General features: G+C 36.8%; 20 protein-coding genes across 54 annotated transcripts; 9 read left to right on the forward strand and 11 right to left on the reverse strand.

Moving 5' to 3' along the window:
* Positions 1-2,464: 2,464 nt before the first annotated feature.
* Positions 2,465-6,100, reverse strand: zgc:103482 (intracellular hyaluronan-binding protein 4). Its single transcript, XM_058758421.1, has 8 exons — positions 5,659-6,100; positions 5,360-5,474; positions 5,113-5,259; positions 3,548-3,619; positions 3,370-3,453; positions 3,063-3,228; positions 2,806-2,994; positions 2,465-2,632 (listed from the first exon to the last, which is right to left on the reverse strand). Exons 1-8 carry the CDS (start codon positions 5,897-5,899, stop codon positions 2,588-2,590), a joined length of 1,059 nt encoding a protein of 352 aa, XP_058614404.1. The 5' UTR covers positions 5,900-6,100; the 3' UTR covers positions 2,465-2,587.
* Positions 6,101-6,542: 442 nt separating this feature from the next.
* On the reverse strand, positions 6,543-13,890 carry si:dkey-30k6.5 (zinc finger protein 345). Of its 2 annotated transcripts, none has more exons than XM_058758420.1 (4): positions 13,551-13,890; positions 10,733-10,868; positions 9,252-9,749; positions 6,543-8,371 (listed from the first exon to the last, which is right to left on the reverse strand). In XM_058758420.1, the coding sequence occupies exons 1-4, from the start codon at positions 13,728-13,730 to the stop codon at positions 6,915-6,917; spliced, it is 2,271 nt and encodes a 756-aa protein (XP_058614403.1). In that variant the 5' UTR covers positions 13,731-13,890; the 3' UTR covers positions 6,543-6,914. The 2 variants fall into 2 exon arrangements, with proteins under 2 accessions (XP_058614403.1, XP_058614402.1); XM_058758419.1 differs by having other exon boundaries at positions 6,544-8,371; positions 10,733-10,871; positions 13,551-13,889.
* A 589-nt stretch (positions 13,891-14,479) lies between these two features.
* hspb9l (heat shock protein, alpha-crystallin-related, b9-like) lies at positions 14,480-15,615 on the reverse strand. The gene has a single exon (XM_058758422.1). The coding sequence runs from the start codon at positions 15,449-15,451 to the stop codon at positions 14,828-14,830; it is 624 nt and encodes a 207-aa protein (XP_058614405.1). The 5' UTR covers positions 15,452-15,615; the 3' UTR covers positions 14,480-14,827.
* A 1,422-nt stretch (positions 15,616-17,037) lies between these two features.
* On the forward strand, positions 17,038-18,704 carry atp5mea (ATP synthase membrane subunit ea). Its single transcript, XM_058758423.1, has 4 exons — positions 17,038-17,187; positions 17,822-17,876; positions 18,003-18,101; positions 18,591-18,704. The coding sequence occupies exons 1-4, from the start codon at positions 17,152-17,154 to the stop codon at positions 18,614-18,616; spliced, it is 216 nt and encodes a 71-aa protein (XP_058614406.1). The 5' UTR covers positions 17,038-17,151; the 3' UTR covers positions 18,617-18,704.
* A 1,166-nt stretch (positions 18,705-19,870) lies between these two features.
* On the reverse strand, positions 19,871-38,034 carry pde6b (phosphodiesterase 6B, cGMP-specific, rod, beta). The gene is made up of 24 exons (XM_058758187.1): positions 37,898-38,034; positions 36,581-36,751; positions 30,058-30,848; positions 28,411-28,563; positions 28,011-28,100; positions 27,783-27,923; positions 27,602-27,676; positions 26,886-26,950; positions 26,737-26,803; positions 26,586-26,633; positions 26,354-26,503; positions 26,109-26,252; positions 25,950-26,015; positions 25,499-25,645; positions 25,299-25,406; positions 24,860-24,969; positions 24,681-24,768; positions 24,508-24,608; positions 24,142-24,249; positions 23,973-24,036; positions 23,822-23,896; positions 23,636-23,719; positions 23,363-23,516; positions 19,871-21,414 (listed from the first exon to the last, which is right to left on the reverse strand). Exons 3-24 carry the CDS (start codon positions 30,526-30,528, stop codon positions 21,353-21,355), a joined length of 2,571 nt encoding a protein of 856 aa, XP_058614170.1. The 5' UTR covers positions 30,529-30,848; positions 36,581-36,751; positions 37,898-38,034; the 3' UTR covers positions 19,871-21,352.
* Positions 36,155-38,345, forward strand: rbp4l (retinol binding protein 4, like). 2 transcript variants are annotated; one of them, XM_058758195.1, is made up of 6 exons: positions 36,155-36,257; positions 36,368-36,493; positions 36,602-36,738; positions 37,649-37,761; positions 37,849-38,061; positions 38,209-38,345. In XM_058758195.1, exons 2-6 carry the CDS (start codon positions 36,377-36,379, stop codon positions 38,217-38,219), a joined length of 591 nt encoding a protein of 196 aa, XP_058614178.1. In that variant the 5' UTR covers positions 36,155-36,257; positions 36,368-36,376; the 3' UTR covers positions 38,220-38,345. The 2 variants fall into 2 exon arrangements, with proteins under 2 accessions (XP_058614178.1, XP_058614177.1); XM_058758194.1 differs by having other exon boundaries at positions 36,205-36,493.
* A 2,919-nt stretch (positions 38,346-41,264) lies between these two features.
* slc26a1 (solute carrier family 26 member 1) lies at positions 41,265-47,352 on the forward strand. 3 transcript variants are annotated; one of them, XM_058758188.1, is made up of 4 exons: positions 41,265-41,358; positions 42,941-43,121; positions 44,064-44,705; positions 45,264-47,352. In XM_058758188.1, exons 3-4 carry the CDS (start codon positions 44,091-44,093, stop codon positions 46,779-46,781), a joined length of 2,133 nt encoding a protein of 710 aa, XP_058614171.1. In that variant the 5' UTR covers positions 41,265-41,358; positions 42,941-43,121; positions 44,064-44,090; the 3' UTR covers positions 46,782-47,352. The 3 variants fall into 3 exon arrangements, with proteins under 3 accessions (XP_058614171.1, XP_058614172.1, XP_058614173.1); XM_058758189.1 differs by having other exon boundaries at positions 42,941-43,053; XM_058758190.1 differs by lacking the exon at positions 41,265-41,358 and having other exon boundaries at positions 42,930-43,053.
* Positions 47,353-49,574: 2,222 nt separating this feature from the next.
* On the forward strand, positions 49,575-74,681 carry zgc:86764 (uncharacterized protein LOC797431 homolog). 2 transcript variants are annotated; one of them, XM_058758193.1, is made up of 14 exons: positions 49,575-49,688; positions 69,254-69,386; positions 69,466-69,588; positions 69,697-69,930; positions 70,021-70,191; positions 70,863-71,012; positions 71,115-71,265; positions 71,911-72,047; positions 72,139-72,234; positions 72,776-72,922; positions 73,311-73,406; positions 73,484-73,597; positions 73,851-73,949; positions 74,152-74,681. In XM_058758193.1, the coding sequence occupies exons 2-14, from the start codon at positions 69,297-69,299 to the stop codon at positions 74,215-74,217; spliced, it is 1,674 nt and encodes a 557-aa protein (XP_058614176.1). In that variant the 5' UTR covers positions 49,575-49,688; positions 69,254-69,296; the 3' UTR covers positions 74,218-74,681. The 2 variants fall into 2 exon arrangements, with proteins under 2 accessions (XP_058614176.1, XP_058614175.1); XM_058758192.1 differs by lacking the exon at positions 49,575-49,688 and adding an exon at positions 68,563-68,712 and having other exon boundaries at positions 74,152-74,680.
* A 2,211-nt stretch (positions 74,682-76,892) lies between these two features.
* si:dkey-247m21.3 (5-hydroxytryptamine receptor 4) lies at positions 76,893-147,694 on the reverse strand. Of its 10 annotated transcripts, none has more exons than XM_058758842.1 (13): positions 147,634-147,694; positions 146,666-146,705; positions 144,346-144,382; positions 111,336-111,453; positions 106,944-106,996; positions 101,629-101,696; positions 100,574-100,753; positions 94,954-95,048; positions 94,734-94,865; positions 93,513-93,713; positions 91,855-92,008; positions 89,869-90,425; positions 76,893-77,028 (listed from the first exon to the last, which is right to left on the reverse strand). In XM_058758842.1, the coding sequence occupies exons 8-13, from the start codon at positions 94,980-94,982 to the stop codon at positions 76,935-76,937; spliced, it is 1,167 nt and encodes a 388-aa protein (XP_058614825.1). In that variant the 5' UTR covers positions 94,983-95,048; positions 100,574-100,753; positions 101,629-101,696; positions 106,944-106,996; positions 111,336-111,453; positions 144,346-144,382; positions 146,666-146,705; positions 147,634-147,694; the 3' UTR covers positions 76,893-76,934. The 10 variants fall into 10 exon arrangements, with proteins under 10 accessions (XP_058614825.1, XP_058614821.1, XP_058614824.1 ...); XM_058758838.1 differs by having other exon boundaries at positions 100,574-100,772; XM_058758841.1 differs by lacking the exon at positions 147,634-147,694 and adding exons at positions 143,395-143,431; positions 147,371-147,580 and having other exon boundaries at positions 100,574-101,696.
* Positions 147,695-148,181: 487 nt separating this feature from the next.
* On the forward strand, positions 148,182-153,724 carry dusp4 (dual specificity phosphatase 4). Its single transcript, XM_058757173.1, has 4 exons — positions 148,182-148,685; positions 149,374-149,501; positions 150,273-150,492; positions 152,089-153,724. The coding sequence occupies exons 1-4, from the start codon at positions 148,310-148,312 to the stop codon at positions 152,466-152,468; spliced, it is 1,104 nt and encodes a 367-aa protein (XP_058613156.1). The 5' UTR covers positions 148,182-148,309; the 3' UTR covers positions 152,469-153,724.
* Positions 153,725-154,701: 977 nt separating this feature from the next.
* Positions 154,702-260,029, reverse strand: tnksa (tankyrase, TRF1-interacting ankyrin-related ADP-ribose polymerase a). Of its 7 annotated transcripts, XM_058757511.1 has the most exons (29): positions 259,478-260,028; positions 255,052-255,276; positions 245,654-245,749; positions 218,187-218,223; positions 216,454-216,529; positions 193,916-193,936; positions 193,336-193,434; positions 192,150-192,244; positions 191,898-191,964; positions 190,233-190,419; positions 188,688-188,809; positions 188,320-188,411; positions 188,129-188,207; positions 184,013-184,184; positions 183,833-183,912; positions 181,678-181,823; positions 181,365-181,530; positions 177,698-177,917; positions 169,517-169,626; positions 167,276-167,464; positions 166,464-166,701; positions 163,959-164,041; positions 161,129-161,249; positions 160,912-161,009; positions 158,227-158,301; positions 158,014-158,119; positions 157,655-157,841; positions 156,429-156,585; positions 154,702-156,334 (listed from the first exon to the last, which is right to left on the reverse strand). In XM_058757511.1, the coding sequence occupies exons 1-29, from the start codon at positions 259,920-259,922 to the stop codon at positions 156,248-156,250; spliced, it is 3,876 nt and encodes a 1,291-aa protein (XP_058613494.1). In that variant the 5' UTR covers positions 259,923-260,028; the 3' UTR covers positions 154,702-156,247. The 7 variants fall into 7 exon arrangements, with proteins under 7 accessions (XP_058613494.1, XP_058613496.1, XP_058613495.1 ...); XM_058757513.1 differs by lacking the exon at positions 245,654-245,749 and having other exon boundaries at positions 259,478-260,029; XM_058757512.1 differs by lacking the exon at positions 193,916-193,936 and having other exon boundaries at positions 259,478-260,027.
* A 7,013-nt stretch (positions 260,030-267,042) lies between these two features.
* Positions 267,043-271,266, forward strand: ppp1r3b (protein phosphatase 1, regulatory subunit 3B). 2 transcript variants are annotated; one of them, XM_058757289.1, is made up of 2 exons: positions 267,043-267,271; positions 269,365-271,266. In XM_058757289.1, the coding sequence occupies exon 2, from the start codon at positions 269,396-269,398 to the stop codon at positions 270,275-270,277; it is 882 nt and encodes a 293-aa protein (XP_058613272.1). In that variant the 5' UTR covers positions 267,043-267,271; positions 269,365-269,395; the 3' UTR covers positions 270,278-271,266. The 2 variants fall into 2 exon arrangements, with proteins under 2 accessions (XP_058613272.1, XP_058613271.1); XM_058757288.1 differs by lacking the exon at positions 267,043-267,271 and adding an exon at positions 267,398-267,648.
* Positions 271,267-271,614: 348 nt separating this feature from the next.
* On the forward strand, positions 271,615-275,481 carry eri1 (exoribonuclease 1). Its single transcript, XM_058757287.1, has 7 exons — positions 271,615-271,971; positions 272,982-273,142; positions 273,225-273,441; positions 273,712-273,795; positions 274,315-274,424; positions 274,502-274,616; positions 274,845-275,481. The coding sequence occupies exons 1-7, from the start codon at positions 271,888-271,890 to the stop codon at positions 275,085-275,087; spliced, it is 1,014 nt and encodes a 337-aa protein (XP_058613270.1). The 5' UTR covers positions 271,615-271,887; the 3' UTR covers positions 275,088-275,481.
* Positions 275,482-276,311: 830 nt separating this feature from the next.
* Positions 276,312-304,390, forward strand: mfhas1 (multifunctional ROCO family signaling regulator 1). Of its 2 annotated transcripts, none has more exons than XM_058757281.1 (3): positions 276,312-279,698; positions 279,990-280,022; positions 302,591-302,703. In XM_058757281.1, exons 1-2 carry the CDS (start codon positions 276,851-276,853, stop codon positions 279,992-279,994), a joined length of 2,853 nt encoding a protein of 950 aa, XP_058613264.1. In that variant the 5' UTR covers positions 276,312-276,850; the 3' UTR covers positions 279,995-280,022; positions 302,591-302,703. The 2 variants fall into 2 exon arrangements, with proteins under 2 accessions (XP_058613264.1, XP_058613263.1); XM_058757280.1 differs by lacking the exon at positions 279,990-280,022 and adding an exon at positions 303,069-304,390 and having other exon boundaries at positions 276,319-279,698; positions 302,591-302,978.
* A 1,408-nt stretch (positions 304,391-305,798) lies between these two features.
* On the reverse strand, positions 305,799-322,901 carry fybb (FYN binding protein b). Of its 7 annotated transcripts, none has more exons than XM_058757286.1 (19): positions 322,678-322,901; positions 317,931-318,870; positions 316,878-317,001; positions 316,722-316,765; positions 310,924-310,937; positions 310,798-310,844; positions 310,508-310,610; positions 310,254-310,413; positions 310,031-310,157; positions 308,244-308,263; positions 308,036-308,105; positions 307,783-307,878; positions 307,349-307,389; positions 307,196-307,256; positions 306,938-307,037; positions 306,680-306,833; positions 306,556-306,589; positions 306,439-306,467; positions 305,799-306,283 (listed from the first exon to the last, which is right to left on the reverse strand). In XM_058757286.1, the coding sequence occupies exons 1-19, from the start codon at positions 322,678-322,680 to the stop codon at positions 306,261-306,263; spliced, it is 2,190 nt and encodes a 729-aa protein (XP_058613269.1). In that variant the 5' UTR covers positions 322,681-322,901; the 3' UTR covers positions 305,799-306,260. The 7 variants fall into 7 exon arrangements, 5 of the variants coding, with proteins under 5 accessions (XP_058613269.1, XP_058613266.1, XP_058613265.1 ...); XM_058757283.1 differs by lacking the exon at positions 322,678-322,901 and adding an exon at positions 319,958-320,201 and having other exon boundaries at positions 307,358-307,389; XM_058757282.1 differs by lacking the exon at positions 322,678-322,901 and adding an exon at positions 319,958-320,197.
* Positions 322,902-323,689: 788 nt separating this feature from the next.
* On the reverse strand, positions 323,690-331,391 carry ccdc80l2 (coiled-coil domain containing 80 like 2). 3 transcript variants are annotated; one of them, XM_058758006.1, is made up of 8 exons: positions 331,342-331,391; positions 326,280-327,638; positions 326,016-326,172; positions 325,474-325,607; positions 325,237-325,394; positions 325,048-325,151; positions 324,485-324,565; positions 323,690-324,372 (listed from the first exon to the last, which is right to left on the reverse strand). In XM_058758006.1, exons 2-8 carry the CDS (start codon positions 327,441-327,443, stop codon positions 324,059-324,061), a joined length of 2,112 nt encoding a protein of 703 aa, XP_058613989.1. In that variant the 5' UTR covers positions 327,444-327,638; positions 331,342-331,391; the 3' UTR covers positions 323,690-324,058. The 3 variants fall into 3 exon arrangements, with proteins under 3 accessions (XP_058613989.1, XP_058613988.1, XP_058613987.1); XM_058758005.1 differs by lacking the exon at positions 331,342-331,391 and adding an exon at positions 329,084-329,211 and having other exon boundaries at positions 326,280-327,824; XM_058758004.1 differs by lacking the exon at positions 331,342-331,391 and adding an exon at positions 328,324-328,867 and having other exon boundaries at positions 326,280-327,824.
* On the forward strand, positions 329,495-367,798 carry nnt (nicotinamide nucleotide transhydrogenase). 2 transcript variants are annotated; one of them, XM_058758001.1, is made up of 22 exons: positions 329,495-329,631; positions 331,528-331,718; positions 335,050-335,279; positions 335,359-335,576; positions 336,072-336,159; positions 336,355-336,443; positions 337,729-337,916; positions 339,470-339,603; positions 340,363-340,554; positions 341,143-341,296; positions 342,519-342,680; positions 346,001-346,111; positions 347,495-347,640; positions 348,115-348,310; positions 348,742-348,975; positions 350,872-351,032; positions 355,408-355,587; positions 356,345-356,504; positions 359,072-359,153; positions 363,911-364,029; positions 364,113-364,228; positions 366,234-367,798. In XM_058758001.1, exons 2-22 carry the CDS (start codon positions 331,571-331,573, stop codon positions 366,372-366,374), a joined length of 3,249 nt encoding a protein of 1,082 aa, XP_058613984.1. In that variant the 5' UTR covers positions 329,495-329,631; positions 331,528-331,570; the 3' UTR covers positions 366,375-367,798. The 2 variants fall into 2 exon arrangements, with proteins under 2 accessions (XP_058613984.1, XP_058613986.1); XM_058758003.1 differs by having other exon boundaries at positions 329,529-329,548.
* Positions 367,799-413,592: 45,794 nt separating this feature from the next.
* On the reverse strand, positions 413,593-429,210 carry fgf10a (fibroblast growth factor 10a). Its single transcript, XM_058758534.1, has 3 exons — positions 428,236-429,210; positions 415,897-416,000; positions 413,593-414,508 (listed from the first exon to the last, which is right to left on the reverse strand). Exons 1-3 carry the CDS (start codon positions 428,540-428,542, stop codon positions 414,314-414,316), a joined length of 606 nt encoding a protein of 201 aa, XP_058614517.1. The 5' UTR covers positions 428,543-429,210; the 3' UTR covers positions 413,593-414,313.
* A 19,183-nt stretch (positions 429,211-448,393) lies between these two features.
* On the reverse strand, positions 448,394-485,552 carry rai14 (retinoic acid induced 14). Of its 4 annotated transcripts, none has more exons than XM_058758365.1 (18): positions 485,293-485,552; positions 484,567-484,638; positions 470,940-471,070; positions 466,877-466,965; positions 466,698-466,762; positions 464,618-464,675; positions 463,693-463,763; positions 456,442-456,548; positions 455,723-455,910; positions 454,977-455,002; positions 454,502-454,582; positions 454,241-454,330; positions 453,614-453,736; positions 453,053-453,154; positions 451,210-452,751; positions 450,970-451,122; positions 450,350-450,415; positions 448,394-450,204 (listed from the first exon to the last, which is right to left on the reverse strand). In XM_058758365.1, the coding sequence occupies exons 1-18, from the start codon at positions 485,377-485,379 to the stop codon at positions 450,127-450,129; spliced, it is 3,129 nt and encodes a 1,042-aa protein (XP_058614348.1). In that variant the 5' UTR covers positions 485,380-485,552; the 3' UTR covers positions 448,394-450,126. The 4 variants fall into 4 exon arrangements, with proteins under 4 accessions (XP_058614348.1, XP_058614350.1, XP_058614351.1 ...); XM_058758367.1 differs by having other exon boundaries at positions 485,289-485,552; XM_058758368.1 differs by having other exon boundaries at positions 485,474-485,493.
* Positions 485,553-495,586: 10,034 nt separating this feature from the next.
* On the reverse strand, positions 495,587-503,563 carry LOC131528893 (granzyme K-like). Its single transcript, XM_058758351.1, has 5 exons — positions 503,441-503,563; positions 503,190-503,334; positions 496,710-496,848; positions 496,362-496,616; positions 495,587-496,257 (listed from the first exon to the last, which is right to left on the reverse strand). The coding sequence occupies exons 1-5, from the start codon at positions 503,502-503,504 to the stop codon at positions 496,087-496,089; spliced, it is 774 nt and encodes a 257-aa protein (XP_058614334.1). The 5' UTR covers positions 503,505-503,563; the 3' UTR covers positions 495,587-496,086.
* Between the last annotated feature and the right edge of the window lie 3,794 nt (positions 503,564-507,357).

The following is a 507,357-nucleotide window of genomic DNA, read 5'->3' on the forward strand; positions in this document are numbered from 1 at the left end:
TAATTCATACACTAGCGTGCATACATAAATATGAAATATAAACATCTTTCAACTATATATAATAAGTCGAGAGGGCTGTAAAGAAAATGAGCACAAAACCAATTTGGTTTTAATTTTTGTCATTAGTCTCTTACCTTTATTTTTTTTAGTACCAAAGTCCTGAATTCTCCACATGCAGAGAATTTTTTAAACGGTCATATATTTCTCCAAACACTATAAATGTCATGAGAAAAAAACACTTTAAATTCAAAATGTTTTTTTTTTTTTTTTTCTGGGTCCCAGGAGGATAACATGAACAAATCCAACACAGATGAAATACAAGCAAGTCCAAGACTTATAATGTCAGCTCAGTTCAGATCAACTCATGTTGCTTATAAGGCCAAGCGCTCCACTGCATCTGCAGCAACGCTAAACAAAAGGCTTCGTCAACGCGATACAATAATCTGAAGAAAAACAAGATCTCACTTGTTTAAGATTTAGCCTAACATTTGTTCAGGAAAAATAAACGACAAAGGTACAACACTTTTTTGAGGTTTTACCAAATTCAACACCACACTGAATCAATCACTCTTTGGGTCCCGAGGCCAACGATCAATCACCATTTGTTTCTACGCCCCAATGGATCTATATTAATTCAAAACAGTTGACAGTTAATTATAGTCACACACAGTTCATGATCTCCCCAATAGCCCTTAAATACAGAGGGAAAGGGCTGATGGGAAAACTTAAGATGCCAAGACAAAGAAAACTGCGGACTTGGGTGCAGAAAATATTGTGAACACATCCTTCTAGTATCACTGCTTTATCCATCTGGATTCACTCTGTCAGCTACAATGAGCTCATGCCTGTGTGTGTTTCACCAGCTCAACACTATCCACAGAAAAAACTGCTCTGAGAATGCAGAAAGGACACTTAAGCCTAACATTTACAATCACCTCAGTGTTAACGCAGCCACGGGAATCTGGCCCAATCCCTCTAAAAAAAACACTAGGCTCTCTTCAAAGACTAAAACGGGGTCTATCATATGACTGCACTAAGACAAGACTCTTATAGCTCAAAGATAAGAGTGTCAGAGCAATCAGGAGGGACAGTGGAGCTGCAAAAAAAAACTGATTTCAGCAGATGTGAGTTTCTCTTGCTACTGTCCATTTCCGCATTGAGGAATCTGATTCTAGAGTTCACTGCTGCCAGGCTTGCAGGACAGAGCTCTGCTGTTCTTTTCAGTGAGATTGGCAGTATTGTCTAGCGAACTGCCAAAATGTATAGTGATACACGGTGAGCTGGAGGAAACAGCCCATTGTAAATTTAATTTCCCTTCACTGTATGACTAGCAGTGTGACATTCCATCACCAGCCAAAGCACTGTGAGCTTCAAGGAAACTTGTCTACCCGCAAAAAATAAAGCAGGCAGTAGTTTTTCCTGACATCAGAACTTTTTAAAAAAAGTTACATTTTTCAAACAGCGGAGAGAGTATAGGATCAATGACCCCGTTTTACTTCAAGACTCACCACTGCTCACGGGAAATAGTGTAAAAGTACAATGAATTTCCTGCTGGCAGCAGGAGCACAAGAGTCAGATTTCACTTATTCTCTGGGGTATTACGCCACCTGGTGGTGGAGTGATGCAATGCACTAAAAAGAGCAAATGGTTAGACTAGTTTAAAATATTTCTATTTATGTTCTTTAGTGATTAACTTTGCTCGAGAAATTCAAAATAACTGCTGTAAATTTCTCTTAACCATCATGTTCATATGTAGACATACACATATAGCATTCAGAAATTTGGGGTCGGTAAGATCTTTAATATTTTGCTCACCAAGGATGCATTTATTTGCTCAATATGGTAAAATCAGTTGTGTATTTGATTTTAATATATCTTAATTCGTTCATATTTAATAATTTATTTCCCATAATGGCCAAGTTGAATTTCCAGCAGCCATCACTCTGGTCTTCAGTGTCACATGATCCTTCATTATTACATTATTTGTTGCACAGAAACATACAGCACAGTTGTGTTGCTTCAGATTTGTGGAAACTGATACCATCAGGATTCTGGGATAAAATGTTCAGAAGAACAGCATTAACGTGTCCTTTGCAAAATGAGATGTTTGCAGACCCCTAACTTTTGAAGGATACTGTACATTCATTTTTTTTTTTATTGCCTCAAATCTATGCAAAGGGTGAGATACAACCAGACCAGAGTTTAATTCATATTACATTTCAGTTCAAAGTCACTGTCACCTTGCTTAACACCCTGTAAATCTGGCTAATCAAGTAATTGCAGAAATTTAAGTCTACATTTTAATATGCTTAACATTTAGGCAATAAAGTATTCACTCTGCAGCAATATGCCTTTAACAACATGCTTTATTTTAGAACAAACTATTGCTCCATCCTCTTAAAATAGTAAATCCAAACAAGTGCAAAAGTTACAGAACTAGACACAAGATGACAATCGCAGCAACTGCAAAGAACAAACTTTATGCATTCTTTATTTTTGTTCATTTTAAGTGTACATTGCCCATTTCAGAGTTACCAACATGGGTTGCAGAACAGTTTGATCCCCACTCTCTACCTCCAGAGGAGCTCTAGGCCAGTGCAGGGAAATCTTCTGGATCATCTGGGTTTGGAGCCTTAGGAAACGTCAAAACATGATTTAGCCTCAAACCACCACAGGCACAGTTTCTCACACAGCATGAACATCTATCTGGCTTGAAAAGTGCCTCAAACTAAAACTCTTGCATTTCACAGGACTGTGTTGTTTGGGCATGAGCAAATTATGATGCAACCAATACAACTAACTTACAGATTCAAGTTGTGGTGGAGATCTTTGGGATGGCATGGATGGAGCCCCACGGCCACGACCACCTCGTCCTCCTCTCCCACCACGAGCGGGCCGAGACAGGCTGCCAAAGTTGATCTCCAGTTGACAGGTGATGTCATTGGCTGGGCGGCGGAAAACCACATCCTCATCATCCAAGCCATTATGATGTTTCTAGAACAAGAACAGCAGTTATAAGAGTGAATTTGTATCCAACAGGTTCTAAGAATGAGACTCCTCACCTGAAGGAGTTTGGACTTATGGATGACCACAGCCTTGGACAGCACAGAGGTGTCTGCCTTCCGGATATTCAGCTCTACCTTGGGCCTGCTTTGCTCCTGCAGGGCTTTCCACTCATCCAGTGTCATCTCTAGGGCAACCTCAATCACTTCCTCAGTCTCAGATGGTCTGAAAGAGGAGCAATTTTACATTTACATCCATTATGAACTATAAAAGGAAGCTCAAATTCATAATGTCAGCAAATAACCATATTCACGGTCAAGCATCATCTGCGTTACAAGATATTTCCTGCAGCTGTGAGAAACGGACCTGTTTTCTCCATCAGTCTCAACTGCCTCTTGGGTCTCCTCATTTTCAACGACCTCTTCACTAGGTGACCCCTCTTCAATTTCACTACAGGACAGATGGAAAATGACATCCATTATAAAAAGGGGGCAAGGTGAGAAAATAATTCCAATCTGACATAATATAAAAAGTGAAACATCACCTCATATGGTCTCTCATCGAGCCCCAGTTGCGAGATCCACTGCCGCTGCGCTTCTCTTCTGATCGGACACTCCTGATTTAAAGCAACATGTAATTTATCAGATGACTGTGCTCATAAAATGTTCTAAGTTCAAATTTGTTCATTTTCAGATTTTCAACCAGTTACTTACAACCCAAAAGTGAAAGACAGACAATGCAAAAACACAATTGCAATTAACCATATAATCGTTTACGACACCAATCACTTAACCAAAAGATTAAAGCTGCAGTCCGAAACTTTTTGGGGTTAAAAATGATCCAAAAACAATATTTGAACAAGAACATAACCAGCCAGTGTTCAAAACTGTCACCTTACTTTAGCCCAATTCACAACGGTTAGTTTATAATGTTTTCTAATTTGAGTGGTACAGGTAGGTGTCGCTGGAAGTTCAAGCATGCTGCCGTGTCATTAAGTCACGTCTGTAAACAAAGTTGTCGCGGCTGTGAGGATCCTGCAGGTGGCGGATCGTTTATAGCCTTTTCTCACAGCAGCTAGAATAATTAAATGTATCATTTTGACAGCGGATTGTAATCCAGAAAGGATTATGCGTTTATGAAACATGTGAATGTAATTAAATTATATTCCAGTTTTAAACTGGCTTCTGATTACGGATTGCACAAGATTTATATTTTAAAGACAACCAGTTCAAAGGGAGCATAGTTTGCTTTTTGGGTTAAAAGAATTCTTAATATGAAATTCGAATGGTATGACAATTCGAGATTAGACTGTACAGAAATTGAAATCTACATGCTAATACACACTATACTCATCGTCACGCAATGCTGATGTTGTTAACATTAATAATTTGAGAATAAAGTATAACAATAATAATTTGCAAGGTTAGATGTGATATGAGCTAATCGATCGTTAGACTTTATTACCATTGGTAGCGCGATTTATTTTTAATGTTTTTTTCCTCAGTTGGTCAGAACAAACGTGGCAGACTTGTTCAAATGGCAATATACGGTCAATTATTATTTGAGTCATATTCCAAGACATAGGCTAGAATCTGTGATTCCTAAATACAGTCTCCACACCGGTGCGGTGACTGACAGACTGCCACACATACTCCTCAAAACATTAGATTCATCCGCTGAGCACAACCCCACATACGGAAGATAATTCCGCACAGAGCTGCAACTCCAGGTTTTCAAACAGAGATGGCGACAGAGGCAAAACTTACAGACTGCAGCTTTAACAATAGTTTCTAAAAATGTATGATACCTTTAAGTATTAAAATACATTATATTTATACTACAATTTTATAAAGTGCCTTATAAATATAATGTAAATTAATTTAACACTTTCATCAATTCCCTTTCATTTTTATATTGTATACGTTTTCAAATTAATATTTAAGGGAAATCTTATATTTCAGTGTCATGTTTGCTTCTGTATGTGCGTGTTTAATTACATTATTTGTACATAATTCATGTGATGCCCAATATAAAGTTTGGGCCCTAAATCAAACCCAGTTTACCCACTGCATTACGCTCTTAACATGACATTAATGAGTAACAGCTCACGCTCGGTCACTGCCACTGTGTCTCTCAAACTCTCTCTTTCCCCTCTGGTCAAATCCATCACTGGATCTTGGATATCCTGGGCCTCGGGCTCCTCGTCCTCTTCCTGTACCTCTTCCTCTGATAGGCCTGTCCAGCACATCCACAGGCCTACACACAGATGAAGACAGATCGAGTGGCATGCAAAATAAGTTCAGGAAGATGAATAAAAAATAAAGACATTTATTAACACGTAATTAGAGACACTTGCCTCTCAACAGAGAAACTGAGGGGGGCGTCGGGGTCGGGGTCGCTTAATTTGCGCTCAAAAGTCACGCGTCTCTCTATTCGCTCCTCAACTTCTCCGCGAGGAAGATGGACTTGGGCTAGAAATTTGGACCAAACACACGCCACAAACAAACGTAAACACTTTAAATGCTTAAAAGCTCAGCAACCAGGGTACCCTACATTTGAACTCATAATATCTTCCAGGGGTTAATTAAATTAGTCGATAATTTATTAAAAGAAAAGCTTTCTGCGTCGAATAAAATTAGCCCGTCCTTCACTTACCTTGTGCTCCCCCACCTACTGGAAGAATGATTTTCCTGTCCTTTTGAGACTCTTTCTTTCCAGATTTAGTCGTGGTTGAAGTTTTCTTTGACTCCTCTTTCTTCTTCTTCTGTTTCTTTTCCATCCCTGCCGCGTATAAGATGTCGAAAGGGTCGGATTCATCGTCCAGTAGTTGGCCGAAACGATTAGCAACGGCGCATCCATATCCCTCATCAGGCATCTCCTCTACTAACTCCTTCATTTTTATCGATTACTGAAAGGGAAATGAAATAATCGAGTTGCTGTCATCGAAGGACTACAAATACAGCAGAACTAAACCCTGTTTATCTCCTAAAGAGAAAAATTAAGGCGTTTAACTGTGCCCAAAGACTGAAATCTACTTTGTGAGCACAAATTAACGTAGCCGTCAGATATGACTTCAGTTAATTGAATTCAGGTTCATATGTAAGCAATTAGTCTCCGCCCCGGAAGTCAACTTAACGCGCTCATTAATATTAATTATGCACGTTCGACTATTATTTGCTATCATATTATTGAATATACCTGGTGGATTTTTTCCGGCCTATTTTATTGCCAATTTTTATGACTGGAAGTGTGAACCATACTAAAACTGAATCTATTAACATTCTGCTATAAAGTAGGTACAATTTCTGTTTACACATTCATGCTTCTGCAGATGTGTATGACTTTGTTTCATATACTACTCATACTAAAACATTTCATAATAAAGCAGTCTGATATGCAAAAAACTATGACTCAGAAGTTTTGTGAAATGAATTACATCAAGCAAACTTTAGAGATAACCAATGGATGTTTTTAAGGATGTTTAAAGTTATTTCAAATTAGAAATTAAATGTAATATATATATATAGTTTACTTGCAGTAACCAGTCTGTAAAGCACGCACATGATTCTGGGACATCACAGACACCAAAAAATACTTTTTAAATATGACTATTTACAATTCAATGAAAATAATTTACTGATATATTTCATGGGGAAAAATGACAGAAGTGGTTCTTCACAATGTTTTTATTGCCGTCACACACAAGCATTGATTCCCAGTCTTGGTTTGAAAATATAATTGTTTACACAATTAAAAATACAGAAGCATACACTCTTATTTCATTCAGCTTGCCAAATAAGACTACAGATCATTAGCTATAAACATAATGCTATGTATTACCGAAACAATTTCAAACGGCCCTGAAAAAAAAAGATGCAGTGTAACCTTTGGTCTTGCAAATATGTAAGAATTTACATGGTGTATTTACATTTATGTTGTTTAAGATTTCTATGATCCACAAACTTCTTCCCACAGCTCTCACAACTGAACGATTTCAGACCGGTGTGCACTCGCTGATGGGTCCTCAGATGCACAGCTTGATTGAACGTCTTACCACAAACATCACAACCAAAAGGTCTCTCCCCCGTATGGATTCTCATGTGCATCTGAATACTGCTAGAATACCCAAACCTCTTTCCACAAACCTCACAACTATACGGCTTTTCCTTCGTGTGAACCCTCTGGTGTACTGTAAGGGCGGCTTGTGAGTAGAACTTCTTTTGACAATGATCGCAACTGAACTTCTTTAACAAAGGACTGACCAGTCGCTCGTGATGCTTCTCTCCTGTATGTACAAGCATGTGCTGATTAAGAGAACTGGGGAATATGAAGGCCTTATTACAGATCGAACACACACAATCCCTTCTTCCTGCGTGAATGATTCGCTTGTGCCTTTTCATGTAGTCTGAACTGGTAAATCCCTTACCGCAAATGTCGCAAAGAAACGGTTTGCTTGAAGTGTGTTTGTGCATGTGCATCTTCAGGGCGTACGCTGTGGTGTACCTTTTCAAACATATCGGACAGCCGTACAGCTTCACTCCCGTGTGACCGGCTTTGTGTCTGTTGAGGTTTCCAGAGGTGGCGAACTTCTTATCGCATACGTCGCAAGCGTATCGCTTTTCCCTCGTGTGCACGAGCATATGCGCTTGCAAATGTTTGCGAGCGCTGAACCGCTTGTCGCAGAGTTCGCACGGATAGTCGTAGGTTTTCTCGATGTGACTCTTCTGGTGATTTTTCAAATATCGCTCGCAGCTATAAAAAGCGCCACATATCTCGCAACAGTAGGGCTTCTCGCCGGTGTGCAGTGTTTGATGGTCAAGCATGTTTTGTTTAATTTTGAACTGCTTGTCGCATACGGGACAGTTGTAGAGCGTTTCGACTGCTTTGCATCTGTGTCTGCCGAATGAACGCTTGCCGGGAAAAACCTTCTGACAGTTTGGACAAGTAACCGTCTTTTCTGCCGTATGAAGACGCTTGTGCTTTTCCAGGGAGGCCTGAAATACAAAAGACTTGGAACATATATCGCATTTGAATAGCTGAGCTCCAGTGTGCATCGCTGCGTGTCTGATGAGGCAGCTTCTCATAGTAAAGCGCTTATCGCAATGTGAACATTTGTAATGTTTCACATGAGCCCGAACGTGGTTAATGAACTTCCACCTCAGTTCAAAACATTTCCCGCATGTTTTGCATCGGAACAAACCGTCATTCGACTGCTTTATCATATTCGTGTTAGGAGTGGTGTTGGGCTGGTTGTCTGCGTTTTCGATGGTAATATTTAAACCATGCACAAATGATTCGGTTGCATACTGACTGCTTTCCAAAACAGCACAAGATACGTCTTCGTTGTCCAAGTTACTTTGGAGAATTTCTGTGAGGAAAAGAACACAGAGTATGTTTAAGATAAACAGACTGAAAAATGTAATTAAAATATTTACACATATATAAGTATAAATATTGGTCATTATGGGTGCACCCAGTAATATTTCACTCATTGCATTTTACATAAATTATCAATAAAAAAAAAATACTGTTTTTAAAAGAAATAATAAATTCATGTACATGAGTTTGGGGTTTAAATTTACAAGTTTGGGGTCAATGTTTTTTTTATTTATACTTTTATTTAATAAGATCACATGAAACTGACCAGATAAAGTGGAAATGAATACATTAATAATACTACAAGAAAGTCTATTTTAAATAAATGCTGTTTTTTGAACTTTCTATTCACCAAAAATCCTGAAAAAAAATGTATCAGTTTTCACGAAAGTATTGAGCAGCACCACCATTTCTAACATAAAAAATAAAAACATTTCTTACACCAAACCAGCATCTTAGAATGATTTCTAAAGGATCATGTGACATTGAAGACTGGATTAATGGCTGCTGAAAATTCAGCTTTTACTATGACAGGAATGCACTACAATTTAAAATAAAATTGAAATTAAAAAGTAATTAAAAAAAATTAAAAATAGAAAATTACATTTACTGTATTTTTGATCATATAAATGCAGCCTTGGTGGGCATAACATTTAAAAAATTTGACAGACCCCTAACGTTTCACTGGTTATAATTATTTATTCAGTATTACTAATAAAAACAAATTTATTTTGCTACTCTTCACATAAATTAATCAAGATACTGCATTTACACTGATTTGTGTCAGTATACAGTCCAAGATGCCTATCATATTGCACAGAGAAACATATTTCTAAACAAAACTTTAAGCACTGCATTTGAAATCATCTTACCTTGTGTAGTGACCTCTAGTGTTTCCAGGGATGTACTGACAGTATCACAGGTTTCAAGCTGCACAATGAATTCTTCTTCATTCAGAGTGGCTTCGAACTCAATACTCAAATCCGGAGTCGTGTGAAATCTCTGGTGTTTCATCAAGCATTTCATCATTTTGAAAGTATTCCCACATGTCAAACAATTGAAAGGTCTGTCTTTGTGTAAAGCATTGTGAATGTTTAACAGAGCCATGTCATTGAAAGATACTCCACAGGACTCACAAATTAATGGCTCCTGTCTCTCCTCAGCAGCAACGTTTGTGCTTGTGGAAGGCTGGCTTTCACTCAAACTTAAACTGCTTGCCAGAATATCAGTGGGTGCAGATGACAGCTGATGGTACGCATTTGCTGCTTGTACAGATGTTTCATGATTTTCTGGTTCCATTTCATAATCCGTGTTCTGTTCAGGCTCGAGAGGTACATTATTTTCAGGCTCAGATGTGGCTGCTTGACTCTCTGTGAGAATACAATGAGAAAAAAATAACAACATTTTGTTATTTTGTTTGTTTTTAAACACCATACTGAAAATCTTAAATTCATAATATTAAGAAATACACTATTTTTGTATAATAAGGAATATTATCCTGTCCTGTTTTCTAGTGCAAATGTCTACAGATACATTAATTGAGCAGGAAAATGACATAAAATGAAAATGAAGTGAGTTTATTATTAAGAGAAGAATAAATATCTGCCAGAAAAATCAACTTAATTAGAAGGGAAAACAAGTTTTCATGTACAGAATTGACAGATATTTGTTTTAATCATAAACTCGCATAATTATGATACATTTTCTGAGACCTTATTTTACATTTGCATCTCAAGTAAATGTTTCATTTTTAGGGATGTTAAGAAATTGGTATTGGAAAATAAAACTACTGAGAAATATATTATTTATTGCAATGCATACAATTGCAATAATGTCACAATTTTATGAATTTAAGACTTTCTGCTCTGATTTAAAACATTTTTAAGGCCTGTTAAAGACCCGAAGAAACCCTGGATGAATTATAGACCAAAATATTAATAATACTTACTTAAATGGATAGTCCACCAAAAAAATTACACGTCTGTCATTATTTACTCACCTGTTCCAAACCTGTAAGAGTTTCTTTCTTCTGCTGAACATAAAAGCAGATATTCTGAAGAATGTTGATAACCAAACAGTTGCTGGTCCCCATTAAACTCCCACAGTATGGGGAAAAAAAACACTGAGGAAGTCAATAGGGACCAAAAATTGTTTGGTTTCCTAGATTATTCAAAATACCTTCTTTTGTGCTCAGTAGAAGAAGGAAATTCATACAGGATTGGAGTAAATGACAGAATTTTCATTTTTAGGTGAACTATTCCTTTAACAAAATATGTGTGTAACACCAAGCCATACACCAAATATTTGAGTGTTTGCTCAGGTTTGTATTCAAGTTGGTGATTTAAGCATGTACCATTTAGCTTATCTTGTTTTGAGAGCTGAGACTTTGCTGTAGCGTCCAGTACTTGAGCTGAGATGCGATCATGAATCAGTTTAACCATTGTCTCTACTGTGGCTTTACTCAGCAGCTCCATGAAATCAGCAAACTCCTTCTGAAACACAAAAGAGATCAAGATATTGCCTATTACAATTTCCTGTGTGTCAAAAATAGGTTTGATTATAACCAAATTCACTTACATTGTCTTAATAATATTGTGTTCTATCAGAATTTAAGACTGAATTTAAAATTTGACTTCTTGAGACAACATATGACAAGTTATCTGCACTAATACAGTGTTTTACAGATTCCTAAAGAACTGCAATGCTGTCTTTTGTTCTCAGTGTTCTGACTAAAACAAGAACAAACATGTTTAGAGGCATTCAACTGTTAGTTTGAGTGTGATCTCCTTCTCCCATTTCCTCACAAAATGTGAATTACCAATCACTCAATATGAGTTAACACTGACAGATATGAAAATAATGTCACATACTATATAAATCGACAACTCTAGCATTCACTTGAATGAATGAGGCTACTATCAGCCAGCTACTATCAGGAGGAAAACAAAGTAAAAATGGAAAAACATTTCTTTACAATTTCTGGAGATGACGATTGTCATGATTGTTGTGACTAGGGTTGCAAAATTTCCATGGGAATTAACGGGAATATATGGGAATTAACGGGAATTAATGGGAATAAACTGGAAATTTGCTAAATTGCAGGAACCGGGAACTTAAATGTAGTTGAGAACAAAAACTTGCAGCATAATCTTGGTTAAAACAACCAGATTTAATGCAATTTCAGTTTAATTTCTACTCTACACATTGCTCAATCGCACACAGCACACTGCTTACTGCGGGGCTATCGAGGCCACACCCCCTACATGCACTGTGCTTATCTACCATTACATGCACAGATCGTTTCTTAAATCCTGCACACAAAATATCAAAATGTCCATCTTGGTATGTATTCATATAAATTACATGAATATTACAAAAAATGTTTAAAACTTCCTTGTGCTGTGTGTAATATACTGTGCAACTAAATTAGGCTATACCATAGTAAAAACAAATACACTGACTGAACAAACATTTAGGTGAGATAATAACAAAACAAAAGTCTAAAAATCCCCCCCCCCCCCCACAATCCTCTCTTGTCACCTAAGAGGGATTCCCCTCCATTTTCTCTGAAGCCGCACTTTTTGCATTTGAGCCCAAAGACTCCATCTAAGTTTTGATATTCTAATATATTTGATCTATGGGATTCACGTTTAACTAGTAAATACCAAAAAGTGTTTATACAGTAGCTAGACAGTTTATGAAGTGTGTGCTATATAGCTCAAGCTGTGATGCTCCTTCTGCTAGCAAGTTTTCTGTTATCATACAGTAGTGCAGTACTGGTCAAAAGTTTGGACACATTACTATTTTTAATGTTTTTAAACATTACATATCTTTTGCTCATCAAGCCTTTATTTATTTGATCAAAAATACAGAAAAAAAAAAAAACAGTGATATTGTGCAGTATTGCCGGTATTACAATTTAAAATAATGGTTTTCTGTTGTAATTTACTTTAAAATAAATGTATTTCTGTGATGCAAAGCTACAGTCTTCAGTGTCACATGATTCTTCAGACATCATTCTAATATGCTTATTTAGTATCAATTTTGGAAACAGTTGTGCTGCTTAATATTTTTTTATTATTATTAGTAGTAGTAGTAGTAGTATTACCTGGGATTCTTTTTTCAGGATTCGTTGATGAATAAAGACTTAAAAAAAACAACAACAAAAAACATTTAAAATAGAAATAATTTTTTAACAATAAACTACCATTCAAATGTTTGGGGTCAGTATCTTTTCTCTTTTTTTGAAATAAATTAATACTTTTATTCAACAAGGATGTGTTAAATTAATTTTAAAAAAGTAGTAGCAAAGACTTATATTGTTAGAAAATATAAAACTGTTAATATATAACTGTTTTAAAATATATAAACTGTTCATAAGTTTTTATTCATCAATAAATCCTGTAAAAAGCATCACAGATTCCCTCCAAAAATGTCATTTTTAAAATTTGTATTAGTTTGCATGCAAGTGAGCCTATGATCAAAAACAAAATTATATTTATGTTTGTATATGATTCAGTTTTATAAATTCCCTTAAATTCCCATAAATTCCTGGTAAGTTTCAAATTTGGAATATTTCCAAAGTGCCCCTTTGCAACCCTAGTTGCGACACAAAAATAAAAATCTTGATGAACACATACAGCAAGGTCTTTTTTGGACCGAGTTGAGACACAGCTGTTTCATAAAGTTAATCTCAAAGTATATTAAACAAAGTATATTAAAAACAATAATCTCATCCTAATGTCAGAATAGAGTAGTTTTGTTTCTTTACATGATACATATTCATATGTCTTTCATATGTCAAACACTACTTAGATTTGAGTCGAAAAAACATAATAATCTCTGGTTATGGGAATGCTAAAGTTGTGGGAAATGTTTCTGTAAGAATCAATGCGAACTGAATTCAAAAACAAATGGGAATCTGAAATAACATTACAAAAAAATGAATAAACAATCAACAACAGCTTATTGGGAAACAGAAGGCGGTTGCAGGGTTAACAGGTTCATTATATTTATAATATAATTACATTCAATATGGACTTCTAAATATATTCTTTACACTGTGCACCCAAGGCAGTTGTAAATACATGTAAACAACTGTCAACAAACATTCAGAGGCGTGTTATGAACAGGAATGGACACTGCATTCGTTCCTCTACTCTAGAACTTACAGTTTTGGCTTGATTCGCCTGTTTAAGTCTGTTTTTGTTCATTGCAGTCCCCTTGTTGCGCTTCCACTCCTCAGATAAGACAGTTGTGAAGTCAGAGAGATGTTTGCTCAACTCCGACACGACACTTTCAACTAACACCCCCATAACGGAGGATAGTAACTCGTGAATTACTGCCGTCATGCTCAGGGATGATTACTTCACACCTTCCTCCCAAAAATATGCTTACTACCTCATTACATACAAAACTGCAGGTTAAAAAGTACACTAGCTAGCCATTCGCTTCTTAGTGGCGGGCGAACAAACGGAAGGATTTTTTTCTATAACAAATATTTCGAATGGAGTGTGTTTTGTTAAAGCAGTACTGCCACCTAAAGGGTTGGAGTGATTAATACTTCCTGAGTCACTTGTAAACGACGGGATTTACTTATTTTTCAGGTCAAAGGTCTGTTTTTATTGCTTCTGTTCTGGAAGTATAAAGAATCTAAATTGATAACCATGTTAAAGAGATAAATATTGATATTATCTTATTTTTCACCCCTAGAAAACAAATGTGTTTTGTGAATTTGGAGATAATTGCATGTAACAATTTTCAAGAAATTCTATTCAAACTATTGTTGTGACACAAAAATCGAAACCTCATAAGAAAATATATTTTTAATGTACAAATCTTTTTTTTTTTTACTTTCAAGTTTTTTGTATGGATGAAAAATAGGGACACAGCTGAGCTTATATTTAAAAAATCTTTTTGAAAAAACATTAATATGGATGATGTCCATATTAAAGAGCTAATTTTTGATAATTGGTGATTTTTCACCCAAAGAAAACAAAGAATTTGTGAATTTTTAAGATGCATGCAAAAATGCTTAAGAAAATTGTAAGAACAAAAATTGGAGATTAATTTATTAAATGAATAAATAAATACAAATTAATACAGTCACCAATTTAATAATATTTTGTGTAAATCTGACAAATTGCATAAACATGGTAGCCATCCAGGACCCAAACGTGATTAGTTTTTTAATTCATTGGATATACACAAAATAAGCTTTTTGTCAACAATTATAATCAAATTTAACATTTGAACAAAAACAAACATTGAATTGAAGTATTTGACTTCTCATCTGAATCATAATATAGTTAACAAAATGTTAATACAATTCCACAAAATGTAGGTCCAATAATGATCTCTGACAAATTTGATTCTTTCACAATTTTATGAATGTTCCATAGAGTCATTTGTTCTGTTGTGGGTTATAGTGTATTCATAGAGGCAAAGCTCAATTATCTGTGGCCTCTGCCTCAGCTGCTTGGCTCTCAGGTTGAGGTTGAGGACTCTGAGGAACAGGACTTTTCACAGCAGGAGTGTATGTAATGGGAATCACTCTCTCGTTGCTCACAGCATTGGCTTCTTTGGGTGCTTGTATCTGTAGCTGGCCATTATTTAAAGAGCAGGTCACCGTCTCAGGATTCACACCTTCAGGAAGGTCAAACTCCTGCCTGAATTCCTGGCATCTGTAGGAGAACGATCCTTTCCCGTTGTCTTGCTTCTTCTCTGTCTTGCCGCTCACCCGCAACTTCCTGCCCACTTGTTTGACGGACAGCTCCTCCGGAGTGTAATCCTTTGTATCTAGTGTCAGTGCATATTGGCTTCCTTCCTTTCCGAACTGGAATGAGATGGGTTTGAAAGTCGTCATGGGTGAAACATGGTCAATCTCGTCGAAAATCCTTTGGTGCAGGCGTTCCATGAACTCCAGGTTGTGCCTCATCTCCTGCATGTGTCTCATCATTTCTTTCTCGATCTGAAAGAACAGAGGTCTGGTCTCTGGCCACAGACTGCGCACTGGCCAGTGGAAGTCCATGAATGGGCTGAGGTGAGGCTGAAATGTGCTAGGGCAAAGCATCTTTGGTGGATTTTCTGTGCTGTGTTGAGCTGGTCGAGTTCTTCTGTGCTTCTGTCCCAGTGAACAAGACCTGAGGCTTTTATACGCTGCCTTGGAACATTCCAGTAACGCTCCTCTATTAGCACTGCAGTGTGTGTCAGCCTGTTGAAGAGCTGCTATGACTGAGCACTTGCTGTCATGTTCCAAAACAAGTCGGCTGTATTTTTGTGATCCATCTGTTAAATACCAGAGATGTACATCATTGTTCTATTTCCAGTGACCACTCTGGCGCACTAATGGGTCTGCATAACTTTCTATTAAGGGAAGAGGTTAATGCGAGAGGATGATACAAGGTTTTCCTAGCATATAGCAACATATCAATATAACATATTAAAAATAAAAACTAATCATGGTTACTGTTAGAAATAGTTCAATGTCACATCAGAGCTTCTCTGTGTGTCAGAACTTACTTCATATTCTGTCTGCTGTGTTTAAATTTAACGTACAAGTGTTCCAACATGCTTTCTAATCTTGCTGGTTTCTGAAACTGACACCTGTGTTGGCAGTGCCTCTGGCCACATCACCTCCTGAAATAGATCCAAAAGGACGGAACAAGTTTAACTCAGGTGGAGACGTAGTATGTGGATATAAATAAAAAAATGTATCATCACTGATATCAAATATCTATTTAGCCTATAACCACAACCTGACTTCTATAAGATTTTGTTATTATAGTTTGGTTTCAAAGGTTTACACAGTTGTTGTATTTTAATGACAATACATGATACATCTGAATGAAAATGGGCAGTTGACAAAACTAATTTCTTTCTAAATCTTTCTAAAACTAAATAAATAAAATTGACTGACTGTATGGAATAATTATAGCCTACTTTAAAAGAATAATTAAATGAACTGGTTATTAATGAGTGACTAATAATAATAGTAGCGTAATAAAAATAAAAATAAAGACAGACAGACAGACGGACGGACAGACAGACAGACGGACGGACGGACGGACGGACGGACAGATAGATAGATAGATAGATAGATAGATAGATAGATAGATAGATAGATAGATAGATAGATAGATAGATAGATAGATAGATAGATAGATAGATAGATAGATAGATAGATTATCTATGCTTAAAGAATAGTTTGTCACACTAGTAAACCGGTTGTTGAAATGGCGAATAATAATAAATAATAGCCTAATGATAATAATAATAATAAAAAACAAAAATGGCTACTAAATAAATAAATTAATACTCTATATTAATTGAGAGAGTGTATGAAATATTTACCACAGAAAAAATAAAATAATAATAACTTGTTGAATGGAAATGTCACACTGCAGACCTAAAATATTGTTGTTGTTCATGATGATGATGATGATGATAGACCTAACAAATTAATACATGAATGAATGAATGATCTATATTATTTGAGAGACTGTAGGCTAGGTAATATTCAGCCTATAGCCTACATTTAAAAAAACTAATTTGTTACACTGTGGGAATATTTCAGTTAACTGCTAAAATTGTTCTTTCTTTCTTTATTTGTTTTATTTAATTTTAGCATTTTTTTTTATTTATTTAAAATGGTGAAAAACAGTCACAAAAGTTGATGGCCGTACTGTGTGTACACTAGCTGACAGCAGGGAGAATCAAATCAGAGCAGATAGGACGGAGTTAACTTCCTCTCCTGAAGAGATCCGTTCAAACATGGTTCCTCCCGTTCAGGTCTCCCCGCTCATCAAGGTACAGCTTCTATTAGGAATATGACTCTCAAATTGTGTTTTATATTCAGAAACATGTTCTAGTCTTGTTAGTTTATATTAGCGACCTTCATTTATCCTCAGCAAATAGCTCGCTATACGTTGCTAGCTTAGCGTAGCCGGTGTATGAGCTAATGGTGTTAGCCTGCTAGCTTGTCCATAGCACTGCAAGGTCAGTACGTGGGTAAATGATATGTTGCATAGAAAACAGCGAGTGAGCTGTCAAATGTGAATAAAGATTATTGACTAAACTTGTACATTGTCCTGTGGTAGGATGAATTTATAAAAGTATAATTAGTCCCTGTAGCCTAAAGTAATATGGCTATACAGTGTGTACCTAATATATAAAAGCTGTATATTTGAAAACATTTTGTTTCAAAGACGACTAACTGTTATATTAATTATATCACATCAAGTACCCAGTAATAGACTGTGATTTTCATGCTGTTGTCCAAAACTTTGACCTAAATATCATTGCAACTGTATTTTCTCATACTGAATGTTTATTTTAAGTGATATTCAGTAAAGAAATAGATTTGTAAAATATGAGAGTTGCCTGTGAAATCTTGACAAGCTCACCAGTCAACAACCCAGCAGTTTTCTTTTTCTGATTTCAGACAGCAAGATGGTCAGCCTTGCTAATTGGATTAATTTATGGGAAGCAGAGATATGGTAAGTGTTTATGTATGGTGACATTTAAGTTTTTACGTTTTAGTATAGTATATTTTGTATTGGGATGCCTTTTCTGCTTCAGTAAATTGTCTTTCTGTGGTGTTTTTCAATCAATCTGCTCACCAGATTATCTGAAGCCCATTGCTGCTGAAGAAAGGAGGGTTGAGGAGGAAGAGAAGAAACTCAGGGAGGAGCAAGAGCGTATTTACAAACAGCTTTCTGAAGGTTTGTAACCCTTCTCTCTCTATACATATTATTCTACAATATAACAATAAAATATAACAAAATGTATCAGATGATGTTGCAAATGTGGTAGTGGTATTTTAACCCTGGTCCACCTGACCTTTGTGTCTCAATACAGACTTTTTATATTAAACATTAGAGGGTAGATACAGTAACGTTGAAATGGCATCTGACAAAAGAAATTAGTCCCTTTTTTTAATTTTGTGATACATTAACAGCGTCTCGTGGTGTAGCATGTCAGATTTCACAGATTTTCCTGTGTGAAATATAACTTTGGGTTTAAAGTTATTCAATGAAAATATTCAAAAGAATTTCAGTTTATGATCTAGAAAAAGTTATCAAAGTTCATTGTATGCGTGTGTGGCCTAACTTAGTGATGTATTTAGTAGTGATACAGGGTGTTGCTTTACCACAAATATTTCAAAATGTGAAAATATATAACTATTATCTCTTTTTTTTTTATCTGCACAGCAAATTCTGACACCATTCTGAAGTAAATCTCCATGAAGTATCCATTCCAGCACCAAATGAAATGAATCACAATAAACCTTATTTTATTTTCAATAAAGACAGAAGGTAAAAATATTCTTGTATGTTTTCTTTTTCCTCATTGCCATTATTCAGGTAATTCAGATTATATGCATCAAAGGGACATCTGCATACCTTTTCAGCAAGAAAAGAACATTTTCATTTGATGGGATTATATTTATATGCTCTATGTGCATCTGACAAACCAAGATCATTCTCTGAGAATGCGTTGTAGACTGTTTTGTCTTTTCTTCACTGCTGTGGTGACGTTTATAGAGGGAGGACAGTTGTATAACCCGACCATGGTTTAGCATAAATCCCAGGATTTAGGTCAAGCCAATACAGCACAAGTGCTGATTTTGCACAAATGGTTTGCAGCTACTTAGCTGCAGTGCTACACTTCATTAACTATTTCAATAAGCGAGATAAATATTTGTTTTGAATCTCTGCTTTCCTTCATTTATACACTACATTTTTTCAGAGTTTATCTAAAAACCCCAAACTGTCATGACTTTAACAGAGACAAAAATACTGGAAGTCTTGTAAGAATATTGCCAAGAGGATTTATTGGGAAATGGAATGTGTAAGGATGTTCAGATAACCTTTGCAGATCTTGTTATCTAGGAAGGGAAGGGTGGAAACTGCTGATAGTTCTCATGGGATAAGAGGCTTTCTTATCGAGTGAGTCATTGAGCAGATGTGTGAAGAGAATCAAATCCTTTGTAGTTTTAATGAGTCTCAAATTAATATTGTTATTGCTTTAATACACTTTTTGAAAGAAGTCTCTTCTGCTCACCAAGGCTGCATTTATTTGATCAAAAATTTTACAGTAATACTGTAAAATATTAGTGTAAAATACTTGCTTATGCATTTTAATATATTTTAAACTGTAATTTATTACAGTGATGACAAAGCAGAAATTTCAGCAGCCGTTGCTCCACATGATCCTTTAGAAATCATTCTAATTCGCTGATTTGGTGCTCAAGAAATAATTCTTATATCAGTTTGAAAATAGTTCTTAATATTTTTTTGAAACGTATGATTTTTTTCCCAAGATTTGTTTGATAAATGGAAAGTATAAAAGAGCATCACTTATTTGAAATAGTCAATCTAAATACTAAGAAAAACACAAAGTTCATAAAAATATATGCTTTAATTGTCATAGTATCGAGCATACAGAAGTGAAGCTTAACGTTTACCAATTTAATTGAAATCACCCATATTTTATGCTGTATTTTTGATGGTTTGAGAGCATCTTATTTAATGATGAATCAAAATAATCAAATTTGTGTCAAAAATGATGAACTTGCTCTGCAAGTAAATCACATTTGTGTCTAATTCAAAAAGACTCAAAAAGTTATTACCGGGCCCTCGCTCTCAGATCTGACACATTGATTTAAACATCAATATTCTTTGCTACTGCCTGATCCTTTTCTACTTAAATTAAACCTTTATGATATGTGAAACAGAAGCAGCAGCTTTGTATAATAAGCTTCAAAATTCATTAAGTGCACTAAAACACCCCTTCGTAGTATTTACTTTAACACTATGTAAAGTCGTACCTCATAAAATTAAAAATAATGTTGTATATTTACACAATTAGATTCACAACTGATGTTTTTACGGTGTTTTATAGACAATCAGTGAAAGAGAGACTTGATTCCTACAAAAAAAATCAGACATAAGAAGAAACAAATTGCCTGAATCTGAATACCTTCATGAATTTAATCACAGACTTCTCAAGGTTCAGTGTGATGACAGGTCAGCTGAGAACAGATGAATGGTATCAAGGCCACTGGAATTAGTTTTCTCTTTGAACGCATGTCCCAGCAGCAGAGACACTGAGTAACGGGACATTGCTCAGTAAAACACACCCATGATAGCACTTGATGTAAATAAGTCTGAAGGACAATTGCGCATTACCTGTCAGCTTAAGTGAAGGGAAAATAAATCTAACTATAAAAACAACTATAACTTTATACCCAATCGAGCTTACCAGAAGCTATATTTTGTTGCGCACTAAAGTCTGTCAGCTATCTTCTCACATTTAGCGACCTGAAAGTTAGCTTCCAGCTGTACAATGTGATTACTTTTAGAGGGAATAAATGACATATAAAGTACATCACTCATATAATGGCCTTTTTTTATATATTCAGTGAAAGATGACAACAAATTGAACATTATTACAGTTACAAAATGGAGGAAAAGTTATCTTGAAATTACAACAAATTTATGAACATATTTTTGATTCTTTGATTGAACTTGTCATGGACCTGCTTGATATTAATTAGCAGCTGATCACCACTGAGCAACTAAATTAAAACCTATCCACTACAAGTAACTTATAGATGATGCTAATATCTTTGATTGGATGAAGGGGGGGGGGGAAATCAGAACCATATTTGTAATATTTCCTGAAGTACATTTAAGTCTGCATTGTGATTAATTGAAACCGATTACCATTCAATGACCCAAAGGAAACACAATGGAACAGTAATACTAACTGTAGGCAAGATCCAACGTGTGTTTGGTTAGCAGATGGTCTTGTGGTTTGGTGATAGCATATAATGCATTGATAGCATTTTCCCACTCACTCTTGATCAGATCTTTGGGGATCCTAAGGGTGAGGTTGATCTCACCCATGTGATGTACTACTTAGAGGCTAGGTTGCATCTTGGGCTGCCTTGCCCTCTGTTGTCTTTTCTCTAGCAGATGGAGCAGGTCTTGGACCCTGATCCTGATCCACTGGTGCTGTTGGAATTTGCAGCTGTAGAGAAACCACACAGAAACAAACTCAAAGAATTAGGATTAAAGAAATGCATTATATCATAGAATATATAGCTGACAGGATGTTGTAATTGGCTATTCTAGTTCAGGTCTGGGCTTTCTGATGGCTGATCAAGTTCCTTGGAGATTAATGAGCTACCTTTCAAATGTCTGGATTCATTAGGTTTTTACTGGCTTTTATTCTGCTGGAAAGATAAATTAAATTAAAGCTGCAGTCTGTAAATTTTGCCTCTTTGTCACCATCTCGACACGGCTCCAGCGCGGATTCATTTAATGTTTTGAGGAGTATGTGTGGCTGTCAATCACCTCACTGGTGTGGATACTGTACTTCACAATCACAGATTCTAGCCTGTGTCTTGGAAGTATGACTTAAATAAGAATTTTCACCGTATATTGTCATCTGAACAAGTAACAAGTCTGCCACTTTTGTTCTGACCAACTGAGGAAAAAAGCATTAAAATAAATTGCGCAACCAATGGTGATTACGTTAAATCTAACGATTGGTTAATTAGCTCATATCACATCAAACCATGCAAATTATTATTATTGTTATACTTTGTTTTCAAATTGTTAATGTTAACAACATCAGCATTGTGTGACTACATGTATGTAGTGTGTATTAGCGTTACATGAAGATTTCAATTTCTATAATCTCTAATTGTCATACCATTCAAATTTCATATATTATTCTTGTTATATATTATTGCAAATTATTCTTCCTTATAACTGGTTCTCTTTAAAATACAAAACTTGTGTAATCCCACGTAAAACTACAGTATCTGTAATCAGATGCACATTTATAACTGGAATATAATCAAATTTCAGTCACTTCAGTCACACTTTCATAAACACATAATCCTTTCTGGATTACAATCCGCCATCAAAATGATAAATTTAATTATTCCAGCTGCTGTGAGAAAAGGCTATAAACCAGGGGTGTCAAACTCAGTTCCTTTTAGATGCAACCCTAATTAAACATACCTGATCCAGCTAATTAAGTCATTAAGGCTTATTTGAAAACTACATGGTATGTGAGTTGGAGCAGGGTTGGAACTAAACTCTGCAGGGCTGCGGCCCTCCAGGAGCTGAGTTTGACACCCCTGCTATAAACGATCTGCCGTCTGCAGCATCCTCACATGGGACAACTTCTTTATGTTTACAGACGTGACGTAATGACTCGGCGTCATGCTCGAATTTCTCATGAAAACCTACCAGTACCACTCAAATTAGAAAATATTATTATAAGCTAACCGTTGTGAATTGGGATAAGGTAAGGCGATAGTTTTGAACACTGGCTGGTTATGTATTTGATTTCGGATTATTTTTAACCAAAAAAGTTACAGACTGCAGCTTTAAGTAATTTGTAACATTGCAATAAAATTCTACTTCAAATAAATGCTGTTCTATTGAACTTTCTATTTATCCAAGAATCTTGTTTTCAACACTGATAAAAAACATGTTATCAACAATAATTATCAACATTAATAATTAATAAAAAAGTATAAAAATATAATAAATAATAATAATCAACAATAATAAAAAACATGTTTCTTGAACAGCAAATCAGCAGAATGATTTCTGAAGGATGATGTAACACTGAAGACTGGAGTATTGGCTGCTGAAAATTCAGCTTTGCCATCACAGATATAAATTACATTTTAAAATATATTAAAAATGATTTTTGTAATAATATTATAATATTACTATATTTTTGATTAAATATATGCAGCCTTGGAGTACATTAGAGGCTTTGAAAAACATAAAAAACCTTAACAACCCCAAACTTTTGAATGGTAGTATATATCGGTATGTCAAATGTCAACCTGAAAATTAGCTATATGAGGGTCTGATTGTAGGTTCTTTCAGATTTAGTACAAATACAGTGAACAAAGCATATAGATTAATAAGCAAAAGACTAATATTCAAACCATTTTTGCCAGATGCTTCCTGTTTGGCCTTAGCTGCTTCCTCCATTTCCTTTAGTTTTGCCTCGTATTCTTCCTGCCTCGCTTTCCAATTCTTCCGGTTGTTCAGAATGCCATCATACATTGGCTGGATCTCGGGGTGAAAACGAGAGAACTCCTGTGGAAAACAAAGGGAAGGCTTGCTAAATGATCTTAATGACCAAAACATTCTCATTTTGTTTTTAACATTAATTTCTTGAAACAAAAATGATCAGTTCCCTTCATTCATAAAGGTACCTTGTAAACAAAAGTACAGACAAAGTCGATAAAACCACACTGTAGCTTTGGCAGCTCTGCGGCTTTGTTCCTGTCCATCATGGGCTAGATTAAAAGACAAATACCACATGAGCTTTTTAGATTTAGATTGTTTCCAAGATGGGCGTTTTTCTAGTCGTCCAACTAATATTAAATTCAGGTACTCACGATAGGTTGTTGCTCAAGAACAGTCCTCTCAAGATCACCCTGCTCCCAGAATTCAGCTGCCACAGAGAGGGCGACCTAGGATGGAAAAAAATACACTTTGTACATTGCTGAGAAGCAAAACTGTAGTCATTCTTCATTTGATATCTCTTACCTTGCTCTGCACCTCCCATGGTTTTGTGATAGCTGAGAGGTCACACGCTGTCATCATCATGGCCCTGGCCGATTATTAAAAATATAAAAACACGCAAAACACAAAATTATTTTTAAGAGATGTGTTATGCTTAAATGCCTATAGTGTAGTTATAAATGGACACACTTACATTACAATTTCTTTCCTTGTTGTTTCAAGAGACATGAAGTCCACCCATTTCTTCTGTTCTTCATATGTCTCAGAGAGATCCACAATTTTCTGGAACATTGTTCTCTTTCTTTAAGGTAGAATTAGGAAAGTTTATATTTTAAAACCTTTTTCTCATTTTAGCTTTTCACTTCTTTAAATGAACAGCCATGGTCACTATAAACTGTCACTGCACAAAAACAGCTGAAGGAAAAAGTACAACTGCATATGAGTTTGAAACAACATAGTGACAAGAATGTATTTTCATTGTTGAGCAAAAAATTCCTTTAACTTAATTATATACAAGAGACTTTAAGACATGCTTTTATGATATACTGTCAAAACTTACTTGAAGTACAAGGCAAGATCAGTTGCAATAATGGCAATGTCAATGAGGTGGAAGACATGCTCCGTTTGTCTTCTGTTGAGGTTTTGGAAGATGTTTAATGACTAAGAAAAAAAAACATTTTAGGATCAAATCAAATTAACATGAAGGCTTACATTCTGGTAGTTTGCTCATACCTCGTCGCCTAACAAGAATTTGCCAAAATCCAAGTGATGCCTCTCTAGAATGGAGGATCCATGCAGCTTGGCTAGAGGATTTTGGGACCTAATCACAAAACATACAAATGTGAGGATGATTCTTATTAGTAGAAGCAATAGTACAAGTACTTGTAGAAACAGTAGTAGTATTTACTGACTTCACTTGGTAGAGATTATTTGTGCCTCTGTGGTCGATATCATGCAGGAAGCCGGCAGTGATCATGGCCATCACTTCCAAATCTGTGTAATACCGCTTCAGTTTGCCTGTCTGGCTCCATAAAAAACAAAACAAAAAAAAATATGTATCAAAAACATGGAATGAACAACAAAGATTTTTGACACTGGATCAACCAAACTTGTTCGGAAACATCATCAATTTTGCAATTCTGTTTCATACTTCACTTTTAATACCTACTTAAATGAACAACATACATTCAGTATTGACTGTAAACAAGTAATCCTACAGCCTGAACAGTTCAGCATGATGCTAACACCAACATAATGATTTAAATTCCCAGGGAATCCATGAACTGAAAACATCAGATAAAAGCGGGTTCCAAATGAAAAAAAAGTCAAGCTAAGCTGAGCAGGTCATACCGTGAGTAAAGTGAACATGGTTTGCCCAACATTGAAGCCATGGCGCCAGTTGTGGTAGGTGATTTTCCTGTAGCCTTTGCTGACTGAGTACATGAATCTCACCAAAACCTAATTAGAAGATAGCAGCCAATTTTATGGAATTTCATGATACTTCATGGCACAAATCAGGTGCCGCCATTATTATAAACAAGCAGATTTACCTCCTGAGGGACCTGGAATTTTTTAACCACTCCAACTTCATAGTACATCTGGATCCCACACGTTACAAGATCCAATTCAGTGCAGTCAAAGTCTGAAAAATGGAATGCGTAGATCTCAAACTTATTTGGGCCAGGCAGCTCTTTTTTCTGCATGAAAAATAATAAAACAAAAATCAGACAGTGCATAACGTTTTGAGAACATAAAGCAATGCAAAAGAAAAAATATGCCAAGTATGTTGAATCATTTGAAGAATGCAATAATAGCTAAAACAGCCTAACTTAAACATAATTAGTATATGGAGAGAATCACAATAGAAATATCTGAAAGCATCCGTAGTGTTTTTCCTAATGGATTCTTATTAAAGGCAAATTTCTTTATCTCATCTATCTGAGAAGTTTAATATCAGCCTGTGATTTAAACATTCTTTAATTAACAAGTAGTTCCATGTACCAGAATCTGCAAAAGCTCATCCTCCTCACAGTCTCTTGGTTCTTTGTCAAAATATTCTCTTGTTTTCTAGAACAGAAATACCAAAAGAGAACAAAAATAAATAGTTATAAAATAAATAATAAAATAAAAGAAATTTGCAACTTCAAAGTATAAACTTACAAGGATGTTTTGAATCTCATCATCTCTGCATTTGACATGGTACAGCACCATGTCCTGGGCAATGTCCTTCCTGTTCTCCAGCTTGTTCATTTTGTCATAGGTGTCTGTGTTGAGGACCGACCAGCCCAGAAACTGTGTCAAAGCCTGTCAAGACAGCAATGCAATGTCAACAAGTCCGTGGTTTTCGTATACAGTCGGTACATGACCATTCTTTGTAATGCTACCAATCAATCCATCAATTTTACCTCCATGAGTTGTTCATCAAGGTCATCAAATGGTTTACCATCCTTCCTGTTGTAGAAAGTTGCAATGCCAACAATTTCTTCTTTTTTGTTGACAATTGGCAGGGACAGCACATTCTTGATGGTCCATCCACTGTCATCCAGAGGTTCCGTCTACAGAAACCCAAAGAGTTATTACTACAAGTCAAGGGAACTTTAACCATTATACATGTTTTAGACAGTAAAAAAAAAATACCTGAAAGCTGAACATTTCATCTGCTGCTGCATTCATGATGTTGCAAATCTTGAATACACAACAGAAATCAATAAATGAATATGTAAAGACATACTTAAAATTTCAAAAATCAACCATGCTTCATTCCCAAAGTGAAAAAGGAGTCACTTACAAATCCACTCTCTGCTACATATGTAGGTAATCCACTAACCAAAGCCCAATGATCAGCAGGTGGAGATCTGTGAAAAAGAAAATTGTTTTTATAATGCCATCTCTTATAATGCATACATTGGTTACAAGAAGAAAAATCAGAAAACTTACGGTATGACCTTGATGTCCTCTTTTCCGTGCAAAATATAATCAATAACTTTGTAGAAAATAACTTCCTAAGTCAAAGATAAAGAATTTAATTTAGATAGAGAAGCATTTTAGAGAACTTAAAGGTGTAGTTCTCCCAAAAAAAGATTATTCTGCCAACATTTATCATTCCAAATCTATATAACTTTCATTCACAAAAAAGAAATATTCTAGCAAAAAAAACAACAACCCGATCTCATGAAAGTGCGTATAAAAAGTACGCCAAATAAAAACGAAAACTCGTGGTAATGATACGCAAAAATGGATTTTGGCGTGTCTATGCTACGCGATGGGTAGGATTAGGGTTGTGGTGTAAATGCGTATCATACATACGTGAAAACTGCGTATCATATGCACGCCAACAAATTTCGTATCATATGCACGCCAAAAACGCACGTAGCATATAAACGGCAAAGTCCATTTTTGCGTATGAATACCACGAGTTTTCGTTTTTTTTTTTGTTTTGTTTTTTTTTTTGCGTAATATTTCTACGTATTTTCATGAGACCGGGCTCAAAATACCCCAAGCTGCTCTCTTATATTTAACAAAAGTGAATGGTGACCACAGATCAAAACTGGGACACAAGAAAGTCAAATGGATTTGAAATGACATAAGAGTCAGTAAATGTTAAAACAATTTTGATTTTTGGATAATTTGAAATGTAAAAAAATGCAGCTTACCCTTCCATCAGGAGTTACAGGGCCAGAATAAGGTGGCTGCTCTCCCATCAACACGGGCCAAATATCAAAGAACTCCTGCAAGAGAATAAAACCACGGGGTCAGTCTTAAAGAAGGACATGAAAGCCTCTAAATTAAGCATGAAGTCTCTGTTCCTTCCAGCAATTATAGTGATTGACGTACCTTGTCCTTGGTCATGTCCAGTAGGCCCACAGAGTACCTGTCACAGTTGAGGTAGGCTCGTACTGTGTACAAAGCTTTGTGAAACTGTCGTTCAATGTCTGTGAGCTCTTCAAACACCTTGTTAGCTGACCACAACAGCAGCTATGGATGAGATATATGAAAAATGCTTTTAAAATCGACATTTTTCAATTCAATTTTACAATTTCGTCACCTATTATGCAGACTGACCTGTCCTTTTCGTGTTTCACAGTTATGAAGGTAGCTCAGATGAAAAATCTTCAGGTTCAGAGAGCCAACTTTCAGATACTTTAAAAAAAGCTTTAAAAGAAGAGACACATTTTAAGAAAATAACACGATGCCATACCTTTACTGTCTCTTTAAATGCCAAGTGTGTCTTTACTGTCCCGTTTCAACATTTTATAAAAATATCTAACTTTTAGTGTGAATACTAGTGTTGAAAACCAACACACTTAGAAATAATTGCCAGTGAAAATGTGTTCACATAAATGAAATTGTGAAGCAAAAAAAAAATCTTTAAAGTTGTGCTTGTGCTATTTTTACTGGTTTTGAGGCCACTGTAAACTGTATTAATAATAGTGGTGGACAAAAACAGTAAACAGACACTTACATCCTCATCTTCATCTGTGAAATGGGGTCCAGTAGTCTTGTTGACTGCCATGATGATGGCTACGACGTCCTTTCCGTTCATGATGGGTGTGGCCAAGATGTTGCGTGTGGTGTATTCAGTTAGTTCATCAACGAATGAGCTAAAGTGACTGTCCTACAGTGAAAGCAAAGTCAGTTTTGTCACATACAGTATACACTAGTTTTATCACTTAATAACAATTGATATTTGTTGTAGAGTCAGGCTGAAAAAAAAATTATTTATTAGTTTATTTTTTAATTTAGATACAAATTTGTATTCTTTTGATGTTAATTTAGCACAATATCTCATCACAGATTAAATACATGCAGTACACACAAAAATAACCTTTAAAAGACACATTTTAAAGGAATATTTATAATCCACTTTTAACTGTGGAATTTGTCTAACAATTAATTATTGCTAATGGATTAATGACTTATGGATATTAGAAAGTAGATGAAAAATAATTTAGTAACACTTAACAATAAGGTCCTATTAGCTATCATTAGTTAATGCATTAACTAACATTTAGTCACAATGAGAAATACATTTGTAACTTTATTTATTAATCTGTTAGTTAATAAAAACTATTAACTGCAAGTTTGTGTTAGCGCAAATCCATTAAATAATATTAACAGATACAACTTATGATTTTAATAATGCATTAGTAAATGTTAAAATTAACATTAAGTATAATAAATGCTTTACACTTATTTTTGGTTACACTTTATTTTATGGTGTCCTTGTTAATGAGTAATAATAAATAACTACATGTATTTACCATATGTGACCCTGGACCACAAAACCAGTCTTAAGTCGCTGGGGTATATTTGTAGCAATAGCCCAAAATACACCGTATGGGTCAAAATTATAGATTTTTCTTTTATGCCAAAAATCACTAGTATATTAAGTAAAGATATTATATTCCATGAAGATATTTTGTAAATTTACTACTGTAACTATATCAAAACGTCGTTTTTGATTAGTAATATGCATTGCTAAGAATTCATTTGGACAACTTTAAAGGCAATTTTCTCAATATTTTGATTTTTTTGCTCCTTCAGATTCCAGATTTTCAAATAGTTGTTCCGAAAAATTGACACTTAAGACTGGTTTTGTGGTCCAGGGTCACATATGGTTAGGGCAAGTATGAGGGTTTGGTTTAGGGTTAGTTGCATGAAATTATGTATCATTTATTGTTTTTACTATAATACATATATGCAACATTTGTAACAAGGGCACCATAAAATAAAGTGTCACCATTTTTTTATTCTTAGTTCATGTAAACTAATGCAACTAATGTTAATAGAAGCTTATTGTAAAGTGTTACCAAGAAGTGTTTTATTGCTCTAGTTTAACAAGATAACTATTTTACAACTGATTAAACAAACAATCTTCTGTAATTCATCTACTGAGAGAAGATTTGGTCACAGGTGAAATAATCCTTCATGCTGGACATGGGTCATGGCATATTGAAATAAATGGATTATGTCAAGAGGATTTGCCAAGCCTCAAAATATGACCATACCTGCAGTCTAATAATGTATAATAGTGTAACTAGTCTCTCTCAATCAAGTTTTACATTGTGTCTGATCTGTGTGCAGATGTTTTAAAAGCAATGTTTTGTACCTGTGTAACATCCTTGACATTGACGGACTTCTTGGTTTGAGCCACATGTCCTACTATACCGATGTCCAGAGGGAAGACGATCTCGGAGTCTGGAGGCACCACGCAGTCGTCGAGCTCAGAATTTTCATTAACGTTGAAGAGACGTGTAGCCAGCTCAGCAATGCCGTTTCTCTGTCGATACATGAACAGGCTACATCGGTCGGCGTGGATCAAAGCGCTGATTCGCTTCAGAATCTTAAACATCACCTTCTCCATATTGACATTCTCCTGCATGTCTGTAATGAGATCGTAGAATATCGCTCCCTCCTCTGTCGAGCATATGTCCTTAAAATTGTCCATATCCACTTTAGACTCTGGTATTCGCATGATGGAGGCCACGGCACCAGGTTTGAGCTTTTTGTCAAAATAGCTCCTGGCAAAATCTGGATTTCCATCCAGGAACTTCTCCACGTCTTCCTTTTTGACACTCATCTTGGGATCTTCTGCCCCAATCCCAGTACTGGCAGGTGATGGCCAAGGAATGAGAGTTCAAATGAGGTTTCAGAACAAAAACAGAAGGTTTACAGCATATAATCCTCAAATGGTTGAGAAAACGAAGAATCGTGAGATGAGACGCCTGCCACAGCAGGGGCAACCCGTGTCCAATCTAACTGTCATCAGCAAGGTGTTTTCCTAATAGTGTTGAAGGTGAATCAGGATCTGCTCTAGTAAAACTGATCAGGTGACCTGCATCAAAGCCTGAGCCCAGAGCTGAAACCGAACGACGTCCTCCTCTGAACGTTCTCTGTGTCCTGAGAAAGAGAAGAGATGCTCTTAATGACAGTTTTAGAGAAATAGCTATATGATCATAAAGTATGTGAGTGCTAATGCACAATCATATGCTTTGTTCCTCTGTGTCTCCTCTCCCAGAAGCCTGGCCTTTGCGCTACAAGCTCTTTAAGTTCTTATTAAAAACACACTCCTCATTACTAAGCCCTATTTAACCAGGCCACTAGCTGATTATCTCAGCACCCCAGTTGTCTTCTTACTCAATGTGACTGCAACCATGAGAACAGTGAAAGGGCTTCCCTAAAAAATGTAAAAGAACAAATGTACAGAATATGTGAGTATTAGTCACCAAAAGATGACCAGACATATTAATGGTGTGCCTGAACTCCTATATCATTTAAGAGAAAATTAATAAAAATATATAATAAATATCATTTGCAATATAACTGATAGACTGTGATTCATATGCCATTCATATGCCAATATTATGAACACTGTTACACCAATATACAGTATTACATAATTGGTGTATGGTATTTACAAACAGAATACATTATAATGGCATAAACAAAACAAAAAAATAGTGGAAGAATTATGAACAACAATATAAAACAAAAAATGCAAAAATAAAATAAAAATAAATTAAATAAAATAAAAAATAAAAAACAAAATAAACTAAACAAAAATGCAGAAATAAAATAAAATAAAAATGCAAAAATAAAATGAAATAATAAAATAAAATACAATCAGCATCAATAACTATTCTCAAAAAGAGTCAATAACTTTGTATTTCATTCTAATTCTATTAAAAGTATAATACTGCCATTTTGTATAGCAGTAACATGGATAAGCTTAAAAACCATTAGCATAAAAGTGGGACCGCTGCAAATATATATAATTTGCAAAATGTATCTGGTAGAATGTGATTCATATGCCATTGGGTGCCAATATTATGAACACTGTACACCAATATACAGTATTATATAATAGCGTATGGTATTTACAAACAAAATACATTATAGTGGCATAAACAAAAAAACTAACAGAAGAATCATGAACAAGATAAAAAATTATTAATAAAAAATACTAAAATAACTAAAATATACAAAATGTATGCTGCTTGTTTGGAAAACATTCCTAAATCTTTTGGTCTTGGTTCTGCTCCTGAGCTACAAATTCTGTATCAGATTTTATATATACATATAAAATAACAAAATTAAATAAAACAAAACATAATTGATAAATTGTGTTAATAATAAATCAATTAGATTTCAGGTACATTTGATGCATTTTAAACACTTCTAATAAAAACAACTGAGGAATACAGGCCTAGATGGAATAACGATAAAGAGTATTATCATAAAATGCCTATAATCCTTTTGTTTAGGTAAAGTTCATATCTATATAAAGGCTTCGTATCCATCTTAAGCAAAAGGTCATGAGGATAATCAGCATATTAATAGCTCAATACGTGCACAAAACAAGTCAGAGCTTTGGCTGCTGAGGGAAGGTCCTGTGTGCATCCGTGAGTGCTGGTCTATCTCTATTGTTTTGGTAAACACTGCCGTTTAGAAGCTGTACATGACTGATTGTCAAATGTATCCAGTTGTCAGTTAGTTTCCAATACACAAAACTAAATCAACTAAATCAACCTGTTTGACAAAATGCAGTGTCTTTGGAGTTGCCTGGGGGTTCAGATGGAACTCTACCAGGGTGTGAACCTCAACTTCTACATTAGCACATCAGATCCATAACCAATAGAATATCACCAACTACTGCATTGATAAGAATAACTGATTCCTATGCACAAATTTCAATAATGTGTTCATGTTTGTTTAAACATTTAAATTGTAATATGTAAGACATGGATATTATTCTTTGACATGTGAAGAAACATTTTATTTTGTGGGTGACTTCTTGACCCATAAAACAGCAGTAATCAGAATCTGATTGTTTTTTTGCTATAGTTTTTTTGTTACTGTGCCACCTAGTGATAAGAATCAGTCATTGTTCTGCACTCTTAGGTTAAAAATCTGCCTCTGGGGTGGATACCTTTCAAAATGCACAAATATGTACCATTTAGGTGTAAGTAAAAGACAAAGGTGTACCTTTTGAAAAGGTTCCGCTGCAGTGACAAGTTTTGTACCTTTTTTCCTGAGAGTGTGTTGATCATGATGATGCTGCACATTAACCAAATGAAAATGAAAACAAATTCATTCTCTTGTAAATAAAAGCCCTCAAGGTTTTGTATGATAATTCAAACAACATTTTTTTTTGTAATTGTCTAAATGCTTTTGTCACTGCCAAAAAACCCCACAAGGGTGCAGCAGACCACAGTTTGATTCATTCGAACTCATGTGAACCTATTGATCTCACATGCAAATAATCTTGCAATTTGAACAGTTTGAATTGATCTTGACTATTTTATACTGCAGTCCTTGGATTGGCTGATGGGAATGGTTGCTGGGTCTCTAATAGTTAAAAAAAAAAGTAAAATTTGAATTTGCAAAATCAACTGTGTTGGGGAGCTTGGTTCAAGAACACTATCCTGACAGGCATTTAGAAATCTTACAGTTTTCTGTGGAAGATCTTACACATCTTACACACACACAGCACAGATTTCACAGCATGTGTATCGTGACTTGAAGGTTTTACATTTTACAAAAAGGCCTTTTACTTGCTAAAATGTATAACCAATCAGTTAGAGGGCAGAACAGATTTTACAGCAAAGTTTTGGTCATGCTGATAATTTAGAGGTCTTACAAATTAATGCATCAAATACATAAGCTTTATAGGGTTAAAGACCCCGTTCTTTGAACTGGAGCATGAAACAACGGATGTGATTCCAGAAAACAAGCTTAATCTACTGCATCAGTCAACGGGAACATGTGCATGGTCAGCACTGGTGTATGAACTCTAAGGAGTGCCTTTGTTTGAATAGTTTCATAGGTTGGCCTGGAGCAACCCTTGGGGGATGTGAGGGATTAGGATCAGGGTTTATGGGGTGAAGTCCACGTGAACGACAAACAAAACAAGAGGGCCATAGATGCATTTCTGCAAGTGCTGAAGCTTAAGGAAACAGCAAGGTGTGAAAACATCCACTGAGAAAAAAATGAATGGTGAAGAATTTAATGCAAAAAGTGGTGTTTGCCATTAAATTAATATGACCATGCTTTTTGACAAAAGGTTTAACCAAGTTGTAGGCAACTGTTAAAGCTGAATAGTGCAAACACGTTATAGTACAATGGATACACAACCAAACAAAACAAAAATGTTGTCATTATTTACTTAGCCTCATGTTGATTCAAACCTGAATGATTTTCTTTTTTCTGCAGAGCACAAAATATGATATTTTGAAGAATAACTTGTAATTGTTATCTCAACAACATTTATTGGCGCCCAATGATCTCAACCAAAAAACCCAATGAGACAATTCTCAAAATATATCCTTTTTGTCCCACAGAATAGAGAAAATCATACAGTTTTGGAACAACATGAACGTGACTCATTCATGTATAGTTTTTAAACTCATTTAAAAGTAAATGCACTTCACTGCATAAGAATAACAACAACCAGGGACAAACAATAAAAAATATTGGGTTTACTTTGTCATCTGTTTACATAGTATATATAGCTGAGAGCTTGAGAAGCTGTGGCCAAAAAAAGAATAGAAGGTCTTAAAAAAGAAGTGTACTAATCTCTGTGGAGTACACCCACAAATAGATACTACTGTGGAGTGCCAAGAGAGGTCAGCCAGGTTAGCCATATCTCATCTTTAGACACAGCCTAAATAAATGGATTGGGATCGAAACTATAGCAACAATGCCACTATACCAGTTATTCAAGACAGGAACTAATTATGCTGGAACTTGTCAAGCAACTGTATGAATACATATGATGCTGAATCACCCCACCTGAGAGCAAAGTTCCTTGAGGTCACAACAGCATCTGAGGCAGATCTCAGTGCTGTAACGTGATGTTACCCGTGGCCAACCAATCCTAATACTGCTAATTCAGCAAATGTTGGCCACTTATGTTACGCAGATATGCATGAGAACTAGTCCCAAGAACAGCTCAGAAAAGTCTTACGGGGACAATCTATAAGTCATTTTAAAATAGATACAAATGTACATCAACCGTGTCGTAAAATAAACGTCATCCTCAATATAAAATGTCTGGCTGAGAACCTTAAAAACAGACCTAGAGAGTTAACAGTGATTCCTGAATTAAATTTCCAAACAAAACTGTGATAACCGTTATTAACCTCAGATTAATAACCTAAACCTAAAATAGCTACAAAAAAAAAAAAAAAAAAAAATGGCTGAATTGCATATAAAATACATTTTAAATGAATGAATGACTACTACTGATTAATATAAAAGTTATTATTAATAATAATGAAATCTTCTTTTGGAATAGATATATTTATTGCTTTTATGTAATGATATCATAAGGTAAAGAATCTAGATTTTGATTGCATAATTATTACTATTCCTGCTTTTCATAGCACACCAGTACTGTGCTATTATAAACAAGGCTCCTCTTAAAACCTGATGAATGTGAAATTGATGTGATCACATCACACAAATCTACTAGAAAAAGCCAAGTACATTATTACATAATAGATTCTCATAATGAATAAAGCTGTTTCCGTAATCACGTCCATCTCATCAAAACAACACAAAGCCTCTAGGAGCCTATTGTCATCAAGATAACACTGGAGCATGCACCCTCCCCACTCAAATCAACAATCACAATCATCCCAACACAACCATTTGTTTTCAAATTATTGGACAATTCGTACATCTTGCATTAGCTACATTAGCTACAATTAAGTCACTAAATGAATTCTATCCTAGTTATTTTAACTAAATGTTAATCCTCTAGATCTTACATCTATAAGTTTCTCTTATAGTAGTAGTTAATATTTTAACATAATAAACATCAACATACAGGACATCAAGGATCTAGATTTAAACTTAGATATGCAAAAATCAAGATTAGTCTTTTTCAATATAACACAAACTGAAGAGCCATCCTTTTTTTTTTTTTTTTTCATTTCCAAATTTTGTTTCCCAATTTCAATTTTGTTTTTCCAAAACAATTCCCAGATGTTTTTTTCTTTACAGTTAAAGTCTCACTACATTCACTATAGTTGCATAAAGCTTTAATTGTTTTTTGGCGAGCATGGGAGGGTTCAACCGAGAAGCCAGATTACAGTGAGGATTTCTACAACCGGATTAACCATAGATTTAAGAACCTTATTTAGTCACAAGAAGTGAAAATAATCAATAAGCCTGTCTGTGGAGTTGGTATAAAAGGGCCTTTGCTCAGTGTAGACAACACAGCCTTGTGGAGAACCACAAAGAGAGACCCTACACCACTGAATCCTTCCTTTTGTTCACTCCAAACAACAACAACAAAACAAACAGGTAAGATCTAGTGTTTTCTGTAGGCCCTTAGGGCTATGAGGTTAACTAAACTGCAGTTCAAACTGTAATGAAAAACATTATCTGATTAGCACCTGTGGTTTCCTTCTCAGTTACCCAGAATGGAATACTACAAGTTTGCCCTGCTGGTGGTTTTCCTTTCCTACATTGAGCGCTGCTGGTCTTCCTCCTGCATTGTGGACAGCTTTACAGTCAAGGACAACTTTGACCCCAAGAGAGTATGTAGTATGCAGTTTAATGATTTTAGAGAGAATAAAAGTTTGCACATTTGCAATCGTAATATAAAACAGACAGGCTGACCTAACCTGGTGTATTGTATCTTGTAGTATGCAGGCAAATGGTACGCTCAGCAGAAGAAAGACCCAGAGGGACTCTTCCTCCAGGACAACATCTCTGCCGAATACACCATTGATGATGACGGCACCATGACTGCCTCTTCCAAGGGCCGCGTAACTCTTTTCGGGTTAGTGATGAGTCTGAAAGTATGAGTGTAACAATGAAGCATTCAATGACATTTGATTCAGAAAACTTAATAAGCTTAAATAAGATTGCGATAACATCACATGCTAATGCTAATTCACGCTAACAGAGAATGTTCAAAGTTAAGATCCTTCAAAGTTATCTGGTCTTTAGTAATGTTCTCAAAACGTTAGCACAAAAACATTAGTTATACTTATGGAATGTTTCTTTGTGTTAGATTTAGAGAATATTCAAACATAAGATTTGGATAATGTTTGCAGAAATAATCAAATGGAATTTAATGTTGTCTTTAACATTCACATAACCAACAAAAATGTTCTTCAAACATTTTTTTAAAAATGGGAAAAACATTTTGATAGTTCTGAGAACACCCTGCTAAAAAAACAATAGAAGCCCAATAGAAACCATCACAGAAATTCCAATAGTTTCCATTAAAATACCATTATAAACCATTAGCTTTTTCCAGTAAAACCATTACATCACATACCAGTAGACACCATTATAGTTTCCATTAAAACCAATGCAATTTCTATTATAACCATTAAAACCATTACATTTTCTATTGTGTTTTGGGCAGGGTTCTATTGTTTTTTTCAGCAGGGCATAGTTTGATAGCAATGACATCACATGCTAATGCTAATCTTAGTTTACTGCTTAAGGCATCTGGGTTGATTCAGACAAGTTTAAGAATAGACGATAGTGAAGACGTCATATGCTAATGCAAATCCTGCTGCTTACGAATTCTGTGTTAATTCGGCAATTAAGTTTAAATATATGGTGGCAATGACGTCCCATGTTAATGCTAATCTTGCTTTATACAGGTTCTTAATTAATTGAGAAATAAGTTAGTGCTGATGTCACAAGCTAATGCTAATCCTGCTAACTCTTTACAGATTCTGGGTTGTGTGTGCTGACATGGCTGCCCAGTACAGTGTTCCTGACCCAACCACTCCTGGCAAGATGTTCATGAACTATCAGGGCTTGGCTAGCTATCTGTCCAGCGGAGGTCAGAAGACACTTACGTACCCGTTATCACATCTGTACCCATTACTGTCACATGAATCATTTGACTTATTGTTTATTCTTCATAAAGGTGACAACTACTGGGTCATTGACACCGACTACGACAACTATGCTATCACCTACGCTTGCCGCACTCTGATGGAGGATGGCACATGCGAGGATGGCTATGCCCTGGTCTTCTCACGCAACCCCCGTGGCCTGCCTCCTGCAATCCAGCGCCTCGTCCGCCAGAAACAGGACGAGATCTGCTTGGCTGGTCAGTTCCAGCCCGTCCTGCAGTCTGGTAAGTCCACTGACAGAAGTCAGGCTTGCAATTTAGCTGCAATACACCAAAAGTAGTCTTATTAATTCAGTTAATCGTGCACATATAGATGGAGTTTGGATTTGATTTCTCTGTCTGATCTGATTTTTCCCATCTCACATTTTACAGGGGCTTGCTAAGGTGTTAGAGGAAACTAAGAGCATGCTGGCATAAGAAGTGGCATCCAGGGTCATTCCATTTCAGTGCTGTAGAGATGCACGTGTGCATCAGGGAGACATCAGATTATTGAACTTCTTGACTCAAGGGAATCTTGGACTGTGTGGAAGTGTGTGTGACAATAAATATTTTTTAAACAAAACGTACTTTTGGACATTTTTATGGAATTTATACGGGTGGGTGTTTCACATTATCATTCACATCTTCAGTATCACTGACAATGACTTGCATCAATCTGGTCAAGAATTTTTCTCTAGATTATTTGTAATTTAAAATATATTAGAATGGATACACAGCAGTGAGTGCCCCTTTTGTGTACAAACTGAAAGGGATATATTATAATCCACAGCATATTTGCATTAATAACCAATGCCAAGAAGAACAGAATCAACATACAGTATAAATCACAAGGGACAAATACATTTCTGTTTGGGAAACATAATAGAGATTATGGGAAAACATCTGCCAAAGTTAATGAGGGCTCATGAAATCTAAAATGGTAAGAATTAGACAGGTGTTGTTTTGCCAAAAGAAGATCAAGTTATCCACTTAGTGTAGTTACAAGGCTTTAGTAATGAAAACTCTTGGTTTCAAGCAAAATAAACAAACGAAAAGTAAATATATTTTCAGGCAATGGATAATAATATATTATACATGTGACAAATATTTTTGCAGCAGAAAAAGATATCTTGTCTTAGCATTTCTTAACAGATTGACGAGACATTAAGTAGATGTTTTAAATGTTTAAACTACTGTAACTATTTTAAGAAGACATTGATTATTTAAATTTAGTATAATTAAGTGTAATTAAAATCCTACCATTCAACAGTCAAATGTGTCTGAGGCTTAGAGAAACATTTCCATTTTCAATTTCTAAAAATATGCCCAATTATAAGAGAATCAAACTTGAGGATTTTCACAGTGATATATTATCAGTTATAAAGGTCTATCAATAGATAATAGGCATAATGTTTCCAATGATAATTGAGCAGTAACACAGTTCATTTACAATTTACAATCTTAAAAGATTCAAAGCACAAAGGTTGGCATAAGTAAGTGCAGTATGAGCTTATACAGTTCAGTTTTACATTGGGTCATCTGAGGTCTTGCCAATTAATCTACAATAAGTTAATACCTTCTGAAAACTGTTCTTGTTACGACTGCCGATAAGTATTCTCACGCCAGCTGGTGTCTTGGAGACAGAACAGATTGTCTGTACTGAGCCAAGTCTCTGCTGGAGAAAGTCAGGGTTAATGACATAAGGGGCTTTTAAAGCCTGACAATGTAGGTAAACAAGACGTAGAAAAGTCTAGACTCCAAAACTGAAAGGCTGGCATAGTTTTCTGAACTTGTACTACCAAATAATACTCAACATTTTAAAATAAGATTTAAATAAATCAAAATGTTTTCATTTCAAAAACACGGCTCCCTCTTTTGGTTACTTATAACCTCATAATGAAGCAGCTACATTTAAACTTAAAACATAAAAAAACGAACAATTTTTTAAATACATTATTTAAAAGTTAAATTTACACTTAATTTGTGGTCTGTTCATCACACAAATCAGTCAAATGAGGTCATAGAACTACATTCCATTATACATTACATATATACAGTATATATATATATATATATATATATATATATATATATAATTATATAATATTGTTATAAATAATTTGATATTTATACTTTAAAATTTTTTACTTATTTATACTTTTTATATTTTAAAAATTTATTTATTTTTTTTTAAATTTTGATAATGACAGCCAAAATAAATAAATTAAAAAATAAACAATGGCAAAACCTCAATCATTTTCTAAAAAATATCTCTGGAAACCATCTACAGCACATAACTGAAGTCATGGAAGTTCACGTAAGTGGCGACACGTAGTACACGTTTTAGAACATTGGGATAAAAGCAATGAGTAACCATGTAATACTGTGATACCCAACCATTCATGAACATTAACAAAGTGCAAATATATATTAACACACTGACCTGAAAAGATAATTAACTCAGGCTCATGCTTTGTTTGCTGTGGAAAACAATATTTTAAAAGGTCATATGTAATGAGTCTTATAAAGAAGAACAAAGCAGCTAAGTAAATAATATCCTGAATATCCTTTGACGTTAGTATAACCTAGGTGATCTAGTACGCTATCTCACAGAAGCGTGCAGTAAGATGTCCCCACCATCAATAAGAAGTTCCCATGAAAAAGAATATTTAAGATTATTTAAAGATTTCAGTGTAAACCTGGTAGTATTCTGATGTTTTTTCTTACACATGAAGGTTACTCAATGGAATAACAAATGTTGCACTACATTAGCAGAATTCAAATTATAATTTTATACAAATAGATAGTGCATGCCATTTGCTGCATCATCACTACTAAAAGTGACTATTTTCATACAGGTTTCCTCAAACACTCTGCCCATCTAGCCACGCCCAAATCACACACCATTGGCTGAGCTGTTGTCGGGCAGACCGGATGCTCAAAAAAGGAGCAGTGTTTTGGGTTTTGACAGCAACACAGAGCCACAGGCATAAACAGTGTTACACTTTTAGGGAAAACAACCAACACAATTTATATTCAAATGGGCCAATTAATAGAAAGCATTTTAACAATTTAACAAACCACAACACACTAAACATTTAAATATAGTATGCACTTTAAGGTATATAGAGTCCTGAATATATAGAAATGTCTTTATAAATAATCAGCTGATTTATGCTATCTAGGTGTAAACATAAAATCAAATTCCAGAGCAATTGTGTGTAAAAAAAAAAAGCAAATGTCTATTTTTCTCCCTCCATGTGCCTCATAGTGCACTACTTAGATGCTTTCAGCCACATTTAAATTCAGTAATACTAAGTAGAGACTGTGGGTGGCACTGTTTCTATGGTGATCCCCCTTCTCTCACTTCCTCTATCTCCATCTGTCTATGATTGGTTGCTGAGGGTTAAAAAAGCGTAGCAACATCTTTACCCACAATCCTTTGCTCTATTCAGGCAGCCAAGCTAATGCGCACCGGGAAATTCAGCAGTGAAGGCATGGCAAATGTATTCTTCATTCTACTCATCCACTCCTATGATAAGGGTGAGTCCCTGTTTCCCAAAATATTCATCCTCAGTCTTTATATGGTGGTGGGCTTCCTCTTAAAAAAAGCTTTTATATATCACAAGAACATTTAATAGGAAATGAAGATAAAGCAACATGCATTTTGACACATTCATGTCATGTAATTTATTTTATTTATCTTTTTTTTTGACAATTTAGAAATTACAATACTGAACCGGTAAACAATTAATTTGTACATATTATCTGAACTCAAACTGCCCTACTACAATTAAGACATATCTTACATAAGACCTCAGTTTTGCCAAGGACCATATTTGAAGGATTGTCTGTCATTCACTCATAGTCACTCATAAAGTATGACTCACTACTGAGTTCATATAAATTGGACCGAGATCTCTGTCTATACAACCTGCCAGACCTGATAACAACAACTGTACTGTGTGTCTACAATTAGGAAGAAAGGACATTATTCTTAACCACACGGTCATTATTCTACCAGATGACGGAGGCTCACAGTTCATAGAATAAACTGAGAGATTGCCTGAACTGGCCCTTTGTTATTTATTGACACAGTAGTAATAATGTAAATGAATGGAAACACACACACACACAAAACAGTATGGGACAAAACACACTATACAATACCCAAAATAAATAAATAAATACAAACTTGCACATCGCTAAATATAACAAACATTAACTGTGAGTTATACTATTAAATATAATACAATTGTATAATACCACCATTGTCTGGTTTCAATGATAAAATTCTCCCATATGATCTATGTGTGGCACCCATCATGTGAGAACTATAATTAAAAGCAGAACATTTATGATAAAAGAGTCTTTACAGAAATATGTGTATAAATCATATATCACACAATTATTCATGGTATAAATGCCATACTTCCTGTAAGTAGCATGAACAACAGCATCTTCAAGTCAGTGTGAAATTTTAGTCATTATACATGCCATTGAACATCTCTGCATTTCCAGCAACAAATAAAGAGATGATTCGAAGTAGTTCACTATATAACTCTATTAACTAGTTCAGATGAAACAGTGATTCTACTATTTTCTTTATTTTTCATGGAACGATCTGATGTGTAAAATGTTTTCACTCAGTTTGCGAAGAACCAGTAAAAGATTGACTACTTACACCTTTGCCCTGCTACTGCTTTTTAATGTAAATGTTATTTAAAATGAGCCAAGACAATTCAGAGAATGCATTTAGACACTTCACAATTAAATCATGCATTTCAATGCATAAATCTTAAAACATGTCTTATGTTATGCTATCTAATGCAGGTGTATAAAATCAAATTCCAGTGCAATTGCATGACAAAGCAAATGTCTTTTCATTTCTTCTCATGTGGCTATAATTCATTTAACTAGTTCAGATTAAATTTATTTTTATTATATTTCGTAGCATGATCTAATGTGTGAACTGGTTTTGCTTCATCTGATAAGAACCAGTAAAAGATTGACACTTTTACGCCTTATTGTCACGATGCCCAGATATTGCTCAATGAAGCGCATTACAAACTAGCATATGTTTAACACAGGAGGGACACAACACTTCCACCTTTTGTTCTTACAGCCTATGAAAATGACTGATGTTGGAAAGGGGACTGCCTGAAGGTTTTTGCATTCTGAAGCATGGACTTACACCACTGCTTTTCGTATAGCCGGTGGGAGGCGGGGTATAGAGAGGTTAGTGAATAAATCTAAGCAGTTTTGTTCATTTCATAGCTTGTCCCTTTAAGAAGCCACTTATTCAGGTGAGTGCTGCACTTAATAGTTGCTCATTTATATTGTTATTTGTTTTAAAATTCAAAAACGCAATGAGCATACATCTACTTTGGCAGAACAACTATAGAGGAAAACAAAATAGTTTACTGATGCCAGTTCAAATATAGACCTATAAACTTTATGAGACGCCATCATGGAAAACAGTCTCATATCTAAGTGGTGATTTTATGACCCTCCAATAAAAAGACAATTAGGAGATAAATAGCATGCATACTTGCTTTGATTAGAGACCAATGTCTGGCACATCCAAACCTACAGCAGATGCATGACACAATGACATAAAAATGATTTAATGGAACGAGGAATCAAAATGAAATGGTTTGTGAGATTTTTCTGTGAATTAATTAGTAACTGGACATTTTTACTCAGGAATTGCTTTGAACAGTGCACAGATGTGTATGCTGTGCCACATGCCGTACTTGTAATTTGTGGCGTTTTATTAATGATTATAAAAGGTCAGGGACTTAAACATCATTGACATCATAAAATAGCTGTATTAGATTAATACTTTGTGCATACAAAGTCCTAATAATAATGACTGAGATGTAGGTGAGATGTAAGATCAAGCTTTTGTTTCCTGGTTTCGCTCTAGTCTACAGATCAAACAGCTTTAGAGGCTTTGATAAGAGAAGTATGTGGGAATCTTTTCTAATGATTGGTAAATGCTGTCCCTAGCACATTAAACCCTCTCAAACACTGATTGGTGTACAACCTTAGATAATCGTGTTAACTTGCTTGACTAATTATTGACTTTCCCACAGACACAGCTAAAAAAAGAAAACGCAGAAACTGTTTTCCATTCACACATGCTCCAAGCACAACTATTAATCAGTTACCCCAATTGAACAGACATCCAGTTTGATCTTTAAAGGAGATCACACACTGATCAAAGGTCTTTGTTGCTTTTTCAGGAGCTGTCTTAAAAGCCTCATCAGTGCATGGGTCCTTCATCACTGGAAGCCATGGAGGACCTAAACTCTGTGACTGTGGGCCCACTAAAGCGTAGAGTACAAGAGAGGAAACGGATTCGTGAGACTGTCAAGACCAAGTTGCAGCAAAACCTCTCCTGCTCAGGATCTAAACTGAAGAGGACTCTAACAGGCTTCTTCCCCGTAGTGAAATGGCTTCCAAAGTACAAGGTGAAGGACTATATATGGGGAGATCTGATGTCTGGGCTCATAATTGGCATCATATTGATCCCTCAAGCCATTGCGTACTGCCTGCTGGCTGGCCTGGATCCCATCTATGGCTTGTACACATCATTTTTTTCAAACATCATTTACTTTTTCATGGGAACGTCAAGACATGTTTCTGTGGGCATCTTCAGCCTCATGAGTTTGATGGTTGGGCAAGTTGTGGACCGAGAGGTCTACCTTGCAGGCTTTGACTTGAATGAAGACAGTACGAAAAACGCATTAGGGTTAAATGGCACTGGGGATGCTAACACTACTCTGGTCAACTTGAAGATCATGGCACTGAATATGGAATGTGGAAAGGAATGCTACGCCATTAGCATTGCCACAGCTTTAACATTTCTTGCTGGAGTCTACCAGGTACGTACACAGTCTTAAATCACATCTGCAAATCACCACACAAAGATGTAAGCGCTGTAGCCATTTGCTTCCATTGTCCGCATTTGTAAGTCGCTTTGGATAAAAGCGTCTGCTAAATGACTAAATGTAAATGTAACCATCAAACTCAAGTAAAAAAATTCAATTTAAATAAATGTGAGTGAGAGATTCGAAGGAATGAAGGGTGACCACAAAACTGTTCCTAGGATCGCACTTGTACGTCATTCCTGCGCTGTTGTCATACAATTAAACCTGCGCAAAGAACCATGGAAGCGAGTGTCTCTCAATTGTACCCTTCAAAATCATTTCAAAGTGTCCTCTGAAGTGGCCCATTTTGAGCACTTTGGTTTGGAACAACCCTTCAGTATGGGGGTCATGATTGCGTTTACTTTTAAATGGCCTTTGGACTTAGATTTATCCCATTTGGAACATAGCGAATGCCATCTTCCAATTCCATTTATATTATATTTATAAATAAATATATAGTACAACAAAAATGTCATGTCCTTTATTGAAAAGTATATTGTATTTTCTCCTCAGGTGCTGATGGCTGTTCTCAGGCTAGGGTTTGTCTCTGTTTATCTGTCTGCTCCTATGCTTGATGGCTTTGCCACTGGGGCATCTTGCACTATCCTCACTGTCCAGGCAAAGTACCTGCTTGGCCTTAAGATCCCTCGACACCAAGGCTACGGCACAGTGGTGGTCACTTGGATCAACATCTTCAAGAACATCCACAAAACCAACTTCTGTGACTTAATAACAAGTGCCATCTGCATCATAGTGCTGCTTGCAGGAAAAGAGATCCAGGATCGCTATAAGGACCGTTTGAAGATGCCACTGCCCACAGAACTGGTCGTAGTGGCAGTTGGCACAGTAGTTTCCCACTTTGCTGATCTAAATGGACAGTTTAGCTCCAGTATCTCAGGTGCCATTCCAACTGGTTTTATTCCGCCAAAGGTGCCCAGTGTTGAACTGATGCCCCGTGTAGCATATGATGCTATTCCATTAGCTGTCATCAGTTTTGCTTTTACCGTTTCTCTGGCTGAGATGTTTGCTAAAAAGAACGGTTACACGGTTAGGCCAAACCAAGAAATGATAGCAATTGGGTTCTGCAATATAATTCCTTCATTTTTCCATTCTTTCACTACAAGTGCCGCCCTTGCAAAAACTATGGTGAAGGACTCAACAGGCTGCCAGACTCAGGTCTCCAGTGTAGTGAGTGCCTTAGTGGTTCTTCTGGTTCTTCTTTTCTTTGCACCATTTTTCTACGCCCTGCAGAAATGTGTCCTCGCCTGCATCATCATCGTCAGTCTGCGGGGCGCCCTGCGCAAATTTCTAGACGTCCCGAAGCAATGGCGTGAAAGCAAGATTGAGGCAATTGTCTGGTTTGTGAGCATGAGCTCAACTGCTTTAATTAGCGTGGAGATTGGACTGCTGATTGGTGTGGTCTTCTCTATGATCTGTGTGGTGGTCCAGACTCAGAATCCTAAGGTTTCGTTACTGGGACAAATTGAACTAACCAACGACTTTGAGGACATGGAGGAGTATGATAATCTTTCACCTGTTCCAAAGGTGAAGATCTTTCGTTTTCAAGCGCCTCTTTTCTACGCCAACAAAGACTTCTTTTTAAAATCTTTATATAAAGCAACTGATCTTGAGCCATTCCTTGAAATAACCCGCAGAAGAAAACTGGAGAAAAAAGCTAAAGAAAAGGCTGCGAAGAAGACAGATAGAGTAGATGAAACCAATGGAGATGTAAGTGTAAGCTTGATTTCAAAAAACACTGATTTTCATACTATCATCTTAGATTGCTCCTGCATCTCCATAATAGACACAGCAGGAGTGAGCACCTTCAAAATGGTTTTAAAAGACTATAAAGAAGTTGGCGTGAATGTAATTCTAGCTTGCTGCAACACACCAGTAATAGATTCTTTAAGGAGAGGCTCTTTCTTTGGGGCTGGTGACAAAGACATGGAACAACTGTCATTTCATACCATCCACAGTGCTGTTTGTTTTGCTACTCGTACAACACAACAGGTTAATGACTCTTCTGTTTAATGTATCCACAAATGGGCCTCAAGAGCTGAAAAGCATATTTTCTATTAAAACACATGAAACATGATATTCAGCTCTTAGAAATGATGTTAAATATGTTCACAAAATTAACATGATAGCACAAAAATTCCACTCCTGTTTGAGTCAGAACTGAATATGAACATTTAGAATTTTCTGCTACTGTACAAACTCAGGGGTTGTTATTATACACACTGGAAGACAAAATTGCATTCATGTGTCATATTACGTTTTTTATATCAAAAACTAAACGAAAATCAAACAAATAACAACATAACTACTTTGTGACATATTTTTGAGACACTAAGCCCTCAGAAATTGATTTAATACCATTTTAAATGTAAACAAGACAGATAATTAATTTCCAGTGTGATTTGTGCAAAACTACCCTTTAATTGCCAGAAAAAAATATCTTCACACATCAGCAAATAATACAGGACCATGAGAAGACAATACAGATCTGTGATTTTAATTGTCTGTTATACTGCCTTTAAAATGTGAAAATGTTTTCATGGTGTTCTTGAGAAAATAAAAGTGAAGGACTTTTTCACCTGTAGATTTGATTATATTTTAAACCAGTGTCAATAACTACTATTTGGATACATCTGTTGCCTCAAGGTTTATGCTAGTTTTCTATGGAATGCCAATCCTGCCATAATTAGAAATAAATAAAGAAAGAAAGAAATGTACAAAGAAATGTAAAAAAGCAAAAATAAATATACAAAGAAAAATAAAAATTCAAAAATAAAAATTATTTATAAGTTTATTTCCTTATGTATTTTTTCTTTTTTTTTCCACATTTATTTATTTTTTTTATTTCTACATTTATTTATTTCCACTTTTATTTATTTTCACATTTATGTATTTATTTACGTATTTATTTATTTCCACAGTTATATATTTCCACATTTATTCATTTCTACATTTATTTATTTCTGCATTTCTTTGTCCGTAGGGTAATGAGGGGGGCGTGTTTTACCTCGGGAATAGCAATCGAGCCAGAGTAGTCGAGGGGTATGCTTTGAGGCCACAGTGACACCTTGTTGTGCCCAAAAGAAGTACAAGAAGTATAGCCTACATGACGAGCCTGTTGATAGTGTGGGATGAATGACTTCAACACGGTCTCACTCCCAACTCGTCACATATTGACGCTTGGTCAGGACCCTTTGGCTTTGACGCACAGGGTACCCCTTTAGAGTAATTTTTCGACGTGCAGGGTCCTCCATTGCTTTAAATAAAAAACCCTTAGCGTCAATATGCCGACGCAAAAGGCTTATCGTCATGATTAAATTATATATTGGGCAATAATACTGCCATTATTGCATATATGTTGGGGTGTGTCACAACAGTTTTATTTATTACACTATTTACACATTTATGAGCACGTAACCCAACCCCTGCCCCTAAACCTACCATTTGTCAATAAAACACAAGATATAACAGGCAGATACAACTACCGTCATAATTTATTTTAAAAAATATATATATTCCAAGTCTTTCCAGGCAAAACGATTGATTTGTGAGTGGAATAGATGCGATCGCCGTCTCCGTCCGTCGTAAAGCTCTTCCTGTGTGCTGTCTTTGTGTGTCAAAAAATGCCGCCAGAAGAAGCCTTAAGTTAGCAATTGGCTCTAGTGTGTCTCGTGACTGATTGCGTTATGCTGTTGTGAAATGCCATTGGCTCTTGAGTGTCTCGTGACTGATTGCGTCATGCTACAGGAGTATCTTTTTGAATGAGATGTGAGCGCGTTAATGGAGTGGGATCATTTTCAGCAATTAAAACCTTATGTTTTACTCTCTTCTTTGCATAAAGATATCGTATGGCTTGTTGATGACTTAGATGGTCAATATGGCCAAAATCTTATATCACGGTTATTATTTCAGTTTCATGTGGGGGGTTGTTATGCTGATAATGAAAACACTACTACTTGTCGCCACGGTGCAGCTGTGGATTTGTTTCTGTGATAATTATATGTAGGCCTAATGTGTGATTTAAAAAAAAATAAAAAAATTCATGAAAAAATGATCAAAAAGATGGCAGATAGGGGACATGATCGGGGGAGCATGACTTCTTATGTTGAGAGAACACTTATTTCTCGTGGCCATGCTTTTAGAACCTGCCTGACCATAGCAACCTCGATATTCAAAAACTGATATTAGAATACATGAATAAAATGTTTTGAATTTAATAAAGCGCAGAATTAAGAAAATATTATATTAACCTACCTGTACATTGTGTGCATTATATTTTGTTCTTTCTTTCTTTCTTTAATTAAATTACGGGAATGTTACGGGCTCTCTGAACAGGAATTTAAAGGGGTCATATAATGCCCACTTTCAACAAGTTGATATTATTCTTTAGGGTCTTAATGAAAAGTCTGCAACATAGTTTGGTTAAAATTTAATTGGTAGTGTAAAAAACACCTTTTTCACCCTGTCAAAAACAGCTCTTGTCAGAGCAAATGGTATTGTGTCATTCTCCTTTAAATGTTAATGAGCTCTGCTGACTCCGCCCTCTCTTGGGAGCCGCTCTCTGAGGGACTGTTTACTTTAGCCGCATTCATCGTGAAACTTGCTAATTAGCACATTGTTAGGAAAGGCCATTTGCAAAGATTCATTTAAAAAACCTTGTACTCACTTTTTCTGGAGGTGAAGCTGAATCATGAATGATTCGCGCAAACATAGACACATTTAGGTAGATGGAGGGGCATTCTCTTCAGAACCAAACCTAATCCTCTTCAGCCGCTCAGATGACTGGAGTAAATCAGACTGCTATGTTCATTATTACATTCAACAACAAAACACCTCAATCGTTTAGGACGGAGTCATTCCTGTCTACATCTGCTCCGGCGGTGAAACAACTGATGACAGCTCACTCAGGGCCGGTCTGAGGTAAGACACCAGTGCAGTCTGTGCTAAAACTGTCAATCAATTATAATTTGCTTTAAAAACAATCGTGGGAGGGGCCTCCGTCCGTGTGACATCACACGGACAGACAGCTCGATTTGAGAAAGGGGTAAAGATTTAACAAGATTACAAAAAAAAGGGTGGTTGCGTACACACACTGCTGTCCTGGCTTGAGAGAGTAGATTTCTTCAATGAAGTCAGAGAAGCTCAAAAAGCAGAGTTTCAGATGCCAAAATAAGACTTTATTAAACAAAGTAACAAAGCCGAGAAGACAGCTGCCTCATCCACTGCCTCTAATTCTCTGTCTGTCCATACAGTACCGTTTCTAGGCATAGGCAAGCTAGGCGGTCGCCTAGAGCGCCACCAGCTGGAGGGGTGCCAATGAGCACGTACTGTCGCTACATTTTAACAGGGTTGTGATCAAGAGTGGCACGGACACTGAAATATGATTGCCGCCCCCACTGGATCCCCCAACATCATTGGGCTAGAGGACTGTCATTCTGACCATGCCTGTATGCCATTGGATCAGAGCGCTGTCAATTGCTGCCTCTGATTGTTGCATGCAAAGTTTGCATTCGGATTTGGAGCGCTCAACAATGCCATTAGATCAATGGGTTCTGTCAGTGTTTTGGCAAGGTAAGGCTTTTTTTTTGCCATGCAAGTTCAAAGGCCAATTTAAAATATTGGTACATAAAAAAGTGCACAAAACCAGTATTTTGTTTAGGCAGTATTTGTGACAGTCGAGAAATCATGTTTCATGTGAAACTGGTCTAAAAGGTGCCAATGCATTGTTAAAGGTTCAGTGTGTCATATTTAGGCTACATAAAGCTTTTACAGCCAATTAAAATCAATACAATTAAGATCAATACATACTTAAACCACTTTGTCAAATTTAATGCATCCTTATGGAAGTGTCGAAATGCTGAATCAATTAATTCGCTTCCAAAAAAAATTAAATATAAATAAAATTAATTCGCTTCCAACAGCGCTTAAAGGGAGCAGCGTCATACATATGGGCAGAGAGTCACGTTATTTAAAGCGGAAGTTCACACGTCAATGAGTAATAAAAGAACTACTAGCTGCATTCTGATTACTTTTATGTCACTGATCAGGCTTTTATAGGCCTATGTAGTTTGGGGTAAGAAAGGGTTTTATAGGTTTGACTGAAATAATATTGCAATAACTGACACAACAACAACAACAAAACAATTGAACAAAAAAAACAGATAAAGTCAAAAAGTAGCCATTGATAATATCTAAACATGTATCCAAATCCAAATGTAATAAAAATTAATTTATGTGTGATGACAATTTCTTAGCAACTAGGGATTGTTACATAGAGCTATACAGGCATCCAGTGGCTATAATGGTATCACAGATAATAAGTTGTGCAAAATGTTTTATCTTAACAGTCAATTTACAAATAGGCCTAATGCGATCAGATTTGTGGAACTCACAATGTGCTGAATTTCCACAAATTAGTGTCGTTACTATGACAACCAATTTAAATGTGACAAGAAACGAATGTCTGAAAAATAAATTATATATTATATATATATATATATATATATATATATATATATATATAGATGGGGCAATAATAGGGATTTCGCCTAGGGCGTCAAAATGGCTAGAAACGGCCCTGTGTCCATACATCCCTTTTATCCCTTTTTACTAACCAAATTTGTCTGGTTTTGCTGCAATTTATTACCAGCCCACTTGGCCTATTTTTATTGGTGGGATTTGGTCAGATCCACCATTGTTTAAGAATGGCTACATCAAAATGGTTACATCAAAACGGTTACATCAAAATGGTTACATTGAATCTGCAACATTAAATTAGTTTACACTCTAATGGAAAAACACCAGTATTCAAAAGTCTATGGGATAGACTCTCTATGTGCTTTCCCACGAAACAGTGGTGTTATTTTGTATCACTTTCAACCTTGAAAATCTTCCCCTTAAATTCTGTTCCCACACCAGTACTGCACAATGGATGGCTTCTTATATTTCACAATCTGTATTAAGACATCTAGTATTGGAATAATTCAGCATATTAATCAGTATATGGATTGCATTTTTTAAGTAAGATAATACCATATTCAGTATACCATGATATAGAGTAAAATGAGTAAAATAATACAATACTGCCAACACATATTTTTTAGTTCAAACAACTTGTAAAAGTGCATGTAGCATTATATGACCCCTTTAACATAGGCTAGGCCTAGGCTATACATTAAAAAAAAATAGGCTATATGCTAATTAAAAGGCTATATGCTAATAATAATAAGAAGAATATAGGTAGCCTAATATATAGCCTAATTTCTGCACTTGCTTAAATTCAAAACAAAATTTTAAAAGAATATTTAAGCTAAAATATTAATCTCATCCCAAAGTCTTTTAAATCCATTCACATAGGTTATTATTTTGCATTAGCCTACATTTTTTAGGCTAGCCTATTTATTTTATTTCCCACTTGGTCTCAGTTTTTTCTCCTCTGCGCTTTATACCTGCTCTGTAACCGAAGCTCCTTAACAGCCGACAAGATAAATTAGAATTAAATTAGGCCTAATAATGGATTAGAGTCTGTATAATTTTTATTATATATATTTTTTAACTTTAGTTTTAGGCCTATATGCGTAAATATGATAGCCTACACAAAAGAACAAGATTCACACATCACATACCTGCGCTTTTTTGAAAAAATAAAACCCAGGATAAATTAATAGGCTACATACAAAAAGAATAAATACGCAAAATGTATTTCACTTAGGTGCCTAATCAGGGGCGTAGATCACTTTTTCGGGCAAGTGTGTTCACAAAGAGGTTTTCAAGAGCCGGTGTGAATAAATCGTCGCCTTGGAATTATAAGGTTCTATCTGAATTCTGAGTGGTTTTGAGATATTGAGCTTTAAAGTTTTTGCATTACATATAGCAAAAATTATATAGGGAACGTCTCTTTCCTACATGAAAATGACAGAGACCCTAAATGTATTCTAAATATCAAAATCCTCTCAAATTTTTAAATGGAGATTTTTGGAACAGGTCAAATGCAGATAGAACCTTCTAATTCTAAAAAGTCATTTTCCGCTCAGAATTATAAGGTTCTATCTTGCAAAACATTAACTGAAGCAACAATTTTCAAGAAATAGCCTACAAATAGCTTTTTTATAATTTGCTTTAAAACATAAAATTAGTGTTGTAACAATGTGTCAACATGTATGAGAAAGGTAAATTTAATGCTTTCTTTATCACATTTATTCCATATTTTAGGACAAATATTTTTTTCTTGGTTTAGCTAGGATTATAGTGGGTAATTAAACACATTATTGAGGGAACAGTTAAGCCAGCTAACGTTACTCTAATCCATCTGACCAGGACTTTATTCCACAAAAAGCAGCACAGGGAAAATGGCATTAATCAGTATGGCCAAGATAACATGCTGACGTTTATTGTGGTAATTAAGACCCCATCATTTAAATAGCTGACTATTTGATATTTAAGGCTTAATGTTGTAAAAAAAAAAAAGAGTCATTTTAAGACTTTAAACTGCATGAATATTTCGCCAATCAGTAGGCCTACATACTCGGGTCTTTAGCGACCCAGACTTACATCCAGCATGGATGGATCTCTAATTGCTGCAATAGCAAACTCTCCTGATATTTTAAGAACAATTTTAAAAAATGTAATAAAAAAGAATAAAATAAGCATACTTCCTTACCTTTTGAAACTTAGAAGGGTTCGATTTGAGCAGATGATTTTACCATCACTGCCATCACTGCCAATACTGCCAGTGAAAAATCACGTCATCATTATGTTTTAAACAGTGGCACTTTGTGGAATAAAGGTGAATTGCACTTATTGATTCTGCAGACACGTGTGGATTAGTGTAATGTGGGACACTGACTAATGTGGGACACCTAAGCTTCAGTGCATTTATCTCTTCTTTTACAACATTAAAGTGAACATGCCTGGTGTTGAATTCAAGCAGGGGTGTCAAGTTATTGAAATCACTTGACTTTCTGGAAATTATGTCAGAAATGTGGCTATGAAAATCATCAAACAAGAAGTACTTCTTGTAAAGTTCACTGAAATGACAGTGGCATAGGATTTAGACACAATTAATGTTAAGGATATAAATCTGTCATAAATAAAACAATGTTAATTGTTATCAAATTATATTTGTGATGTATTTGTACATCAAAATTTGCAATAATATTGTTAAAATGTGTTAAGAATATTTTTTATTTGAAGCAATCTTTGTCATCCCACTTTAGAAAAGGATGTTTTCAAAAGTGGGACAGCATGTTTTGACTAATGTGGGACAGTCAAATATACTATGTTATTCAATTGTTATAAAATGTGTATTAAGAAAGTTAAATATCATACATGTATTTTTGAGCTTATAATGCAGCAATATTATTTGTTTTAAGATCCAGATTCAAAATTTAGAGACTAGAGGACAATGGGATCCTGGACCGTGATGAGTCCATGACTGCTTATTTCTGGTATGAAGTGTTTTTACCATTACAATTTGCTTAACACAAGCTTTTGAAAAAAGAAGTTTAATATTAGAAGTTTGTATAAGTTGAATAACGGTTTTAAAGGCATTCCATTTTCCAAATTTTTCATTTTATTTATTTATTTTTTAATTATGAAATCATTTTTTATTAAGTTCAATTTGACAGTTTTGACTTTATTACATATTATTATTGTTACTGCCAGAAATCTGACATTTTTAAAATCAATTATTTTAAATAATATATGATTTCTGTGTTATATTATTGTATTTAACATTCCATATATGAACATATAGGTTACTAGTTTTTTAGACTTATGAAGACAGCAAACACACTGTAGGCCTACTAAATTAATTAAGCAAACACGGGTATGCACATTTAACCATGAGTATAAAGTTTACTTTGTAAAAATTTGACTATTTATAACCCAAAACATGGTCTCCCAGATTTGAGCATGAGCTGTCCCACATTAGAAAATCCACAAAACGATTCGGCACAAGGAACACTAATATATGTGCCATTTCACCTTTAATTACAATATCTGAATAATTTCTTCTGATTTAGATAGAGAACATCTTGGGGATTTCATAATGATATAACATTTTGCTACCTGGTCTCATGGCATTTACGTCCCTGTCTGCAATTTTTAGCATGACATGAAATACGTACCAATAAGTACATATCACTGCAGTTTCCAAAATAAATGAACACTTTCACACAAATTTACAGAGTTGCGATCAATAAAGCGTAATTTTCACACAATTACTTTAAGAATATCATGCCATGACTTCAAAACAATATTAATATGCTGGGAGATTTGACAACTGATGGTTTTGAACGTTAGCATCTCACACATACAGCTTCATATCTATGGGTTTTCATAGATGATAAGTTTGTTCGGTAGCTCACGGAGTACGGAGACGAACTTAGGAGACAAGAAGCACCGGTTCAAATCCCACGTAACTACGGTTCGCAATACGTATCTGAAGCAACGTAATAAAAAAACAGCAATACGTACCAATATCTACGTAATAAAAACGTGCCAGGGTTCACATATTGAACCTGTGTTTTAGCGCCACTCAGTGGACATTTCTATTTGAAACTGCGGCGAAACGTGCAGCAAGGTACGTAAAAAAAGTGCGCAGAGGTACGTATTTTTATGAGACCAGGTTGACATTTTGATATATTGGTTTGGCTTCATATAGAAATATGATGCACAACTCAAAATTTCAAAATGTGTCCCACATTACCCTAATCCATATGACAAAGAAAGTTGATCCTGATTGGTCCTCTTGCGTACATTCGAAGTGCTGATTGGCTGATTCATAGATAGAACCTCATAGAACCAAGTTAGAATTCGACTTTGTAGATAGAACCTTTTTGTTTTCTAAATAAAAAGTCCTAAAATGTACAAAACTTTAAAAAAAAAAAAAAACTAAAAAAACATCACATAATGTAAATAAGTTGTCACAGAATAAGAATATGTGAATAACTAAATTTTGACAAAAATGTCAGATAGAACATTGTAATTCCAAGGCAACGAAATATAGATTTAAATTCAAAGAAACAGGATAGTCTGTGCATGACCTGATGTTTTATTCGGACCCAGAATAAGGCGAGATGAACATCACAGAGCGCTAAACACTCCGTGCGGTGTATATTTCATTCATACTCGAAGCCGGAGGGCGCTCTCGCCACTGTTGCCAACTAATTTTCAGAGGAAGTTGCTAAAGGCGGAACAATTTGTTGCTAAAAGTTGCTAAATGACGCTGTGACGTCACGGTGTCATGACATCATTACGTAATCGCAACACAAAACTGCATCTTCATGTAATATACAGAAAACACAATGAGTTTTCTCAAATTGACTGGCCACCTCAGCAAAAACATTATTTAAAATGTTAATTTAGATTTGTTTGAAAAAAAAATATATACGTGTAGTAGGCTATTTGTAAAAGTAATACAAACACAAGACCTTTTTGATCAGATATTTTTATTTTTAAATATAACACTGATATTGAACAGTTACACTCTTTTGAACAATCACAGTTTATGTAGTCTATTTTCTTTTTAACTTGTGAAATTAACAATTAACAACAATTAAAGCACTGTATTGGTAGTTAATATGCTACCTAAATGAACAACAATTATACATGTTAATAACAAGGTATCAGTAAATGAACAATTATATCAAACAATTGTAGCTAGCATTTTAACTTGAATGTGATATGATGTGTCTGTTGTTAGGCATCTCTTAGGATGGTGGTTCTTCTTGTCTGGTTAGCTGTTCAGTGTTTCCTCTTGCACTTTTTCATTCACAATTCAGTGTACACTGCCATTGATTCCACTAGTTCCAGAAACTCCATTCTTTGATTATTCATAGGTTAGCAAGCAAATCATCCTCATCTTCACTGTCCAGCTGCTCTGTCAATGAGCTGGTATCAGCAGAAGAGGATGGAATGGCTTTGAAACTGTATGCTGCGGTGGTGCCAAACTGTTGTAGAATGTCATTGGGTAGTTTATGCTGGTAACAAGTATCACCAGCCAGCTTCAGTCCATACCGCACAAGGAGTATGGAGTTAAGAGTGTGCAGTGACAGTCTATTTCTTAACCTTGACTTGACCACACTCATTTGGCTGAACAGCCGTTCAACCTCTGCATTTGAGTGTGGCAAGGAGAGGGCAGCCAGTGCAGCTTTGTACAGTTCTTCGAATGGTTTTGACCCGGAAGCATCTATGTAGTTATACACTTCGCTCCAAAACTCAATGGTATTTTCAGTTGATTCCCACCTCAACAAATGTATGTTTCTCCATTGGGAAACAATTTTATCAATTGTCTGGGGCTGGTACCCCAGTAGCTCAGCTACATTTCAGTGTTGCTTTTATTTTATATCATTTCAGTGTTGCTTTTATTGTGCTTCATTGTTTCCTTAACACTGAACAGATTTCGAGATTGCTTAGAGCAACAACATAGTTGATGCATCGTCTCCGAATGACCTTTTCGTCCTCTGGAGCAAGACTGAGCTGGGATATTGTGCTTTCAAAAAGGTACCCAAGATATGGTGCTGGTCTGAGATGACCATCAATGGCATCCTTCAGGACATCAATCTTTGCCATAGGATTGACTACTCTGCTGCAAACTGATGATAAGAGGTGAACCAGATTGTCCAAAAGCTTGACAGGATCTGTATGTTCACCCTCAAATGACTTCACTGCAACTTGTACTTCGGACAGGATTGATTTTAAGAATGTAAGGTAGACATAGTTGGTCTTGTCCATGTACATGGCATGGAGCACATCTGCCATGTAGCAATGCTCACTGGTCTTGGTCAACTCAAAGTGGAGTTTCAGTTCTTCCCATTGGTCCAATATACGAGTTACCGCAGGCTCAATCGATAGCCAACGTGTGGCACACACTTTGGTGATCTGCAGGGGTTTCTGACTACAATTAATGGTGGCATACACTGCTTTGTATGCCTCTCGCCGTTTTGGGAAAATCGAAAACCAGTTGTAGGTTTCCTGATTAAGTATTCAACACATATAGGGATGGTTTCTTTGGATGCTGCACTGACAGCCAGTTGTAAAGAATGGCACACACAGCGAATGAGTACCAAATTGGGCAAAGCACATTCTTCTTTTAAAATCTTGTGGACTCCATTGTGCACCCCAGTCATCACAGAGGCATTATCTGTGCCAATACCCTGAAGATTCTCTTTTTTAAGGTTACACTTTTCGAGAAACTCAACTATTGCCTTTGCTATTGATTTTGCATCACTCGCCTCCAATTCAACCAGCCCAAGAAATGTGGACACAAGTGTTCTTTTTTTAGCACTAAAATACCTAATCAGCACACCCAGGTATTTTGAGACACTGACATCAGTCGACTCATCCAAAAGCAGACTGAACTTCTCATCCCCCACATCTGTTGTTATCATTTTCAGAAAATAAGGAGCCAATACTCCCTTAATCATTTCTGTGCATTTGGTGCGGTGCATGTGGAAGTTTGTTGCTGCCACAGAATCTGAAAAGGCAGCTTTGCAAGCCATACCTAAATGGTCGCATGCTAGCAGTGAACAATGTTCCGCAATGGCCATTGCCATAGTAGCTTCTGCACTTTTGCAGTTATCCATTTTCTTAACTAGCTGTGGTAATGTATACTGCTTTGCTGGGTTATATGGTTTTGATCTATTTCTTAACCTTGACTTGACCACACTCATTTGGCTGAACAGCCGTTCAACCTCTGCATTTGAGTGTGGCAAGGAGAGGGCAGCCAGTGCAGCTTTGTACAGTTCTTCGAATGGTTTTGACCCGGAAGCATCTATGTAGTTATACACTTCGCTCCAAAACTCAATGGTATTTTCAGTTGATTCCCACCTCAACAAATGTATGTTTCTCCATTGGGAAACAATTTTATCAATTGTCTGGGGCTGGTACCCCAGTAGCTCAGCTACATTTCAGTGTTGCTTTTATTTTATATCATTTCAGTGTTGCTTTTATTGTGCTTCATTGTTTCCTTAACACTGAACAGATTTCGAGATTGCTTAGAGCAACAACATAGTTGATGCATCGTCTCCGAATGACCTTTTCGTCCTCTGGAGCAAGACTGAGCTGGGATATTGTGCTTTCAAAAAGGTACCCAAGATATGGTGCTGGTCTGAGATGACCATCAATGGCATCCTTCAGGACATCAATCTTTGCCATAGGATTGACTACTCTGCTGCAAACTGATGATAAGAGGTGAACCAGATTGTCCAAAAGCTTGACAGGATCTGTATGTTCACCCTCAAATGACTTCACTGCAACTTGTACTGGACAGGATTGATTTTAAGAATGTAAGGTAGACATAGTTGGTCTTGTCCATGTACATGGCATGGAGCACATCTGCCATGTAGCAATGCTCACTGGTCTTGGTCAACTCAAAGTGGAGTTTCAGTTCTTCCCATTGGTCCAATATACGAGTTACCGCAGGCTCAATCGATAGCCAACGTGTGGCACACACTTTGGTGATCTGCAGGGTTTCTGACTACAATTAATGGTGGCATACACTGCTTTGTATGCCTCTCGCCGTTTTGGGAAAATCGAAAACCAGTTGTAGGTTTCCTGATTAAGTATTCAACACATATAGGGATGGTTTCTTTGGATGCTGCACTGACAGCCAGTTGTAAAGAATGGCACACACAGCGAATGAGTACCAAATTGGGCAAAGCACATTCTTCTTTTAAAATCTTGTGGACTCCATTGTGCACCCCAGTCATCACAGAGGCATTATCTGTGCCAATACCCTGAAGATTCTCTTTTTTAAGGTTACACTTTTCGAGAAACTCAACTATTGCCTTTGCTATTGATTTTGCATCACTCGCCTCCAATTCAACCAGCCCAAGAAATGTGGACACAAGTGTTCTTTTTTTAGCACTAAAATACCTAATCAGCACACCCAGGTATTTTGAGACACTGACATCAGTCGACTCATCCAAAAGCAGACTGAACTTCTCATCCCCCACATCTGTTGTTATCATTTTCAGAAAATAAGGAGCCAATACTCCCTTAATCATTTCTGTGCATTTGGTGCGGTGCATGTGGAAGTTTGTTGCTGCCACAGAATCTGAAAAGGCAGCTTTGCAAGCCATACCTAAATGGTCGCATGCTAGCAGTGAACAATGTTCCGCAATGGCCATTGCCATAGTAGCTTCTGCACTTTTGCAGTTATCCATTTTCTTAACTAGCTGTGGTAATGTATACTGCTTTGCTGGGTTATATGGTTTTGATTTATTTATATGCTTTGCTGTAGTACAATGTTTTTTGATGTCATACATTTTTGCAAGCATATCTGATTTGCAGTTATCCCCAACTACTGGCTTCAGCCACCCTTTAAATTCAGGTACAGACTCCCACTCTTTTCTGTATTTCTGGTTGTACAGTTTTGATTGAGACATGTTGGTAGATGTAGTTAAGTCTCTTACAGATCAAAAATTCATGAACAGCTACATTCACTGAGTTTTAACTGTGGTTGTTGTTTTAATTATTTTATCAAAAATTGTGACATGCGTGCTTCTGCTGCTGCACCCAGCCAACAATTTTTTGCTGCTGCTGCAGCTTCTGTGCCTGGCTATTTAGACCTTATATAGCCACGCCCCTGCACTCATTGTCTTTAGTCTTGCGGTTTGTGTTTCTACAGCGATCTTAAGAATTTATGAATGAATCGCTCATCTTGAGTTAATTCTGCAGTCACTAGGCTACTGCTCTTTAGATTTGAGTCCCTTTTCAAAAGTTGCTAAAAGTAGCCAAATAAATTTTAAAAAATTGCTAAATTTGTTGCTAGGTGCTTTTTGAAAAAGAAGTTGCTAGGGTAGTCTGAAAAGTTGCTAAATCTAGCAACAAAATTGCTAAGTTGGCAACACTGGCTCTCGCGCAGAAAAGTCCTACCAGGAAATTCCTAATATGATAAATGCGTCCAGCTATCACTGTATGAAAACAGTTTGGACATATACGGTTTATCTGTGTTTTTCAAGTCATCTCCAGGTAATAAATAAACACAGTGCTAATTGACATGCATTCATTACAGTATAGAAACTATTCTGCCTTATTATGTGATTTTAAAAAAAAGTGTTTGTAGTATCATTATTATTGGTTATTGTCCAGCAGTGTATCTGATTTCTAAGCAAATTAAAAGCTAGAAATAAGAGAATAATTAAAGTTGCCTATAGGCTCCACTATCAGTCAAAAGTTTTTGAACAATAACATTTTTAATGCTTTTTAAAGAAGTCTCTTCTGCTCAGCAAGCCTGCATTTATTTGATCCAAAGTAGGCCTACATCAAAACAGTAAAATTGTGAAATATTTTCACTATTTAAAATAACTGTTTTCTATTTGAATATATTTTAAAATGTAATTTATTGTGATTTCAAAGCAAAAAAAAATTAGCATTACTCCAGTCACACAATCCTTCAGAAATCATTCTGATATTCTGATTTGCTGCTCAAAAAAACATTTATTATTATTATGATGTTGAAAACAGCTTAGTAGAATTTTTTCAGGTTTCTTTGATGAATAGAAAGTTCAGAAGAACAGCATTTATCTGAAATAGAAATCTTTTGTAACATTATAAATGTCTTTATCATCGCTTTTGATCAATTTAAACCATCCTTGCTAAATTAAGTATTAATTTTAATTTATTTTCCAAAAAAAAAAAAAATAAATAATAATAATAATAATAATTATACTGACTCTATAAGCTTTTGAATGGTATAGTGTATAATCAATGTTACACAAGCTTTTTATTTCAGATAAATGCCGATCTTTGGATCTTTCTATTCATCAAAGAATCCTGAAAAAATGTACTCAACTGTTTTAAATATTAATAATTAAAAAGGTTTCTTGAGCAGCAAATCAGCATATTAGAATGATTTCTGAAGGGTCATGTGACACAGGAGTGGAGTAATGATGCTGAAAATTCAGCTTTGATCACAGCAATAAATTATTTTTTTTCAATATATTCAACTAGAAAGCAGTTGTTTTACATAGTATTTTAGATCAAATAAATGCAGGCTTGGTGAGCAGAAGAGACTTCTTTAAAAAAAAAAAAAAACATAAAAAATCTAACTGTTCAAAATCTTTTGACTGGTAGGTTATATATATTACAGAAATGTTATATTGTGATGTTATATATATATATATATATATATATATATATGTGTGTGTGTGTGTGTGTGTGTGTGTGTGTGTATTACATTTCTGTCCCCCTCACTTGAAATGATGGCTTTGCCCCTGGGCCTAATTAACCAAACGAAAGAAAACGTTGTTCCATGGTTAAACAGTTTAAATAATCGCTCATGCACACACAACATGGTTATCACTTAGGCTATTCCTTAAAAACAACCAATGACTTTTTAAACCGTTTAACCGATCCTGGAGAACCCAAAGTCCTGCAGAGTTTAGCTCCAACATTAAAAACTCACATGCCTGGCTTTAACCCTAGATCTTGATTGGCTTGTTCAAGTGTGTTTGATTCAACGTGCCCCCTCAGATTTCTGAGCCAAGTGGATTTTGAATGCAGCAGCAGCTTATTATGAAAATATTCATGATATTTTTTATCTGATACAATCACACCTGTGTGATTAGATCGTTCAGTGCGGCAGAGCATCAGCTGCTAAATTCAAATTTGCGTTCGCGCTGGGCCAGAGACAGACGCTTTGAGACGGGTATAAACTATAAACGTACTTGGACGCGTTTGTACAGCGCTGCATTATAACCAATCACACGCGATTCTGTTGAGCTTATGAATGCAATGGCCAATCAGAGACCTTCAGATGAATCATCTCTGAAACTCGGTGTTTTGTTCACGTGATCGCTTACGAATGTAAGATATTCATTTCACAGTGTAAACAGCTTCAGTGATTTTAATGGGAGTTTTTGAGAGTGCCTGATCTCTGGCTAGACTGAATGAAAATCTTATTTGATAATGTAATGTTCTTTAGCCTAAGCTCTGTAAAATAGAAGTGTTATAATTAGTAACTTACAACAGGGCCTATTGTTATTAAATTCACATTAAATACAAAGTCAGTCGTGTTAAAAAACATTTTATGGCATATACACACATATCTGGTGATTATACTATTAGTCTACTTTGCCCATCACCATTTATTGATAAAATAACAATCTATGAAGGTGCAAAACGCATTTACTTACACATATTTGAGAATCGAGATATTTCCTAGTTAACACGATTGGAAATATTTCGAATAAAAAGGAAAAGAATAAATAAAACATAAGCCTACATCAGTTATACAGTGCTATAGTGGGGTTGCTGTGTGAAGAATATTAGGCTACATATTGGCCTGCATGGTATGTGCAGTATGGGTTAATATAATAATTCTTAATTCTGCACATTCTTAAATTCAAAACAAAATATTAATTTATTCATAATATCCATTTCTGAATATCAAGGTTGCTATGGTCACGCAGGTTTGTGCATTAATTGCCACGGGAAATAAATGTCATTCTTTCAACATAAAAAGTCGTGCTCCCCCGATCATGTCCACTCCCCTACCTGCCATCTTTTTGATAATTTTGTCATGAAAATATTTAAAATAACACATTAGGCCTACATATAATTATCACCGAAATAAATCCACAGCTGCACCGCGGCAACAAGTAGTGGTGTTTTCGTTATCAGCATTTGAAGGAATCCGGATTGAAGTTACTCACTCGTTAAAACAGTAACTTGGCGCCACCTAGTGTCTGTTTTAGTTTCATATTAAAGGTATCATTTAATTGATTGACATGTTGACATATTTTTGCCTTCAACATTTAAAACATTCATTTCATAACATTTTATGCATTTGTAGGCTAATTGCAGTGTAAACGCATTCAGTAATGATGGCTTTTGTTGACACTGATTGGATTTTTACTAGTAACAGCCCTTTATTATTTTTAACTGAATTTATCGATTGGAATTAAGAACGTGGCATTCCATATTCATGATGCATACATTTAATACGTTTTTTATTTTTTTAATTCCCCTGGACATCAGTTTGCAGGTTTGTTTCTGATGCTGTCAATGTTGTTTTTGGTTTTTGGTTACATTAAAAAAATGCAGTTAGCTCAAAAGCTGAGGGCACACAACAGGCGCTGTTAGGATGAGCATGATGCTTGTATGTTCAGTGCATGGCCTGTGTGTTTCACTAGCTCCGTTCCCATGGACACCTTTTGTTTGACCTAATTCTGGATATTTCCAGCCTAAAACATGTGATTAATCCGTATCTAAAGCAAAGACTATAGAATACCCAAGACATGTCACCAGGGCCATAGCCATTTTGACGCCCTAGGCGAAATCCCTATTAGTGCCCCCCATCTATATATATATATATATATATATATATATATATATATATATATATAATTTCTTTTTCAGACATCAGTTTCTTGTCACATTTAAATTGGTTGTCATAGTAACGACACTAATTTGTGGAAATTCAGCACATTGTGAGTTCTGCAAATCTGATCGCATTAGGCCTATTTGTAAATTGACTGTTAAGATAAAACATTTTGCACAACTTATTATCTGTGATACCATTATAGCCACTGGATGCCTGTATAGCTCTATGTAACAATCCCTAGTTGCTAAGAAATTGTCATCACACATAAATTAATTTTATTACATTTGGATTTGGATACATGTTTAGATATTATCAATGGCTACTTTTTGACTTTTATCTGTTTTTTTTGTTCAATTGTTTTGTTGTTGTTGTGTCAGTTATTGCAATATTATTTCAGTCAAACCTATAAAACCCTTTCTTACCCCAAACTACATAGGCCTATAAAAGCCTGATCAGTGACAAAAGTAATCAGAATGCAGCTAGTAGTTCTTTTATTACTCATTGACGTGTGAACTTCCGCTTTAAATAACGTGACTCTCTGCCCTCTATATGTATGACGCTGCTCCCTTTAAGCGCTGTTGGAAGCGAATTAATTTTATTTATATTTAATTTTTTTTGGAAGCGAATTAATTGATTCAGCATTTCGACACTTCCATAAGGATGCATTAAATTTGACAAAGTGGTTTAAGTATGTATTGATCTTAATTGTATTGATTTTAATTGGCTGTAAAAGCTTTATGTAGCCTAAATATGACACACTGAACCTTTAACAATACATTGGCACCTTTTAGACCAGTTTCACATGAAACATGATTTCTCGACTGTCACAAATACTGCCTAAACAAAATACTGGTTTTGTGCACTTTTTTATGTACCAATATTTTAAATTGGCCTTTGAACTTGCATGGCAAAAAAAAGCCTTACCTTGCCAAAACACTGACAGAACCCATTGATCTAATGGCATTGTTGAGCGCTCCAAATCCGAATGCAAACTTTGCATGCAACAATCAGAGGCAGCAATTGACAGCGCTCTGATCCAATGGCATACAGGCATGGTCAGAATGACAGTCCTCTAGCCCAATGATGTTGGGGGATCCAGTGGGGGCGGCAATCATATTTCAGTGTCCGTGCCACTCTTGATCACAACCCTGTTAAAATGTAGCGACAGTACGTGCTCATTGGCACCCCTCCAGCTGGTGGCGCTCTAGGCGACCGCCTAGCTTGCCTATGCCTAGAAACGGTACTGCATGTCACTCATATAGTTTTGAATGGGGAAAAATGCAACGCTCAATATGGCCGCTCAATCGCAGGAAGCCCCGCCTTCTGAATGAAAGAGCCAATCACTAATCGGTAAAGTTAACGCGTCCCTGCAGCTGCCGTTAGAAGTCCCGGTTGCTATAGAAACAGTCAGCGTTTTGAGACGTGCGCTAAGAACTGCGCATGCGCACTGGCTGATCTAGCCTGAAAAAAAGCTTTTATAAGGCTATTTGAGCAAAAGAAACAACATTTATTATACAGTTGTTGTCAGATTTCTTTGGTGATTTCAAATATGAAATTTAATTGTAAGCTTAGTGAACAGTTTTGGAGAATTTGATGTTTCCCCATTCAAAGAGATAGGAGCTGCACTTGGATGCCCGAGAGGCGTTTCAAAGATGGCCGCCGAGTGACATGATTTGCCTTAAAGAGAATTTAGCTGTGTCCGAAATCGTTCACTCATTCACTCATTCACTAATCCCTATATAGTGTAAGGCAGTTGAGTGGACTATATTAGAAAGGAGTGAACGAAATGAAGTGAACGGATTCGAACGGTGACGTGTACACTGCGCGTGAGACTTGGCTGTTGCAAAAACATCTTAGATGTACTTTTATATTTCATGAACCTCATTTTAGAAAATAATATTAATAGCAATAACACTTAAAATGACTATTGTAATCAGCTTTGTGGTTTCATTGATGGTATATTATTCATTTGTTCTGTAATATGGTCATAATCATTAAATACTATTAAAATATTGTCAACAAAAATAAACTCACATTAGCACATATTAATAATTGTATGTATTTATTGTTTGTAGTATCTTGAAACTCTCCCGAGCAGCGTTTTTGCACTCAAATAAGATGACCGTAGAGCGCCCTCAGGCGACCGTTAATTTGACATCTGAATGAATACAATACCAACAAACATTTTTTTTAAATCCACCAAATTCATCATTTTTGTAAATTAAACGGCATCTCTCGTTCAAACTCGCTCGCTCACACTCTCTCTAACAGCTCGTCGGTTCTCCGCATTGGAGTGCTTCAGCGAGTGTACATCGGTTGTACACTCGAAATCAGAATGCATTGTGGGTAAAAAGTAGTGAACGAATGTAGGGAATGAAGTCGTTCACTCAGAATTCGGACAGCACTACAAAATGGCTGACACCCGATATAGTGCACTATATAGTGGATAGGGAGCGGTTTCGGACACAGCATTTGTCTAAAGCCATGTCTACACCAAGAGAACCCATTATAATCAGCTGATGCGGTGACTGTCCACACAGGAAGTGGCACGAGGCGACAAATCTTCTACAGTAACTGATAATTCCTTCTATTCCGAATCTTGGAAACATGCGTTGAAAGTGAAACCTAAAAAAACAGTGCGCATAAGAGAGCGATTGCACGCGATTGCACGTTTTCGCGAGCTTCAGTAAATGCAAAAGAAATAACACTTACCAGTTATGATAGTTTATGAACATCAGGTGCAGCGGTCACATAAATTCTGCCGAGTTTTTGGATGGTTGTATTATACAATCTTGTACAAGACGATAATTCTTCCACCATACAAATTATGGTAATTTTCGTCAGTTAAGGCTCATTAGCATTCGGACTGCTTTAAATCAGACACAGAGATGTAGTGCAGTAAGATCGCGTTTATTTGATTTATTTAATAATTTATTTAAATTAGAGAGAGAGAGACAGAGAGAGAGGGAAGTTGCGTGTGTGAACCTGCATCTGCGCATCTCTCTACAAACAATGAGGCCCGAGCCCGACCCAAGCCTGAAGCTATTCATTAAACATTAACCCGAACCCGACCCGAAACCCGAAAGTATTTCGGGACCCATCGGGCTCGGGTCAGGTAGCAGACCTCTAGCTTGGGCACAACAAGGTGTCACTGTGGCCTCAAAGCTTAAAGGGATATTTCACCCAAAAATGAAAATTTGATGTTTATCTGCTTACCCCCAGGGCATCCAAGATGTAGTTGACTTTGTTTCTTCAGTAGAACACAAACGAAGATTTTTAACTCAAGTCTGCAGTCTGTCAGTCCTATAGTGCAAGTCAATGGGCACACAATCTTTGACTTGTGTAAACACGTAGTTTACGCAAGTCAATGCTCCTGGATGAGTTCGCGCGAGCAAACGTAATCTTTTAAGTTTAAGTCTGTTTGAACAATCTGGAAAAGCACAAGTAATTACCATTTTGATTAGCCGTCATACCCACAATCTCTTTGCACTGTGTAAACAATGAGTGACGTATATGCGTGACAGATCACTTCCGGCACTTGCGTAAACTACGCCATACAGACATCACACACCGGATGCCGTGCACGCGCTCAGAGCAGTTGGACATAGTGGTGTATTAGAGGTAAAAAATGATGAAAATACTGTTCAGTTTCTCGCACAAACCGATCGTTTCGTGTCTTAGGACATCAATGTATCGTCACGAGCCGCAGGGTTTAATTTGGATTTGTCTGTGCATGTTTTTTTTACTCTCAAAGATTGTGTGCCCATTGACTTGCATTATATGACCGACAGACTGCAACGGTTTGAGTTAAAAATATTCGTTTGTGTTCTACTGAAGAAACAAAGTCAACTACATCTTGGATGCCCTGGGGTTAAGCAGATAAACATCAAATTTTCATTTTTGGGTGAACTATCTCTTTAACCCTTGACTACTCTGGCTTGATTGCTATTCCTGAGGTAAAACACGCCCTCCTCATTACCCTACAGACAAAAAAATGCAGAAATAAATAAATGTGGAAATAAATAAATAAAAAAATGTGGGGGAAAAAAATACATAAATAAGGAAATAAAATTATAAATAATTATTTATTTTTGCTTTTTTTACTTTTCTTTGTATATTTATTCATTTATTTGTGCTTTTTTACATTTCTTTGTACATTTATTTATTTATTTATTTCTAATTATGGCAGGATTGGCATTCCATATTAGTTGAAGATGCTCTCCACAGACTGTAGATTTAGTTGTTTGTACCTCCATTGTTCATTATTTGTGTCAGTTCTGCAACACAAGTGCAGATTCTTATCTGTTGTGTTTAGTGGAGCAAAGTTATTCCAAGAATTTTATCGCACTAACAGAAGGATAACCGTCGTTATCACAAATCACTACGGAATGTATTTGATTATGATAAGGAAACTATTTCGCTCCGGGGCGCGTAGTGGCGCACTACTCTTGACGCTATATGAGTCTCTGTTCACTGCAACCAGTGAAGAAGACAAGAAGACGTCAGCTGCGATTCAAATTTTACCGCTCGTTGCTGCAGAGCGAGACGACTGGTTTTTTTTTTTTGTCATACTTTTGTGCGTTAGTACGGTACAACGATGTCTTGTCGCAGAAGGTAAGTGTGTATAAGTCGAGAATGTTAAACTGCTAAACCAGCGCTAGGTTAAGTTATATTATGGCCATGTCTCATTATCTTGTCTATGGCTGGTAATACAAAACACACGCTAGTTACATACATTAACGGTACGTTAACGTTACCTCTTTTTGATTATGCAGCGAGTTTTACTGACGCTGTAGTAATTTTAAATAACTAACGTTAAAGTCTTGCTGATCTGTTTTGTTTTCGTGAGCCTTATTTAGGTGTTAATGGGTGTTTAAGAGGTTAAACAATGTTAAAAGAGTAGTTCAGCCAAAAAATAAATATAATAATATTATATATTCTGTCATCATTTGCTCACCCTTATGTTGCTTTAAAACCGTTTAATGTTCTTCTCTTGAACTTAAAAGGTGATGTGTCTTAGTCACCATTCACTTTCATTGTGTGCCAAAAAGATGCAGTGAAATTGAATGGAGACTGACACTGTGTTGGTCCAAACACCACAAGATCCAAAAGTATTCGTTTAAGCTTATTTATTTCCTTGCGTTTTCATGAGCAGTGAAGCTCTGGCATACTCTCTGGTGACTGAGATCAATCATGCCATGGCCAGGCTTGTGGACATATGGGACAGTATCGGCATCATGGAGGAGCAGAGGGTAGAACGAATGCAAACTGTGAAGAAACATATAGATGTAAGTAATGCCTTTGCATGCAACTCATCTCTCACCAGTTTCTGATTGATGCTTACTCTAAATTAAACATGATTTATAGGAGCTTTTGCATTCAATGATCATGGAGGAAGAGGCCTTAAAGCATCGCATCAAAACCGATGTCATTACGTTCCAGAAACAATTGGATACACTGTGCTTGGAACTGGGACTGGAACTACACAAAGTAAGACAAGACCTGTAAAGTATTGTAGTAATCAGGCATTGTAAACTATTGATGCTTGTCTGAAATTCTTTGCTGTTTTTCTGATTGTTATCCTGCAATCTTTTATAGTTTGAGCAAGATCTTACGGTCCTCCAGATGGAGAAGAACCTGCGGTGCCATGTTGAATCTCTTCTAAAGGAGAAGAATGAACGTTTAAGAGAGCTGAGTGATTTGAAGAAGCAGGATGAGGATTTGTGCGTGACTTTATGCGCTACGCCATATTACATCCCATCGGGAAGTGTGCCTTCTCAAACCCAGCTGCAGGAACTCCAAGAACATGTTGAGAAACTCGTCAAAGAAAAAGTATCTATCCTTTTTCTCTTTGGAACTGTTCTGATCAGTCATGAGTTTCTGTCCTGGATGCTTTTGTGATTTTTAGCTCTCTGTTTGTAGGTGAGCAGGGAGAAAGTGTTCTCTGGGCTCAGGGAGGACATCAGGAGTCTGATGAATGAGATGGGACATGAACCAGAGAGCAGCCTGGAACGAGAGTCCATCTGCCCTGACACTGATATATTTCTGCTCACACATGATAATATCAAAGCCTTGAAACTGCTGCTTAGCCAGGTGCTAATTTTTATCCCTTTAAAAAATAAAACAAAATACCAGTTGCAGTTATTGAAGTGTAAATGTCATTGATATATATGTGAAGAGTTCAGATGCAAAAGCCTCTTAAATGCCATCTGAAATTTTCATCTAAAATGAGCATTTTTATCAGGCTGCTATGTTTAGGTTCAGTAATGGCAATTTATAGGTCCTTTTCTATGCAATTAAAGTGAAATAACTAAACATAAATATAGGAGTCTGATAAAAATGCTCATTTTAGAAGAAACTTTCAGACGGCACTTTGAGGCTTTTGCTTCTGAACTAATATATATACTTTTTTTTTTTTTTTTTAACACTGATATTGTGAACTGATATTGTCTACACTGATGCTTACATATGTCTTTTTTTTTTTTTCCAAATTTTATACAAATGTTTTTTTTTTTTTGCATGGATACTGTCTTCTAAAAGCATTGCATGAGCTAGCAGTGCCATCTAGTGGCTGTGTAAGAACAAGCTTAGCATCTTAACTAGGGTCCAAAATTAAATCTTACCAAGCACCAAACATGAATAATTGGCTATAAAGTATAAAAAGATGAATATATATATATATAAATAGATACTTGCCAGCTGGCTGATAACCATTATTACTTTTTATCATTATTGTACTAATAATAAATATTTTTTCCACCCAGCTTGAAATGAAGAAGGAATCCTTGATTTCAGCCCGAGACAAACTCAAAGAGCGAGCTACGAGCCTGTGGAATCGTCTGAGTTGTCCTGAGCCGGAAGGCGAGGCGTTCCGAGAGGCTGCCATGAGCACTCTCTCTGATGATATCAGACGGGTGAGAGCTTTTGCATGTAACCCACAGGATGTCCTATCAATGGATCTTAACTCTCCTTGTGGTTTACCAATGAGTGCTAATGGAATGCATTTCCTCTTGCAGTGGCAGGGCTATGTGGAACATCTGGAAGAGCTGCAGATGGCTCAGCTGGAGGAGGTTATTGATAAGGTCCGACAGGAGCTTGTGGTTATGTGGGACAAATGCATGCTTGGACCAGACCAGAGAGAACCGTTCAATGTTCACTTCTGTGATGGTAAGTTGCCTGAACCTTGATATTCAAACTTAAAAGCAGTGAGGTAACTTTTATAATACTAAATTAATTTCAATTCTCAGCAAACACCGATGTGTGATTTAAAGGTATAGTTCACCCAAAAATGAAAACTCACACTCAGGCCATTCAAGATGTAGATGAATTTATTTCTTCATCAGAACAAATCCAGATGGAGGAGGAAAAAAAAGAAAAAAAACCTCATCCATCGAAATATTCAGTAACACTTTATTTTAGGGTCTCTTAACTAGTTGCTTATTAGCAGGCATATTACTAGAATATTAGCCATTTATTAGTAGTAATTAAGAACATATTAATGCCTTATTCTACATGACCTTATTCTACATCCATAATCCTACGCAATACCTAAACTTAACAACTACCTTAGTAACTATTAATAATAGCAAATTAGGAATTTGAGGGAAAAGTCGTAGTTAATTGTGAATGTGTTCCCTATTCTTAAGTGTTACCAAATATTCATTTAATTGTAGTTAGTTAATAACAAATGGTATCATAATAAAGTACATCAAATATTTTATTGATTACCAACCCTGATTAAAACCATTAAACAGACAAAAAACTGATTCTTTGCCAATTGAAAATGGCTTTAATTTAACTCTGGTTGAACAGATCACTACACAGAGGAGCTGCTGGCCCTCCATGACACCGAGTTGCTGAGAATGAAGGCTTTCTATGAAGCAGCACAGCCCATACTGGAGGACCTGGAGAAATGGAAGAGAAACTGGGCTCTCTTTCAAGAGTTTGAGGTTCTCACAAGCATCTCACATGTCCCATGCTTAAAATGAACCCAGCCTTATGTGGTTTCACCCGTGTCATTTTCTATGTTTCGCTTACCAGAGAAAGGCTGCAGATCCAAATCGCTTTAGCAACAGAGGAGGATCTCTGCTCAAAGAGAGTAAGGACAGGGCCAAAGTGCAGAAACTGCTCCCAAAGGTACTTGCACATTGGCTGTTAAAGAGTTTTATTTTTTTTTAACCATGTAATTTTTATCTTAAAGGGATAGATTACGCAAAAACAAAAATTCTGTCATTAATTACTCGCCCTCATGTCGTTCTAAATCCGTAAGGCCTTCGTTCATCTTCAGAACACAAATGAAAATATTTTTGATGAAATCCGAGAGCTTTCTGACTCTGCATTGACAGCAATGCAACTACCTCGTTCAAGGCCCAGAAAGGTAGCAAGGACATCATTACTAACTAATAACAGTCATTATTTTTGTTTTCTTAGTGCACAAAAAGTATTCTCATAGCTTCATGAACTTAAGGTTGAACCACTGATGTCACATGGACCGTTTTAATGATGTCCTTACTACCTTTCTGGGCCTTGAATGTGTCAGTTGCGTTGCTGTCTATTTGTATAATTTGTATTCCGAAGATGAACGAAGGTCTTAGGTCGAAGGTCTTGGAACGACATGAGGAGTTAAGACAAGTTGTGGTTGTAATGTCAATTTGCCTTTGTATATCTACACAAACAGCTGGAAGAGGATTTAAGAAGCCTTGTGGAAGTTTGGGAAAAGAACCAGGGGACTTCCTTTCTTGTGCAAGGTCAAAGGATCATGGATTACATCTCCAGCCAGTGGGAAGAGCATCGTTTGCAGAAAGACAAGGAGAAGAATGAACGGGTGAGATTCCCTTGGTGCTTCTCATTTCTTATTTGTGCACCCTCGTTTCCTTTCTTCACATCTTAGCTCCACCCCTTTAGGATGAGAGGGAAGGATGCAAGGAAAGAAAATGAGGACGGAGCCTTTAAAGGAAAGCTTATTTGTATATTGGAATATTCTTGATCACTCAAGCGTCACTTCAAAGCATCATCAGCTGCACTCAAGTGATCTGCCCTTATGTTGTTAAAGTTTGGTTATATAATACAAAGCCTTGAATATTTAATTCAGTTTAAGTAATGAAAAGTACCCGCATAATATCAGATGGTGTTTAGACACACAAGAAGTAGCATTTACCTACTTTGTTCAGAAATGTTTTGAAAGATTTAATTTACTAAACTGTGTCTTCCAGATGACAAAGAAAACTGAAACTTCTCAGTTTAAAACTCCTACAAAGAGACCCCTCGGATTAACATATACCACCCCCACCCCTAACAAAATTAAAAAGGTATGCGTTTTCTCACTAAGCGTGGATGTGCAAAAACAAGCCTTTTATCAAAACACGTAATCTTCCAATTGTTTCAGACGGCCAATATGTTGGCACCTCGCACTGCCACCGTGAGCAGCGCCAGCAGCAGCAGTGGCAGCTCATCCACCACATTTCTGTGTGTGCCAGGAAGACCTCAACTCTCTGCCAAGGTTAAAACCATCTGCCTGGGGCATTCCAAACTCAATTCAACTCTCTGATCAAAGCTTTTGGGATTGTGGTTAGACACAAGTTCAGTGTTAAAATAGAGAAGTTCCAAAAGCTAACACTAGATGACACTGTTGCATCAACAATAATCAGTACTCTGTGTAAAACCGTAGGTCAAGTTCTATCATCTGTACATGTCTTAATATTAAAGATCAGTGATGTTTCTTAATTTTTGTGTTTTTTTCTTTGGTGTAACAGAGGACCAAGACTACAGAGGCCAGTTCTGGCACACGTGTGCCGCTGCAGGAGTTCAACAGTGACAAGAAACCGGTTCCAATGAGCTACTCGGCCTTTACTGTAAGCTCAATCACTCTGCATTAGACCACTTCCCCGGATGTATATTAACTCCAAATGGAGCATCTGTGATAAGAAGGATGCTCATTTGTGACCGCTAATTCCCCTGAGAGAGATCATTAACATTTTAAGGCCCACACATAATAATGATTCAGTGTTCAGTTAGTAAAGATGTTAACATGTTTTATCTTGTTTCCCATTACAGACCGAGCTCTCCAAGAAAGCCAACACTGATGCGTTTCTCAATTCCACTGTTAAAGACATGCTTTGATTGGACTGCCAATATTTGTTACTTTTTTATTATTTATTTTTTTTTAATGAGGTATAGGTCACAAATATTAATGTCAGGATTGAGACTGTACAGGATACAACTATTCTCAGGTGTTTGTCTTATTTACCTTTTGACCAATGCAGTGACTTTCCAGAGACATTGTTTTTAAAAATCACAATTATATATGTTTTATCTTGCTTTTTATTTTTTGTCATTGTTTACTTGCCTAGTCAGATTCTGTATATATTAGCTCATAAAAGGTCAGTCATTCCCTTGTTCATATACAGCACTTTTAATAAAATGTTTTTTTTTATACATTTCAAAGTTGGCTTTTTTTTATTTATTTTTTACGACTACAGTTCTTTAAATATCTCTACCCTGAATTACTAGAAATGGTGACTGCACACTACTGCACAAAAGTGGGCTTTTATTCAGCTAGGATGCATTAAAATTGACCAAAAGGAGAACACAGACGAGTCTATTTCTAATAAATCCTGTTCTTTTGAACTTTCTATTCATCAAAGAATCCTGTAAATTTATTGTTTCCACAAAATTCAGTACAACTGCTTTCAACATTTATTATATTATCAATGTTAATTGAGCATCAAATCAGCATGTTAGAATGATTTCTGAATGATCATGTGACACTGAAGACTGGAGTAATGGTTCCAAAAATGTAGCTTTGCCATCACAAATGACATTTTAAAATGTATTAAAATAGAAAACAGCTGTTTTAAATGGGGATATTTCACAATAATGTCTTTACTGTATTTTAGATCAAAAATGTCTTGGTCGTAAGAGACAGTAAAAAAAAAAAAAAATTGACTGCCCCTAAACTTTTGAACAGTAGTGTGTATTATGAGTGAATGTCAAAGTACTAAAGAAATCTTGGCATTATTATTTTTCGTCATTTTGATTGTCTAGCAGAATATAAAACATCTGTTGTGTGGCCTCATGCTAGAATAGCTGCTTTAAAACTTCACGTTTGAAATCATCTTCACATTTGTTTCGCAAATGGATAGTAATTTAGATCTTTGATGGTCGAGTTTGAATTTTTGAGTGGCACTCGATGCCTCGACATGTAATTGGCTCATTTGGGCAAAACAATGTAATGGCCTGATCAAGCTAATGCTTTCAAGGCCATATGAAGCATTACACAATTAAAATATGTCAGCATTTAGCTGTCTCCTAGGAACCTCCATCGAACTGTCTGGAGCACAATGGAAAGAACAATGGCACATCAATCAAACAGCAGCTTTTATGTAATGGATGAGAAGAGTCGAACACATGCAGTGCAGAGTAACAATGTAGTTTTATATAGTTTTATGAAACTTTGACAACAGATTTTTTTTAAATTCATCATCCAGATACACTGTACATTAAATTACGTTTGATTACACAGGTATACAATAAAAGTACAAATGTCACACAGTGACAAGCCACTGCTTCTTTTCACAGAAGTCAAAACTGTACATGTACAACATAAATACATTTATGAATAAAGAGGGAGTATCAACTCCTTAGTCTGAAAATGAGCATTTTGAGGTTCAATGGATGCAAGCATAACCGCATGCTTAAATGACAAGCCGTTTGCGCCTGTCTGCTGAGCAGTATATATTTATCATTGCTAGCCTTTACAGCTGAAGCAGAAATGTTCCTCCTAACTTGAAAGATGAGAACAACTACACAAATGAGAAGCAGTACGTTGACATCCCCATATAGCTTGAAAAATGTTCAAGGGGACAAAGAAAGATCTCTTTGAAGGAATAGTTCGCCCAGATATTAAAATTTGCTTAATATTTATTCACCCTCAGGCTACATGCTGAAGATGAGTTTGTTTCTTCTTCTGAACAAATTTGGAGAAATTTAGCATTATATCACTTGCTCACCAATGGATCCTCTGCAGTGAATGGGTGCCGTCAGAATGAGAGTCCAAACAGCTGATAAAAACATCACAATAATCCACACGACTCCAGTCCATCGATTAACACCTTGTAAAGTGAAAAGCTGCATGTTTGTAAGAAACAAATCCATCTATAAGATGTTTTTAACTTCAGACTGTTGCTTCCAGATAAAACACGTATCAAACTCCGGTCCTGGAGGGCCGGTGTCCTGCAGAATGTAGCTCCAACCAGCTCCAAAACACATGCCAGGAAGATTCTAGTAATCCCTGAAGACCCTGATTAGCTGCTTCAGGTGTGTCTAATTAGGGTTGGAGATAAACTCAGCAGGAAGTTGAATTTCAGTTCCTGGAGGACCACTTTACACTTATCAGCTGTTTGACTCTTTTTACGGCACCCATTCACTGCACAGGATCCATTTGTGAGCAAGAGATGGTCTTCTTGGAAGACCTAAGGGTGAATAAATATTCAGCAATTTTCATTTTTAAGTGAACTAATTCTTTTAAAGCGTATTTTCTTTGCCTTCTTTTCTTTGTTGTGCTTTTTCAAACCTTACCCATCTGCTTGAACATTCCTGGACATTTTATCTGGTTGCATTCATGATTTTAGGCTGTCTGATAAAATACCTGCATGCTAACATCATTCTTACATAATGCAGAAGTTCTGCGAAATAGGCCTATAAACTATCTTTGCGATTTTGTTATTTCTCATCAAAAGGAAACTGCAATGAAGTCTCTTGATTTGACACATATTTCATATGTAGGCTGTTGTCTGTATGTTCTCCTCAGGATGCATCTGCAGGCATTGAACTCTTGGCTATGATGCACCAACCGACTCCTGAGATTCCAGCTCGCACGACAGAAATCGTTTGGAATTGTCGCTGTACCTTCGGTTTTGAAGAAATGACAATCTGAAGACAAAAACAAACAGAAAACACTGTTATATTCTGCTTGGTTGGAAAGAAGCAAAGCTTTCTTGGGAAAGAAGCAAATGCAGCTCAATGCAAATTTCTTTCTTTTTTTATTGCTGTATAGGTTTTCTAAGAAAACTGTTAATGTCAATGGACAGCGAATGAAATGTGAACCAGAAAAAGATAATAGACCACACGTAGTGCATATACATATAGACAGCCTTTATGGACTGACTTTGGATATGCAATTTCTAAATATCCCTGTTATGTCTTAGAAACATCAAAAGTTATTCTTCAGCTAAGATACACAGGAATCCTTAATGGGTTCAATCTGTCAGTACACTTTTAGTTGCTTTTAGCTTTAGAAAGTATGGTTTCAAAGGATCTCTCTTAATGGTTTCACAAAAAACTTCAAGCAAACCATGTACGTCAATCAAATGCATTCCTCTGACCAAATTTAGACATCCATTAACATCTAATTAAACCATGTTGAAGAGTTTTTGCACAATTATGGTGCACATCCATTAAGAGTCAAAAAGAAAACTTTCACAATGTTCAGTTCTGTGTTACAGTTTCCATTTAGATGACACCTGTGACTAATTATAATAAATGTAGTTTTCATCTGAAAACTCCTAATAGGGTTGATTTACCTTAAATTGAATGTTTTGCTAATACAGCACACATACACTACTGCTTAAAAGTAACTTCGTTTTTTAATGTTTTTTTATGTTTCTTATTTATTTGAATAAAATACAGTAAAACGGTGATCTGTTATTGCAATTTAAATTGATCATTTTAAATGCAATTTACTCCCGTAATGGCAAAACTGAATTTTCAGTGTCACATGATCCTTCAGAAATCACTCAAATATGTTCATTTGGTGCTCAAGAAACATTTATTATTAGGATTCTTTGATGAATGAAACATAAAAATAAAAAAAAACAGCATTTGTTTGAAATAGAAATCTTTTGTAACATAAAAATAAATATCTTTCCTGTCACTTATAATCAATTTAATGTGTCCTTGCTGAATAAAAGTATTAATTTCTTTAAAAAAAAAAAATTTTATGCAACTCAGGTTGAATGGACAGGTTCATTGTCATAGATTAAACTATGACTGTTCTACATTCTTGACTTTATGTATGTTGTCTATATTAATATCTGATTTATAAAGCCCATGCAGACATCAAAACTAGAAACAGCAGTAAGTGCATTCACATGGACTTTAAAAAATAGCTTTCAGTATCTCAGACTTCAGCTAAAAGCTAAAAAGGTCATTTCTGGCACTGTTTGCAACTGGGCAAATGTTACATTGTCTTATATTAATGAGCCAAGCTGGCAAGGTTTATTATGTGCCCCTTCCACTTTCCCGTATTATTCCTACATCTCTGGTTGAAAGACTGTAGCTGGTGCTTAATGTGAAAAAAAGAAACCATCATCACGGAGGAGCAGAATGTGGGGCAGAAACTCTAAAACTAGCACTTGATCTGCATTATCTCAGCACTACAGCAGGTTTCGGTGAACCCGAGCTTGCTGCAGATCTTCTTAGGATGAAAACATTTTTTGCACATCTAGCCAGTCGCACATTATCACGCATTTGAGCTGAGCACTACAAAACTCTTCAGCATGGACAGCATAAGTGTCACATCCCGTTTGTCTTGCATGAATAGGGCTCCACAGGGTTCTGTCCTCAGCATGTTTTAATTTAATCATGATACAGCACAACAACAGCTGTTTGGTGGAGCGAAACAGCTGAAAGAATGTGTGTTAGGTTCAAGTATGCTGGGGAGTATAGAGTGATTGACTCATGTGAGTTGCACTCGAGCGAATCTTGGCTGAGGGTCGGCAGGGTAAGATTGAGGAATTCTCAGCCTGACTGTCACACAAGCCACAAACTCACTAAGTTCCTCATCACTTTCTCATCTCTCTGACTGGCTTTCCTTCTTAAAATTTGACTCAAGACCTCTCAGTTTACTGCACAAATAAATGTAAATTTTGTTAAAGGGATAGATCACCCCAAAATTAAAATTCTGTCATTATTTTCTCACCCTCATGTTGTTTCAATGCTATTTTTTTCCATGGTAAACAACCGGACAAATGAATCATTTGAATAATTTAACAGGTCTTTTTCATACAAAAATAGTTTATAGTGAACACACCAATATGGTCCTCATAATTCGGAGAAAAATGTCAGAAATGCTAGACATAAACTTGGAACATACTTAACTATAGTATATAAATTGTGAGATGTAAACTCAGAATTGTGAGAAAAAAAGTCACAATTCTGATTTTATATCTCGTAATTCTGAAAAAAAAAGTCTGAATTGTGAGATAAAAAGTCACAATTATCTGTTTACATTTTTTTATTTTGTGACGGAAACGGGCTATCATTAATACCAGATCAATCCAACTCATAAATAGGTTTTGAAAAATATGATTTAATTATGATATAATTTTTTATTTATTTATTTATTTTTTTAATAAAAACTATGCCAATAAATATACCACATAGTCTGAATAATGTGAGAATGCTATATAATATATGTACTTAAAAATACACATAATTTCATGATCACATGGTTTGGTACAAAGTTCTACAATGCAATAAGCAAATTAATTTAGGTAGAATGGAAATGTTATTCTTTACTGATAAATTTGCTTTGTAAATGAATGTTGATTTATAAGAAGTAAATGTGCTTCTGCTGCCCAGAATAAAATGAGATTAACCTTGAATGTCAGAGTGAAATTTGATTAAATGATTCTTATCAAATCATCTGTCAAAATTTAAAACCTTGTTAGCTTTTAATCACAGAATGCCTTATAACTGTATGCAGTATGATTGTTACTTGTCAGTTGTACATTATGCACATAATGGGGTGGATAATGTATTAAAATATGAACTTTCTGGGAAGTTCTTAAGACATACAGTGACTTTTTTAAGGGACAGATCACCCAAAAATGAAATTTTATGTTGTTCCTGGACGAAAACAAAAGATTTAAGATATGAAGAATGTTGGAATTGTGTTAGAATGTTACTTTTTCCATACTATGGTAGTCAATGGCTATCTGGTTACCAGCATTCTTCAAAATATCTTATTTTGTGTTTACAGAAGATAGAAATTCATACAGGTTTGGAACAACTTTAGGGTAAGGAAATTTCATTTTTGGATGAACTATCCCTTTAAATTGTATTGCTGACCTGATTTTAGGACATTCTAATGAAAAAATCCTCTTTAAATAATATTGCAGTTAGCACTCTGCAATCAGCTCTAACTATTATTAATCTTCCAAAAGAAAAGAGGAACCCTTTGGGTCGACAGGCATGCCTTGAAACCTTTTTCAGGCCTTTCTCATGAACTGTTCTATAATAAGACTGAGATTGATAAGATCAGTAATCCAGTTCAGATGAGTTCCCCCCTTTATGAGCTACATTATACTCCTAATGTCCAATAATTCTCCCCATATGCCAAAACAGATTCCTACAACAGGCCAGGCTGGCTTTGAGCTTTGAAAACTTTGTAAAAAGAGCAGCTTGTCTGTCTCAAAGCTTTCGTCTTTGACTGATCTCTGTCCTCATCTCGTTTCTGTCCTTAGATAGAAGCTATCAAAAAATCTTTCTACATCCCCAGAGAAGAACACAAACGAAAGATGAGGGGGGAAAATATACTTGTATTTAAGCGGCTTGCTGGAATATCTTCCAGGTAAAAGCAAAAATTTTAGGCAAAGGTGGTCCATGCACTGTTCACTGTCAATAGTGAAGTAGTAGTGATACATTAAGCACCATGATTGATTCCAAACTAAGCTGCTTTATATTGGTCCATGTAGCGAAACTTGCGAATCTGATGGAAAATTCGCCCAGGGTTCACGTCCCTCAAATTTCCGATCGAGCAGATACCTTTTGACATGACCGAATTTTGTTGTACAAAGGAACTTTTGGGGTGTGGCCACTTTAAATATTGCTCAGCGAAATTCCAAAGAGAATTCACAAGAATGGGAGTTTTGAAAAAGTTCCCCACACAGATTTCGCTCATGTTCACTGGTCAACTGTGTGCTTCAAATATCTGGACCGTTTTTTGCCCACAAAATTTTGCAAATGTTACTACACCCTAACTACTCCTGCTCTTGATTTATACGTAAATGTTGCCACCATTTTTCTCAGATGATCGCAGTATTATTACAATAACATTGTTGCAGCGTTCATCTTTTTGCTAGTCCGATTATTTTGCGCATTGTAATGGGCTATTTTTCTTATCTTAGCTGAAGCCAAGCGATTCTCTGGTTAACTCGAATGAATATTTTATGTCTTTCACTCCTCTTCTGCGTCCTAATTACCCTGTCAGGGTTTATTTTGTGCTAACGACTGACTGACATTAACTGAGAAACACCATCCTCTATTATTCGTAGATATTGATTGGAAACAGAATCGAATGGGCAAATAAAATCCAACAAGTAACTGCACAGACCAATTAGTGCCAGAGAAGAGGAACATCCGTTAACATCACTCAACCTTCTGCTCTTAAAGTAGGCTAATTAAGTCTGAGTGCAGTAATTAGTCTATCTCAGTCATCTGTAACTGTGCCCGACATATAAATTACACATTTAACATTATCCACTGTTCTTTCCTCAGCACTTCTTCATGAAGAGATTATTTAGATTTGTTTTCATGACCAATTTCCGTTTTGGTATACAATAATAATAATAAAAGTGTGACTTGAAACTGAGCACACGGGTTTACTTTCACAGCAAACCGCACTGTGCTTACTGTGAACTTTGCTAAAGATAAAACAGACAGTACGGGTGGTCAAAAATAAGAATGGTCCAGAGAATGTGTGCAGATATATCTAACCAAACAAACCTTCATTTTGATATCCAAATCAAACATAACTACGTCGAAGTAGTACGATCACTTAAAAACATCCCAAACATCTGTAACGAATCAAACCACAAGAGGATACGGATTCCTCGCTTGTATCTATCAGGCCGCATTTCTAGAGTAATCCGTGCACAGTCTACATGAGAAAAGAAATCATACAAAGCAAAACATTTTCAATACTGTCAGTGAAAATTAAAAAGAGGCCATATACTAAAATTCCCGCTGGCCAAATATCTGTTGTGCTCTTACGTTTAAATAATCATTCCTGACAAATTTGGCACTGCCTTTACATTGTATCCATATGTTCTCTGGACGCCTGAACATTCTGTCTTTGGCATTAAAACAAGAAATACAAAACAATGTCAGAACTGTTTTTCATGCTGACTGGAGAGATATTTTCAGCATTTAAAGATCACAACCGAATTTTGCACTTTAAAAAAATAAACAACATTTTTAATGCTCACAATTACAAAATAAGCCAAAAAAAAAAAAAAAAGTGATCACAGATAGGGAGTGCAATAATCAATGTGACTCCCTGTGAACATTTTTTTAAACCACAGGGGAAATGATTTAAAATAGATGCGCATGCATTAGTCTGATGACCAGCTCATAGCCTGACCTGACATTAACCTGAAACACAAGGATTTGGTGCAGCTGAGAGTGAAACTGGTGCAGTTTTGACCAAACATGGAAACATCATCTTTAGCAGTGGGTTATAGCAGATACCTTTCAAATGCTCAGCCGAATCTCATCTAGACTTCACAAGAGAAACGGTAGATATCAAATGTGTTCAGGTTACTGCCTAGACACCAGTGATTTTCGATTTTTTTTATTTTATTTTTTTTATTTGAACTTCTTTAATAGTTATCAAAGAAGTTATTAAATGGACTTTAATAAATAATATTATATTTATTAATTTAATAAATGGACTTTAAGACTGGTGATGTTTAAATGGATAGACCCAAAATTGAAATTCTGTAATTTATTCAAGTTATTTCAAACCTCTGTGACTTATTTGTTTTCCACTGAACAAAAAAGTAGATGTTTATATGGAAGCCCGTTTCTGCCGCTGAATAAAAAAAATAAAAATTTATCTCATAACTCTGAATTTTATTTCTCACAATTGCGAGTTTACATTTCGCAATTCTGACTTTTTTTTTCCTCAGAATTCTGAGATGTTTATATCTCAAAATGTTTTACTTTTAGTTTATCTCGCAATTCTGACTTTATAAGACGCAATTGCGAGTTAAGTCAGAATTGTGAGATATAAACTTGCAATTCTGTAAACATATCAGTCTTTTCCCCCCTCAAAATTGGACTTTATAACTCGCAAAAGCGAGTTTATATCACTCATTTCTGAGAAAAAAAGTCAGAATTTGCGAGAAAAAAAAAGTCACAATTACCCGTTTTATTTTTCTATTCAGTGGCGGAAACAGGCTTCCATATGTTTAGCACAATGTTCATACTGCTCTTTTCCATAGAATAAAAGTGAATGTGACCAAGGGTTTTCAAACTCCAAAAATGAAAAAATTACCATATGATTTAGGCAATCTATTCCAAGCCATACAATAGTTTTGTGTGAGAAACAGACTTTCACCTCAGCTCTCAAATCTCATTTACACTTACGTATATTCAGATATAATCAGTTTTAGTACTTTAACTTGAAACTAAAACGTATTTCAGTCGGTTGCCAAAACAACATTTCTCATTTTTAAGCTTTTCATTCAATATTTATATTTTATTTCAGTGACCAGAAAACTATTTTTAACAGATTTAGTTTTGTAGTTAACAATAACAACACTGATGATTGAATGTTTGGATGAACTATTCCTTTAACAATTTAGACAGAAACTCAAACCAAGATTCCAGCACCTTTTATAATATGCTACATCTAATCAAATAGTTTATCATCACAAGATAATTAATAATAATACCTATTTATTTGATAGTTGTGCCCTCTTTTAGACACGGCGAGGAGGTTTGCTCATCACTGGCACTATTTGTATAGTGGGTTGCTAACATAGTGCCACTTCTAAGATCAATCTGAGCTAATAACTGCTTCGGCAAGGAGGGAAAGCTTGTAAAGTGCATTGTAAAATCAATCGGACACATTAACCCATTGCTCCTGTTAACCCACTCTAAGTGTCTTAATGGCAAAAACTAAAACGACACAGTTATTATAGCTGACACCCAACATCAAAGTCAATATTTACTTTGATGTTGGCCTTTACTACAGTGTCAACTTCATCACAAGGTAGAGTAAGCGTTCAATCACAGGTTGGATGCTTTTTTAAAAATGTGTTGAGACAGGTTTGAATAAAAGTGATGTCAGGGTGCAGGGCCGCCGCATCGCACAGTGCCATCAAATTGAATTTCTCTCTCTAACGGGATGTTTTTATAGACAGCAATAACAACAATGTCCTTAATCTAAGACGGAGCCATAAAACATGCGACCACCTTCATCTCAGCTTCTATTCAAGACGTTATCAGCGAGAGAACTCTATCAGGATGTTCTCATTCCTCAATCATGCTCCTTATTAGACAATAAAACATTCTCTCATATGTTTTGGTTTTATTTCTTGGCTTTGGGTTTCACGGCTGTGTGGAGGATTTGATTTGACCTTGGCTGAACCTGAACGCTGAGACATTTACCTTCAAGCTTGCTAACATGTACATATCATTCTGAATAGGTTTTGGACACAGTCCTGCATTATTAAATCTTGGAAAACAGCAGTGTTTTGCGGTACCTAGTTCAACTTCTGACTGAGCCAAAGGTCCAAAGTTCCTCTCACAAATGTGACGCTTTTTCAGTCACACCGAGTGAAACGTGAGTCTGGCTGCCACTGAACGGATTCAGAAAGCTCAACTCAAAGCCCTCTGCATGAGTAGAGAGCAGACTTAAACCACATGGCTAAGTCGCCCAAATGTTCCTTGCTAGGGAGAACGTCACATTCCAGACATACCTCCGGAACGATCTAGGAAAAGAATCTGTAGAATATGGAAAATGTGAAAGGCTGTGATTGACGGTTAAGGTTTGCTGGATGCTGGCCATTAGAGATGTCTCTATGGAAACAGAAGCAGAGAGAGCTGTGTCCTTTTCTGCACTGCCAATCATCAGTCTGATAACGAACAAAGTGGGAAAAATGCGGCGCTAAAATACTTCATGCGGGGATCAAGGCTGTAGCTTTTAGACAAAAAAAACACTTCTCGCTGTGTATTCGCTCGTGTTGCACAAGGACAGATTCTGCAGCAGTGTAACTCTAAATTCTTACATTTATAGCATTTGAAAGCTGCTTTAAAACAAAACACTGGAATAAGCAGAGACGTTAAAGCAATTAAGTGAGCTGAATGCGTATTATTAATTTGGATATAATAATATCAACAGCGGAATACATTTCAGTAAATCTTCCTTCAGAAACACCCTCTGAGATCATTTTTGACATAGACTGCCTTGAGGAAACAAAGATTAAATCAAGTCTTTGAAAAAACACTAAAGTTAAACAAACTAGATTCGAATCAAACCTCCTCTTTAGTAGAGTTTATTTATTCATCTTAAAATATAACATTTAGTCACCCCTAAATCTAGCAAACTATGTCTGTGTTTGTACTTTATGGGTTATTCATTCTACAGTTTAGGGTACATTTCATGTCCACTGATGAGAATTATATTTTTTCGAAACATTTTCTTTAGAAATATCATATTTTATTCATTAAGAGAATACATACCATAATCTCACATATTTATTTTGTGCACCCTGTTTTTTAGTTTGCTTGAAAATGCTGTTATGTCCTTTCATGCTTTTTGAATTGATGAGTCTCGAGTTCAAAATAACGAATAAACAATGTTAGTCAATATCATGTATATTAAAGGCATAGTTCACTTTCAGTTGCTGGTCCCCATTGACTTGCAAAGTGTTTTTTTTTTTTACCATACTATGGAAGTCAATGGGGACCAGCATCTGAAGGTGAACTATCCCTTTAAATTGATTTAATTTATCGAAATACCTTAGATTAGAAATAGAATTTTATTTAATTTCAAATAAGAAAATATTCCATTTTACACATAAAGATACAAAATTGTCAGCTGTTAATAACCAAACACTATGGTGGCCCAGTAGTGCACAACACAACAAAATTTCCACAACGCAATGTTGTGTTGGGCCACCATAAAACACCCCCTGAAAACTAAAAAATGTGTCCAGCATCATGTGATCTCATTTTGAAGACACTATTGGCCATCATCCATGTTTGGCAGATTGTTATGGTTTGAAATATTTTCATGATTTTAATTCAAAATAATGAATCAAGAAAATACCATTTGGTTGACCAGACACTGCCTGCCACTGAAATTATGAGTCAAAACATGTGGTTGTTATGTATGATTACCAGAGGTGGGTAGAGTACCCAAAAACTGTACTCAAGTAAAAGTAAAAGTACTCGAAGAAATATTTACTCAAGTAAAAGTAAAAGTAAAAGTAATAGTCTGAATAGTTACTTGAGTAAGAGTAAAAAAGTATTGGATAAAAAAACTACTCAAGTAGTTAGTTACTAGTTACTTTGGATCATATGCTGAATGTAGTCTATTTTTATTTAGATATATAGATATTTAGATACATTTTTATACACACACACACACACACACACACACTGCCGTTCAAAATACTTTAAAAAAAAAAAATTTTTATGTAATTTATTTCAGTGATGCAAATCAGAATTTTTATCAGCCTGATTTATTATCAATGCTGTTCTTTTTTAGCTTTCTATTCATAAAAAAATCCTGAACAAACTGTCACAGGTTCCAAAAAATAATAAGCAGCAAAACTGTTCCCTGTTGAAAAAAACAGCATATGCTGGTATGGTATGTTTTGAAGCATGGGATGCTGGTTTGAGCTACATTACTCTGAAAACTGGAGTAACAGCTGATACAAATTCTGATTTTCATCACTGAGTTAAATTAAATTATATTTTAAAGTTTAATTATGTATTATAAATGTATATAACCTCTGACACGGAGAAGAGTGAAAACTCCTCACATGACCGTTACAGAACATTTGAACATAACGAAACAAATGCACTTCTTCCGTCTGTTCTGCAAAATGTAAACAAATGTAGCCTTTATTTCTGCAAGCGTAAATATTGTGAAAATATCCATATTAATTGTGTCTAGGCAAGGCATTCCTCCTGGAACTAACGCAGGTTTGGCGGGTGTTTATTTCATACTCTGTCACAGCTTATTTAATGAATAGTTTATGCATTGTATTTAATGTATAAGGTACATGTACAACAAACTGGTAATGTCATAGTGGTATCGTGTACTGTAAGCGAATCTATACCTGTGGAACCGACAGCACACGCGGTGTTCGTCTAATAAAGATCTTCATAGCTAGCAAACCATAGCCTTTGCAGATTTGCTTTCAACTGACTGTAGATCCAAATTCAGATTCTTCAACGCTCTTGATGTTACAACTCTGAGTGAGAACCGTTTCAGACGACTCAGCGCGTGCGGCAGGGAAGTGAACGAATCATTCAAACTGATTCGCGAACTGATTCATTGGTCTGCCAACTGGTTTGATCAAGCCTTGAACAGAATTGACTCAAAAGAATGAATCATTCGCGAACGGGCATCGCTCATTCCCCAGAAAAAAAAAGTAGATGGAGCGCTTAATAAATTGAAGGATTTTTAACTTGTATGCATTAAGATAAAGTAAGGAGAGGAGCGTCGCCCACAGTAACGAAGTAAAAGTACCGTTTTTTCACTAAAAATGTACTTGAGTAAGAGTAAAAGTACCCATTTTTAAATATACTCTAAAAGTATTAGTTACCCAAAAAATTTACTCAAGTAAATGTAACGAAGTAAATGTAACTCGTTACTACCCACCTCTGATGATTACAATGAATTATTTTTCCCAAAATGGTAGATGTGGGGTAAAGTGTGTAAGATGCTTTGAGGTAAGTTATGTCAGTGGCTCAGCTAACGCAGTTCTGCCATCAAATATAGGAAAAACTATTACAAATGTTATTATTATTACAAATAATGTGTCAAAAAATAGTTAGCTAGTTTAATTCTTATAAATATCAAACCATATCCTGAATAATATACAGCAAAATAAGACTTGAAATAAGATGCCACATGACTGGCCCAGGGCTTTGCAGCACACTAAAATCTAAAAAAGGAGACTACTCATGCAAACCAAACATCATGGTTTGTCTAGAGCCACTTTACAGTAATAAAATGGGGAATAATTCCCCAAAACATCATTGTAACAAAGCAAATCATAAGGATACACCCATTATATTGGTGCATAAAACGACAAGTATTTTGCTAGGACGAGACGGCAAACCACGGAGCGTAGACATTCAGAGTACTGGCCATAGTTATAAAAACCAGAAAGGTCAAAACATCAATGAAGTAATTCATTCGCCTGGGGTGGAAAACACACACAAATAATAGAAATGCACAAATAAAAGACGGGGAAATAAATAGTGGTGTATTTAAAATGCCTATGTTGTTTTACGCAGATCATAAAGTTTCAGAGCGATGAACATTGCATGGTCACAACCATGTGCTTTTGTTTTGATCAAGAGCCGCAAAGTGATGTCATCTATACTTATGCAAAACCAGTGTGGGGGTAATTGCCTTTGTAATAGCAGAGCCCACTTAAAACAGTCTGAAACTATGAGGAGAAAAACAACTGGAATCGTGGAAAGACTTGATGCTGAATATTCTACCAGCTCTTGCGGCTAAACGCAGCTTTTCACTTTCAAAGTTACAGAGCATGTTCCAGCTGATTATGTCATTTTTAAGTGTCTTATAAAAGCCTGTATGGTATTAGCATGTTTCTAAATGGGTTTTATAAAGATCATTTTTATGATAATGTCTAAGATAGTCTAAGATTACTGAGACATTATCATTTCTAACATTTTTAGCATTTTTCATTTAGGGACAGAACTGAGGCTTGCATTTTAAGGTTTACTCTATGATACTTACATTGCAAAACCGTATTGGCACATTGCATTTAAATTTTACATAATGCATTTTGTGAGAGGGACAGGGAAACATTTAACTTGTATTTTTGTTTACCGCACATTATCTTTTTTCGCAGAAAGTATGGAAAATTAAATGTTAGTAAAAAATACAGTTTAGCAATTGATGCCCTGTTGAAGAGCCTTGATATAGAAATGAACAACTTACCTAATTTCAGAAATATTCATTGAAGATTCAACATTAAAATAAAAAATGATAAATATACTATTGTTCAAAGGTTTGGAGTCAGTAAGAAATGAATACCTTTTTTCTGCAAGGATGTATTAAATTAATCAAACCTGATAAATACACTTATAATGTAACATAAATTCTGTCACTTTCTATTCATCAAAGAAACTTTCAAATATAACAGTTTACTCAAAATTAGTAAGCAGCGCCACCATTTGCAACATTGATAATAATAAGAAATGTTTCTTCGGCACCAAATAAGCATATTAGAATGATTTCTGAAGTATCATGTGACACTGAAGACTGGAGTAATGATGCAGAAATCACAGAAATAAATTACATTTTAAAATATATTAAAATAGAAAACATTTATTTTAAATATTTTCACAATACTACGGTTTTTATACTGTTTTTTTGGTCTTGGTGAGCAGACTTATTTCAAAAACATTACAAATCTCTTACTGACCCCAAAGTTTGAACAGGATATATAAATGCTTTGTGCGTATATATATATATATATATATATATATATATATATATATATATTACTTTTGTATATATGTATGGCCTTTAGCAAACAACTAAATTATAAAGCAAAAGGACCTTAATGACGCAGTTTGTCCAACCAGAAATTTCCATCAAGAGCACTTTACCAACATTCTTACGTGCACTTTTCATCTAAGGTTGTCTTTCATCTCTTTTCTCATAGAACTCATTTCTGAAAGCTCAATGTGTTCAAGAGGGACTAACTGTACCTGAGAGAAATGGAGGTTCCGTTGACAGACTCTGAGTGCCGTCTGCTCGGACTAAAGCCCCCCTGCGGGGCATAATGCTCATTTCCACAGCACAGGATCATAAGGAAGGCTCTCCGAAAAGCTCGGTTCAGAAAAGCATACAGGAATGGATTCAAGCCCGAGTTGATGTAACCCAACCAGAGCCATGCGGTCCACATCTGCCAGGGCACGCTGTAATTGATGAAGGGATCCACCACGTTGGTGACAAAGAAGGGCGCCCAGCACAGACAGAAGCAGCCCATGATGACAGCCAGCGTCTTGGCCGCCTTGGTTTCGTTCTTAATGCGACTGGAGCCATGTTGTTCGTGGTTGGGATAAGTCGAAGAAGGGGCTGAGCCGGCCCGGTGCAGCGAGCCGATTCGCCGAGCGTGTCCCATAGCGGTGACATAGATTCGCTGATAGGCGAGAACCATCAGCACCAGAGGCACATAGAAGGCCACGGCCGAACACACCAGAGCATAGGGTCGGTTCACCATGAACACACAAGTCGAATTACGGGAGGAGTTTCTTTGTTCGATCTGGGAAATTAAAAAAAAATTAATTAATTAAAAAAAACTGTAAATAAATTAAGGATGCATCAATATTAAAACTATGGTTGATACCAAGAACTGAGAATTATTTTCATCTTATGGCTGATAATTGATAAATGGTTGATATTGCAATTCTATACTATTTTGTCGCTAAAAACTAAAATCAGTCATTTTAAATGCTACAAGTGAAAGTACAGTATTAACAATGGATATGTTGTGATTTGCTAAAGATTACATTTATCAGAAATTAACCTTAGATTAAGCTGAAATTATTGCTATGTAGATATACTGTCATCTACACACACACACACACACACATATATATATATATATATATATATATATATATGAAGAGTTCAGATGCAAAAGCCTCTAAATGCCATCTGAAATTTTCATCTAAAATGAACTTTTTTTCAGGCTCCTATGTTTAGATTCAGTAATTTTACTCTAATGGTAATGTATAGGTCCTTTTCTATGCAATTAAAGTGAAATAACTGAACATAAACATAGGAGCCTGATAAAAATGCTCATTTTAGAAGAATATTTCAGACGGCACTTAGAGGCTTTTGCATCTGAACTCTTCATATATATTATGTATATATGTATATGCATGTACATAATATATACAATGTTAAATAAAAAAAATGTAAAAATCGGTAACCAATATTATTGATAACCAATATTGTACTGATTTATGTCTTGACCTTCTCAACTACATCTTACAAATAAATTCATACAACATAATTTTATACAACCGATTTTCACAATCACTACTGTTCAAAAGTTTGTGGTCAGTAAGATTTTTTTTTGTTTTTTAAAAGTCTCTTATGCTCATCAAGGCTGCATTTACTTGATCAAAAATTGAGTAAAAACAGTAATATTGTAATATATTACAATTTAAAATAACTGTTTTCTATTTTTATATATTTTAAAGTGTAATTTATTCCTATAATGGCAAAGCTACAGTCATTACTCCAGTCTTCAGTGTCACATCTCTTTCAGACAGTACAAAAGCAATTATTTTTTATAGCAATGTAAAAGCCTTACCATCACTTTAAACCAATATAACGCATCCTTTCTGAATACTAAAAAATATAAAATTCTGCTGAATTCATATTCAATTTTGTAAAATATATTTTGATTATTACTTTAATTAACAAAAATGTAACCTTCCTTGTAAATGGCAACACTCAAGAAGTAACATCATTTAGAGCCTTTCTACAATATAGCCAAAGTAAATAACATCAATCCATTTTTTTAATCGTTACATACAATTTTAAAATATTTTGTACCCTGTATTTTTTTTTTTTAAACTGTTTTTTAATGCATCTTACACAGATCTAGCAGATAGTAATTACTTAAAAGATTTAAAACATCAGCATAACAAGAAGAATGCATCCAACCTCTCTTTACTTACAACACTCTCGATTCCAATGGTATTCCAACTTTGCATAATGGGAAGAAAAGAGATGAAAATGGGGATGACCCAGCATCCAACCAGCATCAGTGAGACTCTCACAGGTGTCATCTTGTTATTGTAGACCAGAGGCTGACAGCAAATCGCATAGTACCTGTCCAAGACAAGAAGTGCAAACATGTCAAGAATGATTCATGAATGCTGTCAGGCAGTACAGTGTCTTTCGTAATCAATGCGTCCCTACATACTGTACTTTCATATACCCAGATGATTCTGTTGATCTTTTCTTGAAAAGCTAATGCTGTGAATTATGTAAATCCAGAAAATACACGCTCACTAGAGACTGTAGAAGCAAAGACATCATGAGTCAGGGGAATCATACGGATGGAGAAAGGACTTGGTGACACAGTGGGATAGATAAACAGAACTTGTTGCTTGAAAGAGAGAGAGAGAGAAAGGCTTTGAGAGACTAAGAATGAGTCATGTTACTGCCATATGGACCAGGTGCGGTGCATAAATCACAGCTGCTCTCTTACAGGCCAAAAGAGCTGTGGTCTTCCTAATGGGTGAGCATGAGAAAATTTGCATACGTAATCCAGCAAATTACACATAATTAGCTGACACACTGACAAACCCCTGGAGTTAGTGTCAAGACATAAACTATGTGTTTCTTTTTTTGTGAGAACATTTCTGAATGTACAGTTCACTCTGTGAGTGAATCGTTGTACATAAAATACATCTATACAATCAAAGAAACATAGCAATTAGGAATCGGACAAAATATAAATTAGACATAACAATACAGGCTGGACATCATCTTTGTATATAACACAGCAGGGCACCAGAAAAGCATTGTAGCACATTGTAATTTGGTTACGCATGATTACAGGGCTTAAACCTTTCAGAGTGCCTCTGGATGCCAACATGCAAATCCTGCAGTTTAAAGGAAAAAAAGTAAATAAACTGTATGAATAAATAAATCCAGAAGTTTGGAATGATCAATCTTTTTTTGTTTGTTTTTTGAAAGACATAGCTTATTGTTTACCAAGGCTGCATTTATTTGATGAAAAATACAATAAAAACAGTAATATTGTGAAATATTATTAGAATTTTAAATAACAGTTTTCTATTTTAATATATTTTTTAACTATAATTTATTCCGGTGATGCAAAGCTGAATTTTAGCAGCCATTTCTCCAGTCTTCAGTGCCACATGATCCTTCAGAAATCATTCTAAAGTGCTGATTTGGTGCTTAATTATTATTGCTGCTTAATTTGTAATGATATTTCACAATATAACTGTTTTTACTGTATTTTTTGATCAAATAAATGCAGCTGTGGTGAGCTTAAAAGACTTCTTTAAAAAAACATAAAAAATCTTAATTATTCCATTATTTGACTGCTAATGTATATATGTATATAAAATAACATATTAAAAAAAAAAAAATCACACTACATGTCATGAACCAAACGTGTTTTAGAGAGAAAAAAAAAAAATCAAATCTAGCAAAGAAAACTGCTGTCCCAAAACTATTACGCACATGATAACGTTCTATTTTAAGACCTCTATTCTCAATATCGCCATGGCAACACAAGCAGTTATTTGTGTAGAACAACATTAGTCATTTGTTTCTATATTAGCTTTACAAACGCACTCACCTGTCTAGTGCAATGCAGCACAAATGCAGAATAGACGCAGTGGTTAGCAGCACGTCAAGTGAGGTACGGACCAAGCAGAACGTCTCTCCATAGTTCCACTGACCTGTGGTCAGCTCTATGGCTGCCAGCGGCATCACAACAAGGGCAACTAGGAGGTCTGCAAATGCCAGTGATACAATGAAGAAGTTGGTCTTCTTCTTCCTATATACGGAACAGTAAATAAATAAACAATAACAGTAATAAACAATAGTTCACTCCAGAAAATGTTTTAGTGTCTACACACAGAAAATACTCATGTTTAAGCTGTTATGATACTTTATCATACTTAAGAACCCTCACAGAGTATGATGCATTTCTAGGTTTTAACATCACAAATCTTTTTTTTTAAATATATTTTATTTTTTTAAAAATGTGTTATATTACTCTGGCATCAAGTTACAGAAAACTAGTTAACTCTGCTTGTTGAGTGTTTGTAATACAATGGCTGAGGAAAAAAATAAATAAATAAATAAAAATTTACAATATCATGGATTTTTTCTTTCTTTTGCTGTTTTTTGGAACACAAAAAACTATATTTCTTTCAGTTCACCACTATTGAAGTTTACCCAATTATAACGAATTCTGCTTCTGAAAACACAGGAAATGTTAAAATGATCCATTTTAACTTCATATGAAAAGTATGAACCATCTGCCATTGGTTGGAAAAATAGATGGCTCCACCCCAAACTCACGCCATTGGTTAAGCTGTTGTTGCTATGTGGGGCTGGTCAGAATTCTCAAACAAACAGAGCAATGTTTTGAAAACACCAGAGAACCACAGTGTTACTTTTTTGTAACATTAAAGGGATAGTTCACCCAAAAATGACAATTCTGTCATTAATTACTCACCCTCATCTCGTTCCAAACCCATAAGACCTTCGTTTATCTTCGAAACACAAATTAAGATATTTCCTTGCAAAGACCTCTGTTCAAGGTCCAGAAAGGTAGTAAGGACATCATTAAAATAGTCCATGTGACATCAGTGGTTCAGCTGTAATTTTATGAAGCTACGAGAATAGTTTTTGTGTGCAAAACTTTTGGGTGAACTAGCCTATCCCTTTAACCTACAAATGCCTTACTTTTAGATATCTTGTTGTATATTAAACTTAATTTATATTTATTTTAACATCAAAAATGTACACTGACACAGCAAATTTAAACGTAGATGTGAAGCAGCATTACCTTAGATGTCTGTCTTTACAGAGAGCCACCATCACAAGCAAATTACCAAGTGCAGTCAGTATAATGATGGTCACCAGGACAATAGACAGCGTTATCTTCGAAGTGTGTTTGGACACACCTTCATCCACTGAACTGTAGACAAAGATATGCAACCATTTATATATAAACAGATAAGATCAATACTTATTTATGTAATGAAATATTTTGAGGTGGTTCTTACTCGTCCGCTGAGTCTGATGCTGTGGCCATCACTGGTCATCTGTATGGAAGTGGTCAGATGGGGTTTTGTTCACACAAGACAATGCAGTCCCTCTCCTGTGGGATAAACACAACTGTTTTGCGTTCTCACATCCCAAAATCAATCATATTCTTTCAGCATGAGCTTCAAAGTGAGAGCACTGAGACTAAACCATCAGCACGTTTGTAAATGAAACACAGGCTTGTGGGATATAACAAGTAAATATGAGCCATGATGAGTGTCTGACTGTCTTCCTTTCTAAGCAAAACTACAGGCTCACAAAAACTAATCATTGCATGCTGTCAATCAGCAGTTTGTTGCTTAAATCAGTGACAGAAATTAAGACCTAAAAAATATTAGTGTTTCTAATAAACTATGTGCAATGCAAAATATGTCTAATACGTGACCCTGGACCACAAAACCAGTCATAAGGGTACATTTTTCGAAATTGAGATTTTGAATAAATAAGCTTTCCATTGATGTATGGTTTGTTAGAATAGGACAATATTTGGCCGAGATACAAATATTTGAAAATCTGGAATCTGAGGGTGCAAAAAACTTCGAAATATTGAGAAAATCGCCTTTAAAGTTCTCAAATGAAGTTCTTAGCAATACATATTACGGTACTAATCAAAAATTAAGTTTTGATATATTTACAGTAGGAAACTTACAAAATATCTTCATGGAACATGATCTTTACTTAATGTCCTAATGATTTGTGGCATAAAAGAAAAATCAATCATTTTGAGCCATACAATGTATTTTTGGCTATTGCTACAAATATACCCCAGCGACTTAAGACTGGTTTTGTGGTCCAGGGTCACATATGTGCAAATTGGAGTAGAATACAATACATGTGAATTTTTTGATATATTAGCAGTATTCATGAAATGAAGCCATTGTAAAATGACTTGGAAAGTGACTCTTCTCTGCATTTTTTCTCTAGCTTGCTTCCTAATCTAGTTGTCTATTAAAAGTTGGCATATTACGATTATTACAACTACAATTTTTATATATATATATTTATATTTATATATTTACATTTAGGCATTTAGAAGACCCTTGTATCTAAATAAATAGGACAATAAAATAATGATGTGGATAATCAAATATGTATTAAATAATAATATTAAACAACATTAACATTATAAAATAATATTTAATAAATAATATTAACAATAAAATGTTAATATTAATATATTTGGAATATTTATATACAGTGGGGCAAAAAAGTATTTAGTCAGCCACCAATTGTGCAAGTTCTCCCACTTAAAAAAGATGAGAGAGGCCTGTAATTTTCATCATAGGTATACCTCAACTATGAGAGACAAAATGAGAAAAAAAATCCAGAAAATCACATTGTAGGATTTTTAAAGAATTTATTTGCAAATTATGGTGGAAAATAAGTATTTGGTCAATAACAAAATTTCATCTCAATACTTTATTATATACCCTTTGTTGGCAATGACAGAGGTCAAATGTTTTCTGTAAGTCTTCACAAGGTTTTCACACACTGTTGCTGGTATTTTGGCCCATTCCTCCATGCAGATCTCCTCTAGAGCAGTAATGTTTTGGGGCTGTCGCTGGGCAACACGGACTTTCAACTCCTCCAAAGATTTTCGATGGGGTTGAGATCTGGAGACTGGCTAGGCCACTCCAGGACCTTGAAATGCTTCTTACAAAGCCACTCCTTCGTTGCCAGGCGGTGTGTTTGGGATCATTGTCATGCTGAAAGACCCAGCCACGTTTCATCTTCAATGCCCTTGCTGATGGAAGGAGGTTTTCACTCAAAATCTCACGATACATGGCCCCATTCATTCTTTCGTTTACACGGATCAGTCGTCCTGGTCCCTTTGCAGAAAACAGCCCCAAAGCATGATGTTTCCACCCCATGCTTCACAGTAGGTATGGTGTTCTTTGGATGCAACTCAGCATTCTTTGAGTTTTACCAAAAGTTCTATTTTGGTTTCATCTGACCATATGACATTATCCTAATCCTCTTCTGGATCATCCAAATGCTCTCTAGCAAACTTCAGACGGGCCGGACATGTACTGGCTTAAGCAGGGGGACACGTCTGGCACTGCAGGATTTGAGTTCCTGGCGGCGCAGTGTGTTACTGATGGTAGCCTTTGTTACTTTGGTCCCAGCTCTCTGCAGGTCATTCACTAGGTCCCCGTGTGGTTCTGGGATTTTTGCTCACAGTTCTTGTGATCATTTTGACCCCACGGGTGAGATCTTCGTGGAGCCCCAGATCGAGGGACATTATCAGTGGTCTTGTATGTCTTCCATTTTCTAATAATTGCTCCCACAGTTGATTTCTTCACACCAAGCTGCTTACCTATTGCAGATTCAGTCTTCCCAGCCTGGTGCAGGTCTACAATTTTGTTTCTGGTGTCCTTTGACAGCTCTTTGGTCTTGGCCATGGTGGAGTTTGGAGTTGGACTGTTTGAGGTTGTGGACAGGTGTCTTTTATACTGATAATGAGTTCAAACAGATGCCATTAATACAGGTAACGAGTGGAGGACAGAAAGCCTCTTAAAGAAGAAGTTACAGGTCTGTGAGAGCCAGAAATCTTGCTTGTTTGTAGGTGACCAAATACTTATTTTACCGAGGAATTTACCAATGAATTCTTTAAAAATCCTACAATGTGATTTTCTGGATTTTTTTTTCTCATTTTGTCTCTCATAGTTGAGGTATACCTATGATGAAAATTACAGGCCTCTCTCATCTTTTTAAGTGGGAGAACCTGCACAATTGGTGGCTGACTAAATACTTTTTTGCCCCACTGTATGTGTGTGTGTGTGTTCCCCACACTTTAGACTTTATAGATGTTTTTGCAAACATATTTCAGATTTAATGTCAAAGAAGGATTACTTGAGCCTTACTGCTGGTGCTGTGGGGTACATAAAACAAAAAAGGTTGAAAAATACTGGCCTAAATTGAAGTCATATGTCTTATTATACCATCAAAACACATCAAATATTGAAGGTAAGACACTGAAGATAGAAAAACTTCAACACAAAGTGCATGCACTCCATCATCACACCGTTAATACCCACAGTGGCCAAATCACACCCTGTGCCTGTGGCGCTGGAGCCATAACTCACGCAAAAGTGGAGAGAGCTCTCACAGAGTAAACACTGGAAGCGTGTGATGTATTTGCCCAGCTGGGAGGCTCAAGTGGGTATTACAGAGACAGCTTGGACACTTCTTTCCTGTTCTGTTGCTTTCGTTTGAGTTTCAAATGAGCCACATGATTATTATAGTCCTGTATCAAACACGCTGAACAAAACAGGCTATTCTAAACAGCTACACAGAGAGGACAGCTGATTTACACATGATTCTTGTGTAGGACAAGGTAAAAGGGTCATTCTACAAAACAGGTGCCACTTGTTTCCCCTCATATGCATATGTGTAAATTAATGTAACAATCAACATGTGGGCAGCTTTTACTATGTGGAACCTCTAAGGAGACATGATGATGAAAAATAATAATATATATGATGAAAATTACACAGTATTTGAATGCTTCTGTTGTCTCTCGCAAATTTTGTGTTTACCCAAGAAACTTTGCGTTTCTCAGAAGTTTTGTATCCTTTGAGCAAACACTAAATTTCTCAGAAAATACAAAAGCTTTGCAAGAGAACACAAAAGCATTGAATTATTATTTTATATTGGAATTTAAATCTAGCATTCTGTTTTTATTTTTTAATTGGCATATTGCATTATTATAAATCCTTAATAATGTCCCTAGTTTGTGCATCAATCCTGTTAGCATCATACAATATACACCCAGTTATAATGCACTATTATTTCATAAATCACACTTTCAGTAAGTAATTTTTAAGGACAAATTAAAGTTTCTTCCTTTTACTACTTTATCCAAGATTTTGTCATGTTTGTCTGTCAGTGACAATCTTAAAATGTCAACCCTGTTACCACGATTTTGTATGGTAAACAATTGACAAATGAAAAGTATACATCTATAAAAACTTTACTATTAAATTTTCTTTCTAAGAAGCAACATTGTTTCATAATCCTGAGCACAAGGCTTGTCAATTTAAACTGTAACGGTCAACCCTGTTACCATTCAGCATCTATACAATTATTGTTCTAAAATGCATTCATTTAGCTTACAATACCATTATGCAATTAACTCTTAACACACATTATTTTTTTTAAATCATATGAAACTTCAAAATTAAACTTCGGAAGGGCACCTGTTTCATCAAATGACCCAAAAAGACAGCTGAGCTGAAGAAAGCTGATGCCATGTGACATGACAATAAATTTCACTAATCTTGTCTCATAAGATCCAAGAATTCACTGTTCCCTTCAGCTCAAGGGATTTCAAACATAGTTAACTGTCTGAAGCATATAGATCTATTCTGAAAAAGGAATCTGAACATTCCTGTTTTTGCAAAAGCATTAAATAAACTGGGACTTCAAACTCTATTTGTGAATAAACATTCCTAATGAACATGTTATACTTGAAACCGCACCCAAAAGTGATACATCACGACCTGAATGCTTCACTATCGAACAATTGACAACAACAAAATATTAAACATATTACAAATGAAACAGGTAGCACAGGTAACACTATAGGTTTCAATAAGGATCTACCTCAGTAAAAACCCATTATTGAAACCTATAAGTGCTACCTGTTTCATTGTAATATGTTAGTTTAATATTTGAACTCTTGGCAAGTTACTGTCACTGTAATATTTTGGCAATACTTACTGGCAGTTTCTCTGATTTGATTGATTTCTCTTATACGAAGGTTAACGTGACATAATTGACATAATGAAAAGAATCTGTAGAACTGACAAACCCCTCTAACAACTGATTTCGATACCTTACCACACAACGTCTTTTTTTCATTTCATGCCACCAGGAAAACTGAGTGGCATTTGCATTTAAAGGGATAAATCGCAATCTGTGGTGAAAAGAAAACATAAGCCTCACAAGTTATGAGAGTGATATTTTCACACCATCATAAAACCCATATGGGAGTAACACAAATGTAGTGGTCTTAAACACACATTTATCATCAGAATCAGAATAATGTATTTATGGATTTACATGTCTATATACAACAATGACAATCTGTAAAATGGTCTTTGATCACAAAAACATGCAATAAAATTAGCTTTATATGCATCTTTTACTGACTGAAAAGGATTTCACAAAGTTCTTGCTCATCACAAAATAAAATAAAAAAGAGTAAAAGCTATTACGAGGTTTCAGTCTTGAAAGGATCAGTCTTTCTCAATCACAGTTGCACCCAAGTTCCTCTAAAATCTGATTAGTAAACAAATAAACTCTGATATTCTCTAAATGAAACGAAGAACTCCAATATTGTAAAAATGCAAATGAAATAATTTTTGGGGATCTGACTTGTTATTAGCTACTTGGTGCAATTTAGAAGAAGAAAAATAACAATAACAACAATAATAGCTATACTACTATTATTCAAATATTTTTAAAGAGACATCAACGGTACTTTATGGTGTTTATATAACGACCTGTTGCACATTTTGACACGTGAAGGCATTTAAGTGCAAAGCAGCATCATTCAGATAACTTTAACTTACTCACCCAGGGGCTCCTTGTTTCAGACGTCTTTGTGAATCCACACGTGTTTCTATAAACTGTCATATTCCATCACAGTTAGTCGGAGACTGAAGTGCTCTTCTCTGCCCTGTGTTACAGTCAAACAGCTGCAGCAAACAGCAGATCATCTGTTGATGCAAGTGCACCGGCGCTCTGAGTCTCTGCCTGTCCAAAGCACATGAGTCTGAAACAAACCACAACAGAGCAACAGCGCCACCTTACTGCGCTTAGACAAAATAAAGGCTCATCGAATGTATGTACAAATTATTTCATTTTTGATTTATTTTTTTGTACAAAAAATGTTCTGAATATATTATATGTGCAATATTTACTGTATATGTGATTTTATTATATGTGATTAATAGCTACAAAAGCTAAACGGTATATCTTTGTACCCCAAATGGTACATATTTGTAGTTTAAAAGCATATTAATACTTTAAAAGTACATATTAGCAGCTAAAGTGTACATATTTGTACCAAATTACAGGTTTGTACCTTTTTCTGAGAGTGATATGTACTAAACATACATGTGTCAGTTGTTACATTGAGCAAAATAGGATGTTATAGTAGTACAATGTCAAAAATGGAAATGGAGGATAACTGATTATGAACTAAAAGGTTAGGGAATAAGTAACCTGATGATGTATGAGACCACATTCCTTGAAGATCCTCAGTCTGAGGCTTCTTTGTTACCACTAGATGGCGCAAGATCACCATATATAGCCCGCATCTTACTGAATGACAAGTAGGCTATATATTGTGCTGCTGAATGCGTTTGTCCTAAGTATATATTTGCTAGGTCGATAAAATCATGAGATATAGTCCATATAAATTATTTACATATTTACAGATGTGGTCAAATAACCTGGAAAGGTCACTGCAAAGTAGGTTTTTCATGCCCTGCAAAAACTTGTAAATTTAAAGTAAAAAATTATGCACTGAATAGACAAAAACACAATATAATAACAATAATAATAATAAAAATATTTGTTGCAGTGTTGACTCCCGATAAGAAATTATTTAGCAAACTAGGACTGACCTTGATTTATATTCATAGTGTTGGTAAAAGAGTAAAAATCTTGTTGGTGGACTCCTCATGTCTTCAGTCTGCAATATTAAATAAAACGTAGCTTGCATTCAGTGACCTTACATGACAATATCCTGTGGGTTATTGATATTACCGGCATTTATTGAGCAGTTCTGCTCCCTTTACCATTACAGCAAGGCCAATTCCTTTACAGCTGATGCTGTATATTAGAATTCAGCTTAATCGCAAGTGACAGAAGAAAACTGAGTAAGGAAGCTGCACAATACAATTTAATCTATTTCAATTCAGTGACACAAGACTAAAACATTCGCAAACATCGCTGTTTATCAAGAAACATGAGATAACTGAAATTGCTTATTAATATTAATAGACACAGCTGAATGAGTTGTAAAGTTGAGTGCACAGCAGAAGAAAGGAACTGGGTGATTTGCTGCTGCAGACAGTGGTGAAATTTTAGACAGCTTCTGTGTTTCTGGTTACTTTGCACTCTTTGATATTGAATAGATTTCAATACTGAAGGCAGTAAATGCTTGTTTTTAATTCTGAGAAAATCAGAGTGCTGAATTATTTCATTGTAGTAAGAGAAACTGAATTAGGGAGAAGAAAAAGTGTTGTAACAAAATCGTATTTTGGTCAAATGCAACATATTAAAGGAAAATAAACCAAAAACGACTATTGTCAGTATTTTACATGTTGATATAATTAAATTCATATAATTAACTCATATAATTAAATAATATAAAATAACAATAAAATAACAACTATTATTGTCAATATTTTACAACTATAAAATGGTATTATTGAAAATTCATAAAATAAAAAATAAAAATCAATCAATCCAACCCAAAAATGATTGTTGTCGATAATTTACTACTATAAAATATTATTACTATATATACACACACATATACACACACACACATACATATACATATATATATATATATATATATATATATATATATATATATATATATATATATATATATATATATATATATATATATATATATATATATATATATATATATATATATATATATATATATATATATATATATATTTATTTATTTATTTATTTATTTTTTTTAAAGAACACAAATCCTATACAATGTTATTGTAAATTCATAAAATTTAAAATAAAATAAAATAATATAATTACAAATGATTACTAAAAATTTATTATTGCCAACGCTTTACAAAGCTCTAGCTATGTTTGTCTGAAGTCTTTTATATAGGTTGGTTGTCAATTGTTAAATCAGACATATATTTCATCATGGAAAAAATAAATGATGTTGATGAGCTTGGCAGATGCAGGATGGTTTTTCTTAAATGGTTTACTGGGCAGCGTGTGCTTTTTCTCAGACATGTGCCTCACAGACTCACTGGCTGAAAATAATGATTTGCATGACTCTTGTTCAGTCTGTTGTTATTGATTTACTCTCAAGCAGTTGTTATGAACCAGAGAGCCGGACATGTTCCCAGCACAAGTGTGAGCGACGATTGAGGGAAAAACTGAATAAATACACTCTTACACCATCATTTTTTGTTCCAACATTCTGTTTTATCGCTGTGGTTACAGAGAAGCGTCGCTGTAGATTGGTAAATGAGATCGGTGTTAAATATTCATGATTTGCGCGTAGGGGCTTTCATTGCTTGCCCTTGTCCCTCAACTGAATAATGCATAGGTCAGAGCTTACACTAACTCTTGGGTTATGATTAGAACTTGATTGTTATGTGCAGTCCGTTTGAGTGAGAGGACCTGGGGTCAGGAGCTCAGGTCATCGCGCCACATCCTTCTCTGAGCCATAAAATCAAAACACACATCCTGAGTGCAGGGGTAAAGCAAGACACACACCACCTGCACTTCAGAGCCTGCGCAAGCAACCTTAGGGTGCTTTATAATTCCCCGGCTGTTTGGAAATTAGTGAATAATCCGGGAAAATGGAGCAGCGTGTGTGTCTAGGCATTTTCAGCATCCTGTGTCCACACTGCCAGAGTGTATTATTAACCTCGGGGAGGTCAGCGAGTCAGGCCGTTCTCTGAAAAGGAGCAGAGCAAGTTTCCAGTGAACCTGCTTTGGAATTTATCACACAGAATTGATCAGTGTAGCTGGCACAAGAGTTAATATTCAAACTGCTCAGAGGATCTGAAAATGATAAATTTGGAACTATATTGTGAAAGCTATGCAAACACATTTATATATGGCTGTTCAGTCAAGGCTAATTCACACTTTTTTGATTAATGAATAAAATAAGGTCTGTTGCTGACAATATTTGAAGGCTTTCACACTTGGTTCTATACATACACTACTGTGAAGTGTAGTGTAGTGTAGTCAGTAAGATATATTTTTTAAAGAAATTAATACTTTTATTCAGCGAAGATGCATTTAATTGATCGGAAATGTAATGACATTTATAATATTACAAATAAATGCTGTTCTTTTGAACATTTTATACTTTAAAGAATCCTGAGAAGAAGAAAAAAACTAAAATATTAAGCAGCACAGCTGTTTTAAACTTTTTATCTCAGGAATACATGATATTTTAAAATATATGAAATAATTAACAGTTAAATAACTAATTAAATAAAATAAATGTATAACTAAAACTAAACCATTTAAATAATTTTACATTTAAAAATAACTAGAATGTTACTTTAAATTGTAATAATATTTCACAAATACACATTTTTACTATATTTTTGATCAAATAAATACAGCATCAGAGCATAACAGACTTCTTTCAAAAATAATAATTTTAAATCTTACTGACCACAAATTTTTGAACTTTTTTAAATAATATTTTTAGAATTTTTGATTTTTCTTTTTAATTACACACAGACCTCAGACCATAGTTATTTTATTATCACTGAAATACATAATAGTTTGTATTAATAAATTGAATTTTCTGTTTTATTATTTCAGTCATTTCAGTACATCAAGTTAAACTAAATGAAAATGAGAAATGTTTCCTTGGCAAGTGGCTGAATTAAAATAAGTTTAAGTATTTTAATTTTATTTCAGCTAACATTTACTTCATTTTTTTTTTATGGTTTTAGATTTAGTTAACTATAACAACCCTTCCTCAGAAATGAATCCTGAAGCCACTGTTACGTACAAACTGCTAACAAGTTGCTACATAACAACTAAAAATCATCATGGAAATCTGCAAGAATACATGAGCATGCAAATATACAAATTTCACACAACAGATTTGCGATTAATTTCAAAATAGTTAAAGTTTGTGTTCTACAGAAGGCAGAAATTCTTCACTAGAGAACAGAACAAATGTCTGCGCTCCAAGTCTGCTTTTGATTATTTATGTTTGTCAGATTGTTAGGCCATAAGCCAAGTCTAGCCAAGCCTGTCTCATATACTGTCCTAATAGGGTTATACATAAAACATCAACACCTGCTCCATTCTCAGGAAGGATTGAGCTGTTTCCTACTTATAAAGAACTCACTCTCTATAAATTCAAACAGAGACCACAGTTCAAGACCATCAAGTCATTAGTATTCACACCTGCTTGTTTGAGATAAAGCATGTGAAAAACCAAAGCATATATGTGCATAGTGGCTTACAGGTGACAGGCTGTTTTTTTGCCTTGTTTTTTTTTTACAGTTTACTCAGTAGGTGACAAGATGTCTACTGTCAGTAAACAGGATGCAGCAGCCACTTAATGACACATTAGTGCCACCCAGACAGGGTTAATGCTCTGACAAACACTGAGTCAAGAGTGTAATTGTCCCGCTGGGTGCTCTGTTTAGAGGAAATGGCACTGTCTTACCATTACGGAGGTTTATGCTGAAGTCTAAAACTGTTAGAACTGTTTTGCGATTAATTATTAATTCTAATTAAAGTTCATTAATAATACATTAGCATTAATGTTCATGGGTGTTTAAAAAACTGGATACTGTAATGAAACTGCGTAGACAATTCATTCACAATTCATTATGCCAACTGGATTGAATGACTTAATAATTGCATAGCTGTCCTTGTTAAAAGGAATTACACATGTGTTTACACTCCTTGAATATGCTTGTGGCCTCTATATATGAAGCGCAGTTGTCATTTTGAATATCCTTCCTGGTGAACATGAAATATTAGGATGCATATTCAAAAGCACACGAATGACCTTTCATGCTCTTGCCTTGATTTTGTACAGAGTACTTGTTTTTTAAAGGGATAGTTCACTCAAAAATGAAAATTCTGACATTAATTACGCATCCTCATGTCGTTCTAAACCTGTAAGACCGTTCATCTTCGGAACACAAATTAATATATTTTGGATGAAATCCGAGAGCTTGCTAACCCTCCATAGACAGCAATGCAACTGAAAAGTTCAAGGCCCAGAAAGGTAGTAAGGACATCGTTAAAATAGTCCATGTGACATCAGTGGTTCAACCACAATGTTATGAAGCTACGAGAATACTTTGACGAGTGTTCACAAAGCATTATCGTAGCTTCATAAAATTACGGTTGAACCAGAGATGTCACATGGACTATTTTATCAATGTTCTGGCTACCTTTCTGGGCCTTGAACGTGTCAGTTCCATTGCTGTCTATGCAGGGTCAGAAAGTTATCGGATTTCATCCAAAATATCTTAATTTAAGTTTTATGGGTTTGGAATGACATGAGTGTGACCAATTAATGTGTGAACTATCCCTTTAAGAAGCTTCAGCTATGATATCACACCCAGACCTCACATCCTTTTTCTGTACCTTTTTGTAGAAGAACGTATTGTGTTTTCGTCTGTCAACGTCTGGGACAAATTCAAATTGCAAAAAATTGATGACGCAGATGTTCATTGGTGGCTAATGATGTTTTCATTGCATTACAAACATCCTGTCACACATACAACCTCATATATTACATATTATAGTTCTTTTTTGCTCTCTAGTGCAATTTTCTGTACTTTCTTCAACAAAAATGATTGTAAACAACTGTTTAATTAAATCTGTTATTTTTATTTTACATGCATTACCTTCTTTATGATTATATATTACAAAAAACATACTTTACAACTACAGCGCTCATTGGAGCAGAGATAACTTGGCCTCAAAGTTGGGTTTCTTACCCAGATGCTCTCCTCCCACACCCCAGTCCCGCCTCCAGTCACCTTGTGTTCTTCAGTCATGCACACTTATTTCCTATCAGTTATTTTTCCTGCCCTCCTTGAACCCGTTGACCTCTCGCTCTGCAGCCTGTCTGCTCTCACACTCAGTTTTAAAAACACTGTGCTACACAAAGTGTCAAGCTTTCTCTTGCCCTCCCTCCCAGACCTCACAGCACGGACAGGCTTACCTCTTACTTCGCTCTGCTTTTGCAACTTGACAATTGATGTCTCAAGACTCCAACTACAAGAGAAGAAATATTTTTGCATTTAGAAAAGTCAGATGAACAGTGTAGTGTGTACTTGTGATCTTTATTTAACTGCTTTCAGTGTGTCGTTACTCAGGAAATGTAATTCATTGGAGATCACACAGGATAATTATAGAGCGAGTCTCAAGGCTCAAGTGTTACCACAAGGTTCCATTCAGTGCTTTTCACGTGGGAAGTCAGTTCATTGTGTGCATCAGCTTATCCATTGTTTTATTCATATTCTGATGACACATTTTCCAGAAACCCTAAGTGTAAATGATAACACAAAGTACTCGAGTCACTGAATAGCTATTTTTGTGTCACTTGTAAGTGAAAGCCTAGTTAGTAATTTATGCATTTCTAGAGACACTAAACGGAACTGATAAAATAATGCTTGTTTCCAAACAAGTTTCCCAAACACAGACTAAAAACCTTGTATATATTATTGCATATGCCTACCAACAAGAGATTTTCCCTCACAGTATTTCAGAAATCATGCCATGTGTCCTGTATATTGTTCCCATTCTTAATCAGAACTAGCAATGCCAATTTCTAAACAAATCATGTGCATAGATTCTTTGCCATGCGTTGGTCAAAGTTAGTCAAATGCTCTGAATCAATTCTAGATTCAGTCTGAATCAGCTCACTCATGATCTGAAATGTCTGGAATGGTGATACTTTTTTTACACAGAGAACAAAAAGAGTGATGGATGAGGAGCATATTTAGACATTTACCTATACCATATTTATGGGAACAACCTGAAATAGCATCTATCCGTTTGCCAGCCACAAAGAAAATATAATCTGTGCGTGCACCTGTGAACGACTCCTTACAAGAACATTTTCCAAACAAAACACTAGCAGTACATGTACCACGGCATTACCATGTTTTTTATTTATAATGTGCATTTTATCATGGGTTATCATGTAAATGCCATGGTACACAGGATAAATACGGTAATAATTCATGATATTGCTATATATCAAAGTATATTTCATACTATCACTATAGTGGGCAACTTTTTGAAAAGGTAATTTTGAGAAACTCCGACTATTCCTGTGTTATATGGGGTGACAAATGGGCAGGTCTGAAACAAACAAACAAACAAACAAAAACATTAAACATTTAGAAATAGAAGTTCACATTATACGGGCCATTATTCTTTGTAGTGGTAAAAGGTGTCCCTCTAATTTGCAACTGTTGAAATAAACGTTAAATACCAATAGATTATTAAATGATTGCGTATATGTATTCAGTGCACAATTTGTGCAACAATATAACATTTTTAACACAAACAAATTGTGAATATAGATTTTATTTAACATGCACAATTTAATTAAAATTTAAAGTTATCTAAAAAAAAGACATTATATTTTAAGAAAAAGTTGTATCTCCCAAATATATGTCTGTGGTGTTAGAATAATTACTTGTATTATAATCTGGTATTAATAAAAAAAATAAGCTACTTAAGCTGCTATTTTACAGAATATAACATATTAAAGGTATAGTTCACTCAAAAATGAATATTCTGTCCTTAATCATGTCATTCCAAACCTGTAAGACCTTCGTTCATATTCGGAACACAAATTAAGATATTTTTGATGAAATCCGAGAGCTTTCTGACGCTGCATAGACAGCTACGCAACTGAAATGTTCCCAGGCCCAGAAACGTAGTAAGGACATCGGTAAAATAGTCCATGTGACATCGGTGGTTCAAACGTAACTTTACAAAGCAGCGAAAACAATTTTTGTGCGCAAAAAAAACAAAACAACTTTATTCAACAATTCTTCTCCTTCGCATCACGCTAGGCGCCATTATAGAGAGTATCATGACGCATGCTCGTATGTTCCTTTGCACGTAAACGAGGCTTAGCGCATGCGTGTTCTACGTCAGCAGCATCACGCACATGCGTTGTTTAAGTGCAGAGGTACTCTTGGCAGAAGACGTGATTTGGAGAAGAACTGTTGAATAAAGTATTTATTTTTGTTTTCTTTCTGCACAAAAAGTATTCTCGGTGCTCTGTAAAATTACGGTTGAACCGCTGTTGTCACATGGACTGTTTTAGCGATGTCCTTTTAAATAAAGTTTCAATAGACAGTTTGCCATTTGTATATGTATAAATGTCACATGGTCACATCCTGATGTTCACATGAAAACAAAAACACCTCTGAGTCAGCCTTGTCCCCCTTGGTGCAAATCAGCAACTGTGTTTCTGTGTATGGGCTGCGTGACAGTAAGGTGTCCTATTGCAGACAGTGCCAGGGGCTTGTTTGAGGACACGAGGGTGACAGGGCCCCCTGAGGCATGAGGTGGCGAATGACTCGTCATGGTTTTTCTGGACTCTCTGCCTGTCCATTCACGCGCTAGTGCCGACCTCATCGGCATCTGACGTGTTGTCTCAAATCTCTAACTCTAATCATGGTTGGCATGGCCTCATATTCAGTGACAGCGTGTAGTTGGGCTAAGGGCTGGTGTCTACATTAAAATGAAAATAACTGTGTGACGCTGAACAGAACAGCCAGTGGTAGCACCTCAATCCATCCATCCAGAGAGAGAGAGAGAGAGGAAATGGGTCTGTAATGTTATAATGATCCATATAGTAGCAGCATAAATGGCAAAATGTACTGCATTTTATCCCAAAAGCCAAACAATCTATTTACAGTAATTGCTATCATGTATGTTTTTAAAAATTAATTAGTTCACCAAAAAAAAAATCATTTGTGATGAACATTTGTCATCATTTGCTCACCCATATGAGTTTTGGTATTTAGCATACAAGTCATATGGATGCTTGTACTGTTTTTTTTTGTTTGTTTGTTTGTTTTTTTTGGAGCTCAACAACCTGAAAATAGAACCATAAGACATTTTCATTCCTTGAAATAAAATATAAAAAACTTAAACTTACTTTTTTTGAGCTAGTTGACAAGGCAAAATTTCTCATTTAAATTTTGTTTAACTAAATGAAACTAAATTAACTAAATAAAACTATTAATAAATAAAAAAAATAATAATAATTAAACTATAGTGACATGTTTAAAAATATTTTAAAATGACAACAAAATAAATAAATAAAAAAATTAAATTAAAGTGAAAGCAAAATTTTTTAAATAACATTTAATTAAAAATATTAACAAAAACTATAATAGTAAATATCAATCATACTAAAATAACACTGATTCAAGTTTGGCAACTGTAAATGAGTGGTGAGTAAATTATGATAATATTTTAGTTTCTGAGTGAACTATCAAGAAGATTAAAGTTTTCTTTAAAATTCTGTAACTGTGCTCTCAGAGTTCAATGCATGTCAAGTCTGTGAAAGCACATAGATACAGTCAGGTGCTGCAGGGCATGCTGGGACAGCGTGTGGAGGTCATGATGAGCGGGAAGGCAGTCCCTGTTTCAGCGATATGAGCTGTGACAGATTCATCCGGCTGGCAATGACAGATCAGAGACCACAGTTGAGTTAAGAGATAGAAAGAACACCCCCGTGGCTGAACAAACTCTCATCTGTCTGCTAACAGAGAGAATGAAGAGAGGGATAATGGTATAATAGTGGTTTATTTCATTTGTTTTCATTTGGCTGTTAAATACATACATATATGTGTGTGTGTGTGTGTGTGTGTGTGTGTGTGAGAGTGTGTATGTATAGATAGATAGATAGATGATAGATAGATAGATAGATAGATAGATAGATAGATAGATAGATAGATAGATAGATAGATAGATAGATAGATAGATCGTGAAAGAGAAGTATTCTCTTTTTTTTTATCTTTCTGACCTATGTATAATTTTAATTTATATATCTAAATTACATATATTCTGTTTAGAATTTCAAACAATGATTAATATTAATATCCTCAAATGTTTTTATGGAGTATGATAACATGGGTAATTCACACTGAAAAATTACTTAAAATGTTCTTCATTCATTAAATTTCATTGGTAATTCTGTTTCCTTGAATTTAAAATAACAATTATGCATCTGCAACCATTCAAATTGCGTTTAAATTTAGAAACAGAATTGGACTTTTAAAGGCATGCCAAACTGGCGCACAACCCTACTGTCAACACACCAGATCTTCAGAGAAATGGCCACTTAAGGCAGGAAATTTGTTGCTTTTAAACTTCCGGAAGCATCTGAACAGAGCAGTTAAGTCTCGGGTCCCTCAGGTACTGCCTCTGCGATAAAAGCTGTAAGTGGTTTGAAACTTTTTGAGATGTGTTGCATTTAGAGTGGCTGAGTACTTCCAGGACAAGGCGCAGCTTTTTACCATCCACAGAGGATAATGTGTTTCATAAATAGACTTATTCATTAGGTATCTCTCTCTCTTACCTTGGTCATCTGGTCTTAGTCATGGATAGTTTCCGAACACGGGTGTCACAAGGTACTTGACTGATACCTGGCGTGGATCATGTCATGAAATCATGCCTTGGTGGTTTGTGGTTGTTCTCTGAAACAAGAACAACAACCCATGTTTGTTGGATTTACCAAATGAGCCTGTTTTCATAGCCATAAATCTTATCAGTGTCTGGTCTAGAAACCTCAGTATGACCTTGATTTTGAAGGTTTAACAAGAGTACATGGTTGTGGAACAAGGATAACAGGAAGTAATGTTCACCATCCTCAAAGTGAGCAGCACTCTGCCAACTGCATAGTCTGATAATAAAATCCAATATTGGATGATTCACTCCGTCATTTACGTGCTTAGATTATGAGCTCTGGCTGATAGAGGCTGCGGAGGGTCACATGACAAGATCACAGGCTTTAAATCACACTGAGGATGGTGACTCACCCTACTGGACATCGCTTTTTTTCTTACTTGTGTGTGTCTGAAGCGAAAATTGCATTAGGACTGCAGCGATAGCAGATGTTTGATTAAATAAGTGTGCATCGCTAATGCCGTGTTCATTATCGTAAATTACAAGAATGAGTCATCAAATACCACGCTGCATTGTCGGAACAGCATCATTAGGGAACTTAATGAATGAAATATTACTTTCAAGATTATTTACCCTTCACATGTGGAAGATTTGCTTTTAGTCTAAGCATCAGTGAAATAATTACACCATCTGAGAGAGTCAGAAAACGAATTTGTTTCCTCTGGAGGTCCGTTTTCAGCTGTGGAGCAGATGTTATCTGTTTCTGTGTTGTGATATAGACTTCCACACATACGCTATTTACACTTATTTAACGCACTCTAAAAAGCTTTCTGCTGTTCTCTTCGTCTGTCGAGTTGAACATCCTGTGTCACTCGACAAGCAATTACCAAAAGCAGGCCTGGTTTAAGGACACCTGCCTATCAAACTTTGAAGCTTTCTTAGAAATGCAACTTTGGGATTTTAGTTCCAGGAAAGTGGCTTTACTGATTCAGGTGGATCTTTTATTAGAAACTGTCTGAGTCATACACTCATGAATTACTTTCCTCAGCCCTTGATTGACAGACTCTCCTCTCCCGTAATGGAGAGCTGCTTTTATGGATCTGTTCAGATCTATCTAGAGTTGCATTAGGAATTGCACTTTAGAACACGGCAGTTTCATTTATAGCTCAGATGAAATGATGTTGTCATTTTGTGCAGTACACGCAGAGGTGAAATGAAGGTCTAGTAACATTGCTTTAACGTAAAGACGATAATTGTTTTCTAAAGATTAATGTGCTTGAACTAGGACTGTCTATAGAGTTAAAAATGTAATTATTTAAGATGTTTACACAATATGCCCATTAATTAAAGAAATAGGTCACCCAAAATATGTGGCATGTGAAATACGTCAACACATGATCATTTTCAATTGCTAGTCATGTCATATGTTATTGTTTTTTTTCAGCATCTCACACCATGAGCATTGTCTTTTAAGAAGCTGTGTCAGACTGAATTTATGATTTTTTATTTTATTTTTTAATATATTTGTTTGCAATTGATCTCATTAAATTGACAGCCTTAAATGAGACACATCTCAGGATTTAGTTGAGTTTATGCAAATGTAATCAAAGTAAATGAGCATTAAGCTTAAAGAGCACCTGAACTGATCAAAATCAGATGCCAGTTTGGTTGTTTCATTCATGCTGATTTCAGTGGGGAGTCCTCTCTTGTCTTTGACAGCGCATTGGATCTGGGAATGAGTCTCCTACACTCTTTAAGCTCCTCAGAGACAGGCAGCAGGCGGTTGTTGCCATGGTAGCTGGTCACCTGATTGTGTCTTTGCCAATAGGGATTCCCCATTTATAACATACTGTGTTGCTGGAATTCTTATCAGGGTGTGTTGCACGTGTGTGTGAGAGTGTTTACAGTGTGTTCAGATGTATTATAATGTTTAAATATGTTTGATTAGCAGACGTGCATTTCCCCCCAATATAGTGCATTGCTTCCCATGGGATCATTAACGTTTTGTGTTCTATCTTATCTCTACTTGTGTGTGTGTGCGTGTGGTTGTTTGTTGGGAAGAGGGGGTTTGAGCTTCCTCCCGTGATGCCCTGGGGAGGGAAGTATGAGTCAGGAATGAGTCAGAGAGTCCCCCTCCCTGCCCTGCCCTCACACACACACACACACACACACACACACTCTCTGACATACTGAGATGGAAGGAGAAATGGCAGATACTCAATTTATCACAGTGGGCTGCATGTATTTTCAAGTGCATAGACAGACTACCTTGATGACATGAAATGCACATGCACAAATATTAAATCGAATTTAATTCAGTTTGATTATAAATATATTATTATGTATTACATTTTATAATTTGTATATGACAAAATTAAAAAAAATAAAATAAAATAAAAAATTAAAAACTTTTACCAATTCTCTGAATAATGATTGGGATGAAAATCTAAATCCAGTCACCATTTACTCACCCTCAAGTTGTTCCAAACCTGTATTAGTGTCTTTCTTCTGTTGAACACAAAAGAAGATATTTTAAAGAATGTGTGTAACCAAACAGTTGCCAGTAACCAGTGAATTCCATGGTAGGTTTTTTTTTTTTTTTTTCCCCACACTGTGGAATTCAATGGCTACCAGCAACTTTGGTTACCAACATTTTTCAAAACATCTTCTTTAGCAGTCAAAAGAAGAAATAAATGTATACACCATGGAGGTGAGTAAATTAAACTACGCCATTAATGTTTGTTGAATATTGTTATAAATTGATGAGAATGTATGCTCCTTGGCTCATATTTAAATATGAAAAAAAGAGGCCCCCAATCAGTTGATACTTAGTAAAAGGGATAAATGTGTCATTGAAGCATTATCATTGCTTGTATAACATAAAATATATTTGTTCCACATTTGCTAATGTGCCACTGTGAGAACCTGTTTATATTTAAACTCCAGCTTTATTAGGAACCATTAACACTCTTCACAATGCCTTGTTGAATAATGTCTCACAAACACTTATGTTCAACTCTAAAGTATTCTCTAAACTCAGCCTACGTTCTCTAAAACCCACTCTTAAACTTTTATGTTTTTTTTAAAAACTAAATTAACCCACCTACACATTTTTTGCTGTGTATTCTCTCATATTTTGTTGTTTGTTGTTGTGCCACTGCTGTGACCCAGATTTCTGGCCACCGATGGCTGTTTGTATAGTTATGCACCTGTCCTCTCACTATCGACTGCACGAGTCTCTGTCTATTTTGCATTTTTCCATTGACAGGTCATTCATCCAATTCAGAGCGCCCTCATTTGCTGTACAGGACCAGAAGGGTCGACGACGTGCGAAACGTGACATCATCGCCATCACCAGTCATATCTGGCATCTATGCCCTAAAATCATTTCTGGGGCAGCCCGCTGTTCACCTGCCAATGTCAATCTGCGGGTTATAACCATAATGAACCATCTGCCTTGCGAGGTCAAGTTGCTTTGGAAGGAGTAGTGTCTCACAGCTTCTTTGTTCCTGCTGGTTTGTCTCGTCTCTGCGGGCATCCGATGGAACAAACACTCCAGTTCAGTGTGCCCGCGACTTTCATCATCCCCCCTCCCAGAGCATCACAAATGACTCTCTGGATGTGTAATAAGACGCTGTGCATGGATGGCCGTCTCAGCCACTGTGAACGAGGCTTGGCCAATCTCACATCAAGAGCTCTGAGTTAAGTACGATGACAGCCATACTATTTGCCCTTGACTTTTTATTCCTGTTCTTCCTTATTTATTTTACATCAGGCGCAAAAAGAAGATGTGACTAGTGCCACTGGAAAGAAAAGCTGTGATATTTGGTGACGTGGAAGGGTCTGGTGACTCTGAATGAGTTTGGCTAAGTGTGAAAATACACGTCTGAATAAAGCAGATGACAGTAAGCTCTGTTAGATCCTGTCAGCGTGTCACCATGCACACATGTAGAGACATACAGTACACAATATGAGATAAGACGTGCTCTTTACTGAACATTATGAACTTACACAGATGCAAGACATCAAGATGAGCAAACATTGACAAATATTAAATTATTCATCATGGAACAATTAAATTGTGTTTTATCCACCTTTTTCTTGACTTATAAATTGGTGCGGCCATTTGTAAATTCTATGGGTCTAGCTTCCAGTCTCAGCCGCGTCCAGCTATTTTTAGTTGTACAAAACAGTTCATTTTGCTGCTTGATACTGAAAATTGGTGTGTCTTATCATATTATTTTAATGTCTTATCTTAATTATGAACACACTGGTTTGTAGTGCAAACAGTTTTACTTGTTATTCTCCTCGTTATTTACCTATAGCGGCTAATGAACCGAAGTCTCACCCATAGGCTTACTGCTGCGTTGAAGAAAAAGGTGGATAAAACGGATAGTTCCGGTCCTTGATTCTGATTGGTTGAGCCACGTTCGAAGCCGTTTTTTTATTTTTTAGTTCAATAAAATTGATGAGGGTGGCATTGCTTAGATAGTTGAAAAAAGTTCATTGAGATCTCTGATGTTTGCAGAACTTGATAATAGATAGAGTTGATAATAATAGATAAAAAAATAATAAAAATATAAATAATAATAAACATGAACACACACACACATACATGTATATGTATATATATATATATATATATATATACACATATATACAGTGTCCTCCAAATGTATTGGAACAGTGAAGACAAAATTGATCTGTTTGCTGTGAAGTCAAGACATTTGCAAATATGATGAAAGATGAATATGAGACAAAACTACAGAATGTCACATTTTATTATTAGCCGTTTCAACACATAGATGTTTTACCAAATAAAAAGAACAGCACTTTTAGAGTTCATCCCACTCATTGATGCGAGCATAAGTATTGGGACAGTTGAACATAAGGCAGATATAAAAGATTAAAAGCTATTATTTAGCTGCAGATCCCTTGTGCACAATCACAGCAGTGAGTCTGTGACCCATAGACATCACCAGACTCTTGGTCTCATCCTTTGAAATGCTTTTCCCAGCCTTTAATGCAGCCAATTCCAATTGTTGCTTGTTTTGGGGAGTTTCTGCCTTTACTCTCCTCTCTAGCTGGTGAAATTCATGTTCAATCGGATTTAAATCTGGAGATTGACTTGGGCAATCTAAGACTTTCCATTTCTTTGCCCTTATAAATTCCTTGACTGAACTGGCAGGGTGTTTTGGGTCATTGTCCTGATGCAATATGAAGCAATTCCCAATGATTCTGGTGGCATTTTCTTGAATATTGGTAGGCAAGATGGTTTTGTACCCTTCCAAATTCATTCTGCTACGGTCATCATACATTAAGTCATCAGTAAAGTTGAGAGGGCCTGTTCCAGAGGCAGCCATGCATGCCCATGCCATGACACCACCTCCACCATGCTTTACAGATGAGGCTGTATGCTTGGGATCATTGCAGTTCCCTTTTTTTCTCCACATTTTTGCTTTCCCATCGGTCCAAAACACAGTTCCAAAACTCTTCTGGCTCACCTTTGTGCTTTTTTGCAAACTCTAATCCTGCCTTTCTATTTTTGGAGCTGGTCAGAGGTTTGTATCTTGCTGTGTAGCATCTGTAATTCTGTGTCAAAGTCTCCTGAGGACAGTAGATTGTCAGAGCATCACCCAGCTTTCTGGAAGTTGTTGGTGATTTTACAGACACGTCTTTTAGGGTTCATTTTCACAGCTTTTATGATTTGTCTGTCATCAACTACTGTTGTTTTCTCAGCCGATCAGGTAGTTGTTGGTTGCTGGTGTCGCTGGTGGTTTCCAAACTCTTGATTTCTTCATGCCCTTTGTTTTTGCTATATCTCTAATTGACTTCCTCTTTTCTTTTAGCATCCAAATTGCTTGCTTTTCTCTCAAAGTCAGCTCCCTCATCTTCATCCTGGTTTGTGTGTGTCATCATCGAATGCAAGATTCAGAATGCAGAAGTAATGGATATAACTGATACGACACATTCCCTGCTTTTAATATCTGAAGAATTAATGCAACAGGACACAGCTGATCACTTAGAAAGACCTGTGAGGCAACTGTTCCAATACTTATGCTCACATCAGATAGAGGGATGAAACTCTAAAAGTGCTGAACTTCTTATCTGGTAAAACATCTATGTGTTGAATCACCCAATAATAAAATGTGACATTCAGTAGTTTTGTCTCATATTCATCTTTCAATCATATTTGTAAATGTCTTGACTCCACAGCCAACAGAGCAATTTTGTCTTTACTGTTCCAATATTTTTGGAGGGCACTGCATATATTCTTAAATGTTATCCATCTCAAACATTTCATTTATTTAATATTGTATATCAAATAATAATAATATCAGATGTATATTTGATTGCGCATGCTCATTTCCCTTATTTTTACATCTAGATTATCTTCTGCCATCTAATGCTCACTTAAAATAAATCTTTAATTTAATAACACAAAATATATCTCCAACAAATATAAAAATGAGTATCCATTGTGTTGTTAAACGTACATTTTATCGTTTTATCGGTATCAACCAAATTTAATATCGATGCATCTCTGCATACGAGTCTACATTCTTTATTAAAGAATAACAAGTGTTCTGCTAATCCAACATAATGTAACCAATTTAACTGGAGCTTACGATTGAAAAAGTTAGTCTGGGGTTTGAAAAGTCATCTTCCTCAAGCTTCAGTGATTGCAGAGAGCTGGCGTTACCTCAATCCTTCCTCTGCTCTAACTAGCGAGTCACTCTCAGCTCTTCATCTGTTATAAAATACCACACACACTTCGTCCTGCTTTGGGACAGATGGATTAAATGCACAAAAAAGTAACGATGCGAGCTATGCAGACCCAGGTGGACTCCCTCACCTGCTCTCATGTAGCCTCGCTATTTGTTTCCAACCGTCAGATGCATTTAATGGACTCTATTTCCCCTGCTATTTATCTCTCTTTAGTCCATTAGATTGCGTGCAAAAGCAGATTGGCCATAGTGCACGTAAAAATAAGCATCTAGACGTTCAACGCAGACGCTCCACAATGGGCTTTATGTACAACCTTATCAGTGTAGTGTGCTGAGTGAGTCAGTGAATAGGTCACTGACAGGGAGATGGGCTCCTTCATTTTCATTGTATTTTTTCTCTCTCTTTTGGAAAATTACACGTCTGATACCGCAGCTGGTTCTGAACCTTGGCCAGCGTTGCGTAACCTGAGTTTGCGTCATCAGGTAGTGGCTCACATATGCCTGCTGCTGTTAACCAGCCTGTCAGGGGATGTGGGCGTTCATACCAGAGGTCTTGCTCTCTTCCTTTTCACCATCTTTTACCCTATTTTTAGTCTTTCATTTCTTCAGAATTTGTCGTTGCCTTCAGTCAGTGTCACAGAAATAAAAAATACCACCTGGATTGCAAAACCAACTGCTTTCTCATCAAGACACAACAGGTGAATAGGATAAAAACAGATATTACCATACTTCCCCAGTTGATTAATTACAGTGCATTAAGACAATTGTTTCATATTACAAGTGTTCTTTTGTTGACATAGTAAAGGTCTTAGGATATCTCTTTTTATCACCCCAAAATATACTCCAGACTACTCCAAAAGAAGATATTTTTAACAGCCAGAAAAACACATCATGTTTTTAGGAATAAAATGTTGCATAAATTAGGCGAATGATATATCAACAAACCCCTATTTAAAGTGCATATTCTGAAGAATTGTGGTAACCAAATAGTTGACAGTAGCTTTTTATACTATGTAAGTCAATGGCTAGCTACTGTCAGCTGTTTGGTTACCCATGTTCCAAACAAAAAAATTCAAATCTACATACGCAAATAGATAAAGTATAATAAAATAAACACTTAAATGTGTATTTTGGATTTTTATTACCACTAGTCTGAAAAAAGACATGTTATGGAAGCAAGCTAGACCAAAATCTCAAAATTGACCAGTGTGTGAAAAAACAAACAAACAAACAAACAAAAAAACAATGTGTTTTTGCCTGTAGTGTTTTGCCTTAAAGGGATAGTTCATCCAAAATGAAAATTCATCAGACATCAGTGGTTCAAATGTGATGTTATGAAGCTAAGAGAATACTTTTGTGAGCAACAAAAACAAAAATAACGACTTTATTCAACAATTTATTCTCTTCCACTGATGTCACATGGACTATTTTAATGATGTCCTTACTACCTTTCTGGACCTTGAATGTGGTAGTTGCGTTACTATCTATGCAGCATCAGAAAGCTCTCGGATTTCATCGAAAATAGCTTCATTTTCAATGACTTACGGGTTTGGAACGAATGTGAGTAATTAATAAAAGAATTTTCATTTTTGGGTGAACTATCCCTTTAATAACCAATGGTGTGAGTTTAGGGGCAGGACTATCTGTGTGTCCAACCAATAGCAGACTGAAAATGTGTTCAATTCAAACGTGTGGCTTTAAAAGTCCCAGGCTTGTGATGAAAAACCCTGTAATCCCAAAATCACATTTTGTGCACCTAAACAGGACACGTCTGTGACCAATAAAAGAACTTTGTCCTCATTTTAAGATTCACTGTTGCGGATCAACGGGGGCTTGATTTTTGGATCGAATCTCACAATAGGGGAAGCAAGACACCTGCTCCCCCCCCTCTCCCCACAGACACACAAAGCCCTTCTGGAAGTTTCTGTGCGTGGGCCGTGTTCCACTTCCCCTTCCTGTGCTGTGCCAGAGGCAGTGGGCATGTTATTCCCCCTCATCCTTGTCTGTCAGCTGCTAGAATGAGTCACTGAGCAACGGGCAGCAGGCTGGGTCGCCTCTGCCCACCGAACACTCCCCTCTGCCAGTGCACACAGATGGGCCTGCTGATGGAGACAAGCAATTTGTGTGTGTCCCTGTCCACCTACTCGCATATCTGTTGTTGATCTATTCCCACACACCTTAAAGAAAATAATGTTTCTGTGTTATTGTTCAGGATTCGAGTTTGTCAGCCTTTTCTGACCCACATTGACCCCCACTTCAGACTTTCTATGTCAAGCTAAATTATTGACATTCTTAAAAAAAAAACGTGTAATGCATTCCATTAATAACACTAATATTAATTTTTGCTTTAGAGCAGACCTATTCAAATGGACCCTAAATGTTTTGTGGGGAAGTTTGAGAATACTCCCTTTAGACTGACTTGACATTGACTTTTAGTGCGTCTTTAAATAATTGCACTCAGCTACAGTAACAGTCTTTGTATAATAAGCACATCGGTTGTTTCTTTTTGGAGCGTGAACAAGTACTTGTCAGTCCAGTCTAGTTGGAACTGATGCTTTTTCTTGTCTTTTTGCTTTTCTGTTTGCTTGAAGAATGACATAATGACACTGTAAAAGGCCTCAGAGTGAAGAAAAGGGGTCCTTTAAATCTTCTTTGATGGAAAATTTAAAATCCAGGTCGTCAGTATGACAAATTATGATCATTTGTTGCTCAGCCACTGAAAACCACTGATTTTAAAACTGAACATTTGACAACAGAGGCACATTTTCCACAGATAGAGGTGGGTGGTAGAATCTTACACAGAATAATACTGCATACAGTACTGTTCAAATGTTGTTGTTTTTAAAGGAATGAATACTTTTACTCAGCAAGGATGCATTGTATTTATAAAGGCAGTTATAATGTCATAAAATATTCCTATTTTTAATAAATGCTGTTTCTTTGAACTTAATATTCACCAAAAAAATCCTAAAATACAAATGTATCTCAGTTTCCACAGAAACATTTTCAACAAGAAATATTTCTTGAGCACCAAATCAGCATGTTAAAATGATGTCTGGAGGATCATGTGACACTGAAGACTAGAGTAATGGATGCTTAAAATTCAGCTTAGCCATCACAGGAATAAATTACATATTAAGATATAGGCTATTAAAACTGAAAACAGTTGTTTTAAAATGTAATAACATTGGAAAACTTTACTGTATTTTTGTAACAAATAAATGCAGACTTCTTTCAAAAACATTACAAAATCTTACAGACCCCAAACTGTTGAACAGAAGTGTATCTCAATTTACAGAAGAAAACAGTCTAGAAGGAACAACTGGGTGGAAAAACTAATTCAAACTTTCAGTCGGCCTGATCGGGGCCAGCTGAATAGACCTGCTGTAATATTAAAGAATCAACCATATATTAAATAAAATGCAGATCAAATTAACCACATTTTTAGTTAATTTTGAACTATTAAATTTTTTTAAAGAAAGAATCAGTTCACAGATTGTCTCCAGTACCGTAATGGACCACCAGGAGTTATTGGATAATATGAGTGTTTCTGAACTTGTGAACAAAATGTCAGTTTAAAGAGTCTATTGCTTTTTTGATAAGACTCTGATCTACTCTGATCTTATGTTATTGATTTGATGTCATTGAAATCTTGATCAAAATAGGTCTTTCCTTGCTTAAATACATAGGAGACTGTTATCTAGAAGATGACTCACCGGGGCATTACCAGTATGACCACCAAATTAACTTACTTGCCTTTACAGGATCTTTAAAAGCAGTACACCGTGATCCAGAAAATGAAACAAAACACATCTGACAAAGGGCCAACTGCAGTTCTTCAAAGCCCCCCTTGTAAGTAAAACATTTTCATCTCAAAGTAAGCCTATATATCTCTTCTCTCATTCTCCCTTTGCTGTGACTTCCTTCCTACATCCTGAGGGAGGACAACAAAGAGCTAAAATATATTAATAATTGATGTACGCCCACATCCAAAAGGAAAAACACCCATCCCTGCTGGTCCCCATGCCTTACTTTCACTGACCACCGTTCAACCTGTATATCTATATCCAAGTATGGCACATGCCTCCGCCTCTGGTACATCTTGTTCTCTGGGAGTTTTTCATTTCCTCTCAGCTTACGGCCTTGTAAACCACAATGTCAACAGCCAATATTCACCCCAGCACACTCGCACTGAATAGTAACAATCTACAAAGCTTCAAGGTCTCCCCTAAGTGACATGGTCACCTTTTTTTCTGGGAGCGGCTGCTTTGAATGAAGCCAGATGGCTCACTGATCATCATAGCTCTTTTTAGTTTGTCCTGAGGAAAATAAAGGAAATGAAGAGCAGGAAATGACCCCTTAGAACTGCTTTTTTAACCTCATGAAATAGTATACAGACAAAGAAATATTCAAGTATTGAAATAACTGATGTACACTCACACAAAATGAAGAAAACTTTTGCTTGTGTCTAATAATTCATCCACACCACTAGGTGTCAGTGTAAGTCCAAGACGACTGCATATGAAGCTGGTTCACATGCCCCTGTTAGCCCCTGCTGATTTGATGTCAGGTGAATTTATAATAACATTCTAGCTGTACCCTTCCATATAAAGATATAAGACAACGCTTAATGCTACACTTTGATAATCACAAGAACGACAAGTGAATAAAGAACATTCCAGCAGCATTGGTTCTGGAATTATTTTTCCCACTTTTTAAAAAAAAAGTTAAAGCATCATATGAACCAAACCAACCAGCTAGGTGGTGAATCACAACATTTCAAATTGCAGTTTCTATGCAGCTTCAAAGGCCTCTACAGCCAATGAATAAGGGTCTTATCCAGCAAAATTTTCTAAAAATAAAAAATATATATAAGTATATACTTTTTAACCACAAACGCTCGCCTTGCACTAGCTCTGTGATGTGCATCTATGACTTCACGCATTACGTAATCACGTTGGAAAGGTCATGCGTGGTTAGTTCTTCACCTTTGTACCTTTGGCCGTTTTTTGTAAAGGGCATTTACAGACTTCTTTCTCCGCAGAAGAAGATCAACACCTGCTCCTACATCACTGCCTGTTTAGCCCCGCCCACCTATTCGCGTACTCTGAAGACAACAAGCCGCTGTGCAATGCCAAGTTGTCTTTGCATTGCCTTCCTTCTGATTCCAGCATTAGGAAAGCGTGGATGAACTTTATTGTTAATGTAGTTTCAGATGCGTCACTAAGAACTTGGTCCTTTGTTCGCTTAATTTACTAACAAGGCACAATTCAACGTGGGATTTTCAGAAAGACTGAAACTAAAAGAGGATGTTGTGCCAATTATACTGGATCCGACAATAATGTTGCAACACACAAGTGTTAGTAACTGTTTTCATTTCGTGATCACAATTGCTTTGTCTGTTAAACAGATTGTTTGATATGAGTATTTACGCATTTTTAACCTAAATCAACTATTAGCCAATCAGAGCAGTGGGCGTTTACTTCTGAGTCCACACTATTCAAACGGAGCGTTCAGATGAGAATGGTTAAAAATAGTGCCGTTTTTTTAATGTAAAAATCTGATGTAAAAAAAACATAAGTGGACCACAGAGAAGAGTACAAAATAAAAAACAAAGGCAGTTCATGACCCCTTTAAGTAATATGATTTCATTCATTTTACAGGAAATAAAGCACCAAATGCATCTTATCATTTCAAAGAATTACTGTGGTAACTTCTCCAGCCTTGACTGCAGATGACATTACTTTACAGATGACATAGAGTGGGCTGCAAGTGATTGGTGAGAAATCAGGCAGGTGTGTGCACAGCAACACGGCAAACAGAGCGGGGGTGTAGATCCACTTCCGCCGTGCCACAGTGACGTCCCTTCAGGATCGAGTTGCTTTCTGAGACACGGCGCCTGCAGTCACCTCATCTGTCCAACAGCCCTCTTGTTTGTCATTAGCCAAACAGTAAGATCCGAGGGGGGCTGCCCATTGACGACCGTACTGATGGCCTGTGTTTGCCGTTCACTGTTTGTGCTAGTCACAGCATGTTCGGTAATTACACTCTGAGTTCTACACCAACGCACCGGCGTCTGGTAACCACAGCTGCCCAATCCACCATCACTACATCTCCACAATCCTGATAAGCACGCAGAGAGCTTTGCTTAATTCTGCCAATATCACAGTGAAAGACACATCTGCCTGAAACAGATAACGATCGCCGCTGTAGGAAATTATTCACTCGCTCATTCATTTTCCTCTTTGATGTGTTTTGATAAGAATTTTAAGGGTGGCTTACACAACCTCTGTGGCTATTGAACATCCAACAAAAAGCCTGGATTAGAATACGATTTTGCAACGCACTCTGCTCTAATTTTCACCAACAGGATGTTTTTTTCTCAATTTGAATGCAAATACTTCCTTTTCATAAACTGTTGACCTGGACTGACTAAAGAACCTTGTGTCTTTAAAGCTTTATGAAGACTGTGTCCAGCCAGTGACGCAATCAAATGAAGAGAGAGTGACCTGTTTTAGGCTGCCAGAGACTGGGAGGAAGGGAGGGAGCCTACAGAGCTGCGCTTTTACAGCCCCTGATACACATTCAGTGGGGACAAGTCAGGCAAGGTCTGCCACATTTCAAATCAACTAAAGCAGGTAGCACATCGCTTCATTATTATGAGAGCATTTTCTGTTCTGTTCAGGTCTGGATGTCAAAAACAGGATGAATTTTGATTTCTCAAATAACACGTTTAAATCATTCAGAATATATAATATACATATTACCTATATAAATATTGATCATTTTTAAAGATATTTTAAAATTAAAAGAAATTTCTGGTTTTATTTACCCCGCAGTAAAACTGACATTGTTTAACATGACATTATCTATCTATCTATCTATCCTTAGGAAAATCTACGAAAGAAACAGTCAATACTTTATCATATTTGCAGAAGCTAAGTGCTTTCACCTTATTGTATCCGTTACCAAATAATTTCCTCTGTATGAGTCAGGGGATTTTAATTTAATTTTTTAGTAAGCATTATTTTGGATCACCTACACAAACAAAACCAGGTGGCTGAGCTCAGCTAAGCCATAAACCACAAGAGAACGCTGAATCCTCCACCCCCTCAAGACTCCAATCTGCAGAGTAGCCCATCTGACCCAGCAAAAGACAGAGAAACCTGTCTAGCCAAAGCATTTCATGTGTTTTGTGATATTTAGTGAGTTTTTTTCTTTTTTTTAAAAAACATCCTTGCCCCTGACCTTTAGACATTTCAACTGAGGAAAGACTACACAAATACATCTCTAGCAAACGGCGTGATGCTTGTAATGGCAGGATTTTAAACTGATCTTGAGGTAGTGATTATGTAATGGCGATGTCTTTAATCAGGGAAAGTGACGCATCGCTGCAATAATCAAAGATGAAGTACAAAGACACAGGCAGACTGCAAGCCGAGTAGAGAGGTGCTTGGTAAAATATAGGTCAGTTCTGTTACTGAAAGTCTCCAGCCCACAACCCCAGTGACGACACCGGAAACCTGCCGCAAACACAGGTCATTAATGTACTATTTCAGTGTTTGAGCCCCAGCAGCCCTGGGGGAGATTACCGCACAGATGCTGATCTTGGGTTTACAGACTAGACTGACACAGCAAGTGCAGAGAGGGGTGTCTGAGCGCATAGCGTGTTTTCGCTGGAAGCAAATAGTAAGAGAAAAGGGTGACAGCTGGAGAGGTTGGGGTGGTGGACGTAATACAGAGATATGATAAGAGGAGAAGACAGTCTGTGAAAGGGAGAAACTGTAATGCCCAATACGACAGCTGTAGTCCCGCCCCTTTAGTTAATAGAGCCAATCACCTTTTTCATACAGGCAACACCTGTTTGTTTCGTTTTTATTGAGCATGTGCATTGCCTGGATCAGCCTAATTTTTTTCTTTAAGAAAGACAACATTGCTGTAATTTTGTATTGATGAATTTAAATAAATCATTTTTATTTTTTCCCTGTTCAAGTAGATTGTGGTTACATGACAAGAAATTTCATGACACATGAACTTCAGGTGAAAAACAGGGAGACAGTTTATGGGGTGAATCTCATGAAAACATCTCCAGGTCACATTTCACCCTAAAATCAAAAGGAAAAATCATATTTTGCACAAAAATTTATTTTTAGAATATTTATTTATTTAATTATTTAGATTTTTTATTTTATTTTTTTGCATTGTGAGATATATATTTGTAATTCTCTTTTTAATTTATACAATTCATTTATACTAATATATATATATATAGATATATATAGTGTAAATGAATTGCAGAAATGAAAGAGTCGGTTGATATTCATTATTGTGAAGACTTAATTGCCATGAAAATCATGTTACAATACAATATATATTACGAAAACTGTATATATATATATATATATATATAAAATTTCAGAAGTACACAGTCTTAGTTGCGCTTTGTGGTTAAAATTCTTCACTGTTCCCATGAAGCTGTGTGGTTTTCCATTAATGATGAGAGTCATTTAAGAAAACAAGCTTTCAGCAGAACTCTTTCCACAGCTTCGTCATCCTTTTATGATTTTTCGTTTTGAAAATGAAAAGCACCCTGCTGACACAGACGTCAAGGAATGCCCAGAGATACCCAGAGCTCTTCAGACTCTCTCTCTTCCTCTCATAGCAACCAGAACTGCCTAGCAACGGTTAGTTGAGGGTGGGTGAGTGCTGTGTAGTGTGTGGCTGGTGTTTGTGTACTGGGTTGTTGTCATGCAGCTCTCATCTCTCCCCAGCAGTGAGACTCACGCTGGACCCTGAAAAGGAGCATCTTTATAGTGACAGTCAAGTTTAGTGCTGCGTGTGGAGCTCATCATAATGCCAGTGATTTACAGTACAGCACATATCATTGTTTGAATTTTGATTCGGTCTCATTTTGTGCAATTCAGACAAATGAAAGCACTGACATAAAATAAATAGTTTACCCAATAGATACAATTTGCTGTAAATTTACACACCCTATAAAGCCATTCAAGACGTAGATGAGTTTGTTTCTTAATCTGAACAGATTTGAAGAAATTTAGCATTACATCACTTGCTCACCAATGGATCCTCTGCAGTGAATGGGTGCCGGGTGAGAGTTAAAACAGCTGATAAAAACATCACAATAATCCAGAAGTAATCCACACAGCTCCTGTCCATCAGTTAATGTCTTGTGAAGCGAAAAACTGTGTGTTTGTAAGAAACAAATCCATCATTAAAGCATTTTAACTTAAAACTGGCGCTTCTGTCCATAATATGAGTCCATAATAAGCAATTTTATGGAAAGAGAAGTCATATTTTAGCCAGAAGCAACTGTTTGAAAATAAAAACATCTTTAACGATGGATTTGTTTCTTACAAACACACAGCGTTTTGCTTCACTGGGGTCGTGTGGATTACTTGTGGATTATTTTGATGTTTTTATCAACCGTTTGGACTCTCGTTCTGACGGCACCCATTCACTGCAGAGGATCCTTTGGTGAGTGATGTGAATTTCTACAAATATGTTCAGACTAAGGAGCAAGCTAATCATTGATGGCCTGAAAGTGAGTACATTTTTAAGCAAATTTTTGTTTTTGGGTGAACAATTAAGAAGCTTAACCTGCCATTTGTAATGATGATCTACTTCTACATTGCCATCATCACTGATCCTCAGAAAAATTCATTTAATGTAGTCTGCCCCCCTCCAGGACCCATATGAGATGAGATCCAGGAAACCTGCTAACAAGATCATCAGTGACCCCACGTACCTTTTCGCATCACAAGCACTGCAGAGCCAACAAAAACAAAACAACCAGACACAAAAACAGTTTTTCCCCTGGAGCAGTGATCATCATCAATAACTCAACTGCACCATTTAAACAGATGGATAACACGCTGAGCATCTGTTGTGGACAGCATTTATTGCATTCATCGCTTCTTCCTTTCATTTGTTTACTCATTGTTTCTTAATTTATTACTGCTACACTGTATAAAAATAAATAAATAAATAAAAATCCAGTGGCTTTATAAATGCTATAATAATAAATAGCTATATTACTTTAAAATCTCTGAATAAATACCTAAAAATCCAAGTTAATCTTTTCTACAATTAAAATCTATTAGTTAAGTTTATTACTTGAAATGTTTTAAGAAACTTTTAAGAAAATTTTAGTTTTAAGATATAGTTACACTGTAAAAAGTGAAAGTTGACTTAACTTAAAAAACTGAGGAAACCCGTTGCCTTAAAATTATTAAGTACATAATAATTAAAAAAAAAAAAGTTAAGTGAACTTGACAATTCAATTAACTTATTTTTTTAATTATCATTTACTTAAAAATTTTAAGGCAACGGGTTTCCTCAATTTTTTTAACCCCTTAACTGTCACTCACGGTTTTGAACACAGACAAGATAGTGCACTATCCAAACTTATTTTTTTATAATTCATGAATGAAAACATTTTCCAACGTGATTTTGATGTACCATTTCCATGGTAATGCAATGTCTGATTTTAAAATGGGTTTCAAAGGATGAATTTTGAGATTTTAAGTTTTCAACTGATATATAATTTCTTATGATTTCTAAAGCGTGATAGAGAAAAAGGCAAATAAGAAGACTTTCTGTGACAAAGGTCAGAACTCCTCTTATGATGTAGATTTTTCAGGTGCACTCTTGTCATAAATTAATCTATTACTTTTCCTACATAATTTTTTTACAAAAAAAGTGGTAAAATACCTATTTAGGAGTCTTAGACCTTTCCAACGATATATAGTTTGTCATGATTAGATTAGGATTTAATTGTAAAATAGTGAAGTAAACGTAGGCGTCCCACAGGGTGGACGGTGACAGTTAAGAGGTTTTAAGTTAAGTCAACTTATCACTTTTTACAGTGCAGTAGCATTCAACTACCATTTTTAAAGATATTCTTAATATTTCTGTTAAATTTCAGTCAAAATATTTATAGTTTATTTTTTCAAGAACTACAAGAACACATTCCATATCAGTATTATTCATTTTCAACAAACAACTTAAGAAATTCATTTGGACACAATTAACAATCGCACATAGAGAAAGGGAAATCTGCTTTTCCCAGCATGCTAACAGTTAACTGCAAAATATTATTCTTTTTTTGTGGATTCCAATGAATTAATTTCACTTTACTCTTAAATTATTTATTTATTTGTTTATTTTTTAATGGATTTCTCAAATAATTAGTTATTTTAACTTGTTGGGTTTTGCAGTGTGTTTAATTTTATCTGTTATGGTACTAAACATTACTCATAACTTCAATTTTTTACATACACTTAATTAATAAGGTATATTTCAATGAATTCACAGCTTTAAAACTTAAATGTAAACATTTTCTCCAAAAACTAGTTTAAGTTTAAGTGTTAGTCCTCTAGATTTATTTTATTGTTTTTAATACTAAGGCATTCGGCTTCACCATAACACATTATTAATGCATATTGTATGTGTTTATCGTGGCCTTTGCTTGTGCTGCAAGCTCAAGTCAAATTTAGTTGTTAGCACAACTGGCCAATAAAGTCAATTCTAATTCTATAGTTCATATAATATTGTCCCAGAAACAAACAAGCAAACAGAAAATCTTGCTTAATTCTAGCTTCAGTTTTTTTACATTCATGTCTGTAGAGAATAATGACACTAGTTCAGTTCTAACGTGTATCTGTGCAGCCATTGTACTCTCTGATATGTTGCAACCACCTTGTGGAAATCTTATGCAAGAAGCTTTTGTTTGCCAGGATGTGACCCAGTGAACGTGAAATCTGTGAAATGCATGCTATGTGCCTGAACCTTGACAATTTTGGACATTGTGAAAGGAGGTTATTGTTCAACACACATGACCCATGAAACTCATTTTCAGTTTATTTCTTTTGCTTACACACACACTCTACTTTGGACATCCATTTCATATGGATGACGACTTAAAAACCAAAGCGTATGAAAGTAACGCAGTGGTTTTTGGTGTGATATGCCATTTACATGTAATTTCCAAGAATAGATTAATACATCATGCTCTTTTTATTCTCTTTCTCTTTGCATCATGAAATGTTTTCACTGCGCTTGAGGTTGGATTTATTCTCTCAGACTTTTATGAGCCAACAGCTCAATCCACCTCCTCTCTCAGGTTCAGTTGTGGTATAAAGACAGGAATACCACTATTCCTCCAGGAAAGGTCACTGTATTCATCGTGCCTTGTACACAAAGAGCTAGCACAGAAGCTTTATTAGCTTCCCGCCTCCTGCAATGACCTTCCAGTTGAGACACAGGAAGCATGGCCTTTTTCTCTCCTCCCACCAGACAGGAGGTGGACGAGGAACCAGATGTCCTGCAACAGGATGACCCTCCTTTAAATCGTTATCTCTAATTAGAGTGTTGCAGGTATCGGGCGCTCTGTAGCACACATCACAGGCCTGCAATTCATATGCTAATTACGTGGAAAACCCAACAGGAAATGCTCTAGTCTCCATCAGGAACCAGTTATATGGACTTCTTGGTGATTGCCCACTCTGTCTTCCCAGAAAAGCAACTCGACAGACCACTGACATCACTATCAAACTGTATTTGCTTTTCTGAGACCATATAAGATGCCTGAAACCACTAATATGGGATTCAAAAACCTGGAAATAAACAAATTACAAAAATGTTCAGCGTTATGACGTAGAATGAATCATTCCTTATCCTACTGCGGTGGTACATGTCAGATGTTCCCCATCTAATCTGAACTTTATTTGATTGATCTGATTGTTGAAGAGAGGGGATCACTGCCATTGTCCATCACATTTATTTACCTATTCCAGTTAGTGTTAGTAAATGAACTCCCCCGACCCGCTGGGAGGAAACTCCCGTTGCTTTAGCCCATCACAGCAGGCTAGCTGAGCAGGAACAAGACAGTGAGAGCAGAGCCCCCGGGGTTAGGTCAATTCCATTATCAACGATTGAATTGGCTTCCTGTGCCGCACTGGGACAAAAATACCAGCTAACGTGCAGCTCCAGGCTGGTTTGCTGGTTTCTATAAGTGAGGAATATGGTAAAATGACAGCGTGAGTGCTAGCTGCTTAACATAGCAGTATAAGAATGAGAATAAAATTATGTTTGTTAAGTTTATAAATTAAAGAAATAAGGCAGTGACCAAATATATTATATATATATATATATATATATATATATATGGATTTAATCACAAATGGATTTATACATATATAAATATTGTGTTATATATCAGTTCAAAGATATGTGTGTGTGTGTGTGTGTGTGTGTGTGTGTGTGTGTGTGTGTGTGTGTGTGCATACACATACACACACACACACATATAAATTCTAGTAAATTTGTATAAAAATAAATCTAGATAGATATTTTCAATTTCAATAAATTCGTTTTATATTTCAGTTTACAGACACCTACAGAGTTTATCATAGACACATACAGTATATTATATATATAATATAATTAATTACATCTTAAATACTACATATAAAATATAAATATAAAAATTTATATATAAAACCATACAAAAAACATAAAAATAAAAAAGTTATTTTAAATTGTATTACAATTTCACAATATTACTGTCTTTTGATCAAATCCCAATTATTTTAAACCAAATATCAATTTTTGATTCGAAAAAATTTCAGATTTATTGATGTCATTAACACACATTTTATCCAACTCTGAAAAGGAAAGTGGGAAAGATGGGACTTGGATAGCATCCAAGTGACCGCAAGTCAATTTTACTCCCTCAGACCTCAAGTATGCACAGACGTCACATTTAGGTCATGCCACTCACAACTTAAGACTCTAGAACATAATGTATTTCTTTTCCAAGTATTTCTGTCAAACTCCTTGCACTTCCATCATATTACCCTCTTGGTTTGGCCCATATCGTCGCTATAAAAAATCAATTGTAAAGCTGAAACAACACATTTTTCACTGACAGAGGACTGAGCAGGAAGGGCGATTTAGTTTTATTTTCTCCAGTTCCTGTGTCACATTCCAGTGCGCACAGCCAAAGGCAAGTGATATAGTGGAGCAATAGGATTTAGCTAAACTGAAGGCCATGAAAACACTCTACCACAGGCCTAACATTCATTCATGTGAGAGCTTTAGTTCCTGCGTCAGGCCTTTCGAAGAACAGGGTGCCAAAGGGTAAAGTACATTTACAAAACACATGCAGAAATGAGACTTCATTTTTTTCAAAATGAATAAACACGTACTATTAGACACATTTTGCATGCTTTTTTGCTCATTAATTAGCTGTTTGATCGCAAAAGCTGAAAATTCGACCCTTCTTCCTCTCCATTGGGCTTTCTCTGAACCGTGTGAACTCAAGCCCTGTGCCGTTTGTCTCCCCGGGCAGCTAGTCCTGTCACGGACCACAACCGATTACTCAAAGAGTGCCACAACTGTCTCTTTAATAGTGTCATTTTTCATCCCAAGAGCTTCTGCTCTCCTGTCTCCTCAATCAGGAGAAGCCATTAATTGAAAACCCATTGAAAAACATCTTATCCTAAAGTCTCCTCCATGACTGATGCATTGTCTAAATCAATTTCTCTGTATACAATTTGGAACGTTTTCAGACAAGGACTCAAGGTTTGGCTAGTTAGCATGGCCCAGTTAACCCCTGCTGCTAACCAGTGTTATTTCAGTATTATTTATATAATATTATTTTGATTACCTTTTATTTTTATGGATTCAGATTTCCTTTTCATTTTAGTTTATTTTAGTAATTTTGTTGTGTTTTTCATTTTTTTAAATTATTTTTAGTGTTATTAATTTATGCTTATGTCAGTTAGCTGACATTTCAATTTTTTTTTCTAAGTTTATATTTTTCATCTAATATTTATAAATAATAGTTTTTTAGCTTTTAGTTTTATGTTTTTAGTTTTAATTCGAGTAATTTTGTTACGTGTTTTTGTCATTTTATTTAGTTATTTAAAATATTTCTATTTAATTAAAATTGATTTATTTATGTTTTACTGTTATTAATTTTAATACTTCAACTCAAGCTTATTTATTTCAGTTAGCTGCCAAGACAACTTTTTTTCTTTTAAGTTTTAAGTTTATTTTTTTTAGCTGTATTTCAATTACAGAAACAATTTTTCATAGTTTTAGTCAACAACTAATCGACAACCATTCAAAAGTAGCCGTATATGGGTAATATATTGTAAAATACTCTTTTGAGGTGCCATCAGCCAATCAGTGCTGAGACTGATTAGTCACATGACGTTTATGGATCAGGTGACTGGCAAAAAAGTTCTCTGTTCTTATAAACAAGATGGTTTAGATTGAATATCAGTGTCACATGCATGCAGCTGCCATTGAAATGAATGGGAACGCTAATAGATAATACAAGTTCAATCCAACTACATACTGAACATCCCAAAATAAGCATGACAATTATGACTCGTCTTACCACAAGGGGGCTCAGTGACATTTTAAACTCCATTTTAAAACACATTTAAGTATATTACAGCATTTTGGCAAATATTTTATGCAAGGGAGTACAAAAATACCCATTGTTATCATCCTCTTGGCAGCATTAGAATCATGTGCTGGACGACAACAGTATCATCATATTGTTCCTTAATCCAATCTAGCACATGTGCTGCTGATCGCTCTCACTGAAGCCACCCAATAGGATTGTCTTGACAATTCAATTACTTGGCAGAGTCCTTCACCCAGACTGACGCCAATCGCGTGTCAGCTGTTAAAACAACTTAACAGTGCCCATGTTATTAAGGTTAGCTGAAACAACTTGAACACAACCCAGTGCAAAGGACCTTAAGATACTTCTAACAAGATATGGACGCTCATCATCACATATTTGCCAGGTGCCAAAAGATGAGCAACGACTGGGGACAGCGGAAACTATGTCTGTCAAAACGCACAGCAACTTCCAGCACATTTCACTGACTCACACAGCTGGGAAATATGGATTTAGAACAGACTGTTGAAGACTCAACAAAAGAGCTCTTGTTATTGTGGCCTTGCTTATATCTTGGAGCCCGAAGAGCAGATATTTGAGTCTTTAAATATTTGAAGTAGTCTCAAACAGTTGTACAAAGCAAAAAAGTAAAACCACAAGCTTCCTTTTAACTATGTATTTACATATAATGCAGCTGTTTTAATACTAAAATAATCCTAAAATGTAAAGCAGCGTCTGGTTTCATTTCGTAAATGCAGATTAAATAGTTTCTTATAACAGACTTGCTTACGTCTACCAAACATCATTTCCACAAAGCAACAATTTCTTGTTCATTATTTTTGAGCTAGACTGAAACCGAACATTCATCATGCTTACTTTTATGAAGTGTCCAATTATTCTTATTGTCATTTTACAAACTACACACCGCTCTGAAGCCATTTGTAATGATGTATCTCTGAATTGGCAGTGGCGCTGTGTTCTGCATATTTTCAGATTAGCATTCGTTCCAATAAGATTACAGTAAGAACATTACATTCAAATCTTTAATAATCCATCAGACAGACCAGGCAAAAAAATGTGAATAAAACAATAAATAAAAAGAGTGATTTTCGATTGAAATGAATATGACTAAAGCCATTATTCTTTTCTTATAGTAGATGTGACAACTAATTTAGGGCTTATATGATTCAGATGTAGTTTTTGCATCATCCAGGAAATGAAAATGACAGTGAAATAGTGAGGTTTACGGTCAGTAATTAAGAAAATATTTGTACAGTTTGTATATTTCCTTAAACAATAGACAACTGCATTGTTTTCAACATTGATAATAAGAAGACATTTTTTCATCCGCACCAAATCAGCATATTAAAACGATTTCTGAAGGATCATGTGACACTGAAGACTAAAATAATGGCTGCTGAATATTCAGCTTTGTCATCAAAGGAATAAATTAAATTATTTAAAATAGAAGACGTTATTAATTTAAAATAAAGTTATTTCAAATTTATTTTACTGTTTTTTCAATCAAATAAATTCAGCCTTGGTGAGCATAAGGGACTAAATAAATGAATACACACTGATCCCTACCATATATATTCTCAAAAAATATACACTTTATATAATAATATAATTGTATGTTATAGTTATAATATTTCTATTAATAAATATATATTTTAAAATGAAAACATATTACTGCATAAATATTCTTCAACAGATGGTCAAATTTAAAGTTTTTCAGATGTTACCAAATACCAAGGTCACTGGAAAGCTTTCTTGCTTTTCTTTTTTCTAGCTTTCTTACACACTGGTCTCGGGTGTCTTACCTGTTTTAAAGGTTTCGGCATACCAATTAGTCTGTTTGTTTCGTAAAAGCAGACATGCATACTGATATTGTTTATTTGTTATTTCATGCACTCTTTTGTCCTCTGAGACAGATAGGCTTTATTTTAATGTCCACAAAACCATGTGGTCTGCATATATTCTCTACTCCTCATGCCATCCAGACTTTTTAAATGAATCAGTAATTGATGTAATTGATTGCTTGTTTATTGCTAGTGAAGGTGTTACTTTTCTCTTTCCTGTCCTGCCCTGCCCACTGATCAGCTTACACTAACTTGGCCAGATGTGTTTGCTTTGGCTTTTTATCGTCTGTTAGGGTAAATCAAAGACAAGGTCGTTATTTAGCCCCTGCCCCCCTCTCGTGATGCATCTCATCAACATCCAGCTCTATCACCCTCCCTCTTCATAGTAGAGTCATTACCTCCAGCAGTACTGAGTCATACTGCCTGATGCAGAAGCTCTCATCAAAACAAACTGCAAGCCTAAAAGCTCTTCTGTCTGGGACCGAGGGCACAGTTAGTTCAAGCTGCATCATTTGTGCAAGCAATAAACAAGTGAGAACAAAACACAAGGCTTAATAAACATCCCAAAATAGCTACATGCTTATATTCCAAGGTCATTTTACCTTTGACCTCTGAATCCCAGGCAGATGTTTGCTGCCTCTCACTTGAGCTCAGTTTTCTGGCATGTAAATTGCTGCAGGTTGTTACACAGTGATTTGGTGTTTTATTAGCTTACATATGGGCACTTTTATGCCTCAGCGGTTGATTTACATTAAAATGATCTGACTTGCTTTTTCTTATTTTTACATGAAGATCTTTGAAGCTCTTCCATTCATCCTCCACCTATTTTTGCTATAAAATGATATACACTACAGTTTAAAAGGTTGGATCATTAAGACTTATAATTTATTCAGCAAGGACGCATTAAATTGGTGACAGTAAAGATATTTATAATGTTACAAAAGTGTTCTTTTGAACTTTCTATTCATCAAAGAATTCTGAAAAATGTATCAGTTTCAACAAAAATATTAACTGTTTTCAACACTGATAATAATAATGATTTTTGAGCAGCAAATCAGCATATTAGAATGATTTCTGAAGGATCATGTGATCATGTGAAGCCTGGAGTAATGATGTTGAAAATTCAGCTTTGCCATCACAGAAATAAATGATATTTTAAAATATATTCAAATAGAAAACAGTTATTTTAAATTCTAAAAATATTTACAAAATATTCACAATATTACCATTTTACTGTGTTTTTAATCAAATAAATGCAGCCTTGGTGAGCATAAGACTTCCTTAAAGACATTTTTAAACATTTTACAAACTACAAGCCCAATCATCAACAATTTTGCCCCTTTTTTTTTTGTTTGTTTTTTTTGGATAGTGTACCAAAGAGATAACGGTGTTGGTGATAAGCATGCAAGAAATGACATGCTTGAAATTATTACCATTTTGTATAATTTTGTGTATTAAAGATACATTAAAATGCAAGCTAGCAGGAGATTTTATCTTTTTTTTTTTTTTTCTTAAATATCAAATAAAAGCTGATTTAATGAAAATTAAGCCAATTTCTTGGCTCAGAAAAAAAAACAGTTCTGAAAAAAGAGAGAGTTCTTCTGTAATGTATGGAGAGTGTGATTAGTGGAGAGATTTTATTTATTTATTTATTATTTCTTTGTATAAAAAGGGGGTTGGGGGTGCTTAACTATACACAAAAATCTCAACCTTAGTTTTCTGAGGTTTTCAGATGAACACTTTCAACTGATGAGGCACATGCATGTGAGGAGAAATTCTCAGGAACTAACTGAAGGTTTCCATGGGACAGAGTACAAAAACACCCTCAACAGGATGAAAACAACACCTCAGCAAGAACACACCACCTATGTGACAGATTCTCAAGAGGAAGCTCACCAGTCAAGAAACAACATCTGCTTTCCCCGACCTCTCTCACTCTGTTACACTTTCTCTTGCTATTATTTGCCCTCTGTTCCTCTTTCTGCACTCCCCAAGAGGCTGAGATCATCCAGGACAAGGTTGCACCGTGTGACTGGACAAAAATAGAAAGACTGGCCTGTAAAGCATCTCAACTGCATGCCAATCTAGTAACATTTAGCTAATAAATCGCAACATCCTGCTCTGTTTTTCCTGCCTATTATTGTTTCTTTCCACAAGCCATCATAGTAAAGGAATCTTCATTGCTTCACAGTACATCTGGTCCATGTAAATCTCAGTTCAGACACTTTAAAGTCACGTTACTGGAGAGAGAGAGAGAGGGATGGAAATAAAAGAGTTTGTCTTCTTTGACACACACAAAAATCAATCTTAAACAAGATATATTTACTTGAGAAGCAAAATTCATTACTGTTGTCAGATAAATGATCTTGAATTGAGTTTATTTATCTTAACCAACTGGCAAATGAGCTGAATAATGACACAATTGTCTTTGTAGAGCTGCTTTATGGCAGAATTTGAATATTTGATGAAGTTTGCATCATTGATTCTGTCATTTTCAATCTGTATTATACAAAGAGCTACACAAATAAAGGTGAATAAAGGCAAACAATTGTATTGTTATTATTGAGCATGAATCTAACAGTGAAGTTTATTCTTTAAAACATAAATAAAAAAATTAAAAAAATATTAAGCTTAATTGACAATACATTTTCTGAAAACAAGATTTATCCATATTTTTTATTGTAATTTTAAGAATAAATCTAATAAAATGTAGAGAGGTGCATGCACAATGAATCAAACAATCAAGCAATTTTTCACTGGCAGTTGTAAAAATAAATAAAATAAAATACATTTTGTAGTAAATAAATCAGTTCAATCATATTTTTCTTATCCCATTGGTAGATAGTTGTTTTATTTAAGCATAAATCAAACAAAAGATAATGAGGTTTAAAAAAATAAGAAGGTTAGTTTAAAAAAAAATCTTAATATTCTTAAAATGCAACTTTATATGGTAAAAAATCTTAAAATAATAATGCTTAAATGATATTTGCAGTGAATGAGAGAGATGAAGTGAGGTGAATAGGTGCCAGAGCTCTGATCTCTTATGTCTGCTTCCTCTTCTCACACAGAGAGGGAAGGCTTCCTGTGTCTGGCATTTGTCACCACTCCTGAGCCAAGGGGAGCTTGAACAGGAAATGAAGGGACACCTTTTTCTGCCACCCAATATTGTCTGTCATAACCGCTTCATTCTAATACTTGCCCAAAACGCCTACATATCAAGCGCGAGTGTGTTTGTTTCTTCTTTCCTGATCGTTTTCTATTACCCTGTCCAGCTGTGACCCAGCTGCTCTGTCCTAGATCATGAGACCCGTGAAGAGTAAACTGGAAACACGCTCGCAAACAGCAGGACTCGTGTATCGCCGCTGAGCTGCTGTGCCCGTTCATATTAAAGTACATTCATATGGTAATGTCTCCATGACCTGCATATTCAAGCAATGTTTTGGTGAAAGCAGCTGATTTGCAGGAAAAATCTCCTTAAAGTCTTATGTAAGTCACAATCCCACTGCTGCTCAATAATGCAGCGCGTCTGGCTACAGAACACATGTACTGGGGTGGCAGAGAGATTTTAAGAATGAATGATTGGCTCAGTAAACTCGCCAACTCTTGATGCACAATAGAGGATTTCTTGTGAAGAAAGCATATTTTTCATATTCCATGATGGCGGCGAGTAAGGACACATTAAATTGATTAAAAGTGGCAGTAAAAACATTAATAATGTTACAGAAAATTTCTAAATGAATGCTGTTCTTTTTAACTTTATAAACATTTTTAATAGGAAGAAATGTTTCTTAAGGTACCAAATCAGCCAATTAGAATGATTTCTGAAGGATCATGTGACAATGAAGACTGCATAAAATTCAGCTTTTCCATCACAGGAATAAATTGCATTTTGAATTGTATTAAAACAGAGAACAGTTAGTTTAAAATTGTAACAATTTTTTTGATCAAATAAATGCAGCCTTGTATAAGGGATAAGGTACCTGTTGTACAATGAGTGCATTTTGTGTTTTATATAGCATTTACACTGTATATAATACTGTAAAGTGATTCTGTGCAGGTTGAAAATAGTAAGGTTGGCCGTTGCATGCTGACAAAAGTTACACATTCAGATGAATCCTTAAAATAGAAAACGTGAGCTCTACCCTCACAAACCACTTATCAAAGCAGCTTGAAGTGATGCTCTGTTGCTAAGTAGCAGGTAAAGCTCGCCCTCTTATGCACCCAAGCAAACTGAGATAGGAGACGCTTAGCACATGGAAAGCTATCAGGGCTACTGCTCTGCTGTTACTCGGCAGCAGGGAAAAATGAGGTCAAGATATGCAAAATGTCTCAAACGAATCCTCTGCAACAGGAAGTCTGCTTTGACAGCACATGCTGATTTTAGTTTATCGTTAAATGGCTGATTTGAAAGAAATGAAGTGTTACTATGAATCTATCTGGCACTTTTTACAAATAAATCATTTACATAAACTTTTTTTTCATCAGTTGGTCAGTGAAAGGAGATGCTTTTTTAATAAAGTCCCTGCAGTTGTTGCAACCTTGTTATCAAAGTTTCAGATATGTCTATGTACAGTTAAAACCCTGATTTGTGATTTGTATTTTCTAACAATATGCATTAAATAAATAAAAAAACTGTATTCAATAAACACAATGTATCAAAAAAAGAGATGAGTAATAAAAATGCATCCTAAATTAAACTAGTTAAACAGTAGGTTATTATTATTATTATTATTAATGATCATTGTTATTACTAAGCATAAATCTAACAAATTTAGTGAAGTTTATTCTTTAAAACAAAAACATAAATAATAGAATAAATAAATCACAAATTTTAAGAATTAAAAAAGGATTAAAAATGCAGCCTAAATTAAACAAGTTATGTATCACAATTATGTTCATCACATAGTAAAGAAAAAAAGTTTTAGGAATGGTCCATTTTTTGTAATGGAAAAAAACCCTGCAGTAACAGGGTGTGTATAATGTGGGACGAAGCAAAACGTAATAATAATAATAATAATAATAATAATAAATTTAATATTAATTCAATAGATTGTGTCAAAATTTTAAAAAAATTAAAAATTAAAAAAATTAATTGTTGGCTACAGTGAAAAATATCAAATGTATCTAATTATTAGAGAATACCTTAGATAAGGAAATTTGTGCCATCCAACGTACTTGTTATTAGGATACAGTAATAATGTTAAATCGAGTCTGGACCTAATAATCTCTCCAGCCGTGTTCATGAATAGGGTGACACAGTCATTTAGTTTGTGCTGGGCTGGCATGTTTTAATCGGTTTACACAACAGATTAAATCTAATGAGGACTTGTGTAACCAGACAGAGGCAAAATGTTAACACGTCCACAAAACAGGTTCTATTGGCATAGATTTTTCCGGAGGGCATAAATCCAATAAGAAAGATTACTCCCACAGAAATAATTACAATAATGATTTGATTTTTTAACACCGGAAACTGCATAATCTAAGACTGCTTGCTAATCTGGTACATCATCCCCCCATCCGATCATGTGACTTGTGTGTCTGGCGGGGGAGGGAGGGAGGAGAGGAGATGATGTCATCTACAAAGATATGATCACAGGAGATGTGAGACCTACTTCCATCCTCTGCATCAACAAAATCCTCATCACTCAGCACTGACATGTGACACAAACAGCACGCAAAAGGCATGAATAATGATGACACTGATGTCTGAAAAGCAACAAACGACTGTCTGCCCTGAATACTTCATCGCACTCTTGCATTCTCCAATCATAACACAACTTGCAGTATGTGACACTCGTGTGGGGACTACAAGGAAAGAGTCTGACCGCCGCTTTCCAGCATCGAGTCATATATGTGGGGCTGAAGAGGATTATGCTGCATTCCAATATTTAATACAGCACTATGGCTATAATATAGTATACATACAGTACAACCAGGGAACCTCGTTCCCTTTGCACCTGAAATGTCGTGTATTCTCTTAGAAAAATCTCTTTTTATGTTTGGCTGCTTGGTTTGGGAGAGGGGATCCCCACTCCGTCTTAAAGAGACAGTTCATCAAAAAAAAAAAAAATGACTCACAAGGGTGAGTCATTTACTCACCCTTGTGTAGTTGTGGAACACAAAAGGAGATATTTAGGAACATCAAAGCTTGCATCTTGTCTGTACAGTGAAAGTGAATGGGGACTGCCGTGGTCAAGAGCAGCTTGAACACTGAACAAGTTAATTCCTTTTTTATTCCACACACGCACACAAAAAAAGGAAAGTCATATGGGTTTGGAGCGACCCGAGGGTGAGTAAATAATGCAACCCAGGCTTGGAAAGCGTGTCTCTACCTACATTTGTTTGCAAAACTCCAGCTGAAATGAACACTAGTGGCAGTAAAACACCAACAACTTTTATGCCTTTTCACAGAAATTATGATTACAGGGCCAGATTATCAATTAATAAAGACTTATTTTCACGCAGTTCCTTGCGCAATAATATGTTACGACCTCAAAACACTTTTACCATAGTGCATGATTTCTAAACTAATTCATTTTGTCACATAACCAGCTCCATGTGTGACTAAGTATGTATGACTTTTTTGCTGTAGTAAAATTGCTCGGTTGCCCACCTGGTACAGCACTGCAAGTCCCATGAATGAGTCACGATTAAAGAGCACAAAGATTTGTAGAAGCAAATTATAATGGCAAAGGTTGCTTCAGTAAATCCAACAGACCATTAATCTTCCAGACATTACAGTTCCCAACTGCCACGATACATGCAACAGACAAAATAATAAAATGTTGCCAGATTCATGCTCATGTGTTTTGGATAAAACTGAACATGTTTTTAGCACCACTCACTGCAAAAAGCAACGCAATATCACTCAATTTTGCAACAGACAGATTTTTTCAATCTGCCTGGGTTGAAATAATGGTAGAATTTTCATTTTTGGGAGAGCGTTTCTTTTAAATAAAGCCTGATTGTAAATTAGAAAAGACTGACTTATGCCGGTAAAGTCAGGTCAACACTTCACCCGTGTCCTAACCCTCATCCTGTCTGGTTACACGCTACTGCTTTGCTTATGCTTATGCAAAACAGAGCGTTTTGAATGTGGATGGGGCGGATGTTGCTTCCGGAGATGTAGACGCGTGTGTGTTTGTGTGTGGGTGTGCGTGTCATATGACAGAGGATTAATGAGAGGGCGGTGAGCCATGCTGCTGTTGGTCAGAGCTGAGTTAGTCTGAGGAAGCCACAGTGTGGAGGCCTGTCCGCTGGTTTTAACATGCTATGGAAATCAAACAAATGTCTGTGGTTATATTCAACAATGCAACAAAGAAAGAAGCAGCTACTGTTGCAGCTTTGTCTTTTGGAATATTTTAAAGTTGGTATGTGTAATTTATAATAATACTCACATTCCGACCAGCCTGACACAGCAACACTGGCTCAACCAATGGCATCAGTTTGGGGCGGGGCTATTGGTTTGACTGGCCAATGTCATTCAATCTGGTGATGCTAATAGTGCACATTATCATCAAAATGTGATTCAAAAAATGGCTTTTTGAAAGAGTTAGTCTGATAAAGATGAGTCTGTCTTTATTGCTTTCATAATGAACAAACTGTTCAGTGCAACTGATACTTCACAAAAATGTTTCTCATAACTTCTAATGATCAAGATAAAACTTGTTTGACTTGCATATATCATATAGGGAACAAGATGAGCTGTTTCCTCTGAACACAGTGACTAATTGGGTAAACATCAGTATCACTACCCAAGTCCTTAACACACATTACTTGTGGCTTTGCATTTCTGCCCAGTCATGAGGGCATTGATACTCATCAAAACACAAGTTTGCCCAGCTGCCTTTGTTCTTCCCTTTTTAGTTTTGAACAGTCACAGTTTAACATGTCCTGAGCCAGAGACACCACATTATGTCAAAATCCGATTTTTCAGCACATCTTCAAAGGGATAGTTCACTGAAAAACTCATTTACTCACCTTTTTGCTGTTCTAAACCTATATCACTTTCTTTTTCCTGTGAAACATAAAAGAAGATATTTTAAAACAAAACTAATTATTTGAACCCCACTGACTTCCATTGTATGGCCAAAAAAAAAATAAAACCTTCAAAAAGAATAACTTTTGTGTTCCACGGAAAACAATAAGGTTTGGAACAACGTAAAGGAGTGTAAATGATGAGACATTTTTCCATTTTGGGTGAACTATTCCTTTCTGTCATTACATATTTTACTGTGTTTTTACACTTGACTCTCCAAAAAGGATGAATCATATTCTGGGATAGCGATGTGGTGGTGATGACACATTTGCTTAATAGTGCAGAAGAACGTTCTGGCCTGGACCTTTATGTTGTTGACACTAAAGTATTGCACAAAAGATGCTTGAAAAGCTAATCATCAATGAGCAAGAATGAACATGAACAATTAAGGAGTGAACTTAGTGGGCTTGCTGGGTTTGAATATCTTTCAATGAACTACCCAGTTAGTTTTCCCACTAAAACTGATAACATAAATAAATAAACAAACAAACTACTCTCTTACTCTATAGTGCCTTGTCCTCTTGTCAAATCTTCCAAATGTTTGTGTACGGTCAGTAAATGCAACTGCCTAGTAACGGTCATACAATATATCACCATTGAACTAGTATGTTTAGTATGTTTTTCTTAATCCTTCTATCCCTAAAATAAATAACTCTAAAATAGGTATTTAGTGTTTTTCGCATGTATAGGTATGTATGGATATATTATATTAGTTAAAAGCGTTAACCTTAGTTAAAAGTGTAAAACAAATCATCATGCATAGTTGGATAGCAAAATAAACAGGCTTATTCGTTTTCATCCTTGAAAACCACGAACAGAACAATTCGTTTTTCAACACATTTTTAAATGGATGGTTCACACAAAAAGAAAATTCTTCAAAATTATTAACTCACCTTCATGCTGTTCCAAACCTGTATCACTTCCTTTCTCCTGTGAAACACAAAAGAAGGTATTTTAAAACAAGCAATTTGGACCCCATTGAGATTTTTCAGAATAACTTCTTATGCGTTTCACAGAAACAGAAAGTCACACAGGTTTATAACGACAAAAGTGTGAATAAATTATGTTTTTAGGTGAACGATTACATATTTTAATCGTTTTTACTATCACCTCATATGATACAAAAACCCCCACCCAGAATCTGGCACAAGTGACAGTCTCTGAGCTGGCAAGGCTTTATCAAAGGGAGCATCTTCCAGTTGTACACATAGGAAATGGCTTAATTGGGTTGAATATGTATGTTTAATGAATCATTTGGAGGCAGAGAGCACATGACTCTTGGGTGGGACCAGTATAATAAGGTTGATCGTGTTGAATCCTGTGACTCATATTCCATACCCCAAGACTAAACCGCTTCCTGTTTGTCAGACGAGTGCGGATGGTACTACATGTGAAAAAGCATCGCTATAATACCCAGAATATAACGTCCTATTCTCCTTACTGTATAAACATGCATGAAATCAGCCTCACTCCCAACCCACTATCAATCCTCACACATAAACACACATCACAGAGGTGGTGGCGAGTTTGACGTCAAGCGTTCGGCTCAAAGTGGCTGCTCCTCCCCTGCGCAGTCACCACATCATCCTTTTGCAGTTTCTACATGTGCCATCGCTCCGTTGCTATGACAGCTATGATTTACCCAGAGCCCCCGTGAAAGCACAGAGTACTGCACACATGCACTGAGCTGCCATGGCTACTCTACTTTCTTACTCTGAGACATTCATAACTCATATAAGCCTATGCATTCTCTACAGCATGGGTTTTCAAACCTTTTGACGCCACGGAATATTCATTTAGAAAGGCCTATTTGTACTATGACAAATAAAGAAATTGTAAATATGTGCAAAATATAATCTGGAAAATATTTAGGGAGTTCACGTGAACATTTTGTCATTGTTTACTCACCCTCAAGTTTTCCAACCTTGTATGAGTTTGTTTCTTCTGTTGAACACCAAAGAAGATGTTCTGAAGAATGTTGCTAACCAAACAGTTGACGGTAGCCATTGACGTCCATAGTATGGAAAAAACACTATGGAAGTCAATGGCTACCAGCAACTATTTAATTACCAACATTCTTAAAATAATATTTTTTTGTGTTTAACAGAAGAAAGAAACTCACACAGGTTTGGAACAACTTGTGGGTAAGAAAATGATGACAATATTTCCATATTCAGGGTGAACTAACCCATAATTTTTTTGTCTTTTCTATTTATAGATAAAAATAGTTATCTTATCTTAAATATTTTTAGTCAAATGAAACAGTAATAATGTCAAATTCAGTAAATTGTATATTTATTATTAATAACAGGCTACATGTTTTAAATATTTAATAATTAATAAAATATGTGTTTATTTTTATTTATACCGTTGTCCTAAAATTCCCAGGACTGCAGTTTAAAAATCTTGGTCTGGATGTGTTCAACATATCATGTAATTTTGAAACCTATATATTATTCTCTGTGAAGAGGAGAAAACAGACATTTGAAACATAAGACTGACGCAATAGACACAATCAAGAAAACATTTTGGCACATTAATAAACAGACTAGACTAAAATCACTTAGCACTTAACAATTCTTTAACACGCCACAATTGCTTCAGATGGTGTAAGTGAATTGTTTTCAACCACAAATGAATGCAAAGCCATGCGTGTTCACAGCTTTGCAGGAGCAGAGGGGGGAAGGGAGGATGTGTCATATGATAACATTAACACATCTATTGGATAGAGAACCTTCCTCTCTGTGCTCAACTGAAGCAATGATGGCAAAGCACTATGCAAATACAGGAGTCTCATGAACGAGCTTGTGTTAAATCATGCAAATATTTTATATTCGAGATCCGGTGGAACTGAAAAGCATGTTTTAAAATGTAAAACCATTCCTTCAAATCCACACATAGTATATGGAAGCAATTTAAACATGTATCTCCATAACTTAGTTTTAGATTTAACTTTGATTAATCAAAAGGCAGAAATACTGTATTTTACACATGCCTCACTACAACTAATGTAATACAAGTGCCATTAGAGCTTGATTTTTTTTTTTTTCAGCTAAAATCATATTAAATGTTATGTTTAAAAAATGTTTATACCATTTTACAGATGATGTCTGAAATATGTAAATCCCAGGAGAAGCTCAGCTCTTTCCTGTTAACCATGTTAACTAATTAACTAGTGGCTTTCTTAAACCTACGAGTCAATAAAGAACTCACCCTCATGTCTCCATCAAATCAGACAGCTTCCCAAAACCCCCTGTAAGGAAATGATAATTAATCAGAGCAATAATTAACTCTTTACACATAGAAAGACAAGAGCCAAAAAACAGTTGTCAGATCATTATTGTAAAAAATATAATATTGCCAGATGGCAGTTTGGTGACACTTTGCAGTTCCTATTAACACATTATTTCATTATAAAACAATTGTGGACCCTGGACCACAAAACCAAACATAAGGGTCAATGTTTTGAAATTGAGATTTATACATCATCTGAAAGTTGAATAAATAAGCTTTCCATTGATGATTTGTTAGGATAGGACAATATTTGACCGAGATACAACTAGCTATTTGAAAATCTGGAATCTGAGGGTGCAAAAAAATCTAAATACTGAGAAAATTGCCTTTAAAGTTGTCCAAATGAAGTTCTTAGCAATGCATGTTACTAATCAAAAATAACAAGTGTTGATATATTTACGTTAGGAAATGGAAAAAATATCTTCATGGAACATGATCTTTACTTAATATCCTAATGATTTTTTGGCATAAAAGAAAAATCGATCATTTTGACCCATACAATGTATTTTTGGCTATTGCTACAAATATACCCCAGCGACTTAAGACTGGTTTTGTGGTCCAGGGTCACAACTGTATATCAAGGTCGTACAAATTCTTTGTTACTGTAAAACGTAGGCTACTGACCATCAGGTGGTAGCTACAATGGAAACCACGTGCATAAAATCCACCAAACATACAGTCTATTCTAGGCTACGTTACATTATTCATCCAAAATAAAACCGTATTCTCAGCTATACTCACACAAAGCACCATAAGGGTAACCACGCTAAGAAGTAAGCACTAATTAAACAACAAAAAATAAAACATAAAACACTTCAAAGTACATAACTAACTGCAAAAAATAAGTACTAACTAACGTTAGTGTTTTCAACAAAATGTAAACAAACCTGATGGTTCGCGCAGGGAATTATGGGAACTCCCTTCTCATCAACTGCAGTCCGACTTTTTATTTATTTATTGTTTGTGTAGTGCTTTGTAAAATTTCACAAAGTATTCCGGTATAAATGTGTGTATATATATATATATATATGTGTGTGTGTGTGTGTGTGTGTGTGTATGTATTACTGTATATATATATATATATATATATATATTTTACAGTCACTTACAGTTAACTAATTTTACTATGAGTTTTTTTAATATTCCATTAAAACTGTACACTGTTTGAACGTCACTTTCCCGTAGGTGTATCCATATGTTGTTTACCTTAGATATTAGTATTTAAAGCAAACTGTTTCGCCATCTTTAGTGGGAAATATCTGCTGGCTGATTTCTGGTTTAGAGGAGGAAGGCGGTCGCCATCGATCGTCGCAGACTCTTATGAATGAAGAGCGCTTAATGAATGGAGCTCGTAGCAGACGTCATCTCCATTGTGACGTCGCGATCCTTTTATGGCGCGCGCGTCTGAAGCCCATTCATAAAACGGAAAGAGAGCTGCCCGTGGTAGTAAAGCTCTCAGGAGGGTAACACAACATTACACTGCGCACTGGCAACGCTGGATTTGACGTATTGTTGTTATTAAAGCACCATTTGACCGTGACCAGTCCCCATCGCAGAAGGAAAATGGTCACAATGGACGAACTTTGTGAAATGGATTGCAGCGTTTTGAAGAGGTTGATGAAGGACGACAGTGCGAAATGTCTGCTTTTGGACTGCAGGTCGTTTTTAGCGTTCAGCGCCGGTCACCTCCGCGGTGCGGTAAATATTCGCTGTAACACGATAGTTCGGAGGCGAGCGAAAGGCTCCGTGAGTTTGGACCAGATTCTGTCCGGCGACGATGAAGCGAGATCCCGTCTGAAATCAGGGATGTACTCCGCCGTGATCTTGTACGATGAGCGGACCTCCGATACAAACACTATGAAAGACGACAGCACAATCACCCTCGTACATAACGCTTTGTGTAGGGATACGTTTAGGACAGAAATATATCTGCTAAAAGGTAAATTCACATCTACACTACACAAAAATCTACTGTGCTGTTGTATTTCTTAACTGAAATAAAGCTGCCATGCTCTGAGAAAATAGGCTATCTGTTTTCATTGTGGTTAAATCTAGTAGCGGGATAATGATGTAATGTAGATTGCCATTTTCTCTGCTGGAAAATCCAGTTTAAGATAACGTTAGTAGCTGTTTTTTGGAACACGCTGGTCATTCGCTGCTTGACCAGTTAACATGTTCCAACCTGACCACCTAGAAACCAGCTCCCATGTTCTGAAGAAACCTGGATCAAACGATTTTCATCACAAACCAACTATTTAATACGCTTCACATTTCTTTTATAGTGATTCATGCATTTTATTATTTAGTAGGCCTTTTGCATTGTGTTAAATGTATTCAAAATGTCATGAATGTATGGCTTGTCTGAAAAGAGTGGGCCTCATTTCGGAGTTATATAAATGTGAAATGAAATATATATGAAATGTAAAAATTGTGTTCAGGTGGCACCATCTTTTAAGTGGAATTACTGAATGCATCCTTTGTGACCTCGATAAAATAATTCCATTGAAATATAAACTAGGGCAAAATAAAATTCTGTTTCCTGATCTTGTTGTGAAAAACCAGGTTTCTTTAAGCAGGATACAGTTTGAGCAAAAGTATTAAAAATATATATATTTTTCACTTTCTAGGAGGCTACGACAGATTTTCCACACAGTATCCCGATTACTGTTTGAAAACCAAAACATTGGTAGTATCCAGCCCTCAGTCCAGTGTGGAGAGCAGCTGCACCTCCTGCGGAACTCCACAGCATGACCAGGTAACTACATAAGCGGCAGTGGATACTTTGAGGTCAGCTAATGGGCAGCATTGTGTAACATTAAACGTCCTGTTGACTGCTGTCATCCGCTGCTCTTTCCGGCTGATGTAGCAGTGCTTTAGAGTGCGTTCGTCCGGCCTTCCTCTGTGATAGGGGGTGTACTGTGTCAGACACTCCAGTACGCTTTAGTGTTGATTCCCACATTGATCATTTCCTGTCTCTACAGCTTGTTAAGCAGGCCACCAATGACATAACAGGGCCAAATCAATACGCATTTCCAGAATAAATAAACTGGACGTTATTAGCTTGACCTTTTTATAGCAAACAGAGGTGTAAGTGGTCTGATGCTGTAATCGGTTGCAAATGCTTTTGATAATTTATTGAAAGGGGCCTGTGATGATTAATGGACAAATTAATACAATTATTTATCTTTTAAATTATAAATGCATTTATTATTATTATTATATATTAAAATATATTATTACACTTTATTTTAAGGTGTCATTGTTACAGTGTAATTATACATTTAAGTACTGAGTAATATTAATTAACTACATATATGGTACTTACTATATGGTTAGGGTTAGGATTAGGGTTACATGCATGTAATTATGCATAATTTATTGTTATTATAATAGTAAGTGCATGTAACGTGTAACAAGGACACCTTAAAATAAAGTGTTACCATTATTATTATTATTATTTTATTTTTTTTTACATCTATTTAACACCTTTATTAATAATTTATTTTTTGTCGCTTTTTTATTACAGGGTGGGCCTGTGGAAATCCTCCCCTTTTTATTTCTTGGCAGTGCTTTCCACGCGTCTAAGAAGGACATGCTAGATCGTATGGGCATTTCTGCTCTGTTGAATGTATCTTCAAATTGTCCGAATCATTTTGAAGGGGATTACCAGTATAAGTCTATCCCGGTGGAAGACAACCATAAGGAGGACATCAGCTCTTGGTTTATCGAAGCCATTGAATTTATAGGTATGTTAATTATTATATTATTATATATATAATACAGATTTTTTAAAAATGCATATAGATTTTGTAAACTTTTGGATGGTTAGGGTAGGTGTAACCGTCGAGGTGTAAATTACTCTTGGTTGTTATGGCTCCTTTCAACTGCAAATGACGTGCAGTTCATCAGCAATTAAAACGCTGATCTGCATTGCAGAGCTTTTACAACAATTGCACCCTCCTTTTTAGTCTTGCATCCATTTCAATAGCTCATCTTGGTCATTTATGCATGTAGCTTGAAGAATTTGAATGCGTAGAGTTCTTTGTATAAATACGATGATGAAAATTGAGGTCTGCATGTCATAGGTGCAAAATATGGGTTGAATGCTGCGGTATGGGTGGGTCTTCCTCATAAAAGGGTTTCCGTGACTGAGTGAGGGGGGGGTTGGGAATCCTGTATATCCAATTTCAGCTCAGCATCCTCTGCACTAAAGCAAGGCCCCCAAGTAGGCTTGCCGCATTTGATCGCACCATCCTAGGTGTGTGTATGTGTGTGTGTGTGTGTGTGTGTGCATGTGCTTGTATGTATGCGTCAGAGTGCAGAGCTTAGGGACCAGAGTCTGACTCATCCTCCATTCAGGGGTGCCTTGATACTGGAGTTACCTCAGATCTGGGTGTGTACGCCTGTGCAAAGGCGTATATGCAGACAGTTAAGTGAAGAGGAAAACGTAATCCGACTAATGTTTGGATATATGTGCTTACTCTCCCTTTGTACCATGGACATGTCACTTTTTTGTTAATTAGCAGCTTGTTAGCAATGGCAGGAGGTGTCTGTGTGTACAACGGTGTGAAATCCACCCCAGACCATTTTGTCTGGGTGTTGAGTGTTTGTTGTCCAACTGTGACTGTCAGCTTTGGGTGAATGTGTAATTCTCAGTTCTGTGTGTATTTCTAGAAATGCATTGTCCATTTTTTTCAACATTGAGAGGTTATAATACCTACAATCATAGCTCATTGTATATAGCAAACTGTTAAACTAGCAACAGGGATATTATTATATATAATTATAATACATTTTTTGTATTAAGTTTTATTTTAGATTTGTTTGTTCATACATTTAATTTGGATCTTTTCAAAAATGACTATGTGATTGGTTGTTTTACATGTCAGTCAGAAAGCCTCCTGTTTGATTTGATAGGCTTGGGAGATAATTAATTCAGGCCATCCACCGTCAATAGCAAATGCGAAAACTTAAGTATTTTCTCTGTAATTTAATAGTTTCGTTAGTAATTTGGTCACCTTTCATACTTTGAGTCCAGTTTTCTCTGTTTTGCAATATCCTGTCATGTTTCCTGCACCATTTTCAGAGGTGACTCTGCTAAATCTCTGTAATCTCTGCTAAATTTAATATATAGTGTAAATAATAAAAATAACTAATAATTATGAATTCTGTATATTTTAATATTATAATTAATAATTGTATTGTTTATTATTTGTAATTGTTCCTATGACTTCTAAACCTGCATCAAAATGTTGCAGGCGTCAGCTTCACAGTAAATGCAGTAAGATGACTCATGTCTGAGCTTCATCTGTGCTTAACTAAACTCTCTGCTCTTTCCTCAGACTCCGTCAAGGATTCCAACGGCCGTGTTCTGGTGCATTGTCAGGCTGGCATCTCACGGTCAGCCACTATCTGCCTGGCGTACCTGATGAAGAAGAAGCGGGTGCGTCTGGAAGAAGCCTTCGAGTTTGTTAAACAGCGGCGCAGTATCATCTCCCCCAACTTCAGCTTCATGGGTCAGCTGCTGCAGTTCGAGTCTCAGGTGCTGGCCACTTCCTGTTCTGTAGAGGCCGCCAGCCCTTCCGCCACTCTCGGCCCCAAGTCTTCCTCCACCCCCAAGTCGCCCTTCATCTTCAGCTTCCCCGTGTCAGTAGTGACACACAGCCAGTCCAGTAGCCTCACCTACCTACAGAGTCCCATCACAACCTCGCCAAGCTGCTGATACAACACGAGACTCTAAAAAAACTGCAAAAAGGGTTAATTTCTCTGACGTTCTTCACTTGGCACAATCATGTGGTTGTTCCAGCTGAGCTGCAGCTTAACTGGTGACCCATCCTCATATAACTCACCCTGCGGTCTTCACCATGCATTAATATCAGAAGAATAAATCGTAATATCCTGTGGGGACGGTTCATCTCCTTCATTTCCTGTGGTTCACTTCCAAAGACTTCACGATTGGCCGGCAGGGCTGGTGGGAATGAAGTACAGGAGGTCCTTGGACCCTGAGAGGTTCTTTACACTGCGTTTGGACTTCCCATTTATCACTTCCTCTCGCTGGCCTTCCTCAATTCCTTTAATAGAGACGGTCATGACCTTTGGCAGGAAGTGTCTTTCATTTGCATTTGTCAGTGCCTTGTACAGAGAAGGTACACAGACACTTTCACAAGATGCTCACGTCGCCTTTCCTTCAGACCGAGACATTCAAAGCATTTCAATCTGCAATACTGATCCGTTCCTCTCACAGATCAGAGCAATAACCTGATTCTCCTTCCTCCCAGTCGCCACCAAAGCACTGTATGGTCTGTTTTCTTTTGTTGTATTGTGTGAACATGATTTGGTTTTCTTTGCTAGTTTGTACTGAGGAGATCTTGTGAATTATTTCTGCTGTATGCCTTACCAACAATGACTTCCACACGGAATGTTCTCATTAATAGACTATTTAAGGAATAGCGTAAGATAATACCAGGTTATACACTGAACCTTTTTACACTGGAAGTTGGGAATGGGACGATTGGGAAGCCACTTTCCTATGAGTCAATTTGTTTTTAATATTCCCCTTTGAGAAGCTCTGTGAGGGAAACATGCCTTGAAGAGTCCATATAGCAGCTGGTATGTTTATGTGTGGGAACCTACTTCTTTTTTATGAGATCGTGGGATCTTTTATAGCACTTTTAAGTGATGCAAAATTGATTTGAAGTTCGTTTTGCACCTCGTCAGAATTAAAGTTGTAACCGAGCAGCGTTTCCCACTCTTTTTTGGCATATTACGTGGTCTGTTTGTCTGTCAGTCACTGATGAGATGAATGCAATACTTTTTACTGTAGCCTACTTGTGAAATGTTATTGTCTGACTATTGGCAATATCATTCAGAGGGTTACGATTTTTTTTTAATTCTATACCCTGTTCTGTTGTATTATATGTACATTTTATTTATCTCACGATTGTCATTGTTAAATATAAACCGTGTTCTTTAATGAAAGTGTGTCGTGATTTAATTGTATAGACGAAGAAAAGCAACGGATGATGAATCATATTTTGCTTTATAGGCCTGTAAGTAATATTGCAATCATTTTGTAAAATGAATAGAACATGAGCCATCTCATTATTTCTTACATGAACTAAGAAAAGATAGAAAAGAATAGCGCGCGCTATTATGAAGGAGAAGAGAATTAGTATTATATCTGATAAATGAGGGAAGGATTATGAATAGATTAACTAGAGGTGGGTTTTGAAGATCCACAGCGCCTCCTAGCGTGTGTTATGGTAGTGGATTTCACATCACAGTCGATTCTGACTCACGGAAACTATCCTTCCCACTCACTTCCCGAGAAGTTCGCCGAAATAACAGCGGCTTCCTTGATCATATTCCACCTAACCCTCGGCGACACGCTAGTAGCAAAACTGCAATACGTTTAAAGTAATTAATACACACATATGTTCATTAAATGTGTTCAAATTCGAACCTGAAATGCAACACAGCAACAAGTCACATATGGACCATTGTTGACTATTTTGGGTAATATTTAAATCATTTTTGTTACATATTAAACAGTCGTGAAGCCTTTATGTTTAATATAGCCTATTGTGAAATTAAAGGAATATTCTTAAGAAACGGTCTCTGAGGGTTAAACTAACAAAGAAACTAGCTAAGGATAAAAAAAATAAGGAAAAACGTTTTATAAATATGACTACATATTATATATATAATGAAATAAAATATATATAATATATATTTAAGTAATGAAAAAATAAACCATCAAATATATATCTATAACAATAATGCTAATTTACTGTAAATTAAAAAATAAGCATTTAAAATATTATTACCTGTTATAATATTATACTACTACATAACTATCACTATTTTATAGAATGGAATTGATATGGAAAAATCTAATTCCTGAGAAGTGAAATTAAATAAGGGTTCAGAGCAAGTGTAAGAAAAGACACAAGACAGTATTTATGACGTACTTTATTAAGACCATTTTACATGATTAAGGAGTGTTTGATTAGTCCGCAGATGGCTTATGGTAGATAAGCCGTTTCTGATTAAAGTTCACAGGAACATGGAAATAAAGTAAAATTACAGCTCAGAGAATTGAGAAACAGTTCAGGAGTTGTCTCCCACGTATTGGCTTGAGGGGAGCAGTGGACATGTCTGTGCTCATACTAACAGGAGAAGAAAGGACTGCTCTCTTTCTCTCTGGTTTGAACACAGATTCCTGGAGTAAGGCAGATTACCTCCAGTACACATGTACAGAACCACAAACTACACCTGAGCAAAGCAACCAAACCATGAGACTTCCAGAGGTAGAGCCACGTCCTTCATTTCATTCTGTAACATGAACGCGAGTCAGCCGAGCTGCTGATATCAGTAGTGTGTAACAGGAAAAATGTTACGGAGACCCTCATAAAAGAGGCGTTTCTCTGATGCCAGAGAAACAGGACTGGAATGAACAAGACTGAGGAATTCCTGTGGTTGTGATCCAAAACACATGGAAAGCAAAAAGGAGCGACTTCCACAGCGGAGTCGCTTGGTCGTCCGAAAATATAAGGAAAGATCTGAAAGCAAGAATTCCCACTTCCTTTACAGTACTAATGAAACCCACTCTGCATCGGTAAACAACATTAAAAGCTATACAAAGGCATTGTCCATTACACAAACCTGTACGTTACTGGACATTTTTTTTTTAACCTACGTCTTTTTAGAATTATTCTGAATAACTTAAGTCCTGCCTAAAAGTGCAAATTCTTTAAAAGATGCATTTTCAGATTGGGCTATGGCAATGGAATGGGACATTCTGACCAGTAATCCTGTGCAAAGATATGTAAGAGACAAAAAACAAAAAGTACCCCAAAAAAAACAACAACAAAAAAAAAAAAGAATTTTTGCTATTTTGTGGTCAAAGGCCTTTTGAATAGTTCTGGTCTCTGCATCAACATTCTTTTTGCTTTAAAACCCCTCTAAGGCTTTTTTTTTAATAACAATGCATAAAGAAAAAATAAAACCACAATAATGAGATTTTTTTTAGGGTCTTCAGTGAACTTCAATAATGGAAAGGAGGATTGCTGAAATGTCAGGTCCCTTTAAGACGTGGTCCATTATTGTTGAATCAAATTGATGGAAATAAAACAGAAAGGTAATTAATCACAGTAATAGTAAAACCGTTTCAAAGAAAGGAAGTTAATGCTTGAACAGTGTTAAATTGAGTAGAATGACAGGGAAGAGGTCACTTGTTGTCTTTCACGGAGTCCTTTCGTTTAGCCCTGAAACGGCATTATGGCCGATATCCTGACCCTTGACCTGAAGAGGAGGGCAAGGACACGGCCAGCCAAGGCAACTCTTTCTTGTAAACACTCACGGGGACAGAAATGGAGCCTAACTGCAAATTAAAGAGGCAGCGTAGAGGTTTATGGGTGAGTGGATGTTTCTATCATGTGAGGATGTGTGTGAGATGTTTGGGTAACAGTCTGAGCGTTTGGCAGGGGTGGCCCGTGTGGACTAGGACTTCTGCTCCGCTGCTGCCGGGGATGGGGGCGTGCTGTCTGGCTTGATGATCTGGTATGTGATGAGGTACTCTGGGTAGGCCTGTAAAACACAAAGAGTTGGAAATGAACTGGATATCTACTATCTGAAAAAATGTGTTTGTTTTGGCAGTAGTTAAATATCTGAGCTCTCTCACCTGTTCCCCTCGGTAGATGACGTATTCGGCGTAGGCTAACCCGTTGACGCTGGGTCGGCCGATGACGGAATGGTGCCCTGGAGGAGCGTGGGCCATCTTCATGGCACTGAACTGCAAGAAGGATTTACCCAGAGTCACCCGGCAAAACAGCATCTGCCTGCGAAAAACAAAAACAAAATAAAATAAATAATAAAATATATATAAATAACAATAAAAAAAGAATACATGTATTAGGGCTGTCAACGTTAACGCATGCGATTAATAAAGAAAATTTTAATGCGTTTTTTTTTTTACGCAAATTAATCGTTTGACCCCAACTTCTTCCCGTCATCGCAGCACAGAAGGTTATCTATCATTGTGTGATGAGGGTACAGCACCAGTGTTGCCAGGGTACAGTCGCGGGAAAAATTACAGAGCCGTGGGTTGCGGTTTTTTGGGCTACTTTTTTAATGTACTGCGGCCGCCCCAAAGTGTATATAGACAAAAAAAAATTAAAATAGATCCTTTTACTAATATGTATTATACTTGAAATGTATACCTGGCAACTTAAGAACAGAGAGGCGGTCTTACACCATCAAGTATAATTTATAACAACAACAACGATGATAATATAATAATAATAATAATAATAATAATAGATTATTATACATTCAATACCACAACGTAATTTAAAATGACATAAATCTATATAATTTTACATAATTTGATTATATTTATATAATTTATAATTATGTATGTAATTATATATTTATAAATCACATGTATAATTTATAACAACAACAATAATAATTATTATTTAATTTTATTATTAGTTTTTAATATTATATACTTTTTATAAAACCTTTTTCTATTAAATTTTATATAATAGAATCAAAGTAGTAAAACATGTCTAAATGCTTTAGAAATCTTAAGTTTAAAAAATATCAAATCTTATGTGTAAATAAATTATTACATAGAATGAATTACTTTTAATAATTCATGCAATAATATTTAACAATTTTACTGAATATTAGTGAGTGTAATTAATATTAATGCATTTCAGTGCAATAAACAACACTTGATGTCCAATATTACATCTGCGTCCTGAAGCTTAACTAGATTGAGAAGCACTGGATTACAGGATCCACAGCACCATCAGCTGGTCATGTACGGTCACTGCGCCTGTTTTTCATTCATATCAGAGCTAGTCTAGGATCTTAAAGGGGAAGAATCAGATGTGTATGTACCTGTGACAGATGTAACAGGAGCGGTCTTTATGTGTGGGGCAGCCTGTCCCTCCGCCGATGCCGTACACGTACTGGTTGCTTTTAGAGGAGTTCTCTGCAAAGTAGATCCCTGCTCCAAACATCCCCCCGATGTAAGCGTGCCTCTCATCAAACCCTTTATGAATGATGGCGTTGATGAACGGTGACCCTGGAGATAAGGAGAAAAAGGAAACTGATCATCCTTACGTAAAAAGCGGAAAATTGGAATTACATTCTTTGAAAGAAGCTTTTGAGTTCGACATGGAGAAAAAAAAGCTTCTTTTGTAGCTTGAACTTTCCCAAATAGCACTTCTGATAGGTCATTCATCTCGTGATAGTACCGTGAAAGAGCATGCGCTCGTTGTGGTGGTTGTGGTTCTCATCTGCGATCTCCTTCTGCCTGTGTGCGTACCGCTCCCTCAGTTTCTTGTTCACCACCTTCTGAATCTGTACCAACATTCAATCAGCACATACAGGATCAACAAACATTCACACTATTAACTAGTCAAAGATATTTAGTATTAATGTAAATCAAATTAGAAGTTCACACTCACCTTCAGGATGTTGTATCTGTTGAAAACACCCCCAGCATTACCACCATCCCTGTGCTCTCTGATCGTACTTTGCAGCTGTAAAACAAAAAAATTATTCTTCATTAAGTCGTTACAAAATATTTAAGAACAGTAGCCCTTCAATAGGGTAACATGTTAAATGACGTTATAAATTACAGACTTAAATTTTATCACAAAGTAAAATTATATAAAAAAATAAGTAAAATAATAAAACAAGACTAAAAATAAGTTATATAAGACTATAAAAAGTTATAACTTAAATACTAAAATATAATAGGATTAATTAAATACAACAAATCAGTTATAATTTTAAGTGCATTTTTTAAGAAAAAAAATACGCAAAATGAAATAAAGTAATAAAATAAGACTACATATAATTTAAATACAAAAATAAGATAATAGTAAAATAAGACAAATCAGTTATAATTAGGTTAAGTTTAAATTTTTAAATGCACACTAAAGTAAAATAAGATCACAAATAATTGATATAAGAACAAATTAAAAAATAAATAAAATACAAAATGAAAAAAATAATAAGACTACATATAAGTTATACAGTCATGGCCAAAAATATCAGCACCCTTGGTAAATATGATCCAAGGCGGCTATGAAAATGAATCTGCATTGTTAATCCTTTTGATCTTTTATTTTAAAAATTCACAAAAATCTAACCTTTCATTGGATAATAACAATTTAAAATGGGGGGAAATATCATTATGAAATCAATGTTTTTCTCTAATACACATTGGCCACAATTAACGGCACCCTTTTATTCAATACTGTTTGAAACCTCCATTTGCCAGTTTAACAGCTCTAAATGTTCTCCTATAATGCCTGATGAGGTTAGAGAACACCTGACAAGAGATCAGAGACCATTCCTTCATCCAGAATCACTCCAGACCCTTTAGATTCTCAGCTCCATGTTGCTGCTTCTCCTCTTCAGTTCACCACTCATTTTCTACAGGGTTCAGGTCAGAGGACTGGAATGGCCAGCAGAAGCTTGGTTTTGTGCTCAGTGACCCATTTTTGTGTTGTTTTTGAGGTTTGTGTTTGGATTATTGTACGGTTGGAAGATCCAAACATGGCCCATTATAAGATTTCTAACAGAGTCAGTCACTTACTGATTTTTTATCTGTTGGTATTTGATAGAATCCATGATGCCATGTGTCTAAACAAGATGTCCAGGACCTCCTGCAGATATTTAGGTCCACAACATCAAAAATACAGCAGTAGATTTCATTGTACATATGAGGTACTTTTTATCCCTGTGTTCACCAAACCCATCTTGAGTGTTTGCTGCTAAAAAGCTCATTTTTTAGTTTCATCTGATCATAGAAGCCAGTGCCATTTGAAGTCCCAGTCGTGTCTGATAACTGAATATGCTGGAGTTTGTTTTTGGATGAGCTAGGAGAATTTTTCTTGAAACCCTCCCAAACAACATGTGGTGGTGTAGGTGCTGTTTGACAATTTTTTTTTTTTAAAGGTTTTCTGACCCTGAGACTCAACTATTTTCTGCAATTCTCCAGCTGTGATCCTTGGAGTGTCTTTAGCCACTCAAACTCTCCTTCTCACCGTGCATTAGGACGATATAGACACACGTCCTCTTCCAGGCAGTTTCGTAACATTTTATGTTGATTGGAAATTCTTAATTATTTCCCTGATGGTTTTCACTGCTCTAGCTCTTTTCTTAAAGCCACTTCACTAATTTGTGAAGCTCAATTATCTTTTGCTGCACATCAGAAATATATTCTTTGGTTTTTCTCATTGTGATGGATGATTAAGGGAATTTGGGCTTTGTTTTCCCTCCTATTTATATATCCCTGGAGTGCTCAAAATCGTGAATATGAATGGGAATATACTTCAGAGATATTTTACTCATAAGAATTTCTAGGGGTGCCAATAATTGTGTCCAACATGTATTTGAGAAAAACATTTATTTCATAATGCTATTTCCCCCCATTTTAAATTCTTATTATCCAATGAAAGGTTAGATTGTGATTTTTGTTTTTTTTTAATAAAAGATCAAAAGGATTAACAATGCAGAATAATTTTCACAGCCTTCTTAGATCATTTAGCAAGAGTGCCGATATTTTTGGCCATGACTGTATAACACTAAGTTATAACTTTTCACATAATAAAATATAACATGAGACTACAAATAAGTTAAATAAGACTATAAATAAGTTATAACTTATGACACACTAATATGAAACAAGACTACAAATAAGTTAACTTTCATCACACACTAAAATAACAATAAAGTTACATAAAACTTTAAGTTATAACTATTACTGCACACTAACACTACAAATCATATTCCTTACAAAAAACTATATGATAAAGAAAAAAAAAATTTAACTGTTGAAAGTTGTTAATGCATGTGTCTAAATTTTTCTCATTTATAGCTCCACCACAAAAATATATATTTAATTAAATAAAAATAAAGCCTTAAAATCTCTATACAAACTATTCAATTGTCTAGATGGACTAGTTGTCCATCAAGCCCATCACTAACAGGTCTTATGTATCATTTAGCTGTTACCAAACGTATTATCTTAGCACAAATGAAATACTGTGCTGGACCAATTAGCTGTCAGAAACTGAACCATCCATTTTGGAATCATATGGTTTTATAATATGATCAGGTGATTTGGAGTCCCCTCTCACCTCCTCCTCTACCGACTGAAACTCTTTGTCATCAGGGGCCAGGTCGATCAGCACCGTGCCCTGACTCGCACAGTGGAATGTCAGGTATGGGTTGGCACCTGTAATGAAAGCACACCAACACACAGAACTATAAAGAACCTCAGTGTGCTGCGGTTTGTTTAGTCATGAACAGATGGTGTTTGAGATAGATGCTGGAGTTGAACGCTTCTGGACTGACCTTGTTGACCGCCCAGCAGCCTCTCAATGCCTTTGATGAGTTTGTGCCTGTGGCCGTACGCGTTGATGCCGATCTCCTTGAGCTCCTCGTGCCCCATGTCAGCCAGCACATCCAGCGTAATCTAACACAACAGATGAACACCAATCAGAATTAGGGAAGCCATAGTAGTCTGGAGGCACAACCAATCACAAGATAAAGTTGTAATGAAACATGGCATGATTCATTTGAAGGCCAATTTCGACTCGGCTAATTCAAAAACAGCCAACAGTGCAATTTTTTATTTTCTCAGCTTGTTGCAATGTGAAACTTCCTCCTACTGAGAAGATAAACTCTTAGAGCGGCAGGAGGCTTGGATGGATATTATCGCGCGTGACTCATAACACACAGAATGATTATTACTGAATACGCCTCCTACACGCAACACGCACACAAAAGCAAACACGCAGATGGCGATTCGCACATGTTAGACTACAACACAGGGAGCCCTTTGAGCCAGCGTGTGTCTTACAGAGAGCATTAATGTTTGGTCACACTTGAACGAAGTATGTGAAACCATTTTGGACCTTGATGAATATGGACGAAGGGATAGGTCATCACTTTTTTGTTTGTAAACTCTAAAATAAAAACATAAGACGTTTAATAAGTTAAAATATAGGAACGTGCAGGTCAGCAAAATACAAAACATGCCACCGAGTTTGAAGTCAGTACATTTGTTTATTTATTTATTTATTCTTGAAATTAATATTTTATTCAGCAATGACTAAAAAGACATGTATAATATTAAAAGACTTCTATTTCAAATAAATTCATTTTCTATTCATCAAAGAAACTTGAAAAATAAATATCACTTTTTCCACAAATATATTAATAACGGTTTTCAACATTGATAAACATTGATAAGAAATGTTTATTAAGCACCAAATCAGCATATTAGATTGATTTCTGAAGGATCATGTGACACTGAAGACTGAAAAATTCAGCTTTGCCACAGGCATCACATATTAAAATGGAAAAACATAATATTTGAAAGTTACTAAATATTATACTAAATTGTATGTTATATAACACTATATTTGTAATTGTGTGTTATAACACTATTTTAATTGTATTTTTATTGTAAACTGTATATATTTTAAACAGTAATATTTCAGTTTTTACTGTATTTTTGATCAAATAAATGCAGCCTTGGTGAGCATAAGAGACTTCTTTAAAAAAAAAAAAAAATCTTACTTTTAAACCTTTGAACAGTAGTGCATTAAATGGAAGTGAATGAAACACAAAATGTGACCGTCCCATCGTCCGTTGACTCTGCATCAGGCTGTGTAATCTCAAACTCTCACACTCCAGTTCCAAGGCCCACTTATTGGCAATGCATCACATCTATGATAGGTCTGTCAAAGGACATTAGCCCAGGAGCTTCCAACTGCTCTCTTTCTCTTTCTCAGAAAGCACTGTGCACATCAATCGATGGGGCTCGCAGGACCAGCCATTATGTCCGCGAAGGTGTGATGGTCGCAGCGGGAAAGGTTTCATTTATTTCTACTTTTCTTTTTCTCTCTCTTTAACTCTCTTGGCAAAGTTTTCATTTGTGCCAATGCTGAGAAGGAACTGCAGCAGATTTACAACAGACTAGTGGAAAACCTTAAAAAAAAAAAACTACTAGACGGCATGTTAATAAAGTCTTAATTATGTTCAGTACAGTATTCAAGTAGAATAAGTAAAACCTTAGTTAACGTATGCATATATATAACATATGTGTGTGTCTGTAACTATAAGTATTAAGTTTTAACAGTTTTAATTATCATTCTAATTATATGAAATAGAAAAGTCCACACTAGAATTTTAACGATAACTGCAAAGAGCAGCAAATTTGCTAGAATCGTTTGTGGATTCTGCAACCTTTTTTTTTTTTTAGCTGATGGACAATAAAATGTCTAAAGGAAGTGGAAATGAAGCAGACATCTTACAGACATCTAAAAGAGACAAATATTCACATACCGCTCTTCTGACGGCACTTGTAAAGCGAGAAGACGTCTCTAAACTGCTCTGAGGTTAAAACCAGACACGTATTATGACGACATTGGTGCGTGTATGAGATCTGTGAGCACGTCCTCAATCTCATTTGCACTCAGTCTTTCACACGTCTCTGAAAAACTGTTGCCTCTTCATGCTCCATCTCCCGTAGGCACAGCGAGGCAGAATAAGATGGAGAGTGAGCAGACGAGTGAGTCACTGTGAGACAGATGAATGCGTCTTACTAAAGCCACAATCAGAACTGATTTCAGCCCCTCACATCAAGCGCTCTTCCCAGCTGGTGGCCGCCAAGACCATTTCTGTTCATCTATGTGCAAATGAGCGGCGGGTCTGGCACAGTATGCCAATCGCATCCCACGGGCTCGCCCTCGTGGAGACGAAGCTGAGAAGAAGGAAAGCCGGAGGAACAAGTAAGTTCGGAGCTCAGTGTGAGCGAGCGGCATGACCGTATTAATCAAAAGAAGGGGCGCAGAGGTCAGCCCCGTTACCCAGGATCTCTCTCACACCTATAAAGATCGAGAGACGCTGGTAATCTCACAGCGTCCGGCTGAAGAGGAGCTGGCTGGAAATGATAGAGCCAAGGTGCTGAGAGAGAGAGAGAGTATATTGAAAGGAGATAATTACGAGGCCACAGATGTCATCGCATTTACATAACGTTGACTAGAAGGACCTGGAGTTCTCTACAGGAAACAACGGCAGGCCTCTCTACACAGGACAGCTGGCAATTTAATGTGTGGAGTGGAACTGATGAGATTGAGATGATTGAGATTGATTTGATCCTAGGAAGTGACCTTACCTGTTCCCGCTCAAAAATATCCCGCAAATGCTCCAAACCCAAACTCTTCAGGAACTGACTGATGTTCATATCCAGAATTGTAACTAGAGAGAAAAAATACATCATGATTCATATTACTATTATCCTACATTCAGGGCATAATTAAATTTAAAGGATGCAACTAAATGTCATTTTACTACCTTATTAATCTGGAAATAGTTTTTTTTTAGATTAATGTGATAAGACATAATGCTATTTCATGTCATGCACTCTATTGTCCTCCAAAACAATTTTCAAACTGAAGAATATAAATACAAATAGAAAAGACTATAAAACAATACATAAAATAAGTTTATACTCTGTGTGCTATAAACTGCATAAAGCTTTTCACATACACACACACACACACACACACAATTCTGTCAGAAAATGCAACACTTCTCTCAGAAAATTGTTCCAATTGCAAATGTTTTGGTATTCATGTGCTTATTGTTTTTGTTTGCACTGCAACAACAAAAAAAACAGGGAAGAAAAGTTGATAAAATTTCACACAGAACTCAAAAAATGGACTGTACAAAATTATTGGCACCTTGTCAAAATTGTAAGAAATAATTGCTTTTCAAGCATGTGACGCTCCTGTAATTTGTATTTAGACACACCTGTGGCAAGTAATCACACTTGCAACCAGTTAAAATGGAGAAAAGTTGACAACCTTTGTGTTGTGTGTCACACTGAGCATGGAGAAAAGAAAGAAGTGTAAAGAGTTGTCTGTGGATTTGAGAGAAAAAAATTGTGGAAAAACATGGACAATCTCAAGGCTACAAGTCCATCTTCAGAGATCTTAATGTTCCTGTGTCCACTGTGTGCAATATCATCAAGAGGTTTACAGCCCATGGCACTGTAGCCAACCTCCCTGGACGTGGACGGAAGAGCAAAATGAATGAAAAATTACAATGAAGGATTGTTTGAATGGTGGATAAAGAACCCCGATTAACTTCCAAACAAATTCAAGCTGATCTGCAGACACAGGGTACAACAGTGTCAGCTCGCACTATCCGTCGCCATCTGAATGAAAAGGGACACTATGGTAGCAGACCCAGGAGGACACCACTGCTGACACAAAGGCATAAAAAAGCAAGACTGGAGTTTGCCAAAACATATGTGACAAAACCACAATCCTTCTGGGAGAACGTACTGTGGACAGATGAGACAAAAGTAGAGCTTTTTGGTAAAGGACATCATGACACTGTTTACAGAAAGAAATGAGGCCTTCAAAGAAAAGAACACAGTCCCTACAGTCAAACATGGTGGAGGTTCAAAGATGTTTTGGGGTTGCTTTGCTGCATCTTGCACTGGATGCATTGACCGTGTAAACCAGGCATCCTCAAATCTGGCCCACTCCTGCAGAGTTTAGCTCTAACCCTAATCATACACACCTGAGCATGCTAATCAGAGTCTTCAAGATCATTAGAAAATCACAGGTATGTGAGTTTGATCAGGGTTGGAGCTAAACTCTGCAGCAGATTGGCCCTCCAGGGAAAGATTTGAGGAACCCTGGTGTAAACCATATCATGAAATCTGATGATTACCAAAGAATTTTGGGGCGCAACATAGTGGCCAGTGTCAGAAAGCTGCGTCTCCACTAGAGGTCATGGGTCTTCCAGCAGGACAATGACCCGAAACACACTTCAAAAATCACTCAGAAATGGTTACAAACAAAGCGCTGGAGAGTTCTGAAATGGCCAGCAATGAGTCCAGATCTGAATCCCATAGAACACCTGTGGAGAGATCTCAAACCAGCAGCTGGAAGAAAGGCATCCTTCAAATCTGAATGACCTGGAGCAGTTTGCAAAAGAAGAGTGGTCCACAATTCCAGTAGAGAGGTGTAAGAAACTCATTCATGGTTACAGGAAGCGATTGATTTCAGTTATTTTTTCCAAATATTAAGTTAAGGGTGCCAATAATTTTGTCCAGTGCATTTTTTTGGGTTCTGTGTGGAATTGTATCAGATTTGACTTTTCTTCTGTTTTTTTGTGTTCCAATGCAAACAAAAAAACTAAATGTGTGAGTACCAAAACATTTGCAAGTGCAACAATTTTCTGAGAGAAGGGTTGCATTTTCTGACAGAATTGCAAGGGTGCCGATATTTTTGGCCAATATTATTCATTAATATATAATTAATGCATTAAAACTACTTTTACAATGCATTATACATAAAGGCTTTAAGTAAAGTGTTAATGACATTTTTTCCAAGTTTTAACTATTAACAGGATCTGCCTAAGTATTGTTACTATAATTTCTGTTTCTTATAAATGTAAGAGACTGATATAATTTATGATCCCAATACAGTTACTGTTCTTAAAAATGTTGTTAGCATTCCAACTTGTATCATTTCTCAAAACCATTCTAAACTCATTTTTTATATTCTACAATAGATTTGATAAAAAATTAAATGGGTGTTGCAGCCCTACTTGCAATAAAAACTTATGTAAAATAATATTAAGACACATCACATGATCTACTCACTTTCTCCCTCCTTCCTCTCTGATGCAGTAGCCCCATCAGCAGGGCCTGAGGCTCCAGGTACGGCCAGCTCTGTCAGGGGCCCGGCCAGATTGTCTATGCTGCTGGCGGCGGACAGACAGGAAGGGGTAGATGTTGGAGAGATGACAGAGGTGCTGACTACTGTAGCCTGGGGTTTGAAACAACTAGGCAACGCTTCAGGGGGCATGGCATCAATCAGCAGTGCCCGGATATCATCAGCCTGGAAATCAATAGAAAAAAAGTAAACAAAGAAAAAAAAAATTCTGTAGTAGTATAAGAATTGTGTGTCTGATCAATTTTAAATACGAGACTAATGTAATATTCATGTTAGAGTACCACGCCACATGGGCGAGAGGATAAATTAGAAAGTAGTTGTACACAGCATTAGTTTGGCTTCTTGGTCTAGAATTGGACAATAAAAGCTGAGAACAGCTGTGTCATTAGCACCTGGCATGAACACGGCCACTGGAGCCCAATTACTAAAGGTTACGGGAAGATTTACCATTTGCTTCGCACAAGCCTGAACACAGGGGACACAGGTTTAAACACCTCAGCTTATGTGTTTAGAAGATAAATGTCCCAATTTCCCCGAAAAGTCTATGCCACCTGAACCATATGAGACCTTACAGCCAGAACAAACAGTCTTGCAGAGCATGAAACTTTTATAGAAGTTGGGTTTAAAATGGGGAATGTCTATATATTCAAATCTGTAACTGTTAAATAAATGACAGTATACAAATGTGGGCTTGAATGTATATAAATGTGAATCCTTCCGAGAGGTATGTGTTTATTACCGTCGCCAAGTCCAGTGGTGTCTGGCCCTCTTGGTTCTTCATGGTGGGGTCGGCTCCGTGGGCCAGCAGCAGAGCGCAGAGCTGCGTGCGGCCCTTCTGCGCAGCCTCATGGAGGGGTGTGAAGGCCCATTTATCAGTGGCATTTACACAGGTGTTATACTTGATCAGCAGGGCCGCAATGTCCACATGCTGGAAAGGAAGACAGAGGCTTATTACTGACAAAATTATTCTACAACCAACAATCTTTAAAGCCTGGATGTTAATTAAAAAGAAGCATAGCTCTTTCTGTAGCAGATCTGCTTGGTGTAAAAGATTCAGACTTCAGATGCTAATTGTCACCATCAATTCTTTATAGTGGTCCATACAACTCGTCTAAAGCCATTCGATAGCTTTGTGTGAACATGTGAACAACAAACCAAAACGCAAGTTGCTATTCACCGAAAATACTGACATTTGCCCTAGCTCTACTTGGCAAGTGAATAAGAAATAGTAGCAATGTTCCATTTGTGAATCAAATGACTCTTTTGAGTGAATCAAATGCACATAATTGCACATAAAATATACATGAAATAGTAGCAATGTTCCATTTGTGAATCAAATGACTCTTTTGAGTGAATCAAATGACTGATTCTTTTGAATTAATAAAATTATTATTATTTTTTTTTTTTCCTCAATGAATTGGATGATAAAATCAGATTAAATGTTATGTTCATGATTTGGGCTAATACAATTCTCAATTTCAGTCAGTACTGAATTTTGAATTGGCTTTTATTTTAAAAAAGTAAAATGAAAACTGAATATCCAGTTTAATTTTTTGTAATTTTTTTATGTGCTTTTGTCATTTTTATGAGTTTGTTTTAAGAAACATACATTTTCAAAGTACTAATATATTTCATTTTTGTTTTATTTTATTTTTATTTTTATTTTTATTATAGTAATTTTAGTATTTGAGTTAGTTGCCAAAGCAACAGTTCTCATTTTTTTTAATTAATTTTTTTCATCTAATATCCTTTATTATTATTATTATTATTATTTCTATTAACAAAAATGTTTTAATAGTTTTGGTTAACAATAACAACACAAAGCATGACACCATGAGGAGGCATAAATAATGACAAATTGTCCATTTTTAGATAGACTGTCTCTTTAAAAGGCATATGAGAAATATTTTTCATTAGCAATGGAGAGCGCAGGGCAAAACAAGCTTGGTTTCTGGCCAACTCTTGAGTTGTAGTGCACAGTGTGCGGCTGAGATATCCTGAGCCGTCCTCCCATCAGCAGCAGTGACTGTATGGAACTGCGATCAGCTGGCTGTGTTTGCTGAGCACTGACAGCCTCTACACAAACAGGCCGCATATGAACAGAGGGAGGCACACTCAAGGTCAGCCAGCATCGGCTGGCCGCCAGCTCTCCTCTAGCCAATCAGCAAAGCTTGGGCAACCTGCCACTCCGGTCACAGCCAATCAGAATCTCACAGCTCCCATCACAGAGGTCCTGTTTCTTGGACGGCAACAGAGAGTGTATGAGAGTATGGTCGAGGGCCGGAGTCTGGCTAGTTCTGTTCCAACATGTTTATGTAACTGCAATCTGCTCCTATCCATCTGCATGGTCTAATCACATCCCTGTAGACCTCCACAGGGCAGAGACGCTGATAAATACCTCCAACTACCATCACCTGAAATGGGTTTCCCTGAATTCGCTTGATTTGATTTCCAGAAAGAGTCAAATCCTGTACTAGAAGTGTTCTATGCCACGTGGATTAAAGCTCATCTGGGTTGCGGCTTGCAAACGACATCCTCTCGGCATCTGGGTTGTTCACGAGTGGAAATGCAAGTGATACCACCTGAAAGAATCATGAGCCGCAGCGACGCATTAAAAGTGCATAAGCCAAGGTTCTGTTGGCAGAACAAATACAGATGTCCAAACACTTTTTGCATACAGTCACACACTGATTTTCACAGGAAGTGAAAACAAAGTACATTATCAAAGCACTGAGGGGTTCAGGTGAAGGTTTACACTTGTTCTGAGCGGGAAAAAAGCCCTACGTTTCGTTTTCAGAAGCAAATACATGGATTATTCAGGGTCTACATCTGTTTGTGTGTGTCTGAGGTACCCACTGCACAGTTTCCTGCCAGACCTGACATGACACCGGAGGCATGACATGTGTTGGCTTAACAGATGTCTGCATGTAGTCCCAGTCTCAATGAAATATTCCTCCTTTTAATCAGCAATTGCACTCACCCCGTATGAGGCCGCGTTGTGGAGGGGAATAAGGCCACCTTTGTCCTGCGCATTGACATCCGCCCCATGCTCAAGTAAATACTCCGCTACCTCCAGATTGTTATAGCCAGCTGTGGAGAAAAGGATGCAGAGAAATGTAAATCCATCTGCCCACGAACCATCTGATATCAAACACAAGCACCAATCCGTATTACACATACGGTTCAGAGTGTTTTTGAAACTTTGAAAACTGAAAAGAAAAAAAAAAAGAAGCGTTTTTCCACTGCAGCGCACCACAACTGAAGCTATTGTACGATAATAAAGTAACTACATTGAGGAGATCCTTTAATAATAGCCATAAATTATAAAGTGGTTATCAGGAGTGTGCAATCGAGAATTATTACAAACTTGAACACCGTGAAATTAATTTACATGAGGGTGAGGATCACATTTACATCTAAATGATAATGAATCTACATGGAACTCAACCCAAACCCCAAATCATCTTTTTTCAGGCAGATTTACAGAACAGAAAGTGTTTGTGCACAAGTCGAAGGTCTATCTATCTATCTATCTATCACCTGCATGCATGCATGTATGTATATATATGTGTGTGTATGTGTGTGTGTGTGTGTGTGTGTATGTATGTATATATATATATATATGTGTGTGTGTGTGTGTGTGTGTGTGTGTATATGTGTGTGTGTGTGTGTGTGTGTGTGTGTGTGTGTGGTAGCACTTTACAATAAGGTTCATTAGTTAACAACATTAGTTAACAAACTAAGAATGAACAATACTTCTGCAGCATTTATTAATCTTAGTTAATGTTAATTTCAGCATTTACTAATGCATTATTAAAATCACAAGTTGTGTTTGTTATCATTAGTTAATGCACTGTGAACGAACATGAACTAACAATGAATAACTGTATTTTCATTAACGTTAACAAAAACTAAATACTGTAGCAAATGTACTGTTCATTGTTTGTTCATGTTAGTTAATATAGTAACTAATGTTAACAAATGGCACCTTATTGTAAAGTGTTACCGTGTGTGTGTGTGTGTGTGTATATACACATAAATATACACACACACACATATGGTTCCATGCATACATGTGTAAAAAGCTAAATGGAACTATTAAAAACAATGACAATTAACAAAGCACATACAATTATTTACAAAAAAGGAAATTATAAACATAACTTAATTCAAAATATGAGTAAATACTAATAGTATGCAAGTAGTAAAATCACTACAACCAAAACCAAAATAAAAATAGATAATTCAAAATATATAAAGAACACAAAAACTTAAAAGACAAACACAAAAGAAATGACAAACTAAAATGTAAATGACAACAGAAAATAATAATACATAAAAAGCTAATTTAAAATATTAGTAAATACTCCAAAAGTATACAACTATAACTAAAATAACGCTGTTACAGCCATTTATGATCTGATTCATAATTTTTCCCATCAATTTATTAATGGTTCCCAAAATCAGATTGCTAATCTTGGGTGCATTACATTGCCACAGCTTCTATGTAGGTATCACCATCTCAGTGAAATGTCATCCATTTCCCTTTTCAAAACTTAATTAAACTCAATTAATTAAACTCTCTTTAGCCAGTGTTACTGAAATCTTACTCCTCGTTACTCCTTGTAATCGCAATTATATTTATTGCTCGGTGCAAAGTGGAAGCTAAGCACAGATGTGTTTTTTTTTTGGTCGCTCCAGCTGAGCTAGAAGACACTCAATCTGGCACTCAACCTTTGGCATTGAACAAGCTGTCTCTGACCTTTACCCAAAAAGACCAGTACACTATTTTCAGCTTTAACTGTCTTTGGTTCCTTTAACTCTCTTTCTCACTCCAGACATACATGACTGCCTACAGGACCGTCACTAATTAGAGCCCTCATCATTACAGGCTGCAGCCCTCTAATAATGCGCAAACCTAGCTTTGAGAACCGCACTAATGAGAACACGCTCTCACATGTACACACTCCACCGCGTGTGCCGTGCTCATCAAAGGCTTCCTGCAGGTTCTTCTCCATAAACTACAAGCATTTTTAGCAGTGTTTCTCACTTCTTTCCCACGAATATGTCATCTGTCTGGTTGCACTGCTCTGTTTTCCTCTTATCTTTAATGAAGCAGATTTACTCTCATTAACACCATGATAAGCATTAAGATTATAGTGAATTAAAAAAAATAAAATAAAATTAATAATAACAGTGTGGATACGGTGTCACGGGTCGTGAAGTGTCAGCAGCTGTTTTCCAAACATGAGAGAAAGTATAGACTGCATTAGCAAAATGGGCTCATTGCTCAATGCTGCATTTTTGAGGCAATTCCTGTACATATTTGATTTTATGGATAAATAAAAAGCCATTTTATTTTTTTATATAGTATAGTAATACTACATAAAAAACAAAAAGGCATTTTTAATTTACCCACAAGTGTTACTTCATAACCAGTGTTGGGAAGGTTTCTTTGGAAATGTAACAGGTTACAGTTTACAAGTTATTCTATTTAAAATGTAATAAGTACAGTGTGTGCAGAATTATCAGGCAAGTTGATATTCTGGTCATATTTTTTTTCCAAGAACATTTTACCAATTCCAAACCACATCAATCTTAATAACTACTATTGCTTTTGTATTTAATAATTTGTATGTGATATATAATTGTCCATGAAGGCTGATAGTCAGAAACTTCTTATTTCAGGTGTGCAGAATTATTAGGCAGGTTTTCCTTTACATATAAAATGAGCCAAAAAAGAGATTGAACTCAAGAATAAAAGTTAAAAAAATGATTTAATGCCCATGAGAAGGATGCAATACTAATGAAATAATAGAATTAGCAAAGTTAAGGCATGACCATTGGGCAGCGAAATGCTCATTGGGTCAGCAAGGTCAGAAAAAACAGGTGGAGAGGAAAAGACACGTTAACTGCAAAAGAATTAAGAATTAAGGTGAAGAATTAGGTGAGAAACCATCAGGAACCATTTAGTCTCCAGAACTGCAACCTTCCTGGAGTCTCCAGAATTACAAGGTGTCAGGTTCTCAGAGACTTTGCTTGGGTAAAAAATTCTTTAAAATGGCCCTCACTTAATAAGAATAACATGCTGAAGTGTTGTGAAATACATGAAGACTGATTTTGTATAGGCTTTATGGACAGATAAGTTGAGAGTGACTCTTGAAGGACCAGCATCACATCCTCTTGTACCACTGTTTGAAGAATTTATCTTCCAGAATCTGGCTGTAAGTTTTAGGAGCTCATTTTTAATCAATCCTGCAAGACAGACTTTTCAGGAAAGGAGATGAACTAAAATGAGCTCCCAAAACTTACAGCCAGATTCTGGAAGATAAATTCTTCAAACAGTGGTACAAGAGGATGTGATGCTGGTCCTTCAAGAGTCACTCTCAACTTATCTGTCCATAAAGCCTATACAAAATCAGTCTTCATGTATTTCACAACACTTCAGCATGTTATTCTTATTAAGTGAGGGCCATTTTAAAGAATTGTTTACCCAAGCAAAGTCTCTGAGAACCTGACACCTTGTAATTCTGGAGACTCCAGGAAGGTTGCAGTTCTGGAGACTAAATGGTTCCTGATGGTTTCTCACCTAATTCTTCACCTTAATTCTTAATTCTTTTGCAGTTAACGTGTCTTTTCCTCTCCACCTGTTTTTTCTGACCGTGCTGACCCAATGAGCATTTCGCTGCCCAATGGTCATGCCTTAACTTTGCTAATTCTATTATTTCATTAGTATTGCATCCTTCTCATGGGCATTTAATAATTTTTTTTAACTTTTATTCTTGAGTTCAATCTCTTTTTTGGCTCATTTTATCTGTAAAGGAAAACCTGCCTAATAATTCTGCACACCTGAAATAAGAAGTTTCTGACTATCAGCCTTCATGGACAATTATATATCACTTACAAATTATTAAATACAAAAGCAATAGTAGTTATTAAGATTGATGTGGTTTGGAATTGGTAAAATGTTCTTGGAAAAAAAATATGACCAGAATGTCAACTTGCCTGATAATTCTGCACACACTGTAGTGTAACCATTTCAATTACTTTATTAAAGTAATGCAACTTATTACATTTCATTACTTTTCTAAATTTTCTAAAGCAGGCAGGGTTAACCTTACAGTAGTACTCAACACTGATTAACTGTCAGACTTTCAAAATCCTTCTTCACTTGAATTAAGATTATAATAATTTCAAAGCACAGGCACCACAAAATGAGACAGTCAGTGAGATTTTTACCTCTTTTTACTTTCAGATCGTTCTGCAGTTAAATAAAGATTTAAAATCGTAAGATATACAGTGCCCTCCAAAACTATTGGAACAGTGAAGACAAAATTGTTCTGTTGGCTGTGGAGTCGAGACATTTGCAAATATGATGAAAAGACAAATATGAGACAAAAGTCTGTGACCCATAGACATCACCAGACTCTTGGTCTCATCCTTTGAAATACTTTCCCCAGCCTTTAATGCAGCCAATTCCAATTGTTGCTTGTTTGGGAAGTTTCTGCCTTTACTCTCCTCTCTAGCTGGTGAAATTCATGTTCAATCGGATTTAAATCTGGAGATTGACTTGGGCAATCTAAGACTTTCCATTTCTTTGCCCTTATAAATTCCTTGACTGAACTGGCAGGGTGTTTTGGGTCATTGTCCTGATGCAATATGAAGCACTTCCCAATGATTCTGGTGGCATTTTCTTGAATATTGGTAGGCAAGATGGTTTTGTACCCTTCCAAATTCATTCTGCTACGGTCATCATACATTAAGTCATCAGTAAAGTTGAGAGGGCCTGCTCCAGAGGCAGCCATGCATGCCCATGCCATGACACCACCTCCACCATGCTTTACAGATGAGGCTGTATGCTTGGGATCATTGCAGTTCCCTTTTTTTCTCCACATTTTTGCTTTCCCATCGGTCCAAAACACAGTTCCAAAACTCTTCTGGCTCACCTTTGTGCTTTTTTGCAAACTCTAATCTTGCCTTTCTATTTTTGGAGCTGGTCAGAGGTTTGTATCTTGCTATGTAGCATCTGTAATTCTGTGTCAAAGTCTCCTGAGGACAGTAGATTGTCAGAGCATCACCCAGCTTTCTGGAAGTTGCTGGTGATTTTACAGACACGTCTTTTAGGGTTCATTTTCACAGCTTTTATGATTTGTCTGGTCATCAACTACTGTTGTTTTCTCAGCCGATCAGGTAGTTGTTGGTTGCTGGTGTCGCTGGTGGTTTCCAAACTCTTGATTTCTTCATGCCCTTTGTTTTTGCTAGAGCTCTAATTAACTTCCTCTTTTCTTTTAGCATCCAAATTGCTTGCTTTTCTCTCAAAGTCAGGTTTGTGGTTTGTGCGTGTCATCATCGAATGCAAGATTCAGAATGCAGAAGTAATGGATATAACTGATACGACACATTACCTGCTTTTAATATCTGAAGAATTAATGCAACAGGACACAGCTGATCACTTAGAAAGACCTGTGAGGCAACTGTTCCAATACTTATGCTCACATCAGATAGAGGGATGAAACTCTAAAAGTGCTGAACTTCTTATCTGGTAAAACATCTGTGTGTTGAATCACCCAATAATAAAATGTGTTGTTTAATAAAAATATGTTTTGTCTCATATTCATCTTTTAATCATATTTATAAATGTCTTGACTCCACAGCCAACAGAGCAATTTTGTCTTTACTGTTCCAATACTTTTGGAGGGCACTGTAGTTTAATAGCTATGACACTATTTTTGAAAACAAATCTTTGCATAGCTATGATAGGAAACACTGGCATCTAACAATGCTTTGGAAAAAACTGTTAATCTTAAAATATAAAGCATATACATAAACCCAAATAGAAAACAAAACAGTTATCAAATAACCATGTGTCCTTCTGTGTCCCACTGGTGTCTCATATTTTAAAGCAGCCAATGCAATTTGGGAAAGACATCAAATCAAATCTTTGGGTGTGTGAAAATATTCAGATATAAACCCCTTTGTAATTGTTAACATTTTCATAAGTAACTGCAATTTTAATTACTCCTTTTTCTCAGTAACTGTGATTAGTTACATTTATTTTGTAATTAAAGTACGTAATTCCGTTCCATGTAAATAGTAACTCCCCAACACTGTTCAAAACATAAGATTAATTACAAATCAAAACAAAATGCGGTTACACTTTATTTTAAGGTGTCTTTGTTACAGTGCAATTATACATTTAAGTACTGAGTGAATAATATTAATTAACTACACGCACTTACTATGTGGTTAGGTTTAGGATTAGGGTTTGGTTTAGGGTTAGTTGCATGTAATTATGCATAATTAATTGTTATTATATGGGTAAGTACATTAAGGACACCTTAAAATAAAGTGTTACCCAAAATGCAAACAAATTCAATTTGAGTAGACATTTTACCTCAGTCCCCCTAAGCAGCCTAAAAAAAAAAATGACGTTTCAGTCATTAAAAAAATGCCCAGAAAAGCTTCAGGATTGTAATGCATGAGATCCTGCAACGTCAGTCAGAATGAATGAATTCGTCTTACGATTCTCCCCGCAGGCCAACGGCAGACGAGTGGCGTGTTCTCTAGGCAGGGGTCACAACCACCACGTTAGTCACGGCCCATTGCTCTCTGGTGGAAATAGCGGATGTGTGCTAGCTGGAGTAAAATCATGTGTCTATATCTCTGCCTGATGGTTAGGGCCGTCTCCCACCTGCTGCTGGCCTGGCCGAGCAAGATAAGTGGACTGACCAGAGCGCTCACTCCATCTGTTCAGTGACATTTGCTGATCTGTGCTGTTCTGCACGCAGTGTGAGTCCTGCTATGAGTCACTGGCATGGCTGGAGTGTTGTGCAAATGATGATCCCAGAGCAGCGCTCTCCTACTCTAAACTCAGATCTATTTAACACCCTCAGGCTTCTGGGTAACTCTTTTTAGCCTGTAGTTATAGTTATAAAGTGAATTATCATTATTTCTAATAATTAGAAATGAACTGCCATGCTTGTAAAAAACCCCTGCAATTATATATTACTCTTCTGTGTGTGTGTACATATTTATAATAGTCATGTCCTCTTGAACATTCCAGCTGCAATTGCATAATGTTTATTTTAGAATGACAATTATTATTATCATTAGTTATAAACATTATTAATAATAATATATTTGAATTAATTTGCCACATGCTTGCAAAAATACAGATGCAATTGTATATTATTTATAATAGTCATGTGCTTCAAACAGCTGCAACTGCATGTTTATTATAAAATAACAACAATGACAAAATAATAATATGCTCGGCTTTGGCTCCAAGATATTCTATAATATTAAACACCAAATATTAAATAAAATTCTTACTTCTGCATAAGTCACGGATAAGAATTTTATGTCTAATGTCTTCTGTAGAGCTTCTTATAGTTGAATTGAACTTGTTTCATAATTAACTTTACACTGTTATTGAACCAAATCTGAATAAACACTGAACTTACTTGAGCTGAATAATGACACACTTGCCTTTTCAGAGCTGCTTTAAAGCAGTTTGAATTTGTATTATATTTGAAACCCTTTGCATCAATGATCCTGTTATTTCCCATTTTATTACTGTGAAGCTGCTTTGAATTAATCTGTATTGTTTAAAGAGTTATATAAAAAGTCAACCTGAGTTTTTTTTTTTTTCTCCATAGCTATGACGTACGTGAACGACTCTGGAAAACGTTTATATTCTGAAACATATTCTCACAAATACAAGAACACCCATGAATAAGATGGGGAAGGCTCACATAAAGAGATTAGTCTGAATAAGACTTTATCGGGGACATGAGCCATACGGAGAATATTGTTGTGCATGTAAATGTCGGTGACGGTACGAACCGTGTGGAAGTCTTAGACAGATTTAATATTTGGCAAGGAAGCCTTTGAATCCCTGCCTGGAAGCCAGGCTTACACAGCGCTCAGAAAGGGATGAGAGCCAAGATTTAATTCAACATGTCCCCCTTTCTTTCCTTCTGGGTTTCCTTGCCTCGCCTCTGGGGTGGGATGATATCTCACACACTGCTTCAATGCTTTTGTAGAAACGCAATTCTCAGGATGACGGTACAGCTTGATTTTTTCATTTGAAAGAGAGAAGTGCTCTTGTTTCTACGTTGAAAGCAATGGCTCAGAAGGCCACAGAACGATTTTTCATTACCTGCCAGGTGCAGCGGAGTCGAGTTGCGTCCCTGTGTGTCTCTGCAGTTGATGTTCTCCAAGCTGCACAGTTTCTGGACCCGGGCCAGGCAGCCTTTTTTGGCGGCATCCAAAAGCGCAGCATCTCCTCTCAGCAAGTCCTGGATATCTGTGTCTCCCTCCTTCACCATGTCCAATGGAGTGTTTCCGTCCCGATTCTTCTTGGTGGGGTCTGCTCCATGCTGAAAGAGATAAGGACATTGAGTGCAGATCCACAGAGAAGCCTGAAGGCTGACTTAGCACAGTTTAAAAACCACATCTAAGATCTCTCTGAGGATTTATTCATTACATGATCAGTGCTAAATCATTTTTTGAGTTTTCATATATACATATATATATATATATATATATATATATATATATATATATATGTGTGTGTGTGTGTGTGTTTGTGTGTGTGTGTATGTATGTATATATATATTTATATACACACACATATACATACATACATACATGTTTGTGCTGTCAATCGATTTAAAAAAAATTTAATCGTGATTAATCCCACCAATATACTTTTATATTGCAATAATTTCACATTCAATCTTCAAAATAATGGACAAAAAACATTTTTAATATTTGTTTAATGGCATCTTTTTCATGACTGGATGCTAGTATCACTGATACCAAGTAATACTGATTTCCCTAATATTTAACCATTGACTATAGCCATTAAACATTACATTATAATTAAGAGCTATCAATTTTAACATTTATTAGACTTTAAAAATAACTTCTAATTTAAGTGAACTTACAACAATCTTCACATAAACCCATACATTTTATATTCAGTTAGGCTACCTGTGCCCCTCAGCAGAAATATACAGAAATTGAATAAATTTCAAACAATCAAACAATAAATTCTAAACCAAATACAGATAAATACTTACAGCTATATAAAAGTAATCGATTTCCTCTTTTTCTTTTATTCTTGATGAACAGACATCACAGCAGCTGGTTATTAGGTTGTTTTTAGCTGCTATTTCTTGTCGCTGCTGAACGATCTGACATGCATTGTATTTTCTCTCAACTCTCATCACCTTTTCTGACCCATTTCAGTCTCTTCTAATGAGCTGACGAGTGGAATCGGGTGTGTTATATGAGGGAGACAGTGGTGTTGGGCTGCTCCAGGACAGTTTTGAAAACCATTTCAGAGACATGTTCTTAATGTAACTCATATATAACATATTACATGCACGCACAGTTTTAAGGCAGCTTTAATCGCCTTTTTGGTAACTTCATGCCTTAACTGACCACAACATTGCATGCACGTAGTTTATTTCACGCTTTGTTATGAACTGAAACAGGCTACAGGGCGCGCCGGTTTCCGCGCTCGTTTGACTCGCGCCTGACGCTGAAGTGAAGCTGGAGCGCGTGTCTGAAACGTCTCCGGATTGATGTGATCGTAAAGACATTCTGCGACTGAATAAATATATATATATATATATATAGATAGATAGATATAGATAGATAGATATATATATATATATATAGATATATATATATAGATAGATAGATAGATAGATAGATAGATAGATAGATAGATAGATATATATATATATATATATATATATATATATATATATATATATAGATAGATAGATAGATAGATAGATAGATAGATAATTCATACCCTTGGTAAATATGATCAAAGGTGGCTGTGAAAATAAGTCTGCATTGTTTATCCATTTGATCTTTCATTTAAAAATTTTAAAAAGTCTAACCTTTAATTGAAGTAAAAAAAAAAAATAAAAAAAAAAGTCAAAGTGGGGGAAAATCACATTGGGAAATGAATATTTTTCTCTAGTACACAATGGCCTAATGCACAGTGAGAATGAGAGTTTGAGTGGCCAAAGACTCTCCAAGGATCACAGCTGGAGAATTGCAGAGATTAGTTGAATCTTGGGGACAGAAATCCTCAAGATGGTTTTGGTGAACACAGGGATAAAAAAAAAAAGTACCCCATGTGTACAATGAAATATACTACTGTATTTTTGATGTTGTGGGCCTATTTTTCTGCAGGAGGTCCTGAACATCTTGTTTAGACACATGGCATCATGGATTCAATTAAATACCAACATATAAAAAATGTAAAACTGACTGTCCATGCTAGAAATCTTATAACGGGCTGTGGTTGGATCTTCCAACAGGACAATGATCCACAAACAAACATCAAAACCAAAACAGAGCACAAAACCAAGCTTCTGCTATGGCCATTCCAGTCCTCTGAACTGAACCCTATAGAAAATGAGTGAGGTGAACTGAAGAGAAGCACCACCAACATGGAGCTGTGAATCTGAAGGGTCTGGAGTGATTCTGGATGAAGGAATGGTCTCTGATCTCTTGTCAGATGTTCTCCAAACTTATCAGGCATTATAGCTGATTCAAAGCTGTTATCTTGGCAAAAGGAGGTTGCAAAAAGTATTGAATAAATGGGTATGATTAATTGTGGCCAATGTGTATTTTTGATAATGAGATTTCTCTCCCATTTTAAATTCCTATGCTCCAATGAAAGGTTAGATTTTTGTACTTTTTTAAAATAAAAGATCAAAAGGATTAATGATACAGATTTATTTTCACAGCCGCCTTTGGTCATATTTACCATGGGTATGAATAATTTTGAGCACAACTGTAGATAGATAGATAGATATAGATATAATGTCTGCATATATGTAAATATGTATGTGTATATATGTATGTGTATGTGCATATGTATGTATGTATGTATGTATATACATTAGACAGACAGACAGATAGATAAAATATGTTAAAAATGTGATATGTGGTATAATAAAAATAAATGTTTTGTAAATATTGTAAAATTATATATAAAATGTATCTGTTGGTATAAATATATAAATATTAATAGTTTATGCATATTTATGTTTGCATTTAATAAACAAATATAAATAGTCACATTTATTTCATATTTTATTGCTTTAATGTTTTAATACAATTTAAATGTCACAAAAATGGGCTTTTTTGAAAAATGATTTTAAGAATGTTTACTTCTAAGAACACTCTTTTGATCAAATTGCATCTTTAGGCCACAAGTACTAAATCTAATATTTACGGTCCATTAATATTTCAGTTCCCTGTGCAGCAATAGATCAAAGAGAATTGATTTCAATACCCAGCAAATGAATTACTCCTAACTGGATTGATTTCGAATCAGAATCAAATCTAAGACTTTCTGAATATATTTGAATCAGAAAATTGTTGCCTTCAAAATCAGTTACAGCTTTAGATTCAGTGGATGAGAAAAGTACATTTCTTTTCTGTAGTTTCTACCAAAGCCAACCTCAGCAGTTCCACTTCAGGAAACAAAGTGACATGTTTGTTTGAAGTCTAATGTGCATATTCCTTACAGCTCTGAAGCTGAACCTCTCTGTGACAGTAACCTGAGGTACGATGAAAGCAGACAGCATTAAAACCCACGTCTGCTCAACAGCAATAAACCTGAAGCCCCTGCAGCAGGTTCACACTGCATTTAAAAACTTTACAGAGTGATAAAAACCATTAACAACTCCAGGCTGTCAGACGTCTAGAAAGAGATATCTCTTGAATTAACAAGTATGCCGAGTGACGTGAGGAGGTCAGTGTTGAGCCAGAAGGAGTAGTGATGACAGTACCTTCAGAAGCAGTTTGCAGATCTCGTATTTGCCCTTGGCTGCCGCCTCATGCAGCGGAGTGAACTTCCACAGGTCGGCCACATTGACGGACGCTCCGTGTCTGACCAGAAGCTCTGCCACTTCGTAATGGCCGTACGAGCAGGCGTTATGCAGCGGCACCAAACCTCTGCCAACAGACAGGGAATTCAAGATAAATAGTGACAAGAAGATTAAAGTTTATCTCCTGGTGCTGCTAACTCATGCGCTGACTGTTAATGAGGTTCACTCCACAACGGAGGGAGAGTTTCTGAGCAAGAACAGCAAGAAATCTCACCCTTTGTCTTTGGCATGGACATCGGCACCGTGGTGCAGGAGATACTCGACCACAGCCACGCGATTGTAGCCGGCGGCAAAGTGGAGCGGAGTGGAGTGACGACCCTCCAGGTCTCGACAGTTCACATTCTGAGGGGAGCAAAGTTGCTGTGCAAGACAAAACCAAACAACATTAAACCAAATGCTTGATTTCATACAGCAAATACATCACTTTATTCTAGTGATGAGTGTTTAAATACATCCAAGAATTAATTTCATTTGATCTGCTTTTATAGGGTAGCAGGCCAGAATTGTGGCAAGCGTCAGTAGAGATTCTGATTAATTGCCTGACAAAAGTCTAATTGGTGCTCTGATCTAATTACTTTACGCATAATGAGGCTTTCAGATAATGAGGATCTGATCGCATCAAAGGCATCCATCCATTCAGACATTTTTATCATCGGTTTCTAAATCACTTCAGGCTTATATTACCAGTCAAAAAGTTTGAGGTTATAAAGCTTTTGATCGAAAGACTTATGCTTAAATTATTCACAGCACTTTTGTAGACTTGACTAACACATCATATTTACATTAATCATCATTTATAACACTCATTTTAATTTATTATTAATTTAAATTTCTGTTACATTTAGGAACAGCTTATTAGTAGTGACAGAGTACAGTTCAAAAAGATTTTTTATGTTTTTGAAAGAAGTCTCTTATGCTCACCAAGACTGCAATTATTATATACAGTAAAAAAAAAAAAAAAGTGATATTGTGAAATATTATTACAATTTAAAATAACCGTTTCTATTTTAAGCGTTTTATATTTTAAAATGTAATTTATTCCTGTGATAAAGCTAAATGTTCAGCAGCCATTATTCCAGACTTCAGTGTCACATGATCCTTCAGAAATCATTCTAATATGCTGATTTGGTGTTCATTGGTGTTGCTGCTGATATTTCTGTTTATAAAATTGATACTTTTCAGGATTTGTTGACAAATAGAAAAAGAACAGTATTTATTAGAGATAAAAATCTTTTGTAACATTTTCTTTACTGTGGCTTATGAACAATTGGGAGTGCCCTTGTGCACTGAAAAAAATAATTCAGCAAGTATAATAAATGTTCTCTCTCTCAAAGAAAAAAGATAAATTACTGACCACAAGTGTTTGAATGATAGTGTATATGTGACCCTGGATCACAAAACCAGTCTGAAGTCGCTGGGGGATATTTGTAGCAATAGCCAAGAATACATTGTATGGGTCAAAATTATTGATATTTCTTTTATGCCAAAAATCATTAGGATATTAAGTAAAGATGATGTTCCATGAAGATATTTTGTAAATTTCCTACTGTAAATATATAAAAATTTCATTTTTGACTGGTAATATGTATTGCTAAGAACTTCCTTTGATCAACTTTAAAGGCAATTTTCTCAATATTTTGATGTTTTTGCACCCTCGGATTCCAGGTTTATAAAAAAAAAAAAGTTGCATCTCGGCCAAATATTGTCGAATCCTATCAAACCACACATCAATGGAAAGCTTATTGAAAAATTTACCCTCATGACTGGTTTTGTGGTCCAGGGTCACATACAGTATAAAAATAAAAAAAATTCCAAACTTTAGACTGAAGTGTATGTAACAGGATCCTGCGGTTTTTTGGCATGCTGGCTCAGCGTTTCTCTCTTACACACACACACACACACACACGAAGGTGAGGTCTTCTTAAATCTAGCTTGTTCAAGGTCATGAGTATGGAACAAAACACATTTAAGAACTGCAAGCTGTGTCCTTGAAAAGTTTCATTGTCTGGGATAAAGAAACTAAACTCATTCAGGGTATTTTTGTTCCAGACAAAAGCATATAAAAAAAATTCAATATCCATAACCGCAGATATATTTTCATCTCTATGTAACCTGGAGCTGCTTTGTAGCACTACGCTAATGAAAACAGTTGTAAAGGTTATTACAAGCATCTCAGTCTCTCAAATGAGTTAAGGTTTCTAACAAAAAAAAATAAAATAAAAAAATAGCGCCCCAAATGTCTCTTTCTAGAGAGAACAGTTTCATGTTATATCTTGGCTCCACCAGATCACCACAGATTTTGTTTAACCCTTGGTTGACTGGTGGACAACTACTTGATTAGTTTGAAACCAAATTAAGGCGCCTCTCACCTTCACAGTGTCCAAGTCTCCTGCTTTTGCTGCTTCTAAGAGTCTATAATCCACGTCTGAATTCCTCACTGGAATGTTTTCTAACAGACACAAGCATAAATTAACGTGAATTTACATAATTGTTAATGCATAACATCAAAGCCCAAATAAACAATCCCAAACCCCAGATTCACTCTGTACCGTTTAGGATCTGCTGTACAGCTTCATTGCCCATCTGTGCGGCTGTGAAGCCCTGCAGGGAGACGATGGCGGGGTCGGCTCCATAACTCAACAGTAGCCTGCATGTCTGCAAGTGTCCCGCCAGAGCTGCCCGGTGCAACGCCGTCTGACCTAGCGTGTCAACAGCATTCATCTATAAACAAACACAAAAAAATGATGGAAAGGAAGTGAGCAGACTGAAATCTCCTCCTCCTCACTGATCAGTGAAGAGCACATCTGAACGCAGCCCACAGAGCAAGACTGAGCTGTAAGCAAACTTGGCCTCTTTTGAAATGAACACAAATATGAATTAATCAGACAAGCCCCTGGGAAACTTCCACGCTCCTTCAAAGACTATCAACACTGCACAGCGAAGAAAGAAAGGGACCTACTGCGTAAATGTGTGATTGTGGTTTAGCATATGGCGCGATTACAGTTCATTATTCTGTCTCAAACTTGTTACTTTTTCCAAAAAAAAAAAAAAAAAATCTAACTCTCAGCAAAATCATGCTTTACTGGAAGTGAAAACTGCACATGACGCAGTTCTCCACGTCAAACACACAATGGCTTTGTTCACACTACAACCAATTTTGATTTGTTTTAAAATAAATGTGTGACTGATAATAATGCATGACCATTTATTTTGAGAAAAACTGAAAATGAAATCTCATCGGTGAAAGGATGCTTAGAGAGTATGCTGAATGTTAAAAATGTTCTTTGCAAGTAAGTTATGCTTGCAGGATTTCACATAGCCTTGCATTTTGTCTTCTCCATCTAGGGGTTCACATTCTGGTTTTTGCTCATATTTTCAGCCAAAATTGTCAGCATTTTATTGCATTTTTGGATGAAAATGTTCTATGGTCTAAATGTTTCCACATCTGTACAACATACTGTATACACATTTATGATTACATGCATACAGAGTTGCAAATGATGAAAAAACTATTAAATCCAATATGACTGACTGAAATACAAAAATCTGATTCTGAATTTAAATTTGAAACTACATACACTACTGTTCAAATGTATGGAGTTAGTAAGATTTGGGCAAAGATGCAAGAAATTGATCAAAAGTGACAGTGAAGACAATCATGATGTTACAAAAATACTTCTATTTAAATTAATGCTGTTTTTATTCTTTTTATTCAAAGAATCCTGAAAAAAATGCATCAAGGTTTCCACAAAAATATTAAGCAGAACAACTGTTTTCAACATTTCAACAGAAAATAATCAGAAGTGTTTCTTGAGCAGCAAATCAGCATATTAGAATGATTTCCGAAAAAGATCATGTGACAACGTGAGATCATGAAGACTGGAGTAATGACTGCTGAAAATCCAGCTTCGCATCACAGAAATAAATGACATTAAAATAGAAAAGCTTTATTTTAAATTGCAATAATATTTCAGAATATTACTATTTTTTACTGTATTTTTGAGCAAATAAATGCAGCCTTATTAAGCATGAGACATTCTTTCAGAAACATTTCAATATTTTACTGACCTCAAACTTTTGCCAAAAACTCAAAACTGCTAAACAGATTCCAGTCGTACAGTCTATACCAAAAACATATTTTAAACAAAGCTACACATATCAGTCTAGATCTTCAGCTAATAAGCAGCTCCCACCGTCAGCTGATTTTCTCAGTAACTGTGTTTACTTTAGACAGCTTTATTCTTCATGCTTCCTGCTCTTCTTATTAACACAATGCTTCTGCACCATCTGTTTACTGGTTCACACGTGGTCTGTAAACACACACTAGCTACAATAGCCTCTTGTCTTTGAACCTCCAGCCTGACTAATTATCCAGTCCATTAATGTCACTTAAGTCTGGCCACTGAAGTTTGGCAGCGAGCTGGGTCGCAACACCAGTTAACGATCGGATGCGTTTCCGAGGGGTCGTACTGCAACAGATGGACGCTGGCTGATGATTGAATGATGGAATTCGGGTTACGGCGGATCAGTCTCCGTTTATTTATCATGCAGAAGAGCTGGGATGCGAGCACAAGGGAGGTCGGCTTTGAAAATCAAGCTGCTCCAGGCAGCATAAAAAAGCCACACGGCATCAATGAAGAGGACCTCTGGATAATACAACCTTGTGTGAAAGTAGGACACGCAAGTTTGATGAACGGGGAGGCCCTTTAGATATACTCTCGGCTCGAACAAAGACGGCAGACTGTGGATGAGATTATTTACAGGAGTATCGGCTCCCCTGGTCTCTCCGCTGAAGAATAGCTGATCAGCCCTGATGCTCTCAGCCAAGGCGGTAGCTGAATGCCTGATCAGTTAGTCGATGCTTATCTGATTTGGCTCTCTGAAAGAGCTCCATTGATTTGGAAGTCTTTTACCCCTCTCTGCTCTGGAGAGGTAATGACATGACTGATGTAGCTCGTAAACGTCCTCCAGTTTCTCTGACACAGTCCAGCTGTGAGACCAAGGCAGCAGGCTGTTTACCAATTCACTTTCACTAGAAATTTTGACACTTCCTTTAAATGTGTAAGATTTCTCTTTTAAAAAGTATTACAGAAACCGAACTGGCTCACCATCGAAAGCTTTAAAAAAAAAAAAAAAAAAAAAGAGGATAAATACAAATAAATACAGTAAAAATAAAAGAAAAAAAAAATTAAATACAAATACAGTAAAAAAAATACATATTATATATGTATACTATATATATTATAGAGTGAAATATTATTGTTATTATTTTAAAAATTCTTCCTGTGATGGCAAAGCTGAATTTTCTGCCATTACTCAGTCTTCAGTGTCACATGATGGTACAGAATATTTAGAATACATTTAAACTCCTCAGCAGTCTGTTGTGAAATGAGGTCATTTCAGAGTACATCAGAAAAACAAATAAGAATCAAAATAGTTTTAGGCAATACAATTCTCAAAAGAGCTTAGAACCTTTTCATGTTTTCAAATTTATTTCATCTAGCAAACTGTGCTGTCTTTATTATCTCTTCTAAACCAATAGTTTGGATTTAGTTTGTCTGTGAGGGATGTCAAACGTGCCAGGACTGTGGAAAAAAATGTAGAAGGCAACTTTTCTCTACACATACCAAAGCGCCAAATTATTAATTATGTGAAACAATAAATCAGGCAATTTAAGTTTTCATTCCTGTGAATATCTGACAAAAAAAAACAAAACAACAAAAATAAAAACGAATCTATTGCCAGGTTTGCTCTGATGTTTTGCATAATTTATGCATTTTTTTTATGTAGTTCCATCTGCATTTGTGGAAGAATGCAAATGTTAAAGAAGAAAATAACAGAACAAACTTCCTAAAATTCAAGTGATTTCAATATTTTTAAATCAATAAAACAAATTTGACAAAAAAAAATGTTCTGAATCAGAATAAGTTCATAATTCCCAACTCTAGTGATCAGATTTCCAGTAAGAGACCAATCTGCTAAAGTATCTTTGTAAATGGAGTGATGAATGTTTGACAGCTAATTGGGAAGATGTTAGCATATAAACGCTTCCATACTGATGATGAGCTCTTCCATCTCAAAGCCAATTATCTTAACCACTGATAAGCAGGCAAATTACTCTGACAAAAAAAAATAAAAAAAGAAGTGCAGTGTTGGCAAAGCTCATTCTTCATTCTTTCCCTCTTATAGCAGGAACGTGATGACTCAACAGCACACAACAGTAGATGTGACAGAAATGCTGCTCCACTGAACTGATTTTTCTCAGCTCAGGTGAAAACAGACAAAAAAAAGATGCTGTGGTTCTGTAGAGGGGCCATTTTCTACACTTGTAGTGTTTTATTGTTTTCCCCAGTAGACCACTTATAATGTCAGTCAAAGGTGCTTGCACCAAAACCAATCATAATCTATTTTTAAATAGCCAATTACCTCCCTCTCTTTGACCTGAGCTGTTGTTAAATGGCAAGATAAAACATTTTCAAAAATCTCTTCTTTCTTCCCAGAATACAGGTTTCCAATGGGTACAATAACGATGCCAATTTTTCAGTACACTATTCCTTTAAGGTAGACTATACTGTGAGAGCTGAAGAGTGAAGCGAGGTGTCAGATGTGTAAATGTGTGTGTATCGTAGCTCTGTAGGCACTCGAGAGCACATGCAGGTATGTACCTTCGCCCCGTGTTTCTGCAAAACCTCCATGATGTCATTGTGTGCCCGTTCTGCTGCCACATGGAGAGGCGTCATGAAGCTGCACAGGGAATAAGGAGAAGATAACAAAAGATAATGAGAAAGAAAGACAGACCTTAGCATCAGTCTTAAGGGGATAAACATTTGCCATGATGATAGGCACGTTCACTCACTCTTTGTTCTTCTCATTGACGTTGGCTCCTTTCCGTAGCAGCAGTTCGGTGACCTGTTTTCGTTTTGGGTGAGGTGAAGTGACAGCACAGTGCTGAAACACAGGACAGAGGCTTTGTAAGTGTCACAGTTCACTGCTAATTCGGTCTTTTTGGTAGCACCAATCACTGCATGGAACAGAGCAGCGTGGACATCCTGTCTAAATATCTGTTGTGTTTTAAGGAAGAAAAAATGAAATCATACAGGTATGGAATGATATGAATGTGTATAAATGATGACAGGAATTTTATTTTTGCACTATCCCTTTAACATCTGCTTTCAACCTGATGTCTCAGCTGGTGAGCTTTGAAGTGAATCAGCAGGGGCTCACCAGTGCCGTTTCATGCGTCTGTGGGTGCTTGAAGTTGATGATCTCTAAAGCCAGGGTCTTCTTCACCTTGGTCATGTCTGCTTCCCGTGCAGCCTGAAGAAGAGAGTGGCCCTTAAACTCGTCTGCACCGGAGGAAAAAAAAAGAATATTTAGAGAGGTGATGCAAGACGCTCTGACAGAAGCCGTTTGGTAGACATAATTCATCAAGACAAAGCGTGAAAAAAATAATTGAAGCTTCACAGCTACAATGCAATCTGGATTTGCGGCAGCAAAAATTGGAGTTAGGATATCTAAAATGTATGACTGAATCTCCTGACCTGATCGAATGAATTTTGCGCATTCAATTTGTTATGCTTCTGCTCATAAGAACAGCAAAGAGAGAACATTATTCCATCTACATGAGAGCTGTTTTACTGAATGAGGATGGCTGGGATTCGGCCAAAGGTAATCCTTGTCGTGCTGATATTTAACAAAACATTGCAATTACAACAATTAGATGATCATCTGCCAACAGTTCATCTGTAAAAACACTGTTAAATGCAATCTTTAGCGAATCTTAAAATGAATATACATTTTCATACTGCACATTATAATGTCAAAATGCTTAACTTGAAGCATTTAAAATTGTTAAAAGAATTCATTTGTTAAAACAAATCAATTTATTTTGTAATGTGCTGATTTTTTTACACAAATCGATTTACAAAATATTATCAGCCACAGCATGAAAATAATTCATTTTTCAATCATAAGTTTAATATTGCTTTTGAAACGAGTAAATTAATATTGAGTAGTTTCATACAGATATGTAAAATTGTTTTAAAAGAAGTCAAAGCACCAAGCTTTGCATATCGCCAAACAAACGCAACAGGAGTACAGAAGATAATATTTAACTGGTGTATTAAATATTAGCACTCTTGGATCACAGCTTGAGCAATTACTAAAGGACAGAGAACTGAGAACTAAATATTGTACTTTATTAATTTCTATAGTATATTATCTATTTAGATAGTATATTATTAGAATTGTTTTATATTTTCATTTATTTATATCATATTTTTAATTTACCAGACACCATCAAAAAATTGAATAATATTACAACAAGAGTTTGCATTCTAAAATATTCGCAGCACAGGCTCAAACACAAATTGTACATAAAGGAAAATCTTTACACAGCAAATTGTGTAAAGTTTCAGTCAAAACCACATCACTCCATGCCACACTGGGAGAAGCCAGATGGAGAATTCACAGGCAAAATATATAACGACTTCGCCTGCCAACCTCATCAGCAGACTGGAGCTCAGCCTCCACTGCGTTTGAATAATGCAGAACGAGAATATTGTATGTTTAAAGGCTTGTCTTTCTCTAAACCTTGATGTGTCTGTCTCGGTGCCAGTGAGAATGTGGCAGGAACAATCAGAGCCAAGTCGCGTCTAGCTCACTTACACTTGCAAGGTGAACAAGCAGGATGAGTTTTGTGGGCTTTGATGCCACTTGTGCTGAGAAATGGTGAAAGATATATGCACAATATATGCTATAAAAACTCACATGTGAGCCTCTCTTTGAGTTCTGGGGTCGGGGCCATGTCCACCGCGCTCTTCCCATGGCAGTTGACCAGCGTGGGATCGGCTCCGTGACTCAGCAGCAGGGAACACACTTCCACGCGATTCTTGGAGGCAGCCTCGTGCAAAGGGGTGAACTGCCAGAGGTCCATGGCATTAACGCACGCCCCATGCTACAAAAAAAAAACATTCAGGGTGAGATCACACAGAAAGGATGGCGCCAACTCTGACGGCTCAGATTCATTTTCAAATACATTGAGAACATTATGCGTTTCCGCTTGAGCAGTTAGAGCAGTTTTAGCATAGATTAAGAATTCCTATCTATTAGGGAGTCTGCTATGCCCCAGAAGAAGAGTTAATAGCACTGAGGGAAAAGAATATCGAACACATTTTTAGAAAATGGCAGTTTTCCCAAAATGGAGACATCAACTTGCACTCAGAGGCAAGGGGTAAACAGTACAAAACGATTAAAGGGATAGATTTTCTAAAAATGCTGTTTTCTTTACTCTTTCGATTTCCTATCTACCATCAAATGCTAAATAAAATATTAGACAAGAAGTTCATGCCCATTTAAAACACGAAAACCAGTGACATCTGATGTGACATGTTTTGACTGGCCATGTTGGAATATGAGGTAAACAAGAATTGAGAGGATTTTCAGTGAAATTTCAGTCTTTTCCTTACAAAGATCTAACGGATGGCTTCAAAGGACTTGAAGCTGGACAGAACCTGGTCACCATCCACTTTCATTGTGGAAAAAATTCTGCTAAATTTCTCCTTTTGCGTTTCATGACATGAGGCTGAATGAGAAAATCTCTTTTGGGTGAATTATCCTTTTAAAACAGAGAGAGATTATTTTGAGCTGCAAGTAAGAGGAGGGAAACAAAAGCTCCTGAGGAACTCAGGAACATCAAGATAACGTCAGGTGTTCACAATGCAACTGTGTACGATAAGAGGATTCTTAATTGTCTTTCTGATCATTGCACAGCACATTTAATCGAATATAATGATTGAGGGGGCTTAAGGAGATCTGGAGAGCTACTGATATTGTGATAAGCTCTCCTGAGGCCGAGAATACTCTGTTCTGCTGTGTATCAAACTCCAAACATTGTTGTAGAGACAGATTGGCCACTCCGCAGGGCTCTGTTGGCACACTGAGCATGGGAGAACACACCATGAGCATAGGGTTGCATATAACAGCTTTGTAAATAAAGGAAGCTGGGCTTAAAGGCCATACTCTATGGAACTTCAGGCTCAAGGGGGAGTTCGTGTTTGCACCGAAACAGAGTGAACTCTGACAGGACATGTAAATCGAAACTGTATGCAGGACATACACTGAATTTGTCACAAAAAATTCAAAATAATAATATATATATATAATAGGCCTATAATAGTCTATAAATAATTCTAAAATAACTCATAGTAATCATTCTCTCCACAGTGATGCCCAAAACACTGCATAACATTGGAAAAATATAAAGTATAGTACTATATATTTAAATATATAGTAAGTGGAGTAGGATTTTGAATCAATGCTTCATTCCATCGTGCCCGGTTAGGACAAGCTGCTTAACTGGAAACAGTATTGTTTGTCTTCCACACAGGTCACACTAAATTATACATGCACACCCATTCAGGTTTTTGTCCTTACCTTTAGCAGTAGTTCTGTGACCTCGTAGTGTCCATATGAGCAGGCGTTGTGTAGAGGAACAAGACCACTAGAAACCGCAAGAACAAAAAACACACACAAAATCATTTATGCCAAAAATCTGCTTTTCCTTTAAGTAATATATGGACAAAGGAAGGCTAATGAACCAAAGCTTTTACTAGAGTGAAAAAAAAAGGGAAAATAGCTGATAGAGACAGGAAAGTAAGGGAAAAAAGAAGACATCAGCAGACCTACCCTTTATCTTTAGCGTGAACATCAGCACCATGCTGCAGGAGAAGCTGAACTACTCGGACCCGGTTGTATCCGGCTGCCAGGTGCAATGGAGTAGACTACAAGAAAAGAGGAAACACAGTTATGACAAAACTGTAAGATTTACAATATTGTTCAAAAGTTTGGGTCAGTAAGATTTGTATGTATTTATTTAGGAATAAATTACATTTTAAACATTAAAACAGAAAACAGTTATTTTATATTGTAATAATATTTCACAATATGACTGTTAATTATAAATATGATCAAATAAATGCAGCCTTGGTGACCATAAGTGAATATCATTCTATTGAGAATAATTAAAAAAATATTACTGACCTCAAACTTTTAAACAGTTGTGTACACAGATCCAACAAAGTCATGATGACAACGCAACCCTCTGTAAAACAGTGCCAAAACCCACCTTTCTCTTCTTTATATCTCTTCAAAAAGTATTTGCGTGGCCTTTTTATTAAAATCGGGCTGCCTAGGGACCAAGGGAGGTCTTGGTTTGTCAAATATGTGTGGAAAAACTCATAATGGGGTTCCTCTCATCTAGAAAGAGCAAGGCTCATGACTGAATTTTGCCATAGGGAAGTCACACTTCATTGCAGCTCTGAGGCTTGTAAACACGCCTGACAATCAAACCCTGCGCAAGTCTTACTGTTTTACTGAGAATGATATAGAGTTTAAGTATTGAAATACAGGCTAACATAAAAATGAAGGTATTCAACACCATGTATCTATGTACCGCAGCACACAGCAGGGTATAACAACAATTCCCTCAGCGCAGCATGATAGTTGTAAAAACTCACATCACCCGTATTCATATTGTTTGACGAACGGTATTTGTTACGAGAGCTAATTAAAGACAGCAGCTGATATTTGATTCAAGCCAACAAAAATGAAAGAAGAAGAGAATATAAAATTAAAAGGAAGTCTGATGGCACAAATATTAAACAGTTCAAATGAAAAGCTAATCAAATTCTTAGCTTTCAGACATCAAGTAATTCATGCATTCTACACTCATGAACAAAACAAACAAAAAAGAAAATCGACAAGCCAGTCGAAAACAATCAAACAAATTGAGGATCAGGTGGCACAAACAAAATCAAATCCCCATAAAAGTCTCCAATGAAATGCAACAAGCCACACGGTCGTAAACCATTACAGTGATGTATTGACGTGAGCAAAGCACAATGCGCAAACTCCATGTCTTCCTGCACAGTCTCCAGCGGTAAGCACAGATCCGTGCAGCTTCACCATACAGCTGAAATTGCACAAAACAATGAGAAATCAATCTAGATGAAATTGGAAAACTTTGAATTGTGCCCTTCAATTGCAAAATAATGATAACAATATGCAGTGACGAGCTTTCATTGGCAAGCACACCAGGGTGTTTGAAGTTATAAAAGACGAGAAACAAACTGAGTGAATATGTGAATGGTGGGGTGGAAAGCTGTGGCGGTAGAGGAGGTATATTTAAGCTCACTTATCAAGCAAGTGGTGCACTAAGCATCCTGTTTAGGATAGTTTTTTCACACCAGGGTTTACCCTCTAACACCTTCACCCCAATCCACTGCATTCACAAAGCTGTAGTGTGTGAACAAAGAACCAAAATGGCCACACTGTGAAAATCAAACAAATGAAAATGAGAAAGAAAAAAAAAGGAAAAATTTTTTTTTAATTAAAATAAGTGCAATCAAGCTAGAAAAAATTAATAAAAAGATAAATAAATAAATAAAACTTACCAGCATTTTCTGAGATGTCGACTGATAGACAATGTCGCCAGAATGACGAATCAAAACAAAAAAAAGAGCAAAAACAAACAAACAAAAACAAATAATGACATAATGATAGCATTATGTAATTCTGGCACACCCTGTAACAATTTCTTGTATTTGTCCTCTAACTTTACTTGGGACATTGGTACAAGCACAACGTACAATGTGCAGCACCACATTGGCAGCACTGTATTGTGACGGTGACTGAACTGACATGATTTCAACACAAAGAGGATATGCGAATAAGCAGTCCATCATTCTTTTTACTCTCCAGGGAGTTAGAGCTGACAGAAGAGTTGGTACTGATTCAGTGGCACTCAACCAAAACTCATTTCAGGCAGCTGTGACAGAGATCGCACATGTGCTGCTGGTTTACGTGATTCATCCTGTGGCAGAACTAGGGTTGGGTACCGAACTCGGTACTTTTAAGGGTACGGACCATATTGCATCGGTACTACAGAGTATCGATTCACGTTAAATCATTCGGTACCAAATTTCGGTACCTGAGAACGCATTTGGGCGCATACGAGAGAGACAGAGAGACCCTGTGACTTGTCACCCCTGCAACTCTTTAAAACACAACACGCAGAGCAAACCGAAATGTTCTGAAGTGTGCTTACATTTCTAGGGTCATATGGTTTTCGCGAAAACGCGGACAGGATGGCGGAGTCCATTCATATAAACGGAATTTACTCTATAACACGGAATGCCACGGAATTCGTCAAGTTTTGGATGAATAAAAGAATGTCTGTCACTTAATTCGAATCGCGATATGAACTAGTGTATGTGAATATTAAAAAGCAAAAAGACGGTTTAAATATGAATCCTGCATGTTCCGTTAGCCTCGGTATGTATGAATGGCGGAGACGCGGTTTTGTTTACTACACAAATACTGAAGCACATGTGAACTCGCGGTGATTTTCGGACTCTGCAATACACACTACACTGAACACATGAACTTACAGGCTGTGAGAGTCACTTCATGAGAATTTTACCGTTTCATTTGAGAAAACTAGCATCATATCATACTGTACACACACAGAAACTTCACAGCAACCTGTCAAAATAAAAGTGCGGTTTAACATGTAACATATATATTAGTCTTGTATTACTGTTGTACAGTATAATGTACGTCTTTATATATTCCATTTACTGACAAATTTAAATAAAACAATTAAATGATAAAAATAATTACTACAACCACATTAACAACTTAATTGTAGAAAAAAATACAATTATTATTAAAACTTTTTTTAAAGGTATATTCACACAATTTTTCTACCATGTATTAATTTTAACAGTAAACCTCTGTGATAGAGGTTAAAAAAATTCTGTAAAAATAAAACAAGAATTTCTGGAAGAACAAAAAAGAAAAAAAAATCGTAGAGTCCTATTGTTCAGAATGTTGAAATTGAGAGTTTTGGACTTATTTTTTCACTGAAATAAATGTTTTTGTTATTACACAGAGAGTAAAGTACCGAAAAAAGGTACCGTTGGGTACCGGTACCGAATTTCAGGTACCGATACCGGTACCGTACCGGTTCAAATGTGAACAGTACCCAACCCTAGGCAGAACACTGTAGTCTGCTGATGCGATTGTCCACTGAATTTGTATTATCAGTTCCAAAAACACCTTTTTTTAAAAATCAGTAAAATCAATAAAAAAAAAAATCAATAAAAGGGGGGGGGGGGGCAAAGGCTTTGTTCACTGGAACAAAGCAGGAGAAAAAAGCCAATTTGTTTTCATTAAAAGAAATTAAATATAAATAAAACTTTTTGTCTCCAACTTTATTAATATTAATGTTCAAAGTACATGCAAGCTGGTGATTCTATTTCTAGTAGTTGACCATTAAAAATTGCATGCTTACCATCTGTTAACCAAACCAACAGGTCTGTGAACTAATTCATTTTAAGCTGCAATGAATAAGGCTACTTTCTCTAACACCATGAATGTAAATTTGACCCATTTAAATAATAAATATGAACACTCACCCATTTTTTTCCCTATACCATAAAGTCTGCTTCAAATGGGGATTACTGGCTGAGTCAAATCTAAACAAAACCCAGTTTGTATTCTACGAAAGATTATATTCTCAATCTCATTTGGCACCACAGTTCTATAATAGTATCAAGGTCATCCTCAAACTGAAATGAATTAATCTGACATCATATCAACATTTTAACTACTTCCTAAAGAGCATTACATTTAAAAGTAACAGTAAATATAAGACCGCCCAAGACTGACCCTTGGGGAACACCTAGTTAATTTTACCTTGTGGAAAATATTCATTTGAGGATTTTCTGAACAACCTGAATCTTGCATATGTAACGAGTCAGGAGGCTGGATCACCATGGCGACACAGTCATACAGTAGCCATGGCTACACTCAATCACTTTGGCCCCTCCTGCCAATCTGTCTGCCCTACCCAAAGCAAACAGGACTAACAGGAAAGACACATCCTGCAGAGAGTACACATGTTCTTTTGTGCTCTCTGCAAAACAAAAAGTAAAAGACAAAACCGTTTAACTGTAAGCTATTAAATCTGCTTCTTGCACAGATCTTCCATCAACTTCTTTAAGAGCCCGACACACCAGCAGAATTGTCGTCTCACTCGAGAGCTGTTCCTATTGAATCATTTAAGATTAATGTGTTGCCTAAAGATGTACAGCTGGAAATATTACCCCCTATATACTCCATATCGCAACATCCTGACACTATTTCAAATGGGTGGAATTCTAAAATGAGCTTTTGCTTTGTTTTAAGGGAATTTGCAAATAATGAAACTCAAGAGTACCCTCAGTGCATCTGGCTCTGTCACATAACATCTTTCTGGTGCTGGCAGAAACCAGAGACAGGTGAACTAGAGCGAAGATCTGTGTCGATTCAAATGGCTTCAAACAGAAAGCGACAGTAAAGCTATGTGGCAGCATTGACCTTTTGCCAGCAGACCCTGAAGCGTGAGAGTGAGACGTGCAGTGCAGGTCATTCAAATGAAAAAGCGTTTTGGTTATTCTGCCCATTCAAAAATAGGCTGCCAATAAGACAAATCACTGCACACTGAAGTCGGCACCGTCTGCAACGACACTGAGCCACTAAATTTTTTTGTTCTTTTGTGCAAATTTTTCACCATTACACACATTGTGGCGGTTTGTGATAAGGAGAGGAACAGTGTGAACTTCTGAGTAAACAAGCAAATAAACTGAAAATCTCTGGAAAAGACAGATTTTAAAACAGTTCTATTGGCTTTAAATGCCTAATAATGTACAAATGCATAAATGTATGAACTTGTCTATTGTCTATTGTCAAATGATCCTAAAAGTACGGCTGGTTGATTTTTCCAATTTTTTTGATTAATTCGAATTTAATGATTTGCCATGATTTTTTTTTTTCTTTTTTATAAAATTAGGAATCATGTTTTTGAATAGAAATATTACCAAACGTTAGAATTAGACACTTAGACAATATGCCAATGATAGCAGTAAAGAGAAAAGAATTATCCAACCACATGTTGGCGCACGTGATTAAATACACACGTGATGCGCTCTGTAAAGGACCATAAGTAGAATAGATCGCTAGGTGCCATTCACAAAGAATGCGCTTTTGTGTTGACAAAGAAAGAGATTTTATTTTTTTTTGCCATATTGCCCAGTCCTACCTAAAAGAAGTATAAAGTTTTACACAAATAAAGATTAATAAAATATAAAACCGTTTTCAACATTGATAATGTTAAGAAACGTTTCTTTGGCACCCAATCAGCATATTAGTATGGTTTCTGAAGGACCACGTGAAAGCCGAAAATCAGCTTTGAAATCATAAGAATAAATTCCATTTTAGAATATATTACAAAGATGTCATAATATTTCACAATATTACTGTTTTTCCTGTATTTTTGTTTAAATAAATGCAGCCTTGGTAAGTATCAGAGACTTTTTCCCCTCTAATCTCAGTCACCATTACACATCCTGAAATATAATTTAGGAGTATTAATATTACAGAATTTTTAATTTTACAGAATTATAGAAACTACTTGTTTTTCCTTAAGAGTAGAAATATCCCTTTGTCCACATCTTTCCCTTGTCTTGCCATGGAGGAATGGTGACCTGTAACCATGCCAACGGTGAGTGCTTCTCCACAGCTGTTGCCATGACTGCGGTACATGCTATAACTAGCGTGAAATCTGCGCGGATGGAGCCTTTGAAAACAATGTGTTGCTTGGCTAAGTAACCCTTTAGTGCATCTCCGTTAGTGCAGATTTATACATGAGAGTGTACAGAAGGTTTCTTTCGTCCCTGTGCAATGCTAAAGTAAACACCAGGTCCAAAGAGAGGCGACATACTAGCTGCAAGCAAACAGCAGGAAGGGGCTACCGAGCACACTAATGCCAGTTACACGCTGAGAGGATCAATAAGACATTAGCCCCTCTACCAGGCCTGCAAAATGGAAAAAATACAGCTCGCCGACTCCTATAGGGGCTTCTTACTGCATACTGGGCTCTGCGTTAAGGAGCTAAAATCCCAAAGGGGGATGACTCCTGGTTCCTCCGTCCTAATCACAACACTCACCCCCCCATTAAAGACAGTCCCAGCAGAGCACTGAAGGCGTTAACGACCAGCGCGTCCGACGGGATGCTATTTCGAATCATGTGCCGTCACAGGCTCAAGTTTTCCCAGGAGTCTATTGCTGGAAAGCAGAGACAAATAGTCACGTGCGATAATTAACTGCAATAAAGCCAGTGTGTTTGAGAGAACAAGAGAGAGAAAAAAAGATAAAAGGCAGACGGGAAACACTACAAGCACTCCACATACGCAGCTGCTCTGTTTCTTCCATCCACCTACGTTTCTACGGGGGCGCATCATTGTGCAATTGGGCCAGGAACAGACGCTTGGATAGACAAAATATTTGTTAATCTTCAGAAACATGGAACTGAAACCAAAAAAAGTTGCGACTGATTTAACATATTCTCACCGGCAACCGCTGCACAGATTGCACGCCGCTTGTTTCATCTCAGCCTGCACAGCGAGGCTGCCTCAACTCGATACCTTATCAAAGATGCCAAGGCACATTCTGCCTTGTTCGTTTTACAGTCTAAATGGAGAAAAAACAAAACAGCACCTCAGGTGACGGCAAGCTTCACCTGAAGTTAAAAAAAAAAAAAAAGTGAAGTGAAGACAACACTATCGAGACATCTGTGCATACACTATATATCTTAAGTATAATTTCTAGGTATGCAAATGTATACTACCTTTCAAAAATTTGTGATCAGCAAAAAAATAATTTTTTATTCAACAAGGACACTAAATTTATCAAAAGATTTATAATGTTACAAAAGACTTCTATTTTTAAATAAACGCTTTATTTTTGAACTTTTTATAAATCAAAGAATCCTGAAAAGTAGTATCACAGACTCACAAAATATTAAGCAGAACGACAATATCATCAACATTAATAAGAATTGTTTCTTGAGCATCAAATCAGCATATTAATTTATTTCTGATATTAAATGTATTGTATATATTATGTATTGTAAATGTATATAATGTATTAAAATATATTAAATATCTTAAAATTGAAAACATTTTTTAAAGTTATTATTAAAAAATAAATATAATAATATTAAAAAATATATTACTATTTTACACATTTTCATCCAATAAATGCAGCCTGGGTGAGAATTAGGGATGGGCATTTTTGGCAATTTCTTATTTCAAGTATCAATAGGTTTCAAAAACGATTAATCGAGTACGCAGGGGGCGGGGTGTGGTGGGGGGCATGGCCGTAATGGAGATAATGAAAATATCTGAAGACTGTTATGAAAATGAATGTTAAAAATAAAAATATGACATGAAAACATGAACACATGATTAGAACACTGTTAGATTATGATGCAAGAATGTTATTAAAAAAGAAGCATCTAAAAATGAATAGCTGCCTGAGGTGAAGCTGACTTTATGCCAATAAACTGAAACCCGTTCTATGACACTTCCTATGATATTAATCAGATAACTTGGATACAAAACATAGACGTAACATTACAACTTGCACAAAAGGATGCATATGCCAGTGAAGTTACGCGCTATGGCGAGAGAGAGAGAGAGAGAGAGAGAGAGAGCAAGAGAGCTCCCCCGTGATGTGCTTTCAACAACGTGCTGAAACACAGGTAAGGACAGAATTTACTATAGATTTCACATCCTATAAAGTTCTCATTATAATGCTTATGTCATTAATGTTTATGGCAGATTTGTGCTATAAAGTCAATTTCGGGCATTGCATTTGAGCATGAAACTAAACACTGATAATATGCAGCGCATTCAGCATGTTAATAAATGTTAATATCCTAACGCATCCTATATTAGATTAATCAGATATGCAGCTAACCCAGACATCACTACGTGACTTCAAAGCCAAGCTTCGCTCTCTTCTCACGTCTATACTTTGAACCGCATGCTGTTGCAAGCTAAACAATCAGAGCTCAGGGTGCCGCTAAAGTGCTGCAATTCTGCTCAAAATTGTTTTTTTTTCCATGATCATCGTTTTCATGGCCGAGGACTCGAGTTCTTGATCGCTGTTAAACATCCCTAGTGAGAATAAAGGCTGGAATACACTACACGACTTTTAAAATCTGAACAGATTTTTAAAACACCAGGCATCATACACTTACCGACTTTGTAAATAGTGACAAAGGAAAACTGGGCATCATACACTACATGACTGAAGATCATACACTACCAGACTTTAAAGTTGTTCCGATCTCAACAAACTCGCGCAGAAACGTGCGCATTGTTGCTAGGAGACGCATGACAAATGAAAACATATGTGCTCTAAAATCGGCTGAAATATCAAACATGTTTGACATGACTTTCCTCAACTAGCGTCAACTTGTTCAGACTGTAAAATCGGGGAAAATCGTGTAGTGTATTCCAGGCTTTAGACACTTATTATTATTATTTTTTTAAATCTTACAAACCCAAACTTTTGAAAAGTACTGTACTTATACTGATTATGACTGACAATGTGTAAACTGTTTTCTTTTATTTGATAATAATCAAAACCAGATCAGCAAATAATTTTTCGCCCCAACATGCTGTGCATGTAAACACCTTTACTGGCATAAACAAGATTGGGTAACACTTTGGAATAGGGACCAATTCTCACTATTAACTAGTTGCTTATTAGTATGCACATTATAAACATATTGGCTGTTTATTAGTACTTATAAAGCACATATTCTGCATGACCAGATTCTACATTCCTGATCCTACCCAATACACTCTAAAAAACAAATTTGGGGGGTTATTTTTCAATGTTTGGGTAGTTTTTGTATTACTCAAATCCTGGGTCAGATGTAACCCAACGGTTGAATTACTTAATCGAATTGATGCATTTCTTCGATAAATCCAGGTGTGTGTACATTTTATTTTATATATAAAATCGTTACTGTGCTGTATATCGTTCAATTTCAAGCAGCGCAGTGTGAATCACCTAAAAGTCAGTCTTATTGTGTGATGGAAAGCCTGATACTCTGCATAAAATAAACAATTTTATTCATAAAGATACAGAATACAAATACTTTGGATGTTAAAATATTTCCTCAGAGCTGTTTACTGTTTGTTTTTGGACAGCTTATGAAGGCAGTCGCAGTATATTTCGGCTATGAGTGAAACGCAGGGCAGCGGTCTCAGCCATGAGCAGTTCCCCACCGAACACGACTCCAGCTCGGGCACGAGAGCCAGCGCCGTTATGGTTGAAAACAGAATAACAGAGACTGGTCGATTACACAGGAATTACTTCGGTTTAATTTTTACTTTTAATGTTTGTTAAACGAGTTTAAATAGGCAACATGTAGCCTATACATTAAAACCATAAACATAAAATGCTGTAAATGATAATTAAAGGAAAATAAAGGAAGTTGTCATGCAAACCTGTGGTTGTGTGGAGTATTTTACAAAAGTTTAGAGTATTTAAGTTCATCTGTAAACATTATTTCATGTATAAAGTAAAAAATAAGCTATATTAAAAATGAATCAACCCATTAGCTGGGTTAAATCAACCCATTATGATGGGTTAAATAAACAACCCAATTTTCTGGGTAAAATTAACCCCAAATGTGTTGCAACTCAAATAGTTTTTTTTTTTAACCCAATGTTTTTTTTTTAGAGTGTACCTAAACTTAACAACTACCTTACTAACTATCAATAAAAAGCAAATTAGTCCTATAAAGTGTGACCCAAGATTGCATTATTTTGCTAAATTTTCATATAACATCATATAACAGCGTTTAATTACCCATAATTCCACTTGTTCATTGTGCTGTGAATCTCCTACCTCTGTGATTTTGCAAGACGACTGTGCTTTTGCAAACCAAATCCAACCAACCACAGAGCTAGAGAGTTGTCTTGAAGAACCCTGGATCCAGAAGACTAAGACTTTGGTGCAAAGCAAATCGTTCTGTGCTAATTCCCTCCCAAGCCTCTTCCCACATCATTCCTCTAGTACACATAATCTTTAAGCTAAAGCCTGCAATATGTTAAGGCGAATGTTATCACACCATATAAACAGCTCTGCTTCACAATCCCACCCAGAGTAATGATGAGGCAGTCAATGGAACAATGGCTTCGAATGTCCTGACATGGATGAGAATGTCTTCATCATACCTTCTTAAAGCTACTTATTGTGCGGTTTAGCTAAAAGACATCTGGTTATAAAATAATGCTTGTTAATGCCAACAAAAAAAGGAAATTCTGTCATCATTAACCAATGTCATTCCAAACCTTTATGACTTACTTTCTTTCTACACATAAAAGAAAATATTTTGAAGAATGTTTTTTGAAGTGTTTTTCACCCATACACTGAAAGTCAGTGCTGTCCGAAAACAACACTGGGCTTCACTGATTTTCAGTTAAAATAGAGAGATTTTTCAAAATGTAAATGATGAAAGTTTTCATTTTTGTATCCATTTAATGGCAGTTAGCAATTGGAGTGGAATTTTACGTGTCACTTGGGGAAAGAAGATCAGATAAATATAAAATAACAACTGCAAGGAAGCGAACAAGCTTACTGCACAAGTTTAGTGTCATGGTTAAAAGTTCAGACGGGTTAAGTGGAACTGACTACAGTGTATATTTAACATACAACAGAGCCCAGCTCAAAACTAATCTGGGAAAAAAGCAGCAGCGAGAAAGAGTAAAAACACAGAAAGAAAATGAAAAAGTCAATTGTTCACCATGGAACAACTGTGACATGATTGATGGCATCTGCGGTAGGCGTCCGGTAAGTGATTGTTTTTCCCCGAGCCCCTGTAGAAGGCATCTTGATAATGTGCTCCAGTGTGCTGTGTTAATAACGTCCTGCACTTCAGAGAGCTCCATCATTTTTAAACCCGGACCGTGGCAAATCTCACATTCTGGAGTACGCTTCCTATTCTCTCTCACACACGCACACACGCACACTCACAAGTCTGGCTTTCAATCAGTGTTCAGAGACATTGTCTAAAGCTAGCACGGCACTGATAAATTCTTTTCCACTTCAAGAAAAATAGTCAGGGCAAGTCATTCATCTCTGCTCTGATTTTACGCTGAGGTCAGAGGAGACCACAAGCAAGTTAAAGAAAGCAAGCAGGTGATGAAACTAATCAAGACCATTTTTCCAATAGACATCACATAAATACTAGAGTTTTGGTGTGGAACCAACCTCAACTGACCATAAAGCTCAGGTTTTTATGAATACTCCACCCCAAAATGAAAATTGTGTCATTAATCACTTACCCCCATGTCGTTCCAAACCCGTAAAAGCTTAGTTCGTCTTCGAAACACAAATGAAGATATTTTAGAGGAAAACCGGGAGGCTTGTGACTGTCCCATTGATTGCCAAGTAAATTATACTGTCAAGGTCCAGAAAAGTATGAAAAACATCATCAGAATACTCCATCTGCCATCAGTGGTTCAACCGTAACGTTATGAAGCGACGCTAATACTTTTTGCACGGAAATAAAACAAAAAGGAAAGTCTGTTCACTCGGCCGCCGTATTTGCAACGCCTCCGGGCAGCTCAGACACGACCAAGTCCTATCTAAATGAATGGGGGAATCCTGAAATCTCAAAAATGGCTCGCGATTAAGTTACATATTTCAAATCAGCAATGAAAAATGACATGAACTGCTCCATGAATGTTGTTTGTTATGCTCAAATAGCGTTTAAAAAGTTTATTTTTCAGGCTAGACCAGACAATGTGCATGCCTAGCTCCAACGTGCTTATGACTGTGCATGCGCAGCTGCTGGACCAGCCCATAGACTGTAAAAAAACATGGACGTAGTGTCCGTGACGTCACTCGTAGGTTTCTGAAGAGCATTTTTGAAGCCTAAAGTGGGCGGAGCCAACCACCACCATCTTGGCAGCACGTCACCGCCCGCCACTCACGGATAATCGAAAATGGGCAAAAAGGCGGGACGTGGGTGAAGCTGAGCTGAAACCACACCTGTCTATAGTGACAGCAGTGCAAAGACAAAACACCATAACTTTGTTTTTGGTCGAAAATGAGTTATTGATCATTTTGGGACATTCATGCAATCTAATAGGCATAGCTAGCATGTGTCAAACTGTGTTAAGCTATTATACCAAGTTTTATCACGGCTGTCAAGGGTAGGGTAGGGCAGTTGCAACCGTCCCAACATGCTGTCCCTTACCACAACATTGATACACTTGGTTAACTGCTAGTTGATCAAACTAGTTCTTAAGACAGTGACTATGTTCACGCAACTGGCCTTAGTTCAGTAACCTTTCACAGATGTTAACAGAAGTAGGCTATTATTAAATTTTAGTCTCTTGATTCTGATTAAATTAATATTTTGTAGTTCAAATGTATTGTAATATGCTCAAATAGTGTTTAAAAAAAACCTATTTTTCAGGCTAGACCAGCCAATGCGCATGCGTAGCTCCAACGCGCTTATGACTGTGCATGTGCAGCTGCTCGTCCAGCCCCAGGTTTCTATGGGAACCGGAGTTTCTAACAGTCACTGCAGTGACACAATGACTTTACCAATCAACAATTGGCTCTTTCATTTACAAGGCAGTACTATCCCTCCATATTGCGTGTTGCACTTTCTCCCATTCATAAGTATAGGAGTGAACTGTCTTTGTATTTCTATAGTCTTTGGCGATACTCTCCAAAATTGCGTTATGGTGACGTTACGGTGCCGAATTGTTGATTAAAGTCGTTATTTTTGTTTTATTTCCATACAAAAAGTATTCTAGTCGCTTCATAACGTTACGGTTGAGCCACTGATGGAGTGTAGATGGAGTATTCTGAGGATGTCTTTCATACTTTTCTGGACCTTGACAGTGTAATTTACTTGGCAGTCAATGGGACAGTCACAAGCCTCCCGGTTTTCATCTAAAATATCTTGGCGATATCTTGACTTCCTTCTGGGGAATATAAAAGAAGATATTCTAAATGATGTCTTAGTGATTTAGTTTTTGGTGTCTAACTTTTATTGTATGAACAATAACAATACTTCAAAAAAAAAAAAGTGATGACATGATTTTACTTTTTGGGTAAGTATCCTTTTAAATCAACCCACATTTGGTCAATATGGTATGTTATATAATAGTTTATATATTATATATTTGGGTATTACTGCACAATATTACAACAGGCCACAATTTATTTTTTGATTGCATTCACATTAAACAGAAACTGAACTGGTTCACACTGAATTCCAGATGCTCCTCTTTTCAGAACTACAAAGCTGAATTCTAGGAAGAATTGCAAAATACTTCACAGAATATCAAAGCTATTTTCACTCTTGCTAAAATCCAGCTTTGTAGTTCCTGAAAAGAAGGGGTTTGGAAAATCAGTGTGAGCCACTTCTGATTGTGGCTAATGTGAATGCAAATCGAGAAGTGAACTGCAAATTGTTATATTTTGCAGCAATACACAGCTTTTAGAGGTACTTGGGTTGATTATGAAGCATACTTTCGAACAACAACAGTGTAAACTCAGATGAGAAAGGGGCAAATTCAGATTGTCTTGACTGAGCAAATGCATCAAGTGTGAAAGCTACATTTAACATTGATTCTGAACTGATAGAATGTGCAAAAGTGCTATCTCCTAAAACCCAGCCTTAATCAATTCGAACAAATTAGAGCAAAAATTCACTTCAAAATGTGCCATGGGGTTGTGATTTTTCAATTTTATATTAGCAGTCATTCTGCTAACTGTGTGTGAATGTTCTCACATTTTGATGAAAAGCCTGTCCACTCATAGTGCCCTTGCCATGAAAAAGTGACACCGCAAAGAGGGCTTTTTCAGCAAAGATGGAGCTCAGCTTTTAGTGTGGCCTTAAACGTATCATGATGAGCAGTGTCTCTGTCTTCACTGACAACCTCTTCTCCAGACAGGAGACTAATGACTCTGCTTTTTCCATCGTTCAGACAGCTACAACTATGGCGAAGCACTCCTTCCTTTCACACATCGACACTCCCTCTCTGTCTCCCCGGGCCAAACCACTGTCGCCCTAAGTGACTTAACCCTCTTCACAGCCCAGTAAATGAGCCCTTTAAAAAAGGCACAAGATATCAGCCATACTGCGCCCTCAAGTCACCCTGGATGGTCGATAGCCTCGCTAACCTCTGGAGGTGATTAGGATTTTATGTGTGTCCCTGAAGGGGGATGAGGTGTGCCTCCATGCCTGACCCACCACCAGCCCCCTCTGGAGAAAGCCCAAACTGTCCCTGTTACTGGTGTGACTTCTAATGGATGCAAATGATGCCTTTGGTTATGGAGAGTAGCTGCTCCACAGGGATCGGACTTTTTCCATCAGTGCTGCTGGTCAAAGTGTGGTGTCTGATCTTGACGGGGAGTTGTTCTGGGCTCTGCCATGCCGTGTGAGAGAGATGCTCGCAGCGTTGAGAGGTTCAGGACTAATGATGAGAGTGTCGGAGTGTGATGGACAAATCAGCAGGGCTCACACACTGTCTCTAGGTTTCAATAGGCCAAGTGTTTAATCGCACATCTAGTTACCCATCAGCTACTGACTCCTGCACCTGCTGTCCGCAATCTCAGAGAGCTTTTCTTCAGCACGCAGGACTCTGGATTCACTAAAAATTATATACCAGATAGTGTTGTACATGAAACTTCATGAGTATAATGCAAAGTAACAAACAAAAATGTTTGTGACAAGCAGAATGTTTTGCAACATTTAGAAATAAATTGAGAACGCCTTTTAAATTTCAATTCAATTCACAAATTTAATTTGAATTGTGGTGGCAAATAGGATGTAGAATTGCAATTTGATTTTGAATGCAAGAAAATTTTCAAATGTTTAATTTTAAATGACTAATAAAAAGAAAAAACAATAGAAATAAAACAATAGAAATAAAAAAACTGAAAGAAAAATATAGAAAAAGAAACAGAAAAATGAATAACAGAACGATATCTAGATCGAATGGATAGAACAATAGATAGGTAGAATGATAAAACAAAATGATTGAATAGAGCGATAGACAAAACGACAGAGACAGAATGATAGATTGATAGATAGACAGATTGATAGAGAGACAGACAGATAGAACGATAGAACGATAAAATGACAGAACGATAGATTCATGTTAGGTGTGGCTAAATTGATTCAAACTGAAGAGGCCAAAGTTTCAGTTGAATTTTTGCTCAAAACTAGTCTGTAAAAGTGTCTATAGTAAGACACTTATTTCCATCCTCGAGACTTTGATTCGCAGGACAGTCACTTTTCATCCTTCGAATCGCCACGGCTCTGCAGGGCATTGAATCCTCACAGGTTGTAGCAAATTGCAATATGAGGGCGCCAACCACGTGCCTGGTTCCTCACATGCAGGCAAGAGAAAGGCAGGCAGAGACCCAACCTGAATACAAAGCAGTTCAAGGGGGTACATTTAACACGCTAACGCTTCGCTGAGCAGGAGCTCCTCCAGGGTCACAGCTGCCATGAAATGCTGAGACAACACGGCCAGCCAGAAAATATGACAGAAGAGAGTAAAATGCTGTGCTACATGATGTATATTTCTGAGGGAGCATTATAAGTACCAAAAGAAAACAACAATCTTAGAAATAATTTAAAAATGTGTAACAATCTAGATTTTACAAAGAGGCAGACATTAGGGATATTATTTGTTGCAGTGCAGAGAACCTCTTCAGAGAGTTGCCATATGCTAAACAGAAAAATATATTTAAAGGGATAGTTCACCCCAAAATAAAGTGTCAACACCGTCATTTCAAACCTACAGTATATAATTTTCTTACCTTCTATTTTCATTATATGGGAAAAAAGCAGTTTGGACATTCCACAAATTGTCTCCTTGCATATAAATATCTAAAAAACATTAGGCTAGCAGATGACCACAATTTTCATTTTTGAGGGAACTGTCCCTTTAAATTAGGCCTGCCAGCATGTTAACATCTGATATTAACAAAATATTTCTAAAGTCATTAATTTCCTTTAATAAAATTAACAGAAAGGCAAGCCACTTAACACACCAACAAAATTAATTAAATAACTTCAAATTTATTATTTTAATCTGCTGAAAGCTCTAATTTAAATAATTTACAATAATAAATGAGCAATACCTCATAAGAGATACTTGAGAGTGGATTGTGTGACAGTAAATCTAACCACATGCTTGACGACTGCTGTCTTGAGAGACCTATTTAATCTGCAATAAACCGAAGAACAGAACTGTCAAGACCTTTACCTCCTACGCAACAAGAAGCCATTGTGGAAAAACTGAAAATAGAATACTCTGAAGAAATCTGCTCACAGTAAGCAGAGTAGAGTAGTAAAAATACCAAGAAAAAATAAAGAGTACAGCTTTAAATGTAAGTCTTATTTTATATGGTTTGTATTATACTCAACAACCCAACAAAAATCAGAAAAATCAAATAAATAAATGAATTTAAAAAATTTAAATAAAGCAGCTATAATGAAAATGTTACAGAGGATAGACAGTACATCATTAAACCTATGAGGATTGCTAAATGATTGCTAATAGGACACCTATCAACTGACACCATCTCTAGACAGCTGACTAGTTAGATTGCAACTAAATCTGAATGATATGAGAACAGGCTTTTGACATTTGCAAAACAAAACGAAAACAAAAAAAACATTGATTTTGCAGTGATCTTGATTCAGTGTAGCACAGCGAGCACACGGCACTGCATATATTTAGCAGAGCAAAAGAAATCTAAGTGTGTGATGAGACGGCCCTTCAAATAAGAAAACAGGAAGCCCTAATTTCACAGCATGGGACAAGAGACGAGCTTTCAATATATCACTGTTGGTACAACTTTGAAGCTACTAAAATTGGTCAGCATCAAAACACTAACAACAGCAATACATGGGAAAGATGAATGTGAGGTAATTTGCAGGGTGCTGAGAGAGATGTCGGCCTGCGTGGCAAAGGCTGAGATGAGATTGAACCGGTGGAGAGGATTGCATGCTCCCCCATCATCACCTCTCATTAGGATAGATGTTGGAAATGGCAGAAGCCTCTAGGTTCATGCGGTTATACTTAATAGATGTGGAAGAATAACCAAACACAGCACATTACGATTCTGTTTCAGACTTGCCTGCTAAAAAGCACGTTCTACTTTATACTAACTAGGGTATCGATTTACATTTTAAAAAAAGTGATGTGGTAAATTCTCGAAAATGTAAATAGAAAGAACAAAATGATGTAAATTGTACAGAACTGTAAAAAAAAAATTGAATTGTTAAAATGTAAAAAAAAAAAATTATTTGAATTAAGTGAAATTTAAAAAAAAACTCAATTTGAATTCACTGAAATATAGAAAAATAGATTGTACAAAGAGAGAGAACAATAAAAAATAAAATGAATTATGTGAAATGTAAAGTGCATTAAACCATCAAGTACATATTTACTTGAAGCAATGTTTAGTTTCCGTTTTAATTGACCTTATTAATACTTTAATACGGTGGCCGAGTAGTGCACAACACAACAATATCTATACAACAAAGTCGCCACAACACAACGCATAGGACTAATTTCCTTATGTTGCGCTAATTTCGTTGTGTTGCGACTTGTTTCCGTTGTGTTGCGGTAATTTCGTTATGTTGCGGCTTGTTTCTGTTGTGTTACGGTAATTTCTTTGTGTTGCGACTTGTTTCCGTTGGGTTGCGGTAATTTCGTTATGTTGCGGCTTGTTTCTGTTGTGTTACGGTAATTTCTTTGTGTTGCGACTTGTTTCCGTTGGGTTGCGTAATTTCTTTGTGTTGCGGCTTGTTTCTGTTGTGTTGCGGTAATTTCGTTATGTTGCGGCTTGTTTCTGTTGCGTTGTGGTAATTTCGTTATGTTGCGGCTTGTTTCTGTTGTGTTGTGGAGATTTCGTTGTGTGGTGGTGCACTATTGTGCCACCATACTTTCAGTTGACTAACTAAATAAAGTAGTGCTTTTCCATAATTGCAGTTTAAGCAATTATGTAAAAGCAGTGCCGTTTCATAATAATTGCTATTGAACATTGCTGTGGTCTCGAAATTGGTACCTTGAGAAAATCACTTGTATTCGTATCGACTACTGAAATATTGCTCGTGACAACCTTATTCTATACAACGGTTTCATGTGCTTGGTTTCTGCATGAGAACACAGGAAGGGAAAAACACAACAACTAAATCAATATTATTTTATGAATGATGTGTCCTGTATAATGTAAAATCCCCAGAGAGGTGAAGTGTGTGGAAAACAGCAAGCAATAAATTGAGAGCCCAAGGCCATCTGTTACAGCATCTAGGGCTCAGAGTGTGATGGCCACTGAGGCAAACATATAATTACGAAATGAAAAGTGGTTCACTTGTAATGGAGAGCGGGTGAAAGTGCGTCACGTCATTGCCATCCATACAGAAGTTGCTCGTGTCTGGCAGCGGAGTGGAGCGGAAGATATCATTTGAATGGAGACATCTTGGCTAATTAAGGCTCAGTGGGAAGGAAGTCTACAGCATTATCATGCACCAGTCTAAATATCAAAGCACTATGCATGACCAAGACAACTGTGGTGAAGCACCTTTTAGTGCAAGTATGGACAATATGCTGCAGCGGACCTGGTGGACCTCCCTCACCACCAGCATGGTGTTTTCGCTTACAGACAACACAAGGGTCATGTTTCTATTCTCAGTAAAAGCAAAAAGCAAAAAGCAAAAAAAAAAAAAAAACTAATCCAACCTGCTTGATTGATTGTGCAGCATGAAGCGACTGTGAAAATTCTATAAAATGAAAATATCACTGAGGACAGTGTTATCACAAACATCCCACAATTTTTAGAAAAGAAAGGTGGACAAAGCCTTTCACTCAATCTTGTGTTCACTGTAAACATTAAAGTTGGGTAACAGTCAGGAAGAAAAAGCAACAAATATCAGTGAAAGAAGCCTAACATTACATCAGTGGGATGAGAATAAAATAAAATAAAAATAAAAAAATGTTCAAGTCAAACATCACCTCTCTATGAATTGAGGTGTCCATTTTTAAAAAGCATTTACAATAATTGTATTGTATTGCTGAATTGACTGTACATGAGGCAGAGAGGAAAAGAAACTGATATATTCACAATCATTTTTGCCGACATAAAAACGAGCAACATGGCCTATATACATAACATACATATGTAGGAAAATACCACTGTTTATTACTATATTTTGTCACTTGGTACATATTAAAAAAATATGCTGAAATAATTTACATTAGAAAATCATGCCTTTTTTGCTTTCTCAGTCTCTCTCTCTCTCTCTATATATATATATATATATATATATGGTTTAATACATGTAAAGGTATAATAAGAGGGGCTTTATGAAAAATAAATGTGGAGAATAATGCCAGTATTGTTTCTAAAATATGAAGTTATAGTGAACAGCTTCAATTTAAACTAATTGGTACCCTTAACCAAAACATCTGCAGTATTTACTGATTGAAAGCATAATCATAAAACCAAAACCAAACAGTGAGAAATCTGAACACACCCCCAGTTATTACAGAGCATCGAGTATAACCACAACACACTGTTTGGCACAGAGATGTGTGGACAGAAGACCAAGGAAGTGCTTCTCTGTCTGAGCGCAGAATACATAATTCAACCATATGGGGGTTTGGCAGGGGTCCAGCTAATATCTGCTCAGCGTTACAGGACGGGGGTGTTTTGTGGAGGAAGGCTCTGTCTCTAAACAGCGCTGGCGGTCGCTGTAAGTCAAATCACTTTTCATGGTTGAGACTAGAGTATCAGGTGGATGAAATTGGCTATGAAATTAAAGGGACAGATCTCTAAATACAAGGTCTTTCTCTTCATTGTAGAGTGGAGAAGAATAAAACCAGGTAAACAGATAATAGAGAAACAGCTCTCAGTGGATCTACAGAAGAAGGTATCCTCTGATTACATCAAACAAACAAAGGATTCGGTCTTTGCGACCTGACATGCTCTATTCTTCCTGTGGTGTCTTTCTATATCTAATGAAGTAGCGAGTGTACCAAGGGCTGCACTCAGAAGCAATGAAAGCAACAAAAGGCAGGAGAGTGGCATCTCCGTGATTCAGGCAGAAGCCGCTATTGACATTAGCTTAGACTGATCTTTACACACGCGTAAAACTGCCTGGGAGAGCAAAACAGCCAACTAAAGCAGATGGACCCAGAAAGAGCAGTTTTTCATTAAGTCCAAAAGAGCTAAAGATTATCCCGAGCATAATGCACACGCCAGCTCTTTGTGTTTGAATAAGCATCATCGTGGTGATTGTAAAATTCTTACGCATCATGAACAAAAATCTATTAAACACGAAATGCAATGCCAATCTATTCTGCGAGTGGGCTGAATCCATTGAGATTCATTCGAGAGGGTACAGATCAGATGCATCTAAATACTGTAATCCCTTTACTAATGACGGCATCTCACACAGAAACACTCTCTGAAATTACTAAGGTGACGAGCATCAGACTTTGTTAGAGGCGCTAATACAGACAGGCGAGATATGGGCCCTTGGGTCGATAAAAGCCAATCTCAGGTACATCCTCAGTGAGCCTTTACTCCACTCACCTGTTTTAAGATGAACAGAGACCTTGTTAAACAAGTTCAGGGATAAATTTCAATCTAGGCTGGTTTATATAAAAAAAATAAAAAAACCAAGGATGCTTAGCGCAATGTGAAATGGCCTACGTTTTGATCAAAAGGACAACATTTATGTTATAAATGCTGCAAAATAAACATCAGTAAGCAGCACAGAGATGTTTTTAAATGTGCAGTGCTGCACTGCATTAAAATGTTTTGGACATCAATTGCATTCTATTCAAGGAAACTGGAAACAAGTAACAGCTCAAATCAGATGTGTTCATATAAAAAATAAACACATTGATACAAATGCAATCTAATACAACCACGTAACTGCAGTAAGTCATTTTAGGATTATGTTTGCATACATATTGTATTATTTTTTAAGCATTACACTGATGCAAAATACATTAAAAAGCCAAATCCTATGTTAAGTTGCATTCAAGTCTGCAGACATTTATACGGTATAAAGTATTAAAAATATCTATGAAATTAGAGGATTGGTACCTGACATACAAAATGAAATCCGTCCTGCAATTTCTTTAAAATGATTTAATAAAATGTCTTAGCTTGTAATCACAAGTGACAGTGATTTGTTAATCCCGATCAGCACTGAAGAAAAAAAAAAAAAACACTGGCAAATCATCACAGCAACCTTCAGAGTGCTTATATATACTGCATTGGCAATCTAAAATTATTATTGCTACATTCAGCTGAATTAAGGGAATAATTATGCAATAAAGCACCAATCTTTGTTAAACACTTTTCAGTAATGTCACAGACAGTGCATATGAGATGAGAGTGCATGTCTGCAGACAGACTCTTCTCAAAATGTTTACCAAAGCAGAGAAGGAAAAAAAAACAAAAAAAAAAAAACATTTTGGGCAGCACGCTTGGGAAATCAGTCAATATTTGATAAATATGCATGAGGACTACATGCAGAACTGGCTGAGAGTAATTCCTCTAAATCAAGCCCTTGATCTTACTGAGAGATTAGGACTCTTCTGCAACCATTTCACTGCTCCTATCTTGTCCTCAGTGACAAATATTGATGAAAAAGTCATTGTACACAGTCTTACATGCGCTGCTGACAAAATTCATACAAGTCTTGTTTAAAATAGATATATCCAATCTGAAAACACACTTACTAAGTTCACATGCATCATGCAACAGCAACAAAAAGCCTCCATTTAAAGCTCACATTTAACACAATGAGTCAAGTGTATGCTAGTACTCTTGCTGCAAGTAAACTGTAGTATGTATTCATAAAAACCTGAGGGTTTGCTTTAATCTTTAAACCCAATGCAAGCAATATTTCTCTGAACCTAAAACTCTGATAAGTGAAATGTTGAGCCCTGAATTTCATACACAAGAACGAAAGCACAAACTAGTCTAATTAAATGGCAGTTCCACATAAATTACTTGAGTGATGTACTTGATTAAAGATGAACCAATTAAAATAACAATTCAGAGTGATGCTTCTTAGCTTCAGCTTTAAACCCAACCATGCACATTCACTTTTACTTGTAATTTGATGATGATGACATACATTAAACTTATTTTCAACTGCAAATAAGCTAATGCAAGGGGAAAGGAACAATGCCTTCTCACAATGAAGCATGGTAGACACCATATTTAATTAAATATGCAAATGAAGGCAATATCTCAATAGCTGACTTGAATCAATTCTATTTTGGTTGGAACGATAAGCAGTGTTAGTGTGAAAATGAAACAAAAACTAAATAAAATGCTCTCGTTAACGAAAAAAAAAAAAAAAAAAAAATTACATAAACTAATAGAACTGGGAAAAACTGAATTCAAACTAAAATGCATTTTCATGAGTGCAAAACTGATCACAGAACAAAGTAAATTTTAGGAATTAGTTTTTGATACATGCTATACCAGTGGTTTTCAAACCCTGACTTTAAAAATGGGTCGCCAGGATGATTTAAGGAAAACATATGTCATGAAGTTCAAGACTCAGGAAAGAAGAAACTAAATAACAAACAACAAAACGAAAGTAACCTGCAGCCGCCTCAGGTCAGAATCAAATGTGTATTTGTGTTTGCGCTCTGTTTTTGCAGCGTTGTACATTGTAGCCAATCAGTACGAGACATATCTGTTGATTTCTGTAACACAATGGCCAATCAGAGGAGTTTTAGTGAGTCAGAATCTACGCACCGCTCAGAACGTGAGTGTTCTTGTTCAGTCCAGAGTTCTGGAAGCACGCGACACGAATCCTCTGATTATAATGAACAAAGTGTAGGTGATGTAAATAAGAGATTAATTGTGCTGTGTTTACAAGTTTATTGATTATAGCGGAATTAGAGATCGCGATAAACTGACAGCTTTTTAAGGAAGCGCACTTTGCACGCTTTCTTTGCTGTATATAGCCTATTCTCCATTCAGAATTTGAATAAAAGTTTCGTTTTTCATGCTGCTAAGAGGACCAATGTTGCGTACTTGCAACAAACTTTTGGAAGTGACATCCACATATTCTCTCAAAATCGCAATGACATTGTGATAATCATAACTATGGACTGGACTAAATATGATATGTCAGAATAGATGTGCATGAAGGCAAGCACCCTCACTAATTTCAGAAGCACCGACAGTGATTTGATTTTGGAACAGAGCATCCGTCCAGAACTCTACGGTGGGACTCGAGATCGGTCTGTAGCGCAGATGTCTTTTCCTTCTTTCTAATATATATTATATGTCACGTCTATTTAAAAAGAAAAAAATAGGGTCGCTCTGAAAAAAGTTTGAAAACCACTGTGCTATACCATAAACCCTTTACTTAAAACTAGTGCTGTCAAATGATTAATCGCATCCAAAATAAGTTTTTGTGTACATAATATATGTATGTGTACTGTGTTTATTTATTATGTATATATAAATACACATGCATACAGTATATTTTGAAAATATTTACATGTATTTATATATATATTTAATATAAAAATATAACATTTTACTTAAATATATGTGCATGTGTGTGTATTTATATATACATAATAAATAAACACAGTACACACATATATTATGTAAACAAAAACTTTTATTTTGGATGCGATTAATCGCGATTAATCATATGACAGCACTACTTAAAACATTACATTAGATTACATAAACTAAGCTGAAAATAAACAAACTAGAAAACATTGGGAAAGAAAACAAACTAACAATGAGTGAACAAAAACTAAAACAAATTAAAAATAAAAACCGAAATACAACTATAACAAGAAGCGAAAAATAATAACCCTGGACAGAGGCTGACTGAGACTAGGGTCATTAACTCTGTCGAGAGATTTTTATTAAATATGGTATCTACCTTGATTCCATTTTGGAAGTTTGTCAGGAGGAGAATATTAACAGCTCTATGGAGTTTTCACCAACAGTGGTCAAACGTTTATGGAGCACTGAATGTTCTTACCTTACGACCGTCGCTGGCATGGCAGTTGACGTTTAATGGCGTGAGCAGGGCCATGAGCTTCTCTTCATTTCCGCTCCTGAAGCAAAGCACCATTTTTTTAAAGAACAGAGGGGAACAGTAAAAAAGACCAAGCTAACACAGTGAATTTCACAGAGAAGATGAGGAGTGAAGAGTAAAAGGAGAGATGGGGAATACAAGTCATAACCAAAAGAGGAGGAGCACATAAGATGAGCAGCATCTATTGGTGATTTACTTCAAGGAAAAAAAAAATAGTAACCAACAGTGTACCTTCAATATAAATTTATCACATGTCTAGGAGCGGCACTTGCGGTTACCCTATATAAAGTTTTTGCAGTAATTGGAGTGAGCCATAGCTTGGAGTTCCAGCCTTGTGGCCTGCAGAGGTTTGACTCATCAGCACCTGCCAGCAACTCCTTTACGCCTCGCCAGCAGCCCAAGTGTGACCAAGTATGACAGTGTTGCATGAGGATGTTACATGTTACCACTGAGATACCAGACCTACGGCCAAAACCTTGTGCCATCTGGGACCAAAGATGGGCCTGATGCCACTCTAATCAAAAGGCAACAATGGCAGAGAGACATATTAGCTGCAGAACAATGTAGTGGAACGTGTCAAGTTTTCCATCTTCGGAAACTGTCAAGTCTTGTGTCGACTTTCCTCAGGTCAAGCCTCGCAAAAACAGTAAGGTTTGTGTAGTTGCTCTGGTCTCCTCTTGCCAGTAACTACAGATAACTGGCTTCAGTGAAAAACACAAGATCCTTCATTTAAATGCACACTCTGCCGCCGGCATGGGAAAATAGGACTGGCTGGGAGATTACAACTGGGAAGAGAGGCTGAGAAATGGGAGGGTGTCATCAATCTTCCTGATGCGTTTGCAGATGCATCCTGGTCTTCAGGAGATTACCACTTAGAGGAGCGCAGGCCATAAGTCAAACCCGACTTTCTTGCGAATTGTTTGTCTGTCTATCAGCTTCATCCATCTTCCATTCCGCAAGTCTCTACAAACAATTCTCAATTCATAGAGTTACATGGGGCGGGGGGGATTGGGGGGGCAGATCAACTAAATTCCATAACAATGAAGCCCCCTGTGATCGTACAAGTTCCTAATGATCGTTGGAGAGAATTACAAGGCCTTTGTAGTTCCTTTCTCTCTTGATCATTAAAACAACAAGAGTCCTGATTTGTATCCATGCTGCGGGCTGTGCCTGAAGGCAGGGGTATAAAAAGGGGGGCAAAGCCAATGGAGATGTAGACCAGAGTATGAAAAGGAACATATTTTATCTGTGACGAAGGCAGTGACTGCTGGGATCACAGGCATGTCAGATGTTTCCAGAGGCAGGTTTTTTTCACCAAGGCCCAGGTGTTTGGTGAAGCGGCGTTTCCTTGGACAACAGGTAGCTCCCTATCTCCTTCGCATCCTCTTCCTGTGGTTTCACCTGCAGCACTCGGAAACCAATTAAAACCGAATTCATCACAAGGAATAAAGCATTCTGCTGCTAAATGGAAACTCTCGAGCTTCCTCCAGGCCATAACACGTACATAAAAAAACGCATCTACTGAGTCAGAATTCCCCGGCCTTGATGGCACCTTCTCCGACACATGCCTTAATTCACATCCATGTGCACAGACAAAAGAAAACAGTGACTATGGAAACAGTACAAGAGAACGGAATCATGGGAGTGTGGGAAATGAGACGAGGAAAGGTACTCACCTCGCAGCTTCCAGGAGTTCGTCCTTCTTGTATTCGCCTAAGTGATTACAAAAAATCATGGTGTCAGAGGCAGACAGGATGAAGGACGTACAGCAGCAGCAAGAAGCCAGAGTAACTAAGGAGCAGCGGACCGCCGGCAGCCCCACACAGACACGCTCAAACACACGCGCGCACAGGCATCAGTGCACCAGCGCTGCCTCGCTTTTCTCTCGTTCTCTGCCTGTCTCTCTCTTCTGGTGGTGGCGTCGCCGAGCACCAACCCCTCTCGCCTGATGAAACCGTGACGCTGAGCAGATTGTGGACACGGCATCGGCAGTGTCTTGGATAAAACGGACGAACTGACGCATATCCCTGTTCACTCCACAAATTAAATGGCTCTCTTTCTCAGGGAGACAGACAGCACACACAAACACACACACATACACCCCTCCCCTTGTATACAGTCAGTGAGCCTGATACTTCCCCTCCACTGTCTATTTTATGTTTGTATAGGAGGAGCCGTTGCCGTGATAACACGAGATAAGAGAAAGGGGGGGAAACATGTAATAAACAAATGCTGCCTGCTCCGCTCTCTCTCCCACCCCCCTTACCCACAATACCCAGCCTCTCAGCCAATCAGAGAGACTCAACTAATTCAGCTGTGATTCCTCCCCACCCCCACATGTGCTCTTTCTCTCTCTCTCTACCGAGGCTTGTGGAGACAAGAGAAGTGAGGAATAAGGGGGGAGGATGCAAAAAGACAGGGCCAATGAGGGAGGGAGCGGAAAAAGCAGCAGAAAGGCATGTGAAAATGTTGTGGAGAGGTGGATATCATGACATATGGGCTGCATGTAGGGGGTATTTAAACAACAAAATGGCTAAAACAAAATGCTGCAAGCAGGGCTTGTTTGCCGTTTTGTGGCAGGCGCAAACAAAAGGCTATGAATCACGAGTGGGGAAGGATGGTAATAAAGCAGAAAACAGCGTGTCTGGAAGACTCATTACATCCCCGTGTGCTCGTCAGGCCATCGGCTGTGTGTTTTCACTGAGAGGGCGGCCAATCTCCGAGCCTGACGACCCCCCTGCTGAGAGATCCAAATAGAGCGAGGTGCACAAAACACAAAAACACACATAAGGTCTGCAATTACATTTTTGCCATAAAATTGTATTTTGCATAGTTTTTATAAACAACATGTATTTTTGTCCACATGACAATGGGATTATTTAGCATTTGCATATTATTGCCAAACTGATTTGTTGGCATTTCAACTACGGATCCTGTTCACATTTGTTTTTAAATTTATGCATCATACACTGTCTCTCTGTAAAACAAACAAACAATGTTAATACATAATAATTATATTCCTCATATATTTGTTTGGGTTTTTATTGTATTTTTTTCGCATTTTTGCCTTTATTATGACAGGACAGATCAGAACTGATCGGAAGCGAAGTTCTCCAAAATGACGTTACAATGAACCAGAGGAGACAAATTGTTGAATAAAGTCGTTGTTTTGTTTTCTTTGCGCAGAAAAAAATATTCTCATCACTTCAGTAAATTCAGATTGAACCACTGATGGCAGATGGACTATTCTGACGATGTCTTTCATACTTTTCTGGGCCTCGACAGTGATAATTACTTGGCAGTCAATGGGACAGTCACAAACCTCCCGGTTTTCATCCGAAATATCTTAAATTGTGTTCCGAAGACGAACGAAGCATGGGTTTGGAACGACATTGAGGTAAGTGATTAATGACAAAATTTTCATTTTGGGGTGGAGTAACCCTTTAACTTAGGTTGATAAATGTTGTTTATTGTTAGTTCACAATACCTAATGCATCAACTAACAAAACAAGTTGCGCAAACAACTTAAATCAGAAAGTAGAACATTATCATTTTAATAGCTTGACTTAGACCATGCAATATTGCATTTCCTAATAAAATTATTGATCACTAGTAACGGTTTTATTCATTGAAGAAAGTTACATTTTTAATGCATTTGGTAATTCTTGACTGCATGCACATATATAATGGGCTTTTTCACCCCAGATAAACAGTTCTAAAGACTTTTTGGTGTCTGACTGTTGATTGGCGCAAATCAGGAGAGATAGACTAAACGACCCGAGTTATAGAGCGTGTTTAATGGATATCATAAATTTCACTGTGTGTTATAATCTAAAGCACGCCATGAGAGATGGAAACTGCGACGCTTGTCGACGGCAAAATGAACCAGGAGTGAAATCTTGTCACGTCCTGGTCTGGTATTCTGAGAGTTTTTCTTGCTTAGTCAGTATTAAACCACCGAATGTCCCCGGGACAAATCACCTCCAGAAGTGACATTATTGACAGGAAGGAGAGCTTTAAGGAAAAAAAGAGAGAGAGAGAGAAAGAAAGAAGAAAGCACCACAGATGGCGAGGCAGAAAATATCACGACTTCAGAGACTCTTAACGAGCTGCCTGCCAAGTTTAGCAATCTTTCATAACAGCATCAGAGAGACTATTAGTCTAGTCGTACTGTTGCAGTCAGATGTCAGATGCTCTCTCTGCATGAAAAGGATGCATGTTTACCCAAACGCAAAAAAGAAACATTTCACAATATAAGAATGATCTAGATTTATACATTAACTGAATTACATGCGATTAGAGAAAAACTCACCAGCAGTAAAGTGTCCTGAATTGTTGCTAGGTAGCTGCTAATGTGTTCAGAGTTGTTGCTAGGAATTTACTGGGCAGTTGCTAACTGCTCTAAGTCTATGACCTTTCTAAAATATTCTGACATCTATATATGTGAGGACCTTTTCCAATGATAGCCTACTGTTTTCAAGACTGCTCCCCACTTCTTCATTTAAAGGGACATAATTTAAAATACAGAGCAGGAAAAAATGAATAGAGAAATCTTGCTGTGGTATCAAACACTCACTTTTATAAAGCAACCCTGACTCAGATTCTAAGCCAAATATGAGGGATTTCAATATTAAGGAGGTGCAGAGCTGAGAGAGACAGCAATAATCCATCAGTCTCATAACTCCAGAGGAAGCTGCACTTTGAACACTCATTTTGAGAATGAGGTATACTATTTTTGTCTGGGGCCCCAGAGACCCCAATGATATACAAGTATATAATAATAGGAGTAATTTTTAAGCTAACCTCATATGTTCCTTTCAGGCTCCTTTAATATGATCTAATCGAAACCCAGTAGGCAAATATTATTGAAATGCCTTTGCTTTACCACATAGTAGACATGCTTTTTTTTTTTCGGTAATACTTTTATTCAGCAAAGATATATCAAATTGATCAAAAGCGTCATTAAAGACTTTTTACACTGTTACAAAAAAAAATCTTCAAATAAGTGTTGTCCTTTTGAACTTTCTATAGAAAAAATTCTGATCAAATATTAAAAAGGACAAATGTTTTCAACATTGATAAGGTGAAATGTTTCTTGAGCACAAAATCAGCATATTAGACTGATTTCTGATAAACCATGTGACACTGAAGGCTGGAGTAATGGCTGCTAAAAATTTTATAAATTACATTTTAAAATTATTAGGAAAAAATCTAACAGAAAAAAAATTAAATTGCAATAATATTTCACAATATTATTGTTCTTCTGCATTTACAAACAAATAAATGCCTTGGTGAGGACAAAGTGAGGACTTCAAGTAACTAACTAAATAACAGGAATATATATATATATATATATATATATATCTATCTCTATCACACATCACCAACCCCAAACTTTCAAACGTATTTTGTAAATAACAGCATTTTATAAGGAGGAGGACTGAAATGTTATGAAGTTTAACATTTTATTTATAATTAGTTCTCATGATTACTAAAAGTAATGAAGTATCAAACTAATACTTAATATAAATGTATTAATTAATTAAATTAATAATTTAAATAAATTAATTTGAAAAAAAACCTAATATGAAAAAGTTCTTGAGTAGTACAATGAAAAACAGCATATGGTTCATGTAAAATTCATTGAAGGATTTATCCGTTTTTATCTGTTGTTGTATCTCTACTAGTCTATCCCTTCAGGATGTACACAAATGATCATTTCCTCCCTCTTCAAACACTGCCACTGAAGCAAGGCCTAATCGCCCCTCTGACTGAACCGTGAGTGCATCGGTTGCTTGAATTTCAGTTTATTTTTTGTGTGGGTGGGTGCAAAAGCAACAACTCAAAGTAAACATGCGCAGCCTGAGGACAAATGACCTGCCTTTGATTTCCGGACCGACACACTGATAAAGTGCACTTGGCAAAGTGATAGAGTGCACTTCAGTCTCTTGCTGTGAAGGAAGTTGTGTGTGTGGTGCACGACTGCGAGTGAGGAAAGGTTAGGGGGAACTGGCATGTGTGGTCAGGGCGACTGGACCCCTGCCTAGCTGACTCAAAGAAAGAGGATTTAACAGGACAGGTAGGTGGTGTTGCATCGTAAAGGTGCTCTCCATGTAAGCCTACGGCTCCTTGACAAACACACTTTTGCTGAGATATGATGGGAAACGAAGGACAAATCCTGTTTGCTGCACCACACAATTTTCTTTCTGGAGCCAAAATAAACATTGAGAGATTAGCTTAATTTCCTCTTCCTACACCGTGTTCGTCAGCACACGTGTTTTGTAACACTGAGGAGTCTTAAAACCTTATTTATTTTCTTTTTTCGGAAGAAAATCAGTGTTAAATGATTATCTGAATGTTTCTGTGACACTTTTAGCAGTTATATGCAGGAAAAAAAATAAAAAATGTACATTGTCATTTATAGTGTATGTATGATAAAAAGAAAACAAGTAGAACAGAAATAAGTGTTAGAGAAAAATAAATCTGTAAATGATGACAGTTGGACAAATGATTCGGTGTCTCTCTCATACCTCACTTTATAGGGTTATATTAACTTCTGCATGAAACTTTCTATAAGATTCAGTTCAGATGTGCCATATGCAGTGATCTAAAATGCAACCACTTTTCTGAGAGATTTGCAACTATAAATATGAGCTAAATTCACTTCTGCTGTATTAATCCATGAAATGAATTCCATCCATTTAATTATTCAAAGGCAACACTGTACAAGCCACTGAACTAACACGTTTGTATAAACATACTGTCAGGCAAAGATGTGATATAAAATAATTTCCCTTCAAGGTTTTTTTTTTTTTTTTGCACATGATTCACATATTTTTTCTTCATTCATCTCATTCTAACCAGCTTTTCAGCTGTAAAAACTTGAGAGAGATTTACATGTTTTTACAAAGTGGCGAATTTTACAGCAAGAGCGGCCTTATGGGTAATGTTTGTGTCACTCTGCAAGCCATTAAAGGGCTTAATGCTTCATTTCAACTGAAGGGAAAGAGAGAGAGACTGGAAAAGATGCTCAGGCAGCACAATTAAATAACTAAATCTCATTTACAACAAATATAAACTAAATATATAGTTGAAACATCATCCTGTCCACGAGCGTCTACACTGCGTGCCGTGATAAGCACCCACAGCTTCGCACTAACCAGCAAACTCCTTCATTCCTCCCATTAACTGGCAAACGTGCAGCTCATTCCCAAAGCTGATTGAGGAAATAAACCATATTGAGAGGAGCTGCAATATTCACCTTCTGTTAATATACCTCATGAGTCACAACTCCAGGGCAAGAGAGACCCAAGTGCACTACCACACAGCCGAAAGCAAAAGACTGATGATGCCTCTGACAAGACCTGCAACTCAAATGATTGCTTTGTGGGCTGCAATTTATATAAACACGGTGAAAAAACCCTTTCGGTTTTGGATCAGTGACTCCAAATGGAAAGTTCTTGGGACTAGGCATTAAAAGATCAGAGCCCTGAGACATGGTCACAGTTTACTGACGGCGAAGTAGATCCCTTCTGCCAAACGGAGCGCTGGGAATTGGAACCTAAGCCACGGAAAACAATCCAGCTGAGCCCTTGCCTCTCCTCTGGCTACACCGGAGAATTTATCTGTCAATCAAAACCTTGGCATACCCCGAATGAGCCATTAAAGAGAAAAATGTTTTAGGGTTTCAGCCGTAAGGTATCACTTCCATTCAGTCAGGACATTCATTTCACATCCTCAATACCAGGAAAATATAATTAAACATAACCATAATTTGAAATATTGCTTCTTCGGTAGCCTATGGCTTACTAAAGTAAATAAGCAGCACAGAAGCTAATAAGCTAACCACAGAAAGTGTGTTTCTCAGACATCAAGAGCCCTAAAGGATTCGAGTGGATCATGTACTGCTTGGATAGAATCTTAAATTGTTTTTTCCCCATATTGGGATATCAGTTGTTCCCTGTGTGGTTTGCTAAGCAATAGATGTCAATGTTGGTCGATGCATAGCAACCGAGGCGTATCAAAGTCCATTTAGAGCAAGTCAGTCCACTTGGCGGCCATGCTGGTAGCACACTCATTCTGATATTTTCTATCCGGGCATACAAATACACCTCCTACTTAAATATAGATGAATGAGAAAAGTCATAAAAGTCATGAAGTTCAATAACATTTTTCAATAAATACAGCAATATAATCCATCAACAACAATTACATATAGCTCTTGCATCTCAAATGATGCATAAAAAAAAAAACACACCAAAAATGTATAAATATAAAACAACAATAAAATTAGTGCTGTTAAACGATTAATCGTGATTAATCGCATCCAAATTAAAAGTTTTTGTTTACATAATGTTCACAGACTGAAGTAGTTTAAGTCTTTGGTTCTTTTAATTGTGATGATTTTGGGTCACATTTAACAAAAACCCACCAATTCACTATCTCAACAAATTAGAATACTTCATAAGACCAATAAAAAAAAAAACATTTTTAGTGAATTGTTGGCCTTCTGGAAAGTATGTTCATTTACTGTATATGTACTCAATACTTGGTAGGGGCTCCTTTTGCTTTAATTACTGCCTCAATTCAGCGTGGCATGGAGGTGATCAGTTTGTGGCACTGCTGTGGTGGTATGGAAGCCCAGGTTTCTTTGACAGTGGCCTTCAGCTCATCTGCATTTTTTTGGTCTCTTGTTTCTCATTTTCCTCTTGACAATACCCCATAGATTCTCTATGGGGTTCAGGTCTGGTGAGTTTGCTGGCCAGTCAAGCACACCAACACCATGGTCATTTAACCAACTTTTGGTGCTTTTGGCAGTGTGGGCAGGTGCCAAATCCTGCTGGAAAATGAAATCAGCATCTTTAAAAAGCTGGTCAGCAGAAGGAAGCATGAAGTGCTCCAAAATTTCTTGGTAAATGGGTGCAGTTTAACTTTGATAACTTTGGTTTTCAAAAAACACAATGGACCAACACCAGCAGATGACATTTCACCCCAAATCATCACAGACTGTGGAAACTTAACACTGGACTTCAAGCAACTTGGGCTATGAGCTTCTCCACCCTTCCTCCAGACTCTAGGACCTTGGTTTCCAAATGAAATACAAAACTTGCTCTCATCTGAAAAGAGGACTTTGGACCACTGGGCAACAGTCCAGTTCTTCTTCTCCTTAGCCCAGGTAAGACGCCTATGACGTTGTCTGTGGTTCAGGAGTGGCTTAACAAGAGGAATACGACAACTGTAGCCAAATTCCTTGACACGACTCTTGATGCCTTGACCCCAGCCTCAGTCCATTCCTTGTGAAGTTCACTCAAATTCTTGAATCGATTTTGCTTGACAATCCTCATAAGACTGTGGTTCTCTCGGTTGGTTGTGCATCTTTTTCTTCCACACTTTTTCCTTCCACTCAACTTTCTGTTAACATGCTTGGATACAGCACTCTGTGAACAGCCAGCTTCTTTGGCAATGAATGTTTGTGGCTTACACTCCTCGTGAAGGGTGTCAATGATTGTCTTCTGGACAACTGTCAGATCAGCAGTCTTCCCCATGATTGTGTAGCCTAGTGAACCAAACTGAGAGACCATTTTGAAGGCTCAGGAAACCTTTGCAGGTGTTTTGAGTTGATTAGCTGATTGGCATGTCACCATATTCTAATTTGTTGAGATAGTGAATTGGTGGGTTTTTGTTAAATGTGAGCCAAAATCATCACAATTAAAAGAACCAAAGACTTAAACTACTTCAGTCTGTGTGCATTGAATTTATTTAATACACAAGTTTCACAATTTGAGTTGAATTACTGAAATAAATGAACTTTTCCACGACATTCTAATTTATTGAGATGCACCTGTATGTGTACTGTGTTTATTTATTATGTTTATAAATACACACACATACAGTATATATTTTGAAAATATTTACATATACATTTATATATTTATATTACTATATTTTATATTATATATAAATATATATAATATATAAACATAGCATATTTGTCTTAAATATATACATGCATGTGTTTGTATATACATAATATGAGTGTGTATTGTGTATATTTATTATGTAAACAAAAACTTATTTTGGATGCGATTAATCGTTTGACAACACTAAATAAAATATAAATATTTTCTCATAATACAAATATTTTTTTATATTTTCAGAATAAATTAACACTTATTCAGAAAGGATGCATTCAATTAATAAAAAGTGACAGTAAATATCATTTTAATAAATTCTCTCCTTTAGAACTTTCTATTCATGAAAAATTCTGAAAAAATTAAGCCACGCTATTAAGCACAGTGGTTTTCAACATTAATAATAAAAAAAATATATATATATATATATATATATATATATATATATATATATATATATATATATATATATATATATATATATATATATATATAATAAGGAACGTTCCTTAAGCTCCAAATCAACATTAATCAACATATGATTTCTGAAGGATTATGTGATACTGAATGGCTGCTGAACATTTGGCTTTGCCAACACAGGAACAAATTACATTTTAAAATATCGTAAATTGGTTAAAGTTTTTTTTTTTAACTAGAACATTATTCACAATATTACTGTTTTTAGTACTGTATTTTTGATGCAGCCTTGGTGAGCATAAAATAATTATTTAAAAAACATTTTAAAAAATCTTCCATAAAATCAAATGATTTCAACACAACGTTTACTCAAAATCTATCTACTACAAAGGTTCCACAATAGAAAAAGTGCATTATGCATTATTCATTGACAGTGCCATTGGTAGATTTCAGAATGGACACAAGGGAGAGCTAACGCGGCTGTTAATTAGACAATATCGCTCTATCACTGCTGGTTACCCACCGCAGGAACTGCCATTTCACAGCAAGTCAACAATTAGAGATAGAACACTAGCAAAAATCTCTAGATCCAACGTTGTGACTATGCCATTGCATCACTGCCAAAAACTCAACCCGGCCAATCATAAGAATCTAAAGCTCTCAAGAGAACTCAAACAGCAGAGTAAATCAGGACGTGCTTCGGCCCACACTCTTCTTCAGTTGTTTTATTCTGCATCTGGAGAGTTTGATAACTAAGCTCATTATTTCTGTTTCTCTTCTCCCCATGTCTTCTGTATTTCTGCCTACCGTCTTATTACAGGCAGGCTGGGCAGCCGTTCAGCCATGTGTAAAACCAGGCAATTACATCTCGGTGATAATAGCGACTAAGGGCAACAGATAGCCTGGGAAGATGAATCACTTTCTTCTCCATCATGGGACAGGAAAACATCAGCTAGACCAATTGGCAAAACGTCTGATCTCCTGATGATTTTCATTGTCGGGTTTTCTGAGCCATTATCAGTGTGGGCTGATTTGTCATTTCAGGAAAGACGCTGCCCCCATCTGCCACAAAAGAAAGGGAAATGGATAGGTGACAGCCAACATTGCGCAGTGGAATTTGCATGTTCTCATGGTAACCCTTCTGAGTAATGCTCTGGTGGATAAAGACAAATGAAAACTCGGGAGGGAGGATCTCAGGGCTGCGAGAATTCATCAGGGAGCCGATCGAAAGGCAGCACACCACGGTAATCAATGAGCTGTCAGGGATGGAGGGCAGGCTTGTCACAGAGGAGAACAAAGTGATGGAGCTCTAGCTGGGCCATGAGCATCTAACAGTAAGTGAAAATGGGTGGCCCTTAAAATATATCCAATTGGAAAGTCCATTAGCCAGTTTATTTACAGGCCCTTTTGAATGACACCTTCACATAGAGGTAAAAAACTGCATTGAACTATGGCCAAAACATTACACCTATTAAGAATTCTACTTGACTTTTGTTTGTGGGGGTGGGCCTTTAAAAGGATAGTTCATCAAAAAATGAAAATTCTCACCTATTGCTCATCCTCATGTCATCCCAAAACTGTTCATTAAATTATTCATAAGACTATTGTAGTGAAACATGAGAGAACTGTCCCTTCATTGAAAGTCTACACAACCAAAACTTTCAACTTTCAGAAAGTACAAAAGAAGGTAATCCATATGAAGAGACACAATCGATTGACAAGGTGAACAGATTTAATTTAGGATTCTATTATTTATACATAAGCTCAATAACTATGGTAACATAAGCTTGAACATGTTTGATGCACAAGAACCAATGAGGTTTGTTCTTGTGCATCAGTCAAGTAAGGTTGAGTTTCCATCTTTAACATATTTGATGAGCTCTGTGTGTTCATATATTAAATCTGTCAGAACACTTGGATTAAACTGCTCAATTCTTATGGATCATACGTTGTCTTTATGAACTTTTTGATGCGTGAATGTTTTGGACTTTCAATGGATGGACAAAAACATCTGTTCTGAAGATTAATCAAAGACTTACGGTACATTCACATAGGGGATCGGACGTCAACGGCACTCGTTTACTTTGAATGGAGTAACGTCAAGCATTGCCGAACTGAATTGTGGGTCCATTGCTCGCAGCAGAAGTTGAAAACTTTTCAACTTTTCAAGTGCTTGTGCATGCGTCAGCCAATCAGATCACCTTATGCAAATACCATAGCGCATACACTAGCCAATCCAGTTCATGCAACTCCAGAAAAGTAATGAGATTGGCTGTTGTCACTATGACGGTCGCATCAGCACCAAGCTTCAGACACTCCCTCCGTCAAGCGCCAATGCAGACGCTTCATGTGAATGTGCCGTTATGGGTTCGGAACAACATTAGGGTGAGTAAATGATGACAATTTTTAATTTTGGGTGATCAAACTTTCAGAAAAGAAAGAGGAGAAATCGTATCAGTATCGGACTCAAACCTGCGTTGGTCACATGAGCAGCAAGGCAGCATAACCACTGCACCACAGCTCCAAACAAAATGTTTTCACCAAAATACAGACAAACAATCAGTTCAGTCATTTCTGAGCATCTAAGACCCTGAATAAGACTCTGAATCATCTGAATATTGGATTTTACGCATTTCTGGTTCTGAAACCCAGTTAAATCGCATGATAGCGGGTTGAATATATCAAATAAAGTGTTTCAAGCTTCTTTTTTTCACTATGATTGTGGGACGTGGGAGTTTCCTGATACTCTACACAGTCACAGATGTATCTGCTCCACTTCTGGTGTGTAATATACTTTCGCTGTGGGCATGCAAAGGGATTATGTTCCTGCCGCAATAAGAGGTTTATCCTCCTCATACTGGGTATAAGAAAGGACTTAGTGAAAAACCCACCAAATGAGGAATAAAGCAATAGGAGAGGGCGGAAGGAAGGTGCAGAAAATCATCTTTAATAAAATGGGTCATTAAAAAAAAAAAAAAAAAAAAAACACCACACCAACACTCTGCCTTCGTGTATCAATTGATCTCCCTGAATAAATGCACCAATGATACTTTAAAGATCATTTGCCAGAGACGCACTGAAAGGCGAAAGTGAGCTATAACCTTTTCGGTTTAAACCCCTACACTGCCAATTCCATTCAGATCTGACTTTCTCTTCGTTTGCACGGCCCCCGCTTCTTCTTCTTCTGACGGGTTTTAACTTGTTTACTGCTGACAGCTTTGTGTGCCGGTGTACGAAGGCGATCTGGCCCTGACACCGCAGGCATCCTGAGCTGTGTGCACAGAGGACCCATTTAATGTTTCTGGCTTTAAGGAGCCTCCCTGCATAAGCCCGGCCGGCTATATGCACTACGCTGCTTGCTAATCTGTTCGTTGCTCCTCAGAACTGTCAGGGAAGCCAACAGCACCTGCCCGGAAACAGGCAGCTTTCCCAGAACGGCCAATACGTGTCCGGCACCCTCAAATACGCCGTAACTCCTGCCGCAGACTCTGTGTGTATGTGTGTATGAGGCGAGCGGGAGCCAAAGAGACTGAACCAGCACCTCCCTCTGGGAGCTAATCATAATAACAATGTGAACACTTACCAGGCTATGACTTCCTTAAGAGATGCCATTTGTATGCAGGGCTACAGACGTCTCATTTAAGGCTTTGCATTTAAGGCCTCGATCATTGAATTACACACAAGCAAGGAAGCAAATTATGGTCTGAACATCTGTGTATCATCATTATATCTGTAGCCACTGGTTTGACACCATCCTAACAGATTTTGCTGAAAAAAAAAGCACTAAATGAAGTGCCGTGCACCGAGTCTGACGACAGAAACCAGCAGGATGCAGTTTGTGAACATGTTGCCTAAGTATTTTGTTTTGTCAGCCTGATATTTGTCCAAAAGCTCACGCTGAGACTTACCCACAGGGGGGCAGTGTGAGTCCCACGACGCACGTCTCTGCTACACTAACGCTCTTTAATTCTCTCATTTTACATAGACACGAATGGGCAAAAACACACGGCATTCCCACTGGCTCTTTCTGTAAACACCACAAGAACCTGATTTCAGATCACTGGGTAATTAGCTGCTAGAACTTGGAAAGGCTTTCAAATGAAGTTTGTGCAACATCACAGTCAGCCAGTAAACTCTGTTTTCCTTATGCAAGATAAGAAATACTGCAGTATGCGAGTTGTGGTATTGTGAACTGGCAAGTCTGGGATCTTTAGGTTACCGATATCCTCGTGGATCTATAACTGACCTTGGCTAATCTGGACATCAAATGAGATCTGCGCTACACAAGCATGTACTGTCAGGATCAATAAGACTTTGCACGTATATAAACCTAAACTGGGCTAATCTAGCAGGAATCTGCAAGAAGAGGAAGATAAAAGACAGCAGTGCAAGAAATCCAGGTACAGAAGCAAATCTGAAATGTGGAAAATAGGAGTGGAAATCGTTAGGCACCTCAAGACATGTCAATTTTTCCAGCAACAGCAGAGAGGTGGTTCTGCATAAAATCTGTACTAAAATACTATATGTCTGCACTGACTTACCAATAAACAGGTCTTTCTTCAACTTTGGGAATTTGTGTGTCTCAGAGTGGATTGTTATTATTTTATATAAAGTTTACAATAAAATTGTCTTTTTACAAAATTTTACAATGCCTTCATTGTTCATATTTATTACTTTTCAGTTCTTTTCAAATCATAAATTTAAATTCTATGTATGTATAGATTGATATCATACCATGTCCCAGACCCAGAATTTAAAAAAAAAAAAAAAAAAAAAGAATATAAATAAATAAATAAATATTGCATTTATATATAAAAATATACATTTACATTTTTATGTATAATTTCCAATCAAGCTGTAATTCTCAAATTATGACAATTGCAAAAAAATGTATTTAACTGCATTTAGTTAATTGTATTTAAATTACCCTTGAAAAGACATTTTATTCCAAAAAAATATTTAAAATGTAATTATTGCTACCATTCTCACTACAATTATAGAATAATAATAAATATTAAATACAATTAAAATTCAGGCGATGATCATGATATTTTATCTATATAAAGTTTTTACTGTTTTCTATTTCTAAAATGTAATTTATTCAGGTGATGGCAAACTGAAGTGTCATATGATCCTTCAGAAAACAATTTAATATGAGCAGGTTTTAATATGATCCTGAACTAGTGAACAATAATAATAAAAAAATAAAAATTATCAATGGTGAAAACTGCATATAATATTTATGTGGAAACCAAGACATTTTTTCTGATGAAGAGAAAGCTCCAAAGAACGGAGTTAAAAAAATTGTTATAATTAATAATAAAAATGAATTCTAAAAGTAAAAAATAAAATTGATTTCAATAATAATAGATAAATTACTCAAACTACTCAGAGTGTGTTCAAAAAGAGAGTTAATAGTCTAAAGGTCACAGGTCTACAAGTCTCCAAAGTTAAATAAACACCCAGAAATGAGTAAGTATAACAACCTAGCATCAGAGGTGGCTGTGTAAATAATCCAATTTTTAAATTATTCAAAAATTCTTATGAATTTGCAGATTTGATAAAAAAAATCATCTGAGAGTCACAATGCTTCACAGATCAGTTCTGTGGATCAATTCTTCTCCCACATCTTGCAAAAAAGATGTTGTTGCAATGCTCTTGCAGACTTCTGCTGGAATACAAAGGTAGACCATGAACAAATCTTTGCCTGCTTGATGATAAAATCTTAATAGGAATAGTAAAATGGCAAATCTGAGACTTATTACACACCAGTTTGGCCCAGTAAGACAGAGGGGCTGATTACACTGATTTAACAGCCCAGTGTCCAGTGAAGAGGATTGATCAGCTTTATACGCCCACAAGCAAGCTCTGACCATTAAGCTAAGTAATTAATTGAAGTTAATGTTGCCTCAGATATCCCTCTTTGTAAAATGGCTCTGTGAACTCCCATTATCGAAGCTCCTCTGGGTGCTTTATCAGCAAAAATTAATGAGTTTTCCTCTTTTTTCCCTAAAGAGAGCCACAGGAAATGTGTTTTTTATCAAAGAAAATCTAACAGCTGTAAAACACTAGAGAAAAAACACACACACACAAAAAAAAAATGGTATAAATGGAACAGGGAGAGTATATTCAGACATGATCAGAGTAGGTGAGAATCGACAGAACATCATGCTAAATACTACATCGGTAGTAATGTAATGCATTCTCACATTACATTAATGAATGTGTCAGACGCTTTTATCTTCAGAGTATACTTTTAGTAAATGTGCTTCCAGGGAATCGAACCTTGCTTTACCCGTTGAGCTATAAAATTCCAATTTTCCTTTCAGCTAAGATCCTCACTAGGGGTTGAATAAAATTCAGATCAATGATAGTTTAAATATTCAGGTCTTTGCACAAAGCATCCAAGTATAATGAAAGTGAGAGGCTGTAAGCAGTATGCTGTTGAGCTGCATACAAAACAAGGTATTTGCATTGTGTTAAGAGCATTGATGGGGGAAAAAGGTGTAGAAGAAAAATAATACATTTGGATTTCAGTCCATGTAAAGAGCTTTGTTGCTGGGCTTCTGGGTGCTCTGTCTGTACACTGCAGACAGGAGTGGATAATTCAGGAGAGCATTAATTATTCAGAGATAAACAGAGACTCCTTGATCTGAAGCTCCACAGGTGGGCTTGAAAAAAGATCTCACGCTGGTCCTTGAGCTCCTGGGTAAAAATGGCCCCAGATCAATGAGATATGTCTCAGTCTGGGACACACACCAAATTCCCAAGTTACAAAAGGTTCGGTTGAAGGAACTCCCTCAAATACGGGTCAAGTCACCAGTGCTTAGGGTTCCAGAACCATTTCAAATGATTCAGAAAGGTTCCTGCTTGCTTTCGGAAATCAATGATATTTATGACTTTCAGTTACAACAGTCTGTGAGGGTGAATTCATTTTCCGATACAGATGAAACATACCAAAATACTCAGAGCCAATGAGCCACAACTGAATCTACACTATGTCCTTTGTAGTTCAATTTATGAATAAATTACTCTTGTAAGACAGTAGTGAATAAAATAAAAAACAAATCATTAAACCTTGAAATAAATGACAACAAATAAGTAAAATATATATAATATTTAAAAAATACATAGGTAAAAATATAATCATTTTAATTATTAATAATTATAATCATGGCACACTGCACTTCACAATTACAAAAGTACATTATTTGCATGTGCTTTAAAGCCTTGCCGGTTAAAACTTTCATTCACGTGCTGTTATGACAAGCACTTTATCTAAGCATGCATACCTTTTTCTGAGCACGTACACCACTAAAAAGCCTGTCAAACAGCGTTTGATTTCTAGACTGAAGTTATCTTTCGCATCTGATTGTGCTAATACACACAAGTGTTACATATAAACACAGTTTATGTCATGTCTAAAGTGAAAGTAAACAGTTGAGAGAAAAACTCTGTGTGCCAGTATATTAGATGCGTCTTAAAGTGACAGCAGACTAATATGACTAAACATGCTGCCACTTGTAATTAAAGGGATAGTTCACCCTAAAATTTAAATTCTGTTATTTTTGAATGACTCTCATCTTGTCCCAAACCTGTATTAAGATATTTTGAAAAATGTGGCTAACCAAACAGTTGCTGGTCCCCGCTAACTTTGATAGTAGGAAAAAAAAATACTATACAAGTCACTTGGGCCAGCAACTGTTACCAATATTCTTCAAAATATTCTTCAAGAAACTCATTCAGATTTTAAACAACTTGAAAGTGAGTAAATGATGACAGAATTTTCATTTTTTTGGGTGAACTATGAAATGAACTACCATTCAAACACTAAAACTGTCGTGAACTTCAGATTCTGTGCTCCACACAGGTCAAAGGTTACAACTTGGGCTAGGGGTTCACGATTTACAATTCTTAATATAACCAAACACAACCTGAAAAGGTCTTTGCCGCAGACGTACGCAGAGGATAAAAGGGATTATCTGACCCACCCAGCAGGGCACAAGCTATGGATCAATTGCTAGATCTAATTGACTGGGAAGAGACTGCCTGCCTGCAATGAAAAAGTAAATCTTATAAATAAAACTGCAGCCAGTTTTATTTTCCTGCTTAAATCCTGGCGGGGGAGAGGCAGGATATTATGCTGAATAGATTAAGCAAACAACCCCTCTTTACTCTGGTGCTGAGAGCTTTTCAAGATGTTTGCACTACAGATGTTTTGTGTTGCAACATATCATAGGGCTCTTAAAACAGCCTGAGAAATTTTCAATTCACTTTGGGAAAAATATGTTCATAATAACATGATACCAAACTCAGGCAAAAGAGGAGCCCTAAAACTCAAAGCATAAAAAAGCAAGCCTGGAAATATCTAAAAGAAAAACAATCAAACAGGATTTATCTTGGATTTTAGAACTGAAATTGAAGAGAGCTGGATGGAGTTGAAAGCACATCGGCGAGAAAATAAACAAAGGAATTTGTTCTGCTCTCTCTCTCAAAAAGCATAGAAATATCCGATCTTCTCACACACTTCATGTCTGTACTTTCTCACTAAACCTAGTGGTGATTGGACAGCATGACCAAAACAGCAAACAAACACAATATTGTTATTCTGCTGGAAATTCAACCCCAAAAAATGTATTATATATTACATAATCGTGTGGTAATGCCCACTTCTGGTACTGCGTCTCAATTTGATTATTTTGGAACTTGGAGGCACACCAAAAGGTACGATTATTCACAACAAATGAATAATAAGTCTGGCATCAGTAGAAAAACAGCTTCACGTTATATAACACTTGAGTTAAAAAGAAAAGACTGAAAACAGCAGCTGAATGAGTGGTCATAAAGCACTGGTTGGGACATTTCTGCGATTGCAATGCACCACCATCATCTCACCCAGCCCTACCTGGTGATCATCAGCAGAGCAGTGGAACAAAGATGATGTCCTGACAAGCTGTAAAAATGGCTGAGGTTGTTTATGTCATGCCAAGCAGCGGTTCAAACCAGCCACCAGGCCCAGCCATCTGTCCTCTCCAAGTGGAGACCAGGCTGGACGTCAAGGCATCATGCAAAGAACCAGAAGGTTCTCAAAGACAAAGTAAAGCAGTGGTGCAGAACTAGGCCTATTTCTGCTTTATTGTGTTCTGCATTCATACTCCGCATCCTGAGTAATGAGCAGTCAAGCTGTCTGTTGTGAGATAGGTGGACGGATAATTGTGTGACAGTGCATCTATCCCTCTATTGTCCAGGGAGGGGAATTGACATGAAATACTTCTGGGAAGCTGACAAAAACTGCAGTGTGACATGATATACAACATCATTTAAACAGCATTTTGTAATTATATCATGCAGCCTTTATGGACTCCTATTATTTGAATGCTTACATGAATTAGTTGAACTTTTGAAAATTACTTTTTTACACTACAGGACCACTTCAATTAACTGGTAAAAGCAAAAAACTAAATAAACTGAAAGACCAGCCTCAGAACCCAAGATATACACTTCACTCTCCTATATATACTATTTAACCCCAAAAAATGTTGATAAAGTCTGTATCCACCTACAATACTTAAAAGTTTAAGGTCAGTTATATGTTTTTTAAACAAGTTAAATTTGCATTGAAATTAATCAAAAAGATAGTAAAGACATTTATAATTCTACAAAAGAGTTTTATTTCAAATAAATGCTGTTCCCTTGAACTTTCTATTCATTAAAGACGAGAAAATCCTGAAAAAAAAAAAAAGCATATCAAAATGATTTCTGAAGGATCACGTGACACTGAAGACTGGAGTAATGATGCTGAAAATTCCGCTTTGCCATCACAGGAATATATTACATATTTAAATATATTAAAATATAAAAAAAATTATTTTATTTTGTAAATATTTCACAATTTTACTTTTTTATACTCTATGTTTGATCAACTAAAAGCATGAGAAACTTCTTTCAAAAACGATAAAACAATCTTACTCATCCCAAAACTTTATACACTATATTCTGAAAGGATTCAATAATATCAATCACATAACACTTCACTTTAGTGAACTGAAGCTTCTTACAGTAAACCTAAGGTTAGGCAAAAACAATGGTTCCTTGATGTAATTTATTTGAATTAATATATAAAATGCAACTAAACCGCAAAAGCCAAATGAAAATGATCAACAACTGTCTCACTAAATCTTTAAATAACTGAACTAATCTATAAAGCACTGCATGGTTTCCTAAGGGGGAGAGCAGTCAGAATGACCAGATTCTAGAGAGAATGCAGTCAGCCCGATGAAGCACACAGATCCACAGATGTGTCAATAACCCGACTGATCTGAGACTTCATTAAACTTGCTATAATGCGATTTAACCTCACTTTCTTGGTGCTGAAGGTCAGAAGCATTAGTTTCGGCCCGCGCAAGAACAACTGATTCTGTGTAATCTTGTAAAGAAAGACTGCGTATGATGACGGCTGGAAAACTAGCGCTTTCTTTTTTTTACAGATAAATCTAAAACACAGGTGGGGCATTATGATACAATAAAAAGAGACAACAGTTGGATCTGTCTTAGCTTAAGAATGCTAATTTATTTAAATGTATGCATACCCACATATTCACCTAGGGTAACACGTGATGAACAAAATCTCTGCGGTCATTCAAATTAGACTGAAAAATTTGTGTTATTGGTCGGTTTAAACTCATCTGGGGAAAAAATTGGAAGATTATCAATTTAATTATTTTTTCTATTAGATTAAGAAAGAAAACAAGTAAAAAGACTTTGTTTGGCTGGCAAATATCCTACTCCTTCCTTAGTCCTAAAATATTTCAAATGACACACAAGGGTTTTTCCGGTTATGTTTATGCTGGGTTTTCAAAGATCATCTAGGGCATGGGTGCGCTGCTATAAGACAAATATTCTCCCACTCGCTTGAAAAACATTCAATTTAAAAGCAGACCATGAATGTAATTCTGCAGAAGATTTCAAAGGCAAAATATTTTTCATTCTTTTTCTATTTGGTATGATGAAAGTCTAAATGGATATTCAAAGCACTGTGAGACTTGGAAAGTGCCTTCACTGGGGTACAAAAAAAAGATTAATAGTGGTTCCAGAGAAGAAAAATATGATACACAAAATTTAGCTAAATAATTTACCATTTATGGAAATGCCACACTTGAAGTTTGCATCAACAAACTTACTTAAACTTCTTTTCCCCCAAGTTCCAGCACTGCTTCCCTCAGAAAACACCATCCAAGGCACTCCGTGACTTTGTATTCCCCTTGACATTTTCCATTTTAGACTCTATATTTCTCAGAGTAATATGACCAACATAAATCCATTTTTAGATGGAAAGGAACACACACAGAAAAAAAAGAATAAAGAGCCCACAATAGTGAGCAATATAAAAGCGCAAAGGTTCTAGTCCCTGAGAAAGACGTTCTGAAAGCATGCGAGAAATAAAAGTTAAAAGGGCTCTTTTTGAAGCCATGCAGCAGTCCACTAGCTTACCGATTCAGGTCTATATCTCATAAGAACATTTACTCTGCTTTCTTGCACTGTTTTTGTGCTGGAGGGCACTCGCACTTCAAACATCTTTCCATTACGCACCTAAATATCAGAGTCATCGCCTCACCGTGGGATTCGCTCTTTAAGGAGAAGGTTTTTTGCTTGTCTGTCAAATTGAACTTGTGTTGATTCAAAATAACTTTGTTTTTATCATGGGAAGCGGGTTTAATGAATAGCACCTCTTGAAAGCCAATCAAGCAAAACTAAATGAACAGCGTTCTGTTTAACATGGCAAGAGGATGATACGCCAGCGGCTATTTGATTGTTCCGTTCAGAAGTGTTATGAACTAATCTCTGGAAAACGAACAAGCTGAGCAAATTGGATTCACCAAGCCTGTAACAATAGAGAAATTTACTCACATCTGATTACAATACATTACCAGGGATGAGGTGAACTTTGACGTTTGAGAATGGCAAAACAAATCTGATTTAGTTAACAGCTGCAATCTCATGCTTCATAATTTAGGAAATAAACCAACATATGAAATGTACACCTCACTTAACAAGCCTTAACCAGGCCTAAATTTTTCAATCAAGTCTCATGTTTCCCCTTTCCATATCTTGTATTAGAAGAAGTGTGTCATTAATCATAAAGATCACATCTAAACTCTCTTTAAACTCTTCTATCTGGAAGCCTTTTGAAGAAATATGGTGGAGAATGCGGGCAATTTTCCTATACAGGACATACATTTAATAGCACTTAAGATGGTAGTGTTCTGCCAGAAATATTTGCTGTTCTGCACTGGCACTTTTTGTGCAATTCTTGCACTTTTTTTTAGTTTTAGACCAGCCCACAGAAATCGCAGACGCTCTTAAAACCCCCAATTAAAGTGTGTGGTTCACATATAAATTATAAAATTATACATTCGCATACAAAATTGAGATAACAGCTTCCCTATCTGAACTATCAGTGTTATAGCGAGAATAAAATGGCTCATGAGTCATATAAAACCATTAGCCTTTAAATAAATGAAAAAAAGATACTTGCAGAAACACAAAATGAATCAGCGTGGAACATAGTGTTCAGTACTACTGTAGTAATTAATCATTTCACAAAAAGCTTCAGTGCAAGTGTGTCTAATGCAACTTAAAGGAACATTTTGTCTTTGTAAGGACATCATATGATGGCAGAGGCATTACCACATAATCAAAGTCAAGCTCAAGGTCCCTCAAAATCTGTCATTCCATTGAGGCGCTGGCTTCACATGGGTGCTATTTATGTGTCAAATATAGGCATGAATCAAACTGTCTACTCTGGTGTTCTCTGAAAGCCAGCGTTTTCAACCAGGGATATGTGAAGACAACATATGAAGCAATGAATACTAATGACTTTCCTTACTATATGAATGAACGGTCACACTTTATATTAGGTGGCCTTAACTACCATGTACTTACATAAAAAAATAAGTACAATGTACTTATTGTGTTCATACTATATTGCAAAATACTATTGCTGCTATTGAGGTGGAAAACGGGTAGTTTAGGGACAAGGTTTGGTGGTATGGGTAGGTTTAAGGGTGGGTTAAGGTGTAAGGGATGGGTCAACAGTGTAATTATAAAAGTAATTACAGAAATTAATTACAGATGTAACTACATATAGGTATTTTTAAAAATATAAGCACAACGTAAAAGCATGTATGTTCGCAATAAGTGCATTGCACCAAATGATTAATTTAAATGTAAGTACATAGTAGTTAAGGCCACATAATAAAGTGGGACCGAATGAACATTAGAAAATAATCTGTTGAGCATTATATAACAATCACTGAAACAGCCCTAATGAATGCCATTATTAGGTGTTGCTGAGAAAATCTAGCTTTTTGGTCCTTGAGCAAATGGTCTTCCATGTATTATATTAAGATAAATGCATTGATTTGATTTTTTATTTTTTTTAAACTGTAAAATGAATATTGTAACATTGTGAAAAATTATTAAAATAAATGTCTTCTCTTTAAATTTAAATGTAAATTGTTCATGTGATGGCAATTATATTTTTTCAGTTAACACTTTAGATTAGAGAACACTATACACTATTAACTAGTTGCTCATTAGCATGCATATTAGTAGCATATTGGCTGTTTATTTGCACTAATAAAGTACATGTTAGTGCCTTGTTCTGCATGATCATATTTTAGATCCCCTAACTCTACCCCATACCTAAACCTAACTACAAATAACCACCTTGTTTACTACAAATAAGTAGCAAATTAGGAGTTTATTGAGAGAAAACTAAAAGTAAATATTCCCTAATCTAAAGAGTTAACGAAAGTTAAAAAGTACAACTGGATATTAAAGTCTTTATAAAACATAAATGCCTTGACTGTCACTCTTGATCAATTTTAATGTGTCCTTGCTGAATAAAAGCATTAATTTGTTTTTGTAAAAAAACAAAACTCTAAACTTTTGTGTTGTTGAACACAGCAAGTAATGATTAGGCATTCACTTTTTAAATTTACTTAGTAATTTATTCATCAATTATACTCCTAAAATCTGAAGAATAAGATAATATTTCAATATCCATGCAGCAGGATGGGAATGATTTTGTTATTTCAGTGTTTTAAGAGTGTTTTTTTTTCAGGGCTGCCTCATCATTACCCAAACCCACAACACAAAATCAAAGCAGAGACATGTTTACACCAAATGATCCCCTTTCCTCATAAATAACAAAAATCAGAACTATAATGTTCACAAAGCAGCCCTCTGGTGACCACGCAAAAACTTCACCGTTCAAGCGATTCCCATAACTGATACAGCCCAAATACACAAGAGATGTTCAAAATAAATTGTTAGTAGCTACAATTTGTGCTGGTTTTCAAAACTCCTTGCGATAGACAACAAAACCACTTGGCTTAATCGTACAAACTCTATTTTTAAATTACACTCAACAGACTGTTTATTGGAAAGCCTCCATCCAACAACAAAACCAAACAGGATGCTCCAACAAATTAAGCAGCCGATAAGCAGCTTCACAGCACCGCACTCTTTTGAAACGTGCAATAAATAGCCAATCGTACAGCTGAAATGACCCAGACAAGTTAATATGCACGATCATTAAGCTGTAACAACAAGACAGACTTGATGACCTGGAGGTTTCTTCTGAAGCTGTTTGAAGGAAAAATAGCTACGCTTACAGATGGTTGGACGACATTAGACCTCTCACGTCTCGCCTTTTGGCAACCATGATACAAAGCGGCTAATTCACAATGTAATTTGTGTAAGCAACATTCAAATTAGCAGAACGAAAGTAAGAGGAGAGGAATTCGCCTCGAGCAAATAAACAAAAACGTGAATAACTCAGTCCACGTTGCTCAACTTCTAAGTGAATATTTCAGTTAGTAATTAGGGGTTAGGTCAGTGAAAAATGAAAAAGCTGGACGTAGTGTAGTCTGGTGTGATATAGCTAGCCAACCATGATTAAGAATGAAATGAATACCGCTCTTCAATATTTCCAGACAGATGACGGGAGGCTCGACAGGCAGGGTCAGGTAGCCGGGCAGGAAAAGCGGATCTATAACAATTATCTGAAATACTCCAGAGACTGGAGCTCTGCCTCCTGCTCTATTTATACACATAAAACCAAACACATCACCTCTGTCACTCACACCAGGAGCTGCCATTTATACCTTATCACCTTATTTCTGATTTGTTAGACTGAGAAGTGGATCGAAAAACAGATTTTCATGGCAAATCTCATAATTTACATAAAATTTCTAATGCATGCCGCAGTTATATGGCATTTTGAGTGATTCTATAACATAAGCACACTCCTTGAAATGTTCCAAAAGGAGGTTTTCGCAGCTATGCCCTGGAAACATCATTTTTGGCTTCCCAAAAAAAACAACACATTTTTCTTAACGTGAAGAACATTTTAATACACTAAAGAACATTTTTTCCACTATAAAGAATCTTTTGTGCAATAGAAAGGTTCCATGGATGTAAAAGGTTCTTCATGGAACCACAAAGGCTAACAAAGAACTTTTAGTTTTAAGAGTGTAGAACAATATTTATACTTTTTTCTTTGAGAGAAGAACATATTAATAATCTACAGTAGGGGTCGACTGATTATCGGCACTGATATTAAGCATTTTTATGATTATCGGTAATTTTCAAAACCGATGTGCCGATAAAATTATTTAATTTTGAAACGCGCTATTTGGCTCTGATGCAGCCTGTCAGAACTCACCACTCTGTGGCCTGGCCCTAGAGCAGTCTCCGCCCACCGCGCATCTGATTTGTTGGGAGTCACGAGTCAGACCAATCAATGTGGAAGACTAAGGCACTCTCACACTGAAAGCGCTTGCTACAGTTTCAGTGATCACGCATCAGTTGTCTCTCAAAGGCAGCAGCAGACGTTGCTCAAGTTGCAATAAACCACAATCCACTACACTGAAGTTGCAAAACACCTCAATATTATCCATGTATGGTTTCTGCGATGGGGAAAACGCAGACGGAATCGCAGAATCCAGTCATATAAAGGGAATTTACTGTATAACGCAGATTCAGGGAGTTCGTCAAAGTTTGGATGAATTAATCAAAAGTAGGTCAGTACATTTAAATCGACTCATGCTATGGACTAGTATCTGTAAATATTAAGCTGCAAAAATACTTTTTTAAATATGAATTCTGCATGTTCTGCGTGTCTCTGTATATGTGAATGGCACAGACGCGCGGTTTTGATTATACACACACTTGAAGTGTTTTCAGCATCTGCCGTCTCACTAAATGAGGACATAAATACATGGAACAACATCCCCAGAACTGCTCTGAGAGTTACTTCATGAGCATTTGAGCGTTTCATTTGAGTAAAACGATCGTCATATATACACAGGCTATACAGAAACTTAAGAGGTCCTCATGGCAACCCGTCAAAATAAAAGTTTGGTTTATCTACTACTACTACTACTATAACAACAACAACTTTTGTTTAAAAGAATAAATCACACAATACGCTATTTCTTCCATGTTTTAATATTAATGGTAAACCCATTTGTTTGCCATAAAATTGAATTTAACTCTCATTTGATTAAAAGATAACTGAAATTAATGTTTTATGGCTTCATTTGCACTGCACTGTAAATTAAAACTAATCGAAATTACTGTCACATAGGCTAAGATTAAGATACTGTCACATAGGTCAAGATTAGGACGACATAAATTGTGACATTTCAATAGGCTATTGAACCAAGCGTGCCTATAACAGGCTATTAGTGTTATAGTTTAATTAAAATAGTTGCAGTCTTCTTCACAACTTCTACAATGGAGCTATGAAGACAATTAAATTATTTACACTTATTATATTATAATTATGAGAGGTTATGCTATTACACATACATTTCTAACATGTAAGTATTTGGTTTCAATAATTTACATTTCCCCAAGCTGTTTAGCTGTAGTACAGTATTCCTAGGCTTAATCATGAAGCATGCAGTGGCCCCACTTTTAACTCTCTTTTTATAATACCCTTATTGTAGATGGATGCATGGAGGAAGACAAGAGTAAGAAGTGCAATCAACACCAGGGAAGGCAGTTTTTGTCAGAGCCCTTGTTATTCTTAATTTTGACATTAATTTTCATTTTTACATCAGACATAATATATCGGTTATCGGTCCACTTGGTCTGTAATAATCGGTATCGGCCCTGAAAAACACATATCGGTCGACCCCTAATCTACAGTACCTTTTTCCACTATAAAGAACCTTTTGTGTGATGTAAAGGTTCCATGGATGTGGAACCAGAGAGGCTAATAAAGAACCTTTATTTTTAAGAATGCAGTTTTGGGTTCTCCAAATAGCCTTTTAGTGAACAGTTTTTAAAAGAACCATTTTTTCTTTGTGTTTAACGTATTAATAATCTAAAGAACCTTTTGTGCAATGGAAAGGTTCCACAGCTGTTGAAGGTTTTTCTTGAAGCTAAAGGCCAATAAAGAACCTTCAATAGTACCACTTGAATAAACCTTCTGATACTTTAGATTTTGCATCTGATGTATATTTAATTACAGACTTATTTTCTGAATACATGATGTGAGAAATGAAGAGCATTGTTATGTGGCCAGCTGTTGTATCAATGTAGTATAATGTACTTCAATAAAGATTAGGCCTATATTGATTTCAGAAACAGAACGTTTTATAACGCATCACTGCTGCTGTGTTTCTGCGAGAGTGAAGTTTTACTATAATACTTGTTGGCAGCAAAACGTATTGTCAGTTTGGAGAATTACCCCGCTGACGAAATGCTTTCTACATCCCTTGTGTAACTGATGTATTTACTAAACAGGAAATGATGCAACTAACTGTAAACACAATCAGAATGTGTCTAAGAGGACAAAGTAATAGATCAGTACAGCCTGATTATACATGAATCTCTGCCCCCAAACAATACAATGTGTGGGGCTGAGTGGCGTGACTATATTTGATCAAATGTGTCGACCAGAGATTTTACTTAATTTTTAATTAATATTCATTTTTAAAATGGTGAAATTTGAGTGAACCATAATTTCAACCGAACAGCCAAGTAATTTCAATGTTTAAACTGATAAACAAAACAATAAAATAATTCACACTATGCTTTCCACACTGTTTTTCATTAGAAAACAAGAACATTCCTTCATTACAAAAAAAACATGAGTTTTTTTTATGCTAATGCCGATTTGAATATCTAAAAAACGGGAAATGGCCGATATAATGACAAATTATATAATCCAATTAATGAGAGAGTGCACAAATTTGCTGAAATGAAAAGAAAAATTGTTTTACACAATATTTTACTCAAAATATAAAAATAAAAAAACATGGAAAAAAGTCTTAATAATCTTAAAATTGCCAAATATGGCAAATACTTTTTCCCAAATATACACAGACAAACATCAAGCCACGACACAGAAACAAATCATACATAACTCTAGCAATGCTCTAACAAACGCTCTACTACTCGAAAGTCGTGACACTAAGAATGACGCAAAACTATTAATAAACACAGTTAACAACACAGCACATTAAAATCCTCACAATGTATCTTTATTTTAAAATCATCAGGAATAAATCCTGGATATTCAATATAGTCACCCATCCCTACTACGGAGAGAGCACACAGGCAGAGAAGCGCTCAAGGACAACAACAGTCTCACTTTACACAAACACACCTAACGTGGACATACAGATGCATAACAACGCTGTATAGTACGCTGTACAGACGTAGTATCAGACGATCAAAGACAATAACACTGATGAAAGAAAGAAAGAACAAGGAGAAGACGAGGTTGCAGCACTCACCGGTGAGAACAGCTTTAGCGGACGGGTCAGCCAGGTCCAGGGCAGACTTGCCGTCGGTGTTGCGGATGTTGGGATCGGCACCGTGCTGGAGCAGAACTGTGCAGGGGAAACACAAGCAGTATCGTAACTCAGGCAGGCAGAGGCTGCTGCTGGGGCCGTTCGCGCCGCTGACTGGGAGCGCTTGCCTCGGCATGGTGCAGACATAAACACACATCGCGCACCAGCGCGCCAGGAGCAGCAGCGAAAACAGCCCGCACGGAAAAACACACACTGCAGAGAGACGGGGGGGAAAAGCCCATGTTACTGAGAGAGAGTCCGACTCCGGGCATGTGACGGGAACTCGGGTATGAGAGTGGAATATCAAAGCATGTCTTCCGATCCTCTCCACGGCCCCCTGAGAGAAAGGAACAGAGATGGAGAGAGCCGCTCACTGGCGCTCTGCTATTGAAACCCAAGTAACGCTGAGCACCTAGAGCGAGCAGCGTCTATCAACTGTTTCCAATCCTCCCCTCTCTCTCTCTCTCTCTCTCTCTCTCTCTGTACAACAACATACGCGTGGTGTACACAAGCTAACGTACGCGTCCCCTCCCTCTACCCACCCTGTCTATTTCACTACCCTCCACAGTAACACTTCCACACATCTCTCGCTCACTACACTTCATCACACAGATCTGTGGCATCAGAGAGGAATTGCAAAGAATCCTTTTAAAAATCATTGTGAACATCCTGAAGCTTGAAACTAGTGATGTGCAAAACAACATGGTTTCAAAATCAAATAGTTGACTTATTTGTCTTCTGGAAGACTTGCACAGTTAGGTTGATTTTGTCAGTTTCAGATTTTGCCACCTGGTGCCAGTTTTTAATTTATTTGTGCAGGGACAGTTCAATGAGGTATTTCTTTTACACAATACTCATTTTTGCATTCCACAACCGTTATCTTAAAGAGACTGAATTTGTTTTCTTAAAGTGTTCACTCAAAATTGAAATTTCTGTCATCATTTACATCACATTCACATTGTTTCAAACCTGTACAGTTCATCATGATGATGATATTTTGAAGAATGTTGTTGGAACGGTCTTTCTGACAAATGAGTTCCACTGTACAAAGAAAAACACTACACTAGTAATATTTCTAAAAATATCTTTATGTTCCGCAAAAGACATAAAATCATAGAGGTTTGGGCAACATGAGGGTGTGTAAATGAGGACAGAATTTTCATTTTTGCTATTTAAAGTGCCGCTGCTAAATATGTGAGCAAATAAATGAAATATTGCATATTGTTAAATAAACAAACAACCAAATAAATGAAAATAATTGACCTCTCTAACTGACATATTGGTTGTTGTACAGTTTGTCAATCATCATGGCCCATCTTCTCCAGAAAAAAAAAAAAGATACTAAAGAACTGTATAAAAAATTATAATAATTAAAAAAAAAAAATTTAAACTACTAAAAAAAGTAAATAAAAATACAAATAATAAATAATTTAATTTTTTTTTAATCTAGAAATAAGAATAATCTACATAAAGTAGATTTATTTTTTTTAAGAATCATTTTTAAAGTTTATTTTATTTTATTTTTTAAATTGATTGAAAATGACAGTAAGGACATTAATAATTTTACATAAGATTTTTATTACAAATAAATGCTGTTCTATTGAACTTTTTATTCATCAAAGAATCCTGAAAAACATATTATATATGTCATTATATCCACAATTATATTAAGCACCACAACTGTTTTCAACACTGATAAGAAGAAATGTTTCTTATGCAGCAAATCAGCATATAAAGCATCATGTGACACTGAAGACTGGAGTAATGGCTGCTGACAATTCAGCTTTTCCATCACAGCAATAAATTACATTTTAAAATACATTAAAATAGAAAAATGTTATTTCAAATTATTATATGTTGTAATGATATCATACAATATTACTGTTTTCACTGTATTTTTGATCAAATAAATGCAGTCTTGGTAAGCATAAGAGACTTCTCTCCAAAAAAATATATATATATCATACTGACAAACATTTGAACGAGTGTAGTTGACCATCATGTAGGGACCGGCTAATACAAGAAAGCTGTTCTAAAAACACTAGAGGAAAATCTTTAAAGCGTGTGAAAAAACAGGTGTTTTGGTTGGATGTGTTCGTGAATCCTGGCAAAGAAGCTAAAAAAAGGAGAGCAATCTTGCGTGAGTATGATTGTGATGCTACTGCTATGCCGGTGACTCATAGGTCATCCATTTCTCATCAGAAAAACACAGTTTTGACAAGCATTAAACCCGTGCGAAATACACCACTGCATCAAGGGAGGACTCGGGGTTTGATGCGGAAAAACACGGGCTGAGGAAAACGGTTTAGCTAAGTGAGAAGATACAGCTACTATCAACCCTCTCAGTCAAATTAATATGCACTAAAGGCCCCACAGAGACCACATTTGCATACACTGGTGTCATGAAAGCACTTGAGCGGTGGGCTGCCGTGGGGCAGGTGGGAACAGAGGGTTGGAAGTGTTGGAAGTATGACGGCGATGGGGCGATTAAAATTCGTTGGTGTGCTTATGGCAGCTTGCCTATCTATCAGGCGACAGGCATCGAGGGGACATTGTTGTAACCTCTGCGCTCCGGGCGGGCGGCCCCCCTCCCTATTCGACGCATCTACGTTGTCTGCATGCTTACACATACTGAAGTGTCAACGAAACAATGCTCATTTTTTTGTCTGGATCTATTCATTTATTCAAAAATACACTGCATTGGTTTCATTTGTGTATTTATTTTTGATACTTTTCAGGGAGCATAAATGTCAGTGTGATGCAACTATTCTGATTTTATAATAAAGAAACAAGCCTTACTGCAAAGGAAACAGGTGACTTTACATAGTTCAGTTAAGGCTGAAAATTCAATGTAAAAGACACAAAGCCAGGCTGGGCGATTTTTCCGATTTTATCAATTAATTCGAATTTAATGTTTTGCCACGATTCAATTTTTTTAAATCGAGGTATCGCGATTTCGAATAGAAATATTACCAAACGTTACAATTAGACACTTTGACAATATGCCGGTGATAACAGTAAAGAGAAAAGAAAGATCCAACCGCATGATGGCGCACGTGATTAACCGCTCACGTGTGATGCGCTCATATCGCTAGACGCCGTTCACACACACTACGCCCCAATGTGCCTACTTATACTATGCCCTTAAAGCATGTACTCTTTTGGTGAAGAAAAAGTACACTCTTTTGAGTAGGCAAGCTTTGGGACATGAGGGCTGCATCCGAAAACTGAAAAATGCTGCTTTCGGAGGCAGGAAGGCATCAAGGCACGTCCGAATCCAAAGTTAGCTTCACTTCCTGTCTCCTGAGATGGCTTCATCTGATTTTTGAAGGCAGCATAGATGTATCCTTCGCTGCCTTTGATATCCCACAATCCTGTGCGTTCCATTCCGAGACTGTTGAGCTAAAAAATAAAGATGGCGGCTAGAAGTTGCGTTTGGTGGTTAGTTTGTAAATGTAAACGTATATTTCTGATTAACTTTTTGCACGTTTGATGTTATTTCTAGCGAGAAATAACTATTATAGTAATTAAATATTTGTTTAATCATCACCAAAACTTGTTCTATTTTGTTGTAGATCGTTAAACCGTTAAGCTGCCTCAGCAGCCTGTCCGAAATCAGTTGCATGAGGTGCCTTCGTACATAAACGCTGCCTGCAAAGTCATTGCCTCATAAGGCAGCGAGGCAGCTGCCTAAGTTTTCGGATGCAGCCACTATCACGTTACACAACTGCGTCTTTAACGGGCCGCACTGTCGCATCTTTTACACGCACCCTGTCACTGTAAACTGGCCTGTCAATCATCTTGTCACAGTTAACATCCTCCACATTTCATTTAACTTCCTACCGTATTGGAGAGAAAAGTAGTAGATCTGCCAGTCGCGAGTCTTTCATGCGGAGAACTCTGCTCATATTTTCTGTATAATGATTCATTTAAAAAGTTAACAATCAAACAGATGTTTATAAAAGTTCACATTGCCGTTGCAGATGAAATATAACAGTTAACAATAAATAAATAGTTTTTACCAGGTTAAATGTTAATTATTAGTAACTCAAACCTCTTTTTGTAAACCTCTCTATCCAATCGTCAATCGCGCACATCCGCCACGTTTGTAGTTTTTTTTTTTTTCGTTTTATTTGTGTTTGTAGTTCTGGACCGAATCCTTCGCCAAAGCGCAATGGATTGTGGGCAATTTTAGCCATTAGTGTGTGCACGGATCCACACTTCAAAAATCGACCTGAAATAGTAGACCATCAGGGGACTTTTGGCATACTCTTTTCAACATACTATGCTTTGGGACACACTTATTGTAATCTCACATACTATTTAGGATGGATAGTATGAACTGACGCAGGGACAGAATGCGCTTCTGTGTTGCCAAAGATGCGACTCGGGCAGTGGAATAGGAAAAAAAATGCAAGATGATGAGAGTTGGATTTCTCTTAACTTGAGCACCGCGTTTTTAGAATGCCGTTTCATGAATGAGACGCTGCAACAGACGTGAGTACAACAGTCAAATGGGTCCATGTTTACATAGAAAAAACAATGGAAAATCATTGCAACTGAATAAACATCTGTATAGAACTACTACTGTATGTCTAATATTTCATGCTTGCATCATGGTGACAGGTTGAAAGCTGCTGTTCATTGTTTTCACAGAACATTTATTGTTAATGGTCTACTGGCGTTATACCTTCAGAAGTCAGAAAGAGCTATTACTAAGTATGTTTACACACACAAGGAATTTGACTTCGTGACAGGAGCTTCCAGTGCAGACGAAAGTATGGATATAGTGCAAACTAGTGCAGCAGACATAGGAACATAGGAGTGTAACTGTTTAAATGAATGTACAGATATATTTACAAGTGTGCAGTTTATAAATGTGCAATTTTTGGATTCTGTGTATAAAGTCAGTCATTTTGAATTTGAATTACATTAACTGTTGAGAATTTTTTTGATGCATTTTCATTGTAGCCTATTATTTCTGAACATAACATGTATAAGACAAGTTTGTACAGGATGTAGTTGTAGTTCATGCATCAGTGATTTGTTTAACATTTACTTAATGTTGACAACATGTGTGGTGCACTTGGAATACAAGTTTCTTTAACTAGAGGGTTAATAAAGTAAAAGTTATTTGAATCATGTTGTAGTTACATTAAGTTTACTATTTAAAAATCGTAAAAAAAAAAAAAAAAAAGAAACAATCGAGATTAAATTTTTTTGCCAAATCACCCAGCCCTAGTATATCATTGTAATTAATGTGTAAATGTATTTAAGCCACCTCTGAGCAGCATTACACATTGTGTAAAGTCCCTTAAATGCCACTTTAGATGCACTTTTGCAGTGTAAATTTGGCATAAATATCATAAAATATAAGACTATTTGAATTTATGACTTAAAATGTAATTAGAATTTCATGTGGTGCAACTCCCTGAAAAATGTATTAATATTTTTCAATGAATAATTCATTATATTTGTAAAAAACCTTGAACAAATTTGATATTTTTTAACATTTAAGATGTTTCATTCGTGCGTTGGTCTGACGTGCGCTTTTTCTGAGCACATACACCAGAAACACGCGCACTCAAACCCTGTCAAACAGTGACTGAACCAAGTTATCTTTTGCGCTAATACTGTCAAAACACACAAGGTTTACATATAGACTCAGTTGGTTATGTCTAAAATGAAAGTAAACAGTTGAGAGAAAAATGGATATGTGCCTGTATATTAGACACATGCAGGTCTTAAAGGGACAGAACTAAACATGCTGTCGACTGTCATTAAAAGGATAGTTCACCCTAAAATTACATTTCTGCCATTATTTACTGACTCACATGTTGTCCCAAACCTGTACCTGTACACCTATTGTACCTGAAAATAAAGCACTGTTATCTTCGCCCACTTTGGCCTAAATATCTGCCATTCTTTTCTTTCTTTTCTTTTTGTTACCTTGAAAGGTTTTGTCTTTATAATAGGGAAATTAGTTTGGCTGTAATGCTCAGACAACTTGCAAAACAGTACAACCAACATGACAAAGAACCGTGATAAAATTGTGAATCGTGATATTTCTAAAACAAATCGTGATATGATATTTTTTCCATATCGCCCACCCCTAAATTTAGCCAACTAATACTTTTCTTTAAAAGAGAAAAAAAATAATTCTAAATTACATTTTAAGAACATGGTACATGTATTGAAACATTCTTTCGTTCTTTATCACAGACAACCTGGAAGATGTTTTAAAAATAATAATTAAGATGTGAAAACTCACATTTTTTCAACGTGTGAACAATATTATTACTTTTTACATGACTGTTACACCACATGACTGAAAAGTTTTTAAAACCATATAAATCCAACTACATTCATAATGGATTTATTTTGTTCCTATCATGTACATCTTTTATGTCACTGACCCTGAAATAAACATGCGAAAATGTGTACTCAGAATACAAATGAAAGAACCCCAGAAGCGACAGCATTAAAACAGGTGCGGAGACCTACAGTTGGTCATAGGGACCTTCTGAATAAACAACAGCCGCCGCGTGTGCGGTAATTGGTGGTTGGAGTGTGATCAGCAGAGTAAGGTAATTACGACCGAATGCTGAGAGGGCCGATTAACGGAGAGCTTCAGAGAGAACATGGGTGCTTGGGTTAATGCATAACCATGTACAAATCCCTGCTGTTCTAACAGCATTCAGAAAGTCTCGCATACACACATATATCAGACACAGCCATCTCTGCAAGCTGCCGTTCATTAAATTTCTCGACATACTTAGACAACAGTGAAAATGGCCATTAGTGCCAAGTGAAATCATTAGCAATTTGATAAACCCAGAAGGGAATGGAAGAAATGACTCGCAGGGCTTGCAAACACACACACAGGCACGTACACATATTATCCGGGAATGAAGGTGTGCGCTGAGGACGTTTGTGATTAATCAATTTATTGATTGTTATTTTTATCCCTAGCGTGCGCAATAGCCGTATTGGAAAATAAGAGTGGATGGCTACAGCTCAAGGCTATGAATGTGGGGAGATCAAACTTGTTCATTCGGTAAAAGAGTCAGGAGCGAGAGATAGACATAAAAATTAAAACATGCCGTCACCATTATCGTCATCCATCTTTGAGGCAAAGAATGACAGCACGACCTCTAATTTCAAACTGCCCCCCTGCAGCTTTGGGCTGATGGGCACAAAAATTAATGAGTGGAGACCAGCAGTAATCCTAATTAGCAGAGGGGATGCTAATTATTTATTCATTATGAACAAAGGGCAAAGGTGACAACACTTGTTGGGTGTCGAAAGGATGAAGATAAGAGGGGAAAAAGCTTCTAATGGGAAAAAAATAGCCTAGTGCTGTTTATAGTTTATTATGTTTGTCAACTAGGAGTGAGTCATGCTTTTGGATTTGGAAAAATAAAAAGCAAGGATGCATTAAATCAATCAAGAGTACGTGTTAAATGCTGTTTTCTCAAACTTTTTATTCATCAAAATCCTGAAAAAAGCTGTATCACGGTTTCCACCAAAATATGAATTGGCAACACTCTTTTCAACTTTGATAATAAGAAATATTTATTGAGCAGCAAATCAGCATATTAGAATGATTTCTGAAGGATGTGACACTGAAGACTGGAATAATGGCTGCTGAAAATTCAGCTTTGCATTTTGCAATTTAAAGGAATAAATTATATTTTATATTTATGTAACTATATTTTCAAATAAAACAAAAAAGTTATTTTAAATTGTAATAATTTTTGCAATAAAAATGCAGCTTTTACCACCAAACTTTTGAACGGTAGTGCGTAAATGTATGTGCGCGCACACACACACACACACACACACACACACACACACACACACACAGAGTATATAAATTTGCAAAATCTCTTTAGCTATTAAAGTTTGCTAATAAAAACTGGAACTAATACATTGTGAAAAAATGTGATGTGTTTGTTGACAAAGATGTCTTTCTAGTGCATGTTTACATAAAAAAAAAAAAAAACAACAACAACAACAATCAAGAAGCAATGCAAAAAAACATTCCACTGTTCCATTGCATGGTAATAGAATAACCAAAGCCAAAAGTGGCCCTATGTCCTGTCTGAAACTAAACACCTTCTGGTTAAGGTATATATCCAAACATCCTAGTAAAGCTAAATGTTTTGGTCTTTTAGTTACTGGCTCTATCAAAAACTAACCAAGCCTGAGGATTAAGAACAATTAGGGCGTCAACCAGAGATGACAACAACAATCGAGACATGGAACAGAGGTTGCCAAGTACACATTAAAGCAATGGACAACAACAAAAAACAAACCAACTTCTATACCGCATACATCTACAACTTGAAGTAACTTCCCTCTAAGGCCTATCTTGCAGAATGTTGCGATCAATAGTGAATCAGAAATATCTCAAGGACAGAAGTTTTACTTCCAGCATGAGCTACTCCAGACTGATGTTTAAAAATGCGAGGTCTACTTGTACATGGAATGACTCAGCCTGTCTAAAGCTCTCCAAAATCATTTTTCTGATGAACAAGTGCAAAGATAAAAGCCAGAGAACATCTATTTCAATCTTTTCAGATTGAGAGATGTGAAATTACATACGTGTCCTCAGGCCTCTGAATTCTCCCTGAGATTGCGCAGATAATTCTTATCTCAAAGTTTTTAAATTGGAATTTTCCCCCATTTAATTGGATTATGCTAAAAATGTAGCAAGTGGCACTCTGGATAAGACTGCCATGATCAGTAGACTACATTTTGAGCAAATTCAGAAAAAAAAAACAAATCATACAATCGCAATATAATTTAAAATACCCTTTTCCTTTTAGAAACAAACTCAGACACAAATCTGCAGACTAATTACGTAAAACACAGAGTTGGAAGCACATCAAGCAGATTATTTCATGATGTGCCCATTGTGATGCATGAAACAGAGGACTGAAATGTTGAACGACATTCCGTCGCCGCATTATTGGCCCTCTTCACCCCTCAGATGCAATGTTAAATTTCTCATGAATACCAAGCAGTAAAGATCTGATTAATGACTGAGCGCTGTGTAATAGCGTCAGTCACCGCGGCTAATCAAGAAGAATGCCACATGATTAACCCTTATTGAGAACTGTTCCTCAGGCAAAACACAGGAAAAATTAAAGTCATACATCTTCAGAATTCACTAAGGCGAGATTGTACCATTCGTCTCTTCAATCTACAAAGCTGACACGCTCCCCATTCGAATCCAAACCAACACTCTCAACTCGAGAGACACGTTTGAGGTTGCACAAGCCAACTTTTCAGATGATATACCATTGTAGAAGAGAGGAAGAAGAAGAGGAACTTACCGATGCATACGTCAATTTTGCCCTTAATGGCGGCTTCATGGAGCGGAGTGTAATTCCAGTTGTCTCTGGCATTGGGATCGGCTCCTTGACAAAGCAACAAGCTGACCACCTCGGCGTGACCGAAGGAACAGGCGTTGTGCAACGGGATCAGTCCTCCATCGTCTCGCGCATGCACATTTGCTTCATTCTGCAGGAGATGTTCCACAACGTCTTTCCTTCCAAAACCTGCAAGACAATAATATCAGTTAATCAAGTTTACAACATGCATATCAGTCATTTCTAGCAAGAAAATCATTCTACACTTGTGCTGCCATTCTTTCCATTGACTCAAATCTTATCTATGATTTTAGTCATGATATGAGAACCTGTTTCAACAGAAAAGCACTTCATTTTGGTTTTTTTTTGTTACAGAGAGTACTACTGGATATGAAGAGGAAGGAAATAAACCAGTTTCCCACAAAAGAACTCAATGACGATTATTATGTGTGAACAAGGATCATTCGATAATTTTTATTGATATAATGCATACAAATTCCCTTCAATGACATGCTTATCCCAAGAAGAAATTTGTGTGCGCACATTTAAAAGAAAATGTGTTTCAGAAATAACACTATTTAAGTTCTGGTGTGACTGAATTGCCCCATTAAATGTCTTGGCAAATGCAGTTTTCCTTTCTGTGTGAACATATGTGACCCTGGACCACAAAACCAGCCATAAGTGTCAATTTTTCAAAATTGAGATTTCTATGTCATAAATAAGCTGAATAAATAAGCTTTCCATTGATGTATGGCTTGTTAGGATAGGACAATATTTGGTCAATATACAACTACTTGAAAATCTGGAATCTGAGGGTGCAAAAAAAAATCAAAATACTGAGAAAATCACCTTTAAAGTTGTCCAAATGAAGTTCTTAGCTATGCATATTACTGATCAAAAATTAAGTTTTGATATATTTACGTTAGGAAAGTCACTAAATATCTTCATGCAACATGATCTTTACTTAATATCCTAATGATTTGTGGCATAAAAGAAAAATGGATAATTTTGACTCATACAATGTATTTTTGGCTATTGCTAAAAATATACCCCAGCGACTTAAGAGTGGTTTTGTGGTCCAGGGTCACATATTTCCTACTGCAACAGGAAGCTAGGATGGGACGTATCAAATGACTCCATTTATTTAAAAAAAAAAAAACCTAAATAACCACACATGAACTAAAATCAGCATTTTTTATTTTTTTATTTTGATATCTTTAAATACGAAATCCATTCATTTGTGATTATTGGATAAGCCTATGGGTGAGACTTCCGGTTCATAAGCCGCTATAGGTAAATAACGAGGAGAATAACAACATGCAGTAAACGGTAAAACTGTTTGCACTACAAACCAGTGTGTTCATAATTAAGATATTTTCAATATCAAGCAGCAAAACGAACTGTTTTGTACAGCTAAAAATACCTGGATGCGGATGAGACCGGAAGCTAGACCCATAGAATTTACAATTGGCTGCACCCATTTATAAGTCAAGAAAAAGGTGGATTTTATTAATTTGGAAAATGTAGTTTTAAACCCCCTCGAACGTTCCAGGTTTACGATGACTGCAGAAACACTAAATAATGTTGATATAATTAGTGCTGGGGAGTAAATAGTTACATGTAATTACATAATTTAATTACAAAATAAATGTAACTGTAATCAGTTACAGTTACTGAGAAAAAACGTGTAATTAAAATACAGTTACTTATGAAAATGTTAACGATTACAAAGGGGGTTACATCTGAATATTTTCACACACAAAGATTTGGTTGATTTCTTTTCCATTGCATTGGCTACTTAAATATATGAGACACCAATGTTTCATGAATTTAGGACACAGAATAGGACACATGCTTATTTGATAACAGTTTATTTTCTATTTGGGTTCATTATATATATATATATATATATATATATATATATATATATATATATATATATATATATATTATATATATATATATGTGCTTTATTTTTAAGATTAATAGTTTATTCCAAAGCATTGTTAAATGCCAGTGTTTCCTGTATAGCTATGCAAAGATTTGATTTCAAAAACAGTAGCTATTAAACTATATTATGATTTTAAATCTGTATTTAGCCGCAGAATGATCTCAAAGTAAAAAGAGGTGCTAAAGTCTGATTTTGTGGTGGCTGTGCTTTAAAATTAAATTACTATACTCTTTAAGTGAAGAAGAAGTTTGAAAGTCTGACAGTTATCAGTGTTGAGTACTACTGTAAGGTTAACCCTGCCTGGATTATAAAATTCAGAAAAGTAATCAAAAAGTAATCAGTTACATTACTTTAATAAAAATTAAACAGTTACACTACTTATTACATTTTAAATAGGGGAACTTGTAATCTGTAACCTATTACATTTCCAAAGTAACCTTCCCAACACTGGATATAATATTGTGACATTAGATGCTAGGGTTGTTCCGATTCCGATACTAGTATCGGAAATTCCACCGATAACACAAAAAATTCTGGCACCGGTATCAGCGAGTACTTGAACCCATGTACCGATCCGATACCATTTTCTTAAACAAGACCTATAGTTATGCGCGCTAGCTTTGCTTAACGCTGCAAATCAGAAATCAATTCTTCTCTGCTCAGAATGCAAACACAGGAAGTTGTGCTGTGTTGCCACAAGCAACCACTATTTAGAGCAGCGAAGAATAAATATAAACGTGCTAGCACATGGCCAGTATATCACTCGCATATGCGACTAAATCTTCACCCTGGGCGACTAAATAGTGTATAATATTAGCCACTGGCTAATAAATGCTCCGATTTTACTCGCCAGTGTGCGAGTTGGAGGCTATGTATAAATTTAGCACATATATATTTTCACTCGCCGAACTCTGACTGAGCGCTTCAGAGTTTCACTCTCCATCAAGCAATCTATGCTATTTTTCAGATCATCTGAATGGATGCGCAAACAACTCCTGTATTTGACGTACCGTAAGCTGTAATGTGAAGAGCACGACTCGCAGTCACTTTGCTTTTTTCGCACACGCATAGAGAGAGAGAGAGAGAGAGAGAGAGAGAGTCTTACATGTAGCGCGTCAGTTCTGCATGGTATGTAAACGAAATTCTTTGTTGTATTTTCCTGTCAAAATAACGGAGTTCCTTTGGAATTCTTCAGCTTTTAAGAACTGTCGGGTTCTCCGGTAGTAGGCGGAGCTAATGCTCAAACGACAATCTCATTGGCTGGCGCTCACCTATTATCGTCCCTGTTTTGATTTCAGCAAATTAGTTCGAGCGAACTCACACAACCTGATTAATATTCATGAATCCAGCAGCTCGTTAATCCTTAGTGAGTTTTATATTGTTCTTAGTAGAATTCATAGTATGATGATTATCTTATCAGTATTATTGATAGTCCCCCCCCTCCTCAGAAACACTGAATGACCAAAAAAAGCACCACCACCAGTCTTAGGTTCAGTTAAAATGAGTAATATGCATTCATACATGGTTACCAAGTTTTAATTCTAATTGCTTAAGTTATATCATTAAATAATACTTGATTATCATAATATATTTATAATGCTTGACTGACTGATGTTAAGAGTGTACTTTTAGATGTTCAAAAAGATGTGCCATTTTCCAATTGTATTTATATTTTATATATATATATATATATATATATATATATATATATATATATATATATATATATATATATATATATACACACACACACAGTATATGGTGAAGCACACCATAAAATAATTGTATCAATTCATACAGGGCTAGTAGTACACACAGCTGTATAACCAGATACACACCCAGGTATCGGATCAGTACTCGGTATCGGGAAGGGAAAAGGGGTATCGGAACATCTCAATTAGATGCATCTCTTTCCGAAATAAACTAATATAACAATGTAAGAATTTATCTTCAGCACCAAACACGACATTTACTACATTTATGTTGTGTATTAAGTGTTTTGACAGCTGTGGAGGATCATAAGTAACATGAGATGGTCCGGTTTCAGTTTATCGTACAATTACGCGAACCGAAATAAACACTAAATTTGGACATTCGAGGACAAACTGTAACTTTAATACGTTGTTTATTGCTTTTATCGATCATCTCCCGGTGCACTGCGGTTCATTCAGTCTGCGTGTTGAACTTTATTCACTTTCGGCAACGCATCAAACGAAAACAAACACGAGCAGACCAATATAGCTCGCGGAGTGGTTAACTTTTTACTAGATGTTGCATGATTGTCCTGTTGGCCAACTTGGCCAAACTCTACTTTATTCCCCTTGTCCCCGTTTCCTTTAAACCCTTCTTGAGCCCCATCTTAATGTTTACTTAGCGACCTAAACCGTCCACCTCGCTGCTTTCCAGGTCGAGATTGATCGCAAACATATTTGTATTTACCTGCGGCGAAGTGAAGCGGGGTGGACTTGCGCCCGGACATGTCCTTTGCGTTTACATTGGCCGAATCCACCAGCCTCTTCACCCGAGACACGTCCCCATTCCTGCAGGCCTCAAACAGCTCCCTGAAAGCCCCACTCGTCCCGCAGACGCTGCCTCCAGGACTGGCACTACCGGAGTCGGGAGTGGAGCCCGCACTACTGCCCCCGCCGGTGGTAGACGAGCTAGCGCTGCTCGAGCTGGAGCTGCTGCTGCTGGTGCTGAGGAGCGGAGCGGGGGTTTCAGCGGCGATCTCCGGATCTCCGATGCTTTCTGGCTCCCCACCAGCCGCAGAGCCGCCGGTGTCTGTGGGTAACTCTGGAGGAGTGAGGGGACTGGTGTCGGGCCTTGGTGGGGAGGATAAGTTTTGTTGTTGTTGCTGCTGGGAAGTGCGACGAGACGTCGCCATTTTCGCACTCAAATCCCCCTCTGGCAGCGAAAACAGTCGGGGAGAACTTCCGGGAAGTGTCAGAGTAAAACTTCCGCTTGCAAATGACCAAAACGGACAAATAATATTTTTTGCTATCTGTGTCTTATTACCATGGTAACCACAGTTTCCACCAGCAAAAAACAGGGGAGGCTTAGTATCATCAAATAAATAAATTAATGAAATTAAACAAATAAACACTCAGAAATATATTGTTTTGAATATAATTAAGAGAAATGACAAACAAATCTCTGTTTAGTGTTATGTAAGTAAATCTGCTTAAATGTTAAAGTCAACAGAACTCAAAATAAAACAGTTTACTGTATCAATAAACATTCTGGCTATTATTGTTGATGATTTATTCCTTCTGAAGGAAAAAAAAAAACATTTAAACTAGTCTAAGATGGTTTGCTGGTCTTCCAATGCCTGCCTTGTTAAAAAGTTTCTAAAATAAAACCCTTTAAAACCAGTTGTCTGACCAAGTAAAATGGCTAAAACCAGAAAACCATCTTAGTTTTTATTTATTTATTTTTTATTTTTTCCCCCAGCAGGGATCAGTGCAATGAGCATCTTTCAATATATGTGTAAAAGAAGTTCTGTATTCACAAACTGAATTAAATAGTTGTATTCGACAAGCATCTGTTTTTTAACAGATCAACATACTTTGTTTACAATATCAAATCCAAAGTTTGTCTTGGATGTATAAGCAGCTGTTTATATATATATATATATATATATATATATATATATATATATATATATATACATATATATACATAACGCACTTTTGCACATTGGGCAACTCAACCATCACTGATCCAATATTGACAAAGCAAAACAGCAGAATCCCCCTCTGTAACAGTATGTTTTAACTGTAGATATTAGGCTAGTGAAAGTGATGACCTTCTGAGGTCAGAGTTCCTTTTCTCAGCTGTTTGGAAATATTTAGTTGCCCAAGCTGAAACACTACACTCTTAAAAATAAAGGTGCTTCAAAAGGTTCTTCACAGCGATGCCATAGAAGAACCATTTTTGGTTCCACAAAGAACCCTTCAGTCAAAGGTTCTTTAAAGAACCATCTCTTTCTTACCTTTTTTATAATCTGAAGAACCTTCTTTCACCACAAAGAACCTTTTGATGTTAAAGGTTCTTTATGGAACCATTTAGACAAAAAGGTTCTTCTATGGCATCATGAAGCACCTTTATTTTTAAGAGTGTAGCCCAGGATGAACCTGTGCTTAAGTATCTAAGGTTCTGTTTGTTTGATTCCTGTTACATAATGACAATGTTTTACGTGAGAATCGCAGAACTCTTATCACACTGACAGTCCAACGTTACTGTTTACAAAGTTATTTGATTTTTTTCCTCATGTTCAAAAGTTCTAAAGTGTAAAATATAGTCAAAATATCTATATCTACAATCCCAAAAGTCCAAACTGAAAATCTGGGATTCAAAATCTAATTTAAACCTGAAAATAAACAGAAAGTTTAGTAAAATAAAGAAAGAAACAAAGATATTGGCTGCATCCAAAAATGCATACTTCCCAACTGTACGGTAGGTAAATAAAATCATAAAGGGCCTATGTGATGCCTGAATTCACAGTATTCATAAAACAGTAGGCAATGACCTACCAGTTAGATTTTGAAGCGCACGTCCAGTGGACACTTTCCTATCCCATAAGGCCATGGAAGAGGATTTGTGAATGGCATGAAGCGACTCAACTTATGCTGGTAGGCCACATACTATTCCATGTCAACATGACGAATGTAGTATATCCAAACTGCATTCATACTACACATATTCATACATAAACATGCTGTGAAGTAATTATTTTTAAAAAGTGCCTCAAAGAATATGCTATTTATTTTTAAAGTTTTCCTTTCCCTTAATTTGTTATGCTGATAATGTCTTGGGGGAAAATGTAAACTTGTTTTAAATATACACAGGCTTGAATGTGCTCTGGAAGCTCTACAGCTGCTCCATTTCTGTCCACACTGCTCTGTCAATCACAGAGGTTTACAAATGAACCCCTGTAGCCCCTGTACAAGTATTGTTGTGCATTTCTGCATAGGTGTCATATCAGCTGTCATAAGCGTCCAGTGATGTAAATACAACACCGACAGAAATATATCTTCTTTTAGACTTTTGTTTTATTCATAGATGATCAAACAAATTGCACAATGCAGCAGCAGGACCTCCATTTGACCTCTTCTTGTCACCTTTATTTACAGTTGTCCTATCTATTGATTCTGAATGAACAAGCCTGAACAGCTGTTCTCCTGTTAACCTTCTCTACAGTCTGTTTTAGTTCACTATTTCACAACCCATGTGCCTAAACAGCTTCTCCTTTTCTACTGACTATGGCTGTTTTTTGACCCTATAATGTTACAGTGTTGGGTTTCCTGTATCTGGAATTATCTATGGATTTTCCGCACTATCTGTGCATCAGTTGTGGCAGAAGTAGGATGAGGTATACCGCAGTGTCCCAATGTCTCCACGTTGAAACTGAGTATAATTCTGACTACTATATGATAAACAGTTTTGTTCGGCTTGGCTTTTAATTAAATATAAAATATGTATTTATTGACTTAAAAAACTCTGCTATTTCAAAACTCATGCCACTTTTAATATTTTGTACATTTCTGCAATTCTGACTTTTTTTAAATGTTAAATTTTTATGTGAAATAATCCCATTTTTTACATTATGATCAATTATATATAAAAAATGTAAATGCTAAGAAACAATCGAGTCTTAATAAAGTGCACGTATAAAGTAAAATATATACATTAATATAAATATAAATATTTTAAAAATTATAAATTGCCGCATTCAAACATTTTTTACGCCTTAAATAGAGAGATAAACAGATTTTTTAAAAAATAGATTAAGTTCCTTAAATAACAGCCACTTTTCCAGTTTGAAATAAAAAGTGAATGAAGTTCCTCTAATTGACTGCATATCCAAAAACAAAGTGCTTTATAATTATATAATATCCACTATGTGCATTATCATAACAGATAGCAAAGAGACTGATAACTGTGTTTTTGAAATACATTATAGAGGCCTATTATTCATTGAATTTACTAATTATTTTTTAAGGTAAGTGATTGCAATCAATTTATTTTAGCTACATTCAAATAAACTAATTTAGTTGACTTAACTTTCAACATTTTTTTATTTAAATGTAGCTAAAATAACTTGTTTGCAACCACTTACCTTAAAAAAATTTAGTAGCATTTTTTTCAGTGTGGTCTCAGTTGACTGACTAAATGATCCACAAGGCTCACTGGGAGCAGAGTAACAATGTTTGAACAAAACACATGATTCACACAATTATGCACATGATCAAAATACTGTATTTAAATTATTTACCATTTTAAATTGTTTAAACAGACTTGAATGCCATGCACAGAGATAGGATATTAATTACTGACAATTTTCTGAGCCAAAATCAGCCAGATTCTGTTTCGCTTGGTCAGTGTACGTTTTGATAGTTTGTTTTTCAATTTGAAATGAAATAAGCATAAACAAGAAAACGGCTCCTTTCTGAAATATATATTTAGGTTGCACAGAAGAAAGCCCAATGTAGCAGAGGACTATTATTTTGTTAAACAGAACTGAAGAACGGCTGATGACGTCACAGGTCCATATTTGGTTGACCAATCGGCGGAAAGGGGCATCCCGTGATCACCCACATGTGGAAAACAATTTTTTTTTTGTGGAAAACGAATTTTGAAGTCGTTTATCCGTGTTCTTTGGTTCACGGGTAGAACACGGATAAACGACTTCAAAATTCGTTTTCCTCTTGTGGGCGGTCATGACACGCCCCTTTCCGCCGATTGGCCATCCAAATCTGAGCCCGTGACGTCATCCTCGGTTCGTTCAACAAAATAATAGTCCTCTGTTGCTGTACGGGGCAGGTCCTAGATCGGCTTTACTCTGTGTAACCTAACGCGTTTCACATAAATATTTATTTCAGAAATGTTAATCAGCACCCAGCCTGTTTTATTTAGCTGTGTGTGTAGTTAAATCTGTATGCTGAAGCTGCTCTACCCATAGACAGTGCAGAATGGATGGGAAGCACAGATTAAAAAAAAAAAAGGTCCCCCAGATATTTTTTTTTTTTTGTAAAAAAAATAACGATGACAAATTTGATTAAGTTCACGCAGTTAGGATATGGTACATTTGGTTAATTAATTATTTACAGTCATTCATTTGAATTAAGTATGTTTTTAGGCTGTCAAAATGTAAATACCTCGACTACTACAACATCTCTATAGACCTCTAAGCGCATTACATTATTTAGGGGCCGCTCCGGTGAAGCTAAGCGAGAAAAAAAAAAAAAAAAAAGTCGGTAAGTGAAATCTTCTTATGCAACTGACTTTTTTTTCTTTTCTTTTTTTTGACGGGTAATTTTCTCTTTTTCTATCTTTCTACTATATTTATCCACTCCATGTCGGAGCTTTTGTATCTTACCTATACATTTTAAACGTGCACTCTTTTTTCATTATTACATTTTTTTAAACATTTTACACATTTTCATTTAATCAGATGCTTTTATCCAAAGTGGTTTACAAATGAGTGCTGTGACAAGTCTGTAATTATAACTGATCATTAATTATTAGTCTATATAGGATTATTGCAAAGTCATCAAAACTGGCTCATGGCATCAGAACTACCCAAAATGTCGAAAATGAATCAAAATGATTAGTGAAATCTCCACCTGGTGGCGCAAAAGGACAGCTTTGCTCAGACTGGAATTTGACAGTGATACCCTCCAGAGCTTATTTTTATTATAATAATTATTATTATTTTTATTATTATTTTTTTAATTAATTAATTTTTTTTTTTTTAGATATTTCAATGTATTTGTAAGTCACATCAAATATTAAAAATGCTGGGATAACATTTAACATTTAACCCAACTGTTGTTCGAGTTGTATTTAACCCAGTGTGCACAGCCCTCGACGCTTAAGTATTGATAAATAACTATAGATAAATAACTTATGGCTTGTGCCGGTGTGTTCGGCCATTCGCCCATTTTATATAACATAAATAATTTAGAGTTGGACAGCAGACAAGCGTCCGCTTACAGCGCGAGCCGCGCAAGATTGACAGGACCATAGCGGTACCAACAAAAGCGCAGAACATTTGTTAATATAATAATAATAATACTTATTATTATTTGTTTAATAGCCTATAAGTGAGTTTGTCTTTGTGTGTGTGTGTGTGTGTGTAAAGTAATAATAAAGTAATAATGGACCACAAACCGAGCGTTCGTTTTAATGGGGAAAGGGTTTGTTTTAACGCGGATATAGTCGTTTTGTTAATATAGGCTATTCATTGCAAACAGTGCAGCCGTTCACCGTGCCGTCGTGCCAGCGCGTGAGCACCGGTCCACTGTGGCATATTTTTGCTCATTATGATTTTTTTTTCCGTCGATACTGGAACGCGCGTGAACTACAAAACCTATTTTACCTAATAAATATATAGCTTCAAATAGGCCTACATGGAGATAGCCTATATGGAAACATTTGGATTTGTGCGAATGAGAGAGGTAGGATAACTTTACCTTTAGTTTCGCTTTGTTTTGGCTTGTTTATTGCTAAACCTAGCCTATACTGCAAATATATTTATCCATTAGTATAAATATTATATAGGCTAAATATTAGTATAAATATTTATCCACTTATACGTGTTTAAAAAAAAGAAAAGTGCATTCCCCCTCACTTTGTGCGCTCTGGGGCCGACCTTGAGAGAGGCATTTACATTTTGACAGCTTCAAAACAGACTTCATTCATATGAATGACAGTAAATAATTAATATGTTATTAACCAAATGTACCCTATCCTAACTGCGTGAGCTTAATCAGATTTGTCATCGTTATTTTTTTACCAAAAAAATATCTGGGGGACCCCCTACATCAATATATATATACGGTATATATATATATATTTTTTAATCTGTGCTTCCCATCCATTCTGCACTGTCTATGGCAGCTTCAGCATACAGATTTAACTACACACACAGCTAAATAAAACAGGCTGGGTGCTGATTAACATTTCTGAAATAAATATTTATGTGAAACGCGTTAGGTTACACAGAGTAAAGCCGATCTAAGACCTGCCCCGTACAGCAACAGAGGACTATTATTTTATTGAACGAACTGAGGATGACGTCACGGGCTCAGATTTGGATGGCCAATCGGCGGAAAGGGGCGTGTCATGACCGCCCACAAGAGGAAAACGAATTTTGAAGTCATTTATTCGTTTTCTACCCGTGAACCAAAAAAACGTTTTCTCGTTTCTGTTTATTTCATTTCAAATTGAAAAACAAACTATCAAAACGTACACGGATCCGTTGACACTTTTTATCTCACAATTCTGACTTTTCTTGGAATTGTGAGTTTATATCTTAAAATTCGGAGTTTTGTGAAATTCGGACTTTTTCTCACTACTCTCACAATTCAGACTTTTTTCCTCTGAATTCTGAGTTTACATCTTGCAATTCTGACCTTTTTCATCAAAATTCTGACTTTTTTTTCTCACAATTGCAAGTGTATATCTACATTTCTGATATTTCTTCTCAGAATTCTGACTTTGTATCTCACATTTCTACGTTTTTTAAACATGATTTGTAAGTTTATATCTCACAATTCTGAGTTTATATTGTGCAATTATGACTATGAGGGGAAAAAAGAAAGAACTGTGATATACAACTTCAGAATTGCCAGGAAAAAAGTCTGAATTGTGATAAAAGGTCACAAGGAACAACTACAACAACCACCAATGTCAAACAAATCAGTTACAAGAGTGCTTGTCACCTAGACAACAGTGCTGAACACATTCCTTTGCATTTCCATTCTCAATGCACATATATTAACGCAGATACACAATAATCCCAGAATAACTAATGGAATGAACTGAAACATTATCTGCACGGGTCATAGAATGTGAAAGCATTTAGAAGTTAGTGGGTTCATGTTTATAGGAGTAAAAGTAAAAGATATTTTTAAAACACAGCGGGGCCTCCAGACATGGCCTACTGACCCCCTAGTCTTTGCAGTCACGTGACATGCCATTGATCAGTATGGGGTGCATGCATGCTCCAGTAGCCTGCCATGATTGGTCCAAACAGGTAGTTCACGTGAACACGGGCTGATCGTCGGCAAAAATGTAATTTTGGTGCCGGCCGGTTCAGCTAGGAGGCTTGCTCTTTCCGGACGCACATTAGCACGAGCGTATTACTCCAGTGAGCTGAAGCTGCATGCACCAACACGAGACACTGGGCTTGGTGAAGAAGTTTGACCCAGTTCAAATGCCATAACACAGGTATGCATGAACTTATGCTCTCAATTTGCTTTTCTAGGATCATTTTAAAGCGCACTCAAAGAGCGCTGAGTTGATTCGTGTTCCAGCACTCAGGGATTTTAAATTTAAGGGAGGGAGGAAACTTTTATTAAACGTGGTCGTGCCCAGGGAAGCGGCTGCAAACCAGGAAGAGCATGAAGCAGAGCTACTGCTAGGCTTAATGTTTTTAACAGATATGGAAAAGGAAAGCCATTTTGCATAACATTGGTATTTAAAAAAAAAAAAAAAAAAAAATCAAAGATTGAAGGAATTGATCAGAAACGAAGGCAGCAGTATGATAAAGCATGATGGTATGTTGGACCTGGACGAAAGTTGCAACTGCAAATGAGCTCCAACAGGTGCGAAACCATTCGATTGTAAAGCTAATTGTCATAGCCTATTTCAGCTTACCATTTTATGTTTTAATTCTATAGTAAATCTATCTCGCGCCTTAACTAGTACCGACCGGAACAATGTTTCATTGTTCCTGACAGTACATGGATACAAGCTAGTGGGTGAGATTTTGGGAGCGTTGTAACACTCTTTTTTTTTTTAATTAATTTTTTTTTTTTAGCAATATTTGTCTCAGATTTTTGAAATTATTCTTATAATTTGCCCTCTACAAATTAAAGTTGTTTTGAAATCTATTGCTTATCTTAAATTAATGTAAAATTACAAAGAGTGCTGTTGTTACAACCAAACCCGTTTTAAACCGTGTAAATTAGTTTATTGTGGCAATAACAGAATTTAGCTTGTTGAACGATATTTAAATATTTTTAAATTTAATGGAAATATAGGAAATGGAAACAACAACAACAAAAAAACAGACTCACAAATGTAAAAAATAAACGTGTATGGGTTAGTTGTTCTTATTGTGGCAAATATATTACAGCACGCTACAATCTATATGGGACCAATGGAAGTAGACTGTAATATAGTGTCAACCCTCCTCATCTCCTCAGTTGTGACATTTCTATCAGATTTTCATGTAGATGAAAAGCTTATGCAAGTTTATGGCAATTCTATTTTGTCCTGTAAACCCATATTTATTAATATGCAACAGCCTTGCATCATCTACTCCAGGATTGCTCAGGTTTTGCCCTGGAGGGCCAATGCCCTGCATAGTTGAGCTTCAACCCTGAACAAACACTCTTGAACAAGCTAATCAAGGATCACTAGAAAACCACAGTGAGTTTGATCAGGGGTTTGGATAAACTCTGTATGGCAGTGGCCCTCCAGGACTAGATTTGAGAAACCCTGATCTACTGTCACCTTATTAGGTGGTTGCTGCTCATCTGCAGTAGTAATTTATGAAACTAATTTCTAATTGGTTAAAACAGGGATGTTAATCTCAGCTCCTGGAGGGCCACAGTCCTGTAGAGTTTAGCTCCAGATGACTCCAACACACCCATGCTTTAGTTTTCAAGTAATCCCAAAGACATTTGTTTGCTGGTTCAAGTGTGTTTAATTAGAGTTGGAGCTAAACTCTGCAGTGCTGTGGCTCTACAGGAATGGAGTTTGACATTCCTGGGTTAAACTGCTAGTGTTACAGCTCACCCCGTATTACAATACTTGCCAGTCTGAAAAATTTTTCTAAACAAAATTTCCCTTTTTAGTGACCATGAGATAGCATATTGTCAGATAATCAAGTTGTTTGGCTTAAAGATTAAGATCCTTGTCTTTTAATGATTTTGAATGAAATGGTTTACAAATTATGAACACTAGAGGGTGCTCCATCTTTTGTAGTTCAGTCTCTTTGGTTCTTCATGTGCTGCTCCATATCCTCCTCCCCCTGGCCTCCAGCTAAGATAAACTTGTTTGACCCACTTACTGCAATCTTTTGCGTAATGTTTAATTATTTGATTCTGAGTCTATATTAAGCACTGTTTGCTGTGCATAATGATTTGATTATTTTAAACAGAGTATATGTTAAGGATTTCATGCTGTGCAATATTAAAGTACAAGTGCGGAGCTTTAATTAGTCAAATATTGGAAGGTTTCACAAGCTTTCAACCAAGGACAGACCCTTTTCACTGTAGTAATGTGGTTATTAATACACATTTTTGCATTTTCAGTGCACGTGGCTGCCGTCCCAACGAACCCACCATGCCGATTGAACTCGCCATGCCGATTTATCTGACAAACGAAGAGTTCCTGAACCCGAGGGTGTCTAAATACAGCAGACCCTTGCGGCCATGTCTGCACCGGTGTCAAAGTACCAAACTTAGTTTTGGCTCTCCTAGGGAGCAGCCAGAGTCAAATGGGTCCAGCGCACCCTTGAAGATACCTGGCAGGGCCAAAAAACAAGTATCTTTTGCTGATCACAAGGGCCTCGCCCTGACGATGGTAAAGGTCTTTTCTGAATTTGATGACCCTATTGACATCCCAACCAACATCTTGCAGTTTTTTAGCTCTTCGGTGACTCTGCCAGAAGGGAAGGACAAGCTAACCCTTGACTTTGACCAGCCGTCTGCAGATTACTTAAAGTTTCGTCAACGTATAGAGAATGACAACCTCTGCCTCGAACACTGCATGCTAAAGGAAAAATCTATAGCAGGCACGGTCAAAGTCAAAAACCTTTCCTTTGAGAAGTCCGTTAAGCTTCGCATTACGTTTGACACTTGGAAAAGTCACACAGACATAGAATGCCAGTACATAAAGGACACTTACACCGGCTCAAACCGTGACACCTTTTCATTTGAAGCTACTTTGCCTGATCAGGTGCCTCCACATGAACGCATCGAGTTTGCCATTTGCTATGAGGTCAATGGCGTAATGCTCTGGGACAATAACCAAGGACAGAATTACAGAATCGTTCAATCAGCACTAAAGAAGGGTTCAAATGACTCTTTGGGTGACCATCAACGATATGGTGTGTGTGATTGGGACGTTCTTTTTGACCGATACGGCAGCCCCAGATGTTCACGTGGAATCTTTCCCAATTGGCCAAGCTATGCTGGATATGAAGACATTGGTCCATATTACTAAGAATCTGTTTTTTTGGGGCAGTTTATCCTGCACACATATCCATCAAACATTGTGATAAATGCCTCCTTAAAAAACACGTTGTTCTTTGACCAAGGACCTGTTGGACTGTGAAGCCATATGGACACTTGAGATATTTATCGTCAATAATATTGGATTATGTTGTTCAATAGAGAATGAGTTATGTTTTTAAACATAGTGTTCATGGTGCTATACGAATGTAATTATGAGGGTAAATGTTTTTTTGTTTTTTTTTCCAGTGCCTGTCAAATGCATTAATACTAGTTTCTGTCCAGGGTTATGTGAAAGTTTTTGCGGTTGATTTTGGGTTTGTATGGATTTGCGTGGACCTTTATAAAATGATACAATGTTAGTTAATTAAGTCTAAGTAAATCTGCAGGCCAGTATATTTGCTAAACTGTAAATCATGATCATAAAATTTTGGCTAAAATTAAGCTCTTTCTTGAGTGCAGCAAATGGTTTTCATTTGAAAAACCTTGCTAAGAGCAAAGACGGAATGACCCAAAAAGTAGTCAGTGTTTTTCCCAAAAAAATGTGAGACCTGAGTTGTACTCAGCCTGGATATATGTATGCAAATTTTTTCATGTTTTTGTTCTTTCCTGAACAGCTCATTTTTAATGTAAAACTCTAAAAGTATTTACATTTCTGTATTTTAATTGACTCTGACTGATTCTCACTATGATTGACTGCACAACAGGATGATGATATTAGTGATGCAAGTTAATATGCAATGTGTATCATTTGTTCAAGGTAATGTAGGCACTTTAATTTGTTGTTTAATTTCTTGTCACCCATTTTAAATTGCATTGTTTGAGTGTGAAATACGGGTTTTCCAGAATCACTTTAAAGATATTGTTTAAAAATAGTTTTCTCAATGGTATTGGGTATGTTCATTATCTGCATTTTAATGCAATGTTTTAAACGTTCATTGTCATTAAAAACTTCAAATAAAGTATTGGAGCAAAAAAATATTTATCTGACTTGTCCTCATTTAAAGATGACAGATAATTACGTAACTAGCAATACCAAGGAGAATTTATATTTATGTATTTTATTTATTGTGTTCTTTTGATAATATTGCAAGTGTTACTACTTGGTGTATAGTTGTCTCTGTAAATTGATTAACCTCCGATAGGAGAATGTTACACACTTTGAGAAGATATTTATTTTGGAATTATCTGAAGGGGTTTTTATTTTTATGTAATAACGAGTACATAAACAATATGAACTTGAATAAACTTATAACAAAACGAAGCAAAAATATATCAATTTTGATGGGGCTTTTATTCTACAATTGGTCGACCTTTCAGTGACGAGTGACGACTTCCTGTGTACGTTGAAACGTCAGGGTCAGCGTCTGTTACTTGGTTCACGATTAAGAAACAGCAGCTAATCATAAGTTTAATTCTTTGCAAACAGGGGCTAATTTTAAGCACAATGTACAAAAAAGAATCTTGAGAAATATAGACAATCATTAGGCTTGTAATAATTCGCACGGAGCGGATTACGTAAGAGACACCGAGCGTGAACGCGCGAAACCAGATGTGAGTGTTTCTGAAATTAACTAACGTTAACGTGAATTGTCAAAACTGATGGAGTCGCAGAAGAAGACCAGTCAACCTGCAAATAAGACTTCAACGTCTGAGAATGATGAAGAGGAGGAATGCTGCGCTAATGTGAGTGTCTAAACACTGACAGTCAGTCTAGTTACTGTCGGTAACATTGCTAATATTTCATGTTTCGATTACCCCAATTATGTTACAGGTCAAATACTTATTTGGTAAATGACTAAATTAGTTACAAGTCTTGTTATCAGTAACTAGTGTGATTTTTAACAAGCTGTGACATGTAAGATTTCTCCCACGTATGATTGCTGTAGTACTTCGCAGAGTGTTAGCATATGTTCGGTGTTGTTTTGACTCATATTTATTAGAAATATGTATTATTTAGTTGCTTTTAACCGTTTTAGAGTAGTTCACCCAAAATGTAAATGACCCTCTGGTCATTAAAAATATAAATAGGTTTGTTTTTTGTTCCTCACCAGTGGATCCTCTGCAGTGAATGGGTGCCATCAGAATAAGAGTTCAAACTGCTGATAAAAATATCACAATAATACACGAGTACTAATCCACACAGCTCCAGTCCATCATTTAATGTCTTGTGAAGTGAAAAGCTGTTGTTTAATATAAACAAATCCGTCATTAAGATGTTTTTAACTTTATGTCGTTGCTTAAGTCAATTGTATTGCTTCCTCCAGTGAAAAAGTCTACTGACATATGTCTACTGTTCGTGGACCGTTTTCAGTTGTAAACAGTGCTTGATCTGTGTATATTTCTCTCCTGATTCAGACGAGATGGCTTTTTCACTGGAGAAAGCGATATTGTGGATAGAGGACTTATTTGAAGTTAAAAACATCTTAATGATGAATTTATTGTTCACAGCAGCATATCACTTCACAAGGCATTAATTGCTCAATGGAATTGTGTGGATTATTTTGATATTTTTATCAAATGTTTGAACTCTCATTCTGATGGCACCCATTCACTGCAGAGGGTCCATTGGTGAGCATGTGATGTAATGCTAAATTTCTCCAAATCTCTTCTGATTAACAAACAAATGCATAAACGCATAATGATGAAACAACACTAACACTAAACAATGTTTTATTTCCTTGTCTCACATTTAGACTTCCTGTGAAAAAAATGAGAAGCAGAAGCCTTCATCACCGAAACAAGGAGATTTCAGTGATCCGGTATATAAAGAGATTGCAGTGGCAAATGGCACCATTAACCGAATGAACAGAGATGAGCTGCGTGTGAAATGTGCTGAGCTGAAGCTTGACACACGGTACTGAGAGCTTTTATTATTATTATAATTTATTTTACCTGCCATTTACTCCAAATTCATACAGTTTTTTTTTTCTTTTCAGGGGAGTTAAGGATGTCCTGAGGAAGCGCCTAAAAAGTTACTACAAAAAGCAAAAACTGATGCATTCAGGTGCTGCAAATGGGAACACTGATACATATTTTGACTACATCTGTGTGGTGGATTTTGAAGCAACATGTGAAGAGAATAACCCACCTGACTACCTGCATGAAATCATTGAGTTTCCCATGGTGTTGATCGACACACACACCTTGGAGATTGTGAGTTGGTGAGGGAACGGTCTGGAACATGTGTGCTTGTTTCTTGCCAGGCAAACATGGTACCATACAGTATATTTAGTGTTAACTTTTTTTAGGATTGATCTGTTAGATGTGAAAAAATTATTTTAATTTGTACCAAAATTAATCATGATAGATTTTCGCAAAGCCACAGTGATTAAGCCCATGAACTGATCTTAACACTAACATGTAACACTTTTTAAAAAATTTTTTATTTTTATTTCGTTTGTAATCCCATTCCTGTCATTACAGGTAGACTCATTTCAGAAGTATGTGAAGCCAGTGGTGAACCCACAGCTCTCTGAGTTTTGTGTAAGACTTACCGGAATCACACAGGCAAGTTTTATGAACTGCATATTGAATTAAATAACAATTTAAGATGTCTTCAATACCATCCAAAAGTTTAAAGCTGTAATTTTTTTTTGAAAGATGAAAATTATTTTAAAGTTTCAAAAAGTTTATTTTTCAAATAAAGGCTATTTTTTTTTTTAAACTTTGAATGATTTCTGAAGGCTCATGTGACACTGAAAACTGAGGTAATGCCTGCTCAAAATTTAGCTTTGCCATCATAGGAAGACTTTACATTTTAAAATGTATAAATAGTATTTCACATTTCAGTGCTTTTTTAAATTACTGTTTTTTTATTACTGTATTTTTGATCAAATAAATGCAACTTTGGTGAGCATAAAGAGCCTTCTTTCAAAAACACAAAATAAAAAAATAAATAAAAATGATTGACCCCCAAACCTTTGAATGGTAGTGTATATCATATGCCATCTAAGTTTTTAGTCTACAATTAAATGGAAAGCAATTGCTCAAGCTTTCATTTTTGATTCTTAACATTTTTTTTTCTAGAAAATGGTGGATGAGGCAGAAACGTTCCATCAGGTTCTAAAGCGAGCAGTTTCTTGGCTACAGGAAAAAGAACTTGGCACAAAATACAAATATACATTTTTAACAGATGGGTAAGGATGAACCAGACATTTTAAGCATGACTAATGAAATTCAATACAATGTACAGCTCACTGTCTTGACTGTGTAGGTCATGGGACATGGGAAAATTTCTTCATACTCAGTGTAAACTTAGTTGCATCAGATACCCACAGTTCACCAGAAAATGGATCAATATCAGAAAGTCTTATGGAAACTTTTATAAGGTATGTTTTCATGTTCATTTTTCTCACAATTCCTTATGAAAATCACAGAAAGGAAACCTGGATGAAAAAATGGTGTATTCGGATGTAAATAAAGGACCTTGATATCTAAAGCCTTAGGATACTTTAAAGATGAGTTTCTGATATTTTAAATAAAAAGTTGTCTTTGGAGTACTACATTTGAAAAAATACTGATTTGTTTTTTGTGAGTCTCATGCTTGTTTCTCTCAGGTTCCTCGTACTCAGACGAAACTAATCTGCATGCTGGAGAATCTTGGTATGCAGTATGATGGACGTCCCCACTGTGGTCTAGATGACTCCCGCAACATTGCCAGAATTGCCATCCACATGCTGAAGGATGGCTGTCAGCTGCGGGTGAACGAGTGCTTGCATTTAGGAGAACCACGGAGCGTGCCTATCACTGCCCCAATTGAAGGAGCCCCAGCACCTCAAACCCCCAAGAAAAGAGACTGAAAAGATCATTTAAAGACTCTTTCGCAAAAATAACATTGCTTAATCTGGACAAATATGAGAATCTGTCAGATAAATGAGACTAACTAATGTGGGTTTTCTTAAAATTGTTCCAGAAATGTATACAGTTTATTTTCTGCAAAAGTTTACACCATAGCAGGTCAGTGGGGTGAGGCTGTGCTTTCACTTTTACTGAATATTGAGTTTATGTGCTGTATTTTGAAACTTACTCCTGATAAACTGAAACAGTAGTTTCAAGTAAAAGGCTTGTTTGAAGCCTAAATTATGGGTGATTAATACTTGCAATACTGCATTGCATTGCTTTTAATTCATGTTGCACATCCAATGAAAAACTCCATTTGTAATCTTTTGTCAATAAACACTTTTTTTTTTATAATGCCACTGTACAAAATTATTTTTAGAGATATATGATTTTGTATGCTATTCCTATTTGCTCAAGATCTGATTTCCAAGTGTACTACATTTAAAAAAAAAAAAGTTAAACTCTTATTGGGTACTTTGCACCTTAACAGTCTATTTAGATATGTTTTGGTTATGCAACAGGACTTGTCAATACAAAGTTCACTCTGGTTCTGGCCACCATGTCTAATTTTCCAAGGCCATGCAATAACAGAGATAGACAATCAAGTATGATATTTTAACACAGTCATAATCATTCTAATGTACTGATGTTGTTGTAAAATGTTTTATTAGTGTATGTAATTACGTATTTTCTCTCACTTTTTTAACGTTAATATTTATGTTCTTATTAGGTATTAGTTTAACAAAAGTAATGCAGCTGCGCATCATGTCCAGTAGATGGCGTCAAATAACACTTCTCTGTAAATGATCGTAAACACCTCAAAGCCCACCACCATCAATAAAGTCAACAAGGAGACAGGTAGACTAATTGGCATGAATTTGGTTTGTGTTTCCATTGTGTACTTTGTATTTCTGTCCAGGTTGTTTGTACAAAGACTAAAGTCCCTTTCATATCATAGGCAAACAGGATCAGCTGTCTCTTCATGTGATGTTTTGGAAGAAAGCTATTATTTACATTGGGTGGCGCACGGTCTTATGATGCTACATGATGTTACATACTGTTAGTTAAACCGAAACAATAGAAACGAAGTTACTTTCACATCCCTTCTTCACTGCACGCGACGCTACTAAACGAACGCTATCATTATTATCAATACCGCTGTGAATACGCGACACCACCCAACTGACCAATCAAGGCTTTTGTTTATGCGAGCGTTGCGTCGCAGGCGCGTAGAGAAGGTGGGGCTTTGACGCAGTGCTGCTCCTGTGAACGTTCACTGCTGGCTGCATGCGCAGAGAATAGGCGGAGACACACAAGGAAAGACTACAGCAGCCACCACTGCCCTTCTTCATTCTGTCTCACTGGATATGTCTTAGATTTTCTCTCTCATGTGGTATCAAAGGACGCGCTGGCGGAGTCGCCAGCCTCGCGCACTGGGCTGGTGTGACTTTTGATGCGCGCGTGTGGTTTTTATCCTGCGGTCGATGGCGCAGATAAAGAGGATGCGTGAAAGAACGCAGCCCAGCCCTTTTTTCCTGAAGGCGATTGAACGGAACTGCATATTTTCGGATGAAGATGAAATCGGCATGGTCTAAATGTTGGTTTCATCTGGATTGCTGTGCGGAGAACCCGAAACGACAAAGCGAGTGAAAGAGGCACTATGCTGCCTAAGTGATTGATCACTGTGCTCAGTGAGAACAAGGAGGAGCACGGCTTCGATACGATGGCTGAGGAGAATAACCTGAAGACCGCTAGATTATGGAGGGATGCTGCTTTGCGCTCCAGGAAGCTGAGGAGCAATCTGAGACAGCTGACTCTCAGCACCAAAAACTGCCAGAAAATCACATTACCCGAGGACATAAAGGAGATCGAGGTCCTCAACCTGGGCAACAACTCCCTTCTAGAGCTTCCAGAGGGACTGGGCTCAACCCTGACCAGGCTTCGCATCCTCATCCTTCGCAGGAACAAGTTTGCAACAGTTCCCACTGCAGTATTTCAACTTAGTCAGCTGGTTGAATTAGATATCAGTCACAACTGCTTGAACCACTTTTCAGAAGATATTGATCTTCTCAAGGCGCTTAAAAAGTTGTGCATCAGTCATAACAAAATCCAATACCTGCCATCTCAGATTGGGACTTTGCAAAGTCTGGAGGAACTTGACATCAGTTTCAATGACCTGTGTGATTTCCCCAGGTCCTTTTCACAGCTCAGGAAGCTCAGAACGCTCGATGTGGATCATAACAAGCTACAGCGTTTCCCTTCTGAAATACTTGCTCTTTCTGATCTGGAGGAGCTTGACTGCTCTGGGAATAAACTAGAAGGTCTTCCGGGTAACATCATGATGCTTCAATCTATTAAAATCTTATGGCTCAGCAGCACTCACCTCTCGTTTTTGCCTGAAACATTTTGTGAGCTGCAGAACTTGGAGAGCCTGATGCTTGATAATAATTTCCTCACAAGCCTGCCACAAACATTTGGGAAGCTGCAGAAACTTAAAATGCTCAACCTCTCCTCAAACTGCTTTGAACATTTTCCTCAGGTTATCATCAAACTCACCAGTTTGGAGGAGTTGTATTTAAGCCGGAATAAACTGACGTTCCTCCCTGAGGAGGTAGGACAGCTGTGCAATCTTGCTAATTTGTGGTTGGACAATAATAGCATAACGTTTCTCCCGGACTCTATTGTAGAGCTAGGGAAATTGGAGGAGCTGGTTTTACAGGGTAACCAAATTGCCATCCTCCCAGACAATTTCGGAAAACTTGCCAAAGTCAACATCTGGAAGGTGAAGGATAATCCTCTCATTCAGCCTCCGTATGAAGTGTGCATGAAGGGGATCCCCTACATAGCTGCCTATCAGAAGGAGCTTGCACATTCTCAACCTGCTATAAAACCCAGGCTTAAACTGGTTTTGATGGGCCAGAGAAATGCAGGGAAAACCACACTCAGGCAGTGCATTGTCAACAAACCGTCAGATGCCAAGATGGCCATTGGATGTAGGGGTATTGATGTGACGAACTGGGTAGCGGATGCAGATCGGAGTCTTACATTCATTGTATATGATTTATCTGGTAAGCAGAACTATGATCTAATCAAACCCTTTTTCCTGTCTCCTGGAGCACTTTATGTTTTGGTAGTGAATCTGAAATTGTATACATCAAAGAGCTTCTACTCCCATGTTGGTGGTTTCCTCCACCTGCTCAGTGCCAAGGTGCCACACGCAGTTGTGTGTATTGTAGGCACCCACAGTGACTTATGTGAAGAGGTTGAGATTGAAGAAAAGTGCCTGGATATTCACAGACAGATTTCGCTCCAGGAAAAAACAAACACTGAATGCCTACAAGTGCTTGCCCTGCAGGTTGACGATGCCCTTGAGCAAGGTTACGACGTTCGGACTTCTAGCCCCCACGTTCTCTTTTATGGGGTCACGGATAAAAACCTGCGACGTAAAAAGTCTCAGTTGCAATATATGCTCAACAATCGACTACAAATCCTGTCTCCGGTGATTTGCGTCAGCTGCATGGCGGCTCAAAGAAACATCCAGCATTTGAAAGAGAAGCTCATGTCTGTCGCCGATCACAGGGAGATTTTCCCCAATCTTCACAGAGTCCTGCCAAAGTCATGGCAGGTGCTTGAGGAACTGCATTTTAAGCCACAGGATTTATGGCTTTCCTGGTGGGATTCAGCCCGGTTGGGCCTTCAAGCTGGGCTGACGGAGGACCGCCTGCAAAGCGCGCTCTCGTACCTACACGAGAGCGGTAAACTTTTGTACTTTGAAGACAGCATGACGTTGAAGGAATACGTCTTCCACAATCTACCCCGGTTTATCGCCATCTTGAATGTGTTTTTTCAGAGAGACCTTACTGCAATGCTTGAGAAACTACAGGCTGAAGGAGACGATGGAGATAGAGCCAGGTCTATGCAGATGCATGGTCACGTGGAGGGGTTTCTGTTGCACGGCTTGCTGCCGTCAAATGCCATTCGATTGCTGCTTAAACCCCTGGTCCAGACACAGCAGGACTTGCACCTGATCATGGAACTGCTGGAAAAGATGGGTGTCTGCTACTGTGTCAACAAACCTCGTAGCAAGCCGCTTAATGGGGCCACCGTCTGGTATAAGTTTCCCAGTCAGGTCAGCAACGAGGAGCCCCATCCTGAGGCCTCGGCCAGCGGGGGCTCATCCATCCCTGGTCAGTTCTTCTCGGTTGAGCAGCTGCAGATTGAATACAGGTTTCCTTTCTTCACCCCTCTTGGACTTTTTGCACGGTATAGCGTGCAAATCAACAGCTACGTGGTGCAACGGTCCGATGGAAAGCATCATATCTTTGCCTATCGGGGTAAAGTGCCTGTGACGGTGAGTTACCGGCCCTCTCGGAGCAGATTGCAGCCTGAGACCCTCTCCATTTCCAGCCATGCATCCTTGCCAAATATCTGGACAGCTTGGCAAGCCATCATTCCCTTAGTGGAGGAGTTAAATGTTCTTCTGCAGGAATGGCCTGGCCTTCACTACTCTGTGCATGTCCTGTGTTCCAAGTGCCTGAAGAGAGGGTCCCCCAATCCACATTCCTTTCCAGGTTAGTGTTCTAAGCCTTTCCAGGTCTTGTTTCTAATACAGCTTGTGACCATAATTTCTTATTGCCTTCACATAGCTACATTAATGCTGAGGAGTAGTTCACTCAAAAATTTGAATTCCAGATTGTTCCAGACTTGTATGACTTTGTGTCTTCTGCAGAACACAAAAGAGGATATTTTGAAGAATGTTTTAATTGCATTTGCCCATACAATTAAAGTTAAAAGAGCCCAATCAACTTTGAACCTTTTATTGAATGGACAAAAAAGTTCAGATATTCTTTTTTGTTCCACAGAATAAAGAAATACAGGTTTGGAATGACCTGAGGGTGAGTAAATGATGACAGAATTTTCATTTTTGTTGAGTGAACTATTGCTTTAACATAATTCAGAATGGGGTGTTATGAAGGAAAACAAGCTGTTAACCAGATACGTTCATTCATTTACAGTTTATGACTAGAGACTTATTAAAATGTTTTAGTTTAACGCTGATATGCAGTCCTAAATCTATCAGGCATGCATTTCAGAGCGAATAAAGAGTAGCATTAATTCTGCAGTGATGAATAAGGTAATCTTTGCAGTGCTGTCACTATGGAGGCGTATGTCTGGGTTTATTGCCAAGTAAACACTGATACAAGAAAGGGTGAATCAGCGTGAAATGAAGTCATTTTGGGATGGATCTAGGCTAAACAAAGAATGAGCATGACTGGCCATAACAAGAGAGAGAGGAGGGGGGTCTCACTGGATTTGAAGCCACACCTAGAAACACACATTAGCCTGAGCTGTCTGCCGTGCTGCTGAGAACACAGACTCGCACATCCACAGCAGTGGAGAGGGTCACCATAGTAACATCATATGCCTTTCTTCATGGGATGCTGATTAGATGCAGCAGTCACTGGCATATATGGTAACTTAGGTCCCGATATATATTTTTAAAATCGAAAATAAAACGTTTTTTTTTTTTTATATAAATGTATAAATATTCTTGGGGGTCTTGTATTCTGGTTATCATATGGTTCACCTAGGCCTTGGTGTCTTCTGACTTCATTTATGAAGACCTCACACACCTCCTAAGTTTCTGAAAGTGTAAAATGTTGGCATGAATTCTTTCTGGCAAACATAGTTATTCTTAGCTTTAAGGAACTCCCTGAGTGATATCATGTATGCTGTAATTTGTTGTGTTTATATCCAGTGTTGAAATAGGCACATTTTGAGCGTCATTTTAAAGATTAAGTGGTGCTGGCTTATGTTAAGAGACATACCTCATTGAACACACTATGCTCATTTTTGCCAAATATCAGTCAAAGACCGCATTTGCTTAAGCTAATGTAATGAGACCCAGTTTCATATGTTGTTGCATTCTAATGGTTTCACACCTCCTGGAAATGAAACATTTTATTATGACACAAAGTACAATGACTCCATATGTAGTCACTTAAAGTGTCTGAATGTCATTGCATTAAATAAAAGGTCTAGCCATTTGAAACTATTTCTGATTACCTTTACTTTTACCTTTTTAATTTTGAACAGTAGCCTATATCTATTGTTTGATCATTTAAATCCTATCAAATGCATTGCATTGTATTTCTTTCAATAAATGTCACTTGATTTTTTTACTATATAATGCAATATTTTGAGCCCATTGTTTTTAAATTGGTCAATGCATGACGGTGCTGTCATATTTGTGCATTACATTGTGCGTATTCTCAAAGGACTCAAGTTGATTTAAGTATGATTTAATGTTGCTAATAGTGCTGTCAATGGAAAAAAAATTATTATTTTTTTTCTTCTGAAATTAATCGCAATTAATCACTTTTAAGAGCTGCTGCTGCTGCTGAACGTGACGTGGATCTGACACACGTTTTAATATGAAATGATACAGGCTACAGCGCGCGCCGCCATATTTATGTGTGCAGTTTAAGTGCTGACGGCTGACAGGACCGGAAAATTAGTTTTTACTGACATATGGCCTGACAACATCTCATCTGACTGCAGTTCACTGTTGTCTTACTGAAGCTGCCTTGTCACCTGTACCGTTTTCATGCTTGTTTGACTAACGCCTGGTGCTGAGGCGAAGTGGAGTGCGTGTCTGAAAAATCTCATGTTTGATGTGGTCGTAAAGACATTCTGCGTCTAAATAAACACAATTTATTGTCAAGAAAAAAGAAACCGAAACAGCAGTTGTGAGTGGAGTGGCCAACTCTATAGCTCTGCACCTTCGTTAACTGTTAAATATTTTTAATGCCATTAAACTGGAAAAATGAATCACCTGCATTAATGTACTAATTTTGACAGCACTAGTTGCAAATGTTATTCTTGGTCTTTCAAAGTCTTTCCTTTGGAACATCATAATGTTTCACCTGGAAATCCTGTAAAATAGACCAGACGCTATGGATCATTAGGTTTACAGTAATGTTTTAATCTCCTAATGAAAGAATTATATTTGTATGATGTTTAAATAGCTGGGCAGGATGTCCTCTTAGGCTTGGCAGCTTGTTTCCTGAAGTCACATGATGAGACAGATTCAGGTGGGGCAATTCCTGACTCACAATAGTTCTTAACAGGAGCTCACAAGATGTAAGGGCCGTGTGCCATGGTAAAGACCTGTTTGGCCTGCTTTTAATGAGTGCATTAGCTTGTAAGTACCCATTGTTATTGAAGGCTGGATTAGTTGAGCTCATTAATGTAAATAGATATCGACTGCAAGCTGTATTTGTGGTAGGGATGCCAATCTGTTTCTTTGTTTTACCATATACAGGTCTCTAGAGCTAAGTAAAAACAGAACAACAAGTTTAGCAGCAAGGTTTTTTGATCCTACCAAATTTAGGCATGATATTTTTGGCTCGCTTGTATGTTGATTTAGTGTTGAAGCTCCACTCTCTGAAAGACTAAACACAGTGTGATGGTCACAGGCAGTTCTCTTTCACATTGGAGTTTGGAGACCCAAAACCACTTTCTTTTTGGATTCATCCCGATGTCCAAGAGCAGATCAGAGTGTTTTAAACCAATTGAGTCTTATATGCTTTTTAAACACTCAGCTTTCAAATTTTGTCTTTTTTTTTTAAAGAAATTCAACAGTTTGTGGTTCTTTAATGTGTCACGATAGATCACTGTAGAGCAAGCAGTATGTGAACGGATCGTCTTTTCAAATTTGCTAGTTAAAGCACGAAATAAACATGAATGAACATCAAGGTATTTTATCTAAGCTGCGTAAAGACGTCAATATACACCATTTTTTAAGTTTAAGTCCACCAAAGTTAATCTTCTGTCTGGTTTGTTTGTTGGACAAAATGCTAGTTTCTGCATTGTGATTTGTCAGATCGCCTGTCAATCAAGCTCCCTGCGACGGGTCAAATCATTTAATTGAATTTTCGTTGCATCCCTACCTTTTAATGCAATTCTGCATTTTGTTTGTACCTCAATTCAATTGAAATTAAGGACCTTAACTGGAATTTAAAAGCCCTTCTATCTCTAGTGTCTGAGAGCTTGTTTTGGTGTTCATAATGTGTCACATCAAACTGTTTAACATCTCAAACAGCAGACTGGAAAGAAAAGCTGGTGGACGTGTTTTGCAGGTGATGTGAGTTTGTTGATTTTAACATACCTCACTGACTCCTTATTTAGTGAAGGAGAAGTTTGCACATTTGGATGTGCATATGCACCTTTTTTGAATGTGATAAACGATAACCAAGTCTCTAGAGATGTTCCGATACCCTTTTTCCCTTCCCGATACCGATTCCGATACCTGGGCTCAGGGTATCGGCCGATATCGAGTACTGATCCGATACCTGGGTGTGTATCTGGTTATACAGCTGTATGTACTACTAGCCCTGTATGAATTGGTGGTGCTTTTTTGGTCATTCAGTGTTTCTGTAAAAAATGGGGGGGAAAGCTATCAATAATACTGATAAGATGAATTCTACTAAGAACGTTACGGTACGTCAAATACAGGTGCGCTGCGCATCCATTCAGATGATATGAAAAATAGCACAGATCGCTTGACGGAGAGTGAAACTCTTGAAGCGCTCAGTCAGAGTCCGGCGAGTGAAAATATATCTGTGCTAAACTTATACATAGCCTCCAATTCACACACTGGCGAGTAAAATCTGAGCATTTATTAGCCAGTGGCTAATATTATACACTATTTAGTCGCCCAGGGTGAAGATTTAGTCGCATATGCGAGTGATATACTGGCCATGTGCTAGCACGTTTATATTTATTCTTTGCTGCTCTAAATAGTGGTTGCTTGTGGCAACACAGCACAACTTCCTGTGTTTGCATTCTGAGCAGAGAAGAAGAATTGATTTCCGATTTGCAGCGTTAAGCAAAGCTAGCGCGCATAACTATAGGTCTTGTTTAAAAATGGTATCGGATCGATACATGGGTTCAAGTACTCGCTGATACCGGTGCCAGAATTTTTTGTGGTATCGGTGGAATTTCCGATTCTAGAATCGGAATAACCCTACAAGTCTCTGTTAATACAAGGAGGTTCTTGAAATAGCAGATTTGTCCTCCGCATCCTTTTAAGTGCAAAGAAATGAAGTTGAGGAAATTACTTTTGACAGTTGACAGCTGGCTTGCATGGCTTGTTGCATCCATTTGGCATCTTCAGACAGAGTTTGAAAATGAGGAAAAAGCTGGCATAACCTGTTTGTCAGTGAACTCAATTGAGATGACATTAGGTACAGGAGCTTGTCTGACCCATTTAGAAACTGAGTCAACTGATATTTAGTCGTTTGGCTCTTGGACTGGGTGTTAGAAATAAGAGTCCTATGGTTGTTCCCTGAGCTAAATTCAGTCACTGCTCATCAGAGCTGGCCGAAGCACCTGCACTGTCAGCACACTGTACTTAAGTCACAGAAGTCTGCGTGTATGAACTGCCATGGACTTGTATATATGACTGTACATATGTTGTTGTTGTTGTTGTTGTTGTTGTTGTTGTTGTTGTTGTTGTTGTTGTTGTTGTTGGTGGTGGTGGTGGTGGTGGTGGTGGTGGTGGTGGTGGTGGTGGTGGTGGTGGTGGTGGTGGTGGTGGTGGTGGTGGTGGTGGTGGAGTGTGTCACTGTGGTGCCAGAAAGTATCCATCTTGTCAGCGGTTGGGGCGGCAAGACTTTTAGCAGCTTTTCTTAGCAAAACCCTGCCCATCACCTTTTCAAGTGACCTCAGCTTAATGGGAACCTTGCTGGTATTTTGAGATGTTTTGGGCGCCACGTTCAGGGCCGTTGACAGACTAATGATGGCATTTCTGTACAGCGCAGTTTAAATGAAAGGTTTTTCAATATTGCATTGTCAGATTTTGAGTTATAGGCTCACTTTCCCAGATTTGGTGTGTTTGTTCGTTGGAATATGACATTTGATGTTTCTAGGGATGTATGGATATGAAAATTGATAACTGATAAATGTCTTATTTGTATTTTTTTTACTAGGCTATTTGTTATTTTAATGGTTATAAATGTTATTTTAATTTATTTAATTTTAAGTTATTTAAAAATGTATATTTTAATAAATGTAATTTGATTAACACTTTACAATAAGGTTCCATTTGTTAACGTTACTTAACTACATTAGTTAACATGAACTAACAATGAAAATACTTCTAAAGCATTTATTAATCTTAGATCATATTAATTTCAACCTTTACTAATACATTATTAAAATGCAAAGTTTTATCTGTTAATATTAATTAATGGACCTGAGCTAACATGAACTAGTTGTGCTTTTATTAATTAACGTTTACAAATATGAATAAATTCTGTAACAAATGTATTTCTCATTGTTAATATTAGTTGATGAATTAATTAACATTAACTAATAAACCTTATTGTAAAGGGGTACCAAATAATGTACTATTTTGTCTAAAAAAAAATAAATAAAAAAAGAAAAGTAAAATACTGCAAGTGAATTTAGGCATCACAACATTATAATGAACAGTATGAAAAATGAATGTTAATTTTAAGATTTGCTATTAACTTTTCAGATATAAATTTAGACTTTATCACAGTTTTATTGTAAATAAGAAATACATTTATATAAAATTAATTTTAATATTTGCTTGAAATTATATTGTGATTTACGTAGTTTTTTTTTTTAGATGTAATTAATCTTTTTAAATAATATTTTGAATAAAAAAAAAAAAAAAAAAACACTAAATAAATTTTTAAATGCTACAAGTGATTTTAGGCCACACAATATAAAATAGTATAGAAATGGAAGATTTAAAAAAAAAAGAGATTTATATTAAATATAAGAAAATATAAGATTATTTTAAGATTGACTGATAATTAGGTGTTAATTAGTTAGTGTTATTAGTCTTTTAAAAACAACTTTTTAAATATAACTTCAACCTATTTGTTGTAATGAAATAAGAACTAAATTTAGAGAGCCATTGTTCGTTTAATTGGCCATGGTAAGAAATAATCTATATGGTTGGGGTTTTTCCTGTTTACATTAGCTGTCTTCATGATGTAGTCTGTCTGGGTACGCAGGGTCAGTCTGATTCCTCTCAGAGATGCCCTCCTGTAATCTCTTTAATGGATTTGACAGGATTACCCCATGAGTGAAAGGGAACCTTAAGGACTGGCAATTAAGTCAAGGCAGAGTTGGTTAAGTAATCACATGCTGAACGGTTACAGCTAATTGTCAAAGTCATGAGTAAGTTCGTATGGCATCGTATCGTAATGAAATCAGATTTTCCCCCTGTTTTTACAAAACTACCCTCAGGATAAGAACTGTTCCCAGATGACTTATGAAAGTGTTTTACCTCACAGGTGTAACATGTCAGAACCTGTACCAAGATAAAACATTATGTCTTTAGAACAAGAAGGAATCATGCAAGTCATAAAAAACTCAAGATAAGACAGAATTTATGAGATGGATGCGTTATGATCCAGACGTTGCGGTTGGAATGTATGTGGCGTAGTCAGTCGGGTCAACAGGAGGTTTGGGTGTTTGCAAGTATAGTTCCGATATGTAAAAACCCGTTTCCCTCTATTCTTGCACTGGACCTCCGGAAATTCTGCCTGTGAAAACATTCCGCTGTCGGAATTCTGGGAAATGATGCTGATTTTGAGATTCAGTAATGGTCAGCTGCCGCGTCTTTCTTTGGGTTTCCTTGATTTTTATCTGCTCTCACGATGACTTTGGCAGCTTTATCTCTTCCCATTGAGACTACTATTGCCAAACTCTGGAAGTTTAGAGCAGGAAAATGAAGGACTGTCTGTAAAATATAATATTTTAAGCACATTTGAATGATGATTTGACCACTTTTCATTGTTCTATATTTTAAATTTTTTATTCAGTGTATTTAGGTCACAGCTCACAGGTGGGAAAGATGGCTATCGTATCTAAAAGTGGAACAGGAAACCTGGGGGTGGTTTTGCAATAATGGATTGGCTCAAATATCAGTCTCACGCGAGAGTGAAAGTGATGCGTCTTTCATTACACGTTTTGTGCGATTCTGTGCAGCTAATGATCTCAAATGTCTGTGTTTCACGGCAGTATTGCTGTAATTTTGTTTAAAATGGCTGGTTACGACAATCTCAGGCTGCCATTCTGGCTCAGGAGGAGTCTGTGAGCTGTGTGTTTGACCTCTCGCCACCCCACCTGTATGATTTTATGTTTGTTTTGCGTGTTTCAGCCTGAAACCCTGCATTACCGAGCACCGGAATAATCTGATGCTGTCAATCCTGTTATGTCACTACGTTCCCTCGAGGTCTACATTGTAAGCCTGCAGAATTATCCATGTGACCTGTGCGGGGCTGGATGAGTAGAAATAGATGTGCCTTCTCTTTTAATGTTGTCATCACATGAGTCGCATCAGCAGATTCATCTGCGTCAGACATCAGGGGTTGAGTTGATGGAAATTAAATTCTCACTCTGCTGATTTTTCAGGACATTTTAGTGCTCGGAGTATTTGGAAACCTGAAGAATATTGGTGCTTTTGCTTGTGATATATTTAGGGAGGGCATGATTTTATGCACATTCTAAGTCTTGAATAATTGAATTGTTAATGATTGTTCCTCATAAAAACATTTATTGAAACTTTAGATCCATGACATAGTTCAATGCGCATCTAATAAACCAAGCCAGGCAAGAAACGGATAATTGCCATTAGAGATGAGAAGTACATTAGAGAATAGTTTATATCCATATTTGTTACCAACAGATCATTTTTTAATATTTTTTTATTTTTATTTATCAGTATTTAATTGTGCATTTTAACTTTTTGCATTTAGATTACTTTTGTCAGTGTCTAACACTCACTTAAAATTAATTTGTAAAACACTAATAATTAAAAAACCACTTAAATTTAGTAAATCACATAGGACTGATTATCCATTTTTCTTAATTATAATTTTGTGATCCCTAAATTCATTTGCAGCATTTAAGACAACTGATTTTTGTGTGTTGTTTTTTTATTTATTTGGGCAAAATTTTATGCAAACTGTAATATGTAGTTATATGTACAACATATTTTAGTTTTTTATTATTATTTTAAATTTATTTAGACACAGTAGTTTAGAATTTTGGCCATTTATTAGTTATCAGCCATAACATAAACCAATTATCGGCTTATCAGCATCAACCAGAATTTTAATATTGGTGCAATTCTAATTATCATGCTTTTTGCACATGTACTATAGAAAATCTAAAATATTTTAAATGCGTAGCATGTTAATACCATGGTCTTCTTTGAAATACCTTGAAAATACCATGGTATATGAATATGGTTATCATAATGTACCATGAAATGTGTCAAAGTACGAAATATATCAAAGTATTATCATCTCTTTGATTAAAATGAATGATGAATGATCATGTTTCTTATGTTTAGAGATAAAACAGAAGTGCACAACCTTCTGACCGAGATCTTTTTTTTTTTTTCCTGATATTTGTGGTCACATTTTTATGATACACTAGACTTAAGCTCCGTTCACACCAACAACGATAAAGATATAGTTCTAAAAATCGTTCTCAATATTAAAGAGTCCACACCACAGCTATAACGATAAAGGCACAGAGAAACGATATCGTTGGAATCACTTTCAGAACGATTTTTTCCAGCTGATCAATCACTGACAGCCAATCATAATCAATCCTTCTATAATGAGCTGGAGAATTTAAAGCAGCAGACGAGCGTCACTTACAATAAACAGATGATATCGTTCGCTGTTGTGGACGCTAATGTCGTTATCTTTATAGTTATCGTTGTTGGTGTGAATGGGGCTTTATGTTTGGTGCAAGTCAGCATGGCATTGTGACGGTGGCGAAAGCCTACAAGATTAAAATATGTTCAAATGTGCTATCAGTGTTCACACTGTGTAAGCAGGATTAGATAGCAGCTATCACCCGCGTCTTGTTTTCATGTCTGTTTCTGTACTGTATGTGCTAGTCAGATATTTATGTTTCTTTTAGCCTCGGCTTATTTTAGCCCTGATCTTATCTTTGCCTGCAGGCCTCATCAGATTCTGCTCTGCATCTGTTTAAATAGCACTGTAACCTGCATACTTCACCAAAAAATATACCTTCTCAGTGTGTACTAGTCAGAAAACAGCATTTATTGTGCCTCCAGTCTTATTGATTTGTGCAATTAGTTTCTCACGTGGTATTAATGTAGCACGCTTCATTTGTTGATTGCATAACGGCTGTACTGCCAGCTGCAGCGTGTTGTAAGTGGACAGATCTGTCCGTACGGATGAAGTCGTCCAGCCGTGACCTTTGGCAGTAAAAGCAGCATGAACTTCCTCCAAAGGGAGAGATGCTGCTATTCTTGGAAGCCAGTGTTCGAGGCTGTTCTGTGGTCAAGAAAGATCTTGTGTGACTTGAGAATTTCAGTTAGGGCAAGCATAACGTTCTCATACTTGATTTGTTAGGATGTAGGAATGCAGGGTGCAAACGAAGGGAATGTTTATGTCTGCATGGGTGGAATAATTGATACCATGTTTATAAATATGTCTAATCATTCTGCATCGCTAAACTGGGTTACATTTATGAGCACAGCAAGAGTGCTGATCGGCTTCACACTTTCACTTGAATGTGTTAAGCATACATGATTACTAATGCACTGTGAAGTAAACCTGGGACTAATGGAAGATTATTGAAAAAAATGTAAAATTAAATGAATAGATAATATATATATACTTTACCAGCCTTTTATTTGGCTGATTCTCTGTCTTCCAGAATAGTGACATTTTTATTTTGACTGTTTGTTGAATTTTGTGGAAAAGAAGGATGTTTTAAAATGTATTTATCAGTCATTTTTTTTAAGCAACTTTTGGTGTACATTTAATAAATTAATTACAACAAAAGTTTAGGTTTAGTGAGGTGTTTAAAAAATAAGGAAATTAATACTTAGAAGATAATACCTCTATTCAGCAAGAATGCATTCAATTGTGCAAATTTGACAGTTAAGACATTTTATAATGTTAAGTATTATTTCGAATAAATGCTGTCACTTTGCATTTTTTATTCATAAAAGATTCCTGAAAAACTGTATCGCAGTTTCCACATAAATTTTAAGTAACAATAAGAGCTGTTTCTTGAGCACTAAATCTGCATAATAGAATGATTTCTGTGAAAATTTTGAAGGATCATGTGACAATGAAGACTGGAGTAATGGCTTTGCCATCACAGGAATAAATTACATGTTAAAAATATTTGAAAGTAGAAAACTCTTAAACAGTAGTGTAAAAATAACATGCATTATTTAAAAAAAAATTACTTTGATAGTATGATAAGACTCTGGTATAATGGTATATTTATAGTATAAATTCGAAAAGTAAAAAAAAAAAGTAAACCTTTAAAAATAAAAGTGTATGTTTTTGGCAGTGATTTGTTAATTTCAGAATATTTAAATTCGTTCACAAAGCGTCCTGCTCCTTACTGCTGCTCTGATTCTCTCTGTGGGGGCTTCCTGCATCTCTAAAATCGATACAAATTCAGCTGAGCATGATTGGCGTAATGTGTCAGCCTAAGCTAGCACATACTGATGGCGGCTTGGTGGATGGCTATAATGCGTGTGGGGCCGGCAGTGATCTCATTACGGACCAGATGTGAGCATCTGTCTCGAGTCAGTCAGATCAAGCTTACAGCAGCCTTTTATTAACAAGATACAGATAGATAGATAGCGATGCTAGCTAAGTTGAGTTTTGATAAAGTGATGATAATGTTCTTCAGCTGTCTTGAATGCAGAGCACTTCTCATATGGCTTCTTACAGCTTTGAAAAGTGTCATTAAGACACTGCAGCACACTGCTTGACCTTTAACCAGGCCTCTTTGCCGTGTGCTGCAGATATAATTAGGTGTTTGCCCTCTTCCAGTGCCTATGTTTAATTCAAATCCACTCATAGTGCTGAGAGTTTTATATATAAGTGAATCTCTAGTTTAGCAGGTGCTACTGGCATAGCATCCTATTTGAGAACCTAAAAGACAGTCTTATAGTCCTAGATTCACTTCATGGAATTGAATCATATTTCTGCATTATTTTATTTCAATGAATGAAAATGATTTTCAGTAGTTTTAGGGGGTAAAAAAAAGTGTGTTCATGTGTTTTATAGGGCCGTATGATTTCCGTGATGCGGAAAACGTGGACGAACAGAATAAGTTCCTGTATGAGCGGAATGTCATGTATCCATCCAAAATTTGGCAAATTCCATCAAAGTAGGCCAGTACACTTAAATCAAAACGCGATGTGGACTAGTGTCTTTGAAAATTATCTGCAAAAATACCATTTAACTATGAATCCTGCATCAGTGTGTGAATGAATGGCGCAGACACACGGTTTCATTTAATACACACGAACTGAAGCATGTGTGACGCTTGTGGTGTTTTCGTCCTCTGCCGCCTCAATATGAGTACATGAACATATAAACATAATCTCTAGAACTGCTCTGAGAGTCACTTTATGAGCATTTTACTGTTTCTTTTGAGGAAAGCTGCTGTCATATCACAAACAAACAGAAACCTAAAGTAAAGTAAAAGTTCGGTTTAACTTGAAGAAACCATGACAGAAAAATTACTTAATGTAATGATAATTACAGAAAATTAATGGAAAACAGAATTTTGTAAAAAAAACAGAACATCTCATAGGGTGTTAAAATGTTATTTTTTTTAAACTTATAATAAATAGCTGTTTAATTAAATCATGAAAACAGAGTGTAGACAAATAAAAAATAAAAAAAACAGAATCCAGAAGAATGTAAATGGGGAAAAAATGGAATTTGGAGAAAAATAAAACTGATTTCAAAGGGCCCTAGTTTTACATATCACTCAGATGGTCACGTCTTATTTAAGAGGGCGGTGAGACTACAAGCTGTCGAGACTGCAAGCAGCCCAACGCTGAGCACTTGTAAATTAGAGTGGGAACAATCTAGTTCTGTTTCATCATTTTTGTCTGGCTTGTTCCAGATCTGCACAAATGAAACCTTGATCTTTGATTACAATATTGTTTGACATTGTGCTACCTTAATGGACGTCTCTGTGTGGGGTTCACAAATAGCAAAGGGAGAATAAAGAGTGCAATGAAATGTTTAGAAACATCTGGAATGGGATGAAAAAGACATTGGAATCAGATTTGTGTTTGATGAAGAGGATATATGAATTGTGGTCAAGAAATGTTTATGAATTCCTTAGCCCTTACTCAAGTCTGAGAATGGCCATTTGTGTGGTTATAATCAGATTTTGGTAGTGTTACTGAGAGACAGTGATATGGATTTGTCATGATTCCTTCCTCTGATCTCATTGTCTGCAACGAATGAAGTTAGATGGTGCTGATTTTGAGTCATTTTCCATTTCCAGTCATGATTCGTCTCCCTTGTCAGTCCTTCCATACACATCCAATGACTGTTGTTATGCTTCTGTCTCACTATGTGTTTTAAGACCCATGTAAATGACCCAGAGACGTTGACAATTCTTGGGTACTAGTTCTAGTGCATTTTGTTTTCTGATTTTGCGGATGAATATAAAACAGATTCATAAACAACTATATTTTAACAGTGTGTTAAAGGAACAGTCATCATTTACTTACCCTCATGTCGTCCAAACCTGTACGATTTTCTTTTTTCCATGGAACACAGAGGGACAAAGTCAGTGAATTGAATCGTTCAAAGATCCATGTAATGATTTGTTCACAAATCAGATATCGTTGCTTCTTTTATGAACTATTTGGTACTTGAAATGACAATTTTTGGTTAAATGATTTGGGTTGAACTGTCTCTTTAACTTGTGTTTTTTGTCGAGCGTATGTTAGAAATCTCTAACTTAAAGTGGTCCACCCTTTAGTTAACGATTGTGTTCATTTTGCTTTGTTTGCTGAATCAACTGTTGACTTTAATACATCACTGTCGTTCTTCTTAGAGATATTTATTTGATTCTTAATGGCCGTGAACAGACCTTTGATATCAGGGCTATTCAGTGACAGATTTCTTAAAGCACTGAGCATATGTTTAAATGTTTAACCTCAGCCGTTTGGCTTTTTCAGCAGAGCAGACAGCTGCATGGAAATCTCATCAGGACACTCGGCACTGACTGAGATATCTGAATCCAGACGGCTGCAAAGCTCTGGCCACGTGCCGATGAATGCATGCACATGTGACGCGTTTGTTTACACCTCTGTTTATTGTTATATTACTGTAGTACAGACATATTGTTTGTAGGGTTGTGCGATATATTGTCTGTGATTAATATCGTAATTGTTGCTTTAACGATGTGTGATTTGACATTATCGAGTATTTTACAAAAGCCATTCAAAACACCCGTACAGAGTGCACGTGTAGTCTATACTAGTGCGTGTGCGCATTTAGAGTGTGTTCTTTCACTGCATGATTCAGTCTAATAAAATGCATTTAGAATGATCACAAATTCAAGACATGGGGGCAGAAAATGTATATATTTATACCACTTCATATAGCTAATCAATTTCACACGAAGAGTGCCGTCTTTCTCCAAAAATTACCATGATTACAAATATGATGTATTGATTTTTTTTACAACAGCTCAATAAGCAAGAAGTTAAAAAGACTTACGTTTTAGACACCATATTGCCCGTTTTAGCTTAACCTGCCATTTAGACCTAAAATGACCTTTTTCACAAAAATCAAAGCTTCTTTTATAAATTAAACTTTTTTATTTGAAAGAGCATGTCAAAACATTGTTCATAAACCTTTGCTTTGTTGGTAAGCTTACTTATAATTGCTTTAGTACCCTTATTGAAATGTGAATATGAAATTATATGAAATTTTCTATGTCAGGCTCAATTACCTTACAATTTCTCTGACAAGCTTCATGTAACACTCTTCCCTGCCCGCCTTAAAAAACTCAGACCAATAAAAATGATTGTTACATGTGTTACAACTGTTGAAGCAACAATGCAAGATCAGTTATTGTGATTTTTTTTCTGTAAATATTTAAAGAGATATGATGCTACAACCTTATTTGGCCCATTTTGCCTGATAGCCCATTTTAGCTGACTTCACCCTATATATTTCAGTTTATACAAATTATACAAATTTTATTGGGAAATGTAATTATTTTCTCTAGCCACATGGCCTTGATCACATCAGCAGAAAAGGAGTTTCAGATAGTTTTGAGGAAGTTTCCTTTTGTGTTCTGATGAATTTGCAATTCCGTTATGACCACATTCTTAGGAGGAAAAGTCTGTTTCAAGTCTATTTCTGTGTCAGCATAAGCTGTGTGTATACGTGTGTGCATGGGGATGACCCTGATTCACTCACTGATGCGCTTTGTGCTTTATCACTCAGAGCGATAATCCTACGTCCGAGTTGCTGGCCTTGAGTGGCTGCTCGTGTCTCATCCTGCTGTTCACTCTACAGTCTTGCCTGATCACTGTTTACCATCCGCCACACTGAGCTAGAGGTCAAACAGTGGGAAATGAGTGATGCATACCACCATATGTGGTGCAGAAAGATGATTGCAGCAAACTGTCAGTTTCCCCTCCTCTTGAAACCTTGTACCTTGTCTTGAAATGGTGAGCATTTTTGGGCATCAAACATTGGTTCGAAAATTCACAAATATTCAGAGTTTTGTTTTGTTTTGTTGTGATTGATTCAATAAATCAAGCTGAACTTCTGCTTGACAAGCGCTAAGTCAGCTACACGCTGTAAATTCTGGAGGCAGTTTGTTTTGGCAGTACCTTTATGAATCCACATCCTCTGGACACTCGAGAAAAAGATGAAGCATTCCGGGATGTCTTTGACCCAGATTTCAGACTTCACAAAGGGCTGCAGAGCGAGTCACAGCATGAATGCGTTAAAGATAAAACAGCTTTGGAAAATATCTGGAATGCGACAGTAGGGCTAGACAAGCGCTTGTTTTGTGTGTTTTTGGGTGGAATGTGTCTAATTCAGGATGTAACGGACATACAGCTCATTGCATGCGTCGGTCTTAATAAAAATAACGTACATCCTTTATTTTAACTTGCATCCTTTATTACATCCTTTCAATTTAGTAGGGATGCATGATATATTGGCACCATTCTATTGCTATTAATATTATCACAACACACACATAGATAGATAGAATATTATGTAATAATTAGTGCTGTCAAAATTAGCGCGTTAACGCAGGCGATTAATTTTTTCAGTTTAACGCGTAAAAAATATTTAACGCAATTAACGCAGGGGCGGAGCTAGGGTTGGCCACCCTTCTCACAACTGCTGTTTCTGTCACTTTTTCTCTTGACAAGAAGTGCATTTATTCAGTCTCAGAGCGTCTTTATGACCACATCAAACCGGAGATGTTTCAGACACGCGCTCCACTTAACTTCAGCGCCAGGTGCGAGTCAAATGAGTGCGGAAACGGTACTGTGCTCACAGCGCGTGCTCTTCCATTGCACGCACAAAGGTTCCGGCGCGCTGTAGCGTGCCCTGTATCACTTCATATCAAAGCGCGAAATAAAATACGAGCATGCAATGTTGTGGTCAGTTAAGTCATGATGTTACCAAATAGGCGATTAAAGCTGCCTTAAAGGGGTGGTTTACTGCGATTTTCACTTTTTTCATTTTAAATAGTGTGTAATGTTGCTGTTGGTGCATGAACAGTATCTGCAAAGTTGCTGCGCTGAAAGTTCAACATAAGCAGAGATATCATCTTTTAAAAATCAGGAAGTTTAATGCCTACAAAAACGACTCATATGGGACTACAACGAGATACTTCCCGGGTTGCATACGTAAAAAACCCATAAATTTGCATCAACCCCTCCCTCCGGAACATGCAAAGAGGGGGCAAGGCCATGTTCTGCGGCTTTGTCGAAGAGAAAGAGTTATAGTGGAGAGTTGTAGCCATGCCGTCGAAACGGTGTTATTTTCACCCAGCAGTCAGGTCTTCTGTGTTCGGGCTTCCTACGGATGCTGTAGTTCGTCAACAATGGTTAAAATTTATGTTTGATTATGTTCCTGACAATTACAATCCTAATTCAGCTCTCTGTGCTGCGCATTTTACGGAAGACAGCTTCCAGAATCAAGAGAGTTCAGAGTTCAATGCCGGATTCACACAGAAACTATTACTAAAACATTTAAAACCAGAGGCAGCAGTTGTTGGGCCACAACCTGTAAGTAAGATTTAATAATTTTAAATGTATTTGCATGTATAATTTCAGACGTAATGTTTTAGTTTTATCAAGGACGTAAACAAATGCCAACGCTGGCTTTAGTAGCCAGTTAATGCTATTTCGTGTCTATGACAAACGCATACAAACATTTTGGACCCGAATTTGTAATTATGTACTAATTTTGTAAATGTATTTTCCATGTATACTTTGACGTAATTTTTCGATTTGATCAAGAACGTAAACACAAGCCAACGCTGTTTGGTTATAGTGGCCAGTTAGTTCGATGCTATTTTGTGTGTATAAGACAAACGTGTACAAACTTTAAAAAATGATATGTAATCACAACAGCAAACTTCCGTTCAGAAACGTTTTGTAAGAGCCGTGCTTGCGGAAGTTCTGCTTGACTCTCTTCATTACCGCTTTCTGGATCTGATTCTGGCTCAAACTGATACGGCAATATTGACACCATTATTTACATTTGACCAGAGCACATGCAACTGTCGCCCGTGAAGGTGATGGGCGTGAAGTTTCCGGACAATGTGCAGTACGCAGTTTAGCCAATCACAACACACCGGCCCAACTAACCAATCTGAGCCCATTGCCTGTTTCTGAGGGAGTGGTTTCATAGAATCAGGAAGTCAACCGGTCGTTCAAATGACAGAGGAGAAAGCGGCTTACAATAAAGGTGAAATATATGAAAAATAAGGCGTTTTTTAACAAACGAAACACGAAGACATGTTATATTGCACCCCATAAACACAATCAAGCAAAGAAAAAAAGCAGTAAACCACCCCTTTAAAACTGTGCGTGGCTGCGTGCATGTAGCCTAATATATTTTATATGAGTCACATTTAAGAACACGTCTCTAAAATGGTTTTCAAAACTGTCCTGGAGCAGCCCAGCACTGTCTTCCTCATCTAACACACCTGATTCAACTCGTCAGCTCATTAATAGAGACTTTAAGACCTGAAGTGTGTCAGAAAAGGTGATGAGAGTTGAGAGAAACTATGATGCGTGTCAGATCAGCGTCATGTTCAGCAACGACAGCTCTTAAAGAAATAACAGCCAAAATAAACTAATAAATAATTTTATAGAGAAATCAGTATTGGTATCAGTGATACTGGCCTTCAGTCATAAAAAAAAAAGATGCCATTAAACAAATATTAAAAAATATACAATATTAATTTGAAGATTGAATGTGAAATTATTGCAATATAAAAGTATATTTAAAAACTTTAATGTTAGGGGAGATTAATCGCGATTAATTTCAGAAAAATGTGCGATTTTAATTTTTTTAATCGATTGACAGCACTAGTAATAATACCTTAATATAACATTCTCATTTCCCCCATTTTGCACTATTTTTACATTTAGACAGATCACCCTTGCCACCCTAATGGTCATTTAAAGTTAATATTTAAAACCACTTACGACTTATAAATGAAGTCTAGCAAATCTCAAAATTAATATCCATTTTTCATACCGTTCATTGATGATGTGATGCACACACTCACTTGCATATTTATTTTTACTTTTAGTTTTTTATTTGTAATTTATTTATAGCCGTTTATTGATTATCTGCTATAATATGAAAATAATATTCAGTTTATCGGTATCGACCAAAACCGGCATCATAAATCATTAAACAAACGTTTTTTTAAATGTACAAATGTTTGATGAAATCAGATACTGGTATGTCGGACTCAAATATTAGCATATTTCCTTTTGACAGTCTCTAGTTATTGAGAATTAGTGATAGAGTATGGTTAACTGTTAATAGAAAATTCAGAGTACAGAACACAAAAGATGAAGAATGTGCCATTGGAATGCAAGATCTTGAGTATGAGCAATAGATTGTAGGAGTGAAGTCGAAGCCAGACATGCCGTGTAGCAACAGTGGGCTTTGTTATGGAGATGTGTCTCATTGTTTCATTTTCTTTGCTTCTTCCTGTCCCAGCGAGTACAGGATGTTTAAACCGCAGTGTGCCCTTGTGGAAGTGTGTTTATAGATTCAGTGTTTCTAGAAGTATTGTGTAGGTAACTAATTATCTCTAGGTTCAAATTGTTGTCCTCCCTGCCTCCAGGCATAGGACAGGTTTACCTCCCAGTAATGAGTGTGTGAATTGTGTGTAACAGGATTAGGCCTCCCTTTCATTATTGAAAAGCCTTGGCCTTTCTCAAGGTGTTGGGTGGCAGTGCTTCACCTGTTATTGTTAATAAGAGCAGAGGTGAGTGTTTCTATTGATAGCTTACAGTAGAGGACATTTCGGTAGGGACAAAGAGGTGCCTTTCAAGGAAAGGGTTACTTCCCAATATGCAAATTTAAACAAATTGCTATATAATTCATTAGTTGTTGTTACACTTCTTTCTCAAGCAGTGAAAGTAAAATTAGTCCATTCACTGTCATTCTGCACCCTGGCTCTCATTAATAAGTAATAATTGTGGACTGAAGCGAGTCAGCTGACCTGACCTTGACATGATGGCAACATTGTCACCCCGGATGTTTGGAGTTTAAAATTCCCTCAAGTCCACAAAGTTGATCCTCCGATCTCAAATAGCTAACCAGATATGTGACCTGTAAACCATGTTTAGAAAGTGTCAAGGCCCTGAGGGAAGTCTAATGGGTCATGGGGGTGGAGGGAACCCCTACAGTGCAATTATGTGGCCAGCAGTCTCACCACTGATCTACCTGACCCGTTTTCTTTACTTATTAACTCTTTCTGTCAAGAAGAGGAACTTCTGCTGATCATTTAGAGATGTTTAAAAATGTTTTACACACATTGTGTGTTGTTAACATGCACAATAGAGATAAGAGATGTACGCATAAGATATTATCTCTCATATTTCTATAATGTTTTAGGTATGCATTGTAAACTGACATTTACAACCCATTTTACTTTCTCAATTGAATGTATTTGTAGTCAAACAGGCTGTTGTATGAGCAAAATGGATGGTGTTTATTTAATAGTAATTGATTAGATTGTGAAAATTTCTTGTTACATACAAAAATGGAAATTATTTAGCTGGTTTGTAAGGAGAAATAAAAAAGCTGTCACTGGGGCGGCACCTTTTCAAAAGGTACATGTTTGTACCTAAAGTGTACGTATTAGAACCTAATAGGCACTAAAGTGTACCTTTTGAAAAGGTACTGCCGCAGTGACAGCTTTTGTACCATTATTTCTGAGAGTGTACGATGGGAAACATTGTACACTCTTGTGCTGCTATATTCTCTGTAGCAGTGTGTCTCATACACTCACAAAGAAAAAAAAAACAGTCTGCAGAAGTCATTGTTCACTGCACAGGCCTTTATAGCTCATCATGGTTCATGGCTCTTGTGTTTTATCCATAAACCCGCTAGCAGTTCTTGCTTAATAGGTCTTGTTGTACAGTGGTATTGACTTGAAGCTTTTGCTGGGAGTGCAGTTTACCTTTTAAGGACCTGATAATGCACCTCAGAGAGCAAGAACAAAAAAACTATTGTGATGCAGAAATGGAGAGTCTGGCAGAGGAACAAACAGGCCTGAGTGCAGCAACGCACCTGGAAATGTTATTGAGGGCAAAAGTCAAGAAAGATGGAAGATTCTTAAGTTTTGATGCCAGAAATGACTGCGTTCCAACACATTAGCAGAACTATGAGCCAGACTAGAGGAGGAGCAAATAACAAAGAATGAATCAGCAAGAAACTTTATTATGTATGATTCCCATAAAGGAACGGCTGACTAATTTCCTAATCTCTGTCTACAGTAAATACGTGGAGAATCAGAAACGAGACCTTCCATAATCACTGTGTGTTAACTGTTTGCTGATCTCACATAACTCTGGTTACTAGCTTATTGGCCTCCACCTTTCAGCTGAGTGACTAAGTTCAGTCTAGTGGAATTCCTCCTTTATTTAGAATGAAGGAGAGCAGAAAATCAATAGAGCTAATGGCATAAGTGCTGTACAAGTCAGGCCACTGTGCCGAGGGCATAAAATGTGATTCCATTATGTAAATAGTTACAAGCATTAAAATACACAATTACGAGTTTTCACAGGAAATTTTCATATTTTTCTAATTGCACATCGGTTGGGGGGTTGTCTATTGTTAAAACCAGATCAAACCTGATGTTATTAGAATAGGTCTGGGCAATATTAGTGGCTGATGCGTTGTTACATCATTAATACGGATCAGATTATTTATAGTTTATTTATAGTCGGTGGGGGTGATACTTCATGCAAGCTAAGGTAACAAATAAAGGAATCTACAGTTTCTTCAAAAAGTATTTGGACTTTTAAATTTTAAAAAAATGTATAGGCATGTCGTTGCATTAAATATAAAATTTAAAATATCGTATTAAGCAGCATTTAGAAAGGGGAAACAGACTTCATACTTCCACTAAAAATAAAAATAAAAAATGCGCAAGATTTGATCATTTGCTTCTAATGTCTTAAAATAATACATTTATTTAAGTGCTGCTTTAAGTTGTCATGTAATCAAAATTGACAGTTCATTTTTGATGGAATATTGCAGTGTTTAAAAATGCACATTTATTCCCTTTAAATGTTTTAAATTCCCTGTAAAACATTTGGTCACAAGTAATATCCTATATATTATTTGTAATTTTAGAGATTTACTGTTCTGCTGTGACATGACATAATATGTTCAGAATAGTTTAAGTTTTTTTTCTTTCATCTTGGTTTCTTGGTTTTATAAATGAAAATGAGATGCACTGAGGTTTTGATGAAAGAACACTTTGGCTTTTTGTTTCAAAGTGAATTCAAAATCTCATGAAAGCAGATGTGCAGATGACTGCAGCCTATAGTCTCTCGGATTGACACATGATGTAATTCTTTGTCTTCCTGCGGTTTGTCTGATCCCCCTTAAGTACTCAGAACGTGCCCATTTGCTTACTGACTTGCTGAGTAGCACACTGGAATCCTTCATTACAGGTCTCTATTTATAGACATGGACAGCTCTCCTATCAATTCAGGCTGCTTAGGCTGGACTTAACACACTTGCTTTTGTACCATAGACTTAAAGAGACTTCATCACCATCAGGTTTTGCGTCCTGAAGATGAGCTGTCATAATCTACTTCATACAGGCATACAGATGCTCTTCTACAGTATTTTGGGAACTGGTACTGGTTCTTCAGAGTATCAGTGAGTTTTAAATGATAAATAGAACAAACTTTAATAGCTTTAGCCCTTATTATAAGCCATTGTGTAAGGTGATATATTGGGGAGCAAGAGTTCTTACACATCCAGATAAAAGCTTGTTAAACAGCGCCACGTTGTGGTAGATTGTGAAGGCGCTCCTATAGAGTATCCTTTGAGAAAATTTGGATATAAATGGAATAATACTTCATATAAGGATGGAAATAATAACAAAACAAACATTTGTGTCAGTAATTTAGAATCTAGTCACCATTGGCAAAAGGAAAGCTTTGTGTGAGTCCATATGTGAAAATCGAGGTTGAACGAGGGAAAGAGGAAAATCCCATGGAGCATTGTGAATGACATAATTAAAAAAAGAGTTCTTATTGGTGGAGATTTGTAATGGTAATAGTAATGTAGGTTTTCACTAGGAATGCCATAATTTAAAAAAGGTGAAATAATGTGGGCTGGTGGCTTCAACAAAAGTGGCCAAAAAAAAATGGCTCTTATCATATCTTATTTTTAATGAGTCAGTCAAAAAGATTCATGAAATGACTAAATGAAGTATACAAATTGTATAACTTACAATATGGAAACTAGGAGTGGGAAAATATGTTCAAATAATCCATTTAATGTCAAAGAACTTTTTAATAAATATGAATAAATATGCGTTCCTACAAAATCTGTAATTTTCTGTCACTCCTTGGATGTAGAAAACATCAGGGTCATGTTTGATTTTTTTTATTCTGTTCCTGGCCATAATTCTAACCTTGAAATGGGCAATCTGGCTGAAAGCAAAAAGTTGTAATCTGGCTCAGAGGAAGATATGAATCATGTCTTTGTGGTAGTTTTTCTGGTGATTATGGAATAATACAAGACTTCTTTACCTGGTTGTCGAAAGCAAAATTCCACGAAATGTATATCATATTTTGAGAGAATGTGTGACATGCTAGAAAACAAGAACAAAAAAAAAACATGTACCCCAAAATTAGTAAGAAATGAGTGTTGGATTTCATTCAGCAAATATGATGGAGGGCAGTGTAATTTTTCAAGTGATTCTGTCATTTTTAAACTAAAAAAGCCATTTTGCCGCTCTAGTTATTTTAAATTCTGGAGCCCTGTAAAATCTTCTGTGAAATGTTACATTGCATTAACCAGTGTGACATAAAAACTATTTTATCTTTTTGTTGGCATCATAGGTGAGCTGTTAAGCCAGACCCGACCTGAGGGACTTACTGAGATCATCTGCCCCAAGAATGGCTCGGAGCGGGTCAACGTGGCACTAGTTTACCCTCCAACCCCAACTGTGGTCAGCCCCAGTCATAAATGACATTGACTTCACCTGCACTTACCTGCCTGTGAATGGCCTCCACAAACCGCTACACCTCTTTTCCCTATGTCTTATATCACACATGTACACACACACAAACATATGTGTGTGTTTGTGTGCGCCCTGCTTTCTTGTTGCCTCTGTCCTTCATTCCACATCTGAGGGGGATGATGGACCACCGGATACCCGACAAGTGCAAAGAAGGTTCATTATGGAAGCTTGCCATTGGAGGCCATCATATCAGGACATACTTACAGGTATAATATTTTGAAGCTACATAACATTTGATGGATCTGTTAAGTTAGATGTGCGATCTCCAGCTTCTGTTTTGTTCTCCTCTTTTTCAGGTGTTCAGCTCCGACTGCCAACACACGATGAACTGAAAGTATTAGAAACTGTTGCACTGACATCCTGGTTTTGTCTATGTACACCTAAAGCTTTTTCAGTCACCCTGAGCCTTCCTCAACGCTTTAAGCCTTTTAGTTCAACATGAGATCAGACGTTTCTCTGCAAGCTCTTGGAAGTTCCTATTTGTTGTATCTCTTGGACTGAAACTACATCTTGTGCTGCTGGGGGCCGAGTGGTTAAGCTGACAGAGAATGGAGCGAAAGGACACTGTTTTCCCTCAGACATAAGACAGACTTTGATTAGCGAGGTCAGATGTTAGACTGATGCTTTAAATGATGTTGTATTTTAAATGCATGCCTCTAAAATGCAAAAATGTGACATACATGGATAAATGCACTAGCCCTGGCCTCTTGAGAGGTTTAGTCTTATCAAACATGAAAGGACAGAATTGTTTGACATCTATTTATTGATTTTCTGCTCACAGACAGACACATTGTGTTAGTATTGGATAGAGATATGCAGACATTTCAAATAATTTTATCGCAACCAAAGATATAAAAAATTGTATCTATCTATCTATCGTTCTATCTACCTATTTTTGTTTTCTTTATTTCAGTCTATGCATAATTTTATACCCACATACACATGTGCTTAGACAGATAATCATACTCCATAGCATGAGGGATATTATTTAAAGCACGCAAATACAAATATCGGCCATCTGGAAGATTGTCACATTGTTTCTTGCACACGTTCACACTTTTCTGTAAGATGCAGTTTTGGATACATATGAGCCGGAATATTGATGTACAGTCACTGATGTGTAGAAATGGTACAAGTACAATAATTCAGCCAAGGATGTTTTCACTCTTGAGGTAAATTGTGTAAGCATATCTGCATAACTGTAAGGTTATTTGATAGATATTTAATACATGCTCTTTAAAAGCAGTGTCTGAATCATATTGTACATAAAAAGTGCACATTAGGACAAAAGAAGCAAGACTTTTTTTAATTTTTTTTTTTTTTTAATAAGAACTGATTCATACTTGGAAACTATTGTGCATTGTTTCAGTGTTTCTTTTTGGAGAGGAGAGAATCTGTGATACCTGTGATGTTTTGTGAACAGTTGAAAAACTTTTGTACATAATATTTTATTTTTGTAAGCTAACAAGCTGTCACCAGTATCCCATGTTATTTACTGTGCATTGTGCATGGCTACTGTGCTCAATGTAAAATCCACAAACTGTTTTCTAAGTTATAAAAACGTTATTCTTTCTCATTGTAGAACCACAGAAACACCAAATATAAAGGCTGGTTTCCATGGTGTTGTACTGTTGTTTTATTTCTTTTGTTTCCCCTGTATTTTGTTGTTAAAACATCTTCAGAGCAATTACGCACAAAATGAATTACTAATAATTTATGGCGTGTGGTTTTTGTCCAGCCCTTGTGTGGTCAGAGAAGAGATGTCATTGTGAGAAGGAGGGGTTACCATTAAAGGTTACAAGTACACTTGAATTTTACATAATTACAAGTGCACAGGTAAATCATTTATATTATTTATTTAAAAATAGGATTTTTTTATAACGTTCTGACATAAAAAAGGTATAAAACCTGTGTTCTTTGAGGGGTTGGGGTTATATAACTTATCTAAACTAACTAGTCCTTATACAGCTAAATTGTGGCTAAATCTTTATAGCACTCTGAAAGAGTAATAGCTAGAGATGTTTTGGATCAACTTCAAAAATTCATTCAGAAGCCCGTAACCCACCATAGACACTGAGGGAGACTAGTTACCCCCAATAATTAGAACTGGCCAAATATATTTATTTTGTTTTTGCACTGCGCTGCTGCACTCGGATACGTAGCCCTCTGTTTGTTGTTAGGATGACAAAAAGATGTAATTTTTAGGATGATCTAACAACGCTAGTCAATGCCAACATGAACATGACTGAGATGACTCAATTCCGATTCCTGGTTCTGAATTCCAGCGCGAAGCCAGTTTTAGCGTTGAAAAAGAATGAGGTAAGTTAGAAGTAACACTATGTAAACATAAAAAAATATATATATATTTGACAGCTGTTTTACTATAGAAATGTTAAAACGACCGACAGTTATATCAAGCGAAGCAAACTGCTGGACATTTTTCTCAAATATGGTCGTTTTGGTATCTTTACGTGATTAACTGAAATTGACGAGACAAGAAACGTTAGGCGTTTTGCGAAATATTAGACCACAAATAAGAGTGAATGTGTTAAAAAAAATTATTTGCAAATAGTTGTCCTCATTTGTAAGTCGCTTTGGATAAAAGCGTCTGCTAAATGACTAAATGTAACTTAAATGGAGTTCAAAATGAACTAGAATTAGACGTAGAATTTCTTTCATTGTTCTATTCTTTTATATGAACCCCAGTGTTCAAGGTTACGGCCTTGTAGTAGCAAGTAGCCTTTTAGTATTAAATGAAAAGAAAGAAAAAAACAACAACCACAAAATGCTACTCAGGCCCTTCACTTCAAAATAAAAACAATATTTTTTACTCCATAAATCTAAAAACATTCACGCGTCCACAAATCCCTCGTTAACAAATAGACACAAAAGCTTTGATATATTCACCGTAATACAATGCCACAGATCATTATTTTCCAGACACAAAATTTGATCAAATTTTCAGTTAGTAAATCAAGTGAACATAGATGTAAACATTGTTCAATCAACATAATTAGCATGCTGAATTTAAAATTGGTGCAAATGTGTATATTTATTAGCAAGTGATGAAAACAGATCAGTCTTTTGCAGTGTAATATTTACAAAAACACAAGTAAATGAGAAAATTAAGACTGGTTCACTGATCTATATATAATGTTCTCTATTATAGATCAGTGGACTGGTTACAAAATACTGCCTTTCACTCAGGAACAAAAATGCATCTCAGAATTAGTTTCAGATTGATTTATCAAACGCATGACAGGAAAAAGAAAGTGAAAATCTTTGGAAACCTATATTTGGAGGCCAATTTGGGCAAGAAGCCATTTATTTTTACTGAGGCAAGGTAACTATGATATCATGATGGCACTAGGCTGTTTATTTCAACCTAATACTACTTGTGTCTATACAATAAATACACTCAACATCAACAATCAAGAAGACAAATAGTAAGCTGCAGCAGAAGATGAGATGATGATGGTGTGAGGTCTTCAGTCATTGTCGTAGATGCAGTCTGTAAAAGCAGTTTTTTGAAGGTGTGAATTGATTATTTATCTGTTTTAGTAATATTGTCTACATTCTGCCAGTTTTAAATCCCATCCCTTCTAGTAGGAGAATTAACATTTTAAATTTTCACATAATGTTCAGATTAATGAATTTGTCACGTACCATCTCCAATGTCATCATAGACCTCATCACTGAAAAGAAAAGTAAAAAATTTAGTTTTTCACATTCACACATTGACAAAACAATTTACAAAAATAAAAAAAAATCCAAGTAGCTTACTCTGTGTGGATGTTGCTGACTGATACATATCCAACTGAAAATTAAATTTTACAATGTCATCATTACTAATGCTTGCCCTGGTGTAGGTCAAGTCTCATATGGAGTCACATACAATGTAACTTACATCTGCCCTCCTTGTTCCTACAGATGAATTTGTCAGGGTCAGATTTGCTGATGACATCCACAGTCTCCCCAGCTTGTACAGTCAGGTCTTTCCCACTTCCCTTCTTACTGGTGGCAATCGTTGCTTGATGAAGTACCTGAATCTCACCATCGTACTGGTAAAATAAATGCCAAATTGTTTGCTTATAAATTCAATCAAGTAAGCACTCTGTGTTTACAGGTCGCTCAGCATAATGCCATACTGTTATTTCATACGCACCTTAAACTTTTTTCTAAATTCCTTTTCTTCTTTCTCAAACTTCTTTTGCTTTTTTGGGTCCTCATGCATTTTGGTCGCCTTAGATTTCATTTGAGGAAGGCTGCAATAATTAAATATCATTATCATCAAGACAGGCCTATTTAAATGTGCTAATATAGAGTAGTACATTTTAAGAGTACTAATGTGCTAATACATTTACATTGCATCATCCTGTTTTACATCGTTAATGGTAAATCACTTAAGGTAAGACCTGTTTACCTGCTAGGTGATGGAACGGGAGGGAATGAATCAACATCATCATATATGTCTTGGGAAGCGTCTGTGTTGTAAAGACATTTGAAGAGAAAATAATTCACAGTGGGTTTCATAGTTAATTGGAAGGCGTGGTATAGGAATAAAAATAATTTTTACCTTGATTACCTTCAGGTGTAAATTGTGGAGGGGGAGGAATGCTGAAACAGATTGTTAGAAGTATATAAATATTTGATAATTTTATGGGCAAAAGCCACTCAGCTGATTTAATTTAAAATTAAGTCTTTTTCTGTAAGAAAAAAAAGCTAAATCAAGGGAGGTTGAAGTCTTGGGAAAAGGACACAGCAATATTAAATCATCCACATCTAGTAATGTTATAGTTAGAAACGATTAGAAAAGCGTTAATAACAGGAGGCTCAGAAGAATTTCCTTGAAGGAGCTATTTGGCATTTTCACACAGATCGGATTGATTGTGAAATGAACCATTAATCAGTTTGCTTTGTTAGAACAAATGGTTGCAGTTATAAATGCAATTGTGATTGGAAATCAAAAAGTAACATTGTCTGATTCCATCTTACTAATGTAAAAATTACTCGTTATTGTGGACTTGGCTTTTTCTCCAGTCAACCGAGCTTTTGAGCATGTCCAAGAAGTTGCGTGATTTTAAGACAGACCTGGGATCTCCAATGCTATGGTTTCAGAGGAATATAGTATGGATGAGACAGATCCATAATACGAGTGGCCAAACAAACCCAGTAATACAGGCACACACATACAGTATAATGCACACAGATTGCAAACTTTATATTATATTATATTGTATTATAATATATTATTTGTTCTTACCTGATTGGATTAAGATTGGAATCGGGTATGTCATCATACAAATCATCATCTGGTGGTGGAGGTAAAACAACTAAAAACAGCAGAGGGCAGACTTGTTCAAGTATCACCTCTCAAAATGAAACTGTTCTATTTACAGTTACTACTTAAAGTATTAAACAAACCGTACAGTCAATTAGTTGGAAAAAGGATTAGTTGTATTAAAACTTACCCCGCTGCCCATTCATATTCCTGAAATATGAAAGACAAATATAAATTCTCTGTAACACTTTACTATAGGGACCAATTCTGACTATTAACTAGTTGCTTATTAGTATGTCTATTATTGTCGTAGAATATTTATTGCAAAATTGCACTTTTACATTTTATAACATTCACATCCTACCCAACCCAATGATCCCAAACGAAAACAGAATGACATATGAAAAAGGTTCAACTACATAATTAATAGGGGAAATAAATAAATAAAAATAAAAGTAATACTAAATTAAAATATAATAACAATAATAATACAAAACTAATCCTCAAATTAGTAAAGGAGAAAAAAGAATTATATCTCCTCTCAATCTACCTCCTGAATATTTGTATCATTATAGTAAGTAATAAATTGTTGCCATTTTTCAAAAAAGCATTCCCCCCTGCCTCTGATATTATACTTGACTTTTTCAAGCTTTAAAGAGAAGATTAAATCTTTAAGCCACACTGATATAGAAGGAGGTTGTGGGGAGGTCCAAGATAACAATATTCTGTGCCGAGCAAGCAATGATGCAAAAAAAGACCCCCACTTAGTCTGCTTTTTTGAAGTAAAGATTTGGAAACCCTGGGGGTTTTTCCTGCCCATCCAAAAGACAAGATTAACTGATCTATATTTTTGAAGAAAGATTTAGGTAAAAACAGAGGAATAGACTGAAAGAGGTACAGAAATTTTGGAAGAATGTTCATTTTTACCATATTTCTTCTACCTAGTGGAGACAATGGTAGAGCAGCCCATTTTTGAAAAGCTGACTTGATGTATGAAAATAAGGGCGTAAAGTTAGCCGCCATTAATCCAGAGTAGGAACGAGTAATATTTACTCCAAGATATTTGAATTTTGAAGCCTCCAAATGAAAAGGAATGTCATGACCAGACTGATTTATGGGTAGGCATTCACTCTTTTATAGGTTCAGTTTATATCCAGAAAATTGACCAAAATCATCAAGTAGGTATATTTTGCAGGAATAGATGTAGGGTCAGAAACGTAAAGTAATAAATCATCAGCGTATAGGGCTAGTTTATGCTCAATTCCCATGCGGAGTATACCCTGAAATAGAGGAAGTGTTCTAAGTGCTATTGAGAGCGGCTCGATAGCTATAGCAAAAAGTAAGGGAGAAAGAGGACATCCCTGGTGCGTACCACGTGACAAGGTAAAATAATCAGATTTAACGTTGTTGGTATATACTGTATGTAAGCTTGAGGTTCAACATATAATAAACAAATCTAAGATATTAATCCATCCCCAAAGCCAAACTCCCTTAACACTCGACAAAGATATTCCCACTCTATCCTATCAAATGCCTTTTCAGCATCAGCATGCCTATTATTAACATAATGGCTGTTTATTAGTACTTATAAAGCACATATTCTGTATGACCATATTCTATATCCCTAATCCCAATACCTAAACTTAACAACTACCTTACTAATTATTAATGAGCAGCAAATTAATAGTTTTTTGTGGCAAAAGTCGTAGTTAATGGTTTGTTAATAACGAGAATTGGAGCTGAAAATAAAGTGTGACCAAATTCTCATCTAAATCCAAAAAGCAGTATTTTCTTTGTAACTTCTAATGAAACTTTCTTGACTTTTTAGACTGGACTAGAGACTAGAAAATTGCTTAAAGTGGCATCCAGATCAAATCTGCCTTTTCACATTATTAGTTATTAGTAAAAATCTTTGGAATTCTGCAGAATCAATTTAAAAATGTTAAAATTTTGTTTGGAAGTGTTGCAGGCTCTTACAATTGTTCTTCCATAGATTCTACGTCATCATACACCTCTTCATTTTCCAAGCTATGAGGGAGAGACAGGCCTTTATTCTTCAAGACGCTGAAGTCGATCTCAACCATTTCCGTTTTAACATAGCCAACTGGAATATAGAGAAATGACAACTTCATCTTTTTTCAGGGGATCAGTGACCAGTTCACATCAAATATATATATATTTTTACAATGTGTACTCTTACATGATCCATCTTGACTCCGGCCCAACCATTTACCCTCTGGATTGTCAGTGATTCGAATTATATCAATTGACTCGCCCTTCTTAGTGGAGAGGTCATGTTTCCCACCCTTACAGTCAGCTTTAGCTTTTACCTGATGAATAACCTCCAGGGGTGTTGCTATCTGAAGAAAGAACAAACCAGATAAACAATTCTTTATAATCACCATGAACCAGTAGAGTAAACCTCAATAACTAGTTGTTGTGTAATTTACTTACTTTAAACTTCTTAATTGCATCTTTCTCTTTTTTCTCCCGCTCTTTCTGATTTTTAAGTTCTTTTTCTTGCTTTTTCTGAGGTTGACTTAACTCTGCAGCAGACCTATGGTAAAGTGGACCATTAACCATTTATTAGCACACAACACAAGTAAACACTGCAGAACATGAAATTAACCATTTGATTATTGGCAGCTAAAATTGTTTGTATCACTCTGTTCCAGGTGGGTGAGGTGACCGCTATACCTCACCGGCCGTGTCAGCAATAATAGAACGAACTTAAAATGTCTTACCTACTATCGTCAAGATCCTCATATATCTCACCATCACTTCCACTTCCCTAAAACAGGTGAGACATGAGACAGTGCACCACAAACTTTCTAAAAAAAGTATTTGTATGCTTTCACTATGTTTCTCACCTCGTTCTTCTGGCCTGTAATGATAAAATGTGATAAAAAAGTATTTAAATTAGTAAGAATTGGATTACATACACTATTGAGCTTTTATCCATTTAAAATATGTATATATATATATATATATATATACACACACACACATATATAAACGTGAACTAGCAATGCCTTGAAAGTGGACAAGTTTGACAAAACGTGTTTAGGGTTCAGATTGCGCTATATGTGGAGAATAATGCACGGCACTCAATTTTTTTCAGGTTCACTATTTCAGAATCTGTTCTTTTAAACTTTTTGTTTATGAAAAAAGTTGCACTTTTTTGACAAAAAATATTAAGCAGTACAACTGTTTTTAGCATTGATAAAAATAAATAAGCGAATCAGAATGTTAGAATGATTTCTGAAGGATCATGTGACACAAAATTCAGCTTTGCATCACAGGAAAAAATTACATTTTTAGAATATTAAAATAGAAAACAGGTATTTTAAATATATAAAGGGGTGGCTGATTGCGATTTCACTTTTTTAACGTTAGTGTGCAATGTTGCTGTTTGAGCATAAACAATATCTGCAAAGTTACGACGCTGAAAGTTCAATGCAAACGGAGATATCATCTTTTAAAATTTAATGCCTACAAAAATGGCTCGTAGGGACTACAACGAGTTACTTTCCAGATTTGTAACCTCACAAACCCAGAAATTTACATAAACCTTGCCCACAGGAACATGCAACAAAGGGGACGAAGCCATGCTGCGCTGCTTTAGAGAAGAGGAAGAGATGTTGCCATGCTGTCAACTAGGGGTGCACGGCATGTGTTCATATACGAATCGCGATTCTGTCTTCTAACGATTCTAATGGCTTCACAAGTTTCAAAATCAGTGTTCTAAAGCAGCGGTTCTTAATCGTGTTCCTTGCGTCACCCTGCTCTGCACATGCTCTGCTCTGCATCTCTCTCCCTCATTCAGATCATCAGCTCATCAGCTCAGCTCCAATAACGAACTGTTCCAATTATACACTTTATGTGTATAGACAGACAGATATTTTTCACATAGCTATGAGAAGCGTTAAACATGGACGCACATGCGGTTGCCGTGCTGTATTAAAGCTTTAATCAGGATAAAACCGTATATTAAAAGCTAACATAAGCAGTAGCATTTACAAATAACAGCGTATCTAAAAATATGAGGCAACAACAAACAAAAACATACCATTAAGAGCTCTTCACTAATATCCTCTGCATCTCAATCAGGCTCAAATTGATAAGCAATATTGAGACCAATGTTCCCTCAATTTTTTTTCCTTGCTGAGCAAAACTTTTCTCTATTTGGCGGACATTTCGGGCACCTGAGCAAAAGCATTCTTTATACTCTGTAAAGTGTTTAACGTTTAACTTTAATGTGCTATTTATATTTGATTTGACCCTTGATGTAACTAAATGATGTACATTTTAGGTGACCTGAGAAAACATTTTTTACATTATAATACACTGCTGTTCAAAAGTTTGGGATCAGTAAAGATTTTTAAAGAAGATTCTTGCTCATCAAGGCTGTATCTATTTGATAAAAAATGCTGAATATTATTTCACAAAATAATATTGTGAAATATTATTGCAATTTAAAAAAAGTTTTCTATTTTAATATACTTTTAAATATAATTTATTTCTATGAAGCAAAGCTAAATTTTCAGCATCATTTCTCTGGTCTTCAGTGTCGCATGATCCTTCAGAAATCATTCTAATATGCTGATTTTTAATCAGTGTTAGAAACAGTTTTGCTGCTTAATATTTTTTGGGACCTGTGATATTTTTGATAAATAAAAAGTTAAAAAGAACAGTGTTTATTCAAAATAGAGATTTTGTGTTACCCTATACACTATTCAAAGTTTGGGGTCAGCAAAAAAAAAAAAATCTTTCTTTTTTGAAGAAACTTTAAAAAAGTTTAAAGAAAGTTAAAGAGACATTATTCAGCAAGGATGTGTTAAATGAATAAAATTGATAGTAAAGAATATATTGTTAGAAAATATTTCAATTTTGAATAAATACTGCTCTTTTGAACTTTTTACTAATCAAAGAATCAAAGAAAAAAGTAACAAGTTCCAAAAAATATTAAGCAGCACAACAGTTCCACTGTTGTAAATCAGCATATTAGATCAGCAACACTGATAATAAATCAACATATTAGAATGATTTCTGAAGGATCATGTGACACTGAAGACTGGAGTAATGATGCTGAAAATTCAGCTTTGCTTCACAGGAATAAATTATATTTTAAACTGTGTAGGTATTAAAATAGGAAACCAATATTAGAAATTGCAATAATATTTCACAATATCGCTGTTTTTTTGTTTAGTTTTGTTTTTCTGTATTTTTGAAATAAATACAGCCTTGATGAGCAAGAGACTCCATTAAAAAACAAGGTCAATTATTTTATTAGGTTTATAATATAGGCCTAACATAATATAATATAATATCAAAACAAACTAAAGCATTTATACTGATAGAATAGAATAGAATAGAAAACAAACTGAAGCAAAACTTAAAATGAGATCTGTAAGTTAAATATTTTCAAAAAAACGTAAACATGTGAATTCTTATATTTTTAGGGCTATCTAAATATCGCTATGAAGCACAGTTTGCACAATACACCTGTGTGAGACTGTAAATGTCTCTGAGTTTTGTTACCGTTCTGTGACCATCCTCCGCTATTTCCAGCACTTAATCAAGCCACTCTTCTTTAATATATGAGGACGTTTTATTTCATGTCATTGCGTTTGTGTTGGCAACCATTGAAATATTCTTTCAACAGCGACTCATTTGGCGCACATCATTCTCTTTCTATGAAACCTGTAAACCGAATTCACCAGTTCTAACTCTATAGTGGCACCAGCTCTATAGCGGTTTGCCCGAGCATTGCAATTCTTTCGCTTTTACTAGCCCTGCGTCCCAATGTCGTTTAAACTAAGGGTGTTGCAATATACCGGTATTGACGATAACCGTGGTATTCAAAGCAACAATTATCGATATCGAGTTAATTTAGTGTGTGACGATATACGATATATTGGCGATAACCGCAATATTTAAAATGAACAGGATTCTTATGATAACAGCACATGTAAATACTCCAGCGCCAGTACCTGGTTGACCTCCAGTTGGCAGTATTGCGTCTTAACTCTGACACTTGTCAAACAAGAAGAAGACGCAGCGCACGCAGCTACTCCGAGGAAAGTCATGTTCAGTTATACAGAGTATGTTGTGATTATTTTATTAGTCATAGAATGGGAAATGTTACATTAACCTGTTAACAGAGGTTTTCTGTGTTCATATATTTAAGTAAAGGGTGATTATTTTAATAAGTACCGCGTTTTCTTTCCTCGTCTTATTTTTCTATTTGCAATCAATACGGCCTGTGCGTAGTAACACTTCATTTCTTTGTTCAAATCTATTATTAACAGTTACACGATTAAAACTGATCTTGAAAAACTGAGCGACCACATTGCTATATTAAACTCTGTAAAATGGTAAGTTGGTCGCAGTGCCATGCACTTAATGCCTCATCTGCAGTCGTTCTAGATGCACATTAAAACTGAATTAGCAGCGCTCTTACTGCATGACTTCAGTGGCGCCGGCGCAACTATAGGTTAAAGAGCTTAAAATACGGGTATACAAGCTAACAGGTTAAAGTATCTGTTTAGATGTTAATATGGCAACACTTTACAATAAGGGTCATTAGGTAACAATAGTTAATTACATTAGTTAACATGAAATAAGAATGAACAATACTTCTGCAGCATTTATTAATCTTAGTTCATGTTAATTTCAGCATTTACTAATGCATTATTAAAATCACAAGTTGTGTTTGTAAACATTAATGCACTGTGAACTAACATGAACAATGAACGACTGTATTTTTATTAACTAACTAAAGATTAATAAATTGTGTAATAAATGTATTGTTCATTTCACAGGAGCTCCAAAGAAGACAGAGAAAGCCAGAGTCTTGTACCCCGTGTTTATCAGTATCTTTATGTTCGTTGGGTGAAAAAGAAAAACTCAATAAACAAAGTAAAAAATAATTTGACTGATATCCCCCCCACCCCCCATCTATATGGTTTCTATAGATATTGCGATATATCGATATCGTGAATTCTTATGGCCACAATAACTGTGATATGAAAAATCTAATATCGTGACAGCCCTAGTTTAAACGGAAGTTTTGTATCCGACTAGTCTAAAAGCTAGAAACCCCCAAAAAATGGCAAAATAAAAAACTGCATGTATAACAGCCTACACAAATAATTAATCTTTGCATGACACTGTCAAATCCCTCAATGAAATCTGCTAAAAATATGCTTGCCTCACGTTATCATCATTTAATTTTAGGTGGTCGTTAAACAGAAAATAAGGAAGAGCATACACCAGTGCATAGCTTATTATTCAGATCAGCTGGAGCAATGCAGAAATGGAAAATAGACTGACAGAATTCTTCATTTTCATATAATGTTAGCCAACATATTAAAACACAAGTCAAAAACAATAGGAAAGTTTATCAAGGAATAGCATTAAACGGCTTTTAAAAATGTACTTCATGTTGGCTATATTGTCTAAAAACAAAACAATGCTCGTTTTACTCAGACCATGCGCATTTGTTCAGTGAATTTAACATGTTAACGTGGTCTGACGAAAGACGGGACTAGAGGTGATTATGCACTTGAAAAAAAAAACGCGCTTGGCAGGAACTGAAGTTACAGGCACGCAGAGAGATAACTACAAGCAAGCAGACAGTTTCGAAAAGAGACTGGAAATCCCGCACCACCACCGAAGTGGGTCTTCGTTTTAGAGGAATAGATGGCGCGGATGGGATCGCGGACCGCAGCGGCGGGTTGTAGTGTATGACATGATTGACATTTGCTGGCTTTGGCTAGCCTCCAAACTAACGCATACGTGCCTGTATTGAACATGATTACGCATCGCTCCAGTAGAGTTATTGTAAGCCAATTTGACATTACACAGTTTACACAAAACTTTTCCGTTTCCTTCTAATTAAAAATAATCCCACACCTTGCTGGTTCTTTGTGTGGTCATTTCGAGCTCGCCGCAACTGACATGAAGAAAAGGCATGCGAGGTCTGAGATAAAAATGTAGTTTCTGCCCAGATACGCTTTTAAAAATATTTATATATTTAAATATTTTGATATTTATTATTTTTCAAAAGTTTTATTTTAGCTTGTTGTTAAAATGTTTTAAATGTAAGGTTAAAATTATGCTAATTGTTTTCTCTCGTGTAATCGACTATTGATTTCAGTGTCGACTAGCAGGAGCTGTACCGTTTAGTCGACTAGTCGACTAGACCCGCACATTCCTAATATCCACCCTATCTGCCCTAAATAGTATTGACAATAACTACTATCACAAAGAATTTAGGATGGATAGTATGCACATTTGAACGCAGGCTAGAATTCAATCAAATGGCTTTCCCAATTCATTTTTGCATGTGCGCAGAAGAAGTGCTCGGCCGTAGCTTAACCAGCTAACCAATCTGAGCCCATTGCGTATTTCTGAGGGAGGGGCTTCATAAAAACAGGAAATCATCAGCACGTTTATAGGAGAAGGGACAGAGCGGAGTAGAATAAAGGTAAATTATGTGAAAAATAATGCGTTTTTAAAAAAAGAAGCATTAACACGTTAGACTGCACCCCATAAACACAATCAAGCCTAGAAAAAACACAATCAACCATCCCTTTAAATTTTCACTGTATTTTTAAATGCAGTGTTGTGAGTATGATTGTGTTAGTGAATATATAGGTCTTACCCATTCTAAAGCTGTCCACATCATCATAATTCTCATCTTGAATTCTGCAGACAGATATAAGGTTGTGAATTATCACCAAATTCAGATGTTAAAGGAATTGTCATAATCTGATTCATTCGGCCACAGTGCTAAGTGAGGCATTTCTGTGGTACTCACATAGGTCCTGGATGTCGTGGGGGCAGGTTGGGACGTAAGGCTTGAGAGGGCAGGGGCGGAGGCGGCTGACTGCTGGGGTGAGAGGCGGGTGGGGGAGGGGGAGTTACATTCTTTGGTCCAGGACCTACAAAAAAATAGTTAACCTCATGACCAGTTCACCCAAAATGTCAATTCTGTCATTATTTACTCACCCTTGTGTCTTTTCATACCTGTATGACTTTCTTAGTCTCGCAGAACTCAAAAGAACCCCACTAACTTACAATGTATGGACAAAAACACACTTTGAAATTTTCCACAGAAGAAAGTCATGCAGGTTTGAATCAACATGGCATATGAATTTTTATTTTGGGGTGAACGAAGTTTCACACGGTGCTAAGGGCAAAACCTGGTCCTATACAGTATCTCACCATTACCACAAGTTAAAATGAAAGCTATCTCTAAAACTATGTTCCTATTTTAAATTAGCTTCCCTGTTTTTCACTGACTTCAGCTCTCAAGTGAAAAGAGAAACTCAAAGGAGGAAGTTAGCTCAGCACATGCAGGAAATCTTGAATTTCCAATATTTTGTTATTGCTGTTAGATACCACATGCACCTGAATGTTCGTTTCATGATAGTGTGCTCTGATGCTGATTCACATGCTGTAATAATGCATTGTGTGTTAACTAACTAAAGATCAAAGACAAGTATGCTGCACTGTGTCAAAATGCATAAATTATACAGTCATGTGATGTTCCTCATTTGGAGTTAAATTACTGACTAAGATGTGCATCTGTTCACAGTTTCTCGTCTTTATGGCTTTATGGTGTTTATTATATTGTGTAGGCTTGCTAACTGTCTCAGAGGAAAGCAGAGCAGTCACAAGCAAAACCACGGAAACCACTTTGGCCCAATGTCTACTCTAATGTGCTTGTATATGAGCAGTGACTGTTTTGCGTACAAAGTCTTTGTGGCTTTGATGTGACTGATGAAGTGCTCACTGCTTAGTGTTTTGTTACCTCAGATGCTGCCATACAGAAAGCTTGTGCATTTCATGCTAGACAGGCAGTACTCACTCTCTGTTGTAGCCTCTGAGCCCTTCTTGAACTTCTCAAGGTTGACTTTGGGCGGTCTGTTAGGTTTGGCAGGAGCGCTGCCCAAAGCATAGGTATTGGGTAATGGTTTCTTCTTGGGTGCCGAAGGATCATCGTTGGCTGTCTGTACAGGAGGTCCAGATGATTTTCTTGGGATGTTGGGTTTATTAGGCGTTATAGGCTTTGAGCCTGACTCATTAGCACTTGGTACTTTAGCGCCTTCTTTAACGCCTTCCTCTGGTTTGATGAAGCTATTTTTAACACGGAAACTTGATGGTTTCACATTAGATACTATGGAAGGTTTTGCAGCAGACTCCACATTGCTGCTTTCCTCCGGCTGCTGGCGTAGCATAGCTATGGTGCTTTTTGGTTTGGGTGCTGATGGCATTTTTGGAGGAGTGGGATTAGAGCTAGGGCTATTGTCTTCAGCTTTCGGGGCGTCTTTGATCCAGGGTGGTTTTGCCATTGGAGTCATTGGCTTTGGACTCGTTACCTTTGAATCATTCACCATGATGCTTGAAGGAGGCTTCTGTAGTGGTACCTTCGGGAATAGGACCCTTGGAGTCTCAGAGTCCTGGGACGAGTCTGGTGGTTTGGGTTTAACGGGAACTTTAAAGTTGACTCTGTTGTTCTCGTGTGTGTTTTCAAACCTAGTCCCAAAAGCTCTTAACTTCGGAGTTTCGTGCATGTCTGGAGCGCTTCTAGCTGTGTTGACTGTGCTCTTAGGTTTAGGGACAATTGAGGTAGTAGTTACTCCACCAGATAGGCTACTTTCAAGAACAGGCTTCTTAGTAAGCACCGCTGGGCCTGAAGACAGGGTGGGCTGGACAGGTGGTTTTGGACGAACACCTGGAGTCCCTTCCGTAGATACACTTCCTGCTTGGAAACGAGCCATGATAGATTTTACGTCGGACTTGTTGTCCTGCAAGCAAAGATTTAAAGTCAAAGTTTGAGGAACCAAGACAAACCTGGGTAGAGTGTATACATCCGTATTTGTGTTCTCGTCATTCTGGTTTAGCTTTTATCTGTTCGAGATTACTATTATACCTCATTTTGTTACATTTAAATGTATTTATTTTATGACACTTTTATCCAAAGCGATTTACATTAAATTCAGCATTTTTTAAGTTCACTCCCTTGAATTAAAAAAACATGACCTTGGCACCATAAAAAGTAGTGTTTTGAGAGCAAAAAAACGAAAAGAAAGAAGATGAAAGTGCACTTCCATGAGCACTACAAGCCAACACTCTGACAAAAATTATATTTGGTCACACAGTTTTCATGGTTTGACCAAAACTAGTCTACACTGCATTACCACTTATCTTATTGCACTCAATTGCAATTGCATAGTTCAGTTGGGTAACAATGTTTTGTAAAACTCTTTCAGGGTTTTCCTTCCTATAGGCCTCTACAATTCATAACCAAGATATACTGCTTGACCCCGATGAAGGGTTTCGGTAAGAGTTAATTTGGCATGGAGTGTCAGCATTTCTAAAAAAACTTTAAAAGTAAATAAAAAACATGTACTTTAAAAACATACTTTATCTTGCTGACATTGTTCATTGACAAGCATATCTAGGATTGGTTGGCAATTTAAAGCAAATTAACTATGTATAAACTAAAAAAAATGCAACATAATCTTTCCAATTTATAAAATATTGAAAACATTTTTTTATAAAATATGAATGGTACTATGAATAATATTAGGAAATATTACAAACTTGACATCAGAGCAATGTAAAATACAAAATCTCAAGCTTACATACTTCCAATGTCTGTCTTATTGAATGTGTTCTATTTAGATTTTTGAATTAGGGTTAAGTTTATGTCAAGTGTATTTCTTTTATTGTATTGAACTGTCAATTGATTCTCTACAAAGATTGATCAGATTTATGCTCATTATGTTGAATAAGCCACCTGAACTGTCTGTCTAATAAATCGAGTAAAACATGTAAAAAACAGAGATATTTGACATGTAAGTCACATTGCAAGTTAAAGATATCTTTTACCTCTGATTCTGGGTCTTCAGTACAACTTAGCATACTTGATTTCTTCATCAGAGCTGTTTGTAGTGAACTGCACTGAACATGAGAACTGTCTGTGATCACACAGGAACTGAGAGCATTTATCATACCAAACTAGCAGGAAGTCGCTATGCTCACTATATAGTACTCGTATACAAAAGAATAAATAGATGAAAAGAAAATACTTTTTTTCTAACAGCATATATATAATTGGTGATAGATGTGTAGGCCACAGTGAAATGCAGGATAAAATAACTTTAGCTTTTAAAGCCCATTTGTCAACTGGTCGTCATTCAAATGTCGCACAATTGGATGCAAATCTCTTTCTGGAAAAAAAACGTCATTTATGTGTCTGCAATATGTTCCTGATGTGTAACCTAGCTATTTTTTTTCCCAGATATCTCAAAGCTACATGTCTTTGTTCTCACAGAAACACAATCCTCTGGACCAGTGTTAACATGTCTAGCGATACCAAGCCATACATGAGACACTCTCATGGCGACGTGTGTGACGCACCCTTGGTAACGAGTGTTTGAATCAGGACAGACCTCTCACCAGGAAGAGCTGATAAGCTCTGGACTAGCTTCTAATGTGACTGGCCTGACCCAGAGGTACACACTGTGCTGTTGACTCGCTGAGCAAAAAAGAGAAACTGTTAGACACAGGAACTAACATTGGTCAACCAATTACAATATCACTACGCTCTTGACAAACAACAGCACTGTAGACTTTTCTCACAAGTTAACTGAAGTTGTTTGAAACCACATACATTGCTTCTGTATATGGATATAGAGTAATAGGCAACACTATTTTTTCAAATGTATGAATATATATCTTTGCATTGTTGTAAAAAATATCCGCTTACATTTACAGTAAAAAAACAGCAGCTGTGGTTGCCAGAAACGTATGTATAGACGATGCACAGGGTACATACACTATAGACAAAACATGGTACAGTGGAAATTTTAATTTTGTGAACTCTGATCGGAAAATCATATATTAACAGTTTGATATCTTAGTTCCACACAAAGAATTCAAACTTGAGAGCTCAGGGTTTGTAGTTTTGTGAGAAAATTGAGTCATTATTTATTTTTTTAGTCATTTATTTTATTTTTTATTATGATTTTAGAATTTCACTATTCTGTTTATCCTGTTGCCCATATTCACTGCAGAGTTGTGTCAGTAATTATTTATTATTATTATTTTGTATTATTATTAGTTTTGTCTGTCTGATTAATTGATTAACCCCAGTATACCAGTGTCCCACGGGGACCAGATAGGCCTAAAATCTATCATTTCTGGTTTAATTCGGACCCTGTTGCGGGATCTGAAGTAATTTTGCATGGCTAAATAATTTAACGTGACCGTGACTGCTAGACTTTCTAGTTGCAGACGTTATAGTTTAACATGTCCATATTTGATGTGATGAACGACGCCTGTATTTACACTGCTTGTGTGAACTTGCACCAAAAACCTTGAGACATCATTTGTTTGCAGATGCCACTTGGATTGATAGTTTGTTATCTATTGCAGTGAGATCACACAAAGAGCATGTCTGTGTAATCTCAGACATGGCCTCAGGTTCTGTGCAACTTGACATCAAATGACTGTCATGAAAAAAAATCATGTTTGAATGCAAGCTAACTGTATTGATACGTATTGCTCCAAGAATGCATTCAAAAATGAGTTCTAACATCTACTGGGGTAAATACAAAGTCCATTTTTATTTATTTATTAATGGCCGTTACTACCAACAACAGCTGTACTGTTCTATGCTCCCGACATGCAAAGCAGTCTCACAAAAAGTCCATAGTTCCGTTCTTTGGATAGATGATTTGTGTAATGTGTGTTTTGAATATGACACCTTGCATGTGTTAACACGTGCTTAACAAAGAGCCAATGGATAGTCAGTGTGTATTTCTCAGATGGTTACGGAGTACCTTAGATGACCATGAGAAGGTTATTTGGGAGATCCCACATTGTGCCCGTGATGCAATCTAAAACAGGTGTCCTACTGTAGTTTCACTTTGTTAATGTGGTATTATTGAGCTGAAGCTGAATGCTTTGTTGTGACCACAAAGAGCAAAACTAGATATAAAATTAAACTGGTCTGTGGCACATTCTATCGCTGGATTAAGAGAGCGAGGTAAGGTGCATCTAGGCAATGAAACCAGATGGTAGAGGAATTCAAGAGAAACTTAAGTGTGTGTTCAGATGAAGAGGAACTGAGTTGTGTCGGTGAAGCAAAAACTGACCAAACATTACACAATCTTTTTTTTTACACAATCTAATTTTGCAAAAACTCATGATAAAATCCCCTAAATGTTTCCCAGATGAACTTTTAAAAATGTGAATTCCAGTGAAATTTTGTAACAGAAGCAACATTTAATTTCATAGCAGGTTATTTTTTGCATATTTATCATTACTTATTTATCTAACAAACAAAGTCTGTGATAATGAAAAACGCATGAACACATGAACAACAGAAATATTTTAGGTGAAAATTAACATGAGTTAATAAGTAGACAAACTATCAGATAAACAGATAAAAGACAATTTATGCACAGAAAAACTCCTGTACCCGCACCATCTGATTTCATACCATAAATTTCTCTGTCAGTATCTCTAAAAACTGCCATAAAGTTTGCGAAGTTAAAGACACTGGTCAATTACAATTCAGGAATGAAACCAGAAAGAGAACTCACCATGGTGGTGGTAGAGCCAAAAATGATCCTCTCCCAGATGTTCACATGGACTGCTAGCTCACAACTGGACTGATGAATGTGTTTCTGTTTGCTTCGGTTTATTTGTGACTGTAAATGCCTGCCCACTCCTGGCTACTTCCCCTATCTGCTGGCAGACCGCTGCACTGTCATCACAGGAAGCCATATCTCTCTCCTCATCAAATCTATTTGCCTATCCCATACTGCACAATTGCTCTTTCTATACTCACATATGCTTCCCTGCTCAGCATGATGAATGAATACTACAATAACACGTATAAAAAGTCGAAAAGCATTTTTTTCCTTTTTTATCTGAACCCTCATTGTTGACAGGAGTAATAATAACATTTTTAAAAATATATTTAGAATGTTCAAAAATTTCAGGGAAGTAAAACATTTTTCAAATAAATTAATACTTTTATTTAGCAAGAATGCATTAAATGAATCAAAAGTCACAAATGCATTGATAATGTTACAAAAGAATTCTATTTCAAATAAATGCTGTTCTTTCCATTCATCAAAGAATCCTGAAAACAATGTATCACGGTTTTAAATATTACGCAGCACAACCGTTTTTGCCTTTTTTAAGCACCAAATCAACATACTAATGAAAATGAGAGGTAATTGTAAAAACATAATTGCTGCTTAAAAAATTATCTTTTCCATCACGAAAAAACCCAAAACATTTTAAAATTAGTGCTGTCAAACGATTAATCGCGATTAATCACATCCAAAATAAAAGTTTTTGTTTACGTAATATATATGTGTGTGCTGTGTTTATTTATTATGTATGTATATGTGTATGTTATGTACCAGTATTACTGTATGTTAAGAAAAATGTTATGTTTGTATATATTTATAGAAATATGCATGTAAATATTTTCAAAATATATACTGTATGTTTGTGTGTTTATATATACACATAATAAATATACACAGTACACTCACATATATTATATAAACAAAAACTTTTATTTTGGATGCGATTAATCACGATTAATCGTTGCCCAGCACTACAAAAATCTTACCAATTACCAACAGTAGTGTAACTCAATACTCATAAAGACACTCAGACATTTTCTACAGCTTAGAAAACTAGCCTTTAATGTCAACAGCTTTTAAAAACAAGAATTGCACGCAATGTCTTTTAGCTATACTTAAGCATAGTAGCATGTGCAACCAAGTGCAGGGAAGTGAAATTTTACAGGACACAGCAAACAAACAGGTAAGATAGCTGTATGAATTTCATACAAGACCTATTTATAGAGGTAAAGTTTTGCATCACATAATATGGGGATGACAAATGTACAAATGCATGCCATGTACACAATATGCATGTCTAATGTCTTTGTTTTGACGACTTTTAGTCCTCAGATCTGTGGTACAAGTAACTGTCCTCTGTCTCTTCTCTGTAACCATGGTAAGTACCAGTGTTCTCATCTGGACAGTGAATTCCAAGAGTTTGTTGCAGTTTCTGTTCCTGTTGTCGCAATTCCATAGAGTCCACAAGGTCATAGATGCTTCCCAGGGACCACATTGGAGATGTGAACCAGGCCTTTACATCTCCGTCCTTACCCACCACCAGCATGCTGAAGTAGTCACGGTTTATCTTCAGCTGATTCCTGAGACTCTCCACCACATCCTGTGAAAGCGTCTCCTTCTCAGGTTGACTTTTCCCTGTAGGTTATGATCAATATTCCATAGCCATTCTATAATATTTGATGTTACAGCTTTATGTATTACTTGCAAAAAATGAGGAAAGAGGACGAAATTAGATTTAAAATCTCACCATTCAATGGAAAAAACTCCACTGTTCCTGAAGCTGTCGATCCAGTACCCACAATCTTCAACAAGGCAAAATGACGAATACCTGTCCATGTGGATTCAATTTTAAGTTAAGTTGCCATATGTTCAATATAATATATAACATTTTACATTTACATTTAGTCATTTAGCAGACGCTTTTATCCAAAGCGACTTACAAATGAGGACAATAGAAGCGATCAAAACCAACAAAAGAGCAACAACATGCAAGTGCTATGACAAGTCTCGGTTAGCCTAACGCAGTACACGTAGCAATTTAACGTAATTTACTCTTTAAAAAAATAAAGGTTCCAAAAAATGGTTTTCTCAGCGGTGGTTCCATAGAAGAACCATTTTGAGTTCCCAAAAGAACATTTTACTAATCTAAAGAACCCTTTTCCACTATAAAATAACCTTTTTTGCAATGAAAATTAAAGGTTCTTCATGAAACCATTGATTCCAATAAAGACCCTTTAGTGTATCACTGTTAATTTGATCATGTTTGAAGAAATATCCACAAAAGCTCAGAGAACATGAAGCATACAGTACCCAGTGGACACTCCTGTCCATTAAGCGCCTGAAGCTGTTGATGGAATGAGTAGTCATCTACAGTAGGTGCTGAGATGATTAGAAGTCTACGTTTAGACATGAACCTGAAAATTCACATATGATAATCAGAACAATTAGAATGATTATAGTAATCATAGTTTAAAGCATTGGGAAACTCATGGTGTTTACCTCAGAAGCGAGTTCTCCTCTCGATTGTTCATTTCTGCTTTAGAGCAGGGTGATGGAAGTTTTCTCTCCTGTTCCTTCTCAGACTGACGTGATGGAAAGTTATCAATATAATCCAGTAAATCAGAAGGAGCTGTTGGCTTGTTGAAAACCCTGTTAAGCTAAAACCACAAGAAGTATGCCTTTGATTTGGTAGTCTTTCAAAGTCGCTGTGAATTAGGAGAAAATAAGTGTTCTTACGTTAGGCCTCAGGTCATAGTCAGTTAACACCATTGAGAAGTTTTTGGAGTCCAGCCCATATTCTCTGCGGATCTCGCTGATTAACTCAGGGTTTCTGAACTTTTCTGGCAGGGATGCTTGTGGAGACTCAGAATCTGTTTTAAAAGAAGCAACATGCATTTTTACATTCAGTTGTGCTAAACAATAAGGGCACCACAAATGCATAAGCTAGAACGATCTGGATGCACTTCATTTAAGCGTTATTAACTACACAGCAAAACAAATATGATTCAATCACGAACAAATGGCTCTTAAGAGCCGGATCTTTTTAGTGAGTGAAAAACATACAGCAAAACCAGTGTAGTTTGATTAACAAACAAATGATTCTTTTGAGCTGGTTCTTTTAAGTCAATACAACGTGACAAAAGTGGTTCAATTTATGAAGAAATGGCTCTTTTGAGGGAAGTCTGTATCCACACAGCCCTAAGAAGCTTCATAAATATGTTCACAAGTGGTTTACTTTATATACAATTTGCAAAAAGGTGTTTATACATTTATATTACCTTGTTGGTAGTGTTGAATGTGTAGCGTAGGATTACGTTCTGAACCCATGATGGACAGCACTGAGACCTTTCTGTGGGAAAACTCACAGCTAAGTAGCTCATTATCATCTCTCTGTTTGATATACTGACTTGAGACATCACTTGGGGATGAAATCACCTATGCCACACAAAAAAAGAAAGAAAAAAAACTACATAATAATCAGATAGACTCTTCCCAGGAGATCTACAAATAAGTATGCATCTTCTAAGCAATCAAGAACTTACAAGAAGTCTTCTTCTCCCTTTGAGGTTTTGCATGAATTCTTTAAGAGCTGCCTTTTCCTTATCATCTGCTTCTCGTTGTGACTTCCTCCTCCCTCCTTTCCCCTTTTTCTTCTTGCCATCCTTTCCTTTGCCTTTCTTTTTGGAGCTTGAATGGTCAACGGTTTGCTCTCCTTTGAACTCCTCATTGAGGGTGTCAAAATGTAATTTTGCACCAACATGTGTTTTATCTGCTTCCGAAACTTTTTTCACTTCTGTTTCTGGCTCTAGGTGTCTGTCACTGTCTGGAGTTTTCTTCTGGTCATCGTGCTTCAGCCTCTCATTTCCACTAGATCCAGATTTTGGACCTGCTTTAGCTGATGGTTTGCCATTGCCTGAGCTGCCTTTACGGATGACGAATCGTGAACGTCCGTTCAAAATATCTTGTACTTTGTTTCTCAAAGTTGCCTTTTTGTCAAGACGTGTCTTCTGTGTCACGAAGATGGATGTGGTATTCGCATGCCTCTGTGGGCTGAAGGTCCTACGCTTGCCAGTACCCTGTTTCTTCACCACTAACCTCTTCTTTGTGATCTTGCATTTCACTGGTAACCCCTTTCTTGCGACCTTCTCCAACTTTCGCACAGGCAGCTGGTCGATGACCTCAAGAATGGCCTCAACGCGAACCGGGTAAGGAAATCTCTCACTAACCCTCATGTTCTTCTTCAGAATCAGCATGGAGAAGGTATGGTCCTCCAGCTCAAGGTAATGGAGAAGTTTGCTTACCATTTCAGAGTCCATAACCTCCACAATGGCTTCTCCTTGCAAGGTCGTATGTTGGACTTTGCCTTCCATCATGGCATTCTGAATAATAGTGACGATGAGCGTGTCTCGCTCTGCCAAGCGACAGTTCAGTCCTTCAGACTCCTGGATCTGCTTCTCCATCATACGCAGGTAGTTGTCACTGTGCAATGGTGCAGTGATCACCCACAGGCGGTGTTTCCCGGCAAAATCAGCCAAGAAGTCAGACTCCGATGGACTCTCGGGAGCTCCATTTGACCCAACGTCCTCCTTGGGAGTTGCAGGGCCACTTTCATTCTTTACTTGTTTTCTCTTGCCTCCTTTTGCAGAAAGCACAGGGCTGTTGATCCAGTGTGCCCACAGAAGCAGGAAGATCCACAGACGAGACATATCGAGACTTCACACTCTCCACTAACCAACAGAGTGAGGAGGCAGAGAGAGAAATAGCAGCTTCTGGTTCACATTAGAGTTCGACCTTGTTACAGGAAACTCTTGGAATTTCTAAGCTTCAAAGCAATGGTGAGCTGTGTGGCATGCGGAGCAGCTTCTTGTGCCTCATAACTTTGTGTCTGCATGGAGGATGAGCTGTTGTAGAAGAAGAATGAAAGGGCAGGATGAAACCCAACCCCTTTAAAACTTCACTGTGACTTGATCTTAGTTGCCAACATTTCATTTGTTTGGCTATTTTGATATGGAAAGAGTAACAGATATTTTTTTTACAATAATTCATATAGGCAAAGTCTTCATTGTCTCGGTCCACTCTCGATGCATCTGCAGAACAGACATCAAAACTATGATGATTAGGACCAGAACTCCAAAAATCTTCCTGTATTTCTTATTGTGAGGCTAACTTGCATGCAAATCTATACTTGTTTTTGTATCAACCTAAATAAACATCTTAAATTTTTTTAGGCTAGTGTGACACTGTAAAATTGGTTTCTTATTAGTACACTGAAATTAGAAACACATTTGCTTAGAGAAATGCATGTCCAACACACGTGATGTTATCAGCTAGGAAGTGAAAGAAAAAATTGAAAGTGTAAAGCTTATATTTTTAGATAGAAACTGTAGATCGCAAAGTTATTATTGCTCAGGCTGACTGAAAAATAAGGTATTACGTGTGTTCCAAACATGAAATAAAACATGTCCCTTTAAAACAACATTTTTACATTAACATCTAACATTATAACAGTATAGTATACAGTATAATACAAAAGCCTTCTTTTAATTAATGCATTGGACTTTTATTTGTCAAAGTGCAAAGCTTAACTTTTTTTCAGGTGTGAGAAGAATTGTGAGAAGTGGCTGTAGCAATCTGGGTTGAAGTTAATGGTTAACAGTCATGGTACACAGACATTCCACAAATGGATTTAGTTGAACAGAAACATGTGACAAACACAGCACCAGCCAGTACTGATAGAACATGTGGAAACGGTCTATTCAATGCAAAAGATTTATTTTTTATTTTTTAGGCTACATGTACTTTATAGGATTGTTTAACATATATCAGAGTTCGGCTACTTGTTGAATTGTTTTCATTTTTTATGACCAAGTGTTTATTGTTTTTATTGCTCTGCTGTTAACTACACTGAGTTCCACCCATTTTCCATTTTCTAGGGGTTAAGAAACCAAGAAATTATCAGGCTAAAAAACTTCATCATTTCAAATATAACGTGGTTTGGGATCTTTAAATTTCTATGTCCTTTCTCAAAATTTCTGTCCTTTTCTTGTTCCTTTTTTTTTTTTTCTTAAAAAAGTATTGTTCTTGTCTATTACCGCCCTCTGCTGTACATTTAAATCTTACTAAGTCCAAAGTTGCCATCACATAGCCTAAATGTCTATCAGAGATTTTTGGTTAAATATTAGTTTTTCAAAAACAAAACAAAACACACAAAAAAAATATCCGGTAATAATAATATATAAATAATAATAAATACATACATTTTGTATTTATGTAATTATTTTATTTTTAATAAAGTAGTTTATATTTAACTTCTCGGTTGCTTGCTTATTTTTATTTATTTACTTACCCCAAAATATACCATCTAGGTTTATTCTGGTTGACAGTTGCGAAATGGTTCATCGCAAATATGTATAGTTTCGGTCAAAATACCATACTGCAGAATTTGTTACTACAAAAAAAAAAAAAAAAAAAAAATACTTGTTCAGCATATAAATAAATAAATGAAATGTAAATGTACATAAAATGTGGAAATTAAAGCAACAATCATTAACTGTGGTAACTATGGTATTTTGTTGGTAAATATGATTACCATGATACAATTTTACAGTGTATCCCAGTTTTGAATCTCCCCTAAATCAAAAGCAACACAATCCAAACACAATCTGATGTCTGACAGACAAATTTTGTATTTCGTTAATTCTGTTCGAAACTACTGTCTATTAAACCTCGATAACAAACGCCCACAGCACATGACTGATTTACATGCGTTGATTGACGGTGGAGTGAAAGCACAGGAACGGCGCAGATAGAGGTGAGCGCGAGTGCTTCCGGGTGGCGGCTGTAAACTGCGTCCCCGCTTTCAAAGGTCGCTCATTGATGCTCTGTCTCAACTCGGTGAGCTTTTCATTCTTCATTATTGATCTCCGCCACCTTGTCATTTGATCGCAAGAAATGCATTAGGGCATGTATTGCTTTGATCTCTAAATGCAAACGACAGCCTGCAGTTATTGTTTCTGCTTAGCTAACAAGCTAGTGTGTTACGAAAAAGAATGAAGGGGAAATGAGCGCTTGAGCCCGCCTTCTGTCGGTTCACCGACCCTGAAGCCGCTTTTCTCTTCCGAAAATAAGCCACGCAAACGCATGATTTTAATGAATAGGACTGGTGGGCTTGAGCCGCATTCTATGGATTAAAATATGCTAATGTGTTTATAAACATAAGCGGAAATTCTGCGTGACTTGTGCCATTGAGGTGTTTGAATGAATGACTTTTGAACTGCCCAATAACAAACTCCGGCACAAGGACAAACACCGTTATTTTTTATGCTAATCCCCCCTCATCGTGTATGTTAACTATATATATAAAATATAATTTTCTAAACCTTGTAGTTTATAAAGTTAATATACTTTGCCCCACTTCTGACCTATGTGGTTCCTCTGGTGCTGGAATTAGATTGTAGTTGGCACGATAATCCAATAGAGTCTGTCTGCACACGTTTAAGTAAATCGGTGATTTGATTGTTTCCCACGCCCTCAAACATGTATAACCACTGCAGAGCTTTCATGTGTGGGATGCATCTATAAAAAAAGGAAAATTACATGGATGTCTAACTTACTGGTGTATAAACGGAAACTGTGTATTACTGGAACATTCCATGAATACACAACATTTTTGGTGTCCTTTGTTCTGAGACCTATTAGATATGTTTGATAATGTATTTGTCTAACATAAAATACACCTATCAAATATCAAAGCGGACGCTTTTATTCAAAGCAACTTACAAATATTAAAAGTATTGAACAATACAAATCATGCAATGTTTAATTTTTTTTTAATAGAATTGTATTATTGAATATTACAAAAAAATAAGATTATTCGACATGTATTTAAATTGATCAAACTACAAAGACTTTCCTTAATTATTCTTTTTGTGTGTTTCTTATATACTGGAGATGACTCTCACAGACAGTGTTTATGGTGTTATAGACAATAAAGGACCTGTAAGGCCTCCTGCTACTGTGTGACCCGCACTGTCTCACTCAGAAAAACCCTTATCGCCTTCATATGCGATAGTCCTTACCTAAACAAATACATTTCTACACAGTTCAGTGTTTGCCTTACTGTGACCTTGACTGGTTCACCCTGTGGATTAATTGATCCGTTTTGTGTCGGTACAAATAGACTTGCAAAACAGCCATGAAGTTCTTTAGAGGCTGTATATACATTGCTGAGTAATAATGACAATCAAGAAAAGCTATAAAAACAAAAATATTCTTTTTAGTAGCCACTTGTAAAAAAAAATAGTGTACAAAATAAAGCCAGAAATTCTGTTAAAAAATGCTAGTTTGTGACCAATTGTTTAGTAGCCTAGTTGCCATAAAATTACAATTTAATTTGTGTGTAATGATAAAATGTTCAATAAAATTTAAACTTCACATGTAGAAACATTTCTTATTATCAGTGTTAGATCATAATATGCTTCTTGATATATTTTTTGTAGAAACTGATGCATTTTTCTTTATTGTCATTTTTTTGTTCAATTTAATGCATTTTTGCTGAATAAAAGTGTTAATTTCTTTTTTAAAAATTGTTCATATTTACTCTACCTCGACCTCATGACTCAATGCCCAGTAAACAGTCCCGCACTTGTGTGAACTGTGAGCATATGTGTGTCACCTTGGAGTTGGGTAAACATCTGAGCTGCAGTGACTGGGGCAGAGTGGAGCATTATGGGATAGGTCAGCCGGCTCAATTCTTTTTCCCCTCTCTCTATCTCTCTCCCTCACATGTAGGAGGAGGGTCGTTCCGACTGCACAGCTCCTCCTTGTGTCTCCGATGGCGAGTCTTCTGCGCGTGGTTGCCACCAGCTGTTCCAGCCCCCTGTTCTCCGGGCTGGCCTGTGCTAAGACTGTCCGGACGGTGAAGACCCCATGTGTGCGGTTCTTTAGGACCCATCAAGCCCTCTCTCGCCTCGCTAGTCCAGGTAATGGTGCTGGAATATTGTGTCGAGATATAACACGTTCTGTTTTAGTAATTGGGTGACATAAGGTGGTTGAGGACATTTTAATCATGTTTTTTCCCCTCAGTAAGACCTTGAGTATGGTTCGCTTGTGCTTATCCATAAACATAATTTGTTTTACCTCAGCAGATTTTGTTATAAAGTATAACAAAAGCGAATTAAACATTCCCAAATGTCGTTCTATTCTTCTGTAGCAGTTTATGTGCAGTGATCCTCAAGGTCACTGTGTCCCTCCTCACTATTACCTGCATTGAAGGTTATGAAGGAAATGAATGAGTGTACTGTAAGTGACCTGAGTAGTGTACTGGCTGCTTGGATACAGCATTTGTTGGAGACATGCCATTAATGGCAGACGTTTTTTTGAGAGGGGGAAGAATGGTAATGACAGCTGAGGCAGGTTATTTCTGGCAGTGTGTCAGCTGAGGAACCAGGACTGTGGCACAGCTCGTGCGGGAGAAAGCCTGCTGGGAAAAGAAACACATGTCTGTGGTGACTGCCAGATTTCAGTGTGGTTATAAGGGGTTTGTGGGCCTCAGATATTCACTTTGTTTCCATTTAAGTCTGGAAATGGGGGAAAAACACCTGAAATACTGAAATAGTCATTAAATAATTATTTTATGTTTATTTATTTATTGACACAGTACTGTCCAAAAATGTATGGTCAGTATGATATTTTTAAAGGGATAGTTCACCCAAAAATGAAAATTCTGTTATTAATTACTCGCCCTCATGTTGTTCCAAACCCATAAGACCTTCGTTCATCTTCGGAACACAAATGAAGATATTTTTGATGGAATCTGAGAGGTCTCTGACCCTCCATAGACAGCACACACATGCTGAACGTAAACAACGCTGATTACGTTCTGGGTACTCTCCAAAATGGCGCAAGACCGTAACTCGGGAGAAGAATTGCTGAATAAACAATGTTATTATTGTTTTCTTTGCGCACAAAAAGTATTCTCGTAGCTTCGTAAAATTACAGTTGAACGCCTGATGTCACATGGACTATTTTACCAATGTACTTGCTACGTTTCTGTGCATTGATCATGGTAATATCCTTACTGTTTGTGGAGGGTCAGAAAGCTCTCAGATTCCATCAAAAATATCTTAATTTGTGTTCTGAAGATGAATGGAGGTTTGGAATGGCATGAGGGTAATTAAAGTAATTAATGACAGAATTTTCATTTTTGGGTGAACTAAGCCTTTAAAATTCTTTTGAAAGAAGTCACTTACGTAATTTATTCTTGTGATGGCAAAGCTGAATTTTCTTCAGTGTCACCATGATCCTTCAGAAATCATTCTAATATCTTACAAAAATGTCATTACCATCAGTTTTGATCAATTGAATGTGTCCTAAATAAAATTATATATTTTTTCAATTAGATAAAATATTACTGAGCCGTTATACAACAGTGGTGTATAATTGTCTAAATTTCTTTATGAAGTAAGTGTTGTTATTATAAAGCTTTATCATGATTGGCCAGGTTTGACATTGACATTAGGCTCTTGAGTAGTCTCTTGTTTTCAACAACAACAACAAAAAAGTGAATTGCCCTTGCATATGCCAGAGAGCAATACTGTTTTAAGTTGTCCTGTTAAGTTTTTAATCAAATAATTTTAAATGCACAATGTAAAACTTGAACCTGGTGACATAAAGTGGCCTCAAACATATTTAAACACACATGCCGCTATAAATTTAATTGCATTTGATTAACAAAATATCAAAGTAATGCAGGTTTCCAAGAGAGTAAAAGAAAATCAACAACTTGGTCATTTTTGTAATGCTAAATGTCACCAGTTGATGTCTAATGGCATTCATTCAATTTTTCATATTTACATATTGCTGAAGTGTCCAAATACTTTGAGTTGTCTTTGCTCTCTGTATTTCAGTGTGTCTGCCTCCGGGCTGTGATTCACGTGAGCTTATGTTGTTGTTATCTATAGATCAGGCCTGTGGTGGAATTTTCCACAAGCGACCTCCTGCTTCCAATAGCAGAACATGACTTGGATGACTTCTTGATGCATATTCAGCCTGTCTAGACCACATGTTGTTTGCACATCTTTTACAGACCAAAACACATAAAGTGAAGCTGTGCATAAAAATTCAACTTGATTTACTTTATTACACGTCCTAAAACCCATCCATGCTCTGTTTTACAGCTTGAATTCTCAGTTATATTTTTGAAATTATGACTGCAGAATTGGACCGGTTGCAAAGTCACAAAGTCTTGTCCTACTGTAAAAATGCACACAACTGTAAAACCACAAGTCTTACAGAGACCTCATGGGCCTACAGTCCATTACAAAGGTCTCAACGGTTTTACACATTTCTTTTAAACCACCCATTGGTCTTTATGAACTGCTTCACCAGTTGTTAGTCTGACTCTTATCTTTACTGTACTGCTTTTCTCTTTGACCTATCCTTGAGTTCAAAATGGAGAGTCTGCACGGTTATAAATGGTCTAAAGCGATACTGGCTATGAGAGCAACCTGAGATCAGCTTTTCACACTTCACTTATTTTCTGTTTAGAGAAACTAATACCAAAGAAACATTGTCTGATGATTGAGTCAAATTTCATGTAGATGATTAAAAAGGTGAACATTTTAAAGATATAAAGAATCACAACATAGGTTGTTGCTAGTGTTGTAATTTTTAAAATAAGAATATCCAATTTTCAGACTTTTTTTTTTTTTTTTTATCTAGAGAATTTGCACATATTTTGACAATTACATTTAAAATGAATGCATGTAATGCAATTGTAATACAATGTAAAGATTCTGAATATATAATACAAAATTTATCTTTTTAAAAAAATATGTATAGTGTATATAATGTGTGAATGTTAAAAAACGTAAAAATAGTGTTAAAAACTTTAAATTTAAAACCACTAAATTACTAAAATCTTTTTCATAAATTTTTTTTTGTTAAAGTACAACATCCAAAAAAAGTAAGTCTTTGCATTGTATGATAATTGCTAGAATAAAATATAACATTTACTTGTAATGATTTTATATTATAATTAAAATAAAATTAGAATGTTTATGCTTTTTTTTTATTAATTGTCTACCAATTTAATTAATAAGCTAAGATAAGTCTAAAACATGAACCCAGACCAGCATTTTTCATTATACCTTGAAATCTATTATCATTCCCATTACGGTAATTTCAATGATCGTTGCTCTGCTGGTGCAGGACCCACCTTTTGAACTTTTACATTTGACACGAACACTTAGTAATATGTTCCTCTTCAGACTCTGCTTGATTCTGTAATTCTCTGTTTGTTTCTTTCTTCAGGCATTCCATACAAACAGCTGACTGTCGGCGTTCCCAAGGAAGTCTTTCAGAATGAGCGTCGAGTGGCCATCTCTCCAGCCGGAGTGGAAGCTCTCATCAAGCAGGGCTTTAATGTGGTGGTGGAGTCTGGCGCAGGGGAATCTGCCAAGTTCTCCGATGACATGTATACAAAAGCAGGAGCCGCCATCAAGGACGCCAAAGATGTTTTTGCATCTGATGTTCTGCTTAAGGTACTGTTAGATTCATTTATGTTACCTTCACTTAACTGCGTCTTCATCAACGCTCATTCTCTCTGGCCGTTCGCCACAGGTGCGTGCTCCCATGTTGAACGCCGTTCTGGGAGTTCATGAGGCTGACCTCATGAGTGAAGGAGCCACCCTCGTCAGTTTCATCTATCCCGCTCAGAACCCTGAGCTGATGGACCACTTGTCCCAGCGCAAGGCCACCGTCCTGGCCATGGACCAGGTGCCCCGTGTTACTATTGCTCAGGGTTATGATGCCCTCAGCTCCATGGCCAACATTGCTGGGTAAGGCCATCTAAAGCAAGAAGAAAAAAGAAGCATAATGATTTTTTAAAATATATTGTTATATAATGGTGGTGATGATAATACTACTAATAATAGTGCTTATTTTTATTTTTCAAGGAAAGACACTACAGACAAAACCTTTGTTTTTTAATTTAAATGAGATAATTCCTCATTTGCATATTTAAAGATATTTTAAAACTTTTAATACAGAATGGAATGTCCTGTAATCATTTGAAGTAAGTTTAACAAATTGCCCTATTCATCTGTGGTGACTTGCCTAAATATATTTTGTATTTTTTAAATTTACTATTATTATTTTTAGTGGGAAATACTAGACAAATAGTCAGACTTCACAGGCCAGTCTGCTGTGACCCGTTTACCAAAACTTTGAATGTCATTAGTGTCAACAAATGTGAGATTTGTGGCCAGCGTAAAGTGTCTTGATTCCTGCCTCATCAGCAGCTGTGATTGATGTGCTTCTGTTTTTCTTGGCAGTTATAAAGCCGTGATCCTGGCAGCCAACAACTTTGGCCGCTTCTTTACTGGTCAGATCACAGCCGCGGGGAAGGTTCCTCCTGCTAAGGTATGCTTGGCATAACCACACTCGCGTCCGAAGTGTTTTTAAATTATTTTTTTTTATTTGAGTTTGCTTGATTCATTGCCGTACACTTCTCGCATTAGGTCTTGGATGAAGATATTAGCACTTTATACTTTCCCAAATTAGATTTTTCTGTTTATTTCAGAGTTTGAATTTTAAAAAGGCTGTTCTTACTGGCAGGTGTTGATCATTGGAGGTGGAGTGGCTGGGTTGGCCGCTGCTGGCTCTGCCCGTGCTATGGGTGCCATTGTCAGGGGATTTGACACCAGGTAAAAAGTCATACAACTTAGTTATTCTAGCAAGTTAACTTAGTTTTTTTTTTTGAAAGAAACTAATGATTTTATTCAGCAAGGATGCATTAACTAGAATAAAAGTGACAGTAAAGCCTGTTTTCAACTTTATTATTCAAAAAATCCTAAAAACAATTTATCATGGTTTCCACAAAAATATTAAGCAACACAAATGTTTTCAATATTGATAATATGAAATGTTTCTTGAGCACCAGATCGGCATATAAGAATGATTTCTGAAGGATCATGTGACACTGAAGTCTGATGTAATAGCTGCTGAAAATTCAGCTTTGCTATCACAGGAATAGCTTTTTAACATTTCAAAAAAGTTGTTTTAAGTTGTAATAATAGTTCACGAAGTTAGTGTCTTTTTAATTACATGCAGAAACTTAAATTATGGCTGATAAAAAAATTATAGTGTACACTGTTGTTCAAAAGTTTGGCATCAGTAAGGTTTTTAATGGAGTTTTTTTTTATGCTCAAGGCTGCATTTATTTGATCAAAATACAGAAAAAAAATGTAATTTTGTGAAATATTATTGCACAAAATAAAGTTGAATAAAGGCCTATAGCGAATCCCTGACCCTTTAAGGACAGTCTGGATACAGATGTTACTAGTCAATTTGTGGTGCTAGGGGGCGCCATAACATCTTTAGAACCACGTTGCATTGTGTTCATAGTTTACCAGAACAACTTTATCACAATTGCCAAATGTGAGTTGGCCTATAACATTTGTTCCTTTTTTCCAGTAATTGACCCTGATGATTCTCGCTTGCAGCTTAATGTTCTGTGTATTTCCTCCCCCTTTTTTTTTAAAAATTTTAATCTGACAGATACTCTTTTATATCCAATTTTTGTCAGTATTTATAAATTTGAGTTTTGAGTCACCGTTCCGCTCTAGTTTAGATTTATGATGTTTGTTTTATCTGAAAGTGTTTTTTTTTTTTTCTTTCTTATTGTTTTTTTCCCAAAGCAAGGACATAAAAAGGTCTTGTGCAAGAAAACAGTGATGTCATAGCTAATCCTGCCAAAATGGTTTGAAATGTAGAGATTTTTTTTTTTAAAAGCTACATTTTACTATGATTTAATGACTATGATCTTACAGCGTGAGCCAAGTTTGGTGCATTTAGTTAGAATTCACATCCTTTCTGTGCTATGGAACATTAAAGTTAAAACTTCATCTGCTTGACTGATTCCATCAGCGTCAGTTTCAGCAAGCTTCCTCTCGGTGGCAGTGTTGCATTAGTCTTGTCCTCTTCTTCCAGAGCGGACGCACTGGAGCAGTTCAAGTCCCTGGGTGCCGAGCCCCTGGAGGTGGATGTGAAGGAGTCAGGAGAAGGCCAGGGCGGTTACGCTAAGGTGATGTCCAAGGAGTTCATCGAGGCAGAGATGAAGCTGTTTGCCAAGCAGTGCTTGGATGTTGACATCATTGTCACTACTGCGCTTATTCCCGGTACGCACACCTGCAGCATTCACTCCCTTTCCATCCAATCTGACTCTTTTTCCATCACATGCCCTCTTTGGCATGTACTCTTGCAGATAATAAGTTTTGTGGTGTTTGCACATGCTCTTATTTTTCCATTTGACTTTAAGGAAGAGTTCAGCCAGAAATTTAGCTTTTACTCAGCCTTGTGTTGTTCAGAAGGCCCAAAAAGCAGCACAAAATAGTCCATATGGCTCTATATTGGCTATATTCTTGTTTGAAAGGTTTTAAGTCAAAATCGACAAGTTTCCTTCACATTTACTGCTGCTTTACAATAAAATATGATGTCCAACCTGTTATAGATGTCTAACCTGCATCATAGACGTGGGGTAAATCAGCACTGGCAATGTGGGATTTTAATAAAGGTTTGCTGTTTGTTTATTTATTAGTAAATCTATCAGACTATTCTTAAGCGACGATACAAAAATTTGATTCAAAAAAGCCCTGTAGCTGTCGAAAGACTTTTTCTGACAAACGAACAGGAATGCCTTTGTGCAGATAGCAAAAAAAACATGCATCACTACTGATATTGTAACAATACAAAGCTGATTGAAAATTTGTCAATTTACTATCCAAGAGCTGCAGCAGAAGTGAAGATTATCATTGCTTCACTTAATTTTGGTCTCTCTATAAATCTATTGTTTGATTTCAAGAAACTTAGAATATGGACTACTTTTATTGTGCTTCCTTGTCCATTTTGGAGCTTGTCAGTCTCTAGTCATGATGAACTGGGGGAAAAAATGATGATTCTTAAGTACATTTTGTTGCTTTTCATGGAAAAATAATGACATTTTGGTTTAAAAGTACATGAGGGTGAGTAAGTGTCAATTTTAAGTTTACATTTGAACTATTCTTTCAACCGTGATCCTGGTTTATCTCAGAATCCTTAAGTTGATACTTGTATGACTTTTGCTGGCATTTGAAAAGAGAAACGGATTACCCGACATGACTAATTACGTACAGCATAATTACCAATTTTACAGCTCTGTGGCTGCAGATGTGCTTCATGTTTATTTGAAGCATGTTTTGTCTGAATCTCCATGACTGAAAGCTAATAAAAATCAGGTGTCTATAACAGAGAATGTTTATGAAGTTTCCTGAGTGACATAAGGGTTGTTTTGTCGCTCTTGCTTTAGATTGGCAGAGAGTTTTTCCAGTTTGTGTTGCTTGTTCAGTACCGCTGGCATTTGAAGTCGGTTCCTGTGACTCTCGCATGCTTGTGCACACTCCTGGTGTCACTCCAATGTTATTTTATTTCCATCCCTGAAGCTATGGAGCCACCAGTTGGCCTTTTTGTACACTACATACCTGGCAGTTTTTAGCACGCTCAGATCGTCAAAACGCATGCAATCTGTTCCACTTTTATCAGAATAGCATTTTTTTTTTTAAAACCAACAAGCCGCAAAGCAGCTTATCAGTATATTGGATTGCACGGATAAAAGGCACATCAGAGGAGTCTTATTAAATGCATATCAGTCATGGTTTCGGTTTACTAGTCTCACTGTTTTGAAATTATTATGCAGGTCGGAAGGCCCCTGTGCTGATTACTAAGGAAATGGTGGAGACCATGAAAGATGGTTCAGTGGTGGTGGACCTGGCTGCAGAAGCTGGGGGCAACATTGAGACCACGGTTCCTGGAGAACTCTCCGTTCACAAAGTGAGTACACTGCAACAGTACAACAACAACTTGGGGATCTTGCATGAGCTTCATGTGTTTTTCAGGAACATTCAGGTTTTTTTTTTTTTCAAGGTTTTTTTTTAATTTGTTTTATTCAGGATTAATGTATTTACACTTATCAAGGTGTCATGAATACATTTTTTATTTTTTTAAATCCAAGTCTTTAAAATTTGAAATGATAAACATTCTATTTCAAATAAATGCTGTTCTTTTAAACATTTTCATTTACATTGCATTTGGCAGACTTTTTAAATCCAAATCTTGGCGTTGTTAGAGCTATGCTTCACTTTTTGAGCTACAGGAATGTGAACTTTCTATTCATCAAAGAATCTTAGAAAAAAATATCACCGTTACCACAAAGTTATTAAGCAACAAAACTGTTTTCAACATTGATAATAATAAGAAATGTTTCTTGAGCAGCAAATCAGCATATTAGAGTGATTACTGAAGGACAATGTGACACTGAGGACTAGAGTAATGGCTGATGAAAAATTCAGCTTTCTTATGATGTATTAAATTTCAAAACTCTTATTGTAATAATATTTCACAATTGCCATTTTGTTTATAAATGCAGTGTATATAGTATAAATAAATTAAGAAATGCAGCCTTGGAGAACATAAGAGACTTCTTTCAAAAACATTAAAAAATCTTACCAACCCAAATCTTTTGAATGTGCGTGTATATTCGCATATTTGTCTGTCTTATTTCATTAAATGTATTTCTGTACTTTCCTATAGGGTGTGATCCACATTGGCTATACTGATCTTCCCAGTCGCCTCCCGACTCAGGCCAGCACATTATACTCTAACAACATTATCAAACTAATCCGTGCCATCAGCCCGGACAAGGAAGTTTTTCACTTTGACGTCAAAAACGAGTTTGATTACGGCACAATGGACCACGTCATCCGAGGTTCAGTAGTTATGCAGGTAAACTATTTATTTAATTTTATTTAACATATAAACGTTCTTAATTGTGTTGCGTGTTATAGATCACATCATAAATCATCATAAAATTGACACTCAAACATCTAGCAAAATCACACTTTTTTTAAAGTTGAAATTGCATCTGTGCAAAGTTGGACAAGACAACATCACACTTTGAGATTTGGCATTGACTGGTATAAGGAAAAATATTAAAGTAAATTACATGATATTAGCAACTCTTTTTTTTTTTTATATTGGTTGTGTATGTGTAATTGAAATTAGTAAATTTAATCCATTTTGTTATACCATAATATCGGTGAAATAAGTATCGAAGTGGTTTTGTGGACTTGACGTGCATGTGTTCTCCATGGATACACTGAAGTTTAACAAATACAAAAATTTGGCCTGCATAAGAAGATGTTTTATCCAGTCTGGCTGTTGACCTAAAATGAGTTTGACACCCCTGAGCTAAAGGATGTGAGCCGTTTGAAATTTATGACTCAATATCTCTCTGGCGCTCATTTAGCTTTTAAGGAGTTGAGTTGTGGTGTTATTTGAATTCTGGCTCTCACTCTCTCTGTCTGTCTACAGGATGGAAAAGTGCTTTTCCCTGCGCCGCAACCTAACAACGTCCCAGTGGCAGCACCTCCAAAACAAAAGTCTGTCCAGGAGCTGGAGAAGGAAAGGGCAGCTGCCATCTCGCCCTTCAGAGCCACCCTCACCACAGCTGGGGTTTACACCGGAGGTAAATCACAGTCCGGCTGCCCTCCCTGCCTTCCTCTTCCCGCCGGATCTCTCTGGGTCCCCCCTGGGGTTAATATGAAAGCGGCTCCCCGTGTGTTTTAAGAGGAAGAGACAGCTGCATTGGTGGTCTCTGACATTGAACTATGTTAATAAGGTTGCCGTGTACATTTAAAGCGGCCCCCCTTTATAGCCTTTGAGATTAATCTGATTTTTATTTTCTTCCTTTTATCCACTTAACAATCTGCATTGCTAAGAAATTCCAAAAATAGCAGTTCCCCTGTTTGGCTGCTTTGTCCCAAGATGTGATTAGACTCCAAGGCCCCGCTAAACTAAACGGCACACAAATGAATTCTATTGGTTGCAGACGCCTGAGGACCGCTTGTGTGAGGAGAGGCAACTTTGGCTTCACATCAAAGCGCTCACTTCCTCACTCAGACAAGCCGCAAATACAACTCGCACGTAAATAAACACCGGCTGATAAACAAACATGCAAATGAGATCTTCCTGCCCTTTCATGGTTTTCCTGTATCTGTATGAGTTTAGGTACAGGGAATCCTGACTTGCTCGGAAGGCTGAAATCGCTGCCTTTTGTAATCGCAATTGGTCACCTAATTGCAGTGCGAGCTGTTTTATTTTCCACATCACCTTGGCCCGTTCTGGCATCTGAATGCCAGGAACCTAGGATGATAAAATGGTAGTTGTGTTGCTCCTTCCCTCCTGCTGTGTATGTCTGTCATGGCATGGTGTAGAGGTTTTCTTACTCACAAATGGCTGGTCTGTGAGTTGGCAATACCAAATGGCCTATTATTAAGACCACTGGTAACAGTAATATACTATTATAAAAATAAATGTTTACTATTATACCAGTATTTGATGATTATAATTTTTGTTGTTGCTTTTTAAAAAAAATAAATAAACCAACTATGAGATCTTATATATTTACCAAAAGGTAGTTATGGTACTTTTTCCCAGCTTAATAAACATTTAATTTGAACTTTTTCAAGTTTTAAAATTTAATGAGTTGGACAGCAAATGTTCCCTATATTAGAGTTGAGGTGGTAGGTGTACATGGCCCACAGCGATGTTGATGGTTTTTAGAGGATTATGGGATGTATAAACAGGGCACATTGCCCCTGGCACTCGGCTGATTTGTCTGTGCAGTCAAAATTACCTTTACTGAAAAACAAACCCATAATGTTTGACATCTTGTTATTTCTACCCAGGTCTGGCTTCAGCGATCGGTCTTGGGTTGTGTGCTCCCAATGCAGCTTTCACTCAGATGGTTACAACCTTTGGCCTGGCGGGAATCGTGGGATACCACACCGTGTGGGGTGTCACTCCTGCTCTTCACTCCCCACTTATGTCTGTTACAAATGCCATTTCTGGTAAGTTAGTAAATCAAGTGCACAAACAAATTAATTGCTGAACTAAATTGTTTATCTTTTTAATTTTTTTTTAATTTTTTTATATATATATATATATATATATATATATATATATATATATATATATATATATATATATATATATATATATATACACACACACACTTACACTATCCTTGTGGGGACATTCATAGGCATAATGGTTTTATACTGTACTTACTGTATGTGCTATTGCCCTACACCAATCCTACACCTAAACCTACCCCTTAAAGGAGACTTTAATTTTTAGATTTTCAAAAAACTTAATTCTGTGTGATTTATTAGCTTGTTTGCCCGTGGGGACCTCAATTTAGGTCCCCACCGTGACACGAGTCCCCATGAGTCTGTGTGTATTCAGGTTTAAGTCCCCACCTGAATAGAAAAACAAGCACACACGCACACAGGTGGCCAAAATTATTAGAACACTAGTATTTTCACCAGCTAAAAATGGTTTCAAGTCTGTTATTTCTATCTTTTTGCTGTAGTGTGTCAGTAGGAAATATCAGTTTAGATTTCTAAACATTCATTTTGCCATTAATAGTGTTCTAATAATTATGGCCACCACTGTACATTGTTGATGGAGAAACTATTGAAATTTCTGATATTAAATTTTGAAATGTCACAGGATTTCATTTTATCTTAAGCACAGGTCATCAAAGCGCTTTGATTTCTTCATCTGAGTTTGCCCTTTAGCTACAGAGGGCTCTCAAGTGGGTGTGAATTACCCACTTGCTTTAATAGGCAGAAACTGTCACCTAATTTTTTTTTCTTCCCACCCTTGAGTTAGCATCTGTGATGGGCCGATGTAGCCCACCCCTTAAGTGGTGAATTCAGGTCTTCATTAGTCTAGACTTAAGGTCCCAGGGTTCAACAGTCTTTAGAAGGCCATGCCATCATCAGCCAGGCAGATCAAGGATGCTTCTGTGCTTCGTTAAGCTTTTATTCATTTTTCTCAGCAGGCTGAGAAATCAGGAAAGGTTTCATTGTTTTTAACACCACCAAGTCCTTGGTGGTCTGCATTAAAGAGTCCTTTATGTCAAGAGAGCTATAAACTTCACATCAAGAGTGTGGGGAATCAACTGAAGCAATTAGTTTGCCTCGACCTACTGCACACTTCCTGTGTATTACTTTATTAGTCTTGTAGAGACATTCTCTTGCTTTTCTTTGTCGTATTTGCGTACGAGGTGTTACATATTTGACACTTATTGAACTGTGTCTTTCACAGGCCTGGAAATGTGAGCGAGTTTGAATTTGCTTCTTTCGGTGCCAGAAGTAATGAAGCTCTCACAAAAGTGACCGAGACGTTAAGCCACTAATGTGGAATTTCTCATTCTCATTGAAAGTGTGGGAGAACTTTTTTCCAGAAGCATAAAGTTACTCTTTTGCTCCTGGTGGAGTAGAGTTCCTCTCTTGCTCTTTAATCTACCTGAAACTGGTGAATCAGAATGACTCCACATCGCTTGCTATGAGCGTTTGACATCACCTGATCCAAGGAATCTTTACTGATAAACTTAGGCTATTAGATATTGGTTTTAGGTCCATTTGAGCGACGTGACGGTGATCTAATGGATGTGTCATTGCTTAAAACAGCCCTGCTTTCCAACCATCTCATCGCTTTATTCTCCATGATCACAGAAAGTCTGAAATATTATCCAGTCATTAGAACAACAGCAATCCGTTTGTGGATTTCGAGCAGACTCCGGCATCTTTCATTTTCATCCAAGGGTTTTATTTTACAGAGATCCAGACCTTTGCATGTCTGGGTGCGTGTGTGGCGGTTCGTGCCTGTGTAGGTTTACAAATCGTCTGTTGTGTTTCCTGCAGTGTTGTGGTAGCGTGCTTTTGGCCTGCGAGCTGGTCTGTGATCAATTGTTACTTCAGAATTACAAAGTGAGAGGAAATGCTTACCAACAGTTACACACTCCATTGACTTAAGATACCGCTAACTATCAGGGCCACCTCAGGTTTGGTCAGTCAAGTGGATGCCGCGGAAGCATTTGAAAACGATTAAAGAGGTGATGGTTATCAGATTTCCCTTGGGGATGCCAGTGTTGTCCTCGTTAATTCCCGATCAAAATGAGTTAGAAATGACTTGTTTTGAGTGCTGAGTGCGCTGTGCCAGCGTTAAGCATATTACGTAAGATTTCAAGTGGAATTGTGCTTTATTAGAGGGGGAAATGACTGGAACAGTTGTCATAAGCCTAGTTTATTTTTTTAAATTTTTTAATTTTTTTAATTGTCAAAAATATTTATCCATATGTTTTATTAGTCAGCATGGATGTAATGATTACATCTGGCTCAAATTGTAGCTGTTATAGGGTTGGGTGATGTCTACAGTGAAACATTGTGATGGACAATGACATCGGGGGGCGAGGTTAGGGGTGTGCCCGAAGCGTGAATCCGTATGCAGAAAGGCCCGGAAAACAAATAGCGCGTTCTACGGAGCCACTAAAGGGACATTAGCCGCTAGCTAGCGGTTGCCCATTACAGCACATGAAAGTTACTTGCCACATATACACGGAGTAAGGAGAGGTGACTGATAGCACAATGGCGAATGATTTGCAGATACTGAGCACCACTGACAAATATCTAATCTTGTAAAATGTGTGGTAAGTAAGTACTGCCGCTCCGTAGTATAGAGTCTGTGTGATCTCGAAAGTGAAATGAGAGCGCGTATTTGAAAGCGGTTTCAATGCCCTGCATATTAGTAGCGGCTCCCTGATGCCTGCAATTTATATACAGAATAATTACCCAACGATTTAGTTGCGAGAGAAGGTATTGAAATTTTATTTTTTTATACTCCCATTTCATAGGCTAAACTACTGTTAAACTACTTTTATTTATTTATTTATTCATGCCATTCAAAATTGGTGTATTCTGATAAAATGTGAATTTTTGCAATCAAACTTTTATAAAAAAATTCTTTCAGTCATTCAAAATTAGTGACTTATCTCATGGAATGCTATTTATTGCAGTCAACTCATATTGCAAATCTCATTATAGTTTAGTAGCTGTTATCAGCACCCAATTTTATTTTCTCAATTTTATTTTAAGAAATAACTTTATAAAATCAAAATTTAAGGCAAAACTGTTTTTTAAAATTAAAATGATTGAAATGAATTACTATTTAAATCCATTTTATGTATTTATTTTAAATTGATTTTTATTTCAAGAACTGCATTATTTGAATTGAAAGTAATTTTTTATTAAAATATTACGAAATGTATTACAATTTTTTTTTTTTTTGTTGAGAAAATAACATGGATGCCGTGTGTTTTCAGGTTTGACTGCTGTTGGTGGGCTCTCCCTCATGGGTGGTGGATTACTCCCTAGCTGCACAGCCGAGACCCTGGCCGTACTGGCTGCTTTCATCTCCTCTATCAACATCGCCGGTGAGTGCACAGAGAAACACCATTCTGTACCTGCCAGCAGCGAAAGGCAAGATAAAACATTGCTAAAATATCAGAGGCTGAATTTGAGTAAGATTACAGATGCGAGCAGGTGAGGGCTGTGCACTCGGGCCACTCGCTGCCCTCTGGCTGCCCTGCATCTTGTGTTCGTGAGAAGAGCGGCGTATTCCGTTCCTTCCAGGTGGAATAGTTTAGTCCGTCAAACCTCACACCTGAAGCAGGAAATGTCAACGCGGCAGTTTTGCTTCAAAGAGCCTCGGTCATGTCATAAATCAGGCTCTGCTCAAAACCAACCAACAGGGCCATTAAGGAGGAAAAGGGGGAAAATGGCTTGAAGTGGGCAGTTTGCCAAAATGCCATCCTGAATCCAATGACCCCTTCATTCTGTCTTGGTACGGTTGGCCAAGACGCCAGTCCAGGTCAGAGGCTGTGTTGGTGATTTAATGGCATGCTACTAGGCTTTTACAGCCATTTTTCATCATGCTACAATAACAGCTTTTTGATATGTGTTCCAGCTCACATAAAGTGTCTGAATTTATATATTTATCTTCTCAGAAGGCAGGTGTTTAATTTCAGTTGAAAGATGGTTTTTGTTATTTCCATTCCTCATACACGGCGTTTCGTCCCGCAGTCCCATTACCCATAAACCTTAGAGTTAGAAATATGGACATTCTGGTCGCTTTTTCCTATCCTCTTTTCGACCGTTTTTATTGTTACAAGTGCATGCAGGGAAAAAATAACAATTGCCCTTTCCAATTTAATTTCAATAAAAGACGAGGAATTTATGGTGAACCTGCTCCATTAATGACAGGAATGAAAACATATTTTATTCTCTGGCCCTGACTGTAATGTCTGGATATCCTTCACATTTAATTGTGGGAAAATGGAACGTTCTTTCTAATGCTGTATACATTGTGTTAAACCGTCTAAGTGCATTCACTTCTGAGTATATTTCGCTGGGATCCTCAGAGGAAGGGGTCACTAAGGTTTGAGTGAAACTGGATATCCGTCTGAGTTTCGAATGAAAAGCTTTGGTTTGGTAATCGTCCTAGTACGTTGCTTAGCTAGGACGGCGTAAGCCAGGAAAATGAATGTAAATGCAATCACATGGCGGTTTAAAAATACTTCGCTAATGAGCAGCAGATGAGTGACTCCCGTCATTCTTCATGGCATCCTTCTGCAACTCAATTAGGACATTTTACACATTTGAGTGACTTGTTTAAAAAAAATATAGTTTATATCAAGTTAATAATTCTATTTATTGATATTAATTTAAAATGAATGCTGAAAATAATTAAGCTTGGTACACACAAATGTAATGTTGACGATACTGTGTTTTTACTAATTTATTTATTTTTTGATCAGGTGGTTTCTTGGTTACTCGGAGGATGTTGGACATGTTCAAACGGCCCACTGATCCTCCAGAATACAACTACTTGTATCTTCTTCCTGCTGGTTTGTTTGTTGGGGGTTATGGGGTCGCTCTTCAAAGCGGCTACAACATTGAACAGGTAAGACTGCATTACTTTTTATTAGTTTATTGCAATTCTTCTGTACCATTTGTACTATGGGACATGGATTTTGCCTCAAATTATGCAACTTGTTCAAGTGCTTTGGTTCGAACTTGCAGTTTTTTTTTTTTAAATATAAGATGGAAAAACAAGCTTATTTCATTTAGTTGTCAACATTTTAAAATTTATTTACATTTGAAGTAATAAAATAAAATGAATACAATTCAAATGAAATTAATTTAAATTTGTAAATACAATTTATTAAAATTAATAACTTAAGGCTATTATTAATAATAATAATGACAGAAGCTCAAAAATGTAACAAAGATATCAAAGATGCGGAGCAACATGATAAATTCAGCTCAGAACACCATAGTAACGGTGAAAATCTAGTTATATGCTGTAGTTCTAAAGAGAAATGAATTCTGAAGGATTTTTTTCCTCACTTCCTGTAAACCTTCTCTTTGTGTGCAGATGATGTACTTGGGCTCTGGGTTATGCTGCGTGGGAGCTCTTGCAGGTCTGTCCACCCAGTCCACGGCCCGTCTCGGTAACACCCTGGGCATGATCGGAGTGGTCGGTGGCATTGCCGCCACTTTCGGAGCGCTGAAACCTTCTCCTGAGCTCATGGCACAGATGAGTGCGGCCATGGCGGTGGGTGGCACTGCTGGTGAGTACACTTGTGTGCTTGAGTCTGCATGCATTTCTTCTTTAGTCAGCGGCCTTTGAACCTCCAAGTGTGTAAATGTAAATGGTAAATAACCTTGTGATTTCCCCGCAAAACCAGGTAATGGTCATCAGGTCATGTGAGTCACACAGCACGGTATCACGCTTTGTAGCCAGTCATTTCTAATCTAAATTGCTAATTATTCCTGGAAACCTGCTGGAACGTAGTTTAAACCATCCCGACCAGCCCCAGCTCAAACCAGAAGGCTGCTTGATTCCAGATGCTTCCACCCTGAGGTCTCAGCCCGCCCCAAACATGCCCCCTACACACCCTTCCCCCAACCTGTGCTCCAGATTCACATCAACACACACAGACCGCTTCATAGGATGTGACCCGTTTACCAGCAGGCCTGAGTTCCCCTTTGTTGTTCGCAGGTTTGACCATTGCCAAGAAGATCCAGATCTCGGACCTGCCGCAGCTCGTTGCCGCTTTCCACAGTCTGGTGGGTTTGGCGGCCGTGCTCACCTGCGTGGCAGAGTACATGGTGGAGTATCCACACTTCGCAACTGATCCTGCAGCCAACCTCACTAAAATCGTTGCCTACCTGGGGACCTACATTGGTGGAGTCACCTTCAGCGGATCTCTGGTGGCTTATGGCAAACTTCAAGGTTCTGCTTGTTTGGTTATATAATAACAGTTAATGGGATAGTTCAGTAACACTTTAATATAGGGACCAATTCTCACTATTAACTAGTTGCTTATTAGTATGCCTATTATTAACAAATTGGCTGTTTATTAGCATTTATAAAGCACATGTTCTGCATGTGCGTATTCTACATGCCTAATCATATCCAATACCTAAACTTAACAACTACCTTACTAACTATTAATTAAATTAGGAGTTTGAGGCAAAAATCATAGTTAATGGTTTATTAATAGCGAGAATTGGACCTTAAAATAAAGTGTGACACGATAGTTCACCCGAAAGTGAATTTTGACAGAATTATCAGTCACCTTGATGTTTCAAACCAGTATGACTGACCTTTTTTGTGGAATACAATAAGATATTTTGAAGAACAGATTTTGTCCATACAATGAAAGTCAATAAGGCCCAGAGACATTTTTCATCTTTTGTGTTCACAAGCCATTCAGGTTTGGAACAAAATGAGTGAGTAAATGATGACCGATTTTTCATTTTTGGGCAAACCGAATTGTCTGTTTTAAACAGTTTCTCTCTCTCTCGCTCTCTCTCAATAAATAAATAAATATAATTTTTTTTTTTTAGGGAAAAAAAAATTGTTGTTTTTCTGATAAAGTTCCAGTTTTGTTTACAAGGATGCACAATTTGACAAAAAAAAAACTAATTTATTATCACTATTAATTTATTATATCACTTATTTCTTAATAATAATAGTAACAATGATAATACTTATTATTAAATACAAATATTACATGAAATCTTCCTATTACTGTTATACTAACTTTCCAAGTGAAGTGTTTTTAATAGTAATAATAATAGTTTAAATTTCTTTGTACAATTGTTTGTTCATTTTCAGAGGTTAAACCATTGAACTTTTATTTTGGAGGAAAATCGTAGTGAGCCCTTAACTTCTCTTTTGGCAACAGCTTGTTTATAAGCACTTTTCATTATAATGCAAGTTGGTGTGGAGTGCATTTACTGCAAACCGAACTGCTCTGAGATACTAAACACAGGATCATGAGCTGAACACGTAAAAGAACACAGTGCCACGCTTTGCTCTCAAATGCACAACGCATATATTTAATTATTTAAATCAAGGCTTTTGTGTTTGATATTTGCACTAGGGTTATTGTGGTTTAGTTTCATTTCTATTAATCGTGCAGCCCTGTTAGGAATCTCAATGTCGTGGGTCTAGGTCCTCATTGTCTGGTGCGGCTTTGTTTGTCAACTCACTGGCCCACCGGTGCCACACATGCCTCATGTTTAAAGCTTGGCCAGGCGGAACCTCTCAGAATTTGGCACTAATTAGTCCGTCCACCCCCCAGTCATTTTCCACTTGTCCCTCAAAGCTGGAACGCATTATCTTCAGGAGCTTTCCCATTCCTCCACCACTACCACCGCTCTGAAGCCTGCAGGCCTACACTGATAAAGCAGATTAGAAGTCTCATTTTTATTCTTGTGAGTTTTTCTTTCAGCCTAAAAGGGGGGCCAGTGTAGAGTACTGTGCATAATCACCCAATCCAACTGTATCGCTAACTTGTTACGCAGCAGATGCTGTAGAATTATTGATTCAGCTCCTACTGAGTTTTTCCTGTGCACACATACTTGTCTCGCGCTGATGATATGTCTTGTACATATTATTATAGTTTACAGAGCGCTAGCAGCTGCTTAAAGTGCACTTTAACAACATGACATGCAGTTGTGTACTTGTTTAAAGCACAACTCAAACAAGCTTCTCGTTTCCAAGAAGTTCTCACCCTAATTTTATTTCACTCATCGTGTTCCCAAAGAGCACATGGTGTCCTGCGTACGTGCTAACCCACTTTTTGTGTTGCTCTTCTCACTTGACTTCCTACTCTTGCAGGTCTGCTGAACTCGGCTCCCCTTATGCTTCCTGGTCGTCATGCGCTGAACGCCACCCTCATGGCAGCCAGTGTGGGCGGCATGATCCCCTACATGCTGGATCCCAGCTATACCACTGGCCTGACCTGCCTGGGCTCCGTGTCTGCACTCTCTGCCGTCATGGTAAGGGGTTCACACAATCTTCTAAAATTGTGTTAATTGTGTTGCTGGGTGGTTCAGATGTTGTTTTTTTTTTTTTTTTTTTTTTTTTGCATTTGTGTTTTGTATTATTTTTAGTTTTTTTGTTTCTTTTGTTTTTTCTTATTAATTAATTAATCAATTAATTGATTGATTGATTGATTGATAGATTGATTGATTTATTTATTTATTCATATAAAATAATCATTTGAAAATAGCATTGTTTCAGCCATTGGCCAAAATGTTTAATTTAAGAATTTTTTTTTATTATCAGTACTATTAATAGCAGTTTTTAAATATGTATGGACTGAAGTCCTTTTTATTTTGCAGTTTCTGTGGAATTATGCAGATAAATTGTAATGAGGAAGAAAACATGCTTTTTGCATTTTTCCAATCTCTATTGTATGTGTGTATATATTTGTGTTAATATACAGTTTACCCATAAAAATGTGCACAATTTAAAACACTGACTTGCAGGGTATTCACTCTAAATTCTTTACTTTAATAATTAGTCATTTAAATTCTTTAAATTACTCTAAAGATTTGCACTATCCATTGACAAGATAGATTTGGAATAGTTGCTAGGAGGAATCAGCATGTGAAAATGTCCAAATATGACATGATCCATCAGCCAATATATTGGCCTACCTCCATCTTAAATAGCGACAGTTGTTTATAAAATTACACATTTGGTTAGTATTCCACTTACTGGTGGTATGAGGATGTGGAGATTAAGATCTTGACTGAAGTCAGAGGTTGAAAAGGTTGTGTGCAACTATACAGTGAGTGGGAAATTATTTGATCCACTGCTGATTTTGTACGTTTGCCCACTGGCATTATCAGTCTATAATTTTAATGGTAGGTTTATTTTAACATTGAGAGACAGAATAACAACAACAAAAAAAATCCAGAAAAACGCATTTAAAAAAAAGTTATAAATTGATTTGCATTTTAATGAGTGAAATAAGTATTTGAACTGGACTGGGGCTCCATGCAAGATCTCACCTCGTGGAGTTTCAATGATCGAGAGAACGGTGAGAAATCAGCCCAGAACTACACAGGAGGATCTTGTCAATGATGTCAAGGCAGCTGGGACCATAGTCACCAAGAAAACAATTGGTAACACACTACGCCGTGAAGGACTGAAATCCTGCAGCGCCCGCAAGATCCCCAGAGGAGAACTGGGTGAAAGTCTTGTGGTCAGATGAGACCAAAATCGAGCTCTTTGGCATCAACTCATCTCGCCGTGTTTGGAGGAGGAGGAATGCTGCCTATGACCCCAAGAACACCATCCCCACCGTCAAACATGGAGGTGGAAACTAGGGATGCATCGATCCGATACTCTGTATCGGTATCGGCTCTGATACGGTCATTTTCTGCCGGATTGGGTATCAGTCAGACGAGACTGATCCAAATCGATATTGTGCGTACACTATTGTTATTGTTAAGCCCCACGAAAGGAACAAAAACATTATAAAGCACCATAAAGTTTCATCGGTAGTCGTGGCCTAATGGTTAGGGAGTCGGGCTTTGAAGGTTACTGGTTCGATTCTCTCGCCGGTGGGGATTGTGAATGAACAGCACTCTCTCCACCTTCGATACCATGACTAAGGTGCCCTTGAGCAAGGCACCAAACCCCTAATTGCTCCCCGGGCGCTGGAGCAAGGCTGCCCACTGCTCCGGGTGTGTGTTCACTGTGTGTGTGTGTGTGCACTTGTTCACTACTCACTGCTGTGTGTGTGCACTTGGATGGGTTAAATGCAGAGCACCATTTCGAGTATGGGTCACCATACTTGACAATACGTCACGACTTAACTTGACTTAACTTATTCGGTGGCGGAAACGTGCTTCCATACTAATCTGCTACAGATGAATATTTAAGTCGTTAAATTCAAGTTCAGGTAAACTCTTCTCTCCGCTGCAGCTGTCTGTCATCCTCTGTTCAGCATTCAAACTGCGTGTTGCGTTCGGTTACTACAGTCAAACTCTCTTCAAGAGCACACAGTAACTGAGGTTTAAAACTGTTAAAAGAAAAGACTCAAACTAACTCATAGATTTAATACACTACGCATCAATATCTCTTCCCTTTGTACTTTGAACTTTTGTGCGTACTTGGAGGGCTGCGCATAAGCGCTTTGTGCCGCTCTGTATTGGAGTATTTCGTATTATAATACGTTTGTGTAATGAAAGATTAGTCTTTCTTGTTCTGTCCTATCTATCATATGTTGCTGCCTTCATTATTGTGCTATAGATTTAAAAGAAATGTCTTTTAATTGTATAGTATATATTATATATAAATGTATTAGCTTGTTTTTTTCATGTTTGTATTTTACAACAATACAAAGAGCAATGTGTACCATTTTACCAGATTTAGTCCTATACTTATTCACTTTTATTTGTAAATGTTTCACTAACTTTTATAAAATTGTGCACCCATAATTTTTCTAGAATATCTTTTGCTGCTGAATTATCCACTAAGCTAGTTTATAATAGTTTTTTTGTCAGATTATGATTAAATATTTTTTTTCATGTTATTTTTCATTAAAATGAAGTTATCTATATGTAGTAGATTGTGTTTAACACACAAAAGAGTGACACAAGTATAGAAATTCTACATTGATTTAAAAAAAAAAAAAACTGCGCTGGTATCGGATTGGATATCGGCAGATACTCAGAATTTTCGGGATTGGATCGGTTCTGAAAAAATGGTATCGTTGCATCCCTAGTGGAAACATTATGCTTTGGGGGTGTTTTTCTGCTAAGGGGACTGCACCGCATCAAAGGGTCGATGCACGGGGCCATGTACCGTCAGGACCAGGACACTGAAGCCAACCAGAGGGGTTGTGGATGGGTATTCCAGCATGACAATAGGCTTGTTTGAGATGCGCCTCGCCTCGCCTGAAATGTAGGCGAGAGTAGGCGGCTGCAGCGAGGGGAGGAGTGAAATAAGCGCCGTCAAGAAGGACAGTTCTGACGTCTCGAAGTGGAACAGATCCTACAAAGCCACCTCGCAGTCGCGATAGTTTCTTGGCACACGTCAACATGACATCAGAGCAAGTCGGACGTAACTCGGACACTTTTCTCACCGGCATGCATCTCGTGGTGTTCACCGATGATCGGATATGTGCAGGTTTTGCTCATCTCACACAAGCCTAATGACCCAAAACACACAGCCAAGGTAAAAAAGGAGTGGCTCAAGAAGAAGCACATTAAGGTCCTGGAGTGGCCTAGCCAGTCTCCAGACCTTAATCCCATAGAAAATCGGTGGAGGGAGCTGAAGGTTCGAGTTGCCAAACGTCAGCCTCGAAACCCTAATGACTTGGAGAGGATCTGCAAAGAGTAGTGGGACAAAATCCCTCCTGAGATGTGTGCAACCCTGGTGGCCAACTACAAGAAACATCTGACTTCTGTGATTGCCAACATGTTTTGCGAAGGGGTCAAATACGACTCAATTTATAACTTTTTTGAAGTGCGTTTTTCTGGAATTTTTGTTGTTGTTCTGTATCTCACTGTTCAAATAAACCTACCATTAAAATTATAGACTGATAAATTTTTTTCCCTCACTGTAGCCTATACAACTTTGTTCAGCTTTTCAGAACAGCATGACATAGGTAAACCCTGTAGCTCATGAAACCCAAATCCCTTTGGCTTTAGTTTGTTTTATTTATTTTATATAATCCATAAGAGCACACCACCATATGATGACGGATAGAAGTAAACCACAATCATGAAATTTCAAGGGAAGGCTTTTGGAGTCCTGGTAAACATTGGCGTCATGGGGCTTTCATCATTTGTCAATAATCAGGAAGCTGACATTTTTATACAGCTCCTTTTACCTCCATAAAGATAAACAATCACCTGCAGTATGGTGTCTGGCTCTTTTTACAGTGATTATTCTTCAAGTCTCCGTCCTTCTGCTTGTTTGTAGGTATTTATTTTACATGATGCATGGTAGCTGGCTTTGTTTAGGCCTGTTCCCTGAGGAAAATACATTGTTTAATAATACAGGGATGATATCACGGACGAGTGAAACGAATACTGTGTTTTGACAAACACCTCATGCCTTAATTGAAGCCCATTGCAACCAAATCTGTGTGAAATATGTTGCTCTGGTGTGCACTATATCACGTTTCCTATTTGCATCATCACCCAGTGTGTAAAAGAACAGACTCGTTTTATAAAAACGAACCGTGTGTACAATGCTCATACCTCCAGGCTTGTGATTTTCCTTTGGTGGACTTTCTTTTTGTTTAAATGATGGAATCGAGTTACTGTTGCGCTTTGCTCACTTGTCATCACCGTAACCTTTGATCTCCACCCTTTTTTCTCTCTCTGACCCTGCTTTTCGTTTTCTTTGTAGGGCCTGACCCTGACAGCCGCCATCGGAGGGGCCGACATGCCCGTGGTGATCACAGTGCTAAACAGCTATTCCGGCTGGGCCCTGTGCGCTGAGGGCTTCCTGCTCAATAACAACTTGCTGACTATTGTGGGTGCCCTCATTGGCTCTTCTGGAGCCATCCTCTCCTACATCATGTGTGTGGTAAGTTCAGTCTCAGAGTACCAACTCTTTATGAATACAGCAAATATTGTGACATTGGTAGTACACTTTTAAAATAACATTGCAATTTTAATTAATTTCTGTGAATACATTTCTGTGAGGCTGAATTTTCAGCAGCCATTATTCTAGACTTCTCATGATCCTTCAGAAATCATTCCAATATACAGATTTGGTGCTCAAGAAACATTTCTTATTAAACAATTGTGCTGCTTAATATTTTGTGGAAACCATGATATATTTTTCTCAGGATTATTTGAATGTAAAGTAAAAAATAAAATAAAATGGCTTCTTCAAAATCTTTTGTAAATGAAATGTCCTTTTAGTGTCACTTTTGATCAATTTAATGCAGTTTTTATTCCTTAAAAGAAGTTTTGAACTGTAGTGTATAATATATATATATATATCACAAACTTTTCATTATTTTAGGTCAGATTAGAAACCAAATGTTCTCAAAGTGGAAAACCCAGTGACAACTTCTACTTCACATTTATGCAAAATAACTCTGCCTTATTGAAATATGTTATTTACTAGATTTGCAGTCATTATTTTGTTATTAGTTATTTACTAATCACTTTAGTTATTTTGGCTATATGGCTTGCTGCTTAATATCCTGTAAATAATGTCTAAATGTCGTATGGACATATTTTCTTGACACAATTTTTTTTTATATTCTGCTGAGTGGTGGTCTTCATAATGTGCAATCCTGATTTCTAAACTCTGGGTGTTTTTTCCTTGCTAGGCCATGAACCGCTCACTGACAAATGTCATTCTGGGTGGCTACGGCACCTCAACCACCGGCACAGGCAAGCCCATGGAGATCACAGGTACCCACACTGAGGTCAACGTGGATCAGTCGGTGGAGATGATCAAGGAGGCTCAGAATATCATCATCGTTCCAGGTAATGGAGGCCCTTTGTAGCCTTGCACATCTGAAACTCTTCGTTTCAACTAGATCTGGAGTGAACTGTCAGTGACTTCAAACGATCCTTTATGTTATGTCTGTTAAAGCAACCTTGCTTCTCCCCCATTACATCACTGGTAATTTTCTGACCCCTCCTGTGCGGGATAAACCCCCCAGAATGCACCCTGAGGCCTGCTGGGGCTTGTTCTAAGGTGGTCTTGAATTCTCACAATTTTTTTTTTGAAGCCGTAGACACATTCGTGTGCTTTTTATCTGGGCTTGACTCCTCTTCGGCGTGTGTTTTTGCGGTTGGCCTCACGTGGCATTGTTCGTGTGAGCTGAGCTATGGAGGGTGATGTCAGGTTTTCTCTTCTGGCAGGGTCATGCCACGTTTCGTTTGCCCAGATACAGCTGACTGATTGAGCAGGATGTGTCAGATGAACTATAACGGTGTTTACCTTCAATACAAGTTTCAGTTGGCAAATAAATATTTAGTCGGACTTGAATATTTTTCTGTGGCTGATTTTTAGCAGGGGCCTCTGTAAAGGCCTTCAGCAATGGCAGTGACTCTCATGCTGCTTTGTTCTCTGTAACGGACTGTTTTATGGTCCGACAGCAGGTCGAGAAGATCAAGACCTTGGAGGCGACAGGACAGTGGAAAAGATGAGTGATAAGATGTGGCAATATGAACAGAAAGAAAAGGAGAAACAATAATAAACAGCGCGGTCCAGAGTAAACAAGATTGCAGGGCCAAGCACAACAGAGACAGCCCCTTTTATTTAAAACAAATGGCCGTCCAACAGGCTCTGAGGCATCCAGATTTTTCCCTCTTGACCGTTGCCTGTTTAGCCACTGCCAAGATGTCTGAGAAAGCGCTATGTTCATTGACAACAAAGGCCTGACCATCGTGAGCACCGTGGTCTGTTGGTATGAGCCACAAAGGGATGTGAGAAATTTTTGCACCAAATGGTAACATAATAGTTTTACTTTTCCCCCCTTTTTTTATTTTAGTTGTTTTCTGTTTAGTTTTCTTTGTTCTGTTTACTTTTCTTTTTTTTTTTTCTGTTTAGTTTTCTCTTTGTTTTTAGTTATTTTTGTTTTCTGTTTTGTTTAAATTTGAGTTTTTGTTTTTGTTTGCTTTTTGTTTTTCGCTTTTCCCTTTCATTTGTTTTTGTTTTTGTTTTGTTTTTTATTTTTATTTATTTATTTTCATTTTGGCCAATAGTTTAGATTTTTAACAAATGTATTTATTCAAATATGTAAGAAATAAATTAATTTTTATTATTATTTTTATTGGAACATTGTGGCACATAGTGCAAAACTTATAAAGTCTTGTTGATAATTTTCGCACTTCTAAGTGATGTTTCAAAAGAATAGCTATATAATGTTAACTTGATGTTAACTGTAGAATTCGCAACAGTGTTCAGAACATAAAAGATGCCAAATATTTAGATATGGTAGCTACACCCTCACACTGGCCCTGGACGATCAGTCCAGCCTTTTTGAGTCCTGGACTGCTAAATAACACATAATTGAACCCACTTAAATTTTCTCCCCTCATTCGCCGCTTAATCTGTCTATCAAACTCCATTGTGTTGTCTGTCCTTTTTGAATGGGGTTCCCTTGACTGCTCAGTCTTTACACTGAGTAAGCAATGGCCTTGTTTCCATTTCTGTATAATTTAAGTAGTCATAGTTAGTTTAGTTGATTGACATCTGTGAAAACATTTAAGACTTTTCTGTTTAAGCTTGGAGTTTGCCAACCATGGCTGTTTTCCCAAGGAGAAATGTCTTTTTTGTTTAAAAAAAAAAAAAAAAAGAGCTGTAAAGAAATCATTAGGAGTAAGGAGGGTTAGCCGGCACGCACCATGACATGCTTGTTTAAGCAGGAGGATTTGAAGGCTGTTGTGACAAGCCTATCAAAAGGTGTCAGTAGTAACGAAGGCTTTAAAATGACTGACGTGAGGAATTTATATTCGTTGTTCATTGCTGTAAGTGCTAAATTGGTTATTGGTGACCCATCAGTAAGTCTTTGTCTTTGTTGCACAGTGCTTTTTTCTGATCCCAGTTCAGCTAATTCTGTGCTGCTATCAAACTAAACCAAGGGTGTAAAAATAAACACTTTTGTGAAATATTATTACAAATTCTAGCGCTGCCTTTAGATTAACTAAAGATGTATTTCAACATGAAGCAATTTCCTCCTCTTTTCTGTTTGTTTATAATCCTGCAGGTCATTCAAGTTTTAATTATTTCATCTGTGAATTACAAATGAGTGGGAGCATGTCTCTTGTTTGCTTTACTTTCAAAACAAATTTTTCCTATTGTTTAGAAGTCGGGATTATTTATTGTGGTAAAATCAATTCACATGACACATTTAAAAAAAAAAAAAAGGTGAGGATTACTAAAAATATAAAAATGTGTCTGGTTCATGCAGAGTTCATTACAGTTTTCCAAAATTGAGTTTCCTAGGCTTCATATATTAATATATATTATATATTAAGCGACTGGTTTTTGCATGTCTGTTTAGGTGTGTTCCTCCTTTTAATTGCTGTGTCTTTTACTTCAGGTTATGGTCTGTGTGCAGCGAAAGCTCAGTATCCTATTGCTGATCTTGTCAAGTCACTGGTTGAGCAGGGCAAGAAAGTCAGGTAAGAAACATTCAAACATCTACAGTTATTTTCAAATCTTAACTGTTGAACTGTTATTCGACACCTTTATTAAGCCACGTGTGCACCACAGGATCCAGGATACCAGGAGAAAGCTATCCGTTCACATTTCCCATTCATCTCCGTGGCGGATGCAGGGCACCCCTTATTAGTAAACAGTGTCCTATGAATTATTGAACTGGATGACACTTGGAATTTCCCCTTTCTTTTTCTCTCCGTTGTTTCACTTCTAATTCCAAATGTTTTTTTTCTTCTTCCCCACTGCATGAAATGTTTCTTAAGTAGAAAACCAATTAAAAAATAATTCTGTCAAAATGCAATTCATCTATTAAATTATAATTTGTTTTAAAATAATTTTAAAACTAGTTTATCTTTTTAAATCAAAATGTTTTCTGTGAAATGTTCTTTTTTTAATTAACAAATAAATAAATTGATATATAAATAACCCTTAAAAAAAAAAATTCCCTTATAGTTTAGTCTGTGTAAGTTTTAGTCTCTCTGAGGGGTCTGAGTCTTGTCAGTACTGCTTGGGTGAGTGTTTGAACTCACTAGTTGCAGGTCAGTCTGGGGAACCTCTGAATGGCAGGCTTCTCTCTCGGTTTCTCTCTGCATGTCGGACTCCTCCATTTCAAAGAGTGCCTTTGAATATCGTCATTCAGTTGCTCTATTGTCTGGGGCTTTTGTTGCCTCTCCAGTGTACGTGTAATGCCCTGTGATCTGAGAGCGCAGTGTACCCCAGGCCTCCCAGTGCTGTGAAAGAGCCGGTGAAGAGCAGAGCGACAGGTGCAGGCTACGCAATACTTTCCACAGTCCCGGCGACACCTCTCAGGTTGCAGGGCGTGGAAAGACTGTGTGCCTGACCCTAGAGATGCTTCAGCAACCATGCGCTTTCAGTATTTGTCAAATTGATGAGAACATGCAACACAATGTAAAAGTTTCTCATGTTGAGACTGTCGAGACAGATTTGAACTTGAGTTGACCACACATAAGTAGTAGCAAAGCAATCTATAATGCTTTGTGTGAGCAAGCCATTCGTTTTAGCTTTCCTTTTGTTTTCAATGGTAGTTTAAGTTACAAATTTAAGAGTTTGGTTAAAAATCTACTATAATTAGAGGTTGACAGATTGATTAGTTTTGCCGCGGAACTAGTGCTATGCTTTTGCCTAGTGTGTGACTGCCATATGCTATTTTATTTTATTTCTACATTTTGCAATTACTAATACATTTTTAAATAGTAAGGTTTCTTCTGTTAACATTAGTTTTTGAACCCTGAATTAACTTTAATGATCAATATAAATTTTTGTAAGTTTTGTAATTTGTAACTTTTGTTTCTAAAATGTAATTAAATTTTCCTTTTTAATATTGTATCTATATACGTAATTATACATTTGTAAGATGTATAGTGTGTATATATAACTGAAATATATCCCCGGTTTCACATACAAGGTTTAAGACTTAAAGCTAGTCCCAGTCAAAAAAGCATGTTTGAGCTGTCTCAACTGAAAATATCTTGCTCTGACATATTTTATGTGTCAGTGTCATTGATCTGTGTCAAGATGAACACCTGTAACATTTTTTTCTAAGGCATTTTTATTAAAGCTGCTTAAATATCTTAATTTAAGGCCTAGTCCTGGCTTAAGCTAAGCCCTGTCTGTAAAACCAGGCCTATATATATATATATTAGTTTAATGCTCACACTGAACACACTGTGACCCATTAAATGTATAAATAAAACAATTAATATTAGTATTGCTCTTTATTTTGGTTAGTTTATTTTTTAAATAAAACAATAAACATACTATTGTATTTAAAAAATAATAATAATAATAAAGTTTTAAATTAAAATACAATTATTTAATACATTTTTATCTTGGACACACACGCACATGCTTTGACATTGAAGTGTAGCCCTCGTATGCACAACACAAGTTCAAGTTCTGGCGTCACATGTCTCCTAATACTGTTATTTTTCTCGCTCCCATCTTTTCCTGTCCTCTCATCTTTCTATTAAAGCAGCAAAAAGGCCAAACGAGAGACATTGGCAATCCTTTGTAAACAGGCATCTGATTTGAATGTACTCTTCACAAGGCTACAGCTGACCACTTTGGCTCCATTTTTGCTTTTCCTTTGCCCCTCTTTCCCTTTTTTATCTTCACACTGGATGGTGTCAATTCTTTTGTTGTCTTGTTCCCACTAGATAGTGGTTGTCAGCACTAGCCTGGTTTCACCACACTCTTGGCAGTCAGAAGAGCCAATTACGGCATAATCTGTGACTTAAAGATTCCCTCAGCATTTTTCATGAAGGCACTCACTCACACAAATGCTTTTTAATCAGTCCCAGAATTCCATGGTGTGCTGCCAACCCGTCCTAATACACTTAAGAGATGAAGTACTGGTCAGCAACTTGGTCACAAAGTGGTCAACCATGCATGCTTTGCTCAAAAGCACATTGCTGATGATTGAGATTGTTGCGTGTTGCATCAAATTATCATTCCCTGCCACTTTCTTGTCTGCTTCAGTACTGTTTCCCATAATGCAATTTGTGGGGTACTTAAATAGTCACTTGTCAACTTATTTCATTCAGTTGCCTCCTTGTCAGATCTGTCACATGTAAGCTAGATTCCTGTTTTCTCTCTCTCTCTCTCTCTCCCTCTCTCTCTAGAGCTGCGGGCACTGTGTGATTGTGGAGGAGAGATGCAGACCGGAAGCTTGTGTAATTTTCGTTCATTCGTTTGATCTGAGAGCCCAACAGCTGCTGCCAATTAGAGCATTTGCAGTTGATTAGAAGGGCAGATGGGTGGCCAAAGAGTGGACAGATTAGGTAGCGCACCCGCCGCTCTCCCCCTCGCTCTCTCCCTCGCGCTCTTTGGGATAATTGGCTCGGGGTGTCGCCTTGTTGAGAGGACTGTGGGTAGAATTGACACTGTAAACTCTCCTTATCATTCCTATTAAGTTTCTGTCTTCTCTGGCTTTCCATAAAGATCATTTTGTTAGTTTTTGGAAAGATTCGGTTCATTGAAAGGAGTTGCAAGTTTGGGCAGGAAAGCAGTCTGAATCTCCTCTGAGCTGGAAGGTCGTGCTTTTTTTTTTTTTTTTTTTTTTTCTCAAGAGCGTGTGTTGGTTCAGTGCGGTGAAACGAGGTACGATGGTAATGGGAATAGCAGAACGGTCGAGCTGGTTTGGATGGTTGAACCGAGCTTGGATTGGTTGTCCACTCAGACTGTTTTTCACACACAGCTGCAGCTTATGTAAGCCAGCGTCAGAGTTGATTGACAAACCCCATGTCTTGAAAGTTTCGAGGCCTGTCCGCTAAAGTATATTTTTTTCTTAGTTTATTATTGAACATGTTTTTTCCTCATTTCCTATTTTACAAATGAGTTTACGTTAAGGAAGCTGATGAACAGATGTCGGATTTGATGGAAAGCAACTGCAAGCGTGATCCTTTTTTCCCCCCAGAGTAGACACTTGTTAGACAAATAGCAACCATCATTCGAAAGTCTACTTCTCAAGATTTTCTTAAAAAAACATGGATGCGAAAATAATTGACAATAGAAGTGTAAAATAAAACAAATGGGAGATCAAGTAGTGTATAAATATGTTGCACAAATTGGCCTGAATGCTCTGGAAATTGGCTAATTATGAAGTAAACAACTCTGACATGTTAATTCGAACAAGATCAGAAGTGGGCTGGTTGTAGTGACTGCTTAGGTCAGGTAAATTGGTTAAAGGTGCACAACCATGCTTGCGATCCTTATACTTGTGAGAGTTTTCTGAGAATTTGCCAGTTCTTTTATGGAAGCTGTGTTGCTGTTTTTAATTATAATTAAATGAATTATTATAAAAAATATTTTCTAATCCCCCTTTTGGGGTTTTAAATGGTCAGTTACTTTTTTTTAAGACTCATTAAAGTCACTTTTTTTATTTTATAAGTAATATGTACTTGTACTTTTAAATTATTTTTGCATATTAATTATTGTACAAATGTTTCCAAGCCTTCTCTTGGGGTTTTAAAAGGTTTAATTTTACTTATATACTTATTTGATTGAATGCTTTTTATTTTAACTTGTCAACTGGCTTTGGCGGTTGATTTAGTTTATTGCTTATTGTTACCATACATGTCTTGTGCAAAGCTGTTTGGATAAACTTCCTTCTATTTGATTTAGAAGCCATGAAAGGGTTATTTAAAATCACAAATTATGAAATTGTTGGCTTTAATAAATGTTCTATTTAGGTAAACGTACAAAAATTAATATTGGTTACTTTTTGGTAGTGTGAGTTAGATTAGAGTCCCCTATGCCTTTTGAACCTGAAAACAGTTTAAACCTAAAATAAAAACGCAACACAAGTTTACATTGGTTAAAAAAGCAGGCATATCACTTCCTGTGTCTCTTCTAAGCCTGTTGGCTGTGATCTTCTGTTTTTACAGTGAAGTCGTAAAGCTGCCCACGTGCCCTGGGGGTCCACTCGTCTTCAAGCCATTTCCCCTGAGCTCATGCACTTTACTACCTCTAGCATTAAAAAGATACCTTCAGCCGCTGCTTATTTCCTTCTCTCTTAACCTCTTGCAAACACCCTGACCCCTACCCCAAAGCACTCCTGCTTAACCGTGTTCAAAGACTCTGCTTGTCCTGTATGGCGAGTCATCCTGCCCAACCGGAAAGTGCTTTATTTGGATGCCATATGTGTATCAGCCGATCTAAGAGGTCACGTGACCTGTATTGTCTGCATGTGTGTGTTCAGATTTGGAATCCACCCTGTGGCCGGTCGTATGCCAGGCCAACTGAACGTTCTGCTGGCTGAAGCTGGTGTGCCATATGATGTTGTGCTGGAGATGGAGGAGATCAATGAGGACTTCCCTGGTATGATATGCATTTTTGGTGTTTTTTGGTGTCATTTGTGGGATATAAAATCTATAATCGTGCTTTCCATTATTGTTTTTCAGAAACTGACCTGGTTTTGGTAATTGGAGCTAATGACACAGTCAACTCAGCAGCCCAGGAGGACCCCAACTCCATCATTGCTGGCATGCCTGTTTTGGAGGTCTGGAAGTCCAAGCAGGTGAGCATCTTATTATTTGTTAATGCCTGGCAACTTTTAAATATCAATTATAGTCTTATAAAATCACCTTTTCTTTTTTTGTAGTTGATTTCTCACAATGTACACTACCGTTAAAAAGTTTGGGGTTTAAAGAAATTTATTTGGCAAAGGCACATTAAATTGTTCAAAGAAATGTATAATTTGACAAAAGATTTATATTTCCAGTAACTGTCTTTTCATCAAAGAATCCTGACAAAAATGTATATCTCAGATTCCACAAAAAATATTGAGTAGCCCAACTGTTTTCTGCATAAATAATTATAAATGTTACTTCAGCACCAAATCAACATATTAAAATAATTTCTAAAAGATCACGCGACACTGAAGACTGGAGTAATGGTTGCTAAAAATTCATCTTAGCCATCACAAAAATAAGTTACATTTTAAAATATCAAATTAGAACACAGTTCCTTTAAAATGGTGATCATCATTCATAATACTACTGTTTTTACTCTATTTTGTGTCAAATAAATGCTGCTTTGGTGAGCTGAATGACCACAAAAATTTTACGGAGCTGTAGTGTACATGATATATATACTTCATACTCCATATGTATCAGGCTTTACTTTTATGGCCTAGCTGGAATAAAAGCCAAGATAGCAAGAATTGCCCTCAAGCATTGTAATACAGACCATCCCTCATTCTCCCACCCAGAGCGATATGAAAATCTCCGTCCCATCCCCACAGCTGGTTCCCACTGTAACCACGCTTCGGTCCAGGTGTATCTCCAGCAAGACAAGCCTCACGCTGCTTTCATTAGCGCTGACTCGTTCTTTCTGGAATGATGACATTTCAGAGCATCCGACCGATACTTTCCCTAAAATGTGGGGCTGGTGTGCCTCACCACATGACAGGCCCATTGCGGCCAGACCTTCTCTAGGGAAATCATTCGGAGTACTGGGGCTTGACATTTGCGAATGTGTAAATACATCGACCTTCTCCCACGAGTAATTGCGTGTAGCTTTGTTAACCTGTTCCATAATTCCATATGGACTTATGCAAACACTAGAGCTTTGAACCAAAACCTTCCTTATTTGTAGCAACTTGTAAGTGTAGCCAAGTCTCAACGAGGGAGCTTGACCAACTTAGAACATAGTGACACTCTTGATGACATGATAGTGCGGTCCAATCCGAAGTTCCCTGTCAATTGTCTCCATTGGTTTTGATATCCTCAATCTCGTGCAACATCCACCCTACTGATTACTCCCAGCCTTGTTAAAGACCTTCATGTGTAACCTCATTCCCAAATGAAACCAGCTGCCCTATGAATAATTTAACAAAAGGATGTTGTCCTGTCCTGGGGGATGCTGAGCCTGGGTAAAGTGGTCACGTGACTCTTTGAGGAGAGGGGATGGGTGTGTTTGAACGCCGTCCCAATCACCTGGCTGGCATTGAACATCTGCAGGGCTTTTGAGGGACAGATGATGATATTAAAAGGATCCGCCTGCTGATTTTGAAGTCGCAAGATGAGGGTCATTTCGTTCCAAATATCTTTCAGTGTATTGAATAACACTAAAGCTAGACCAGCGGCAAGGGCTCTCCTCTCTGGTTTTACTTATTCAATTACCAAGTGTTCCTCCTTCCCAAACAGATGCTCCCAATCAAAGCGCTGCTCTCGACGATTTTCCCAGAAACTGCTCAGCCTAAAAACTGGTGTTCAAGACACTAATGACTCTTAATTTTGTAAATGGCAGATACTTAAATAACCATTACATGTTGGAAGCACGGGCTCTTTTTGCACCCTCTTGTACAAATCCTAAAACCGTCTCCGCCACTTCACATGCAGGTGCATGCAATGTTTTTACAGGAGTAATCTTGAAGAGTTTATATTAGCTGGCTCGACTCAATGGAAAAAGCCATTGGTAATTTAAGGGCAACGTACAGGATTTTATTTAATGTGCATTTTCCAGCTACCTTTGTTCCTGGATAGGACAAAATGCTTCAACCTCTGCTTTCATCCCTCCAGGTCATCGTGATGAAAAGATCTCTGGGAGTTGGCTACGCCGCTGTAGACAACCCTATCTTCTACAAACCAAACACATCCATGCTTTTGGGAGATGCCAAGAAGACTTGTGATGCTCTGTCTGCCAAGGTCCGCGAGGGCTAGAGAGGAAAGAGAAGATCTGACCTTGCTTTGCACCAGATGAGTCACAGAGACGAGGAGATCGAACAAACCCAATAAACCTTTAGATCTAAATTAGCACTAATAGGATCAAGCTCTTAATGACACCCTCTATGCCCATTTTGATTTTGCTGTAGATATAAGTAGTTTATTCAGTATTTCTAGAACTTTCGTTTTTCTGTTCATTTAAATGTTCTTTTTTTCGGTCCCCCATTTGAATGAAGTTAAAAGGAAAAAAGCATTACAGCATCACATTAATTTGCATTAATAAATCAAGCTAACCAGTTATCATCTGGTTTTGTATGTATTATAGATCAGGTTTTATATAGCACAGCAATCTGTTTTTAAATCTGTTTTTTGGTAGTGTTATCATACATATGACTAATTTGTTTCAAAGCCATAAACTGTATGCTTTTTCCCTTTTTCTTGCTTAATTGTTTATTTCTTGTGAACTTACCATGTGCATTAAGTGACCAGCTGGTGGTATATGGTGGTGTTCCAAGGTGAGGAATCAACTTTCAGATGCAGCTTCAGAGGACCATTTCCAAACAATGCAAATTTTCTCTTAAGAGCATGAAGCTTTGAAGGATCACTATTGAGATGAAGTCCTAGCGAATATCACTAAAGATTTACGGACACAGAATGCCAAACACCTGTGGCTCCTCCATAAAATGATTTGTATTCCCCGACCACTCGTAATTCAAGTGAATGTCACCGTAGCGGTGAGGTTAGTATGAGTAGTTACCGTATATCTGCCCTGTTGTCCTCCCAAATTTGTTCCCAGCAGTAATCCTCCGCAGTATTTGACAGGGATTTGAACAGATGTACTGTACTTTACCCACTGGGACCTAATGGAGTAGATCCTACACGATACAGGAATCAAGACAGACCATTACAACAACCCTACCTCTCCACAGTTTCAACTCGACCAAAACAATCCTTCACTTCCCCAGTCACACACTCCTCTGCTAATGTTTGACTCGAGCTGGGGTGCGTGTAGTTTGTTCCTCGATGTAGATTTTGCGGATGCAGGAAGGTGGTACACCATTCTTCGCAGTTAAGCTTCAATTTAGATGCTGAATTTCATCTGATTCAGGAATGTTTTAATATGTGAAAACAAAGTAAATTGTAAGGGAATCAATTGCTGCAAGGGAAAGGAAGTATTTATCGAACACCGGTTCGGGTTAATACAGAGTTTTGTGTTCCCTCCCGCTCCTTCAGGATGTTTTTGTATAGACAGGTTCTTGCATAGAAATAATTCTGCTTTGCCGCAATACATGGGAGGGAAGAGGGCGAGTCTTCAAATCTTTCATTGTGCCATGGTGAGGAATTAATGTCATACTGTGAAATACTTTTTCTCTCCACTGTATCACAGAGCATCCCTCTTAATAAACATCCTGATAAGAGAACCGATGGCACGAACTGTCATTCATTTCTCAATATCGCATGCCTTCAGTGTTGCGGGCACCACAATGCCTAGATTGGGCTGTTGTAGAAGCCACTTGCATCTTCTGATGAGGGAATATCTGCGCACAAGTGACAGTGATTAACCATTGTCAGTTTTTCCTCTCATTTATGTCTGGAGTTGAGGGTGGAGATGTTTGCTCTGATCTCAAGTCCATGTGGGTTCTTTCACCTTTGCAACAAGTGGCACTCAGACATGATGGTATCTTAACGCACCTTCTCCCGATCTCTCTTAAGAGGTGAGGGATTGTTGGGAAAGTGCTTCAAAGTGTCCAAACAAGCTTTTATTCATTTATTTTGAGGCAAGGTATGGGCCATTTGTGACATAGTGGGAAAAACACATTCCAGCCATTACTAGTTCATTCATTTCGGTTCTCCGTGTCTGGTCTGTCTATCAGTTAGCACTTTATCTCTCTTAATTCCAGTGTTCTGGAGGGTCTTGTTTGCGGTCTCACTAATGAATGTGCCTGATGTTTCTGCTTGTTCGTTCTGTGTGCAGAAAGCAGATTAAATGGGCCTTCATGACTGTTTCATTACTTCTACAACTTATCTCCAGTGCTAAAAGTGCTGAAAAACACCAGATGAAATATGATTGGAGCTAGCTGTGCACACTGTGCTCCTTCACCACAATTGTGACAATTACTGTGTGGTTTGTCTCTGTGATGTCAAAGGATGTGGCTTTTTTCCCTGCTGGACTGTTACTAAATCTACATTCTTGGAGATAATCACTGATGCTCCTTTGCATTGATAACCTACTACATCTCTGTTGCAGATAGAGCATGATCCAGTTCCATCAGCTTAAAAGTACACTCACACCAGACCAGATCCTCACTGGAAACTTCTTTTCATGTTTCTGCGTTCACATGCATACAAAGTTTGGTGACCTGCATATTTGTAGAGCCAAAAGACATTTGACAGAAAACAGCTGAATTCAAAAAACGTCAAAGCTTTGCAGTTTGCAGCATTTGAGTAATTTGTAATACTCTACAAATATTTGGTGCATCAACTTTTTTGAATGGAATCAATGGGTTCTGGAACTGTAAACATTTGCATGCCAAAATCCAACATTACACTTTTCATTCATTTGCATGTGGATACGGGAGAGCAGAAATGTGAAGAACTTTTGCATTTTGTGGTGTTACAAATTTGCAGGTTAGAGTTCACCGAACTTGAACATGAAGCCATGTGACCAATAGAAAATCGATACACCATGGCATGACCTTGTAGCTATATTAAAAAAGAACATCAAATTAAAACTGCAGCATTGTAGGAAAGTGGAGTAGATTTGTATGTTTTAACATTTTGGATTTATTATTCGTGTTTATTATTGCAGTGTCCGAAAAAAAAATGTGCACGCTCAAAGTGTGATCACGGCTTTATGGTCACATTTTCAAGCACACATATTGTAGGTTTCAATGCAAATCTATAAAAAATAAATATTGTAATATAAATCTACAGTAATTAAATAATAATTGTTGGACCATTTTATGGACCTTAATTTCCAAAGCTGGTATGTTGAAAATCTAGAAATCTAAATTGAATTTAAACCTGAAAATGAATGGAATGTTATGTAAAATTAATATGAAATATTTCAGATTCTACACTATATAGGTCACTAATCAAGCAAGTAAATTTGTGACTGGTCATGTGAATTTAATTGAACAAAAGGTCAAATCAGCTGTGATGAAGCTCATGATGATTATATTATATTTCTATTAATGGACAGGTAGGGTGTTCCATGTGGTTTCTAGGTGATTATTTACTGATCAATACTCCATCAATATAAATCTATGGGTATTTACGGGTATTTATTAAAGTTAAAGCTACATGATTTGGCATCCCAGGTGAAAAACAAGTACACTTCCATAATGTACTTAAAGTGCTCTATTTTTGCGCACTAATTTTGTACTTACTGCACTAAGTACTAAAATGTATTTAGTTACCACTTGTGTATGAAAGATGAGTTCAAGTGTGCTACAAGTGGAAACTAAATACATTTTTAAAATACAGATAGTATGTTAAAAGTGCATTTTAGGTCATATTCATGGTGTCTCAAAATAGCACAGTTGAGTACACTGAGATGATCTTAAGTTTATCTTAAGTGCTAAAGAATAATTTTTAGTATATCAAGTACAAAATTAGTACGCGAAAATAGAGCACTTTACGTACATTATGTAAGTGTACTTGTTTTTTACCTGGGATATCATTCATGTCTGTAGCAACCTGTGCAGGGTGACTCTTGTTGATATGAGCAGTAGTAAATAGTGACACTTGGCTTAGCAAGCACTAAAAAGTTTCATGCCTGCACAGAATCTCTTTGTTTGTATGGTGGCATCTTATCTTAATCCCCAAAGGAAACTGTGACTGCAGATAAAAGGGATGTCTAACAGTTGATCATCTCTCTCTACGTCTTGAATCATGCCCACCTGTTCCACCTGTTTGCCTCTTTTAACAGTTTAAGTACACAGAGCACCAGATGCAGCGCACGCAAATCCCTTTCATCATCTGGCCGGCTGAACATTACTCTGATTTAAAACACAGGAGATGGCCATGCACAAACAGTAACTCCAGACGCTGTACTCCAAGCTGCAGTGCAGACGTTCTTAAAAGCATTCGTCCAAGCCATTTCACTCTTAAAATAAAGATAAATGTTGACAAGGTACAACCCTCGTTGTACCGTATCCTTGCTATTAGGCCTGACATTTAAGAAACACAAACAGTTTGAGTGTCCTTTTAAGATACTTTTATTGTCTAAATTCCCTGAATGTGAAGCTTTGGTTAAAATGGAGCGGTTAATGTCAAAGATGTAGTTTTTTTAGGCTTTTGAGGTTTTGCAGAGGAGTTCTGGCCTGCTGTACAGAGGGAGCTTTTAGTAAACAGCACACACGATTTGGCAGCGCTGTTATCAGCAATAGGGTGTATGTGAGATTGTATACTAGAAGTGGAGAGGATATTATATGTTGCTATGTATGTTCTCTGATAGCAGATCGCTGCCTAATAGCAAACTGTTTTATTAATATAAACGCTTTGTAGTACAGTATGTATATAACATGCAAAGGTGCCATGAGGACAGTCTATTTTAGTTCCCCACTTCAATAGTACTATTGCTTGAGGCTATGTTGAAAATCTAGGAGTCTAAATGTAATTTAAATCTGAAAATGACTGGATATTTTGGACATTTATGTCAGTTATGATGTAAAGATTCTGCACTATTTCTAGGCCACTAATTGAGCAAGCAAATTTTTGACACTGGTCATGTGAATTCCTTTGAACAAAAGGTCAGATGTTCTTCCATTGAAGCTCAAGGATCAAATTATGCTGGATCACATGATCATCAGGTTTTACACAGACTTGTGGAGGTTATGCAGTTATTAAAGCAAATGTGCGAAACAAATATTTTCTGAGAATAGGTACTTTATGAGAAACAATTTTTCATTCAATTTGTTATGGTCTTAATATTTGTATTGTGAATTCATTTAGAAAAATGCTAAATATAAACATTTTCAGCAGTAGCTTGTCTCTCCGTTACTGATAAAAGGTTTGGGGTCAGTAAGAATTTTTTTTTGTCATTTGATCACACAATGAAATATGACATTTTTTATTTTTTATATTTTTAAATGTAATTTATTGGTGTGATATCAAAGCTGAATTTCAGCAGCCATTACTCCGGTCTTCAGTGTCACATAATTCTTTAGAAATCATTCTAATATGCTGATATACTGGTGAAGAATTCTTTATTTTATTATTATTATTATTTTTTTTTTTTGTAAATGTGGAAAACAGTTGAGCTGCTCAATATTTTGTGGAAACTGATGCTTTTTTTCTTTTTTTCAGGATTCACAAAGAAATAGAAAGGCCAAAAAAAAATTAAATAAAATTTTTTTTTTTTTTTTTTTGTGACAATATACAGAAAGTCTTTACTGTAGTTAATATATCTTTACATGCATAAATGTGCATAAAACTAAAATGCAAATCTATTTTGAGCAAGGAATGGAGCTCAAGCGTAGTTCAGGCAGACCACGGCGTGCCTGCAGCATCAGCTGACGCTCAGCTGATCGTAAGACCTCCCACTACAATTAATAAGATATATAAGTTCATCCATACTCGCACTTACCCTTCTCCATCCCCAACTCCTCCTTATGCAGATACATGATCACTTAACTGCTTGCCCACAGAGATATATCATCTGTCCAGCTCATTGCTAAACTGTCCAAATTTATTCACAGTACTACATTACTCTACTTGGAATATACAACTGTTGCATGTAAAATATCTGGCAATTGCTTAGGCTTCAGGGGGGTTCAAACCTCAGCGAGGTTTGCCTGTGGATAACTCAGAACTGAACCCTTCAGAGTGAAGCCTGCCACCAAATATAAAGTTCAGGACCTCTACAATATTCTGATGCGAACAGAGTGATCCTGACTGAAATAAAAAAAAAATACTAACACCCAACTTTTGAATGGTAGTGTGTATACAGTATGTGTGTATATAGCTGTGTTTATGTAGATGACTTTGTAGAGTCAGTCATGGGGATGTTTGCAGCTGCAGTGTTTTGTCGCTTGTAAAGTTTGGATCAGGACTATAATGTCCAGGCTGTAAATCTTCTGGTCTTTAATGTGTGTTTGTGCAGTATTAGCCAGGGACAAAATATTTACACCAGTAGGGTTATGGTTGTTTTAAACTTGGAGCCACACCGTGATGTTAGTTCAGAGAGCACTCCTGACTGACCTTCACACAAACCTCAGTCACGTCTATGCCATGTTACCATAAATTTATTGACATTAAGAATAGCATGATAATGTCACTGAATTTACGATCCCATATTTGTGAGTGTGTACAGACAAGTGGTTATATTGAGTCTTCACCAGCAGGCAGTGCTGTTTCTGAGCTGTATTTGTTGAATCACTCCTCAGATGACTGTTACATTGCTTATACACACTTTTGCTCTATTATCAATAATATCAGATCAAAACAGTAACTGAATTTTGAGTTATGACACCTGAGCGGCATAGATGTTTGATATACCTGTCAAAAATAGTTTTTTTAACCAGCCTAAACTGGGTCTCAAAGGCCGGTCTAGCAAGTGTTTTTAGAGGGATCTTGAAAAATGTTCTACTGGCCAGGCTAAACCAGCTTTAAATAGCACTTTAGACAATACAGATTGTTTTAAATCGGCTTCTAAAAAAACACTAAAATAAAAATAAATATTGTGAAGTTCATCAAATAATTGAATTAACAAAATTCTAATTCTGATTTAAATTAGTCAGTTCACTTGGTTTAGAAAAGTTTTTTTTTTTTTTTAGCAGGTATACATAAAACATTATGTAATTTTTGCGTAAGACTGCAGTAATGTGTCTTAAAGATAGATTTCTGGATGGCAGAAATGTAACGCTGTAAATAATGGTATTGCAGATTTGATAGTCATTGTAGATCATAAAGAGTGATCCTGAAATACAGTAAGACATATTTGTGGAGACTTCCTACTCTGTCCAAAATCAAAGATTATTCACTTAAACTGTGTATGGAAAGCCTCGTTACCATAGATCTATTTTTGACTTCAAAATATAATTGGACTCAGGCAAAGGACTTTGAATTTTCTGTGTGATACAACAGATACACTGTCAATGATACAATCCAACTGAGTCTGTGTTGACAGAACAAACCCTCCCGTCCATGTCTTTTCACAACATTAAACTCCACTGCTTTGTGTTTTAATGTCAAGGTGCTTATGATAGAAACACACAGGATAATTCACAAGGACAACTTTATATCCCAGCATGCGAAGGCTTTTTTCGGCATTTTTTCTCGGTACATTGTGTTCGTTTCCTCACATAAACAGGCCTGTATTTTTGGATTTGTACAGTAGTGAAGAGTCGATCGACTCTGGCCAGGGTCGAGGTGTTTTAAACAGGCCATAGCTAACCACACAGCTGTTTGAATCCGCTCCAGACTCCATAAAACGGCTCATACGAAAAGCGTATTAAGGATTAATGGGTCTTTTCGGGAATTGGCAAGCTTGTTTTATTGCCTCAAATACTAGATGAACAGAAATAACAATGGTGAATCTGAGGAATGTCATGATATTAATATTTTGTGATAGCATCTTGTTCCAGATGTGGTCAAGATAAACTGAAAGTTTCTTCACTGCTAAGTAGAAAATGGTTTTATTTAGAAGTGGCTGTTTTAGTGTCTAAACAGTGTTGTGAAGATCCCATTATGATTTGGTCATTTTCAAGTGGGGTTTGTTTAATATATAGTATAATATTTACAATAATCTAATAAATAAATAAGGTTTTTTTTTTTTTTTAAATCGAGTTCCCTTTGAGTCTCCATCCACTATCCTGAGAAAACTTGATAGGTAACATCTATATCTTTTATTATTACATAACATTTGACATTCTTGAATGGTTGCTAGTTGCGCATTGTAAGAGATGAATAATGATAGACATTCCTTGACAATGTGCTCATTGTGAAAATCAGTTGAAATGCTGGAGACTTGTGGTTAAAAGAGCTGTGAAGTGTTTAGCTCTCTCTAGTCAATGCCATCACTCAACACTGTCCCTCAGCAACATCTCCACAATCCTTATCTCATTCCGTGACATGGCAGCCACTTTGGATTGTCAGGAGAGGTGCCTCTTATCTGGCAAGTTCAGAAGATTTCTGTGAGAATCCCTCAAGAAATGCCTGAAAAGAAGCCTTGGAATGAGTCGAAATCCCACAGGAATTATCTGCAAGAGGTATCCTGTATCTGGGAGGCCTGGAGAGCACCCTTTGTGTCTGTTCTTCAGGTATGTGTGTGTGCGTGTGTTTGAGACTGTGGATTTGAAGAGTGAAGTGGAACAGATGACGTGACCTCCATTCCATGTTGTTGTAGGTGAGAGCTTTGAACACAAACAACAAATGCATAACCTTACTTGTTTTTTCTCCTCCTGTTACATTTGGAAAATCTAGCTTAGACTGGTAGCTGTTTTTTGGAACCGATGGTTTTTAAGTGCTCCAGACTGGTTTAGATGTTGTAAGATGGTCTAAACTCATTTTTAAGTGGTTTACACTAGTTATTAGTTGGTTCAAGCTAGTCATTAGCTGGCTTTTAAGTGATCCTTCCTGGTTTCTAGCTTATCAAAGCTGCTTATTAGTTGGTCCAAAGAAGGCATTAAGTGATTTTTTAGTGGTTTACACTAGTTATTAATTAGTCCAACCTCACCATTAGCTAACTTTTAGGTGTTTTTTTGTCGCCATCGTGTTACAGAAAACAGCTTGACCACCTTAAATTTAACCAGCTATTGACCACAATTAACCAGTCAATAACCATTTCAGACCAGCTAATAACCAGCCCTAACCAGCTAATGGACAAATTGTGTAAGCTAACAAACAGTTTGATCCATCTAAAGACCAAACTGGACCAGTTAATAACCAGCTTAGGCCAATTAATGACCATTTTGAACAACCTAATGACAAAAATGAAGTTAATGACCAGTTTGGCCCGACTAATGGCCAAACTGAACAAGTTAATATCCATTTTGAAACTGCTAATGATCAAACTGGACCAGTTAATAACCAGCTTGAGCCAGTTATTGATTGGTTTGTTCGAGCTAATGTCCATCTTGAGTAGCTACTCACCAAGTTACTAACCTTATTAGACCAGCTAATGAGCAGCTTGAGCCAGTTAATGACCAAATCTGGCCTGGTAATAATCATCTTGGACCAGCTAATGACTGGTTTGTACAATCTAATATCCAGCTTGACTTGCTACTCACCAAGTTAATAACCTTTTTAGACCAGCTAGTGAGCAGCTTGAGCCAGCCAGGTAGTAACCATCTTGGACCAGCTAATGACCAAACTGGACCAGTTATTAACTGGTGTGAACAAGCTAATCTCCAGCTTGACTTGATACTCACAAAGTCACTAACCTTTTTAGATCAGCTAGTGAGCAGCTTGAGCCAGCCAGGTAGTAATCATCTTGGACCAGCTAATCACCAACTACCAGCTTAACATGGATTTTTCCAGCAGGCAGCTGGATGGGGGTCTCGGAGCCTGGCAGTCATACAGGCTGGAGTAAAGGTGATGGGAGAACAAAGAGCCGAACGAGCTGACTCTCTTTGGAGTCAGGTATCAAGAGGGTAACCACTGCCGTGTCAAAGGGAGCCACCGCTGGCCGACACAAAAGAACAACTGACACCAGAAAAGAGGTATGGGGTTTCAGAGCCTGGTCATGAAAAGGAAAACATCATTCTCCATCTGTTTTGTTCACAGGCAGTGAAAGAACTCAGCCCCTTATGCGGGTCGTAGTGTGACACCACTAGAGGAATTTGCACTGATGGTATCCTCTGAAACGGCCGCTATACTGAGTGATTGGATCCATTTGTGTCGCTTTTAATTGAAAGAGACGTTTTTTTGATGAGTCAAGGGTCAAGGATGAATCAGTGAGGGTGGCCGCTCAAAACCAAAACAAAAACAACACTTGTCATCGCTTTTATCGCAGCTGATCCGCCTTTGTGTTTGCGGGCGGCTGAAGCGGCCCAGAGGCAAGCTTGGAATCATGCCGGGCTTGTGTTGCCCCCATCGCACATGACTTTCGTGTGCAGGGAGGTTATCTGTCGGCCTCTTTCAGAGGTGGGGGACAGACAATAGGCTTTCGTGCCATGCGAAGAGAGCGCCCCTCCCTCAGCATGCAAGGCTTGGTTCATGAACACAGCACAAAGGAATGAGATCTCCACCTCATCCAAGACTGGATTAACATAGACGCACATATACGCAACACATATGCACGCATAATAGGTCTAATTTGTTTGTTTACGATGTTCTGTTGCCAACGGCTGATTGTAACCACAACACAATAGCTAATCAGACACTTTCTGCTGCAAGTCATGCCATACCAGCATATAAGTCAGACGTAGGGCTAAAATATGATACGAAAATAGAATTATGCATTTCTGAGTGCTAATCTATGAGGGAAATGCGTGTACATGGATGTAACACATCCATCTTCGTTTAGAGAAACTAAATCGGAGAGCCAACTTCTCAAGCGTCTGTTAGTAGGAAACATTTAAATGACTACAATTATGCGTTTGCCAATCAAAACCCATGCTAACTATGTGCTGAGAAACGATGACTCACTGACTATTTGTCAGAGAGAGATTTACATTTTGGCCTGAGGCTTGTACGGTTTGCTTCGGATGGTCCAAGCAAAAGCTCCCTTGAATTTTTAAGATTGAATTGCATTTAGAACATTTGTCTTGGCTGCCCACCTTCCAAAAATAAATAGAAAAACAACTCCAAAACCCCTGGCCTGTGCTTTATCACTCATGAGCCCCGGCTGTCCATCAGACGGTGTGTTTTACATTCGCTCGAACAGCGTCTCAGATGTTTGCGTGTCATAGCTAGCCGTCTCGTTAAGTTATCGACCGCTTTCAAGGCTGGAGGGGGATTCTCTCAATTTGCCCGGATGACCGCTGGAACAACAGTGAAAATCTAATTTGGAGATTCGAGAGAACGCTATACCCTTCCCATACTGCAACTCTGCCAAACATGGAGCCAGACCCTCAAAACAATTAATTACGGGTCATAACCTGAGAGGGTCGGCATTCCTGACGGCTGGAGACGGTGTTAGATATTCCTCAGCTGTGCTGTGGGAGAGGTCGGTGGGGAGCACGGATCATATCCAACATCACAAAAAGCTAAAAACATCATGCATTTCATACAAAAAACGATCCATGATCTTGCCTAAATCAGACTGACTGACAGATTATACAGTTTGGTATTCGTATTTATAGGCGCGGAGTCAAATCAAACATCAGTGGCCAAAAACACTGAAGATTTATGTTTGCCACTTTGTCCCAAAAATTTATTTCAACGTCAGTTCTCTCAAAGTGCAGATGTTTTCATTTCTAATCCGCCTGCTTTTTTCGCTCTCTCACTTATTTTTTTTTGCAGAATAGCAGATTACTGTATAAAATCTCATTTCACATAGGAAATACGGCGGTTTAAGGGTTTGTGACCTAATGTTGTCAGTTGTAAGTAGCTAAACACACCGAATGACTGATTAATGTGATTTCTTTAGTATTTAAGAGCCTCATTGTAACCCCAAATGAGGTTATTACTTAAAGACTTGATTCGCTCAATAATTGTGTCAGTGTCTTGGAAGCCTGTGCTGATCTAAAATTTCTCTTTGATTAATCGCTAAATCAAATGTGTGTAACATGAGCAGAAATACCAGCACCGATCACAATCAATCACACAAACATAGTTTGAAGCAATCAAACACAAATGTTGCATTATTAGTTTCATGTTTCCAATCAAAGCTAATTGTTCAAGCTGTTTTCCCCACATGCGCCGCAACATCTGAGACATCCATTGCAGTGTAAAATATGCAGATGCTCCAGAGACCAACCAAACCACTTTTTTAACATTTTTCTTTTTTTTTGTACAGAATCTCTATACTAATACAGATGGATATCACTCAGAAATGTAATTTTGCATGCAATTTCTGTCATGCAATCCAATAGACATATCAAAGGAAAAACAAACTGTGCTGCAAGTTAGTATTTCAACATGTGGTGGTCTTAAGGTCTCCTCTCTTTGGAGATCATGAGCTGTATTTATTGCCCTAGGTGAAGCCAATGACCAGGTCTACCTTTTGAAATTGATCCCATCTCTCATCAAGTGGTGCAACATTATGGATTTTATCCGGGCAAATGGGTAATTTATCAAGAGTGTAGCTAAAATGAAATGTGAACGAGGCATTTGCTTTTAGGGAAAATAATACAATGATAAAAGGTAGAAAGTGAGGATGAAAATGGATATGCCACATCAGTCATGTGCTGGCACTCTGTGCGTATTTTAAACTCTGATTTTTATTATAAAGCTCCATTATTAAGAGGATCATGACCTTAGTTAACAGACAAGACAGATGACTTTGCTTCATTCCAAATCACCACCCTTCCCACACTTATTTTCTCATTCCTCCTTCAGTTTAACTAGATCTTAGTCATTTTATGTCTCAGTTCAATGTGTTGACCATATTAGGGCAGCTCATACCTTGAACTGACCCCGGCCTGATTCTGTTTTGAAATGCAATCCAGGTCTACCAGGCGATGATTAGCAGTACAGGTAATGTGAATGGATTTAACGGCTAAGATTGAATGATGACCAAAACTGAACTCCAGGTTGCTGTAATCAGACTGGTATGATATGTCCATGTATTGGTGCTTCAGAATCTTAAAATTCTTATGTATGTACTTTTACACTTGCACAGGGGCCTATATATATATATATATATATATATATATATATATATATATAACATGTTCAGATAACAAGACATCTAATAGTCCCACAAAAACTTACATTTTAAGATTTGTTTTCAGTAAAAACAATTTTCTTATATACAGTATTATCACATCTTGTATATATATATATGAAATGTGTTACTATGTAAATAGTAAAATGAGAAGTTTATGAATGTTCAGCTTTATGTAAACCCATGCATTAACTCATGAAAGAGAAGTTAATTAGAGAAGTTTCAATAAACCTACTGCATGTAAAAATGTAATGCAGTTATTGTCTCTATTTTTAGATATTTTTATATGTATAGCCACACAGTCCATGCATGGCCTATACTGCAAAATATGAACAATACTGAAAAATATAAGCGCTAGTTTCCCATACATGGAAATGTATCATTCATATTAATATAATTATATATATAATATTTCATGGTAATAAGGTTCATTAGTTAACAGTAGTTAACAACATTAGTTAACATGAACTAAGAATGAACAATATTTCTACAGCATTTATTAATCTTAGTTATTGCTATTTTCAGCATTTACTAATGCATTTTTAAAATCACAAGTTGTGTTTGTTAACATTAGTTAATGCACTGTGAGCTAACGTGAACTAACAATGAATTATTGTTTTTTAACTAACGTTAACAAAGATGAATAAATACTGTAATAAATGCATTGTTAATTGTTTGATCATGTTAGTTAATATATTAAATAATGTTAACACATGACACCTTATTGTAAAGTGTTACCAATATAATTGTATTATATTTCCAAGTATATTGCCGTTCATTTTTTGTTTTGTTAGAAATGTTTTTTTTTTTTTTTACTAGGATAAATGGATATTTGAATAGAATAAGGAAATAGATTAATTTTTATTTACAGTACATGCTGGGCTACAAAGTTTCTTTTCATAATGTAACCCGAATAATAATTAAATATGAGTCTTTTCTCTTATTTTCTCAGGAAATGCGGAAATTCTTCTAATTTTAAAGGTCACAACAGGAAAAAGTGAAAGCTGCTATTTCCAAAAATGGTTAAGCAATACTTATTCCTGTGACACAGCAAAGCCAAATTCAAAAACAAACAAAATTCGAGTTCAAACCCCAACAAGCAGCCCACAGAGTGACGAGAGTACCGTCAAATAAACTTAACATTCTGGTAATTGTTTATATGTCAGAGGTCTCGGGGGTGAGTCACAGGATGATGGTGAATGTACAGCGGGAGTAGAACACTACTGTGTTTACACGTCTGGCCTCTTTGGGCCCAAACTTGTGGCTGTCTGCTACTGCTCAAGGTCTTCGGTAGATAAAAGATACATTTGAGATGCATTAGAGGTACATTAAGACGCCACACCAGTGTTAAAGGGATTACCAGCTTAGTGTCATTGTTGACACTGACTGCTGGACTACTTATGTGATGCATGAGTGCTGGTCACTGCTAACAGTATTGGTAAAATACTTCATGTTTAGACAGTTTTGGGTCATTCGATCAGATATGTAAACATCATGGGTGTAGATTTGGGTTGCGACATCCTTCTTTAATCACTGGTGAAAAGACTTTTTGTTTGTAAATAAAGCATTGAACTGAAACTCATAAAAGTGTTAGTAGTGAACCAGTGAAATCAAAAAGTCAAATATCTGTATTGCATTTCAGCCCATAAATGCACATTGAATATAGGAAAATATACAGCTAGTTATGATTTATATATATTTAACTACATTAAAACATATCTCTAAATAAAACAGTAAATTACCATATTGCCACTCCTGTTCAACTAGAGCTGGTTAGGATGATCCGGTTAGTCCCTTTTGGTAGATTAGAATTAGTTCAAAAAGTGAGCCCTTCAGAGTGAGCATATATGACTAAATACATTTTTGAATAATCACATGGCATTTACACCTCAGCTGATTGGCTCACAAATAATTGTGACCAGAACTGATTGCTTATGAAGTAAAGATGGCAGATTTCAAACGCATACTTTTGGGGTTGTCATATGCCATTCAAGTTTTCTAGCTAACCCTGGTATTCGAGGTTTGTAAAGTGCTTGCAGTTTTGTGGCTGATCCTAAATATCCTAATGTCTGGAAAAGTGAGTTCTCACTTGAGTAATGAAGGGAGGAAAAGCTTGAATGAGTCATGGGGAAAAGCACTAATGAGAGAGGACTTGATGGATTCACCTTTGGGATTACGTTTTCTCTTCTCCAGGTTGCTTGAGACATTTCACATTTCCCAAGTTTGAGAGTCTGTGGAAAAAATGTCCTGCATGTTAACATTCTCAGATTCATCCTGCGCTTGCTGGTTCTCAGAGCTCTGAGACTATTATAAATATTTAAGGGAAACTGTTGACATGAAGATAACACTGACAAATTGAGTTAACATTTCAGCAATAGATTACTACTCGTGTGGGGGAAGAAAGAGTATAAAACCCATAACAAGTCCACGTTAGCCGCTAGATCATGCTTCGTTTACGTTTTTATCTATGCTGTTTGTGGTAAGGGTAGATTAATCATATGATATGAAATCAAAGGTTTTGGAAGATATAAAATGAGAAGCAACGAGGCTGTTAAAAGGTTTTGAGGACATCAGAGTTATTGAGACAGCATTAAGAGCTTATGGTACAATCACACTGGATCTTCCCAGCAGTGATGTTTACTGCGCTCTAGAATGTAGGGAGATTCTCTAATAAGCCATGCATTGATGTATAGACCAAATCAGGTCAGCAGTTGGCTTGCTGGTGTCCTGCACCTATATCTATATTATTTTTTTCTGAGGGGCACCATTGGTGGTCCTTGTTCACTAAAGGCAGAACAGATTTTCAACACTAGGCTTCAATCACTGGTTGAATTTGTAAATGGAGCAGAGAGAAAAAACTAGGCATTGTAGACTAAATGGTTAAGACTCACAGACCAGACTTTCAAGTCATTATGAACACAACAAACTCACACAGAAACATGTGACAATAGAACAATTTGTGCTCTAAAATCAACTCAAAATATCAAACGTTTGATATCCTCCAACTGGATGGAATCATTGTCTGAAGCTAAAATATCGAAGTCTGTGCCCAGCTGCATGATTTTCTGTAAAATCTGTCAACACTGACTGTCCAAAATCTGCATACTGGACATGATTTTTTGGCAACTGCCATCGATTCCTCCGGAATCAAACTGAGGCAAAAATCTGGCCAAAAGTCATGTATTGCATTAAAGCCTTTATTGATTTTTTTTAATCGTTCACTTTATAGGTGCAGTATATATATGATTTCTTTTTAAGTTGTACTTGTGACCTTTGTGCCATTATTTTGATAGGACAGTTGAAGAGACACAGAAAACAATGGGAAAAGGACGCTGTGAGCACGACTTTTAACTTGGGTCGTCCAAAGTGTGGGATGAGCAATTCCCACACCAATATAGACTGTAATATTAAACTCTGATTGGTCAATTGCAACATGTTGTTTGATCATTTCCAATATTCACCATTGCCATACCAAAATCAGTGATATTTTCATTTCTCTCATTTCACTTGCTTTCTCGATAATGGTGGCAGGCGATCACTCATGGGAGAAGAATTGTTGAATAAAGTCGTTATTTTTGTGTTCTTTGCACACAAAGTATTATCGTTGCTTAGTTAAATTACGGTTGAACCACTGATGTCACATGGACTATTTTCCTGATGTCCTTACTGCATTTCTCGGCCTGGGAACATTTTCAGTTACATTGCTGTCTGTGCAGGGTCAGAAAGCTCTTGGATTTATTCAAAAATATCATAATTTGTGTTCCATAGATGACGAAGGTCTTACGGGTTTGTAATGACATGAGGGTGAGTAACTCATGACAGAATTTTCATTTTTGGGTGAACTATCCCTTTAATATTACTGAAATATTGTTGCAGTGTTCGCCTTGTTGTTAGAGCGATTGTTTTATACATTTATAATGAACATTTTTAGCGGACATTTATTTGAAGATAACATATAAGAAATATAATATAGTAACATTATATAAATAAACTGTTGGGTGTGACTAGATTGCCTGAACAAATTTAGATATTCATTTCTGACAACACTTTTTTGACCTACTGTACAATATGACAACCATGCAGCTTACTTGATCATTCATAATTTTGAAGGTTGTATTCAGAATTCACTTGGCTTAGAAATCTGAGGGGGTTCTCTGAAAATCTGACCTGCAAGCTCAAGATGACCTATTAATAATGTAAACCATAATCTTTAAATTTACAACATGGGTTGCATTTCTTGTCAGGCAGAAAAAGATAATACCTACAGTATCAGGATGTGCGGCCACCATGGGTAGAACAGAAATAACCTACAATCTTCCCCAGACCTTAACCCTAACAATAAAAGAATGTTTAAATGGGGTGTTTAGATCATCCTAAAAAGTAAATCAGATTTTCAATACAATGGCCCAGTTTGAATGGTAATGCAAATGCTCTATCAGTTTTGGCTTAAACCCAGCTTTTCTTCACTTTCCAACTCATCAAAAACTGAGAAAGTAAAGATACATTTTAAACTGCCAGAGATTGCACAACACACCTTTTTGTTAACGAACTCCATGAACTTCCAAACTGTGTCACTCATACAACATTTCACAGACCCAGTGATATGGCGCATTAATGGGTGTTTATCCTTGTGATGGATGGCACTGGTGTATTACACGGGAAAGGCTGCAGTGAGATCATTGCTCTCTTAGTTTGAGAGTGGTTATGTGGATACAGAGAGAGAATGCAGACCAGACCAGCTCAACTCACCTCACTGAGGTGCTGAAGTTATGATTTTTGTCTCACCATACTGATTCATTTGATCATGCCACCTGCTGAAGTGACCATCACAACTGCATACTGGACATTCCTATGCACTATAATTTAGTATTTAATATATGGAATAAAACATTGAACCCACAATTTCTAAGGAGTCAAGTCATATTGGTTAGTTTTCTTTTATCACAATACCACCATTTAGCGAACAAAGGAGTGAATAATTTTATGACTTTGTTTCGAGTGGATGTCGCCATTATTGCCACATCACAACTTCTAACATGAAAAACAGCTATTTATTAGGAGATATTCCAGACATAATCATTTTTTCCTTTATCTAATCAATGTGTTTCAAAACATGAAATCGATTTGAGTTTTTTCTTCGTCCTGTCTTTTGCAATATCACTTTAACAAAAGCCAGTTCCTTAAGCCAGGAAGTGACATCACTTTAACAGGAAAACAACACGGACATCAGTAAGTATTAGTGGTTTTTCTTCTTTTTTTGGGATGGTTTTGGTATTAGCTAGTTTCACTGTGTAACATTTTATTTGTTTGATGAATTTGATGAAATTAGTACGGCACCATCCAAATTTCAAAAGCTAGTTGAAAAATATAAACTTTAGGTTGACGATAACCAAACTCTCAGTCTAGCTGTTTCTGCCCATTCTGTTAGGCATGCTGTTAATTTTCTTAATTGTCTTAAAATAAATTGTTTTTAATAAAGTTTAAGTGCCTGAACTTAACCAGAGTCTGGTAAAATGTTTTATAGAAATCCTTCTTTAGACATACTACAGAATTCTGGGCTCTTTATCAATATCTGTGGTTTAAAGCGTTGATAGCAAGAAGAAAGTCCTAATGACATAAACGTGTAAGGATGAAAGATTGATGCCAAAAACTTTCCGGCATATTGAATCCAACAACTTGAACTCTATAACAAAAAATATGAAATACTTCAAGACTGTAAAGTTTGTCCATCCTAACTGCTTTTGACATCATTGGATGTGACCAGCAATGTTCCCACTGTAGATTTTAAGGGTGCATAAAATTTCAGATACATTTCTACTTTTAGAAACTGTATTCTTGACTTTTACCCCAGATCTATTTCAAAAGCTTTGCTGTGGATAAAAATATTGGTCTGAAGTAGCAGAAGTGAACCAATATAACAAACTGCTTAAACTGAAAATGTTCAGTAACAACTCATCAAATGGTGCGGCTGAGACTAGGCCCATTTTCAAATTGAAAAGTTTGTTTTGGTGGCACTTTGTAGTCTAAATGTTGGTTTATTCAGTGGTGTGTGAGTTAGTGTGGTAAGAGGGCACTGCCAGTTCTGCCTCACCCAAACAAGTGGCAATTTGAACTGTGAATGAATTTATGTGCAATTAAATTTAAAGGACCGAAACAAAAAAGGGAACAGACTGAGACCCTAGAGCAATGAAAACACAGGAAAATTTGCACAAGAGGCACAAGGCTGAGAAGTGACATCACAAGAAGATTAATACTGCATTTTATTGACTCCCCCCTTTTCCCGTAAAACTCTAAAGACGTAACGAACGGGAAACACTGTATCTGAAACTTTTAGATGATGACAACAATGAGATTCTCATGAAACATCCGTTATCTTAGCTGTTAACTTAGTTTCACAAACAAAAACATATGTTTTTCCCCCTTCCCTTCCTGCGCATTTAGAAAATTTTGTTGCTTAGTGGTTGTCCTTTCATAGTTCAGGAATCTTAGAAGAAGAAGTTCCTTAGAAGAAATGCGTAGAAATAGAAGCAATGAGATTAATTGCTTGGCATACAGTAACTGTCCAGAATGCAGATCATTTTGTTTTGTCTCTTAAATGGATAATATACCCAAAAATGAAAATTCTGTCATTAATTACTTTAATTACCCTCATGTTGTTCCAAACCTGTAAGACCTTCGTTCATGATCGGAACGCAAATTAAGATATTTTTGATGAAATCCGAGAGCTTTCTGACCCTACATAGACAGCGACCCGACTACCATGTTCAAGGCCCAGAAAGGTAGTAAGGACATCATTAAAGGGTTCATATGACGATGCTAAAAAGAACGTTATTTTATGTATTTGGCATAATGTATTGTGTTTAGCCGGTTTAAGGTTCAAAAAACATTATTTTCCACATACTGTACATTATTGTTGCTCCTCTCTAACGTAACGTAAATATGTGGGGGCGTGTTTAATTGAGGCGTTTTAGGAAGGCGTGGATGAGTTTTAAATTTTATAATGAATATCTCTTTGGGTTTGAGACTTTAGTCTTTGCAACTTTATGGATATTGTATGCATGAACAGCTTGTAACACTCCAAAGACGAAGGAAAACTTGAAATTGCATCATATTACCCCCATGTGACATCAGTGAAAAGTAGCTAAATCTAGCGACAAAGTCGCTAAGTTGGCAACACTGGTCACATGGACTATTTTAACGATGTCCTTATACCTTTCTGGGCAATAAAACTTTTCACGTTGCTGTCTATGCTGGGTCAGAAAGCTCTCGGATTTCATCAAAAATATTTTAACTTGTGTTACAAAGATGAACTAAGGTCTTATGGGTTTGGAATGACATGAGGGTGAGTAATTAATGAGATAATTTACATTTTTAAATATCCATTTAAGAAACTTGAGGTGACAAGATTACTAGGATTGTTTTCTCATGAGGAAATCTGAGAAACGGGAGACTTGAGAAAAAAATCTCCATATTCTAATCTCATGGCTGTGAAAAACTGAGAAATTAAATATAATAGGAAAGATTTTTTCTTTTCTTTTAAATGGGTGGCTGCATTATCTTTCTTTCTCTTTCTTTCTTTCTTTCTTTCTTTCTTTCTTTCTTTTGTTTGTAGTTGCTATTGTATTCACTATTGATAAAGTAATACAAAGGTCTTTTTCTAATCGGCCAGGATTTTCTGTAAATATTTCTGTACTTTCCCACAATTAATTAAGATGGATGATGGGTAGAAAAGTCTAGAAAACAACATCAGACTGTTGCTGGCAAATGATCAGGTATCTTATGTTTTTTTTTTCTTTTTGAATTTAGTGCACAAATGATGTATGCTGCTACAGTGTCAGTTCCAGAACTTGTTGTGCAGGATCCTTTGGCATTGTCCTGGCACAAAATTTTACATTATTGACTGTATGGGTGTGGGCCCATCGATAAAAATTCAAGTGCTTTCATTTGCAATTACTGGTCTTATTTTACACTTATCTCAGGATGAATTCAAAAGATTTGCGGCGCTGTTTGTTTTCATTATTCAGCACAAAAGATTAAGATCTAGCGCTTTCTGGGTGAAATTAGCAGTGTTTGTTGCAGCTGTGATTAATTTAACTGCAGCGCATGTAAGTGAGTCAAACAATTGCTCAATGCATTGTCAGAAATGGCAGCGAGTAGGATTCCAGTAATGCAGAAAAAAGGGAGAACCCCTTTTTGGCCCTTTTGTTTTAACTAAATCTCAGAGGACAGGACTCTCGTAGTCTGTGCTAATTTGCTGAACTTTAACAGTGAGACGGAGAAAGCAGCTGTCAATTTTAGCCTGTGCTCCATGCCATATGTGCGTCTAAGCGTGTATTCATGTTCTGGTGCCTGGTCAAGGTATAATAAGTGAGTCAGAAAGACACAGCTGCCGACCAGATGATTGGAGCCACCTGCTTTCTTCATCATTTACACGTTCCACAAATGTACAAACAACAGCAAATTAAAGGAGTCTAGAAGCCTTGAATCTGTCTGTGTGTTTTCTGCTCAGACTTTAATATCTTGGCACTGTGAATCAGTGCAGTGTGTTTGTGTCTTTATGTGCTGCCGCACACTGTGTGGTTGTACAGTTTGTGCTGGATACTTCAGTGAGGGACTTGTGACATAATAGCGATATATTTGCATGCACTACATCAATGAAGGTTGTAAAATCTTACATATAAGGGGCGTTCTCTCCGAAGAAGACAAGCTAGTGTCTACACATCACTACCGTGCAGCCTAAATGCAGTAATGCCTGCATATCAGTAAGTCTTCCAGGGAAAAAAAAGACTATTTGCACCTTTTGTTCCCACAATCAAACATTAAGAAGCCAAATAAACAGTAACCAATAATTTAGTAAAATATATTTAAGTGTGGTTTAGAACACCATTATTAATTGACTGAACAAAACGTGTATTGTCAATATAAATCTTACAAGCAAATAGATGTAAGTCTCACAGAACCTCAAGTGCAGTATGTATGACAGCTACGATTTCTGATTCATTATGAAGTGGAAACTGATAGACGAGTTATGATTCATCGAAGTATACAGGTGCTGGTCATATAATTAGAATATCATCAAAAAGTTGATTTATTTCACTAATTCCATTCAAAAAGTGAAACTTGTATATTATATTCATTCATTACACACAGACTGATATATTTCATTTATATATACATTTATATATGTTTATTTCTTTTAATTTTGATGATTAGAGCTTACAGCTCATGAAAGTCAAAAATCAGTATCTCAAAATATTAGAATATTTACATTTGAGTTTGAATAAATTACCATCCCTACAGTATAAATTCTGGGTATCTCTTGTTCTTTGAAACCACAATAATGGGGAAGACTGCTGACTTGGCAATGATCCAGAAGACGAACATTGACACCCTCCACAAAGAGGGTAAGTCACAGAGGGTCATTACTGAAAGGTGTGGCTGTTTACAGAGTGCTGTATCAAAGCATATTAAATGCAAAGTTGACTGGAAGGAAGAATTTGGGTAGGAAAAGGTGCACAAGCAACAGGGATGACCGCAAGCTTGAGAATACAGTCAAGCAAAGCCGATTCAAACACTTGGGAGAGCTTCACAAGGAGAGAACTGAAGCTGGAGTCAGTGCATCAAGAGTCACCACGCTCAGTCGTCTTCAGGAAAAGGGCTACCAAGCCACTTCTGAACCAGAGACAACGTCAGAAGCATCTTAACTGGGCTGTGGAGAAAAGAACTGGACTGTTGCTCAGTGGTCCAAAGTCCTCTTTTCAGATGAAAGTAAATTTTACATTTCATTTGGAAATCAAGGTCCCAGAGTCTGAAGGAAGAGTGGAGAGGCACAGAATCCATGTTGCTTGAAGTCCAGTGTGAAGTTTCCACAGTCAGTGATGATTTGGGCTGCCATGTCATCTGCTGGTGTTGGTCCACTGTGTTTTCTGATGTCCACAGTCAACGCAGCCATCTACCAGGAAATTTTAGAGCACTTCATGCTTCCTTCTGTTGACAAGCTTTATGGAGATGCTGATTTCATTTTCCAGCAGGACTTGGCACCTGCCCACACTGCCAAAGGTACCAAAAGCAGGTTCAATGACCATAGTGTTACTGTGCTTGATTGGCCAGCAAACTTGCCTGACCTGAACCCCACAGAGAATCTATGGGGTATTGTCAAGAGGAAGATGAGAGACACCAGACCCAACAATGCAGATGAGCTGAAGGCCACTATCAGAGCAACCTGGGCTCTCATAACACCTGAGCAGTGCCACAGACTGATCGACTCCATGCCACGCCGCATTGCTGCAGTAATTCAGGCAAAAGGAGCCCCAACTAAGTATTGAGTGCTGTACATGCTCATACTTTTCATTTTCATACTTTTCAGTTGGCCAAGATTTCTAAAAATCCTTTCTTTGTATTGGTCTAAAGTAATATTCTAATATTTTGAGATACTGATTTTTGACTTTCATGAGCTGTAAGCTCTAATCATCAAAATTAAAAGAAATAAACATTTGAAATATATCAGACTGTGTGTAATGAATGAATATAATATACAAGTTTCACTTTTTGAATGGAATTAGTGAAATAAATCAACTTTTTGATGATATTCTAATTATATGACCAGCACCTGTAGTTTTGAACTCAGTAACTGACTAAATCAGATTCTTTGAAAATATCAGTTCATAAGAGTTTTTTGATTGTGAATCGCTAGTGAAATAGCTCACCCCTTTGAACAAAAGTATTATTAATATTAAGTATTGTATGAAATTTAACTGAAGGACCACAGTTAATATACTTTTTTACTGTATTATCGTAGTGATTATTTTGAATGTAATTTTTTTTTGACATAAATTAAAATATACACTTGGTTTATAGTAAATAAATCATCTTAATGTTTTTAATAAATGTTAGTATATTCATACAAATAAATAATATAAAATTATAGTCTGGTTGCCAGTGTGAGGTAAGCTTTAAACATCAAATGAAACTAAAACATGAATTTATATTGATTATAACTAAAAAGCCCAAACCCAGAGAGGGAACTTTGTCTTCCTCATTTCAGATGTCCACCACACACCTTTGTTACATAATGTTTCGCAGAATAAAATGAGAGAACAAATGGCTTTTAAATCCACATTTATCTTGTTCCAGTTCATTTTAATTTGAATTTAGTTCTTTTTTCTAAGGGAGCAGGTTACGACCTGATTCCAGGTGGGAGGCAGTGGCCAATTTTAGAAGACCAAAGCAAACCGAGGGATAAATTAAGGCTAAGGATTTGGCTAATTTCTCCCCGCCTTATTGGAGACAGAAATCAAAACAAATTTGGCATATAATCTGAGCCCCTGCTTCATTTTCCTTTGGTCCAGGTAATTACTGAATGTGCCATGGTGCTCTCATTACTAGGCAACCAATTCCAAGTCCCCCCTGCCTTGAACATTCCAGCCAAATTGCACCTCCCACGTGAGCAGGCAATCAGCCGCCCAGGGCCAACCTCTCATGTTTGTAATAATATTCTAATAACCAGTTACTGACCGTTTGGAGAGTGCCCTACTCCTACAAGTCACCATAATTAGGAATCCTAATGAGAGGAAAGCTAGACCACCACGCCATACCCCCCTTCGCTTGGCGGGAAAGGGCCACAACTCACTGCCCACAGTATCTGCTCGTCTGAACCTCTCAATTTGTTTGTAAGTGCTCATAGAGCAGTCACGTCTCGTCTTCTGTCTCGGCTGATTTCTGTCAGTTGTGCCCCTGAGGTTACTGGAATGGGAGCAGCATTGTGAGAATTCCATTGTGTGTGGTTGACATTGGCTCATTGAGCTTCACTTTGATAGCCCACCCCACATTTGAATACCTGTATGAAATTACACGATTATGTGGGAGAAAGGAATGGAAAAGGTGCACTAAAACTATTCTTGATAGCTAAGTTTTTTTTTTTCTGTCACTTGATGGATTAAAAAAGTAGATCAGTTCATGTATTCAAAAGTAGCTCTGGCATGTTTGTATATTTGCTGTGGTTGTCTTCCCGAAAGGATCCCAAATGCTTTCTATTTCTAGGAATGTTTTGACCATTATAACAGCCTATTGTGTGAAAAGTACTTTCTCTTCAACATATCACTCGCTTGGATTGTTTTTGCTACTCATTCTAAGAGAAGAATTTGATTTTTTTTTTTAAATTTTTGGCCTTCTCTGCAGTGATGTTGATTTAGCACTGAATATTCTTCTCTGTTGGTTATGCTACTAATTTGTGGTGAAATGGGTAAATTCAGCCTTGTGGGAGGCCATTTTTCTCATTCCTGCTCAGCAACTCCAACAAAAATGACTTATGCACATTATGTTCATGTTACAGATGTTATTCTTCAAGGTTATCAAAGGTTCCAGTACACAGTCATAATTTTATTGACTCATTTTTTTTTTTGTATGTTTGTGCTTTACTTTTGTGTCATTGAAAGTAACCCATGCAAGAAATGCACAAATAAAGGTTTTAAAGGAATATTCTCAAATGTATTTTATTATTAAAACTGAATGTTTTTGTAAGAAGTCTCCTATGGCTGCATTTATTTGATCAAAATCACAGTATATCCGTACTATTGTGAAATATTATTACAATTTAAAATAACTTCTATTTCAATATATTTTTAATATATATATATATATATTAATGTATAGCCATTACTCAAGTCTTCAGTGTCGCATTGGAAACTATGCTAATATGCTAATTTGGTTCTCAAGAAACATTATAATCAGTGTTGAAAACAGTTGTGCTGCTTAATATTTTGTGGGAAATGTGATTTTTATTTTGTGCAATTTCTTTCTTTCAGGACTTTCTGATAATTACCACTAGTGTAAATAAATTTTGTTTGATGTTACTTCATTTCATTGTGATACTTTTAAAAATGTTGTATGTATATGATGTATGTAGATAATATAGCTACACCATTCTGTGGGATCAAGTATCACATAAATCACTAATATTTAATTATATTATTGTATGCGTTTCGTCAATTACCTTTTTTATTTTTGAGAGGTCTGCATGATAGGGTAGACTTTTATTTTCCCTGTCTGCTGCCTTTGATGTCACAGCTCACTATAGTTGCTAGTGAAATGTTTGGGACTACACCCATTACTAGCAGGTGCATAAAATCAAGAATACACCCATGCAATCTTCTTAGTCAAACATTTTTTGCAGACCGTGTTTGCCCTTTTTGTTCCACAAACTTTTGGCTGTGCAGTATATTGCTGTTTTATTACAATAGCTTTTGCTAAAATATTTTGACTTGTTTTGGTTGCCAACAAAGATAGCAGCTGTGAAGGTTAGTTAGCAGAAAACGTCTGTCACTGGCAATGCATTTCAATGAAAACAAAAAACATGTCATTCTCCTTGGCCCTTTTCACCTCACATTTTCCACTCCTGCACTGGTAATTGGTTATTCTATTTTGAGGGAAAAGGCTATGCTCCCTAACATGTGTCTTGAATTGATAGTTTTGCCCCATTTCCTTTTTTAGAGCGAGGTCCTTGCAGAGTTGCCCCGTGGCAGTGTAGGTGGCCGGGGTTAAGCACAGAACTAGTAAGGAGGGGGTTTACTAAGTTTCTCTGTTTGCTAAATCTAAATATGAGGCCCTGGACAAGGAGAAGATCAGGAGGCTGAGGTCAATCACAAACTATTTCAAAAAGCAAAACAACAAAAAGGAGATGCTTGCATGATGGAGGATATTTTTTCTCATGCAGTTCTGTTACTTGTTGGGGCTGCAGTACCAGACCCACATACTGCTTCACACGTGCACGTGTTAGGTGGCCTATGATAGGCGAGCACTTTATTGAAGACGTATTGTGTGGCTATTATTGCATAATATTGTTTGATGGTTTTAATGTGCCTGTGATCACACTGAATCACACTATTTGGATACCGCAAACAGCCTGTCCCTTAAGGCGAGTAGTAAATTCTCACCTGCCAAATTAACAATGTGTGTGTTATTTCAGCAATCTGTTACTAAGAGAAAACATAAGAAAACATTAAACCAGACCTGTTATTTTCCCCCTTTTATTCTGATATTGAATTTGCTTGCCTTAAATTGTACGGTTATGGTCTTTAATCTAATTGATGATGCAGCATTCTGCATGTCTGTGTTTTTTGTTTTCCAGACAGTGTATTTATTATTGGTAGGGATTTTTCTGACTTTTTCTGCAGGTTACATTGTAGATGGCGACCGTCTTAATAAATGTCACATAACGAAAAACAGTATGTGAAAAGACTTGTATGTCTGAATTTACAGTATTTATTAAACAGTGAGCAAAAAGTGGGCATTCAACAGACATTTCACTATTCAATAATGCCTCGGGAGAGGATTTGTGAATGGCAGTGAAGTGCCGCACCTGATGCATTCACAAATGTAGTACATGTAGCTGGGCAATATGGCCAAAAAATTATCACGATATCATTTTTCTTATCAGTCAATATCGATAATTATCACGATAAATTTCAAATCTTTATTACCTAATTTTTATATGGTTAAATGCAATTATTCTGAACCACTGGTCTTCCATAGTAGCATACATATCACAGTTAAAAACACTCCTTTAATACATTTAATTCATGTCTGCATTAATAATATCATAAAATTTCCTATGATTATCTTACATTTCTGCCACAATACCATGGTGCAGTTAATGTTTCTACAGTAAATCCATGGTAAATGATGGTGATTTGTAGATTGAAAAGCTTTCTGTCTGTAATGTTGCGCACAGTGTTTCTCCTGTTTGTCAGCGCTGTTTCATCTGGCTTTAAACTAGTTTAAATCACAGAGTCATTTATGTTCTTCATTGGATTCAAGTACTTCACCCCGGATGACTGAGTCTTATCAGCGAGTAAACGCATCTGCTAAGCTCATACTGCGCTGTTGTTTGAACGTTGAGTCGCGTGGTTCAAATGAGTAGCACTGTTTAGTTCCGCTTTTGGTGCATAAACATCATATCGCACATTTATTGAACTCGTTTTATCAAGGAAAATTATATCGCAATAATTATCGTTAACGTTTTAGCGCCCAGCCCTAAGTACATCCATCCGGATTACATTCATACTACGCATATTCATACGATATAGAACATACTTTTTTAATGGTTGCAAAGTAATTACTTGTTCAAATCGTTAAAAAATGCAGATTTATTCTGGAACAAAACAATGATTGAGTCACTGAATAATTTAAAGGGGTCATATGATGCGATTTCAGGTTTTCCTTTCTCTTTGGAGTGTTACAAGCTGTTCGTGCATAGATAAGATCCCTAAAGTTGCAAAGACTAAAGTCTCAAGCCCAAAAAGATACTCTTTATAGAAGTTAAGACTCGTCCACGCCCTCCTAAAATGGTTCATTTAAACACGCCCCCACATGTCTATGTCACTGTGTGGTAAGATTTGCATAACACCGCCCAAATATATACGCAAAGAAAGAGGGTGTGATTTTTATTCTCACTGTAGTATTGTTGCTGCCGCTGGCGCCATGTCCTGGAGACGCTGTGTTTCGTTGTGAAAGTGAAACTACTTTGTTTGGGCTTCCAAAAGAGGACACAACAAGAAATCAGTGGTTAAGTTATATTTACAACACTGTTCCAGAAAAGTTCAACCCAAATATTAAAGTGTGTGCAGCGCATTTTACGGAGGACTATTTCCTGAACCTGGGAGAGTAGCCTACAATGCCAGCTGTGCTCAAAGGCTGTTTCTATAAAGTGGGGGCAATTCCAACTTTGCAAGGACAGTCTAGCGCTTCTGACTCACAGCCTATAAGTATGTTTTCATATTTAAAGAATTTGCCACTGACTATTCAAATGCGAGTTTTGAGCAGTGTAGTAACGCTTTTTCCCTTTCAGTCGGTCAATACGAGTCACGTCAGTGACCGACGAATTGGGATCTCGCCAGAGAGACCAATCCACTTCGAGTGTAACTAAACAAGCCAATGGACATTGGCATGCGGATTCCGCATCTGGCTGCCACACCCCACCGCAGGTGCACCGCATTAATTCATCCTTTCGCTTCGGAGCCGATCGGTGGTGCATCACTACTGCTCTCTACTTTGGTGTTGTGGAGAGAACAACGAGTGTGGGCGTTACGGTGACAGCAGCGATGGTCACGGTCTCGCGGCTTTAACAAAGATTGTGCAGACAGCCACACTAGGAGTGTGCGGTGGCCAGCTCCCCTGCGTGCTTTCAGCACTAAAAGAGCAATTTCTCTAAAAGAGCAACACGGGTGATCGCGTCTTTTTAAAGATGTCTTATCACCCGTGCGTTTCTGGGTGTGGTCATTTCCTGGTACCTCAGGATGGTCACGATCGCTGCCTCACGTGTCTGGGCATTAAGAGAAAGCTTTCGTGGATGGTGCATGTTCTTCTTGCTGGGACATGACCATCTCGGAGCTGCGTAATAGACTCCGCTATGTCAAACATGGCAGAGTCCCTCTGTCTTTGCTGCGATCCGGCACCCAGGGCGGCGCTGCATCCGGTGGAGTCAGAGGTGATTTGAGGATCACGGTGAGGGCTTCCCCAAAGGGAGTTCTTCACCTCTCAAGCACTCCGCAGCCCGTGGTGCAAAAACAAATCATGTGACTCCTTGATGGTGGGGCCGCTTTGGGGTACGCGGGTCTGTGACCATGCAACTGTGCCCAACAGCCGCTAACACTCTGCGGGGTGACCCGTATCTCCCCTCACGGGCCTGTAAGTATTCGTCAGGCCTAACTGGCAGTACTTACAGAGCTTGAGGGGAGGCGGCTTCTGACCTCCACGCCATGGCGTTACTGCAGGTCCACCAGGCCAAAGCCCTGAAAGACCTGTACGAGGGTGGCCACGATCTGGTGGTTCTACATGAACTGCGTGCTGTGACAGACCTCGCGCTTTGAGCAACGAAGGTGACTGCACAATGTCTGGGTCGTGCGATGTCCAGGAGCGCCATCTCTGGCTGTGTCTAGCTGACATGAAGGAGCAGGAGAAGGTACAGTTCTAAACACATCATGCGCCGGAAGAAACCTGCTGCTTTCACCCCGGTTGTAGCCCCTCAACCTGCTCATCGCCATGGGCGCCCCCCAGAACGCCCAGCCCGTCCAGGCCCCCGCCAAACCTGGCGGTAAGCGCAAATGCAAGAGGCCCTGAGACGGGCAACCCAGAGATGGAGGAGACTGCTCATCGGGAGATGGTGTCCGCACCACTCCCTCCCCCAGAGGAGGGCCGGGTGGAGAATCTTTTGTTTCATTTTGTTTTTGTTCCGCCCAAAACTTCAATAAAAGAGCAGTTTCCTTACTTTCTGGGTCTCAAGAGGAGGAGAGTGGTGAACCGTGCATCATGGTATCACTTCTCTCCTCCTCTCTCGCCAGCAGGCAGCAGTGGGTTGCCCAAGAGCACCCCTCCTGCCCATTCGTGGAACCAGGTAAGGGCTGTTGCACTCGATTCCCCACTCCATGGCGTCACTCACTGGGCCTCAAGCCGGGCTCCTGCATTTTCTCCTGCACGAGGAGGAATCAGATGTCACACTTGACACCTAGACCCTGTGGTCCCTGTGTTCCACCACGTTGCCCCACCACGGGTATGTTGGTGACACGGACTCTCGGAGCCTGGCTGGCACTCCCCAGTTCGTCTTGGTGGCTCCTGCGGACCATCGACTCGGCTATGCGATTCAGTTCGCCCCGAGTCCCCCCCAGGTTCAGGGGCATCTGGTTCACTTCAGTCAAGGCCGTCAGTGCCCCTGTCTTGCGTGCGGAAATCACAGTCCTGCTGGCGAAGGATGCGATAGAGCTGGTCCCTCCAGCCGATATGAGGTTGGGTTCTTGGAGTTTTGAACCATGCACTTCACAAGCTGCCATTCAAGATGTTGGCGTAGAAACACATTTTTGGGTGCGTCTGTCCCCAAGATTGGTTTGCAGCAATCCATCTGAAGGTCGCGTACTTTCATGTCTCGATCCTCCCGCGGCACAGGCCATTCCTGCTGTTCGAGGGTCGGGCATATCAGTACAAGGTCCTGCCCTTTGGGCTGTCTCTATTGACTCGCGTCTTCAGCAATGTCGCGGCCCTTGTTCCCTTGAGAGAATGGGGTGTGTGCATCCTCAACTATCTCGATGACTGGCTCATACTCGCACAGTCTCGCGAGCAGTTGTGTGCACACAGGGACCTGGTGCTCAGGCACCTCAGCCAGTTGGGTTTTTGGGTCAACTGGGAAAAGTGCAAACTCACACCAACGCAGAGGATCTCTTTTCTTGGGCATGGAGTTGGACTCGTCAACCAGACAGCACGCATCACCCAGGCCCGACTACGTGCCCAAGGTTCCTACCACTCCCTTCAGGGACCGGGTGGTGAACCTGCAAGCGCTGCCCCTGGAGGAGGCAGACCCAGCCCTAGCTTTGCTCTGTCCTGTACGCGCACTGACAGTACGTGGATAGAACTCAGAGCTTCAGGACCTCAGAACAGCTCTTTTTCTGTTACGGAGGACAGCAGAAGGGGAAGGCTCCAAGCAAAGGATGGCCCACTGCCTATGAAGCACAAGGTGTGCCCTGCCCGCCCAGGTTGTGTGCTTACTCCACTAGGGGTGTCGCATCATTCTGGGCGCTGGCTCGTGGTGCCTCGCTAGCAGACATCTGTAGAGCTGCAGGCTGGGCGACTCCTAACACGTTCACTAGGTTCTATAGCCTGCGTGTCGAACCGGTTTCGTCCTGTGATCTCACCTCAAGTGGATAGTGGCACCGAGAGGCCCGGTTCAGAGTCGGCTTGCGGTGTCCTTAACGCCTAAATTCTCCAGAGAGTTCCCTGACTGGGCAAACCCTGTCAAGTCCTCCAGCACTCCGGCGGCCAGACGTGGCGGAGCGTCCGGCGCCAGGCCTTTTAGCCAATTAATTCTTGAAATCTGGTGTGCGGCTAGTGCCCATATGAGTGACCCTGTTGGGATCCCATATGTGGACTAGGAGGCCTACACAGGGCACTGGAGGGGGCAGCTCCTGTGGCGCTTTGGTAGGGATCACAATTTGTCGGTCACCGACGTGACTCATAGTGACCGACTGAAAGGGAACGTCTCGGTGGTACGTTGGTAATGGTAATGTTTACGTGGCGCGATGTAACGCGGTACGTAAAAAGACAGTATAAGTCATTATAATCAGTAATTATGTCCCCACTGGATGCAACAAATGCCTCGTTTATAATGAATTTTATTGTTTTTGTCTCGTCGCGACTGGACACGGCATCACAACATGGTAAGGGGCGTAATATTCAGAGGCAACAATTTGTTATATACCAGAATCACAGATCATCTACCAAATTCATCAGCTCTGGTGTACCTCAGGGTTCTGTTTTGGGCCCTCTCCTCTTCACCATTTATATGCTACCTATTGGACAAATAATTAAGCAATATGGGTTTAACTTCCACTGCTACGCAGATGACATTCAGATTTATTTTAGTACACCTTCCACTTCAGTGTTTCCTCCGCCTTCATTAACAAATTGCATCAAGGAACTCAAGCTTTGGCTAGAGGCAAATTACCTTAGATTTAACTCTAATAAAACTGAGCTAATTCTGATTGGCTCTAAAGCTGTTGTGTCAAAGCATTCTAGTCAACTGCTGGATCTGGATGGTGATCTGGATTATGCCCTCCACTAAAGTTTGCAATCTTGGTGTTCTCATTGATTCTACTCTTTCATTCAACGATCATATTGGTAAAGTGGTTAAGACAGCTTTTTCCATCTACGTAATATCTCGCGTATTCGATCCTCTCTCAGTCAGCAAGATGTTGAAACTGTTATACATGCCTTTGTTACATCCCAATTAGATTATTGTAATTCACTTTTTTGTGGCATCTCAGCTAATAATATCAAACGACTAAAGTATGTTCAAAACTCTGCTGCTCGCTTGATTACTCACACTAGAAAGAACGATCACATTACCCCTATCCTTTATCATCTTCATTGGCTCGGTTTCCTTGCGTATAAACTTCAAAATACTAATTCTCACTTATAAAGCCCACCATAACATTGCTCCTCCTTATTTATCTGATTTACTTCTGCCATATGTTCCTGCCCGTTCATTAAGATCTTCTAGTGAGGGATTGTTAGTCACCCCTAAATTTCGTCTGGTGACAATGGGAGCTAGGGCCTTCAGTGTTGTTGCTCCCAGATTGTGGAATGCTCTTCCCCAAACCATCCGTCAGGCATCCTCCCTTCTCTCCTTTAAAAACCTCTTAAAAAAAATTTTTTCTGACTATTACTCTTCAAGTCATTGACTGTGAACTGTACCCTGTTATGGATGTTTCTCATCATTCTTTCTGTTTGTAATCTAATCTTGTAAGTGGTTTCTGTATATTACTCAGTACTTTTTTGTGTATTGATGTCTATTGTCTCTGTTCCTTAAGCCTGATTTGTAAAGTGACCTTGAGTGCTAGAAAGGCGCTATATAAATAAATTATTATTAATATTTCCGTCACACCCTTGAGGTATTCAGCCAATCACAATGCACTGGATAGCTGGCCAATCAGAGCACACCTCGCTTCTCAGAACGATGAGCTTTGTAAAAATAACGTAAAGTATGTGGAAAATGTGTTTTTTAACCTTAAACCACATAAACACATTGCATTACACCAAATACACCAAATAATGTTCTTTTTAGCAACATCATATGACCCCTTGAACCAATTCAGAAATGCAGATTCACAATTGAGTCATTGAATTATTCACCCAGCCAAGCTGCTTTAAAAATGCTGATGCATTCAGAAACAAAACAATCATTAAGTGAGTGACTGAATCATTTAACCAATTCAGAAATGCTGATTTATGACTGAGTCATTGAATTATTCACCCAGCCAAATCTCTTTAAAAACGCTGATGCTTTCAGGAACAAAACAATCAATGAGTCACTGAATCATTCATTTAACTGATTCAAAAATGCTGATTTATGATACATATGACTGCTTTTATGAGTGAGTAAATGAATAATTAATTAAGATGCACAGTGCAGCTGTGACTTTGGTTTGGAACTATTACAGTATGTTGGTAAAGCAAAGCAGACAAAGTAACTTGCATAAGCAAGTTACTCAATAATTCCTTCTTTATTGAACTCTTGTATAAACATTAAAGCAATATCACATTCACAGTCATGCTGCTTTTCCTCGTGTGATATTGCTTAAGTACCAGTTTCTCATTAGGGGTTGCTGATTTTTTTAATAATCAAAATGCACATGTTTTGTACTAATGCACATCTGTCAGAGCAATAATAGTGTTGTTTATGCACTAGTCTTTGTTATGCCTAAAGCACCTGGCATTAGGAAAAAATGCATGTAAATCACTCATCATGTGAGGCCAGCTATTCTGCAGCATTAACTTGTCCCATATCCCGACTGTGTCTGCGCTGGAGACCCACGCGCTCACGAGACAGTGGTAGCACATAAAACTGTACCCAACCTCATTGTTTATACAAAATAGAGGGTGTTTGTTTGCTTGTATAGATATAAAACCTGTACTTTGGTCACAGTTGGTGAAGTATAGTGGTTTTCAGTTAGAGGAGCCCATGAGGGGGCACAGTAAGTCAGTCTACATTATAGGGAACCTGCTCCGAACAGAGATGACCAGCTTCCACCAGCATTTCTCCCTGTATAATGCGAAGCAGCTGCGACTCTCCTTGCGTGATACACCGAGCCACCAATTAATGGGGGGAGGACATGTTGACCTACAAAACAGAGGAGCACAACAAACCCTGTAACTACAAACAGGTTTGCCTTGAGAAACGCTCCTCTCCAGGGAAAGGGGCTAGAGCGAGTGAAAGAACAACTGAGGAACGGTGACCTCTGTTCTGTCACAAAGCTCATGCCATGTGCACATAATCCACTTACCTTTGAAAGGGGTGTTTTTGTTTCTCTGCGGTTAGACTTCAGTTTTTCTTTTCACATAGTTTTCACATAGCCAATTTAACATTTTCCCCCCTCGCTGACTTGAATTTCAGTCTCACAAAGATGTCAAAAAGGTATGCATAAAAGGCATCCAATTGGTAATATTGTAGACATGTAAGTCTGCTAATGTGAGAACCAGAGCCAGCACCTGAAAAGATGGTTTAATCCAGCATACTTGACCCCTCGGGTGTTTGTAGGGGAGAATTTTAGAATCTTTCTTAGTATGGGAGCCAGGGTTGGAAATATATGTATATATATATATATATATATTCAATTAAAATTTGGATGTCTATTGCAAAATAAGACTCTGGCAACTGATAAACTAAAGTGAGTCTGATTCCCGATCAGACTCACTTTAGCTTATCAGTTGCCAGATTCTTATTTTGCAGTAGACATCCAAATTTTAATGTTTGCATAATATAAATAAAATTCAGATTTAATTCAAGGTCACAAGAATAAGCATAGGCTTACTTGGCTTATTCGCACTTATAAATGACACTTTCATTTATAAGTGGGAGTTGAAACACGTCCTATTAACAAACCCTCCTCTGAAAACACACTTAACCTGACCCGGGACTTTATGGCTGTGTTCCACACCTCCCCAGCCAGTTCACAGTTCAGCTCAGCTCAATGTTGACTTCCCTTTTTACTCTGTCAGTTTCTAGTTAAACTCTTCCAGCCATGTGGATTCTTGTGGCATTGTGGGTTTACCTAGGGAATGGATACAGACCAGAAGCACCACTGTGCTGGTATTTATGATCTGGCATTAAAGACACATCCTGACTTTATCTCCTGCATGTCCTGGCCTGGGACACTCATCAAGAAATAAGCCTTTGGGGCGCTGATAAAACAACTAATGAAGGCAGTGGTTTGGTGGTCTGTCATTCATGTGCTAATAGCGGATTTCGTTGTCAGATGAATGTCACTCTTCCCAGGCTTTTCCACAACATTTGCAGAATCTTTTAAAATGTTCTATACTTTTTAGTGCATATGATGAAAAATATTTTTCTTTATGTATGTTACAGAAGCATTTTAATGACTCCTGATCTGTTTTAGGGATGCATAAGGGCATTATTATTGTTATTATTATTATTAAATATTATTATATGTTTATACTACTACTACTAATAAGTTAGATATTATAATAATGATTATAAGTTACAGTAAGTTAATAATAATAATAATAATACACATAATAATACAATAATAGTAAGACATTGAATTAATACAGTAATAGTAAGACAATGACATTTTTGAAGTAGAAAACTGAAATAGTATTTTCTATTATCTTGTAAAAAATAATTCAGCAATAAATATAAATATACAATATACTTTTAAATATTTTTAGTTAATTCTCAGTATTTTAGGATATGATATTATTTATTATTTATATTATTGAGTTTTTGTCACCAAGTTTCATAAAAATTCACAAATTTTTCATCATGTTAAAATGTATGGCACTTCATTCATCCCTAAAACAGATCATGAGTCAACAAAATACTTCAAAAACTTATGTAACTTAATTACTTACTCTTACTCTTTACTTACTCTTAGTCTTTTCTTAGCACACTAATTAGAAATAATTGTGTTTCATTTCATTTCACTTTAGGGAACAAGAGATCCAGAGTTGATGCAGTTCAGAAAACTCACCGCCTGAGGACCTGTGGGGGGACTGTGAGTATAGTGCTCTTGGGTCAGCGGTAAATGGGGGTTGACAGCCGACTCAGTGTGCTATAACCAGCCATCCCCCCACAGGTTACAGCCGGGGCAGATGGGAAAACTGATGGAAACAATCCATATTTGCCACATGCCAGTCTTTATACACCCAGTACATGTGTTAGACGATACTTATGATTTCTGAGTCTGGGGGAAGATGTCATTACCGCTGAGGCCTTCATCGTCTTTCAGTGCACATACTATAGCTATTAATGTTTTCACCAAAACACCAACAGCTCTTATTACTTTTCACACAAATTATGATTACACGGCAGATTATCATTTAAGAAAGATGTATTTTCACACGATTCTTTGCACAATACAATGTTATGACCTCAAAATGCTTACCATTTAGTGCATGATTTGTGAAACTATACCTTTTGAGGTTTGTATCACATAACCAACTCCATATGTATGGCTTTTCTAACACAGTAAACTTGCTTGATAGCTCACCCGGTACAGCACTGCACTAGCCAAAATCACATTAATCTATTTTGGATAAAATTAAACACGCTTTTAGCTCCACTGACTAGACATTTTGCTTTGAAAGAGTCATGGACAGTGGAAGAAGCAACGTAATATAATTTTGCTAAAATGTAGCCAAAGTATTATTTTTCCATGGGCCTGGGTTGGTTACCTGTATTTTTGAAGGAATCTTTGAATAATTAAACTGGAGTGATTGGACGCATTTGTTAGGTAAAGTTGCATTTTTGTGTAAGTTGTAAATATTTGTCATCTTAAAGGGATACTCCACCCCAAAATTGAAATTTTGTCATTAATCACTTACCCCCATATCGTTCCAAACCCGTAAAAGCTTCGTTCGTCTTCGGAACATAATTTAAGATATTTTGGATGAAAACTGGGAGGCTTGTGACCGTCCCATTGATTGCCAAGTAAATTACACTGTTAAGGTCCAGAAAAGTATGAAACACATCGTCAGAATACTCCATCTGCCATCAGTGGTTCATCCGTAACGTTATGAAGCGACGAGGATGCTTTTTGTACGGAAATAAAACCAAAATAATGACTTTATTCAATAATTAGGCACCGTAACGTCTCCTCTGTGTCACCGTAGCACCATTTTGGAGAATATCCCCTGGACGCAAAATGCGTACGCTCTTCCGTGTCAGCCTGTCAATGGGATGGTCACAAGCCTCCCGTTTTTCATCCAAAATATCTTAAATTGTGTTCTGAAGACAAACAAAGCTTTTATGGCTTTGGAACTACAAGGGAGTAAGTGATTAATGACAAAATTTTCATTTTGGGGTGGAGTATCCCTTTAAAGATCATTGTGAGACTCAAAATCTCAAACACAAAAGCCAAGGATTTCTGTCTGGATATATAGTATTTACAGCTTTTGAGGAGGTGTCAGCATGCTAATTGGCACTAGCATTAAAAACCAAAATGAAAGAAAAAACTTTCGACAACTGTTATTAGTCGACCAGCATGACCCTACTTTGTGTCGGTTAGTTTGTTTGAAGCATCAAGGTAATTCTGCCCTTTAAATGGACAAAAATAAGCAAATGATGTCCTTTTAATTTCAACCTGTAGGGCCATAGTTGCAAACAACACCATGACAAACATCCTGGAGATGTAATTCTTCCGTGACTGAAACTCACAAGCAAACTACAGAGTAGGCACTCTTGCTAATTAAATGACATGGCACCCAGCTTCTGTTCCCTTCGTATTGAAGGCTCGAAGTCTGGTCAGACATCCCCCCTTTCCCGTTCCCCCTGGTTTCCTCTCTTGTTTGATGTCAGACCCTCCACAGTTATTTAGCTCTTTTAAAGCAGGGTTGAGGACACTGGCTTTTAAGCCTTGCTGGCCAAGGTAAACTTAATTTGTATTGTGTACATATGGTTAAAAGTGCCTTTCTTGTAAAAACCAAGGGTGATGCCGTGGGCCAATAGGAGCGTGTGTAAATGAGAGCAGCGCACTAAGACATTGTGTGATGAAGCGTCGCAGCCCTGCTGAGCCCCAGCTGGAGAGCTCTTATCAAGGCCCAAATGAGTGGAGGTGAGAAAAGACAGACCAACAGAGCTCGCAGGTCCACATTTCACAAGGAGAGGGGAAGAGACGAGGGAGGGGAGGCCGTCTGCTATAGGAGACTGCTTTTAAGAGTTTATTGATAATAGTTCTAAAGGAACGATGCATTACAATATTGAGTATTTTGTTATATTCTTATGTAAAAGTAACATACAACGTTGCTTTCCCGTTTCTTTTTCTCACTGAATGTGCAATCACACAGAAGTTTTGGTGACATTTTGGAAAAAATTTCAAAGCATAAAAGATCCATTGTCCATGATTACAGTGTGAGGATGTCATTTTTTAAGCCAAGCAGTCTTCTGCTGGTCAACGTGATGAAATAACATGTCACAAATTTTCAAAATATGTCTTTTTTTTAAATGCAGCATACGCTGTAAAAAAGTTGAGCAAACTTAAAAAAAAATTGTTTTACCAGCTCAACTTATTTTTGTGGGAGATTCTCAATTTTTTGTTGTATAAACTTAAAACGACAAGTTGAGAAAACTCAAAAATCTGCTGAAGCTGGTTGCCTTAAAATTTTAAGTTGGCTCAACTTTTTTTTTTTTAAAGTGTAGGTGTATTTATATAGCAATCACAGTTGCAGAAATTACACATTTAACAACTTTCAGGAAAATTTAGAGCATAATGGTATATTTTGTGATATGATGGTGTGCATTTTTATTTTTTATATGAAAAATCTGTAAGTAATCTATTTTTTACTGTGGCATTTGTAATGTGTTACCCCCAAGACTGGTTGACAAAGTACAAGAAGATAAAATCCACTTCTTGGTACATAGGAAGTCAATAAAAAGGGTTCTTGGCAGACGAGTGAGTTCAGAGCCAGTTTTATGATCGGACATTAAAGTGGGCAATCTGATTTAAGGTTTTGATAAATATATCACATATCAGGACAGGAAAGGGACTTACCGTATTATAATTAATGCCTACAGGTAATAATGCAAAGCACTACATTTGTGATTGAGATACAAGTTTGCATGATTAGGTCTGTATGCTGCGTGTTTGATGTCACCTGTGTCAAAATATGGCAGAACATTTGTTACGGTATATATTTAATGAAAGACACATGATGGATGTGATTGGCCTAAACTGTACAGTATGGACGGCTGGAGGGTCTAAAATATTTAGGCTTAAAAGTACAGGATTCAACGATACATTGCACTGATCAATCTAAAAAAAAAAAAGACTACAATTTTTAGACATATGGGATTTGTTACCCTGGCCAGACAGTATGTTAGTTTATAAAGTGCTTGTTGCAATGACTTTGGGTCCTGCATGAGAGGCACCATAAAAAAAATGGAAGAAGGATATTGAAAAGAAACCAGAGAAGAAGAGATAAGGAAATTGAACCCAACGAGAGAGACCTGAGCAGGCTTAGCGGTCCTTTCCTCTGTCTCATGTCACTGTTTTCTTTCAAAACAAACCCATGTTGCAGACCAGTCTTTAGGAGGCCTTTATGAAACATCCCTCTCTTAACCTTTCACCCATCAAACTGTCCTTTCCCCCACCCCCACTGACAGAAAGGAACAACATAAAGTTGTTACAGTAAGTTTTTATGGGTTGATTTTACAGCGTCATTGCTGTGCGACAAAAAATATTGAAATAATAAGAGTAAGCTGTGTCATTCGGCCCTCCCCTTTAAGCGGCTATAGACCAGAAAGAATAATAACTTGCAGTTGCTCATAAGAGATCAATACGTGTCACTTGAAATGCAGCTTCCACAGAATGGTCACACAAAACGAATGCTACTGCTAGTGCACTACTGAGGGAGTGACAGTGCGGTTAGGAACTTTTTATACAAAGGAAACAAGGCTTTTGTGGAACTAGTTTTCTGTAGTAGGAAGCCATATTGCTGTGATCAATAAAAAGTGAAACTCAGTAATCTTATGTAGTGTATGCCATCGTTCTCAATAATGTGGTACACTTGTGTGCTCTCACAAAATTGTGTCTCTTGCTTTTATTTAATATAGTATGCTATGGTAAGTATTATATATATATATATATATATATATATATATATATATATATATATATATATATTATTTTTAACCAATAAATTGACTTGAAAACCTAAGATAGAATTCTCCAAAATGTGTCTGTTTCACTTTAAAACTATAGCTTGCAAAGTTACAAACTACTTATAAAGTAGTTAGGTAGTTAAACTAATCAAACTTGAAGGCATCTTATGAAAAAAAAAAAAGTTACACTACATGACTAGCTATATTGAAACAATTTAAGATGGTCCTTTAAATCTAATATATTAATATATTGTCAATATTACATTTCTAATAATAAACAATTATTAAATTATATAAATTACAATTTAATAATTATTTATCTGACTGGGTTTTTGATTAGGATGATGCCAGCAATAAACTTTAGATATTTTTCATAAAAAAAGAGGCCAAATGCCTCTTTTGGGCAGAGATTCATATTGCTGAATTGTTTCTTTTTGAGTCAGAATGAACCAATTCTCTAAAACGAATCAACAAAACAAAACAAAACAGAAACTTTTTTACACCCCATGCAGTACTGGGTTTAACCTATATTATTTCTTTCTTTACTGACCTTGAGAGAAAGAAGGAAAAAACTAAATGCAATAAAAATATTTTGGGCACTCCTTATAGCTATTATCTACACTTGTGTGATGGCTGAAATTGGGGACATAGAGCCAGAGGATGTTTATTGCTTGCATATGTGGAAAGCATATGTTTTACATTTTCCAAAAAGGCTTTTAAAATGTGTACTCTCTGGGTAATTTTACCACTAAAGTGTCTCAAGACAAGCAGATGAAGAAGTCCGACACATTTTGTATTATTTGGATGTGCAGATGGTGGTGTGATAGCTTTATTAGTTTTAAAATGTTATTCCATAGTCAGCAGAGTAACATACCATAATATTATATTAAAAGCGTCACTGCATGTCATACGGGGTATGTAACATATAACATTCCTCAAAACAGAAATCTCAAGACGGCACCTGCCGTTTTGTTTTTCTTCTTTGAAATTTATATTTAAGAGACAATAATGCGCACTATTTAAATCTTATTTTGAACGGGATATGAATGCTTTTCTGAGCACATGTTTGATCCTCCCACGCATCAGGCATAAATGAAAAATTCACATAGTGTTCCAGCAGCATTAATGGACCTCATCATTTCTCAGCCCTTAAAAGATGTTGCCAAATACTAGCAAAAAACACTTTTTTCATTTTTCTTCACAGTTTTTATAATTTCAATAGGTTCAGCCTCAACTGTTGGACATTCAACATATGGTGCAGATTTTTAAGCGTTTGGCAGTCACGCCACTTAAAATAAAAATGAAATATTAACCCTGTACTTGCCACGACTTTGTGCTGCAATTCCAAGGAAATCAAGCAAAGGGCCCAGTTTGCAGGGCCTGCTTTATTTTTCAGTGAACACATCGGAGTGTTTGCCAGACATAATCATTGAAATGATATTTCATTTTGCAGGACTGGGATATTGCGCTGTCATGCTATACGAGACGGTGCGAGTCCGACTGATATTGTTGAACTATCACAAGCTAACCCATTTAATTGGCTGTGACATTTCAAAACCCTGATTATTAGCATTTGGTGTGCAGTCTGAGGGAGGTCAGGCCTTATTCATACAGCTCTGGAAAGACTCCAGGGTTAACTTCAAATTCCATGAAGCTCTGTTCAATATCCGTCTCAGTAGGCAGACTGATAGAACATCAGGATTTGTGAATAAAAGTCACGGTAACAGAAGTTTTATTGTAACAGGATGACCGGGATTTAGTTTGTCCTATGAAACTTGAGCTTAAACACACTTTATCACTGAAATTCTCCATAATCTGAAAATAAAAGGATCTGAGATGTTTCACGTTTTGCGGTCTAAAGATAATATGCTTGCCCCCAAATACCAAAGACAAGTGACTGATCCAACGAAAGTAAAGAATTCTTATTCTTTTCCACTCTTTTTTCATCACTTGTGGTATTCCCAACAACTCCAACTCCTAAAAAATGTTCATTTTACACACCGCAAACTTTCTTTTGACATCCACTCTTGTTGATTCCTTTGAAATTCTGCCATTAAGACCACGAATAGTTGATCATAAGGGAGGATAGGTGTTGAAATGCTCCAAAAGGCGGCAGGAACTGATTTAAAAAAATTCCAAGTCTTCCATACAGTAAGAAGTAAGGTAAGACGTGTCCTTTTGAGAGGAACCAGACTTGTTTTTCTGTCCAATAAGCAGGTGATAAAGGGGAAGTTTCATGTCAAGGCCAGATGTCCAGCGCTAGCGTTTTGTAATGACGCAATGCGGCCTTGAAGACGAGAGCTCCCAGACCTCTCACCGCTGAGAGTCCTCCAAGGCTTGCAGGCAGAATCCCTGAGGTTTCTCATCACCGAGACACACACATACACACGCCATGTGTGACAACATGCCAGCCCACCCAGATATTACCCACAGGAAAACAAAATAATGCATGTGGATGGAATGCTGTGGACGGAGTGCCGAAAAACGTTTGGATACGGCAAATAGCTACACAAACTGAAGGTATCAAGTTCCTATTTCTTTTTCAGCAAAACCCAATCAAACCCAGAAAAATTGCATGGAAAATGTGTTATATCTTCACTTTCCTTGAACTAACGAAATCAGAAGAGTTTGTGTTCCTTCTGTCTGTTTTGTTAAACATTTCTTGACATGTTTGATCCAATTCCATTTTTTAAGATTCCTTCGATGGTGAGCAAGAGGAACTAGCAGGTGGGCTCAGGGTTTCTTGGGAACTATCTCGCCTCACACATTTAATGCATTATCTCTCACAACAAATGGAAAGGGTTTGTGACATAATTTCATCCAGCAAGTGAAGAACTTGTCGTCATTATCAATAATATAGGCCACATAGCTTTTTAATTCAGTTTGTCTGCATTTGTGAGGCTGTTTATTATGGAGGCCTTGTTTTGGTAACTTCAAGACCGATGTGAATTCTTTCTATATCTTGACTCAAAGGCATTTAATTACAGATAACTGAGGCATTTCTGCATTCATTTTAATGTGTTAAATGTCTCATGCATCATGTTCATATACACATATACACACTCTTAGTCAATGAAAAGCACAATGTTCTGTTATGCAACTGTTTGTGATGTAACCCTTTGAAATCAGAATGTGCTGACTAACTTTAAGGACGGTTGGTTACATAAAATCTATTAAGAAATCTTTCAGTTGCATATCAAGCATTGCGTTAGTTCTGGCAGGTCACGTTAGTCAAGGTTGCATCAGCTGACTCTCAGCTGATCCCCATCTACCTATAGGGATACGACACCTATCTAAGCATCCATATATAAGGTCCCTTAGTTTATCAGCAGTTTTCACATTGCTCAATAGCTAATTACCCTCCTCCATCCCCAACTCCTCCTCTGTCAGTCAGGATCCAGCTTTCTGATTCTCCTTTGAATCAGACGAATTCTAAAATGTACAAAAATTACTGAACTTTAACGATATCTGCATACTTTCGTTGGTTCTGTTCTGTTTACCCTGGGGGGTTATCACTGCTCTCCCTGCTCTCATCCATGCTAGGCTTCATGGATGCGCAGGGAGTTCTTGCCCAGAACAGAACCATACTGCCAATCCAAATTGTATGCTAATTGTCAATCATCTTTGACGATAGTGGTCCTGACAGAAAACAAGTCCTTGAACATCTAGTCTTTGGTCTACTGTACATACTGTAGCTGTCAATTCAAATCAGCCCAACTTTCCATAAAGACTAAACCAGAGCTGTCCGTGGTTCTGAAGCGACTGTTGATTGTACAGTGGCAAAGTTTGATGACTTCAGATTCACAGGTCAATGGAAAGTTAAATTCGTTGGGATTTGCTTAATTCTCGGTAGGCCACAAAACTTTAGAAGGGATGAAACTGAAATACAAGATTAGTTATTGACTTTTATGCTTAAAAGTAATGCAACTATATTGAAAGAAAGAAAATGGTCTATAAAACCTCATGTTTTTCAAGCCTAAATCAAACTCTTAAAACAGATCACAGTTGTCTTTAATCATGCTCATTTGCTGTTCTAGAAAGCAATGTTATTGGATAAAGTGCATTAATGTTTTGACAGACCAAATAAACACCAACTTTATTAGCAGCATGTTTCCCAAACCCCACATGAACATTACACACACTTTAGTTTGGGCAAGAAAGGCCCGTCTGTGAAGGATCTCATACTATCTTGCCATCTCAATTGGATACTTTCATGTTTTCAAATCACATTTGACAAGTAATGTTGGTCTTATTCCAGTACAGATGAAAAAAGCTAGGAAAATACACCCCCGCTTTGGTTGTATTAACTTACATTCAAATGCAGAGTATGGCTTCGTATTAGTTTGTAAATTCAGTTCTCTGTTCTCCTGAAGGGTCGGCATCGCCTAGAGTTGGCAGGCGCCTGGTCTCTCTGTTTCTCTCACTCATTCGAGCTGAATTGATAAACACATGCTTCATCTCAGCCAAAGCCAAGGCAAATGTTTGACACACCTGCTGAACAGAAATTGGAAACCTCGAGAGATCATAACAGATCCAAATCTCAGCCTGAACTGGCCCTGTGTTTAACACGTGCTGTAAGTGCAGTCTGAAAACCACTATATTTAGCACTTTTGCTCTTTTATGTTAGCTGACATAAGGTTTCGGAGACCTGTTGATCGCTAATGATAGGACAGCACCTCTGTTACTGGAACTCCGTGGGCTTGGCTCAATGTCACCACATCTAGGTCCAAAAATACGCAGCGGTGCCGCTACCCTCGGGGCTGTTAAAATCGGCCCTGTCTATTGCTGCGCTCCAAGCAACCTTTCTGGAATGAAATATTCACAGCTGCTCCTGTGGTTTGGTCAACAAGCCGCAGATTCCTTTGGGGAAAGAGTGAAGTTGTGAAGCTGTGAAGGTCACAATATATATTTCAGCTAAAACCAACAAATGGGAATTCCTTCAGCGCTGTGCACTGAATATGTATGATGCATCTGAATCGGTTTCTCCCTGCGAGAGCCAAATGACTCTGTGGCTCTTTCATGAGTCAACAGGGGATTGCAGACTTATACAACAGGTATTTGTATTTATCTTCCTTGTTTATGTCTTTATTGATGTCTTAATATAATAAGTTTGTTGGCTTGGTAGTTATCAAGGAAATCTCTATGTAGGCCTTTTTTCTTATTAAACTGTACTTTGTAGATTAAGCACCATTTACAAAAACAGTTGGGAATGGCAAAGAATTATGCTAATGGTTCCATTAAAAAATATTTTAAGGAATAAATATTCGAAAGAAATACTTGGGGAAAAAGAAACGTTCCATTGAATAATTGTGAGCTAATTTCAATAACAATTATGTTTAAATTTATTCTTGCAAAAGTGAATTTTAGAGTATTTTTAGAGGCCGCATAAATACATTCAAATAATTGGCCTTATATTAGGCCTGTCTTTCATTTTATTTTTATAAAATACTATTGACAAAATGTATAATGTTAAGATACTAGCCATATGAGCAACCAGTTTTCTCCACAATTAACTGTGAGATTAGTTGTTTAATTCATTGAAAACAACCGAATCATTCTTACGGCAATCGCACTGGTTGCGTTGTGTTTTTGATTCACTAAAAAGAACCTACTCAATCGAATGACTCATTCAGTAATCAAATGTGCTGCTAGTTTCTGATTCACTGCAAAAGAAACGGCTCATAATAGTCATTCGTTCGGGAATCGTACATTGTTTCGTGCTACAGATTCACTCGCAGTGTTTTGTCTTTGAATAACTAGGCTATTGCTGGAAACTTGAAGTATTTTAATACGGTTCTCCGTGCTAAAGTACATTAACGAACCGAACATCATACGACTCAAAAAATGAAACTGGTTCTCGGTTCCCAGACCTAGTCTTGAATCCATTTCGATGTAATTGTACATGAATAGTTGTTTACGAAACACCCAAAAGACCTTCTAAACAAACACATCAATACTCTAACTCGAAACAATGAGAACTGCCTGGGAAAGTCCATGAGTCAACGTCATGTTCCCACGTGAAAGCAAAAAGCAAGAGACTATGATAAAAAGGTGAGACTTCAACCCAAAGCTTCAAAGCTTTTATTTGCTAATTGCTGGAACTGCGCCGAAGGTTTGACAGGGGGAAAAGCGTTAGGCCTACAGTAGAGATAATCAGAATCAGCCCATAATCTACTGCCAATATTTACATACACACCACATGCCCTTCACATTGTCTTTTTGAAGTGAGTGGGCTAGTAGAGCAGAGTTTGATGATTGAAAGTTGCAGGAAAAGTTGGAAATGAGGCAAAAGGGCATTGAGTGTGGATATAGATTTATATGTGGGTTTTGATAACAGCTGAAATATAAACAAAGATGAATGTTTTCAATTCAGAGTACCAGACTTTTTGTGGCACAAGTGAACTTAGCTTTAAAAGAATCTCGAAGCACAATCCTTCCACAATTGATACTAGGACAATATGTGTGGCAGTGACCGAAGACTGTGTGTTCTGAATTCTTGAATGCTTTTAGAGATGAGCTCATATAGTTATCGCTGGGATTTTTTTATTGCTTTCTTTATGAAACAGTGATGTGTGCTTTCAATTATGGTATTTTAAAATGTAAACAGTGACTGAGAAAATCAATGAAGCTGGTAGTTTTTAAAGGTACAGAAAATAAATGAACCATATCACCCCTAAAAGTGCAGCAAAATCATTTGTTTTACAGATGCATTTAACCTCTGAGAAGTGAATAAAAGAAGAAAATGAGCTTTTCTCAGCATCACGGACGCAACTTCTGCTAGGTAAGGAGAAATATATTTATTTATTCATGTGTAACCGATAGAATAGCTTTTTAAAAGAGGAGCATAAATGATAAAAAATGTCCATTCCATGTTTTTTTGCCTTTGTTTTTCTTTAAATATTACATAAAATAAATAATTTATTCCAAAGCAGTCAGGTAAAGAATGGAGATATCAAATACAGTGGCTTTTGCATGTTAATAATGTTAGAGTTCTTTACGCTATGGTGCTAGCTTGACTAAATTCGGATGAAGGATGCGGGGTCTCCGTCTCGGCCTCTCAGTCTTGCACCTTGAGCAAGTGCTTCCAGTAAGTGTTTGCATAACTTTCAGTCCACTGAGTCACAGAGTTTGAGAGTCTGTTGGAGTGTCTCGTATGAGTTAGTACAGCATAAATAACTGCATCCAAAGGTCACACACACAAATACACACAAGCAATACACTCTGTGAAAGGTCTCTTCAGTTCATTCTGGGAGGTTGCAATGTCCGATTCCTCTCCGTAGGTTTTGGTCCAACCTTTCCTTTGCTAGAAAAGGGTTTGGCATAAAAAAATGTCCCATATTTTCCCTGGTGCCAATAACTTAAAAACAAATATGTGACAACAATCGGACTCAGTGAAAAGGAGTTCTCTTAGTTCCTTTACATAGTGCCTTCTCCAAACTGTCGAAAAAAAAATCCAAGTCTTTCCTCAGTGCAGTTAAATGTTCCCTTTTGGTGGGGTTGTAGCTACACGATAGGAATGGGGAGAAAGTGTGTGGCTGTGTTTTTTCTCCGGGTCTTTTTGGCTCTCATCGGCTTCCCGTTGGCCATCAGGCCCACGAACATGGGCTTCTTCCTGTTCCTCCACTCTGCCGAGGCGTAGGTGTTGTACCTGTTCTCCTCTATCCGCTCTATCAGCTTGCAGTCAACGCCAAAATCTTTCTGAAAGAAGAGGACATACTTGAGTCAGTTCGAGATATCGTCTTTGGTCATGCAGTGCAGTTTGTTGATTTATTTAAAAATTAATGATCTGAATGCAAACCATATCAGTATTAGAGTAAAGAAAATGCATTTCATGAAATGGATATAATATTATACTATAATGTTGTATTATTATATGTACAAAATATTGTTATAATATAATATTACATTTAATATTGACCCATTAAAAGGATCAATCCTTACATATTAATATCAAAAATATTTGTATACTTTTTATTTCGTATTTATTTTAGAATGGAATGATTGTATTATTAGACTTATTAGACTCTTCACCTTCACTCATCTTAACATGATCAAAATTGATTCCACTACTTTCAGAAAAAAATTCTTAAAATTAATATGATATAATATTGTATATATTTTAAATACAAAATATTGTTATAAATATTATCATATAATATTGACACATTATTAAATGATCCATCTGTTTTTCAAACTTTTTAAAAAATAATTTGTTTTAAAATTATTATTATTTTTTTTTTCAGAATGAATATATATTATAGGTGACCTGTATCCACCACTCTTTTCCCCTTCACTCGTAGCATCATCGTAAGAATGGTTTTTATTCCACATTTCCACATTTTACCCTTTGAAATCACAAAAAAAAAAATATATATATATATATTTTCTGAATTTTCCCATAATATAAATGATAGCATACGTCACTTTACTGATATTTCCGCAGTAAGGTCAACAGACCCGAGGGATTGCATTTTAGGACTTTCCCCTTCCATTCTGTTGATTTCACTTTTGGGAAAAGTACAGCACTATTTTTGCCTGTTTCAGGTAACATTTGCCATTCGTGAGAGCGGATGAATGAGAGGCGATGGGGCTGGAGAGAACTCGGAACAAAGAGCAAGCAGGGGATTGTATGGCTGGATTGTGAATGGAGGAGAACGCATGCATGGAGCAGTATTGGAGGAGAGACTACAGTGTAAGGAAGAGGGCCTTCTCGGCTTACTTTTTCAAAGATGACAGAACTCTTTTGCTCAAGCCGACTTTTGCTGGGGGATTATTTACAGGCAACGGAGTGGAACTGTCCTTTAAAACAACCCCAGGCTTTTTAAGTGCCCCAAGACATGAGAAATAGAGCAGGCTCTCTGACATCAAAGCCTCTGAGAGGGACTCGAAGGCTGACGGATCTTTCTGGAAGCTTGTAAAGAGCTGAATTTCTATAAATAGTTTAGAAATTCTGAATGTTGTTTAACAATTCCCGATAAGAAGGACGTCTTCGGTTTGGATGGGATCATGAAACGTTATCATTATTTGTTGTGGAGTCCAGTCATTAACTATAATTAAAAGAGAAATGAAGAGAAAATGATGCTCACCGCCCCGTAGACCACCCCTTTCTTGTTAATTGCAAGGTAGTAATTGCTTTGAATCCCCTTGATGGCAACGATGCCCACATCCACAGACTTGATTTCGAGTGTACCTAGAAAACAAACGTAAACGTATAATTTACATAATGTCCACATTAAAACATTGCAGGTTTATTATGCAAATACTTATTTTACATTAAACAAGGTGCACTGCTGTCATATGAAACATGTAATTGCATAATGACATAGATTAAATGCAAGCCTAAAATGATAGAACGGGTAACAAATATCAACATGTAAATATAGTTAAAAGCATCACAGAAATGACCTCCTCGAACTTTACCCACAATCCACCTCATAACCCCAGCGCTACAGTCAGAAAATCCTCCCATGCAGGAGTACTTATGTTCAAAAGTGCTCATATATGACATGAAAAGTCATATTTTGCTGTCTTTGTTGGAGTTTTGGGAGCTGAAAGGCATGCTGGCAGAGGTTTGTAGCCATTAGTGACTCAAGTTGTGGTAACCATTACTGCTTTGCCTTTTAAAAGGCAATTATGTAAACCCATAAAGCCATCATGCTTTAGATGGGATTAGTCCCAGACCAAAGCATGTCCTAGTAGCAAACAGGGCTATATGATCCTATGTTGTTTGTGTATGGGGTTAAAAGAGCTTTTGCCTGCAGCTTCTGGCCTTTGACGAACACGAGCAGTTCAGTTTACCTCGCTGCTTAAGTGAATTCAGTGCTTTTATCTGCAACTATTCAACAACACTGTAAAAAACCAAGCTTCTAAAGCAAGTGAGCAGCCTACCAATCCTGCTGAAAAGACCAGTATCAACCTCCTTACTAGTTTAGGGTAATTAGTGCTGGTCTAGCTGGTGATCCAACACAGTTATGCCGGCTGACCTAGGAAGTCATGCAGGTTAAGTTATTTATATTGAACATTGACTTAATGATAGTTTAAACTAGATGTCCAAGAACATATTCCACTTGTTACTTTTGGATGGTCAGAAATTCTAATCACAGAATCTGTATACATTTTTATTTTTCCATAGTTTTTGGAGACCAATAATTACATTTATTTTAGCAATGTTTCAATAATTATTTAGATCGCTTAATTTGATGCTATTCCTATCACTGTGATATAATCTATTTCAAATAGCCTAAAGCAATGTTATTTTGGAGTTATTTATAGAATTTTTACATTCAGATTTTATTTTAGTTTTAGTCATTTTGTTATGTGCTTTTGTCATTTTTTATTTTTGAATATGTTATATACCTTAATTTATTTATTTTTATGATTTATAATTCATTATACTTTGTTTTCATTTCAGGAATTTTAGTACATCCGCATTGCAAAGCAATATTTCTAACCTTAATTTCAAGTTTAAGGTTTTTTTGAAAGATTTTGATCAAATTAGTTTTTTGACCAAAAACCTTTTAAATAGTTTCCATTTAAGCTGTACAACAAGTTCTACAACACTGGCCTAAACAGCAATCAATCAATCAATTTAAAAAAATATATACAGTGTATATATATATATATATATATATATATATAATTGTGGATTTACTTGTCAGTCAGAAAGCCTACTCCAGCAAAAAGTCAATATCTATATAAAAGTCAATATCTAAAGTCAAAGTTGCATATCTACTTTCAGAGCTATGTAAAACCCTCTGTGTATTGGATGGTTTGTAAATGCCTAACATTGGCATCAGAGTTTTGTAATGCAGAAGAATTGAATCCACTGGATCAGGAGCGCAAGCGCTGCTACAACAGGAGGATTAAGTGGATCTGAAGGCAGTTGCTCCACATGGGCTCAGGTTGCAATCACCAAGAGAAGATGTAAGGAGACCTAGACTTCTATCCTCTCTCCTCCCTCGCCTCAGGTTCATGAGCAAGAGCGACAGAATAAAAGGAGGGGGCTCAGAGATGGGATCACAGACTTGGTAGGATTAAGGGGGAATAATCCATGATCAAAGAGTAATAGAGTGGACAAAAGCAATGGAACGACTGCCCAAAATGACATATAAATTTTTACCAGAAATCTCAAACACCTATCATGCAGTTGTACCCATCCCTATGCGAGTGATGTCATGTCATGTGTGCAAACAACATGTCATGTCTACAGTAAATTTGGTGGCTGCTCTTTAAAGCGTGCTATGTCAAAATAAAGCCTGAATCGTCTGGCAGAAAGCACCTGTTTGCTTTCGGCTATTTGATGTGGTCTGTCAAACCAAAACACTCTGGAGTCTTTTTTTTTTTTACGATTCCCTCACGAGTCCCAGGAGTGTTTCTCCTGTCTGCATTGAAGCTGAAATGCAGGTCTGCAACAAAAGGCTGGATTTACAAAACCAAAACATCTCTGAGGCATCTAAGCAACAGGTCTCTCTACATGCTTTCTTCTTCCACACCATAAACATTTAAGATCTGCCTCTCTTTCATTTCAGATTTCTGCCAAATACAAGTTATTTAATGTGAGATTTGACCAAAAAGTACAGTGAAATGTTTTAAGTGCAGTAAGCTCTCAAGCACATATTATCTAATCAACATTTTTAAGACATTACCAAAAACAACAGCTGTGCGTGCAACAAGTCTATTACAGTTTTATTTGGCTCATTAAAGTGCGTACGTGCAGTCATGTAAGAGTTAAACCTCAACAAACCTCTACAGTAGTGGTTCTCAAGCTTAATCAGTAACTGCAGACCACCTAACACCTCAAGTCTGAGAGAAACCCTCAACGACATGAAAACAATTACTTGCAGTTTTGAACAGCATACAAATTGTCCTTAGTTTCAAAAAATAGCGGAAGCCCTTTATCACAAATTTGAAATTATTTTTAAATGATTTTTAAGATGTGTTTTTTACTTTATTTATTTTTATTTGAGTTTTAATAACTTTAGTAATTCAGTTTAAACTTATTTTATTTGCCAAGGCAACATTTAACTTTCATTGAAGCTTTTAATCTAATATTTATATTTTATTTTATTGCAGCTTTTTTAGATATATTATTTATATTATTTGTATTTTTTATTATAAACGTGTTTTAAAAAATAATTAATAATATTTTAAATAATTATAAAGGGCTACTACGATAATGTACTTGATGGTTATTAGTTATAAGCTATTTATTAGTTATAAAGCTATGTATTTTTTATTCTTTATTTATTATGTCAGCCTTTATTTTTTATATTCTATATATGTATTATTTATTTTATATTATCAGCCAGAAAATCTCGCCGGCCACTTGGAATCTCTAACACAGCACAGTTTGAGAACGGCCGCTCTACAGACAGCAAAGTCTTGACTCATAAGAGCGTGATTACTTTTAAACAGTTTTCCTGGCAGACCCAATGTTTTGTTACATCTATATCACTGCGCTCCGGAATTCTGACAAACACGATTTCACTGCCTGCATTATTCAAAGCACTAGCCAAGGCATTCTCTTGAAAAAAAGCGAGAGAATTTTCTTTTTTTTTTTTGCAGTGCAACCTAATCCTCCAAGTATTCTTGTTTTACTCCCCGTTAGGGCTCGGATTACAAAGACTTAAAAGCCTCGGCGTTTTAACAAGCCCGGCCCCACCTTACTCAAACCCTGCCTGTGAGCGGCCATGTGTCTGTGACATTACACTGCCCATGGCCCAACGGTGGTCCAGAGAGTCCCACCCGTAGCCTAGCGTGATCTTCCCTCAGTAGATTTGGCTCTTGCCCAAGGCTCTGTAGGTGGCCGCCCCCCCTTCCCGCTTAACGGCGTTCAATGTTTTCTTGGCAGGGTGACAGAACTCAGGTTATCGCATCTTGTGGTAATTACAAAAAACCCCACAGCCTCGTATTTGTAGCCTCGTGCAACCTGCATCACCACCAAAGCCTGCGAGAGAGTGAAAGAGACCCCCATCCACTTCAAACGTGTTTGAAAACAACAATTTTTTATCAGGCAGACGGACTTTTCCCTAGCAACGTTCAGAATGGATCATTTCCAGACTCAAAATAATAATCTTACTTGCACTCGGGAACCCTCAACTACTTGTCAGCTCTCTGCAAAGACTGAAAAAGTCAAGTTGTATATTACACCAGGGTGCTTAATTGTCCTGGGAACCTCGGACCGCCACGCCTCTGACACGCACACCTTTTCAATTAACCCCCTACCTACAGGACCATAAAGGGAAAAGGGTCCCCATTAAAAGGCATCTTTGCTGCTGACCCATCATTGGCTTCTGATGACAGTGACTTGGACCTTTGATCTGGGCTCTGCGGGCCCCTGGCTCCCAGGCTTAGGGAGATCAGTGGACGGGTCTGGGGGGCCGGTCTCATTATCCCGTCCTGGCTCTGCTGAAATACACTGCGAAAAATAATTTTTGTCCTAGTACAAATATCTAAACATTCTTAAATCAAGATACTTTTACTTGACAGGCAAAATGACATCAGGTGAAAAAGCTGAAAAAACTTCAAAGGGAAAACAAGTTTATTTTTCTTGCCCCACTGGCCATTTGTTCTTGTTTTAATCATGAAGTCACCTAATTTTATGATATTAAATCTTAGTTTTCTGGAAGTAAATGTTTCTCAAGTAAATGCTATCTTGATTTAAGAATGTTCAGAAATTTTACTTTTACAGAAATTTTAAAAACGAAAACAAATAAGAATGTATTTTTTTGCAGTGTAGAGCAACTTTGGATGAACTCAGACTAGAAGGACTGTAAAAGTGTTTGTATGCAGTGCTTTTGAAGATTTTAGCACCTCCGCTCCACCTATTGTTTGTTGGATTGTATGGAGAAATGCAACGTATTTATGTTAAAAGCTACAAAACAGATCAGATGATGATAACCTGATGTTCTTGATCATGTAAAAAGAAAATTCATGAAGATTTTTTTTTTAAATGAACCTTTCAAGATGGTTTACAGAGAGCATATGTGGCCTCTGAAGACAGATTCGGAATAACATCTATACTTTTTTCAGAGCTGTGTTAAAAGCTTTGTGAAGAATGATGATTTTTCTTAAAACAATTTTGTTCATTTTGTCAGCACCTCATAAACAGGCTTTCATTACTGATTTTCCTACTGAAATTTGCTAATAGAGCACAATGCAAACTCACTGGTAAAGAGAGTTATGCGATCTGTTCTCCCTCACATCCACCAGTTCTTACAGTAACTCCATTGCACTTCTGCCTCTAAATATCTGTCTTTAGGGCTTTATGACCAGCCTGCTAAACCAAGCACACACTAAAAGGTGCGAGAGTGCGAAGCAAAAGTCAAATGTTGCATTTTTGGTTTACAATTGTAACAAAGTCTGTGACTGTGCATACAAGAAACAGTAACTCTTTAAGTGTGTGCATGCAGTCTTCAGTCCTATATTGTGTGCTTGGCCAAAAAACAAAAAAAAAAAAAACCATTGGATTGTTAAGGGTTTAAAAAGCTAAAAGGGACACATGATTTAAGGCCCGTGACTTGCCCTATGGATGATATGTATTTGAATACATGATAAAAATTACAGTTCTCAGGGGCATATGGTTCAAATGTGCATGTCTTCAGTCTGAGCTTAAGACACAAGAACCAGCTCTATTTCATATTACGTAATGCGTCCTCGGACAGTAGTGAAAACAGTAGTGCTGTTCTCCTGCTATAAATCTGCTAAAATGTGACTCATTGAAACAGCACATAAAGAAGAGAAAGTCCGAATATGAGTTGAATTCTTCTTTCTCGCTTCCAGTTGCTAGGCTCCATACTCAGAGCCCCTATATAATGGTTTGTTTTGAGATTTACATTTACACACATATTTTGTTTCACAGCATAAAAAATGTTTTTGGAACATCATGAGGGTAAATGATGACAGAATTTTCATTTTTGGATGAATTATTATCCCTAAACTCTTCACATATTTCATGTTATTCCAGACCATCAGAGCATGTTAAGTATCATGTTTTTGTTTGACTAACTGTCCAGGCATTTGTTAACCACCCTGCACACTGTCAGAGGACTGAAGATTTTGTGCTCAACTAATTTTTGATGATAGACAGATTTGTTCAGTGTTTGCATTGACTGGGCAATGAAACCACTGAAACACTTTGCGCACATGCAACCATGCATGCATCATCCCAAACACACACATAACATACCCTCACATCCAGACAACCTTCTGTGGCGGCAAACAGTTTCCAACCTCCTCCTAAATGTCAGAGCAAACACCCATCTTAATGGGAACCAATGCAAGACCACTCAAACTTCCTGCTCACTTCTTTGACAGGCCAGATGCATCTCTGCTCACACTGGTCCTCGTCTCTCTTCAGTGCTTTGATGCGCCAACCGCCGCCATCTGTTCAAGCACACATCACTTAGGAATTCCCCTTGGAGCTTGTGAGAAGATGTGTTTGAGGAAAGCTTCACCCTGCTCTCATTTGTCCAGTACTGTAGCATATCAAACACTTAAAAGATTTATAGGACACCGAAAGACCTTGCAAAGTCATTCCCTCAATCTTTCCTGTTCAATGACTTGATAAACATAAAAAGAACAACATGTGTTTGTAGATATCACAGTTATCATTCATAACTAAACTCCCTGTACCTGGCTTAAAACTTGTCTGTCTTACTCTGTAAACTGCTCAATGATCACCTCAAAGCTTATAGTTTCCTGAAAACAATTGCAAAACAATTGTTGTCTCACTGGTTTGTGGGCAAGTGTGCTTTTAGTCACCGTCTGTTGGCAATCAGACAGACCACAGCAGAAAAGAGACAGTGCTGTTTCTCCCCAGAACATCTCATGGCACAAATGGTGCTCTGCTTTAAGTAATGGGGTCAGAGGTTAGGCATACATCTGGTCTTCCACTCCTCCAAGTTGAACTTTCAGAAGGGAAAAACTGCATGTATTAACTAGATGAAGATGTTGAGCTGCTACTACAGAATATACACATGTTGTGAGTATAACAGTCTAAAGTGTACTTTTACATGATTTTGAAAACAAGGACTTTTACCTAATTTTACCTCATTTTACATGTTAAAATGATAAAATACAAATTATGGCACATGAATTTTTAAAAGCATGCTCCTTTAAGCATGAAGTGCTAAAAACAACTTTCACAATAACTCATATATAATAATTGTAGATCAGTGTAGGCATCTGTTCAAACATATTAGCTATTAAAATAAATGATACACTATTTTTAATAAAATATTTAGAACATAAATTACCGTTCAAAGGTTTGGTGTCTAGAAGATGTCTTTGAAAGAAGTTTCTTATCTCCTCACTAAGGCTGCATTTATTTAATCACAAACACTGTTGAAAATAACTATTTTAATATATTTTAATATGCAATATATTCTAGTGATGGCAAAGTCGAATTTCCAGCAGCCATTACCCAAGTCTTCAGTGTCTTCAGAAATCATTCTAACATGCTGATTTATTATAATTATTAATTTTAAAAACAGTTGTGCTGCTTAATATTTTGTGGAAACTGTTTTTTTCCCATCAGGATACTCTGATGAATAAAAGATTCATAAGAACAGCATTGATACAGTAACTTTTGGTAAATTTATTAAGTAATTGCTGAATAAAAGTATTAATTTCTTAAAGAAAAAAAAAACTTATTGACCCCAAACTTTTGAACATTATTGTAGATGGAACTAACTAAATGGAACAATGGACAGCTTATAAATAAACATGTCAAAACTATCAGCATGTTGCATTTTTGAGGGCCGTGTATCTTGTGGTGGTCTCAAAATGTCTTGTAAAAACCAGCTCTGTTATTTATGAATCAGAAAGGAGAAAGTCTATGAGGACGTCAAGGTCAAAGAGAATGAAACACTGACACTAACCTTTTGCACATCAGCTCAATCCTCATAAGTCATTTTTATTACTTGTGTGGTTGGGATTTCCCACGGGAGCTATAAACGGGCACCGTAACCACAGAGAGCACACACACACACACACACACACACTTCTGTGTGCCAGGGCTGGCAACATGTCATTTAAATTCACACATTGCACATGTTCATTCACACCAGTGAGTCATTTTACAACTACATTTGTGACCCTAGACCACAAAACCAGTCATACTGTAAGTGTCAATTTTTCAAAAATGTTTACATTTACACATTTTTCCATTGATGTATGGTTTGTTAGGATATGACAATATTTGGCCGAGATACAACTATTTGAAAATCTGGAATCTGAGAATCTAAGGTTGGTCAAATGAAGTTCTTAGCAATGCATATTACTAATCAAAAATTAAGTTTTGATATATTTACAGTAGGACATTTACAAAATATCTTCATGGAACATGATCTTTACTTAATGTCCTAATGATTTTTGGCATTAAAAAAATAAATAAATCATTTTGACCCATACAATGTATTTTTGGCTATTGCTACAAATATAGCCCAGCAACTTAAGACTGGTTTTGTGGTCCAGGGTCACATTTGAGCTGTAAAGCAGGAGGTAACTGAATAAACCAACGTTATGATGAACATGCAGTCATATAGATTATAAATCTGTTATCAGATATCATATGAAAATGACCACTAATTAGTAAGGCTGCACAATTAATCGCTGTCTCAAAATGTTTCATTTGCAACATGCTTTTTTTCAAGGGTTTGGGCACTAAGACCAATCACAGATATGTTTACTATGTGCATGAATCCAATGATGAAACAAAGGCATTTAATGAGTCTATAGGCCAATCAGTAACAAAAACCGGTCATAGTGAGTGAGAATACTTCAATTCGGTTCATGGTTGCACCAAAAATGATGTTGATGCTCAAAAAGAAGGTGAAGTACCAAAGTCAAAAGCATTGTGGGTCATTTAGTCTTTTTGATGTTAGAATTTACTAGATGTAATTTGTAAATAAAAGACTGAATAATGCATGGTTTATTAAAAATACATATTTTTAAATATATATATATATATTAATAATAATAAATTCACACGTAATTATTTTAATGCAAGTTTATTTTTTAATCGAAATTAATAATAGCATTTTCAAATATAAGGGACATTTATGATTTTGTCATGATCATGTCCTACTAACTAGCATCAGTTGATTGTTTTCCATTTTGTCTCAGCAGACATGCTGAGAGCTGCTTGCAGTTATCATTTTTTGTTCCTGATGAAAGATTTAATGTCACACCAGGCCTTGTAATGTCATAACAACAATGCAGCCCAGCAGGCTGTGTCCTTCCATGCTAGTTTCTGAGAAACACTTGACAGAATAGGCTTATTCATCTTTCTTTCTCATTAAAATGGCAAAACAACTTTTATAAAAGGTAAACTGACAGAAGCTGATGGAACGCTGGAGGAAAGACGAGTTATGAACATTAAAATTCATTCGGCAAAAAAAAAAGCGAGGGTTTGTTTGCTATACAGTCGATAAGGTTCAGCCTAACACATACAAAGAAACTCAACACCTGAAATAAACTGAGTAATTTATATTCTCTCGTGAAGAAAAACAGCCTTCAAGTGTGCCACTCTGACAAAAGCTAATGGAGTTTGGCCTGGAAACACCTCATTAGACTAGCAATAATCTGTATTCTTAATTGAGCCCTATTAGATTAAACTGACCCCAAATGGAGTGAGAGACGTATAATGACCGCTGGCCTGACCCTTGTTTGATCTGCTGCCCAAGAGCTGACACGATGATTGGAAAGACCCCTGCACTTTAGACCTTACGATTCAACCAGTAGTTGAACTCTGATCGGACAAATCCCCTCAATCAAAGCTGTCAAAGACTAATGATCCTCATTAACAATTTCCTCCGGCCATGCCAAGACCAGAGGTTTTGCGCTCGTGTCGATACTGACATTTTCATCAGCGCCGTGTGATAAACACAAAACAATTGCGCAGAAGAAAGAGAAGACACACAAGATCAAAACAGGAAAAGAAAGATTAAACTCCGGCCGGTCCGTGTGAGAGCTTTTGCATCACAGTGAGCTTGTTGTTAGGCTCGCTCAATACACCGAGGACAGCTCCGAGTTCCAGCATAGGGTGCCGTTTCCAAAAATGTCTTGGGGGAGACACAATGTGACAAAAGTGATACTGAGCTGATGGATTCTGAAAGGAAATCAAACAATATGGGTGGGATAGGATTTCAAGCTGCACATAGACAGGTCTTTTGTGGACTTGAAAACTAAAGAAGGCTGGACTTGAAAACTCAAACATGGACAAAGAGACTCTCTGACTAGGAGTTTGAATCTGGGAAATGTAACAATCTATCATACTTAGGCTCTCTGCAAATATTTTTCCACATCAAATATGCAAAACAAATATTGGCCCACTCATAAAATACGGACTTTTGATTTACTGCAAGTGTTTACGGGGGTGTAAATGTAAATTTTGCATCAAGATGTGACATTTTATATGTGCATTGCTGGTAAATAGGCTATATTAATGTCTCATTAAAATAAAATACGTCATTTCTTCTACTTAACTCTGGCTAAAGTTAGGCTCATCCAAAACAGAAAAACTACTGACCTTGAGTTCATTCGACCGTTACGTTCAGTGTAATACAAAGTGTGCTTTTCATGAACATTAAACGTGGAAGTTAAAAATATGTTTTTAAAAATTGAGTTTGACAGCTCAGATCTGTGCACGGTCTTCAAAATTCAGCTCTATTCAAACACAAAGATAATTGTCGACATGACGTCAATCTATATACAATAACATGCCGTGCTGTTCATGGGAATATTCTTTTTGTTAACTTGAGAGAAATATTATACCGCAAAGGGACTGGTTCCTTTTAAAATGCCAGTGGCTCCAACTGGAGTAAAATCATTTGAGGATGTTTTGATGTTTCAAGTACATGATGATACATAACATAGCAAGCCACTCATTTCAGCCCTTTTTACGGGCATTTGCGGCAACAACAATGGTCTCTGATTACAGAATAAATCAAGCAAACACGCTTGTCGTAAACGCCGCACACTAACATTTCACCGTGCCGCTGTTTTAAAGCGAGGGACTCAGGGAGCACTGCTGCTACCTTGTGGGCACCAGAGGCCCTTCGAATTCAATTATAGCTCCCGCAAAAAAGCGCAGGGAAAGCGGAGGGATGGCAGAGGTCCAATCTGTTTTGGAGAAATGATCCATTCACCAACAAGTGGTTCCCCTTCGCTATGCCTCCCGCAGACATTCCAGGCCATATCCACACTTCAGATATATCAGCACTGAAACGAGAAGTGAATCCCCACTGAAACTCAGTGCATCTGGCCGGAACATTATAACCAGTATGCTTCATGCCTAAGGGTCATTGTGGGAGCTAACAAGGACGATGCAATTTTTTACATGTGGTAAGCGAGTGGCAGGAATCTTTTAACATGTACAGAGATCACTGGCATAGGAAAAGTACAAAAACATGGCATAAGATATGTATATGTTTTCACTTTAACATGCAGGATAGACATAAATGTATAATTTTTTCTATTTAATTTACTTTTTTTTTTTTAAAAGCAGGCTCACATTTATTGTATTTATTTATTTTCCAACATGCATTAATAAATATAACTGTAAATGTTTAATGTCTACAACACTGGACTTAACAGTGTCCAGCTTTCTGGACAAACTCTTTGATGGTAGTTGAAAGCCTTCCAGAACTCTTCAAGCCTGGTCTTGGATTTATTAAGAGACTTTCTGTGCAACACATTTAAGAGGCAGTTCGGCTAATTGAAATACCCACAGCCATGTCTTGCGGAGTTCCAGCACACCCTAGTCTAAAAAAGCCGAGCAGCACGCACATGGGACCCATATGTCAAAGACTTTTTTATTAGTGGCAATGTGTGTGCAACCCACTAACGAAAAAGTGCAGAGGGAGATTTGGGAGTGTGGTGGCCAGGTGCATCGAGCTCCCTGCCGGGTGCCTGGACATGCCACGAACTGTTAAGTTAAAATTCTTCTGATTATTCATAAATGAACACGATAAGTTCAACAGAAAAAAGAACCACCTGACATGTGCTTGAAATTAATGAAGGCTTAAAAGTAAGCCATTTGTTGCAGCGACAAGGGAGTTACGGCAGCAGTAATAAAGATAACTGATGGACTGCGTGATGTTCGGGAGTAACTTCCAACAGTTTGCGCATTTTACAGAAAGGAAAGACTCCCCTGGTAATTTCAAATTGGTTCCAGGAAACCTGCTACGAATAAATCTGCACTCAGAAACCTAAGGACCAACATTAGAGCCGACTACCTCTCAGCAACACATGCAAAGCCCAACTCAACGCACAGCAGCTCGCGCCCACCAACATCAGGTAAGGTTTATATTATCTGCTGGATGTTTGACTGCAAAATCAAAGGAGGCAGGAAATAAGCAGTGCCATTTCTTCTATGGGACCCACATGTGAAAGGAAAAAGGAGAAAAACGGGCGTTACTCACTGTACGGATCATCCTTGCTTTTGGTGCCGTTGACTTTTCCGTTCTTATCGATCCTGAGAAAGAACTTCTGGTAGGAGAAGAGTTTCCTCTTGCGCACGTCCCCTGTGAGGTGGTTGTAGCTGCGCACATGCCGCCCCACCACGGCAGACGACGAGGAGTTGGCGCCCCTCGGGGCACGTACGGCCCTGTGGGTGTCATGGCAGGCCACAGGCAGAGCCGAACACAGGAGCAGGAGCAGCAGCGGCAGGGAAAGGCAGGACAGACGGAACCAGGCTGAGGCACTCTTAATCACTTTCCATTTGCACATTGTCCTGGAGCTCGGAAGACTGGGAAGAGCCTCACAGAAAGGTACATGCTGAAGAGCTGGCCGGGAGAAAGGGTGATACCAGGAGGTGAAGCCCAGCGAAGCGTCCGTGGCGGTAGCGTCTGCTTGCGCTGCTCAGGCTGGATCCGGTTCTCCTCGTGTCCAGAAGGAATGTGTCAACATCCATAACTCAAAACACCTCCGCAGGGAACCGCTTCACCTCCTCCTGCTCTCCCACGTACAATCCAGTGAAGAACCCCTGTTCTGTTGGACGGGGGGAAAATGAGGACAGCAAGAGGCAAGGAAAATGTTCTGGAGAAGAATGGCAAAACGACCCCAATGCAACAGGCCAGCGAATCTGTTCTCGATGAAACGAGAGGAATCCACAGTAGGAAAAAAACCTGTAATCCCTGCTGTGTCCAGCTCTCTCAATGTCCCTCTGATTGAGAGTGGGTTTCCTTTCTGCTCACCACTGAAGTGCTGAGAGGATCCTGAGGTGGAGCAGACTGAGCTCTGACACTCCTCTCACCTTATTTATTTGGTTCAGGGCCCCAGATGTAATCTCTTTAGCTAATAGGGAGACTATGAAAAGCAGTCGGCTTTGAAGATCCGCGTGTGCGCGTGCATGTTTTGCTTGCATGTGTGCGTCAGAATGAGAGGCGATGAGGGGCATTTTTCCTCGCCCCTCTCCTATCTGTCTCACTCTGTTTCTCCCAATTGCCTCACCCACTCTCAGTGTCTCCCTCTCTCTCACTGCCCCTCCCACCCCGTTCCCTCCCATCTGGGCTGGGAGCCCCATGCGTCGGCCCATACAGGTCTCCTCCGGCTAACTGCTGCAGCACCCCCCTGGCATGTGAGCCTTATCAGAGACACCTGGAGCTGATTGCCGCTTTTCCCCTCATTTACCGCCGTCCTCATCAGACTTCTGTCCTACAGTGGGAACAACAAGACTCGGATGTACCTGAACTGTTTGTACCTTCAATACACATTCGGAATAAGTTTATAGCAGCCATATAAAGCCTTATAGCCATTAAACTACATTTAATGGGCATTTACGACAACGAAAAGAGACATCAGTGCTGTCATGGGATAGAGCTCACCCTGAAAACAATCTTTATCTCGAGACTGGTTTGTGTGTTGTTTAATTTCCTTTTCATATTATCCAACAGAATCCGTATCTCCGGTTTTCTCCTCTCGTTCGACATCCCTCTCTGTTTTTCGGTGGAAAAACCGAGCCAAGTTTAACTTCTGCCAAGTAAATATCATTCATATCATATTTGGGCACATCTTCAGTCCTGAATTCCAACCTGTAGTGCAGCCCAGAGCCAAGTCAGTTAGTACTTTAAACAAGGTGTGAGAAGCACATTTCTGGAATTAGGTGAGGGGGTGTCCTGTCCTGAAGGGAAAAGTTCATTTATTGAAATTCTCAGGTCATCTTGCGTAACCATTTCATGACAGGCTTACCTTACGTCAAAAGAGCTGTTGGAGTCGTGAAGAAGCGAGGAAGTCGACCACTAACCGGGGGAGACGTTTACTCATTACGGGTGGGGGGAAGGGCTGCAAAAAAAGAGGGAAAAGAAACATGTGTTAGTGCAACTAAACTGTGCTCAAGGCATTTGAATGCATTCATAAAACAATATCATTTTCTGTTAATATAATGTCAAGAAGTGTAGGAAGTCTCTTCAAAGTTTTGTTAACAAACATTTCCAATGTGCTCAGAGAAACAATTCATTTATAGTTTACTTAGTAATTGATATTGTTTAGCACAAAGCATTGCTGGGCAAATCATTGTCATTATTTTCTATAGCACAAAGTTCAAAGTACTATTTCTCACATTTTCATCATTGCAAAGATGTGGGATGCTGTGTCTGGGGTTAAAACAAAACTTCACTGGCACTGGTTCCCTCTAGTGAGACAAACTTTAACAACAGGAGAAAACCTGAAACTCTAGACTAATCCTCTCAAAAGCTCATGTTTGAAGATGAATGGCTGTTTTCAATCTAAGGTGTCTTTCCTCTCCCCATAACCCTCATGAGCTCCATCTACCCAGTGCTGGTCTAACCCAGTGCCCGGGGTCCTCAGAAGTGTTGGTTCAGCACTTAATCTCACGTCTCCCTGCAAACACCTTGGTCTTATCACACACTTCCTCTGTCAGACATTTCCTGCCAACACTAGGGACAAGGAACCAATCAGGAGAATGGGATCTCTGGGAACTCTGGTTATTACAACACACTTAATTGATTTTTAAAGAGCAACTCAGTGTTCTTCTGGTTTCTAGTGAATGTCGGACCACCTTGGAACAGCTGATAGATGATAAAAATATGTTTGTATAAATGTTTTTGATAGAAGTACACTGTAATATTTGCTAATTAACCTGGTAAAACATATGAATGCCTGTGAAATATATCTCAAAATTATTATCAACATTATATTCTATTTTCTAATACACCAAATTTTCTTCAAACATTTGTTTTTATTTTCAAATTTTTACAATTATGTATTTCCTGGGATATTATCGTCATCATTATTTGCTATTTTCTAATACACAGTTTGTTTTACTTCATAATATTGCTGTAATTTTTTATTTTACAATTACGTATTTCCTCAAATATTATTATTATCAGCATTCATGTTTTTTCCCCCCTTCAAATTATTGCAATTATTTTCACTTTTACAGTTATGCATCTCATGGGATACATTGCCTATTAAGAGTATACATTTATGAACAATAATAATAATTAAATGTTGCTAAATAATAATGTTTGGCTGTGCTTCTTAGATTTAACTTATTAGAAAAATATACTGATTTATAACTGATATTGTCACATGCAAAAGTACATTTAACAAAAATAAAAGCGAGAGAACACATAATTCACATGGAACACTTTTGGATAAATCCTAGATAATTCACAGCAAGGTAGAACAACTGCAAGTACAGTTTGAAAGCATTTCCATAAAAACATGGTTATCCCACTTATTTGATTCATAGATTATATTTTGATTTTATATTTTGGAAAAATCTGCTGACCAAGTTTTCCTTTTTTGTCCTTTCAAATAATCATTATCATATTAAAGCAGAGACTGCGGGGCTACAGACTGCCATTCACAGAGATAACCTATCTATGGAGGGATTTGTGAAAGGAGCGAATATGAGACAGCCAGAGGATTTTTCCCAGCCAGCCTCTGCCACTGAATGTCCTGCAGTGTTTCTCATTGTTTGCTGCCTCATAAGAGATAGCCAAGAGAGCCTGAGAAAACTAAAAAACAGCACTATTTAACGGAATTCAATCTGTCCCAATAGATTTGAATCGCTAACTTACATGTCTGAGTGTAGATTCTATCTGGCTAATGAGGGGCCTGAATCCTTCTCTGTTACTTCAAAGGGGGTGAAATTCTACCTTTCTTGCAGCGAGGACCTTTGCCTGGGCTCTCTCTCTCTCTCTCTCTCAGGTGTGTCACTGTGCAAGCTAAAAGAGAGGGTTTCAGGCAGAGAACTTCCAAAGGACTGTTTGTTCCTAAGTTCTATGTTGAAAGCTAAATATGGGTAAATATACTGGCCAGTTTCAAAGCCTACATTTATCTTGCTCTCATTTAATCCAAGATTTTCTTAATGATTAATTTACAAGCCAACCACAATATTTAAGAGGAAACTCCAATACCGCTCCTGCATTTCTATGCAGGAATGGCATTGGGCCCCTAAGCTTGCTACCAATAAGGTAATACGGTATCTCGCTTCTAAGTAGTATGTACTACAAAAAAATGTGTAATTCACATCTGCTACAAGTAACGCCACCACAACGGGAAGTATTTAACACCTCCGACAGCCTTCAATGTGAGAGTAGTTTGCCCTAATTTCCTAACCCTTTCCCACTTTCCAAACAAAAACAAGACTTCTTTTGCATGCTATACGCTACTGAATGTGCAGCAACTTCATATTTGACTAAAGTAGTGATTTTATTAACACAATGCGTTTGATTTTACATTTATCTGAATCTGAATCATTTCCAACCAGGTCAGTGACCGTTAAAGTTTCTGCAAGGACTTTAACATGAAGGATCAAGACCCTCAATTGTCATTGTGCTTATATGTGTGTGACATTGACCTCTGGGCATTTGAACCTGTGACCTGCCACAATCTCCAAGCTCATTCAATAGCACTAAGTGATCAGCACCTCCAAGACAAAGACTCCAGCTGCCTGGTGTTGAAATATGCATTAGGTAAGTGTTCACTAATGGTAAATAATGCATTGGTTAGATTAGTTCTAGTTTCAGGGAAAGCGAAGCGGAATGAATAAATGATAACACAATCTATCTGAATCGCTCTAGCGGCAGCTCATGGGTGTAAGGTCCTCAGCGCTGGACAATGCAATGTTTAAGAAAATGCTACGCTGAGGGAAAAAAGTAAAAAGTAGAAAAGAAAAATAGGGCATGGGTTTTGCTCAAATTGGGTCATACAAAACATCTTATTTTAAATAAATGTTGTATATATTGCAAATAGGTATTTACTGAAATGATAATCTTTCTTGAAGTAATGTGTTGTACCTGTATACTTTGATAAAGCCCCTCAGGGATTTTTCATTCAGAAATGAATCTTTCGGTTGGCCCCAGGTGTCAGTAGGGCGTTTTATCAGGTGTTTTAACTCTCAGTGAAAGATATGAAGTGTATGGAGAGGAAGTGAGGAAATGAGGCCCAGGTGGCTTTAAGTAGGAGGAGACTATGGATGAAAATATTCCCAGGCCCTTTAGAACAAAGCAGTCTACCCAACTGAGACTGAAAAACTCAAGAGTGTGTAAGTGAATTTAGATTCTTTATCTTATTTTTACAGTCTTGCTAATGGGTTTTTGCTTCTAGCATGTATAACCAATGTATAACCGATATTTCTGAAATACTGTTAGGAGTTGTTGGAGGAGGGTGAGCAATCCACAGTCATCCAGAGGTCACAAAAAGTAGAGCCAAGTAATGACACAGGCGGCTAATCGACGGGATGACACCAGAAGTACCTTTGCCCTCCCCAAGCAGGAGGTGGAGGTTGAATGTCACACTTGAACTGGTGTCAGTGTGTGCAGGATCACTCTATCAATGACTGCCTCAGGTTACTGAGCATTACTACAGACAGAAACATATGTTCTTACCCTTGTACTAAACCAAACACACACACACACACACACACACACACACACACACACAACCAACAACAACTTTGTAACTTTGTGAATCAGGTGTTAAAAAATGCCAATGAATAATAATAAAAAACATTTAAACCAAATTTTCAATATAACATTATATAGACTAAATGTATTATTATTATTATTAAAGAAATAATATAAAAACTTTTTCCATATTCCAAATTTTCCAAACATTAAAACTAAGTCATAGAGACATATTTATTGTTATTGGTATTGTTATTATTATTATAGAAAGAAATAACATAACCATTTCCCCATATTTTTCCAAAAGTATTTATTTATTATTATTATTGGTTGACAGTTAATAAAAGTGATATATCAAATAAATATAAAACATTCAGTGATGATGATATTATTATTAATATTGTTGTTGTTGTTATTCATAATTAACAAAATGATAAAATACAATATTATATTTGTATTACTAAAATATATTTATTATTACGTTGTTATTGCTACTATTGTTATTATTATTAATAAAATTAATAAAAATGTTAAATAAATATAAAACATGCAATGATAATAATAACAATAATGTTTATAATTAATTATGAAAAATAACAACCACAACAATAATAATGATAATAATAATAATATTTGCAATTAATAGAATAATAATTGATATTATATTTGTTATGTAATTTATATTAAATATATATTTTATATTTATTACATATCATTATTATTATTAAATCTATAATAAACCCACATTACAAATAATAAAACTAAGATGGAAATGATCACAGCACTAGCATATTAGTGGAGTACATCAGTAAGAACTGCTCCACAATGACAGACTGAAGAAACTGGAGTCAATGCTATCCATATGTAGTCCCTGATAAACACTCATTAACAGAGACTAGAGCAGCTGCAAGAGACACTGTTGGTCAGTTTGCTTTCACGTCATGGTGTGAGTTGTCTAAGAAAATAAAACAGTTGGAGCTTGAATGTAATAAAGTTCGCACTGCAGTTCTCTTTCCTGTTCTGCTTGTTAGTCTAACTATCTGTAAATGTCAAAAATATAAACAATGTACACAGAGGAGTTTAATGAGGGTGAGGGTTCCTTCTTTTCCCTAAAACAAATAATTCCCTGCAGCTTTGATTAAACCACTTCAACAAACATCATAATAAAGTTACTTGCTGTATAATATTCAAACCATTGATTTTCAACTCCTAATCAGAATGTACTTCGTTACCAAATACATACATGCACATTTCATTCTTGACATTTTTATGCAGTAATAGTTGCCATAACTTGGCTTGACCCAAAAACATTGATCACTTGAGTGTCTAACTCCAAAAACACCTGATGAAACAACATACGAAATATCAGACATTCCACTGTTTTCATACCAGACATGTCCAACAAACATATCCTGTCCAGTACACATATTGCTGTGCATATATACTCTGTTCCCCCCTTAATATATCAAAGAGTGCCTTCCATCTGTTGCTCCAGTTTGAACTCTCAGCCCTCTCTAGTTCAGCAATTACACTGCAGCAATGCAAAGCTAGCAGACCACATGTCCCTCAACAGTTTCTGTGCCCATTGAGGCAAAAAGAAAGATGCTCTGAACATTGTAATCATGCAGAGAGCACAACAGAGGGAGAACGTGTGTCCAGTTTACCCTCCGGCCGCTGGGAAACACAATACTCTGTATATTCCGTTACAACAGCATTCTTTTTTCAGTTACTCTTAAATGCTGAGGCCAGGTGACAGTGTGCTTACACTGGTCCAGAGCATGTGTGCCAGTGTTGTGTTTTTTAGTTAATTGGACTCCACTGGATTGGATTGGATACACTTTATTAATATAATATAATATAATATAATATAATATAATAATATAATATAATATAATATAATATAATATAATATAATATAATATAATATAATATAATATAATATAATATAATATAATATAATATAATATAATATAATTAATATAATTAATATAATATAATTAATATAATTAATATAATATAAATATATATTAGAAGAAAACTTTATCTCGACAACAAACTAAAAAAGTTACATTTGCAGTACTTTAAAACTAAAACTGAAATAAAATTGTTAACTAAAGCTAAATAGAAATATTAAAAATAATAAAAATAACAAAAGCACATAAATTAAAACTGTAAATGTAAGTTTTAGAAATTTTGCTGTGTATTTTTGTCTTTAGTTTTTATTATTTTTATTTTAGTTTTAGTTATTTTAGTGCATCAAGTTGAACTAAATAAAAATAAGAAATGTTACTATGGCATCTAGCTGAAAATAAATAACTGTAAAAATTTTTAAATATATTTTTCAAGTAACGGAAATATTTTTAGATTTAGTTAACTATAACAACTCTGGAAACCTGGATATAAAATGTTGTGAGAATTGGCCACAGTTTCATATGCTGCTATTAATGAATTTTTGCTTAGTTCTCAGAAACCTGGTTTTCTTTTTTTCTTTTTTCAAGGACAAAATGGGAAAAAAAAGGAAAACATACATTTTCAAACTCCACTTGTTCATCAAATCTGTGTTATATATTATAGTGCTAAAGTTGTGTGAAAACTGTGCAGCTGTAATCAAGGAAGTTATAATTTACCATCGAAACAACCGTAACCGCAGCATTCAAACGTGTGCTACATTTTCCCAATCTGCTTGGACCTCAATGATCGTGGCTTGCAGCTATATTTTGATACTGATTTAGACCATATAACACATATATCATTCACTAAATATATCTTCTCGTGATGAGCGAGATAAGAAGAGGACAAGTTCTCCATATGGCGCAAATATCCTTTGATGGTCATACGTATGCCACATGTCACTCCTCTATGGAATGAACCGACAGACACGAGCCACGCAGGACTGAACTGAGGGCCGCTTCCACGAAACCATAATGAGCTTAAGGAGGCATCAACACGTGTTAATTACTAAAGCAAGTTCCTCATCTCTAATGTGGGAAGGGGGTTGATCCTACTAAGCCACCAAAAAACAATAAGACCTAGTCATAAAGTTGATAACTTCCTTATTAATTTAGCATTAAACTGACAAGTTCCTCATGAGATGAATTATGAGTCAAGAACATCTGATATCAGATGTTGTGCACCCTTATTGATATCGATGAGTGATTGTAGCAAAGCTTGAGTCAGAAGGTCTCCTGCGGTGTTTTCGCCCAAAACTTCCTCTTAACTGAGAGACGTGCTTGACAAACACACTCACTATTCTGCTAATAAACTGTAATTAACCTGTTTGCTCATGTCTTGGTTTAGTCCGTCTTAGTCATACGTTCTCATCCAGGTAGTACGGTCTCAAATGAGCCTCTACTGGTCACCAGAATCAAAGCGTGCCTGACTCTTAAAGAATGTGAACGAAGATGAAAGCAGCTGTAAAGTTTTATGATTCTCACCAAGTGCATGCACGTTTTCAACACCACGTGACGCGTACAGCCAACGCAGATTTCAGATTCACAGCTTTGCAGCAGTAGAAAAAATTATTATGTGATATATCTGTCCTTTAAACGCAAAAAATATTAATCAATATCATTTAATCAATATTTGAAAATAAAACATGTGAGTGTGCAGATATTCCTGACTTAGCTTTTTGCAAACCATGGCAGAAAATCTTGCAAACTATATTGTCTAATTAATATAGCCTATTTTATTAATATATTTTTACAATTTAAAATAACTGCTTTCTATTGTTATATATTTTAAAATGTAATTTATTCCTGTGATGGAAATGCTGAATTTTCAGCATTATTACTCCAGCCTTCAGTGTCACATGATTCTTCAGACATTTGAAAACAGATGTACTGATTAATTTTTGTGTAAACTGAAGTTTTCGGTATGTACACATCTTATTTTTCCTCAATTTAATGCACCCTTGCTGAATAAAATTATTATATATATGTTTAAATGGCTTCACACTAATAAATGAGACAGTGGCCTCTCCGGATGAGAATAACTCATGTTTTATAGACAATAAATGTTAACCCACTTGGAGTGCATGATCTAAAGCCATGGGAAAGGACTGATGCTGAAGCAGAGAAGGTCTGATGTTATGACATGCTATTACAGCACACTTGTAAGACTCAGTAATCATAACCACAAGCAGAGCTGCTTTCATACCTATAAATGGTGAGAGTGCCAGCTGCTTTCACCTACACAGAAACCGTAAAGCACAGACCTCTATTTCTGGAGGAAAACAGCATTCTGGCTGTTGATAGAGGGGCTGCTGGACTGTCTCAGACAGACAGGATTGTTACTCATCTAGACAGGCCTTTACTCCCCGAGCGCTGTGAACATTACTCTAGAGAGGCTCTCTCAATCTCATCTCGCCCCAGTGTTGACATTCTCTGCCTGGTACTGTCAAAGAAGAGCCTTCAGCGCAACCGGCCACTCATATGCTGAAGTATAATGAACCACTGTGTGTGAGAACTTCACGAGAGCATCAGGAGATAGAAGCTGTAGCTAGATTTCCATTGCTGCGCATCTGTGACTCCCTTTCCTGACCTTCACCTCCTCACCGTGCATTTGTTCTGTCACTTTACAATGCTGGGGGTTTATGGCTCCTGTGACCTGTGCTCATCATGTCGATAAATCCACAGAGATTCACTGGTGGGCGACCACACTGGTGTTATCGTTGGTAACACTTTACAATAAAGGCTCATTTGTTAGCACTAGTTACTAGCTAACATGTACCAGCAATGAGCAATATACTTTTTTTTTTTTTTTTACAGCATTTTGTAATCTTTGTTAATGTTTGTTAATAAAAATACAGTTGTTTACTGTTTGTTCACAGGGCATTAACTAAGGTTAACTTGTTGAAATGAAAAATGCTCTAGAAGTATTTTTTCCATTGTTAGTTAATGTTAATGGTAACAAATGGTAGTTCACTAATGGTAACAAATGAAACATTATTGGAAAGTGTTGCATTATCGTTATACCCCTGTACTAAAACTATTAAAAATCATTTTTGTTCATATATATATAATCAGATGAAAAAAAGTAAACTAAAATTAGAACGCTGCCTTGGCAATGAACTGAAATATAATAAGTTGAAGTGCTAAAATGACTAAACTAAAACTGAAAAAAAAACCAAAGGTAAATATATAAAAAATATTTAAAAACAAAAAAGAATAAAAATGACAAGCACATAAAATTACTAAAAGTAAAAATGAAAACAAAATTAAAAGCTAATTCAAAATATGAATAAACATTAATATATAAATAACAGTGGACCACAAATGTATAGTACTGTTATGGCTATGTTCTCTGTTTAAAGGGCTTAAAATATCATATTTTGGTAGGCTTCTTCATTTGCTCCATTTGTTTCTACATCAAGGTGGTTGAAATGGTTAAAATAAACTCAGTAGCAGATATTAAAGGGATATTTCACCCAAAGATCTGTCATCACCATCATAATGTTCCAAAAATGACTTCCTCTCTTCCTTCCAGCAAGATTTTCAGTGAATGACTTACATTTCAAACTGTTCCTCTGGCATAACATTATGGTGAATAAATAATGACAGAATCCTAATTTTGGGGTGAACTATTCCTAACATGCAAAAGATTAATGTGTTGAATCCAACCATTTGCTTTCAGTTAAACTATATTTCATTTGTTGTTGATTTCTCACACAACAAATATGCAACAAATTGTCCCTATAAAAGTGAGGTTAGACCTTTTCCTGCTGTGAGAAACACAAACAAGAAACCAGCAAACCTCAAAACCACTTAGTGGAGAACGAACCAAGATCACTGTCATTTAGAAATGAGTGTTTGGTTGGACACTTGATTGTGGACTTACACTGGGGGTGGGGGGTGTTGGTATTATAATGTATAATACTAATACATTATAGTAATATGATTTACAAATCCCTGCACAGAGCTGAAAGCTCAAAAATGCCCAAAAGTCCAAAAGAGTGATGAACTGCCTCATTATCTTAAAAACTAACGGGCTGTTCACTAAGGGAAATTGGAACAAGATGAACAAAGCATGGCATACTTACAGAGTGGAAAGACATTGAGCATCGGCATGAATATTTCAGAGCCATAAAGGTTGGATTTCATCAGTCTGGAAGTGCTGTCAGAAAACATTAAACGAACACAGCCTGTAAGACACAACACTGCAATAAATAACAGCCAATGGACATCTACATTACTGTATGATATATCAGCTTTGTTACGCGCTGTACTTTAAAATTATATTTAGATTTTTTAATTTTTTTTAAAATGACAGCTATTGTTGCCAGAAAGTAACTCTTAAAAATAGAATAGAATAGAATGTTCATTTCAGGAAGTATGGGATATATTTGACAGTTAATTAACTGATAATGTTAACCTAGCAGCCATAAATAAATAAAAGAATACACATAAATGGTAAAACAAGGCATCATGCTGACTTGAAGTTAATCAAAACTAACCTATACTTGACCTATGACTAATAAACATAAACAGTTTGCATTTCCCACATAATTACTAAACACCATCAGGGTAAAACACATGACATTAAAAAGACCTAATAAACTAAAAAACATAAAAGGTAACATAATTCACCATAATGAACTAACCAACAGAAATATATATAATTTATTATTTTAAATGACAATTAAATGCGATCTTCTGGGAACGCTCTTTCACTGTAAATTACAAAAAGTATAATTTTAACACACACACACACACACACACACACACACATATATATATAAATCAAATAAAACAAATGGTAGAACCTTTTAAAAAATAATAATTAACATCTTTTATGTTTTTTTGCACTGCTACAGTTTAATTTTGAAACATGAATAAAATCTGCTCAATAAATAAACAGAAGCAAAAGAAGGAAAAGAAATAAAGAAGCATCATTAATGCTATTTGATATCTGAACCAAGTAATCTGTGATACCCTTCTCTTGTTTTAATGCTTAAAAGCTGCATGCTGCATCCATGACATCTTATTGTGAGCAGACACCACAGAAGGTTATTTATTAGGCCCTGATGAGATCTTTATCTTCAGCTTTCAAATACTTCTGAAGCATTATTTTCTTCCCGCCGGTAGTTTGGCCGTATACCCATTTAAAATGACATAGTGGGCACGTGGTGCTTTGAAGTGTTCGGTTTGTATTCTTCCCTTCGGGTTATCTCACCTCCCATAACCTCCAATGAAACGTCACTGGCACCCAGCGTCATCCAGAACAGTTTACTGCAGGAAACTTCCTCAAGACTGTATCTAAATGTTTGAAGCTTACTGTGGCTTCGGTGTGAGTCGGTCACGATCATGAGACTCTAATGCTGTGGAATGGGAGAGCGTGAAATATGCAGGAAGGGTTAGAAGAGTCATCAGTATCAGTTTTCCGAGAGAGATATGTTGTCAGGTTTAAGGTAGAAGTCATGGATGAGCTCTGGGAAAGATGTTTGACTCTTTGTCAACATGCTAGACACCTCTAGACTTAAGCAAATAGATTTTGCAAATGAGAAAGACCTAATGGACAAACCTCACAGTGGAATTTAAGGCGTCTAATGCAGAACTAAAACCTACTTTGTCTAAATTCTAATGAGAAAAACAGAAGCTAAAAGCATTAAGAAATGTCATTACATTTAGTCCTGTCTATCTTTGGTCCGTTTCTACCCAGACGCCAGTGGGAGGTCTTCACCTCCCTGACGGATCCTAAGGTGAAGCCTGACCACTTGTAGGAAACTCCACCGCAGGGCTCTCAAGTGTAATAAAGGCTCAGGATGATCCGTTTACATGAGCAGCTGTGTAAATGATGTCAAGATTTTCCAGGAAACCGCTCCGGGTCGTATTTGCAAAATATTCGACCTGATTCATCATTTACTAACGAGACTTGACGTTGCTTCACTTGATTTATCTTTGCACAAAAACATCCAGGGCCCACAGATTAGTCATCTTGCTTTGACTTTTCTTCTTCTTGAGTTTCTACAACAGACATCACATCCAAAATCCATTTCTGCTTGCGGTCTCAGCTGCACAAGATCTCAGACGTTCTGGGTTGTTAGAGTGTTTTTTGCGGTGTCTCACATGTTCAATTATGAGCACGGTCCAATGGACCTGATAATTCCCTCTGTTTATTTCTCCTGTGTGGTATCATCTGCTCATATTTAATTGCACTGTATATTTAAGACTTTTCATTTTTTTCTTGACCCTAAATGCATTCATTTAAAGCCTGCAAATGTAACTGTGAGGCATATCTAACAGGTAATAAACAGGACTTTTTGTAAGAATTTGCATGGCAAGTAAATCAATTTAAAACTTTTATATGAGAAAGAGGGACTCATAAATCAATGGTGAAACTCGCAAGAGACTGCCAATGAAATTACTAATAATAACATGCTAAATGCGAATGGGAAATATAATGTGGTGTCAAATATTGCACTTTTCAAAGACATGCAATAAGTCATGATTCCATTCCCCTTTTCTTCTTCTTCTTCAAAAAAAGCTATTTTTTTCAGGCCAAAACATTTAAAATATGTGACCCTGGACCACAAAACCAGTCTTAAGTCGCTGGGGTATATTTGTAGCAATAGCCAAAAATACATTGTATGGGTCAAAATTATTGATTTTTTTAATGCCAAAAATCATTAGGATATTAAGTTAAGAACATGTTCCATGAAGATATTTTGTAAATTTCTTACCGTAAATGTATCAACACGTAATTTTTAATTAGTAATATGCATTGCTAAGAACTTCATTTGGACAACTTTAAAGGCGATTTTCTCAATATTTAGATTTTTTTGCACCCTCAGATTCCAGATTTTCAAATAGTTGTGTCTCAGCTAAATATTGTCCGATCCTAACAAACCATACATCAATGGAAAGCTTATTTATTCAGCTTTCAGAAGATGTATACATCTCAGTTTCGAAAAATGTACACTTGAGACTGGTTTTGTCATCCAGGGTCACATATATGCTAAATATAGATGTTGTAAACAGTGATATTAAAAAAAAAGGAAAATATATTTAGTTTCAAACTTCATATACCAAAATATATTTCAGGTAAAAATATTTACAATCTTATAGTAGCCTACATTTGCCTATATATTAAATGTAGTTTTTTTCTGTTCAAATGTAACATGCAGTATATGCTTATGAATTGTCTTGAAATATACAAAGATTTATATATATACACACACACACACATTCATATGTTACATTTGAAAAAAAAAAAAAAATTAAATACTAAATACTTTTTAGTGTTTAAAGTTTTCCTTCAAATTTAACAGATAGATAGATGGATAGATAGATAGATAGATAGATAGATAGATAGATAGATAGATAGATAGATAGATAGACAGACAGACAGACAGACAAACAGACAGATAGATTATATATTTTTTATGTATTTTAAGTGGTTCCTCTACAGTATAAATGGTTGTGGATTGCACAGCATGTGTTATCTATTGTGAGCTCCGGTGAACACATCAGGGGTTCTTACCTTTGTCTTATGGGAAGCAGGATGTGGGATTTCCTACAAAAATCAATGGCTGCTCATAAACACTCAGCAGCACCTATGTGGAAGAGTATGAGAATAAACAATTCCATGTTTTGTTAAACAATAATTCAAGGCGACATGGAAATATAAAAATGATGACTGGTATTAAAAAGTTTCCAAACTACCATCAAAAAAGTATATTTGTGGCATTGGTAATTTGTACAGATGGTATCTGAATCACTCCAGTGAGAGAAAAAAGAAAAGCAAGACAAAGCAAACTGCAGCTGAAAGGACTGAGATTCCAGATTCAAAATAACACATTCACACTCATGAGAAACACATGGGTCTGGTGCAGTGTGATGGAACCAGCCTTATTACTTAGACTTACAAAATAAATAAATAAAAAAATATCCTAAAATAAGACATTTGCTAGTTAAAAAAAACATGCCTTGACATTTGGCAAGACAGCAAAGGCGTATCGGTTTAGTAACGTTGCTGTTGAAATTTGAGCTAAGCAGTAAATTATTTTTTATATTAGCCATAAAAATATCTTGAGTGAGATATTTGAAATGAAAAATGAGTAACATTTATTATACAAATTCATAATGTTTATATAACGTGTTATTTTGGTCTACTATTAAGTGTCAGAGCATGCAGAGAAGGCTGAAATACTTGCATGCTAAAAGAACCATTCATTTTTTTCTCTCTAATCATTATCAGATCCCTGTCAAAGACTCAAAAGCTGAAAGACCTCAATTAATAAAAAACAAAAGGCCTTCAGGTGTTGAGTAAGTAGCCAGACTTGGCCAATAGAGAAAAAGCCTTTGGAGTAATAAGACTTGACTATGATGAGGTGCTAAGTGACAATTTGTAATCAATCTCAGCAGTTCTAGAGGATTTCTAATGCTCCGAGAGATTTTATAACTAGAAAAAAACACTTTCTGCCCTTGGTGTGCTGTTTTTATGGGGGAATCACCTCGTTTCTTTTAAAACTTTGTTTTATTTATTTATTTATTTATTTAAGTTGACAGTAGCCACTGACTACCACAGTGTGAAAAAAAATACTATGGAAGTCAATGGCTACCGTCGACTGTTAGGTTACCAACATTCTTCAAAATACCTTCTTATGTGTTCAACAGAAGACAGAAATTCATACAGATTTGGAACAACTTGAGAGTGAGTAAATAATGACAGAATCTTTATTTTTGGATGAACTATCCCTTTAACGTTTTTACATGAAGAAATTAATATAGGGTAGGCTACTTGTTACAGATATGTTGAAAAGAAAAAAAAGAAAAGAAAAAAACAAATATTAAAAAATGTTTTTTGTCTGTACAATAAAAGTCAGTGAGGTCCAAGAATATCATACGGGTTCTCAGAATTGATCTCAGAATTTTCATGTTTGGGTGAACTGTCCCTTTAAGGCTTTTCTGTATTCAGTGTCCCATGATAAACCACATCTGGAGTAGTTGGAATTAAATCAATGAAGACCATAATTTTGATATCATTGCCTAATCCAGTGAGGTTTTTCAGTAAAACCCCTGATACTTGTCTCTTTACTTTCATTATCCTCCAAGGGACCATTTGTAAGCCACTGAATCTACATCACCATTTTATAATACCATGAATAAACTTGCAGAGAACATCTAATCCCCACTGCAATGGAGAACCAGCAAGGGAAGGAAGCTTGGTTGTTTGCCAGCCTGTGCAGAACAGACCTCGCAGCATTTTCTGCTGTAATAACGAAACTGTATATTACCCTGAAATCAAGAACAAACTGCTGGTAATAGCCAAAAACATATTGTGCAGACTGTGATTATTATGCATGCTACAGATGTGATTACACAGCAAACACAAAATATTTTTACAACTTTACAGTGTGGTATTCTGGTTGCATTGAGTATCTAAACAATTTTTTAAAATTGATTTATCGGCAGTGCAGGTCATAACCAACCCTACTGCAGCACATTAGCACGTTTCATGGAACATAACAACAGGGAGACAAATGTGGTTTCACAAAATGATGGACAAGAAGACAGTTGGGCATATGGTGTCTGCCGTTCCTCCGCCCCAGACGGTTTGATCCACCACATGCCGATAGCACGGCAGACCCTCGTGAGCCATTTCCTTCACATGTTGCTAACGGTTTTCCAACGACACGACTGGCCTTTTGAAGTCTTTTTTAAGAGCACAATTATTCCCCCTTCCAGACAGTACACTCACTTCTCACCTTTTTAATAAGCCACTCATAGACAAGTGTTTGCCTCTTTTGCTCGCACTCTCTTTCTTACTTATTTCCCTAGAAGCCTAAGTGCTCCCATAAATTCCCTGTCACTTGGCTGCAAACACGGTCCCCCCCTCACCAGGTTGATTCTCCTGCTAGTTTTGAGTCACTAGAAGGGGCCTCCACACTTTGATTTTCAATGAGTCAGGTGTGACTGAATATAAAAGAAGCCATTAGAGGGAACGAGACTCAAGAGGCTCGAAAGTCCAAAAGCTGCATTAAGAGTGTTCACTATACTCACCAGTTCATAGTGTTCTTCTATTTACAGTCTGCTCAATAAAGAGAGTGACAGCAGATCTGGGAATGATGTCATTAATACTATTATCCCATCTGTTTTGATATGCAATTTACTACATCTGGTTCCATTTAGGCGTATCAGATTTTGATGGAGATGAAGGTTTGGAGAACGCATGCAGTCGTTCTGAAGGCAAAATGCATCTACAAATGCAGAGCAATGTAATGCAAGTTATTGCGCACTGCAAAAAAATGCTTTTCTTACTTAGATTTTTTTTGTCTTGTTTCCAGCCAAAATATAAAAAATTCAAAGTAAAAATTATTGTCTTGTTTTCAGCAAAAACAAGTCAAAATTAAGTGAGTTTTTGGGCGAAACAAGCAAGATAATCTTACTTGTCTAGAAAATCCTTCTTGATTTAAGAATTTTTTGATATTTTGGATACAAAAAATCTAAGTAAGAAAAGCATTTATTTATTTTTTTTGCAGTGCATGCCGTATTCATCATTATCATCATACAGTTCACAAATGGCAAAGAGTCCAAATTTAGCTGAATTCACATCTACTGCATTGCATTTATTACATACATACAATATCTCACAGAAGTGAGTACATGCCTCACATTTTTGTAAATATTTTATTATATCTTTTCATGTGACCTTGTAACACTAACGAGTCACATGACACCGGGGAGAGAAAATGGCTAATTGGGCCCAATTTGGACATTTTCACTTAGGGGTGTACTCACTTTTGTGGCCAGCAGTTTAGACCTTAATGGCTGTGTGTTGAGTTATTTTGAGGGGACAGCAAATTTACACTGTTATACAAGCTGTACACTCACTACTTTACATTGTAGCAAAGTGTCATTTCTATAATAGAATATTTACAAAAATGTGAGGGGTGTACTCACTTCTGTGAGATATTGTATATAGGCCTGTTGCATGGTCACTTCTCGTATTTAAGCTTTTGAAGGCATTTTTAAACATGAACATATTTAAACTTTTTTCATTCCGCGTAATGTAGTCCTAATGCAGCATGAAAATCTCAGGATAAAATGGAACAATGCAACTAGATATAATTTTACTTTTAACCCGAATTATATTTGAAGAGTTCAAATCTGTTCCATCTCAAAAAGATCCATCTGAAAGTTTCTTCTAAAATGAGCATTTTCTCTGGCTCCTATGTTTATGTTAAATTATTTTGCTTTAATAGCAATGAAATTAATGTGAAATTACTGAACCAACACATAGGAGCCTGAGAAAAATATACATTTTAGAAGAAAAATTCAAACAGTGTTTAGTTGCTTTTGCATCTGAACTCTTTCATTTTATTAACTGAATATAATTTGTTGTATAGCTCAACAGCACCATCTAGCTGAGACAACACTTACTTTGGTGCACAACAGTAAGGGTCCAGAGCAGAGGTGGGATGCGGAGGGATTATTCAAGCTCATTTCTTGACAGGAAAAGAATAACAGCTGAAAGTCTTAAAATTAATTTGCATCAAAGTAAAAAAAATTTGCACCACAGAGTTCTAAACCTATAAAACCGCTACTGGTATTTCTGCCATGGCAGGCATTTCAGTGTTTAGTGCTCTAATGTAGTGTCTATTTGGTTGAATTAGATGGTATTCTCTATTAACAAAGTTAGAAAGTGACATTTTAAAGTGGTCATCCCACAGGGTAAAATGGTGACATTACCCAGAATTCAGTTGGCATGACATCTAAGAACATTCTGCTGCTGTGTGCTCAGAGTGAGATGGACTATTGTCTCTGGATCGGCCTTCAGGCGCTGACAGTTGTTCTCCTTGCCAAAATGGCATCTAGAAACATTGACAGCAGCCTTCTTCATCAAAGCAGCAATTTTTTTAAATTACTCACAGGAAATGGAACTCACATGCTGGCCTGTGTTGTTTCTGTGTTTGTTTTCTCTGAGAGAACTATAAAATGGAGACATATCAAATATGAAATTCTTCAGTTTGTACAGCATTACTTTTACAGCTTCAGGAGATGTTTTCAAATAGTTTTATAAAGCATGACATGCAAGGCCAAATCAACATTGATAAGAATCCTACACTTTACAATAATGCCTCATTTATAAACATTAGTTAACACATTAGCTAACATTACCTAGCAATATCTTTTTACAGCTTTTATTAATCTTTGTTAATATTAGTTGATACAAATACAGTTGTTCGTTGCTCAAGTACATCTTATTGTAAAAATGTATTAGTCGATTTTAAACATAAGAAATAACGTATTGTTAACTGAGTTCATGTAAATAATTTAGTTAACTAATGAAATTGTATTTTAAAGTGTTGCCACAGAACTGTTAGTCATAAGGTTTAAAGGCTAATTTGAATTCACAGCAAGTTTATTGATGTCGCACAAGAAGCTTGAGCGTCAAGGTACAGTGATCCAGCAGATTATAAAATAAAATCAAATAATAATAAAAACTCAATACAGAATCGCCATTTGCCATGAAATTGAAGCCAGGGCTGAGCTCTTCCTGCCTCTGGGAAACTGTATTCACATTTGTAGAATACAAATTATGAATCAATAGCTGGAAAGCATTTTGTTCCCCAAAATGTTCTTATATAAGCATAGAACAACCTGTAATAATTCTACATTATTTAAACTACGCTACAGTGACATAACTCGTTCCTAATCCCAATATTATTTAGATTTTTTTTTGTGCTTCATTGAAGACAAATAAGAACCAATTCATAAGTTTATTAACTATGCAAAAAATACAACAGCCAACAGCACGTTGTCTGACTCAATAACATTGATACAAATACATTACGAAAAACAATTCAGTTGACTATGAACTGATCATGAAATATGACAAGAGCTCAATAACAATATCATGGGCATTCAACAGGGCAGTTATTTTTGCATAAAAATTTTCACTTCAGAAACTTAAGTTATCAGATATTTATTGAACATTTTGAGATGTAATTCGGGCTATATGACAAATGTGTTTTGTATTTTTTGAACTTGTTTAGTAATGCAATGGCACTGTAAGCAACTGTAATGGATAAAAAAAACAAAAAGCAAACATGGCACACAATAGTGTTATTTCTAGGTAATGGACACTCAATACTTAATACAAAACTCCGCTATATTTTTTATATGAAAGCAATTTACTCCTTATAAACAAGTTTATATCATATGCATCCCTCAAATTACATTCAAAAGCTACAACACCGCACTAAACCAGGTAACGAGCAAGGCTTCAGTGCATGGATAAAATGACATCTACACCATGCTCTACAGGTGAACAGCATGTTTTCAAGTGCTATTATATATTTCTTAACACTAACAACTGTTTAGATGTCAAAAATCCTTCATATGGCCCACATTTCAGCAACTCCTAAAGTGGGGAAGTGTGTTTATCCCTACACTGATGTAGTACATGTATGCTGAATGTTTAACAAATTCCATCTCATCCTTTCCAATCCTTCTTTGTTGTAAAAACCACAACTACACTGAAGTGCTGGGGCTAACTCACCCCTCACTGTGTCACTGGAGTCTTTAGTACACTACTAACTACAGTAATTGTTTAACATGCAGTGACTTCATTACTATTACAGACAACATATTTAGGATGCGCAACTCTAAAACTAAAATGTTTTAGTGCAGAAAACTGGTTGGACCAAGCATAATGCAAAAGAAATGTAGTGCTGCTTCATATGTTATGGCCTCCAAAATATTAGCAGGGGCTTTAAAAATGAGTAGAGGCACATGGACACAACCCATCAGGTGTCCTAGAAATGGCAGGTTAATGCTGGCATCAAAGAAAGAGCGACTACTGACTAAGAAAAGTGCATTTGCGCATGGACATTTTGTCAAAGCACCTACCCTGAAAAACTGGAGAATTCAACACTACTGAAAAAGGTCGCAATGTCCTAGAACAAACATCGAGCCACTTGACTTTTCACAGCATGCAGATACTACAGGTGGCTGCACTACACTACAACTGAAAAAGACAGAAAACTGGTTGTAAAAGGTGCATTGCAATGGACTGCTATTCAGGAAAACACACATTGTGCATGGTTTTTGCATTCTACCCCAAAGCAAATTGACAAAATAATTATAATTGCCTCACAACAGGATCAAATACTGATTATTTTTTTAACAATGTACAAAAATAGAACAATTTTCAAAACAGATTTCAGAAGATCATTGACTGTAGATTGTGTTTCTTTGTCTGGCACTGTGTGAGCTGAGAAATTGTTGCGCACATCAATTGTTTTCCCCTTTTCGTAAATTACTCAAGTTCACTATACATTTCCAAAATATCAGGGGTAAGCCAATGGTGATTTCAATTGCGGTGCTTGACTACATGTGTCATTCTGATTGATGGTTTCTGGACTTTAGTTCTCAGATGAATATCCTTTGATCACTGTTTTTTGGCAGTTCATGAACAACTGCAATACTGGCTCGTTCACTTGGCCTCGGATGGCATTTTGCACATTACAAGTATCTGCTTCAAAGCCTTTTGCACATCTTCATCCATCTGGCCCTAAAAAGAAAGGTTAGAGAGTTTAAAAGTGATATTCTGAACTAAGAGAAAAAACACAAATAATAAGTTAATAGTATACGGATGAAAGCAAACTCGAAAGAATGTGTACACTGTAATACTAAACTGACTGTAAATAAATACAGACCTGGACAGCATAAAGAAGGTGCATCCGGTAGACTGAGACAATTTCATGGTGACGTTTATTCGACTCCTATTGTGAAAAGAAAGCAACTACTCTGAATATGTTTGGAAAGCTATTTTGAAGGTACGTATGGTGCATGTGTTACGCTCATGCAATTCCACTTTTCATTTTCTCTGTTTATTACACAATACTGTTCAAAGTTTTGGGGTCTGTAACATTCCTTTGAAACAAATGAATACTTTTATTTAGCAAGGATGCATTAAAATGAACAAAAGTAACAGAGATGACATTTATGTTTCTGTTATCTTATACACAATCTGGTTTGAACTTTCTATTTATAGAAAATCCTAAAAAACGTATCGTGGTTTTCACAGAAAAATATTAAGCAGCACAACTGTTATCAACATGGACAATAAAAAGAAATATTACAATTGCATGATATTACGGTTTTTACTGTATTTTTAAATAGATGAGGCCTTGGTGAGCATAAGAGTCTTCTTAACAATCCTTACAAAATTGTACCATCCCCAAACTTTTGAACAGTTCACTTGCTATATTACTTATAAAGAAACAGAAGTTTAGATGCCTTGCTAATTTAAAGCAGAACAAGGTTTGAAACATACAGCAAGTTGATATTGCAGTTGTTTGATCTGCTGTTGGAGTGAGTCCACCTGCTGGCTTTGCTGTCTCTTAGGGGTGCTAGTGGTGTACGACAGCTGTGAAAGGCTGTTCAGAGCATCCTTTAACTTCATAACTTCCTTTGAGAGCTCGTCAATCTGTAGATAATTAAACATGACAGTAGTTGTTAACATGACACATCCACATCAGTTGGAAAGAAATGTGAGCTGGAGAATCAAAATCACCTTTTTATTCTTCTCTCGCTCGGATATCACATGGTTTTCCACCTGCTTCTTCAGCTGGACAACAACCTCCTGAGCCTCCCTGTACTTGGTATTCAATGCACTGCACTCCTGCTTCCTGCTCCCTGCCAGCTCCTGTGCTGCTTCTCTCTCATTTCTGGCGTCCTTCGCCTCCTGCCAAGTGGCGGTCACCTCCAGAGCCATCTCATCCTGTTTCCTGAGAGCATCCTTCAGTAGGTGGTTCAGGTGACTTATCTCACCCTCCAGCTTCTCTCTCATCTGCTCGTATTCCAGTCGGGATAATGAATCATCTGGAGTTACATCCTTCTTAACTGTCAGTCTGTTCTGCAAAGAGTCCACCTGCAAGGTCTTCTGGTCGAGCTGCTCTTTAAGAACGTTAACTTCTGACTCCAGGTTCTTGATGGCGTTCCCCAAGGATGCCACAACCTGGGTGTGGTCTGCAATAGCTACGGACGATTGAACCTGGTTTTCGGCATCTTGTTTAACCTGGGCTATTTCTTTAAGTGCCGCTTGATGCTTAGCCTCAGTGTCCTTCAATGCCTTCTGCATGTCCTTCATCTTGAACGCCAGCTCTTGAATTTTCTGCTCATGCTCCTCCTTGGTGATACAGGCCCCATCTGCCTTGTCCTTAGGCTCTGAAGCTTTGGACTGCAGCTGGTTGCGGGTGATGCTAAGCTCGCTTTTGGCCTCACTGTATGATTTTGAGAGCTCCAAAAGCCGCCGCTGCAGCCCATCGATAATCTCGCCGAGCTCTGCCTTCATCTCCTCAAAGTCTTTGGCAGCAGCCTCCACCGGCACAGTGCCTCGAAGGGCCTCCTGGAGCATCCTGATCTCCTCTTGAGACTCCTTGTACTTCTCGATCAACAGTGCCTTCTCCTGGTTGATGTTCTCCACCAAAGTGTTGTAGGTGTTCTTCAGTTCTTGACGCTCTTCCTCGGATAGATGGCCAATTTTGAGCTGAGTCTGAAGATCCCTTATCAAACAAGCATCTCGCTTTTGCTCCTCGTGCGATATGGCCAATTTTCCCTTCAGTTCTTTGACCTCCTGCTCCAGGCAGCTCTTCAAATACTGAAACTTCTGCACCACATTGTCCTCTTGTGTACTCACAGAATCTCCCCTCATCTGTAACTCTTGCAAAGCTTCCTGGCATTTTGGGGTATTCTCACCCATGCTTTTAGATGCAACTTCAATTTTCTCAAAGTCAGTGCTGAGTTTGGCCTGAAGGGTGCGGTTCTCCATTCTGGACTCTAGAAGTTTAGCCTGCAGATTCTCCAGTGCGTCCCGTAGCAGTCCGATTTCTTTATCCGCACTCAGCCTTGTGTCCTCCTCAATCTCATGTTTGTTTGAGGAACCACTGATGTCCAGAATAGACAACTCTGAAAGATCCTCTTCGTCACCAGTATGGATATGCACGTCGCTGGAGAGCTCGAAATCAGCACGGGTGGAGTGGTACGAGGCATTAGACTCAATGCTGTTTGGACGGGAACCTCCCTGGCCTTCCTCTCCTTGTGGAGCTGGACGTTTCTGCTCGGTGAGAAAAGATAATGACTTGCGATGCACTTCCTTATTTCCAAATGCTCTTTGCTTAAAAGTGCTGTGTGCAATTTTCACCAACCAAACAAATTTGTAAAAATTTCCAAACACGTTTCCCGGTGTTTACACAGGCCGTCTTAACTCAGAACACTCACTGTTTGAATGGCCTGACATAGCATTATTTTCACGAAAAGAAGTCATGCTACAAAGATTAAACTGAAAACTAATTTAACTGAAAAATCATGTAGTCTATAAGGCGTTTTTGAAAATCACAATTTTTATGGTGAGTTACCTTTATTATTTGGGCAAGTTGCTGGTTTTCCAGGGAGAGAGAGGCTATCTTTGCTTGCAGTGCTGCAATCAACGTTGAATCTGTGTTCCCAGAGTGCTCCAACTGTTTCAAAACAGGAGGACAACAAGATATTATTTTCCAACATATTCTTTTTTGTTGGGCCTTGGACACCAAAAATTCTACAAACTGATCTGTTACTACACAAAATGTCCCTAACATAAGTGGCTGTTTTGAAGATCATTAATGAACACAAGAATAAGTGTCTCTGGGCTTCAATGCTTACCCAGGACGCACATAAAAAAAAAAAAAAAAACAAATTTTGTGTCACCAGTTAAAATTCAAACATGATGTGCAAACTTAAACAAAACTCATCCACAAGTTCGAGTCCAAAACCGGTGGTATGGAGGAGAGGTCTGCTTTTGTGTCCCCTAAAGCAAGGTCCTTCACCTGGCCAGGGCCAGTAAAAATGCAGCTGTTAAAATGGGTTCCAGAGAGCAAAAGTGGCTGAAGATCAAAGCAGCTGCCACATGAAGGAATATTAAAGGGCTGTGCAGTACTCGCCTTGGGCTCAGTCTGCTCCACAATCTGCTTCAGATCTTCAATGGTCTCGAGTAGCATGCTTTTTTCCTCATGCAATTTTTCGATCTCTTCCTTCAGTACAGCACTTTTCAGATCCTCCTCCCCCTCAACAAACAGGAAGTGAAGAATACCCAGTTAATCATGTCATTGAATGATGAACAAAAAATAACAGCAACATGGCTATGGATTAGCTGACACAAAACCTAAAATGCTGTCTACCTAGACGGCAAGTATGAATGTTTGGTAGACAGAATTTTTTATATTATCTATCTATCTATCTATCTATCTATCTCTCACATAATTACTTATTAATTAATGATTAATAAATAATACTTTAATCTTTTTACAATGTTTTCAGCTATAATTATATTTTTTTTAATTTTCATTTAAAATGTAACTAAGCTTTATTTTTGGTAGTTACCAAAATTTTATTTTTATATTCTTGTTATTTACATTAGTATAACAATCAATATTATAATTAATTAATGATAATAATAATAACAACAAATATACTTATTACACTCAATGTTAAATACTTCATTTATACTTACTTTTTTTTAGCACACCTTACTAATACTAATACTCCTTAACACTTCTTCACTATTTTACCTGGTAATTGAATCTTTTGGATGAATCGCTTTTGCTGGACAAAGGAGTTTCGGTTGGAGTAAAATATGGTGGTGAGATGATACCAGCTGACTGAAAAATAAGACGAAGGAAAGCTTTAACGCAAGGTAAAGCTTAAGGACAGTATGAACACAGAAAAATGGTTAATTATCAGCTGTACATTCAGATGTCATCAAATGAATAATTGCATCTAAGTCTTATAGAAAGTGCAGAGATCACAGATTCAGCACTATGTGCCTTTACCTGGATTGGGCTAATGGGAGGAGGAGGTGCTTTTCTCTTTTTGGGAGTGGAGCTTCTGTCCTCATTTAACTTTTGACCATGCTGAGATTGTGTGCGTGATAAGGAGAGTGGCAAAAAGAGAGAGGAAGACGAAGTAAAGTGTTTAAGTGGTTAGTGAAATAAACACTGTATACTTAGTTTGGAAAAAGAAAACAATTATCACATTCACTACAGCGTGAGGCAAATGCCAGTGCGTATTTCTAACAGTGCATTGCGGGAATGTTTGCCAAATGTGAGAAAGGAATATTCAATCAAAAATCCTGGCTTGAGGTTAACACTACTGTTACTAGTGAACTAAGCATTCAGTTAAAATGTGAATTTTAAGCATCTACAGAGAACCTTTGCAGGTTCTGTGAATCAGAAAATAAGGAAAACCATCAAGTCTGAGGGGATAAAAATAAATGAAATGAAATGAAAATGAAATGAACTTGCTTACCTGAGGGGTTCTCGCTGAACTCTTATCTGCTCAAACAAAGATACAGGAGGGGAAAACATGGAGTGGGGGGGTTATGATGGGAAAAACAAAAATGGCATGTCATTGCTGGTGCAAACATTAGTCATGCTGTCCTAATCTTTCCTTGTTTCATTATTTCACAAACACATCTGAGAAATTCTGCAAAAATATCTCTTTCACTCCCTGGACATGTGTGGAAGCAAGAGGCGTTTTTAAAAACGCCACTAGATGGCAATGTTGAGCTAAAAAGCTCTGAAGGAAAGGAAAACATTCAAGATGACAATCCACAAACAAATAATATCAACTGGTTTCTTTTATTTAATACCACTGGAAGGAAAACAATGATGTTGCAAATCCAAGACTTTCCTCAGTGTATCCCAGTGAATATTTTACATTGAACAACAACTGGCATGTGGTTACAGTCAAATTGCAGTTGTGCTGATTTGATATTCGGTACAACAGCACTACTTCTTGCAAAATAGGTTAAACTACAGATCTGGCAATAGTATGTGAAGAAATGTTACTGTTGTTATTGCTCAGTTTTGAGTGGAGTGTCATTTGGCTATTATAGAACAGCAATACATTATATATAATGTCCATGCTACATAACAATAACAATAACTATATGGAATTGCATAATGACCAATGGTATTTTAATCATAATTTGGAATTTGAGTTTTACAACCAAATTGTGTTAATTGGCATCACATTGGCATTCATGAGTTTACCTGACTCAGACTGCTGTCTGTGAACGGCCGTGTTGAGAGCGGTTCGGACCTCGCTGCTGCCTGACAGTTTGGCGTAATGGAGCACGTCGTGGCCCAACGAGTCCACCATTTGCAGGTCAGCTCCCCTCTGCACCAGCAGCTCGACAGCGGCCGGACAGCTGCTCTCACTGGCCAACATCACTGCGGTTCTGCACGTATAACAGCATGTCACTTCCACTTTCATTCAAAAGGTTGGTGTCAGAAATTAATGCTTTAATTCGCCAAGGATGCATTACCATTATACAATTTTTTTCAGAAACAAATACAAATAAAACGGGCAGCATGGTTTCCACAATAAATCCATAAATAAGGACCAAATCAGTATATTAGAATGATTTCTGAAGGATCATGTGACACTAAAGACTGGAGTTATTACTGCTGAAAATCCAGTTTTGGCTTCACAAAATTTAGAAATATTTTAGAATAGAAACTGTTTTTAAATTGTAATAACATTCCACAATATGGTAAGCATAAGAGACTTCTTTCAAAAACTTTTGAATGGTAGCATCCTGTATGTTCTGCCTTAAGATGGATTACTTTATACCGCAGTTCAGTTACACTGTTGCAATCCCAGTTTATTCAGCTCACTTGGCACTTTATGATAGCAGGAGGTAATGTTTAAACTGAGAAACTTTTCTTATCAGCAGTCTCAATATTAAGACTGATGTCCAGAACCATACCTGCCATTTTTGTCTCTAGCGTTGATGTCAGCGCCCCAGTCCAATAAACTCTGGCAGACCTCTGCGTGTGCATGCCTAGCTGACAAAAGCAGGGGCGTGAAGCCATCCTAAAATGAAAAAGAGCTCAGAGTCAACATCGTTTTTCTCAGAATACCATCTTCTGCATGTTAAGAGGCCACTTTATAGTAATAGTACATTAGACAGAACTGGCATTAAACAGCGAGACATTTATCACCAAACTGTATTACAGCTTTAGACAACTAATGTCAGCAGAGGTATAACCTGATAATTTCCCCTTTTCATTTCTAAATTTCCTTGGGCAAACAATACTCTGACAGAAAAAGGAAGAGCTCAACGCTCCCCACCGGTGAGCCCAAAGGTCACAGTGGTTCTGCCAATAATTCCAGAGTGAGAGAATCTGACACCTCATCAAAAGCACATTTAGGGTGACAGGGCTGAATTTGATCTGCAACCTGAAAATTACACCATGATTCTGTACAGTTTTGCACGCAGTTAAAACCACAACAACAATAGAGGCTGTGCATGCAAAACACTGTGAGCTATAAGCTAATGTCTTACTTTAATTTGAATATTTGAACAATTTATAAAGAAAAACAATAGTATTTTTTTTTTCTTCAGGAAGCAAGAGATGCATATCCAGACTTTCTATGTAGGCTCACAACATGGTGCGGTTTTTCCCCGGAACGTGTGAGAAATCTGACACTGTGTTGGTGCTAATTTATGGTACAGACACAACCATTATTTCATAAGCTTATTTTTAAGCTTGTGCGTGTTTGAGGTACACCAAAAAGATTTAAAGACCTTTTAGATGCTTTTCATTTTGTATCTTAACAGGCAAATGCTTAGTCATTGCAGTCCAGGAGCTGGTTTGTGTTCATATGGCATTAAGAAGAGAAAATGAAATCATTAAGTACAATCCCATTCGCTGGCTGGTTTGCACCCTGGCATGTACTGAAGAGCCAGAACGAGATTAAATTTAACAAGCTAACATTTAAGACATCTGGAAGGTCAGCGCTCAGCCCAACGGGTCGGGGAATAATATAATTGCAATTTGAACTAAGAGGAACATTTGTACGCCCAATATTTTGGTGATAAAACATTAAATAATTACCTGTTTTGTAGATATTACACATCACATCAAGGTGTTTTAAGTCACATTTTTTGTACATTCTAAGAGCAACCTTTAAGTCAATTGACATTTTGTAGACCAATTGTTGTGAAAACATAAGTTCAACATTTTTTCACAAGCCCAAGCCACTTCTCTCCACACAGCAAACCACATCAATCCCAATTAATTAGTTTATAAGAAACAATTGGTTTGTTTACATAATGAGGAATAAACATTCATCAGTCTCTTAAAACAGGTTTTCAGACAACATTGTATCCAACAAAACATTTTATAAGGTGTTGCCATGCTATTGTGCTCAAAGAAAGTAAACACCCTAAATGCTAAGTAGAAGTTCTTCCTGGCATGATATTTTAAACTATTCATATGAACTTACACGCTCAGAAAAAAACAAAACACCTTTTTTGTACCTTATTTGCAGAGCTGGGTAGTAATTTATTACATGTAATCTGGATTACGTAATCAGATTCCAAAAATTAAATTCTTGTAATTAGATTAAATTACATTTTGAAAATACCTGGAATCAGGCTACAGTTACTTTATTACTGATTATATATTCACACAATAAAAATAAATTATTCATAATTGATTGATTCTCCATAATTTTTCCTTTAATCTTTAAAATTTTCTTTTTTTAAATAACCTACCACTAATACACATTCAGAAAGTCTTCTACTTTCGTGTGCTTTCACACAAAGACCAGTCACTGATTATCATTACACAGAAAATTGACAGGCCACACAGCATTTGACCACTGGAATTAAATTTTTTTTTCTCCTCAGGGTTTCAACATTGCATCAACTACTGATGAACATTCATTTTTATTTGAATTATCACTAAGTAGGTTATTTGACCATGCGTGTCTTTGGAAGGCTTTTGTCTTTCAAACACATTAAAATCCAAATATTCACTTTATTTCTTACAAATATAATGCAGGGATTCACAATTTTTTTTTTCTTCAGCCAAACCTCAACCAATATATTTATTTGAAGTACCCCTGAGATTTTAATGTAATAAGTTCATAATTAAGCATCACATTTGCATGTTCCCAATTCTCCGGCGTTGGTTAGTGGTCACATGACATGCAGGTAAACAAACAGAATTTCATTTTTTTGACTGATGTTATTTCAAAGTGATTTAATAATACATTATGATTTAATTAATTATTTGGGTCCCACTTTATATTAGGTGGCCTTAACTACTATGTACTTACATTTAAATTAATTATTTGCTACAATGCACTTATTGTGTACATACATGTTTTTCATTGTACTTATATTTTTAAAAATACCTATATGTAGTTACATCTGTAATTAATTTCTGTAATTACATTTATAATTACACTGTTGACCCATCCCTTACACCTTAACCCACCCTTAAACCTACCCATACCACCAAACCTGTCCCTAACTTTACCCCTATCCCACCTCAATAGCAGCAAAAGTGTTTTGCAATACAATATGAACACAATAAGTACATTGTACTTATTTTTTATGTAAGTACATAGTAGTTAAGGCCACCTAATATAAAGTGTGACCACTATTTGCTTTTCATTAAACTCATAAACCCCCTGCAGCTCCTTCAAAAAACCCCAGTTTGGGAAATCTTGACAATGTAATGTTTAATGCACTTCATATGGTCAGTAACAATGAATGGAATATTTTCTCTTTTTCTGCATTTTTATATAAATTTGGTAAGATTATTTTATTTAAAATCAATGTGATAAACATGTTAGGTGAAAAGTAATCAAAAAGTAATCGTCTGATCATATGACCTAAAATGTGTAACGTAATGGATTAAGTTACATACTGTATGTGTCCCTCCAAGTGACTGCCCCATAGGTTCTCTCTAAACGTACAATTTTGGCACATTTTGGCTGACAGTGTATAAATTCACCCTCATTCACCCACACAATATGATTTTTCTTTTTCTTTTTTCCAGGTACGTCATTTGCTATTCATTGAAACTGCATGAAAAAGAGAAAATAACACCCTTTCTGTTCAATGGAAAAAAATTAAAGTCACAGTGCGAGTTTGCAATGACATGAGCAACAGAAAATGATGACAGAATTGTCATTTTTGGGTGAATTATTCCTTTTTAGATATATCCACATTTTTGCAGTGTAAATTAGAAATCTATGCACACACTGCATGCCTTATACTCCTGAGGGGTATAAGCATCCCATATGCTGCAAGGGAAAATAAGAGGAAAAGTAGCAGGTGTGAGTTTTCTAAATTAGACCCAGTGGCTTTTGCTAAACTTTCAGTTCAAGTTTTCCATCCATTTTCCAGCTCAAAAGGCAAACTCCAAGATGAGTTTTAATCGGAAAAGGAACACATCAGTGGATTTGTCTATTGCTAACAGCCTGGTTTTTGAAAATAAGGCCCAGTGTTTTCTAAAGCATCCATCAAAAGACCATTATTTGTTCTCGAGCCCAGAATGCTATTGCAACATTAGTTGGGCTACGTTTAATAATTTAGCAGTGAAAGCAGGTATTTCCGCATTTTCAAAGCAATGGGCTGAGTGGGCAAGAATCATCAGAAACGTGCCAAGCTTGCCTCGGAGGATGACGATGGTGGATAATCAGTGACCGAAAGCAGAAGCAGCCTCTGATGCACATCTACTCTGACACTCTCTCTCATTCTCGTTTTTGTCTGCTGAAGCTCTTCAGTCATGGTTGTCTAAATTAGAGAGCCACAGCTTGAGGGTTCGTTGCCTCCCACACCGACCCTCTGTCTCTGAGTAATTTACAGCTTGAGAAGAGAAAAATGCTTTATTTCATTGAAGCTGCTGACATTATGACAATTGAAATGTGCGAATTAGAGAATAGGTGATAATGTTAAACTGAAGACAAAGGCTGTTAAAGTAACAAACAAGCACAGCGGTTCAAGGAATAGTTGACGCAAAAATTAACAAATTAATATTTTGTTCAAATTTTGCTCACCCTCATGCCAACTAAAATCGTAATTGGGACTTGTCACAACACATCTATTGTTGCTCTTTTGTTGTTTTGTTTTCTTCTATGTCCTCATTTGTAAGTCGCTTTGGATAAAAGCATCTGCTAAATGATTAAATGTAAAGGAAATGGAACAGATTTTGAGAAATTTAGCAAGACATCATTTGTTCATTATTGTGTCCTCTGCAGTGAATGCAGTAAACTTTTCACTTCACAAGATGTTAACTAATGAAATTAAATCTTGTGGATTACTTGTGGACAGGGGCGGACTTAGTGATTTGGGGGCCCTAAGCAAATTTCAAGTACGGGGCCCCAACAAAATAACTATAATTCTCTTTTACGCGTAACCCTTATTTTGCTCGCTAGCTCTCTCTCATTATAGCTATAGCTATTATTTATTGTATTACCCCTTCACAACTTAAGTAGCCTAAATAATTAGTCAACCTGATGTTGTTCTGAAGCCATATGCTACCTTATTTTTTTCGGATCACAAAAGAAGACATTATATATAAAAAAAAAAAAAAAAAAATGCTTGCACTTGTCAATTTAATGAATTGTAAACTTCTTCAATCGTTTTCCAAAAAGGATTAAAACGTCAGAAATTATCCCATGAAACTCGTTCCATATTCCAAGTGTTCTTAAGGCATATAATAGGGTTTGCCGAGAAACAAATCGAAAATGTAATCTATTAAGCGAAAATCTCCAGTCATTGCATTCGCGCATTTATACAAGTTTTTAGTTTATAGTTCATTTGCAATTATTGTCCGCGCTGGCGCGCCTAGGAAAAGCACAAGGGAGTCATTTTGAAACATCAAGACAAATAAAATTGTCTCAGAACGGTTATATTCACCTCAGTAAAGAAATTATTGCGTTTTAAGTCAGTCAAAACAGCGTGGAATGCGCGCAAAGAGTGCTCCGTCTATAAATCACTAAAATCACTCACTTCAGTTCATCGCGACCTCACAACATTCCGTTAATAAGCTCTCTGCACAATGAATCTCTTATTTACATCTTATCTACACGTTGTTATGAGATGATCACAAGCTTGCAGAACTCCGCACCTGACAAAAACTCGCCGTTTTGAGTAGTGAGTGAACATTTGACGCTCTCCATAACACAAATACATACTGGTGCATTTGCCAAATATGTTTCGCGAATATCAGACAGGGCCCTAAGCGGCCTCTTACCTCGCCTATTGGTTAAGTCCGCCCCTGCTTGTGGATTATTGTGATGTTTTTATCAGCTGTTTTGACTAATTCTGACGGCACCCATTCACTGCAGAGGATCCATTGGTGGGCAATGATGTAATGCTAAATTTCTCCAAATCTGTTCCAATGATGTAAACTCATCTACGTCTTGGAAGGCCTGACGGAGAGTAAATTTTTAGCAGATTTTCATTTCTGAGTGAACTATTCTTTTAAGTCAAAATTTATATAAAAAATATATGAGTAAAAGAGGCAGGGGAAATTCTTCATGCAAAATGCAAAACTGCATTTTGTTCTGCTACCTGCAAAAATGGATTAAAAGTAACTTGACTTTAAAGGAAGTTATGCTTCTGTTTTCTAGATAAAGTGGCTCGTTATAAATCATTCACGTCTCAAGCCATCTTTCTCTACCATACATTTTAGAAAGGATGACTTAATGAACGTTGTTTAGCTGTTGCCTCTTTCTTCAAGCAGTCCTCCCTGACGAAACATTGCTATTTGATGCATTATTAGCATGAAATATTTCTCTGGAGTTGCATCAGAGTCATTCACCCTTCCCCGCAGTCAGTCTAATCTCTGGGATAAAAGCACTGTGGGTCTTAACAGAAAACACTACTATTAAAGGATAACTGTGAATAATTGTGGAATTATTTCACAATTAAAATATACACTGCAGGGAAAGCTCCAACCATCCAAAGAATGTTGAATAAGAATAATGTGTGTACTTCTTATAGATGCCCAGATAAGGCAGATGCATATTCATGAATTCCTGACATAGAGGGGTAAATAAGGTCAGTACGATGGGCAATAGATTAAAAAACACTTGTGATTGTGATTGTTTAACTTTACAAGAAACTTTTTAACAAAACACTGAGGTATTAAAAAGTCTGGATGTGCCTGAATGCCAATATTTTTCTTTTGTTTCTTCTGTTGTTTTGAAGTATTTTAGTTACTTAAAACTATATATATATATATATATATATATATATATATATATATATATATATATATATATATATATATATATATATATATATATATATATATATATATATATATATATATATATATATATATATATATATATATATATATATATATATATATATATATATATATATATATATATATATATATATATAACTACATATGTGGAATGATTGTTAAAAGTTAAAATGAATGGCAAATGCTAACACTAACCAACCACAAATTTTTATGCAAAATTTGGGACATTGAAAAAAAAAAGCTGGATGTAAACAAGATTTACATATTCTAAGAGAACAGATAGGAATGCATTTAATGTATAACAGATATAATTTCTTTTAAATATGTATACATATTATACATTTTAAATCCTTAATAAATAATTACTTTATAACAAATTATTAAATATTCATTGATATTTATAAATAATTTATAAAAGTTATTAACACTCTCAATATACATTTTTATGGTAATACAAATGTTTCTTTTTACCAAAATATGCTAGATAGTTTTTGTTGTTGTCTGAGTTAAAAAAATGGTCTGAAATAAAATCCCTACTACCTGTAAATAAAGAAAACAAATGATTTTTGTAGTACTAGTCAGTGCTCTTGTCATTACCAAGACAGAAGCCATTTAAAAGCAGCACTGTGAGACTCTCAGAGGAATAAAAGAAAACACATTGTAGAAGAAAAACTGAAAGACAAGAGCAGAGCAGAAAAACAACCTCGGACAAGCAATCTCCAAGTAACAGGGACCTCAAGTGTGCCGTGGGGATTTTAATCAATGTAGCCGAACACGGATTCAAACCCGCAGAGAACAGAGTCTTTGAGGAGTTGTGTTTGACAATGCACATGTTTGAGGTAGACCACAAACAGTTCTGAGATGCAGCAAAACACGTGCAGAGAAAGACGGGAAAGCCATTTTCTCAGCAGTTCAGATAGCATAAGACTTATACATACCGAATCGTTAAGATTGACGTGACACTTGTGCCCGCACAGAAGCTGAACTATCACAGTGTCTCCGCTGGCAGCTATAGAAAAAAAGAAAGAGTACAGATAATCAGAAGCAGTTCTTTATCCCCACAGAGACACAAACAAGAGTTTAACAGCTGGCCAACAAACTCCTTAAAGAGTAATTACAGTGAACACTTCAAGCTTTCCCACTGAGACCAAAACCAGGCTCATAGTGTGTGACAGCACTTATTTCCTAACAATTATTAGCGACCCCTTTAAAAATTACACCATGTCCCATTTCTCAACCAATCACGGCCATTATTCTCATGCGGCAGACAGGCATTAATGCATACTACCATCATCTGAAGGATTGCTCTGCTTTTTAGTCTGTATGAAACCATGTTTTGCTTCTTCTTTCTCATTGTGGGATAAATGACATCCTGCCAACAGACTTCTGACCTACAGGTGGCTGAAAGCTGCTCGCTCTTCGTGGCCTATACCACCCCGTTCAATCCATAACAGCTGACAAAAGGCTCAATTATCAACAAACACGCTGTCAATTTTTCCCCCCTACACCACACTTTTTCTATAGAGAGTGAAATGGGAGCAATTTTCTGAATGAAGGGTCTCTCCATAAATAAAAACATGTTTTTTTGTGTGTGTGTTTGCCCTCTACACCTGACAATTTGGTGCAAATGGTCCACAATAGCATTCTGTGCTTGGGAGTAGAGTGGCGGCAGCAAAGTCGTGGGGTTAATGTTTGGAAGTGCGCATTTACAGCACGATACCACTCCGAGTAAACAATAAATCCTCAAAGAGGTCTATTAAACCAAAATAATAAAAGAGAACAAGTCATACTGAAGATAAAGCCTGTTGCTTGTCCTTGAATGGCTCCTCTCAGTTTTCTGATAAGTGTTAAAGTAAACCTCACCTGCATGATGAAGAGCTGTCCTCCCTGAGCTGTCCGGCGTATCCACCACACACTTAGTCTGTAGAAGGAAGCACATTAAATTATTTCTTCAAACACTTCATCTAAAACCACCATGATATGCTCTACCCAGAAGGAACAGCTAGACACCAATTACGACCTTTCAATCAAAACAGCTACACTTTTTTTTTTTATACGAGTTAATGATGTGCGTTCCTATTAAACATTTAACGGCATGTCATGCTGGTGTTCATGGATGAACAGGCACAAGGCATTTATTTGACAGGCATTATCAGAGGAGAGGTGTAATATATTAAATCTGAGTGCAGCAGCCAATCAGACCTAAAATTGTGCCTAATGTGGACATCCCATTATATGTGGTTACTGACTCAAAGGAATTAACCCTCTAGTCCATACTGCCACTATTATGTAAACGAGATTCCATATGTCCTCTTAAATCCCTCAAAAAAGCTTAATTTAACCAGAAAAGGGACTCTTTTATTGTCATTAGAAATGACTAGCCTTTCAATCTACTCTATGGGAAAATTAGCCTAGAAAGTATTTTCATATTCATGGAAAATTTCAGCAGAATCTCAAGGCATTGGGGACATTAGAGCATTTGTTGTGCTTAGGAATCCAAGTAAGGAGTTTAGGTTTATGACTGCTGGATGAAACTGAATTACAACTGTCAGACCCTTTCATTAACGCAGCAGTTAATTTGTCTGTTTCATAGGATCTCCAGGGAAAAAAGGCTAATGAATTCAACGCCGGCCGGGCTGTGTGAAGGGAAATATATTTCCAAGGCTTTCCTCAATAAAATTACACCATTCAAAACTTCTCATTTTTCACTTGAGGAACACTTTTAAGGGTGGAAGTTTAACACCGGCAAAAAGAGTACTGTACATTACCATTCAAAAGTTTGGGGTCAGTTTTGTTTAATGTCTTGAAAGAAATCTGTGATGCTCTTCATGGTTGCATTTATTTGATCAAAAGAGTTTTCTATTTTAATATATTTTACAATTTAATTTATTCCTGTGTAAAATGTAATTTATGGTCATACCTTATGTTAAGGTCCAATTGTCACCATTAACAAACCATTAACTATGAGTTTTGCTTATTAATAGTTAGGAAGGTAGTTGTTAAATTTAGGTATTGGGTAGGATTAGGGATGTAGAATATGGTCATGCAGAACATGTGCTTTACAAGTAGTAATAAACAGCCAATATGGTAATAAGCAACTAGTTAATAATGAGAATTGGTCCCTATACTAAAGTGTTACCTAATTTATAAATGTGAAACCACAGATTTGATGTTCAGAAGAAAGAAAAAAAATATTACTTGAAATTCTTAAAATGTATTCACTGAATTAGATTTAAAAAAAAAAAAAAAAAGTGGCATTTATGTTTTTAAAAAAGATAACCCAGATCACACTTCTCATGCAAAACATTTGACAAAAAAAAGTTTTATAGATGTTAAAAATTAGATAGCCTGTTCAAAAAATGAGAAAGTATTTTGGATATTTTCTGGATTTTGTTGTCAAAAAATTATATTCAAACATTTTAAGTGTCTCTTACTCTGTCCAAACACTTTTTTGGGGGGAGATTTATGAGTCATACTGTGTGAATACAACTTCTGGTGCAGTGTTAAATTGCTAATATCGATGCCTCTTTTAATCCATACTGGCAAAGCCAATACTGGCACCCATTAGTGAACAGAGATGACAGGCCGTGGATATTTCAGATCTGTGCAGCTCTGGTAGAATCACAAGGAGCGGAGAATGAGTCGCCCATGATGATAAAAGAGACGCTAGATAAGGTAACCGGCGCTTCACCAGACCAAGCTGAGTCTTCGAACATGCCAGCCTGCCCACACACATTCAAACATGCAACACTCTCCAAGTTCACAGAGGGAGGCCGTGGGATTTGCTAGTTTACGAAACTGCAGAACAAAATCTGCTTCCTTTGTTTAGCTGGCACACATTGCATGGCAACAGACATGGCTGTTGTTCCCATTTGAATTGGCTCCATCTGTGTGCGTACATCGAACTCTCAGTCTATGATTCACAATCAATCAAAAACATTACCTGAAGCAACTTTTTGGCACACTCAGAATGGTTATTTTTGGCAGCAAGGTGTAAAGCAGTAAACCCTGATGTGAAGAGGAGAAGACAAGACAAGACTTGTTATTTACATTTTATTAATTTTGTGCTACTGATGTAACAAAAGTAATGCAAGAAAACACATTGATCTAGCTGTAACTGACCTGAAGCGTCCTGCAGAGAAACATCAGCCCCGTGAGCCAGGATAACAGCAAGGCACTCAGCTTGACCTCGTGTGGCTGCTACATGCAGACTGAGAAAGAAAGGAGGGGGGAGTGTCATGAACACTTACTTTTAGTTGCAGATTAGCCATGCCACTCATATTTAGTCAGTTTGTACATCTTGTCTGTATCCTACATCCAGTAAATAGAGGGCTCTTTGATTTCAAAGGTAGGTCAATGACATGCTCTACATATATGCTTGTCCTGAGGCAATTGTAAAGCATTCTAGTGTGAATGAGTGACATTAGATCAATGCTTTTCATTCTGTGTAGCAAGTCGAGCACAAAGCAGCAATTAACATTGTTGTCAAAATACATTAAGACCTTCAGAATTTGAAAGAAAGCTGCATTTATTTGACCAAAAATAGTTAATAATATGAAATGTAATATCTAAAAAAAGTACAAAAAGTGCATTCCTGTGATGGCAAAGCTGAATTTTAGCTGCTCAGGTATTCACTGTTACATGTTCAAACAGTTGTGCTGCCTAATATTCATGTGTAAACCATGATATATTTTTTCAGTATTCTTAGTGTTGGGGAAAGTTACTTTTAAAAGTAATGCATTACAATATTGCGTTACTCCCTAAAAAAGTAACTAATTACGTTACTTAGTTACTTTTTATGTGAAGTAATGTGTTAAGTTACTTTTGTGTTACTTTTTAAATATGAGCAGGGCTTGATTGTTTTTAATATAAGAGGTTCTATTTATAGCAAATGTAAAAGCCCTTTCACACCAAAAAGTGTAATGAACAAACCTCAGGCTGAAGGAAAAGTAAATTCATGTCTGTACAGTAGAACGCAGGAGAAGAAGGTTCAACACTCTTCAGCAATAAAAAAAACAAATGAAGCACAATTGTTAGTTTATCTAAAGTAATTTTTGCTTATTAGTATGGTTGAACTGGATCATCAAAGGTCAGCAGCAAAGACATAGGTTAATAAAATGGGATTAGATACATGTGTGTTATTTAACATATTTAATTATTGCAGGTTTGCGTCATATTCTGATTTTGGATTTCACTGTTTTAATTCATTTTGATGAATACTAAATCTGTTTGTTTGCGAGTGGGATGAATTAATGCACATTCACATTTAGTCTAGAACTACAGTAACATCATGTTCACACAGCGCACAACTCCTCTGCTCTTCCGATTTCTTCCAATATGGGGACAGGAGACTTGTTAGTCAATAAATGGGAAAAAGTAACTGTTGTTACTTTTTTGAAAAAGTAACTCGGATATTTTCTTGTAAATTAAAAAGTAATGCGTTACTTTACTAGTTACTTGAAAAAAGTAATCTGATTACGTAACTCACATTACTTGTAATGCATTACCCCCAACACTGTTCTTAGATGAATATAAAGTTCAAAAGAACAGCATTTATTTGAAAATGAATCAATTTTATGCATCCCAACTAAAAAAAAAAAAAAATGAATACATTTCTTTCAGTAAACAGACTTTTAAACAGTAGTATACAGTATGTTTTTAATGCACGTTTTGGAGGTTTTATTTAAATCTTAAAGGTTTCCCTCCAATATTAACCTAAATTTACTAAAAATAAAATTAACACCCCAAAATTCACATGAAAATACATGGCTGGAAACCCAGCTAATGAGGAAAAATATTCATGTGTGGGTGAACGATTCCTTAAAATCTTTCATTAGTCATGAAATCTCTGACCTGAGGGCACAGAAAAAAAATGGAGACGTTGAATCGCTCCTTGTGATTAAAAAGTTCAGTGTTCTCTATCATTTAATAAATACAGTAGCTTCCACTGAACCACGCTGGTGTGATATCTACCATCTCTTCATTAATTGGCTCTTTGGAGGACAAACTTGAGAAAACACAAATTAATCTACATGAAATTGATTACAACCTATCTAGAAGATAAGGATCAAGATGCACTGGGATCTCTCTTTTGGGCAGTAATAAAGCTAACTGCAAAAGCTACACAAGATGTCCTGATAATGACCTCGATAATTATGTCACTCACGACAGCTACCTGGGTCTGACCTTTAAATGAACAAGCCAAGAACTTTAAATATTCAAATATGGCAATTTAAGTATAATATACATCACTCTAATGCCATTAAAGGTCAGTCCAGGAACAACTACACTATTTTTGGAAGAATTAAAGCAACATATCATTGGTGCTTTTAAATTGGCCAGAAACGCAATATTTTAAGAGATAATTTACACAAAATTGAAAACTGTCACCTGTTTTGATATTTTTCTGCTGAACACTAAAGGCAACCAAACATTCTGGTTATCATGGACTTCTATTGTGTGGGAAAAAACTGATTGGGTTACACAGATTTGAAACAATATGAGGGTGAATATATGATGGCAAAATTTTCATTTTTGAGTAAACTCTTGGTAAAGTTTAAGATTCATAATTTTAAAATCACAGGCATCCTTAGATTTAATTAAATGTTCAAGTCAATTAAACGTTTAATCACTCTGCGTTCTCCACAAGCTATAGAGCAGATTCTTTTTTTAACACTGAAAGGTAGTGCTAACACATTTGCTGTAGCATTTGCCTTGTGTTTTTGTAATTAATATGATCAAGAGCTCTTTCGCAGTCCTTTTCAAGGTAAATAACATGATCACCAGAGCATATGATTATCAAATCACACAGGGTCTCGTGTCCGACTCCTTCATTATCAAGAAATGATATCTCCATGGCGACTGTGACTGTTTGGAAATACAGCAAAGCTCTGTGTTCTGAATGTGCCTCTCTAGCTCGTGAACCCTCTGGAGCGCAAGCACTCAAACACAATGAACTCCTCAAACAGGCAGATAAGGATTTATTGTGAGCCTATGAGAGAGCTTCGGCTCAAGCCATCGTAACGCAGGACACTGGAGACTCATTCAGGTCAGCAGTGTCTGAGTTCATTACTTACAGAGTGAAGAGAGCAAGCTCGTCTCTCTGCATTCACTGGAGCTCGCTCATCGATTCATCTCTGCTGTGCTGCCTATAGGAATGATTCTATTCTTTCTTTATAGCTGATGTTTTGAAGGTACATGTCAATAGTCCATCTAACATGCATTACATGAGACATTCTGTTAGACAATTTGACAGAATAGGAAAAATCACTCAAATATTGAGGCCAAATTACGCCGTCCAAATTTAGGTTAAACCTAAGATCAGCAAGAATTCACTCAGAACATCCTAGCAATGCCCTAGCAACCAGACTGAGTTCATCATGAGAAAATTAAACTTTCTTGCTAAAATATCACAATCTTATGATGTCAGACTCTAAAAATGTGGAGAACAAATTTCTTTATGATGGATTTAAATTTCCTGTTATTCTCACAAACACAATAAATCCGTCCACAACATTTCAAAACATGTATATTTTCCCCCAAAATGTAGATGCAAACATGTAATTATCCAGGTTGAGACTCCAATAAAACAAAATCCCATTCATCTCTGCCAAAACAAAGAAACAAAGCATTCAAACTTCTTTGAACTAGTATAACATATATTTAAGTGCCCTTCCTATGACTTCTAAGCAAAACGACAGAAAATTGCTAAACGAGAAAGTCAGAAAAGCTAAGCTCATTTTTTGTAGGATTTCAAGTGTTTAAGTCATTGTTGGTTAAAATGCGTGTCATGCGTGATTTTAAATCTGGATGACTTTCATAAACAAATCGAGCATTCACTTCTGAACATCTGTGTGCCTGTTATGGTAAATAAGAGAAAATGAAGGCTGATGTAAATGCAATGAAAGAAAATGCTGATGGGGTGGAATGAAGGACTAAATTTGTTTGACTGGGGTTTAGATTATCATTTCTACAGCTAAATAAACACAATGATGAATGGGTGCAAAAAAAGCATAACTCGCATCTCTCTTTCAGCTGGAGTGTAAACACACACATGCAAATTAATTTTTATGCACTTCTTAAGTGGACTGCAGAAAATTCTGTTAAAACACTGCTGTAGTTACAATTAGAGCAGTCAAAGTCTATTTAAAATAAGAATGAGAGCAATATCAGTTGCAGTACTCACGCAGACTTTCCCTCGCTATCAAGCTTGGTGGGACAGGCTCCTTTCTTCGACAGGAGAGAGGTGACTTTATCTGCTTCTCCATGCTCTACTGCACTGAGGAGACGCTCATCGTTCTTGTTCCATTCATGAGCCTAAAGAAGAAAAAGTGGGAAAAGATTTAAAAACATGCACACAGCTCATAGATATGGGACAGACCTCACAAGTAACAAAGCACATAGCTATTTACATTACTGGATGAGAGGAGTGCAACAAATATTGTTTAGTGACATTATGTTCAGAAAACAGCATAGACTAAATGATCTTTCTTGGGCTTAAGATTCAGTATTGGTCCATCAAAAAGACTGATTAAAATTGAGAAATCTATACCGTCAACCCAATTTGAATAATTTGTAACGACAAAAAAAAAAAAAAAAAAAAAGTATGTTAAAACACTCAAAAGGAGGGGGAAATTTATTTATTTTTTTAAATCACTGGTGGCCTCAGACGATTTGCCCACATTGTGTCTAGCCTAAATGATCAAGACTTGAACATTAGCAGTAAAAAGCGACTTACAATAACAAACAAAAATGTGTGGTTTGTGTTCCCATAAAGTGATTTCTTCAACCCAGAAACAAGGCCTACAGAAGCTGTTAAAACACCATTTCATTGTCCTTTAACAGAAGGAGCAAATCCGGTCTTAGGCAGTTAAAAATTGTCTGTGAACTGGACATAAAAACTTTCATTGTTTTAAAAGAGCCAATATTTCAAGTTCATGATTGATATCAGCTAACAACAGTTTTTCCTCTCTTTAGCAGACCCTAATGGAAATCAACCAGCTTTCCCCATTTGTCTTCACCCATGACCTTTGAAAAATGTATACATACGAGTCAAACTCAAAGAACATGAGTTACTAGACTTTGAACAAATGAGCGAGCATGTTGATAGAGCTTTTACACACTCAAAGAGAGGTTGAGGAGAGAAAGACGAAAGAGTTCAGATCAATCACAGAAGCCGCTCTTAGTATGACTAAAAGGAGAATAAAAGATACGTCTCCTTCAAACTTCCAGCATGAAAGAATGATGCAATGACACCAAAAGCCACTGCATCAGTCTTTGCATCTCAAGCTGTCTGATTCAAATAATGGTTGGCAATGCATTAAATATAACAAGAAATATACATTGGAAATTATTTACAGGAGGCGCTAAAGTCTGTACACGTTACTGCCTGCTTGATCTGTGAGTTAATAACCTATACCAGTCACAATTGCTCATATACTTTTTCATTGCATTGTGGTATGGCATAACAACCTTTTGTAAAAGTGAAGACTGATTGCTATTGACACTTGTGGATGCATACAAACAAACAATTTCCATCAAAAGCAGTGAGGTCAAATGGAAAGCAATCATGTGAAACAACGGATGAAGTCACCTGAATTTCACCTATAATTTACAGGCATCTCAAAGGGAAAGAAACGCCTGTGGCATGAATCATATTATTTCCTTCCAGTTCTTGAAAGCTCTCAGGCACCACAGGAACGGATGAAACTTTCCTAACAAGGTCTTATTCACAGCTGAGATTCAAATACAGACAAATCTAGTCTTTGTAGCTGTGCATAACAGTGAAAAAAAATGCCCATTGTTGAACATAGTAAATCAGAGCAACTGTTTGAAGACCTCCTTTGAAGTTGTCAATGCAGGAAATCATTTTGAGAAGTCCATAGATACTAAAACGTTGAAGAGTTCTGAACAAGCTAGAATGCAATTGCTCTAAATGTAGTCTAGGCAGTGAGCTGAAAGCAGACTACAGAGGTCAGCGGGCAAAACGCAGAGGCCACCGCTTAAATCGGTCACTATTTTTGAAATGCAGTGTAACATTACACGAGCCACAGTATACCAAGCACTATTTTTGGGAGATATTTGACCTACAATCTGCAATCAGCTGAAGCTATTTAAAGTCAACTAATGAAACGAATGAAGATCATTTGTAAAAGAAACAGAAGACATTTGTAAAGAAACAAAGTCTGAATTAGGCTCCTGGCATTCTCAGGCACTCAAACATCGTTAACAGTGTACTTCAGAACACATTGACTGACTGAGACTACATTTCAAAACAGACATACTGAAAAATCAATCTGGGTAATATTCCCTCAAATGTAGGAGGAAAAACCAGGATCATAAGTAAATTTTGTTCTGAGGTGCGTTCATCATGTTCAACAACATTTTAAGGGAGTTGAAGCATAACATTTTGTGACCTAAACTAACTTTATGACCTAAAATTTTTAGTTTTTAAATAAATAATAAAATGTAATATAGATAGGATAAAAAAAAAATAGTGTTAAGTCATTGACCTTGTTACAACTAGAATACAAGTGGACTAATACTAGAATAGATCATATCAGCCTTGTCTCTTTTTATTGTACAAGTTTTTGAAATTAAGTAAAAAATATTAACTTAAAAGAAGCACAAGACAATGTTAAATATTATGTCGAAATATTGACAAATCTGCTATGTATGGCAATGATATTCCGGTAGGCATCTTTCTTACTGATATAGAGGATACATGAATTGCATGTTTTGGATTAATATCCTTAATCTGAAAACAAAACAGCTTCTGGAGAGGGAGAATAATGGTGCACAAATTAAAAATAAATAAAAATATAATGCTTGATCAGGATGCATAGCATGTAGAATAAAAATACAAGCAGCAATGTAAGATTACATGACTGGCATTATATATTGTGAAGGGCTGTTCAGAACAAACATCACTGTCAGCCTATCGCCAAAACTGATATGATAAACTTTTAATCCTCGGCTAATGAAAGAACACGGAGAAGGAAAGAGCAAACATTAGACTTTTAGCTATAAAAAGTTGTGAAAATCTACATAAACCGCCAAAAGAAACTTTAAACAACTAGCAACAGCCTGGAGATCTCCTTTTTGTCATGGTGGGCCTTTGCAAAAACAGGAAACACTTAACATTATCTCAAAAAGGCCTGTTGGACTAAATAACCACTGGAGAACAGCGACATGTGGCACAAACATAACCTCCACCCATCGCTCAGTGTAAGCATTTAACTTTTATCTGATAAAGGTCCTCTTCAGCCGTGCAATATTTAGAGCCAGAGGCAAGACAAATGGTTTAGATCAAACGGTTTTCATGTTGAATTTGCGTTATCTGCTCATAAACATAAGCAGTTAACTAAGTAGGAAAGAACATGGCAATTTTGTTATTTAGACGTTAAGAATCAATGGCCATAAGGCACATTTCTCTAGCACATTGTATAATCTCCTTGTCTTTGAGTGCTCAAACACCGATATACCTCCTGTCAGTAAAATACGGTAGATAATTTTAGTTCCTTGCCCACTGTGAAAACAATGTAGGCGTGTTGCCAAGTTGTGACCCATGTACTTGATGTGTCATGCTGAATATTTTCAGTACACTAGTAGGCCCTAAGGCTAAATCAAACACGAGACATTTTATTTGGTTTGCATGAAAAAGAAGTGTAACAATGTGCTAAATAGAAAACTGACCTGGTGATGAATGGATTCATACTGCCAGTACTTGTACATAAGGCCAATTGGATCAAAAACTCATGTACTACGTCAGGCCATGTGAACCAGCCGTTGGCTTTCAAACTAATGGCTTCTCAAATTCGAAAGCGGCAGCCGAGCACCTTGAGAACAGGCTGGACTATGACCTCTTATCACACGCGTCTCTGTTCAAGCCTGGCACTAGCCGTGTTCTCTGTTTGAACGATTACACTCACACTGCTAACATTTGGACTGCTTCTCTTTCTTGGATTCCTGAGATGATAAGCTCAGAGCAGCATGGTAAATGCTTGGAAAAGCACATTCCAGTGTGAGAATGTTCAAACCTCAGAATCACTCCTTCACATTATTATTATTACATAATTGATAATCACATGACACAAAAAAAGCTTCAATGTCCACATACAGTATGCTTAAAGTAATAAGATAAAAAGTTAAAAGTGCATGCAGGAAATATGGCAATTTTCCATCGCTTTCCTCTTTGGCAATGTTTATTGCACTTGGTTGAACTTTTACACCTTCTTACTTACACACAGATACCAAAAAGATCACAGCCATTCAAAAGTTTGGGGTCAGTTCAAAGTTTTTTAACAAAGTCTTTTATGCTCCCCAAGGCTGCATTTATTTGATCAAAAATGCTGTAGAAAAAAATATTGTGAAAGATTATTATTATTGAAAATGTTTTCTTTAATATATTTTAACATTTAATTTATCCATGTGATGACAAAGCTGAAATTTTACCAACTATTACGTTCTGTGTCACAATCTTTCAGAATTCATTCTAAAATACTGATTTAGTGCTCAAGAAACTTCTCTATTATTATCATCAATATTGAAAACAGTTGTGCTGCTTAATATTTTTGAGGAAACCATTATGCATTTTGTGGTGGTGGTGGTGGTTGGGGGTCTTTGATGAATCTATAGAGTTAACATTGTGGAAAAAGATCTTTCTCAAAACCGCTAGTCCAAAAAGACCATTAAAGCTGCTTGCTCTGAAATCTGAAAGATGATGTGAATGAAATATGATGGCTTTAATATTTGTCCATTCAACCAGCTATACCAGTTCAGGAGGGTGAAAGTACACTAAAGACATAATCTCCCTCTTAATCTCATTATTAGATTTTCAGCCATGTGGCATATTGATAAAACCCCAGTGAATAGGGAAGAGCTTCAGGGGTTGAAATGGAAGGCTCTGGATATCCATTCAGGGCTTTACCATTAGCATGGTCTGAATGCAAATCTTTGCAGAGCTTCACTGTACAAAATACATCCCTATAGAACTGCTGAAATGTCTGAGAGAAAATCCTTGGTTAAGATTCATGCAAATGGTCTGTGCAGATAAACAACAGCTGTTAAAGCCACTCTGTTATTCCCTAAAGCTTGTTTTCACACATATTGAGATGTTCTCAAAACCTGGTTTTTGAACCGTCCCCCAACCCCCAACTCACTAAAAGCATACTCTACTCATATAACCAACCGTCTCTGCCATAAAGAGCAAAAAGTCTTTTTGTGGGAAACTTTTATTACATGGTGTACAAATGCCTCCCTTTGTTTAACAAAGTTCAGAAGTGAACGTACCATGGAAGTTCAGAGATTTGAGTAATAACTGCATCTATTTTGCCAGAAACTGTTCATCTGTGGATTAACCTCTAAATAAATCCCAGAGATGTTGTCTAGGTCCAATCTGAAGCAGACCCGAGTAAAATTAGGGGCAAGTATCTGTAGCACTGGGAAATAATTGTGATGTTATGACTTCCAGTACTTTCTAATGCCAACCATATGAAAGTACCTTTTGCGAAAAACAATGCATCTTTTCTACTAAACTACATCTGCAACTGCTTAAACAATTGCACAATGTGGGGTAGTTTACATTGGTCTGAATATATATGAGGATTAAAAAGACAAAAACCACATGACTTGTTTGAGGTTCTGCGAACAGGACTTAAAATAGACCTTCTGTACGTAACCTTGCACATTCATTATCACATTCCACCAAACTCATCCGCTCAAAAGGAATGTGCTTTTTAATCCCTTGAACTTGAATTCCGTCCCATGCCAAATCTCTTGGAGGAACTCTAGAGATAATTTGCCTCTGAAAAGAGATGAAACAAAGGGTTGGAAGATGTTGTAGAAAGTAAAGTTTAGAGGGCATGATAACTGAAAGTTCAGAAAGTCTGGACTGGTAGCGATTAGAGATCAGTGAGGTTTGTCTGCAAAAGTATAAAGCCTATGAATAGATTTTTCTTTTCTTTTTTGAAGAGCAGCCAATTGACAAAAAAGTAAAAATGTCCTGAATTCAATATAAAACGTCATTTATTTAATTAAGAAAAGAGCCTCAAAAAGATGATAATTCAAAAACATTACATTATTGTGAGTGACATAATTCTGATGGTGACACTGCTACTCATTACAGCTTTACTGCATGTTCGCTGTGGCTGTCAACAGTCGCTGCTCCCATTATAGAACAACACTGTACAGCCCCCATCCACATATCATACACCATTGCAGTGATACACTACAATAGAATGCATACAAACACACCCCAACTCCTGACATACATCCACTGACATACAGATGCAGTTTTTATATCATAAAAAAGTTTTGCTTCACATTGCTTCACATTATACAGGATTCGATTCTCGATACTCCTCGCAAGTCAACTTGTAGACCAACAACCAATGCTTCATAACTAGCTCTTGGCTGCCATGTATTTGAGTGAATTATTTTGCATGGTGAAGGTAGCATTTGTATATTTACAATAGTGACATTTGTTCCTACTATAATTTTATTTGAACTTTATGCCTTTTATCTCCTTGACATTCATTCCCTACTAAAGCTATCCAAGTAATGCCACTAGAATCTGGCCTGACAAAAACATGAAAGATGTACCTCTTTAGGAAGACTCTTCATTACAGAATTTGTTCAGTCATCCTGTTTAATTGCATAGACATTTTAATTGCATTTTTTATAATTAATGTGATTGATAATAAATCTCATTAAATTAACAGCCCTACTATTTCCACCAGGTAGCACCCACAGTCTTCTGTATTAAGATAACGTACAAAAAAAAAAAAAGGAAAGAGCATAGCTGAAATAAATTGCATTGTTGCAAGCAATCAACACAAACTCAAAAACTTATCTGGGATGAGCTTCCTGAAGCAACAGTTGCTTCCACAGCCAGATGTGTTTGATTCATCCTGACGGCTAATTTCTCAACCTGGAAAGCCCATCATTACTTCACCACCAACAACTGTTACTGAGATGAGTCATGACTAAACCAATTTGAAAGCTCACAGAATGTCACGGAGAAGATACAGATGGGCCATCTTATACTATCAGGGCTGCACTATATCAAACCACAATTACATGCAGGGAAAACAAGGCAAATGAAAACTGGAGTCTGGGATAGCTGTATTAAGCCAGAGGATGTAATATGTAGACCAGAAGCGATGTGAACGGAAAAGCCTGAGGTTAAGGGGAGGGGGCATTGAGGCTAGATTTGCTAATCTCAAAGAGCTGGGCAGCAGGGTCTGGCCTAATACAGAAACCATCTTCTTAGTGCGGATACCTGCTGTGCCCATTCTCATCCGCTTTACTGCCAGATTCACGCTGATTGGTCGTCAGGGGCTTTATCTGATTGGTCCTGAGAGCTGTAAACATTTGATTGGTAAATTGAAAGTTGAACTGAAAACAGAAATGGTATGGGGGTCAGTTGTTTGACTACACAATGACCAGACATGTGAAAATAAAGCTCACTTTTACTGATGTTATTTTTAGTAATCACTTCAATGTTTGGCTGGCATGACCAAAGATATGAAATTAATACACACCTGGCACTGTCAATAGAAGGTGCTATTTATAAGGCAACCTACTTTTGGAAAGGCTACGGGACTGTTACACGGGCAGCCTAGACCGTGATCCACTCCCTTTAAGGTTTGAATTAAGCAGCGACTGACTGTGCATATGAGAGGTGTCAGAGGATAGAAAGGAATTAGTGTCTGGACAGTCTGCTACGGGCGAGCAAATACAGTTAAACGCTGAGGGGGGAGGGATGCTACATGTGTGTTCACTACGAATACTTTAACAGGCCCTGTGAAATAGCATAGACTCCGATTCAACCCACAAAATAAATACTGCACAGGAGACATTCGTCTCTGCCATTTGAGGTTATACAATGTAATGAAGGGTTGTGTGTTTTACCCTCACATGGCAGAGACCCCGTTTCTAAATCCCCTGGCAGCCATATCTAACTGATGAGGTAATTCCACAAAGCACAGCAAGCCTTATCACTAGCCAGACTACCCTGCCTCCCTCCTCAACCTTTTTAACTCGACACTGGGTACATCGGATTCTTCCCAGAATGGACGCACTGACCTAAAGTGAAAGCACAATTCCATTAACAACATTATGATGCCATTAATCCATGTTTTCTGTTGACTAAAGTTTTATGGGAGAGTAAAAATTAGTCCTTAGCTCCTCGGACAGCTCAGGATAGATTCACTGAGGGTTTCATCATGTTGAAGGTTGCAGTTAATGTGGAAAAGGGCTGGGCTAAGGACACTAATTAAGCACTGTGGACATGACTACATTCCAGATGAGATAAATCCAGTCTGCTGGGAGTCTTGTCATGACTTCCTTACAGGAAAAGGCTTGGAAGAGAAAAAGAAATTAACAGCTATTTGGTTTCATAACACGTTTAGCTTTACATTAACATCTCGCCCTGATCATTAGATGCAAGACCACACCTGAAGCAGGCTAAATGTCACATCAACACTAGAAAATAAAACCCAAAACAGTCTTGTGAAAATGAGAAATAATTTGTACAAGATGGTGATATAATGATATGGATATATGGAGATATAATTCACCCAAAAAATGAAAACCCTTATGAGTTTCTTTTGCAGAACGCAAAAGATGCTGTTTTAAAGAAAGTTGGTAACCATACAGTTTTGTTGACTATTAAATATTTTGCATGAAATGAAAAATCTATACAGGTTTGGCATGGCATGAGGGTGAGTAAATGATGACAATTTTCATAACTGGGTGAGCCATCCGTTTAAGACTTTGGTAAGGGGTTGGACTTTATGGTTCAGTTTAGGTTCAGCAAATCAGCGCTATTCGTTTTTGAACAACTTGATTTCCTATGCTTTCTCAATCTCGTACAAATTATTATTACTTCTCATAAGACTGGCTTGGAAAATCATGCTTGAAAGTTCATCTGATCTAAAGCGTAAACGACACAGCTCTGCTAAATAAGGATAATCTCTAGGCCATTTCCCTTTTATTCATTTCATTCAACTTCCTCTGAAAAACAAGAAGTACAAATCAGGACAACTAGATACATCAGTGTTGTAGTAAACAGATAAAAGCCCATTTAACATCAGTGGATAGCAAATTACAAGTGAAATGCTCAAAACACATTTTCTTGCATACTGCAAAAACTTTTTTAAGCAGTAAACAGTGCTCTCAGACAACAATGTGCAATTTAATGTTATCCAACAATTCATGATACAATATTTCCATTGCATCATCGAAATTAAGGTAACTAAATGAGCTCAAATAAGAAAATTAGGGACCCTATTAATTACATTACATAATATTAACTGTTAATTTATTAAAAAGCTTGTTAAGATACAAGCTAGTAAATAAAGAGACTGGACTATAACATCAGCAGCCTGCAAAACATCAGCTAACATCTAGTCTCTTACATGGTAAAAGAATCCCAAGCAGGAGTGGAGGTTTTCCAAATGTTTCCTCAATGACTTAAACAGACCCCGTGTGACTCCACGAGCAGATAAAAGACAGCTCTCATCATGTCAACATAGCAAAATGTGTCTGCAACTGATTTGTGTATACAAAAGGTCTATTCTTGCAAGTGAATGACAGAAGTCAAATAGAGCCGCTGTCCTCCTGAGATACCATGAACCTGGTCTACACCAAGCTGTTTTAATGTCTTATAACTTACACATAAGGAGTGGAATTTCGTGCCATCCTGAGAAAAGTTTTTTGTTTCTCTCAAACATGCCACAAATGCCAACAAATGTAATAATAGCACAATCTCTCTCTTTGTTATGCAATATGTTACGGGTAAATCAGGACTGTACAAATGGGACTACAAACACATGAAGTGCTGGTCGAGTAACATCACATATATTACAAGAACTTGGCCATCAGCTGCTATTATAAAAGTATTTATCCTGGCAGTTCTAATCTCCTGTTTTGCTCAAGAATGAAAGCCTGGCCTTACATGAAAATTCCTGTATGGTTCTGGACTGACACACAAAACCCAAAATAGAACCAGGAGGATATTTTGTTTCTCTTATTCTTGATTTACCTCTTTTTCTAGAAAACACCCTGTATGGCAAAGAACTGAAACAAGATTTTGATTGGTGAGTGTAGAGGTTACAACTGATACTAAAAGCAGAAGTGATGATAAAATACAACTGAAAGTAAAATCAAAAGCAAAAACTTAGAGGTAGTGTCTTTTTTTTCTTGTTTACTTTTCATTAATAAACCAAATGGACAAAGAAATACCCTCTCTCACACATATATACACACACACACACACGTACCGATTACCGCGATTTGAACAACTAAAGCTGCCTTTCCTGGCATTTCTCCCCCTAGTGGCAGTCGCACAGTACTTTCAAACTGGTCGTTCAGCAACCGTTACCTCGGCATATTCACCATGGTAAAATTAATGACTTGAATAATTAATGTATGAATGTATAGTCACAAATGACCTCCAAAATTAAAACATAGTAGGTTTTATGGGGTAATCATTGTAAATAAAACAATTATTTATGCCATAATTACTCTAAAGCACCATTTTACAGAAATAGTGTTTAAAGAACCAACGTTAAAGTGAACAAATATTGGTAATTCTAACCTTACGCTCATAGTTTTTAATAGAATACATCACATCAGTCTAGCCGCAGAAGTTCAAATATTTTAATGCATCTGAAGCTCATCGGAGATAGTGGAAAGGCGGCTTAAGGATAAATAAACTCAGTCCAGCATTAGGGATGCAGCGATTTACCGGTTTTACGATTAACCGCGCTTTAAAACGTCACGGTTAATTAATCGTAAAGGCTCCGCTACACCGAGTGTTTCTGTTGTATGGAATGGAACTGTTGAAACATGAGCAAAACGAAAACAAAGTTACACTAGCGGTGCACCAGCTTAAAATGCCGTGCTTATCAGAGACACGGAGGCTACTAGATTAACTATGACAGAGGAACCAAACAGCGATCCTTTATTTCCACCAGAGAAATGACTGAATTCGATAGTGTGGGACCATTTTAAATTTGGGTACATCAATATTGCCGTAAAAATCGCTGTTAAAGAGTGAATACATAAGGGATAATGCACAGCTAGCCAACCTGTTCTGGCTGTGCAATAAACGATTTTAATGCACGACGTGAAGGCAAGGACCACCTGACGCGACGTTCGTTAGCTCGAACATTCTGCCGCTTCAGAGATGAAATAGTGCAGTGAGAGAGAGCGCGGCGCGTGTGTGAAGCGCGCAGTCAGCGGAGGCTCGCGGAGCCAGGCGAGTATAAACGAGGCTTTAGCCTACCTGCATCTGCGTCACTACAAACAATGAAGATTTGAGTTTAGTTATTTAAACAGTCATTTTACCCCCTCTTTGCTGATTAATATAATGTAGCGATCCAGTATCTAAGCTATTTTATTAATGAAAGTCGCTGGGCAGCGTTGACAACACGTTTCTGTCCTCCTAAATGTTTGTGGGCAGCTCGATCTCGATCTCACAAACCAAAATAATAGACATGATTTTCTCAGGCCTTATGTAAAATCAGATGAATAAAGATTATTAAAATGAATAAGTATTGATGACAGTTGATTACAATAATAGTTTAGTTTATTCCCCTCATTAGTAACAGTGTCCTCTGTGGGATAAATAAAGTTAATATTAGTCATATATTAATAATACTTCATTAATATTGTGATTTATCATCCCTGTTATAGTATTATTCATAAGTCAATTTATTTTTCACCATCTTTCCATGTTCTGTACCTCATGTCCAAAAGAAATGAAGAATGAAAGAAATGAAAACACGAAATACATTTATTTTCAAAAGGGAAATACTGACATGGATATTTACAGAGCAGAGGTCACCTTTTTTAATTCCAATAGGAGAGATGGACTTTTTTTTTCTTTAGTATTATTATTTTGTGCTGTATTATTGGTTACTGTGTTATTTCTGTTTCAAAAGGCAGCAATAAATAACACTTTAATATCTAAAGAGTGTTTATGTGATTTTATGTTGTGAAATGAATAAATGCATAATAATCGTAATAATCGTGAAACCGTGATTATTCCTCAGACTATAATCGTACCAACAAAATCTATAATCGTTGCATCCCTATCCAGCATATAAAGCAAAGTTAAGTAACAGTCTTACGTGCATACAGAGTAGTTTCATTTTGCGTGAAAACTGCAAGGTTTTAAAAGAGTGCTAGGGGAATTACACAAATGAATATATGATTGAATGAATTATATGAATGTTCCTCTAAAGGCTCTGACTGTCTTCAGAAAACATTCAATGGTATTTTGCTTTCATCGTCGCTCCATGCATTACCTAAAAAACTACTGTACTTAATCGTAATGCTGCTTTGCCCACAGAGGTTACCGGAAACAGTTGTAATTCTGCTGTTCTGTAAGCGCCACCTAGTGTCAGAGAGTGGATTTACAAAGAGTTACATTTATATTGAGCCTGTGTGCAGTTTTTGACTGGCCAAAAACGTACTGAATTTGCATGCCCTGCTTTAAATTTTAACCGGTTGATGAAAAATAAGCTTATGTGCATTCTACACATTTAAACAATTTGGATAAGGTATCTATAATTATTTCTGGAGCAGATAAAATACATAATTTATTAATCAGTTACCATTTTGACAACGCTTTTATTTATTTAAAGGCTGGAATGTGAGGTTTACCATTTATTCAAACATTTTCAAAGTTTTATTTGAACATTTCGTACATGTTATTAGATAAATTGTTGTCTGTCATCTTGTCATTTAAAATCTGGACAGCATTGGTAATGTTATTGTATTAGTGTTTATGCAAACCATAAGTCATTTGTTGTTTGTTGATTTTAAATATAAAACTTGGTGAAACGATTTATGTTTCAGTACTTTTTGAACATTTCCAGCACATTTTAACAGTACCGTGATAATACTGATAACCGTGATAAGAAGTTTTCATACTGTTATGTCTCTAATATATATACATACATACAAACAAACACACACACACACACACAAGCTCTAACTATGGACTGAGTGAATTTTTAATAAAAAAAATGTCAACATTTTGTTCCTAGGCAACCACACTGTTGTGCAAGCAAACACCCACCATTTAGTAAAGATAAAAAACAGTAAAGCACGTCTTCTCCACCATACAAGGACAAAATTGATATTATGAGCTGTGAATGTGGCTATGGCAAACTTGCTCTTAACAACATTCCATGCGAATGTTCAAAATGCCACTGTGACCATGTGCTGGCAGAAAGTATATTAAAACTCAGCTTAGTTCTGCGGTTTGATGATCACATAGAATTTCACAGTAATCTCAATCCGCTGACTCAGCCCAAGTGGCAATGATTTGGCAAGCCAAAACATGCAATTATAAGCAATAACGTTTCGTTCGAGTACATTCCAATACTTCAGCCTGAGACTGATGAAGTTCTATTATAGGCTTAGAAATGATTGCTGAATCACATCTGGTGGCAGGAAGCTCCACTGAGGCTTTTTTTTTTTTTTCGTTCTTTCTTTGGGAGTGCAGAAATTCTCAGCCTTAAAATTATACTCCCAGTTATGACTCAGTCATCATAATAAAGCTGTAGACATGTCTGATTCTGAGTCATTCACCCCAGTCTAGAACATTCACACAAGCTGACTATGAAACTACACCTCAAATTCCAAATCAATGAAAACGTATGTCAGTTATAATTCACGTATTAAGTTGTTCAATTATCATCTTACTTCATAGAGGGACTGTTTATACAAGTCTTGATTTAAGTATATGAGACCTATACAACACCATTCAGTTCCTAAACCAGCTAAGTCATACTTACATCACTTTTCCTAAACTTTGCCTTCAGACTCTTCATATTAGTCCATGCAGATTCCAACAGATCCCAGGACACCTGAATAAAATCAAACGTTAGTTAGTCATACACACATACTCCAAACCAAACTGTCGCTTAATACGGCGGAAACTAAGGATCAGGTCAGCACTGTTATTAATGGCAAAACTAGGACCAAGCTCTTGGAGGCAAAGCACAGAGGTGGATCAAGTTACAGTGGCCCCAGTGGCAGGAGTACTGAATCTAATGTGTGGTCACTGTGCAAAGTTTACAATGTCAGAGCATTTTGTGTTCACTTCAAAGTTGTACCAAAAAACCATGTCAAGAGTCCAGACACTCTGTGAGCTCCATAAATACACATAAGCCGGGGTCACTGATATTCTTGGATCTTCCTGAGGAGTCTCCACGGGAAAGTGAAAAGTTTGGATGGAGTGTTCAGAAAGACTCACACAAGATAAGAAAAGCAAACAGGACTGACCGCGCGCTTCACTGAGGAACAATGGCAACATTGTGTTCAACTATAGCTGACAGGAATGATGATTGTAAACAGCATTGGCATGTAAATGTAACACCGAAGCGAAATTAACGTTACAGCTATTTTATTCGGTAGTGTTAAGTCTGAAACGCTCGCTTCTAAAGTTCTAATGGAAATAGCTTGAAATTGGAAGGAAAAATATACGGGAAAAGAGTGTTTAGATTTCTGCACTTACCCACTTTGCAAAAGTTAAGCCGCACACACAGACCTCGGGGGTTTGTTGCTAACACACTTTTCCGAGTGGTGTTAAGTGCTTCATATACCATTTAGTGCTATTTGGACTCGCAGATATTAGAAGAAAAACGGCAGAAAATGCGAGCGTTGGGCAAAAGGGGAGAAACCAGGAGCAAAGTTATTCACCGACAACAATCCATTCAAGTGGCGCTCGCGCTGCCTCTGATTGTTCCCCGGGCAGATCGAGTGACGTCACCACCCATGTGTCCTCGTGACCGATCTTGACTGTATACACTTATACAGCACACGAGACACGTTTAATTCCCCTGACAACATTTTACCATGGTAAGCAATAATGTTCACCAAATATCTGCGTGAGTCGTTTATTAGAGGAACTTTAATACCTGTAGGATTATTTTAAAAGGAAAACATTGACTTGTTGAACTTGAACTGTTCATGTATGAAAATGTATAAAAAAAATTAAAACAATTTTTTAAAAGTGTTAACATCAGGGTAAATTATACGAAGCATTAAAAAAAATAGTATTTTCTGTTCATCTGGTATTTGTACAATTTGTAATTAAATGTTTGTGTATTTGAGAATTTTAATTAGCCTAATAACCAACTGACTTATGTTTATAAATTAACTGACTGCCAACTAATTTGTTGTGTTAGGAAAAAGCTCCACTGAAATACCTACCGACAAACTCACATCACCAGTCATACTATTGCACATCAGTGAGACGCGAGTTTTGATTGATGAGCGAATTAAAATCTAATTAGGCATTAGTATATTAGGCTATATAATAATAATAATACATGTGTACTACATATAACTATTTATAAGCCTAACTATAACACACACACACACACACACACACATACACACACACACATACATACATATATAGTGTTTTCTGTTGCTACTCTTTAAAATTAATTAATTTTAATTAGGCTAGTAGGCTATTTTATCGTTGTAACAAACTATTCACGAGACCACTTTTATTCTGTCTGAGGAAAACATTTACTGCCGTAAGTAATAGCTCGAGAGCAGATATCTTTATGATTATGCATATAGGCAATAAATAGAAGTTGTGAGCGATATGCAACATCCTACTTTCCACTGGGACCATAAAAGTGTCGGGGTCTGAAGCCAAACGTGCGGAATCGACCTGACCTACTATCCGGTGCAGTAGTGGTGGGGAAGGGCGCCGCGAGGTGGACACGTCCAGCGACTTTAAACCCGTATTTGGCTACCAATATACCATATGCTCATTCAGAACACGTTTCTTGATAATATAGTACAACACATACGGCATCAAATAGAACCGTGTGGCCCACCGACTCACACTGAGGAAGAAAAACAGCTGCTGACAGAAAGAATTTTTGCTGTTTCTTTCCGAATAAACCACTAGGGACAAATAAAGGCTTATATTAGAATCACTGCTGTAACATCAAGCACATTCATGCTTCATTATGTAATTTTGGCTTTCATTGTACAATAAAATGCGCTGACAGTAGGACTAATATACTGACAAGCAGCCCGTCCTTGTAATTTTCTCAGAGCTGCAACACATCTGTGGTCATGCAGCAGCACCAGAGCAAAGAATAACACCAATACCACACTTGTCTCTTAGGTTAGTGTGGTGGGTCTGTGCCTTGGTGGCCCATTGCCACAGAGTAATCAACACAACAATAAGTTCAAACCACAGGTAACCTTATTTAGGTTACCTATCAAAAACCTTGTTAAGGAGAATATGAAAAGGGTGTACAAAAAGCAACAGGCTTCATAAACAAGTTGCAACACCAGTTCTGATTCTTTTTCTTTTTGGAAAAACTCAAATATATACAGTAAGGTCAGTAAGATTTTTTTTAAAAAGTAATTCTTTATTTAAAAAGGCTGCATTAAATTGAATTTTATGAACGTTTTAAATAAATGCTGTCACATTCATCAAATAATTCAGAAATATGTATCATGATTTCTACAAAAATATTAAGTAGCACAACTGTCCAACATTGATTAAAAAATGTTTCTTGTGCAGCAAATCATCATATTAAAATTATTTCTTAAAGATCACGTGACACTGAAGACCGGAGTAATGGCTGCTGAAAATTCAGTTTTGCCATCACCAAAATAAATGACATTTAAAAAAAAAAAAAAAATATATATATATATATATATATATATATATATATAAAGATTTTTATTGTAATAATATTTCAGAATATTGCTGTTTTACTGTATTTTTGTTCAAATAAATGCAGCCTTTGTGAGCAAAAGAGACTTCTTTCAAAAACCAAAAATCTTTATAAAACATATATAAAACACAATCAAACACAAAAATTGAATAAAAAAATATATATAATTTAATAAATTGAATAAAAAAGAAGAAGAAAAGAAGAAAAGTCAAACTTGATAAAATTTCACACAGAACTCAAAAATGGACTGGACAAAAAGGACCTTGTCAAAATTGTAAGAAATAATTGCTTTTCAAGCATGTGACGCTCCTGTAATTTGTATTTAGACACACCTGTGGCAAGTAATCACACTTGCAACCAGTTAAAATGGAGAAAAGTTGACTCAACCTTTGTGTTGTGTGTCACACTGAGCATGGAGAAAAGAAAGAAGTGTAAAGAGTTGTTTGAGGATTTGAGAGAAAAAATTGTGGAAAAACATGGACAATCTCAAGGCTACAAATCCATCTCCAGAGATCTTAATGTTCCTGTGTCCACTGTGCGCAATATCATCAAGAGGTTTACAGCCCATGGCACTGTAGCCAACCTCCCTGGACGTGGACGGAAGAGCAAAATGAATGAAAAATTACAACGAAGGATTGTTCGAATGGTGGATAAAGAACCCCGATTAACTTCCAAACAAATTCAAGCTGATCTGCAGACACAGGGTACAACAGTGTCAGCTCGCACTATCCGTCGCCATCTGAATGAAAAGGGACGCTATGGTAGCAGACCCAGGAGGACACCACTGCTGACACAAAGGCATAAAAAAGCAAGACTGGAGTTTGCCAAAACTTGTGTGACAAAACCACAATCCTTCTGGGAGAACGTACTGTGGACAGATGAGACAAAAGTAGAGCTTTTTGGTAAAGGACATCATGACACTGTTTACAGAAAAAGAAATGAGGCCTTCAAAGAAAAGAACACAGTCCCTACAGTCAAACATGGTGGAGGTTCAAAGATGTTTTGGGGTTGCTTTGCTGCTTCTGGCACTGGATGCCTTGACTGTGTGAACGGTATCATGAAATGTGATGATTACCAAAGAATTTTGGGGCGCAACATAGTGGCCAGTGTCAGAAAGCTGCGTCTCCACTAGAGGTCATGGGTCTTCCAGCAGGACAATGACCCGAAACACACTTCAAAAAACACTCAGAAATGGTTACAAACAAAGCGCTGGAGAGTTCTGAAATGGCCAGCAATTAGTCCAGATCTGAATCCCATAGAACACCTGTGGAGAGATCTCAAACCAGCAGCTGGAAGAAGGCATCCTTCAAATCTGAATGACCTGGAGCAGTCTGCAAAAGAAAAGTGGTCCAAAATTCCAGTAGAGAGGTGTAAGAAACTCATTCATGGTTACAGCAAGCAATTGATTTCAGTTATTTTTTCCAAATATTAAGTTAAGGGTGCCAATAATTTTGTCCAGTGCATTTTTTGGGTTCTGTGTGGAATTGTATCAGATTTTACTTTTCTTCTCTGCTTTTTTGTGTTGTTCCAATGCAAACAAAAAATAAAAATAAACATGTGAGTACCAAAACATTTGCAAATGCAACAATTTTCTGACAGAATTGCAAGGGTGCAGATATTTTTGGCCATGACTGTATGTAAGCAATAAGGTACAAGAGGCCGTGCTGTATCATGAATAAATCACAGCTGAAGGGCGTTGTTAGGCACGACGCGAAACTATCTTACTCCAGTCTTCAGTGTCATATGATCTTTAAGAAATAATTTTAATATGCTGATTTGCTGCTCAAGAAACATTTTTTAATCAATGTTGGACAGTTGTGCTACTTAATATTTTTGTAGAAATCATGATACATATTTCTGAATTATCTGATGAATGTGACAGCATTTATTTAAAACTCAATTTTAATAAAATTCAATTTAATGCAGCCTTTTTAAATAAAGAATTACTTTTAAAAAATCTTACTGATCTTACTGTATATACAGTATATATATATATAGATAGATAGATAGATAGATAGATAGATAGATAGATAGATATGTCTGCGCGTCGGGTGGTTAGCAACCACATAGCAACACCTTAGCAACCACCCTGGGTAACCTAGCAACCGCATAGCAACACCCTAGCAACCGACCTGGGTACCTTAGCAACCACTTAGCAAACCGCATAGCAACACCCTAGCAACCACCCCAGGTACCTACTTTTGATAAGTGACTCAAACAATAAAAAGGCATGCATTTTCCATCTAAATTACATAAAAAGAGGAAATTAAAGATGCTTAGCAGTACACACATCTTTTAACATTAAGTTAGCTGCTATTTGCAATTGTTAAATTTAATAATCATAATAATAGTTGAATAATTGAATCATTGTTCATTTATGATACACCTTGTTAGTAGCTTGTACCTACGATTGTTGATCAGTTAGTACACTGTAAGAAAAATGGAAAAGGTATTATATAGTAATTTTCCAGGATATTATCCGTTATCCATTATCCGTTGTAACCCTGCACTCGAAAACACAAAATACAATACGTAATTTAAAATGCAGGTAAAAAAAACCTGTGAAAAATCAATAAGGAAAATTTCTATATATAACATAGATTGTGCCCTATTTTACAGACTTTACTTAGAGTGGAGCACACTAAATAACTACTAATACACTGTTAAAAACTATAATTGTTCAGAATGTGTAGTTTTAGTTTACTAACTAATAAGAATATACAAATTTTGTAAATGTAATCATCATAATTGAAAGTTTATTAATTAATTGAATTATTGAACAATAATTCAATTTTGTATTTAAAAATAATTATATTTTAATATTATATTAGCATTTATATTATTTTACGAACAAATCTAAATTAACATATATAAAATATATTTTTTGACTGAGATTTGATGTAGTGACAATTTTGCGCCGTGATTACGTAATGACATTACAAAGTCATTTAGCAACTTTTAGCAACAAATCAACCTTCCTTTAGCAACTTTCCCTGAAAATTAGTTGGCAACACTGGTGGAGATATGTTGATGTGTGTGCGGCGCGCGTCTGTGTGGAAGCCTACAGTTTCTGAAGTGAGGAGGGAATATTACTGTATTTATTAGTTTTCTGTTTCAGGTATGATTCTGTTGCTATATCCATATGTCCATCAGTTTACACTGTAATGGCGCTTGCAAACTCGCGCTGTGCCGCGAATAGGTCTGTTTTAAAACTAAAAAAGACTAAAAGACGGAAAACAGACATATAAGCAGATGTATGTCTGTGAGAAAATATCATATAGCCTATAGTGTTAAAAAAAATGACACGGTGGATAAGAAGAGTTCCTATTCTCTGTTTTTATTTAAGCTCCATTATATGAGAGGCATGTTCGGAACATTCTCTTGCCGTTTACTGTTGCTGTCAGGAACTATTTTTTTAGCGGAAGGACAGTATTTAACGAATTTGCTTCAAAAAAGTAACATTTCAGTACATGCATTTTTGGTTTTAATATTTTTAATTGTGTGGTAATATATATATAAACGTTTTATAAAAGCAGTAAGGTACTCGAGGCCATGCTGTAAGGGGTTGCAGGCATGTTGCCTAACAATGCCCTTCAGCCGATTTACATTTACATTTATGCATTTAGCAGACGCTTTTATCCAAAGCGACTTACATTGCATTCAAGTTACAGTTTTTACATTTTATCAGCTCTTGCTTTCCCTGGGAATCGAACCCATGATCTTGGCGTTGCTAGCGCCATGCTCTACTATTTGAGCTAAAGGATTTATTCATGATACAGCACGGCCTCGAGTACCTTATTGCTTACACACACACACACACACACACACACACACACACACACACACACACACACACACACACACACACACACACACACACACACACGTTCGTTTTTGTGAAAAGTGGGGGACATCCCATTGGCGTAATGGTTTTTATAGTGTACTTACTGTATGTGCTATTGCCCTACACCAATCCTACACCTAAACCTACCCCTTACAGGAGACTGTGCATTTCAACTTTCCCCAAAAAAACCTCACTCTGTGTGATTTATAAGCGTTTTGAAAAGTGGGGACATGGGTCAATGTCCTGAGATGTCACCTTCACCTTGTAATACCTATGTCATACCTTTGTCATTATACAAATCTATGTCCTGACTTTTCACAAAAACGCGCACGCACACACACACACACACACACACACAACTCTGTATAGCTATCTTTGTGAGGACATACATTGACACCAATGCAATCTCTAGCTCCTTACCCTAACCCTAACCTTCAGAACTAAGTGCCCCACCCAAACCCTTACCCTAAACCTACCCTTTACTCAATTGTAACCTGACCCCTAAAACCAAGTCTTGACCCTCAAACAGGCCTTTAAAGGGGTCCCAGAAAGTGAGGACCGGCCAAAATGTCCTCACTTTACAAGATTGTCCTCACTCTGATGGTCTAAAACTCAAACCGGCCCTCACAAAGATAGCTGTACAAATGCACACACACACACACACACACACACACACACACACACACAAAAGCTACAAAAAGGGTAAACCATTGTTTTGGGCAAAAAAAATAAAAATAATAATTAATACATTTTATAATACATTGAAAATGAAAAGAATTAAATAAGAATAATATATTTATCAAATTATAATATAAAGGGTAAGTACATATTCAAAACAACCAAAGGCTGCAGCATTGCTTGCATACTTTGCTCCATTGTAACCTGCAACCAAAGATGACAACCCAGAATGATACCAAATGGCTTACACAGAATAATTAGAGCCTTTAGCAAATCCATGTGTTTGTGCATATTCATTGAAACAAGAATCTGCAGAGGGCTGTTTATTCTGCTTCCCCCACACTCATCCTCAGGGCCAATATACTGGTTTATCCCCTCATACAGTGGCTAAATAAAGGTTTGGATTGGAGAGAGGCTTAGAGTTGACATGGCCCCTCACCTCACTTCAATAACTGAAGCTGCAGGAAGATTCCACTGAGCTGTCAATGTACCGGAACAGCTATATGTCACAAACCAAGTACAATGAAGCTCAGCTTTTCATCATAAAATTTCCCAGGCTTGAAATATGAAAGGTCTCAACAGGGTTTCATGGGCTCTTGATTGCCATCGGTGTAGACAATGCATCTACTGGTCACGCAGTTTGTGGTAGTAAATATTTAAGTAATGATGAATATTCATCTTTGGAAAACAGCTTTTCCCCATCATAAATAATGTATTACAGACATACATGCAAACCAGCATTTTAATAAGCATGTCAAAATATGCAAGCACTAGGTCTGCATCACTCCTATGCTGACCAGTTTAAAAATAAATAAAAATGAAATGTGATGCAAGATTTAAAGATTTCAAAACAACACTGAAAGGCAAATGAGGGTATCAGTAATTACTTTAGACACACTCAGCTTGGGTTATGTTTGGCGGGTTGTTCCTGAAGGAATTAAAAATGTAAAGAAATAGAAGGTGTCCCACCTCACATAAATAAACACCTAATCTCTCAGAGGAATCTTCTCTAAAACAAGTTAAAGTGCATGCTTGATAATTTAAGTTTTCTGTCCAGGAGGGGGTAGTACTGTTCTGTTATAACTACCAGTCAATTTCACTCAAGTTTTCTGGCATCTTCTCTCTCCTCTCGTCCTTCTGCGAAGAGCAGATTTGGAGAGGGTCTTGCATCATCTACTTTCGACGGAAGACCTTTGAATGTTATCCACTTTGAGCTCTAGCCTTGCAGAGAGCGTATTCAGCATAAGCACACAAAATATTCTGATTATATTGACTGGTAACTTGTGTGACAAGTTGTGTCTCCACTTACACTGATTAAAGTCCCTACAACACAACATCCACAGAGAAAATTTTTTAGGGATTCCCATGAGTCATGACTCAAGGAGTTTGCTGATACTGTGTCCTTTTACATTATCTTTAATGGCTATAAAGTGTTAAAGAAAAAAAACGGCAGCTCTGATTGCCAAAACTTAAATAAAAAATATAGAAATATAGAAACTTTTTAGGTTTTACGGATTTAACTTACATTTACAGTAAAAACACATATTAGCTAATAGTATACATATACCAACCTATCTGTTTTGTATGTTTAAAATACACTTAAAACCACCATACTCAGCCATGATAAATCGAAGTTTCACAAGTTGAATTAAATAGGCTACTATAAAGATGGTGCACAAGGTCATTCACACAAATACAAAACACCACCGTAACACACACATAGTGCTAAAATAATACAATAAATATTAATTTAACATGATATAACAAAATTCAAACTAACAGTTATTTAAATGAAACCGTCAAATGTGTGCTCCCTTACGAAAATCAACTTTGGTTTTATTATATGCCCTATAATATAAGTGTAGTAACCGTGTTTTTTTTTTTTTTTTTTGACTACCATTTGTATAACCGCAGTTTTACTACAAATACCATGGTTAAACTATGGTCAGTGGCAAAACCATGGTTATATTGTAGATACCATGGTTTAACTATTAACCATGTTTTTTGGTTTTATTTGTATTAATCGTTCTTTTTTTTTTTTACCAGAGCTGTCGCACATGGAATGCTGTGAATGTCAATTTACGGTTCTTCCTTTTCATTTCAGAATGACTTGATCTTTTTCACTTAAAAACTGTACAAGTATATTTTACAGAACATGAAATGTTATATTGTTATGATTATATATACCCCACTACTTAATAAACCCACCCTTAACCCATTTCTTTTAAGAGAACTACAGACCGGTTACCCTTCTTACTTTCATTGCTAAAAAACTTGAACGAGCTGTGTTAAACCAAGTCTCTGCCTTTCTCAAACAGAACAACCTCCTCGACAGCAACCAGTCTGGTTTCAGAGGTGGACATTCAATCGAGACTTGCTCTCAGTTGTTGAAGCGCTAAGACTTGCAAGAGCAGATTCCAAATCTTCAATACTTATCTTCCTGGATATGTCCGCTGCTTTTGACATGGTTAACCACCAGATCCTCCTGTCAACCCTATTGGTAAAGGGCATCTCAGGAATCGCACTCCAGTGGTTTGAGTCTTACCTCTCAGATAGGTCTTTCAAGGTATCTTGGAGAGTTGAGATATCTAAGTCGCAACATCTAACCACTGGGGTGCCTCAGGGCTCAGTTCTTGGACCACTTCTCTTCTCTGTCAACATGGCATCACTAGGTTCTGTCATTCAGAAACATGGCTTTTCATATCACTGCTACGCTGACGACACTCAACTCTACCTCTCATTCCGTCCTGATTATCCGACGATAGCTGCTCGCATCTCAGCTTGTCTAACAGACATTTCTTGCTGGATGAAAGACCATCACCTTCAACTCAACCTTGCCAAGACAGAACCGCTTGTGGTTCCAGCAAACTATTTTTTGCAATGCTCTATTGGCAGGTCTTCCAGCCAGTTCTATCAAACCTTTACAATCAATCCAGAACGCAGCAGCAATATTAATTTTTAATGAGCCAAAAAGAATGCAGTTCCCCCCTCTGTTTATCAGTTTGCACTGGCTACCAATAGCTGCTTGCATAAATTTCAAAGCATTAATGTTTGCCTACAAAACCACCACTGGCTCTGCACCCCTTTACCTAAATTCATTACTTCAGACTTATGTGCTCTCTAGAAGCTTACGTTCTGCAAGTGAACCTCACTTTATTGTGCCATCCCAAAGAGGCACAAAATCACTTTCACGGACTTTTAAATTAAATGTTCCCTCCTGGTGGAATGACCTGCCCACCTCAATCCTAGCAGCTGAGTCCTTAGTCATCTTCAAGAATCAGCTAAAAACATATCTCTTCCATCTTTATTTGACCCTCTAACTCTCTCTATTCTAATCCTATTCTTTAAAAAAAAAAAAAAAACGAACACTAGCTTTTCTAATCTTTTTGTATTCTATCTATTTGTTTTCTTTTCATTTATTATACAGTTAACAAAAGCAAAAAAAAAAAAAAGGCCTCTAACACTCGACTCTGTATGGGGGTTGTTTAATGTCCTCACCAGGAGGTTTCTGCTTGTTTTTGACACTTTGAATTATTTTGAGGAAGTGTCTGATTGTGTTTGCATACAAAGAATATTATAAAAGCCAGTGGGAGTTTACTTGATGTGCTTTGGTGTTAATGTATAATGTGTTCAATGTAATGGAAGACAAACTAAGAAAACATTACTAATTAAATAACCAATTCACTCATTAACTTGTGTTTTGTTTTGAAAGTTTCATCTATCAAATTAAGGATAAAATTGAGTTTCAGCTGGCAAACAAACCATAAAAAGAAATATAATTTGTTCACCAGTCAATGTAGGTCATCTTCTAGTCTTTGTTTAACCATAATATGAGTGTGTCCATCAAAAATAAAGCATAGTAGAAAAGTATTCTTCACTAAATTTGTATTAATGCAATATCGTATACATATTGCTCAATTTTAATACTTGTTAAAAAAGTGTGAAAAATAATCCAGTAGGCTATTACTTTGTGAATATACATTTAATCTTAATTCCAAAAGCATTTTTTTTTTGTTTTGTTTTTTTGTTACAGCAATCTGAACTAATCAACAGTCTACATGCTGGAAATATTTAGCTTCTTAAAAGGATGTGCTGTTGAATTGCTTTTTCAGTATGTTATTGATCCAGAGGATGTGTCTTTGGGAGAGAAAGGTGTACACAGTCGGTTTCTTGGGATTACCGCATACTTTTGACCCGGATACCACTCCAACTATGTTTTTCTTACATTCCAGAGGTCCACCGGCATCTCCCTGAAAAAAAAACCCCACAAGGTTCTTCTTCCTTTAGACAGGTAAAAGGATGATTTCAAAGAGCCTACAACCAGCCATAAATCAAAGACCACAATACGACATACCCAACAGGTGCCTGTCTTTTCTTGCTTGCCTCCTGCACACAGCATGTCTTCGGTGATCACAGGGTCTCTGTTGTAGTAGCGGTTGCACCGGTCCCTGTGCATGACTAACACCTCTAACATTTTCAGTTTATCAGAAGGTTTCTCACTGTTAGAATCAGCAGTTCCCCAACCTGTCACGACACAAGTTGTTCCAGGTGGAACACCTTTTTCCTTTTTAGGGATTTTTTTGGGTTTTGCTTTCACTTTTTTGTTTAGCTGCAGAACAAAAGGCAACACACAAAAGCATACTGTGAGAAGAGTCATACGCTCACCATGTCTTAACAACAACCACATTCAGTTCATCCTTACCTTAATGAGCATGATGTCATCTTGTTTAGTTCTTGCATTGAATGTCTTAGGGTACTCGTATCTGAGGATGCCAACACGCTGAGTGCCTTTACTCAGAGACAGAGATCCTATGAGAACTGTCACAGATCTAATGGGTTCTCTAAATAGAAAACTGAATTTAGTGTGCTTAGGTGCAGATACTTTCTAGTGAGTACTAGCTCACTAGAAACTGAGTGCTTAGCATTAAAAAATGGGGGAATGTGTCCCAGCCAAGTTAATATGCAAACAAACAAATACAACCCCAATTTCAGAGAAGTTGGGACATTTTGTAAATATGCAATAAAACCAAGAATCTGTGATTTGCTCATTCTTTTTAACACTTATTTAATTGACAGAAGTACAAAGAAAAGATTTCCAAAGTTTTCACTGACCACAGAACACTCCAAAAAAGTTGGGACAGAGGCACATTTAACACTGTCACATCAACTTTCCTTTTAATTACAATATTTAATTGTTTGGGAATTAATGATACTAATTGTTAAAGTTTTGCAAGTAAAATTTTTGTCGTCTCTCTTGAAACAAGGCTTCAGATGCTCAGCAGTCTGCGATTGTCGTTGTCCGATTCTCCTTTTTATGACTGGTCATACATTTTCAATAGTAGTCAGATCTGGACTGCTGTCTAGCACATTTACTCTGAGTCTACGCAGGGGTGTGTTTAGTGTTTTGGGGGCCCTCAGCAAGTGTTCCTGGAGGGGCCCCCCTCGGTGGATTTTGCGATCGATTTTGAGGTACAGTATCGTTTACATTTTATCGATACTGATACGATACTTATCAATACAGTTATCCATACTACTCTCTATAATTTGGTGCAAAAATAAATGATGTAAAAAGATAGAGAGAGAGAGAGCGAGAGAGAGAGAGAGAGATTTCCTCAGCATACCATAGCACAACATATTTGAACATCATGTGCATAGGAGCACAACAGAATGTATAATAGAGAATTCTGGTGTCTCTTGTTATTTTTATTACTGACACTCTATCCTCCAATTTGATACTGTTAAGTGCTTTGACACAATCTGTATTGTTAAAAATGCTATATAAATAAAAATGACTTGACTTGACTATTAAAGAAAATTAAAATATCCACTCTCTCAGGGAGCAGGCGTGATTTCTCCTAACAGAGAGTGTTATGTTTTAGAGGGACTTTTTTTTATCTCTGTTTTTATCTACATGATAAAAAAGGCTTCTTTTTAACATGTAGACTTGTTTATAGTGCTACTCCAATCAGGACCGCGGGGCCCCACGCAATTGCGTGGGTTGCGTGGTGCCTAAACACGCTACTGAGTCTACGAAACCACGCTGTTGTAGCACATGCAGAATGAGACCTGGCATTGTCTTGATCTAATAACCATGAAAGACATCATCTTGACGGCAGTATATTTCTCTGTACAACTCCAATATATGCGTCCATGTCAGTGGTACCTTCACACAAGTGAAGTCACCCATGCCGTTTGCACTGATGCACTCATATACCATGACAGATGTTTACTTTTGCATCTGTCACTGATGAAAGTCTGGATGGTACCTTTCGGTCTTTGGGACCGAAAACTCGAAATCCATTTTTCCCAGAAACATGTTGAAATGTGGACTCATCTGAGTACAGCACACATTTCCACTGTCTTCTTGACTATCTGAGATGAGCTCTGGCCCAGAGAACCCGGCGGCATCATTGCATAGAATTGATGTATAGCTTTCTCCTAGAGCAGGGGTGTCAAATCCAAACTCAGTAAGGGCCATGCCAAGGGTTATGAATAAAATCAGGGGCTGGACATATGTTTAGAGCATTGGTCTCAAACTCAATTCCTGGAGGGCCACAGCTCTGCACAGTTTAGCTCCAACCCTAATCAAACGCACCTGATCCAGCTAATCAAGGTCTTCAGGATTGCTAGAAACTTGCAAGCAGGTGTGATTTGGAGCTGGTTGGATCAAAACTGTGCAGAGCTGTGGCCCTCCAGGAATTGAGTTTGAGACCACTGGTTTAGAGGATTTTTTTCATTTATTGCTGAAATATAAGTATATTAGTAACTGTGTGTATATACACACACACACATATATATATATATATATATATATATACACCCACCTGCCACTTTATTAGGTACACCTGTTCAATTGCTTGGTAACACAAATTGCTAATCAGCCAATCACATGGCAGCAACTCAATGCATTTAGGCATCTAGATGTGGTGAAGACGACTTGCTGAAGTTCAAACCGAGCATCAGAATGGGGAAGAAAGGGGATTTAAGTGACTTTGAACGTGGAATGGTTGTTGGTGCCAGACGGGCTGGTCTGAGTATTTCAAAAACTGCTGATCTACTGGGATTTTCACGCACAGCCATCTCTAGGGTTTACAGAGAATGGTCCGAAAAAGATAAAATATCCAGTGAGCGGCAGTTGCGTGGACGAAAATGCCTTGTTGATGTCAGAGGTCAGAGGAGAATGGCCAGACTGGTTAGAGATGATAGAAAGGCAACAGTAACTCAATTAACCACTCGTTACAACCAAGGTATTCAGAATACCATCTCTGAACGCGCAACACGTCAAACCATGAAGCAGATGGGCTACAGCAGCAGAAGACCACACCGGGTGCTGCTTCTGTCAGCTAAGAACGGGAAACGGAGGCTACAATTCGCACAGGCTCACCAAAATTGGACAATAGAAGATTGGAAAAAAATTATGAGTTAAATACCATTGATTAAAAACCTGCTAGCAAATGCTTCATTCTACTGGTCATATTCAGCACGCGCAGCTCAAATGCAGAACATTAATAGGCCTAACTACTGTCATATAGCCTAACGTTATAATGAGAGCACTGCTGTAAAAAAATGTTGTGAATTCTTAGGGTTTTGCTGATGTTTAATGATAACTTTTAATCAAAACATAAAACATTATTTTTGTATCTGCGAGGCATCCATTACACATTTTCCCTGAGTGTTAACGTCAGTAATTATGACTGTTGAATATCTGACTTGACTCTTGGGTAATGTATTTTGCCCCCTGACCCCAAACATATAATTTGACTATCATATACACACACACACACACACACACACACACACACACACACACGTCTGTCTGTCTATCTATCTATCAAACTTTAAGCTTTTAAAACTACTTTAAACTTCAAACTATTTCAGACTGAAACCCATCAAACTTAAAACTTTTTACATTTTTCAAACTTTCTGGTCCGGCTTTCTCAAGCCAACTTAAAGTTTGTCTCGACAAACTTTTTTATCTAGTTTAATTTAGAATGTTTCCATAGCGACGCGTCATGCTTGTCCTGTGACACACCGCAGCCACAATAGTGACATCGCTTTAACTTAGTTTTTCCTTTTTTATTAAATATACTCACAAACTGTTCACAATATTATGAAATATCTGATATACCGATTCTCATATTTGTGTAAGTAAATGTATTTGGTAGTTTAAAACACGTTTATAATGACCGTGTTAGTTGGTCTATACCTCGTTTTATTCTTCTCTTTGAATCCATAAAGGAGCGCGTGTCAGAAGCATCGCGCCTGCCACAAATTAGCATCAAACCTGCCACAACACCTATCACTGTTTACACTTCGATTGATGCACAGCAAACAGACAGTGCAATTCTAAACTTATTTACCTATTTGTACTTCTCTTTTAATCCATAATGAAGCGCGCAGCACAGAAGTGTCGCGCCTGCCACAACATTTCTCCACGTCACGCGATGGCAAATAGGTAAATAAGACTTGATTTACTCTGTCTGTTTGCTTGTGGCATGTTGTGGCAGGTGCGATGCTTATTCGGTCCGCTCCATTAAAGGAAGGAATAAGTAAGGTGGCAAATAATTAGTGAAGAATTGTCTTTTTGCTTACTTGGATCAATCGAAGTGTAAACAGTGAGAGATGCTGTGGCAGGTTTGATGCTAAGTGGCAGGCGCGATGTTTCCGACATTGCGCGCTCCATTATGAATTTAAAGAGAGGAATAAAACAAGGTAAGCTGTGGCAGGTTTTGTGGCAGCTGCCTTTAGTGGTGGCAGGTTTTCAAAGATTTGACCCTTTGTCGCGCTGAATGCGAGCTGTGGGATTTACAACACGCAAATTCATCCTTTCCTCCCGAAAGACATAAGAGTAAACTTTATAGTTACCTGCACAATGTGTATATGATATCAATAAAACATGTTGCCAGATATTTGTAAGGATCGTTATTGCCGCTTTCATAGACATCGGTGTGTATTTTAACAAGCTATAAATGTATTTTCGCTAGTAGGCTACTTATGTGTATTTAAATGTCTGAAACCTAAAATAAGCATTATACGGTTATAACGACTTACTGTGCCCTCCCCTCCATCCTCTCCCTCCTGCTGAACCTGAGTGATTTCGAAAGCGAAAGTGAAAAACGCCGCGCACTAAAGCGATTGCACGCTTTCACGAGCATCAGCAACTACACACAATCACCGATTGCACACAAGTTACCACCCGAAAAAAACTGTAGACCTCTTACCACTGTAGACCCCCACACCCACCCCCGAACATCTCCAATAGCATCACCTGTGTCTCAATGTTGTAATTGTGACAGACTCATTGTAAACAGCTCACGGGCCACATTGAATTGATTACCAGAATTTGTTGGCGGGCCTGATTAAAAGTTGTGGCGGGCCTTGTAATTGATGTGTCCCAGAGTAACAGAGTTTCAAGTTGCATTTCTTGATGCAGCAGCAGACTGTGGTAAATGATAGTGGTTTTCTGAAGTACTCCTGAGCCCATGTGGCTATATTTAACACATGATGGTTTAGCATGAAGGTTTCTTATGCAATGCTGTCTGAGGGCTCAAAGGTCAAGCACATTCAGCTGAGGTTTCCTTGCTATAGGTGTACTGTGATTTCTCTTTTCACAATATTACGTGTGGTAGTTGGTGAAAGACCTCAATTCCTCAATTCTTTGTGATTTTGCATTGCAAAATGCCTCCGTCTCAACTTTTTTTGGAATGTGTTGCAGCCATCAAATTAAAAATTTGTATATATTTACAAAATACATTTATGTCGGTCAGTGAAAACTTTGGAAATCTTTTCTTTGTACTTTTGTCAATTAAATAAAAGTTAAAGAGACTGAACAAATCACAGATTTTACAGCATTTTTACAAAACGTCCCAACTTGTTGGTTGTAAATAAATATGAATCCAATAATAAATGTATCTTTAATTTAAAAAAATAAATAAATAAATCACACAGCTCTTTTAAGAGGAAAACGTAGGTGACTGACATCTCTGATTACATGCTCTTATTTATATATTTATATTCTCTCCTGAAAGATTATATTATGCTTCACATAGATTTTACAAGTAAATTAATAAATATAAACAGATCAATAAAGATTCATTACAAATGTAAATAAATAAATAAAAGATATAAGATTAAATAACAATTGTATTTTAATTTGGATAATTATTTTAGTGAAAGAATGCATATAAAATATAGAATAAATATTAATTACAAATTAAAAAAATAAAAAATAATATTAATGATTGATATTAATATTAAAATAATAATTGTATCTTTAATTTGGACCATTATTTTAGCAGGAATACAAAACATCAGCTCTTTCTAGGGGAAAAACTGTAAAATTACTAATGTTATACTAATACAAAACATATGAATGATCGGTAACACTTTATTTTGATGGTCCCTTTTGAACATTCTGTTGACACTAAGTAATGTTGCAACTACATGTCAACAAACTCTCATAAGAGTATTAGTAGACTCTCTGCTTCATATCTACTAGCACCTTATTGTGTTGGTCTCCCAACAGATATTCTACTGACTATAAGTAACTTTGCAAGAACGTGTCAACTCAATCTAACCCTAACCCTTGTGTTCTGCAAAGAGTGGTAAATAATAATTTTGCAGTAACTGTTATGCTGATGTTGCGGCTGGTCAAGCGTTTGTGCTCGTCTCTGTATGATATAATTGTACATATTAAAATACTGATATGGTCTATAACTCCTCACCGAACTTCCCTCTGCCCTGTATCTTTGTCTCTCATTGGCTGAAGGTCATCGTGATGTAGTTTTCAGTCAGAAATCATTGCACACAGCTTGATTGTGAATCGCCGACAGCTCCAGATATTTAGCATGCCAAATATTTCACAGGCGTCGGCGACGTGTCGGCGATTCTCTCAGATCGCGTCTTTGGTAATTCACACTGCACGATTGTCACTCGCGTGAACGAGCTCCGATTTGCCTCCGATATCGGGCATTTGTCGGCGATTTATGAAAACCTGTCGGCGAGTGAAAAATCGGGCTAAAATCGTGCAGTGTGAACTCGGCATTAGTAGACATGTAGTTGCAAAGTAACTTATAGTTAGTAAAATGTCTAAAGTGAACTATCAAAATAAAGTGTAACCGATTATATTATACTTCACAAATACTTCACAAGTTTATTAATATGCTGAAAGTAGTTGCCTTACTCTTTGCAATTTGCTGCAGTTAAAACCCACTGGTCTTTAACCAGGATTCCTCCACACACATGCTTCTGGTTCTTCTGAATGGAAACCATCCATGGTTGAATTTTTTTGACATCTTTGCCTCCAATAATGGAGACCTCAGAGCAAGCTGGAATAGAGATTTAAAAGGCGGTTACAGATTCAACAAAAACAAACTGATGAATATGTATTGTGAACTTTTTAATCAAACTCTGTGACAGAAAAATTACAATTACCTGCCACTTTGAAAAAGGTGAACGCCATGAAGTAATACACAATCAAATATCTGCAAACATCCATCTTGCTGCCTGTTTTCTCAGCCAAAGTCAGTGTGTTGCCTCAGACATCCAACAATGTCAAATACAAAAGCACTGAGGAAATAACTGCTTTTTAATGCACGCTTTGGTTACTTTGTGGTCAGAGCAACATCAAAAGGTGGGTATGTGTGGGAGTGTTTGCATGCAGTGTGATGCATCGGATTTTGCACATTTTAACAAGTTCACATTTAGTTCCATTTCTCTATTTGCAATAATTATCTTATAATCTACTGTCATAACCTTTTCTGTAAATGGTGTTCACATGAGAGCAGAACTGTAAAAATAAAAGTGCTTTAAAGCTGAGGGTGAGTGGTAAAAGCTCTACTGACTGTATCTGTGGCATTCTGTCAATTAATAACAATTTTACCCATAACTCAATTTACATTGACAGAAAGGCACTTACAAAATTCTATGGGACATTCAAAAGTCCCTAAAGACTTCCTTAGTAAGGGATTCTATTTTACAAACTATGGGACAAGCTTTTGTTTTCTGCAGTAATCGACACTATTGATGCTGCTGTAGATCGAACGTAAGAGTCCAACTATAGTACTATTTAGAGTAGACAGAGGACACTGCAGTATTATTACATTATTTCTAAAATTTCCCCCCTCTATTAAAATGAGTCTAAGAGGGGATCTTTGTGACAAGAGTTCAGACATGTGTCTTGAAGGAGAAGTCTCATCGGGGGACATGTAGCCCTCACTGAAAGATTGATGCGAAGCTAAAGTGACTAACAGTTTTTCACACCTTCAGAAGTAAAGCAGGAGCTTCAAAGCAGAATGCACGATTGCAGTCTCCTGCTGCGCCAACCTTACAAATGTGTGAATCACAGCTGGAGAGTCAAATGAAGACTCAGAGGTTTTTATTGAGCCTCATGCCAAGACAGAAGAAAAAATGAAAACGCCTTTATAAAAATGAGTTACTATACTTGCAAATGAGAACTTTTTACTTTCTTTGACGTTTACAAATATAGAGCAATTTAGCAAGTGCCTAGAGAAAGAATATTTGTTATTTATTAAGAGTGATCACATTAATAAGTAAAAAAAAAAAAAAAAATGCAAGGAAAATATCTAATATAAAACAGTCCGGTTATTTATGTTTTATTTATACAACAAGCATTGGCATCATGCATCATTGCTCTTACTAATTGATTTCCCCAGATCAGAGAAGAACCATTCTAATCTTAATCCAATATAGACTGAAGAAGTGCACAGTTCCTCTGTCAGCACACAAACACAATGCTGGATGTGGGATTAAAAACCCAAAACTGACAGGAGATCCTCAGGGGCTGTCAACATTATTCAGGCCACATTTTCCATCTGTCATAACGTAACCGCTGGCAACATTTATTGCCTCCATTACAAAGGCATCATCGGATTGGATGGATTTCAAAATCTGCTAAAAGTTTCATCAGCGATGATGAGAGGTTATTAGAGCCAAGTAATGGGACTCTAATCTCAAGTAAACACAATTGATGTTAATTAGCACCCGCAACACACACGATTCGGTACCACACAGAAATCTCTTTAAAGATCTTTGACTGTGTTTTTCTTGAACTTGATGTTCCTGGAATTCCCGTGTGGTTTTGTTGTTGAAAGATTTAACAATCAATGAATGCCTTTCTAAACGTTGTTGCACAGATTTCTAAAGTGTGTTGCACAGATGCTATCGTTAAAATGAGGGACATTTTACACTTCAATTTCCCATGAACTAATTTCTGTGGCACTCTTTAGGCCAAACACAATACTATTTACAAATAATTGTATAATACAGTGAAATACTAACATAAAGTCTCAGTTCAAAACTACACACATAAGCCAACTATGTAACTATTAGTCCAATGAATGTCTGTGAGTTCCTCTCAATGATTTTCTTGTAAAGTCATTAAAAGATCCATGAAAATGGGAGATCTGTTTTTTTTAGCATGTTTCCTGGTTCAGAGCTGCATGAATGGACACATATTTAGCACACTACAACTCATATGGCCATGGTTTGTGCTTTTCAGCTGATTAAATTGGCTGTTCTCATGCCTTGGCAGTGTACGTCTGAACAAACAGACAGCTTCAAATAAATGCCCTTGATGCAAACCGTGGGGTGTATTTTTCATCAAGGAATTCTTGTGCTTGAAGGCATAATTACAGAGCTCAAGCACCTACAGAGTATTTATTCATGGACGTGAAAATCCGAGAGGCTTTATCTAATTCATGTCTTTGGCATGACAGCCATTACTTATGAAGCTATTTCCTGAGATCTCTCAAAAATCACCATAGTATTTATTTATACGTTTGTATATTTATTTACTGAACCTAAAGTGATTTGTTAAAAGGACGCTTGCAAAAATGGCAAAATCTTTTCATTTCATGGTTCAGGAGACTTGTAGTCCATCCAAAACTGAACATTTTCTTCTTTCACTCATCCTCATGTTGTTTCAAACCTCTCTGACTTTCTTCCTTCTGTGGAACACAAAAGAAAAGAATTGAATGAATGTGTCATCCGTCTTTGTCCATACAAAGAAAGTCAAAGGTGCCCAGTATTGTTTCGTACTTTAAATGTATGGTATTTCTATCTATAATTAATGCATACTACAAACCTGTCTAGAATATTTTGTAGTGAAATGTTTTTTTCTTACACAGATTTAATAACAGAACATAGGGAATAAGAATAAGAGCAAATTAGTTGTTTTGTGTTCAGTCAATGAAAGACAGAACTGCTAAATAGACAGAATGACATTCAGCAACAACTCCCACCTCTATTCACAGATCTTTTTGCCATGTAATTAATTCAAATTTCATAAAATTCTGTCTAACCTGTCATAATCAGCAACTGGATTAGGTAACACAAATGAAATGACACATGTCCAAGTGGGTCTGAGTTTCAGTACATCTGATTTGACACTTGTTGAACAGTCAACAAGTGTTAATATGTTTCCACCAATCTAGGGCCAGCAAGGCCCTTGTTTGCTTCACCTAGGAATTGGTTTCCTTTGGGGAAAAAATGACAGAATGGTGTATCAATCGGCTAAATGAAAAATTTGATGTGGCACAGTGGGAGCAGTTACGTGTGACAAGTTTGTGACTCATCCATCACTCAGCCTGAAGCAAATAAAAGTAAATTACTCCTTAAGACAATGCATGAAATCAAACCTAACTGAAAAACTAAAAGGTTTTCTTTGCACTTTTTGGTGGAATGGGGAATATTCAGCTGGCTGAAAAACTCTATGTGACAAAAACGTAATGTGGATATTTAAACATGTACACAGAAAGTGCCATGTCACTTCAAACTTGTATGACTTTTGCTTTCCTTTTTTTGTCATGTCTTATCTTGCCTAGGGCACCAAGAGAAGCGTCACTGGTGCCCCCAGAAAAACAATAGTTGCATGACTGCCTGGGAAATACCTACTTTTTGAGTTCCAAAACTTCCCTGGAACCAGCTGGTTTCACATATGGTGCGAAATCCTATGCATAAATTGATATAATTTATGCATTAAAAATGCTTGGTTGGTTATTTATGATTACCTCAGCTTTCCCTGCAAATAAAGTCTGCTCAATTAAAAAAAACAAAAAAACAATTGAAAGGTCATATTAATGCTCAACATACTTTTCCATTTAGTTTCCTTCTCACTCCATTTGAGCTTGTCATGTTCAATGAAACGTTCAGCAACAGATGTTTGTTTTGGTCTTTCTTATATAGAGTGACATCACAACTGAACTGTCTGACCTAAGTTTGAACTCACAACATAACACACAGGCTTGTGTTCAGCTTTGAAAACATGAGCTGAGACAGTGGAAGAGTACAAACCATTCAACAGGACAGAGGAAATGCTCTGAGGGAACCAG

The sequence above is a fragment of the Onychostoma macrolepis genome, chromosome 21 (assembly GCF_012432095.1).
Source record: "Onychostoma macrolepis isolate SWU-2019 chromosome 21, ASM1243209v1, whole genome shotgun sequence".
NCBI lineage: Eukaryota > Metazoa > Chordata > Actinopteri > Cypriniformes > Cyprinidae > Onychostoma > Onychostoma macrolepis.

Bases quoted from the DNA above. Each gene is read 5' to 3' on its own strand.
- zgc:103482 (XM_058758421.1), bottom strand. From the start codon at position 5,899: ATGAAGGAGTTAGTAGAGGAGATGCCTGATGAGGGATATGGATGCGCC. The intron at 3,620-5,112 runs GTGAGCTGTTAC...GCTTTAAATCAG, and splicing joins CACAGTGGCAGTGACCGAGC to GAGTGTCCGATCAGAAGAGA. The intron at 2,633-2,805 runs GTAAGTTAGTTG...ACGTTTCCTAAG, and splicing joins CTCCACCACAACTTGAATCT to GCTCCAAACCCAGATGATCC.
- si:dkey-30k6.5 (XM_058758419.1), bottom strand. From the start codon at position 13,730: ATGACGGCAGTAATTCACGAGTTACTATCCTCCGTTATGGGGGTGTTA. The intron at 10,872-13,550 runs GTAAGTTCTAGA...TTTGTGTTTCAG, and splicing joins AGGCGAATCAAGCCAAAACT to AAGGAGTTTGCTGATTTCAT. The intron at 8,372-9,251 runs GTAAGATGATTT...TTTTCCTCACAG, and splicing joins ACTAGAGGTCACTACACAAG to AAATTCTCCAAAGTAACTTG.
- hspb9l (XM_058758422.1), bottom strand. From the start codon at position 15,451: ATGCTTTGCCCTAGCACATTTCAGCCTCACCTCAGCCCATTCATGGAC.
- atp5mea (XM_058758423.1), top strand. From the start codon at position 17,152: ATGGTTCCTCCCGTTCAGGTCTCCCCGCTCATCAAG. The intron at 17,188-17,821 runs GTACAGCTTCTA...TTCTGATTTCAG, and splicing joins AGGTCTCCCCGCTCATCAAG to ACAGCAAGATGGTCAGCCTT. The intron at 18,102-18,590 runs GTTTGTAACCCT...TTATCTGCACAG, and splicing joins TTACAAACAGCTTTCTGAAG to CAAATTCTGACACCATTCTG.
- pde6b (XM_058758187.1), bottom strand. From the start codon at position 30,528: ATGAGTGTCAAAAAGGAAGACGTGGAGAAGTTCCTGGATGGAAATCCA. The intron at 26,253-26,353 runs GTAAAATTGATG...CTGTCTTGACAG, and splicing joins TTGATGAACAACTCATGGAG to GCTTTGACACAGTTTCTGGG. The intron at 26,016-26,108 runs GTAAGTTTATAC...TTTCTGTTCTAG, and splicing joins ATGAGATTCAAAACATCCTT to AAAACAAGAGAATATTTTGA.
- rbp4l (XM_058758195.1), top strand. From the start codon at position 36,377: ATGGAATACTACAAGTTTGCCCTGCTGGTGGTTTTCCTTTCCTACATT. The intron at 36,494-36,601 runs GTATGTAGTATG...TGTATCTTGTAG, and splicing joins ACAACTTTGACCCCAAGAGA to TATGCAGGCAAATGGTACGC. The intron at 37,762-37,848 runs GTCAGAAGACAC...TTCTTCATAAAG, and splicing joins TAGCTATCTGTCCAGCGGAG to GTGACAACTACTGGGTCATT.
- slc26a1 (XM_058758188.1), top strand. From the start codon at position 44,091: ATGGGTCCTTCATCACTGGAAGCCATGGAGGACCTAAACTCTGTGACT. The intron at 44,706-45,263 runs GTACGTACACAG...TTTTCTCCTCAG, and splicing joins TTCTTGCTGGAGTCTACCAG to GTGCTGATGGCTGTTCTCAG.
- zgc:86764 (XM_058758192.1), top strand. The intron at 72,235-72,775 runs GTACTTGCACAT...CTACACAAACAG, and splicing joins TGCAGAAACTGCTCCCAAAG to CTGGAAGAGGATTTAAGAAG. The intron at 73,407-73,483 runs GTATGCGTTTTC...CAATTGTTTCAG, and splicing joins CCCCTAACAAAATTAAAAAG to ACGGCCAATATGTTGGCACC.
- si:dkey-247m21.3 (XM_058758846.1), bottom strand. From the start codon at position 94,982: ATGGCCACAGCATCAGACTCAGCGGACGA. The intron at 92,009-93,512 runs GTGAGTGCGTTT...TGTCTTGGACAG, and splicing joins TGCTGCATTGCACTAGACAG to GTACTATGCGATTTGCTGTC. The intron at 77,029-89,868 runs GTACAGTTAGTC...TTTTGTCTTCAG, and splicing joins GGAACCTCCATTTCTCTCAG to ATTGTCATTTCTTCAAAACC.
- dusp4 (XM_058757173.1), top strand. From the start codon at position 148,310: ATGGTCACAATGGACGAACTTTGTGAAATGGATTGCAGCGTTTTGAAG. The intron at 149,502-150,272 runs GTAACTACATAA...TTTTTATTACAG, and splicing joins GAACTCCACAGCATGACCAG to GGTGGGCCTGTGGAAATCCT. The intron at 150,493-152,088 runs GTATGTTAATTA...CTCTTTCCTCAG, and splicing joins CGAAGCCATTGAATTTATAG to ACTCCGTCAAGGATTCCAAC.
- tnksa (XM_058757511.1), bottom strand. From the start codon at position 259,922: ATGGCGACGTCTCGTCGCACTTCCCAGCAGCAACAACAACAAAACTTA. The intron at 188,412-188,687 runs GTGAGCCCCTGC...CCTGTGTTTCAG, and splicing joins AGACGCATGAAACGGCACTG to CACTGTGCTGTCACTTCACC. The intron at 184,185-188,128 runs GTACATACCTGC...GTTTGTTTATAG, and splicing joins TGCAGAAACACGGGGCGAAG to ATGAATGCTGTTGACACGCT.
- eri1 (XM_058757287.1), top strand. From the start codon at position 271,888: ATGGAGTCGCAGAAGAAGACCAGTCAACCTGCAAATAAGACTTCAACG. The intron at 273,143-273,224 runs GTACTGAGAGCT...TTTTCTTTTCAG, and splicing joins GAGCTGAAGCTTGACACACG to GGGAGTTAAGGATGTCCTGA. The intron at 273,442-273,711 runs GTGAGTTGGTGA...CTGTCATTACAG, and splicing joins ACACACACACCTTGGAGATT to GTAGACTCATTTCAGAAGTA.
- mfhas1 (XM_058757280.1), top strand. From the start codon at position 276,851: ATGGCTGAGGAGAATAACCTGAAGACCGCTAGATTATGGAGGGATGCT. The intron at 279,699-302,590 runs GTTAGTGTTCTA...TTGGCATCATAG, and splicing joins CAATCCACATTCCTTTCCAG to GTGAGCTGTTAAGCCAGACC.
- fybb (XM_058757282.1), bottom strand. From the start codon at position 320,080: ATGATAAATGCTCTCAGTTCCTGTGTGATCACAGACAGTTCTCATGTT. The intron at 317,002-317,930 runs GTGAGTACTGCC...ATTTTTTTGTAG, and splicing joins CTCAGAGGCTACAACAGAGA to GTCCTGGACCAAAGAATGTA. The intron at 310,611-310,797 runs GTAAGACATTTT...ACTTTACCATAG, and splicing joins GAGGATCTTGACGATAGTAG to GTCTGCTGCAGAGTTAAGTC.
- ccdc80l2 (XM_058758006.1), bottom strand. From the start codon at position 327,443: ATGTCTCGTCTGTGGATCTTCCTGCTTCTGTGGGCACACTGGATCAAC. The intron at 325,152-325,236 runs GTAAACACCATG...GTGAATTTTCAG, and splicing joins GAGGAGAACTCGCTTCTGAG to GTTCATGTCTAAACGTAGAC. The intron at 324,373-324,484 runs GTGAGATTTTAA...CATAACCTACAG, and splicing joins GGAGTTTTTTCCATTGAATG to GGAAAAGTCAACCTGAGAAG.
- nnt (XM_058758001.1), top strand. From the start codon at position 331,571: ATGGCGAGTCTTCTGCGCGTGGTTGCCACCAGCTGTTCCAGCCCCCTG. The intron at 348,311-348,741 runs GTGAGTACACTT...TGTTGTTCGCAG, and splicing joins GGCGGTGGGTGGCACTGCTG to GTTTGACCATTGCCAAGAAG. The intron at 364,229-366,233 runs GTGAGCATCTTA...TCATCCCTCCAG, and splicing joins AGGTCTGGAAGTCCAAGCAG to GTCATCGTGATGAAAAGATC.
- fgf10a (XM_058758534.1), bottom strand. From the start codon at position 428,542: ATGTGCAAATGGAAAGTGATTAAGAGTGCCTCAGCCTGGTTCCGTCTG. The intron at 416,001-428,235 runs GTGAGTAACGCC...TTTGTTTTCTAG, and splicing joins AAGCAAGGATGATCCGTACA to GTACACTCGAAATCAAGTCT. The intron at 414,509-415,896 runs GTGAGCATCATT...CTCTTCTTTCAG, and splicing joins AAGGGGTGGTCTACGGGGCG to AAAGATTTTGGCGTTGACTG.
- rai14 (XM_058758365.1), bottom strand. From the start codon at position 485,379: ATGGTATATGAAGCACTTAACACCACTCGGAAAAGTGTGTTAGCAACA. The intron at 466,763-466,876 runs GTCAGTTACAGC...TCTTCACATCAG, and splicing joins TTCTCTGCAGGACGCTTCAG to GGTTTACTGCTTTACACCTT. The intron at 453,737-454,240 runs GTAAAATAGTGA...CTGTTTGTTGAG, and splicing joins CCAAAAGATTCAATTACCAG to GGGGAGGAGGATCTGAAAAG.
- LOC131528893 (XM_058758351.1), bottom strand. From the start codon at position 503,504: ATGGATGTTTGCAGATATTTGATTGTGTATTACTTCATGGCGTTCACC. The intron at 496,849-503,189 runs GTAAGGCAACTA...TTTTCTATTTAG, and splicing joins ACTGCAGCAAATTGCAAAGA to AGAACCCATTAGATCTGTGA. The intron at 496,617-496,709 runs GTAAGGATGAAC...TTTGTTCTGCAG, and splicing joins ATGACATCATGCTCATTAAG to CTAAACAAAAAAGTGAAAGC.